We start from the raw sequence: 576,716 nt of genomic DNA, 5'->3' as shown, positions 1-576,716 counted from the left end.
GAAAATATTTCATAATTTACAAAAATTCAACACAGATATAATAGCTATACAAGAGGTGCATATAAAAGAGAAACAAAAATATTTGTTAGATAATAGAAAATTAGGAAATGCTTTTATGTCATTAGACAAGCAAAAGAAAAGAGGTGTGGTGTTATACATAAAGGACTGGATTTCGGCTGAAGAAATTTTTAAAGAAAAAGATGGTAGGATATGATGGTAGAGATAGAATTAGAAAGTAAAAATATTCTTTTGATAGAAATTTATGCTCCGAATGGCCCACAAGAACATTTCTTTCAAAAATTATATAATAATATTAAGGAAAGGCATTATGAAGACATTTGCATCCTAGGTGATTTTAATGTAATTATAGATAAAACAAAGGATTATAAAGGTGAGAATAAGAAAATAACAAGAAGAAAGGTATTACCAAAAAATTTTCAAGATTTATATTGCATTGAGAGAACACCATTCAAATAAGAAACAATTCATGTTTTACTCAAACAGACATCAGTTCTGGTCGAGACTGGATATGGTATGGATGCCTAAGAAGCTTATCTCATAAATAATTGAAATAGAAATTGAACTGAGCTTGTGGGCAGATCATAGTTATATCAGGTTTAGTTGGACAGGCTGACCCAAGACTCCAAGATGGACCCTACAAAGAACGATCTTAAAGGAGGACGAATTTAAAACTAAATTGGAAAAGGAAATGAAACTCTTCTTTGAAGAAAATAAAGAAGAAGACACACCCCTACAAAACACCTGGGACACAGCTAAAGCAGTTATAAGAGGAGTGCTGATAAACTATATGGCGAATAAAAATAAGACAAAGAAGATACAGCAAGAAGCATTAGAAATGGAATATAGAAACTTAGAGATGAAACTACAAGAAGAACCGAAACAGAAAGAGGTTAAAAACAAGAATGGATTTAATAAAACACAAAATAAATCTGTTGGAAAAGATTTAGCCCAAAAAATGAAAAGTATAAAATAAAATATATTTGAGAATGCCAATAAACCAGGAAGTTGGCTAGCCTGGAAATTGAAAAAACAAGTGGAAAAAGATGGATCACCAAGCTGCAAAATGAACAAGGGAAAATATGTTATCAAGAAGAAATGAAAAGGAATATAGCCCAGAAATTCAATGAGGATTTATATAAAGAAGAACAAGAATATCGGAAGAAGAAAAAAGCTTACTGAATAGAAGTATAAACCTTGAAGAAGTGACCTGGGCAATAAATAAATAAAAAAAACAAGATGAACTCCCCACCAAATTATACAAAACCCAACAAGAAATATTAGGGCGACAGATTACTTAAATTATTTAATGAAGTTCTGGGTAAGGCAAAAATTCTGAACTCATGGAAGGAAGCAATGATTATGATTATTCCAAAAGAAAAATAATGTTCAAACAAAGATAGGAAATTATAGGCCAATATCTCTATTAAATGTGGACTATAAAATTTTTGTAACTATAATAGCCAAAAGATTCAAGAAAATACTAAATAAATTTATACACATAGACCAAAATGGCTTCCTTCCACATAGACCTTAGCAATAATATTAGGACAATTTTAGACATCGTAGAGTATTATAAAGATCGTAGTGGAGAACAGGTAGCATTATTATTCCTGGACGCTAAAAAGGCCTTTGACAATGTAAAATGGAGTTACGTTCTGCAACAAATTAAGTACATGAATTTTGGGCAAAAATTCCTAAATGTAGTATCAGAAATATACGATAACCAACAAGTTAGGATATTGATAAATGACCATACAACAAATAAATTTGAAATACAAAAAGGAACAAGGCAGGGATGTCCATTATCACCATTATTATTTATTTTGACTTTAGAGGCACTAACAAGAATACTTAGAAAAGAATCAGAAATAAAAGGACTAAAAGGACTAAAAATAAAGAAAGAAGAATATAAATTACAAGCCTTCACTTGTAATTTAGAGGAAGCAATTAGCAATTAGAGGAATTTGGCGAAGTAGTGGAGCTAAAAATTAACAAGGAAAAAACTAAAATGCTTACCAAAAATATGACAAGTGTTCAAAAAGAAAATTTTACAACGATAATGGACATTCAGACAACAAATAAAATTAAGTATTTGGGAATTATAATTTTGGAAAAATGTATAACTCTTAAAGAGGACAATAATACCCCATTAATCAAAAAAATAACTGAAGACCTTAGGAAATGGAGCAATCTAACACTTTCTCTTATGGGGAGAATTCTGCCTATAAAAATGAACATATTACCAAAATTATTGTTTTTATTCCAAAACACTCTGGTAAAATTAGAGAAAAATTTCTTTAATCAATTGGTTAAGCTCGTATAAAAATTTATATGGCAGGGAAAAAAGCCCAGAATTAGACTGAAATTGTTGCAGGACGCTACTGAAAGAGGAGGATTTGGCCAACTGGATTGGGAAATATACAACAAAGCAGCCATTCTGACCTGGGTTAAAAACTGAATAAGTGTCAAAAATAAAAGAATATTAACATTAGAAGGATATAATCTACAGGCAGAGTGGCATGCCTTTTTGTGGCAGGACAAACATCAAATTCATGGTTATTTTCAAAGGCATAAAATTAGGCAGACCTTACTAAGTGCATGGAATAAAACTAAATATCAATTCTACGTTGAAATACCAACTTGGCTATCTACATTAGAAGTGTTAATGTACCCACATTTATTGCGACGAGGACAGATCATTACATATGAGAACATATAAGATGAGAATGGAGAGTTAAAAACAAGACAGGAGCTGAAAGATTTGGGATTTGAGATAGAATGGTGGGCCTATTTACAATTGCAATCAAGGTATAATAAAGATATGAAAGAATGGGGTATTAGTAAATGGAAAACAGAATTAGAGAAAATATTATTAGGAACAGATTAGAAATTGATTAAAAAATTTACAAAGTATTACTGGAATGTAAATTGGACGAGGAAAAGGTGAAAGAAACGATGTTGGTCTGGATGAAAGATTTTGGATACAGTATAAATTTGGAAGATTGGCAAATTTTATGGGATAGGAATAGGAAAATTACCTTGGTGGCATCATATAAAGAAAATTTACTAAAAATGTTTTACCGATGGCATATCCCACCATCAAAATTAGCAAAAATGGACCCGAAGTTATCCCCTAAATGCTGGAAATGCAATAAAGAAATTGGAACATATTACCATGTATGGTGGAAATGTGAAAAAGTCCAAATATATTGGCTGAAAATTAGAAACTGGTTAGAAGAGATGTGTAAAATTAAAATAGAGTTCAGACCTGAAATTTTTCTATTGGGAATCAATGTGGGGAAATATAATAAAGAGATAATATATCTAATAGTTCATGTCACCACTGCTGAGAGACTAGCACTTGCCCAAAGATGGAAAGGAAATGAAATGCCAGAAGAGATGGAAATAATTGGAAAAATTTGGTCTGTGCTGAAATGGGTAGAATAATTCAAGAATTAAAAGATAAGACTGAATCTGACTACTACAAAATTTGAGAGAAGTTTTATTACTGGTTTAAAAAAGAAAGGAGTAACTGTATCAGCGATGATTAATATTTATGTACATATGTAAATTTGTATTTTTTTTGTTATGTATGCACCACGTTCATTGTTTTTAAATGTTTTTTCTGTTTGTTATTCATTAATAAAAAATTTTTTTTAAAAGCATAATTACCTCGGTATTTGAATAATTAATCCAAACTCCTCTATTCATTTCACATATCCATAATTTTCTGGTAATGATGTGGGTTCTTATTTAACAACATGGTATCATCTATATATAAAAATGTATGTGCATTCAAATCCCATCTTTATATCTTTATCTATAAAGATATTAAAACAACTGTGAATGTGTAATTTCATATGACCTCAGAAGCATTTAAGGGCACAATCTGAAATGGGACAGTGGTCATAACAGTAAAATATATGGAATTTTAAAAGTAAAGGTTCATATAAAGGGGATCTAGCAAAAAATTGCCTATTCTTTTGTTCCAGTCATTATGTCATGCAACCTCCACTCAGAAGGCAAATGTTTAAAGCTGGAGAAAATTTAACAGTCCAACAAATGTCACTTTTTTTTCTAATCTCCTGACAAATTATGCATATGGAAATCAGCTCAACTGTGTAGAATAAGCTTGGCTGGGCATGGAAGTTATTAATGAATTGTTTTGAGATGGGATAACATTTGGTGAAAGCCTAATGCAGTTAACCTATTCTAGGAACCTGAGTCTTCAGTAAAAATAAATTGTCATGAGCTAGAACGAGCTGAGCCTTATTGCTACTTCACATTACCACGATACTCAGAACATTGATAGTTATGATAATGTTGATAACAAGCTTTGGGGAAATCAGAAAATAATGGAGTTGTGCATATTTTAAAGTTCAAATAAGTAGAAGCGGAAGTTGCTGTTCTGTGTGAATACGTGCCAATTTGATGTTCCTTTTAGTAAATATGCATGGAAGAAGAGGAGAAAAGTTTTATTTATTTCATTTTATTTGTTCATAGCAATTGCATTTAAAATGAGTTAAAACAAGGACTATAAATAATATCTTGGAAGTAAAAAGATAGATTCTTGAGATCTTCCACTTGGCTAAGGGATCTCTTATATTTATAACAAAAGTGATGCTACTCTTGTGTGCCATCTATCACAGGGATAGACAGCAAATGTGGCATAGTTCTTTTCCAAAGCTATTTTGGAATAGCAGTGCTGTGGCACTCAAAAGCAACATATTGGCAAGCTCTCCACATGACAAAGTCCTTCATTCACATACTCTCCTCACCCTAGTGATAGTAATAGGGTCTGTTAACAATTTATTGAGGGCAAGTCCTCACAATGTAGCGTCCATTTCACTGCCAGATTGCCTCAGTGATTGAGAAAGTTCCTTTTTCCTTTGGAAAATGCAGTTATAACCTTCTATGTCAGAGATCTTCAAACTTGGCAATTTTAAGACGTGGACTTCAACTCCCAGAATTCTTCAGTCAACCATGCTGGTTGGGAAATTCTGAAAGTCCATAAGTCTTAAAGTTGCCGAGAGATCCCTATCCTATGTAAACATTATGAATTATGGTGAGAAAGAGACTGAGGAAGATTCTGCAATAGACTCATGGCAGAATCCTCCCTTCCCATCCACCACTGGGTTCCATACTTCTATGACAACTAAGAAGATCAAGGAAATGAAAATGAGACTTTGGAACACCTGAAAGACCAGGTTAGGAACAGATTGTTGTGGAGAATATCTGTATGGTTGCTAAGAATTGATAACCAACATGATGGCACATAATCAATTATCATTTCTGCTTTGACTGAAGGAGAAAACAGCCTTTCTGTCAACCAACACTATTTATTTTTAGGCATCTTAAGATTGTTGTTCCTGCCAGTAATCTCTGCTTCTTGGTTTTTTTCCTGCCCAATAAGTGTCCACATTTACTAAAGACGATATAGAGTAGAAAGAGTTTTTTGTTCTCTAGCAGATGTGGGGCCTTCCATCCTTTATACTCTTCCCTTACCTTGTGACTTCCCTTGCTCCATATGTGGGTTACAATTTTGCTGGCCATGTTTTGGAGTTGCATGAAGAAGAATGCTGTTGGGGCAGGGGTGGGATTCAACCAGTGTTACTACCAGTTCGGTCAGAGTGCTTTTTGTATACTTGTGTGCGCTTTGCACACACACATGCCTGACGTGTGCTGTGCATGTGTGTAAAACAATTCCAAAAATCCATCAACTGTGCCGCCTGGACAGCTGGCAATCGTTGCGCATGGGTGCACAGCATTTGAAAATCCTCTTCTTTCCTGCTTTTTCAACCTCAGCTGTGCCGTGGGTGGGCCAAACAGATGACCAAAAGCTCATTGCACTGAACCAGTTCGGTGTCTGCTGCTCTTCAGAGCTACCGGTTCTATAGAACCGGAACGAATTGGTAGCATTCCACCTCTGTGTTGGGGGCAGGTTTTAGTTGTTTTTGAAGTTGTGTCCTTTCCTCTGTCTCAAAACCACAAGAAGTGTATATTGCTGACGTTGTGGGAGGAAACCCAAGGAGAATTCATGTGGAAATACTAGGGGCCATAGGGGACTACCTCTTCATTTGGAAACTTGGAAACTTGGATTAACAAAAAACACATGCCAGTATGCATCTAATTAAATGAAACCAAAGATTTTTCTATGACAGTGCTGCCTTGCTATGGGTCAGCTGGTGGCCTTGTGCCCTTCCAACTTGCTAATGTGTTTAAAATTATATAAACTAGAAAGCTTAACATGCCCAGCTTCTAATTTGCTTTTGGTAATTTGAGCTTTTTAGCTTTAGAATTTGAGCTTTAGACACATTGTCCTGTCATATCTGGCTACCCACCAAGCAGAGTAATACTACATTTTTAGAAATGTTTGTAGAGATAGTCATGGTTCTAGTTCCTATTTCCAAGATACAAAGAGACCTAAGGAGCAATAGGAAGAAAATTAAAAGCTTGAACAAACTTGGGTGAGTTTTGTTTTCTTGGTGACAGTGATAGTAGGGCTGTTTAAGAATGACTGAGGATAAATTACTGAGCTTCAGTCAGCTGCAGTCTTCATAATTTACTCTAAGAGTCAGAGCCAGACAAAGTTATTACCATTATCTGCTCTGCAGGACAAGATTAATAAGCCCTATTCTTCTTGTGGAAGGAACAGCTTCTTTGGTTTTTAATTCTTTCACTTGTTAATAGCCATAGTTGGATTTATTTAGTCATTTCTATAAGTTTAGTTATACTGCATACCAATTTTAGCTCAACAATGTGTATGGTAGGAGTGAGAGAAAAGATTAACTAGTTTCTGCTAAGCACAACAACAATCAGAAAACAGATGAAGGATACTATGGCTACAATCCAGTACTTATCCAGTGTACTCTTGGGAACAAATCAGCATGTTTGGCTAGCAATTGAGAACTCTTTCAGATCAGTGGGACTTATTTCACAGAAATAAACAGGTAAATGCACCATAGGTACAAATGCACCTAAAACAAACTGGTTAAAAATTACCTTTTTTAAATTAGCAAATGAATAATTGGAGTCAGAGTGTAGGTCTTGGATTTTATAGTGTGGAAATATGAAGGTGAATTGAGCTGAGGATAATAATAGCTTTATTAAGCGGTTAACTGAGTGGGTCTTGCTTCTGACCAAACCTCCATGTACTTCTAGCCCTGATACCAACCATCTTTTTTTTTTTTTTTTTTTTTTGGTTGATGATTGCAGATGCTGATATGAATGTACAGCCTTAATAGCAACTTCAGAGGTTTTAAAGGAGATCTCATGAATATATATTTCATTACTTAACTAAGCCCCTTCATTACTCTTCATTTCCTTGTCTATTTAAAAATGCACCACGGGTCCAATTTGCATGTTCCCCATTAACATGTCCTATTACTGTAGCTAGGCCTATTTTGTTAGTCTTTTCATTTGGGATATGGGACTGAAATTAGTCATTGTGAATTTGTTAGGAATAGTGATTTCACTTGTTTTCCTGAATCTCTTAATTGCTTTTTGGGTCTTATAATAGCTCGCTGTCTTAATAGATTTTGTTATTATCATTTATGGTACCTTTCTAGGAATGCCATGTTTCAAAACTGCTCAGAGCCACTTAGATGGTAAGATGGATGATATATAATTTTGATTAAGAAATAAAATGAGCAAAAGACAGGAAATGATCTTTAGTACTGGACTATAATAACTCAATAGAGCCTTATGGAAAAGATTGATTGGCATTTTGAAGCAAGATCCAACTAATGTATTAATGACCCTTGTCCTACTGCTCCTTATCATTAAACTTCCAGGTAGCAATTGATTTTCTCGAAGTTTGCCAAATTTCAATAATAGGCTAAATGAGCAAACTGAAATTAAATGCAGACAAAGTAAAAAGGCTGGGGTTCAACCATTTCTAAACACTTCTACCTGAAGGAGCAGTTTGAAATTTGGGATTTTTTCCTTGATTCCTGAACTCCAGGTAATGAGAACCGAAACAGGACTGATTATTCTGAAATACTGTACAGTACAGCATCATAGGTCCCAGGAGCCACTGCAGCTGAGAGGAGAAGAGTGGAGAAACAAAATGGAGAACTGTGAGCATGCTAAACAAGTAGTTCCCAGTTTAATTATGAGTTCCATTCTCAAGGATGTTCTTAAATTGAACTTGTATATAATCTGGAAAAGTATTACTGCGTAATATAGTATAAGTAGTAATGAACTTGAAGCACTGGGTATTTAATTGAACCTTGGGGTATTTAACCCAAATTTTGCTACAATGTGCTCTTTTCTTAGTTATGGGTTGTCTTTACTCTGGGACTTCTTGTTTCTGGAACTGTTATGTAATAAAGAGTTGTGAGTTCCAATTTATTTTGGAATCTTGTTAAGAACTCTTTAAGAAAAGATACAGCACAGCTCTTCCTTAGGACTTTTATGGAGGAAAATACCTTGTGATACTTTCGGATCTCTAAAGAAGTGAGAGTCAAAGGCACTGGACTATTATGGTTTCACGCCAATCTGAATGGATGGATCCTGTCAATGTTAACTGGGAGAGTTGAGACTTGGGTACTTTAGTATGGGTACCACAGGGTTCCGCCCTATCCTCTGTGTTATTTAAAAGCTATATAAAGATATAAAGAGAGGTCATCCATCAATTTGAGGTGAGAAGATATCAGCAATATGCTTATGATACTTAATTTTACACCACCATTTTGGCCAAGAAAGAGATGGTGTGAACCAAAATTTGAATGCAGGAAAAACAAATTTAAATTAGGCCTCATTAAGATGTAATTATTAAATGTTTATATACTTCAGTGTTATCTATTAATATGGTACCAATAATGGTTTTTGATGGAGTCCCTGAGAAAAAGCTGGCTCACAACTTATAGATTCTCTTGGACTCGACTCTTAGTAAATCAAGAGGGGGAGGCTGAATCTAACAACTAGTGCCCCAGTTGTAGTTGTACCTGGACCAGGATGCTCTAGTGATAGCAACTCACGCTCTGAAAATCTCACAACTGGACTACAGCTTGTTTATTTATTATACTCATTATTAAATATATACCTGCCCAACTCCATCACGAGTCTGGGTGGCATACAATATATAGCAGTTTACAACAATACAATGCAAACAATGCAAAAAGGAAATGTAGAAATAGAAAAAAGAACCACTTCCAGAATTAGAGAAACTAAATGTCCTCAAAGGAACTCGGAGTCTTTGGAAAGAGCCAGGCATTAATAGTTCATTTATATAAGGATAGAGTGGGGCCATATTGGAGATGTTTTTCCAGCAATGCTGCCTTTGAAAACATTATAAGGTTAATTCCTTCCACATAGGAGGCCAAGGAGATTTGGACCAGGAGAAAGGACTGTGAGTAGCAGCATGTACCTTTGGAAACACTTCTTTTGGAGTCATAGTTGGCACCTACCCTGTTGCATTCAGAAAGGTCTTTAAAATAATTCTATTTCATCAAGCTTTTGTGCCCTAGAGTGACTAATACACATTGGTTTGTCATTCTGCCCCCATCTGCCCACAATTACTATTTGTGAATATAATTATACTATGTCATTGGTTTGGCTATTTTTAACTAGTAAGATATTAGGCACTAGTTACTGATTTGTACACATACACTATGGAGAGATGACCAGATTGTAGTTATCTATAAATATTGCTAAATAAACAATCAAATCAATAAGACTCAGTTTTAGTTTTTTATGAACTGAACAATTTAACTTGGTAATAGAACTTGTTCCACATCATGCATCTTTCACATTCAAACACAATCTTGAAACTAGAGACAATAAGTGGTGGGAATGTATCTATAGCATTCCCTAGCTGGCTCTCTAGCTAAGAAACACTTCAAAATTGTGGAAATATTTCAGTCTTTGTTAATCTTCTTACACCGCTGATCTAAAATCTCTTTAACTATATAAATATAACTGTCAGGCCCATGAGAAGGAGCCATATTCTTCCTCAAAACATCACCTCATTCCGAAGCCTCACAGCAAACCATGCAACTGCTCTGAAGAGCTTATTTGGTTGGCTAGTTTGACCCTGTGAAAAGAGCAAGCATTAATTTTAGTATTCAGATTGGACTGACACAGTCAATCTGACCCAGCATTTCAAAAAGGGACATTATTTCAAATTGTTACTTACTGGTAATCAAAACTCCACACAGCCATTTTCCTTCTTCCAATCTTCTCCCCTAAAGAACTCTTTGATTGGGTGATAGTAAGAATGTTATATTTGATACCTACCAAAAGCGACTTTATCTTCCTCCCCCTGAAATGGCAACAGCAAGACAGCACCAAATGTGAAATTTATGCCTGTATACAAAACGTTTCCATGGGTATGAGGAAAATAGGTGAACAAATGTATTTTCCCTCTTCCATAAGCAGGGTCCCCAGCCTTTGAAAGGGCATTTGGATAAAATAAAGTGATCTTAAGAAGAAGAAAACTGAAAATTCTCTTGTGTTTCTGGAGTACTAAAAATAGCACTCTGGGTCTTGCATCTGTGTCTGATTTCTTTTGTTTGCGGGTGCATGAGGGCTCAGTGGTTAAAGACACAGAGCTTGCCAGGTGAAAAGCTAACAGTCTGGATTCAAGACCCAAGCACCATGCAATGGGATGAGCTCCCATTCCTTGCCCCAGTTCCTAAGTTTCAAATTTAGCAGTTTGAAAGCATGCAAATGCAGGTAGATAAATAGGTATCCCTTTGGTGGAAAGGTAACAGCATTCTGTGCTCCTTTGGCATATAGTCATGCTGGCCAGATGACAATGGAAATTGTCTTTGGATAACACTGGTCAAGAAATGGATGCCCTAGAATTGGACATGACTGGAAAGGGAAATCTTTACCTTTTATCTCTTTCATTGCACTGAGAATCTCAATGTTCCAAAACAAAGTTCAAGAGCTTGAAGAAATGGTTTGGTTCTCTCTTTTGGTGTTGATATTCTAGTCCTCTTTAGAGCTTCCTGGTAGATTGCTGACATCCTCTAATAGCGGCATCTTTGAAAAGAAAACATAGCTTATGTCTCTCTATGAGTTTTATTTGCCAGCTCATAGTTTCTTAAACCCAAACATCACATTGTATATATGCTCTTGGTACCCATTCATTTATGCAGCTCTCCATTACATAATTTGCCATTGAAGGTCTCATTAGAAAAGATGCAGTTGTGATTGCTTCATTAGAAAACCCACCTTGTTCCTATTATGAATTGGAATTAAGTGATATTCCTCTAAAGCTTTGCCAATCTTCCTCAGCCTATTTGGAATCCTACGTAGGACAGACAGAGTTTTCAGAAGTAACTTAAAAGTAAAGAAATCTGTCCAGTGCATGTTCCTTTCACCCATGTCACTGAGAACTGCAAAGATTGGCAGAAAAAAAACTGTAAAATTAACTTTCTGAAGCTGCAATTTAATTACTGGGCCTATGAAAAGCAGTGAAGCTTTGCCTCAATGAGGCACTTTGAAGCAGAGGTAATACATGGTGAACTGTTGGGCAAAGGGCTCAGCGCAAGGCAAATCTCCCGGTTGCTGCTCTTTTCAGTTAGTGTTCTCTTTCCTACTGTTTGCTCTCACTTTAATTTCAGCCCTCAGAATTGAATGGGATTTAATTATTTTTTTATGTCCACATACACTTGTCTGAATGTTGAAATGCTTCTGGTTTCTCTTCGGAACACATAAATCTTTTAGCTTTTTGCTAGAGAAGCTTCTTTTAGAAGCTTTTTTGCCCACCCCCTTCTTTCTCCTGACATGAGAGAAGCCACAATATACCATTTTGGACCATGCTCACCTGATCAACTGTTTGAATGGTAAGAAATGTACATCAGCTTCCATCCAGTCTATTTTCAGTTCATGTGAACTCAGACTCTAAATTTGTGTATATTTTGACATGCATCTCTGCCCCGCCCCCCCTCACACACACATAGGATATGGGTGAGTAAGCTTAGAAGTTGCATTTTGCTTGGATGAAGTTTCATGTACAGCATCCCTTTGAACAGGTAATTCCTCCTCCATCACACCCAAAGAATGAAGTGAGGACTTTTGATTCTATATCATGCTTCAATGTGCATATTAAATGTATCCGATTCCCATCACATTTAAATCATTCTAAACATTCCTAATTAGATTTCACTTAAAAATAATAATAAAATGAATCATTGAAAAAAAAAATAACAATGAAAGAGCGAGATATAGATATTAGAAAGAGATCACCAATGAAATGATAAAGTAGCAAAGAAATGGAATAAAAGATTAATTAACATATGAAATTAAAGTTAAAAAAAAAAGATTGAAAAGTGTTAGAAGCTTTCAGAAATGAAGCCAGACAAATATTGAAGGATGAAGAATTTCTAGTATAAAGTATAAGGAGAAGTCAAAGTAAAAAAATAATGATGCTGAAAGTTTCTAATCACTCTTTCTCTATTTATTCCAAATGACTTTTTAAAAAATTCCTTAAACTTAAATCTGCTTTTACTAAGGATTGAAAAAAATTCACTGGATGCTGAACAATCTTTAAGACTTCAACTATTTTCCCCAGTGGCGGATTAAGGCTCACTGGTGCCCTAAGCACTGACAAATCTTGGTGCCCCCTCTTTGTGCTTACTGTACAAACGAAGCCATATTTTCAACTTTGTGGTGCCCCCTTTGGGCCTGGTACCCTAAGCACATGCTTAGTCTGCTTAATGGTTAATACCACTGATTTTCCCAATGGCTGAAAAGCAGTTAACAAGCAATTTGCAAAACTGATAAGAAAAAGAAGTATGTGAATCCAGTGTCCTTTTCAAGGAGCTGACCATGATTTGAACAAAATGATGGTTATTCCCTCATCTCCCACAGCTCTAAACCTGCTGAAGATGGCTGTATTGTGGCCTTCTTGTGAGAAGCATCTGTATTGAGGATTTGTGGACAATCTCATGTTCTCTCCTTCTCCTTTTAGCAGAGTCATCTTCAACATCCCATTTCTTTACTAGAAGTCCAATACAACTTGATTTCTCACATATTTGTACAGATGGGAGCACAAGTAAGTTTAATATTGGTATTCTTCCTGTATCAAACCCAAAATGCCCATGACAATACAAATATAAGAAAGCCTTAAGGATTTTAGTCATGCACAATTTTGACGCATGGCATCCATTTGTTCTTCTCTGTTGTGTTTTATTTGCTCATTCAGCCCTGTTCTATTCCATTTCTGGACCAATCTGTGTTTTCAAAGCATCTTGAAGTGACTTTGTTTCCCACAAATACTCATCTTTTGCCTATTTTTAAAAACTTTAAAAATCAAAAACTAGATAATGTCCAAATGCAAATATTAGTTTCAACTTGTGTATTAATGTGGAAAATGCAAATCAGTTTGATTCACTTAACAATAGATATTGCACAAACTCCTTGAGCATTCATATCCATGTTCAGGAAGTTAATAATTGATATGGGGCTCTTTGCTTCATATCATGACTTCTTTACTCGTTTCTTCCTTTTGTCACTGTACTTTAGTGCTAAAGGGCTACACTAAAAGCCTTTCTGCCAAGGCATTTTTTTTAAAAAAATATGATTACTCTTCAGAAGTGAATTAAGCTCTTTAATATACTTTAATTATGTCCTCAAGGAAGACCGGCAAGCGACAGAGCTTATGGGAAGCCTAGGTACATTCTCCTAGCTGTTTTGCCCAGCAACTGAGACTTGAAATGCTTAATAGCCATAATAGCTTTTTCCTCATTGAGAACCATCACAATGTCTTCCAACACCACAATCTATAGTTAACTCTATGCCAAGTGAGAACTGTTTCCTTTTACTACTCTCAATCAGAATCAACTACTCAGGCTCATTGTATAATCCCACATTCTACTTTTCTGAGAGAGAAAAACAAGCAGTCTCCTTATCTTCTTTCTCCATGCCATGTTTCCACAAAGTAGAATTGTTCCAGGCCACTGATCATCGTAGTTCACTCTTTCCTGCAACTTTTCCAATTCTGCCTTTTAAAAAAATTGGCAGTCATTTCAGGGGTAGTTCCAATATGATTTTCTAGAAGAAAATTTTATTTTTTAAAATTTCCTTCTTGAGGAGTCTAAATAGAGTTTGGGATGTTTGTAGCAACCATATCCACATACATATGCAATGGTCAAGTTAGAGAACTGAACCTTTCAGTAATTTTGTTCCACCTTCTTGCTTATTAAATCCATCTGCATTCTGATTCTGATTTCAATGGCAGAAAAAGTATTTCAGTTTTCAAAGCGTAAAAATATCCTTACCCCAAGCAAGAAACCTAATTAGTGGCTCTGTGGGAGAAAAATAAATAGTACTTATTGAACAGAAGAAAATATATTAGCCTCAAGGATTTCATTTTGGGGTAAGTTTACTTAAACTTTAGTTAACCTAAAGTGCGTTTTAACAGCCTTATTCACAAAAATGCCTCAAATTGGTCTTAAACTGGATTTGAGGGTGATGGCTTCTCTAGAAGGATATGCAATGGCTAATGTGTACAAGTTTTTGACATATTATTACCAAACTAGACGTGCTCAGTAGTATTTTTAATCTGATAATGAATAATATATGCAGTGAATATACAGTATAAACAGAAGATTTGGAGCCAGCCACTGAAACTCTCCAATATGGTACTACCCAGTAAAAGAACTGATTGCAGTTAATTCATTGCCTTTGTGGGAAGTGAACAAAACCCACCATATTCATAAAGCTCTAGGTATCTGCAAGAAGGCATATGTGGACCTTCTTAGAATATAAGGTGAGAAGCAGGAAATTCTAAATGTTAAACAGGGAAGGAGGGAGGGAGGGAGGGAGAGAGGGAAGAAGGAAGGAAGGGAGGGAGGGAGGAGGAGAGAGGGCTGGAAGAAGGAAGGAAGTCTATAAGTCTATACAGAAATAAGACTATTCCTGAATTCCGTTTTTTTGTTTGTTTAATTACATTCCACTTCCAGTCTGGTTGCTGTTTTGAACTGTGGCTTAAAAGACTGGTCTCCCAGGAAACCATACCCACGTGTGACTGAAAGTCTAACAAATTAAAGCACAGTTGGAAACGGAAACATGACTAAAAATGCCATAGTGGGGTTCCATATATAATATCTATTTTTCTTTCACTAGCTTCAGATCAAATTGGCTCTGTTGACAAGTCAATAGATGATTTTTCAAGCTGCTGGAATTGCAAACTCGACATGGGAGTTGAAAGTCAAGCTGTGTTTCTTTTTTCTTCTCTCTAACTTCATTTTCGAATGCTGCTATGAAAACTATTAAAATGAATAATCTATGAAACTCTAGATGAGGTTGCCTGTCAGAAGTAAGCCTGGGGCCCTGAAGGTCTGGAATTCCGGGCCTTGAAGCAATCTTGAAGACGGCTGCTTGGAACTTAACTCAATCAAGGCAATAGTAGCTGAAATGCTATTTCACCAATATATTGCAATGTATCCTAGTGGAATCTGTATCTATATTGGAAATCATTAGGCACATAAAGTTGATAAATGAGTGAATGAATGAATGAATGAATGAATGAATGAATGAATGAATGGACGTTTTTTTTCAGTGCTTGCATGGATATAGGATGCCTTGCTTCTCACATGAGCCACTTGTTTGCTTGTTTTTCTTTTGTTGCCTATCCTTATCTGTGACATGGATTATCAATGTTTGGTTTTAGTACCTGTATACTCCATCCTTTCCATTATAAGGAGTAGAGACCAGATGGCCAGGTAAAAGTAAATTGACCTAATCTGATGGGGTGTTGGTGGAGTCGATTAGACCAAAGGAAAGCCAGGGGGAATCTGGCATGCTTGTATCCAAGCCTGCTAGACAGGAATTAAAATGGAAATATGGCAGGGTCCAATCAGACCATGTGATTTAAGAGCAATTTTAATTTAGCATTAATTTAATTTGAGCTTGCTTCAAGTCTTGACAAAAGAAGTTTACCTGCAGATAAAGCTTTTATCATTGGTTTCAGTAATAGCTCAGCTCCTCCAGGGAAGGAGACCCTCATCCCTGGCACATGTACAGAGGTTGTACCAAGAGTTCATCATACCAGCAATATTCAGTTGGTTAATTAGCAGATGAAACAATAGCTTGGCATGTATTCTGTAATTATTGAATATATCCTACTGTGCAGAAACAGTAAGCTTTAACTCAAGAGATTATCAGACTGATCAGCCTTGAATCTTATTCAGAGATCAGACAGCTAATCTGAACTCTCACTTGGGTAGGCAGGACTGTCATAGAAATGTAGCATTTCCCAAAAACAGATAACAAAGTTAAGACTTGTGGGCGGCCATTAAATGTTGAGGAAAAGTCCTGATCCCCACAGCAATATTAGTGTTCCTACCCCAAAGTAGATCCAACAGTCAGAGATTTTAATGGGTAATACAAAAAGAATCAGTGGCCAGCTAATATATTTGTGTTAGAGGCCTGTGCTTAGCTGTCACCTTCTATGGAAATAAAGTTGCAACTGCACATAATGTAAGAGACACCACAAATAATCAAACAGTTGGAAAGGCTACAAAGTGTTTAGAAGCCACCTGGTTCAATTCTCTGCTTCAAAGCAAATCCTCACTTTGGTTTGTGTACTCTTTCAATATGGCGATTTCATTGAAGTTTCCTCAAACCAAAGCATTCTTGGAACCTTTCTAAGCCTGACTGTTTTACTGATTTTGTTAGAATATGGTTATTTTTTTCCTTAACTGAAATTAAGGAAAATATAAAATGACAAGAACAGTGAGATTTCCATAGCTGCATCTATTAGAAAGAGCTGGAGCAGGATTATTCTCTCTAGTTCATTTAAATTTTTCTGCAGCATTACTCCAGTACTAAACAGCTTGTTTGTTAGCATCTACATAAAGTGGGTAGGAGTTTAATGGTTCCCACAGTTTATAGAATTACAGATAAACTTTAGAAAGAAAGAAAGAAAGAAAGAAAGAAAGAAAGAAAGAAAGAAAGAAAGAAAGAAAGAAAGAAAGAAAGAAAGAAAGAAAGAAAGAAAGAAAGAAAGAAAGAAAGAAAGAAAGAAAGAAAGAAAGAAAGAAAGAAAACCCCTAAAGCTGGAGCCCCCACCCTCCAGCAGCTGAATGAGGACTAAACATGTTCAATGGTTTCAGGGTACTGGGGGCGATGGGAAACCAGGTAGAAGGATGAATATGATTAAGAATTCTGGGATAGGGAAAGGCTGACTGAATGGGACATTGAACATTGATATTTTGCTGCAGATGCCAACTGTTGAACAATAAAGGGGTTTTCTATACATACATATGCTAGAATTAAATGTTATCAGCATATTTATAACACCTGACTCCAAAGGATTGCAAATTTACTTTAATTCCCAATTTATGATTGAAGTACAATTTGCATCTGAAAAGTGCATTTTCTTCAAGTAATCACAGGGGTCTAATAATTGAGTTGGAGACGACAGAAAGAGACTGGGAGGTAAGCTGCTTACCTATTTACGCTCAGCTTTGTTTTCCTGTGTGACATTTTAATGCATCACTGTTCAATGTAGCCAAATGCTACAGATACGTTTACTGAAATTTGGAAATATACTTCACTCTTCAAAGAGACTGCCCAGTGCTTGGGGTTCAAAGGCAAAATGTGCATAGGTGTACCTAGGCATTCTCAAGAACATCTCGCTGCAAATCCCTACCCCAGCCATGTCTTTTGAAGATATTGGGGAAAGGGGTCTAGCTATTTTAACAAGCTGTAGGGAAGGTGCTAGAGAAGTACCTCTGTGCGGTCCAAAACACCTTTTTGCTTTTGAATTTGAAGGGCTGCACAGCAATAGAAAACCTATGTTAATTACTGATCCCAGCATTCCTCAGCAATAAGCATGCTAGATATGATATATGTTAATAGTTCAGAATTGTAGTTCAGGTTCTGGTATATTTCAGGAGTGTGATTCAAGTTCCTCAGACCTCATATAGTTCAATTGTTGGATGAGATGGATAATTAAGTATTATCTTCCCTCAGATGCTTATCTTTCTGCCTGATGTACTAATTTATTCTGACTCCTGCTTAGAACACAGCCAACATAAGGCAACTCGAAACACTACCAGAGTATTGCCCATAACATCAGGGACTATTTAGTGGCCTAAATCTGAACCCCCTTTGCCAGAATAAGCAAGAGTGTCTCTCAAATGCAGGGGAACTGCCTTATTATATTTTGCAGCAAGTGAAGCAGAATTTCACCGTCTGTCTAAAAGCTAATCTGGAATTTAAAATTACCTAATTGCATTGCTATTTGATGGTTGGTTCACCAGAGATTGAATTATTTAACTCACTGAGTTGTTTAATCATATCTCATGGTAGATGAGCAATTCTTTCATGGCAAACTAGTGCACTCAACCTGAAGTTGGGAGACAACATTTACAGCCACAAATCTGCAGGTAGCATCTAAAGGGTAAAGGCCAATGACACAAAGTCTTTTGAGGAGTATTTTCTCTTATTCCCTATAATGAGGAACTACGAAACTTTGGGCTTGGAGGCTGCAGAGTTTAGAACAGCATAGAATTTTGAAAGGATTATATCAGAGCAAAAGACAGTTGATATATGAAAGGTAGTTTATGAAATATCTAAATGTCCTTGGACAAAGACGTAAAGAAACTGAAATAAAAGGCTATTATTTTCAGAGGGGTTCTAGAATGGATTTTCCTAGCATTACTGATTGATAAATAATCTGCATTTGTTCCAACTTTTTTTGTGGTGGAATGATACGGTAGTGGAAGAATGATAATGGATTGCAAATCCTTGATGTGTCCATTACTTTGATAGGATAATTGAACTGTAAAGATGTCTCATGAAACCTCTTTGAAAAAGACCATGAGTGACATATACTCACAAGAGTGGGCTGAGATATGTGTCAGTGGGAGGCTGGAACTCATCATGGTCATATCTAAAGAAACATTTTTAGCCAGAACATTTATTTGGTTTAGGTCCAGCGGGGTGCTAAAGAAAGTATTATGTTTCTAGAAGCTGGAGATGAGCTGTAAGGAACCTGCCTGGCAAATCAGATGAATATCCTGTCCTATCAATCATAACTTTAAGGACATGGTGGTTATTACCTACATTGTAATGTTTGTGCTTGAAAAGCTTGCATTATTATACAGTAGGTAATAATGCACGATAAATGCACAATTTTTGCACGACACATTAATAATGGGACCAAGAATGGTCAGATACCTAGAAATTAACAGCATTTCTTATTATTTTAATTAGGAAATATCAATTGATTTATAATTGACATCATAAAGTATTGCTTATAGTTAAATATACACAGTCACATATATGATTTGCATGTACTAACAAAAACATTTTCACCAAGGGTCCAGCCTAGAAATTCATTTAGGTATTTCATAGTTGACATCAATGTTTTGCTGAATTAAAACTGCCTATGATTTCATGACATTTCTCTCATTGTTGAGTTGACATTTCAATATATAAAAAAGCTGCTGGCGTAGAATTGTTCATTTGCTGAAATAATGTTCAGTTTAATCATTTTTGTTTAAACAATCTTTCTTCCTCTCTATGAACTGAGAAAGCTGGATTGACTGGGTTATTCAGAAATAAACTTGTTATTATTGATAAAAAATGAAGTTAATTCCTTTTTTTCTGGATGCTAAAGTGGAAAATATGAACAATGGCAACAAATCTGAACATATTACTAAGGGGACAGTGAAACTTACTTAGAAGTAAACATTGAATTGCAAATTATTTTTACCCAAGGAGTTACTAAGGGCTTGTAAAAGGAGTTTGAGATATAAGTTTCCATGTCATCGATCAGGCCAATTACTCAGGCATCATTTCTTAAATTAACCTAATCCACAACAGTGTTATGATATTGCAATGAAGTAATAATATTTTGATTTCTTTGGAGGAAAGATGAGATGCAAAACAGATTTTCCCTTTTAGATTTATTTATTTAATTAAATATTTTGCATGATTTATATCTTACCTTTCTGTCCAGGAAAGTCAACAAATATTTATTGAAACAGTTAAAACACTTAATCTTATGAGAAACAATTTAAAGCAGTATTCAAACTATGTGGAGAAAAAGTATGGACAAAGACAAAGGTATTTTTTAAAAGCAGAAATGATGCAAGCAATTTACCACTGTCAAAGATATATGTTGCATGATTTGAAAAGGTTCAATAAATAACACTCAGAAAATGAGACCATCCTTTAAAGTTTTTGTCATTGAACTTTATGTCTCAGGTGGTTCAGACTCAGTGAAAATGTTTGTTTGGGTGGTAAAACCTGAAGTTACTTTTAAAAAAATTGAAAAATTAAAACCAATATATTTACTGGTGCTAAGAAAACAATATGAAAAACAGTTGATATCTTAGACAGAGTCCTAAAATGCTCCTAATATCATGTTCTAATTAGTCAGATAACTGCCACATTTTGTACCAATTAAAACTAAAACACCTTTATGGATAGATCCACATAGTCAAATCAAGATGTAAACAAGATGTGAACAGGGACTTCTGGATTTTAGATAAGCTAAACTTCAGTAGAAATAACAGGTTTCTGAATTTCATCTGCATCTGCAAAAAGTTGCTTCAGTTTTCTCAAAAGACATGTGCCATCAACATCCATGAAAATTCTGCACATGTACAGTAAATGATGAAGGCTTCAGCAAGCCATGCATGCTTTGCTATGGACTGATTGACATTACACAACCCAAAAGGTTTTCTTTTCAGAGAGATATTTTGTAGGAATGAAAGTGCCAGATGTATATCTCAATTCAAAATAGAATCCAGAACGGTAAAAATCTGCAATGATAGGCTCTTTGAAAAATGTTGTTGTTTGTAGTATCGTAAAATCAAATTGTCTATCATACAATTTGATTTTATGATATATCCATGACACAGAAGAATTTTGCTCACAAAACTGATCACAATTGCATAGGTACCCAGTATCTGTTGAAGGTATTCAAGAGTTGTTAGCTTTACCCTTGGTGACTATATGAAAAAATGCCTGCCTATTGACCTGTCTCTAGGGATACATTCATAGAGCTTTTCAGTGATCTCTTAAATCCTCTTGTCTTTCTTTCTTTTTTACTTCTCTCAACATAGCCAAGCATTTTTTTTTCTCTAGTCTATCATCTGCTCATATCTTATGACCCAAATATGTTGTGTCTCTGCTTGGTAATCGCTATCTTAAGGCAGCAATTGCTTTGTCTTGTGCACGATGGATTGACTGTTTTTTATTGCAGTCCATGGTAGTCTTAGAAACTGTCTCCAGCAATTCATAATTTGAAGGTGTCAGTCTCCTTTTTCCACTTTTGCTCAACATCCAGCTATCACAACCATATATTATCACTTGAAGAACCATTGCTTCAACTATTTTGATGTTTGTTTGAAAAAAAGTATTTCTCCTCCCGAACTTGTCTAAATTTATCATTTCCTCTCTCTTATTTATCTACTCATTACTTCCCCTGGCACAATGTCTATCTGTATTTATTCCTGAGCCTAATAAAATAAAACTAGCTACACTTTTCACTTTGACATTAATCCAGATTTTTCATTTTTTACTTTCATAATAAGCTTTTCTAAAAAAAAATTAACTTGCTAAAAAGACAGGGGCATGTTCTAATTTCAAATTATTAATAGCTCATCTTCCAATTTTGATTCCAGTTGTCTTCTCTTTCAATTCTGCAAATCCTACGCCCAACAGGCCCATATGGGATAATATGTCTGTTTGTCTCATTCCCTTCACCTATTCTGAATCATTCTGTTTCTTCAAACTCAGTTGTAACAATAGCTTCTTATTCATTCTAAAGATTCTGAAAAGGATAATCCCATGTTCTGGCATACCTGTTTGCCTTCATATATTACACATCCTGGCATTATCTACACAAGGACCTTATTTGATGAAAGAAAGGTAAATGTCTTTCTTGTTCACACTATTAAGTTCTAAGAGGACTTTTAGTTTACTGCCAATCAGTTATACAGATAAAAACAATCTCCCTGATAACCCCCACTACGCATTCTGTGCCTTCCATTAACAAATCTTAAACAAGATGTAATTGGCCATGGTAAATGCAGGCCTTAGGTCTTCCTCTTGTCATGGGATCATCCATCAAGGGCTGGGATAAGCATGCCATCCTCTTGAAATCCAAGTACAACAATAAAACCATACAAAAGAAACCAGCAGGACAATCTAAAATTGCTCATTATGTTTAATTATCATCTAGAGCCTTGAGCTTATATCTAAGTATAGTGGTTCATGAACTCTTATGTGGACTGTGAAACCTCCAACCTTACACATTCATTCATGCATACATAACATTTAGGTAGCACTAAGTAGGACTTCTCCTTTATAAACCTTGCTGTAGGTTTAGATAGTGGCAAAACACTTAATTCTTTTTCTTAATACTTACTCCCATGAATTTTTCAAGATTACTCAAATAACATACAGTTTACAAGAAACAGGAAAATAATCATACAGTTTACAAGTATAAAAATATACTTACTTGCAGATTCAAGAGTCAGATGGCCAACCACTACACTCCCAATCTTGGCTGAAAAGATAGACAAAGGGATAAATGTAAAAGAAAAAGAAAATTTGGATATCCAGTTCAGAGGGCAGAACATATGCAATGAAAAATATAGTATATTTGCCCTGCCTGGCAGATGGAACACAAAGCACTCTTAAACCTCAGAATTTATTATTATTTATTACCATCAAAACCTCTTGGTTAGGTTAGCTCTGGCCACCCTTGCCTTCACAATTCCATTGCCTCTCTTTTGTTATTGTTGTTGCTGCTGTAGATTCTTTTGTTCCTCTCTTTTACTAAATCCTGCCTATTCATCTAATATTTGTCTATCTGTGGTTCCATTGTTCTTTGAAGAAACTTAAGCAAAACTTTGCTTCTGTGAGGAGTTAGTACAAGAGCTTCCTTCCTTCTTTTGCATGGATATATTCACCATTTCCCCCCAACCTCTAGATCATCCACAGTCTTGCTCCATGTTTGTTGAAGAACATATACTTTAAGTGCTGCTTGGACAGCTAGCTGATTCCTTGCTATTTCTTACTTTCTAGTGGAGAGAGTTCCTTAATCTAATCTATACCTACAAATGTTTCTGACATTTTAGAATCATATTTAACTAAAGGTTTCAAAATAGTCTTGCCATCTTTCTTTCATTGCCTCTTTTATATATTTTCCATAATAGTTGTATCTTATCTATAAGCTCTCCTGTGATCTTTTTGATCTTCTTAAAAGAATCTTATTTTATTTCTCACAATCCCTTTCTAATATTGACATTCTTGGCTGAGATATTTTTTCTTGTCTTATCTTGCTTGATGGTAAAAGTATACTCTCAATTCATGTACTGTATGTATATCCATCCTGTTGCTAAAGTTCTCCTTATTTGGTTATCAAGATAGCTTGTTCTGAAAACCACTAGTTTCTTTTCCTCTTTGCAGTTGGGGGTGGGGGGAGGATCTTCTTTGGCTTATTTTTTCCAGTCTGTTATTTCTTTCTGTAGATCTTCCACTTCTGCTTGGCAAAAGATAGGTATCCTGAATCTGTTCCTTGTATTGACCTTATATTCTGACCAGATTAAGTCTTCCAGATTAAGTCTTGCTAGCACACATTTTATTTAATGTTCTAAATTAAGAATTAAGTGCATTTTTTCTGGGATTATAATGGTACTGATACAATTCTGATGATGATCATACAGTGATGCCCAAGTGTAAATAATGCATTCATATTGCCTGAAGCAATTATTAGCATGAAACAAATAATTCTTTTTGCAAAATCCTGTTAATCTACTTCTGTGTTACTGTGTTTATTGACTCCAAATCTTCCTGTAGTTCCAGTTTCCCATGTTTCTAATCTCAGTATTACAATTACTCATAAATTGTACTGTTGGAAGAAATATCCTTCTGGGTTCAGTTCTAAGTGGGGGAAAAGACACTGGAAACATGGAGGCTGTTTGGAAGGTTTAATGGTGGACAGGACCACATGGCCTGGAGCTTCAGAGTGAAAAGGAAGGATGATCACATGCTTCAAGGTGAAGGAAGAGATCAAGAAAGGATGATATGCTGAGAGTGCCTGGGTTTTATAACCTTTGTTGGGATTTGAATTGGACCTTGTATTCTGATTGGTTGTCAGACTCCCATGGGGCCATGCAGGGGCAACTCTGTAGGCTGCCCTGAGTTCCAGGCTTGGTTGAGCCTTGCAGGATGATGCACTGAAAGGGCTTTGGGCAATTGCTATAGTTTTACCTGGAGATCTTTGTTATGTAAAGTATTCTGGCCCAGGCCTTAATGGCCCACCCATTTACAAAGGTGGGGGTGAATTTCTGCTTCTGAGGTGAGTTTCTGCTTCTCAGTTTCTACTCTTTTTAGAGGAAATATTCTGCCTTTTTAATATTTCCTAGGATATTTCAATTTTCTAGAAGAGGGACGGGTGCTAACTTCCTACAGTACCATATTCCTTTTAGATATTACACTTAATACTGCCTCTTATAATTTATCATGGGATTCTTTAGTGTCTTTCTCTGCTGCATCTGTAATAAATGCATAAAGTAATATAACACTGAGGTTCACTGAACATTGACTAATTCTTACAGATATACTATTTTTTCTTGGGTTATCTTTGAGCAGATAGTCAGCAATGGCCTTTTTGAGTATAATTACTATTCTTTCCTTTCATATTGTCTTTCATGCCCTGAATAATCATCATGTAACAAAGTGCTCCATTCTGATGTATCTCATTTATTCCTAAATAACTCAAATAACTGAAGTCATTTTAACTTCAGTGATTGAAGTTTTCCTTAGTTTGTGCTTCTCACATTCCATGTTCCAGTTGTGTATGATCTTATAAAATGAAAAATTACCCCAATTGATCCTACTAGGAGCTCATGTCTCACTTTTGGCATTTTTATTGAGCTCTTCCAACATGTCAAGACAGCTGCAAATTTCATTAAATTAATACTCACACACACGAAATATAAGTTACAATAGTCTTCTCAGAGGGGAAAAAAATGTCAACTTGCAAAATATTATCAGTTTGGGGAACTTTTTTATTCTTCTGTAATTGTGAAAACAGATGGGCAACTCCTGTTAATAAAAGAAGAAAGAAATGCTTGCTCTAGTAAACTTAAAAAGAATTTAAGTGCTACTACAAAAATATTCAATTTCCAAGATTTCTGCAATCTAATTTCTTTTAGCTTTCAACAAATCTAGTTAAAGAATGTGCTCCTTACAATTCATAGTCAAAAGCTTGATATTGGCCATGGCAATCTTATAAAGGAAAACATACGAACCACACTTTTTCATCTGTTGAGTTGATAAGTCATGGCAGTAATTATCCCAACCCCAGCACTTAACTCTAATTCTGACTCAGAACTCTGAACTCTGAATCAAAGCAACACAAATCAATGCAATCATCCATTCTGGGATGTTGTATAATGGCTCTAAGTGTCGGGCTTCAACAACGCTGCCAACGGAATGAATCCAAACATGTCGCTATGGTTGTGGGAGAGGTACCTACCTTGAAGGTCCCAAGTTGATGTTGATGGCAGCTGACAAAACCAGGCGCAACTGCCTCTCCCCACTTTGGTGCGACCGGCTGGGAAAATGCCTTATCAGCTGTTCGGTGTTTTGCAAAGCTCTAAGGACAACGCCTCCCACTCTTCTCCTTTACCAGCCAGGAAATACTTTAGGATGTCATTTTGGCTGGTCAGCATTCCACATAGGGGATATTGGGATGGACACTCGGGAGGGGGAAGGTGTTATTTGGGGGGTTGGGTGGTAGCGCGCGAGATTACTGTAGATGGATGTTGGGTGTTTTCCAATGGGCGGATGTTAGCTAATTAATGGGGGGTGAATGGGAAATATAAACAGCACTGAGAGGCAGACGCTCTCAGTTCTGGCTTTACTCGGACTTTCCGTTTGTTGCTGCTGGTGAAGGAAGCCAAACTAAACACACATTGCTACATCAAGACTGTGAGTGAAGTGTTTTATTGAACCAGTTTCAGCTACCTCCTGTAGGAGCTGACACCAAGAAGCATTGGGAGAGGGGGACTCTAAATTTGTATAATTTGTAATCAGCTTTCAAACTCAATTTCTTGGATTCGGTTTTGAATGAGGACAACCCACAAAGAAGAGGTACCTTCTGCCTTCTGGCATTAATGTTCAAGTTACTTCATAGGTAAAATAAATAAAAAATTCCTTCTTCTCGTTATTAACAGCAACAAAACAATTGCTTTAAAAGGCTTTAATTATTCTGGTTTTATCCAGGGAGGGAAATATTTTGTATGCAGAATGTTAACTTTCTGTAGTATACAGTATTTATTTTCTGCTTATTAATAAATCCAGGAATTTCAAATCAGATTTCACTCTCATGTGTACATTCAGTGTAGATAAGCACATCAATATCAATTAATCCATAACAATGTTAGAAGAAAAACATTAATGGAAACATGGTCTTAATAGAATAAAATTCCAAGACTTTTTTTTAGTTTACTAGAAAGTTAATAAAACATATTTCAGAATTTTTTTATTTATAAAAAGTGTTAGTCAGTAAACAACAAGTTGTCTTTATTGTTCCAAAAGATGATAGAAATATAGTGAAACTGGGTGACAAAAACTTCAGAACACTAATTAAAATGAAAAGTAACATGTGTATTGTATACTTCTGTCAAATCATGTTTTATTTATTTACTTATTTGATTGATTCATTCATTTCTATAGCCGCCCATCTCAGCAAATGACTTTGGGTAGCTCACAGTTCAGAAACATATATTACAATTAAAATCTTAAAAACACTTTAAAACAATAAAAACCATTAAAACACTAAAAACCATTAAAACATCTAATTAGTTTCCTTGTTGGCTCACTTGAAAACAAAATGTCATGCTCATTACAAGTTTCAGTACAATGTTTTGGCTATATTTAAATAGTTTTATTTTAGTTGTAAAAGAAAATGAATATTTTCACCCTTTGGTGAAAATAAATCCTGAAGAAAGGCTAAGGGAGTGGAATCCATTCTTGGCAAACCATTTTTAGAAATTGTTCCTTGAAACATAAAGCAAGGACCTTTGGGAATTTGGATTTTGTACTGCAGGTAGTATAACTTAATTACATCATGATAGTTTGCCGTAAAACAGATTTAACAAGCAACTTAAATATATTGCAAAGTGGGGCTTAAGAACTTAGGCAGATGTGCTCATGCAGTATAATGGGATTGCCTTTTAGCACATAGGGATCTATCTCATGCATTAAGTCACAAAAGAGGGACTGCACATGAGGAATGATAACATCACATACATCCTGTAACTCCATATCTGCATCACAGATATAGAATTCCATCAAACAGATATGGAATTGCATCAAACTATTGATGCAGATATGTTAAGCCTCAACGTATGTGTGATGATATCATCACAGATACAGTACAGTATATTGTTCCCACTTGACAATGGCCATGCTTAAGTGTGATCAGAACATTTGGTTCACCAGGCAATAGTTTTCCAACATGTTTTCCAACATCTTTCACATCATCTGCTATCAGCTCCTTGCAGATTAGATATGAAGTATTTGTAAAGTCAAAATATGTGGACATTTGAGCTCTGGACTTTCCCTCTATATTCAGCATCTCACAGCATCAAAGGTTTTAGCTGAGGAGGAATTTAATTCCTTAGCCAGACTGTTACAATTCAGATATTTTTGGTAGGTCTAGATTTGTTGAAGACATGGAACCAAGAAAGTGCCCTCATCCTTGCATCCTGTGCTGATAGATAGCTGTCCTACTTAAATACATTTATTTAATTGAGGAGGGGTAACATAGAAAGTTACTATAGCTAGCTCTTGCTGGCGGAGTAATTAGGTGGTTGTAGTAGGTCTTATGAGCAAACACTGTTATCAACAGTGGAACTATGGAGTCAAGATCAATCACAGTCAGATGGGAATCGGTGAGTAAAATAAATACATAGTTTTGAACTTTGAATTCCTAAATAAAGCAACTTCAGCAAGTATTAAATTCCAGGGGCGAATAAAACTCAGGTCTCTGGCGGAATGATGCTTTGTACCATATGACTTGGCTCAGAAATGACTGTTTAATGCAGACACTGACATCTGCAAACACAACCATGGTCAATAATTTATATAAAGAAAACTACAGCAGTCACCCATCAGAGAATGCAGCTTTCCCCTAAGCTTGGATACAAGCCATTTCATTAAGCAGAGGCTTATTTAAAACTTGTAGCAGTTTTGCAGAAAACCTGATAAGTTTACCATTTCAGAGAGAGAATAAAAGATGGGATGTCTGGCAATGGAGCGGTAGTAATCGTATTCAGTGTTTAATACATTTATGAAATGTGTTCGGCTATAAAATATTTTCCCTAGCTAAATCTTTCTCTCTTCTTCTTTTCTTTCACTTCATTATTTTAACATACTTTCCTTCAGAAAAGAAACTAAGAAGACAATAGATTATTACTAAATTATATAATTGGGCTTAGAGCCAAAGGGCCATTACACAAACAAAAAACAAAAAACTGCCTCTTGGAATTTTGCCAGTTCCTTCTACTCTCTGTAAATTACAATATTTCCCTAAAGTTGCTTCTGAGATTGTGCCCCAAGGGGCAAAAAGAACCAAAATTCAGAACTTTGATCTTGCACAAACAGAAATATTTGCAATAAAAAGCACCTTTAAAATTCAGCTGATGGGTTTTTATCTCCCTGTACTGTTCCAGTGAACATAGTTTGGGAGCTCATTAATGTACTTTAACAAATATTTGGAGAAACATTACTTCAGTAGCGACCTTCACTCTCTTTCTCCCTTTCTTTATTTTTTTCCCCTGCTAATTCCCCAGCAACAAGAAATAACTTTTGTATAATTTTCCCAAGCATCCCCAGCAAATGCAGAATTTTTGCTCTCTCCTCTAGGAGAACAAACCATATTGGATATTCTTCACCTAGTGAAGAACAGAAATTCAACAGTGAATTTCTCCCTTCTTCCAGCAATATGTTAAGGTATCAACTCTTCCTCACTTCTCCTTAAATGTGGAATGAACAGACTTCTCCCTAACTGTGGAATGAACACTTTTTTTTCCTGCCATGTCCTCATTGATGCTTTCATCTCATTCCCAAGTCATTTGATTGTTGGGTGGTATCTGCCTACTCTTGCTGCTGCAGTAAGTCTACCCGGTCACTGGAGACCAGTTTAATGGCTGCATTGACTTGGAACACAGGGGAGACTGGATAACCTGTTTCCACAGAGTAATGTTTCACCTGCACTTTCTATAGCACTTGTCAGAACCTGTGTAGGCTCCTCATTCATGTGGGGTCACAGGTTTTCTGAAACAGTACTGGTCTTGGGTTACATATGGTCAATTTAAACTGGGTTTTGCCAGTTCTGTGTGGTTTGTTCTTTCATTGGTTCTGCCATTAGAGGATTTCCACTACTTGTAGATAAGGCACTCTAAGGCTCTATTTTACCTCACCGTTTGATATTAATTCTGAGAACTTTGGCTAGGATCAAGCAGCTGCAGATTCTGTGGCTATTTGTGCAACATGCACTGGATATTTTTGGTGGGGCGTAATCATTTTAATTATTCTATTCCATTTTCCATATATTCCAAACTGAGACCCAGTTTGGTGAAGTGGTTAAGGCATCAAGCTACAAACCAGGAAAGTGTGAGTTCTAGTTTCACCTTAGGTACGAAGCCAACTGGGTGACCAGCCTGGCTCTCTTAACCCTAGAAAGCAGAAAAGGGCAAACCACTTCTGAAATCTGCTGAAAAAACCTGCTAGGTTGTCCAGGCATTTACCAAGTGTACACATACAGGCATCTTCAATGCACTGAGAGCCTTGATGATGATCATTGTCAATATTCTCCATGGCCATTCACCCTTATCTTCTGGGTGTTACCCACAAGGTTAGAGCTGGACTCCTTGATTATTCACTGTCAGCACTGACATTATTTTATTATACTAGTCAAGGACAGAGCATACTCATTATCTGCTGTTTCCTCCCACTACCTCCTCTGGGTCTATCAGTGGGACTTTCCTGGAACATGTTTTTTTTTTAAACCACTTCCATGTCCAGAAAGCAATATATACATATCTGTCCTTTGGAGATGTATATGTGTGTATACATGCATGGGTGTACAGAATGTGAATTTATTCATGGATGGGGCTGACCCTGTAAATCACACTCTCCTTCCACAAAATTTTTCCAGCATGGTCTATAGGTATTTTATTTTGCATCTTTTTTATTGTTGCAAACTGTCTAAGTTACTATCTGTTCCTTGCGATTTTCTCATATATGTAATACAGTACATATGTAAAAATGTAAAATGTTTAACAAAAGTAAGTAAGAGGCAGGAGGTGAATCTGTCAGTGTATTCCTAGTTTATATATTGCAGCAACATAAGTAACCAAACTATATGAGAACTGCCCTATTGAAAAAAGATCTTCATTCTTTGATTTTAATTTCTTCAGTTAATTCCTCTGACTTTTCCTTCATACAAATATTGCCCTTGCTTAATCTGATGGCTTCAATCTGTTTGCCAGCTGAAATATCAAATCTGCATTGGTGCAAGAATAGAGGATTAATTTTAATCATGCCAGACATTTATATATTTGCAACTGGAAAAATAAGTTACAGAACTAAATAGGGATTTTGTGGGAAAGAATAATGTTGAGGAGTAAAAGATGGCCTTGAAGAAGGTATTCATCAGTTATTATATTAGTAGCAATTCAGCCCAGAAAGCAAGGAGTGAGTGAGAAAGACACTCAAGATTATCCTGCCTTGATCTTCTTTGGTAAAAGAGGGGAGTAAGAGAGTCTTTGGCAGATTCTGTTACAGTGTTATACCCTGCAATGATAGAGTTCCAGGAATTCTTGTGAGGTCTGTTTCCTGACCTGACCTGCCTCAAAGGCTGACATCAAACCTCAAAATCTCACAACTGTTGAATCAGAGAGCTATTGAACTTTTCCTTTGATTGTGAAGATGGCGCCAGATCCTCAGGGCACTTTACTGTATGTAGAACAGCTTGCTCAAGCATTGTTAAAACATCAATAGTAAGTGGACATACAAATAATAAATTGCCATGATCCAATTAATGCATCATTTGCAGCAAGGCTTATCTCACCCACAAACAACTAAAAAGTCTATAGCCTGCCAAACCTATAAAATTGCTATTTCCTTTGTTCTCATGGAATATTAATAGAAATGTTTGGAGGATCCCAGGATCAAATTTTAAGTATACAATTCAGTGCAAATTTTAAGGCAGATTGACCACAATAATTTATTGATTGCCCCAAAAATTGCTCCAAGATTACATTTGTTCTGAGTGCTGTAGAAGGACAGACCAAATGGACTGAATCCTTCATTGACCATCGTGATCCATTTCTGGATGATTAGAAGAATTTCATGTAATGATTTCTAGCTGCATTTGACAATATAGGCAAGAGAACAATAGCAAATTTAAAGGTTTACAACCTGAACCATAGTCAACCACAGGGTTTGTGAGTGCATATGGGATTTTTCAGTGGTAGGGAACAGCATGGTTTGGCTTTGATTTACCGAGAAGGTCTTGGTGATGAATGGAGAAAGGAGTTTGTGAGACAAGGCACAACAGAGAATTTGGAAGAACTGTTCAAACATTGTGTGTTAATAGAGTGATGACTGGAGCAGTTGAGACACAAAGGGGATAGTAGAAGGAAGAAACTTTACAGTCTACTTTCAGGCCTGACAGTACCTGTTTACTCCTCAATGACAAACCCTTGAGGTCAGGAAATAGACTCAACAAGAAAATTCCTTTGATCTGCCACCACTATTACTAGAGAGTGAACCAGAGGATGAAGAAGACTCTGTGCTTTCTGTCAAAATATATCTCTAATACAGGCCACATTGTGATCCGAAAAAGGAAATATTCCTTTTGTGTTAGACTCTATGCAGCAAGATATGCCCAGTGATGTTAGAGAACTTCCAAGTGTAGGTGGAGAAAATGAGTCTGTAGATGGTTTCCACAATACCTTGTCAGTGTTTCCTTTGTATGTGGGAGTGGCAACTGACTGAGAGGGGTAGTGGCATAGAAAAGATGGTCTTGAAAAGGCATTCATTGATATTTCTTATTGAATCCAGAAAGGAAGGAGTGAGTGAGAAAGAACTCAGGATTGGCCTGGCTTGATTTTCTTTGGTATAAGACGGGGGGAAAGAATCTCTGTCAAGATTTCAAAATTCTATATATTCTGCAGTTGTAATATAGAGTTCAGTAATTCTTTTGAACTCTGTTTCTTGACTTGACATATAGTATCTCAAAGGGTTGGCAGATAATTTTGACCCCGCCTCACTTGTGCATGGAAGAATACTCAGTCATCAAAAGAATTAAGTCAAACATTATGGTGGAATTGTAAAGAAGCCCAAAAGTTTTGGCAGAAAATTCAGAAATGGTTAGAAGAGATGTGCAAGATCAAAATAGAATATAGACCTGAAATTTTCTTCTTAGGTATTAATGTGGGAAAATATGATAAAGATATTATATACCTAATAATTCATGTAATTACTGCTGCAAGATTGGCCCATGCACAACAGTGGAAATGTAAAGAAACTCCAAGTGAAATAATTAGGAAAATTTGGAGGTCTGCAGAAATGGAAAAATTGACAAAAGAATTTAAAAATATGGAAGAATTGGATTATTACAAAGTATGGGATAAGTGTTATTGTTGGTTAGAAAAGAGAAAGGATCAAGATAATAAGAAATGATTATATGTATATATTATATACTATGTATATAGAATGTAAATATGTACTATTTTTATATATGACTTAGCAATGTGAGACAACTATGTGGGTTAGGAGGATTGCACCATGTTCATTGTTTTTAATGTTCTTTTCTTCTTTTTTGTGTTTGTCTAATAAAATAAATAAAAAAAGAATTAAGTCAAACTAAGAGCATGACTGAACAGTAAAATAAAACAGCTTTTCAATAATCAGCATATATTCACATATCTTATCTTCTAGTGTCATATTAGCCAATATTATATAGTCACACAGCATATATTCTTATATATTACTTTGTGTAGTGTGTGTATGTGTGTTTGTCAGTGTGTATATGTACTGTATGTATATGTGTATGTGTATGTATAGAGTATTCATTCATTTCAAAGCATTATGGATCAATAGCGAATGAGCCAAAGTGAGCCAGAAACATGTCAGTTGAATAGTTTACCTTATACCAGGTTCCCTCAGCTAGGATTTGTCAGTAAATTACAAAATGCCTGAATAAATATGGTTTAATTCAGCTATGTTAGGATTTAAGAAATGTCTGCTATACACAAGTCAGTTGGGTAAGAATTCTTGCTCCAACATATTAGTTAAGTGCTAAGAATGTAAAGTAGCAGACGCACATATGAGAAATATAGCATATTTAGTGGCTCATTGCACATATTTAGTTATATGTCTTATCTGCCATTATTGGTCAAACATTTTATGGAACTAGTAGTGCAGCAATAAGCTGAATAAATTGGATTATTGGAAGAGAAGACTTATAATACCTGCACAAATGACTCAGACAAATGTATTGTGCACCTTCACAAAACTTTACAGTGATCCTGGCTGATCTACCACAACATTGTTGCTGAACCCAGTAACCATTATTGGGTGAAAGGTCTCTTTATAGAGCTTGGTTGTCATTCAGGTTACAACAGGAGTGAATAAGTTAATGATTGGCTTATTCCTCTCAAAATCTTCTGCCATCGGCTATGTGTAGGAGCAGAGGGGAAGTTGACCAAATATATGGAAAGCCCCTAATTGCCCCCAGTTTTTAGGATGGGGTTATCAGGACATAAATGCAGCAATTGTTGAATGGATGGCTGAGTTACATCTTCCAGAGAATCAGTTTGTGGAGATCAGCTCCTGACTAAAGGAGTGGTACAGTTACTTCCTAGTTAGTACCAAAAGAACAGAGTGCCCAGTAAGACAGAAAATGAGTAGGGCCTGCTGAGATTTCAAAGCTAGACTATATTGACAGAATTAAAATCTGCCTGCTACCTATAGAAAGCCTTTTAGCCCATACTCAAATACATGAAGACCTTCTGTTGGCAGGTAATAAAATGTTTACATGTGTTATAATTCTTAGCTCTTTCCATGTACATTTTGGGCATGTTTTGCAAAGGGCAGTGTGATGGCAAAGCACATAGTATGCTTTGTCCTCATTTTTATTTCCAGCAACTGAGAACATTCAAAATCCTAACATGATTCCTCTGTGTTAATAGAATGACCACAGGACAGTTCAGGTATTAAGTTTCAATGTGCGCATATGAAAATGGAAAAAAAGGTGTACCATTAAAATAGTGTGTACAAAAATACTTTCAGAGAATACATATTGTATGACTGTACCTCACAATATGAGTTTGTCTTTACAAAAAGTATTAAAATAACCGTATGTTCCATTTTTCAAGGAAAAGGTGGCATTTTAGTTCCTACTGCACAAATTGACAGGTTGCATCTGGTATTCCAGGTGCAATTCAAAACACAGTTGCTAAATAGTAAACTCCTAGTACAAGCCCTATCAAAGTCAACTTTCTCACACAACTTCTCTGACACGACTGAAAAATATCATGAACATTCATTTTGATTATTTCAAGTGTTTGTGAATTGCAGCATGTTTTTTTTTCTGAAGAGAAAAATGATATGCCATCTCAGTGATTCCATATCATTGATTTCAGAATGGATGAGATAGTAGTTCAATTTAGGTTGGATGTTGGAGGTTTAGTCATCCATTCAACTGATTAGTTAATATTACCAACTAACTTTGCATGTGATGGATGATGCAAGTTTATAGTGCAAACTGGGAAATACTTGTTTAAGGCTCTGCTAATATTGCATTTAGAGTTTGCAGAATTTGGTGATTGGCTGATTAACACATCCTGTTGCATCCAATATAACAGTGATGATATTTGGATACAATGTTGAATCAAATAAACATTGGTTGAGAACTGAAAAAGATTCAGTAGATGTATACTTTGGCATACTGTCAATATTTATTGACGGGAAAGACGGAGAAGTGGCTTAATGATGCTGGAGTTGTCCTATCTTCTGTCCACTCAACAGTTTGAAAGCATGTTCTATGCAAGTAGATAAATAAGTACCACTTTGGTGGTGAGAAAGTGGGTGCTTTGTGCAGGCAGAACTCTACTGGCTCTGAATGTTCCCAGTTGTGGTGCCTGTTTACAATGTGGCTCCAGCAAAGGAAGGGGGCCTTAGATGCTGCTGCAAGAAGAGCCTCTCATCTTTCTTTCTGGTGCAAAGTCAACTTGCCCTCTTGTGATGCATCTTGGGAAGTGTGTGAGTGTCTCCTACAACAGAGCTGGTAAATTGGCAGCTGAACTACTCCTCTGCAATACCATTGTGTTCTCCTGGATAATGTAACAACACCATATGCTAATAATAATAACTGGAAAGTTGTATTTTTTAAAATATCAAAACGGTTCTAGGATGAATTGAATAAGACTGAGGTAATAATACGAAATAAGTTTAGCTTACATACATCTAATTAGTGTATAAAAAAAGGAGGTTGGGAAGAAATACATGGGAAGTAAATTCTGAACTTTTTTTATATAGAGGAAAGATTATTTTTTAATCATTTCATTTTTATCTTATTTTTAATTGTTTTTATTATAATTTTCAACAATAAAAATCACATTCATATTCATAACAATATTCATTTTTTAAAAAGATATTTTTTAAGTTACAAAAGATAATGTTCAGACATGATGTCCAAATGTAGAATAAAATATCCGCAATAGTCATGGGATAATGTCAGATCTTTTAATGATCTCAAGAGTATTGCCCCAGACTCCAGTAGTCCCTGATCTCTATCTGTTGGTTAAAAAATATTATAACTGCAAGTATGGGGATTTTGATTTGTTTTGAATAATGAATAAATGAGTTTTTCAGTGGGATTGAGAAGAAGGTACATGGAACTGGGGATCCTGGAGAAGGAATCAAGAGGTGGGTCTCCCACATACTTTACAAGTTTGCATACCTTGTGTAACTCTTGAATGAGTTTAGGAATGGATACATTTAGAACTGTGAGAATAACACTCTTCACAGTGATATATAATCACAAGCATTTATGCGGGCTCCCAACTTAACTGAGGAAAAAAATGAAGCAAAACCATACCACATTAAAATAACCCAAACATGCAAAACAGAGAACCGATGAAAATAGATTTTAAAAAAACAATAGGGGATTCTATTCATCTACTCCCAATGTCCTGGGGAGAGAGTCAGGTCTTGTGTTTTTCCAAAGGTCAGCAGGATTGGGACTCATTGTAGTATTTTGGAGGAAGATTGTTCCAAAGGTCAGGGACATGCACCCTGAATGTGTACATTCTAATCCCCATAAGACTTTAAAAAAGGGACCCAGAACAAATTTAGATTTTCTTACACAGAATTCAGCTGTGAAACAACAGCCATTCCTATTCACATTCATACCCTACCCCAGTGATGGCTAACCTATGACACGCATGTCACTCGTGACACGCCAAGGCACTTTGACTGACACGCCTGTTGGTGTGGGGAAAACCTGCACATTTAGAGGCTGCCTGTGCTCTGCTCCAATCCCTGCTCCCTGCTTGTTGCGTGGAGGCGTGGTGTCACCGCTGCCGCAAGATCTTTGCAGCAGAGAACCAGTTTTAACCGCCATAAACTGAGGTTTGTCAGTTTCATTACCTCAGGAACGCTACAGGAGGAAAGGAGATCCATGAGGTTCACAGCCCTGTAAGGTGGCCTTCCAATCCCCACATCCTGCACCTGCAGCCCTGAGACCAGGGAGACGAGTTTCACAGCCCTGTGTGATCACCCCAGCCCAATCCGTCATAAACCAAATTATTGATATTTCTTGAAGTGACACACGACCCGAGGAAGGGTACACTTTTTCCCGATTTTCGACACACCAAGCTGAAAAGGTTAGCCATCACTACCCTACCCAAAGACTTTTGAGAGAAATATCAGCAAACCCCAAGATGTACAAAGGAGTGTGGGGGGGGGATAATCAGGAGAAGAAAATGCCAAGGTAGAAAGAGAAAATTGCAAAGGATTGACTATATCTTTTTGATTGGAACTAGAAAAAAAAACTGGGCGATGAAAGTTTTACAGAGAATAGTGTAACTGGCTGGTCAGAACTTGCAACAGGAATACTGACTTTTAGTATTTTCTTACCAATCCCACTTTTTCCACCTTAATGGCCATTATCCATAAACCATCACTCTTTCAAAGGAAGGAGAATAAAGCAAAGAGAAGAAGGGGATTTATCTATTTGTCTAAAGGATTCATCTCAAACATTTTTTCATGTCATGTTTCCACCCTTTGACCTTCATGCTTCAACCTGGCATGTTTCATCCCAGTGGAGTTTCTGCCCACCCACCTGCCAGTTCAGGGAGAACTCTAATTTGCTCAGTGGCTGAGTCATCCATCTACTGCTGAAGGGGGCTTACAAAAGGGGATCATGTTGTTCATTGACTCACTACCCTTCTGTAGCCACTCTGGTGCCTTTGGTGCTCTTGCTGGGAGTTTTAAGCAATCATAAAAGCAAAATGAGTCTGGGCTTCATTGGAAGAAAGAAAAAATTAAATATCAAACTGGATTGACCTTCGCAAGAGAGGTTTACAAGTGAATTAGAGAAAATTCCTCACTACCCTGAATCCATCTGCCCTCTGCAATCTATTGAAAGATGTGCTGTGTAATAGGAGTTGTAGCCTGGAAAAAGGAACAGATGTAGCCTGCTTCCTCTGGATTAAGAATGTTGGATGAAACAGTGGGTTTAATTGCATTTCCACAATCTATTAATCTCCAGTAGAGATTAAGGGAAAATCATTCTTGGCCAAATGTCTTTATTGATATGATGTCAAAAACGGGGGTGTGTGGGGGGTGTAAAAATGTTTCATTAATTTAGGAAAAGAATCATTTTGCCAATAAGATGAAAAATACATTTAAAATGTTTAGGTTGCAGTTCATTTCCTCCAATATGCCTCCAATGTTACTTATATGATTTCTATCTTTGTGTGGATTGTACATACATACACTCACATATGCAGATAGGTTGGATGGAAGAAAGGGGACTGAATATCTCTTACTACCAAAGGGGTTGAATGAGTTAATGAAAACCAGTGAATGACCCCCATCCTATACTGGGTAGCTCCTGATGGGCCTCCACCCTTTTTAATGAAAAGAAGTGCTGCGGAAAAGAAGCCTAGATCTAACCCTACCTCAGTTATATATTCCAACTGGGCACAGTCCAGGTTGCTTTGTCTGTGAAAATCATCACATTATCCTATTTTAAGATGACACATGGGAGACCTGTTAAAAAGGTTATGCATTAAATATCTTTTCACACTTTTATTTTACTTCTGCCTGCCAAAATAGAGTATGAAATAATCACAAAAATTCATATAATTATAATCTTTAATGTATTGTTGTGTGATAGCTAATAATATTACTATTGTTGCAGTTGTTATATAGTCTTTTCCTAAGTACAGTATACTGTATTTAGCAAATGCTGGGAACTTAGTGTCAATTCAATTTTTATCCCAAACCTAAGAATTGTCCAAATGCTGCTATAATATTTCTATTGTTCTAAGCAAAACTATTTTTGTGAATAAATATTGTAAAGACAAATAATATTAGTTTTGACAGCTGTTATGACAATTTCATTGCTATGGTTGCTAATGCTCCACTATTTTAGTTGTTTTATAATATTTTCCACTTTCTCTTGAGATAGTCTATATAATTTGATATTATTGCATCTATAAATACAACTTTCTTTTATTCAGTTACTATAATCTCCAGAAAGTTGTGTTCTGGATCTGAATTCAGAAATCCCATAAAATATTTATGTGATTATTCTGAAGTACCTTTTCAATATGATACCAATACTTTGATACATCAAATCCATACTATTTGCTTAAGTTCCAATATATAATTTTTTCCATATGATCAAGTCTTGTTATATAATCTGGGTGATTTTGTTATAGTAGCTGATTAGATAGTCAATAATTTAATCTTTTCCTTCACATAATCTATATTTCCTTTGCATAATCTATAATCTATATTTCCTGTTTTCCTGCTTTTGTGAATTTACATTTTTACTGTATTTGTTGCCAGCCCACGTTCTTGTGCTTTAAATATTAAGCCTTCTGTTTTCTTCCTGAGGGATCTAATCTGAAACAATTGTCAAATTGTGTTACCCTTCATTTTGCCTTCCATTTCTTTCATGTACTGACCATGAAAAGAATTACACTTCCAATTTTTCATTGATCATGGAAACTGTTCCGTTTTGTAAGCCACCTTTGATTCTGTCACATTTAAAATGTTTTACTTGCAAGCATTTATCAATATCCTCTCTTTTATCACTTTTATATAATCATTTAGTCCTCTGATTTCATTTTCCGTTGTTTATTTTGCCTGCACTAAAGTATGATGCCAATTTGTCTTACTAAGTAAAAATGAACAGTGTTAGTTTTTGGAGTCTTGCAGTTTAAAACATCTAGTTTACAACAATGCCTGCTGTGAATGTACTGCACAGTCACCCTGTATTAAGGGCTTTGATTGTATTGTCACCATTCAGCTTCAATTTTAATTTTGTTCTGACTTATTTTACATACTTAGCCCTGGTTTTCTTTTTATTATACCCTGATAATGTCTTATTCAAAATTATCATTTATGGAATCAGTACCATATTGAAAGGCAATGGTGATACTCGAAAACCTTTCCATCAAAAAAAGTATTCTAATTTTGACTTTTCCAACTTCTGTATTTGCCATCAATCTTATTTTCCAGTATCTTCATTGAATAATTTTTTAAAAATACAATTTTCTCCTTAATTCCAAGAATATCTAAATAGTTTTAATCTAACATTGTGATAATGAAACCTCTGGTTTGTATTCTCAAGCCAAATCATGCAAAGGCTTGTTTTATGCATTTCAGATATTTTTAAGTGTTTTTAAATCAAAAGTTGGTCTTTGTGTTTCTAGAATTTTGAAATACCTTTTTTGCTCTATAGTGTTGAATGCTGTAGGCAGATAAGTGATTGGGCAAAAATTGCTTGGTGGTGTTTCTTTTGCTTTATTTTCAACTGCATGACCAGAAGTATTCATCCTGTGATGAGTTACTCATCAATTAATCCTTCCTGCAATATTGAATTAAAAAGATTTGCAAGATGAGAATGTAAAATGGAAAGACATTTGAGTCTAAATCCATGAAGTTTATTTTTCCCTGGTGTATTCCTATTGTCCATGTTCTAGTAGTTTGTTCTTTTACAATTTCTGCTGCTTCTACAATTCCATTCATTCAGGTTTTGCTTGTTTTTCTATAGCATGTATTCATGTGGCCATTTCATTGTATTTATTTGGTTGGTATTCTAAAATTCTAGTATTTTCTTCCTTATTTTTAGATGATTCAGCTTGTATGTTTTTAATTAGCATATATTTATATTACAACAATGGTATGAATAATAGTTACTGAAATGCAAAGACTAGCATTTGGCTGGATTGTGTGTAACATAAATAATGAGTTAGACCAGTGATGGCTAACCTTTTTGGCCCCAAGTGCCCAAATCGCACACCCCAAAAATGCAATACATGTGTGCCCCTTGCATGAGCCCCACCCTGTGCATGCACATCACCCCCCCACAACCAGCACACATGCATGTGTGACCCCCGCACATGCGTGCATGACCCCCCATACCTGTGCCTCACCCCCATGCATGTGCGTGTGATTCCTGCGTGTGCACCCTGCCTCCCACACATGTGCATGCAACCCCCATGCATGCTCTGCTCCCTGAACATACACAGCAGAGACCAAAGACCGCTGGCTGGCAGGAGGAGCAGCGTGCATGTGCAGTGGAGCTGAGCTGAGGTGACGGCTTGTGTGCGCAGAGAGAGGTTCCATAGGTTCACCATCACGGAGGTAGACTGAACTCTCCAGGTCTCAGCATTTGACGCAAACATTTCATTGTTTTCCTCTAAAAAGATAGAAATAGGCAACCAATTTGGGCATAGTGGAAATGCATCATGAATCAAATCACATATGTATATAACATATTTTATACATATCCCTTTTCCAAATTTTTCCATTAAAATGCATGTTCAAGATTATATACTACAGTGCTGAAAATCAGAGACTGGGGTGTGTGTTTGTCAATGGTGTTCAATCCTATCAGAAACGTATTTTGCATAAGAGTAAAAATAGTTCTGATGTATAATATTTAAATCACTGAGTAAGACTGTGTTCATATTGGAAAGGAGTTTTATTTATTTATTTTTATTTATTTACCCATATCTTTCCTTTATTGTTTTAACAAATAACTCAAGGAGGCAAACATATCCAACACACTTCCCTCTTCCTATTTTCACCACAATAACAACCTTGTGAGGTGAATTGGGCTGGGATAGAGTGACTGGCTCAAGATCACCCAGCTGGCTTTCATGGCTAAGGTAGTACTAGAACTCACAGTCTCCTGCTTTCTAGCCTGGTGCCTTAACCACTAGACCAAACTGACTCTCCTTTGATTTGCTTTGATGATGGCTATGGCTTCATTGCTTGCTCTGGCTATTTTCTCCAGCGGCCCTCTTCTGACATTTCAAGTCAGCGTTTTGAAGCACTCACCAATAGTTTCTGTGCATTAACAAGAAAGATAGAGAACGCTCTTAATCATAGTGGAGAGCCTGACTAAGGAATTTGCTAACAATAGATACATTTAAATGGAATCGATTCCTGTGAGAATATTAACCCCAGGCTTCAGTCACCCACCACTGAAAATGTATGGCTTTGGCTGTAGTTGGGATGACAGGTCAGTGGCCTGCACAGTGGAGCATTTGATTATAAGGTTCAACTTTCAGCCTTGATGTTCATGCAAATTCAGCAACCTTCATTGTTGACTGTGATGAGTTTGTTGACCTTCAGAATGGGAAGTATGCTAAATCTATCAGATTTGTTGACTGTAAAAAAAAAAAAGGCAATTAAAGGACAATTTAGAGAAAGCTGGCACAGGAGGATCAGGCTGCTGCTTATTCTTTTTACAAAGGGATTGTGGTTGTGGATGTGCCGATTTGATGAAGCAACCAATGGTGGGCAGCCTATTGTTCAACTTATGGTATAAATAATGTTTCTTTATTATCATCTGTGTGTCTACAAGAGTATAAACGTGTGCAGATTTTTTTTTCATGAATCAATTATTTAATACTAATTTGCTCAATCTACCACCCCAGTGCAGCCTTGTAATAAAGTGGTTGGGCACGTGGTTTCAGGGCACTTTGGTGACCCTGCCTGTGAGTAACATTTACAGCTGAAGTCAGCATTTCAAATGTATAAGATTCACCCCCATACAGTATTGATTTTTAATAAATATTTAAATAATGCAGATGCTTTTGTATAAGGGGAAAAGAGAAAAGGGGGCCTCAAATAATAAACGATGCATATATTATTCCCCTCATAGGTTCAGAGGGAAAGAGAGAGTGCTGCATTGACTCGAATCTTCTTACTTGAAAATATTTTATTTTCCCCTCTCAAAATGAAAGAAAGGGAAAGCACTGGGGAAAAAAAATCTAGGGCTTGGAATTTTATCTAAGCTTCAAAATCTGTCACCAGGCCCCTAAGGAAATGTGCAGTATCATTTGAAATCTTATGGTAAGTATCCTGCATGGTCATCAATATCAAAAAATTGATGACTGTAACAAATTAGGTTGTAGCCATTCCAAAAAGTGTAGTGACAGTTTATCAAGATGCTGTATGAAATGCCAAATTAACATGCATGAGCAGCATATTAATTAAGCCTGTGGGAGAAAAAGCATTGGACAGGAGCTGCAGCTGTTTTTTGCTTCTGAAAAAAAGAACTTGGTCATTTTCGCATTTAAAAGGCTAAGCTAGAATGATCAGTGGTCATAGAAAATGTACTTTTAGGGCTCAAAGGATTTCCAGATTAATTAAAAGAGGATAGTTGTCAAAATAAATGCATATTATATAACATAATACTTTCAAGTTCTAGCTCAACTAAATGCTATCACTGCCAACACACACACACACACACACACACACACAGAGAGAGAGAGAGAGAGAGAGAGAGAGAGAGAGAGAGAGAAACTTGTTTAACATTTCATTAATAAATGTGCCACTGTTCACTCTTTCCTACAGCAGGCTACTAACCCAATAACAAATACTGCAATGACATTTTTGCATAAGACATTACACTTGCGAACACAGATCCTATGCACTTACTTGCTAGCACAGGAATCTCATGGGTGGGCTATAAATTTGGAGGTAGAGCTAATAAAAAGGTGTCCCTGGTGGCATGTAAATTAAAGCCCCCAAACAGAAAATGATATAAAGATGCTAGCAATACAATGGGAAAGAAGAAACACAGGGCATCCAGAATAGGATTTACAGCAATGATAGCCCTTAACATCTCCCAGAAGTAAATATAATTGTTTCATCCTAAGAAAGCCACCATGCAAAGCTTATTCCTGCTTTTAAACCAGTAAAAATCAACCCAAAGCAATGGTGGGATTGGGACAATTGAGTCAGAGTGATGCCCAAGAATAGATGCATCCATTATAATATCAGATTCCTTTTTCTCACAGGGTTTCACAGAGGAGTTTTTCCAGCTGTACTAGAAATGCCAGGGATTGGAGTGGGAGGGGCCTATGCATGCAGATCGTCTTGTCTATCACGGAACTACATGCCTTCCCCATTTGCTATTTGACATCCTCAATGTCTGGAAGGAGCAGGAACAGATAGGACTTTCCAAAATGTTGAAACTCCTTTGTAACCACAGGAGTCCAACATGTACTTTATGAGCTCTTCCTCTAAATTTGTTCTTCAGGCCAAGTTTGGTCTACTGTGCCAGAAAGTCATGTGGGATCTCCAGGGAAGGATATCTTCAAAGGGCTGAAAAGTAAAATGCAATTTCTCACTGTTTTTTTTTTTTTCTTTTCTTTTTTTGGCAATGGGGATTGGGGGTCCTTAAATGCTGAAACTTTGTAAAAATGTATTATTTTTATCTTCTTGCTAATGCTTGTTCTGCTTCAGTTATTATTTGTCTTCTATAGGCTGATTAGGATGATGGTGTTTCTTTTTTTATCATTCCTCAAATGGTCTTTTCAAAAGACAATCCCTAAATTCCCTGATACATCAGTTTGTCCTGGACAAAAATAATAACAGTTCAACTTCTGGCTTTTCTTAGAAATTCTGGAGAGCTTATAAAGAAAATTTGTATAAGATGTTTTACAGGTGGCAGATGTTTCCCCGACAAGAATAGCAAGAATGTTCAAGAATAAATCTGAAAAATGCTGGAAATGTCATCAGATACCTGGCTCATATTACCATATGTGGTGGACTTGCGAGGATGCTAGAAAATACTGGACTAAAATTCGCATGTGGTTGGAAAAAATGACACATAGATTTGAAACCAGAGATCTTTTTATTGGGAATCTTACCTGATACATATAATAAAGATTTGAAATACCTGATTGTAAATGTATTAACAGCGGCTAGGATTGTATTTGCTAAAAACTGGAAAAATGAGAAAATACAATTGCAGGAAGAAATTATTAAGAAAATATTGGAATGTGCTGAAATGAGTAGATTGACATTTGAAATTAGAGAACAAGAGGATAAACAATTTTATAAAATTTGGGACCTTTTCTATCAATGGTTGGATGATAAAATACAATAATAGAATATTTAGAATTTTAGATAATAATGAATATATAAAGAGATTTTTTTTCTTTTTTATTTGATATCACATTTATAAAATGTCTTCAGGATAGATTTGGTATGATTATATGATTTGTTATAAAATAAATTAAGTAAATTATAGTTATCTCACAAAGTATGAATGAATAAAATCATAGTCAAATGATTGTTTAATAGTGATACTAGGGTATATAATTTTTGATTGATAATATGAGTTATTATGTAATGTAACTGTAATTGAGACTACGAAATGAATGCACAAAAACTGGTAAACCAACCGACACACTGTTTGTATATTTATGAAAGAAAGCTGGATGTTTTTATGTTTTGTTTGTTTTGTTTGTCTTTAAAAACTAATAAAATTGTTTTCAAAAAAAAAGAAAAAAGAAATTCTGGAGAGCCATAGCAACCATATTTTGCTCAAAAGAAAATGTTTTACTTGAGATGAGATGGCTTTTTTGTGCCTTTAAAGTGCCAACTATTTCAAGGGGAAGTTAACTCATGTAAAATATGCATTAACATTGCAGCTTTGGTCAAAATGGAATATCAATTGGTTTATGATGAGCAATAGTTGCTCTCATTGTTTGCAATTTGCCTTTGGGTATGAAGCAATAATATCTCCTCCAAGGGATTCAAATTATATTTTCAAACTCAAATATGTTTTGCTCCTTTACTTAAACATTGCTCATCAAAAGCAGAAAGTCTGTATCCTGTGATCTTGCTGAGCAATTATATGTCATTGTACCTTACACTTTTCATCTTAAAGCCTTACCCTTATTATTTCCCCTGTTGCTCTGGAAAGTAATAAAAATACATAATAGCCTATTTTACTGACCTTTACAATCCATTGGTCCCAACTTCTCCCTGAAGCAGTATTAAAGGTGAAGAGGTTTTCAGAGGAAAAATGAATTCCCTTTGCTCATTGCACACTATATAAACTCTGGAATTGTGCTTGACATCAATTTTTTACGACTTGGAAGAAGGTAAGTATGAGTATTCCATCAGTGAAAATTTTACTGCTTCTTAATATGGATTAGTAAGTTGCTGTTCAAGAGCTACTAAAATGATTCATGTGGCCTGCTGTCCATGTCATTGGAGCAGGGGTCTCAAACTTAAGGCCTGTGGGCTGGATCTGGCCCATGGGATGCTTAGATCTGGCCCACGGGGCCGCCTTGCAAACAATGAAGGACTGGCTCGTGGTGCCTCTGCCAGCAAAAATGGAGATTGAGAGTCCCGGGCTCCCGTTTCGGCTGCAACAGCCTCCTGCAGCCCTCGACCAGTGAAAACAGAGCTCAAGGAGGCTGTGTTAGGCCTGCCTGGGCTCCATTTTTGCTGACAGAGGGCTGCAGGAGGCCATCGTGGCCGAAAATAGAGACTCAACAAGTGACATCGAGCTGGCTATGCCCAACCTGGCCATGCCCACACCACCCATGCCCACCCCTCTGGCCCTTCAAGATCAAACACAACCCTGATGTGGCCCTCAATGAAATAGAGTTTGACACCCCTGCATTAGAGGAACATACTCAGTTGATCAAAACTCCCATACATTATTTTGATGGAGAACACATTGCAAGTCTGAGATTAGAGGAAGTTATGAAATTACCTTAAGTGTAACTCTTTTTGGACTCCATTCTATTATAGTGCTGGATGATGGTATTCACTGATTCTATTGTGAATCTTATATTTTTAACAACAAAAATAGTATTTTTTAAAATAAATTTGGAGAAATTAATGAATAGAGTGATTATTCTAGAAATTGGAATAAATGTGAGACTACTGGATTTGAGTACTCGTTTGAGAGATTTAGGGCTTAGAATATTAGCTGATGTTTAAATTGTTTATTTTGATATAAATTGTTATACTCCTGTGCTGTATCACTCCGCCTGGGTTGCCCCATAACAGGTTCAGCTATTCCCTTTCCATATCTTCTACCTATACAATCCCAGTGCCTGAATAAAAAGCCACGTCTTAATGGCCTTCTAAATAGCTAGAAGGGTGTGGGCTTGTTGAATAGCTGCTGGGAAGGTGTTCCACAAGATAGTGGCAGCAATGTAAAAGGCATATTTCTGAGGTCTCATAGATTTCAGGAAGGGCATCTGGAGCATACCCACCTGATCTGACATGTGGGATGGGTAGATAATCTTAGATAGAAGTGGTCCTGCAAATATCCACTACCTATGCCATATTATAAGAATGATATGGGGGGAAAAGTTACACTGGCTATACAAATGAAATCAGCTGATGTCTGAATAGGGATATACAAATAACAAACTGGAAGAGTGACTTGGATAACTTTCTTATTTGGAATTTAGCAAAGAGATTTGTTAAAGTTTTGAGGGATGAGAAAAGACAGAGAAAATGAACAAAAATGAAGTTCTGGGACATTATTTAAAGGATTAAAGATCAAGGTTGTTAAAATCAAAGGAAAAGAATATAAACTTGGTTTATTTCAATCAAGGTTAATATACAGTATATGCTATTTGTGGTAACAGTGAACTTTTGCTGACTGTGAAGGATGAGGTTTTAAGAATTTGTTTATACTTAAAGAGATGAGATATGAGAAGAAGATATATTTTGTTGTATTTTCAGAAAAGGTGATTAGTTATTGAAATTGTTTATAGTTATGATGATGGGGAAGTCATGTTTTTTTCATTACTATATTCTTATTTTTCCCTTCTCTATTTATATTTTATTTTCTGCACTTTGATTCCTTTTTTAAAGTTTGTACGAGTTTTTTTAAATCTTTGTAACTGTGAACTTTAACATTATTATTGAAAATATGAGGAATGAATGTAAATATTTCTTGAAAGCTGTGGGAAAGGATTTCCGTTCTAGATCTTTTGCAAAATAAAACAGACTACTTTCATTAATGTCTCACATTTGTGGTTTGAAATAGCCCTCATGATAACAGCTATGTTCTCATATTTTCCTCTTGGGGTTATCACATATAAGATTTAATTTTCAAAGAAAATATTTATAGGTAAATTCTATCATTGGTTTTGGAGAAATAATTGTTTTAGTTCCGGAGGAACTAAACATAATTGCAATAGTAATGGCTATGTATCCCACACATAAATTGTACATTCATGATTAGCAACTGGAAATCCAGCCAAAGGAGAAAGAACTGTAATTTAACCACAGAGCATATACCCAATATTCAGATGGTTGTAAGTTTGTTTAATCCCCAGTTGGAAAAGATCCTTCTGAGTTCCTTAGAAACACACATTTCCTAACCACATTAAAAATGTGTAGAGGAATGTTTGACACAGAAATGAACTCTCTTGGAGATTCACAGTTCATTTCTGAATATAGCAATAGCGCTTAGACTTATATACCACTTCACAGTGATTTTACAGCCCTCTCTATATAGCAAGAAAATCAGTCATCCTAACCATGATCACAGGGAAAAACAGAGAACCGCCATTAGATTAATTCATGTAGTTTTCAAAAGAAAAAAAAGATATGTTGATTCAAACAAACTGAAGTTTTGTTTTGCTCTCTGTACCACAAAAAATTTATTAAGGATCATGAGACATAATGCCCAAGCTAAGTGATTTTATAAAGCATTTTCTTCTGTATGTTTATGTTAAAAATGGATGGGTGGGCTTATTGTTTCCATATCCTAGAGACTATGCATTAAATAAGCAGTTCTGAGATGTTGGAATGGATATGTTCCTATTTTTTAATCTAAGAGGGAAATGATAAAGCAAGATATTTTTGGCAGCAAAATACTGTTGAAACTGCTGCAGCAAAAATTCAGACATAAAAATAAATCTCAGATATATAAAAATAATAACAGTAAGTTTTAAGAGAGGTACATGAAAGTACCTCCAGGTTCCTAGTCCTTTTATCATGGACTATGATCATTGCAAGTGTATCTCAGGAATACGTATTTTAGATAAGATAAAGTTGCAGACTGTGCAATGGTTCTTACCTCTCTCTCTCTCTCTCTCTGTCTCTCTCTCCTTCCAAAATCTTGCCAAGAAAACTGCAGGAATTAACATACACAGTTGCCAGGAAAACTCCTCTGAAGGCACAATTGACTACAAAAGGGGTATTGGAAGTTACATGCACTCCTTGGATTGTGGTTGCCCAACCCTTGGTTACAATGATAGCTGCCTTTTCAATAAGCAATATAAGTGATTGTGATTTTTTATTATAGCAATAGCACTTAGACTTATATACCACTTCACATTGTTTCACAGGCCTCTCTGAGCAGTTTATAGAGCTGCATATTGCCCCCAACAATCTCGGTCCTCATTTTACCAGCTGGAAAGATGGAAGGCTGAGTCAACCTGCAGTACTGCATTCTAAACACTGTGCCACCATGGCTCTTATTATGCTTACGTTCTAGTTCATTCTTAATCTCCTGGGTGCCACGAGATTTAGTCTTTTTACTGGAACAAACTAATGCTTTTCCTGGTTCTTTATGGATGTGGAATAAATTAGTTGTACAGTAATTTGATATATTAAGGAGGAAAAGAAGAGGTACTTCATAGCTACCAATATGAAACATACCTGTTATCTCATACAATCATGAAATGATTTATGACCCCATTTTCCAGGCTTCCTGATCTCTCACAAAGTGCCATATGTGATTCAGAAATTTCCATCGCAAAAGTAGTTTATAAATCTATTCAAAGGTGAAATAAGCGGAGGGAGCAATAAAACCCTCTGTCAGTACACCATCAAGAACCAGTTCTGCATTTTCTTAGTTGTGGGTTTCTTTGGACTGGAGCAAAAGTAGAAAACTTTTGATATGTCATGAAGTCAGTGAATAGGAAGGTGTGGGTTAATCCTTCACATGGAAAGGAAGGACTCCCCCCAAAATAGAAGCAGGCAAAGGAGATATATAGGATCAGATTAAGGGAGTAAAGATTGTAAACAGTTTATATAACTTTGCTATCAAAATTAACAAAATAATATTGGTCAACTGAAAGACAGGACAGTTTATAAGAAACACTGTCCTCCTGACTTAAGTTGATGAATGACAGCTCAATAACTGACACAATTTACAAAGCTTGAGTGGAGTAATTTACTGACTTGACATTTCTTGAAGCTGGTCTCAAAAGAGTAAAGCAAGAAATAACTTACTCTGACTGTCATCAAGAATTGTTCAGTCCCCTCCTTATTTTCTCTAATGGAACTATGGCATAAATGCTTTTCACAGGATTTTAGTTCACTAGTCTAAGGGATCAGTTCACAAATTTTCTCTCATTATATGACAATAGAATGTTCAATTGTTTTATTCTGTGAACTATACAAATTAAAAATTCTACTAATGCTGTATTTTACATGAATATAAAAAGACATTTAAGAACATTGTACCAGTTACTTCAACACTATTTTGCTTTTATGGAGTTCAAAGTTTTAAATAATTCCAGCATCAAGTCTTCCTCCTCCTCCTTCTCCTCCTCCCTCCTTCTCCTCAGATCAGAGACTTAAAAAATTCAAATACATTTACATTGAGATGTAAATGATATTTCCAGAAATCTGGAACTATTGTAAACCTAATATTTTTAAAGAGTAGGGCATTTTCTCACAATGTCAAAATAAGATTATTTTAAAATAATGTCAAATAGTGGATTACACCATCATTTAGTGTTTTGTAGCTTTAAATAAGGGCTGTTCCACTGTAAAGAGACACTTCTCATTTCTAGAATGGGAGATTAGTAGAGAATTTAAGTGGCTGTCACACTGCTGATAACTAATACTGATAAATATTTCAGTGTGTCCTTCCTTTACTCTTCCCACACTCCCTCTCCCAAACAAAACCAGTTCTTTTCAGAACATTTTGACAGCTTAGTCTTATACACCGGGTCATCTTATACGCCGGCATATACGGTACTTCAACACTATTTTGCTTTTATGGCGTTCAAAGTTTTAAATAATTCCAGCATCAAGTCTTCCTCCTCCTCCTTCTCCTCCTCCCTCCTTCTCCTCCTCCCTCCTTCTCCTCAGATCAGAGACTTAAAAAATTCAAATACAATATAGAAGACTTAGAATGGTAAATAAAATAAGTAATGATATGTAAGATGAGCATGAAGATAATTGAAGTCCATGAAGAGAGAGATACCTGGGTCCAAGTTACTTTCCAAAAAAGATTTTTTTTTTATGTTTTGTGTGTTGTGTGTATATGTTTTTTGGGGGGGGAGAATTAGTAAAAGCTTGCAGAAATATAGAATGAGAATAATGGTAACTAAGTCAGAAAGAAATAGATGAAATAATAATAATGATATTGAATAAGAGTAAAGAGAAGTAAAGAGAAATTGAATAAGAGGTTTTTGTATGTTATATTGAAATGGTTTAAAACAGAATCATAATTTATCTGACTTGTTAAATTTACAATGAAAAAAGGTTTAAACATGTAATGAATAATGATAATTTGTGTGTTTTAAAAATTAATAAAACTTGTTTAAAAAAAAAAATTCAAATACATTTACATTGAGATGTAAATGATATTTCCAGAAATCTGGAACTATTGTAAACCTAATATTTTTAAAGAGTAGGGCATTTTCTCACAATGTCAAAATAAGATTATTTTAAAATAATGTCAAATAGTGGATTACACCATCATTTAGTGTTTTGTAGCTTTAAATAAGGGCTGTTCCACTGTAAAGAGACACTTCTCATTTCTAGAATGGGAGATTAGTAGAGAATTTAAGTGGCTGTCACACTGCTGATAACTAATACTGATAAATATTTCAGTGTGTCCTTCCTTTTACTCTTCCCACACTCCCTCTCCCAAACAAAACCAGTTCTTTTCAGAACATTTTGACAGCTTAGCTCAATGAATGTCATTCAGAAGTCATTTTATCTCCACATGAGGGGATGTGTTGAACATATACCCTGTGTAAGTGTGTGTGTATAAACATACATACACATATACAACACACCGTATGTAATTTCATGCAGTGAAAATTGGAAGACCTCTTATAAATTGAAGTTATCTTTGATCCTTTTGCTTATCAAATCTTCCCTACTGGGAATACTTGGAATCACTAAACATTTTCTGTTGTATGTGTAAAGTTTACCCTTGCAGGATTTTGTTTATAAAAATAGTTCAAAGTAACATAGCAAATTGCATCATTGTCCATGATTATTTTTTCCATTTTAAGAGCACAACTTATGAAATATGAATTATCCGTGAAGTTAGAAATTGATTTTATATATTTTTAATATTTAAAAACAGTGTCCTGTCAATAATTATTAGTTGTGGTAGGCAGAGCATTTGACAGATATCTAGCACTTGATTAACAGTGTATCTCAAATCAGAAGTGAGCCCAGTTGAATCGACAGGATTTATACCATTTTGAAATGGTATAGATCAAGGGTGGGCAAATAACACAGTATGGATTGCATGTGGACCCCTCCCCAAATTGTGCTCCCTTAATTCAACAGCAAAACATCAATTTCTGACAGATTTGTTTTGCATTATGTTGTAGAGCGGTGGAATAACCTGAGACAAACTCAGAGCGAACTTCAGCTGTTACTTTATTGAAACAATAAAGGGTTGCCGCGGCTGCCACGCTAACAAGGCAGCCAGCTGGTGGACAACAGCTGATGCCGTTTGACAGCTCCCTTTTATAGTACGGAACTACGCCCGGTAATCCTTGAAGAAGTCTTTCCATTAAGGATTGGAAAATTCCTGGGGCTACACTTACGCCAAATTGGAGGCGCCTACATTTGAAAGCGCCCCTGTGCATTACAATAGTTTGTAGTTCAGCGGCTGTGTCATCAACAGGGAACTGTTGATAGGCCTGTGACATGTCTAATTTAGTGAAAATGGTTTCTGGCTCAAAAGAATGTAGAAGGTGCTGGATAACAGGGACTGGATAGGGGCTGATTTGTAAATATCTGTTCAATGACGTCTTGTAATCTGCGCAGATTCTCACGCTCCCGTCTTTCTTCAGGGGCGTCACTATTGGGGTTTCCCATTTTGTGAAGTCCACAGGCTCCAATACACCTTGTTTAATTAATTTGTCCAGCTCAATGTCTAATTTGGGGTGGATTGCAAATGGTACCCTTCGAGGCTTTAAACAGATTGGAACTGCCTGAGGGTCCAAGTTGAAAGATATTGGGGTTCCTGAATAACAGCCCAGCCCCTCGCTGAACACATCAGCATAGTCATTAAACAAGGTGTCCACTTCAGCATTTGTAATAGAGTGGATTCCGCTTATATGGAGGCCAAGGGCAGGGAACCAGTCTAATCCCAACAGGCATGGGAGTGCACCATCCACTACCACTAAAGGCAAGTGACCTTTAAAATTTTGAAATTGTACAAAAAACTTGCCTTTTCCGATGACTGGGATGGTTCTGCCTTGGTAGTCGCGTAGGGTTAACTGGCAGCCAAGAAGCTTCTTCCTAGCCATTCTGGGAAGTAGCTTATTCAAGGTGCTCCAGGAGATGATGGACAGTGCTGAGCCTGTGTCAACCTCCATCCTGCAAGGTTTTCCTTCTATAGAAACAAAAACACTAATTTTGTTAGAGCCTTTGTTAGTCAGCTTGGCTTGATAGCAGGTAGAACAGTCTCCAACTTGTTTTTGGAAATGTTGGGTTGTCTGAGGCTTTTGGGCAAAAGTCTTTCCTGCTTGACAGATCCTGGCTAAATGACCCTTCCTTTGGCATTTTAGACAAATGGCATTCCTGAACTTGCAGGATGCCCTGACGTGGTTTTCCCCACAGCTTAGACAAATGGGCTGATGCCGTGGAGGTAGATTGAGGTTTGGCCTGTTTTCCCCATGACTGGTTTTTTGCTGCCTGAGGCAATTTACATCATTAGCCTCTTCATAGCCTTCTTCTGAAGAGGCTTCATCGTAATGGATGGCTGAGCTGCCCTGGCTAATTGGACTTCCCTGAATTTCTGCTGCTGAAAGCGCAGATAGTTCAGCAGCTTGAGACTCTTCAATTGCTATTTTAAGGGTTAAATCTCTTTTAGCCAATAGACCCCTTTGTAGCCTTAAATCCCTGACTCCACAAACTAGTTGGTCTAATAACATGTCTTCCAGATAGTCTCTAAACCCACAATGCAAGGCGGCTGTTCGTAGGGCAGCCATGTACCCACTAATAGTCTCTCCCTCGGCCTGAATCTGTCTCCTAAAAGCATGCTGCCTGGCAATTTGGGATGGCTTAGGGGAATAGTGGTTGGAAAGAGTTTCCTGCAATTCTTCCCATGGAACAGTCTTAACTGAACGTGGAGCCAATAATGCCGTAGCAGTGTCAAACACTGTGGCTCCGCAAAAACTTAAAAAGTAGGACTTTTTCCTATGGTCGGAAATGTCAGCAAGGTCTATGGCATCTAGAAAACAGTCAAATCAGTTTCTGTAGGACTCCCATGTTTCCGCCGTCGGTCTGAAAGGCGGGAATGCAAGGTTCAAAGTCATCTCAATTCAGCGGTGCTGTATCTTTCAAGGAAAGTTGAAATTCGTGCTCGCGAATAGTGACAATAGCTCTTAAAATGACAATCAGCTCGGTAGTGACTTCGGCTCTTTTTGTAGTGACTTCGCTCAGCGATTCTTTGCCCGGTTGCCTCTTATAGGGATCCCACTCTCGTCACTAGTGTTGTAGAGTGGTGGAATAACTGAGGCAAACTTGGAGCGAACTTCAGCTGTTACTTTATTGAAACAATAAAGGGTTGCTGTGGCTGCCACGCTAACAAGGCAGCCAGCTGGCGGACAACAGCTGATGCCGTTTGACAGCTCCCTTTTATAGCCGGCTGTCAAACGGCATCAGCCAATAGGAATGGTCCGTGTTCCCGCTGGAAACACGGACCAGAGTGAAGACTTCGGCTTAGTCTATTGCGAACGCCACACATTATTTGACAGGGGAATTAATTAGCAGCAAAATAGTTGTGCTAAACCTCTGATAGATTCAATGGAGATATTTTCCCTTGATCCACACAACTCAGCCAAATTTAGACCAATATTAGTTTTGTCAAATCAGACTGGGCTTTTGCAACCTCTTCAAAACTTCTGCCCCACTCCTCCTATCAACTAGACCCCAGGGCTCAAAAACTATTTACTTCTGAGATAAATACAGGTGTAATGTTTTCCCCTGATTCCTTGGTTATTCAAAAGCTTCATCCAATGTAGGCCAATTATTGCAGATTGCCACTGAGGCATTAGTTAAGTTTTTTGATTGATTTTTTCCATTATATTTATTTTATATTCTGCCTAAGTCTGTCAAAGAGATGTGGTAACTCAGTGACTTAAAAGATGTTGGAGAAGCTCTACACCCTGGTGTATCGAATTCTACCACCATCTGATGGAAGGGAGCTCTGTGAAACAATTTTAACCTCTCTTTTTTACCAAATGCTTCATGTTCTGGAGAAAAACACTAGAATGTTTATTTATAATAATGATAAAGCCAGAGCTTTATGTTGGAAAAAAAGATCATGAGAGACCAAGCAATTTTGGGTGGATGGGAGAGGCTGTAATGCTTGATCTGATTAAATTAGTAATGAGATTTTCTACTGTTCACTTTGGAATCTGCCCATGCTTGCCAAATGTCAGTTGTTCTGAATTCCCCAAATCATAAACCATTGCAATATATCTAAGTGCTTTAATCTTCCAGTATTTCTAAGTCAGCAAATTACAGTAATTCAAACTATAAAATTATTGATTAGAGAAATGTATTGGGTATGATCAAGTAACCTTAGGAAGAAACCATAAAAAGAAGAGAAAACTATGATTAAAATAACCAACATTATTCAAGATTATAGATAGACTTAACCTACAACACAACCAACAGAGGCTCTAGCTAGGCTAATATAAATCCCTAATAATAAGTTATATGTTTAAATCAACCTGTCCATGGTTGCTATTGTTACCAGCACATAGCTACTGATGGAACTCTGGAGTCGTCACTGTTGGAATAAAGTTATATATTAAATATTTTGAATATTTTGAATTTAAAGCTCCTCCCATTTACCAAGATCAGTTTTGTAGGCTAATCACTAGACATCTATATCCTTTATCCCAGTAGAATTATTGTATGAAAACAAAGTATGCTTTCTTTTACGGAATTGGTGCTCTATACTACTATCTCTTTTTTAAAAAAACCTTCTGTTCAATTAATAGCTGAGATTGAGGTTCTCCCAAATAGTAGCTTTTAATACACCGTAGGTGTGAATGCACCTGAAATATCCACTTTTGCACAAGCTGTTCTTAGTCAAGTCTCTTTTCTTGACATCCAGATGGCCAGTTCAGTGGTACTCAAGCAGCTATCTGGAAATTTATAATTAACAAACTACAAAAAGTAGCATTAATACAAATAATCCCAAGTAAAGCAAGGCATCCTTCCTACAATGTAAATAGCCATTCTTTGATTCATAGCCCACTACCTGTTGGACCCTAAAGCTGTATCTTGTGGAACACCTGAGCTCTGACTGGCAAGATGATCAGAAAGATTAGCTGGCCTGTGAGAGCCTGATAAGCATTTCTCCATTGCTAATGTGGCTGGAAACCAGCAATCTTGAGTAACATCAGTGGGGCGAAAAAGAAGCTTTGTTGGTTTCTTTCCTTTTTTTAAATAAGGTTAATGTTGCTATTTCTCCACTATCATGAGCAATGTGATCTATAGCAGAATTATTGAGGAGATGGACTTGAGGATGCTTCCTTCCCTCTAGTGTTGCTTGCGTATGTGTGACACAGCACCATCACATGTTCTTAATCTCCAACCATTTGACCCAGCAACCAAACATTGGTACAAAAATGCTGTAGTGCCTACCCCTTCTGTAATATATAAAACGGTCATAGCAAAATGGGAACTAATCTTTTCCCACATAGAGTATTTGCTTCACATCATTGAATTTTGTGTAAGGAGAAGATTCAACAACATTCGGAGTAGAAAATGGTCAAAATTGTCACTACTCCATATATCCTTAACTCAGGGGTGGGCTAGGTGGGCATGGCCATATGACTGGGTAGTGTGGCTTCTTTCTTTCTTTCTTTCTTTCTTTCTTTCTTTCTTTCTTTCTTTCTTTCTTTCTTTCTTTCTTTCTTTCTTTCTTTCTTTCTTTCTTTCTTTCTTTCTTTCTTCTTTCTTTCTTTCTTTCTTTCTTTTTTTGCAGCAACTCCCCCATTTTTGCCTCCTGGGCCTCGGGGAAGCCTCCTGAGGGGGCATTTTTGCTCCCAGAAGGCTTCCCTGGAGCCCAGGAAGGCAAAAAATGAAGCACGGGGTGGGCACAGCACCCACCCACTCACCGCATGCCCCTTTTTGCCTTCTGGGCCACGGGGAAGTCTCCTGGGCAAAGCAATAAGACAGAAAGGGGGATCCCAGCACAGCTGATAATCAAAACAGCTGATCGTCAGGAGGGGGGGAAAGAAATACCTTAAGGAGTGACTGGGCAGGGGAGAATGCAGTCAATGATGTTGGGAATGTGCAGAATGTCGCAAATGTGTGATAAAGACTGACTGGGCAGGGAGGGAAGGGATGGGTGGAGAGGGGTGGGGTCAGCCAGGGGCATGTTTTTCTGGTTCTCCGAACTACACAGAATCATAACAACTGGTTCTATAGAAGTGGTCCAAACCAGTAGAATCTCACTCCTGCCTTAAAGGGGGAAAAGTTGGTGGTGGGGACAGATTTTTGTATTTAGGCTAGGTGATCTATCAGAAGAAAGTGAGTGGACTTCCACTTATGCTTTGAGAACTGCCCTGACTCTAGTCTTTCATGGAAGGTCTGTGTGTCTCCTACAAGTAACCCAGGGATCAGAATTATATAAAAAGCATTTGAACAGTCCACCTCTTTCTTCTTTCTCCTCTAGATGCATTCTGAACTTATTTACACTTTAATTACTATTAATTTAACAATTGACGTTTTATAAAGTTGAGTAATCATGGACCTTGGATGGTCCAAAAACTCAATATTAATTTAAAAAAATTTCTGCAGGGAGGAGGGAAATGGGTTGAGTCTTTTAATGAGGAAAATGTTCCTTTGGAGGAACATGGGGAGGCTCTGGGGATTTGTTCAGGTCAGCTACCACTGCCGAGCTGGGCAAGGACTCTCTGCCTGCTGTTTGTGCTTAGCTTAATGGCAGCAACAAGAGTTGCTGGGTATTGCCACAACAGGGACTGAATGACAACTCCTTTCAGTTCTGCTCAGTTTGGATCAGAGTGGTGCCTTTTGATCCCTGAAACTGTGGTTAAGCTGAGGCGATGAGCTTGTACAGGATTCCTCTCGAGCACAGAATTTTTTGGTGACTAAATTTAGTATTACAATTCTTAAATCTCAACTTTGTATGTGCTCAACTTTTAACCAAGTCCATGGGCTTCATGAATGTCCATGTATATGCATATCTTAGAGGGAACTCAGATTCCCACTCCTTTCTGCACAGAGAATACCAAAGCTATCACAGTGTGGGATTTTAAAGATGTAAAGATTCAGAAAAGAAAGGGAGGAGGAGGAGAGAAATTTCCCGCTCTCCTCTCTTTCCTCAATATTTTACTTTCATTTTACTCCCAAAGACCCAGAAAAAATATAAGTTGGAGTATAACCAGTTTTTTTTTTCAAATAATAATGAACATGTTTAAGACAGAATATTTATATATGGAAACCCTTTATCTCCCCGGAAGTATGTGTAAAGTATGAAATAGGGAGTCATTTTTATCAGATAATCACCATGCCTATATTGAGTGCAAGGAGTATTCATAAAAGGTAGATATATTTCAGTCTCCAAGAGGGTCGGCCATTTTCAAAAGAGCAGGAAGAAGGATTCCATGTTTTTCTGACTTGCATAAATTTGTAGAGGTTTGTAGCCTTGTCCTTATCCTGCTACCAATTATATCACAGGATTGGAAATGCACTGGAATGGGCAATAGTTCTTTTATGCCTTAAGTGAATAGATTATAAATAAAGAAATAATCACCTTACTTGCACAGAAGGACTTCTTAGTATTTTGAACTTCAAATGTCTTATGAGTCTGTTGTTCATATCCCCAAGATAATATATTTTATTTTATTTATTTATTTTTATTTGTCAATTGCTTACAAGATAATAGGTATAAGTAAAAACATAGTTATGAATACATGGATACAAATAAGAAAAATAATAATTAAAATATATATAAAAGAAACAATAGGACAGAGATGGTAGGCACGTTGGTGCGCTTATGCACGCTCCCTACAGACCTCTTAGGAAAGGGGTGAGGTCAATAGTAGACAGTCTAAGGTTAAAGTTTTTGGGGTTTGGGGAAAAAAACAGAGACTCAAGTAGAGCATTCCAGACATTGACCACGCTGTTACTGAAGTCGTATTTCCTGCAATCAAGTTTGGTGCGATTAACCTTGAGTTTGTATCTATTGTTTGCTATAGTGTTGTTATGGTTGAAGCGGAAGTATTCATTGACAGGTAGTACATTGCAATGTATGATTTTATATACTATACTTAGATCAGACCGAAGGTGGCGTAGTTCTAGGTTTTCTAGGTCTAGAATTTTGAGTCTGGTGGCATAAGGTATTCTGCAACAAGTAGAGGAGTGGAGAACTCTTCTTGTGAAATATTTCTGGACTTTCTCAACTGTGTTAATATCAGATATGTAATGTGGGTTCCAGACTGATGAGTTGTATTTGACTATTGGTCTAGCAAATGTTTTGTATGCTCTAGTTAGTAGTGTAATATTACGAGAGAAAAAGCTACGTAGGATTAGGTTAACAACTCTAAACACCTTTTTGGCTATGTAGTTACAGTGGGCTCTAGCACTTAGGTCATTTGAGATGAGTATTCCAAGATCCTTGACAGAGTTTGGATCATCAACAAGGTCTTGACTGTTCAGCCTGTATTTTATTTTCTGATTTTTTTTGCCAATATGTAAGACAGAACATTTATTTGTTGAGATTTGAAGTTGCCATTTGTGTGACCATTCTGATACATAGTCAAGGTCTTTTTGAAGGGTAGCAGTATTGTCTGTGGTGTTGAATAGCTTTACATCATCAGTGAAGAGAACGCAGTTGCTCTTGAATACATACCTAAAAAGTAATAGGAAATCAAAGAATTGTTGTTTTTTTAAACAGTATAAGAACTACATTTTATTTTAATACATTTATATATATTGGGAAAATTATAAGTGAATTCTTACTATCCTGTAACAAAATTTACAGGATAAGTTGATATTGTGTGACAAAATTTCATAGCCAACCATGTTTATTAAATATATTTTAAAAATGTAGGGGAAAATATAATATTTCTAAATAGGAGAAGTGAAAAAAAAAAAAAAACCACGATTCAGCATGGACAAAGTCTATAGTCCCAAACTCTTATTTGCTCAGTCAATGGTCTCAAACCAATATGGCTGATTCAGCTAAATGGATCAGTTGTAAACAAAGGTGACTTCTGGAATGGCAGTAGCATTGATTCTACTCATAAGCTACTTAATCATGTGTAGGTATCACTAAAATCAATGACCCTTACTTACAAGAGCTTTGGATTCCAGCCATTAGCAACAAGGACTTTGAAGGGCTCTCGAGAATGTAGAACGTTGGACTAAAAAGAGTCTGATAAGTTGTGTTTCATGATAGTCATTATTCAAGCATAGATATCTGAATGATATATGTTCAAGTACAAAAGACAGAGATCAAACTTTTCCCATCTCCTAATTTTAGCTGCAAAATTTCCCAAATGAGGGAATCATACTACCACCATTACCCCATATCACTGAGGTGGGCTGAAAGTAATTACTTCCACCACTTCTGCAATAGCAATGTATACTTAGAAAGTTCTATTAATTTCACTGCATTGATAAAAGTGGACATCACTGAAGATGCTTGGCTACTCAATGAGCATTTCTGATGTACCGGAGTCATACATATATCATGCTGCCTTTTGGTTCATGAAGATGGTCCTAGAAGGACCTCATCTTGGCATACACAATCTTTTATTCATTGGGAGGGGAAGGTTACACATAGATTGCACTCAGATATATGTATGTGGCATGTCAACAATTAAAATATAAAAGGAAATTAATTTAAATGGTATCTAAAATTTTCATTGTATTTATCTGCTGGTCTAGTTGTACCCTCAAATTAGCCCAATACTGCAACAAGTTTTGAATCAAGGTACCTAAAATCTTCTACCTTAAATAATCATAAATAATCCAGAACTCGTTAATCTTATGGAATTGAAATTTTCATGATATTTAGACCAGTTTTATTTGCAAAGTTGTGGCCACTGCAGTCTCCCTACAATCATATGATCATGATTTCTGACACTTCCTGCCAGCTTTCCACAAGCAAAGGCAATGGGGAAGCCAGCAGGAAGTTGGAAGTCACTGCCCCTCCTGCTGCTGTTTTGCGTACCCACATTAATTTTTCTTATTTACTTCGGTATTGACTTATATTTGAAATTTGTTTGTCCCTGCAATTATTCTTCTATTTATTATATATACTCTTCTAAGATGATCATGGGACCACCCAGCATTGGGCTAAAAAAATATGGTCACCCTAACATTTAATGTTCATTTTTATCACATCAGACTACACAATATTTTTTTTAATCAAAGGATGACCCAATGGGTTGCAGGGTGGCCTAGTAAATATGTGGGCAATAACTCCCTCATTTTCTCCTATTAAATGTTATACAAGTATTTCTCATTTAGCAAACACAATTGGGACTGACGACATGGTGATTAAATGAAGCAGTCGTTAAGTGAAACTGCAACCATGCTTACAATCTAATTTAAGATGATTCATTTGCTCTGCAGACCTGCAAAACTTGTAATTGCGAGGAATGGTTATAAAGTTACTTTTTCATCACTATCATAACTGTGGATGGTAGCTAAACAGGGCAATTGCTGAATGAGAGATAACTGTACTTTCATATGGCTACTGGAACAATGTGTCTAAATTGTTAATGGATCTCAGGTTGGACACCCCTGTTCTATTTCATTATTTAATCAATATTCTAATATTAGACCCTTCTGCCTGCCTTTTTGGTGGTCTAGAGTTTAGTTTGAGATTACCTGAGGAGAAACAGAAATATTTTTCATTTCCCTGTTTTCCAGGTATCATTTGGTTGCAGCTCCTGTATTTTTAGTTGAATGTCTATTATAAAATAAATTTGCAGTTTTTCAAGGGAATGGCCAAACCTTTAATTAAACTAATTTTGCCAGTTTACAAACCAAGCCAAGATATTTTATGGCTGTGGCAGCAGATATGGAGACTTTTGCTGGGTAGAAGAGCAGCATCTGGCATGAAAAAAAAGCAAAACAAAAGCCAATTGTTTGTTTGGCCTAAATCACTGCTCAATATTAGGAGAAATGTTCCTGCTAGAACTTCTGGCAGCTCTAATTTTTACTGCTTTAAACTTTACTGAGTTTACTGCTTCTTTGGGAAAGCTTTTGGGGAAAGTGGAAGGAACGAGGAGCCACAGCAACTACAGCAGCCTTAGTTCCTGCACATTATTGCCTATTTTCTTGTTCTGAGAAGTGATCTTCCATGTAAATGTTCCTTTCTCACCACAATAAGGTATTTAGTTTTGCCTAGGAAGCATTGGTGTTGATGCTCCTACTTTAAGGATCAAGATCTGCAAAAGATCGTTGTTATTAGATTTTTATCCTACCTTTCCAGTGTGTGTGTATATGTTTCTGAGTTTGTGTGGGTGATCAACTCAAACTGTTAGGCTGCTCTCTTGCCATTGTTTCAAATGAGTATCAACTTAACAATGTGATTGGCAAATATATATTTTCCTTATCTAATCCAGGTGGAATGCACCTCTCCAGGCCAAACTGTTTACATAGTTTTGCTTTGTTTTCTTGTTTGATCACTATTCTCTATCTCTGCCTTAATACACCTGTAGATTAGTGGAACATTGTGCAATAACATTGTGCATGTGACCTCAAATGTTCCTGTTCAGGCCCCAAACAGTGTTTTCTTTCCTTTTCCTTTCCAGAAAAAAATCTTCCGTCTTCCCTGTCTTCATACACGCACTGCAGCTGAACAGCTAAGAGTAATTGCCTTTCTTTCATAATAGTTTGCTTCCATTGTATCCCTGAATTCGGCTATTGATTCACTATCATCTATTTTTTCCTTTATATCTATCCTGGATAAAAAGATGAAGAAAGCAATGAAGATGAAGCTATGTTAAATATAGTTCCCTCCATCTATGCAATAAAGAATTGAATGTCAATGTTATTTTTTGGCAAGAGTTTTTAGTGGTTTATCACTGCCATATTATTTATATTATATTTATATTATATTATTTCATTTTATTATTTTATTTTTCACATTTCTGACCTGCCATTTTCCCTCAAAGAAGGATTTTTTGGGAAATTTTATTATGCCCTGGTGTATCCTGGAGATCTCCATATAAGTACTAGCCAGATTCAACCCAATTTAGTTTTCAAGATGTCAACATTCGAAGTGGAGTTCATCTCTTATATGAGTAGAAAGATTAGGCAGAAAAAAATAATTTCCATTATTATATTTTCAGGAAATCTAAGATGATCCTCCATTTTAAAAGATAAATAGAATAGAATAACAGAGTTGGCAGGAACCTTGGAGGTCTTCTAATCCAACCCCCTGTCTAGGCAGGAAACCTTACACCACTTCAGACAAATGGTTATCCAACATCTTTTTAAAAACTTCCAGTGTGGGAACATTCACAACTTCTGAAGGCAAGTTGTTCCACTGATTAATTGTTCTAACTGTCAGGAAATTTCTCCTTAGTTCTAAGTTGTTCCTCTCCTTGATTAGTTTCCACCTATTGTTTCTTGGACTCCCTCTTCTTTGTAGCAGCCCCTGAGATATTGGAACACTGCTATCATGTCTCCCCTACTCCACTAAATTAGTGGTGAGGGGACATTTCCTTTCAAATGACCACCTCTCTCTTTTATAGAGTTAACTCTCTCTTTTATAAGGTTAAAGAAGAGATTGGACTGCCATTTGTCAGAAATGGTGTAGGGTCTCCCGCTTGGGCGGGGGTTGGACTAGATGACCTACAAGGTCCCTTCCAACTCTGATTATCTGTAATCTGTAAACTGTCCATGGCAAGGACTACCAAGGGCATAGCTAGATTATGATGGTAGTTACTGAAGCAAGTGAATCTTGTAGGAGATGCCTAGGCTGAGCCTGAGGGAGGGGCCATAAGTCACAAGACCCTTAAAGTGCCCACAAGAGATCTAAGTCTAGCACACCTTGAATGCCTCTCTTATCTCCCGCTCATTTCCCTTAATGGCCAGTTGGTCAGATTCTTGTAGAGAGCTTAAGCTTGCAATAAATCTTAATACTCATTTGAACTGCCTAAAACTCTTGATTTTCCCAACGTTTGACAACTCTTAGGACAAGTATTGGCAAAAGTGATATGCTCTTTGAATCAGTTGGTCACTGTGGTCCCACAGTTTATATGAGGGAATTGCTAAAATAAATAGGGGAAATTTGGACATTTTTTGGAGTAGTTGTTTTGCTCAACCTAATGCAAAGGCTATCTTGTGTCTATACACAAACTGTTTATTTGTAAGAATTCAATTATTTCTTTTATTTTCCCAAATAATTTAATTGGAAATAGAGAAACTGTGGTATTTCTTTTTATTGCCCATTACTAAGGATATCTTATTACTGTGGCAGAAGCATCAATTTATTTGATTATTTTGTTTTGTTTTTTTGCTTTCTTCTTGTTCTAGAAGAGTGATATCTGCATAGAAAAACTTCTCTCTTGCAAAGATGTTTATGCTCCTGATTCAGTACAATTTCACTATCCATTTTTTTGGAATTATTTTAGTTTCGAAAAGAGCAAAGCTGCTAGTCCTCAAAACCTACCAAGTGGCTCTGGCAGACTAAATACTCCCCTAATCCATACATCTTCAATTACTATAGCACCTGAATAAAAATGTCTTGGTAGAAAAAGAAATAATTTCTATTAGCATATGTATATCTGGTGTGTTGCAAATGTTTTTTGCATGTCATAGGGTACATGTCAAGCTGTAAAAGAGCAAATTCTTGCAAAGGTTAAGCTGAAACATCTCCAACTTTTAACAGAATGTTTCCAGTATAGTCTGTGTAGAAAAAAACAGCATTATCTCTGAATTGTCGGTTAATGAGCTTAATTTATACAGTTGCAGACTTGATGTTTCAGCAGAACTGTGGGAAATTTCCTGAAGAATTCTAGGTTGGAGAAGGTTGGTTTTCAATATTGAAGTCCACACACATCTTAAAGTTGCCAGGTTTGAAAAACATTGTCCTCAATGGTCCCTATTAACAAATCACAATACCATACTCTTGGAATTAAACATGATTCTTGGTGGTTTATATGAACATATATTTGAAATTGCCATTGATATTTTTTAAGATTTTTTAAAAAGTTCCTGGTCTAGTCTACATTCTTGGATTTTTCATATAGTCCCAATCCAAGTACCACCTAAGGCTGGCTTTCCTTAGCATGTCGGATCAGCCAAAATGTTGTCCTTTGTAATTCAACATGCAATGGAGACAAATTAAATGCTAGCCCCAAAGTGATAACATTGTGATGGTTTGTCTCTTCTACTTAGTCCCGTGTTATGTCATTCTTGGTTTACTACTATGTATGCATATCTTTCATAGTCCAGAAAATTCAGATTGCATGATGTGTCAATAGATTTCTGAGCAATTCTTACCAGTAATAGCCACCATCACCAAAATGAATCCATGAAAAAAATATAAATGAATTGGCCTTAATCAGCTAAAGCCATGGCATATGTCATACAATATCAGAAGTGAGGAAAACTGTTTTCAAAAATATGCCTAGGCACTTCTTTCCAAGTCATCAAACTAGGAGCTTAACCACCCAAATGAAATCCAATTTTCTTCATTTCCCCTCAGATTAATGCAAGAGCAATCACTCATCCTTTTGCAATTTCATTTTAGCTACTTTGAAAGTTTGTCCTACTTAGCCTATTGACAGAAAATATTCAATAGATAAATACAAATGATACATATAAACCATAAGTGGTTCACACACAGATCTGTAATATTTAAGTTTAACGATGTAAGCCAGGGGTCTGCAATTTGCAGCTCTGGAGCCATATGCGGCTCTTTCGGCCCTCTGCTGTGGCTCCCTGTCGGCTGATCCCACCACTGGCTGGCTCAATCCCTCCCCGTCACTCCTTGCCTGGCCTGAGAAGGTAAGGGTGATGGTGGAGGATGGAGACTCACTCCATATTCCAGAGCAGGAAGTGACTGAGTGGGAGTGAGTGATGTCGAGTTGGCCATGCCCACTCAGTCACACCAGTTGTTAAATTATTGGCTCCTGGTGTTTTCTTTTCTGTGAGAAACAGGTCCAAATGGCTTTTTGAGTGTTTAAGTTTGCAGACCCCTGATGTAACCATGAGTGTCAAACTCGTGGCATAATGGCAGCGTCACATGTATTGTGACTTTTTTCCCCTTTTCTAAATCAGGCGTGGCCAGCACGCATCCAGCCATGGGCTGAGAGTTTGACAGCCCTGAGGTTAATCAATCCAGCAAGGCCTAAGTGTATAGAATCTGTCTGAAAACCTAGACAGTAAAATCATATTTCCCTAAATTAACTGCTTGGTATATCTATTTAGGATGCCTACAGATGAAAATATTTAAATGGCAACTACCTGATCGTTTCCCCAGAAGCAAAGTTTGCTTCTTTATTTGGCTCATGATGATGGATTATATTTGACAGTCATTGATGTAACCCATTACAGAAGGAATACTAATTTTATTTCATTTTAACTACCCTTCAGCAATCCATCTTCTAATTCAAATTTCAACTTGTTTTATTAGCATATTCATTTTGTCACATTCAGTATTAACTCTTTGCTTTCTTTTTTAAGCCTACATTGTGTTATATTTATTTTATTTCTTTACCACTTTGCGCTTCATTATAGATCTGCAGTTTTAAATTATGGTCACATAAAATTTTGATGTGTGAAATATAAAAAGTAGTCTAGCATTTATGTAGTTTAAAAATGGTGTATTTTACTCCAGCCTGCAATTGATCACACAAGGCATGATGGGGTTTCAGATAAAGGTATACATAAAGTCCTTAAAACTATAGCATGATTTGGTGTTAAAACAAATATCAAGAGAATGCACATGCTTTGATATAAAATGTGATGTGTTTACAATTGTCAGCCTCAAGATATTCTACATCTATATTTTCTACAATTTTTCTGCATCTTATATGCTGCATCTTCTCTGCTGCTATGCTCATTTCTTTCGGCTGTCATTAAGCAACGGGGGTGGGGGGGAGGGGGGATTTGGAGGGGAAGAAAGCTGGAGGTGTTACGTTCTTGTGTGTGGGTAAGAAAGGGGAGGGGGTATATAAATTCCTGTCTTTAACTTTCTATTTCCTTGCTAGCTTTCGTTCCTTTTGCGCAACTGTGAAGTTTTATCAAAATATGTCAAGGTCAACGGACAGAGGCCTCATCACCACCTGAAGATGTCCAACTTTTAATTGGAAGAGTCATTTGGACTTTGGGGGGTGGGAACAATTCCATCCCTTTGTATATGTGATCTGCGCGCCAATTCCTCAGATTCGGAATTCAATCTGTAGCTTCCGCTTTGATTTCCAGTAAAAGGAGAACTTTGCTCTAATTCATGGCGTCTGAGTATTTCTTTCTTGGATCTTGAAGGGAGCACACACTGAGAACAATTTATTTATCTCTATAAGCATATGCGAGGATCAGTTTGGTTCCTTGGTATAAGCTGGCTAGAAACCAGGAGACTGTGAATTCTAGTCCTGCCTTAGGCACAAAGACAGCTTGGGCCAATCCCTCTCTCTCAGCCCTGGGAAGGAAGCAATGGCAAGCCACTTTTATTTTTTATTTATTTTATCTGGTTTTTCAATGGCTTACAAGATAATAGGTATAAGTAAAAACATAGTTATGAATACATGGATACATATAAGAAAAATAAAAGAAACAATAGGACAGGGACGGTAGGCACGCCTCCTACAGGCCTCTTAGGAAAGGGGTGAGGTCAATAGTAGACAGTCTAAGGTTAAAGTTTTTGGGGTTTGGGGAAGAAACCACAGAGTCAGGTAAAGTATTCCAGATATTGACCACTCTGTTACTGAAGTCGTATTTCCTGCAATCAAGTTTGGTGCGATTAACCTTGAGTTTGTATCTATTGTTCGCTCTTGTATTGTTATGGTTGAAACTGAAGTATTCATTGACAGGTAGGACATTGCAATGTATGATTTTATATACTATACTTAGATTGGACCGAAGGCGGCGTAGTTCAAGTGTGGTGGCATAAGGTATTCTGCAACGAGCAGAGGAGTGGAGAACTCTTCTTGTGAAATATTTCTGGACTTTCTCAACTGTGTTAAAATCAGATACATAATGTGGGTTCCAGACTGATGAGCTGTATTTGACTATTGGTCTAGCAAATGTTTTGTATGCTCTAGTTATTAGTGTAATATTACCAGAGAAAAAGCTACGTAAGATTAAGTTAACAACTCTTAACACCTTTTTGGCTATGTAGTTACAGTAGGCTCCAGCACTTAGATCATTTGAGATGAGTATTCCAAGATCCTTGACAGAGTTTGTATCATCAACAAGGTCTTGACTATTCAGCTTGTATTTTATTTTCTGATTTTTTTTGCCAATATGTAAGACAGAGCATTTATTTGTTGAGATTTGAAGTTGCCATTTGTTTGACCATTCTGATACATAGTCGAGGTCTTTTTGAAGGGTAGCAGTATTGTCTGTGGTGTTGAATAGATTTACATTGTCAGCAAAGAGAACACAGTTGCTCTTAATATGATCACAGAGGTCATTTATGGAGAATATGAAGAAAGTTGGTCCTAGAACACTGCCTTGGGGACACCACTGTTAACAGGTACAGAATTTGATAGGATGCTCCCAATTTTGACCATTTGTTGTCTGTTTGACAGGAATGCTTCTAACCAGTTATGCAGGTGTCCAGAGATATCATAAGATTTTAGTTTTAGGAATAGTTTGTCGTGTATCACTGAATCAAAGGCTTTACAGAAGTCTATGTTGATTGTGTCTATTGCTTTGCCCTGATCGAGTTGTGTAGTCCATATGTTTTTGCAGTGTAAGAGTTGCAGATTACAGGATAGTTTTTTTCTGAAACTTTTTCTGAAATTGTTTTTTCTGAAATTGTTTATTAGAGAGTAGGTTGTTTGTCTCTAAGTGGAGGATAATGGATTGGTTAATAATTGATTCCATGACTTTACAGGTGACGAGCATAAAGAGATTGGTCTGTAATTTCAACTAGGCTGGGGTCTCACTTTTGAAGATGGGGATGACCGTGGCTTGTGACCATAGTTTTGGCAAGGAGCTGGTCCTGAAAGATTTTTCAAAGATTATGCTTAGAGGTTCAGCTATGGTAGTGGATAGCTTTTTAAAGAAGTAGGCACATATTCGGTCCGGTCCAATAGATAGAGATGGTTTTAGATTGCACAGTGCTTTTTCAACACTGTCTTCTGTAAAATCGATATGTATTAGATCATTGTAGTTGTCTGTGGTTCGGCTAGGAAATACTATGCATGATCCATTGCTGTTTACAAATACTGAGCCAAAGAATTTGTTAAAGAGGTTGGCTTTAATGGTGTCATCATTGCAGTCTTTACCATTAGGTCCTTTCACTTTAAAAAAACTTTGCCAAGAAACTTCAGGGATTTGTTCACATTGTCGCCAAAAGTCAACAATGAATCAAAGATCAAAAGAAAAAAAAAGTACTCTCACAAAATGCTTACATTGTGAATACAAAAATAAGTTCCTTGTATTATTGAATTAATGCTTAATATACAAACTAAAATCTAGAATTTTCAGAGAACTAATTTAGAAATGGGATATTTTTTAACATAATTATCAGGAATTTCATTGCAGGAATAAATAGAGCCAAAATATTCCAGTATTGTGAATATTGTCTTTATATTTATCAGTTTATTTATATATATTTATATTTATATCAATTTATTTATATTTATCAGTTTATCAGCCTATCCAAAATATTTTACATCAAGCAATGTCTCTAAAATGGGTAGTTTCATTCATGTTATACTTCATAATCATGTAGACCAATGAAAGGATTTGTGCCTTTTTTTAAAAAAAAAAGAACCATTTTTTACTTTCACATATTTTCTTACCAATGTTGTTAATATTGTTGGTTATCTGCATGCAAATAGTTCATCTCTCTCTTGTCTATTTGCTGTTTCCTGTTATTGTTCTCTGTGTGTTTACTGTTGAAGTTCCTAGTGCTTTCTTTGGGGTTTACACAGTGCACAGCTAATGGTAAGAGCCTGTTTCATTTCTGGATCCCAGTGGATCAAGACAGGATTGTAACTAGCTCCCCAGAAATATCTGAGAAAGTTGGATCTTTCTTAATGTTTGGCTCCATGCTGAGTTATTATCTGGTGTGGCATTGCATGGAGTAAGAATGCAGCAACTGTAACTTATTCTCAGCCTTCTCAGATAAACCAGACAGGAAACACTACTAGAGGGTCACATCACGGAGGGTCTTTACTGTAAGGCTACATTAACAGAATCTTGCAACTTAGAAAGTACAAGCTTCCAAGCATCACTTTTAACTGCTTGATCCATTAAGGCAGGTTCTTCCCAACGTTTCTTTATCTGACCTTTAAGCCACTGGGGGCTCCTGCCTCTCTTGTTTGATCGTTTCCCAGACAGTACCTCTTCCCCTCATTCCCAAAGGTTGTCCATTGCCATTCCATTGCACTTACATAGTAAACCAAGATTAAATTGCACTCATTTAAGTCAGATGCATAAAGCAAGCTGCATGAGATCTTCGATACCAGCATTGATAGACTGGCATTAGTGTTGGTTCGGTGTGAATAAAATGACTGGTGTATTTAGTTCTACATAAATTATCCTCCCATTTGGTATACAGTTCTATATCTTGTGGAAGTTTGGGTAACAATAGATCCATCATACGGGTAAAATTGTCACCCGGTTCCCATTTTTCTCAGTGTCATCCTCAATTTCGAGATGGGAAAATGCAAAAAAAAAAAAAAAGCCATTTAAAGCCTCTGGAAAGAGTTCCAATTCACTGACTCATGGCTGAAGTTAAAAAGTATTCAAATTACCACTATTCATTGACTGTGAAAGAATAGCCCCAATACTATCAAGTATTTTTAGCTGCCAAAATTAAAATCCAGTGATGCATTTCAGAAAAAGGACAGTCTTTCATTCTCCTGTCATATTATTTTTTGAAGAGCTGCAGGAGGGTTGGGGATTTTAAAAAGAAGCCATGATTTTTAAAATAGTTGCATGTTTAAGGCCATCAGGTTCATTGTATTTTGCTTAAGCTTTGCTTAGTTAAATTTACCTCCTGAAATCAACCTGTTTTAAGTTACTGAAATCTGTTAGCCATCTCCGTGGTTGTGACCACAATCCTACACTCAGTCGGACTAGGCAATGCTACTTAATTACAGTACACACAGAACTGTAAATGATGCCTATCATTAATTTCTGAATGTTTTGTAATCATGTTTTGCCAGCTGACTGATTCATTGCTGACATTTCATGTTAGAAATTGATCACTTCCAAAATTTTGCTATTGCTTTTATTTATTTTAAATGTCAGTTGAGGTATGTGACATTTTCATCATTCATGTATATGTATATGTCTGTCTGTCTGTCTCTCTGTGTGTGTGTGTGTGTGTGTGTGTATGTTGAGCCATAGGAGACAATATCCCTGTAAAGCAGGGGTGTCAAGCTCATGTCATCACGGCGTTGTCACGTGACATATCGTGACTCTTCCCCCTTCACTAAACTGGGTTTAGTGGGCACAGCGGATGCATCTGACCTGCGGGCCATGAGTTTGACACCCCTGCTTTAAAACAATGATAGGGAACCTATGCCTTTCCGTATATCATTGAATTACTATGCCTGGTATAGCTGTGATTGGCTGAGGCTGCTTGGAATTGAAATTGAGCCACATCTGGAGGGTTACAGATTTCCCAAAGCTGTCATAAAATGTATCATTTATTAACTTCAATTAATCTAATGGAACCACTCTAAGAATTAGTGTGAGAGTGGCATAAATAATGGCCTGTTTAATTATTGTGCAATTAGTGTCTGATCATCTGCAATGCACAGTTGCAGGGATAGCCAACCTTTAAGCATAAAATGTTCTCCCTTCTGCGCTATTAATAATTTTGGAAGAATGAGCACATGGTGCCCTTCAGAGCTTTTGAACTCCAACCCTTATTAACCCCAGTAAGTTTGACAATTGGCAAGTGCCTGTAAAAATTGTACTCACAAATATCTGGAGGACAATTGTTAATGCCTGGCTTTGCACTATGCAACCTTGTCTTCCATATAATTGGAGGCAACAAACCAATGTCTTGCAGTATATCTAGAATGTAAGTTCAGAGTAAAGCACACTTGAAGCATACATCCACATGTTGCATTCTGAACATACAGAAATGCATAAAATTTCATGGAATTGGTCTCCCCACCATCCACCCCCAGTTTAAAGAATTGGCTGCCCAACACAATGAAAGAGAGGTTAACATTATGGTATGCTAAGTCTGGTTTTGAACTTTAAATTATCTGATCCCCAAAGAAGCCATGAGCAAAATAATGCAGTAAGAAATCTTAATATAAGAGATATATTTTAGTAAATAAATACTGTATATATTCATGAAAGGAGCTTAGTGAAAAATACTGAACAGTTAGAGACAAAATACACATTGTCAGTTATTACCCACATTGCAAACAAGATACTGTTATATTGATTTGACCTGCTATCTGTACAAATATTTTTCCTCCTAGATATGGTTACTTTAAATAACAGAAACAACTGACTGTTTTAGAAATACCCCAGAAGGAAATAAGAAGATAATTAAAGAATTCTCCTACTGTTTTGATTGTGCACAGTGAAGAAAAGCATGGCTCTCTTAACTTTATACTAAAAACAGCTGGCTGGGTTTGATAGGCTCAACAAGTAGCATCCGTTCCTAATAAAGCCAAATCCAGAAAGAAGTATTCCTTCCATTTGCAAAGACAACTTATAAATTTGACACAATTGTTTTCAAAGGAACAACAGGAAATTGGAGCAGCTGGGGATCTGGTTCATAAACTTCCAATACTATTTCTATAAAAACATGCTGCTATACACGGTTCCTTTGACCAGACCATAGAGTAATTCTAAAAAGCCTTTGTTATCTTTAGAGAAACAGATTAAATTGGCCTTCACAAGTTGACACACATCAAATGAAACCTGCCAGACAGGGATGGTCACCTGCCAGGTGCTTGAATTTTGCTGTTTAAGGCAGCCAGCCCAAATAGAAGATTTACCCAATAGGTGGGCATCAAATAAGTTGGAAGGCAGCGTCAGTGTGTTGGACAGTAGCCTTAATCAAAGTGGTATTGAACAGAGAGGCTTTGAGACAATGTTGAAGAAGCTACCTAAGTTACAACATATATGAAGATGCTTCCTAAACAGTGGAAAAACAGGCGCCTCTGCTGCATTTCCCCCCCACCCTTGAACCTTGTCCCCAGCATAGCAGAGTTGGCAATAAAACTGCAGCCTTGACACAGGTTTGGGAGAAGAATTGAGGAAATGTATGTTTTGGAGCTCAGCAGTTACCAGCAAGCTGTACAGCAGGCAAATGAAAGAAGACATTTCTCCCCACCTTTAGAATAAGTGGTTGGTCCAAAAGAGATGAAAAGAAGTATAGAGGCCCAGCAAGACAAGAAGCTATGTAAAAAAAAAAAAAAAAAAAGGTCCGGGAACTCTACATGAGACAGAAGAAGAAATCTCAGAGAGTGAGGGCTTAAGTAACAACACGCATAAGAAAGAAATGTTGATGCATACCATTAGTAGTATGGAGCATAGAATACAGGTAATTGTAATAAAGTAATAAGAAATAGAATAATAGAGTAATAGAAATAAGAATAGAGTTTTCAAAATAAATAGGAGTAGTAATAGAGTAATGGAAAATAGTATAAACCTTGTCATAATAGTAATTGAATAATAATAGCAGTACAGCAATTGTCATAGTAATAATAATTGTCATAATGAAAGTGTAGAGATAGAAATAGAACAGAATATAGGTAGCATTCACACATCACTTTTTATATGTTTGTTTGTTTTTTACAAAAGAAAACATTTCCCCAACCCTTATAAGCAAAACACATCTCAGATCAATCCAATTGGACATGGGTTGTTTTTTTTAAAAAAAAAAACACCTGTGACATAAGCCAAATATTTCCAACGAGAATAGGCCATTGTTTATTTTAACAAAACAGGTAAGTGAGCTAGTAGGACTGGGAATTGGTATCTTTGCATATTTGGTCCTTTGTTTAGCACCTCAGCAGCAGTAGTTGATGCAGTTCTTGTTCCTACTCCGAGTTCTTTTCATTGAAAGAGAAGACACCGCTTTTTCTCTTCTTCTATGTGAATAACAGCACACATCATCTCTGCCTAAATGCCATGAGAGCCCCACTTTATGATCTTAACTCAATTCTTCCATTTGTAATATGATGTGTCAAGCAGAGGGACAATGCTCCTGCTGGTTAGGGCTCCTGGTTGTCTAAAAATATTGTTTCTCATGATATAGCTCTCTCAAAAGTGAACGTAATTCCCAGGGAGAAAAAAGGTTCTGAAGATCTGTGACCATCATTAAAACACCCTACTTTCCCAGTAATAGCTCTTGAAGTGGAATAATGAATGTGAAGTTCAAGACTGTTCTTAGAGTTAGTGTAAGTCTATAGGGATGTTGGGTAGTTGTTAACCCATTCCCAAACAGTAAATCTATAGTGGTTATTGATGGAATCCATAGGAATATATGCAGGGGTGGGTTTCTACCGGTTCTGTCCACCTCTGTAGAACCGGTAGCTCTGAAGAGCAGCAGACATAGAACTGGTTCTATGTCTGCTGATGTTTTTGCGCACCCACCCACCCACCCACCCAGGCTCTTACCTGATCTTTATTTCCTGATTTTTCAACTTCAGTTGCCGAACGAGGCACAGCTGCAGTTAGAAAAGCAAGAAAAGAGGGCTGTTTCAAAGGCTGCTTCTCTGCAGGCAGCTGCTGCTGACGATTTACAGGCACTTGGTTCGCAGCCTGCAGGGAAGCTCATAAACCCCGAACCAGTAGTTAACCCTGTCGTATCCCACCCCTGAATATATGCATTCTATGTAATGAGAAGTGAGTGTCCATCCTAGTGATTCTATTCTTTGTCATACTTTTCCATTTCAACTTTAATGACAGAATAATGTACAACACAGTATAATAATCTAATCATCAGTTGTGGATCTGTGCATCTGCAACTTGAGATGGCACAGCACAGTAAAATGCAGCAAATGAATAATTATCAGCTAGATAGGCAACTAGAGCAGTTTCTTATACTCTCATCTATTATAGTAATACCAATTTGCTTTGAAAAATGTGGGTAGAGTGTTGTTGTTTAAATGTCTGCCTTACAGTACAGGGAGAAAATAAATGTCTTGGCCCCAGGCTCTACAAGCATTGTTGAGTAGAACGAGATTCAGATCTTTGGGCCTAGTGTTTTCGGTATTGGAAAGAGAATTAAGATCAAAGGCTATATTCAGAATCTAAAACTCAGGGAAAAGGTCTTTTAAATTTTATGATCAACCAAGAATAGATATGTGTTAGTTATAAAAGTTTTGTGGAAGTAGATAGAGAAATTCCTCCTCAGACAATTGTCTGATTTAATGATTTTGTTGTTGAAATGTCTGAGTTTATAGCATGAGGTAATTAGGTTTGAGTCTGCAGGGAAAGTAGATTTATAGTAATGTAGAAAAGTGAACATTAACTTGATTATCATAGCAGATCAAAAGATTCTCTTTGCTCTTTTAGGAAAAAAGCCGTAAGGTTATTTGTGCAGGGCTTGCTACAGCAAAGATAAAGATAGACATAAAGAAAAGAAAAACCCTACTTCAATTTCTTCTTTTGAAAGATAACTTCTCCCAATAAATTAATACAGTTCTAAATCTAACTATGATTTTTATAAGTAACTGAGAATGCAACGATTTGTACTGATAAGAGTAATATGGCCAAGAACTATAACTTGTCTTCCCAAAGTCATCTGGAAGTCATATTCATCTCGTTCAGCACTATATCTGAGGCACACCTTTCATATGCTTCTACTTTTTAATGTGACTGATCCAATTTTAAATATGCAGTCCTGCCAACATCCATTTTCCTGTTTTATGCCATAATGATTATTAGAACTGACCAAACTTCAGTGAAAGCTCACTCTAACTTTCACCATTTCTGATTCTTCAATTTGATGAGCTTTCACTAAATTCCTCTTATTAAAGCTTTTTCCTTCCATTTTAAAATATTTGAATATTTTGTCTCATTAGGAGATTTTACAAAGATCTGTCTTAAGCTCATTCCAGCAACATTTTTGCTCCCACAGATTCATGATGGTAAAAAATCAGGAAATCCAGCAATCCTCCCCTATTTCCAACATTTGTGGACTGTACATTGTTTCAGGAAGCCAACAAGCTTTTCTCTGAAGAGCCACATGCTGCTATGAACCTAATGCACATTTAAATCGAAATAGGAGAACTTCTCCCTAACCAGACCTTATAATCAGTAAGTAAGTTCAACCCTGTCCCTAACATCATTTGACATTTTTATGCTTATGAATTAAAAATCCATTTGAAAAACTGAATGGAAATCAGACAAATATTAAAATGGGACAGACTTTCTTTTTATCTGATTTCTCTATATCTCTAAATGTATGATCCTTTGTTGATTAGGCCAGCATTCTGTCAGGCTGAGCTTGAAAGATTCTTTAGTGAAATTTTTTATACTTTTTTCTCTACATGAGGATTTTGGTTGTATACTGTAGATGCAGGAGGATCGGATGGAATTGTTTTATACCCCCATAAATCAAAGAGATCCACTCTTCTTTCTCTATCTTGTTCTTCAACTTTGTGCCAGATTGTTGTTCTTAAAAGCATGCTACTTTTCATATTGCAGGAATCTTTGTTTTCTTTTTCTGCATGCGGCTAGCAAGGAATGTTTAGTGAAAATACTAATAAAATGGCCACATCTGTCCTCTTCTTGACTCTCTGAGCATTTGTGTTGGCAGCTTTTTGAGTTGCCTTACAGCAAACATTTGTTTAGATTGCCATTGATTGCCTAGGCCACCAGTGCAATCTGGATCATTTCTTTCTTAGATGTCTTTTAATTCGTGCTTTTCAATATACATACATATTGGAGTAGATGTTATGAAAGCATTCACTCTATACACCCTGACCCGTCAGAGTGTTGAACAAGTGACATATTTTAAATATTTGGGCATATTTTCCCACAGCTTCACAAACCATAGTAAACACCAAAATCATGTTATAAAAAAATGATCAAAAAATAGTGGCTGCAGTTCAAGTCCCTTTTTTCATAAATCAGCAAAATACATATACCACACAATTGTTTCCAAATTCTAGAAAGCATTAACTTTAGAACGTGGCACCATTCTCCAAATGCAGAGTAATTTTGGAGCTGAAATTTTGCCTCTATGGACAAGGTGCTGTTGAAACTACAGCTCATGACCTGCTGTACTGTACTCTCTAAAAGGATTTAAGGACTCACCTCAGTACTTCTTTACCTAGTAAAACACCTGGGAAATTCTACTATTTTTCATGTACAATTGCCATATCATATCAATATGATTCCAATATGACTTTGGAAGGGACCTTGGAGTCCTAGTGGATGATCACTTAAACATGAGCCAATAGAGTGCGGCGGCAGCCAAAAAAGCTAATACTCTCCTTGGCTGTATAAACAGAGGCATGGAATCAAAATCACATTAACTATTAGTACTGCTTTTATAAAGCCTTAGTAAGGCCACATTTGGAATACTGAATCCAGTTTTGGTCACCACATTAAAAAAAAAAAAAGATGTTGAAACTTTGGAAAAAGTGCAAAGAAGAGCAATTAAGATGATCAAAGGCCCGGAGACTAAAACATATGAAGAACAGTTGGAGGATTTGAGTTTGACTAGTCTAGAGAAAAGAAGGGCTAGGGGTGACATGATAGCAGTATTCCAGTATTTGAGAGGTTGCCACAAAGAGGAGGGGGTCAACTTATTTTCCAAAGGACCAGAGGGCAGAACAAGAAACAATGGATGGAAACTAATCAAGGAGAGAAGCTGCCTGAAATTACGGAGAACCTTCCTAACAGTGAGAACCAATGGAACAGCTTGCCAACAGTTGGTGTGGGTGCTTCATCACTGGAGGTTTTTAAGAAAAGACTGGACAGTCACTTGTCTGAAATGGTATAGCAATAGCACTTAGACTTATATACTACTTCACAGTGTTTTATAGCCCTATCTAAGCAGTTTACAGAGTCAGTATATTGTCCCAAACAATCTGACTCCTCATTTTACCAACCTTGGAAGGAGTCAGCCTTGAGGCTGTTGAGATTCAAAATGCTAAATTGCAGGCCGCTGGCAGTTTGGAGGAAGAGTATGCTCTTACCATCAGCAATCAATGCCATAATCAAAGAACGGACCAAATTTCATGATTTGACCTCTTCTTCTGAATAAACCATAATAAGAACTATCTGTCCTTTTCTTCAATGCAAAAGACCCAGGACAGCCCCCTGAAGTCAAAGATATTTTGTGTACTGATCTTCTGAAGAATGTAGCTTTTGCCCAATACATGGTTTAGAATTTTTCAGAATACTAATGTATTTACCATTACAAATTATCTAGGGTAAGTGAAAATGAATGTTAATGAAAAGGTGAAGATCATTTGGAGATCAATACAAATTTGAAATTGGGTCTCATGAATCCTAGCTCAATGCTCAATATTCTTTTATATCTAGATAGCTTTGGGGACTGCATATTGCTTTCTCCTTCAACAAAATTTTGATTCATTGAACAACACGGCTTTGAAGCAAAGTACCTTACCAAAGTGATCTGTGAGAACATAATGGCTCTTCTCTTTCAGTATAAATGGTGAGAGGGTCTTTGCTAGGCACAAATAACTGGGAAGAGCAGTTGGTTCAAAGCATTAAAAGTTTATTACATGCTACCTGTACAAAAGAATCTGGTCTACTAACAGTCAAGCTAAATTGGCAGTAGATAGCGATCAATGAAATTCTCCTGGCTCTCTTGTGACTGATGACACATTTAATTCCACCCTTGGGTTCAGCCTGCTCATCTGCTACAGTCTTATGCACATGCATAATCTTCAGAAATGACTCAATTTTTCAGATTGAAGCACTGCTACAACTGAATAGATTATGTCCCAAATCCAAACAATGCTTCAGTTCCAATTATAGTAAATTCACATGCCTCTATTGGGTTTAAATTATTTTTAAAGATATTGTACATATAAAAAATACTTCATCAGGAAGATAACAAATCTTATTATCATAAATCTGAGAATCAAGAATAATTACTTTGCTAAAATAGTTTCTATTATTCACAAACCTTTTTTTTTAAAAAAAAATCTGGATTAATTAGAAAGTATTGATAAGATTCAATAAAGAAGCTGAACTATTATAGAAGTCAGATCCATGTATCTGTCATTTTCTTTAGTGGAAGAAGAAAAGGGGGGGAGACTGATAAAGAAATCCTTTCTTGATGTAACCTGAAAATATTTAATCTTATATCGAATTTGTATAACTTACACATGATACAATGGAGGGAGAAAACCCAGATGGCCGGAACCTATCACCTCTGAGAGGCACAGCCAGGAGATGAGAAGATCATAAAAATTCCACAGTGAGATGTGTCCTGGGAATCTCTGGAAAAGATCATTTTAAAAAGGGGGTGGGGGGAATTAGGTATGCCCTGGGAAACTGTGAAAAAGATTGTTTCTACAGAAGGGGTGGGGTGGGAATTAACATACTGGCTTTTGTTTCATTAAATACATATCGAGATAAGGGAGGGGTTCTATGGGAAAGATAATTATTGATCAATACAGATATCAGAATGAATGAGACACCTGAATTGCTTACTTAAAACAATTCAGATTAAAAATTAAAAGAAGGTTGTTGGCCTTCCCCACCCCTCATCAGTAGGCACTTCTTTTTTTTAATTAGCAAGATAAAACCAAGAAATGTTAATTTTCTTCTTAGATCAACGAGTTTGTATTAATGCTGGAAATATAATCTCATCTGCCACAAATCAGACCAAACCCTTGTAATTTCTTATTTGTTGCTGCTCTGAGAGGAGATATTGATTATCCAAAGAGGCCCATAATAATGAATTTTAATTTTTTTATCAAAAACCAAACAAAAAATGGTTAATTTATGGGTATTCCCAGAACAATTTGGAAGAACATCTTTGGAACTCATAGAGCACAGTGCCTCTTCATTATTCATTAAAGCAATCATTCTGCAGAAACTGAAAAGAAAAGTTGTGGCTACTGCTTTAAGTACTTTTAATGATTTAAAACAGTTGCTGCATCTTCTTTTCTGGCTCATGCAGAAGCCTGAAAAAAATTCCTCTGCTTTAATAAAAAGCAGTGTAGGGTTGTCCTACGTTGACATGAGATACAAGTGATCTATTTCAGCTCAGTTTTGAATTGTGCAGCTAATTTACAGTTCTGTTTCTTGCTCAAAACAGCATTACTGTTGGATGAGCCATCTTTTCCTGATTAAATTAACACACACACACACACACACACACAAACACACACAATTAGATCTGATAGAGGAGACTGCTGCAGGTACTGTCTACAAGGAATGTACATTTGCTATGTCACAGGTAATGTAATGACCCAGGGCGTGCCACAGAGGCAACACAGCCAAATAAGCAAGAAATGTCCCTTTAATACCTCCAACTTTGCCTCCAATGACCAGGTTACCTTCGGCTGGAGAAAAAACTCTCCAAAGAACAGTCTTTAAGTAGAGGAAATTCAGTCCGAAAAGAAAGTACATACAAACCATAAATAAAAATCCACACAAACCACCCTGCTGTGATTAACTTGACAGGGCAGGAAAAGTAATTGCAGACTTGAAAGGCTAGCAAAACACACACAGTTGGGAAGACGCCAGGAACCCAGATAAGCCTCAATGATACCAGATAATTCACGACTTGCTCCCAACAACTTTGCTTTGCACAGCTTCCCTTTTTAAACACTATATTCCCAGCAGCAGCTAATGAAGGGAATCAGGGCCCTTTCCTCCCTCGTAAGTCACATTGCTCACATTGCTCCCTTCTCCATTCCTCCCTGCGTGCCCTAGGATGAAGAGGGGGTGGGCCTGGGTCTTCCTGTGAATTCCCTCTCCCTTGCTCTACCTCTCCTCTGCTCTGCCCAGCCAGCCTTTGCCCTTCCCCAATTTCTTCCACAGCCAATGGAGCCACACTCCCACTCCCTGTCAGCTGCTCGGCCTCCCTCTCTGAATCAGATCCCGAGACAGGTGATGCGACTTCTCTGTCATGGCACTCACTTTGTGGAAAGTTCTTCCCCCTGAAATTAGGTTTGCTCCATTCCTCTAGATGTTCCGGGTTGTCACCAGGTTTGGGCATCTCAGGGAACTGGAGACATGTCCAGATGAGGTGGATATATTCACTTTCTCTTTACCTGGAGTTATTATATTTTGTTTCCAATAATTTAACTTTTAATATTGATTCTTATATTTTTATAAGGATTGTTTCATAGATGTGTTGTTTTATCTGATTGTTGTGTGCTGCCCAGAATTATTCTTTGTGAGATGGGCAGCCATACAAAGTTCATTAATAGTTGAGTAATAAATAAATAAATTTAGTGTGGAACTGCAGGAGCGCAACCCTGTCAAAGCCAAGGAGGTCTCAAAGCACCACATATTTTACTGGCAGAGGAAAGTACAGGCTTCAGACTTTTCTTCCTAAATTAATGTGAACTTGGCTTTTGTAAATTTGTTTGGATCCTGCCATATTTCATAATACCAGGAGCTGATAAAACAAACTACAATGTATTTAGATTTTTTTATTTAAAAAAAATAATCTCTCTCATTATCCCTACAGTTCTGACTCAATCATTTTCGTCTGCCTTTGCTGACCTTCTGTTATGCTTTATTTAAAAAAAGGAGAGGGCTATGTATATCATGCATCATTTATCATGTTTAATAAGGAAGTTTTTCTCCAATTAATTTTACCTGCAGATAACTTGGTGTCCTACCATATGAACTAAATCTCATAAATAAAAATTTATTTTGAGTTCAAAAGTCAAGAACTGCATGTATAGCCTCAACTCCACACAACCCATCATTTGAGTCATCAGGATGCAATGGCTGTTTTTCCTTTGTGTGACTCATCCATTGATATAATCTTGGAGATATGGAGGTGCAGTGCTCCCAACCCTTTACCTCCAGAACTATCACTCATCTCTAAAATTAACTTCCAAATACTTCATTATTTCAAAGAATCTTCTACAGTGCCATATTTAGACTTCTCAGATCAACAGTGCAACTGCAAGTGACATCATCTAAAAAGTAAGGGTAATATAACAGGTCTGGTCCAGATAAATCCCCAACTGCAGTTCTGAAACCTCCTATTACCATTTCCCAATGAACAAAAATCATAGTCACAGTTGATAAGAAAATACAGAAATGTGGTGTGGTGATTATTCACATGAATGCATTTATTTTGTTTTGTAGAAAAACAAAAGCAAACAAATTCTTTTGGACTTATATTGGGGACAGGGAATCTGCTTATGTTTACACAATGATTTGGAAATTAAATTAAACCTTAGAGTGTTTCCCACCCACCCCTGCTTTACTGGTGTTAATCTAGCTCATGGTGATTTAATTCAAGAATCGGGTTTAACAAACCAAGGCTTTGTCCAATGTGTGAACTCAGAAAAAGAATTACCTTCATGTAAAATTAAAAACAAAAGTAAAAGTTTGAATTACTCAGTTTAAAATAACACTTAAAAGAATGCTTTATTAACATTAACAACTGCACCAAAGGATTCATACCATCATTGTCATGTTCAGGCTTTGCACTATAAATGAAACAAACCACAGCTCTCTTTCTCACGCACATATATATGGTATTCAGCTTTGTTCAGATATTTTCCCATGTCATTATAGTTGTGCTTTTAAAGTTGTAGCAATGTTTCGGCAGAATCTCATCTGCCATCATCAGGCTTCTGTATAGTGTTCATCTATGAGTCAGACTTTTACAGTCGTTTCTGTTTTAAATTTGGTGCTGGCCTACGTTATGCCAGAATGGTTTTATCTTCATCCTGATTGGTTGGGTGTCTTGGTCTGTGTTCATTGGTCTTGGAGTTTGCTGTGTTCTGCTTGATTGGTGTTTCTAATATCTTCTGTCTGTTTTGTAGCTTTTTTTGTCTTGATTGGCTGGCAACATTGTGTTTCCTGTATTGGAGGCTTTTAGTGTGGCTTGGCTCCGAGTAAATGGACGGCTATCATTTATTAGGAAGCTAGGTTTCATCTGGGTACCTCGTTGGGGTGTGTTTGAGCTGGAGGTATCAGGGAGGATCTATTTGTGCCTAGGTGTTTGCCTGGCTTGTGGTGTGGAGATTTTTTTGTTTGTGAGTGCAGGCTTCCAAATAATTGACAGTCTGGTGGAGTCTGTAGCTGGGGTTTTCTATAGTGGCTAGGGTTTTGGTGCCATTGAAGTCGATGCTATGACATGTGGTTTTCATGTGTTAGACTAGTGAGGAAATCCCCACAGAATCCATCATATGTGGAGTGGAATCCAGCCTAACTAAATTAAATACAGATGAAGCTGATAGAATAAGACACCAAGTCACTAACATCCTATGCACAAGCAAGCCACCCAAAAGCAACTTGCACAAAGAGGAACTAAAAGCCCTGCAAGCCTTAAGGAACGACAGCAGCATAATCATATTTCCATCAGATAAAGGTAATGCCACAGTAGTAATGGAGAGAAAAGACTACGAAACAAAATTGACAGACCTACTCCAAGACTCCACATACAAACCCATAAACACGGACCCCAACCATATATCTGGAAAAAATAACCAAGAAGAAAATTATAACCAGTCACATGACCAAAGAGATCCAACAGATGATCATCCCAAGAGAAAAATCTTCCAGATGCCCCAAAGTAGACGTCCTCCCAAAAATACACAAAGAAGACATACCTCTCAGACCCATAGTCAGCTCCAGAGGAGCACCACTACAAAACCTAGCCAAATACCTAGCAAAGCAGCTACAGCCCCATGCTGAAGCAGCTGCTTCACATGTACAAAACTCAAACCACCTCTTGGAAATGATAAAAGATCTACACGTGGAACAAAAAGATCTGCTTGTAAGTTTTGATGTGGTTTCACTATTCACTCAAGTCCCAATAAAAGAAACTCTCAAAATCATCAAAAATAAATACCAACCACCCAAACACCTCATGGAACTAACAGAACACTGCTTAACCAACACATATTTCATATACAAAGGACAAAGATACAAACAAATTGAAGGAGCCCCTATGGGATCACCACTGTCACCCGTCATTGCAAACCTGTTCATGGAAGAATTTGAATCCAGAGCCCTAGCCAATGCCACCCACAAACCCAAACTATGGCTAAGATACATCGATGACACATTTGTTATTTGACCCCATGGAAAAAAAAACCTAAATAATTTCCTGACACACCTAAACAGCACACACCCCAAAATCAAATTCACCATGGAAATGGAAACAAACAACTACCATTCCTAGATGTACTAATCTACAAAAAAAAAAAAAAAAAACAGATGGCACACTAGGACACACCATATACCAGAAGAAAACACACACCAACCGCTACCTCAATGCCCAATCCCACCACCACCCAGCACAGATAAACTCTATGGCCAAAACACTAATTGCCAGAACCAAACTCCTGGCAGACAAGACACACATAAAGACTGAACTATGCACCCCGACTAAAGTACTGACAGCCAACGGCTTTCACAAAAGCGAAATCACTGGCTTGATCCACAAAAACACACTGAGACATAATGGAGACCTAGAAGATGAACAGACCTATGGAACAGCTGTCCTGCCCTACATAAGAGGTGCTACAGACAAAATCAGTAAAATACTACACAGGCATCACATCAAGACTGCCTTCAAAACAGACAGAAAAATAGCAGCCATCCTAAGAAACCCCAAAGATAAAATTGACCTGGAAAACCAAGGCATATATGAAGTCCCCTGTGCATCATGCCCTGCCACATACATTGGACAGACCAATAGAAGAATAAGTACCCGCCTGGATGAACACAAAAATGCAGTAAAAAAGCTGGAACACACTTCCTCACTAGTCCAACACATGAAAGCCACAGGTCATAGCATAGACTTCAATGGCACCAAAACCCTAGCCACTATAAAAAACCCCAGCTACGGAATTATCAGATAAGCCATAGAGATTGAAAAAAGACCTGAAAGCATGAATAGAAGAGATGACTCCACCAGACTGCCAATTATCTGGAAGCCTGCACTCTCAAACAAAAAAATCTCCACACCACAAGCCAGCCAAATACCTGGGCACAATCAGACTCCCCCTGATACCTCCAGCTCAAACACACCCCAACCAAGTACCCAGATGAAACCTAGCTTCCTAATAAATGATAGCCTTCTGTTTACTCGGAGCCAAGCCACACTAAAAGCTCAAACACAGCCCAACCAGGCACCCAGATGAAACCTAGCTTCCTAATAAATGATAGCCATCCATTTACTCGGAGCCAAGCTGCACTAAAAGCCTCCAATACAGGAAACACAATGTTGCCAGCCAATCAAGACAAAAAAAGGCTAAAAAACAGACAGAAGATATTAGAAACACCAATCAAGCAGAACACAGCAAACTCCAAGACCAATAAACACAGACCAAGACTCCCAACCAATCAGGATGAAGAAAAAAACATTCTGGCACAGCTAAGGCCAGCACCAAATTTAAAATAGAAATGGCTGTGAAAGTCTGACTCACAGACGAACACAATACAGAAGCCTGATGATGGCAGATGAGATTCTTCCAAAATGTTGCTACAACTTTAAAAGCACAACTATAATGACGTGGGAAAATACCCAAACAAAGCTGAATACCATACATATAAATACCCCCGAAAACTTAAGAAAACACACACACACACACACACACACACACACACATATGGCTTCATGCCCAAGAAGGGTCTAGAGGTCACAATCGCCCAGTTTCCTAGCCTGATACCTTAATCGCTATACCAAACTGGCTCTATGTATGCATGCCTCCAATGTGTGGCTTTTATTACTGATTTCACAAAGACACTCAGAATCCAGATTTTGAAAACAAAATAAGAGAGCCTTTTAACATTCCAATCTCATGCCCAATTACCATTTTACAATATTGTTCACAATGAGACCAATTTTGAGTAAAAATACTAAGAATCACAGTGAAAAGCTCTTATGTAGACTTGTACTTAACATTGTAGAGGTAGAAAAATATATACAAAGATATTTTTAAACTTCTGGTAAAAGGTAAGGGTGCATAAGCCATGCTTTTATATGAAAGAAATTTAACTTTGTTGTGCTCCTTCCATGTATGTGGTAATTTTTTTTTTTAATATGGAAGTTAGAGTCAAAAACAATTCAGTTTTAGATTAGAGATCTAAATAAAAGTACTCTTGTTTTATTTGAAATATCTATGGTCAAGAGTGGCACATGGTATTCTGTGTTTAGCTGAGAATAACCTTTGGAAGGCAATTCTGTCTCAGGGCATAAAATTAGGACACAAAACAGAACTGTTTGGTTTTTAAAAAATCCTTTCCCAGATTAGTAGAGCATTTTTTTTTCCCCTGATCCCATGGACATTATTTTTTCTCTCCCCCAGGTGAAGAGATAACTGGCTCTTTGCCAGACTTTCCCCATATATCATAAAATATCCAACTTCCAGGCTTGGATAAAACATGGGAAACTAACAAAACTTACAGTTGAGTTGCTGTGACCTCCTCACAGAACAGGAAAAAAAAGCTTTATTCTCTCAATTGATTTGCAGCACATGTTCTTTCAGTGCCAACAAAATATAGTGGGCCCAGCTGCTATAAATCACCTCCCCATCCCCCAACAGATTTCCCCCTTCCCCCAACTACAAAATATATTGCAAACACCTAGCACGTATTTTTAAAAATGGGTTAGGTTCTAAAAGCAGTGCAGTTTTCTCTCTCTGACATAATGATGTATTTTTTTTTCCTTTTGTTTTTCAAATGTTGTTTTCAATATGATAGTTAGAATGTGGGCCCATTTTGCAGGTTGCCGATTTAAAAGAAAAGCTACTTTTGCAAATTTAGGTGCATCTTGCATTATTCTTGCTATTTTTCTCTTATTTTAAATATTATTAGAAGATGGAGGGAAGGAAAGAAAGGAGGAAAGAAAGGCCATGTTTAGAAAGAACCATAATTTTCTATTTTAAATTGAAGAAACTCATGAATAATATGTCTCTAACTCCCCCATCCTACTAGAGGCTTGTCTTGACCAATTGAAAAAGAGAACACTGTTCTTTGAATAATTATGCAGAAAGGAGAATTCTGGCAGGTGCAATTTATCATGCCACTGTAAGGAAAGCTGTACCCTGCTCAAAGATGCTCAAAGACATTTTGCAACTTGAAGATAAAATGGCACGTCCTTCCCCAATTCCATATACAGAATAGGATAAGGCTGACAACTGAAGCTATCTCAACAATGGTGAGATGACAGCCTCCTCCACCAGATCTCAAGGTTGGAAACCATTGTGAGATACTACACACCTTGCCAACTCTTCCCATTTACTTGGCCATACAATATCTAACCCTAATAAAGCTATGATTATGATCTGATTCTTATCCCAGCCTAAGCATTTCAGTCTAGTCTCTTTTGGTTCATAAACCCCAGTAATAGTCACAATGGACTGATTCATGAGATAATGTCCATAAGGTCCATTACCACAAAACCATCTCATATAATCAAGATAATTTATTCCAGGCAAAATTTGCCTTCCTGATTCCCCCCTCCACTATTTAGCACTGGGTGACCAGCTTTTTAATTGTACACAGTACTCTTGAGTGATGCTTGGTCACTGATATGGTGAGAGATTAAAATTTGGCCCCAGGACATCACGAAGATTTTAAGTGGTGGCAGTCTTTAGGAAAGCCATGGGATCAATCAATTCTATTATTGAAGGAAGGGACCTTGGCCATGGCACTATACTTCTAATTAGGAACATTTGTCATTCCAGGCACAGAGATAGTAAAAAGACAAAGAATGTTACTTCCACTGGCAGATTAAGGTATCAGAGCAGGGGAAGTTTGGAGCTAAAAAATAAATCTTACATTTAAAACAGTTTTAAAAGCCTTTTTCATGGTCTCGGGTTTGGCATCAGTACTGAAAGAAAGTGAAGAAACAGGTCACAGGTTTTAACATGGCAATCCCATCTAAGATGAATATTAGTCTGGAACATTATAATGGAAAGTGCTAGGAAATCTCTTTTGATTTATAGCAATACTGCATTATATTACCCCAGCTGCAATCTGTTATAATAATGCAAGTTTCCATCACTTCTTTTATAGGTGCTCAAGGTTGTTAATCCAGTCAGGTCCTGCCTTCTCTTTTCCTATGTGGAGGAAATTAACCACTGTTGATCTACACCATTCCAATGGTTCTCTCATAGCCATGTAACATTCCCTGATATTTGTCTACAAGAATCTAATCTAACCCTAAATTAGTCAGTTGACAGCAAACTCCCAGTTTTACACAGTGATTTAGGAAAACTTAATTTTCACCTTTGCAACATCTAGCCCAGGGAATACATTTAGTTTGTTTTAAAATGGGATAAAATTGGCCAGGAAGTTCAAATATAATGAGGCATGCATCAAATGTCAAGGAAATCAATGCTGATGTTTTCAAGTGATGTCATTTAAAATCTGGTTTAGTAGATTTTCCATAACTTTCTATTTTCAACAAGGAAGAATGCATAAAATTGACAAATTTCAAGCAGACAGAATGAGAAGGTTCAATGACAAGAGAACTTGTAATCATAAGCAATAATGATATCCTTGTCTGAATATAGTGGAATTTATTGTTGGGGAGTGGGGGCAGTGAGATTAACTCCCTGATCTTTTTCATAGTCTATCAATCAGCTGGCTAGTGACAACACCACAAAGCATCATCCTAGACCTGCTAAGGAGACAGGAAAATAATGACATGCAGCAATGAAAGTAAAACTTCAGCTGCCTTCCAAGAGCTGTTCACACCTGCCAAGATACTGTGAATGGCAGTTTGATCATAAGGCTTCCTCTAAGTTGATGTAAGTCTTCCTGGGTAAACCAGCTTGGAAACTTCCTGCCACCACTTTTAACCATCTCAACAATTATGGTGGGTCCTTCACAAGTTTCTTTCTCTGACTATTTATCTGGAGTTCCTACCTCTCGTCTGATTGTTGCCTAGATAACATCTCGTCCCTTCATCCCCCAAGACCATCCATACATTCCCTCTGCATTTCAGAACATTTTACTAATCCTTCCTCCATCTTCTGTTCCCTTCACAACAAGGAGTTTAGTGATGCACTTTTAGGCATGGCTGCCCATAGTCTAAATCACGGGTCTCCAAACTTTTCACCTCAACAACTCTTCCTTCATGTGGTTTCAGACTGTTATTGACCTCCAAATATTTATTATATGAAAATGTGATAAACACTATTTTAACTACTAATACTTTGAATAATAATAATAGATAATAATGACTTCATAAATTAGGTAAAATATGAAAAAATAAGATTTAACATACCTTTTTCTTACTGAACATTGATATCATTAATGGGGAGGATGTGTTTGATGCATATCAACAAGGCTGGTGAAGGGCTGGAGATTGATGAATTTTAATCATTAAGTCACCATGATCTATGAGGATCAGATTGTTCCTATTGATCCCTAGACATTTATACTGACCCCTTTTCAATCCCCAGACATTCATTAATCCCTTGGATAGTCCCATTGACCCTCGATGGTCAATATTTTTTGAAATTATTTATATTAGAGATTTTAACATAAGTAAAAGATAAACATGAAAAATATAAAGAAAAATTAAAGAAAAGATCAATAAAAGTGCAGGAAATGAGACACAAAAAGAAATATAATATATAAGTCACTTCCAATCTTATTTACACAAATTACAAACAAATTTATTATCTCTCCTCCCTCTGTAATAGAGTTCCTCAACGTTTCCAGCTTTGTGGACTAGCAGAAGGAAGGGAATGGTACCAGGGGTGGGATTCAATTTTTTTAACAACCGGTTCTGTGGCTTAGTTGGTGGGTGTGGTTTGGTGGTCATGTGACTGGGCATGGCCAACTCAACATCACTCACATTGAGGCACGCATCTCCTCATCTGGCCTCTCATGACTGTGGGGATGCTGCAACAGTCATAAGTGTGAAAAATGGTCATAAGTCACTTTTTTCAGTGCCATTGTAACTGAATGGTTACTCCACACAAGCAAAGGAGGGGAAAAAAACTCCAGAGAAGTTCCAGAGACAGGAAGTCTAGTCCTGCCAAGAACGTAATAAGGGTTAACGGAGAGGCCATTTCTGTAAGCAACACCAGAATGTTTCCTTCCTGCCTTCCTTACAGGATTAGGCCAGTAATTTCTTCTAACAACCGTACTCCGAACTGCTTAGAATGTTAACAACCGGTTCTAGCAAATAGGTGTGAACTGGTGGAATCCCACTCCTGGATGGTAATCAAAAGCAGCTGACAAGCACACCCACGCCCACTACTCATACAAGTGTGTGCTCGCCAGCTGTTTCCACAGCCCCATTGCAAACCCCTCATGGCCCATTAGTTCCACAGCCCACAGGTTGGGGACCCCTGGTATATAAGATTGCATTACATGGTTTCTTCTTGCCTTATTCAATCCTTTTTAATCAGCAAATCATAAATCACCCATTCACTTTTTTCCATTTTCGGGAAAAAAATTCTAATCTTTTAGGAAAATACATACCTTTTTTTAATACTTGATCAAACAGGTCAGTTCTGCCATTTCTGCAAATTCAAAAATCTTCACTATCCACTCCTCCATTGTGGATATTTCAGTATTTTATCATTTTTGTGTCTTCTTTCACTTGGGTATCTTTGTTAACTCTACTGGGTATTCCTCCTCTAAACTGAGAAATCAATGCCAGAGTTTAAATGATATTTTGAAGTTAAGCAACATCTGTCTGTATCAAAATTTCAGTGTTAATTAATTAATAAATTCATGTTTTTTATTTTTCATATTCCAGATCCTCCATAGTCCTTTCTTGTTTTATTTTCTCTCTAATTTTCATTTTTGATTTCTTTCTTTTGTCGATTCATTTATTCTTTCAGTCCATATCTCTTGTCTCATTTGTTTCTCTCTACTCCCATTTCATTTCTTCTAGTTCTGTCTTTCTTCTTGCCTCTTTTCATTCATGTCCTGCTGTGTCTGTTCCTGCTACTAGACAGAGTAATATTATGTTTTATTGCTAGGGTGTGTAACCACGTGCCTAAATAAGTGGGATAATGTTCATGTTTTATGCACCTTCATTTAACAGATTTGTGGACATAGGAAATATAAAAACAGAATCTCATTTTATCATTTTATCAGTGTTGCATTGTGCTGCAACCTCTCCAAATTTTATATTCTCCATAAATTAAATCAGAAGGTTACCAGATTTTGAAGTCTGAAAAACTTCACAAAACCACTATGATTTCTCTGGATTTTAACAATCCAGATTTGCTCACCCTAATCATATCCAGTCAATACTGCTAAGGCTTACTGTAAGTGGTAGAACAACATACTGGTGAGCAATGCAATTTTCCCAGACTGGGAGTGAATTGTTCAATTTACTTTTCTTCCACAGGCAATAAAATATATTGAAATGGCTCTGAGCCCAGCTTTCTAACAGTATATAAAATGGCTGAAGGTAGGAGTTGTTTAAATGGTTAAATGAGCCTTTTCAAAGTATTTGCCCTAAGTCATTTTGAAATAAATAGTTTATGTAAAGAATAGTCTATATTTACTGGGTTATATGTTAAATGATTGTGAGGTTTTGGCCTAAAACCAGTGGTGGGATTCAAATATTTTTGCTTCCAGTTCAGTGGGCATGGCTTGGTGGGAGTGCTTTGTGTGTGTGTGCACACACTTTGCATGCCCACGTGTGCCAAACGTATACTTTGTGCAGGCGCAGAGGCGTTCTAACTCACCTCCTGCAAGCCTCCTGCACGCTTCAGCAGCTGCCCCGCGGCACTATTCTGTGCTGCGCAAAGCAGCTGCGCTTCAAATTCAGCAGATAAAGGTGAGTATAGGAGCCCAGATGGGCGGTTGGGCCCAATAGCAGAGCAGCAGAGAGAACCGGTTTGGTCTCCACTGCTCATCGCTGCTACTGGCTTGCCAGAACCGGGCCAAACCAGTAGAATACCACCACTGTCTAAAACATTGCATAAATCCAGCCACCATGGTTTAGTTTATAGATTATGTGTTATGTAATCTCAGACTATTGAGGTTTATTTTACTAATGGAGTAAAACACACTTACTGACACCTCTTGGGTTTTTTCTTGTGTGTCTCCTAAATGCCTGTAACACATGAGAAAGTTCAGTGATACTGCCTCCATCTGAAGTTTAACATGTTGATTGCCAAGATCCCTTAATACTCTAAACAGCTCACCCTATTGAATCCAGGAAGCAGAGCAGAAGTGGGCTTTCCTTTCCCAGGAGATTAAGTGGATATATGCTTGGATTTTTTTTAGAGATACTAAGTAAAGCTGGTGAATCAAGAGCCCTGTAGAAAGTTAGCATCCACCCCTCTCCTAGAATAATGAAATATTCTAGGAAATATTTAAAAGGCAGAATATTATACCTCCCTAGATTTGAAAAGGAGAAACATGCTCTTGGAAAACAGTCCCCACCTTTGTTAATAGCCCCAGAAAGACTGATGCCAATTTATCTACAAGACAAAAGCTCTTCAGCTCCAGGGTGATAGGATTAGCCCTCACTCAAGATCCAAACCAAGACAAAGCCATTAATAGGAATTGCCCAACACCCTTTCAGAATACACTGCCTCTTCATTACATCATCACCCACCAAGAATACACTGCCTCTTCATTACATTATCACCCACCAAGATTCAACCAAGCCTGGGACAGCCTACAAGGTTAGATGAACCCCTGCATAGCCCCATGGGAGTTTGACAACCAATAGAATACATTTCTTGCAAGGTCCAAGAGAGGGGATAAATATATCTCACTCTCCACTGCATGTAGTCAAATACCCAGAATCGCATGTGCTTGGAGGTTTCGCTTCACCATTAAACATCCTTGCAAGCAGCCTCCATGTTTCCAGTGTCTTTCTTCCTACTTGGAACTGAACCCAGATGGACATTTCTTCCAACAGCCCTAAGTCTTTCCAGGAATCAAATGACCAGAAACCAAATGATATTACATATTCCTGTGGGGATTATCCTTTAGGTCACCAATGACCAATTTGGTTTACTAAAAGGTGTGTGAACCTATAAGATAACTGCATTCTGGGAACATATCCCAGAACCACCAAAATATTTTAAATTTGGTTGCATTGCTTGTTTATGTCTTTTCACCGAACTGCTTTATCTTTTGCCCTTGCTGGGCTGTCGAAATTTTGAGAAGCAAAATAAACTTCTCTACTGGAATATTCTGAGAGAATCATTATGTTAACAGAATGGAATATAAAAAGGGGGAAAGTTGTAAAGTTTCATCTGCATTAGAACTGATTCTGCCAACCATGACTGTTTTGTTATGTGGAGAAAAAAATGGTTTGCATTTTTATCAGCTCGTTTTTATGCTATATTACCCCAATAGTATTTTTTTTAATCACAAACATGCCTTGTGGGGAAAAAAATGCTAATTTGTAAACAAATTGGTAATCCTGTAATTGCAGCAATGACTGGAAAACCAGAGTGAAGCATGTGTCGGTAGTGACCCATTGGGATGATGTTTCATCAACTGTTTTTCTCCATTATGTCCAAACCATTTAATACAAAAGAATACATACAATGTTTAATTCACTGGAGAAAATTCTATGGGGCTGCATAATACACTGAGTGACAACAATAGAGCTCCTATGTAATGAATGTTGGGTTATGTTAGAAATAAAAATCACCCCTATTTTAGTCTCCTCTGATGCAAGATCCTTTGTTATTATAAAGATCTGACTTTTTCTTTTGTTGAAAAAATAAATAAACTCTAAGCTACGAAAAGCAAATAGTGTCAATTGCATCGAGATACCCCCACTTTTTTTTTTTTAAACAAAGGAATTAGTTAGGAGAAATTCAAAGGAGAAAGTTAACATAGTTCATCCTGGATATACCTATTCACAATGAATTCACAAATGCAAATACAATGAACAGGTGTGTAAGCATTGCTGAATTCAGAACAATGTGTTTGGAATGCAGCTGTAATATCTGTGGCTCTGTATTGTGGTGCTAGGCTTAATGGGTAAGAGTAGGCCTAGGGAAACTGAGGTCCAAGTCCACCTTCACCAGGGAAATTTTTAGGGAAGCTTTGAGCCTGTTACTTTCTCTCAGTTCAGCCAAAGTTGTTGTGTTGTTGTAAGATATAATGGAAGGAGGTTCTTGTGGAAGCTAGTTTGAGTTCCTGAAGAAAAGATAGGATCTAAGTAAGACGTATCTGCAGACTGGAACCTAACAAAGGTAACTGGGATTAAAAAGTGCCACCTCATAAAGTTGAACTACCATGATAGAAAGCTCTTTCTCATGTCATATTAATGTACAGTACATTCTTTTAGTTGGCAGAAAAAATAAACCAACCAAATTCCTCTGCCCTGACTGCCAAACCTTACCCTGCCTCAGTGTTGAGACTATGATGAGGCTGCTGTCTTGCATTGTCCTTACAGATTTAATGTGGGTAGATTAAGGAAAGTGATTGGCAATTTCCCTTAAATTTGTTTCTCCTCCCATTGAATATAGTGCCACCCATCTGAGACAAAGCAACCAATGATCATTCTCTGTATGTGGTGTGGTAAGGTGGGGTCAGGATAAGCAGGTGCTTAGAATGATGAGTTTAGCACCTGTTTTCACTCATTTACTCTGTTAACAGGTTGCTAGCATGGAAGTGCCCCATGACCTGTTTGTTACCTATCACTCTGACTGTTTCTGAACATGAGTCTAGCACTCTTTGGACCGAACTATATTCAAAACAAGCTCAGGTGACAAGTGGAAGTGGAAGCATTGCAAGGTGTCTTGGGAATAGTGTCTCTGACCTCTTACTTAGGATAAGAGATGCAGCAGAGAGTGAAGGTTAAATGAAATACTGTAAAGGAATGGCAGTATGGGCAGAGGGTGACCATGGCCAGCAGCACTGACAGATAATATGTGGATTATGCAAAGTGGTACTACCTCTCACTAACTAAAATGACTAAACAAGGCAGTTGTCAGAGTTCTAGAAGTTACTCCAATTAAATAGTTTTATAGTTGACAGCAGTCATGTGAAGCTTCTTGCTGTAATATCAGTGAAGCACTCAATGGTCTACTGAATAATACACAGTTGGCAAAACCTAGCTTTGTTTCCTAGTTTAAACTCAGCTTCTGTGCAGCCCTTCATGACAGTGCTGGTCCTTTTTTAAGAAATAGAGTAGAAACACTCTTTCAAAGTCTGGAGCTTTCTGAAATATCAGTCAGGCATTTCGTGATTGCGGAAACCAGGATTTGGTCTGTTCTAAAGCCCAAGGAAAAATGACACTGGGAGGATAGTGCCCAGTGTCTAGAGGACAGGGTTATGCCCAAAGCAGGCTAGTATATCAACTGAAGGGAGGGAGAATCCCAAACGCTGTCTGAGGAAGATTTATAAATTGAATTATGGCATAAACCTCTGGTGGATTAAATTTAAAACTGGAAGCTCTAAAGACAAAAATTAACTTGTCCACAATGTGAGGAGGAGATGAGATCATGACACAGTCCTAAAGACACATTTTAAACAATTAGTAGGACATCTATTCGAGTATGAAATATAAAAATCCATAAAGTATAAATGAACTGGGCATGTTTTATTCTAAGAAAAGACAGAACAGTTTTGAAGTATGCTTTTGATCTGAGTGAAGGCCTTGTGCCGGTTTCTAGTCAAAACCTGTCTTCCTCCTATTTGATCTCCATGTCTTTGAGCTGGACAAAGAACAGCTTGAGAGGGTAAATTTTCAGCAAAAATAAAGCCTTCTGTTGACTCAGAAGTAGGGTGTTCTGGAATACTATCCAATCACTGCTTAGAATCAAAGTGTCCAGATGAAGCATTCTTATAATGAGTATTATTTGTAGTTTGCTTTTCACCAAAAGTAGACAAGCATAGGTCCCATGATGTTTGGCAATTCTGGGAGTTGCAACCTCAGCTCAGACAATCCACAAACAAGGCAGACTTGTTCCACCCATGTGTGTATGTGTGTGTGAGGGGGGGGGAGCTAAATGAGAATGCTGAAAAGAAAAGCAGATCTGAGCATCTATTATTTAATTGTAAAATATTTTTTATTCCATTTTTCTACAAAACACTGCTTAGTGTATGGAAACGTTTGAGATCTGATTAGAAATATCCATGTAGCAAAATATATAGGTAAGAATAGACCCAAGTTTGTTTCCTTCCTTCCTTCCTTCCTTTGAATACAGGCACTACTAATTATATTAAAATAATAACCCTTGAGCCTTTAAATACAATGAGTGTTATAGCTACTTTGGTCTTACACTGTGCTCTAATATAATAGAAATTCAATTCGCAAAATTTGCCAGTGTTCTATTTTTATGGGCTTTTTTTTTTAAAAAAAATGTATGATTTACCAAGAATGTTCTCACTCCAAAAATGAATGATTTCAGCAATAGTTAGCAGTTTGCAATGGCAGGAGTTGAGTCGAGTGAGATTTTTAACACATTCCAAGGGACTTGATTTCCCTTCCATCTGATCATATTAATTTAATGCAGGAAGGGGAAAAGATACAGGGGAAATTATGTAGATTTAAAAAAAAAAAAAAAAACACCTCCCACATACCTTATGGGACTCAGACAAAGTGTTGGACTAAGACTATGACTGTATGTTCAGTTCCAGGAATGGTCTCCTAGAACACATTTTCACAGAGGGACAGGGAGTTAAATTAAAATGCAATGATAGCTGTTAGGTTTGGGGAATAATGGAGACCAGACATCTGACCAGTGACTTCAACTCTTTAATAATCGTAAATAGAACAGAACAGAGCAAGGCTATGGGCAACAGCAACCCTTTTATAGGGTTATCTGCTACCTTATTAACCAATGACATGTGCAACAAGTTCAAACTTATAACCAATGAGAAGTGTCAAACTAGTGGCCAATCAGGGACTACTTATGGACCAATCCCTAGTTGTTGTATAAGGGCCAATCAGGTATGCAGGTTTCCAAACCCTGATTTGCATTTATGCTAGTAACTTTTATTGATTCACAACAATAGCTATTCTAACTAAAAATTCTACTCCAAACATAGATCATACCTATGGAAATTCAATATTATTAAACCTACCTTAAACCATGATGGTTAAATGAGGGCTATGCATATCCTAGCTTTTTTTTGGAGGGGACGGACAGATAGGGATATTATTTTCATAATGGACACAACAGAAAGCAGTAAAACATAAGATACTTTTGAATAAGAAATCTTTTTAAACATAGTCCTTGCTCTCTTCTCAAACACACACACATTTCTGACCATTTCTCTACTAACAACCAGCATATGATTATAGTAGGTATTCAAAGGATACCACTGTGGAAAAAGAACCATGTATATTCACTTTGAACTGCTTTAACTTTAACTTTATAAATGGTAAGTAAATGAGAAGCACAACAGCTTTGTGGATCTGTGCAACAGACTAAAGCAGAAAAACAGGAGACAGGATGTGGGAAATCCTGTGTTCTCACTTTATTTTTTTTAAGCACACAATTAGAAATGCTCTCCTTGTGATACTTTTAGAAATCTATTTGCATCACATATAAATATACTGCCAAAAATGGAGAGGAAAAACAGATGCAGGCTTTCTTCAGATAATAATTATGAAAAAAAAGTAGCAAAAATAAATGTTTAAAAAGAAGCAAAAAATAACTCAATCTGGGACCTGATGCTATTCCACTTCTTAATAGCAATAGCACTTAGACTTATATATGCTTCATTGTGCTTCACAGCCCACTCTAAGCAGTTTACAGAGTCAACATATTGCACCGAACAATCGGTGCTGCTCAGAATTGAACTCCTGGCAGTCAGCAGTGAGTTAGTCCTGTAGTACTGCATTTTAACCACTGCATCATCATGGCTCAGAATTAATATATTCATATGATTCTGAAATGGGAAGGAAGATTGGGAGGAGCCAAATAACTCACTATCCTGGGTGTCGGCAACCCATGGCTCAGGAGCCACATGAGGCTCCCTGCAACCTGGTTGCGACCTGCTCTCCGCCCTGAGACACTGGTGCAACCTGGCCATGGCTGATGCCAATCTCACTAACATGAGGGCAGCTATGACAGAAAGGGGGATAGGCCCACAACTGAGGAATGGCACGAGCCACAGTTGACCCTCCTTCTTCTCACGCAATCCTCTGACTGGCTGTTGCAGGGCTGGGAAGGTGCATACGAGCAGGCATACTCTCCTCAAGTGAGCGGCCGAGCTCAGCCAAGATGCAGCAAAGGTACATGGAGTCAGTGGGTTCACCGGCTGACAGGCATCCTCCTTTCTGACATTCCCTCCTCCCAGATCCCATTCACAGCCAGCCAGCCCTCATGTTAGCAAGGCCAGCATCTGTCGCAGCCACATTGGGCCAGAGTCTCAGCGCACAGAGCAGGTTGCACATCTCCCCAAGTGACTGAGGTCCACCAGCACCAATAAGGGCTAGAAGAAGCTCTATCCAGAAGGAGGGGATGTCAGAAAAGGGGATGGGCCTGCAGCACCCAGCCACAGCTTTAAATCTTGCATGGGGGACTTTCGCCACCCAGAGGACACTTTTCAATGAAAGCCAGTGACAGCACCACCCTGCTGAAGGAATAAAGAAGCTCAGGGTAGCAGGAAAAGAGGGTTGGCTCCGCCAAACCTCACTTACCCACCCCAAGGGTCAGGCTCGGAGAAAGCCAGAGTGGCCTCATCATAGACGGTCACTCTTCAGCTGGTCAATCCAACTGCTCTGTGCACCTTCATTGCCACTTGCTTGAAGAGGGTATCCCGACTCATGCATGAGAGAGAGTATACTCACTCATGTGCGTGCATGCAAAAGAGGGAGAGAGAGAGAGAGAGAAATGAGAGAAAGAAAGGGGGAGAAAAAAAGAGAAAAATAAGAAAATAATGGAGGAAGAGAATGAGAGAGAGGAAAAAGAGATAAACAAATGAGAGAGATAAGAAGGGGGAGAGAGAAAGATGGAAGGACAGAATGAGAGAGAGGGAAAAGAGAAGGAAACAAATGAGAGATAGAAGGGGAGAGAAAGAAAGAAAGAAAAAGAAAGAAAGAAAGAAAGAAAGAAAGAAAGAAAGAAAGAAAGAAAGAAAGAAAGAAAGAAAGAAAGAAAGAAGAAGGAAGAGAGAGAAAGAGAGGAAAAAGAGAAAAACAGGAATGAGCGGGAGAGAAAGAGTGAGAGTAAATGAGAGAAATGAGATAGAGAAAAGGGAAGAAAGAGAGAGAAAGAGAGAGAGAAATGAGAAGATGATCAAGAGAATGAGAGAAGGAAAAGAGCGGGAAACAAATGAGTGAGAGAATGGGGGGAGAAAGAAAGAAAAGGGAAATAAAGAAAAAGAGTGAGGGAAAGGAAAAAGAGAGAAAAATAGAAATGAGATGGAGGGAGGGAGAGAGAGAGAGAGAAAGAGAGACCCATTTCCCACAGAAAACACTGGGAGTGACAAAACCTGGGTAGGCATGGCTGGGAAGGGTCATGTGACTGGGTGGGAATGATGTTGAGTCAGCCCCACCCACCCAGGTTTTGTGGCTCCCTGTGTTTTCTTTTTTTGTGGGAAACAGGTCCAAACGGCTCTTTGAGTGTTTAAGGTGCAGACCCCTGCAATATCATCATCTTTTCCAGGAAGGCTGGGACAACTCAGCAATTTAAAACACTAGTCCAGCCATCTTTAACTGTTGGCAAAGCTAAAGAGAATTGCAATTTAAAGTAAGAGTGCTCCCTGATGTCATGCTGGCCATATGACTGCAGAAAAGTATTCGGATAGCACTGGCTCAGTGGCCTTGAAATGGAGATGAGCACTTCCCCCTAGAGTCGGCAACAACTAGCAGAGTAAAATCCGCATGGACTCCTCAAAGTCTTCAAAGGGATTCCTTAGTCATGGGGCCCTTGAATAGCAAATCAGGATTTAGAAAGATCCACTGTCTCAATTTATTTCCATTTAGTCCCTTGTTTTCTAATGTTTTCTAAAGTATGGAAAGAACGAGGAATCCATTTGTCCTTTTCGATGGGGAACACCATAACAGGATTTAGCTGGACAAGAAGGCTGCTTATGCATTTTGCTGATGTCACAAGCCTCACAATTATGTGAATGGGAATAACCTTTAGGACTTTCAATTCACCAGGAAAAGAATTGCAGCATTTATAAATATTTGAAGGACAGACATATTTTAAAGTAGTGGGTTTTATGATACATATAAGGAACTGGTAGCTGCACAGCTCTGGACTATCTGTGATTCTAACCAGTGAATAAAAATATATTTATTTTGTTTACTTTATAATGCTGATTCATGAAAGATGTGAAATATTGCTGTTCATATAAAGCAATAGTCCTCTTCTGTCAATTACTTTTTATTTCTGAAGTTATAAAGAAGTCTTCAGATTTTTGCCTACATTGGATTGTAAAATAGACGTTATTTCATTTTTTAAATTTGATTTATCAATTTCTACACTGCCTTTTTCTGCACTTTCCATCTCACCTAAGTGACTCTTATAAATTGCAAGATAATCCTATATATATTTTTTCTTTTAAAAAATAGTTGTCTACCTATGTTCATGATTGATATTTGCTAAGAAGCCAATTGTCCCTTTAGGGCAAGGCATTTCATTTCACAAATCATTCCATTTCACTCTTTGCCATCTAGGTGAAATTGTTATAGAACTTTGCAATGGCTTAGGTGAGTGAGAATGTTGGCGATATCCAACTTGTTTATCAAGATGGCAGGGTTTTTTTCTTGTATGCTTTTCAACTGATTTGAGGATCATATTTACATCAAGGAAAACTGAACATCCAGTTCCAATACTGAATGAACAGAGCAGCAGAGGTGAAGCAAATTCTATCTCAGGGAACAGCTCCTATCCTATGGTATCCTATGGTAGTGTATAAACCTTGCTAGTACATCAGGCATAAATTCTCTTTACATGGTAATAAATTCAACAGAATACACTAAACATGAAATATAAAACTAATTTTGAATAAATGAATAAGTTGGCATGCTATTAATGGGCTAGCCTCCAATTCCATGGGCATCCTGAGATGTCCAACTTCTTTTCCTGTGTTTTCCCAAAAATAAGACCCTGTCTTATATTTTTTTGCCACCAAAAAAGGCACCAGGTCTTATTTTGGAGGGAATGTTGTCCACTGACTCACCTCACTTGCGTGCATCATCCCCGTCCTCCTTTTTGCTGTCAGAGGACTTCAGGAACTTCTTCTGAGACTAGCAAGGGTTTCCTAAAGGCCTCTGCAGCTGATAACAGAGCTCTGGATCAATCCGGAACAAAGCTGACTGAGGAATTCTGGAAATTGAAGTCCACAAGTCTAAAAATTGCCAAGGTTGGAGACCACTGTCCTAGAGAGATACAAGACAAAAATAGTCATTGCCAACTATAGGGGTGGTGTTCCTTTCCCTTTCAAGGCCATTGAACCAGCACTCTCCAAAAACATTTCCATGGTCCTGTGGCCAGCATGATTTCATGGAGCACTGTTACCTTCTCACTGAAATGGTACCTATTTATCTACTCACATTTGCATGCTTTTAAACTGCTACGTGGGCAGGAGATGGGGGGGTGAGGACATGAGCTTACCCTGTCACATAGTGCTCAGGTCTTGAACATGGGATACTGGCTTTCCAGCTGACAAGCCCAGAATCTTAACTGCTGAACCACCATGCTGCTCAGAGAGAGACACGTGACACTAAATTTACAATATTTTTTGAAGTTAAGTTGAGATATTTTTTTAAAACCTGGGCGCTATCTTTCTTGGACACTCCCAAACAGCCTTTGTGATCAAATGGTAAATTGCTCTTTTTCATTATCGCTGCTGGATTTTTCAATTTTAAAAGAACATATTACTGAGATATCCTGGTGGACAAGGGGAAAGGAAGGACAAATGAAGAATTGCCATTACAACACAAACTCTGCCCCTTTTGTACATGTGTCATGACACTACATGGACATACAGAAGTGGCAGAATCCATGTTACAACTATGATGTTCCTTTTGTTATTTTGACCAAAGCTTCAATCCTACAGGCACCTCTGATTATTTATATTGCTCATGGCCCTCATATTTCAAGTGATAGGAAGGAGAACATATAGGCAAGAACTAAATAAATCTGTTGTGAATTCAAGTCATAAAATGTTTCCTTGTCCCTTTTTTCTGAGAGCAGGGAATTCTAGAATCCAAGCACCTTATAAAGTCAGGCTTCCAAATCTGTGCTGCATAGATCCAAGCAGGCACCAAACAAGTTGGAGCTTTTGGTACTGAGATCTAAAAGAAAGAAAAAGATGCAGACACAAATATAGGATCTACCCCGAGTCCTCCTACCCATCTCTTTGATTTTTGAAGGTTGAACAGGAGATGTCCAAAACAACAAAGCCCTGGTGGCACAGTGTCTAGAATGCAGTATTGCAGACTAACTCTGCTGACTGCCAGCAATTCAATTCTCATCAGCTCAATGTTAACTCCAGTCTTTCATCCTTCTGAGGTCAGTAAAATAAGAACCCAAATGGTTGGGGGCAATATGCTGCCTCTATAAACCTCTTAAAGAGTACTGTAAAGCACTGTGAAGTGGTATATATTGTAAGTCTAAGTGGTATTGCTATTGCGATTAACCATCAGCAGCATGGTTAACTCTCCCTAACTTTGACACAAATTGTCAGGGAAATAAATCTATTGATTAACTGGTTGATTATTTTATTATTAGGTCATTTTTGACTCCTAGTGAGCATATAGATTTTCTCCATGACAATCTACCCCTAACCTTTCAGGTATTCCAATGGTGCATTCATTGCCACTGCACCTGAAGCCATTGCCTTCTTTTTCACACAAAGAATGCTTTTGTCATTGTCACTGAAGTTGTCATCTGCTTTCAGCATCTTCCTCTACAGCTGCTAACCAATATATATGTGTGCTTGCTTTAGCTTGGTAGCTGGGAATGACCTTCAGCATTGGGTGACTCTATTGGAAATATATTTTCCTGGCATACATTCACAGAAATTTTTGCTCACCCTTCGCAGGAAAATGCACATCACCATGATAAGGCAGCCCAGCAGACTAAACAAGGAGGAAAATCCATAGCCCTTTATATATAAAAATTCTGGGAGTTGAAGTCCATGAGCCTTAAAATCACCAAGGTTGGAGACCCCTGCTCTAGGAAGCTTATTCCAAATTTGGGGTTTCATCATTAGAGATCTTTATGCACATGTCTTTCTTGTTATTAACAAGGTACAAAAGATAACTGCACATCTTTTTTTCCTCCTCATGATTTTCAGTAGAAAAAAAAAATACTGTTTGACAACCTGCAGGGGTGTTCCCAATCCCTGTACTTAATACAGTTCCAATTGTTACTGAATAAAGTAGATAGACCCATAATTTCCATTAAATAGTCAGTTAAATAATCCAATGATCTCACTTGGTATGAGTCAGATTCTAAAGATCAACAGATCGCATGGTTACATTACTTATTAAATTTACATGTTATACCCTTTGCACATCAGATATCTATATCACTGTACTTCAATATTTGTTCAAAGCACCATAACCCAAGAACAAAGGAGTAAAAGGTGCACAATAAAATATGAAACTAGCATTAGAATAAGGGAGTGATGTAATAAATAGGAAGAAATAATACAAATAGAGCAAAGGAGGGGTCCATCTCATTCACAGGGTGGTGTTTCACATTAGAGGTGCTACTGTCAAAAAGATCTTATCTGAGATACCGACCAACATAGCATCTATAAGTGGCAGGACACATAATATATAAATAATTGTAGTTCACAGGCTTATTCATATGAAAATAGGCACTCTTACAAGTTAGCCTGTCTCCAAACTGTTTGTGGAAGTATCAAATATAAATAGCCCCCTCATTGTGCCTGGTTATAAAGTAGAGGACAGCAAAAGTATTTCAAAGCCTGTTTAGTGTCATCTACTTAAATCTAGCTGCTACATTTTGCAGGAACTGTAAATTCCAAATACTTTTCAAGGGCAGCTCCATGTAGAGTATGAAACAGTCATCTATAGGAAACTTGAAGAAAGAATATGGCTGGTAATTCAACAAAACTGGGCAAGCAATTGCCAAGAACAGCTCCAAAATTAAGAATTCCAAAGAACAGATCCAAAATTCCCTCTTTCGGAAGAACAGCACCAACTGTTACAATAGTTTATATCCAACTCCAGATCAAATTGTTTAAAAACAAACAATTGTTTCGTTAGGTCCAAGTCTTTATTTTATTATTTTATTTACTCAAGCCTCCTTCCTTTTTAGGGTTAGGGTTAGGGTTAGGGATAAGGTTAGGGGTAGGGATAAGGATAGGGTTAGGGTTTATAATTCCCATCATATGTTATCTATCAAGAGAAACAAATTTAATATAGTAAGTGTACAAACTCCCCCGAGTTAAATTCATGGTATGCTGTATTAAACCAGTCTCACTGTATTTTACAAAGTGCAGAATTTTTATAAATGTATTGCACTGATTTCTACAATGTACTTATATTAGTACTTTATATATCAATATCTATATCTATATCTATCAACAATGATCATTCCTATTTCATTCCCACAGGATCTGTGGGATCAAGCAAGACAAACCCCTTGGACAATATTCAAAGGCTTTTCTCTGACTTTTTCAGGTTATGGATTATTGGGAAAACGTAAAGGGTGATGCAATGTAAGGGGACGTGGTGGCTCAAGGGGATGCAGTGGCTCAGTGGCTAAGACAGTGGGTTTGTTGACCTTTCAAATTAGCAGTTCGGCAGTTCGAATCCCTAGCACCACGTAACAGAGAGAGCTCACATTACTGGTCCCAGCTTCTGCCAACCTAGCAGTTTGAAAGCATGTAAAAATGCAAGTAGGGACCATTTTGGTGGGAAGGTAACAGTGTTCCATGAGCCTTTGGCATTTAATCATGCCGGCCACATGACCATGGAGAAAATCTTTGGATAGCTCTGGCTGTTTGGCTTTGTAACAGAGATGAGCACCACCCCCTAGAGCCAGAAATGACTAGCATGTATGTGTGTGCGAGAGGAACCTTTACCTTTATCTTTTAAAGGGTGATGAGTTATATTTGCCTTCCTGAGGAAAAAAAATCAGCATATTTAGCTCTTATTTAAGACAAGCAGCATACGGAGATACCCAATATCTGGAATAATTTGTTCAGTGATTTTAGTCATGTTTTCAACCTAACAATGCTTTTAACAGGAGCCAATTGCCTTCAGACCTTTAATTATCATTTGCATGTCAAAGAGTATCTCACATATTCAACCTGGTGGTTTAAATGGGCAAAAGACTCATAAGAGTTGGCAATGTGATAATTATAAAAATGGACAGTTGCCCTGGTCATTCAGTTGTTTTATCTTTCAGGTTTGGTTTTTGCACAGCATGTTTCAATCTTCCATCCATCTTTCCTTTCATACAGGAGACATTCAGCAAAGGAGCAGAGTCTATTACCAACCTTCACACTTCTTCACAGAGGCTTCTTTATGACTTAATTTCTCTTTGTCTTCTCAGCTGATGTACTACAGTGCTGTTCAGTAGAACGAGGCATCAGATGTGGGTGTCATGCTTGCAATAGTAGCAAGAGTTACAGAAGCAGTATAGGTAGCAGAAGTGGTAATAGTAGGGGCGGTACTATATTTTCTGTTCTTATGATATAATCAGAGGTCATACACCAAGATAGCCCATCACCTATGAAACCAAGCAGCATCTGCAACAACTCTTTTGATGGTTCTAGAAATTCCCTTTTACTGCAGCTGTGAACCTGGCAATGCCATTTCCAGTTGTTTGGATGGTGAAAACACATAAAAGTATAATAGGTTTTAAATTATAGAAAGGAAAGAAGGAAGGTGACCTTCCTCGCTGGTGATATGCAATGGCTGGGGAGGAATCATATATATCAGAGAAGGGTTTATGATGGAGTGTCCCCCTCCTTCTTTCCAAGAGAGCACAACCAGCATCTACATTAATACTTTTTTGTTCCAGATAAAGACAGGCACCTTTGGTTCTGAGAGAATTAGAAATAAATAACTACAAGTAGTCCTCATTTACAACTACATTTGGAGTCGGCAACTTGATCATTAAGTAAAGCGATTACTAAATGAGCTGTGGTGGCACAGTGGTTAAAATGCAGTACTGCAGGCTACTTCTGCTGCCTGCTGGCTGCCTATAGTTTGGCAGTTTGAATCTAACCAGGCTCAAGGTTGACTCAGCCTTCCATCCTTCCAAGGTCAATAAAATGAGGACCCAGTTTGTTGGAGGCAATAGGCTGATTCTGTAAAACCACTTTTACAGGGCTGTGAAGCACTGTGAAGTGGTATATAAGTCTAGGTGCTAGTGCTAAATAAATTTGTGACTGTGCTTAAAACCTTACTTCAGTTTCCTTTGCTGTGAAGGTTGTAAATCTGAAGATTGATCACAAAGTTACTTTGCCATCACCATTTGCAACTGTAAATGGTCACTAAATGAGGTGGTAGCTAAATGAGGAGTACCTGTATTGTGCGTTGGCAGGCTGTGCAATGCAATAGCAAGTGCAATTGCTAAGTGCAATAGCAATAGCACTTAGACTTATATACCACTTTATAGTGCTTTACAGCCCTCCCTAAGCAGCTTACAGAGTCATCATATAGCCCCCAACAATCTGGGTCCTCATTTTACCCACCTCAGAAGGATGGAAGGCTGAGTCAACCTTGAGCCTGGTGGGATTTGAACTGCCATATTGTAGGCAGCTGGCCGCAGAAGTAGCTTGCAATACTGCACTGTAACCACTGCACCACAGAGGCTCCTTTGACAATGCTTTAAGCCAGGGTCCCCAACCCTCGGGTCCTGACCCCTACCAGGCCATAGCCTATTTGCAACTGGGCCATGCAAGTGGAGGGCTGATGTGTATGTGCATACATGCACACAGCTCAACTTGCACAAGTCAAACTATGCACACATGCACATGTGTGTTTGCCTGCTGCTTGCACAAGTTGAGCTGAGCACATATGCACACAAACCCACCACTCACCTGGCCTGGTTCCCCTCTCCTCCACTCTGCAAGACCGCCAAGCCACAAACGTTGGGGACCTCTGCTTTAAGTAATCCATCAAAGATTTGGGGGGCTATTTCTGAAGGACATCTTTGGTAATTTTAGTGGTCAGAAGAGGATTCTGAAAGGTTCAGGGAAGCTCCTGAAAGTACCAGGAGACCCTGCAGCTGCCTAAATCATCTCATTGCAGTACTTCAAATAATGTTGCCTCATTGAACAAAACCACAGTCATTTCCTACAACTCTGTTGTGTAATTATATGGCTACAGCATCTTATCACACGTAGTCCTCAACTTATGACCACAAATGCAAGCAGAACTTCCATTGCTAAGTGATGTCATTTAAGTGAGTTGTGGCCAATTTTACAATCATTTCTGATGCAGATGTTAAGAGAATCATATGGTTGTTAAACAAATCTGGCTTTCCTCGTTAACTTTGCTTATCTGGAGCCCCGTGGGAAGGTCACAAAAGGTGATCACATGATACTGAAACCATTGTAAATACATGCTGGTTGCCAAGTGCCTGGATTTTGATCACATAATTGCAGGTACACAGCAGTGGTTGCAAGTGTGAGGGCTGACTTAAGGCATATTTTTTTTACACCCAATCATTGGGTCATTTTAAATTCTTGGTAAAAAGCAGGGAAATAGGAGAAATAACAGCAATCAAGTTGTCTCACAGTCTTGCTTTGTCTTGATACTATTTTTCTAGAGAAAGCATTCCAACCAGTAGAAACTCTATATGAGGTCAGGTCAAAATGACAATTATTAATGAGATTACTTATATTATATGAATGCTTCAAAATTGGTGTCTGCCCTTGATGTATTTTCTTCATAATATTTGACTGCATCTGTTCATAATTAATTATTACCTTCTTCACCAGTTGATGGGAGTTTATTTATGAGGTATGGAAAAATCTCTGTAGGAGAGGAGTAATTATTTACTTCTTGGAGCAACACATGTTTTGGATCATTACAAATTCTGAAACTCTGTGTGAAAGGCAGCCCCTATGTACATTAATCAATATGTTACTTTAGGTGTCCAAGGTAATTGGCAACAGATACACTTTTAACACTAGGAATCTCTTTTCAAACAAATAGCAGGGGAAAGGAGACAGATGAAATAATCATAAAACCCGGCTTGGACTAAATTTATTATAGAAATTGATTTCCACCTATCCTAATAAAAATAGATACGAGGAGGTTATGTGATAGTTTGTGATGATGAAAAAGTGGAACGTATGTCCCAAAGGTGCTTTTTTAAGAGGCAACCGGACTTTCTGGTATGTAAAATTAATTTGCCTTATTCTTTCATTGAGAAGTTGGAGCTGTGCTTTCTGCAGGATGTTTTCTACTCTGTGTCCCTTTACTGTTGAAGGCAGGTGCAGGCTGTTGGGGATGAGTCTGTGTTGTCTGCATCTCAAACTGAAGTGCAAACGGTTCTTATAATCTGCATTTTTTTCTGGAAAACGGTTCATACTCCCACATCATTTGAAGGGTGTTTATCCCAAAGTGCATCACTAAATGTCTATGGAGATTTTCAGTCATCCAGATCATGATTGTCCCAAAGATGCTTTTTCAAGAGGCAACTGGACTTTGTGGTAGTCCAGTTGCCTCTTGAAAAAGCACCTTTGGGACAACCATGACCTGGATGACTGAGAATCTCCATAGACAAGTGGAACATATACACCCAAGGACATGCAGATACATACACTTATGCATGCAAGGGAGCTGGGATTATAAACACTGATAAAACACTGATACTATCATTATAAACACAGATACCACAAAGACAGAAAAAGAAACTTAGTCAATGTAAAGAGGAGCAACTGAATTATTAATGATGATTAAAATACAGTATGTTATCTTTATTCAAACTACATATAATGGAACAGAGTTTTTGAGAAGTAATTAATCAGTTTCCCATTCCAAGCTCCCTGTGAAATATCCTTATACTAGACTGGATATCAAACACAGAATGTCCTGGGAGGCAGAGATATTGTTTCGTGATTAGCTCTTAACTATTGATCTATCTGACAGCAGATCTGTACCCACGTATTCTATTGAGGAGCGATTGACCTATTTGTTCCATGTGGCAGATAGAAGGTAGATGATAATATGAGGCACGCTGGAAGATAAATAGATGGCTGAATTGTTGATGGTGAAGACTCTGATTCTATACATACTGTATCTTCTGAGTGGTACTGCCAACAATCATGCTGTTAGATTGCATTCCTACAGTGCCAGTCCCAAGTAAGTGCCACTGAGATCAATAAGAATTACTTCTGGATTGACATTATGGAAGAAATGCTTAGTTTGTATTAATATTTCATTTGTTCTTGACATTTAAACAATGAGCTTACTGTTTTCTGTACTCTACAAAATTGGCTGATCTTTACACAGGCTCCCTGGGCTTGAGACTGGAACTTGATAATATTATTTTATGTGATTTTTTTTTGGGGGGGGAGGGGAGGAGTTAATAATAGCTATGTAGTTTTCAATATGATGATAAAAACTGCCGCAATGTTTCTTGATTTTTGGCTCTGCTACATTGTCAGAAGTCTTAATTTGTGAAAAAATGCTGATTTTTGTTTTAATTTTTTTTGGGGGGGGTCTTCTTTATTACAGAGGTTTAAAGAGCAGGAAAGAAAGAAAGACAATTAATTACTTTTGGAATGCAGCATTGTACATTTTGCACAATACCATTTGTGCTCCCCTGATAGCTTCATCACTTTATTAAAACAAGTATATGCTCACTTAATGACCTTTTGCCATTGTCGTCTTGCCAGTTCACTTTGGTTATTTGCATAAGAAATACACCCTTTTACTAAAATTAAAAAAGTAGAATGTAATGGGGAAAGACAGATTTATAATTATTGCCTCTTCCTATCTATTTCTCTCTCTTTTTTATAAAGAAAGTTGACAATAACCCATGCGTCCAAGAATAATTTCCTTTGAATAGGTCAAAGCCCTGAATAGGAAATGATAGAACTGTTCAGGACCAAAATGTACATGTTCATTTTTTTAAAAAAGTCTTTTAACTTCAATGGCTTGGCTACTAATGTACATCTGAGAGAGAGCGCCTTGGCAATAAAATACATAGATATTAATATGTGACAGATTGCATCTTTCTGTTCACAATCAAATGCAAAGCTGCATATTTCTAGTGGAGACTTGCCCCTTACTAATTATGCTGGGATTATTCATAAAAATGAGAGTTTGTTGAAATATTAAAGTGGCAGGATATTAATCTTTATTGTATATCTGCTGCAAATGAAGTGACACAGGTACATATACATTCACAACATGCATCAATGACTGAATGAAATTTACATGTTGCTTTGCGCTCCCATAAGCTGCTCAGAAACTGTGCAGGTAGTAGAGATGATAAATTAGAGGCATTTACTGCTAGGGATCTGAAATCCAACAATTACATAATGTTGCATAATTCCTTTTACTAGGATCAGCACTGCAGACAAAAGTAGAAAAGTAAAAGGAATTCCAGGAAATGAAAACCAATATTTTTTCTCCCTTTCCAGCCCCCTTCCCTCCCTCTTTACTTTTTCTTTTTTATAATTTTCTTAGTAGGAACTAGTGTTTTACCTGTCTATTTTGAACGTCAATAAAAGAAATTGAAAAGTGATATTTAGTGAGTATTCTATAATATAGACACAGACTCTTTTTCCCTCCACAGATCATGGTTGTTAAATGCTAAAAACATGTTCAATTAACAAAGTTCCTGTTTTAAATACAGCAAGTGAGTCCTACACTGCAGCCTACCTGAAAAACTGCCTTTAGCTTGATAACAGAATAAAATCTTTGCCTTTTGTAATCTTTGTATGGTTTTCTTTTGAGTTCTTGACAAATAGCATAGCAATAGCATTTAGACTTAAATACTCTCTGAGTGGTTTACAGAGTCAGCATATGCCCTCCAACAGTCTGGGTCCTCATTTTACTGACCTTGGAAATATGGAAGGCTGAGTCAACCTTCAGCCAGGTGAGATTCAAACTGCCAAATTACAGGCAGCCGGCAGTCAGCAGAAGTAGCCTGCAGTACTGCACTCTAACCACTGTACCACCAAATGACATCTTATCCCTCCTAGCCCCTAGCCATTTCCCTGATTGTCTCTTCTGAAGACTTAATTTCCTCCACCATATTCATTCTCCTTTTCCTTTTCCTTATCAGAATCCTGCCCGTTTCTTTTTTCTTAAAATAGGAAGAGGGGTCCTTGGTACTCTATGAGCTTCTTTGTTTCTATGCAGACATTTCATTACCTAAACTGGGTAACATCATCAGTGACTGATGATATTATCTAGTTTGGGTAATGAAATGTCTGCCAGAAAAACAACTAAGCTCAGAAAACACTACAAGGACCCCAAACTTTCAGTCCTGAGTTACAAGTATTCTCCTTTAAGATAGAATGCCAGAACTGTTTAGAATATACTCAGGATATAGTCTAAACAGAGCTAACAATAACTTCTTATAGCTTCAGTTTGAGGCAGCTTAAATTTGCATTTGCCATTTTAGTCAATAATGTACTAGTGATTCATACTCAATTTGTCATTGACTACAGCTTCACACTTACTATAACACAGTGAGTTTGATTCCCTCCCCCTTGAAGAATGTTACGTTTCTTTTGATGAATTGCATCCAGTCATCTTTAGCGCTTTTCTAACTTATCAAGATCATTTGATTTGATTTGTTTTATTTTTTATAAAGTAGACATTTTATGTAGGTAAGTATCTGCAAAGGATTCTACTGAAGAGACATAGTGACACAACCCACTACTTAGGTTTTATTGTTTTAACTACCTGAATGTATTAAGAATGGGTATTAGAGATATTTATGTCTTCTAATCAGTTACATTCATTGGCCAGCTTCATACATTTTGCTTGAAATGAATTGTAGTTTGTAGATTATTGTTGGTAGGTTAGTATGATTGTCAACCCAGATAGCTAGCTCATTGGAAAATGATAGCTTAATATAATGTATATGTTTTTGCCAATTTATACAGAAGCAGCATTAAAATAAATGAAAGGGTTTTCTTTTTATAAACATTGATATTACAGCAGCCATCAGTTTTCAGCCCTCTGGGCCACTAGATGATCCTGGAACATTTGTTATGATTTCATTTGAACATCTTCAGAATCACTTTTGAGTTCTTAAAACTCTTGATTGGATACCACTGGGGCTTGGAGATTTGTTTGTTGTTTTACCATGTCAATAGACAATGTCCTCTTCTTATTCAAACCCATAATTGCCAGATCACTAGAGATAAGCCTCATCTTTCATGGTTTCTGGAACCTTTTGGAGAAAATATAACATTGTGTTCATCCGTCCATCTTACCCACACATATACGGTTGTATAGTATCTCTCTGGGTGTATTGTAGTACAGTGGGAGACACACAAGGGTGTTCTGTAGTTTATGTTTTGGTTCTGACATTTGAAATATATTAGCAAGAAAAGAGAAAAAAACCCAGAGACTTTTTTGTGGGGGTTTAATGGAACAAGACTTGGGGGGAAAAAATTAGAACTCTGATTTTATATATGCTGATGGCAGCAAGACTACTTACACAGAGAAATGGAAATTTACCTCGACCCTCACAATGGATGAATGGCTGCAAAATCCAAGTTAGCAGAGATGGTGAAATTGGCTGCTCTGATTTTTTTAAAAAAACTCACAAACACCATTACTTCGAGTTGGGAACCACTTCTGGACTTTGTGCTTGAAGTGGAAAAAGATGAAACTTTGACCTTGAGTTTTACCACTTAGATAGATTTGTTGTTGCAGAAATTGTAGTTTTTATTATTATGTAAAAGTAAAAAGCTGAGGGTAGTTCTTAACGCCTTATTTTACTGCACCAAAGGAGTTGGAAGTCATTGCCTTTTTTTTCTTTTTCTCTTCCTTTTCCCCACTATTCACTTCCTTTTTTCTTTCCTACTTCCCCTAATACTTACTTTTGTTCTCTTTGTACGTTATATTATAAACGTATACATGTGTGTGTGTGTTTGTGTGTGCGTGCATGCATGTATAAAGAAATGTATTAGCAAGACAAGAAAGTGATGTCCTTATTTACAAAGGATTATTTAGTAATATAAAATCTTCATTCGCAATCCGAATGAATACAGATCACATTCTGGTAATCTCAGGGACATGTTGACTAGGTCTTAAAGTGCTATTCACATTAAATTAAATGTTGTATCAGTTTGTCACAAAAAGCTAATATAAAAATTGGAGTGCTTTGTTTTTTCAGTGAATCAAGAATGAAATGCTACCATAGTATCAATTTGGGGGAGGGTTTATTATCATGTCTAATACACAGAATACTGATGTAGGGCATGAGTCTTAACAGTGACATTATTTTGAATAGCAATGGAGAATAAGTAGCTGATGCACTCTGCTTGTGTGTGTGTATGTGTGTGTGTGTATGTGTTTATATGTAACAAGTTTACATCATTGTTGTGTAATGAAATCACCACCTTCTTCAGATTGAAGCAGATGCTATTTAACTGAAAGGAACAAATCCTGACAATGTCTTGTCCTTCCCAATTTGTAACTTCCCAACTTGCAATAGATAGCAAATCTTGGTAGGTGAGTGAATGACAGCTGTCAAAATGATCTCCCCAAGTTGAAATGAGTATTAAGGAAGATAGCATATTCCGGTAAGTGGAAACTGCCTATCATAAATTTTTGCCTCTCTTATCATGGATACAGATGGTAAAGATAGCAAATACTGACAGGGAAGTGACATCTATCAGTATTTCTTAGATATACCTTCACTTTTCTAACTGTAGAATAATACAACCTTTTTATTTTGCAGCTAGAGGCAAAACAGTCTGGAAAATATTTTTCTGCAGCTACCAGCATCAGGGTGCCTTCCAGGTGTGTGTTTTCTTAACCAGGGCCACGCTGACTGGGATTTATGGGAAGTAAAGTCCGAGGGGAGGGGAAGCAGGTCAGAAGGCTGTATCACAAGAATGGAATTTATAGCCATCTACATTTTGCAAGGTTCAGTTCCAACATCCATTGACCTTACTCTTTGAAGCTGCTGGAAATTTAGATATAAGACTATGTACAAATTTATCTGGGCAATGGTGAATCTAAGGAAAGGTGTAGCATTTTGAGAATAATTAAAAGTGGGACCAATATTATACATTTAATGCTTTCTTCATTTTTAATCACACCTATAAATCTTTCAAAACAAGTTCCCCAAATATAAGTGTAAATTGTACACAGGCAGAAGCACAAAACTTTTAATAATGTAGCAATGGGACCCTGTAGTTCTTCAGATGCTGCTGAACACTGACTCCCAACATTTGTTACCTCTGGCCATATTGGCTGAGCCGCTGGAGGATTGCAACATGTGACAGTAACAGATTCTAGGTGACATTTAGGAAATGAGCCACAAAAATTACCAGGTAACTTCATGCATAATTAGTTAGATGTTTGTCCAGGGATTCTACATCCAGATAAATATATGTGGGGTTTCAAATTTAAGGCATAGTCCAACATGAAGGAGAGGCTGCCACATGAGGCATTGAATTCTCCTTTGCTAGTCTTCAGAAGCTGAATGGCCATCTGTCAGAGATAATCTACACTGTGATGGAGTTGAATGAGAGGGCCTCCCTGGCTGCTTCTGACTTTAGGATTCTGTGAAATGTTTGCTAACATCTAAGTGAAAATACATTACAAGTAAACACATTCTTTCATGAGTTGCATATAAGATATAAGGCTTTCATAAGGTCAGATAAGCAGTAGGCTACAGCAGAAATATCAAATTCTAAAAGAAGTGATATCCATCAGTTAACGTAATATGTTTCATCTCTCCTGTACTAAATTAATACCCAGGGTCCAGTGGCTTCATTTGCTGATGCCTCAAAACGGTGATTCTAAAGGCCGGGCCTTGGCTCAGATTTTAATTGTTCTTTATCTACCCATTAAAGCTTGGGAGGAATAGCCAGGGCAATCATTTGAAAATAATGTTTTGCAGTGTGTCATTTTCCAGGTCTGCTGAACTATAACATTTTCCATCCCAAACAGTGTAGTTTTCTTCTTCACACTGAAAAGATGGCTTAAAATAACCAGTGCCATTTGTACTTTAACCTAAACTTTGCAAACATAGTGCTTATTTAGACAATTTCCAGACTCCCCCAAGTGGATAACACAGAAATGCAGTTTAGAACAGATTGTGAAAATAAGAATTCTCCAATAAGTCATTATGCATATGATTTTATGCTCTAACTCCGTGATGGCAAACCTATGGCACGTGTGCCGGAAGTGGCACACAGAGCCACTTCTGCTGGCATGCAAGAGGTCACCCGGAAGAGCCCCACTGTGCATGTGCACGCATGGCCCGCCCGACAGCTGATTGTCGGTTATCTGGCGTGCATATATGGGGGGACTGGAGACATGCATGCATGTGCAGAGATGTGTGGGCTGCATGGGGGGGGTCTTGCACACATGTGCAAAAGGACGCAGTGCAAGTAGGATCGTGGGCACATGCGCAGACACGTGGCACATGTGGAGGGTCATGTGCACATGCGTATGGGGTGTGTGGAGCCCCCCCGCACACATTGCCTTCTGGCTGCTGGCATGCGAGTGCACACGCACAAGTGTGCATGCAATTTTCGGCACGGGAGCCCAAAAAGGTTAGCCACCACTGCTCTAACCTTTCTCTGCTCCACCTCACATCTAAGACATCTCTGTCAACCTTCTCAGATAAAACCTTGGGAAGGAGGAGGAGGGTTGCCTACACTCTTCTTAGGACCAGGGACAATTTGCTTCCGTAGCACCAGCACATGACAAAGGAGTTACTTTTTCATTTCAAAGCCTAATTCAGAAATAATGAACATAAGAGTTCATTTTTTAAAAAATAGATGTCATAAAATTTCATTGACTTTGATTATGTGCCATTAAATTAGGGTAGAATTTTAGCAATCACAAATAAATCTGCAGGATCATCTGTCTCCAACCTGGTTCTTTGGATCTTATAATATTGCACCTTTTGCCATGGTAACCAAGTCCATCCATCTTCCTGCTATTTGTTCTTTTCTTCTCTTTCCTTCCATCTTTCCCAGAATTACAGCTTCTTTTAGAGAACTGCTAGATGTAGGACAAATTGAGCCTGGTCATTTGCGACTTGAGTGAGAATTCTAGATTGATTCACTCAATGATCCATTTGTTTCTTTGCCTGGTTATTCATAATGTTTTCACGTAACTTCACCACAATGAAATTGAAAGGTATCAATATTCTATCTAGTTTGTTCACAGTCCAACTTTTGCTTAGCATATTTATATAAATATATAAACATATACATACACATTCATACATATACAAATAGCTAAACTGTATAAATGTCCATTCAAAGCTAAGGTATTCACTCACAAATCTTCACATTAAAAATTCACGCTTAAACCTCTGTAGATGAGTCTTCAAAGCATACCATACTATGCTTAGTGTAATCATGGTTCATTAAACAAGCGATAGCCAGAATATTGTGCTGAATCATAAAGTATAAATAGATTAACTACATTAAGACTAATCATACAATTACATGAAAGCTTTTTTTCATATATGAACCCAGATTAGTTTACACTTGATTTCAGCCATACATATCTCCCATGTTATTCTTTTTAATGAAATATACTTGTTAGGGTAGGAAGAAGATATTCTGGGATATCACCAACTGTGATACAGTTGTAGATATTATAATCCAAAACATGATGGAACTTAGGTTGACCATTCTTTTATTAGACTGTGAATGCATTGGGACTTATCCACAAATGCATAGGATTACAGGGGATTGTCATGGCTGATTTGAAAACCAGTATTCTAATACGCGACAACCCTACAAACTGCATAAAATACAGTACAGCTTAGAAGACCTTTTAATTTCTCACAGATTGATGTATATAAACAATAGCCTCCTAACCAAGTGACACCGAATATTTTCACTATATTGTGTGAAATGGATTACTTCAGAAATAATATTGTAAAACACAGAGTGAGCTTGAGCCTCCCACCTGTTTTGAATTATAACTCCCTTAGAGTCCAGCTTCAGTGACTAGAAACCGTAAAAGTTGTGTCCCAAACCACAAATTCACCTACTCCTCTTATAAGGAATAAAAACTGGATTCACAGAAATTATTCTGCCCCATAACATCATCCATTTAATTTACAAATTATATAAACCCAGTTGTTGATAATATAAATCATGTAAGTGGTTAGCAGTTAGAATCACAATACCCAGTTAACTGCGTTTTCTCAATCATACTAGGTTAAATAACAAAAGTTTACTACAATCTACCACTACCAGCTAGCAATGTTCTTGCATGTAATATTTTTTTTTAGAATTGGTTCTTAACATCAACAATTTACTTCTGAAATGTATTTAAATTCTAAATTTAATGTATAATTCCCACTTTAGCGTTATACTTTGTTTTAATTCTATGCCAATCATGAAAAAAGATTTCCCCCTCATTATCCACTCTCAAACACCAGCACCTAGTTCATACAGCAGTGCATCGCATCGCAATGCAAGCGAAGTGTGATAAGTGTGCAAAGAGGCTCCAGACAACTGTCTTGCACCCGCGCGTTTTAAAGACGCCGGAGAGAGTCTGCGTAGCCATCCGCTTTAACCAATTATTAAGTCATCTTCAAGTTACAAAAAGGAAAAGGAAAAAAGAAAGTTCTTCGTAAATCCATTGAAGAAGGCGCGGTCCCCAGGCTGTCGGCTGGCTGTTATCGATCCCTTTAAGTGCCTGCTAATGCCAATAAAGTACGCTCAACAGGGGCGGCAAGACAGATGAGGCGCTGCTGGCAAGAAAAGGCACTTTTTCGCAAAGCGAGCTCGGGCGAGCAGAACTTGTTATAGATTCGAGAAGCGGACCATTAAGGGTTAACCCGGAGGAGGAGGAGGCGGGATGAGTCGGGGGCGGGGAAAGGAGGGCGCTGAAGGGGGCGGAGCGGGGAAACCCTATAAAAGAAGCCGGCGTGTGTGCGCGGTTGTGCTTTAAGTGAATGGGGTTGCAGCGTTAAACTGTAAGCCTATTCTCGTGCGAATTGAGTTACCACCCACCTCATCTATGAATGTATCTCGCGCTTCCTGGGACTGCCCCGCCCTCAGTTAGCTGTGACATTTGGCTCTCGAGGGTTGAGATTTGACGTGAGGCGAACTCGTCAGGCGACGGTGTGAGGGGAGCGGACCCTAAAATAAATAAATAAATAAAAAATAAATAAAAATAAACCCGGGAACCACAGCCTTTTCAATGGTAATTTCCTTCAACAGGGTGGCCCTAAGATGTGCCTCTCTCCCCCCGCCCTCTCTCTCTCACACATCTCTCTATCGCTAGTCCACCTGAGTCTTGGGATGGTGGAAGTTCCTTTCCAGCACATTTCGCTGCTTTTTTTTTTTTTTTTAAATTTCTTCCCCCAAAAGGCATTTCTTGTCGCAATTCTCCGAGCAGGCAGTTTTGAGAGAAAACACGCTGTGACTGTCTCAGCGTTCGGTTGTCAGATAGACGGTCTCAGAACGGAGAGGCTCCATGTTGCTTTCGGGGATTTTTTTTTTTTAAATCCCTCTTCCTCAGATCTCCAGCTTCCTCCTTGTGCAAAAAAAAAAGAAAAAGAAAAAGAAAAGAAAAGAGAAAAAAATTCCTTCACAGTCTCACAAACCCTCGAAAAGGGACCCGGTGCGGCTTTTCCCCGAGCCAAGAACTGGCAGGAGAGCTGCCCCCGCTTCCCCCGTTCAAAGGGAAGGGAGCAGCTGCGAATGTCACTTCCCTGGAAAAGGGGGATTCGCTGCCGCGGAGGGAAAGGCTTCCCTCCGCCAGCCAGTCAAAGACAAACGGTTGCCTTTCCCTTCTGTTCTGGGGGAGGGAAGCTGAACGCCACCTTCCTTTTTATACCTGGGCAACGGCGGCAGCCCCTGCTACGATAGGGATGGGGGTCCTCTCTCCGTTTCCCGCCCTGTGATTGCTCTTTCCCTTGGAGCGCTTGAGAATCCTGTGTGTGTGTGTGTGTGTGTGGTTTTTTTTTTCTGAAAAGGGGGGAGGAGACGGCAGCGTGTGACAGATGCACTTTCCTGACAGCTCCCAGCTCAGCCTAGTGGCTCCCTGCCATTGGCTCAGTGCAATGGAGCGGCAAGGCTGTGCGCTATAATAGCGCCATGCCTGCGAGAGGCAGCAGCTCAGACTCCTTCAGCGAAGCCCGGGAAAGATGCTGCTAATGCTGCTGCTGCCGCCGCCCCCCTTCTTCCTTTGGCTGTTGCCTGCTCTGCGCTGACGGAAAGAGACTGTGATGAATGCCCGCCGGCTCCTGCTGTAGCTAAGCTTGCCCGGCCGCTCGATCTGGCTCCCCGCCTTGAGAGAGAGAGAGAGAAAAGAAAGGGAGAGTTAGGCTGCTGCTGCTGCTGCTGCGATTATCGCCGCTTTACTTGGAGACAACAGCCGGAGGGAGAGCAGTATATGCCTCTGTGTATAGCTTGGTTATTCCCCGGATCAACCAGCTCCTTCGCCGCTTCCTGGTCTCAGCCAAGCCGGCCAGTCCAATCATCTACCCCACTCCCGACGCCTTGCAGCCTGTGCCTGGTCTGGAGCCTTCGGGGTGTATGGAAACGGCGGCAGCCCGCGAGGCCGCTGCTCCATGGAGTGTTATTACATTGTCATCAGCTCCGCGCATCTCAGCAATGGGCACTTTCGCAACATCAAGGGAGTTTTCCGAGGTCCCCTCAGCAAAAACGGCAACAAAACTCTGGTAAGGTGTTTGTGTCCTTCCCTTACCTCCGTTTCTCTCCCCCCTCCTCTCTCTTTATCTCCCCCCCACCCAGTTCCCCGCCGCCCCCTTTCATCCTTTACATCTTCAGTCTGGAGTATTCAGCACTCCGGAAAGCTGGACAGTTCAAAGCGGTGCGCTTTCCTCGAGAGAGTCCGGGTCGGTTTCTTGGAGATTTCTTTTTCTTTTCCCAAAGCACACACACACACACACAAAAGGAGAAGAAAATTGTTAGTTTGTACCCGGGTTTTCCTCTCGGATTCTTTCTGTTTCTATAGATTCTTTCTCGATAGCACTTTGATTTGGGGCTAGGTGTAAGATAATCCAGTGGACTCTTAAATGGCGTTGAAAGAAACACTTAGTCCATTCGTGCTCTCCTTACTCCTCAAAGGTAGAGTGCTGAACAAGCTGTAAAAGCTCTCTGGTGGAAAAGATCTGGCATTCTGGGTTTCCTTTGGTGAACATCAACATGGTCCAGTTTGAATTTAAGGGGTCAAAGTATTCAGAGAATAAAGGAAAATAACAAAACGAGTTTTGGGGCAGACGATTATTCAAGAATTAGGATGGGTGGAAATTCAAAACGTTCTCTTTTTTTTCTTTTTTCTTTTCATGGTTGGTCAGGATGGGAAGATTTAAGAACTGTTCCCATATTTTCTCACAAGGGAATTATGTTGATATTTGTTAATGTGCTTTTAGGACTCTGCTTCCACATCCACTTATTAGAGAGTCATTCTTTATAAACTATAGTGGGACTTCTGAGTGCATGTAATGTAATAAGACCATTGGTTTCACTCTCTCGAGATGGCCTGAAATCAGAATGGATGGGACCCCAATTTAAATGGGGGGGGGGGCTGGGGTTATATTCATGTTGCCAACTAAGTTACTTTGAATGTTCTTGGAAGTGTCCAGAACAATTGGAATTAGAGAAAGAAATCATATATATATATATAACCTTTAGAAGTTCCATAATGCTGGTACAGATTTTGAAAGTAAGGTAGATGGTTCTGCTTTCTCATCACCTTTTCATTCTGAAAGTTTCTATAATAACAAACTATAGGGAAACTCAATGTATATCTCACTTACAGGAAGGTTCCTATAAAATTTATTAATATTTACTGTATAAATACAATGATTAAGAAAGTGTGTGGTAAATTCTAAATAATTATGAATAATATTAAAAAGTTTTGTGTGCATCTCTTTGACATATATGGTTTTCTGCACCCTAAACATTTCAAATTCTTTCCAGAAATGTTATCTACTTTAAATTATCTTTCACTTATGTCTTATCAAATAGACAGAAATGACAAAACTAAATGGTACAAAACTTGCCAAATTGACCATTATTTTTTAAGAGAAGTAATGGCAGGAATGATCCAGTATTTATATTTTGCTGTATTTTGTAATTCTCTACCTAACTCCATTTAGACTATGCCAAACTTGACCATTCAATGAAAGTACATGTTCTGTACAGTTCTCTCCATCTCTTTATGGTTGCTATTATCCTATACATAATGATTAAATAGGAGGCCCCTATAAAGTCAGTGGTTAGTATCTCCTAGTAAATGTTCCAAGGTTAAGGTGAGCTCAACTCCAAATATCTATTGAAAAATTCAATAGAGGATGAAGTATTGTGATTTTTATTTTCATCAACATATGGAAATTATACTTAATACAATATTGGAGGTTTATACCATTAAGCTGACATGTGTGTGGATGTTATTCTAAAAGTAATATTTGAATTCTTTTGAAATCTGTATAGTGTCACATAAATCACATTCTAAACACATCTATTTTCTTCTGCAAAGCTAATGAAACTTCAGTATTCACTTTGCTTTGGGCTTGCTTTGGGCATAACTGGGAGCAATTTTATTTTAAATATATATTTAGCATATATTTAGAAATGAAATCAGTAATTGAACCCAATAATATTATTTTCTGAATTTATCTAGGTTAATGCTTATATTTGACTTTGCATTGGATTTAAAAGGCTTAAAAGTTTATTGAAAGTAGTATAGCAAATTTTTGAAAGCTAACGGTAGTGAATTAATATAATCTAATGTTCTCAAAAAGAAGCAGAGAACAGATGTAATTTTATTTCACAGAGCTTAAAAGTGGTTAAAGTTATGGAATGCAGAAATTCTAATAAAGTATGAGGGATTTTCAGTGAGAAAAAATATATAAACTATGTAACTTTGAGAACACATTGTTTCTTCTATTTTATATAGTAGAACAAGTTTGGCTTCAAAAAATTAAACCAAAATAAAAGTAGAAAACTTGACCAATAAAGGAGAACATATGAGATATAATCTATTTTTTAAAAATTAGATGCCTACATTTGCATATTAAAATAAGATAAAAGCTTTGTTATTTTAGATAATTTATATTCCATGAGGCCTCATTTTAGAAGATGCTTTTTATTTCATGTGAGGAAGAAAAAAGAATGTCTCTTGAATCAGTCCTTCCATTCAGGGGATTGTTTACAAAAACTTTTATTAAAATAATTACAGATTTTAACATGCACTCTTATCAATATAGAGCAGGAGTCTCCAACCTTGGCAACTTTAAGACTTTTGGACTTCAAGTCCCAGAATTCCTCAGCCAGCTGGCTGAGGAATTCTGGGACTTGAAGTCCACAAGTCTTAAAGTTGCCAAGGTTGGAGACCTCTGATATAGAACAATATTTTTTTTAAAAAAAACATTGTTTAAAGATAAAATGGCTTTGAGTCAAGCTTGACTTCCAGTAACCACATCCATGATGTTTCTGACTCCAGTTGCTGTCAAAAATGAAGAATATGGTTTGAAATTGTACCCCTAAAATAGACTGATAACCAGCATTAAAAACTCTAAGATAGTTTTAGGGAACACTTTTGTGATACGTGGATTATTTAGATAATTAGCCATTTTTTCAGAGTCTGTGAGGTAACTTCCATTACTAATGAATTTCAGGGCTTAGATTTTACCTGAAGGGATTAAGAAATTCCATTCCACTGTGCACATATTGTACAAGTGACTTGCTCAAGCAGAAATACTTCATGATATCTGCGCAACATAATAAATTTTAAACTGTCAGCATCGCAACGTTTTGCTGGTCAGCATCACAAATCAATAGAAAATATCAATATTGGAAGCACTGGTGCTAGGCTTATGTTTTAAAGAATAGTTTGAAAGGTAAAGAAAGGGCTCTCAATAATTTGAAATGAAAGTTTATCTCTCCCCCGCCCCACTTTTCTTTCTCCTATCTCATATTTGTGCAATTTATTTCCTTGACCAAAAGGGGCCACTGCTGAGCAGCTTATCCCCTGCATTTCAGCTCACTTTTTCTTCTTTTAAGCAATGTTGCTCTGTGTGTTGTGGATCTTCAGAGTAAGACATGTAAAGGAATGTGTTTGAATGGCCAAATGATACTAGATTTAAAAAAAACCCCACAAAGTTCAAGTATTATATAGCATCTTTCCCCCAATCCTATTGATAGAAAGAAGGGCACATGATGCTGGAATCGATGGGTAAGTCCTGAAAATATAGTAGTTGAACATTAAATTCCAAGGGAAAAACAAAATTTGCAAACATAGACATAACTATTTTTGAAATGCATAACATGAATACACAAGAATTTCAGCTCTCATAGGAGATAGACATGTTTGTATGAAGTGGTTGAAGTGGTTGCAAGGCAGAGAACAAAGAAGCTGGCTGTGTAAGAGACAATATCTGTAAGATTAATATGAAAGACATTTGAGATTTTTTTAAAAAAATCTGGTTTCAGAAAATGACATATAAGTCCTGCACTAAAAAAGCAATAGAGCTGAAAGAAAAGACTTAGAAAAAAAAGAATAAGCTGATAGAAGTCAAATTTCTAAGAGCTCTATATTATATATGTTTACTCAGAAGCAAATATTGATTTCAGTGAGATGTCTTGATAAATGGGAATAGGTTTGCAGTCTAAAAGAGTATAACATTATATGCAAACTTTAGGATGTAGATAGTTTTGTATTATAAAACTAGAGTTCTGTATCCACGTAACTTAGCAGGAAAGAGCAAGGAATGGGAGGAGATCTCCCCTAAATAACCTTGCTATTTACTGTGTTGCTATTGCTATTGACACTGTCTGTATACACAACCAAGGTATTGCAGTGGGGACAAATGTGCCACACTCATCATCAAATGGGGGAAAATAGTGAAATTTATTGCAAAGGTCAGCTTTATTTGAAAGAGCCTACATTCTGCGACAATACCTTTAATACCTCATCAACGTCTGCCTATCTGAGGTTTTTGGGAAAGACTCGATAGGTGGATAAAAATGCCAAATCCAACCTAAACATCTGGCTGACTGTGTAACCAACCATAAATATTTCCCCCTAGGAATAAAATAATAGTTATAAATGTGTCAAGGGATACCATTTTATAGAACCTTCCAAAACATAAACTGTTTGCGATGGGTGATTTATAAAATAGAAAAATGTATGACATGGAATAGAATTTGTGAAGAGAGCAATCAGAGTCAGAAAATCTGTAGAGATTCTCAGTCATCTAGATCATGGTTGTCTCAAAGGTGCTTTTTTCAGGAGGCAACTAGACTGCCTTGATTTTTTTTCTTTTGAAGATGTTTTGCTTCTCATCCAAGAAGCTTCTTCAGCTCCTTCAATTCCCCACTGTCCTGTCAGAACTGAAGAAGCTTCTTGGATGAGAAGCAAAATGTCTTCAAAAGAAAAAAACAAGAAAATCCTCCAAAAAAACCACCAGAGTCAGAGTAACTGGACTTTTAAAAAGTTTCAAAACTCTTCCTCACCATGCTCTATAGCTGTCCATTAATAAGGTAGAAAGTTTAAAAATGTCAAATTTGGGTTAGCAATCTCAGATTTCCCTGTTTCTTATTTTTCCTTCTAACTGAAATTACTAAGCTCTGAAGTTAGACATTTCTGCATTCAAGACCAGGGCTTTTGTTGTAGAATAGTGTCCTTTTATAAGGAAAACATTCTAAGAGCAATTAATTAGTTCCTTGGAAATTTCAGTTAGGATTGTTTGGCAGCCTTAGTACTTGTCTTTTTTTTTTTTTTTTTAGATTCAATGAACTAAAATGATGGTAATATTTAAAACTTCTTGTATCTTCCATCATTTGCCAATACCCACTGTAATAGGCTTTCTTAAAAGATTTAAGGATAGCTACAAAAATGTCTTGAAAGCTCTTATAGTCCAATTTTGCAGTAGTTATTCCAGGTTTCATAGTAAAATTATGTGGCCATGGTGTATCTAAGTATATTAAAGTAGGATAAATATGCTCATTAGTGCATGTGTAAGAAAAACAGTGCATTTCTGTGCTTATTGTTTATACATATTGTTGCACAGATTCAACCTATTTCTTGGCAGCAAACTTGTCTCTTCAAGTACAATCCTCCAGACTTGTTAACTTGCTTGTAAAATCTGGCTGTCGTTGATCTGATGTGGCGATTACAACAGAAGTTTTTGGACTATATTATATAGAAAACATAAAGACCCTTGAGAATTGAAGAACAAGTTGACCATTCAGCCAACCGTATTTTCAGTTTGTTGTCTTTAATGGTTTAAGTGGGTAAGTTGCTTATGAAATACGATGTTGTTTTCTTCACTAGAGCTGAGCTCCCCAGACAATCAAATGTTTATTCTTTTGTCCAATATTGTTTTACTTAGTTGTACCCTTTGCTCTGAAGATTGTCTTATGGCCTCCCAGATAGTACTGAACTCCAGTGTCCAACAACTTTAACTAACATTGTCAGTCTCTGCTTTAAATCCTCCAAGGATTAAAAATAATTTATAGAAATAACAAGGAAAGTTTTCCTTGAAATCATTTTAAAAAACATGTTTATTCTATTGTATGTTCATAAATATTTCTGCTGATGCTTACTGCAGACTGCATACATTTAAAGTAAGTTCCACAAATGTCCACATATAATTCTTTCCAACATTGCTCTTATCTGAATAGTATTAAACCTTCACATTAGTGGCTGACTTTAAGAGCAGTCCAGTTACATAAATGCAACATATTTTTGCCAATTTACAGAATGCATGGCATATGCATAAACCAATTTTGCTGCTGCTAGAAGGGTATCTCCGGCAACCAGTGAGGCTGGATTGAAGAAACATATTGCTTTTTGGTATCTGTTGGAGGTGGAAGTGAAAACCTTATGGAGTGTCAGCATATGTTGTTGGCAGCACAGTATGCAGTGTGATAAGGGGAAAGAACATAACACACTTTATGCTGACTGATTATTTCTTAACTGTTAGTACAGATTTTGTGGAATTCCCATTTCTTCAGCCCTCTATGTATCATATATCAGGCTGAGGAAAATGTGTTTTAATAAAAATGTTTATACCGTACTTATTAGACTAGGGTAGGGAGAAATTTGAAAAAAGGAAAAAAATAGAAAAGGAGTCAATATATCTTTTTCCAGAAAATCCTGACACCTAAAATTCTTTGGATACTGAGGGTTTTAATTCTAATTAAACTTGCATGTAGTGTCATCTTTTTATTTTAAAAACAGTTTTTATGATACTTAGAGCTTTATAAAATAGAATCTTACATGGATTCATATTTAAATATGTCCATAATCCAAATATAAATCTAACATTGTGTAAAAGGTACAGTTGATTTTGTTTCTCCATCCTGGCTGTGCCTGAATCATATAGAAAAACAGCATAAAGAAAAAAGCATAAATAATACAGTAGCATAAGATCTTTTTGGTTTCATGTATGTTTGTTTTTTTATTATAACAGATAATATTTTTTAAAAAATATAGTCATTTCAGATTTAAGTATGAGTAAATAAAAGGAAATGCTAGGTTGAATATGCAGCTCCCTGTGCCAAAGGAGAAAGACGTGGATTTCTGCATTCACCTTGAAGGTGTAAATTAAGTACAATGACATGAAATTGGCAGAGAGATGCTTCATAAAGTAGAAGGAAATTTAGCTTGGTCATCAAAGTTATTCAGAATAATTCTGGCTTTGTCTTAATGAAGTCTACTTAGTGATACTTTCTCAATATTTTTATTGCTCTAAGATTCATGAAATTAATAACTTTTGTAAAATTAATAGAACTATATTAATATCATTTTTAGTTTAGGGCAGCTATTTTTTAAAAAAAAAACCAGCAGCAACTAACAGCAGATGGAGGAGAGGAATATGATCTGAAGGAAGAGCAGGAAAGTCCATTGATCTGCTGACTTCAAAGGAAAAAATAATTAATGGGATCTCCAATACATACTGTATATCGATAATACTAATCCAATTCAGGTAGTAGATAGTTTTGTGTGTAGGAACTGCTGCTCATATGGGTATCCCCAGTTTAGTATAGAAATCTCTGATGGAGGATGGACCATCCTGGTCTGAATCGGTTCTAAAGAGAGAATTGAACAACTTGTTATAGATTTGAGTCATGATTTCAAATTTCCCATCCCTTCCCCTCAACAATGGATTATTATAATATAGGTAATCCTTACTTACATCAATTGATTTAGTGACTATTCAAAGTTGGAACAACACTGAAAAAAGCAATTTATGACCATTTTTCACACTTATGACCACGGCAATATCCCCATGGTCACAGGATCAAAATTCAGACACTTGGCAACTGACTCATATTTATAATGTTTGTAGGGCCCCGGGATCATATGATCATTTTTTGTGACCTTCTGACAAGCAAAGTTAATGGGGAAGCAAGATTCACTTAGCAACCATGTAACTAATTTAACAACTGCAGTGAATCACTTAACAACTGTGGCAAGAAAGGTTGAAAATAGGATAAAACTCATTAAACAATTATTTCACTTAGCAACTGAAATTTTGGGCTCAATTGTGGTGATAAGTTGAGGATTGCCTGTATTAACAATTGAAAGGGATTCATTCTAGCAGCACTATCCCCTTCATGCTGTGGGATGGAAGCTGAAGCAGAAATCATATTTGCCTAGAATAGATCAAGTTTACGAATTTATCACTGATGTGAAATTTAAATCAGAATTTCTCATTCTTACAATAATTCACTTTTGACCTTTTTCCATAACAATACAATGGTTAAGGAGACAAGCATCTTTTCAGGTGGATCTTTCAATAACAATAAAACAAAAAACATTTCTTGTATTATCACATCACTTTTTAGTCACTGTTAGTTTTTCACTCCCTTGATTAAAAATAAATTTTAAGAATTAATATAGACATTTTTCTTTTCTCCTTATCTTTAAACCTTGTCCATATCTGAAATCTTAATGAAGTGAAATCCAAGGTGATACATTTTCTGTACCCTTTTATTGTGTTGGATATAATTGGTAGTAATGTCTTGTATAGCAAAATAAGCAGTAGGTATGATTGTTTAAATGCTATGAGTCAGGGTCAAAGGTGAATGGTATATGCAGAAAGATTAACAATGAAAACAATCTAATTTAGATAGAACATTTTCCAGTGGCCGTTAATGAAGTGCACGAAGTAGTTTCTCCTTTGACCTCTTTTCATTCTTCATTTCTATCTTATCTTTGTACTACAAAAGAAATTTTAGAGAGCTTCTTTCAGTAAAAGGGCAAGATAAATTAGAAGAGGACTTTAATTTAAAAAAAAAAACAGAATAATGCATGCTTTTGATTACTGTCCTCTTCTGAAAAGGGTTTAGGACCCATGATAGGTTTGCAGCTGTCAGTTATTTCCTGCTAACAGGCTTATTGGTTCTAGAGACTTGCATAACATAGTTGGATGAGAAGTTGGAGTCTTGAGAGCCACTGTTGCATGCCATTTGGACCCACTACTTCATCACGTGTGCAAATGTATAAAACTAATGATATATATACAAAAGGCACTTTTGTTTACTTCAGACTTTCTCTAGTCTGAAGCACTCCCATCAGATGAAAGGATGTCCTACTGGTAGTATATAGGATGCTCTCCTCAAGGAGATCCTCGTATCTCTAAGCTATTGTTAACATTTTATCAGATAAAATATCTAGGGAGTTTCCTTTGTAACATTCATAACCTGTAACATTTTATTCCAGAAATTCTATAGTCCAGTTTATAATAGCAGCTTGACATTCTGGGCTAGATCCATCACCCCAAAAGTTCTTTTTTTAAAAAAAAAAATTTTTTTTATTGGTTTTTAAAACAAACATAAACAAACAAAACATAAAAACATCAAGTCATCTTCCATATATATACATACAGTGTGCCGGTTGGTTTACAAATTGCTTTGTGCTTCCATTTCATAGTCTTCAATTATAATTACATTGTATATAATCTCGTATTTTCAATCAAATATTAAATACATTAATATCATTATTAATCAATCATTTGACTATACTTTTATTCATTCATGTTTTACAAAATGATCATATTTTACTTAATTTGTTTTATGACAATTCATATTATCATCCCAGATCTATCCTAGAATTATTTTGTAGATATAATAAGAAAAGAATACATCTTTATATATTTAGTATTTTTTAAAAGTCTACATATTTTGTTACTATACTTTATTGTCTAACCATTGATAGAGTAGATCCCAAACTTTATAAAATTGTTTATCATCTTGTTCTCTAATTTCAAATGTCAATTTACTCATTTCAGCACATTCCAATATTTTCTTAATGATTTCCTCCTGTGATGGTATTTTCTCATTTTTCCAGTTTTTAGCAAATACAATCCTAGCCACTGTTAATACATTTACAATCAAGTATTTCAAGTCTTTACTATATATTTCAGGTAAAATTCCCAATAAAAATATCTCTGGTTTCAAATCTATATTTTTTTTTTGTCATTTTTTCCAACCACGTGTGGATTTTAGTCCAGTATTTTTTAGCATCCGCACAAGTCCACCACATATGGTAATATGAGCCAGGTGTCTGATGACATTTCCAACATTTTTCGGATTTATTCTTGAACATCCTTGCTATTCTTGTTGGGGAAAAATGCCACCTGTAAAACATCTTATATGCTGTTATATTTCTTTATATGCTTATATTTCTTTATATGCTGTTGACATTGTCATTTTATAATTTTGAGACCACAATTTTTGCCATTTCTCTAAATCAATCCCATATCCAAAATTCTTCCCCCAAGCAATCATAGTTTCTTTAACTTGTTCTTCTTTTAGTTTAGTTTCTAATAAATATCCATACAATTTTTTAATCACCTTTTCATCAGTACCTGTCAAAATCTTATCTAAGTCAGTCAGTTTATCATAGAAAATTTCTGTTTTAGAATCTTTATCATACCTTGAATTTGCGCATATGAAAACCAATTCATCTTTATACCTTGTTCCTCTAGTTTTTGTGTAGATTTAAGTTCACCCTTTTCATTCAATATTTCATCATATCTAACTGTTTGTTCCTTTTTGTATATTATAGGATAAGAAAATGCTTCAATAGTCAACAGCCAGACTGGAATTTTCAAATAACATTGTCTTTTAATCTTTTCCCAGTTTAACCACAGAGACTCCCGTATATAATGTCTTCTAAAATACCCCTGTGTTTTAGTTCCTTTATACCATAGAAAAGCATGCCACCCTAACAACAGATCATGTCCTTCTAATGTCAACAATCTAGTATTTCTTAATGTTATCCATTCCTTAACCCACATCATATTTGTAGCTTTGTAATACAACTCCTAATTAGGCAAACCAAATCCTCCTCTTATTCTAGCATCTTGCAAAAGTTTTAATTTTATTCTCGCTTTCTTACCTTGCCATATATATTTCAACACAATTTTATTTAAATCTTCAAAGTAGTCTTTTCCAAGCCTAATTGGAATTGTTTGAAACAAATATAAAATTCTGGGTAATATATTCATCTTGATTGTTGATATTCTCCCTATTAATGACAGTTGTAAATTTTCCCATTTCGCCAAATCTAGCACAATTTGCTGTTTAAGTTTGATATAATTATTCTCTTTTAGTGTACTGCATCTTGCTGTCAAGTATATCCCCAAGTATTTGATCTTATTCGTAACCTGAATTTTCAATAGGTCTGCCAGTTCTTCCTTTTGTCTTGATAGCATATTCTTTGTCAAGATCTTTGTCTTATCTTTATTTATTTTCAAACCAGACACCTTTCCATATGTCTCTATCTTTTCTATCAATTTTGATGCTGTTTCTAGTGGGTCTTCTAAGATGAAAACCAGATCATCTGCAAATGCTTGCAACTTAAATTCTTTCTTTTTAATTTTCATCCCTTTATATTCTTTTCATCTCTAATATTTCTGTTTAGCACTTCCAAAGTTAACACAAACAACAGAGGTGATAGTGGGCACCCTTGTCTTGTTCCTTTTCTTATATTGATAGAGTCTGTCATTTCTCCCTCTATTATTACCTTTGCTGTTTGCTTATGATATATAGCTTCTATTGCTTGAATAAATTTTCTAGCAAAGCCCATCTGTTCCAGCAGTAATAACATGAATCGCCAATTCACATTATCAAATGCCTTCTGTGCATCTAGAAATATCAGAGCCATTTGTTTTTCAGGATGTGCCTCGTAGTATTCCAAAGTGTCCAAGATTACTCTCATATTGTCTTTAATTTGTCTCTTTGGCAGAAATCCATTTTGATCAGGATGGATAAAATTATTTAAGTATTTTTTAAGTCTTTCTGCCAATATTGAAGCAAAAATTTTATAATCTGCGTTTAGTAGGGAAATAGGTCTATAGTTCTTGATTTGTAATGGATCGGTCTCCTCTTTTGGAAAAAGTGTGATATAAGCTTCTGACCATGATTTAGGTATCTTCTTCTTTAACATAACTTCATTCATAACTTCTCGCAATGGAAAATTCAATGATTCTTGTAATGTTTTGTTTCACCCCAAAAGTTCTTGAAGTACAGTATGATAAAAAAAGAGGCAAGCTAGAGAACACTGTGTTTGGTTTAAGTAGTGAAATAATAAAACAAACTCAGTAACAGACCCATGATTTGAAGAGGGGAATTCTGAACTAAAATAGATTGAAGCATTCAAGTTTTACTTATTTGCTGAAGTCTGCTCATTTGCACTTAGTGCTAGAAATTACTTTTTGACATGATGATATTTTAATGTGAATACAGTACTAAAATAAAGAAGATATTTGCTTTACCCTCTGATCAGACTAACTTGAGAGGGAGGAAGGTATTGCTGCAAGCAAAGCCAACTTTCAGAAAGTTGCTGATGATGAAAGCTTAGAAATACATTTCGGTTCATTGGGATTGCTCAAAGAAGAGTAATATTCTTTTGCCCCTTGGATACTGCTGGAAATTATAGACCCATAATTCTAAAGTTTTTCATACTAATTTCTTAGTAAATTGATTCAATTGCCTTGTGAATTATAAATTTTAAGCATACCAAGGAAAATTTCTCATCAGGTTTTAATCTCAGAATTAAAAATTGTCACCTGACATGTGACTCTGGTCCTCCAGTAGGTTTTGTAATTAATAAAAATGTCTCAATGTGGCTTCATTTAACTAAACTTTTACTAAACTGTTTTAAAGCAATAATAAATGCACACCTTTTATTTCTGCAATTGTTAAGTAATTTTGTTTTGCATTAAAATATCACACACAAACAAAATTACACACACACACACACACACTTTTGTAGGTTTGTATGGTTTTTGAGAGTTTCCAGGGCGTGCTTAGGAACTTCTTAACAATTTGGTAAGCATTTTCATGTTCATCTGGTTCATCTTTGGAACAGACTACCCAAAACTTGATTGTGAGACCTTATTCTGATTGCTGATACCAGGCAATATTTTAGTTTTCCTAGAATGAAATTGAGAAGATTGTTGGAACAATTGTGATCAAAAGTGATTATGAATCAGCACTACTATGTGCTTAGGCTGAAACCTAAGTCAATAGCAATAACAGCAGAGACGTAAGTGGCTGTTCTTCTAAACATGTAATGTACTTGTGGATTTCTGGCATGTCCCACTGATCCAAACTCAGTGAGGAAGGATGTGGGATAAGAAGACTTTAGGCTTCTAGATGATTTTGTGGGTTTCCCTTGCAGATTTGTATTTGATCTAGCTGGGATTTAGGCCCAGTATTGGAGCAGAAACTTCATTGGTCACTGCTAGATGATCTTCACTGAGACCTGGAATGGAAGACTTCTCTCTCTAAAAGAGTTGGGTATCCTATATTTGCAACTTTTGCTTTTGGGAGGAGTGGCTGAGGCAGATTTTGATTGAACAGGTATATCAATTATGGATCTATTTAAACTAGAAGGCATTTTGACTGATTCATGCTCTCATCATAATACAATTGAATTAGTATACAGGATTGATTCAAAAGCTGCAGCTGCTACCAATATGGTGGTCACACTGCTAACTGGTAAAACTCACTATTACAGAATTATGTTCATCCTGAGGTCGTTGCATTGGTTATCAGTTCCAATTCCAAGGGTTTGTTATCTATATAGAGCACTGTATGGCATCACACTCGGATATATCAGGGATTGCCTTGCTAAATATTATTCCACCCATCTGGTTAGAATATTACAGTTAGTGCCGAAAGAGTGGTGGGCCAAAAGGTAGTGCTTTTCTGTAGTACCCCCGACAAAAAAATCAAGCTCATCTTTATTACAACCAGAGGCCAACCATGCAAATGGTTTACAAACAGAATTAACATTCCTACTAGTAATTAGTGCACTCTTATTAAAATCAGCTTAAATATAATTCACCAGCATGGCACCAAATTATAGTAGTTTATGTAGCTGTTATCTTCTCTCTAATTTTACAAGCTATTACATAAAAAGTTTGCCACATTGAGGATAATTTCCTCATCTGTAGCAAATAAAAGTACAAAAGAATAAAACAGACCTGAGTGTCCTTAAGGTGTTGACAGAATTGGAGAAATGTACTTTAATTAACTATCTTGATAGACATTACAAAATAAAAGTACAGCTTTTAGTTTCTCCCAGTGCATAAGAGACACATGCTGCATGTAATATAATTATATGTAGCCAGTAGAACTACCAATGGTAGTTCTCAGCTAGAAACAGTGTCCAAATTAATACCAGTTGCATGTCTGTTTCAGATATTCTTTCACAAGTGCTACATTTTTCCCCCTACACTATTTTAAAAATGCAACGTCTGAAGAGGGATTTTCTCTCTTTGCTTAAAAAATAACAACCCTGGGCTATTTTTGGTATGTAGCTTCTACAGTCTTTACAACAACCAGCTTATCTAAATCCAGAGAAATGAAACAACTCTTCGTTTAGTTCAGGCATAAGGTATATTAGGGATCCTCACTGAGACCTACTGGAGACATTTGGAATGTTTGATAATAGGGAATGATGTGAATGCTCTCACATTCACAAAATGACTTCTATCTAAACATAATCAACTAATCACTTACTCTCTTAGCCTTAGAAAGGAGGCACTGGCAAACTCCTTTTAAAAAAGCTTGCTGACAAAACCCTGCAGTATTTCAGTATTAATCCATTTAAGAGCCCCAAATCACAGCCAAGAAAACAAATGGATCATTGAACAAATCAATCCAGAGTTCTCACTTGAGGCTTTAGTGACCAACCTCAAATTATCCCAGTGCAGACATACCATGTAAAGATCTAGCTCTCTGAAAAAGGCTCTAATGCTGGAAAAAGTGGAAGGAAAGAGAACATAAGGATGACCAGAAGCAAGATGGACAGACTCAGTTACAGTTACAGTTACAGGGGTGATGAATGAATGAAAGATTAGGTTAGGGATAGATCATCATGGAGAAAATCAATCTATGTGGTCGCTAACAGAATAACAGAGTTGGAAGGGATCTTTAAGGTCTTCTAGTTCAACCCCCCACTCAAGCAGAAGACCCTATACTATTTCAGATAAATGGCCATCCAATATCTTCTTAAAAGCCTCTAGTGATGGAGCACCCACAACTTCTGAAGGCAAGCTGTTCCACTAGTTAATTGTTCTTATTGTCAAGAAATTTCTCCTTAGTTCCAGGTTGTTTCTATCTTTGATTAGTTTCCATGCATTGGTTCTTGTCTTGCCTTCTGGTGCTTTGGAGAATAGTTTGACTCCCTCTTCTTTGTGGCAGCCCCTCAAATATTGGAACAGTGCTATCATGTCACCCCTAGTCCTTCTTTTCACTAGGCTATCCATACCCAATTCCTGCAGCCTCTAGTCAAAAGTAACTTGACAGCAGACAATCAATTTTCTCAGGAACCCAAAATGGCGTACATACTTCTCCCTCTTCCATATTTCCTCTCCTCACACAAAAAATATGTTGAGAGAGAGTGAATAGTCCAAAGTTCTCCCTGGAAGTTTTGAAAGTAGACTTAAACCTGGGTCTCCCTGATCTCAGTCTCATACATGCTACACATACTGCTCTAATATCAATATAAAAAGAGACTGCTTATATCGAATTAACTCTCTTTATAGTTAATCTACAGTAAATTTTTAAAAAATGTCCTGCATTTCTTATCTGTTTACAAAATGTTCATATTGGAGTACATCTTTTCATTTATTTGAGCATACTCTGAACTTCATGCTGAGAATAATAATGCCCTCTGAATTCTGTATTGCTCAACCCTGACTCGATTAGGGAAAGATGCATAGTATATAATTTCTCTTGTGCATACATACATTTTTTAAAACATAACCTTATTTTAAAATCTTTATTTTGTTTATTTTGTGATATTGCTCTGGGCTCTTCATACTTGTAAGACTCAAAATCAGCTGTAATCCTAAACAAAAAATGTAACTGTTTCATACTAGCAGGCTTGTAGACCTGCAATTCCTATTGGTCCGGAAAAGCCGGGCCGTGATTGGACGAGATTAAGCTTTCTGATTGGTTGATATTCGGGCTGCCGCGATTGGGTAAAACCAAGCGCGGCAAGCTCAAATGCATGTCATAGGCTGCCTAGCCGCAGCCAGCCCTATAAAAGGAGCTGCCGTGGCTAGGATTTTTGCCTCAGTATCTGTTCTCCTAATAAAGAGCTGTTGTCACTACTTCGAGTCTGGCCTCTCCTTGGGACCCACCGCCCAGACATAACAGTAACCTTCTTGGTTCTTTGGTCGAGCTGTGTTTTTATTCAGTTTTTATAATGTTGAGATTTATAAATATCTTCTGAAAATTGCCATCTGTCGCTCAGTCTGTATATTGTCAGCTTATCTTCTCTGTAACATCTTGTCAAATTTGTCTACATGCCTTGACCACCATTCAAATAGTGTCAGATATGCAAATATAGTTGCGCAAGTAGTGAAAACATGATTGCTACAAATATGAGCTATGCAACAGCACAAAATATTAAAGCTCTTGAAGCCAACTTTCAGGCATCAGTTAAAACAGGGAAGATATTTTAGGATATACATGTTGGGAATCCGTTATGCTTCAAATAAGCTGTATATTAAGAAGGCAAATATCTTACATAGGGAAAAATGTTTCAATTCATTTTAAGTGCTTTTCAAGTAACTGATAGTGATGATGAATTGAATCTAAATGAGTACTATAATGTAATTGAAATCCTGACTTGATTAGTATGACTGAGAAAAAACTGCACTGTAAATAAAAGCTAAGATTGAGAAAAGATATAAATATATTCCAAGTGTACACTCAATTTTTTGTTTCAAACCACTTCAGAAGCTCCTGTACAATTCATTTGTGTTTTTATACCTACATATACCTAATATACACATTGCCTTTGAATATAGATATTCTTCAGTTCATCATTCTTGGCCAAAAAGAAATTTCTTCTGATCATTCCTGTGTGTGTGTGTGTGTGTGTGTGTGGTCTGTCTGTACTCATGTACTGTGTGTGATTTGATTTAAATTATGCATTATTTCTTATTCAAAAAGATATTTTCAAACAATATAATAATGACTTAATATTGGTAATGCAATTAGGCTATGCTATTATCACTACCCAGTATTTCTATGCTCTCTGGTTTCTAAAGGCACTTCTTTATTTAGCTATTGAAATATTTATCAGGCTCCTTATATCAGTGGAACTCAGGGATGGATGTAAACAATAAAAAGGAATTGCAAACCATAATAAAACATTGAAGGCACAGCACCACCAAAACTGTGGACTCTATAATCCTATATAAATAAAAGATGAATCAAAATGGAGACCATTCATCCCAGGCCTTTTGAGAGGACAATCGATACCCATTTCTTCCTTTTTGTTCCCCTTTTCCATAGTTGTTCCTTTGTCTCATGCTTTTTCTGTGTTTTTGTATTGTGTTGTCCTTTGTTTTTATAATGCTTTAACCATTGTAAACTGCCCAGGAATTAGGGGGAATATAAATGTAATAAATTATTATTAGTATACACAACAATGTGGAATCACAAAAAAAGTTCTTTATCTGGTACATTGAATTTGTATCCTTGAAGTCCTTAGGAGTATGTATATTAGTGTGATTAATGACATAACATCCCAGTCAAGAAACTTCTGTGTTGCTCTCATGTACTGAATGAATACAATAGTTCTGATTTTAATTCAAGACTGCAAAGCAGCTATTAAATGCTTAGTTCTGTGAAATCTGTGACCAACCCATGGTATTGTGGACAGTATTACGATGAATTATTCAAGGGCCTGTGTTGTCAGCAAATTTATTGCAGATAGTAGCAAAGGCTACAATCTTCAAGTGCATGAATTTGTTTTTCAGTGATTACAGTGCTGTGAGCATTTTCATCATAGCTAACCCAGGTGTTTTGCTTATTTCAAGCAAAAATATGATTGCGTTGCATTTTCCAGTCTGTGCCCTCTGCTCGGTTTTGTTTTTCAAAATCCTTCTTGACTTAAACAACTGGAATAGTTATGGTTTAATAATGGGCAAAAACTGCCATCTCTTTGACAGTAGTATGGCTTCCAATAATTCAGTGAGATTAAAAACTCCATCCAAATTGTAATTACCCTACTCAGTGTGGTTGTAAAAGCTAACTGCTATTAATTGAAATAACCGTAAAAAAAATCTAGTCAGTCATTAAAAGGATAGGTTTTTAATGAAAATAATGGTTAAAGTCAAAATATCTTTTACTGAATCTATTTTCAAAATTTTGCTAAAATTACTTGGAATGAACATATCTGGTCCAGCAATGTATTGCCTCACCCAGCCTTTACTATAGTGTCTGCATTACTGATTTTTTACTTGAGTTAATGGTTGGATGATGGTATAATTACCATCTTTCAGACTATAAGATGCACGCCCCCCCCCCCATGGGTGGAAATGTCTTTGCATCTTATAGAGCGAATGTTGCCGAAACCTCACCCACCCTTTGGCCTCTGCCTCCCAGCAATTTTCCTCCTTGCAGCAAACAGCAAGCAGTCTGGCCAGCTTCAGAACAGCCTGATTTAGCACGAGTAGCTGATTGGCAGTTGAATTGGCCTCCTGGAATACCAACAATCAGCTGTTTCAGGCTGCAGGGATCACTGCCACCCATCAGCGCCATCATCTCTGCCAACTATTGCTGCCTCTGCGTCCCATTTTCGGCTTCTGCATGCTCCATTTTTGGCCTCCATGTGTCCCATTTTCAGCCCATTCCAGGTGGTAGGGATTGCTGCCGACTGGAACGGGCCGAAAATGGGACATGCAGAGGCCAAAAATGGGGCACATGGAGGCTGTGATAAGTGACAGTGGCAATGGGTGACGGCAGCACCAATGGGTGGTGGTGATCCCCACAGTGTTAAACAGCTGATCGGTGGTATACCGGGAGGCCAATCCAACCGCCAATCAGCTGCTTGTGCTAAATCAGACTGTGCTGAAGCTGACCAGGCTATGTGCTATTTGCTGCAAGGAGACAAATTACTGGGAGGGAGATGCAGAGACAGGTTTTTTTCCTTCTTGTTTTCTGCCCCAAAAGCTAGGTGTGCTTAGACTCCAGAGCATCTTATAGTCCAAAAAATATGGTAATTCTCATGGAAATCTTCAATAAATCAATGTAATGCTTTGTGTACCTCTCTTTTAGGATAGATTGTGACGTGACAATTCAAGCCTACATTGTAGTCCAAAGAGATACACTAATCAAATTAGGATCACTATAAGTATAGTGAACTGTTTTATAAAAGGATATTATTTTAGCCATTGTCTATCTTCTGCAGGATGAAGGCCTCTTCCATGTGTTTCCAACCAAAACAGTCCTGAGTTTTCTTTTGCCAAATAGGCCTGCAATACTTGCTGATGTCATCGATCCGTCTTGTTTTAAGTCTCTTTTGTGGATGCTTTTTATCAAGTGGGATTCATCCTAGGACTGTCTTGGTCCACCTGCTATTAGTTCTTCTTGCTATGTGGCCAGCACATTTTCATTTCAGTTATTTTACTCTCTTGATGGTATCAAATACTTCTCTTTGTTCTCTGATACATTATTGTCTATTATATCTTTGTATGTAAGATTTTTATCTTACACAGGAGCTTTATAGAAGTCACCTGTAGCAAAAAAAAAAAAAAGAAAGAAAGAAAAAGCAAAAACCCAAAAAACAAAGAACAACAACAACAAAAAAAAAACACCATACATCCAAACAGACTTTCAAGAATTATGTGGTTCATAAAAGCCTGTTGGGTTTATTCTGAGAAGATTAAAACTGCTAGTCTCTACTGAATATCCTGAGTGTAATGAAAAGAGAAGATAGGCTTTTAAGGAGCCATCACCAATGTGTGCTGAATAGAGGTGAAAGGACAAAACTTATGGAAGGAAATTTGCAATAGGCATATAAAAGGAGTGTTGAGAGGCTGCTAAGGAGAAGAAATAAGTTAGTTTTTAAATCCCGCTATTGGAGTATGTTTTCCTATTCAAAGAGATGTCTAGACAAAATCTTTTTTACATTTTCTGAACCTTGAAAAAGTAGAGCTTTGTGGTTGTCCACAAATTGTGTGTGTGTGTGTGTGTGTGTGTGTGTGTGATTCTCAGCTGAAACAAGTGCTGGAAATGCTCCGAAAGCTCAGGTGTAAATCTACCTAAAGGAATGCTGATTGCCTGAATGGGATCACTTATTTGGGAAATAGATGTTTATGTCTTGTTGGTTTTTCTTCACTCTATGCATACCTAACAAGCTGTGAGAACTGAGTTTGATGGACTTATTTACCTCTTTTAAGAGACTTATGCTGTTTTTGGGTGTACTGAAATAATTGGATGCCTCAATCATTAACCAGAAGTCATCTTAGTTTGAGTATTTTGAAAGACCATCAAGTTGTGAATTATTTAACCAATTGGGGAAGGGTTGACAGAGGAAGAGAAAGAAGCTTGTGGGATTCATGATTCAAGGAATGAGTTCTGCATACTGTGTCTGCTTGGGTACCAAAGAGTCTTGGGATAGCATCGTTGTCAGCAGTGAGGGAGTGATTTATCTTGTGTGTGTACTACCGCAATGAATCTTCTGAATAGCATTCTACCTTGATGAGTGAAATAGCGGCATACCGAGAAGTCATTTCCATACCAGCCAAGCAACAAACAGCATTTTGGTTTATAGAATTGCATATACAATTGGTATTAATTGCTTTTTAAGGTCTTCTGTATTTTGGAATGAGCTAAAAAATATTTATATTCATAGGAAGTCACATTCATTGCACCCATTGAGATTCCATTGTGCAATGAGGCTACTGTTAAAGAATCAAGAAGGATGCCAGGTTGAGGTATGGATTGTATCCAGAATGTCTGTAGGTTTTAGTGGATAAGGTGGGAAGAACTAGGATGGGGATGCCGCAATGGTCATACGTGCATGAAAAATGGTCATAAGTCAATTTTTTTCAGTGCCATTGTAACTTTGATTGGTTACTCAACAAATGGTCGTAAGGCAAGGACTACCTTTACTTCCAGGAACAGGGAAGTGGAATGTAGTAACAAGCCCTGTGAATCTCAGATTATTTGAGCAATGTACTTTTACAGCAAAGTCTCTATATAGATTTTTTAACATCACCTTGTTGCATTATATTGTATTTGGGGGTGTTTTTGTGCATATACATGCATGTATTTGTGTATCCAAGCTGAGATCCAAGCATGCTTTGATTCATTCTGCTCTATGTATAGACAACATGTGGAATCACAATGTCTTTCCCCCATTTATTCTGTCAGATGTTAGCTGGGAAGTGCACAAATGATGATCATATGACCACAGGACACCACAAATGCCAGTTGCCAATGTTTGAATTTTAGATCATGTCATACTGAGATGGTCATAAATGTGAGGAGATTGTAAATCACTTTTTTTCAGTCCCATCGTAATTTTGAATGGTCACTAAAGAAACGGTTGTTAGTCAAGAACTACCCATAGTTATTTATGGAACACCATCTATCACAGCTAGCAGTGTTGAAGGTCTCATGCCTGAACTGATTCTAGGCTGCATCGATATCTTAAAATAAATATGCAGGCTATTTATTAACCAGTTATTTGGGCAAATCTTTAACTAGGATATTGTGTGGATATATGCATTATTCAAATAGAGTGGAATATAGAGTGGAACAATAAAAAGAGAGAGAAATCATTCAGAATGAATGACAGTAGATTAATATTCATGTCATTCTACAGACTGTTACAATGATTAAATCCCACTCTTTTAAAGTGGGATTAAAGCCACTCTTTGCAGCCTCAGCTGGCAATTACAAATGCCACAGGGAATCATAAAACAGTGCAAAACAAAGCAAAGATGTTTCTTCACTTCGGACTTAGATAAGGGGGTAGCATTAAGTTGCAAACCAAGTTTAAGGGGATATATTGCTTATTCTTCCTTTAAAGCATAGTCCATGTCTTCAGCTTCAGGAAGTTATGTGAGTCATGTAAAAACAGATGATGCTGCAGATGGAGAGAACTTGTTTTACTACCAGTGATAATTTTATTAATAAGCAGAAAATTAAATATAAAGCTTACTCCTGAAGTCCCTCCCCCCCAATTCCTAAACAGCACAAGAACGTTCTCTCTCTTCTTAAGAATTATAACACTGTCCTCAAAATATTGTTTTCAAAGAGACAAAAAGTTTATATTTCCAAACCTGAAAAGAGGCACTAAATAATCCTGTTTTACTTTTTGAAATAATGTTTTACTTTTTGAAATAATGTATCCTCCAACTGAAACATATTTTAATAGATTCTTTTAAAGCTACCATATTTGTTAAAATCTGCTACTTGCACTTTTTTTTCTTACAGTTGGATTGTATCAGATTGTATTCAGCAGGTTCTGACCAGTTCTGGTGAACCGGTAGCAGAAATTTTGAGCAGTTTGGAAAACCAGCAAATACTACCTCTGACTGGAGATTTTACAGTATCCTTCCTCTGCCACGCCCACCAAGCTATGCCCACACAACCGGTAGTAAAAAATATTTGAATCCCACCATTGGATTGTATACATAGTTTTAATCAGTCAATCAATCGATCAAATTTTAAAGCTGATTAAGGGCCTGCCAACAAATCTTTTACTTGATATTTGGAAGTTTCTAAATTTGAAAATGGGCTGACAAATAAAAGAGAGAAAGCTTTCTTAATGTTGGTGCTTCTTCATTTGTAGAATTCTTTCCCCAGTAATACCTACTAGATCTCATCTTTATTTAAAGTCTTTAGGCTTCACAATGGGTCCCAAAGACTTGTCTAGAATTGTGAGCCTATAATTTACTAATTTGTGAAAAGGCCATTTGCACACTTTACAGCTGGCTTCCAACAAACAGAATCAATGAAGAAGCTTGCAGTAAGATCACAAGTCGCAATCACGTGATTTCTCACTTAATGACTGTGTCACTTAATAATGGAGTTGCTGGCCCCAGTTGTGATAATTAAGCAAAAGCTACCCATATATAATAGTATACTTTCTGCAGATGCACTATTGGTCGTAAGAAAGTGATCTTTGGACTTAAGATCGTGTCTGGTTCATTTCCACAGCTTCTAAATTTATTCTACACTAATTGCTACAGAGGAGAAGAAAGGTGAAAACTAAAGAGCAACTTGTTCTGTGTGCAAACAGGGAATAAGTCAGGAAAGCCTGGGAACTGCATAGTGATAAGCTGCCATGGAACAGATTTCTTATCACTGTACATAATTGGGGCATAACCTGCTTAACTTATTATCAGTAGCACACAGGGGTATGCAGGGACTGTACAAAATTAAAAATAAATCCAACTTCTTTTCTGCCTGCATGCTCATTTCAAATAAACAGAATAGTGAGGGGATAACATTACACCAACAAAAATGTTGACGTGCATTGTACAGTGGTACTTAAAAGTTTGCATACTCTTTATAATTTTCAATATTTCTGCATAAATATGATGTAAAATGTGACCTGCTCTCCACACAAATCCTACAATTGGCTAAAGAGAACCCAATTAAGCAAATAAGTCAAAATCATTATACTTCAATTATAAATCCTGGTGCCAAATTTCCCTCTGTGAGTCAAGCTGGATACCATCTTTTCTCTGGATGGGTAAAACCTTTGCATTTCTGTCAACTTCAAACCCCACTCCCCCTATCATATCCATCTGCACTGGACAAGGTATATTTTCTCCTCCAAAAAAAAAGCCTTCAGCAATATAAACACTGCCTATTCCAGCTCAGGGTTACAGCCCACATAGCTCTTAATTGCTTCCATTTTTCTAGTTCTATTTCCCAGAGTTTAAAATTCCATCCCTGCCAGCTCAGCATCTGTGACCCTTTCTATTCTTTCTCCTACTGAAAGGTTTCCTAGAAAAAAACTAAATTATGCAATACTCCCAGCTTCTTCTTTTCAACAAACTAGCACAAAGAGTTTCTCTGGGTTCCTGCAAGGATATGTGAACTGCTAGGAGCAAGCTTTGGGTTGAAACCTGAATGTTAAAGATTACAGAAATTGTAGCAATTGGATTACTTTCACTTTGGAACCCAATTTACCATTCTGTTTTTTGGGAATATATTTTTTCAGTCTATTCCTAATGACTTTTTTTGTGAATCAGAGAACAGGCTGCTCTAAAGATAACTGAAGAGCAGGCAAGCAATTGTTCTCCCATGCTATCAGCTAAATCTTTGTTGGGATCTGAACAGATCATTACAAAATGACACAATAACATTATCAGAATGATGAACCTGCGTGTGTGGTTTTCCACAGTAGGAAGGCTTATGGGAGACAACCTCACAACTGCAATACTGCTCTCTGCTTTTGCTAATTCTTGCAGTTTGATTAGAAATACAGGTAATCTCCATTGGTAAAAGCACACTTGGAATAATGCACCATTTTGGTCACCATGATACATAAAAAAGATATTGAAACTTTAGAAAGAGTGCAGAGAAGACAACAAAAATGATTAAGGGGCTGGAGGCTAAAACACATAAACAGTTAAAACCCACTGGTTTTAATGATTAAAAAATGCCATGATTGTGATTTTTGCTCTTGTTTTAAAGTAGGAAGCACAGGACACTGAGGAGGACTAGAAAAATTTGTAAGTGGGAGAGGAATCATGTGATACACTATAACAATACACTAGTTTCTAAAACATATTGAGAATAAAGTAGAAGTGCTTCTTCTTTCATAGAAGAAGTAACTAAAGACAGATTTTGTCATGCCTCTAGAATTAGTTTTATCTTTGAAGTTTCACACAGGAATAGTCAATTCCTCCAGGATTCTTCTTTCATGAATATGGAGACACTTCAACTGACTTATAATCAAATTATAATTCACTGCCTTGATGACAGCAAGCAGTTAAACAAACAAATAAATGACTAAGAAGAGTTACTTAGATATGTAGCATCTGCACTGAAGATAGGAAAATATCACCTACTCATTTTGCTAATTGGAGAACCATCACAAGCCATACAATGAGATGATTTGGTAGAAGGGTTAGCAACCACTTGCTTTGCTGAAAAACTGATCAGAATATGTAAGGTGTTCATTCTATAGCCTTATTTTTTTTAATGTCTACATGAAGTCAGCCATGAGTATGGTGCAGTATGGGTGTAGCATTGTCAGTATGTTGATGATATTGAATTGTATATAGCCTCCTCTAACCTCTAGGTTAGGCTGTCAAGGCTCTTTCCTGATACATGGAGGCGGCAGGAATCTGAATGGGTAACAGTAGGCTTTGACTCATGTCTATCAAGACCAAGGCTGTGACCTCCTGGATCCTGCAACTGGATATTTCTCATCTTTTGTTCTTGATAGGGATTCATTTCCCTGCACGGATGTATTGGAATTGCCAGACCAATCGAGAAGTCTTCCTGGATGCTTAGCTTCTGCTTGAAGAAAAGATGGTAGCTGTGGTCAGGAAACCCTTTGCACAATTTTAATTGTGTAGTAATTACCCCTGTTCCCTGAATTATAAGGCTCTGTTCTTCTCACTCACACATTTGCCTACTGGTTGGACTTTTGCAATGTGCTCTGTATGGGATACACTGTACAGGAAAACCATCAAAAAACTACAGTTGGTCTAGAATGCAGAGATGAAGGCAACATATTGATTTACCAAGCTGCACTGGTTTTTTACCAACTTTTGAATGCTTTTCATCACCTATAAAGCCCTTCTTCATGTGATCGTACTGGGTTATTTACAAGACCATCTCTCTAATAGTTTTGGTCCACCTCACATTCTCGCTGTGTCTTTTCTTTGAATGACTCTGATGGAAGCCAGGAAGCGTACTTTTTTGGTTGCAGCCCCTGCCCTCTGGGAATATCCTCTATTTTCCTCACACATGAACAACACTGGCCTTATTTACTTTTAGAAAGACATAAAAATGGCTCTTTCCTTGGCTGCTGGGACTGGAATGATTGGAATCCTTTCTGGAGGAGAAATAGTGAATTCTGCTTGCCTATGAAGGGTTATTGTATGTAATTGGAACTATATATGTTGTGTTTTCCATTATTTATTTAGCTATTGGTTTATTTTATTTATTTGTCACACATGTATTAGATAACAGATATAATTAGAACATGATTACGATTACATGAAATAGGTATGAATAAAAGGGGACATTAGGACAGGAACAGTAGGCATGTTGGTGCGCTTATGCACTCCCCTTACAGACCTCTTAGGAATGGAGTGAGGTCAACAGTAGAGTGTATAAGGTTAAAGTTTGGGGAGTTTGGGGAAGAAACCACAGAGTCAGGCAGTGCATTATAGGCAGCCATATAAATATTTTAGATAAATAAAAATGAGTATGTCAAATTGCCACAGAAAACTACCAAAGTAAATTTATTAGGTTCAAAATCTTGAAGAACTATAGATAGATAACTGGATGCCTCTCTTGGGTTGTCAGACATCAGTACTTCTAGGCCTATCAAGACAAAATGTATCTGTCAAGGTTCCGACTGACAAACCAACCAAAGCAAGCATGGTCGAAATGATCTGATCTCTTAATGCAAAACTCCATTGAGTACATCACTTTGAAACGAATGAAGCAAAACCAGATCTAACTATTTCCCATGCAAGCCCATATAGTTATATAGTTCTCCCTCCCTCCAATTAGACCAGGTCACATTGTCCAATGGAGACTCCTGCTGTTGTTGAGAGAAAGTCTTTTGGCTCTGGTAAACACCTGGTGAAGTATCTTTGGTTCCCATGGCTGGCAACTTGATGTCTGGAGCTAAGTTCTATCTCTTCCTTCCCTCTCCCACCCCATAGTTAGTTGGCAAGCTGAGAAGTGATAATAGTTGCAACAGCAAAAAGTGCTCTTTGAAGCTTGACAGTATCATTCTCCCTTTTGAGGTAACATTAGTCATGAGAACTTCATTATTCTTACCTAAGGTGTGACTAGACTACCCTTTAGAAAGCAATATAAAATTGTTATGGTGCTAAAGACTATAAGAACATATGAATGTGTTGCTCAGTCAACTGTCCAGTTAACTGGTGGATGGACAATAGTGTAAAGTTATAGATGCAGCTCAGTTTCTTCTGAAGGAGAGGCAGTGACTGATGCTCATGAGATTTAATAAAATCTGGACAAAATCTGCAATTTAAGATTAAAACTAGAATTCATTTTCCTACAGAAAATGAATTGAATGTATGTATTTTAAATAAAATAAAATAAAATATTTTTAAAAAAGAATTCCTACATCCAACGAACCCTTTCCAGCAGAGACAAATTACATACGGCCTTCTCGAGGTGTGCTAAGGATGAGGTGAAATTTAAAATTAAACTTAACTCAATTTCCTTTTTATTTTTATTGATTTTAAAATTATGACAGAAAGACAAAACAAAACACAAGAATAAAATATATGCTTTATCAAAGAAAAAAGCACACAAGAAAGTGTTCTTTTAAAGGGTAAAAAACCCAACACATTAAAAAAAAGATATATCATTTCTGCTGTAAGAATTGTATATAAAATTATCAAATGCAATTATATTCAAGCACATACATATTTCTAATATCTAACTGACAAGTGTACTAGAGGAAAAAAAAGTAATTAGAAAGCATATTTAGTAATGCTGCCTAATATTACCTAATGTTTGAAGAGAAGATAATTTCCAGATATGAAGGTTTCTATCCTGGTATATATGCATTTGCTGATCCTGACGATATAAATTAATTGAAAGGGTGCTTTACAAAGCAGTGAAACACCCTTAATTGTACCATTGAGGCACCCACAGATTGCCAGCAAAGTTAAGCTGCTGTTCATGAGCACACTGTATACTAATTTCGAAGCTTTTATTTCGAAGAAAATGACCACTTTTGTGAAAGATGTCGTTCAAATGTTATTCACAGCTCTACTATTCTCAAAACTATGGATAAAGCAAACCAAGTTGCACTAGTCATAAGAAGAAGGAAAAAAAAAACATAGTTTACAGTCAGGAAATTCCTTTGTCAAGACTAACAGTAATGTAGAAAGTTGTGGTAAATGTTTTTAAAACCATGGAATGTGCACTGTCAAAGTATCTGATGGCGCTTAAGGCTTTTAGCTCTGCTCTCTTTCTGTCTGTCTCCATCCTTACTAAAGCCACTGTTTTATAAAGCTAATTCAATGTCATGCAGCAATGATCTGTCTTGATCCTATTAAGGCAATACTTTCATTAAACCAACTCAAGATCACAAATAGTGTGCAAGCTTCAAATTCTTAAGAACACTTCATCTGATAAGATGGTTTTAATGAAACAAAAAGTGCAAATGGCAGATGCATATAATTTCTGTATTTGGACAGACTGATGGAATGTAGGAGTGGTGTCAGTTGTCTCTTTCAAGGGCTTCTGGGTTGAACAGATAAGCAAATTGTGCAACTGTTTCATTAGTACTAAAGAGATTTTAGAATAGAATAGAATAGAATAGAATAGAATAGAATAGAATAGAATAACAGAGTTGGAAGGGACCTTTGAAGTCTTCTAGTCCAACCCTCTGGCAGGAAACCCTATATCATTTCAGACAAATGGTTGCCCAATCTCTTATTTAAAAACTTCCAGTGTTGGAGCATTCACAACTTCTGGAGGCAAGTTGTTCCACTGATGAATTGTTCTAATTGAGATATTTCTCCTTAGTTCTAAGTTTCCTTCTCTCCTTGATTAGTTTCCATTCATTGCTTCTTGTCCTGCCTTAGGTGCTTTGGAGAATAGATCTTTCTTCTTTGAGGCAACTCAATAGATACTTCTTCTTTGAGGCAACTCCTGAGGTGCAAAGGTTGGTTTTTGTTATGGGTCAATGTGGCTTGATCTGCTTTTGTGTGCAACCAAACAATATGAATATGATATGGTGACAATCATATTTATCTTAAAGGAAAATGATCTTACTTTAGCTGATTTAAATCTCCAAGGGAAGGTGAAACACGCTGCCCTCTTTACAGCTGTCACCAAAGTCAAAGTTATCTTTTGAAAGAGGATTGTTTTGAAGGGAGGAAAGGACCCTATAATGCAAGGGTCTTCAAACTTGGCAAGTTTAAGACTTGTGGATTTCAACTCCCAGAATTCCTGAGCTAACATGACTGGAGGAGGAATTCTAAAAGTTGAAGTCCACAAGTCTTAAGCTATTAAGTTTGAAGACCCCTGCTATAATGAGTGCTTTAGGTAATAGAGTATTTTGCTTGTAGTTTTTCCAATTCTTCACATTAGCAAGAACAGTAAGCGCTTGCTGAAATGAAACAAAGAACATGTTATCCCTTATGTTCCAACATTATGGAGAGTGTTCCAAAATTAGCAGTCACATATGGACATAGTGGCATTAATTATGTATAATGCAGAAATGGTTTCTGCACTACTTTTTATTAATTACTTAGCAATGAGAGCAATTCCATTTAAGTATCATATGAATGTTACACCTGATTAAAATTTAATTTCAGATCCCTTTAGCAGCAGCAGATATAAGTAAAAGGTAGGGGCTATACAAATTCACAGGGTGTGTTGCTATTAGAGCTTTACACCAGTACAATTGATGGCCACCAAACTCTCAGCCATCACTTTAGGAAGTAGTTAATTATATCTCTATTTCTGTTTATGTTAGATTTGCACTATTAAAGAACAATGAATTAATGACATTGCCCATTTAAAAAGAGCTAAACTTTTCATTTCTCTTTTAACTACTGCAGTAGGATTCTGTTAATAGTTTTGCTAGTTAGTTTTTAACAGAGCTAGGAAACTTACATAGAATTCGTTTTGCTCTGTGGGTTACCTTTATACATCATACTTCCAAAGCTTCTGATTATCTCCCAATCATTACAATGACAACATTAATAAATACATTGTTGGCCTAATTATACATTAATACATTATACATTGTTGGCCTAATTGGCTGGCATTGGCTGGCATAGTAACATAGTTACATATTCTGAGCTGTTAAAGACAGCTGGACTTCAGACAATGGGAAGGTAAGGATGTAGATGATAGACATGCTTTGAAATTGATATGAAGGGAGAGATAATTAATTCTGAATCTCTGTCACTAATCTTCTCAGAAATGGTCTAAGAACAACATGGTCTTTTATTACAATGGTGATCTTACTGAAAATATAAAAATGGTGATCACACAATAACATTATAAATGTAGCATAAGGAACATAAAAACAGCAGAGAGAGTATGCTCCGGGTCCTTTTTATCAAACAGTATCATTTTGTTGGATCCAGGAAACATATTATTCCTAGAGACAAATCTGGAATTAATTTAAATGCAATGAAGGCTAAAATGGAGACCAGTGGAGGAAGTATTTTTGTACTTAACCAAGATTAAATTCAATACAAATGCATATGAGATTTAAGAAAAAGTTCAGAGGGGCTTAGATGTGGCATATGAGTTTTAGTGGCCTGGTGTGGCTATAGTTGTGTTAGTGAGTAAGAAGTGTCTATCTACACAAGTACTGTATGTTGCATATGCGGCATGGGACATTTGTACTGCAGGTTGCTTATTTGTACACCAAAATCAATTTCACTAGAAGGCTTTTGAAAGGAGAAAACCATTAAAGTCATTTCAGCACTCATTCTCATGAGCACTGAGGTCAATACATCTGATTCTGATTTAGTATTGATATGGTTTTATTGATCTGTTTACAGACTCTATTAACCATTACATCGAAGAGTCACCTTGTAGGTCTTGTTCTGGATTGAAAGATGCAGGTAAAATTAGATTATAAAACTGCTAAATAATTTTAGAGTTATGCATCATGAATAGCTGTTAACTGAGAAAATGTTTGGATTGAATTTCAAAATGCAATTACCTAGCCTTAAAGGAAACAGAAATCTTTTTCCATTTTTCTAACTTGTTAGCACCATGTGAGTTTTGAGCAATATCATGGTTACTTCCTGCAGGAAAAAAACACCAGAAGCAACATCCCAAAGGAATAAGATACACAAATGATGCTGGCTGTCCATGATTTGTAAGAAATACTAAAGCCATATAGTTTCATTCCTACATGTGACACATTATTAGGAGGGGCATACAGTCCAATCTGAGTTTAAAACAACAGATCTAAAAAGGGGAAAGAAGAATCTTGGAAATGCCCATCCACCAATTAACTGGACAGTTGACTGAGCAGCACATTCATACGTCCTTATAGTCTTTAGCATCATAACAATATCTATTGCATATCATTTAAATAGAATTTGCATCTATTCATAAATACGAATAGATGTAAATTATATACTGTTCTGGGTCGTCGTCCCCCCCACTGATGCATCAGTATGCAAACTAATCCTTGGTTCTCCAAGTGGCATATTGGAATCAGTATGGGACTGAATCAGAGTCTTGCTGATTGACAGCAATTAAAAACAAAATGATGTGCCAAGTGGCTAATTTCTTCCTTAGTTTTTAAAGGAAAAAAATGCATTGGGCATTCATTTCAAAATACTTTTAGTTAGTTAGATAGATACTGCCCTTCAGAGAATTGCAAAGTTGTTTACAAAGACAAAACTTAAAATAACAACAATTAAATGCAGTACTAAAACCGTATATATCCTTTAGCTAGCAGCAACAGCTAGCAACTTTTATAATTCTCCTGAGCTTCTGCTGTTCCAGGGCTTTGTGGAATGAGATGCAACAATAGTGACAACTTCTGCATTCCTAAAAACAAGAGACTGGTTTCAGAGAAAATTCTGCAAAATATCCTGTTTCCAAAAAGGTTGAAAAACATGAAATTCTCGATGATGGGGCAAATATGGTATTTAGGAAAATTTTGACTGATAAATTGAAGGAAAGTGGAATTATATAGGAGAAAAAAAATCTGGTCTCCAAAAGAGAGCATTGACAAACATTCCTGACTTTAAGTGTCATTCCATGATCTTGTGTAATGTCCCAGATTCCACTCGACAAATTATTGAAACACTGCAAGTTAATCTCCTTCTCTTTCCTTTGGGGACCACACTGTCTTAAATAATGAATTTTTCAGGCCAGGTAGAGATTTAAATGTTGAAGCCAAGCAAACAATCCAATAGTGTAGGCAATTAAATCAACAAAATGGATATGTACCCTGTTTCTCCAACAATACGGCCTCCCCCAATAGGAAGTCCCAGCATGTTTTATAGGCATGAAATGAAATTAAGCCCCTCCCCCCAAATTAAGGCCTATATTAAAACATGCGAAATGGGGGGGGGGAATGATGGGGGGGCTTGCCGCTAGGAAGTACTTTTGTTGCACACCCGGATAGGGTGCTGCCTGCATTGACCCCAATACGAAGTGCCCCACCAACGCCGAGGTCAACATCCAAGCCGTCACCGCCTGCCCGAAGATGCAAGGGAGGGAATTAAGTCACCCCCGAAAAGAAGGCCTAGCCATTTTTGGGGGGCTCAAAAAAATAATAAGACCCAGCCTTATTATATGAGAAACACGATAGTTTGGGCATTGCTTTGTGTAGTTCTCCCCACTTTAAGTAAAAGAGAAAAATGTTTAAATAGTCCTCTGATTCCAGGCCTTGTAGAAATGTCTCATACTGATGGGGATATTTTTTGCCATGTAGTTCTAAATGTTCTGGCTCACAGAGTGGGAGATGGGTGGGTGGAAAGTCTTACACAGTGGTAAGCTATCTAATACGGTAGGAGAAAAAATATCTCAGATTGCTTCTATTCTCAGGTAGTTTTTAAACACTGCCAAACTGTGCGTCTTTCTCTGTCTTATGCACATTTTCTTTTTTACATTTGTTGTGCCCATTTTCTGCCTCTTGTCTCACTGTTTAAATATAGCTTGATGGAAAAATATACATTGACTATGGCAAGGAACAGGTGTTCTGATCCTTTTCCAACAAATCAAACAGAATTCAAAAGGAACAGAAACCTTGTAATGCTTTTGCAAAATAATTAGTTGTGATAAGCACAAGCTTTGCCAAACTGTGCGAGACTTGCCAAAAGATAACAGACAAGAAATAATTTGCAATACAAGAATCTTCAAATACAAATCAGGATACTGGAATGTCCATGAGGCTGGAGTTTCAAAACTTCTTTGCCTTCTGCAAAGTACGTTCGTTTCACAGCTGGCTTTTATCTTTTTGAAGGAAGGGCCATTACCTTGCAGCCTTACTCCCGAGTCACCCATGCTGTTGTAGCTGCTCTTTCCTCCGAGCAATCCTGCCTGCACAGGTTCCTCGGGAACCTCCTCATCACTGCTGCCAGCCCTCACAATCTCTGAAGGCAGCAGTCCACTCCCTAATGGCCCTGGCCCCTCATCTGAGTCCTCGCTCTCCTCAGCTGTCTGCACCTGCTGCCGGCTAACCACAACAACAGGGACCTTATACCTTTTGACTAATAATTACAGACCCACATTGAAAATACGGTCATATATATGTATTCCTCATGTGATAAATGTGCCATCAGGTGGCAAACATGTATGTGTGAGTTAACTACCACAGATCATATGTTACAAGTAGCACTCCTACAAAGCCTCATAGAAAATAGTGCTATTTCAACAATGAATTCACATACAATACTTCTATTTGGACATTAATCCCCAAGGGTAATCAGAGAAAAGCTATCAGTTGTAACCATCAACTCAAAATGGAACAAAATTCCACTACCTTCAAGGTTGTTCTGCCTGCTGTTCAAATTGCTTTCCTACTGCCATTACAACTGCCTTCGTTCTTCCTATCTACCTTCCCCTGACCAAGAGACTCATTGGAAGACATACATTTCCTGCTTCAAGGGGGATCATTGGAATGAGACATTGTGAGTTGATTGCAACTGTATAGAGTTTTCTGCTTGAGCAGGGTGTTGGACTCCAAAATCCCTTCCAACTCCATTATTCTGTTACATATGGTATAGTAAAATAGATGGTTATATCTACTTCTGCCCTTACCCTCAAGGCTTTGCTCCTCATTTTGATGACTGAGTGAAGCATTGAGGTCACCCTTGCCCTATAGCTCTGTAGATTTATGGTGTGTTCTAATAGCTCATCATTAAGAGTCCTTAAGGTGAAGCATTGTAGCAGCTGATCACTCCAGGCAATAGGTCAGAAGAAGTGGGTGAGGTTCTTGTCTTAAGCTTCTGCTCTTCCTAATTCCTGCATGAAGGGACCATTTCACTACATATATTAATAGGCTGGCCCTTCTATTTCCTATTTATTGGATGAATTTTTTAAAAAAGGGAAGGAGACTTTTAGGAAGCTGTTAGGAAGCAGTCTTAGTATACTGTATTTGTTTTATTTACTAACTAGAACTAGAACCTTTATTTTATTTATTTTGTCAAGCGACTATAAGATAACAGGTATAAGTATAAACATAGTTATGAATACATGAATTGGATACATAAAATAAAAAATTAAAAAAGAAACAATAGGACAGGGATAGTAGGCATGTTGGTGCACTTATGCATGCCCCCTACAGACCTCTTAGGTTTCCTTACTAATTTTTTAAGAGGAATCATAAACTCCACGAATTTAGATATCTGATATACCTATTCTATTTTGTTGTTATTGATTTATGCAGTGGTCTTTGCTTGTGCTGAATAAATTACTTTTATTTTTTTGTAAAAAAGATGCTTATTTTAAAGCAGCAAGATCTATAACTAAGAAAAAACATTTTTACATAAACACATGTAAGAACAAACTAGGCAAAACAATGGTGTTTCCTTGGAAAGTGAAATATTCACAAATGTACTACTGTGGACTGAAATTATATCTTGGCATTTGATGTATCACCGGAATCCTGTCATCCAGTCCCCAGGGTCAGTAGCAACTCAGTCTCGTCCAAATTCAAACTTCATCTTGTTTTCTCACATCTGATCTCTTACACCTTGGAGAAACATAAATGCATGAACACACTCCAAATTTACACGTTTGAATTCTTGGAAATGATATAGCCAAATATCCATACACTGGTGGCAGTTAGATCTGATTCCACATATGGTATAATAATTCATACCAAAAAAGGACTTTGTAAAAGTGGAATAAATGTCTGCAATAGTTCTTCTGACAGCACTCAAAAAGATAAGATCAAAGTCACGAGGGGATGATCCTTCCATTTTACAGCTCCCTCAAGAGCTTCAAAAGGAAATAAATAGTAATAACAGCAACAACAACAACAATGATGACAACAACAACTATTATTATTATTATTATTATTATTATTATTATTATTATTATTATTATTATTATTATTATTATTATTATTATTGTTGTTGTTATTGTTATTGTTGTTGTTATTGTTATTGTTATTGTTATTGTTGTTGTTGTTGTTGTTGTTGTTATTGTTATTGTTATTGTTATTGTTATTGTTATATCAAAGATCTTCTAGAGATCCAGGCACTTTTATATTTTTTATTACAATGCAAGTATTCAATTAGATAACCAAAGTCATCCTCATGAGAAATCTAGGTCTGGACTCAGTTTCCTCTATGTACCTCTTCTCTTCATGGGTATATATAGATTTGACTTTGAAATGAGAAACCATAACAATTGAGTTCTATTAAACATAATGATTAGGTGGGTTACCAGTATAATTTCAAACAAACCGGTTTATGACTCCTAAAGAATAGGAAATACCATAGTTAAAATAGTTTGATTGTTATCTGCATTAAATAGCTGGAAGCAGGATAGCAATTGTGCTAATAGGAAATATATTTATGTTGTTGTTTTTTTAAAAAAAATGTTTCTTGGGGTCATATTTGCAATTGGACTTTATTTCAAATAGTATCAGAGCCACATTGGGCACTAACAACATGGAAGTAATGTTGTCTGGCAGCTAAACTGCTGAAATAGCATTTCCATAAGCACTTAGAAGCACATAATATCTATCTAAGCATAAGGTTGATCAAAAATATAAGAGCTAATATACTAATGGCTTAAATGGTAGGCATTAATGGCTTACTTCTTGCAGACATCATGGAAGAAGTGAATTGCTATGTGCACTGTTAAAAGATTCCTATGGGAAAGTGGTAAATAATAAATAAAAACATTGATGATGAGGTAATGGACAAAATGAAATCTGGTATAATTTGAATCACAATTGTGGCATCAATATAGTATTCAGATCAACCTTTTTTTTTTACCTGTGGAGACAAGTCAAATGATATATTTTTAAAAGGTAATTGCTGTTTTCAACAGTCATTTTGCAATAGGCAGGGAGTCAAATGAACATTGAACAAGTTGACAGTTCTGAAATTTATTAAAGCTAGAAAGAAGCTTTTGTGTATATCAGGTTTCAAATATTCAGCAGAGACATTTAGTGTTTGTGGTAATATCAAAATTACACAAAACCCATGCCATGCATAAAAAACCCAGATTTCTGAATGCTATGTAGATTCAAATCTAATTGAGGCCAGAGGGCTAATATTGTAAACTATCCTGCATTGTATATTACACGTTACATATAAGCAAAATAAAATACTGTAAGGTAAAGAGAGCATTATAGATTTAAAATGCTACAGTAAGTAGATTACTATTATTATTGTGGTTATTCTTATTGTTTGAATTATTTTGCTCTCCGAGGACTTATTTCCCTTCTGAGTGCAATATGTGAATAATTGTTGGAGCTGAAATATCTTCTCTGTCACACATATTTACCTTTCCTTTCTTATTTATCCAAACCCACAAACATATTAATTCCTATGCCCACAAGCACGAAGACGTTTTTTTTTTCTATCTGTAAGGATGACCTATCCTTTGAATTGCTTTTGACATGCTGTAATTAGATTTAAAAAATGTATCTCCAAGTTTCACTCAAGAAAATCGTGTTGCCAATTAATGAAGGATGTTTTAAGTTTTGAGATTTGTCTCAGATCAAAAGATGGCCTCTCATAGTCTATTTTTGATTCCGCAATATTCCTTATATAGTGGAGGGGCTGATTTCCAAAAGTATGGAATTATTCTTCTGTTCTTAGATTTGAAGTGGAACTGTAAAGCAATTAGTAATATGAACTTTTTTCTTATGTGGGGCCACAGCATGCATGCACATGCACACACACAATATTTTGTCAAATAAATAAATAATAGTAATAAATCCAGCTAAATACTTTTGACATCTCAAACTATCAATGCTTCAAAACTTCTTTAATTTATAGAGAATTCATCAGATGCTCTATCCATAATAAACACATTATTATTATTTACAAGAAACTGTGAAACTAAGCAAAATTAAATATTCAAAATTTGAAGGAGGCAAGGAATAGAGGACTGGAATGTCCAAACTATTTTGGCATCCAGAGTAATATTTATTTAGATTTAAAGTTATGATTAAATTGAAGGAATGTTGTTTTTATATAATTGACTGTTATGGATCTTTTCATGAAGACATCTTGGTTACAGATGTGGTGCTCAAAATACACATTGGCTCTCATAATACAGTTTTTATCAGCATCCTAGTGGTCTCTTTTTAGCTAAAAGTCATATAAGATAAGGAAGATGGTGGTTCAGTGGCTAAGATGCTGAGCTTGTCCATCAGAAAGGTTGGCAGTTCAAATACTTACTGCATAATGGAGTGAGCTCCCATTACTTGTCCCAGCTTCTGCCAACCTAGCAATTTGAAAGCATGGAAAAATGCAAGTAGAAAAATAGGAACCATATTTGGTGGGAAGATAACAATGTTCTGTGTGCCTTCGGCATTTGGTCATGCCGGCCACATGACCATGGAGACATCTTTAGAAAGCACTGGTTCTTTGGCGTTGAAACAGAGATGAGAGTCGGGAATGACTAGCACGTATGTGCAGGGGAACCTTTACCTTTTTCACTTTTAATTCACTTTTGTTGAATGATTCACTGTTTTTTTTGTAAATGATCATGCTTTTTTGAAGTGCATACCATTGGTATGGAAACCAACAAGAGGATAAAGCAACTAAACATAGCAATGAGGGTTATAATCCAAGGACCAACACTCATTCTGTCAATTCTGCAGAGAAAGATAACTTAAAATATCAGCCCTCTCAAGTAATCTAGGCAGGAAACATTTTTATTTATTTTTTTTATTTATTTTTGTCAAGCGATTATAAGATAACAGGTATAAGTATAAGTATAATTATGAATACATGAAATGGATACATATAAGAAAAAGAAACAATAGGACAGGGACGGTAGGCACATTGGTGCGCTTATGCACACCCCGTACAGATCTCTTAGAAAAGGGATGAGGTCAATAGTAGACAGTCTAAGGTTAAAGTTTTTGGGGTTTGGGGAAGAAACCACAGAGTCAGGTAGAATATTCCAGACATTGACCACTCTGTTGCTGAAGTCATATTTCCTGCAATCAAGTTTGGTGCAGTTTACCTTGAGTTTGTATCTATTGTGTGCTTTTGTGTGCTCTTGTATTGTTTTGGTTGAAGCTGAAGTATTCATTGACAGGTGGGACATTGCAATGTATAATTTTATATACTATACTTAGATCGGACTGAAGGCGGCATAGTTCTAGGTTTTCTAGGTCTAAAATTTCAAGTCTGGTGGCATAAGGTATTCTGCAACAAGTAGAGGAATGGAGAACTCTTCTTGTGAAATATTTCTGGACTTTCTTAACTGTGTTAATATCAGATACGTAATGTGGTTTCCAGACTGATGAGCTGTATTCAAGTATTGGTCTAGCAAATGTTTTGTATGCTCTAGTTATAAATGTAATATTACCAGAGAAAAAGCTACGTAAGATTAGGTTAACAACTCTTAATGCCTTTTTGGCTATGTAGTTACAGTGGGCTCTAGCACTTAGATCATTAGAGATGAGTACTCTAAGGTCCTTTACAGAGATTGGATCATCAACAAGGTCTTGACTATTCAGCTTGTATTTTATTTTCTGATTTTTTTTTGCCAATATGTAAAACAGAGTATTTATTTGTTGAGATTTGAAGTTGCCATTTGTTTGACCATTCTGATACATAGTCGAGATCTTTTTGAAGGGTAGCAGTATTGTCTGTGGTGTTGAATAGCTTTACATCAACTCAGTTGCATGATGGGATGAGCTAATTCTGTTTATAAGGCTACAATAATATAATCTTGCAAGTTTGAAGATACAAGCTTCCCACCTCCATTTTAAACTGCCTGATCAATTAAGATGGGTCTTTCCTAGGTTTCTTCCTCTGATAGTTAATCCACTGGGGACTCCTTGTTTTGTCTTATTGTTTCCTAGGTGGGATCTCTTGTCCTTGTCCTCCAAGGTTGCCCCTATATTCCATTATGTCAAATTTGACCAAGTTTCAGTTAGAGGATCACTTAGAAATTAGTTTAAATTTCCCTTTATGTTGAATTTCCATTTTTTTCTCCTTTTAAAGTAGGCAAATATTGAATGTAAATCCACTGTGTAAGCCCTCTATTTAATAGAGTAACTGGAGAAAGGAATGTTCTTTAAATGTTCTATGGTTGTTAAATCAAGGGCCCAAACTCTTTAGACCAAGCTTCCCATTTTAAGTTACCAGCATCTGAGATTGGGCCAAAGAAATTTAATGGTAAATAGACCAAATGTTGATTGTGTCAATTTAACCTATTTTTAAGAGTTTTTAAGAAATTTGTAAAGGTGGAAATGTGAGAATTAAAAGTTCAGCTTGGGTCTTCCTGGTAATATCACAGTATTACCTGATAGATTTTTTTTTTTATGTCCAGAGAGTTGGAAGGCTGAACTGTAGCCCCAGATAAGAGTACTCTTACTCTAGAGGAATCAGCATTTGAGGCTATGATAAACAATGACATGTCCTATGTAAATGTAACTGAGAAAAAATCCATTAAAAAAGCAGGATTTGCATCTAGCTAGACATGTATAAGGATAAGTATTCAACATTTTAATTAGCTGTGAAACTAAAACATTATGTATTTGTTTCTTTTTTTGCCAAATAAGGTAAGTAAATATCCTCAGCAATTACCTTTAAGTATTGATGGGATATCCCAACTGGATTAAAAAAAATTTTTATCTCTGTATCAGCATAAGATAATAACTCAAAGTAGTGTTTGTATTATCTTTATTTTATATGTATAAAGCTAAAATCAATACTGTAATCTTTGTGAAAATTCTACTTGACAGGACTAATATGAATTATATAAAGGAAATATGTTAAACTGACATTTCTGAGAATCCGTAAACCTCATGCATTTATAAAGTCTTATTCAGAAATTTCAGCATATAGTCATGCTGGCCACATGATCATGGAAATGCTAGCTCCCTTAGCTAAAAAAATGGAGATGCCCACAGACATGACTGGACAGGGGAAACCTTTACTCTTATTTTTATACTGATACCAGCTTGCAAGCAAAGACTTTGTGCATCATGGCTCTACGTTTTGCCTTTATCCTGATCTGCAAGTGGAAGGATTGTGTTTTCATGATGAATAATTTCAGTTCAATTACAAATATGTTCCTTCCTTTTAAATGTTTTAATACAAGAAATTAAAATGCTTTTTGTGAATGAACTTTTCTGGAGGTCAAATAGTACAGTATATAACTTCAGTTCTTTAACATTGCCCTCCCAAAGCTACATATACAGTAAATGAACAACTATGCAAACCACATCCCTAATAGATGCAAATTTGCTGTTACATCATTTAGAATAATATATTTTAATTTGTTTCTTGTGATGCAGAGCCTAAGAATATACATTTATTTTAATGTAGTGCTGACTATCTAGGAACACACAATACAGAAAATTTCTGTCTGACATTTCCTTAAAAAAAAAACCGAATACAGCTGTATAGTGTTTTTTTTTGTAAGTTTTATTTGAGTTTTCACCAAAAAAAAAAAAAAAAAAAAAAAAAGAAATACAAGTAAAACATCTTTTTTGAAAGCAGCATAATCCCGGGTTACATCTCTTCGTACAGACACAAATTCAAGTTCATGCTCATTTTTATATTCCATTCCATATCTTATTACTATTCTACATTTTCTACATAGCTTCTCCCCTCTTTTAACTTTCTTTATTTTATTTTATTTATTTCATCTTAATTCAAATCATTGTATTTATATTCTTTGTCTGTCCTGTTTCAACTATCTACTATCTTTTCTCATTAAACAAAATTTCTCCTGTAATCACTGATTGGAGTATGACGCCTTTATATCTTTCCCCTAAAATTATAACACTTAATAAAATACATAACTTCCATTCGGATTCTGCTTGGCACATTCTAAAACTACACATTGTATTCTTGAAAAAAGAAAAAAATATATACACGTATAATATAATTAAAACAACAATCCATTCCAATTCAATTCTATCCTTAATATTAATATTCATTTAGATCTTAACATTTTGCACATTACTTTTCAAGTAAATATCATACTTCTATGGGAACTATTATAAACTTTCCATAATTGATTCCTCCCCTCTTCACTTATATTTTATAAAACATTGACTAATTAAAATGTTCCCATTCCTTCCTAATTCAATTTTCTCATTTATTTTATTTCATTTATTTTATTCACAAACATTTCCCCAAACCACACCAACTACTTTATCCCTTTTTTAAATCATATGTTGTTTCTAATTTTCTAAAATTATTTCTATTACAAATATAACAATACAATCTTATGTACCTTCACAGAATCCCTTTTTCAATTAGATTTTCACCCATTATCTCTGAACAGGTCCTGTTTCTTTACATCTTGCTCCAAACCTTTGTAACTTCTCTTCCTTTCCTTCTCCTCTCTCTTCTTCTCTCTCCCCTTTTTACCCCCCTGTCTCTCCACCTCCATTTCCCTCTTCCCTCCATTTCCCTCCCCTTTTCTGTTGCTTTCCAACATTATATCCATTTTTCAAATTATTTTCCCTTCTTTGTCTGTTTTTTTAGGTCTTAAATTCTCCATTCTCTTTCCCCCTTTCCCTTTTCTTCCCCACATAGAGTTACTTGTTCATTAAAGATGGCTTCTTGTTTGTCCCAGTCTTCTTGTTTGGCAGTCTTTTCTTGTTGTTTCTCATAGTTGCAGATCTCCATTTCTAAGAATTAAAAAACGAAGCCAAAAGAGCCCTTCCCTTCTTGTGCGTCTTCTTTGTACTTTTTAAGTTCCATTTTCAATTCATCCAGAAGTGATGCCATTGTAAAAAAATTTAAACAACCACCCAATTGATTTTAGTCATTGAAATATAATAACCAAAAGTCCAAAAGTCACCAGACAGTCCAAATACACACAGCTGTTTCTTTTTACACTTTCTTTTTTTCCCACTTTCTCTTCCTGAGGTTACTATTTAGTTGCAATCTCAGTTAAAATGTATCTTTTAGAAGTCTTGTTGAAGTTTTACTTTAGATTCTTTTGAAATCCAGGCAGTCTCCTCCCTCCAGATCCTGCCCTTACTCTTTTTCTCCCCCTTCCTGCTTATAAAAGAAAAAGTTTTTAATGTCCAGAAATCTTTATTTTCCCTTTGGCATTTAGTTATATTTTCAGCTTAATTGCCTATTGATGCCAAAGCGGATTTTTTCGATTTCTTATTCCGATCTCTTAATTGTCAATGTAAGGAAGGAGAGAGAAGAAAAAAAAACCTTTCCTTTTTTACTTTCTCTCGCTGCTTCCGACCTTCTTTGGGAGCAATGTTATCTTTTGTAAAATTTAAATTCCAGGATACCTTAATTGTTGTCTTTTCAACTTAACCCGGTCAGCCAAAACTTTCACTTCTTATCTTCCTCCTGCACTTTCTTTTCCGGTTGAGTTCTTCTTTGAGGCGGCCATTTCTGACCGCCACTCCTACCGCCTTTGGGAAAGGGAGTTTGGCCAGCTGAGGAGGAGAGATACAGCTCTCCTCAACCCTGCTGACAATCACCCCCTTCTTCACCGCCTCTATGGGGTGGCTTAGCCCTGAAGCCAGCCTGCTGAGGGCGCTCCAGTGGCGAGCCCAGGCAGAAACCATGCACAATCGTGGATTCCTGTCTGTCGCCGAAGCCCTTCAAACCGGAAGTCTGTATAGTTTTTTATAGACACAGAAAATGGATTTGCTGCAGAGGTTCAGCAATTAAATCAAACCAGATGCTTTACTTTTCAAATATGTAGTACCTTGGCAACAGCCCTCTAAAACTGTCTACTTCACTATATAGAGCAATTATTATATACTGCACAAAGTTAACTTACTACATTTTTCCCAGGTTCATGTAATTACCTTGCATTGAGTGAAGTAAGCACACAAATTAAAAGAAACCCGGAGTCATGTGTTATGAAAATGACACTAAGCAAAAAAACATGGGGAGAGAGAAACAAGTGTCTTGAGTGGATTACTGTGACTCTGATAAAATGACAAAAATAAATGCTGTCTGAAACTTCATCTTTTTTTTTTTTTTTTTTTTTGCTGTTTTTCCCCCAGATATATTCATCCACTATTATGCACCTACCTTGATAACTAAATCTGGAGTTTTTGCAGGTCTGAATCTTAGATCATTGGGGACATTTTATAGCAGTGTACGGGCAAGCATCTTCTAGCAATATATGTTTCTAGCTCATTTTGAATGACTGAGCCAAGATTAAGAAGGACAACAAGAGTCAACTATAAATGTAATACATCATTATGCAATTCTTATAAAGAACCAATGAATATGACCACATAAAGATCCAATAATGATCCAATGAACACAACTGAAAATGATGCACCATATATTCTTTTTGTTATTCATAGTTTTATTAATTTGCAATATGACATACAAAAAGAATACAAAAGCAAATATTAGGAAAATTAAGAAAGGAAAAAGGGAAGTGGATAGTGGGGGAAAAGAAGGGAAAAAGAAAGTGGGGGGAAGGCACTGACTTCCAACTCCTTTGGTGCAGTAAAATAAGGCATTAAGATCTACCCTCAACTTTTTACTTTTTCATAATAATAGAAACTAGCCATTTCTGTAACAACACATCTATCTAATCGGTAAAACCCAAAATCAACGTTTTGTTTTTTTTTCCACCTCAAGCACGAAGTCCAGAAGTAGAAATTAAGGTATTTGTATTTTTTTCTTTCACCAAAGCAGTCAATTTACCATCTCTGCTAACTTCATCAGTTTTTGTAGCCATTCATCCATTGTGGGAATCAAGGTGACCTTCCATTTCTGTGCACAATATATTCTTGATACTTGAACAGATTGTAACTGGATCAAAGCTCATATCAGAAATTCCCTGGGCTCTCCCTGAATATTGCTATTGGTATCACCTGTAAGTGACAGGCTTATGGTGGTTAATGAAAATTCATTCAAAACAGCAATTATTTTGATAATAATCCATAGTCTATTTATTCCAGGAAGTATCATGTCTTGCATAAATATATCCCAGAAAACATTCTGTATATTCAACCTTCCCTCCCCCTTTAACAAATGTCATTAAATCAGATTTTTTAAAAATCATATTTTAAGACATGTTAATTGCTGTGACTTTTCCCAAATATTACATTGGGGATGCATACAACTATATATGTCTGAAGTACAAATCAGTTATAAAGCTGAACAGTTAAATGCCTCCCTGCTTTGGGGAGAGAAAAAAATCACAGTGAAGCATTTTTTGTGTGCTTATATAGCACATTTAAAAAAAACTCTGTAGAATTCACTTCTCTTTAGGCTTTTTGTGCTGTCATAAATATTAAACACTTTTTTCACATTATATAATTGTTTTAAAAAAATCAAATCATGGTAGAACTGGCTGATCTAGTCTTTAGAAAGACCTGTGCCCTGGGAATGAAATACACATTTAATTAGAGAATGATTTAATCAACCAGAACCATGGCTTCCTGTACTAACATCTAGCTGCATGATCAATACAGAAAAAGTAATATGACAGGTCTTTTAATCTACTTTGATACTAAAGAAAAAAGGTGAAAACACATGAATTGTAGTTGTGGGTTTGGCTGTAGAGATTCATAATTGTACAAGGCACTGTAGAGATTCTTGACTGTATACAACATATACAACACAAGACATTAGCGTATTAGCTGGCTTAAGCCTATTGCCAGCATAAGGACAGGAGCTATTCAACACAGCTGGGTACAACTGTGGGAAGCCAAATCTTAGAAAGAGCTATTAGTAAAATCTTGGCAAGCATAAACTAGAGATATATGATTCCCAGGCATGGGTAATTTTGTTATTTGACACTGAAAAGACCTTGAGCTGATTTAGTTTTGCCTGTTTAAATTTGTAGCCTGTAATAGATTTTCAAGGAGCATGTTTCTTTTCTTAGATATAATTTGTGTATGCAAGACTGTATAGAATCCTTTTAGGATATAACAATTCAGTTCAGGAGTATAATATTGAATGTAACTCATTTATTTCATCTAATGTTATATACTTTCCATGCGTATACAGTACTTATTCTTTCATGTTATATGTATATTCTATTATGCAATGTATTGCTATCATACATTAATTTTAAAATAATCCAAGAAGGGTGGGAGGGACGGATGGGTGGGTTGTTGTTGCTTTTAGTGTAGTGACTTTTCCATGCAAATAACTAGCTGCTTCCTGCCATTAGTGATTTTCAGTTACTCAAGCCACAGTATTCAAGAATGCCAGATGGTCTCTATTCTTTTTGCCTGTCATAGAAGAACAATTTCAACAGAATGTGCGTAACAATCTGGATAGATTAAATATGCAAGGGGGGGAGGGGGATAATAGAAGCAAGTGTTTTCAATGGTCTCACGAACAGCCTAAACATTATAAACCCTGACTGTGGTATCCAGAGTACCAATATATTTAAGGATATTCTTCTTGATGCCAACCTGACTTATCTAAAAACTCAGTGGGTATCATCAGTGGAACAGATAATGGATGCTCCAATACTGGAGCTTTTTAAGAACAGATTGGACAATTACTTGTCTGAAATGGTATAAGGTCTCCTGCTTGAGCAATGGGTTGGACTAGAAGATCTCCAAGGTCCCTTCCAACTCTGTTATTCTGTTAAATGATCAAATTTAACATGAAAGCAACATGATAATTTCTATTATTACCATATGGTCTCTATTCTTGGACATAAACACTGATGACTATAGGTAGTCCTTGTTTAATGACTACAATTGGGATTGGCAGTTCAGTTGTTAAGTGAAGCAGCTGTCAGCAGTTGCCAAATGAAACTGCGACTATGTTGATGATCTTACTTCAGCTTTCCATTGCTTTACAGATTTGTGAATTATGAACATTGGTCATAAAAGTACCTTTCATCCTAATTTTGAACAATCTCTAAATGAGACAATCTTAAACAAGGCAGTCGATAAATGTGGACTATCTGTTTCTCAAGTTCATTCTTGAGAAGTGGGTCCCTAGCAATGGGAGGGAAAAAAGAGAGTGGTAAAGAGAGAGCATTCTTGAGATCTGAAAGGGATAGAGAATGGGGCAAACCCCTTCCTTTCCCCTCCCCCTCCCCCTCTCTTCCTTTCTCTATCTTGGTTACACAGAAATATACACACACACACACACACACACACACACACAAGTTTATTAATGGGAGCATTTGAAGATGAGATGGAGATTGTGATTGCGGCTTGTTTCCATCTGTACGCATTCATTCTGAGGAAAATAGTGCTTGTGATGGTTTTTTTTTTAAAAAAATATTTTTTTGGTTAAATAATAACAAGAAAAAGAAAACACAAAGAAAATTACAATGCAAATATATACATTCTCAAAGGAAAAAATGCACTATATAAAAAGTATTTTAAAAATGAAAAAAACTAGATAGAAAAAGTAAACGAAGTACACTCTAGTCTAATAACATTATAATAATAGATTCTATATCTACTTCTTTAATGTAAATATTATTCAAGTCATGTATTTGTTACTAATATTCTGGTATAAATTTCATTCTTTTTTAACCTACTGTACTTTGAAGAAATAATTTCATTATTGAAATATACTTGTTCATACAAAGTATATATCCCACATTTATCTTTCCAATGCTGCAACATTAGTCTTTTGGCCATAGCAAGGGTGCAGGGAATCCATGCATGTTGTCCAGTTGTCAAATTCCATGTAATGAATTCCCAAAGAAAAGTTCTTCTGAAAAGTTTAGTTTTGTTGCACAGTTCTATTTATATAGTCTAATGCTTACTCCCAGAACCTGCTAAATATAGAACACTGTAAAAGCACAGGTTTTAAAGAAACATTATCCTCATTACATCTCCAACAAAATGCTTAGTGCTTTTCTATACAAATGTAATGGAATCCAGTGAATTCTATATTATTGTTGTTATTGTTGTTACTGTTATTGTTATTTTGGATATGTTGTAGTTTGAGGTCCATGAACATGGTTTAGAAATTAATGTGCTTTCCCACTCTCTAGGCAATAAGGGAAGTTCTGATTCTTTATTTCACTCACTCTTAGCACCTGCATATTAAATATATCAAATGATAACATTGATATGCATATCAAATATATCAATCAATAAAATTGATCTACTGATAATTAACATATTGATTTGTTGATTTGTAAGACCTAATAGCAGGGATTTTTTTTGTTCATTTTAAAGAATTGAACAAGTTATACCAGGTGTTTCAGAAGCTGAAAATGCTGCTGGTCCAAACAATGGTGTACCTATAAATATTGCCATTGAGTTTCATTAGATAGATCACGGGTGTCCAACTGGTGGCCCATGGGCCAGATGCATTACGTGCAGGCTAAACCCACCCTCTCTCCATGAATGGGAAAAAGTCACAAAACATCACATGATGGCAACGTGATGAGATAAATGATATTTGTACCACATGTTAAACATTCATGTTCATCATCTATCAATTGGTCTAAAGTTAATATTCCTACTTCTATCCATCTTTTTCCTATTTTTAAAAAATTGGGTTTCCACATAAATTCAATTTAGAATGAGAAAAGGGGTCAAGACAGTCTGTTACTTTCTAAATCATCTAATTGTTCCTGGAGTGACAATGGTTCCTGGCAGCTTGATCACAGTGATCAACCAATAGCAAAGCAAGTACTGTATAAACCAAGTTTTCATACCTTAAGGCAAGGGTCTTCAAACTTGGCAAGTTTAAGCCTTGTGAACTTCAACTCCCAGAATTCCTGAGCTAACCTGACTGGAGGAAAAATTCTGGGAGTTGAAGTCCATAAGTCTTAAAGATGTCAAGTTTGAAGACCCCTGCCTTAAGAGAAACACAAACATGAATAGAAGTGATGAAGATGCAAATTGTGCAAGTCTGACACTGAAGACCCTATCTTTAACCAGTTAATCTGAGTTTAGATTCAGAGGCAGGTTCCTTTCCATCTAGTCTTCCAGCATTCTTGTTAGCAAATTAGTGCAATTGTGGTAATTTACATTACCATTTACAAATATTAAAACTTATCTGACAATCCTTCAGCACATTATCTTATTATTAGGGTAAATGCTAGCTTTAAAAGGCACTGTGTCTCCAAACTAAATAGTCTGACTTCAGCTATGGGGAGGGGGATAATCTTGTTAAAGCTACCCATGCATCTGCCACTTTCTGCTGTCTTATGGGTATGGGGGAGGAGAAGCAGAAGGCCATGTATGAAGAGCACATATGTTTCTGTTATTAAGCAAGGAATAAAAACAGTTTTGTCAGTTGATTTCAGTTGTTTGCCATTTATTTAGAGTGGTCTGAGTAGGCTTAAAACACATAGATGATGGTGTTCCAGTATAAGCATAAAAAAGAACAAGGAAATAAACTTCCTTTTTAAAAATAAAACTACATTTGAAATAATTTTATTGGAATATATATTGGAGGCAAAAAGACTGAGTTGTACCAAATGTTAGTTAATCTGCTATGACTAAGAAATAGGATGCTGCATTTAAATATGCTACCAAATCTACAGAATACATTCATTAACCAAGCCTCGAATCCATGAAAGCTTTCACACTTCAGCCTATAATCATGTTTTCTCATTTCATTTATTTATTTATTTTATTTGTCAAGCAATTATAAGATAACAGGTATAAGTATAAACATACATGAAATGGATACATATAAGAAAAATAAAAAGAAACAATAGGACGGGGACAGTAGGCATGCTGGTGCGCTTCCAGACCTCTTAGGAAAGGGGTGAGGTCAATAGTAGACAGTCTAAGGTTAAAGTTTTTGGGGTTTGGGGAAGAAACCACAGAGTCAGGTAGAGTATTCCAGACATTGACCACTCTGTTGCTGAAGTCGTATTTCCTGCAATCAAGTTTGGTGTGGTTTACCTTGAGTTTGTATCTATTGTGTGCTCTTGTATTGTTATGGTTGAAGCTGAAGTATTCATTGACAGGTAGGACATTGCAATATATAATTTTATGTACTATACTTAGATCAGAGCGAAGGCAGCACAATTCTAGGTTTTCTAGGTCCAGAATTTCAAGTCTGGTGGCATAAGATATTCTGTAATGAGTAGAGGAGTGGAGAACTCTTTTTGTGAAATATTTCTGGACTTTCTCAACTGTATTAATATCAGATACGTAATGCAGGTTCCAGGCTGATGAGCTGTATTCAAGTATTGGTCTAGCAAATGTTTTGTACGCTCTAGTTAGTAGTGTACTATTACCAGAGAAAAAGCTACGCAAAATTAGGTTAACAACTCTTAATGCCTTTTTGGCTATGTAGTTAAAGTGGGCTTTAGCACTTAGATCATTAAAGATGAGTACTCCAAGGTCCTTGATAGAGTTTGGATCATCAACAAAGTCTTGACTATTCAGCTTATATTTTATTTTCTGATTTTTTTTTGGCAATATATTATTATTTATTGAGAGATTTGAAGTTGCCATTTGTTTGACCATTCTGATACATATTCGAGGTCTTTTTGAAGGGTAGAAGTATTGTCGGTGATGTTGAATAGCATTACATCATCAGTGAAGAGAACACAGTTGCTCTTAATATGTATTTAATATTTAATATTTTGTATCCCAATACAGTGTATATTGTAGTTACTGTGCATGAGAACACTACTGTTTTAGGGAAGGACAGAACTGCATCACCTCTTTCTGCTTGCTTGCTTTGAATCCAAGATAGTTGTTTTCTTACTGTTATTTTCAGTAACATTATCACCAGAGGTGGGGAAACAATGAGGCATGGAAATAATAACTTGCCTTTTGAACAAGGTCCTTAGTGACACAATATTTGACTTCCTGCTTCATGCTCTTTAGAATGAGATAGCAAGATACAGCTTCTATTCTGATTTTTTTTTTAGGATTGAATAATTCTCATGTAGAATTTGATACTATTGTATTGCATATACTTTGCATATGGGCTTTATTTACGTAGAATCAAGGCATAGATTCATGAATTAATTCATGAGATTTGGTGGCCAGATCTTTAAACAACTTGAAGACATTTTTATATAAATCATGCTGTATTACTTATTTCCAGAATGAATGCAGTTATATATTTTAAGTAACCCTTCCTCAGAAAATAATTCATCATTCCCTTTTCACCAACTCCTCAGATTTCTTTTTTAACTGGTTGGTATTTCAGAGCATGTGGTACACTATTGGTGAAAAGGAACCAAATTTGTTGATTTCTTTCATAGAAGAAACAAAAATATTAAAAATGAAACTCCTAACAAATAGAAAATTGGAGGAATGCATTACTGAAACAGGGGGTGGCAAAACCTCTGTGAGGACAGGACAACTTATAGCAGGGCTATCAAACTCCCAACCCATGGGCCAGATGTGTCATATGCTGGCCATGCCCACACCTGGTTTAACAAAGGGGGGAAAAGTCCTGATACGTCATGTGATGCCGCCGTAACGATGTGAATTTGACACCCCTGACTTATAGGTAGGTCTGTTTTTCTTGGAGGACATGCTAGTAGAAACCTAATAAAATCTATTGGATCTAATTCTACAGTAGATTAAATGTTGCTAGATAGAATTCTAGTTGGTTGAAAATATTCTAAACCTCCCCAAACAGATGCTGTCCCTGGCTGGGGAATTCTGGAAGTTGTTACCCAATATATGTGGATATGCCTAGGCTAGAGAAGGCTAAATTGGGCATTGCAAAATGAGGGGGTAGGGATCTCTCATTACTGCAGACTGAATATTGGGTCATTCCAGTGCTTTTATTTTTTTAGTAAGTTGTGCTCTAAATTGTGAGACCTAAGTTGATGGTCTCTAAGTCTCCTCCCACAATATGTGTGACACAGAATAATGACTAAGAGGTACCATGATATGGTTCTTAAAATGTGGACCACCCCTGAGCTCAATAACTTCTCAACACTTTGTCAGCATTACAAGCACCCAGAGACAAAGTCCATCCAAGTAAGAATTTATTAGAGAAGTCATATTGGCACAACTGGGGAAAACCCGAATCTGAATTCCATCATTTTCCCCATGCCACACTAACACTCATACCCAGCCCCTATTGATGATTCTTAAGTCACATCCTCCAATCCACCTCAATTCTGAATTCCTGCCAAGTCCAATCACTCCCCTCCAAACTCCAGCGACTTGAACTTGAGCTCTGATGTAAGAATGTTGTTGTGGCTATCCTTCTTTCTCACCACTCTTTCATTCCCACAGCTGCCCATCCCCCCCTGTGGCAGTCCTAAATCTGAATCAAGATGGATCCAGGGCTGACACATTTGACAATAAATGTATCACATCATGTATATTTTCTTTATGGAAGAAGTAAGTAGTCCTGAGTTTGATGGCAAATTCTACTCAGCTTCACTTGAAAAGGCATTAAACACCTGCAGCTATATAGATTTCTCATGAACATGGAAGCTCTCCCAGGCTTCTTTTGACCAACTGTGTGAGGTATTTACAGGGATCATGGCCTTATAAAATAGAACTCCCCTCTGAGAGAAATTTCAACAATATTTTCCCCATTGATCTCCCACAGACAAATTAAGACCTTTGTGTTTCAAGTCAGTTTTAGGGGGGGAAATACCGCTTTGCTCTTCTTTTTTTCAGGTGAACTGTTTTTTTTTTTGTTTTTGTTTTTTTTTGTTTTGCACTGCATGAAAGAGGCAAGCACTGTTCTGGGTTTAAATGAGGATCAAATCACTCGCCAAAACCAACACCAACCATAAGAACCTCCGTTGCCGCCCTGACCTAACCATACAGCAACGTGCCCGCTCCCGTGTACTCCGCATTGAACTCAAAAACCGTCTAGACAATGGAGAGAAGGATCTGTACATTGACTACCATGCTGACTGTATCAAAAGTAAGCCACGCAACCCAATACTCAGCTTTACCCTCAACCACAACCCTACCTCAACCGATCCACCATCACCCAAGACTAGGCACGCACGCCCCAACTACCTCAATTCCAACTACTGCCGGCCTTAAATGCAAACTACTCAATGCAAGAAGCCTCGTGAATAAAATACCTGAATTTCTCATCCTCCTAAATATGGCTAACTTTGACATTATATTTGTCTGTGAAACATGGCTCAATGCATCTCTCCCCGACTCCATTACCACAGTAAGAGACTATCATGTTTACCGATCAGATCGTGAAAATCGTCGAGGAGGTGGTGTTGCTATCTTCTATAAAAATCCTTACATCTAAAAAATATCCAAGTTACCCAGGAGCTTGCTCTTCCTGAGACCATCATCTGTGAACTATCCTTAAATATCACAATTCGATTCTTACTATGTTACAGAGCACCTGATTATGACATCGAACATGTAAACAAGCTAAATACATTACTAACATGGGCTGCATCCTGCCCATACCCTTTTATCTTTCTTGGTGATTTCAATCTACCTCATATTGACTGGACCCTAAATGATTGTACAACTGAAATCATACACACAACCTTCTACAATGCTACTACAAATCTGGGACTGGAACAACTAGTAACCAACAACACTAGACTAAACAACTGCCTCGATCTCATCTTCTGCAATAGTTTGAATTTAATTTACGGAATACAAACTAAAGAACCCTTTTCCAGTAGCGACCACAATATGATTGACTTTTGTCTCAACATACGTCCACACAAAAATCACCACAATGATGTAATTCCCAATTGTAACTTCAAAAAGGCAACTATGATCTTATACACAACGATCTCTCATCCCTTGATTGGCAATCTCTATTCACTGGATGCAATACTGTTGAAGACCATTACAACATATTTTTACTTGAAGTCAAAAGAGTCATCAAACTATATGTACCAACAACAACTCCCAAAACAAAACAAAAAAGCAGATTACCCATATCAATAAGGAAACTTCAATCCAAAAAGAGATCACTCTGGCGGAAAAACAAATCTGGTCACGTTGCCAATTTCAAAAACCGATACAAAAATTTATGCCACCAGATAAAGACCGAATGCACCAATTATCACATTAAACAAGAGGAAAACCTTCTAAGCACCAATTCCACCCATGCTTTTTACAATTTTGTAAACAACAAACTAAAAGACTCAAGGTCCATCCCTCCCTTGATAGGACCTGATGGTAAAGACTGCAACGACGACACCATTAAAGCCAACATCTTTAACACATTCTTGGCTCAGTATTTGTAAACAGCAATGGATCATGCCCAGTATTTCCTAGCCGTACCACAGATAACAACAATGATCTAATACATATCGATTTCACAGAAGACAATGTTGAAAAAGCACTACGCAACCTAAAACCATCTCTATCTATTGGACCGGATGGAATATGTGCCTACTTCTTAAGAAAGCTATCCACTGCCATAGCCAAACCTCTAAGCATAATCTTTGAAAAATCTTTCAGAACCAGCTCCTTGCCTAACCTATGGTCACAAGCCACAGTCATCCCCATTTTCAAAAAGGAGACCCAAGCCTAGTTGAAAATTACAGGCCAATCTCCTTATGCTGCGTCACCTGTAAAGTCATGGAATCAATTATTAACCAATACATCATCCTTCACTTAGAGACAAATAACCTACTCTCCAATAAACAATTTGGTTTCAGAAAAAAACTATCCTGTAATCTGCAACTCTTACACTGCAAAAACATATGGACGACACAACTCGACCAGGGCAAAGCAATAGACGCAATCTACATAGACTTCTGTAAAGCCTTTGATTCAGTGGTACACGACAAACTACTCTAAAAATAAAATCCTATGGTATCTCTGGACAACTGAATAACTGGATAGAAGCATTCCTGTCAAACAGACAACAAATGGTCAAAATCGGGAGCGTACTATCAAATCCAGTACCTGTCAATAGTGGTGTTCCCCAAGGCAGTGTTCTAGGACCAACTCTCTTCATACTCTACATAAACGACCTCTGTGATCATATTAAGAGCAATTGCGTTCTCTTCGCTGATGATGTAAAGCTCTTCAATACCACAGACAATACTGCTACCCTACAAAAAGATCTTGACTATGTATCAGAGTGGTCAAACAAATGGCAACTTCAAATCTCAACAAATAAATGCTCTGTCTTACATATTGGCAAAAAAATCAGAAAATAAAATACAAGCTGAATAGTCAAGATCTTGTTGATGACTCAAGCTCTGTAAAGGACCTTGGAATACTCACCTCTAATGATCTAAGTGCTAGAGCCCACTGCAACTACATAGCCAAAAAGGCATTAAGAGTTGTTAACCTAATCCTACGTAGCTTCTTCTCTGGTAATATCACACTACTAACCAGAGCATACAAAACATTTGCTAGACCAATACTCGAATACAGTTCATCAGTCTGGAACCCACACTACGTATCTGATATTAGCACAATTGAGAAAGTCCAGAAATATTTCACAAGAAGAGTTCTCCACTCCTCTACTCGTTGTAGAATACCTTATGCCACCAGACTTGAAATTCTAGAACTTGAAAACCTTGAATTACGCCGTCTTCAGTCTGACTTAAGCATGGTATATAAAATCATACATTGCAATGTCCTACCTGTCAATGAATACTTCAGCTTCAACCATAACAACACAAGAGCACACAATAGATACAAACTCAAAGTAAACCGCACCAAACTTGATTGCAGGAAATACGACTTCAGCAATAGAGTGGTCAATGTCTGGAATACTCTACCCGACTCTGTAGTTTCTTCCCCAAACCCCAAAAACTTTAACCTTAGACTGTCTACTATTGACCTCACCCCTTTCCTAAGAGGTCTGTAGGGCGCGTGCATAAAGCGCACCAACGTGCCTACCGTCCCTGTCCTATTGTTTCTCTTATTCTTTTATTTTTCTTATATGTACCCATTTCATGTATTCACAACTATGTATACATTTATACTTATTATCTTGTAAACAATTGGCAAATCAAATAAATAAATAAATAAATAAAATAGCATATACACCAGGTATTTGCCACAGTTACCAATTATATGTACTTGGATCTCACAAATACAGGGATACAAACACTTGGTTATCCATGCTATTTTGGGCTTGTGGTATCCTTGGCTCAATTTTAAGCCTTTCACTATAATAACTTCCTTTATTTGTTACATCTCTAATTCCCTTTTCTACTGCTGAATGACAGTAAACTATATCAATATATGGAGAAAATCTAAGTTTGATGTTCTGAGGGTTCAGAAAACATGGTTACTCTTGTTTAGCCTGTAAGATATAAACTATTTCTTCCTGTTCTCTAACTGGGCAATTGTTTAACAAGATAATTCTCAAATTTAAGATAGGAGGGCATACTTCCAACCCAGCTGATACTAGCTCGTGAATGTGGAGGTCATTCATGTCTCAATCCCAAATCTGTAAGAACATTTCATCAACCACCTCTCCATGGGACAACTCACAGAAGGACAAGACTTACACTAATATTGAAGAAATAGTGAAATAGAATTATTAAAGAAAGGATGCCAAAGGCAGGACAAAATGAAATGTGAATGACAAAATTAAAATATTTTAAAAATTATTTTAAATAATTAAATTGAATTGTTGAATTGTTCTGTAGCAAGTGATCTCATGGTGAGTTGGCCATGTTTTGTTTTCCTGTGGCAAGTTGGCCATGGTGAATGGGCCGTGGCGAATTGGCCATGGCAAGTTGGCTGCAGTGAGTTGTCTCATTCTGACCTAGATCTCTGGGTAAAGCAGGGTGAAGCTGCTGGGGAGTCTTTCAGGAGCTCAATATTGACTTTTCTCCCTTCCCTGCCTTTCCAACCAGTATTTGTAATATATTTTATAACATCTTCACTATACTATTTTAATATTTGGCTTGGTTTATGTTTATCTTTCATGTTTAATTGTTTGATATGCAGGAAAATGGTAAATAGCATGTGGCTTATGTGTCCTGTGCTACTCTCTGGTATTTTAATAAGACTAAGACTTGGCTCTGTGTGTAGCTTAAAACAATACAAATTGTTTGTTCTTAACTAAGCTCCTGTAGATAGAATGAAATCTTTGTTTCTTCAAATACCAGGTCACTTAGCTATGGCAATTTCATTTGTTTGTTTTTTAATGTATCTTTTAGTTTAAATAAATATTTGACAATTTTGATTATATTATGAACAAAATATGGGATATATACACCATCCCCACCATCACCCTCACTTGTTTGAGATATAATAGCTGAGCAGTTAACAGGCATGAATTTTTCAAATAAGAGTGGTGTGAAATTGGTAAAACTCGTGCATATGCAACAGCAATAATAAATGCCATTTGGCATGTTTACCTTCCATGCACTTGCTCTGAAAATGCAAATGCTGTCAGCTGATGACAACATAATGTAAAATGATTGGCTGTATAATTAGAATCATGGTGACAAATGGAATGGAGTGAAACTTGGCAAATTACTAATGTTAGTGCATTAATGACATTTTTCATTCTTCCCAGGACATTTACTCAAGTCCCTGTATTATTTAAAAAGTCACAATTTTGCCAAGTATGGATAAAGGCCAGCACATTAACCAAAAGAAACAGCAGGAAATAAATTTTGCTAACATTATATTGATATAATTGACCTTAAAATTAATTTATCTGTCAGAGATAACCAATTATTACTATTATTTCTTTAAAAAAAACTTTGCAGAGTTAATTTTAATGGATTCTTAATGAAAGAAGGAAAATTTAAAGTATGCTAATTTTGCATTTATTTTTAATTTACTTTAATAAGTGCATAAATACCGTATAGAGGCTTTCGTGCAAGAGTATTATTAATCCAGCTAATTCAACAAGTGCATAAAGTCAGTAAAAAATTTGTAAGATGTTTTCTATAAGTCCCTTACAGTGCCTTTGTTTTTCTTTGAGAAGTATATGACTCAACATTATGCCCTTTTATTCCTATTAATCATTACTTGCAATTGATATTTATGATTTTGCCATTAAATAAATGCAAATGGAAACTTTTTATTTATTTATTTATTAATTTGGTTTGTCAATTGCTTACAAGATAATAGGTATAAGTAAAAACATAGTTATGAATACATGGATACATATAAGAAAAATAAAAAAATAAAAGAAACAATAGGACAGGGGCGGTAGGCACATTGGTGTGCTTATGCATACCCCCTACAGACCTCTTAGGAAAGGAGTGAGGTCAATAGTAGACAGTCTAAGGTTAAAGTTTTGGGGGTTGGCGGAAGAAACCACAGAGTCAGGTAGAGTATTCTAAATATTGACCACTCTGTTGCTGAAGTCGTATTTCCTGCAATCAAGTTTGGTGCGATTAACCTTGAGTTTGTATCTATTGTTTGCTCTTGTGTTGTTATGGTTGAAGCTGAAGTATTCATTGACAGGTAGGACATTGCAATGTATGATTTTATATATTATACTTAGATATTAGTTGATATAATTTCAGTTAAATATACCTCAACTCTGTCATATTCATCATCTTGTAAGCTACTGCCATTTTTTGCAATTGTGAGGCCTTAAAACCTGCTTATAGACCTGATAGAAAAATCAATCTATATAAATCCTTAGAAAACAATTGGATTATTTCACCAAGGGATGGAGACCACCTCTCCAAATTTCTGTCTCTATGTTCTTCAGTATTCTATGCCTGCTTTTAATTTCCTGTAGGTGTTTTATGCTAAAAATAGTGCAATAGTTCAAACAAGCAGGTCATGCCTTTGCAAAGTTATGAAATCAGGTTGCCCATTAATGCTGGCAAAATCTTCAAGAGGACAATTTGTTTTGATTAGGGTTCAAAAAGTGACACAACCTCATGAAGTTACTTTGCCACATTACATAGCTGCTATGAATGAAGGGAAGGGGTCATGTTTTTTGCATCATTCTGCTTTGCAAGCTTTTTTCAGTCTCCTCTAGCATTTGCAAAATGCAATTATGCAGCCTCTTCTGGTTTTTGCATATGCAGAGAACACTAAGAAGTTCCTTGGAGGCAATCCTCTGGTACTTGGAATAGCTGGAAGATATGCCAGCTTTTGTAAGAGCTGGGGATGTTCAGAGGGAGCTGGGAGACATTCAGTGGTGGGATGCACATTTTTTTACTACCGATTCTGTGGGCATGGCTTGGTGTGCATGGCATGGCTTTGTGGATGTGGCAGGGGAAGGATACTGTAAAATCCCATTCTAACCCCACTCCAGGGGAAGGATATTGCAAAATCTCAATTCTCTCCCCACCCCGCTAACCTGCTTTCCAGCTCCATTCTCCTGTGCAGGGCAACAAAAGAAGACCCAGCCGATCAGCTGGGACTCGGGAGGCAGAGAATAGATGGAGGCGGGGCCAGTCAGTGGTGGTATTTGCTAGTTCTCCTAACTACTCAAAATTTCTACCACTGGTTCTCCATAACTGGTGAGAACCTGCTGAATACCACCTCTGGAGACATTGGTCTCCTCTGCAGCCTTATCTTCGAATCCCCCATCACTGCACCTGTGTAAAAGCTTCTTCTAGCTTTTGCAAATGGAGGAAATATTTTTTTTAAAAAAAGAGGGGGATATTTTTGATGCAATGCAAAGTACTTGTAAGTAAATCGTGTTTCTTTTCCCTGAAGAGAGAATAATAACACCTCCATGGCATAAAGCTGCTCACTGAGTTTCATTTAAGCTAGTTTGCACAGGCCTGTTACCCATATTACTTAACTGGCTAAAATATATCCTATGCCAGAATTTGTATAACTGAATCCAGGGTGGATTGCACTTTCCAACTATAATTTGAATTCCTAATTTGAATTATTTGTTACTTTGGAACTCTAATACATCCTTGTCGAGGTTCCATCAAGTGATTAACCTTGTGTTATTAAATACCTTGTGTAATCTTAGCTAGGAAATTAACTTATGTCATAGCTTTAAAAGACTAGGCCTTTTTTAAATTAGTTCTGCTCCCTCATGTCTGATTCTCAGACATCACCTGGACAAGTCCCCAAAGTTTTCTCAGCCAGGTTATTTGAAAGTGGTTTGCCATTGACTCCTTCCTAGGGTTGAGAGAAGATGATTGGCCCAAGGTCACCCAGCTGGCTTTGAACCTAAGATAGGACTGAAACTCCTGATCTCAGAATTTCTAGCCTGATGGCCTAACCACTACACTAAACTGGCTCTCCTTATATATTTTGTATATTTTTTTAATTACATTATTAAAATATACTGTATATATTTAAGAAAATGCACATGCATCTGTTCATGTGTAACATACTGATTTTAAAATGGTGTATAGAAAATTCTTTGAGATTAAAATACCCTAACTGACCTACTCATAATGTTGCTGTTTAGTAAGTAGTGCTAGCTATAAAATTGACTTACAAAAATGTTTCCTGAGATTTGGTGTTGTCAAGAATTTTGTAGCGTAGGATATATTGTTAATTAAATTCTGGGGAGAACATGAAAAAATATAGCTTTGGCTCAGTAATTCATTCATAACAAAGGAAAACAATTGTAAGCTTTACTACTAATAAACTTTCGTTATTTATTAAATAATGTTTCTTAATAAATACATGTTAATTCCTGTCTCGCAACCCTAGAAGGAGGCAATGACAAATTATTTCTGAAAAAGGTTGCCAAGAAAATTGCAAGGACTTGTGCAGGCATTTGCCAGGAGTCAAAAACTGACATTCATGTGTGTGTGTGTGTGCGTGTGCACACACACAGAGAGACACACAGACACACACAGACACACACACACACAGAGAGAGAGAGAGAGTGGTGTGATTCAAATAATTTAACAATTGGCTCGTCCAGGCTCAGATTGGCTGTCTTGGGAGGCGTGGCCCATCTCCTTCCTCCAGCTCTGCTGCACATGTGGAATGAGCCTCCCGTGACAGCCAACCTGAAACGGTTGTTAAATTACCATCACCCCACTATCAAAGTGGATCCTAGGTGCTGAGCTGCAACTGAGAAATGGGCAATAGAGTGGCTGGCATGAGGGGAGGAGAAAGAGCAGGGAGAAGAAAGCGGGAAATCCTTCCCTTGCACCGGTGTGGGGATAAAGAGAAGATGACTATGCCAGTTTCATGACAGTCTTTATAAGCTTTCATAGAAATGCTGTGGGTCCTATCTTTGCAATGGAACAGCAGAGGAAACACAGTCCCTGTCTCATCATCTGATTTTCTATTAACTACTCATCATCTGATTTGCATTTTAAATTAGGAGATTCTTAAATAGGTCATTTAAAAATTAAAAAAATAACGATAGACTACAGTAGCTTTGAATTCATATTTAATTAACCTTGCTGATTATTTTATAAGGAAATCTAGTAGAAATATTGGGAAGGTTTCACAGCCCCTGTGAGAAACAATATAGCCTAGTAGCTAGACCTACTGTATGATTTTTTTTTTTAAACAAGTTTTATTAAAAGTTTCAACAACAAACAAATCATTACATATTAAATCTTTCCCTGTCTTTCTACAATAATTTCCCCAATATTCTCATAAAACACAAACAAACACAAACAAACATAAAAAAATCTTTTAGTAAAGTACCTTGGCCCCAGTTACCTCTCTTTGCATGGGCTAAAATAATAGCGCATATCACTCTTCACAATTCTATCTTATTTAATCCATCTTAATAAATCATTAAATTTGTATCTTTTGCCCATTCATTATCCCTCTATCTCTTCTTATAATAAAAAGAATTTCTCCTGAAATCACTAATCAGAGTATGATGCCTTTCTATCCTCCCCTAAGTTAGTAAAATTAACATTCAACATAACAAATACCCAATTTGGTTCTGCTTGGTACATTCTATCCACCAAAAATGTTTAAATACATTGTATCCTCCTTTCCTTCGATATTTTATTACATTTTAAAATCAATCATTATTAAAAACTTCAACATTTTAATTTCTTATTAAATCTTAAACCATTCTAATTTACTATTTCAAATATAAATGTTACAATACCATCTTCTGTACCTTAGCAGAATCTTTCTTACAGAAATTTATATTTCATCCTTTGTCTCTAAAAAAATCCCTCTTCTCCCATCCAATTTTAAAGCTTTGAGGCTTTTCTCCGCCTTTCCCTTTCTTTCTTCCCCCACCAAATCTTCCTACCCCCCTTCTTCTTCTAACCTCTGCCTTGCTGGGATCCCTTCTCTGTTGTGTTCCCTTTTCTCTTGTTTGCTATCATTATATTTACTTTGCATCATATTTTCCTCTTTCTCAAATGTTTTTTAGATCTTAAGTCCTTCATTTTCCTTGCTCTCTTCCTTCCTTCTTCCTTAGACAAGTTTTGGGATTCAATGAAGATGGCGTCTTCGTCTCTTCCTTGTTGTTCTTCTTCCATTTCCATCTGTTCCATTGTCTGTTGGTAATTGACCAGCGCCATTTCTAGAAATAGAAAAGCTTTTTCCATGCCATCTTTGCAGGCTGCTTTTATTTGCTCATATTCATCCCTCAGGTCTTCAAAAAGGAAAGCCATTATAAATAAATCTTTTCTTTTCTTTATTCCTCTTTCTTCTTACACCAACCAAATATTCCGAGAGAAAGGCAAAACAATCCCAAAATCCACAATCCTCAATAAATCCAAGCAAGCCAAAATTCCCCTTCCTCTTCCAGGGGTGGTATCAAACAAATAAAAAAAAAAGTCCAAATCTATATTTTAAAGCCTTATTAAAATTATATTTCTGTCCTCAAATCTTCAAGGCATCTCCTCCAACAAGATCCAAATTTATATATTTTCTTTATCCTCTCCCTTCCGGCTTAATTCCGTCGGGAGGGAGAGTAAACTTTCCTTTCAGCACCTCAAAATAGCCGCTTTTTTTTCTCTTGTGGAAAAAATCATCAAAAAACCATCTTTTCCAGGAATTAAATTAGATAAATCTCAAAGCCCTGGGTCAACCAAGAAGAACTTTCACTTTCAATAACTTTCTCTTCTTCCTCCTGCGCATACTTGCCCGGCTGTCGACTTCTTTGTGGCGGCCATTGCGGACCGCCGCTGCACCGTCCTGGTAAAAGGGGTTCTGCCGGCCAGGAGGGGTCTGCAACACCCCAAACCCTTCCTCCGGATCCCCCTTACCTTCAGCTACCCCTGCAGGGCAGCCTTGCTCCGCACCCGTCCGGGTCGGAGCCCCAAAAGCGGCTAGCGCGGCAGGGATCGCGCAGCTTCGTGAATCCCTACCGCTCGCGAAGCCGACAAACCGAAACCCCCTACTGTATGATTTTATGGTTAGGTCAAATCCTACGTGTCTGAATTGCTCATTTATACATACATCACTTCTCAGGTTTCCAAATTTTTTTAAAGAGCCGTAACCATCAGAAGAGAACGCTGTAATTCCCCTTAGTCAAGTTTTTGGTGACCAATTGTTCATGACTAATTTTCCCATGTTCTTCTTTTGTTGTACTTGTGTTTTGGTCTGTGACCGCAAATAAAGTATTATTTATTTATTTATTTATTTATTTATTTATTTATTTAATTGATACACTGCCCAACTCCCAGTTCCCAATGTAAAAACACACAAAAAACAACAACGAAACAACACAATAAGTCAAAGGAACAAAAAGATGCCAAAACTGGATAACAATGAGAAACATACACACATTCCTTGTAACCACTCTAGCCAAAAAAAACGAGGCAAAAAGCTATAGCATAAGCAAGTACACACTGATATTTACTTATATACTTATCCTGCAAATTTGTATGGTTATGCATCTTAACCAAATAACTCCAGGCAGATACAAGTCATAACAGCAAAACTATACATAAAAACAAAGAGAACAGCAGAAGATGCCAGGTAAAAATAATCAACTCCTCAATCAAACTAAAGCAAAACACGAGCCAGGCTCAGTTAACATCCTGGCCTTAAGGCCTTCTGAAAGGCCAATACGCCAGAATACTCTGCCTACTGAAAATTGTCATTGGAGATGGATGAGAAATATGTTTGGCTCAGGTTTTAGTAGCAACTTAACAAAATCATTAACCTCTGAAATTTTTAAAATAATTAGAATTTAAAAATGCATGTGGGGAAAGGATATAGCATATTCATATATTGCTATGACGATTCTACAGTAAAAAAAGTGTGTATACAGATTGGGATCTACCTCAGTAAGATCACTTTTCAGGCTTCTGTCCTTGTGTACAAATAACACCTATAAAAGCTGGACATGGCTTGATGTCCATGAACAATTTTATGGGTAATTTAAAGTATACCATATCAGCAAGAACTCAAACAATATCAATGATTAAACATATGTACAGCTTATGATTCTTAAAGAGAATCCCAAGGAGGAGTATTTATTGTTGTTTGGATGAGAGTAGAATGAATTAATTAGTCAGCTCTCTGGAGATATTAGGGTTGAAGCTTAACACCTCAAAAACCAAGATCATGTTCATCAGCAAACAACCACTGAAAACCATGATCTTGGTTTCATCAGACCTTGTCTAGAGGCAGTGCTTGAGTGTATCTTGTAAATAAAGAAGGCCACAGGGTCAGTCTCTGTCAAGTGATACCTAGTTAAAGCAGATAATTATGAATTATATAGGGCAACAGATTACCATTCTAAAAGGTAGATTCTTAGGTACTGACTATTTGGGGAATAATTCGCTGGTGTATTTAAGGGATTTCTATTTGCAGAATACAGGAAGAAAATCATTCATGGATATCATGCAATGTCCAGCTTTTATAGGTATTATTTGTACACAGAGACAGAAACTGAAAAAGTGACCTTACCGAACCAAAGCAGCTTGGCAGCCTGTTTTTCATGATACAAATTCAGCACACAGCAGATGTTAGACTTTTACCAATGTTAGATGGGAAATCCCTGTAATCCCAGCTTGACTTAATCAAAGAGCCAGGGTGCTGCTTGAAATAAATCAGTAGTTTTTTGTCTCGAGGAAAATGATTTTGAACAGTTAGATTGTACCATCTGCCTGGAAAGCTCTTGTATTTATATAAACTCTGTAGGATTTAACAAGCCATTCTATAGAGTAAGTGATCTATATCTCTTTGAAATCTAAAAACAAAATTCAAATATTTTCAGAATGAACAAAGTTGCTTCCTGCAAAGGCTCATGTCCCCTTGCTCCTCCTTAATATCTTATTGGAGGGGCCAATCATCTCCAAGCTTTACTCCTGAATCGCCCCTTTTGTCTTAACTGTTCTTGCCTTCTGGAAGCTCTGCACAAGTGCACACTGGAAACAGGCTTCCTCTGTTCCTCTGCCTCACTGATGTCAGATTTTGGAGGCTCTGAAGTCAGCACATAACTCTGGGCCCATCTCTGTGTCAGACATAGATCCCTCATCTGAGTCTCCCCAGACCTCAGGACTGGCCCATGTTCCTCCCCACTGTTCGACTCTGCTGCCAGCTCCGCAGGCTAGCAGCGGACCACAACACAATATCTGCCAGGATGAGATACAGCAGCACAACTTCTTACTCCCATTATGCCTGTGATGATCCAGGGCCTGGCACAAAGGCAACACAGTCACATAAGTAAGAAGAGTCCCTTTAGTACTTCCAACTTTGCCCCCAATGTCCAGGTTACCTTCGGCTGGAGAAAAAACTCTCCCAAGAACCATCTTTAAGTGGAGGAGATTCAGTCCGAAAACAAAGTACATACAAACTGTAAATAAAAATCCACACAAACCATACTGCAATAATTAACTTGACAGGGCAGGAGAAGGAATGACTTGAAAGGCCAGCAAAACACACACAGTTGGGAAGATGCCAGGAACCCAGATAAGCCTTGACAATAAAGGTAACTCACAATTTGCTCCCAACAGTTTGCTGTGCACAACTTCCCTTTTTAAACACTGTGTTCCCAGCTGCAGCTAATGAAGGGAATCAGGGCCCTTTCCTCCCCCATAAGCCAGGCAACTCAAGTTGCTCCCTTCTCTGTTCCTCCCTGCGTGCTCTAGGATGAAAAGGGGGTGGGCCTGGATCTTCCTCCGAATTCCCTCTCCCTTTCTCTAGCTCTCCCCTGCTCTGCCCAGCCAGTTTCTTCCACAGCCACCAGAGCTACACTCCCACTCCCTGTCAGCTGCTCAGCCTCCCCCTCCAAATCAGATTCCAACAGGGGCATGACAATGTCATTTATATCTTGATCAATGTAAGTAAGCATGACCTCAATATGGAGCTAATGATGGATAGAACATCATGTATGGAAATTTTAATGTTATACATGCTCAGATGCACCAATAGAATAAATGAGCATGCATCATTGACTGGGACAGGTAGTGGTTGCACTTCCTTTCACATAGGAATTTACAGCCCTGATTGGCCTAATATTATTGAAATGACTTTCAATTTTGGAGGCCCCTAGACACAAATAAATTGACTAACTAGATACATTTGGCCTTGTTCTCTCTCTATTTCATTACATTAAATAGGTGGAAATAACTCTGTTGGTCCTTGAGGAGTTCAATAGCTATAGTAAATACTATACTGAGAAATGCTTCAGCACATAAATCTCCATTGTTGGAATGGGGGAATTCGAATATTGAAATCATATATGAGAAAATAATAAACTCAGATGATTTTTGAGAACTATATATTAATTTCTCACCATAAAAAATAATTTAAAAAGACATTTTCTGAAACCCAATGCTCTCATTTCTTATTAGAAAATCTCTTACAAAGATTCTGAATAATGAGTATAGAATAAAGAGTATAGAATTATGTCACTATAATAATCTTTATATTACTGCATATTTCCAAGTATTCAGAGTGCTTTACTGAATATAGCCCAGTGTAGAAATAAATGACAAATTTTCTCAACAGAAAAAAAGGAAAAAAGGGGAGTTTCTCATGTTTCTGTGTTGAAACTGGTGTTTTAATCTTGACTAAATATAAATATATATAATATAAATATAATATAACATAATTTAAATAAATAATAAGTGAATGGGTTTAGAATTCATTGGACTCCATTATGTTTGTATAGAAAAAGACTATCAAAAACAGCACTTTGTTGGAAGATATAGCTTTAAAACATATCTTTCTACAATCACCTATATTTACTGAGTTTTGGATAAAGTAGTGGATTATATAAATAGGATTGTGTGACAAAAAATTTCAGAGGACAATATTCTTTTTCAACTACATACTTAGTACATGGAGTTTAATAACTGGAGAACATAGATAGATTTTTCATGCCTTTACTATGGCTAAAAGATTGATATTGCAGGATTGGGAAAATAAATATAAGTTTCTGTTTATCAAATGGATTGAAGACCTGATAGCACTTTCCATTTACAAATGAACTGCATGGATAAGTATAATGAAATATGGAATTCATTTAAACAGAATATAATAGGTTAAAAAAGGTAGTCCTATAAATGTATTGGAAATACACATCCATATAAATATTTGAATAATATTTGTATTAGACAAGTATACGTAGAATTGTAACGGCTGTTATAATGACACATTGACACCACCCTTTCATGTTTTTTCTTTGTTGTATTTCTTTCACTTTTTTGTTAAAGCATTTTTAAATCCCCCCCCCCCCCCATGCTTCTCTTTGGCAATGAATGTTTCCTCAATACTATTTACTTGGTGTTTTGCTCCTTTTTTCTCTATTAGTTATCAACAAGCAATACAATACATTTTTAAAAACCTGAAAACTATTTTAATTTGGGGTTAAACAGTGAGCTGGCCATGTATGTAAATGATATTAAACTATTCAAAGTGATAAAAATTAAAGATAATTGGGAACACCCCAGACAAATATCCTTACACTAGGTGAATAGTCAATTTACTGACAAATATGGTTCAATTTAAATCAATATGAAGTGTTGGCTAATTGTTGATTGTCAAGAATGCTTGCAAATTCTGAACTAGTACGGCTCTTCAAACTGCATGAGCCACAATGACCCCAAAAGTATTGCATACAGTGACTCTAGAATATCTAACACATTTTAATTTGAAAGATTAGGGTCAAAACACTATGTATTTCAGAAAAGAAAATTCATATCTTTAGTTCTACACTACAAAGTAAATGGAAATTGATGTATAAATATAACTAAATTGTCTGAACCAATAACTCTGTGATAGTTGGAAATTTGAGGACTTAGGCTGTTTTAGTCACTAAATATTAATTGTTAATATTTATTCATAATTAATAAAATATTAAGTCTATTAAATATTTAATAAAATTAAATATTAATTAAGAAGATAAAAGTCCTTATAATTTTATGAAGGAAAAGCTTTAGAGAAAGTTTCTCATCTAGAAGAATGCCTAAATTGCATAGCAATTTCTGGCATCTCTTCATTGTGACGAGTTTAAAAAAAAGGACAAAAAGAAAGAAAGAAAAGTTATTGAAATGAAAGACGATAACCTTGGGTTTGTTCCAATTTATGGTAGAAATTTCACTGATGTGGAGAAGGAAAACCACCATCCAAGGCTGCAATTGAAAAATAAGTGCAGATGTCATTGGCATCCATATGATAGCTGAACTGTAAAACAGGAAAAAGAGAAAATGATGGCAACAAAGTCAACAAAGTGAGCAAAAGTGAACCAAACCCCGAGGAACACCAGAGATAAAAGGCAGGTCTTCAGCAGAAACAAATAAACAACAAAAAACCTGCTATACAACTGAAACAAAGAAAAAGCTATGTTGTCGAACAACTAAAACAGCAAAAAAAAAAAAAATCATAAAAGAAGACATGAAAACTAGTGTGAAAAGAACAAGGATTTTTTTTTTTTCAAATAAATAAATAAAGTGAAGCTAGATATGTATCAAAGAGCTGGGGAAAATATCTGCCACAGGAGAACTACTAGCTAACCTAGGTAAAAAAAACAACAAATAAGAAAAGAAAGAAAATGATCTGAAACACTTCTAGTTGATGAGCCTTCTGAAACTATTTTGCTCACTATTGCTTCAAGCAATTGAGAAAATTTACAACTAGATAAAGAATAACTTGGAGTAAGAGATAAAGTTCATAAGCCCTACATAGGGTTAGAAGCTTGAAATAATTCAATTTAGACAAAATCTATATTCCAAATTCCTCAGATATAAGTCAAGTAGAACTTTCAGAAGCAACTTCTTGCAGAAATTTAAATAAAAGAGACTGGCAAAAGTTGAAGAAATTTGCTTGAATGAAATTAAACTTTGATCATTACATTGCTTGGATTGTATCAACAATGCAATAAAATTATGAAGAGGGTTATGAAAAGAATTCCTACTGTCAGCAGATTGGATCTTTCTGTATTTTTTTTGTTCCAGTTTGCAAATATCTTCAATGTTCTATAAGCCCAGAACAAGCTATGGATGAGGAATTCCTTTTTAAGATTAATTTTTCAAAGCCTGGAGGAAAAAGATCAAGCACAGCTCAGATGACATAATTAAAAGTTTTTTCTTAATGATGCAGTAGTTTAAAATTCAGATGCAGTCAGTCCTGAAAGGACCTAGCCAAATTAAATTAAGGATATTACAATGAGACTGAAAGAGAGAGAAAAAACCTCTAACCAATGTTAGGTCTAAAGAAGTTAGTCATTAAATTTACTTAAGTTGGAGGAAATTTCAGCAGTGTCAAAATTCTTAAGCAGTAATTACAAAACATCTAATTCTAAGAAAGAAAAGAGAGACAAGGAAAGTTCTTCAACAAATTGAGTTTTAAAGCTTGATTTATAATTGCTATTGCGCAATGAAGTGAGAATTTAATTTCAACAACAAATGATTCAAAAGAACCACCAATATCTGTGGAAGATTTAGATGGGTAAGTAATGACAGCAAATCAGCTCTGTAATTTGAGAATCCTGAGCCAGCACTAATTGAAATTTCCCTTGGGAAAGGTTTACAACCATATGATCAGATTTTAATTGGCATTTCTGGCAGCAAATAAAATAGATTGAACAATCTAGAGAATCAAATAAAACCTGAGGCTTCATAGTTGTACCTATGTTCCACAACAACAGTTAAAGCTACTTTGTCAGGTCAAAACAAGTTGCGACTGATACTAATTTAACCAATTCTATAATATTTTCAAGACATACTGTAATAACCACGAACCATCTATGGCAGAACCAGTACAATATTGACTTAGTCATAATCAAAATGACTAAGGCCATGAATTTTAAAAGGATATATTACACCTAACTAATTCAAATACTTCTGACTAATCAAAAGCTTAGCAAATAATGTGTGGTATATAATATGACATATAAAGTAATAGTTAAAATAATTTATAATTTAAAATAAGCTGATTATTGCAATCAATTAAAATTATTGATCAAATAATCAATATTATCATGATATAGAATGCAGCACTGCAACTAACTTAGTAACAAGCTTCAGAATGAGAATGTTTCTCTTGATTAAATGCACTAAATATGCTTTATTGTAAATCCAATCCACCTCACTTTGGCCATTCACTGTATGGTTTCTGAATGATTTAAGTGTAACTCACTTGACTCATTAGTCTCTAACTTGTTTGTAGTTGTGGGTGTCTGAGACCCATCCAGAATGATGTTTCCCAGTCATTAAAGATAAAACAAGAGGGCTTTTTGGGGGCTGGGAGGGGGATTTTCCTTAATTAGATACATTTTAGGCCTTGACATCTTTCAGATGCATTGTAAGGTATAACTAGTCAGCCTGCAGGATTCAAGGATAAATCAAAGACAAAACCAGGGAGTTCTGTGGGAAGGAAATCAAGTCTTCCCACCATCTGGTTTTCCTCTGCCCATACTGCCTCTCCACCCTTTATCAGGGGGAAAAGGTGAAATATTATAATAAGAACTATGGGAATGAGACCTTGCAAAGATTAAAGTGTGGCAACAGGAGCCAGCCAATCAGGAGAACATTCCTTCCACCATGCTAGATACAGTATCTTCTTAATTAAACAACAAAAGAGCCCTTCCTCAAAATGCAGAAACTGCAACACAGCACGGTTAGGGTCCTTGGTGCTCTCTGAGCTTGCTTGTTTTTTTGCAGACATTTCATTACTAAAATTAGGTAACATCATCAGTACTAGCACCACTCTAACTCGTCATTTCAACCCCAAGCTACAAACATTCTCCTTTATTGGTACAACACAGCAGGGTGCCTGATTCCAGAGTGCTCCCTGTAGGAAAGCCGGCTATGTGCACTCTGGGAATTTCTAGAGGGTGAACATACTTTTGTACAATTTTGAGGAACAAAAGCAAGACTTTCCTATATAAGGGACATGAGAGGATGGTCTCGTTGTTATCTCTGACAGTTGATTATATGTCTTGCTCTCAGAATAAACATCACCTCCGATTCAAGGAACTGTATGTGTTCTTTATTCCCAGTTCATGGTGATATTTCTTTCTAATAGCACAATGGAATATTTTTGCAGATAAACTTTTAGAATGGGATAGCTATAAATCTAACTATATAAATCATATGCTAATATGCTTGCCTGAACAAACTACTTAGTCTTTTGCAAAGCAGGGTGAAATTAATTTGTATATAGCTATATGCTTTTTTCCTGCTTATAAAGAAATATCCAGTTTTCTCTATTGATTGAAACCTATATTATATTCTTTTTTTCATGTTCCCAATGTCAGGTTTTGTTAAACTGTTAAGTAATTTATTTTATAAACTTGCTTTGGTTGATTGGTAAGCTCTTATATTAAATTAAACCTTTTAATTGCATCGGGGATTGAAAAATATTCTCAATGCATATGAGAAGACTGAGTAAGATCACAGAATATAGGCATTCAAGTCCAACTCCCTATTCAGAGCAGGAACCCAAATGAAAGCATCCCCAACAAACTGTCTGTCCAGATTCTGTTGGAAGATAAATGTAGCAAAGTAGAGCTTGTCCCTCATTTAGTAACTGGTTCCATTCTTGAACTGTTCTTATATGCTTTTTCCAAAATTCAACCAGAATCTGTTACCTTGTAATTTAAGCCCATCTTTCCCTATCTTGCACTTTGCATATTTTCATTGCCCCTTTTTGTTCCTGTACTATTTTATTGGAGTCTCTTTTAAAATGTAGAGCCCAAAATTGGACACATTTAAAATGGAGCCTGACCATTTGCTTCATAAGGCGCACCTAACCATAAGTTGCACCTAGGTTTAGAGGAGGAAAAAAAAAAATCAGACAGAACCTGAGAGGACCACAGATAGTTGTCCTTTCACGTGCCAGCTCTGCTTATTGACTCCTGCACTGTGGAAAAGAGGCAGAAGAGGTGAGCAATGACAAAGACAGAAGATGCGGGATTCAGCACTGTAAAAGGACCCCACCACTGCTGTCTGGATGCTATTCACCAAAGGACCAGCACCGGTCCACCATTGGGGACCCCTGAGGTAATACACTTCCTGGTCTGTGATGCAATATTCACTCCATATGACACACAAACATTTCAACCCACTTTGAAGTGGGGAAGTGCATATTATGGAGCAAAAAGCACCCTTCTGGATGTAAACTGTTTCACCATCTCTCCTCAGGATCCCACTGTAGGGCATTGCACGCCAAAACAATTAGACACAGACAGTTTTTCCCCCATGCCATCACTTTGCTTAACATCTGATTCCCACAGCATTGTCTTAGGCCTAAAGACATTTACCCATGCAGTAGGCTGTACGGTTATTATCCTTCCCATCTTCTCATCTTCTCATATTTCCTACTATCTTCTCCTATAGATATGTTATGATTTATCAGTTGTTGTTTGTATCTTATGATTGATGATTGTAACTATGATTTATGAACTATGACCTATCACTTTGTTGTTTGTATGTACTCTGAGAGCTTACACACCAGAGACAAATTCCTTGTGTGTCCAGTCACACTTGGCCAGTATTCTGTTCTGTTCTGTTCTATTCTATTCTAAAACCTAAAGTAGTTAATAGTATAATATCAATATGCTATTATATATTATTATATTAGTATAATATTACACTATTATATTGTACTAATATAATGGCATTAATAATAATACAATACAACAGATTCTGGCTGAATGTTGGGAAAACCTTGTAAGAACTGTTCAAGAATGGAACAAGTTACTAAATGAACAATATAATACATAGATGCAAAGAATACACTGGGACATACTGATGAACTTGCTTCAGAAGAAATATTTTGTGAGGTAGAAGGAGCAGTGTCATCTCATGGACACTTTGCTGAACTCTGCTACTTCATCTGACTGCAGTGCTGGGGAAAGAGAGCACAGTTTAACACTTCACATCAGGAGAAGATGACCTTCAGCCCTGTATACTCTTTGGAATGGCATGGGAGGTATAGGAAAGCTTGAGAAGGCCATATAACTGACAAGGGGAACATTTGCATAAAACAAGGGGAGAATCAACCTAGAACAAAGGAGAAATTTTCTGTCTGTGAGAAAAATTAGTGGAACAAATTGCATCCCAAAGTTGTGAGTGCTCCAATACTGGAGATTTTTAGGAAGAGATTGAACAACCATTTGTTGAAATGTTATAGGGTTTCCTGCCTGAGCAGGGGATTGGACTAGAAACCTCCAAGGTCCCTTCCAGCTCAGTCATTCTGTTATTCTGTTAACCATGGGCCCAAATTGCAATGTGAATTTTATAAGTACAGTTACGGTATATACAGTAGTAATAGGTTGCTTCCTGGGTTATTTCTGAAACCAGTCTAAGATTCAAACTAGTTTATAGAATTCAGGCTGTCCTGAGTTTAAAATTATGAAAAAGGAGATGTTATATTTCAAGCTTTGAGATTGTATTTTGTCAAAACAACCAATTGTCTCAGTTTGTTATCTTTATCTTGCTTCCTGTTTTCTTCCCACATCTTCAAATCACCAGACAGCCAGCCTGTGCTGTACACAAATCTGATTCTGCTGTAGTTGAGGCGATGTAGAATAAATATTGCTTCTGAGAGCAACTAGTTTTCAAAGGCCTATGAGATGTGACAGTATTCTGTTTAGCTGATAAATTGCAGTGTAGCAGGAAGGATTCTACAATGAGTATTGATTTCTTTTGTACATAGAACTCATTTTGCCACAGCTTGTGAATTGCCTCCATGAGCTGACAATCCATTAAGGATCACTTTGTTATGTCTCTCCCTTCATTATTGCTTCTTTTACTGCTTTCTGCTTTACTGCTTTTTAAAATACATTGTCAAGGCAAATGAAAATAGGTAAGAAGGGAAAACTCTAATAGTGGCAAAACAATTTGGATCTGGGAAAACGAAGGCCTTATTGAAGGGGAAGAGGAAGAAGAAGATAAAAGAAGAAAATCAGCACTTTACTGACTGAAATTTAATAATGCATTTAAGCATATTAATGTAATAGTTAATATAAATTATAAATAATTAAATGCAATAATGCTGCCATATTTGCATTTTAATAATGGCAACATTATTTACTTATTTATGGCATGTAATATAGATCTTTCTTACAATAATTTAACATTGAAGCAGTTGTTTGGATTAAATTAACTACCGTGCCATGGATTTCACCCACTTGTGCTCATAGTTTCTATCATTCATGATGAACTAATCCAAACATATGACATTTCTCTGTTTTACCAGTTCTTCTGTCTTCAGAGACAATTAAAAAGCACAACTAAGAAAATTGCAAATTATTGTGTACTTTACAATCTATTAATTCAAAACTATAACAAAACTATATACACAATTTTGAAGCAGATCCTATGTAAAATTTCATAAATTCTTTGAGAACTGGAACAAGAATATGTACTTGAAGGCTGAATGAAAAATAATGCCTTCAATGTTACATAAGTTATCAACAGGTAACATTACTGACACATAAGAAGCTATGGCATGTCCTGTAGCATCTGCTCTGTCACTTCATTTGGCAGAAAGATGGCAGAAAGGTTGAATTACAATTGTTTCTGAAATGAAAGCCTGCATCAAGGTGCTTTACAGTAGACAATGCACCATGGTTGAATTTTTTATTATCCAATTATTATCTATTATGGATATTGGTTTTTTATGGTGATAATTAGAGTTAGTGTGAATACTGTGCATGCTGGGCTATACTTGTAAAGATAGTGAACATTGAACAGATGATTTGTGAGTTCAAGAATAAACTGAACAACCTGTGAGAGCAACCAATGACTTTCACATGAACTGTTTTAAGAACAAAGCAGAATACTCAAAGGGAAATTGTTCTCAAGTTTGACGTTTCACAGGAGCTCATGGGTCATATTAATTTTTTAAATAGCAATTTTATTAAAAGTTGAGAAAGCAATTATGCTTGGAATAGTTAGAGGTAAAAGGAAACCAGGCAGCCAAAGTTCATGATGTCTGGACACCATCAAAGCTGACACTAGCCAGAGCATAGGACAACTCAAAGAAGCAATGCAAGATGTGGAGAAACCTGGTTCACAGAATTGCCAAGATTCAGACACAAATGAATGGATGACATCATCATCATCAAAGTTACAATTAAATAGATGAAAATTAATACAAATAACAAATAAAAGAGTAAAAAATAGAAAGTACAGGAATGAAAAAAGAAAAATAGAAAAGAAAAATCCATTAATCAATGATTTTTCTCTTCACTGCAAGTATCAACTATTTCAGTAATGTATCAACTTTTCCTAAAATACAACAAAATATCTTTTCCCCTTATTTCTTCTCTTAACTATAAACCTTCTAAGCCTCATCATTCAATCCTGAAATAACAATGGCAAATCACTAATGGCCCTAAAGCTACTCTGTCTTGTTAGGATTCACTTGCATAGTTTCTAGGCACTGGGAAAGTAGATGTGTTATTCACACGGGGCACAGATGATGTTATCCACATGAAATTTCTTAAACCTACCTCTACCATCAACTCAGATTGCAACATGCAGTACTACAAGAATCTTCAGTGCAGTATTACAAGAATCTTCAGTCCAATTTAAGAAGAAATTGTAGTTTTCTGAGAAGCTTTGATATACCCCTTTGCATCTGATAGAACATTATTTATTTTCTGCAAAACAACTACAAATTATATCTGGAAATCAATGTTTGTTCACATAGTCCAAATCATGAAAAGAATGTATACTTCAAAGGGGATCATCATAGCTACCTGGAATATTAATGGAAAATGATCCATTATTTCACTTTTCTGTGCTTGGTCCTAATGAGTAGTGTAACACAGTTTATACTAGTGTATATAATGTGCACATCCTGTGACAAAGAGGCCTCTTTAAAGAAATCAGATAATTAAAATTCAAAGAACAAAACATTGTGAGACAGTCTTTCTAAGGTTCATGTACCAAAGGAATCCAAAGGTTGATTACTACTGGTTTGTACGAGATAACATAAATTGGAATTTATCAGGACAAGAACTGATATACATCTGAAGTTCAATAGGTCCCTTTTCCTCACAAAATAGGTGTTAGCGCCAAACAGACAACAATATATGAAGAATATATTAGGGTTGGAACATTGTAACTGTATAAGCTTAGTGTATTTACAATACAAAATAATGTTTACATTTTGTGTCCAGTTTCTAGGAAGATTTCATTGTGTGTTTCCTTTAATATATTTAATTATGAAATATGGTTTAAAAATTGGATTCCTAGCACTGCAACCAATGGGATGTGAAAATTTATTTTGCCCATTAGTGTTTAGGACATTATTAGAAGGGTAATAGCATAGTGCATTACAAGCATTAGGAGGAAAAAAGAAGTCTGTAAATATATAATTACATTTAAATATTACAGCTGTATAAAATCAGGTAAATGAAATTCAATTTTCAACTCTCTTAAATGAGTTATTTTCATCCAAAGTAAATTAGTGTAATGATTGTTACAGAGCTGAGCCTTCAGTCCAAAGAACAATGCATTTCCTCTTCCCTCTCCCCTCCAAAAAATCCTCTTTAGAGATGTAAGTGTTCCTCTTGAACACCATGCTACAAGGCATGAACGGCTGCTATACCAAGATTGAATTAGCACCAGTCAGGAAAAAACAAATATACCCAATTTTATTTTAACATTGTCCATTTCTATTTCCATTTCCAATGCATATCTATTTCCCAATCCTAAAATAAAGGGCACAAAGAATTTCTGGGGAACAAGAGCATAATCAAATCTTCCACATATTTTGTTCCATTATTGCTAAGATCCAAGACTGATAGAGCTTTGTAAGAGCAAGGCATGGATTAGGATTGTGAATCAAACTGTTAATATATGTAACAATTATAAAGAAAAAATTGTTCAAAATGGGGAGTGAAGAGATTCTGCATATTTCTTTGAATTTAATGGACCTATCAAAAGAACATTCTTCAGGTGTTATAACATAATATCCATTGTGTCTTGAATAATCTACATATTTTAGCTCATTGTATATTACCATGTTTCCCTGAAAATAAGACCCTGTGTTATATTTTTTGGCACCAAAAATGTACTAGGTCTTATTTTAAGGAAAGGCTTCTGCAACCGATAACAGAGCTCCAGATTGATCAGGGGAGACATGGTAGCTAAGTAATAAGTTTGTTATTCCATATATACCTTACTGAAACATGCTGTGGCTCAAATGTGGATAACTCATTATTCAGAGCAGATGGTCCAAGCCACAGGCTGCATGTGGCCCTGGACAGTTAATAATGCAGCCCACAAATAATAGTGCAGCCCACAAAATTATATATACACATATATACACACATACACACATATATACATATAATACATATCGCCAGAACCAAACGCCTGGCAGATAAGACACACATAAAGACTGAACTATGCACCCTGACTAAAGTACTGACAGCCAACGGCTTCCACAAAAGCAAAATCACCAGCTTGATCCACAAAAACACACTGCAACATAATAGAAACCCAGAAGATGAACAGACCTATGGAACAGCTGTCCTGCCCTACATAAGAGGTACTACAGACAAAACCAGTAAAATACTACACAGGCATCACATCAAGACTGCCTTCAAAACAGACAGAAAAATAGCAGCCATCCTAAGAAACCCCAAAGATAAAATTGACCTGGAAAACCAAGGCATATATGAAGTCCCCTGTGCATCATGCCCTGCCACATACATTGGACAGATCAATAGAAGAATAAGTACCCACCTGGATGAACACAAAAATGCAGTAAAAAAGCTGGAACACACTTCCTCACTAGTCCAACACATGAAAGCCACAGGTCATAGCATCAACTTCAATGGCACCAAAACCCTAGCCACTATAGAAAACCCCAGCCACAGAATTATCAGAGAAGCCATAGAGATTGAAAAAAGACCTGAAAGCATGAATAGAAGAGATGATTCCACCAGACTGTCAATTATTTGGAAGCCTGCACTCACAAACAAAAAAATCTCCACACCACGAGCCAGTCAAACACCTGGGCACAAACAGATCCCCCCTGATACCTCCAGCCCAAACACACCCCAACCAGGCACCCAGATGAAACCTAGCTTCCTAACAAATGATAGCCGTCCATTTACTCAGAGCCAAGCTGCACTAAAAGCCTCCAATACAGGAACACAATGTTGCCAGCCAATCAAGACAAAAAAAGCCACAAAACAGACAGAAGATATTAGAAACACCAATCAAGCAGAACACAGCAAACTCCAAGACCAACAAACACAGACCAAGACTTCCAACCAATCAGGATGAAGAAAAAAACTATTCTGGCACAGCAGTAGGCTAGCCCCAAATTTAAAACTGAAACAACTGTAAAAGTCTGACTCACAGACGAACACAATACAGAAGCCTGATGATGGCAGATGAGATTCTGCTGAAACGTTGCTACAACTTTAAAATCACAACTATAATGACGTGGGAAAATACCCGAACAAAGCTGAATACCATGCATATAATACATATTATATATACCCGCTTCAAACCCCTCCGACCCATACATGAAGCGAACTGACACCCACCATGAAGATGCAGCATGATCACGACCACAGCTCACCAGCTCAAATCCCCCAGCAACTAAGACTAACCTGAGCACAACCAAGCCCCCACCTGAACTGAACACACCCCCAGCCAATCAGAACACAGCCAACCCCCCAGCCAATCAGAACACAGCCAAACCTCCAACCAATGAGAACACACCCCACCCAATCAGAACACAGCCAAGCCCCCACCCAATCAAGTCACACCCCCACTAGCAGTTAAAAGAAGCAGCTGCAAGCTCACATTACTCTGAGAAGCACAAAGCTGAAGACACAAGCCTGAAGATGATGAATGAGACTTAATCGAAACGTCGCCTAGATACTTCCAATTTTATGCGGAAGAAAACCCGAATAACCAAAGATAGATAGATAGATAGATATATATATATATATATATATATATATATATATATATATATATATATATATATATATATATATATATATATATATATATATATCATTCAGCTTTGTTTGGGTATTTTCCCACGTCATAGTAGTGGTGCTTTTAAAGTTGTAGCAACGTTTCAGCAGAATCTCATCTGCCATCATCAGGCTTCGACAGACAGACATTATCAGACAGGCGAACACAATACAAAAGCCTGATGATGGCAGATGAGATTCTGCTGAAACGCTGCTACAACTTTAAAAGCACCACTACTATGACGTGGGAAAATACCGAACAAAGCTGAATGCCATACATGTAAGTACCCGAAAACTTAAGAATATATATATATATATATATATATATATATATATATATATATATATATATATATATATATATATATATATATATATATATATATTCTTAAGTTTTCATGGGTACTTACATGTATGGTATTCAGCTTTGTTCAGGTATTTTCCAACATCATTATAGTTGTGCTTTTAAAGTTGTACCAACGTTTCGGCAGAATCTCATCTGCCATCATCAGGTTTCTGTATTGTGTTCGTCAGACATGAACTTTTAGTGCGGCTTGGCTTCGGGTGAATGGCCGGTTATCATTTATTAGGAAGGTAGGTTTCATCTGGGTGCCTGGTTGGGGTGTGTTTGAGCTGGAGGTATCGGGGGGGGGGGCGTCTGTTTGTGCCCAGGTTAACACTGGGCACAATCTCTGCTTACCTGGGGGCTTACTGCTGGAAAGGATATTGGCTGGTTCTTTTTTTATTTCTTCTTAGCTTTTTTATTGTCTCTTTTGAATATTTAAAATTGGTTTATATCTGTCTGTGTCTGCTGATGACTGATTTATCTGAATGCCAAGCATCCAGGAATTCCCTAGTGTTTTTGACATTGGCTTGCTTTAAGATGCTAACAGTTTCTCAGTTGAAACTGTGTTTGTGAGATTAAGCATCACATAAACATGTATTGTGAGGTTAAGGAATTTCCATTGCAGAGTGCAGTCAAAAACACCAACTAGCAGCCAGAAAACACAATGAAAACTCCTTCATCTGTGAAACTAAAGTATACTGGACAATCAGATAAATGAAAAATATATTTCATATTCAGTTTTATAAATTAAAAACTGGTCATCAAACCATTCAAGATTTTTAAGTAAAAGGAAAAAAAGAAACCCCATACCACTTTGGATTAAAAGCCAGGCTCTATATATTCAGAAAAGTTAGCTATCAACATTTCGTCTACAAATTCTCTTGCCTACATGTTTCTGTGCCTTCTGGCAATGATTTCCAATCCCTTTATTGCTCCCAAGTATTGTTGTGTAGCAGGAATGGATTCTGAAAAGTTGAAGTAAATAGAAATGATTAAAGATTAAGTACCCATGTGTTGGAAAGCAATAAATAATTGCATTGGTAGTGGAAGTGACTTCCATGTAGGAATTTGATACTGTGCTCAGTGGCTTTCAGGCAGTTATGATTCTATGCTGCCAGTTTTGTCATACAAGTATTCCTCCACTTCTCTATTTATGACTGGTCGCTTAGTGGCCATTTGAAGTTACAAGTTCCTGAAAGCTATTTATGACTCGATTCTAGAGTTCTAACAGATGCACACACATGACCACATTTTGGTGCTTGGCAACCAGCTTATCTTTATGGTCGGTTGCAGTATTCCTTGGTCATGTGACCATGTTTACATCTTTTGTTGGTTTCTGAACTGTTGGTTTCCGGCAAGAAAACCCCAAACAAACACTCCTATGAATACATTGATTTGCTTAACGACTGCTGCATTTGCTTAATGGTTGCCCAAAAAGTCATAAAATTGGATTGATTCATGTTGGTGCCTCAAGTTATGACTGTCATGACTTATGATGGAAATTCAGGGCTCCATTACAGTTGTAAATCAAGGACAACCTATAGTCAATCGATTAGGGAGGGACTTTAGAAGCTGCCTTAGTATGGAATCCATTTAATTCAGGACTGTCTACTCCGATTTGACAGTGTTTGTCCAAGATTTCAACTTGAAATCCTTCCTTGAAAATCTTCAGCATGAAAAATATGTTATAGTACATTCTGTCCTCTTGCTATTACAGTGATGCCTTGATGATCAACTGCTTTGGAACTCATTGAATTACTACTCAATGCATTTTGATGCAAAATTTTTGTCCCACTACTCATAGTTTGTTTGGTATTCAACATTCAAGTTAGAACTTGTTAGCTTCGGCTGCCTTGTGACTCACTATATATTATTCCTTATGGGAAAAAATTGTTTGATATTCATCATTTTTGGTACTAATCGCACCTCTAAGAACCAATTAATGATGAGTACTGAGGGACCACTGTAGTATTATTTGTTTAATTAGAGGAGCCGTAATGAATCAGTTCTACGAATGCTGGAAAATCAGTTTGGTTTTTATTTTCACACACATTTTCCCAGTTCATATTTATTGAATTTATAGGCATGCTGAGATACTACAGTTGTACACCGACATTTGCACTTTTCAAAAATTTGCAACAAAATTCACACAAAATTAGATATAAGAAAGTTCATAAACATGTATTTGTAGAGAATATTAAATTCAATACATATATTAAGAGTGCATATATAATGCACATAATTGAAGCTAAATTTTCTTGCTAGAAATAACATATTCATGAATAGATGCAGAAATTAAATGTAATGTACTTGAGGCTGGAAAGATGAAAAATTGTGTGAAATAGAACTTGACAGATTCGCTCATCATAATTCAGTGCATTCCTTTGCTGGTGCGGGGATAACTACTGGATTTCCATGACATTTCTGATTGTATCTTCTTTAGAGAGTATTTCTATAAAAAGAAAAAAGACATATTAATCAACCAACCACATGTGAGACATACTGTTACTATGTATTCCTATCATGTCTTAAATTACAGATTAAGTTTGATAAAAAATTTAAATCACATTCAGTTACAGTGGGAAATATGTTCTTTTCCCCCCAGTTATCATTGGATTCTTCCAACTAGCTCTTAGGTCTCTCTTCCTCTTAAATGCAAGACTTGATTGGAAATACATACATATTCAGCCTTAGCTGTTCCATTAGGAAAAAGGGTATGTATTAAATAAAATAAATTGAATCCAATTTGTAATGAATTGAAAACAGAACAACTGCCACTGATTTGAGTGGGAATATCTGGTCAACAAAGGATTAATGAAGCATGTTGTAAAATAACTCTGGTTATCTGAGAAAACCTGAAGACCACAGAATGGTGTAGATCAGGGGTGTCTTTCAATCCAATTTTTATTTTTATTGTATAAAATACAAAAAAAGAAGAGGACATTAAAGGAAGGAAAGGGAATGGGAAAAGGGGGTGTGAAATATAAGGGGGAAGAGAAAAAGAAAGAAAGGGGGGCATTGACTTCCAACTCTTCCTAGCACAGTACAAGATAGATATACTCCAAACTCAACTTTTTGCTTTTACATATTAATATATAACTAGCCATTTCTATAACACCAAACCTTTCTAATCAACAAAACCAAAATCAAAGTTTCATTTTTCTTTCTTCATGAGCACAAATTCCAGAAGTGATATCCAAATAAGAACATTTTCCTCTTTAAGTAAAGTATTCAATTTAACCATTCCTGCTTTATCTTCCTTGCTATGGAAATATATAGAAAGGTAGATCAGGGGTGTCAAATTGGCGGCCTGCAGGCTGGATGCATCACATGCAGGCCATATCCACCCCAGCTCTGCAAATGGGAAAAATGTCACAAAACATCACATGACTGCAATGTGACACAGCAAGTTTGACACCCGTGGTGTAGATGTTTGAATATCTATACCATTGAATATTCACAAACAGTGAATATCTTCACTGTTTAAGAAATGACGATAACATTGCTGGTTTCTGTAATTTGATTAAGTAATGCACTGAACTTTTACTGCTTCCATTAAGAAACTGTTGATTTAAAAAAAAAAGATGATGTGGGATTTACCATTCAAGGAAATTAATGCCCATTAATTATTAACTATTGCAAAAAAGAATGTAACTTACTATTAATCCAGGGGGAAACATTCCATAATATTGGCAAATCAAGTGGGTTGAAAGAGATCCTTGATGGTAGACCTTGACTTCATGGCAAAAGGAAAAGCCATAAGTATATATAGATTGTCATAAGGAAAAGTCATTCATCGTGAGTAGATGTGTTCTTTGACTGACAAGAAACTGATTAGTTTGTTGTTATATATTTAACAGCAAACTGAATTGTGAAAATCAGTAGGTGGAGCTTTCTGTAGTGGGGACTAAGGAATTTGCCATGGGTGAATAGGCAGCAATATAAATCAAATAAATAAATGAATAAGTAAGTAAGTAAGTAAGTAAACAAACAAACAAACAAACAAACAAACAAACAAACAAACAAACAAATAAATAAATAAATAAATAAATAAATAAATGTACATTTGGTTTCTTATTCAAGGTTTTGCACCAATATATTGAACAATGTGCAGCATATATTTTGCATTGATTGCTGTCAACGCTGAATTGAACCTGGCTGAAGTCATCTTCTGTTGTCGAGGAGGCAAGTCGATGCCAACCAAAACCAAGCATTTAATAGTGAGTGCCATACCATGTGCACTAATCAAACAGGTGGCAAGAAAGTAGGGGCAGGCAGGCACAAAACAGGTTATGTAGACAGTAAACACAGTGTCAGACATAAAGATCTCAAGTGCCTATATACAAATGCACAAAGTCTGGGGAACAAGCAGGGTGAACTCGAACTACGAATACATGAAGGTAAATATGATATAGTTGGAATAACAGAAACTTGGTGGGATGAAACCCATGACTGGAATATACTGGTAGAAGAATACAAACTATTCAAAAAAAAAAAACTATTCAAAAAAAGGGGAGGTGGAGTTGCACTGTATGTAAAGGAGCACTATATTGCTACAGAAATGCATGAAACCAAAAATGAAAACCTCCTAGAATGCATATGGGTCAATATAAAAGAAAAAAAGAATGACATGGCCATAGGCGTATATTATAGGCCACCCAATCAAGCAGAAAAAATAGATGTCCTTTTTGCCAGCCAACTAACAAACATTTGCAGGAAACAGACAACAATAGTGATGGGAGACTTCAATTATCCTGATATCAATTGGAAAACTAATTCTGCACCGAGTGAGAAATCAAATAAGTTCCTTACCAACCTAGCTGACAACTTTGTTGTCCAAAAGGTAGAGGGTGAAACTAGAGGGACAGCCATACTGAACTAAATTCTTACAAACAGAGAAGTGATAGAGGGAGTTGAAACTGCAGGAACCTTGGGTGAGAGTGACCATGTCATACTAGAATTCAACATAACACAAACACAAGCAACAGAACATAATGACACCAGAGTCTTGGATTTTAAAAGAACTGATTTCAATAAACTCAGAGAGAACTTGGGAAAGATTCCATGGATGAAAATCCTAAAGGGGAAAACAACTCAAGAATCTTGGGAAACTCTAAAAAGTATGAACATAGAAGCCCAGACCAGCACAATACCATTGAGATAGAAAAACAAGAAATCCAAGAAGAAATCAGCATGGCTACACAAAGATCTCTCTGGCAAATTGAAAGAAAAAAAGGACAAGTAGAAAAAATAGAAAGAAGGACATACAACTAAGGCAGAATATCAGCAGATAGCCAGAATCTGCAAAGACGAAGTCAGGATAGCAAAGGCTCAGAACGAACAAAGACTTGCAACAAAAGTCAAAGATAATAAAAAAAGTTTCTTCCAACATATAAATAACAAGGAAAAAATCAAGGAAACAGTTGGTCCACTAAAGAGAGAATATGGCAAGGAAGTAACAGGCAACAGAAACAAAGCAGAATGCTTAACTCATTCTTAGCATCTGTCTTCACACAAAAAGAAACTATAGCTCAACCTACCAAAAACATAACTGTAAAAGACAGACCAGAAATAAAAGTTAAAATAAGTAAAAAATAGTAAGAGAACATCTGTCTGATCTTGATGAAAACAAATCACCGGGGCCTGATGGATTACATCCCAGAGTTTTAAAGGAGCTGGCAGAGGTCATCTCAGAACCACTGCACCATATCTTTCAAAAATCCTGGAGCACCGGGGACCTACCAGAGGACTGGAAAAGAGCTGATGTGGTTCCTATCTTCAAAAAAGGAAAAAAACCAGGAAACTATAGACCAATCAGCCTAACATCAATACCCGGGAAGATACTGGAAAAGATAATAAAAAAACAGATCTGCCAACATCTAGAAACAAGTAAAGGAATAACTAGCAGCCAGCACGGGTTTGTTAAAAACAGATCATGCCAAACCAATCTTATTTCATTCTTCAACACAGTGACTAAATTAGTAGACCAGCAAAATATTGTGGACATAATATATTTAGATTTCAGCAAGGCATTCGATAAAGTAGACCACAACCTACTTAGTAAGCTAGAAAAAAGTGGAATAGATAGCACCACCACTAGATGGATTCACAATTGGCTGGCAAAACGTACTCAACGAGTAGTCCTTAATGGGTCTAAGTCTACATGGAGGGAAGTAAGCAGTGGGGTGCCACAAGGTTCCGTCTTAGGCCCAGTACTCTTCAATATTTTCATTAACGACATAGATGAAGGAATAGAAGGGGAACTTGCCAAATTTGCAGATGATACTAAGTTGGCAGGAATAGCTAACACCCAAGAAGATAGGCTCAAGATCCAGATGGATCTTGACAGACTAGAACACTGGGCCATATCTAACAAAATGAAATTCAATATAGAGATTCACAATTCACTGGCTCTGCCAATATATAATGTATCCAATAAACATGTTCTCTAAAGAACATTCCTGCCTTGGGGTTCTGATTTATTTGGATGTGTTACTCAGGAAGCTGACAATTGCATAATCTTATTCTGATACCACACTGAAGAGTCAGATTAAATGATATTCAAATCTTGAAATTAAGAAAAATATAAGTAAGGCTATGGAGGCTAGTTAAAAATTGGTAACCTGAGTAGACAAGTCCCTTCAGGTCAGTCTTGACTGCTGGCAACTGGCTGCATGAATCTATGGAGTTTTCTTGGTAACATTTTCAGAAATGGTTTGACATTACTTTCTTCCTAGGACTGAGGGAAAATGACTACAGTGGGACTAGAGTGGATGGTCTGCTAGCTTCTAGCCTAGTGCTAAAACCATGCCACCAGCTGGTTAGTAAGTTATAAGCTGGATGGCAATGTAGGCTGTTTCTGCTGCTCTCAGTAACTAATTCAGATAATTGCATTATGGATCATTTATGAAAACTTTCATATATATGTATATGTATATGTATATGTATATGTATATGTATATGTATATGTATATGTATATGTATATCTATATCTATATCTATATCTATACCTATATCTATATCTATATCTATATCTATATCTATATCTATATCTATATCTATATCTATATATATTCTTAAGTTTTCGCAGGTACTTACATGTATGGTATTCAGCTTTGTTCGGGTATTTTCCCACGTCATTGTAGTTGTGCTTTTAAAGTTGTAGCAAGGTTTCGGAAGAATCTCATCTGCCATCATCAGGCTTCGACAGACAGACATTATCAGACAGACGAACACAATACAGAAGCCTGATGATGGCAGATGAGATTCTGCCGAAACGTGCTACAACTTTAAAAGCACATAATGCGTGGAAATACAAAACTGAATCCATACATGAAGTACCGCAAAAACTTAAGAAAACATATACATATACATATACATATACATATACATATACATATACATATACATCATATACATCATATACATATATACATATATACATATATACATATATACATATATACATATATACATATATACATATATACATATACATATACATATACATATACATATACATATACATATACATATACATATACATATACATATACATATACATATACATATACATATACATATATATATATATATATATATATATATATATATATATATATATATATATATATATATTCTTAAGTTTTCATGGGTACTTACATGTATGGTATTCAGCTTGGTTCGGGTATTTTCCCACGTCATTGTAGTTGTTCTTTTAAAGTTGTAGCAACGTTTCAGCAGAATCTCATCTGCCATCATCAGGCTTCTGTATTGTGTCCGTCTGTGGGTCAGACTTTTTCAGTGGTTTCAGATTTAAATTTGGGGCAGCCTATTGCTGTGCCAGAATGGTTTTTTCTTCATCCTGATTGGTTGGGAGTCTTGGTCTGTGTTTATTGGTCTCGGAGTTTGCTGTGTTCTGCTTGATTGGTGTCTCTAATATCTTCTGTCTGTTTTTTGGTTCTTTTTGTATCTTGATTGGCTGGCAGCATTGTGTTACTTTATTGCAGGCCTTTAGTACAGCTTGGCTTCGGGTAAATGGACGGCTATCATTAGTTAGGAAGCTGGGTTTCATCTGGGTGCCTGGTATATATATATATATAAATGTTTTTCCAAAGACCTTTATGATAGTGGCAGGGGAGGGGAGAAGATTTGCAGTTTTTATGTCTAAAAAGAAAGAAGCTTCTGAAAACTTAATGTGGCATAAGAGATGTGCCTATCTTGGAAGTCTTCTATATCTGTGTAGAGCCTGTTTATATTTACTGAAAAGTCATGAAAGACAGTCTTTCTCTCCATCATTATGGCTTCAAAACACAAGGGCTTGATAGTCAAAGCAGCGATTGGCCTAGAGCCCTGAGTAAAATAGGTATGTGCCATCTGGCTGGGAAAATTGCCAGGTGGAACTTACTAATACTCTATACAATCCAGACTGATCCTTATCGAGGATGCTTAAAATTCAGGCTTCAGTTTAATGTAGCAGGAATTTGAACCTTACTGCTTCAGATAGAAGGTGAATGAGTTATATGTAACAAATTTCCATTTTCTGTATGTAACACACTAAACCTTTCCTGTTGATTGTCATTTGATTATAATACACAGAAGGGTAATGAGAAGAATCTCAAATCTCCAGAACAAGGGGATGGATGCAAAGAAGATGGAAAATGAACCATCAAGTTTATTTATTTATTTTTTTAAATAAAGTTTTATTTGGGTTTTCACACATACAAAATACAAGTAAAACATCTTTTTTGAAAATAGCATGGTCCCGGGTTGAACTTCTTTATATAAACACAAAACTCAATTTCATGCTCCTTTTTGTGTTCTATTCCATATCTTATACTATTCTACATTTTCTATATAGTTTTTCCCCTCTTTTAATTTTCTCAATTTTATTTTGATTATCTCATCTCAATTCAAATCACTATATTTATACTTTTTTCTATTCTGTTTCAATTTCATATTATCTTTTCTCATTAAACAAATTTTCTCCTGTAGTTACTAATTGGAGTATGACCCCTTTATATCTTTTAATTATATCCATTCAACTCTTATTTAAACTTCAATATATACCTTAAGGTTATGACCTTCAATATAATACATAATACATAACTTCCAATCAAATTCTGCTTGGTACATTCTTATAATACACGCTATATTCTTTAAAAGAAAAAAATATTATAAATATATGTAATTTTAAACCCTCATTTCATTCCATTTCAGTTCTATCATTAATAATCATTAAAATCTTAACATCTTTAACACTTCTTTTCAATTAAATATCATACTTCCTTAAAAACACATATAATCTCCATAATTAATTTTTCCCTTAAATTTTCACCCATTATCTCTAAATAGGCCCTGTTTCTCTACATTTTGTTTCTGTCCTTTATAACTTCTTTTCCTTTCTTTCTTCCCTCTCATCTTCTCCCTCCCCTTTTTACCTCCTTGTCTCTCTACTTCTAATTCTCTCTTCTGCATTTCCCTCCTCTGTTGCTTTCTGATTTTATACTTATTTTTCACTTTTTTTCACTTTTCTTTTTGGAGTTGTTTTTCCCAATCTTAAACTTTCTATCCTCTTTCCCCTCTTTCCTTCCCCCACCCCATCTAAGATTACTTGTTAATTAAAGATGGCTTCTTCTTTGTTGCAATCTTCTTGTTCTGCAGGCATTTCTTGTTGTTTCTCATAATTCCAAATCTCCATTTCTAAAAACTGAAATACGAAGCCAAAAAACCCTCTCCCTTCTTGTGTATCTTCTTTGTACTTTTTAAGTTCCATTTTCAGTTCTTTTAAAAGTGCAGCCATTTTAAACAGTTTTAAACAACCACCCGATTGATCTTAGTCATTCAAAATAATAAGCAAGAATCCAGAAATCATCAAGTAATCCAGATAGTCCCGAGTTATATCTTCTTATTTCTTTGTTGACTTTCTCTTCCTGGGGTTTTTGTTGCGATATTTCAGTTAGAATGTGTCTTTTGGAAGTCTTGTTGAGATTTTGCTGTAAGTTCTTTTTAATTCCAGGCAGTCTCCGCCCTTCCAGATCCTGCCCTTTTATTCTTTTTCTCTCCTTTCCTGTTTTCAAAAGCTTTTAATTATCCAGAAATCTTTATTATCCCTTTGACTTTTTATTTTCAGCATTAAATGCCTATTAATGTCAAAGTGGATTTTTTTCCAATTTCTTGTTTAAGTCTCTGAGCTGTCAGTATAGGAAAAGGAGAAAAAAAATCTTTTCCCTTTTCTCTCTCCTTTGCAGCTTAAAAATCTTAGGGAACAATGTTATTGGTTTTTTAAATAGTTTTAATTTCAGGGTACCTTATTTGTTGCTTCTGCTGTTTTACCTGGTCAACCAAAACTTTCTCTTCTTATCTTCCCCCTGCACATTCTTTTCTGGTCGAGTTCTTCTTTGTGGTGGCCATTTCTGACCACTGCTACAACCGCCTTAGGGAAAGGGAGTAATGGCCAGCTGGGGAGGAGAGATGCGGCTCTCCTCAACCATGCAGGCAGTCTCCCCCCTCTTTACCACCTCTATGGGGTGGCTTAGCCCCAAAACCAGCCAGCTCAGGGGGCTCCAGCAGCAAGCACGGATCGAAGCCTCACAGAGATGAGGATTCAGTCTGTCACCGAAGAAGCTCAAACCGGAAGTCCCCATCAAGTTTATTTTAATGAAGAAGAAAGATACTGTTAGTGTTTCAAGATATTCAGATAACAGATAACAGATAATCAGAGTTGGAAGGGACCTTGTAGGTCATCTAGTCCAACCCCCAGCCCAAGAGGGAGAGCCTACGCCATTTCTGACAAATGCCAGTCCAATCTCTTCTTGAAAATCTCAACTGATGGCGCTCCCACAACTTCCGAGGGCAAGCTCTTCCATTGGTTGATTGTTCTCACTGTCAGAAAGTTTCTCCTTATTTCCAAGTTGAATCTCTCCTTGTTCAGACAACAATAACCAGAAGTATTAATTCTTTCTTTATTGTAAGGGTATATTAGTAGAATCTTGCAAGTCTGAAAGTACCCTTCCTGTCCCTGATTTTTATGCTCCTGAAAACTAGAAAGGGCTTTTCCTTCAGACTCAGATTTCATTGATCAGACCATTTTCTAGACTCTAACTCTTCCTCCTCTTTCCCACAGTCATCCCCATATTCCATATATAGGGAAATACCTGTTATCCAGATATTCATACCTAACACCTGGCAAAAGCAAGCCCTGGTGAAGTAATACTTCTTCATATCTACACTTTGGGATAGTAATGCACACCTTTCTCTCATCTTCCTTCTAACAAAAAATATATATGAAGGTTTACTCTTCTTTTGGCTTCATTCCATAGAGTAACAGTGTGTGGCTGGTGCCAGCATTCCTTAAAGTGACAGGTCACTGCATAGCCTGGAAGGACAACAATTAAATGAGAAATGAAATGGCTCTTGGCTGATATTGTTATGGCATGTATAATGAATATCCATAAGGTACAGCATCAAAATGACATGGGTCACTGCATATTGGCACTGCTTTGGTTTCTACGCACACATTCCCAAAATAAGCATCCTGAATTCATGTATTGTATTCTGCCTTCTGAAAGATCTCACTAAACATTTATAAAATGTCAGCATATATTACTGTAATTCTTTCTTTGCTAGCATATTAAAAAAACAACAACTATAAAGTAATCTTCCTGAGCACAAAATACTTGTACTTTTTTCTTGTCAGCAATCCTTAAGATAAAACAGTGGATTAATTAACACACAGGAGAGCTAATTGAATCCTTTTTATAAACTTATTTAATAGCATCTAATACAGAGAGCAATTTTCTTTCCAACAGGGGAAATGCAAATATAGAGATGTGAAGATACATAATATACTCACCTTATAAAAAAAAGCATGAGAAAAAGAATGAAAGATTCATTTTATTCACATATTAATGCCTGAGCATAAATTCTTTTTCTTGGTATAAATGCATAACATGAATTCCTTTCCTCCCATTCCTTATTTTCCCATGAGATATATTATATGCTTGAAAATCACAGAGTTGATTTAGAGAGTGGCTGAATTTTTCAACCCAGCTTTTTAAAATAGTTTTACTTATTTATAAAAAAATATATGCCCTTGCTCAAATGACTCTTGATGACTTACAATATGAATTAAAATACAAATTAAAACAATAAAGTACCTAAGTGTAGTTCACTGCTGTAGAGAGTAAAGCAGATGACTTCGATAGAAATATGTAAGAACTTTGCCAAGGCAAATATTGTTAAAACATTCTTTAAGTCCTGTGAAGCAAGATATTTAGTAGCAGCTCAGGAAAACACCTCCCTCATTTACTCAGATGTAGGAAGAAGGGGAGATTAAGCACAATCAGGCTTGCAAAATTCTGTTATTATATCCTATCTCAGTCTTCCAGTGGAGTTGGATTTTTGGTTCAGTCTACTTAATAGAGCTGACAAAATTCCCCCTCTAATTAAATCCTTAATGGGATACTCTCTATATTTGCAAGTTTCCTAAGGCTAAAAGAATGGGAACTGACCTGATCATGAGGTTCATAATAGTCCAGAAAGGGGCTTATAGCCAAGAATGTTGTTTTCAGGGCCCCAATCCCCATGATTTCTTGCAGGATAGGCACTCAAAGAATATGTTCTGTATTGGAACATGTAGGATATCTAGATCTCATTGGAGTAGATGGTCCTGAAAATAGTGAGTGCCTAAGCCATGTTGGAGGCAAGAAGAAAAGAAAAAAAAACATAAGAATAAGATTCCCCCGCCCCCTTATTTTTAGTGAAGAACAACACACTACTATTCTTCTATATAGCTCAGGATTGAACTGTGGAGTTCTAAGTGTTCTCTGAGATTGGTTGTTTGCTTGCAGATGTTTCATTACCCAATTAGGTAACATCATTAGTGCATCACAGCACTTATTACCCTAGTTGGGTAATGAAATGTCTGCAAGCAAACAACCAATCTCAGAGAGCACAAAGCACTTCACATAGAACAGTAAACCCTAAGAAATAGCATGGTCTCTTGGCATATGGAAAAGTTGGGGGAAACCCTCTCTTCTCCTATACCATTCTTCTGATGCAGAGATATCTATCACCATCCAAATATTGACATTCAGAAAATACCAGTAATGGAGAGCAACTGCTGTATCATTAAAAGTTATATAATTCACTAGTCCTCACTCCCTCTCCCTACCGCAGTACCTCCAAATATTGTGGTAGGGAGAGGGAGACTTCCATGTTGTGTGTGATCTTGATATCAATTATCTTTGTGAGACTGCTCAACAAAATATTTGTTCTCCTTATGCATTGTCTCAGTGATACTGTATATAGTATAGAATATTTAATAGTTCCAAATTACCCTTGTGAAACATAGCAGCTGCCTCTGACTCAGCTGGATAGCTTCAGAAAAAAGTTAACGAACCTGGAGGTTTGCTGACTTCACTCAACTCCTTAACTCTATTTTTGCTGTCACCGAAGACTCTGCAAGATTGCAAAATAGTACCAAATTTAATAACAAGTTTTAGCAGTGTGACCCTTATGCATGAAGAAGCAAGATCATAAAAATAAATAAATGGAAGTATGAAATCTGTGGTAGGCTGAATAAACTTACTTTGCTTCTTGGAAAAATCCAACCTCTCATAAAAAAAAAAGAGGATAAAATAATATTTGTTTCTCTCTGGAGTCATCACTGCCATATCTCCTGTAAACTTTGGAAACCATTTTCTTTCTTAATGAAAAAATATATAGTTTCTGGGCATTGTTTGTACTTATGCTAAAGAGTTGGGAGGAAGAGTTGTGAACTTTTAAGAGCAGAATACTTACTTACTTAACTGTATTGTGGTCATTAACCAACACAACTTGTTCGATTATTTCTACCTATTAGACCAGAATACAATGGCTAAATATCAGATTAGACATAGTAGCTATCCTGCGCAGGGTAGCTTACAGAATGATTCATACTGTATTTCTTTGATATGCTAGTGGTATTTCAAATATCTGAATCTGTACGAATTCACATAAGCATGTATTCATGTAATACACAACAATATATAGAAAAATAGTTTATCAAGAAAGATTTTGTTCTAGAATTCTCTTCCCTGGAGGCATGTTTTGACATTTAGCTCATTCAATCTTCTATTATTTATATATTTGAAATGCTACCACTTAGGAAAAGGAGACTGCTTCCAGGCTACCTATCTTTTGTTAATAGTTCTTATTTATTAATACAGCAGCTTATAATCATTTACATTTCCACAGTTTTTTCATTGTTTTTCACACTTTTTATTGGGTGTTGAAAACCAGTACAAATTATCCAAGAATCAATTTCTTCTTGGTTTCCATAGGATATGATTAATGTATTTTGTGCTTTTTAGAGGATGTAAAATATAAATAACTGGGGAAAGAGAGTAGGCAAACATGTTCAGTTTTTCTGAGCAATATTATAATTATAGTCATTCTTCTCACAGTTCCCAACTGAAATTATGTTATTTAGCGAAGAGCTGTCTTTTAAATGGGATAGTGATTTTTGGCTGAGTTTTGGATTTTTGGAATTTTTTTCTAATTTATTGCCCACTTTTAAAAAATTATCCTTAAGCTTCTAACAATATCAATACTGTGTTCAACTGTGTTGACATTGTGAAGTGAATAAAATGATCATTATTTCATATCAAAACAGTATATCAGGGTTGCTAAACCTTTTAATGACTGTATCCATTGCATTGAATGTAAAAAAAAATGTAAAGTTTCCCTGTCAGTCATGTCCAACTCTGGGGCTTGGGGCTCATCTCCATTTTTTGGCTGAAGGAGCCAGCTTTGTCTGAAGACAATTTCCATGGTCATGTGGCCAACATGACTATATGCAGAGAACGTTATTAGCTTCCCACCAAAGCCAATTAATCTACTTGCATTTGCATGCCTTTGAACTGCTAGGTGGCCTCTGAATGTACCAGTGTATTAATTAGTATTTTTTATTTTTTTCCAACATACACATTAATAAATGTACTGCACTTTCTCAGAGCTACATATTTAGTGCTTGATTGCAAACAAAATGAATCTGTCAAACTTACGTACTTAAGTGAAAAGATTAACAAAAATATAAAACACAATAGAGAGACTTGTAAAAATCTGTTTATCCCCTGCAAGATTCCCCAAGCAGCTATTCTCACCATTTTAACATTAACAGAATTGACAAGTGGAACAAATTATTTTTTTGTTCCATATCCTCATCTATCATGAAGATCAGCTTTTTTAAAAAAATATGTAACTACTATTCTTGTATACGTTCCAATACAGTACATACAACTACTTTAAGACTAAATACTGAAAGCTTATAGATATCTAAGATACCTCAGGGAGGTTTGTTTTAATGTTCAGCCAACTTTGTTTATTACACTGTAATAAATGCAAAGCAGTTGACATGTACAGCTAAGATTATGTCTTGTTCTGTTGCTTTACAAGATGTTAGCTTACCTGTATCTTCAGTTTTTAACTAACACCTATGATGCCTCTTTATCAAGCAATCGAACAAGGAAGACATTCTAAGATACAATACAATTATATGAAATAGATTGAATCCAGATTGATTATAATAGCTTCGTTCCATTTTGTTGCAAAGGGCTTAATTCAAAGAGAAATAAGTCTGCTGACAGTCCCAATCTTTTAAAATAATATAAAGTAGCTTTTTTACAATGTATGTTGAAGTACAATGCATTTTACATATATTGGCTGGGTTTACACATTGTACAAAGCTTCCACCCTATCTCCAGTCTTTATTTGCTCCATGAAGTAGCATAGATGTCACAATTCCATTAGAGTTCATAATAAGTCTTGAAATCCTACTATACTAGATATTTATGGAGATTCTCAGTCATCCAAGTCCCAAAGGGTTTTTTTCAAGAGGTAACAGGACTTTCTGGGGTTTTTTCCCCCCTTTCTTTGAAGACATTTTGCTTCTCACTCAAGAAGCTACTTCAGAGAAAAAAAATCAGAAAGTCCAGTTGCCTCTTGAAAAAGCACATTTGGCTACCTTACCGGCTATTTGTATCTATTAGAGAAATAAATCAACCATCTGAGCAATTAAAGCCCAATAAAGCTCTGGGTAATGACCATATTCTGGGTGAGGTCTGCAGAAATAAAATTGAATGTTCCCCCCCCCCATTTTTGCTGATTAGATTGAAGATAACAATATCTTAGATAAAAACAGTTGGCTTTAAGCTAGGAAGTTCTACCATAAACTAAGTGATAGTACTACAATACCTAGTGGAGAAACACCCCTAGAAACAAATAGACAATTACCTGTATTAATATATATTCTTCACAGCAATATCAACCTGAGGGTAAAATGTGTTCCCAAAGGCGCCTAACTAACGACATGAAGTCAAGGAATTGTTTGATATTTTGTTTTGCTTTTGAAAATGAAACATTAAATATTTGTACACTGACTATCTTTAAACTTCACTACAAGTGACTTGGAAAGTTGTCGATCTGCTCACATCATTTCCTTGTAACCCTTCCTATCTCAAGAAAGGTTCCATTTCTTCATTCTGTCCCACTGCTGCAAACAGTTAAAATATATGGTTTTCTTACTGCCTTGTTATGCTTTCAGTAGGTCTCCTATCAGTTATAGTTTACTTGCTCTTGGGGAAAGAGACATTGCTTGTTTCTGTAGCTGCTCCTGTTATATTGCCTATAGGACATGCTGATATTTATCCTCTACTTTGTTATGAGCCTGTCTGATGAATCAGACTCTGAATTGGAAAAGCACGACTTAAATGGTAAGTGCAGCTATGCCATTAGTGTCTTTCAAATGTCTTGATGAACTATTTCTGCAATTCCTAACTGGGCTGGTGGGAACTGAAGTCAAAAATGTATAGAGAACAGCAGTCTCTTTAGATCAATATCTCTGAACTAAAATAGCAGCAAAGAAGTAAAAGCTCCCAGCATACAGTAGCAGGAAAGCATTGCGTACCAGTGGTGGGATTCAAATTTTTTTAGTACTGGTTCTGTGGGTATGGTTGGTAGGTGTGGTAGGGGAAGGATACTATAAAATCTCCAGTCAGAGAAGGTATTTGCCAGTTCTCCAAACTACTCAAACTTTCTGCTACCAGTTCTCTGGAACTTGTCAGAACCTGCTGAATACCACCAATGTATTACATATGTACCATATGTAATACATTGTCAGTCCTTATGTGTGCTGCTTATAATGGAAGAATTCCTTCATCCTAATCAGATTTGAAAAGAATCAGAGAAATTCTTAATCTTCAAACCATGGTCAGAGCTCTACAGTAAGAAACATTGGTACAAATATTGATTTTTGGTGAGATGGGCTATTATACAAATGTGATTAATAAACATATATATTTTTTAAAATGCGGTATTGAACATTTTCCAAAACCATGATGAGAATTCAGTCATTCTGGGGTAAGCAAGATAATCTCATTACCTCAGAGGAAGCTCCTTAAGACTGAGCTTATATAGTCTAAAGTTTAACTGAGATGGATAGGAGTATGACTTTGTTGAGGTATCTTCTAATAAAAAGTTGGCCATGATGGAGCTCCTTTGTTCCAGGGAACAGAATTGTAACTTGAAGGTTTTTCTCAATCTTTGAAATTTGCTTGTGTGCGATCTAGTGCTATTGTTCAAGTCTCATAGCAAAAAGTGTAGTATTCTGCTTGAATTTCATGCTAAGAAGCTGATTGAAAGTATACTTGTCCTTCTCCCAGTTAAATCCCATTTTTCCTAGTCTGCATTAAGACAAAGTATTTGGAATCAAGCTAAGTTGATTCCACATTGGTGGTATTCAGCAGGTTCTGACAAGTTCCAGAGAACTGGTAGCAGAAATTTTGAGTAGTTTGGAGAACTGGCAAATACCTTCTCTGACTGGAGATTTTACAGTATCCTTCCCCTACCACACCTACCAACCACACCCACAGAACCAGTAGTAAAATTGAAATTATATTGATTGACGCAAGAAAGTGATTGCTCATAACATTCTATGCTGTTTCTAGATGCTATCAGGATACAAATAAATAGTTGGACTGAAAGGTAGTTTAAGGCAGTGGCCCCCAACCTTTTTTGTGCCACGGCCCGGTACCGGCATCACAAAATGATCCACGGCCCGGTACCAATATCAGCACACATGACAAGGCAAGGCGAGCCGAGCGACCCCAAAGCAAGAGCCCCCTTTTTCGGCTTCATTTGTTCAACTAGAACCCATCCAACAAAGTGGAAAACTTGTCCTTCCACTAAATCCAAATTAAATTTATTTTCGCTCAGTTTTTTTTTTAACAGCGGCACCCCATCTGACCCCCCCACCTCATGGCGCTTATCCACCCGGTTGCCTTGCAATGAAAAGATTCTCCCGCAGAAGCGGCGCAGCCGACTCCCTGATATCCTCCTACACGGCCGTTTGAATTTAATCTCGCGCCTGGAGGTCACGTGAGCGACACGGCCCTGCCCGATTAGTGCAGCCGGGAGCTTGAAATTAGTCAATCAGGAAGCAACAAAATGTTACTCGGCTCACTCTTTCTGTCCAGGGCTCAGCAGCCTGTGTAGTTCTTTTGAAAAATGCATGCCGGCTGTTACCATTCCCCACCCCACCCCCCACACTTCCCTCAGGGCTAACCGCCCAGATTGGCTATTTTTTGCATATGAAGTTTGGCGTCTGCCTATATCCTGGTCCTACCTCTTTTTTTTTTTGTTCTGTAATTTGTGAGTTCCTTTTTGGGGGAACGAATGGCTGCTGTAGCAGAACTTTATGCAGTTCATTTTTCATATTTTCATTTTGGGAGAAAGGAAAGAAGAAAAAATGGAGTCTTTAAAAAAAACCTTCTCATCGAAACAAGATGGCGGCACCCAGCAAACCGGCGGCCCGGTAGAACATGTTCCACGGACCGGTCCCGGTCCAGGGACCGGTGGTTGGGGACCCCTGGTTTAAGGAGTTCCCAACATATCTGCAAAATGGCAGGTGAATACATTGTTTTGGGGAGTTGCTATAATTTTTTCTTTTATAGCAAAACCCTTTTTACATAAAAGAACATTAATAAAATTGTACTTAGATAAAAGACTAAACAACAGCACCAGCAAAACAATAAATAAATGACGTACCACAATCTGAATTACCTCTGAATGTAATAATTTTCTCCTTTCACATTAAGGGCTATAACTTTGGGAAACATTCTAAGAGGTTACCCCACAGTGCCCTCCCTTGATATCCAGGGGTCTCAGGTTGTGAATCTTAGACTCCTTAACAACTCAGAGGCCACTGTTTAGAAGAAAAGAGCCTAATCACAGACACGGAGTTATTTTTCTTCCATCAGATTTTACAGGAAAATGTAAAGTTTGCTCTTAATTCCCTATCCCGCTGAACATCTCTGTGCAGTAGAGAATAGTTATGTAAGTAAATCTAGATTAGCATAATTATTAATCATTCATCTTTTGTCCACTTATTTCCACTCCTACAGGAAATTACCCACTACTCAAGTTCAAGTATGATAAGTGCTATTCTCCACAACAATCCATTAATCTCCAAACTTTCAAAAGGACTCTTATATGCCTTTTTTGTTTCTACTTTCATGTAGCTGCTTGGTCCAGATGCATCTCTAACCAACTGAACACGTGCAGAATAAGTATCCATGTGGAAGCTGTAGGTATTATTTGATGCAGGCAGATTTGCTGCATGGCCAAGGTTCCCTTGTAATGAAGCCTAAGTATTTCAACCTTTGCATGTAATAGTTAACCATTTCCTTGACCTCCTTTTTGAGATCGGGATTAATTCCCTGCAACGCATAATATCACATGCTGGTTTTGGCTTATAGAAATGCCTCAAAGATAATGAGTTTCCCTGAAAGCTGAATTATATTTAAGACAGAAAAAAAAGGATTTGTACTGTTAGATCCCCTAAGCTGAGAAATATCCCTCTGTGTTCAATCAGGGTCCATAACCTGAATCTCATTCTGCAGTCATACCTTGGTTAGACTGCATAAGGAACATCTGTACAATGTCAGATCATGTAATAAAAGCAGTTCCAGTTAGATGAGGGTTCTTGCTCTAATCTAATCATATGAATGTACGGTTTTCAGTATGAAGGAAGATCTTAGTTTATTTTAATATTAACTTTGTTCAAGATATAAAATATTTTCCCAAAGGGCACCAACTTGGTGTCTTCTTGTTATTTGGCCATCATCGAACTTTAACTTTCTTCTTTTTAAAAGTATTTTCCTGCTAAATGAACAGCAGATCTGGCTCATGAGATGTTCTGGGGAGGAAATATTGTTGTTTGCTGTTATACTTAGAGACTTTTAATAGCTTTTCATGTTATTTGCATTTCATAGTTTGCTTTGTTCTACTACATGTATTATGATTTTTGTAGAATTTATGTATTGCCTCTGGTACTTTGAGATTAGGTGTCTACTTTAAAATTAACATCTATTTATACTGCTCTTGAAAGAAGATGTTGCCTATTGACTCAGCTGATACAAAACCTGAATGTTTACGATCAGTTCCTTAATACAATGTCATCCAATTTCTGCAAAGGAAAGGAAAGTGAAACATTCAGTAGGATTACAATCTCATACAGAATTCAAATAGCATTATGAGGCATCCAGAGAGTAGACCCCTCCACCCCATAATATATGACATTCTGTTTACACATGTTGAATCTGAATTGTTAATCATATTATATGGTATTTGTCATGAGAAAATCTTACAATGGAGTCCTAAGCAGGTTTATTAGTGCAGAAATCGCAAAATGGTTTAACTTACTTTTTAATTGCCTCTCTTGTGTATAATGACCCAAATAATGATTGCCTTATAATATATCTAATTTCATTTTATGTTTGTGTAGTTTTGTACATAATTTGTCTTGTAAAAAAAGAGACACTAGACTCAGGTCTAATATAAAACTGTGAGGAGACTCATTATTAATCCCTGCTACTAAAAATTCTAAGAGTTGAACTTCAGCCTCGGCATTTTTTAAAAATGTGATAAGTAGCTAACGTGGTAGGAATAATTGCTTTCAATAAGGTTAATAAGTTCAATGGGAAGTGCACATCAACTATTGTATGCTTATATGCATATTTACATATATTTGATATAATTGTAGCATTTTGACTTATAATCAAAATAATACAAACTATCCTTAATTTCTAAATTAATCCTTTGTGACTTAACAAAATAGCAACTTTCATTTTCTGAACTTGGCCATCTATAACTTTTGATTGACACAATACTATGATAACCATTTTTTTAAAGTTTCCAAAATAATAGCTATAGTAGACTATTGTAAGAAAAAATAATCATCATTAGTGAGATGCAGATTAAATGAATATCCAAGGAATTCAGAAATTAAGCATTGCATAGTGCCATGGAAAATGTACTTGGAACTTACTTAGGGAATTTTATGCATGAAACAGTTGACTTAGATGCAAATCTAAAACACATTTAAGATAAATATTTAAACTAACTGGAGATCACATCTAATATTAAAAACTAAATTATGCTAATTTTGTTGTCATTGGAAATACAGTCATTGCTTATCATAGTCCCATTCAACTGTATGAATGTATATTTTAAAATATTAGTTAGAGTACGTTCCTTATTATGTGTATCTGCAATTATTAATTTGGGTGGCTGATACTATGTACCCTAGCATTAAATTTGACATCTTTTTCACTCATCCTATCTTTGTATTAGATCAGGTTAAATTCGTTTAGAAGATGATAACGGTGTAGAAAATCTATGTTTATGAATTCAATTGTGCTGAGAAAAGAAATCCTGAATTACAGTATTATTCACTAAATGTTGGAGCACAGTTTCTTTGAAAGGAGAAGATGTTTGTATGAAAGGGTCTGGTGGAAGGGACACTGAAAATGAGAATGAATGATAATCAAGGTTCTTTCTCAAATAAGTTTGAGAACTTCCATTCTATAGCACAACAAAGTCCTTTTGTACAATCCATATGCAGATACATTTTGCTTGAGAGAAACAAACATGCAACACCTTATTTGAAGGGATTTGGGATGTAAAGGAATTATTTTTTGTGTACATGTTATATGCAGTTATTGGATAAAGTCCTCTTTTTTCCAAAATTGTATACTGTTTATGTATTAACATTATTGCTTTTGTGCATGCATGCATTTAGTGTCACTTCTTTTGTGCCGGTATCTGTCCTCTTTTTGTGCAGTTATGTCCTCTATACACATACTGGATTTAGCGGTGAATAGAAAGGCAGCTCTTTGTGTTTTAACATTTTTTTAATCAAATTTTATTATATTATTGTATAGAAGTTACAAAATTGTTTCTATTGCCTTTTCTTCTTTACTATGAAGTCACAGAGATTACAGAGCCAGGCAAATATACTATTTTATAAAGGAAAGGCTCTTTTATCAATATTATCAGCCACTGTCAACCCCACATGAAACCAGACCAAAAAAGGTCTCCAAAAGGTTAAAACTACTTTATTTATAATGACAAAATATTGCAAGTCTGATTGTGTCTTACTTCACCAACATCACCCTATACTCCTGTAAAACTAAGGAGGTGTCTGTCTGCCTCCTATTTCCTCTGATGGAACTCATCACTCTCCATAATTGACAGATATGCTGAGAGAGAGATGAACCAGGAGAAGATATGTCTATATCAGGGACCCCCAACTCCCGGTCTGTGGACAGGCATTGGTCCAATGGCATGCCAGAAACTAGGCTGCCAATATCACACCTCCCTTTCTTGGGGAAAATGGTAGAGAAGGTGGTTGTGCAACAGTTCCAAAAGGAAGCAGATTATTTTGACTATTTTCCATCAGGATTAAAACCCAGGTATGGGATAAACACACATTTATGTCTTCTGGTGTGGGCAGGAAGGGGATAAGGCATCCATCCTTGCCATTCATGACCTCTCTTGACTTTCAATACAATCAACCATAGTATCCTTCCAGTATTTGGCACATAGAAGTGATCTGAAATGTTTTGCACTACAGAGATAATGCAATACGATGGCAATGAACCTTTCTAAAACAGTTTGACAATAGGATATTCTGGTATAATCTTCCCTTGATGCTAATTGCCTATCTTCTCCAGACTGAGAAATTCTAGCCTACCTTCCACTCCAGTCTGGTACTTTATGACTCAGTTATGTCATCACAACTTTCAAGAATGAATGAATGCTGTAAAAGTAAAGCTATTATAGGCCACCCGAGCTTTATCTCTTCCTGGCAATGAAATAGAACTACAAATACTGACTAGGAATTCAAGTCTCAAATTTAAATTGAGTATTTCTGCATTCAGTTCTCAAATCTGAATCAAATGAAGGCTTTAATTTGAATTAGATCATAAATCAAAGCTTTCCTCAGTTTATCTGAGAAGGAAAAAATGTGAAAAAATGTTAAATCCTCTCATTTTATGGGGTGAATCCCAGATTGTATAAGTTAAACAAGATAAGATTCCATAAAGCAATTACAACTAGCAATCATTTCTTACAAGATTCTGTTCGTGTTGCCTTACAATAAAATAACTCTTCTGGTCTCTTTCTTATTTGCTATACCTGAGAAGGTAGACATCAATTTTGTAAGACAATATAAATACAATACAAATACAAATCTCCCACATTTTCCTTACATCCTGAGAAGTTAAGGAGAGTCTCTTTTGAGCCTCTTTCTCTAGTCATCAGGCAGCTGCAGGCTGGGTACTCTGATTGTTCCGTGGGCAGCAACTCTGCCCCATTTCTCAAGCTCTTTCACACATATCATTGTGGGAACAATTTTATATAACAAGAAAACATAGTGAAACTACAAATAATAGGCCAAGACAATTGTTTGGAAAAGGATGCTTTATCAGATACACAAAAGAAACTGGCTGAAATTTTAGAAGTCAAAAGAAAAATACAAATGAATAACCTGGAAAATATTTTCTTATTGGATCTACAAAAGAGACTTGTTAAAATCTTGAGAAATCTATGTAACTGGATATAGAGGAATGGAAAAGATTCAATTCCTATGACAATATTTGAATTAAAAATTAAGACTATTAAAAGCAAAAGGAAGGAATATAAAGTTGGTTTGTTTGATCAAGGCTAAATTTGACTCTTTGGGTTTTTGTTTTTGTTTTTTGCACAACCCTTTGGCAACCCTTTGTGGAGTTTTCGCTAACACTAGGATTGAAATGGATGTTTTATAGATTTGTTTATAGATAAGAGATGGGATATGAGATGAAAAAATATCTGTAACTTATGGAAGATGAAGAATTGTTAAATTTGCTTATACTTGTGATGATGTGAGCCACTTCTTTATATATTTATATATTTTTCCTTATATTCTTTCTTTACTTCACTGTATTCATTCAACAGGATTTCTAGGCTATACTTTACAAATGTAGCTTTATGTAGCCCCATAAATCAAGCAAGTTTTACTTTTCAAACCTCACTTTGAATAGACTATTGTGTTTTAAAACAAAGGAGGAGGAAATGCAATTGCTTTACCACTGACTTACAATGCATCACTGCAACATAAAGAGTGGTATTTATCTAGTGCTCGAGAATTAATTGCAGCATTTAATAGATATGATGCCAGCACTTAAATTTTATTTGTGCAACTTCCTACTTTGCTACAGATGCAAGGTATTTTGGATTGACCTGAAGACTAACACCATGTGTTTGTATTTGCAAAAAGGCTGCTGTGGATCCCCGGGGGGCTTCAGCACAGATGCAGGCCCACTGCTTCATACCTCCAAAAACCTGCTCAGTCCTCACTGTGTGCAAAAGATGGCAGAGTAGTGCAGTAGAAATAATTCATGATCATGCACCAGAAAGCAAAAGGCATTACTTTGAGTCACTGAGACTGGAAGTGCATCACTTCTGACAGCTGACTCTAGTTTTGTAGCAGTTTTCAGGATTTATCTACAGTGCCGAATCTTCTTTGTAAATCCAGCAATATGCCCTGAAAATTTACAGTCCCTAAGCTGAGTGCCTGCAGAGCTGGCACGAAGAGCCATGTCAGCTTTACTGCAATTCTCTGAAGTGTATTTAATTATGCACTGAAGAATCAGCTAGACAATTACATCTATTTTGACCAATTAAAAGCACATTAAATGCTAATGGGCATTATTTTTGTAATGAGCTATGTTGGATTGCCTTTAGACATTTTCAAAGCAGTGCCAAATATTCCGAATATTCTAAGTTCCTATCATCTGAAAAAAAAACAACCCGAACCCTTTCCATATTTCATTACATTGTGAATTGTATCCATGAACAGTCTATTGATTGAGCTTGTTATTATTACTTTCTGCCCTATAATGCATAAAGACTCAGTAATGATTAAAAGGGCTACAGGTAGTCCTCACTTAATAACCAGTTGTTCTACAAGCTTTCAACCATGGAATGGGTACCTGTAAAGCATCCCCAGCCATCCTAAATGGTTATGCTACCTCTTATGATGGCTTGTGAAGTGGGTCAACCCATTGTGATTGTTCTGCAATCACATTGCTACAATTTGCAATGTGTTTTGCAGGTTCCCAATATTTTTTGCCAGTTTCCGGCAAAAAAAAAAAAAAAAGCTTATTTAGAAGAATGAGGTTTTTTTTTTTTTTAAAACAACTCTGATATTCATTCAACAACTGTAGCAAAAAAAAATCAGGAAAATTACATCTGGTTATGTGTGGTACCTTGACTTTTGACCGTAATTTGAGGCTTAATTACAGTTGTAAGTCAAGGAATACCTTTAATTGGGTTTGCAAACATTTATTTCTTTGTTTCCATTTTATTATAATGAAGGCAAGTATACATGTCCCAGGTTCCAATCTGGATTGGTCACCGGGACCAGAGGTTTATTCTTCCGAGCTTTCAGACTCGTGCTGAATGTGAGAGAGAACATCTCAACATTCCAGTGAGAGAGAAGTTCCCAGAAGATGGGCTCCAGCACGAGTCCAAAAGCTTGGAAAACTAAACCTCTGGTCCTGGTGACTGACCCAGATTGGATTGTGTAGCATTTTATTATACCCTGTGCAGGTCATTTTTCTGTAACATCTGATAGTATATAATGTTTTTATATGGTTGAAAATCACCTTAGAAGGCTGGGTGGGGGGCATGCCCCTGCTCCTTTCCAGAACAATTCATATATGCATAGAAACTAAACATGTAGAAGGCAACAGGAAGAAAACTAATCAATGCATATGGAAAAGAACATGGAAACTGAAAGACAAAACTCAGGGAGACAAAAAACAAACAAACAAATCCAAAACCTCGTGTTGAGAAGGGGAAGTTGACCCACAAAGTAGTAACATTGCTGATTGCTCTGTTTCAAATTTCTCCCCCTTTCTGGTCAGGCAAATCCAAAGCAAAACATATGCAAATCTTCTCCTCCATTTTTCCTAGCACCAACAATGCTGTATCCTAGCACCGGATACAGGTAATCCATAACTTATAACTTAGTCATAAGTTGTGGCAGCAGTTAAGTGGGTTGCTACTTGATTGTCCCCAATTTCATGACTTTTTTTTTTTTGCAAAATTATTTAGCACATGGACAGTTGTAAAGGACCATTATAGTTGTTAAGTGAACGTAGCAGTTGTTAAGTGAACCCATTATACCCAATGGTCATTGCTTGCTGGAAACCAGAAATAAATGAGTTTCCAGCAAAAATGTCAACCAACCATGGTTGCTTGACCATAGGACACTGCAAATGACCATAAACATGGGCCAGTTGCCAAGCACCCAAAATGCAATCATGTGACCATGACTGGGGAGGTCCATTGTAATCTACTGGTTGTAAGTCAAGGACTGCTTATACAAAATTACAGAACAACTTGTTACATTATTACAGAAGAAAATGCAAATACCTTCTGTGGCTATTATGAACAAAAAGTTGTAAGTAATTTTAGAGCCCAAGCTCTGCATGCATTCTCAGCCTTGATATTCTTTCCAAACCAATGATTTTTTAAAAAAAATATGTTATGAAAAGGATCCAGGCATCATGTGTATCTGTCCATCAAGAGATCTGAAAACAGAACAGAATGGAGCTAAATTTGGTGTGAGTGAAAAAGCTGGGGAAAGAAAAGTTAGGTTTGTAATTAGCTGCATTTGTCCAAATTCCATCAATTGTGCATACTTATTGGGAAAAATAGTGGAGGAGCAGCTCAAAATGTTGTAGACCCTTTCAGTCTAGCCTCAACTTTAGAAATTAAACTTCCAGGCCTTCCTCCTGATCACGTGACCTTACCATACACCATAAGGCAGTCATATCCAATCTGCAGCCATTGAATCACATGCAATCCTGGCGAGCTACTGCTGCAGCCCACAAGATATAATAAAAATATTTAAAAAATAAAGGAAGTTTGTTATTTACATACCTTATTGTATATCTTATATGTGGACCAATTCCTTTTCACTCAATGAGGCCCAGGCAAATCAAAAAATTGGACAAACCCCTTCTAATACAGCAGGTGTGTCAAACTCGAGGCTCACAGGCTGAATCCGGACCATGGGGTGCCATAGGGCCAACCTGGAAACAGTGAAGGACCAGCCCGCGGTGCCTCTATCAGCAAAAATGGAGCTCCAAGTTCCATTTTTGCTGGTAGAGGTTGCAGGAGACCATTGTGGCTGATAGTCACAGCCAGAAATGGAGCTCATGAGGGCCACGTGTGGACTTCCTGAGCAACTTTTTCACTGGTAGGCGGTTGCAGGAGGCCGCTGTGGCTGAAAATGGAGCTTAGGAGACCATTTTTGCTGGCAGAGCACTTGGCCCACCACAGATGCCCCCAACATGAGTGATGTTGACCTGGCCACACACACCCTGCCCATTCCCCCTGCCCCCCTGAGGTCAAACACAACCCTGATGTGGCTCTCAGTGAAATCAAGTTTGAACCCCTGCTATACAGCATTTCTTCTTTATCAAACTGAGTTTGTAGGAGTCATATATCAGTGATTCAAGCAAAGCCTCTACCCAATAATCATATGGTACAAAAAATAAAGGTGAATACTTTTCTCTTGGAAAAATATGCCAGTAGCTGCCCTAAAAGTAATGGGACTAGATTGCTGTTAACATGACTTTCTTCGCAGGATATCTCTTGAAATCATTCTGCTAGAATGAAATTTGCCCTAGAGCAAATGTTCTTCCAAGTGGCAGTAGAAATATATTAATGGGCTAACAGACCAGGTGCTCTGCCATTTCCTGTCAATATAAGGTTTTTCAAAGAATTTATCACTCTCTTTTTTTCTGTTTTGCACAGAAAATATTTATTCACATGTGAGGGTTTATACAATGTGACAAATTGAACTATGTCCATTACTTCTGCTATATGGGGGTTTTCAGGAGTGGGATTCAGCTTTTTGAACAACCAGTTCTGTGGGCATGGCTTAGTTGGTGGGTGTGGCTTGGTGATCATGTGACTGGGTGGGCATGGCCAACTCAGTGTCACTCACCTCAAGGGGCACTTCTTCTTGCCTGGCCAGTCATTACAGTGGGGATGCTGCAACGATCATAAGTGTGAAAAACAGTCATAAATCAGTTTTTTCAGTGCCATTGTAATTTTGAATGGTCACTGAATGAATTGTTGTAAGTCAAGGATTACCTGTACAAAAATACAAAAAGCTTCTTTGCTTGCAAAAAGCTGCTCTAAATACCAATCATTAGATTAAAAATACCTGCAAGCCAGAGTTACAAATCAAGCAGGGTGCCAGAGCACCTTGAGGAATTAAAATAGTTAAAATGCAATGATAACTATCAGCAGCCAACTCTTGCTCATAAAGTGAAACCCTTTAGCAGAGAGGTCATTTAAGCTCTCCAGAAAGAGCACACCCAGGAGAAGCAATCCTTAGATCCATTTGTACCACTTAAAGATACCAGCTGGTCTCATTTACCTCACAAGATATCCTAAGGAAATCATCCAGATTTAAGGAAAGGTCACATGCCCCCCAGAAAGGCAGTAAAAAATTAGTGCCAAGCTTGTATCCTGCCTCTTGAAAGTATACCCCAAAAGGACAGTGCCAGATACCACTAAAGCAGTGAAGGAAGACCCCCTCCCCAGACAGAAAAAGAAATCATGAGGCAGGAAAGAATTCAAACACAATACAAATAATTAAATCACAACAGTTGCTGTTGCTTGTTAAACCAATTACCAGGACAAATAGACACAGGAGCTAGCCAGATTTCTCAACCCAGTTTCTTTTCAGGAACAGAGATTATTATTTTTCCTTCCAAACAAAGCTGAATAGGGACAATTATCCCATCAATAAACACAGGATTAAACATCACCAAGGACAGAATTAAATTTCACCAAAAACCAGTTTTAGACCAAAAACTCAGAAAGGATATGTAAACTCACGTTTGAATGTCAATCTTTCTAGCTAGCCAAGAAGCCTTGCTGAATGTCACTCATCTTGCTTCCTTGTCATTAAAAGCTGCTTTCTGGCAGTTCTTTTTCATTATTCAATTATTTCTTCAAAGTGCTGATGGTTGCATGCGGCTGGAAGTATTTCCAGGGGAGTATTTCCTCCCAACAGTAGTGTAAAAAACTTAAAACAACCCTTCCCCTTTAAGAAAGTACCAGCAAAGAAAAAAAACAACTCCTTCGGACACAGTAAGTCTAGGCATACTGCCAAGAATGTAATAAGGGTGGGAAAAAACAAAAGGAGATTTATTCCAACAACTGGTTCTCCAAACTGCTTAGAAAATTAACAACCAGTTCTAGCTGGTTGAGAACTGGTAGAATCCCACCCCTGGGGTTTTTGTATAAATTGCAATTACAGTGGAACCTCCAGTCATGACCGTAATTCATTCTGGAACTTCAGTCGCAACCCGATTGGGTCATAACCAGAAGTGAGACTGACTGTACATGTGCCAAAAAAAAAAAAAAAGCGTGGAAGGGGAAATTGACATGGAAATGGAATCGGCCGCGGCCGTGTTTGATTGCTACTCAATTTTTGAATTGTGACCTGATTCGAAAATGTTGTGGATTTTTTGGTCGGAATCCAATTTAGTCATGGTCAGAAGTGTTCATGACCAGAGGTTCCACTGTATAAAACATGGCAAAATATAGAACAGTGTGCAAACTCTGGCCTTTCGAACATGAGTCCTGACATAATACTAACATCATTCAGCCACCACGACTGCCCTTTAATTCCTACCTCTTCTGGACATCTGTGTTCTTCTATCATTTATTTGTAGTTAACTTGCTGGCTAGAACGGTGCCAGAAATGTGTTGTTTTACAAGTTCATGTGACTAGAATGCAAATCAAATCTGTCATTCCATTTCCTTTTTCTTGAATTTCCTAGCATCTTCCAATTTGTTTTTGTTATTTTAAGAAAGAGAGAGGAAAATAAGAAAAAGCCTCATTTTACCAGTGGGGGAAAAAATGGAAATAGATTGTTCCTCCGAAGTGTATGCAGAAATATTAAAACCTTAGTGATTACATTTTTTGTTTATTCCTGCAGAAAGATCATTGATAACAACTTGGCAGTACCACTGCTTTCAATTATTATTTTAAAAATATGTTTAGGTATAGGCTGCAGAAGGGGAGCCGTAAATCATGAACTATGATCTTGAGTATTTTATTTTTGCAAGTCCTAGTTTACCCAGTCCTGATATATAGCATGGAGATTAATGTGCAGATAGGAACTTAATTATTTGTTGCTCATTTCACAAATATTTCAGCATGCATTCATTGATCAGAAAAGATGTATGCAGATCTTTGGGAAAATAAACACCTAGATGGTTATTCAAGCAAAGCATCCTTAGAGCAGCTTGTCAAAGAAGGTCAGATGTACCTTGGTGAGACACTTTACTGCATGAAAGGAGTACAGCATGATTTCACAAGGTGAAGTACCTCGTGGAGGTGGATCACCAGCAATCTGCATATTTCAGTGGAACCTTTTTTCTTCTTCTTCAAATGCAGAGTAATGTGGAAATAGGAATGCAATAATAAAGCAAAACTAGAGAGTAAACTAATTTGCTCATCCTTGTTACAGTATAAGCTACTCTCCATTCTTTTTCAATTCTTTATGTCCTAATAAAACAATATAATGGATGTGGCTGGTTTCCACTTAACAGGAAATTTCAAATTTATACCTGTTTTCACAGCATAATTTTCTACAAAAAAGTCTATCAGATTTTATAGCTGTTTATAAAACACAGACATTGAGGCATACACATTCTCCTGGTAGGGGAGCTGCATGCCCATCTATTCACTTTGGAATCGATTTCTTGCATTTTTTTTTAAAAAAACTACAGAATTATGTTTTCATTTCAGGAACAAAGCATCAACATAGTCTCAAAAGAGCATTGCTATCAGCCCTACAAGATAGACACACCAGGAAACTGACTCCATAGGATGACCAGAATTCTACTTTATTGTGTGACTCTACTAACTGAATATTGAAAGTTTGCTATGTTGTCCCTCTTAAGGAGTCAAAGGAGAGCCATTCACCTTCTAATAATTTCTCTTCCAGCAGTGATTGTCCTAACATTTTCTGGTTGTCTTCTCTGAGATCATGTCAATGGCTTTCCATAATCACTCTACCGAAACATTATTTTTAGTTCCCCATCTAAAGATCTTTGGCATATAATTCTTCTTCCTCCTTTTCCTCTCCTTCTTTTTCCAACTGGATTTGATTTTCACAGAGTTGTGGTAGGTAGTATTTCAATTATCTCTTTCTAGATAATTTTTTAAAAAAATCTGCCATTATGCACATTGCTTGCATCAATTGCAGTTACCATTTCAATTCATCCAATTTAGAGAGATCATTTTTAAATCTTTGTGTTTGCGTCAATTCCAGCCTAATTTCTAGTCATACAAAGGACTATCTCAATTCAGATGTCCTATACATTATTGATGGATTTGTCTGCTTGTTTATCATTTGTTTCTCAGAAGACTCTATTTTTTTTCCACCAAGAACAAAGATAAAAGTAGATCGATCTTTCCTCAAGATCTTGACAGAACGTGATGATGGTGTTTGTACACTTGCACAGTGAGACAAGATAAAATCAAATTTCCCAGATAAAAGTCAATTTTAAAACAAGTATCTTCACTGTTTTCAGAAACCTCTAGAAGGCTACAGATTTGCTTCCTTAAATATTAAGCAACTCAGATCAAATTGAGAGCAGATGTTGTTAAAATCTTAGTTCTGACTTTGGTCCATGGCAGCAATTCTTTTCAGAATGTAACTTCCCTGCTTTGCTCATGGGCAAAATCCATGTCCCCAGCAGACTAACTAAAGCAACAACTGATATTTGTCAAATAATTTTCTTTGTTTTACCAAAATTTCTCTATTCAGGGATGAATCAGCTGTTGTATTATGCTGGGATTCAATATGGGTCCCTTTGTGCCAGGGCTGTCAAACTCATAGCCCACGGGCCAGATGCATCACACGCTGGTCACACCGATGCCCAGTTTAGTGCAGGGGGGGGGGGGAAAGTCCTGATACGTCACATGACACTGCCATGATGATGCAAGTTTGACGCCCTTCTCTATGCTGGGCTATGGTATCTCTCAATTTTTCAAAATTCCCTTGATCTGGATGACCCATTATATATTCAGCATCCATAACAGAATTTTAATTTGATCACATCATCCAGAGAGTTAAATGTGTTAATGGCAGCAATATCTATACATATGCTTGCAACACTGAATTCAGAATAATAAAATCATAGTCAATGAAAACTGACAATCCTCAGGGATTTATAACATGGAAGGGGATGAGAACAGACAAGCTGATTGTTCAGAAAATTATTTGAAGTAACAAATGTTGATTAGGATGTTGAATGCAAATGAAAGGAACTATATATATAGTTGATTAATTCATGGACATTAGAATTGTACAATGAGAATATTCTATTATGATTAAAGTAGGGGAATGGAAAATACCATGTGGATCCTAAATATATTGATTTTATTTATATTTTCACTCTTTTTAGATTGTTCATTATATATCAGCTTAGAGAAAACTAAGAATAACAATGACATGTAAAGTAAAATAAAATAGGTGGTAAGCTGAAAATGGAAATAATAGGGGAGAAAGATTTGAAAACTTATGAATTGATGAAATGCTATTGATATTGAATTAATGAATTGAAATATGAAATGTAAATTTATTTAAAAATAAGTGAAATGGATAATAATATGAGTTAATATTATATAAGATTAATGGAAATGAAAGTATGACTATGTACAAGTGTTATAACCTGGAAACAGGTTGCTCATGTGGAAAGATGCATAAAATTTAAAAAAATAAAAAAAACTTTTGGGGAAAAAAAGAAAGGAATGGGGGGAAGAATTCATTCCCAAATCATGTGCCTTTTCAGAGTTATTTTTATGGTCAAGTAATCCTATTTTTAGGTTTCAAGTTGATGTAAAATGCTAGATTTATTCAGTTTTGAGTTGCAGAAAGCAACTGTTTTTGTAAACTCAGAACCACCCCCAAATTTATTTTTAGTTTGTTTTATTGGTGTCTATTCATATAATAGAGGAAAGGAAGCCTAACAAGTTACTGAAATATGGTATTGCCTTGCAGCACTGTGGATAGATATTTTCTCAAAGAAAACTTTTTCACTATCTTTGATGGACCTTTTCTTTTTTAAAAAAAATCCTCAAGGGAATGCTTAAATTCTTGAATTGTTCATTATTTGCAGCTTCTTTTCCTTCTTCGTGTCTCTCTTCTCTTTCCACATTTTCTATCTGCAAGTTACAACAGTTGCAACTATATTAGTAGGTTAGTCATCATTATGCATTTTCCACAGTGCTCTCAGTTATGGTGGAAAATAGTAGCTCACAAAGGAAAAAGTTAGGAGAGAAAATTCTGCAATATGATTTATTTTTTTCCTTGGGTAAATATGAAAAGAAAAAAAGCCTCACAACATTCTACTTGGTGAAATTCTGAGTCTGGTTCCCAAGGTCAGATAGTTACTTCCCATTTTCCTAGCAAAATATAATAGTTTGAAGATCAGGTAATTGCGGGGAAAATATCTCTTCTTGTATTGTATTAAAAGCTTTATTTCATTGGTTCTGTCTGTGAGCCAATAGATATCTGAGCATTGGATGTCATATTAAATTCAAAACAAAATCCTGCTACACATCATTGGGAGATTTAACACTAAATTCAAATGAAGTGCCAAGGCTATGCATTGCTAGCATCATGTTAAACTGGTGTTCTGACTCATTCATGTTTAGTGTCAGAGTAGCTCCCATCTAAGACATAAATCACTTCAATGTTTGGCTTGACACACTGTGTCACGCAGCTTCTGGTGTACTATTTGTATTATTGTTTCATATTCCCTCTGTAAGATTAAAATATAAATATAACCACAAATTAATTAATGGAACCAATATTCTGCATTCTTATATTAACTAAATTAGCCCCCTTGTTCTACTGTTTGTCTCAGATATTTAATTCTATTCAAGTTTATTTATTGTGTGTTTTCAATCAACTATCTGGTATAAGATATCTATATCTATATCTATATCTATATCTATATCTATATCTATATCTATATCTATATCTATATCTATATCTATATCTATATCTATATCTATATCTATATCTATATATGGTATCTATCTATCTATCTATCTATCTATCTATCTATCTCGATAAATTGCTAAAGGTATTGATTAGTGTAAATGTAAGAACACATACAATACTTCTAGCTTTTTCTAGAATTAATTAATTAATCCATCAATTAATCCATGTTTATTTATGGTATGTGTTTTCTAACCGACTATTTGGTATATTTGATGAATATATTATCATAAGAACTAAAGCAATCCCTGGACTTCAAGAAAGGGATGTCTCTCATGTCTTTCCAACTGCCATAAAAGAAAACAGAAAATGTTACCCATGTACTGTACATTTCCTGAAGGAGCACAGCTTAATAATGAAATCAACAGAATGTAATCACATTTAGCATTTCTTTTATTTTTAGATAGGCGGTATACCATTTCTCCAAAGACTCTACACAAGTAAATTGCATGCCTTCCTTTCTCCTTTCTTTTGTGGCTTTCCTCATGAAATAAGGAGGTTGGGCTGACAGATTTTAACTGTTCCTGCATTACCTTTCTTGTCTCAGGATGGAGTTGAACTAGGACTTCTTGATTCTACTCCAAAACCTTAACAACTGTGCTATATTGACTCACTCAGTCATTTATTTATTTATAATATTTAAAACATATACTCACCATTTTACAACCAACTGGGGGTAGCTCCCAATCAAAAGATAAACAGTATAAATGCCATATTAAAAATATGAAATTAAGCACATTAAAAGCTTTTCATTTCCTTCCCTTCCCTTCCCTTCCCTTCCCTTCCCTTCCTTTCCCTCACCAAGATCCTACATCTTCCCAGCCTTTATATTCTTCATATACATCTCCTCAGCTTTTATATGCTTCATGCCACATCAAAACCTTGGAGGATTGGTGGGTCAATTTCCATCCCTTCCTTAGCAAATCCAAATAAAATAAAAGGCATTTCTTGTTAGGTATAGTTAATAGTTTAATAATATTTTTCAGACAGTTTTGAATAAATACAAAGGGTTGAAACAGAAACTGTGATATAGTTATTGTTAGGAACTGATAGTCACCTAACAGTTGGGTTGGAAATATATAAACCAGGATAGACATTTAATACTGTCTCTTTAAGGGAATGCTAAAATTGTAATTGGGTGTGGTTCCTCAAATGGCCATAAGATGGAGCCAGAAACCTGGGTTGTTTAGTCCTGTTGTTGATAGTTGTTAGTTGGTCGATCTTCTGTTCGCTGTTTTTTGGTTCCTGGATTTTTCCCTATTTACTGTTGCTGATCGTCGTTCTTCTTGGATTGCTGTAAGTCTGTTACTGAACTGTTTATGATACTGGACTTTGATATTTGGATTCTCCCTGGACTGAAAACTGACTGCTTTAACCTGTATGACTTGGGCTACTTGTTGGACTTTGCTTAACTGTTTACTGGAAGTAAAAACCTACATATTACTATGCAGTGTATCTGTGTGCTGGTTGTGTGTTATTCCTCACTACTTTCACTACATCTCCCTGTGTGCACTCATTCTTCTAATGGGGAATTACTTCAACAGTTATCCTTGAGCTCTTTTACAATCCAGCAAGAATAATATTAAAGCTATTACAAATCAAATTGTCTATAAAGCAAGTATTTAGGCTATGGTCCATTTGAGGCTTTACATTCTATGGTTGTATGCCCCCCAGTATTTATAGTCTTGAATTATATTATAAAGGTTGACCAGATCATTACTTCCCAGGGTATTTTTCTCATCCCCAAATGGCTTAGATGAAACAAAAAAGTTGGACGGCAAGGATTTCCAAACCTACTAAGGAAAATATGAAATGAAGGAGGGAGGAGGATAAATAAGGAGCCAATATTTATTTAAGTTTGCAAATATTTTCTGTTTCTACGTGTGCTATCTGTTTCTATCTATGTGACTAAGAATGTATTCACAGTACCATATTTTTAATGTGGTTAGCAATCAAAGGATGGCAAAATCCATAAGCTTTAACAGGTAAGCTTTAACAAGTAAACTTTAACAAGTACATTGACAACACTGTTGACCTAATAAGTATATTGACAATGTTTGGCTTCTATTCAAAGCATTCCAGATGAAGTGTCCTCTTTTGCATAGGAACAGATGTGAAGCATAAAATATATCACTCATAAGGAACAGATGTTAAACAATGAAGAAAGCACTTTCCCCCTCCCAAAAAGATACAAAGAACAATAGGTGGCATAAACCAAATTATTATTTAAAATAAGTGAGTTGTAAGGGAGGACAGATGGATGAACGTTATTCCCACAGAGGGAATTTTCTCCCTTTGTCTTTATATGGGCAACCTCTTGGAAGTCTTTATTTATTCTTGAAGAGATAGAACTGAAATAGTAACCTTCATCTAGCTAATCAGGATCAAAGGTATGGAAAGAAATAGGTGATCAGTTGTTCCCCTGAGGTCACTGAGGAACATCAACATTTCTCAGCTCCTATCTGGTACCTGAATCATGATCAGTTAAAGAAAAAAACAGTTTATAGAAGTATTTGAAAGTATAGACAGAGTCCTATATAAAGATGATAGGAGTAGGCAGAAGTAATCCTCAAATGAGTTGCTGCCTGTGAGTTAGCAGATTTTGATGTACAACCTGCCAATCTCAGAATAATGCTAAGATAAGAATTACTTGATAACTGAATATAATATTAACAAACATGTCAATATGTATGGAGTGAATTTTAAACACATGCATGCAGGTAATAGTGAGCAGCAGGAGAGAAAAATAATAATATTATCTTATCCAGTTACTGTATGAACATAATTTGGTTTGCTGGACATTTGCCTTTTGAACACTAAATATATGTATGAAATTGTAAAGACAAATCATTACTTATATGCTCATGTTTTTAACCTAGCTAATAGCTGTACTATTGTTATATTACTTTAGCTCTTGCAGTTGTATATGTTGCAGCCTTGTAGGTCTCTGAAGGAACACTGGATAGTTATTTAATTCTCGTTAAGAAAAGAAATTCTCTTGCAGATACATTTAAAAGCTGCAATGCAAATAACATGCATTAAAATTGGAATTATTTCTTTTATTGGTAAACAAAAATCTACATATAAGGAGAGAAAACTCACTGTGAGGAAAATTGTACAAGTCAAATAATAACATCTTTAAAACTGAGTTTTTTCTCTAAAATATAATATAGGAAGTGAAAAATACTTCCTGTTTAGTCAAGAATATAGATTTTTGTTTGATGATTGCTAAAATATTGCTGACAAAGAAAACTATTTGCTAGGGATATTGTTAATCCTAAAAATAAACTACCATGATCTAAAATTCAATTTAATCCTGTAGTTGTCCAGGTAAAGAAATAAAATACAAATGTTTATGATATGGGTTAGTATGCCATTATATCTTCGTTCTAAAATATTAACGTTCTCCTTAAGCAATATTTAAAGAAAATTTTGGATCCATCCTCAAGGGATTCTAAGGGACACAAGAAAATAACTACATTCTGATAATTACTTTAAAAGTTAGCAGGCAAGACAGGTAAAGTGGTACCAAATGTTAGTGTTTAGTAGAATGCAGTAAGATATATAACACAAAACAGTTCTGAAAGAACTGTAAAGCAAAATGATCCCTGGATTTGAAAATCAGCAGTTAATTATTTGTTGTACTAAAGATCAACAATATCAATAGAAAATAGCCACCGGTTCTATATAAGTTTCTAGTAAGCCACAGAAAGCTAAAGAGGGAGATATGACATGTTTGTGAAATAGCAAATCCTAAACCAATCTTTAAAAATCAGATCTAAGTTTCCAGGATCCATTCTTAATGTTTATTAACTTCTAACAACAATATGGTTTAATGGCAGGGAATGCACTGATAATCTTCGGTGCATCTAACGTGGAAGGGAATGAATAAAACCTGGCATTTTAGCTTATATAGAATCCTAGAGTCATACAGTTGGAAAGCTGTTTAGGCTATTTCAGTCTAACCTACTCTTACCCTGGGAAGCCAAATGGAAGCATCTTCCAATTAAATATAGCCAATGAAGGGGAGCACACCACCTACCCAAGTAATTGGTTCCACAGTGTAAATATTATTTTTGAAAAAAAAAAATAGGAAACAACCTTTCTATAATAATCTATTATGCCAAGCTTGGCAATGTGGAATGAGAAGAAACAGGTCAAAACTTACTTCTTCACATTCTTTTCAGATATGTATTTCTTAGTCATATTTATTCAAGGCTAAACATGTCTTTTACTATCTCTTATAGCAGGGATCCCCAACCTTTTCGACGCCGCGGCCCGGTTCCGACATCAGCTGGGCGCCGCGCCCGGTACCGGCGTCAACTGGGCGCCGCCATCTTTTATGACGAAAAGGCGCTTCCGGTGACGCCACCGGGCAGCTGTTCTCATAAAAAGATGGCGCGCCAGCGCTTCTGGTGAGCTTTTCGGGTAGAAATGGCTTTCTACCCGGAAAAGCTCACCAGCGCTGGCGCCGCCATCTTTTTATGACGAAACAGCGCCCGGTGAGCTTTCTACCCGGAAAAGCTCACCAGAAGCGCTTTTTACCAAAAAGATGGCGGCGCCCAGCAACCAGCGGCCCGGTAAGGCTTGTTCGCGGCCGGTACGGTCCGCGGACCGGCGGTTGGGGACCCCTGTCTTATAGGACATAGTTTTCAATTTCTGTTGTTCCTCATTGCTCTTCTCAGAACCTCCTTTATTTCTTAATTTTAGAGTAGAGTCCCTAGAACTAAAACAGTATTCAAGATGGGGACTAACCCAAACAAAATAGAATGTCCTACCCGTGTCGGAATCTGACTCGGAGGGGGAAGCCGAACAGCTGACAGAGAGTGGGAATGTGGCTTCGTTGCCTGTGGAAGAAACTGGGGAAGGGCAAAGTCTGGCTGGGCAGAGCAGGGGACAGGTAGAGCAAGAGAGGGGGAATTCAGAGGAAGACCCAGGCCCACCCCCACCCCTTCATCCTAGGGCACGCAGTGAGGAACGGGGAAGGGAGCAATGTGAGTTGCATGGCTTATGGGGGAAGAAAGGGCCCTGATTCCCTTCATTAGCTGCAGCTGGGAACACAGTGTATAAAAGTTTTGCCGTGCTTTCAAGTCTGAAATTCCTTCTCCTGCCCTGTCAAGCTAATTACTTCAGCTTGGTTTTGTTTGGATTTTTAGTTACAGTTTGTATGTACCTTGTTATGGACTGAATTTTCTACAGTTAAAGGCTGTTCTTGGGTGAGTTTTTCTCTCCAGGCGAAGGTAACCTGGACATTGGGGGCAAAGTTGGAGATAATAAAGGGATTCTTATTGCTTATTTGACTGTGTTGCCTTTGTGCCACGCCCCCCGGGTCATCACATAGAATTTATATAGACATAAAATGTACAGAATGTTGATTCAACCGAGAAGTGTATTTGCCTTCTTTACAGTTATACCACACAGATGGCTCATATTCAGTTCACTAACATTGACATTTGAACCATATACTGTATTTCTTATACTTCATTATTAAGGTAGGTATCCTTCAACCAAAAGTATGCACATTTTTTTTTGTTTCACATCTAGTATCCTTCTGCCCAAATACTTATTAACACAATTTTCATTAAGAACTGCTACACAATTCAATTATTTTCAGGGACATGTCTGTGTGAAGGGGAAAGTTTATAGATCCCTTTTAAAATATCTTGGCTGGGCCTGCTGAAATATTGTAGTTCACACCATTGGAAATATAATAATGATGATTGATTGATGATTGGATTTATGTCCTTCCTGTCTTTTGTTCAGGAGCTCAAGGAAGCATACATATTGCTCCAGGATTGGAATAAACAGACCTCATTGTTTAAAGTTCTTTTTTAAACAATGTATATTATAAACAGATATAATTAACACCATTGTAAATACTGTACACATGCAAATGACAAAAATGGAAGAAGAATAGACAATAGAATAGTACAACGTTCATAAACGTAATAAAAACAGAAAACATTTTACCATACTAAGAACCATATAAAAGCTAATAATTACAGTTAACAAAAATGTCTGCATTAGACAAATCTGCTCCCAAATCATCGTGGATCATAAAAGATTAGATGCTCTCAACCTCTAATGATAAAAAATACTAAAACAGACTGTATTAAAGAAAACCTGTCATTATAATTAATATTTCTACTTTCCTCCAACCAGTTAAATGTGAAGCCAAGGCTAGATTCTAACCTTTTTACATCGTTGATTAAGTATCCTACTTAATTCTTCCATAAGTAGGCTATAACTTGATGGGTGGCAAAACTTAATAACTCTTTATCTGACTACTCTATATGTAAATCACTAGGAACTGACAATAAGGCTAATTTAAGAGTCCTGGTTGCCTCTTTTTCAATAATTCTATTGCACACCTTAAAAATGCTATCCAGAAACTTTTATATGATTGAATATTGCTACTGTCAATGAAAATAGGTACCAATCTCTCCAAGACATTTTCCTCCAACAAAGATTACTCTTCCTTTAGCAACATATTGTATTCTGTTGAGGATCAAATGTCACCCATGAATCATTTTAAGGTTAACTTCCCTAATTCTGGCAGATATACATATGAGAAAATTGATGAGTTACATGCTATTCATACATTGTCATCCAGATATATCATTCTTCCAAATCTTTCAGAGGAGCTATTTAACTCTTTGAGGCCAGCATTGTCACATTTTGTAAGATTAATTTTTGAGAATGCCCTGGGCTGGATTGTTACAAATAATTCTCACATAACTAAACACAACTTGTTTGGACTCCTACCCTACCCTGCTTACATATCAATAGTGTTCTTCTTGAGCCATAATTCCCTTCCCCTTTTTTAATAATGTACTTAGGTTTACTAAAATTTACAATTAAATCCTGAAATATCAGTTAACAATAGTTGAAGTATATATTTGTATTAATTATAGCTACTCCCCAATCATGACAAATTTAAATTACTAAGGCTTTATAGATTTTTTAATCAATGGGGAATATTTAATTTTAAAAGCTTAGAGATAACTTTAGGTAGATTTTCTCAAATCAAATAAAAAATTATCTTGGTTGACAATGTTTCTGTGATCCTGCCTTTATTATTATTTTTTACAAATAACTCCAACAGATCCCACATACCTTCCTCCTCCTATATTGTTCACAACAACAATACTGTAAGGTAGTCGGCCTGAGAGAGTGAGACTGGCCCAAAGTTATAAAAGTCTGTAATTATCTCTCTCTTTTTCTTTTACATCTTGAAACATGAAAACCAAGCATTCTAATTGTTGTGAATCAATAAAAGTTACTAGCATAAATGCAAATCAGGGTTTGGGAACCTGCATACCTGATTGGCCCTTATACAACAACTAGGGATTGGTCCATAAGTAGTCCCTGATTGGCCACTATTTGGACACTTCTCATTGGTTATAAGTTGAACTTATTCACATGTCATTGGTTAACAAGGTAGCAGATAACCCTATAAAAGGGTTGCTGTTGCCCATAGCCTTGCTCTGTTCTATTCTATTTACAATTATTAAAGAGTTGAAGTCACTGGTCAGATGTCTGGTCTCCATTATTTCCCAAACTTAACACTGGCGACGAGGATGGGATCCGGAGACCGAAGAGCTGACTGAGTTACAGAGCAACCAACAGAGCACGTGGTCGAACACGCACCATCAACAGCAACATGGCCAGCGGTGCCATACCACCCGCTCCATTCAACCCAGAGACCGAAGACTGGGAGGCATACATGGACCGATTCCAGATGTTTCTGGAGACCAACAATTTAAAAGATGCAACAACCGGCAAAAAAAGAGCTATCTTTCTAACTCACTGCAGGCCTACCGTATTTAAAATGGCAAAATCACTTGCCAAGCCAGCAGAGGTAAAAGAAATGGACTGGGACGTCCTCGAGCCCTTACTATGGGCTCACTACGCACCCACCGTGCCAACCTTAGTTAGAAGACACGAATATTACCAGATGGACCAACGGAAGGGCGAAAGCCTTGCCAATTACATCGCGGACCTCCGCAACCTTGGAAGCCTCTGCAGATTCGCCGACTTAGAAGAAGCCCTCCGGGACCGCCTGGTTCTAGGCCTAGAAGACGGCACGATCCAGAGCAAAATTATGGCTAAAGGGGACATCAGCCTCAACGATGCCCTTAAAGAAGCCTCGGCTGCGGAAGCGACCAAGAAGTCGGCAGCCCGAATGCGCTGCACCAACGCACCGCTACGTAAACTCGCCAATGATACCTCGCCTCGCTCAGAGAGACACCCGGTATCGACTCACCATGAAGACCTAGAATCCCCATCAGAAAGCGATGAGGAAGAGGTCAACCGACTCTGAACGGAACGAGACCAGTTCACACAACCCTCATTCCGACCGTGTGCAGGATGTGGGGCGAATCACCCACAATCCAGCTGCAAATTCCTCAACGCACTCTGCCGAAATTGCGGGAGATGAGGTCACATCGCAAAGGTTTGCAGAAGCAAACAAAACTCCAAACCCCGACAGGCGAATGCCAATCTTCAGGATTCTTCAGCACACACCGAGAAAAACTGAACTACCAATGGGGAAACTACTCCTACAGAAACAAGCCGTCCACCACTTCCACCAGGCGTGAAGAACCCAGACGGGAAGAGACCCACCAAACAATCACCATTGGCCACGCTACATCCCTTGATGCCGGGAAAATCCGAGTAAAGGTCACCATCGAAAACAAACCTTGCGTGATGGAGGTAGACTCGGGATCTTCCCTCTCGATGGTGTCGTGGAAAACGCTCCAACAACTCATTCCAACGATTCGCCGCCAAGACCTTAACCCTCAAAGGGTTATACTCAAAGACTATCAGGGCAACCGAATTCCCGTCGTCGGGTCCCGCAGATTCAGATCTCTTTCAAGGACCGTACCGTCGCTCTACCACTGACTGTCGTGGACGCATGACAGGCCTAGTCTTTAGGCCTTCAATGGTTCAGGCCGCCGGAATTACTGTAGCCGGAGTCCACGAGCCGAGAGCAACGATTGGGAGGAGGCACTCGTGCAAGAATTCCAAGGCGTTTTGCGAACGGACTAGGCAAGTACAAGGGGACCCCGATCTCGTTTAACTTGAACCCTGAGATAGCACCCATCCGCCTTAAGCCACGTCGGGTGCCATTCGCCTTGAAGCCTAAAATCGACGAACAACTCGATAAGCTAATAGCGCAGGGCGTGCTGGAACCCACCGACCACGCCCGCTGGGAAACCCTATAATGATGCCTATCAAGCCTGATGGGTCACTGATTTGCGGAGACTATCGGGCCACATTAAACCACGCACTACAGCAAAGTGCATATCCAGTGCCGGTAGTGCAACACTTGCTCCATTCCCTGGGTGGTGGGAAAGTTTTCGCTAAACTAGATCTAGCCCAGGCGTATCAGCAATTGCCTGTAGACCCTACCACGGCAGAAGCGCAAACTATCGTAACGCATAGGGGCGCATTTAAATGCAACCGGCTCCAGTTCGGGTAAGCGTTGCCCCGGAATCTTTCAGAGTTTAATGGAAAGGTTGTTACAAGGGATCAGAGGGGTCATACCATATTTTGACGATGTACTCATCGCCGCCCCTAACAAAGACATCCTAGAAAAACGACTCAGAGAGGTTTTACGAAGATTCCAAAACGCAGGCCTCAGAGTTAAAAAAGATAAATGCCAGTTATGTACCGAAAAAGTAGAATTTTTGGGATACCTCCTGGACAGCCAAGGAATCCATCCCACCAAAGACAAATTAAGGGTGATTAAAAAGGCCCCCACTCCAAGGAACAAGGCAGACTTACAGGCGTTCCTTGGACTTATCAATTTCTATAATGTCTTTTTACCACACAAAGCAACGGTAGCAGAACCATTGCATAGACTATTAGACAAAAAAGCAACGTGGGTCTGGGGACAACGGGAACAATGTGCTTTCCAACAAGTAAAGAAATTGCTAACTTCTGATTCTGTACTTATGCAGTACAACGAGACTCTTCCGCTCACTATCACGTGTGACGCATCACCTTTTGGGGTTGGGGCAATTCTGGCCCACGTATTACCAAATGGAGCGGAAGCCCCCATCACGTTTTTTTCACGTACCCTAGCTAAAGCTGAAAGAAATTATAGTCAGCTGGACAAGGAAGCTTTAGCTATTGTGGCTGCAGTTAAAAGATTTCATGAATATGTTTATGGCCGTGCGTTTACGATAATTACCGATCATAAACCGCTACTGGGGATCATTGCGGGTAATAAACCAACCCCGTATATATTGTCCCCCAGAATGACCCATTGGTCTGAATTCTTGGCGGCCTACAACTACGCCTTGCAACATCGCCCGGGGAAATCAATTCTCCACGCTGATGCATTAAGCAGAACACCGCTTCCAGATCACCGCTTGTAGATCCAGCCCCAACCATCTCAACACTACAGATCGAAGCTCTACATGCACCACCCTTGACAGCTAGAGACATTGCTTTTGAAACGAAACGTGACCCAGTTCTGCAACACATCCTGCGCTGGGTTGAACGGGGGTGGCCGACGGACCAAATAGCACCGGAGTGGGCGCCTTTCAAAGCCCGCCAAACCGAACTGTTTTCCCAAAAAGGCTGTATCTTGTGGGGCGATCGAGTCGTAATCCCTGGCAAATTGCAACAAACTGTTTTGGCGGTATTGCATGAGGGACATCCGGGTATCGTGCGGATGAAAGCACTCGCACGCAGCTACGCTTGGTGGCCGGGAATCGACAAAAGAATCGAGGCCTGGGTCGCTACTTGTCAACGTTGCCAGGACGTCAGCAACGCCCCACCTAAAGCAAGCCCAACCGAATGGGAAACTCCGAGGGGACCTTGGTCCCGTATTCATATTGACTTTGCGGGGCCTACCAAAGGACACACTTTCCTTATTACTGTCGACGCCTATTCAAACTGGCTCGAGATTCATCGAATGAATACAACTACAACGGACTCAGTCATCAATAAATTAAACAGACTATTTGCCACACACGGATTTCCAGACGTGTTGGTCTCGGACAACGGCCCACAGTTTACTGCATTACCCTTTGAACAATATCTTGCTGATCGGGGCATCCGCCATGCGCTAACCTCGCCCACGCACCCTGCGGCGAATGGACGTGCAGAACGCATGGTACAATTTGTAAAAAAGACCCTCCACAAAATGGAATTTGGCAACATCGACGAGAAAATCAATCGAATTCTCTTGTTGCAGCACATCACGCCCCACAGCGTGACCAACAAAACGCCCGCTGAACTTCTTATGGGGCGGAAACTACGATCGCACCTTGACCGGCTCCACCCCGCATTCGCACCGGAAAAGCCCTTTGGCTCCAGCAGCAAATGCCGGGAATTTAAGGTAGGCGATTTAATATTTGCCAAAAACTTTTCCGGCGACCCGTTATGGATACCCGCAACCGTTACCCACCTTACTGGGCCTAGATCTTACCGCCTGCTAACGGACGATGGGAGGGTGTGGAAACGCCACATAGACCAACTCCGCTCGAGATTACCACACAGCACCCATGAATCCCCGGGTTCACCAACTCAAGGGGGAGGAAATATCGAGGAAATTGACTTTGATATGACAAATAGCAGGCCAACGGAAACCCTACGGCCCAGCGAAACACCGGAACTTGAAGCGGGGAGGGAGTTGAATTTTTCAGGGAACTTTAATACGGGGGAAACCGAACTGCAAAACCCCGAAGAAACACGGAGTAGCAGAGACAACCCCAGTGGAAACAGCACGGAATCACCGTGCAGCAAAACTGTAGTTAATAAAGATCATCCAAACGTTCCACCGGAACCGGACCTTAGACCAAACCAGGTGGAACCACGGAAATCAGCCAGACAGACCAAACGGCCTGTCTATCTTGAGGATTTTGTTACAGCCCCCCTCAAACGGAACCCAAGGGGGAGGGGTGTTGTGAATCAATAAAAGTTACTAGCATAAATGCAAATCAGGGTTTGGGAACCTGCATACCTGATTGGCCCTTATACAACAACTAGGGATTGGTCCATAAGTAGTCCCTGATTGGCCACTATTTGGACACTTCTCATTGGTTATAAGTTGAACTTATTCACATGTCATTGGTTAACAAGGTAGCAGATAACCCTATAAAAGGGTTGCTGTTGCCCATAGCCTTGCTCTGTTCTATTCTATTTACAATTATTAAAGAGTTGAAGTCACTGGTCAGATGTCTGGTCTCCATTATTTCCCAAACTTAACACTAATGTTTGCAAATTTATCTGAAGGCCTACACAAGAATAAAAAACATACACAAATTTGCTTTCAGAGATTTGTCTGTCTTTGCAAGGGGAAAAAAAACAGCATCAGCAGATAAATCTGTTTTCTTCCTTGTTTTTAATTGAAATCTCTGATTATTATCATTCAACCAGATTTTATTTGGCAGCATAAATCTGAAAATAAGAAAAGTCAGTAGACTATCCTGCTTAATGCCTCTATTTTCATTAAACCCTCTTATTACTCAACCATTCACTGTATTTTACATAATTTTAAATAATTTTGAATCATGAATGATTGCAAACAGAGTAGTTTGTAGCATCACACACCATAATAATGCTAGGTCCTTAATTGTATTAAGAACATTCTTATGTTTAAGCAAATAAAGGTGAAGTTCAGTGTCTTAATGTGCAGAACTGGGGACTGAAGGGCCAAGATCAAATATGCCTTTGTAAAGTTACATATTTTGTAAATTTCCTTCACTCAAGTCTGGAAGAATTCCGGAAGGGGGCATATATGTTCCTTAATTCTTAGGGTGGATGGCTCGGCTTTTCTGCAGCATTATTCCTTTGGCAGCTCTTTAAAAAATGGTAATGCTGATTATGGTACATTTCTCAGAAGAAAGTAGAATGCCACAGTTGAAAAACTTGCACTCTGCCCCTGCCTGACCATCCTGAAAACCAATTTCATAATTACAGCTGAGGAAGGAAATTGGAACAATTTACATAAGAGGAAAGGAGGGAAGATTATTATAGCTCGACAAAATTAACTGTTTGGCTATGCAGGGAACAAAAGAATAAAAACTAGTAATCTCCTCATTAAAGCATTCTGGCACAATCAAGTGTAGAAAAAATAAATAAATTCCAGCCGGCTGAATGGAATACATTTGGATGGGTTGTATCATATCGTCACAGTAGAGCCAAACAGGTTTATGGTTTTGGAGAATGTGCTTTTCATTCTGCATGTTTTCTATTTTCCCCTTATCCATGTGCGTGCACACAGGAAAAAAAGAGAACCAGATTCTAGAATGATGACTGTATGAGTTTGGGTAATTATGGAATTAGCATTACATTCTGGAATTTGGGTGCTGGAATTTAAGACAAGATTTTAAGACTCATGGAATACATTCATGAAATATTAATAGGACAATGTTTATCAACAAATTGATAAAGTTAGCCAAATATTTCAGAAGAGTTTTTTTCAGTCTGAGTATTTTTCATTGGAAAAGATGTTAAAAAGATGAGATTTCTGAGATAAACTAATTGCGATTATGATATATTGTTTATCAGGAGTAAATTCTTTTGAATGTAATGAGAATTATTCCTTTAGCAAAGTGCTGAAAATGGCAGAACAAAAATGTCTCTGAGTCTAGCGCCATTCCTTGGGGTGCTAGGGAATCTTATAAACTTTAAATAATGGTGTTTTGATCTAAACAAATGGTGCATAGAGGCCACTAAGCACAAATTCTTGGTGGTTTTTATTTTTACATTTCATCATAAAATTTAAATGGGTCCATCCATCATTGGTTAATGTACCCTTTAAAGATAACATTTTATAGGTGATCTCTTTAAGTTATAATAATATTTTTATGAGTGACCCTGTTATTCATTTTTATCTTCAGAACAAACCTGAAACAATATCTTCATTTCACCTCTGGCACCAGAGGCAGTCACAGAGTTCCATTTATTGTTTTTGATATAAATAGCATTTTCTTTTAAGGCAGTTTTAGCTTCAATAGCAGTGCCCAGCCACTCAAAACTGCAGTGCTGGCTAGGTTATTAAACCGATCATCTACCTCCAGAGCCTATTACTGTGAGGAGAGCAGCTGGCATAATACAGAGCTAGTACTAGAAGTATGAAATACAATTTTGCAGGGCAGGCTTGGTTTACTACATTGGATCATTGGCAGGAGATAGGATACAGAGGTTGCCTCCTATTTGTTGGGAAATTACTATGGGTAATTTCCAGTTTAGTTTGTATATTCCCAGTCAATCCTTGTATCCAAATCAGAGCAAGTATACACATGGCACTCACTTCTGAATAGCAAAAATATTGGTTGATGCTTATTTAGTAAAAGAAAAAGTTAACTGGAAAAACGGGGCAAAAGGCAGGGAGAGAAAGAGATGGAGGTAACAACCAGCAGGAGATAAAAGGACAGAAAACTTAATATTAACACTGTATATTATCTATAGATGAAAAGGCACAGATTTTTGCAGTGACTAGAAACCAATACTGTGGGCAATTAATGTAGACAACTCCAAAGGGAGGGATCTTTGCTTATTACAGTTTTTACCCTTTTATGTGCACAACAGTAGCAAAATAGAGATGGAAAATAAGACACCAAGTGATCCCACCTCTTTTCTCCGCTGTGAAAGAAACAGTTTGAGGATGATGTATCCTAATGTTATTGACTGTGCAGGAAAGGTAATGATGCAGTTTCTAATCCATATGCTACCTGGGTGATTTCTGGCTGTGTAACAACTTCCTTTTTCATCAGAGAAGAATGGAATAATTAATCAGCCAGTGGGTGCGATTGCATGAACCCTTTGGATAAGAGAAATACCAAGCACTTTCCTCTTAAATATATACTTACAGGGCTTTGACTATTGTGAACCTGGGATAAGCTTCTTTTGCCACGATTCTTTGAAAACATACATATTTTAAAGATCTGCATAGAGAGAGTAGTAATTATGGTGCATTTATGGACAAGTAATTGCAATGCTGCCTTACTGTTTTTCTCTCTAGGAATATGTGAACAATAAGAGTTTTAAGGGGTAACCAGCAGGCAAGAATTTATATCATATTTATGAATAATACACACAGACAGTTGCCTCTTTTGATAGCAGTGTTCTAATATCTAAGGGGCTACCACAAAGAAGAGGGGGAAATATATATTCTCTAAAGCACCTGAAGGCAGGACAAGAAGCAATGGTTGGAAACTAAGGAGAGATCCAGCTTAGAACTAAAGAGAAATTTCCTGAGAACAGGAAATTTGAGAACAATTAAACAGTGGAACAGCTTGCCTTCAGAAGTTGTGAGTGCTCCATTACTGGAGGTTTTTAAGAAGAGATAGAGCAGCCATTTGTCTGAAATGGTATTGTGCTCCTACAGAGAATGTTTCATTTAAAAACAAAACATTCAAGAGGAGATATAGGGGATGGCTCTCTTCTAGTTTTGATCCTAATCGACAGGAAAGAGAAGAAGTAAAAGCAGTGGAAAAAAGACCCTGCCTTGGGACACAAGATGTTAGAGAAAAGGAAAGCACATTTAGTCATCCTCATGAGATTTTAGGAGAGCCAATGCTTTTATGCTTCAACAAGCATAGAGAAATAATAAGGTGGGATCAATGGCCAGAAATGCTGATGTCAAAAAGAAAAAAAAGTACAACAGGACTGGGAACTTCTCAAAATAAGATAATGGATGCATACTATCATATCATTCCAAGAAAGGGGAACAATTTAGGAAACCACTGTGGATGCATATGAAGTTTTGAGCTGAGATACAAGTTTAAAGGGACATGCATATGAAATGAAAGATTGTTATAAACCTCAAAGATGTATACTACAAAAAGAAAAAAAAGAAAGAAAACTACAAAGGCAAAGTACAAAGAATACATAGGTTTGGAGACGAAACTAAAAAACAACAAAAATAACTTTTGGGGCTAAGTCAGAAATAAAACTAGAAAAAAAAAATGAATGAGCCCACCACTAGGAGAATTTGATAGGATAGTTATAGAGAGAAACTAGATTTCCCCAACATTTACTTTGATTTGATCTTCCCCCCAGAGGGGGACTGTGTTCAAATAGACTAAGCAGATCAGAGACAGAAGTGAAAGGAAAGAAAGAAATGTTTAGTGAGCATTTGGTTACCTTGAACAAGTTTGTCCCCAAGACTATTTCAATTGCATTCAAGAACTAGTTCAATTGCATTTTGAAGCAGCTTGTGAGTATTAATTTGGAGCTTCTTTCTTTGATTTTTCAGACATTATGAAGGTAGGGCATAATGCCAGAAGGTCCAGAAGGGAAAAAGAAAGATAACAGACCAGCTTTATATCAATATTGGGGAAAACTTTGAAGATATTGTTAAACAATAGTTTTGTAAAATTTCAGAAAAATAATGTATTGTTTGGGAAGGGCCAACTTGGGTTCATTTAGAATGTTCCAGCCAAGCAGTTTTGCTTCTTTTTGACACAGTGACCAGTTTAATCGATCATAGGATTGTGGTGGATATAATACATTTTGATTTTGGCAGTGCATTTGATATGAACTTCTAGCAGAAAGAAAATGGCAAAATATATGCTGGACATGTTATTGTTAGATCTATACAGAGATGCCAAACAATTGTACCCAATGAGTACACAACAACAGCCTGCCTCGAGCTTGGAAGGAAGTTCATGGCTATGTTCTGGTTCTATGCTGTTCAACATATTGATAAATGATTTGGACAAGGGATTGGAAAATATGTTTATCAAATCTGTAATTGACAAAAATATGGCTTTATTAGAAGAGTATTGTGATTCAGATGGATCTTGAAAAGCTGGTTCTCAATGGGCAGAAACTAGCAAGATGAACTTCAATAGGGACAAATGTGAAATCCTATATTTGGGTTAAAAGAAAAATCAAAGGTAGATACTGCATGATTAAAGAGGGACTTTATTGGGTAGCATAAACATAAATTAATATCAAAAATAATCATTCTTCTCTATTTGCTATTGATCAGATCATACCTAATACAGAATTGAATGCACTCTGTTCCAAACACTGCAATTTTGGAAGGGCATTAAAATACTTGAGTTTTCCAGAGAACAGCAAACAAGGTGGTAAGAGTCTTGCAGAGAAAATCTTACAATGGAAAACAATGGATATGTTTAGCCTGAAGAAGAGAAGAATGAATGGAGGTGTGATAGTCATTTTCAAGTTTCTGAAAGGATCCAATGTAGAATTCATAGTAGAATTGAGGTTAAATTACAAGGAGATACCTTTTGTATAGACATTAGGAAATTTTTTGTAATGGTAACATCTATTCAAGAATGGATTAATCTACTTGAGAGTTGGTGGACTTTTGTTCAATAAATGTGCTAAAACAGAAGCCAAAAGATCTTTTCTTGGAGATGTTGTAGTCGAAGATTCAAGCACTGGTCAAGTGATTGGAATAGATGACCTTTGAGGAACATTCCAACCCTGACATTCTATGACTACGGAGACAGAATGAGTGAATTTATAAATAAAATAATCTTAAAGAGAGAAATACTAACATGTCTATTTCATTTTTTTAACGATATACAACCTAATTTGTAAGAAGAACACAGAGATTTACAGAGGTGTACACTACTAACATTTAACTAAGATTGCAAGCTCAGTAAAATAAAATAATATTTAGTAACCGTCTAAAACAGGGATGTCAAACTCAAGTCCCAGGGGCTGAATCTGACCCACAGGGTGTTTAGATCTGGCCTGTAGGGCAACCCTGGAAACAGTGAAGGACCAGCCTGCAGTCCTGCCACTGAAAATGGAGCTCAAGAGGGCTGTGCAAGGCCCACCCGGGCTCTGTTTCCAGCCTCAATGGCGTCCTGCAGCCCTCTGCCAGTGAAAATGGAGGCCTGAGGAGGTGGTAAAAAATGTGGTAAAAAATGGAGCCTCAATGTCTGAGGTCGAGCTGGCCATGTCCACTCTGGCCACGCCCCCCAACCACCACCCCCAGCTTCCTGAGATGAAACACAAGCCGGATGTGGCCCTCAATGAAATCAAGTTTGACATCCCTGCTGTAAAATGTCCCTTGAACCTCTGTGTGAACCAAAAAAATAGTCCTTGTTCAAAACATCTCAATAATAATAATGAAATACAGCTGGATGATAGATTAAATAGATGGAAAACCAAAGCTTTGTATGGACAGCACTTGAAAAACATTGAAGGAAAATGTGATGACAACTTGACATGGGCATGGCTTAAGATGGGAACCATCAAGAAAGAAATGGAAGGTTTAATACTCGCTGCTCAAGAACAAGCACTACAAACGAATGCCATAAGAGCAAAGATACAAAAATCGATTCCCAATCCAAACTGCTGACTTTGCAACGACAAAGTTGAAACTGTTTCATATTTAATATGTGAATGCAGCAAAATTGAACAAACTGATTACAAAACTAGACACAACCAAGTTGCTAAATTAATCAATTGGTCATTATGTAAAAATATGACTTACCTGTATCCGAAAAGTCATGGGAACATAAAGTGGAAAAGGTTATCGAAAAATGAGAAGGTGGGACTTTTAAATACAGATAGATCTTCATTTGGAACACAACGCGCCAAATATTACAGTTGTCGAAAACAGAAATGTACAATTTATTGATATTGCGGTACCAGGAAATGCCAGAGTCAAAGAAAAAGAACGGGAAAAAATCACAAAATACCATGACCCGGCCATTGAAACTACATGATTATGGATGAAACACTTGGCACCAAGAATTTTATAAAATACATCAAGAAATTGCAGCTTCCTGTAATAACATCAGCGGAACTACAAAAAACTGTGCTATTCGGAACATTGTACATCTTAAGAACGTACTTGGTTGATACCTAGGACACTGGCAGCAATCCATATCAACCATTAGCACCAGTCAATGGTATTTGTGATGCATTTTTGAATGTTCAGTTGACTGAGTTTCATGGTTAGTGAATAAAGCAAATAATAACAATAACAATAATAATAACAACTAGAAAAATCACAACATGTCAGTTATCACAGTTGTCGAAAACTGAAATGTACAATTTATTAATATCGCTGTATCAGGAGATGCCAGAGTCGAAGAAAAAGAACTGGAAAAAATCCCGAAATATCGCGACCTGGCCATTGAAACTATATGATTATGGTTGAAATATGTAACAGTGATACCCATTGTCATCGGGGTACCATGTCCAATAATTTTGCAAAATACATCAAGAAATTGCAACTTCCTGCTATAGTACCAGCAGAGCTGCAAAAGACTGTAGTACTGGGAACATCACACATTTTCAGAAGTTATTGGTCAATACCTAGGATGCTGGCATCAATCCAAATCAACCATCAGATACATTTTTAAATGTTCAGTTGACTGAGACATGTTTAATGAATAAAAGTTTATAATAATATAGAATAAGAAAAGACTATTTAGGAAGTTCTTGTCCTTAAGATATATCTAGGATCCTTAAGCTATAAATAGGATAGGTTTACAGAGTGAATCACTTTGATTATAGCAAACTGAAAAATTGGGCACCTATGAATTATTCACCAGAAGTATGTCAATCAGTTCTGATTTAATTTGGACACTTGAATCAATTTGTACAGTTTTAATATTCAATTTCAATGTTCCAGTTGATTCAAAAAATGGATATGATCTAATAGGTACCTTTGAATTGACCCAGGGATTGAAAGATTTAATTTAATTCAATTTGATTCAGAATATTAAAATGCATATGAATATGCACAGAAAATATTCAAATCAACTTGAATCTGTTTTGAACTAATTAGTTTGAATAATAACATTGACTTGATATTCTAAATTGATCTGACTTAATTTAGAACACTAAATATTAGCCTTGTTTTATTGCTTACCGCTGTCATATTATTAGCATAAAATCCTATAAAGATATATAATGAGGTTGTATTGCAATACAATTTATATTTTGAAGATAGTAGAAATGCTGATACATACTTCTGCAAAAGCTTGATTCAACATTTGTGAATTCACACGAATTTCACACCCCTTATATTTAAGTAATGTTTTAAGCTTACTTATTTATTGGCTTTTGTACTCTGTAAATATTGCAGCACAATGGCAAAGTTTTTTTTAAAAAAAATCTAATCCTAATGTTCCATTAGATTAAAATTGATCTTACCTAACATTTGAGGAGATATATCAATAACTTATCTGTAGGCTGGAGTCACTGAAATAGAGAAATGTAAAACTCTTAGAGAATATTCATTTCCAACTGCAGACAAATGTATTGATGTACATATATTTATGCAGACTTTCAGAGAGTCACAACATGAAAAACAATAAATAACAAGAAACATTAAAAATGCAAAACCTGCTGCCAAAAATTCATGGACATACATTCCATCAGGCAAAAGCTCCCAAGCCCTCCAGGAAAGCCCCATTTTCACAAGTTTCCATAGTTAGAATTGAGACAAACACACTTTTCACAGGAGGTCATTCCAAAGGGCCAACCCCATGATAGAGAAATACCTCCAGGCTCTGACCCTCTGACTTCCCACAGCTTCTTCCAGCATGATCTTGTCTTTATGTTGGAACAACTTTGGCATTATATGACTTAAGTTAAAATATTTGTCTGCTTTTTAAAATATAGCCTGCTACTCAAAGCTGTCAGGACGCCTCCTCATATCCAATAAAATATCAAAATAACATTTGAAACACAGTCAGTAATTTAAAATAACTTAAATTTAAGTCCTAAATCTGTTTCAAATATGAAAATCCCAGAACAGAAACAGCTAGTAGACCTGGGTTTATTAAATGTGCTGGCAACTACCACAGGCAATGCAGTTCTTTTGTTATGTGGTCTGATCTTCTCAAGACTTGCCAGCTTCTTGGTCATAGTGTTCCATAACAGCTAAAATGTTGCATATTACCATGAAAACATGATAAAGTAGTCATTTCTAGACATTCTTAGTGAATTGTTCAGTCGAACAGGTTTTACTTTGACCTTCAAACAGTTTTACTGTATAACCTCAATTCTCTTTAAAAGGGAATTAAAATTGAACTGAATTATGTGGGTTAATCATGTCAAGAAACGCAGCTGGCCATAACACTGTAATAGGTATAGTTAGGAACAGGTAGGCTTGCTTCATTTTACATGAAAATATAAGTATTACTGCATAAGAAATAATTTAATGTAATTATATTAATTATGCATACAACTTTGTTCCTTTTAGTACTGTTCTATTGATACTTCTTTGGCAAATGGCTTTTTTTTCCAAGTTATAAAAGACATTACATTCTTATTATTTGTAACAATTCATAGTGGTTCTGGGACAATTCTGGCTGAGTTTTTTTTTTTTTTTTTTTTTGAACATTGTTGGCATTTTTTTTCCAATTGTAAGAGATCTTTTAAAATCAAGATCTGAACGTGAGCAGAAAGGAATATACTGTACTTAAGGGAAAGTATTTCGAAGCATAAACTTAAGCCTGGAAAAATAAGAAAACAAGGATTCAGTAACAAAATATCTGACAACTGTAAGCACTGCCTTATCTTTCTTTATTTTACCATTCATTTGTTTTAAAATTGCATTAAGTCAAATTGAAATGGCAATTTAGGAGGCATACAACTTTAAGCACAATAATCTAACTTGGTTGTCCTCCTTTATTTGTGTTGTTCAAACTGAGTTAATTACTTCAAGTACTGAGAGCCTACTAATTGAGACTTGAGAGAGAACATGCTCCAAATAATATGCTAAAGCTGACCATTAATAGAAAGCTAGAGAATATGAATATTTGCTAACACAGAAATCGGATGGCTATGATTAGGATAGTCAGTACTATTATATGTCCTTGCATAATGGCCTTGACAGTTTCTTTCTAAATCAGCCAAAATAATGTAAGTTTGTCAAATTTTCTGATAGTTAAAATTATCTACTTCCAAAGACCAAAGTCCAAGGAGAAGTGGTCAGGAAGTAGCAATCATATGATATGACACTTAATGAGCTGAGATGATTCAGAACTGACATAATTTGCCACAGTAAGGTAATGACTTTACTACTTTAAAACTGCAAAATAAGATAACTCAGAATTAGAATTGAAATTCAAGACAACAGGTTGTCCCTGGATATTATAGCTCATTTTCTTTTTCACCCTCTTGAAAAAGGGTGAATGCAGCATAAATAACAAATGATGAAAAGTCTCTTCTGTTTTCCAAATAGGTCCTGTAGCACCTTATCCATACCCACAAGGTAGATTTCTGTAAACTATTTCCCAGCTTTGAATTTTATTTCTAGTTAGATGACAGCTATTTGCGGGTGTAGCCAGGGGTGGGATTCTACCAGTTCGCACCTATTCACTAGAACCGATTAACATTCTAAGCACTTCGGAGAACCGGTTATTAGAAGAAATTACTGGCCTAATCCTGTAAGGAAGGCAGGAAGGAAACATTCTGGTGTTGCTTACAGAAACTGTCTCTCCATTAACCCTTATTACATTCTTGACAGGACTAGACTCCCTGTCTCAGGAACTTCTCTGGAGTATTTTCCCCCTCCTTTGCTGGTACTTTGCTTGTGTGGAGTGACCATCCAAAGTTACAATGGCACTGAAAAAAGTGACATGACCATTTCTCACACTTACGACTGTTGCAGCATCCCCACAGTCATGAGAGGCCACGTGAGGAGATGTGTGCCTCCATGTGAGTGATATTGAGTTGGCCACACACAGCCAATAACATGACCACCAAGCCATGTCCACCCAGTTACATGACCACCAAGCCACACCCATCAACTAAGCCATGCCCACAGAACTGGTTGTTAAAAAATTTGAATCCCACCCCTGGTGTAGCTACTTGCAATTAAAAACAAAGCTAGTGGGTTTTACTTTGTGCCTATCATTCTTTAATAATTAAAAAAAGGATTTGCAGCGGCTCAGGAGTAATTATGTTATTCCTATCAGAAATTCTGATCAACTATGAATGTTTTTTTTTAAATATTAGAAGAAAATATGAATGCAAAAAGCTGGTGTTCTTCAGTTCTTTAAAAGAACCAAACAAAGTCTAGAATTATGGTACTTTCTTTATAGAGGGAATAATGAAGTGAATATTTTTCAGTGTTTAAATATTTTCCCATTACTACAGATAAAGCTTACTTTCCAATGGAATTGTATTGCTGGTGTAAGCACTAGTACATTTTTAAGTCTAGTATATATTTTCTGTGAGAGTGACTATCCTCAGCCTATTACTAAAGATTGGAAAGCAACTCCCATCACTAACCAAGTAGGTTTGCTGTAATGATGAGATTTGATATTCAACCATACCTAGAGAATGCCAAATTCAGTAAGACTAAATTGAAGTATCATTTCCAAACAATACTAGCTGCTGTGGGTTAGTCACTTTATTCATTAAATTTCATTTTATTTCATTTCCCCCCATTCCTTATTAGTCTTCCATAGAAATCAGGTGAATTTTGGATGGGGTTGATTCTTTTTCCACCATGGGAATCTTGTATGAAATGATTCTGAATTAATATTTTAAGCATTATTTTTATTTTAAATAGAAAATTGATCCAATTAACTTGGGAATCAATGCAATTCTCACTCTGTTCTTGTTAATTTTTGTCAAAATACCATATCATCCCATCTAAAGACAAATTATAGCATATTAAATACTTTAATACCAATTGGGTAAGAGTCACTAATTTCTTAAACCTGTATTTTCCTACCTGATGCCTTGCCAGGTGTATTTGTGCTGTAACTCCTAGAATTTCTATATAGCATGGTTGGCTGAGAAATCTGGCTTCAATAGTCTTAACACATCTTGAAACTGGTATTTTTCTATGTGTTTTTGTATGGTTTCTGTTTTTAATTACTGTGGTACCTTAGTATTTCCATGAGGAAGTTTTCTCCCCCCAAAACAGTAGCATAAACATATTGGAATAAATAAAGCTGTGCTGTATTTCTTAAAACTAATTTGGACTCCTCTTCTGTGTTCATGGGGAATTATTTCTCTGGTATCACAAATACTTTGCAGCTGATAAGAAGATTTACCACGGGCTTATTTTTCTATGCAAAACATAGTCCCTTTAGATATAGTGTCCTATGAGGAGCATGGACCCTTTAGGTATCTGTTTTGGAATCTAATGGCCTCTCAAACATCCCTGCTTCAGTGTGTTTTCCTTTTGCATAACTTTAAATGACTTTATTTTGCTTTGTAGTCTAGGCTAGCTACTGCAATACTGGATAAGGTTTCTGAATAGAAGTGAAGAACAGCGGCTGCTTCATTTTGCTCTTTGCAGCGTGGAAGCACTTTGTACCAGCAGTGGTTTGGTGCTAAGGTAAATCCCCCCTGAACCCGAATTGACCTGTCTGTTGTGAGTTGTTTGATTGTCCCAACTATCAGGATGTTAGAGAACCTAGACTGGGGAAGGTGCTTCTCCATTATTGTGAAATAATCCTTCTTGTGAAATAGTCTGCCACTGGTGAGGAGGCTTGCTCTGAGCCTCTTGCCTTTTTGGAAACCTGTTAAATGGAGATTTTTCAAAAGAGTTCTTTTTATCTAGTTAAGATACCACCATAGTACTGTGTATTTTGTATTATGGTATACTAATGTATACTATTGTACTGTGGAAGTTTTCTCTCATATACCACAAAGAATTGCATGGTTGCAGCAGTTTAAACATGTAACAAAATGAAATATCTTCCTTTCTTATGCTCTGATAATGCTAATGGACTGTGGGCTATGTTGTTCTCACAAAAAAAAAAAAAAAAAGAAATATGCAAAACTGATCAGTTGTAATGGTGATGTCTGTTCCTAAGATAATTCTGAACAATTGTATCTAAATAAATGAGAAGAATTGTAACATGTGATGATTATTTAAGGTACAGAAAGACTAGGGAGAAGTTCCCTGAAGATGGACTCCAACACAGCTCAGAAGACTAAACTTCTGGTCCCAGAGGTTTATAGGAGATTGGATCCCGGGATTTTGGGGGGAGGAGAGGCTTTTTTTATTCACTTCATATCCAAATTAAGAACCAAGCTGTTCCAACATCAATGTTGCCTTGTAAGCACACACAATGTGTATGTATAAGGGGTATTATTTTCTTATTTTGCAATCAGCTTGAAGTGGATTGTACCTGGAAAAACAGCAACTATATGCAATCAATTGATTGCTAAAGAATTAATATCCCACTAGCATACTTTTTTATAGGTAGAGTGGAACATGAAATTTTAAAATCAACTTTGCTGTGCAACCAACTACTTCAGCTAAAAATGTGAGCCTTTTCAAGAGAAATTCAACATCCTTTTCACTTAACACATCATGTTAAAGCAAATACTGAATTGTTTTATCAATAATAAGTAAGTTGCAAAATTTATAAATACATAGACTGTTTTGTCCAAGGTCTCTTTGTATCAAACGTTACGGTATTTGCCTCTGAAGAAATCAATATTAGGGACATATGATTCATTTATTTTTCATTCAAAAGCATATCTGTTGACTTTTTTTGGTAAGAGATTGAAAAATTCAAAACTTTCTTCTGAAAGTTATCTTCAATTCTCGCTGTGTTTCTGTTCTTTCCCAATGATTGACTTTGCATGTCAAGTTCTGTTGAGGTCAGGTTGTTCTCAGAATACCAGCTAGCCAGCATGTGAATTAGAAGCTGTGCTGTGAAGGCATTGTTCAGAATGCTTTAAGGAAATTCATGCCAACAAGAGCAACCCTTTGCACATCAGGCATTCATTCTGAAAGTCAAAAATATGCATAAATAACTTGATATCCATTGGTAGAAACATGAAGAAAAGGGAACACATTAGGACTGCAGATCTACTGCAGTACTTCGTTTTAGTGATTCTCAGTAAAATACTTTAAGAAATATTCAGGCAAATTGCACAATGATGAGCAATGAAAAATATTAGGATGCTGGAAAACAGTCTTAAAAAGGTGTTTGAGAGAATTCCATTTATGAAGAAACTAAAGCAGAGAGCAGTATGTGAGCACGTTTCAAATATCTGAAAAAGCATCACAAAGAAAAAGGTGATGATCTCTTCCTGATCGTCTCATAATGCAGAAAATGGAAGAATAGTCCTAGTTATAGGAAACAAATTTGTGTTGAATGCTGGTGGATTTATTTATAAGAGCTATTCATCCATGGATCCAATTATCATAGATGTGCTCGAGCATAATCTGGGCATCTAATTTTCCCAATGATTTCAGATTCTGCACTGAGCAAAAGGTTGCAGTGGATGTCCTGGATTGCTTCTTCCAACTCTTTGATGCAACGGCAGAAACATCAGTTAAGAGACTGTGAGAGCAAATCTGAACATAAATGAGGATATAAAATTTCAACAACATCAATAATTTCCTGTTTTAAACAATAAAATCCAGTGGAAGGTGAAAACTAAAATACCTTAAAGTTGACTTCATGCTGTATCAAGCATAATTGGTCCATCTCTTCCCCATCACGGTCCTTTAACCTAGTTTTGCTTGCTGAGCTGCTCTTCTCAAAGAGATTTTTCCCCCAGGCTTACAACTCAAGAGACTTTTTATTTTAAAGTACCACCATAGTTACTTTTTTTAATAAAAATGGTAGACTTTAGCACTGAATCACATTTGTCTCTGGGTAGGGTAAAATGAAGCCAAGGAAAATCTACTGTATGTTCTTGGCTACAAAAAATGTCTTACAGATTGAACAAGGTTTAAATATGTAACAAAGGGGAATTTTCAGACTTGCACAATGACAACGTTAGAGTGGGAGACTCATCGGAAATTATTTTCCTCAAGTCATTAGTCCACACCTAACTTGTGAAATGCAATGCTATGCAAATATATTTGTATAAAAGAAGCCTCATTTGAATTCAGTAGAGTTTACTCATGGATAATCATGCACAATCTTAATTTATCTTAATTTATAAATCCAACGAGCCCTTTCTCCCTCTTCCTCTTCATATCGAGTGGAACTATTTCTTGTGAAATACTTCCATCTCTTATTGACAATGGAACTATCTCTTTATTTTTCATGTTTTGAAAAGTAAGGTACAGTCAGGAATTGTGTTTGGAATCCCAAGAGCAGGAAGAAAAAATACTTGCTCTGCCACTTGTTCAGAATGCAAATACTGTATATGACAGATTTTAAAACCTCATTGTAATTGAACCTTTCACTTCCTAACTTTCATAAGTTTTTTTTTAATAAGTAGAAACGAGGAGAGAAATTATGAATGTTTCCATCTTTTAGACTGTTGATCCCAAGTAATCTTCCTCTACAGATTATTTTTTAAAAAAAGAGGTGTAAGTGGCTTTACTTCAAAAACTGGCTGCAATCAAAATAAAGGCTGCATGGAATATTAAGGATCTCAGTTCAGGAGCAACTTGTTGGGGTAGAGGTCACACACAAGATCCATAGGGTGGCATTTAAAAGGCAAAACCTTCTAAAATAAAATCTTCAGTACTTTAAAAGAAAAAAAGGGAGATTTATCCTGTTTTAATATGAATTAAGGAATTAATACCTCTTTTAAATCCTGGGTTCCAGCAGCTAATTTATATTATAATCACATGTCACTACATCCTCTCCTAAAAGCATTTGCCTCTTGAGTTTATGTCCTTCATCTTTTTCTTATCCCTTTTATGCTCTCATATCTGAGCCATGAAAGTGAGAAGATTTTGCAGTCTAGACAGGGTGGGTCCTAATCTATGCTAAGTATCCAACTTCAGTTCACTTTAAAAAGTGGTTGGCTCTTTTGGGGAGAAAAGATTAACATCTTCTTTAAAAATAACAAGGCAATAAGGTATAATTTGTATTTAGGGAATGTCATCTTTTCTGACATGGCATAGACTAAGTGAGGGCATCACATGATAGCGGTCCTTGCTGAGATGGGGAGCTTGTGTCTTTTGTCCATGACAGCATGACAGACCACCACCCACTCTCCCAAAAATATTTAATTTCTCTCCAAAAGTTATTGTGGTTTTTTTATTTTTTATTTATTTATTTTGTCAAGCGATTATAAGATAACAGGTATAAGTATAAACATAGTTATGAATACATGAAATGGATACATATAAGAAAAATAAAAAGAAACAACAGAACGGGGATGGTAGGCACGATTGGTGCGCTTATGCACGCCCCCTACAGACCTCTTAGGAAAGGGGTGAGGTCAATAGTAGACAGTCTAAGGTTAAAGTTTTTGGGGTTTAGGGAAGAAACTACAGAGTCAGGTAGAGTATTCCAGACATTGACCACTCTGTTGCTGAAGTCGTATTTCCTGCAATCAAGTTTGGTGTGGTTTACCTTGAGTTTGTATCTATTGTGTGCTCTTGTATTGTTATGGTTGAAGCTGAAGTATTCATTGACATTGCAATGTATAATTTTATATACTATTCTCACAAAATTAGGCCCCGGCGATTAGCAGGAAAAAAATCGACAAATTGTTGCTAACCCAACACATAAGGCTAAGTGTAGCAACAAACAGAAGCCCAGCAGAAATGCTCATGAACAGGAAATTAAGGTCCACCCTGGACAGAATCCATCTAAACTATACAAACGACACCCCTCTAGTCCACAGGGAAGTGCAGAACATTCACACCAGGAGACACAGTGTATGCACGCAACTATACAGGAGGGGAAGCCTGGGTCCCTGGCAAAAATAGTCAAAAGTACCGGACCCGAAAGTACAGACTGGAGGTAGAAGGGGGAAAAACATGGAACAGACAAATAGACCAACTACGGGGCCACATAGTTCAACCCCCACATGAAGCCGAACAATGCAACACACATCTGACAACAACAAGACCCTGGGAATCAGCAACCCCGCGGAAACACATATTAGCAAGAACAACCCTGAACAGGATAGCTGTGGGAGGAGGAGTCCAGCATAGTACTTCTGAGGCCTCTAGCTCAACAGAAACTACCATGCCTCCAAAACATCACAAGGTCCATGATAATTAGTTTTGTTTAAAAAATGTTTAAATCAATAGTTAAAGTCAGCATACATTTAGAGGACAGAATTGAGGTTGGGGAGATCTCTATCTACATATTTTTTGTAAAAACATTTTTTTTTTACATTTTTCTTTCTTTTTCACTCACTCTAAGCCAGGAGTGGGCAAACTACGGCCCGCGGGCCACATCCGGCCCGTTGGTCTGTCCAATGCGGCCCGCCCCTGAAAAAAAATCACTGCCATTGGTCTGTCCAATCCGGCCCGCCCCTGAAAAAAAATCGCTGGACGTGGCCTATTGCCCTGTGCCGCGTGGCCCCCAAAGCTGCAAAACAGTGCGGAGCGATCTAGGGGTAGGAAAGAAAAGAAATTTGCAAAGGCCTCGGCTGGGAGTTCGAAATCACCTTCGAGTGCGACCTCTCCAAAGGTGAGTCGTCCCCACCGATCCCCCTTTTTTTTCCGGGGCTTCCAGGCTTAAACTTTGCAAAGACAAAGCTTGCAGGCTGGAGCATCTTCCTGCCGAGGAGCGGGAAGGGTTCCACCCGGCAGGCGGGGCGGGCTGCTTGGAGCCACCTAAAGCTAGGCCGCTGCTGGTGGAGCCTTGCCCTGCCTTGGTGCCCCGTTTCCCGGCTCGGCGGTCCTGCTCGGGCGGCACTTTAAAAGGCTGCTCCCAGCACCCAAGCAACTTCCCAGCAACTTTCCGCTTCGTTTTAACTCGCGGGCGCTCGCGCCTGGCCCCGAGCCGTGCGGTGGAGGGGAAGCCCGGCCGGTGAGCGGGCAGGCAGGCTGCTTGGAGGAGGTGACCCGGCGGCGCTCCGGGCTTCCCCTCCGCCGTGCGGCTCGGGGCGAGGCGCGAGCGCCCGCGAGTTAAAACGAAACCGAAAGTTGCTGGGAAGTTGCTCGGTTTTCCGGGGCTTCCAGGGCTTTGCAAAGGCAAAGTTTGCAGGCTGGAACGTCTTCCTGCCGAGGAGCGGGAAAGGTTCCGCCTGGTGGGTGGGGCGGGCTGCTTAAACTTTGCTCGGGCGGCACTTTAAAAGCCTGCTCCCAGCACCCAAGCAACTTCCCAGCAACTTTCGGCTTCCTTTTAACTCGCGGGCGCTCGCGCGCCGCCCCGAGCGCGGCAGAGGGAAGCCCGGTGGGCGGGCAGGCTGCTTGGAGGAGGCGACCCGGCGGTGCTCTGGCAGCAGCAACAGGCAGTTTCGCCTGGGCTCCGCTCAGGTGTCCGGCTGGGGCTGTCAGGAGTTGCTACCGCCGGCGCAGCTCCGTGCGGCTCCAGTCCGCGTTGCCTTGGGAAGGAAAAGGCAAAACCAGGAGCCGCTGAGCCTGAGCCTCCAGTGCCGCTGCTCCCGTTGCAAAGCACCGCCACGCTTCTTCCGTTTTGCCTTTCCCTTCCCGAGGCAATGCAGGACTGGAGCCGTGCGGAGCCGCGCCGGCGGTAGCAACTCCTGACTCAGGGGGCCTCCGAGAGGAGGGGAAGGAGGAGAAGGGGGGGGGAAGTGGGGGGGCGATTCCCAAAAAATCTTGTGCTGACCCGGCCCGTCTGTCAAATTTTAAAAGTCAATGCGGCCCCCGAGCCAAAAGTTTGCCCACCCCTGCTCTAAGCCCTAGGAAGGAAGCAATAGAAAACAGATTCTGAAAAATGTTGATAAGAAAACTGCAGGGGGCAATTAGTGTAAGTAAAAAATGACTTGAAGAAACAATTTTCAAGCATGAGTATGACATACTATTATGCTCCCCCCATATTTTGACCTGTGTGTGTGTGTGTGTGTGTGTGTGTGCCTTCACATCAGTCTTGATTCCTTCTGGCTGCCTGGACTAGTTCCTGTAGTTTTCTTGGCAAGATTTCAGAAGTGGTTCATCCTTGCTTGCTTCCTGTGGCTGAAAGATAGAGACTGGCCCAAGATCACCCAAGGGCTGAGAGAAAGGAACTGGCCCAAGATCATTTGTTTTGTGCCTGAGGCAAGTCTACAATTCACAGCCATCTGGTTTCTTGCCCAATGCCTTAACAACTATGCTAAATGGCACTCCCATACTTAGACTAAGTAATATATAAGTATTTTAAGATGTCATTATTACATGTATTTGCAGTTTACCCATATACTGTGTTGCAGAAATATATACTTGGCTTGAGAAAAGCTACTCAAAACCTTTTTTCCCCATACAAGGCACATCAGAAATTAGAGGAAATATTGGTTGGCAACTTATCATCATCTCGGATACAAGGGAATTCTTACCCTTTATGAATATTTTGAAAAACAAATTTTGCTCAGTTTATTTTCCCAATCTTAACTTCATTCTGTCCTATTTCCATGTCAGTTAGGGGAGTCTTTAATAATTCATGTGAAGAATTCTCTTAATTAAGCTATTTTTATTTTACTATGTTCCTAATATAATAATTCAAGCTTCCCCAAATCTGATAATTTATTTGGATTCAGTTGATCTAGATCAATCTAAATCAAGGATGTGGGTCCCCCCTCCCCAATTATTATACCACATGCATAATTTCCATCCCATATATTTAAAATGCAGAGGTTATGCAAACAACTGCCTGCTATTCTTAGTATGAGATGATGTTCCATCCACTCCAGGAACAGTTTATAAGAGATAAATAAAGCTTATCAAATCCTTCTCACTTATTGGGAAACTGGAACTGTAAAAATTAGCAGTTTTTGGGTGCTTGCTGTAGTGACCTTTAATGTCCGACACCTAAGGAAGAAAGGGAATGCAGAACAAGGTCATGATAGTTGCAATTCACTTTAAATTAAATATTGGTATATCAAACCTTCCATTTTACTTTGTATGGCTAACCATAACAGCCGGTTAGCAGGGACAGACATATGCCAAGAGCTGCCTTGCTTCCTAGAATAACTTTCCTTAATTGTTCACTTTCCCAGAAGGTCAAGCCCTAAACCAATAGGAAAGTGGATGTTAGCCAGATTATGCTTGAAATAACAGAATGCTCAAAGGACTGGTTGGTCAGTGTAGTTGACACTGGTCCAACTGCCAGAACATAATTAAGCAGAGATTGTACATTTGATGTTGCTGTTCTTTCCTGTTTAATTGGTTGTTGTGGGTAATATTTGCATTTGATTACATGCTTTTTTTTCTTCCTTCCATATAACTCTCCCACATGTTTCAGTGCCAGGATACTGTCCAGCCCATAGATAGATACTCTAGAGCCCACTGATCTACTTAGAAAACATTTAATGGATTCATGGATCCTCACTCCCCCCACAAAAAAGAGCTTTCTTCTCCTGCTATTTTGACAATATCACAGATGCAGCATGGCTCATGACAGTGCCATTAAGACCCTAATGTACTGTAAGATTATTAAATAAATGTTAACAAAATACAACTGTTAAATTACCAATAGAGTAATTTACAAATGAACAGAAGGAAAGTAATGGGGGGAAAATATTTCTGTGGGTGTCTTCCAAATGACACAAATTGCAATGAAGTTGATTACAACATGAAACTAAGTATTACTGAGAATATTGTCTAGGTCTGATAGTTACTTCCTTAGACTAAATGAGCAATCATAATGATTTATTGTGTAGAAAAAAAAATCTGCAGATATTTAGAATCAGACTGCAAAGTATTTTTGTGTGTGTGCATATGAAGGATACAGAAAGAGAGTGGAAGAACTCTGATTCATTGGTTTTTAAATATATTTTCTCACCCTTCTTTGGAAGGATTTTGATACATTATTTTAGCCATAGAAATAACTGGAAAGCAGGGTTCTTACTGTATCTATGGAAATGGGGATCAGATTAGTTTGCATCAGAAGTCACAAACTTTGAATGTCTCCATAGTTTTAAGCTGATTGTTACCTTCATATGATTAACTGTTAAATAGGAGGTTAATCTGCAGCTGAAAAAGAGCTGGAGCTATAAAGAGTGGGAGGAGGAAAAGAGGTTTTGTTTTTTGTTTTTCTGCTTTGGCATCACATGCAATACATTCCAGTTTAGTTTCTACAAAAAGTGTTTCCCAAGATTTGCTTTAAAAGTTTGTTCTTCTCTATATACCAATAACAGGGGACAGGCCTTCTTTGTTGTAACACTCTAGAAGAGCATTCCTTCAGATATTTGTGTGGCCCCCATCTTATCCCATCTTTAAAAAGAGCATTAAAATATGCAAACTAGCAAAGAGAAGTGGAAAAAAAGAACCCCATATAAACCCACTTCTGCATATTTGAGAACGGATACAGCATTCTTCCCTTGCTCATTCTTGCACTAACTGAAGAACTTAAATTTAAAATTTGAAGAATTTCACCATCTGGAACATTTATAAAGTATAAAATTTTGAGCCACATGGAGGAAGAATTAATTATGTGGGCTTTTCCTACATCATTTCTTTCTGAGAAACAAAATACACTGATGTGCAGGAAAAACAACAACAATGAATGGCTTCCTCTTAGGTACAGTGAACCAATCTCCTAACGCTAATAATTTCCTTGGCAGTAGGGCCCCTAATACTGCAGTCTCTGCATTGTGTAATAAGATGCAATAAGCCCCAATGCCTCTTGTTGGTACAGTAAAAAAAAAAAAAAAAACAGCAAACAAGGAATAGTGTTATATTCCAAACTCTCTGGACAATTGTATCTCAACTGTATCTGGAGAAGATTAGCCCATAAATAATTTCTCCACTGTTTACAGTATTATTAGCATTGTAGAATATTATATATTTCATTTTTGGGGGATCTTTTTTGGGGGGATAGCTTTTTTTAAAGCCGTTTTTGAGTTACATGTAACACTCATCAGGTGTGATTATTGAAGGACCATGGAACATCTGCTGTAGGTTAAGAGACACCAGTTTTTAATTATGAATCAATATTAGTAGGTAACATGGAACATGCGATAAGCATTTGCATTGTGTAAATGTGACATTATTGGTGGAAAAGATTCTTCTGTCCTCCCACAACCAAAGTGATCTGAAAAAGGCTAGTTTAGAATGATTTGTTGAAGATATTTTTGAAGCCAGATGGTAGGCATTTTCAAATGCTACATTACACATTTTCTCAATTTAGCTTTCCCACTGGATTTATCGACATAAGATTTTTTTAATAAAAAATCTTAATGTCATTAATAAAAATCATTTTAAACTATTAACATTATCAAAATATAGAATATATTATTAAAATACAGAATACATATATGCTTGACAAATACTATGACAAAAGATCAGCACATTTATTTCTTTACTGTATTGCATGTCTGCACTTCTTGTTTTTACGTACCATAATTACAATACAATATTGATGCCAGCTAGCTAGTTAGCTAGATGGTAGATATAAATGATAGACAGAGAGATAGCCAGAGATAGTCAGTCAGTCAGTCAGACTGATGCTTTGTCTTCTAAATCATATTTCTTTAAAAAATGATCCAACATTTGTCTAGCGCAATTCAAATTTTATCCAGCACTTGGCACACCTTTTCACAGCTGCTACTATAGTCTTTCACAGATAAGAATAGAACAGTTACTATGCATTACGGCATACATGTTAGCTCTGTTAAACAAACTTTCTGTCTACACTTTTTAAATCTTTTCCTGACTATGAAATACAGGTATGAAGAGTAAATAAATAGTCTTAATACCAAATTATTATTTTCAATACCTGTAAATGATGAAGAAATTCCAATCAGACTATGCTATCATAAAAGAAGTAGAGCCCTACAATTGTGAATACTTAAGAAATGATGACTTTGAGGGACTTAAGTAATTTAATTAATTAGTTTTTTAATTAATTAATTAAATTAATTAAAGAGCTACTTTGGTCTAGCTGTTAAGGTATCAGACTAGATAGCAGGGATTGTGAGTTAAGTTTTGCCTTAGCCATGAAGTCCAGCTGGGTGAGTTTGGGCCAGTCATTCTCTCTCAGCCCACCCACTCCACGGGTTGTTGTTGTGGAAAATAGGAGGTAGAATATGTTTTGGACATGTTCACTGCCTTGAGGTATTTGTAAAATCAATAAAGGCAGGATACAATAAATAAACAAACACATTCAAGTGTGAGTCAAATGGGAGATGCATTAGAAGTCCTTACCCCACAATCTAAAGGGCTGTCAATGGGCGGGAGGAATTCGACTGAAACAAAAAGCATTTTTGGCTGTTTAGATATTTTCTGAATCTGGAATTCTATCGGCTTTTTCTCTAAGGAGGCTCACAATTAGGGAGTTTCATGGGTGCCCCCCTTATGGGTTCTGCTGGATAAACAGGTGAAGGGGTCCCCCCTTATGGGTTCTGCTGGATAAACAGGTGTGGCCAGCAGAGTTGTTTTCCAACTTTAGTTAGTTCACTAGATGGTTTTCCAGAACCTTTAAAAAACTTGACTACTTTGGATGTCCAACCAAGTCTGGTGCAATGTTGTTGATGCCATATGTGTAATTGTTAATATAACATGATAACATTGTTAAATTCTACCGTACTCGCATGTGTTTTATTCCTTACATTTATTTTGTTACTGTTATTCTTTGTGGATTACTGAGAATCCTTAAACATTTCATAAATAAATATGCAGGACACCTCAGTTAGAATAAATGGATAATAATAGCTGAATAGCTTTTGGAGAGGAAAAAATGTTGTTTGGGCCAGGATCATCTTTGGAATACAGAGACAAGATCAAGTTATCCCATGCTTGACTGGTGTTAAAAAAATCAATTTCCTATAAGCAATTATTTAAGGGTTCATTCTTATGCTTGCCTAGGTGATGATTCTCTAGATTAATGGAAACTTGAAATGCTTATGCATTCAATCATGCATAAAAGTATGCCTAAATGCTTTTACTTGATGGGCAATGTTTTCTCAGCTCTTGCCTGTTACAAGCTGGTATGGTTTTCTCTATGACTTTTCAAAAATATCTGCTTTGTGGGAGGCAGCAAAATTATATGTGTATCGCTTCTGTACATGAATATCTCAGACCTTGCGCTGAAGGCATAATGAAAATATGCAGTTTTCATGCTTCTGCATGAAAAGAAACTACCTAATATAAGAGATAAAATAAAGATATCCCTTTCTATTAGAGAGCATGTTCCTTGTCAGCCAGTTGTTCTGTAACTTTCTACAACAAAGATAATCTTTCTTGACCTTAAAAAAATGTCAAGATGTCATTGATGCTCAGTAGCAATTTTTAAGACTCTATTATGTATAAACTATTGGTACTTTATGCATTATATATTACTCTGCAGTATTTTTATTCACAAAGTATCTTTTAAGTATAGCAGATTCATTTCCTTATTTAGTATATAGACCAATGAAATGAATAGCGACTGAAAAACCAAAACAGGAGAAGAACCTTTCATATATTCTTCTTCTAATGACATAAGCTAACCAGGAATTAATATTGTCCAACAAATTATTTTATTTAAAAATAATGAAATAATGCTGAAATAAAGTACAAATTAAAGTATAAAGCATTATGAAAATGGGTCCTTCCTCTGGTTTTAGGCCCTTTGTATCTGTTTTGACTTGCACTGATTAAGGAATTAATAAGGGTACATATTTTATTGCTTTTATTGTCTTTATATGTATGTTTTTGTTTTAAAACGTTTAGTTACCCAGAATTATATGATTAAGATGGGTGTCCATACAGTATAATTTTGCAGAATGAATGAACAAATGGAATATATAAATTCAGCAGTGTGTGATACCCTACTCATTATTTCTAACATAAAAACAGCCTGGGTTGAACACTTTTGTTTGTAATGGCCTTACTTTACTTTTTAATTTAATCATTACCTTCTTTCATCTGCTAGAGAAAGAAATGTAATTCAAAATCTGGGATCTATTTAATACGTAGTTTATTTAACAACTTAAAAAACAGATTTAAAAATCAGGACAAGAAAAAACTAGAATTGTTTGTGGTGAGTAATGAGACATTTGTCAAACTGAGTCAGCTTTTTATATGTTTGTTTTTAAATGAATTCCCCAGCCTTTGAGACAACTCAGGGATATTTTTTTTTAAGATTTCAAAGTTGAATGTTGTTAGCATTTCCCTTAGCTGTGGGTGAAATGAAAGTGTGCTACCAAGATGACATTATCTGATAGTCAGTTCAGATATGGGTTCCCTTTGTTTCTTTTCACCTCATGGATTGCAATAAAACAACAGGATGATCTTATGAAAGGAAATATCAATATTTCATAATTTCAGAAATTCCCCAGAAGTATTCAAAATAAAGCACTTTGCCAACCATCAACAAATCATATCCTTGTAGATTTAAAAAGCAGTTGCCAAAGGAAATGCTGAACAAACACCAATCTAGGAATGAGATCAGAATCTAGATGCTAAATTAGATGCAATTTCAAGTGGTGGGTGCCAAGTACTCATTAAAATAAAGGCTAATAAAAGATAATAGGAACAATTCAAATGAGGGACAGCCATGGTAAAATAAGATTTTGGCTTCGTGCCTTTCCTGCCATGTGTACCAGAGAAGCTTTCATTTTGACATAAATACTATCTATGTTGGGCCTCCTCATGAGTCAGCTAGATATCTGGCAAGTTCTATTTCCCAAAACGGGTGACCATTCCTACAAAGATAATAACATTTGACAAAAAACTAAAAGATTTTATTTCTGTCTCTTCCATTTCTCTGAAACCAAGCAGAGCTGTATTATATTTGCATATTTCACCCCATTTTGTTGATTTTTGATATTTCCAGGTTTCCTTTATTAGTGAAAGTTTGGATTTTCTTAAACTCAGGGTGCAAGACAAGCTGCTATGGTACCTATAGTGATCAAAATTTATAAAAAGGCAGACGCGGCAGTGACAGGTGATGTATGCAGTGCATGCGGTGATGTTGTGTGAAAATAAAAAGGGGGCAGAGCTTTAGTTGTAGCACCACAATTGCCACCCTGCAGCCTTTGATATACACAAAAATAAACAACCACAGCCAGTTGGATGACAGCTACAGCAAATTGTGATTTAATTGCCAAAATAAGGATTGAACTAAAATGTGTGTGTTTTTGCTTAGGCCAGGGGTGTCAAACTCACATTGTCACATTGGCATCACGTGATGTATTGAGACTTTTTTCCCCTTCGCTAAACCAGGTGTGGGCGTGGCCAGCACATGATGCATCCAGCCCATGGACCATGAGTTTGACAGGTATGGCTTTAGGCAAATGATCAGCCAGGTACAGAATGGCAGGGTTCAAAGATTGCATTATATTCAACAAAATCAGTTAGTGAAATAAGATACAACCTAATGTTCTAAGGATGATGCAGACCCTCCCCCCCAAAGTTCACCAAATAACCTCCCAACATTGTTACCTAATTGTAATCTTAATATGACAAAAGTTGGTAATTATTAAATGGCTAGATATCTTTAATTTCATTTATCAATTTTCAATCAAATTTAGTTGTCTCCACTATTTTTGGTGAGCAAACAGCAACAGAGTAACAAAGTCTGTTTTTTTTTCTTTCTTATTAACTTGTTGTATAGCAACTAAAATTACTTTAGTATTGAACAGCAGCTATAAACAAAAGACATCTGGAAGCTAAAGACAACATAATTTTGTAAACAGCAGCTTCTTGTTATTAAGTCTTTTCAGCCCACCAGCTTCAAATATCTCTCTCCCAATCTCCCAATCAACTTTTGTAATTAAGAGTGAATCCTTCTCTTGATTTTAGTTATTGGTGTGAGAAACCTAGTGTTGCATTTGAAACCTTGCTTAATCTGTCCCAAGCAACTATGGGGGAATCATTAAAATTCTCCACTGTTGCATTAGTTTCTGGATTCTACATATGCACCACTGCCACCATCTGGAAGTTAGCAGAACTAAGCAAATATTTGCAATGATCTCTCCCTCTAGTGGCTAATTCCTTCCAACTCTTTTAATCCGAGCGGTAGTATTTTGAGATTGTGAAGCAAATGATCATAAAAACTTTCTATTTATCCACAGGGAAATAAGATGCTCTGTCTAATTGCAATAAATGTATTTTTCTATTTGTTGCTTCACCTTCGTGTTAGAATGAAAGCATTGAACTGATTCAGGTCTAAAATTGGAAAATTATTCTTCAGGTAATAATACAAACACAAGGTGGCATTTATTGTTTCCCTCCCTGCTCTCCCCCCTCCCCCAATTGAGTCAAAAATTTCAATAAGAATCTGCTTCGTATCACTAGGTTGGAAAATAATGTAGATTAAAAACTTGGGAAAATTTCACTGAAAAAGATTTCAATAAACCACCACATTAATTTGTTTATGGTATTCCTAGAGCCCAAGTTAACAAGCATCTGTAAATTGTATTTCACATGACAAGAAGCCGCTTGGTGTCTGTGTCTGTTAGTGGCTTTGACTGGTGCTGTGACCGTTTATGGAGAGTTCTCTTCATTCTTAAATCTGAGCCACCCGCTAGCCCATTTTTTCAATTTATCATACATCTCTCGTGTGCTTTCCTGAAACTGTTTCATTTCATTTTGCTGCTTGAAGTTAAAGATCAAATGCATTGTTGCCAGATAAAAGGGTGGTAATGTCAAAGGATGGAAGACGAAAATTTCTGGATACCTGCAGCAACTGTTAGATCTTATAGCCATTAGCCTCCCCTGCAATCTTCTCACCATACACATTCTTGTTCTTTTACAGGAAGAGGCTTGCATTCTTCACCTGTATATTTTTGTCCTAATCTCTTTGTGTCTACTTATTTTGTCCTTCAGGTTTTTTTTCTTTGTTATACCCAGTAAAAAATAATCATCATACAACTATCATAAAACCATGATGAGAAATTTACTAAAATATAATCTACTTTACTAAAATAAGTCTTCTACTGAATACAAATCATGTATCCCTAAAATATAGCAGTTGCCTAGGCTTACCGCTCCTGGACTCCCAGGCATAGTGGCACAACTAAGTCTTCAGACTCTTCCTACATGCCAGAAGGGTAAGTTCTAATATAAATTCTGGGGAAATTATGTCCCAAAGATGGGCACCACAGCAGAAAAGGCTCTTCCTGGTGCTGTCCTGCCTTCTTTCTCAACAATTTTCTCAAAAGGAAAGCTTAGATACTGGTTGGAAATTGTCCAGCATGGTTGAGTCTAGTTATGGCTTCTTGAGAAGAGGGCAAACTAGTGCCCACTTAACTGACTGCCAGAACTATGACGTTGATCTTAATGATCTGGTTGACTACACAGTGGCTGAAGCAACATTTTCCTTCAGTATTTTGAAACTAGCAGTGTTTCTTTCCTTGTGTAGCACAAATTGTGCATATTAGTATAATGACAATTTGCAATAATAATGAGCTCCAATTTGTTATGTTGTAAAGAAAATCATGTACTCACCTGTTAGCTTGGATCTTAACTGCAAACCTGATCTTTCAAACATTCTAACTCTTAAGGAATACAATTCATAGGAGCAATCTCATTGATTTTTAACACTAAGCTGTTTGCAGAGCCGAGCTTGATATGTTTGAAACCATTTACAGACACTGATCAATGATACAGTCTTAATTACAAGTCTTGCTATTGAACTGAAATAGGTCAGTGTAAATGGAGCGCAATTACTTCAAAGTGCTGTAGCTAGATTACTTATTCAGATGAAATGCAGCTTTACTGACTGAGATTTCATTCATAACTTGGATTTTGGTAACATTTAATATTCCTTGCAAATGTTAACAAATGCTTTCCTTTCCTCTACCACCATGTTGTCATTCTGTGAATCTCTCTTTTATTTATTTTAATGAGCCATGGTGGCTCAGTGGTTAGAGTGCAGTACTGCAGGCTACCTGTGCTGCCTGCCAGCTGCCTGCAATTTGGCAGTTCAAATCCCCCAGGCTCAAGGTTGACTCAGCCTTCCATCCTTCCAAGGTGGGTAAAATGAAGACCCAGATTGTTGGGGTCAATATGCTGACTCTGTAAATTGCTTAGAGAGGGCTGTAAAGCAGTATATAAGTCTAAGTGCTATTACTATTGCTATTTAATTGACTGTCAAGGAGTTCAACATATTCAAATTTCTTTTATTGTTGTACCTCAGAACAGTTATCACTATTAGCCCATACATATTGTTCAGACTTAGTAGAGACCACCTAGAGAGGCATTCTTTAGGTTGAAGAAGCTTGCTTGCTTTTTTGCTAAAGGTTTTCATGCAAGTATGCCAACCTTATCTCAAAGCTTTTAGTCTCACTTGTTTTACCTTCTCTACATGAAAATTGTTACACTTGCATTTGAGTTAGCATATTTTAAAGATTCTAGTAGGAAACCTTCTGGTGCTGGGTGCTCATTTCACTGAAGCTTCCATGTATATAGCCCCATGGAATCAAATCTATCATAAAACAGTGGGCATTTGAGGGGTGGGGGGAGACAACATACACAATATTACTGCCAAGATACAGCTTACGTTCCTCATACATCTTTTGATTGTCAAGTGAAAGGGAGGAAAATACAGAGTAAGTTTGCATGTATATATGATGGAGGTATAAGGCATTACTTTTTTAAATATTCCGCACCGCATTATCATTCCTCCAGCATAACAATAGAATGCTAAAAAAAAAAAAAAAAACAGAAAGAAAAGAAAGGAAAATAAATTGCAGGACATAAACCTCAGATGTCAACTTGTCAACATGTTATAATGAAAGTAGTTATTAAAATCATTATGCCATCAAGTAATGAAGTTTAAATATTCCAAAGATAGCAATCTGATTTAATTGCTCAGCACTTGTCAGGCAAGGGGATGGTGGGGGGAAGAAGGAGAGAAAGATGAGGAGAGAAGGAGAAAGCTTTATGTCTGCAAAAGATCCCTGACTCTTCTCCCTCATCTCAATATACAAATATCAAAAAGTAGCAAGAGCCTATAAAGGAGAACAATTATACGTGTTTTGTGAAATCAGATCACATAGAGATTTCTGAAAACTTCTGATATGCAAATGTCAACTGACATGGCTCTGTGATCTGAATAATGACATGAATAATGGCATATTCACTTTGGAAAAGGAAGATATATGAATGCAATACAGTGAGTACTCCTCTATACCTGATAGTGTAGTAGTAATTATATTAGTACTTGGTTTTCTCATGAAATGTATATACATTCACGATAAATATTTTATATAATACATTTTCCATTTCATCACTTCTTGCTCAACCTTCCCAGAATAATGAAGACGGGCTTATCTCCCATTGCAACTTGTGTTTAATTAAAGCAGGGACACCTTCAGAGGTGGGTGTGGTTGTTTTGTCGCTCACCCAGGCTCTGTTTGGCTGGGTTCTCACCTTGAATGCAAAGGAGGCGTGTGGTGGTACATTTTTCAGTGGGAGGAAGGAGCAGGTAAATGGCTCGAAGATTTACTGTGGACCCAAGTCAGAAACAACTTAAAAAGCGAAGCCTTCAGAGCGGAAGGGGTAAGTGTGGAGATTAAGCAGCAGTGGCTTAATTTATGTTTTTACCCTCTAACTCTGGAAGTTAAATGGCAGCTTGAGAAAATTGTGATGAAAGGAGAAAAAAGCGGGGTGGGACGAGACGAGAAGAAGAGGTGTGAAGAAGGTTATTATTCAGGAAAACTGCCTTTTGAAACTGAGATTGACTGTGAATTCTAATTATGGAAGAATTGGAATGATGTCTACAGTCTCCATTTAAATCAAATCATCAAAAATAATTCTAAACGGCCACCAATTGGGGAGAACAAAGGAGACTCAGGGAGAATTGATAGTCTCCATAAAAATCACCCAGCTCCATTTAAACAACCCAGCTGATTAGTCAGCCTGAACTTAAATTCCCACTCAGCTGATTGGACAACCTCCACTAAACCCCCACCCAAATCTCATCCTTTCCAAACTCCAAAGTAGATGACTGGTGAGCTCATTCAAATCTTCTCCATTCAAATCTATCAAACAGCAACGCTTCCTCTTTAAAACAAAAACAAAGCAAAACAAAACCAACAAATGTGGCTTTAAGGAAAAACAAAGGTACTTTACACAACAAACCTCCAATACATTACTACCTCCACTATTTCAGTACCTCAAGACCAAATATTTATAGATAATGCTTTCTCTATAACAATTGATTTATCATATAGTAGTATAATAATTAATTGTTAAATGACCACTAATTTACTGATTCATTGAACTGATAGAGATTTAATACTGTATCATTGATTATCTAGTCTATTTATTGATTTGATTGATTCTTAGTAATAAGTTGATTGATTTTTAGTAATAAGTATCCTTACTTTTGATTTGTTCTCTAACTTATCAATTAACATTTATTAATTACCAACATTCATCATCTTGGGCTCAGTATTTGTAAACAGCAATGGATCGTGCCCAGTAATTCCTAGCCGAACCACAGAAAACTACAATGATCTAATACATATCAATTTTACAGAAGACAATGTTGTAAAAGCACTACGCAATCTAAAATGATATCTATCTATTGGACCAGATGGAATATGTGCCTACTTCTTAAAAAAGCTATTCACTGCCATAGCAGAACCTGTAAGCATAATCTTTGAAAAATCCTTCAGGACCAGCTCCTTGCCAAAACTATGGTCACAAGACACGGTCATCCCCATCTTCAAAAATGGAAACCCCAGCCTAGTTGAAAATTACAGACCAATCTCTTTATGCTGCATCACCTGTAAAGTCATGGAATCAATTATTAACCAATCCATTATCCTCCACTTAGAGACGAACAACCTACTCTCTAATAAACAATTTGGTTTCAGGAAAAAAGCTATCATGTAATCTGCAACTCTTACACTGCAAAAACATATGGACTACACAACTCGATCAGGGCAAAGCAATAGACGCAATCTGCATAGACTTCTGTAAAGCCTTTGATTCAGTGGTACATGACAAACTACTCCTAAAATTAAAATCTTATGGTATCTCTGGACACCTGCATAACTGGATAGAAGCATTCCAGACAACAAATGGTCAAAATTGGGAGCGTCCTATCAAATTCTTTACCTGTCAACAGTGGTGTCCCCCAAGGCAGTGTTCTAGGACCAACTCTCTTCATATTCTACATAAATGACCTCTGTGATCATATTAAGAGCAACTGCGTTCTCTTCGCTGATGATGTAAAGCTATTCAACACCACAGATAATACTGCTACCCTTCAAAAAGACCTCAACTATGTCAGAATGGTCAAACAAATGGCAACTTCAAATCTCAACAAATAATGCTCTGTCCTACATATTGGCAAAAAAAATCAGAAAATAAAATACAGGCTGAATGGTCAAGACCTTGTTGATGATCCAAACTCTGTCAAGGATCTTGGAGTACTCATCTCTAATGATCTAAGTGCTAGAGCCCACTGTAACTACATAGCCAAAAAGGCATTAAGAGTTGTTAACCTAATCTTACATAACTTTTTCTCTGGTAATATTACACTACTAACTAGAGCATACAAAACATTTGCTCATCAGTCTGGAACCCACATTATGTATCTGATATTAACATAGTTGAGAAAGTCCAGAAATATTTCACAAGGAGAGTTCTCCACTCTTCTACTCGTTGCAGAATACCTTATGCCACCAGACTTGAAATTCTAGACCTAGAAAATCTAGAACTATGCCACCTTCGGCTCGATCTAAGTATAGTATATAAAATCATACATTGCAATGTCCTATCTGTCAATGAATACTTCAGCTTCAACCATAACAATACAAGAGCAAACAATAGATACAAACTCAAGGTTAATCGCACCAAACTTGATTACAGAAAATACGACTTCAGCAACAGAGTGATCAATGTCTGGAATCTATCTGACTCTGTGGTTTCTTCCCCCAACCCCAAAAACTTTAACCTTAGACTCTACTAGTAGACTTTCTATATTGACTTCACCCCTTTCCTTAGAGGTCTGTAGGGGGCATGCATAAGTGCACCAACGTGCCTACCATCCCTGTCCTATTGTTTCTTTTATTTTTCTTGTATTTATCCATGTATTCATAACTATGTTTTTACTTATACCTATTATCTTGTAAGCAGTTGACAAACCAAAATAATTTTTTAAAAAAACATTCAAATGGCTGTAGACATATTTTATAAGGACTAGTTTCTTATAATGAATTGTTAACCTCATTGTAGTAATGAAAGGTTCCTCTATGGTAGGATCTCATGTTTTCTACTCATCTCCATATTCTCAATATTGTAATAGAGAATTTTAAACTTGAAACATGGTATTTCCATCTTATATACTGTAAATTATTGCAGATTTGTATAATTTATACATATAATCACATCCTCATAATGTATTTAGTTAATCCTGAGCATTTCAGAAATCCATACTGCCTATTCTGCTGTTGGGTTACTATATATTTACCTTAAAGTTCTACAATATTTAGCAATGTTTTCCAACCCATTGGATACCATTATGTTCACATATTCTTTAGTTGAAGAAGAACAATTGCTTATATTCCCATTTCACCTTTATTAGGCATATTCACGCTGGCATGAATCGTACATTCCTTGATCATAGCAGCATAGAATATTGTTCCACGTATGTGGGATGGCATAGTGCTAGATGAAGTATCACAGGTAGAACTTTCATGTTACTTCACATTCTTTCACAAATACAAGACAGGCAATCCTTGACTTACAACCACAATTGAGCCCAAAATTTTTGTTGCTAAGTGAAAGTAAGTGCTAAGTGAGTTTTGCCCCATTTTACAACTTTTTGTGCCATAGTTGTTAAGTGAACCGTTGCACTTCTTAAATTAGTAACACAGTTGTTAAATGAATCTGGCTTCCCCATTGACTTTGCCTGTAATAAAGGTGATCACATGACCACAGAACACTGCAACTGTCATTTATATGAGTCAGTTGCTAAGCACCCTAACCTTGACCACGTGACCATGGCTATTTTGCAATGGTCATAAGTGTGAAAAATGGTCATGTCACTTTTTTCAGGCCCGTTGTAATAGCCACTATGTCAGCATTCCAGAAAAACCAAACTCCAACACCAAAACTCTGAGGCAGGCATTTTCTCAAAGTTCATTTTATTAGAGTAATCATACTGGCAAATCTGGGAAAACCCGAATCCAGGTTTTCCCATAGTAATTCAAAACACAAATCCATCCCCTGCACCCAACAGTCCATCACATGGTCCCGTCACCATCCATCCCAACTTGAGACATCCTATAACCACTCCTCATCCAGGTGCAGGAAGACATGACCTTGACTGCAAGGAAGAATGCTATTATGTCTAACTACATACACTTTACAAAATCCCCCCTTCCAATTTCCCAGGTACAGGAATGTTGCAGTGTGGAAGCTTCTGGTGCTAATATGGCTTCCAAAGCTGACACACTAAATGAACTGTTGTAAGTTGAGGATTACCTGTGCTATCCAAGAATGGAGATACACCTCTGGAACTGCTCCATTGCAAGGTATGCTCATAGTGCAGTTTTTGCATTCACCTGATTTCTATCATTATGGAAGATCATGCATTTCAAATTTTGCAGAATGCAATACTATGAGGTAGTAGCCAAGATACTATTTTCTAGGAAATGTAAAATAATGAATAGATAGTACAAATATTTGAAAGGTGTGATTGCTATCACTAGTAAAGTATTAAATAATATAGGCACGTATATTTATGTGGAGGAACACATTCCAATTGGTTTGTTTCTATTTGCATAGAAACTGATTATAGTTGCAAAGGTTAAACTATCCTGATCTATGGAAAGCCTATTCAGAATGGATTTTAGCAAATTTGAGTCCTGAACCTAGTCCAAGGATTCTGAGTGATACTGTAGATTGACATATGAAAACAGTGTTTGTTTGTTTTATTGATTGATTTAGCTACATTTGCCAATAACTCAAATTGCTGAATGCCATTCAGAGCAGCTAATTTTAGTTACTCTGAAGGTCCTTTGCTTTACGGTAATAGTATTTTTAAACTCAATTTGAAAACCAGGGCTTTATATGGTAAAAGCAAGAATCTGACATTCAGTCCAACTATAATGATAAACTAATCTTCCTTCCTTCCCATCAGCTGGATTGGTAAATGTAAATGATTGCCCACATATGTATTTAATCAAACATCACTTTAGAATGACTTCAGTTTGTTCATCCCTCCTTTCTTCTCCTCAATTTTACAAGTCACGAAAGGATATTATTTTTATGCAATGGCACTCTTAATGTGTACATGGCTGATGCATTTTTTTAAAGAAAATGAAATGCCAGCACATGTTCATAATGGAAAAAAATAAAGTTTAATAAAAGACATGACAGATATGACCAGTGTGCCCTTTGCTGACTATAAAAAAAACCCATCAGTTTCTGATAGATTTTTCAAAACAGTCTACAGTGCTGATAATATAGCCTGATTACAAAGATTAAATACTCCACCTCACATATTATAACAGAGTATAATATAACAGAATAACAGAGTTGAAGGGACCTTGGAGTTCTTCTACTCCAACCCCTGCTCACGCAGGAGACCCTAGACCATTTCAGACTAATGGTTGTCCAATGTCTTCTTAAAAACCTTGAGTATTAGAGCACCCACAACTTCTGGAGACAAGTTGTTCCAAGTTTGTTAATTATTTGCGATCATGGCTAAAAATGTATCTAAAGAATAATTTAACTGAGATGTGGAATACATACAATGACATTTGTACTGCTGGTTTCATTATATATCTGACCTTCCTATATCAAAAAGATATGTTCAAATGTATATTGACATTCTCAGTCATTCATAAAGAAGTAGAACAACTAATTATTAACATTCAAATAGTTTAAAACGTTTGTTGTACAGGTACACAAAAAGGCACCCATATATATATATATGTGTGTATGTGTGTGTGTGTGTGGAAGGAACTAACTCCAGATAGAAATAAAAGAAGTTTCGGTTACCATGCTCATTCCATAGTGTATATATTTTTTCCTATCAAAAACATTCTGTTCCAAAGTTTGAAAAGCAGAGAATAAAAACTGTGGCAAATTATCTGGTGATATGGAAATAGTCTTACTGGTTTACATTTTAGCTTAATGCTACTACATGGTCACAAGTCAATTCATTTTTAACATTCAGAATTATTTTGATGCAGTATTTCAGTAAAAAATATTGACAGAAATATTATTTTATAGTGTTTTTTATACTGAAGGAAATTGTACAAGAAAAAGTCTATGTATTAATGTATGTGGTATGTAGAAATGTTCCACATTGAGAAAAAATATGTAGCAGACAAAATTGCAAATAAAAATGAATATATTTTTAAAAATGTAGACAAAACTCTATAAATGTTGCAACTTTTGAAAAAAAAATGTTGTTGAAATGTGCTGAATTACACTTAAGACAGGAAAAATGACAAACTGAGATAAATAGAAACTGACAACCACAACATAATTTTACTGATAGTTCCACTCATCTATATTCAAACTCACTGAGCATCATCAATGTTCATTACATGTTGGATAATAGCTTATTATATGTTCATTTCTTTTTTGTAATGTTCTTCAGAAAACTGCTGAAGAACACAAATGCTTTACACAAATGCTGAAAATTATGCAAAATGTATTTTAGATCATGGTAGGTCTGTAGTATTCTCAACAATTATGGATAAAACAATTTCCCTCCACCACGTATGAATGGGAGTGGCCATGTCCTCTTCCCCCCCTGCTATTTGACAGTCTTACTGATATATTTAATAGGAAAAATCTGGATGGCTTTTTATATAGTTGGCATATTTTTTTCTATAAAATATTTCAGCATATCTACATAATTTCTATGAATTTAGCAATGGTACTTAGACTTATATACTGCTTCACAGTTATTTTCAGCCCTCTCTAAGCTGTTTACAGAGTCAGCATATCTGACTCAATCTGGGTCCTCATTTTACCTATCTAAGAAGGATGGAAGGTCAAGTCAACCTTGAGCCTGGTGGACTCAAACTGCTGGCAGTCAGCAGAATTAGCCTGCAATATATCTAACCACTGCACCACCATGGCTCTTATCCAAATATACCATGAAGAATGACTATATCATGGAGTTCTTTTCAGTCTTATCTACAATGTGCCACAAGGCACATTTTCTAGTCACAATTGTTCTTTAAAGTTAAAAAATGTATAAAGCATAGCTCTCTAAGCATGGATAACTTTTACATGTGCATTTTAAAAAAATCTTTGATGAAATACATGGTGAAATTATACATATGGCTTTCATGTGCAGATAAGCATGGGATGTGGTACAAAGCTCTTACATATTTTTCAGGAACAGGCAAAATTTTGATAAGTGGCATCACATTTTTCAGGTATCCTTGGTGGGACAATTATGTAAAGTCAGCGGGACCAGGATTTTCTGCTGTTGTTTGGTGTCAATCATCACTTTATAAACTGTTTACCCTCTTTAAGACCTTGCATTATAGGCTTTGATGTTTCTAAACATAACATGAGATAAAATATTCAAATTCCCTCTGTGAGTAAAATGGGGGGATTAGGGGTGAAGCTACCCATAGGACCAGCATTTTATACTTCCAATTCTTCATATATAGCAGGGGTGCTTAGGAGATCTGAGAATTCCACAAATCAGAAATGGGGCTATCGTTCCCCACCTCTAATATATAGGATGATGGAATCCAGTGCATTGGTAGATATAACAAAGTCTATCTATATCAGGGTTGTCAAACTCGATTTCACTGAGGGCTGCATCAGGGTTGTGTTTGACCTGGAAGGCTGGGGTGGGTGTGGCCAAGGTGGGTGTGGCCAAGGTGGGTGTGGCCAATTCGACATCACTCGTGTCGGGGCCACCTGTGGGGGCCTGAGTGCTTTGGCAGTGAAAACAGGCTCCCAAGCTCCATTTTCAGGTACAACTGCCTCTTACAACCCTCTGCCAGCAAAAATGGAGCTCGGGAGGCCCTCCTGAGCTCTGCTTTTTCTGGCAGAGGCATTGCAGGCCGGTCCTTCATTGTTTCCAGGGTGACCTCGTGGGCTAAATCTAAGCACCTCGGCCTTAATACCCCTGATTTATATATTGTGCAGTCAGAAGGTGTGGCAGCTAGTATAAAGCTATAGAAAATCTATATCTTCAATAGATATCAATATTTATTGAGAGAGAAATACTCATGATTAAGTCACCTTTAAAAAATGGTTAATGACATAACATTATTGTTTGATTGATTGAATTAAATATTTCATGCACCTTCCCAGATTTCTTTTAATTGCCTTTGGAAATCTACTGAAAAGCTTTAAAATGTTAATAGCAAAATGATTGCAATTTTTGTGCAGCTTTTATGTTTTGCACACCATGCTAGTCTAAAAAGTGAAGGGATTTATGATTGCCTATATGGAACTGATTTCTCATGCTTTTTCATGGATTTTTCATGCTTAATTATTTCTAAGTAAGAGATTCTGCAAAGATGCTGCATTTTGTCTGCAAAGCTCTAGTAATTCTGAAAACTCTATGAAATGGATGGGACTAAACAAAACTCCATCAAAATTTGGGCGGGAGTGAAGTTTGATATTTTACTTCCATGGGATTCTATGCAAGTTGAACACAATAGAAACAAGTGTAATTCCAGCTATTCTGAATCTCCCTGTCACCAACCCCCGTCTGCAGAATGGAGATAGGAAAGGTTTCAATTCACATTTAAAATGTCTGGGCCATGTGTGTGTGTGCATGTTTTCTTATTTATTGTAACACTAAAAGAGACATATGCTTATTTCTCTCTCTCTCTCTCTCTCTCTCTCTCTCTCTCTCTCTCACACACACACACACACACACACACACACACACTTGTGGATTTGTAATGTAAGTTGCCACACATCACCAATGTTGCTGGATTCATTCTAATATAAATTAAACTCCCCCCCCCTCTAGAACAAACCCAGTAACTTTCCTAAATTTGGGGACTGAAAATTGGTGAGGTAAGAAATCAGTGCCTAAAATGAATACGAAAATGAGAAGAGGAATATGTCTCCCATTCTGCTAAAACCAGCTAAAAGTGAGCCTTTTATCACTCAGTTGTCATTTTTTTAAATCAGACTATGGCCTGTCCTCATCTGAAGCTGCTGATATACTATAGGTCAGGAGTCTCCAAACTTGGCAATTTTAAGGCTTGTGGATTTCACCTCCCAGAATTCCTCAGTCAGCCATGCTGGCTGGAGAATTCTTTGAGTTGAAGTCCAGAAGTCTTAAAGTTGTCAAGTTTGCAGACCTTTGCTGGAAGATGGATCACATGTTACAGCAGCTCCTATATTACTAATTGTGGTAAATGGCTTGTTTTGCAAAGAAGAAGTACAGATAAGAGCAACCAGGCTGATTAGGGGACTGGAGACTAAAACATACAAAGAACGGTTACAGGAACTGGGCTTGGCTAGTCTAGTGAAGAGAAGGACCAGGGGAGACATGATAGCAATCTTCCAATATTTGAGGGGCTGCCGCAGAGAGGAAGGGGTCAAACTATTTTCTAAAGTGCCTGTAGGCCAGACAAGCAATAATAACTGAACAAGGAGAGATTTAACCTGGAAATAAGGAGAAACTTTCTGACAGTGAGAACAATCAATCAGTGGAACAGCTTGCCCTCAGAAATTGTGGGAGCGTCATCACTTGAGACTTTCAAGAAGAGATTGGACTGCCATTTGTCAGAAATGGTGTAGAGTCTCCCGCTTGGGCAGGGGGTTGGACTAGATGACCTTCAAGGTCCCTTCCAACTCTGATTATCTGTTATCTGTTAAGGTATTATCCAAGTCTAACAGTTCTGGGTTGCAAAAACTGGGACATCTAGTATATTTGCTGACCTGATGATCATCTAATGGTCATCTGCTGATTTCAGCACAGGTAACAGATAACAGATAATCAGAATTGGAAGGGACCTTGTAGGTCATCTAGTCCATCTAGTTCTTACCATTGCTGCTGCAAAGCCTGGAGATTAGCTGGTGAGCAGGAATCTTTGTCTACTGAATGTAACTGTTTTTCTAACATCTAAACAGGACTTCTCCCCCTCTTTCTCATTTTTCCTTGACCAATTAAAAGGAGTGAAGGACATACATGTAGTTCTAAACTTACAGTGGTTCATTTAGTGACTGTTCAAAGTTATAATGGCACTGAAAAGAATGACCATTTTTCTCACTTACAACCTTTGTAGCAGCCCCATGATCATGTTATTAAAACTCAGATGCTTGGCAACTAGTTCATACTTATGACCCAAGGTCACGTGATCGCTTTTTGTAACATTCTGACAAGCAAAATCAGTGGGGAAGTCAGATTCATTTAACAACTGTGTTACTAATTTATCAACTACAGTGATTCACTTGTGGCAACAAAGGCTTTTTTTCCCTGTTTTTCTCTAATTGGTCCTCATTTTGGGGAGATTCATCTTAAAATCAGCATCATCTTCCATTCAGATAAATACTAGGCCTGAGTGAAGCAATATCAGATCCACGGCATTCATTCCATGGAGGTGCCGTGCTTTGCTGAAGTGAAAAGATAATCTGATTTTCAGTTCAAGCCGTCCTCAACCTTCTTCAAACAAGTACTATAGAAGAAGCTTCCTCCTAAGCTTCCCCCAGAAGTGGCCAAAATGTTTCTGGGCTGTGCAACCTGAGTATTTAACTAAGGGAGCTTTAGGCTGGTTTGAGCATCACAGTAAGGAATCCCTCTGACTCACATCATATGGATTGCTTCCTAGAAGACTTAGTTTTGTTTGTACTGCATCTTATAGGAGAACTGTACAACCCAAGAAGCCTTCAGAAATGTCATTAATCCTAATCAAGAGGGTGGATCATTCATTTGAATAGTTATTGAAGGAAGATCCAGGCAATAATAAAATTATCCTTCAGTTTTCATATTTGTAAATTTTGCACTACAGGTCAAATGCATACATTAGGACATATCACATACAAAACCAAGCAAATGCATTAGAATCTCTGTATGTATGACACAAACTTAAAAAAATAATAATCCCAAAGTGATGTAGGGGTATAATAAAACACAGAAAAACAAATATTACAAGAAAGCAAAACAGATTTGTCTATTCTCTGGGTTAATTCTAGAGAAATTATTTCATTGTATGGAAAAAAAAACTTGATTTGATATATTATTGCATGCAAAGAATCATTTGTGCATATTGACATGAGGAAAAGACAGAATAGATTATACTTGTGGAGATGTAATAGAATGTTTTCTTTTATTAACATACTATTTTCATATTTCAACTTTGTTTTTCCATAGTATGTGCATATTACTTCTTACATTGTATAATATTATTGCAGTTTCATGGGAACTGATTTGTAGCTTCAAATAACTGATTAAATGCATAATAAAACAATTTGCATCTCTTTATCCTAATGCTATTTTATCTCTAAATTTAATTTTGTATTCCTTTAGAGTCTATGGTGTGATCATAATGCCAAATAATGTTTTTATTCTTCTAAATGTGTGTAAGAATTTGTGTTCGGAAGTGATGGAATCATTGTCAGGCCATAAACAAATTTATTAGAACCAAAAAATGAAACTGCTTGAAGAAAATATTTATTGGAAAAGATAGAATGTGCCTGCTTGCTAATGTTTAACTAATTTAGGAAAGAATTTGTTTCAAAAAACCTTCCAAAATGATTATCTAATTCTGCAGAAGGTCAATAACATTAGACTCATGTTTGGTAAATATTATCTAACAAATGTCATAGAAATAAAGACAACCATTAGCCTGTAATAAAGAATTGTGAGAGCAATCAAATACATACTTACACCTTTTTCTTTTACAATATTAAATAGAATTTTCATGGCTATGATTATACAGATGTATTTTTTCCAGCCTCAAATGGGCACATTCATTCCAACATTTTGCTTGAATTTGCAGGTATGTAGTAGTTCCTGAATAACCTTGTATGCTTCCACTAATGTATCTTTTCCCTTCTTACAACTATTAAGTGCATCAAAGGTTTACCTATCAACTTTTATCCTTCAAAAGGACCTTGATTATGTGTCTGAATGGTCTAACAGTTGGCAACTCCAAATCTCGACCAACAAATGTTCTGTCTTATACATTGGTTAAAAAAAAAATCAATACACCAAATACAAGCTAGGCAGAAAAAAAAATCAATATACCAAATACAAGCTAGGCAGAAAAAGTACAGAGAAAAGCAACCAGGATCATTAGAAGACTGATTAGGAGTCAGTGGTGTGATCATAATGCCAAATATTTTTTTTATTCTTCTAAATGTGTGTAAGAATTTGTGTTCGGAAGTGATGGAATCATTGTCAGGCCATAAACAAATTTATTAGAACCAAAAAATGAAACTGCTTGAAGAAAATGTTTACTGGAAAAGATAGAACGTGTCTGCTTGCTAATGTTTAACTAATTTAGGAAAGAATTTGTTTCAAAAAACCTTCCAAAATGATTATCTAATTCTGCAGAAGGTCAATAACATTAGACTCAACTTTTATCCTTCAAAAGGATCTTGATTATGTGTCTGAATGGTCTAACAGTTGGCAACTCCAAATCTCGACCAACAAATGCTCTGTCTTATACATTGGTTAAAAAAAAATATCAATACACCAAATACAAGCTAGGCAGATATGACCTTGTTGATGACCCTCACTCTGTCAAGGACCTTGGAGTTCTCATATTGAATGACCTAAGCACCAAAGATCACTGCAAAAGTATTGCCAAAAAGGCTTTAAGAGTTGTAAATCTAATTTTATGAAGCTTCTCCTCTGGTAATACTGATTTGCAACTAGGGCATTCAAAACCTTTGCTAGACCAATACCTGAATTCAGCTCTGCTGTCTGGAATCCTCACTGTATATCCGACATAAATACAATTGAGCAAGTCCAGAAGTATTTTACCAGAAGAGTACTACATTCCTCTGTTTGCAACAGGAAATACAATTTCAGCAACAGAGTGGTCAATGTCTGGAACTCACTACCTGATTCTGTTGTCACCTGCTCAAACCCCCACTCCTTTACCCTCAAACTAACCTCACCCCATTCCTAAGAGGTCTGTAAGGGGCACGCATAAGCGCACAATCATGCCTACTGTCCCTGTCCTATTGTCCCCAATTATTAGTTCCTATTTCTTATATTTAAACTTATGTTTATTCTTATTTCTGTTATATTGTAAGCAGTTGAATAAATAAATAAATGAATAAATAAATAAATAAAAAACTTACATGGATCAATTTCCTTGGCTTAGGGCAGGGATGGGGAACTAAGGATCTTTTATGACTTGTGGATTTCAACAATTCTGAAAGAATTCTGAAAGTTGAAGTCCACAAGTCTTAAAGGGGCCATAGTTCCCCACCTCTGGATTTGGGAATGGGGGAACTTGCCAAATTTGCTGTTGCTGCACTAATTGTGGTCTTACTTGGGGCAGGAGAACCAAAGTACAGTGGCTCATTTATTCATATGAATAAATTATTGCATTGTGTTCCTACATGGAGGTGCATTTGAAAACCACCCAGAAATTTTTGTTGGTGAAAATGCAGTGACAGTAGTATTCCCAGGTACTTGCCACCAACTTATATTACATCTATTTTATAGCTCCTGAATTGGCTCCCTACTTACTTCCAAATGCAATGGAAAATCCTAGCTTTAACCTATGAAGTTATTTATAGGTTACTGGATTACCTCCAAAACTGCATCTCTTCACTGGAATCAGCCTGATCTCATATTGGAAGAAACAGCTAGTTATCCCCCATTTGGGGACATCTGTAAGGCCAATTTTTGACATGGGCTAGCTCTCTAAAATGGCTTCCCATTAGAAATAAGATTGGCCCAAACTCTAGTCAATGCTAATTATATAATTAGAACTTTTCAGCTGTTCTGATCCAAGGGCTAATAAACAGTTAATAAAAGATCTTGCCACCTTTAGCTTTTAATTAGAAACACAATCAATCTTGTGTTTTTCCAATATTAAGAGTATTTAATCTCTATTTGGAACTGTTAAATATCACTATTTAAATAATATAATGTACTTATATCTCATAATATAATGAAACCAGTATTTTAAAAGAAAAGGAAATAATAATCCAATGTTAGCATAATTATTAATGTTATTTTCTAACTAGGGCTGTTCCTTATTTGTACCTCACCATGCTACAGAACTGGTCCAGCAACCTCTTTTCCTGCCACATCCCCCTATTATTACTTACATTTCAACATCACCAATGAGTGAGGCAGCTTGAATGTGTTTTGAGTTGTTGTACCCATTGTAGTCAGGTGACCTATGCAGAAAGGTGCTTGGCCCGTAATCTCATAACATCCCACCAACACTATATACAAACAGAGCACAAACCCCACTTCCTTCTAGCACTGAAGATGTTGCCTATCAAGTAATGAAACCTTAGCAAGAAAACAACTAAGCTAAGAGATTGTCGAGGACTCTACAGAAGAGAAAGAATGAGAGAAAATTGCAAAATATTTTTTTAAAAAAATTGCAAATAGAAGTAGAATGACAGTTGCAAAAGAAAGCAAAGATAGTACCAATGGTAATAGGCCCCTTTGGTGCAATCCCAAACCATCAGGGAGCATTATTTGAACAGCACCAGCACTGACAAAATCACCATCAGTCAATTGTAAAAGGCTTTACTTGGAAAAGCTTATATCTAGGATGATAACTTTAATATTATTAAACAACAATGTCTCCCTATCGTGAAGGACTTGACAGGTGGACAAAAATGCCAGATCCAGTTTAAATATCTGGTCAACCATACAACCAACCATAATAATAAATATATTTAAGTTATTGATATATAAGATTATTGTAAGAGTTCCCTGTTTCAGGGTGCAAGAGTGTTTGGTTTTTAATGTTTATGATTTAAATAGTTTTGATATTTTTTATGTTTTATTACTTATATTATTTTAATAATTGACTGGAAGCCACCCAGAGTTTTGTATAAGATGGACTGCTATATAAAATTGTTTTAAATAAATAACAAGATGTCCAATGACAAAACCTCATGGGAATTTCAGTGAAATTTAACCTTCAGCAGGTACCTGGGAAATAATAGGATGGAAAATAGGAAGATTAGATGATCTGAATGCTAACAAATGCAAATCAGAAATGAGGAAAAAATTACGGGTTATGCTTTTGAGAACATTTGTAAGCATCAAATATTTTGGGAGAAGGGAATTTTACATATCACTAGGATTTTTGTATTGTACTTCTGAATTGTGTTCACCTATTTGGATTAAGAGAAGATGTTAAGAAACCCATGAATTGGTTTTATACGCTTAAGTGGTTTCTGAAGACATTAAGGCAATTTTCCTCTTTATCTGATAAGTGGCAGAAAGTGCTTCATAAGAAGTAATAGTTGGACTCACATGTGTGTATGCAAATGCATGTGCATATGCATACACACCAACACTCCCTCCCCCCAATATGTCAGACTTTCATTTGCACCCAAATTGGATTCTGCTTAGTGTGAGGCAGTCAATTAACTTAAAATTCCATTTGAATTTGGTTTCCATTTATTAGCAATATTAGCAGAGAATTGTTCCTATTTTTTATGGCAAGGAATGTAGAATAAAAAGTCTTTGGGGCAATATTGAAGCATCACTTTTTTGCTTTAAGAAGAAACAGCAGATATAGGGTAGTTCCCTAACCAATCTATTCAGTTGGGAGCTATTTTTTTAATGACATAATCATTTAGACTGCACAACTTCATAATACATTAAGTAAAATTGCAAAGAAGACAGACTCTTAAAGCTATAAAAGGACAGAAAAAGGATGGTAAATTTCCTTAATGGATTGAAAAGACATTGTATAGTGGAAATAGGAGTGTGGAATTTTCTGTAAAGAAAAATCAAAACTTTTCCTTGGATTCCATCTAGAATATGTTGACATACATATACATAATTTAAATTTTAAAGTTCTTTGTTCATAATAGATAAAAGATATTTTGTTTCACTTCACAGAGATCTTAAGATCATGTCCAAAGATTGAATGATTAAGATGCATTATCCATAGTCACCCATGTGTATTTAATTAAAAGAATAGTTAAAGATATTTATTTGAAAGGAAGTCATTCCATTGATTATAACAATGCTTAAGAAGAATGAGAAATAATGTAAATGACCTAAGTATAGCTAATATTTGATAGGCTTTTTCATGATAGCCTTTTAAAGTCTTCATTGTAAAAATGCTGGGAGAGACAAAGAATAGGTCAAAAGAAAAAATGGCTTCTTCAATGCAACTCTAAAAGTCCAAAGTTTTCCAAACTTAATTAATGACACATCAAAATGTGTGACTATGGTTTGATTAATAGGGCGAAGGTTAATTTATATGATGCTTATTTGATCTGTAAATACTGTTTTTTATTTTTGAACAATTTCAAAATATCAATTTGAATAGGAAAGTCTGTTTTGCCTAATTTCATGATTAACAAAGAACTAGTTATAGCACTTTAAGGAGCTTGTGGTCTGCCTTCTTCTCAAGAAGCCATCTCTGGATTCCACTCTGTTGGATAATTTCCAACCTGTCTTCACTCTTCCCTTTTTGGAGAAGGTTGTTGAGGAGATGGTTGCGAGGCAGCTCCAGAGGTTTCTTTAAAGTGGGTTATTATTTTATTATTATTTTTCTTTCTTTTATATGCTGTTTTTATGTCCTTGTAAACTGCCTTGAGTTGCCATGTGCAAGTAGGTAGCAAAACAAACAAACAAACAAATAAATAAATAAGACAGAGTTAACATTTTTCATACACTCAACCTATATAATTTGGTTTTTTTTCCTCAGAAAATTTAGAGGGTGCTCTAGCTATCTGGCACAACACATATATTATATGCCCTGTATTTGTGTTCAGTCTTTCATTTTTCAAACCAGGGCTTGAGAAGGTTAGTGAAATTTTGAGTTGTCTCTTCCAAGCAGTATAGGTAATATTGTACGAAATGGACTGATGCTCTGATTTGCCCTAGAGAATTTATATTTCCTCCATGGGCTGCTGTAATATCTTCCCAGTAGGAATTTAATTATTCTAATTATTCCTTTAAAGATTTTGATCAAGATTTTATGAATTTGTATATAACTACTGAATATGGATGCAAGTTTAGATTATGAAGTTGCACATTTTAAAAATCGCTTTTATTAAATTGATGAGCATGTAAATCACTAGGACTCTGTAAAATGGATGGGTCACAAATATCACAAATAAATAAATAAATCTTTTTATTTATTTTCAAGTGAAACAGTATGAAATTTGTTGTGGCACAGATGGATATATTAATTATGGAATCTACTCCCATGTGTGCCTTGAAATATTCATTGGCTTGAAAATTATATATAAGAAATGAATATGTTTAGGGAAGTGTTTATTTGAAACCAATCTTGGTCTTTAGCAGTTTCTTTTCATATTCAGAACAATTCTTGATGAAGCACTTGTAAATGGTTGTATAGGTTCAAGATCATATAATGGCTTACTGGCTTACTTTGTTTTCCACTTTAATCTGACTAGTGTCATTAAGACTAATTACATTCAAATATACAATTCATATTCAGACTAAATGAAAATGTGGGTTTCAGCAGGCATTTTCAAATAATTAACAGAAATTTGATAGACTAACACTTGAATGTGTGCCAAAGTGGCATGGACTGGACTTAAATTGATCCACATATCCCCATTTGTTAGGACATTTAAAAAGGCTTTTAACAATATTGTATGGCCATTACCCAATTCAAAATATGATATATGATCACCTCTGAAATGCATACATTGGAAAAAGAAATGAATGTAGTCCCTTCCCTATCCTTTTGGCTTCCATGTTCAGCAATCAAAGCAAGATGACTAGTCAAGAGTAATTGGGCAGCTGCCACATATCCCACATTAAATCCTTCCATCTGTTAACACTTTTGGCCTCCAAGCAGAATGTAAACTCTTGAGACACTAATGACTGTAGCTCTAAGCAGCTTTTGCATGTTTATTAACTTCTGCAAGCTTAAGGCTTCTCTGCTGACAAATGTCCCTGACTGGACTTTAGATAGATATCTCAAATTGGAATAAAGAAGTTGATTGGTCTTTGTTTTCATTTTAATGGCAGTACTACTTTGTACCAACAGAGCTCATAGTGATGCTTTAAGACAACCTTCTCCAATCTGGTACCTTTAAAACATGTTGAATTTCAATTCCCATAATTCTTTCATCTTTGCTCAAACTTCATGCAGCCTTAGGATTTGAGGAGTTGAAGGATAATGTTTTTATATAAGAATGTACAGTGTGTCCCTTTCTGAAAATATATTTAGTGTATGGTGTGTTTTTCTAAAACTGTCCATGTCTAATTTGTCTGCTCTAGAATTCCTGCACAAAACTCATATTTCTGTCCAAGGCAATTGGTTCTTATTGCTGAGAAATGACAATGCACTATATAAAGTACTGGTGAAGGAACTAGGGCACTGCTTTGGGATTAGGGATAATCACGATCCAAGGCAAATCTAAAGTCAGAGCAAAAATGTCAAAATTTAAAAATTGGTACTTTGAGTCAGTGAACTGAAATTGACAGAGCAGTATCAATTCTACTGAGAACAAGAAAAACAAAAAAACAAAAACAAATGGAGTATCCTTTATTAACCCCCAAAAATTTCAAATCTGTGGATGCAGTCTAAAAGTTGAATGATCTTAATTCAAGTTCAAGACAAACTACTGGTAATTAATATTCAATGTATTGAAGTCTGTGCTTCCACTACAGTTGAAGAAGAAATAGAACTTTTAGAGTTCTATGGCAACATGCAAAATGTAAAACAGATGAAAATATTTCTTATCTATTATAAGAGTCTGAAATACTAAACTTAGAAATAGAGTAGCACAAGGAATAATTTGAAAAGTGTACCTCATTGGATGAGGGAAAACAAGACACTAGTTTTATTTATTTATTTATCTATCTATCAAATTTGGCTGCTGATTTCACGGAAAGAGATTCTAGGTGGTGTATAACTATCCAACAAAATAATAAACATAAAGCAATCATTACCTAAAACCATTATAAATAATTATTAACAAAATTTTTAAAAATGATAAAATCACAAGTAATAATAGTCGTTTGCTGAGAAAATACAATGTTTATACCAAATGTCATTTTCCAACAACCTGAAAGACAATATGCATGGACATCACTGGATGAACAACAATAAAAGCAAATTGGCTATATACTCTGAAAGCAAAGATGGAGGACCTCTATTTAGTCAGCAAAAATCAAACCACAGGGCTGACTATAGCTCTCACAGCATGAACATCTTCAAAAACTACAACTTAAAAGAAAGAAAACAAATGTCCCCTTTTTAAAGTATGGGAAGGATATTATAAATAATGCATAATAGCCACATTTTCATGCACAGCTGCATTTCTAAAATGTAGAAGCTGAAGCTATTTTATAATTGCTGAGAGAGAGAAAGAGAGAGAGAGAAAGAGAGAGAGAGAGAGAATTTCATAGTTGCAAGGGCTGTATTTAGAATGAAAAAAAAAGCAACTAGCTTGCACCATTCTTTTTGTCATAATTTAGCTGAGTTTTCAGTTTGGCTTCAATATCTTATCTGAGCCTTCTGAAGAAAATGCCTCTATCTAGAATGACTGTCTTGCTTAGCTGCAGAATTATGACATAGGGTTGAAAGGGTAATGAGGAGGGTTTTTTTTTAATGAAACGCATTTTAGAAGAAAGTAGAGGAGATTAATATTAATGGAAAATGAAAGTATTCAGCAGTGACAGTTTCCTTTTAGGAATGGAAAGCTGCTATATATTGTATCAGAATTTTCCCACCCAAAGTTTATCCAGCAACAGTTCTTTTTCTGTCATTTGTTCCCTTAGCCTTTTAAGATAGGGCACTAGACAAGCCATCCTGCTACCTAAAGAGAAGATGGTATCCCATGGAATCTGATACCAATAATCACAATGCACAGTCATCTCCAACCACACCCAGACTAGCAGAATACTATATAGAATCAAAAGAAGCCATATCCAAATGACCAGGAAAAAGCTCAAGTATGGTCTAGTAGCAAGTGATAGTCCCATTCCACCCTCACACACACAAACCTTTTAAAATGGGATAAAATAAACCACATCTTTTGCAAGGAACCTGGGATATTATTGGCTTCCTTTATATTTGGGACCCAGCGTTTAAGCAAAAATAATGAAAGCAATTTCACCTTTTAAAATTATGGATGTCCGTGCAAAAGAGAAATTAGAACAATTGGATCAGTTAAACACTCCTCTTCATTTGGGAGCTTTAGTGAAGTGAGATAGGCAGCTTCAAGAGCTGGAGGATGTGATTGTACCATTTTCACAATGAAGATTCAACAGTTAAATTGAAAATAAGAAATAATAATAAATTGATGACAATGTCCTTTAGATAAACAAGGGTGGACTTCAGACTGAATTCTGATGGATGATCACAAATATCTAGAAAGGCCTAGAACAGAGACCCTTGCACTTCCCACTGTAATGGGAAGTTTAATATTTAAACCAATATATCACAGATGCTTAGTGAATTCAGAAATGATAACAGATCAAGAGTATCAGATGTTTATTTATTTATTTATTTTATTTCTCAATCACTTACAAGATAATAGGTATAAGTATATACATGAGTAAGAATACAGGAAATAGGTATGAATAAATGGGGACAATAGGACAGGGACATAAGGCACAATTGTGCACTTATGCATGCTCCTTATAGACCTCTTAAGAATGGGGTGAAGTCAATAGTGGATAGTTTAAGGTTAAAGGAATGGGGGTTAGAGGATGTAACAACAGAGCCAGGTAGTACATTCCAGGCATTGACCATTCTGTTGCTGGTCATACTTTCTGCAATCAAGTTTGGTATGGTTTACATTGAGTTTGTATCTGTTGTGTGTTGTATAGTGATGGTTGAAACTGAAGAAGTCATTGACTGGTAGGACATTGTAGCAGATAATTTTGTTGCAGAAAAATCCAACCATACTAATCATGATGATCAATAAATTGCCAGAATCATGAGCAAATTATTAAGAACTGGAATTAATGCTGACTCAGGTAGAAGGACAAAGAAGAAAACTTGGCTGAGAACAACTTGTTCAGTGATTTTGGACAAAGATAAAAGAGAAGACATTCAGCAATAATTAGAACAAAATGAAGCATCCAAAGCATTTTTAAGGAGGTGGAGTTAAGCAGGTTTTAGAAAATATGATACAAAAGAATAATTAACTAACCTAGTCAAGAACATCAGAATAAATGAACATAATAGATACACAAATGAAAAGGACCTGACATATATTGTATAATGAGCTTCAGCGATGGTTTAACTACCACTTATTTAGTAATTAGTACAAATTCTGAATCCAAATTAAATTGAAGGTGCTACTGTACCAATGTTTTTGGGTGTGTGAGTTGGGAAGTGTTTCTAACCAACTTCCGACAAAGGAAATTTGCAAGATACAGTAGAATATCTGTCATGAATGCTTCTGACCAGACCAAATCGGATTCCAACCAAAAAAATTCACAACATTTTTGAATTTGGTCATAAACACATACTCAGGTGGTGATCAAACATGACTTCTGACCCAGAAATTCCTGAAGATGAAACATTAGAAGACAAAAAAATGCCAAAGTTATGGAACGAATTATGGTCATGACCAGAGGTTCTACTGTGTAAACATCCTTACTAAAACTCCTGATAACCATCTTAGGACAAAGGAAAGTTCCAAAGCATAAACATCCTTACTAAAACCGTTGATATCTTTATGTCATTCAACCATGGGCAGCCAAGTGAGACTATTCAAGTTCTCTCCCAATACAGTACAACCTCTGGTCATGACCATAATTCATTCCATAATGTTGGTCACAACCAAATTGGGTTAATTGAACCTAATTTTGAAAATTTGATGCTTACAAAAAAATGGTGTGGAAGGGGAAATCGGCCTTGGGAAAAAAAATGTGAATTTTTTGGTCAGGACCTGATTTGGTCATGGTCAGAAGCATTTGTGACCAGAGGTTCTACTGTATTTGGAAGCTGTATGGATTTAGATGGGGATGAATTGTCTCCTGCTCTATCTTACTAAGACCAAGTGGCTTTCAGTATTTGAACAGCCAGTTCTGGGGATATTTCAACTTTGACTTTGGATGGGGTTGTATTTTCCCTTCAAAGTTGGTATGCAATCCACAGGTCTTCCTGGACTCATAGAGCCTGCTTGAAGTATCATCTATAGTTAGCAAGGCCTTTGCACAACTTGACTTGGTGAAGCAGTAACAGAATCTCCTAGCTCAGAAAGAAAAACCCTGTTCAGGCAGGCAGTCATGTCCTACTTACCTTGAAGCTTGACTTTTTCAATGGTCTACATAGGGTTGCTGTGAAGGCTACCCAACATAAGGCAATGACTAAGGCAATGATGGGTAAGGCTTGGCATAAGGATTGATTACCTCATAGCAGCTACCCTGTTGAATCAATTCTATAGGCTTGGTATGTAGAGGGTTCCTTTGATTAAACAAAGTTATCTATTAGGATCCTGGAAGTGTTCCTTCTCTCTAGCTATGCCTGCCCTCTGGAATAAATTTCCCCTCAAATCTGGATGCCCCTCCCCCCAATTTGCTGTTGTTTAGAAGAGCTGTGGACACCTGGCTCTTCACCCAAGCCTTTAGCAAAGGAGAATGAGACACTTGCTTTATTGTACTTGCCATCTTTTATCTTTATGTTTTATTGCTTTTGTTGTAATATCTTTGATAATTGAGAATTGACCAAAGTAGTATGGAGTCAGACAGCACAAAAATTTAATAAATGATGCAAAAGTATAAGGATTAAAAAGTTAAAATCCTCAAGCAACAATACTGATGCAAAAAGTCACAAGGAAAATCCCTTGATAAAATGACTATTAGAGACAAATAGTCTGTGTATTACGCTGCAATTAAACACTGTAATGAAAATGTCAACTCAGTAACTAAGAATTTAAGAAGAAATACTGGTAACTTCTGAAGGCAAATGCAAATATTTGGAATCTTGGTTAAGTAGTAAAGCCAAATTGCCATTCCTATGCTAAAAGTTTAAGAGCCTATACTAACTGGAAACAGGAACAGGCACAGTGTCATCTGGGCTTAATCAAATTTCAGAGATAGCAGCAAACGAAATAGATTATTCATTTAAATAATCTGATAAAACCAGAGCTTTAATAATGGTGTGGGTGTTCAATAAATAACACTTTAAATAAGCTCTAACAGATTAAATCAAAATAAGATTGAATTGAATTAAAATATTCTGCAGAATACCAAACAACTGCTTATCTACCAAAATTAATAATCAATGATAAGTTAACAGGCTAAAATAAGGAATTCCACATTAATTTAAACAAGCATGCTAATAAGCATAAAAGAAAGACCATAGAACTGGTATTGCTATAACAATATAAAAACTAATCCTGAGGAATGACTTCCCAGCTGATTTATGTACAAGTTAAATAAGATAGGCAAATGGGCTGATCCTGGGAATCCCCTACCAAATGCCCAAGTGTTTAGCCTCTAATGATTGGACCTACCCATAAATTAGATCCTTGCCTTTCTTGGAAAATATAGGTGGCCAGAGAGAGCACAACAACTTGGATCCAGAAGCCAGGAAGTGTCTTTGAAAGTGAGGAAATAATGTCACAGGCCATGAAGGAGGTATTAATGTGTCTTCTACTTGAAAAGCCATTCTGTATATCTTAGTTAACCATCAACCAAATATCCAATCTGCCACTTATAAATAAGATTATTGAGAAGGTGTTGCTGCCCCACAGATGTTGCTGCCCCACATTCATCCTGGATGAAATGAATTATATGTCAGATTAAGTTTTTGGAAATATCCTAAAAGGCTCATTAAAGGCTTTGTAAGGGACATAGATGATGCACCATACATTACACCTTATATGTTTGACAAGCAGCATGTGGCAATCATTCTTCTCTGGCCCAACACAACACGAACTTTAGTAAGAATTGTTTTTATATAAAATTGAATTAACATTGTTAAAGCTATGGTTGGTATGTTTCAGGTTCTTCTTTCTAAAAAAAAAGGGGGGGGGGAGTCATTCTCAGGGTGTGCCCATAAGAATTTTGTAGAATTTTGTACAAATTTTTAGTTCAGCAATCAAACATCCACTACTCATTTTTAACCTTTTAAAAATCCATATACTGTTTATTTGGAAATAGCACAAATAGTATCAAGCAAGGAAGATTTTTGTTTTATTTTTATTTCTGGATTTGTTTTTTTTTTATTTTATTTTATTGGTGTTGTAAGATTTGTTACATTTTACAGATAATTTAAGACAGACACTTAATTAGGTCTTTGATGCCCATATACAAGAATGTTGGCGGGATCAAACTTAATAAACAGTCCAATTAATTATGATTAATTTCACTGTTAAATTACATTATTCAGTATAAAAACAAAATTTTGAAGAATTTCAGTGAGATCTCCACCTCAATCTAAAAATACTTTCCAGTCATAAAAAATAGATTGATTATGTGCCATCAAGTCAGTATCAGCTCTTTTCTTTTTGAAGATCTATCCACAAACTGGTCCCTCATATTTTCCAATAATGCATCCATAGTTCCAGTAACTGAGACCACCTGACTTTGCTATGGGTCAAAACATTTTCTTCTCTTTCCTTCCATGTTTTCCAGCACCACAGCCTTTTCTAGAGAGCTGAATCTTCACATAATGTGACTGAAATAGGATTATTAGAACATTGGCATTTGTGTCTTGAATAGAAAGTTAATAAAAAAAAGTTATAGAAAATTGCTGGTTTTTAATTATTTACTGTTTTCTAACAGCAAATGGAATTTGTTAATTAATGGAAATAAGTAAGGATATGGAGGCCTGCAGTATACCTAGAACTGTTCTCCCACATACTGTATAGGTATATATTTAGTCGGTTAACTACAATAATTAGACCTGGAATTCAATTGCTAAGTGATGCAGTCATAAAGCACACCTGTCTCCCCTACAATGCAAATTGAGCTTTATTCTGAGCTTCATATAAAAATGGGAGAGTTTCTCATAATGTTCTAGAGTTGTGATTAGTTTGTAATTTTAAGACTACCAGATCTGGGTTGAAAAGATCCAGATGACTTTTCAATAGAAAAGAAAGAAACCTACTGACATAGAGTTGTGATCTGAAATTTTGTAATTCGGCTCTAGTAGACCTATTAAACTACAAAGTGTTTTTTTTTTGCTTTAAAGTTCCAATAGAGCTAATAAAGTTGGAAGAGTGGATACATCCACAAACATATCAAATGAGTGAAAGAAAGCATGTGAAGAAAAGGCATTGTATGTCAAAGACAGAATCTGCTGCCGTTTGTGCCATTAAACAGAGGACTACATCTGAATTTTGAAACAATTTTGAATGGCTAATGCTAGCTTTAAAGATTAATGCAGATTTGCCTCAGTGGCATGCCTGCCTACTAGATATGTTTACTATTTTTTTATTCTTTGCTATGAATAATGCACAATTTATTGGTTCTTTTTTGAGTGCGCTTACATATTCTACACTCATTAGACAAATGCAAAAGTTGTTATGTATTTCATGATAATTCCTAGTAATGCTATTGAGATTTTAAGGATGTCATTAATGAAATTAGTATACATTGTTTTTGTCTGTTGGCAGATTATCAAATGCAGAACTGCTTACTGTACTTATGCATTAGGAAAAAAGAGAAACTCAAGTCAATAGCAAGGAAAGTATTGCAGAAGGGTGTGTGTGTGTGTGTGTGTGTGTGTTTTGCTATGGGTTATGGTTTGAATCATGCCACATTTTCTTTTTTACAACTAATAATACAGGTGGGCCAAATGTGTATTCCTATTGTTTTTTATGGCAATTATAAAAATGTGTACAGTTTCTAAAACAGGGGTCTCCAACCTTGGCAACTTTAAGCCTGGAGGACTTCAACTCCCAGAATTCCCCAACCAGCAAAGCTGGTTGGGGAATTCTGGGAGTTGAAGTCCTCCAGGCTTAAAGTAGCCAAGGTTGGAGACCCCTGTTCTAAAAAATACTCTTTGACAATATTTTTTAACATAGATAAAGAAGAAGAAAGCAGCATGGCCTCTTATTCTACCTATTTTGTTATTATAGGATTCAGGGGGATTATTCTGAGTATCCATGTAGTTTAAACTAGAACATTAGAATAATTTCCTTCTCTTTTGTTCCATATAGACTCTCTTTCTCCACAGCCATTCACCCACATACATACTGTTGTTCAATCAGCAGTTGAACATGTCACAGTAGCCGTTATATATTTCTAATGGCAAATGGCAAACGAACAGGCAAAATATAGAATGGAATGAGCAAATTGCTAAATCGGTATATTAATCCCTCAAGTAAGCATCTTACTTTATCCTTATAAAAAAGAATAAGTCCTTGCTTGGAAAAAGAAAGGAAAAATGAACATTCGAATTACAAAAAAGCAGAGGGATATGCGATCAAATAGCTAACAGTAGATAGATCAGGGGTGTGAAACTCACATCCTGTGGGCTGGATGTGTCATGTGCTGGCCTTGCCCCACCCAGTTTACAGAAGGAGAAAAAAGTCCCAATATCTCATGTGATGCTGCATGAAGCCACAAGTTTGATACCCATGAGATAGATAATGGGGGCTTAAGAACACAATTTACCAATGCTTTTTTGAGTATAAAATGCCATTGATTGTATAAGTCATGCCTAATACATTAAGCTAAAAAATCCTGTTCATACTTCTGAGAAACCACTAGAGTGAACAAGAAGCTACTGTATGAACTGTGCCTGGAGAAACAAAGTGGTTTAGCATGTGGAAGTGAATGGACAAAGATGCATATTGGTCTCATAACCCTTTACCTGGTGCAACAGATGTATCATAAGAAATAGCAAAATTGCAAGTGATGATTTGTGGAATCAAAACAGGAGGCAGAAACATTAACATCTAAGTTTGTAGGTGTTGTTATTTCATAAGTCAATAGGTTAGGAGGACCTAGAAGATTTCATGAAGAAAATGAAAATGTGGATTACTGTTAAGTATTTTAAAGGATAAGAATAGTGTTAATTTACATGCATATTGACCTTACAGTTGGCTGTAAAGAAATGAGAAGTGTAGACAGATTACCTTTTTTTTTTTGGTTCAGATGATTAGTGTGCTGGAGGAAAAAAAGTATTCTCATGAGAAGAATTATACTAAGGATATGTCCATGACAACAAACATCAAAATTGTCAAAACAATGTTTTTTTCTGGTGTTAAAAGCTGGACATTGAGAAAGAGCAAGAAAAAGAAGGCAGGTGCCTTCAAATTATGTACCTGGAAGATGTTACTAAGTGTACCATGGAATATAAGATGAACCAATTAATCACTCCCAAAGCAAATAAAGACTAAATTGTTCCTTGAAGCAATGATCAGGAAACAAATGTCACACGTTTAGACATGACCAGGTGATTGATTGGGGAAAAATAAGAATGCTTGGCAAGGTTGAGGAGGTTGGGGGAAAAAAAGTTTCTTTGTGGTCAGAAAATTCACACAGCTATTGATGGTTGCTAGAGACAAGTCAAGATAAGAATGATTTTCCTTGTAGCTGCTGGGAGGTGAGCTTGACTTGATGCCACCTACAAGAAGTAGTGTTTTCAATACTTCCATTGGTATTGAAGGCCCAACAGTTAAGTATTTGTTTTTTGTCCCTGTCAACTGCAACATTGAGCCTATCACAGGTAAATTTTTGAATCTTGAAATAAATAATTATTCAATCCCAGTCTTAATGATCTCTTTTCTCATATTCAGCAGTTTATTATTGTTTAATGAAAGCAGCCCTACAACAAAATTAAATGAATATTTTAATCTCCATATGTGTTCCGCTAAAACATATTTATTCAGTGCAAGCTTTGACTGTGAATGTATGTCCCTGTGTCTCTGTGTGTTTATCTCCTGGAAATTAACATTAATATAGCCTTAGGCAAAATAAACATTCATTTTATTTATTTTCATTTTCATAAGATTAAAAATATTTTTAAGCCATGTGTCTCCTAAAAAGTTTAAAGTTATGCATCAGTTAGAGTGCAAATTGAAGAGTGCAAAAAGATCTGTTTCTCGCTGCTGATAAAATGAGTAGTTGTAAGTTTTTTGTTATATGTGTTAACAAATTGGATTAATATATAAAGCACAAGAGCCTTGGCTCTGTAAAATCAAAATAACATTTGTTCTCCCCATTGTTTCTCCATAGGATTATGCTGAAAAGGAGAATACGATAGCCAAGGCTCTGGAAGACCTTAAAGCTAACTTTTATTGTGAACTTTGTGACAAACAATATTACAAACATCAAGAATTTGACAATCACATCAACTCCTATGACCATGCACATAAACAGGTGAGCAATGTGTATATATTTACTGCTAATAAGGCATAAGTGTAAAGGTATTTTTTACATTAGGAGCACAGTTTTTCTGCCCATTTTTTTGCCTGAAGGTTGGATAAAATTTAGAGAAAACTTGTGTGATAAAAATATTCACATCAGGATCATTAAAATTCTTCTGTTAAAAAAGGAATTTTCAATCCAAAAATTAAAATGTATGAGCATGCTAATGCACTGGATTAAAATAGTTCCAAAATGCTAGCAAGTGTCTAGTCAACTCCTCTCATCAGTCAAAAGTATTGTTTTATTAATAGCATTTACATTATGGCATTTACCTATTGAATAATTGCATCTGCAATGCTCCTTGATTTGGATTAACAATTAAATATTAATTGGATTTGTGCATTCTATTAAGTTCCAGTCCTGGTGATCTACAAAGCACAATGGTTGGCTGCACATACACATTTTTAGAAAAGGGGACAATCTAGAGAGTAGGAAGAGACCAGTGAAGCCTGGGGAATTGACATTGTGTGTACTGAGAAACTACAAGGCTTCTGTCAATCTCAAATGAGCTTTTGAAAAGAGCAGTTCTATGTACTTTTTATTATTTTGCCTTCCATCCTGAGCAGAGAAGACATTTTTTTTTTCTGCGACTGACTTCAGCCAGGTAAGAAATCCGTCTATGTTGGAAGAAGTAAATACCTATCTAGAATAATATAAAGATAGACACGATTAGGATTGTTGGGTGTTTGTATTTTATTTTTTTAATGATTTATATTATGGATTGATCAAAGCTGTTACTTGGTATCCTTAGTCATCTTTTGTTCTCCTCGCATTATATCTGTGGGTGTATGTATGGATGTTTGAAAGATTGCCTGGGGGTTAAAGCCTGCACAGTTCTTAATATTTTTTTCCTCCTTCCTCCATTCAGTTCTCCACTAGCCCCTTTAGCCTTAATTTGCATAACAAATGACTTGCACCTTCTTCTTCTTCTGAAATCCTACTCCTACAAGGTATTTAATCTGTCAAACAAGTTGCCCATTCTGCATCCTGCAGAAAGGCAAGAAAGCAGAGAATAGACGTTTTCCTCTGGTTTCCTCTTTTCACAAAGGGATTTTCTTGGTAAAGAATGGATTATGACAGCAGCCAGCCAGATCTCCCCCACCACACACACACCTGTAGAAGGGTACCACGGGAAGGACTAGAAGAAAATCTTAGGGATATGCACTGGAAGAAAACAGAAGGACACCTCCACCACATTATTTATGTATGCGTGTGCAAGCTTATATTCCATTAAGCACTAAGGCATAATTAGTTTAGTGGCTTGTAATTATCATGCTTTGGAAAAAGATCCTGATTGTTTATACACTGGTTGTGGAGGATTACTGCCACGTGGTTTATATTAACCAGGGGAAAAAGTTCTTTTGAACTGCTTTGCATTTATTTCATCAACTTGGGCATCTTGACTACAGATACAACTCTCAAAATTTCTCAACCAATACCTCAACCATGGCAGAGAATTTTGTTCTTTTAAAAAATATTTTATTGATATTCCAAAGTTTAAAAACATAAAATAAAACTATATGCATTGTTGTCAACATCAAGGCATCTTTTACATTTCTTTGCATTTTTCAATGTATGATTACTTATTCCATTACCATTACATCTTACTCTTGTTACAAATCTATTTCATCTTACACTTCATTTTTGTCTATAACATATATACATATTTACATACTTCCTCATTCTTTTACTAATTGCCATTTTATTTTATTTTTATTTCTAAACCACTCATACCAGGCATCCCAGGCTCTATAATATATGGAATCTTCTTTGTCTTTTAATTTCAACGTTAGCCTGTCCATCTCTATATAATCTATTATTTTCTTTATGACAATGCCCTCTGATGGTATCCTTTTCTCCTTCCAAAGTTGCACATATGAAATCCTTGCAGCTGTTAGTATATGTAATATAATGTACCTATCTTTTTTACTACATTTTTGTGTTATTATACCTAATTTAAAAAATTCTGGATTAAATTCAATTTTCTGATTTATAATTTTCTCTAGACATTGTCTGATTGTATTCCAGTATTTCTTCACTTCTGGGCATGTACACCAGATATGAAAATAAGTGCCTTTTCCCCCCCGCACTTCTAACAATTAGGTATAAATTAAACATTTTTGCCAATCTAGCGGGGGGGTAGGTGCCACCTGTAGAACATTTTGTACAGGTTTTCCCTGTATGCTGTGGATATGGTTAATTTGTAATTTAGTCCCCACATTTTTTTCCCAATTTTCCAAATCTATATTGTGGCCAACATTTTTTGCCCATACCACCATCATTTCTTTGTCCACCTCCTCTTTCACTTTAAAATCTAGTAAAAATTTATATATTCTTGAAATCATTTTTCCCCATTCCTTGTAGAATCCCATCTAATTGGTGTTTTTCCATATGAAATTTGTATTGTTCTTTGTCTTTTTTATATTTTGCCTGAACTTGTATGTATGACCACCAGTTTATGTTTATGTTTTGTTGATGTAATTCTTGAATCACTTTCAACCTTCCTTGTGCATCTAATGAATCTTTATAACTCCTCTTTTTTTCCAGATCTATTGCATTTGGGTATATTTGTGCTTCCATAGTTGATAACCAGTATGGTATTTTGGTATAATGATTCTTTTTAATTTTGTTCCTTATCTGAATTAGTGAGTCTCTGATAATGTGTCTCTGAAAATATGCATGATGTTTATTTTTCCAATCCCATAGAAAGCTATGCCACCCTTTCTGCAAATCATGACCTTCTATCAACAGTGTTCTTTTATTTTCCAAATTGATCCAGTCTTTAATCCATACCATAGCTGCTGCCTGGTATTACATTTCCCAGTAAGGAAGTCATGGCAGAGAATTTTGAAAAGTAAAGATCACACATATAAAGGAAACTTAGTTTGGGAATGACCACTGTAAACATTTACCTCTAAACTGAAATGTATAGAAAGGTTTCTTATGAAGATTTATAGTAGACTGATCATCCCTGAAGGCATGGGGATGGCATTAGGGTAAAGATTGGAAACCAGGCAATGATTTTTTTTCTTTATCTGGGACAGTCTTTCTGGATGAAGGAGAGCTTGTGAGATCACCTACTTGCATTCCAGACAGCTGCTCCTTGTGAGTAAACTGCAGGAACTGAGTTTTTTCTGCCGGCCTTGTGAGTTCAATGACTTGGAGTTGAGGTATTTCAACTAAATGCCTATACAGTGGGAGAATGCCTTCACTTTTATAGCAAGAGTACCAGTGGACTTCAAATTAAGACTTATACTTTATTTTTTAGAGTTTATTGAACCCCATTATGTTTGTATAGAAAAGGACTGTCAAAAACAGCATTTTGTTGGAGATGCAGATAATGCTTCTTTAAAACATATGTTACTACAATGTCTTATGCTTACCATGTTTTGGGAGAAAGTAGGAGAAAGTAAAAGCTACAATTTTCAGAGGATAATATTTTTTAATTAAATACTGTTGTTGACTTACAACAGTTCATTTAGTGACCATTCAAAGTTATAACAGCTCTGAAAAAAGTGGCTTATGACCATTTTTCATAATTACAACCACTGCATGGTTATGTCATTCAAATGCAGATGCTTGGCAATTGACTCGTATTGATGACAGTTACATTGTCCCAAGTTCATGTGATCATCTTTTGTGACCTTCTGACAAGCAGTCATTGGGGAAGCCAGATTCACTTTACATTACTAACTTAACAACTGCAGTGATTCACTTAACAGTTGTATCAAGAAAAGTCATAAAATGGGGCAAAACTCACTTAACAAATGTCTGACTTAGCAAAAGAAATTTTGAGCTCAGTTGTGGACATAAGTCAAGGACTACCTGTATTTATTACAAGGAATTTGACAATCATACTCATAAATGTCCTCCATACCATTTCTATGGATAAAAGATTGATATTGCAGCATTTGAAATACAAATGTAGAGCTCAATTTATTCAATTCTTTGAAGACCTGCTTACATTTTCCACCTATGAGTGAATTGCCTATAAACATAAACTTTGTATAGACAAGTATAATGAAATAAACAAAATTACTGAGGATTATAGAGGGACAAAAACAGATTATGAATGGACCTATAACAATAAGGGGAAATCTCTGAAAATATATAGAAGATTAAACCAGGAAAAGCTCCTGGATCAGATGGATTGTCCTGTTTTTATTATAAAATGTTCAAGGATGAACTTTTACAACTTCTACCAAACACAATGGACTCTATTCTACAGGGAGGAAAGATAGTAGAGTGTTGGAAAGAGGTCAACATAGCACTAATACTTAAAGAGGGACTAATTTAACTTTAACAAGAAACTGTAGGCTGATTTCATTATTGAATACTGACTATAAGTTGCTTACAATGATTCTGATAGACTGAAAATAATTTTGCAAGAATTTATTCATGAGAGGGTTTTTTTTGTGGATTTTTACCTAAAGGATCATTAAAGGATAATATTAGAAATGTGTTGGACATTTTGGAATATTTGGAGCAACACAATGAAAAACAAGCAACATTGATTTTATTAGATGAAGAAAAGGCTTTTGACTATTTGAATTGGGCTCTCTTTTTTCAAAGTTTTGGAAGATATGATCTTTGGAGAGAACTTAATAAAATAGGTAAGAATGATTTATGCTTCACAGAAAGCACACATAGTTGTTAATGGAGGTCTAATAAAGCTGCATGAGATACAAAAAGAAATAAGATAGAGATGCCCTCTGTCTCCTGATAGGATTGGAGGAATAAAGATAAAAAAAAAAGAAACTGATAAGTTAAAGGCTTTTTCAGATGACTTGGTGTTGAATATGGAAGATCCTTTAAAGTGGATTGAAATATTAATGGAAAAATTTAAAGAATGTGATGCTTTAACATATTTTACAATCAATAAACAGATGAGGAAAATGTTAACAAAAATAAAAATAGTACATCAAACAGAATTGATGGACAATTGATATAGCATTTAAACAGTGGCAGAAGTATATATTTATGTGTCAAGAGAAAAAAACCTACAAGTCAAATATAAGCTGTTACAAGATGCAAAGGAAAGAGAAGGAGTGGGTTTACTGTTTGAAATTGTATTTTGGAGCTTTAGTTTGGATGAAAGAGTGGGAGCTGCTGAGAAATAGAAGGATTTTGGAGTTTGAAAGACATAATCTTTCAAATCATAATCTTTGGAGATTTGTGGGATATGGATACTTGTGATATGATGAAGTCAAGGTTAATGTGGATTTTTAAAATCATTATGTTATATGTATCATTCATATGGGATCAGTGGTGATATGCTACCAGTTTGGCCCATTTCTGCCAAGCCAGTAGCGGTGATGAGCAGCGGAGACCGAACCATTTCTCTCCACCACTCTGCTGTTGGGCCCACCCACTTGCCCGGGCTCCCATAGTCATTTTTATCTTTTGCTTTTGAAGTGCAGCTGCTTTGCGCGGCACAGAAGAGTGCTGTGCAGCTGCTGCTGAAGTGACCAGGAGAGTGCAGGTTTGCAGGGGATGAGTTGGAATGCCTTTGTGCCTGCACAAAGTGTGTGTTTGGTGTGTTTGTGCATGCAAAGCTGCCCACCAAGCCATGCCCACCAAACTGGTGGTAAAAGTTTTTTAATCCCACCACTGTATGGGATATGAATTTGTCCAGGGGAATGTAAAATAAAATCAAGAGAGGAATTGATGGCAGAGAGATATACAGTAGTTATCACTAGTTCTATTAATTACAATTATTAGATTTAGTAAAAGAATATATTGTTTTGACTAAGTTTGAAGTAGAATTTTGTATAGATTATGAACATGTAGTTGCTAAAATAAATACATTTTTATTGAAACTTGAAGCAATAGAACAAGTAAAAAATTATGATAAGACTAAAATTATATCTACAGATAAAAGAATGGGAAAAGTAGGTGGTTTAAAGCAGGGGTCCCCAACCACCGGTCTACCGGGACGCTGGCGGCATCGTCCTTTGATGAAAAGTGCTTACCGGTGAGCTTTCTCGGGTAGAAAGCGCCATCTTTTTCAAAAAGATGCGTAGCTTCCGGTGAGCTTTTCCAGGTAGAATGCTCACCGGAAGCACGCTTTTCATCAAAAAAGATGGCGGCGCCATTCTACCCAGCTCGAGATGCGCCGTTTGATGAACTCCGTGAGTCACCAGCACTTTTCATCAAAAGATGGCGGCGCCCAGCTGATGCTGGTACCGGGCTCGCGGCGCCCAGCTGATGCCGGTACCGGGCCGCAGCATAAAAAAGGTTGGGGATCACTGGTTTAAAGGATTGAAATTTACATTGTTATAATCTTAAAGAGAACTTTTATAAAGTGATGTGCTATTAGTGTTTGCCACTAGATTCATTGTCTAAAATGTATAAAGTGACTTCAGATTTATGCTGAAAATTTGAACAACAAAAAAGGACATTTTATCATTTTGGGTGGAGTTGTAAGAAAGCTAGAAAAATTTGGATTCAAATACATAGACTGATTCAGAGGATTTTTAAGGATAAAAATATTTATCATTATCTGCAGTAGAAGAGTGGTTATTCAAAGGGATAGAACTTCATGAAAATGGCCAAAATTACTTTCTTTGCTCAGAGAAAAAACAATATCTATGTTTATGGCTGACTGGAAACTCCTTATGGAAATTTGCATAAAACAAAAATATTTTTTATGGTTTTGAGGATTAGATAGGATAGACCAGGACTGTCAAATTCTCAGCCCTCAGGCCGGATACGTCGCACACCGACCACGTCCATACCTGATTTAGTGAAGGGGGAGAAAGTCCCGATATGTCACATGATGCCATCATGACAATATGAGTTTGACATCCCTGGGTTAGATTATAGAAGGAAGAGAATCAAGTTGTAATCTTAGAGTAAGGTGAAAATTTATAATTGTATTTCTAATTGTTGTAATGCTACTTTGTATCATTTGTTCTTTCTTTTCTATTTTTCTTTTACTTTCCTGCCCTTACTTGCAATAAAATTACCCCTTTTAGGAGAGCTACATATGTTTGCTTTTATGCATTTGCATGCGTGTGTGCGCGCGCACACACACACACACACACAGCTACACAAATAGGTGTTTCAAATATTTTTAATGTAGACTTTAAACTCATGTATTGCGAAGCAATCCCCACTGAATTCCACAGAGTCCAGTTTTCAATGAAATTGTTTCAGCATAAATGTAAATTTTTAAAGAGTGCTTGCGAATAAGGTTTGACACATACTGCATCATTCACTGACTGAAATTAAAGTTTACAACAGTGACCTTTTCAAACAAAAATTGGAAAAGTCAAAAGTCAAGAAGTCAGGAAAGTTCCCACATGTACTTACTGTTCAGCTGCATCCTCACTGACAGCTGCCATTTTGCATCCTAGAAAACCTTGAGAATAGCAGCAAACCCATTTGAGGATGCACCCTGAGAAAAGGACCATTGCCAGAAGAGATTTCCTCTTATTGTCTCTTAGCCAAGCCTTTGGAACTGCCCTGTGCTACCCCACCCCATGTTATCCTCCCCACAATGCACTAGGGAAGAGAACATTGAAAAGCAACAGGACCATTTTCACTCCCAAATTCAGAAGAAAAAGAAAGAAAAGGGAGAAATACTGGCATCAGTAAGCAGTGGTGGCAGAGTGGTTAGAACGCAGCATTGCAGGTTAACTCTGTTGACTACCAGCAGTTCAATCCCAAGGGGGCTCAAGGTTGACTCAGTCTTCCGAGGTATTGCCCACAGATTATTGGGCGGCAATAAGCAATAAGGCTGTAGAGCACTGTGAAGCAGTATATAAGTATAAATGCTTAATTACTATCAAATGATAAGTAAAATTTATAGATTGAGTGATTGATTAATTGATTTTAAAAGGGGAACATTTAATATAAATAGATCTTCCCCAAACTGCCTTTCTGCTGTCTATGAATAGAGAGGGAGAATGCATTTTAAAGGGAGCATTTTCACTCAGTCTTATTTAATTTGTCTGACACATTTCCACCTCCAGTGAAGGCTTCCTGATTTTTTTCCTTCTCATTTTTTTTCCCTCTCTGAAATGTTTCATGAGACCAAAGGCTTTTTTCTGTCATTCGGCCTGTTAGCTAAAGTAAACAGTAATCTGTTACCATATAAATTAGCCTCTCAACCTTTAAGTGGTTTGTGATTATGATTCATACAGAAGCATGGAAAATGGAGCATCTCACTGGAGACAAGCAAACAGGATATTTAAGGAGGATAAATTGTTTTACTTTGTTTTGCTTGTTAGCATGCTGTGTAAATATTTGACAAAATAAAGTCATTGCGAGAAATATACAGATGTATTCTTTTTAAATTCTCTTTTAATTGAGAGGACTGTGAATTTTGACCGAGGACACCGTTAATCCTATTTTAAATATCAAGAAATTTAAATTTAGTGGTGCAGTTGAAGGGACTTTGAGAAACTAGCACAAAGGGTTTGTTCTTCTTTTAGTACTAGGAGGTTTTGGCATAATTTCACATGAATGAGAAAATTAGGGTTGGTATTTATCCGCAATGGATTCCATGATGTATTTATTGTCCACTGCATCCCAGGCCAAGTTTAAGATGTTGGTGCTGAGCTTTGGAACATGTTTAGAATCAGAAAAATGCCTATCTTATTATGAACCTGCTCAGTTACCCAATTGCTTAAGAAAGGACCCCGATACACGAATCTTGGTTATTTAGTACAGAAGAACAGTTCTTCATCTGTTTGGTGCTCAGGGATGCAACATGGAATTTGCTCCCTTCAGGAAGATGCATGAAGTCCCCTCTATCCCAGCATACTTTCTATGTAAAATAGCAAAAAAAAAAAAAAAAGGTTTTTATACAAGTTTTTAATTGTTAAGAGTTATTTTATAGTTTGTTTTATTCTTCTTTCATATTTATGTCGAGAATATAAAAAGAAAATAAAGATACAATTTATGAAAAATAATAATCATATTTGCATAGCTCTTAGCATTCCTCCTCCTCCTCCTCCTGTTACTACTACTACTACTACTACTACTACTACTACTACTACTACTACTACTACTACTGTGAAGAAGGACATCCATCATTTCTCTCCCTTTAGGATAGCACAGCAAATAAATACTTTTTTCTGGTTCCAGTTTTTCCCTATTACCGTGATCTTACTTTTTACCAGTTAATTGGATCCATGTTGCTATTGTTCACTTTTCCTAGACAGCACCTCATTATTTCAGGCAACTAACTACAAAAATTAGTTGGTGAAAGCTGCCTCTTTTTCATGGGAACAGCTTTTTACTTTATTTGGATGGAAAGAGGTTGAAATTAAAGCCACATTGTGTATTCTCCAAGCAAGACTGAGAACAGCCGGCTTCATCAACATGGAGTATGCTAAACTTTTTGTACAAATCAGAATATTTGCATTTTTCTGGCTTCATACTCAATGGGGCAGCTAACATTATACCATATGGGATTATACCTGGATTTTGTTTTCTGAGAATCAGCACTGTTTATTTTATTTTTTTGCTTTGCAAAACCATGGTAATGAAAAAGAAAAAAAACCATGGTTAGCTTTAAATCGATTAAAAAAAATGGAGTAGAAACAGTCTTGTCAATAGTATGATAAAAGTGACATCTTTTATAACTAATAATGTGCAATCTTTTTATGGCCTTACCTTTCTCTAAATTTATTCAATAGTTTAAATACATTTATGGTTAACCTTGCTTAGAAATAAAACATTACAGTAATCAATTTTATATTGCTTTTCAGTATAATTTTAACTGATATTTGTTCTGTGGCTGAGGCAACAGTATTCACTACCTAATCAAACTACTTCAGAAATGCAATATGTACAAATTTGGCACAATGCCTGATAGATTTTATCATACATTATCTATAGCACATGCTAACCAGAAACTGTATGAAATGGGGGAGGAATATCATTAACACTTCCATTCATTATGCATTTAATATAAAAACATTCATTATTAAATATCAACAAAGTTGTTTTGCTATTTTTAGCTCTATTAATACAGATCGGATGTATCCCACAAATTCATTCCCTTTGCATTTCATTGTGTCCTGACCGAATCTGCATTTCCAAAATCTACAGGCAAACTGGATTGATAAATTGATACTTACAGTTCACAATTTTTAACAGGAATATAAATCTGATTCCAAAGAAGTAAAAATAAATGCAAAGTACAGTGGGTTGTGTTTTTCCTTTCATTCAATTGAAACTGCCTGCACAAGTCCCTGCCATTTTCTTGGTAAGCAGTGGTGATATTCTACCGGTTCTGCCCAGTTGTGGAGAGCCAGTAGCAGCGATGAGCAGTGGAGACCGAACCGGTGGGCTCCCATACTCACTTTTATGGCCAGAATTCGAAGCACAGCTACTTTGTGCAGCACAGAATAGCGCCACACAGGAGTTTCCGGTTTGTCGGCCGCAAGCGGCAGGGATTTGCGGCTGCGCGATCCCTGCCGCGCTAGCCGTTTTTGGGGCTCCGACCCAGACGGGCGGAGCTAGCTGCCCTGCAGGGGCAGCTGAAGGTAGGGGGTCCGGAGAAGGGTTTGGGGGTGTTGCAGACCCCCTCCCCGCCAGCAGAACCCCCTTTTCCCAGGACGTGCAGCGGCGGTCTGTAATGGCCGCCACAAAGAAGCTGGCAGCCGGGTAAGAATGCGCAGGAGGAAGTGGAGAAAGTGCTTGAGAGGAGAAAGTTTTTCTTGGTTCCTAGGACTCTAAGACATATTTAACAAAATTCCTGAAAAGTATGACTTTCTGAATGATACCTTCGAGAAGAGGAAAAAGCGGCAGTTTAATGGTGCTGAAAGGATAGCTTACCCTCTTTTTTACGGAATAAAAAGTGAACATTAAGAAACCTATTTTTTTAGGTGAAAACTGGCTCTAAGTGGTGAGTGGGAAAAGAGAGGACTTAAAAAAATATTTGTATGCTAAGACTTTGTTGGAGGAGATGCCTTAAGGATTGAAAGACTAAAATATATTGTAATAAGACTTTAAGAAACAGATTTGGACTTTCCTTTTCTTTAATTGATACTACCCCAGGAGGAGAGAGTGGGAACTCTGTCTTGGTTTGGACTGACTGAGAACTTTGGGATTGTCTTATTTTTCTTTTGGAATATTTTGGCTGTTGTAAGAGAAAAGAAAAGAAAAGATTTATAATGGCTTCTTCTATCGAGGAACTGAGAAAAGACTATGAGCAAGCAAAACAAAATGGTAAAGCTGGTTTGAAAGAAGCCTTCCTTTTTTTTAGAAATGGCGCTTATTAATTATCAACAAACATTGCAACAGATGAAGACAGCAGAAGAAGAACAAAGAAAGGAAGCCATCTTTAATAAATCTCAGAACTCGACCAAGAGGGAAGGAAGAGGAAAAAGAAGAGAAATAAAGGACTTAAGATTTAAAAAAACATTTAAGAAAGGAAAAACAAGGTGCAAAATCAATATAAGGATGGTAAACAAAAGGGAAGAGGAATGCGACAGAGAAGGGAAGCCAGTAAGGCAGAGGCTAGAAGAAGGGGGCTAGAAGGGGGGGCTAGAAAGGTTTGTTGGGGGAAGAAAGAAAGAGAAAAGGTGGAGAAAAGTTACAAAGTTTTGAAATTAAATGAGAAAAAAAAATTTTTTTAGGGATAAAGGATAAGTATAATTTCTTCAAAGAGATTTTGTAAGGTACATAAGATGACATTGTAGTATTGTATCAGAAATAGAAAATTTAAATGATAAGAGATTAAAATGTTGGAATGTTAATAATGATTGGTTTGAAAATATAATATGAGGGAGATTTAGAATATTAAACTTTAATTAAAGAGTTTATTAAGATTATGGTATTGATGTTATTATAAAACTTTCATTATAGTATTTTGATTTTAATATTTAAATCTATTGCTTAACTAGGTATTTAATTGTTTTAGATGTATTATTCAGTTAGAATGTACCAAGCAAAATCGGATTGGGTATTTTAAAGATTAATTTGATTAATTTAGTGGGGAGATAGAAAGGCATCATACTCTGATTAGTGATTTCAGGAGAAATTTCTTTCTTTTTAAAAGGAATGAGACAAAGGTATAATAGAGAAGGGACAAAAGATATAAATATAATGACTCAAATTAAGATGATTAATTAAGATAGAATCAAGAAGAGTGAAATATGTGGAGAAGTTAATATAGAAGACTTAGAATGGTAAATAAAATAAGTAATGATATGTAAGATGAGCCTGAATATAATTGAAGTCCATGAAAGAGAGATACCTGGGTCCAAGTTACTTTCAAAAAGATCTTTTATATGTTTTGTGTGTTGTGTGATTATGTTGTTTTTGGGGAATTAATAAAACCTTGTAGAAATATAGAATGAGAATAATGGTAACTAAGTCAGAAAGAAGTAGATGAAATAATAATAATAAAATTGAATAAGAGTGAAGAGAAATAAAGGGAAATTGGATAAGAGGTTTTTGTATGTTTATATGGAAATGGTTTAAAATAGAATTATAGTTTACCTGACTTGTTAAATTTATAATGGAAAAAGGTTTAAACATGTAATGGAAAATGATGACTTGTGTGTTTTGAAAATCAATAAAACTTGTTTTTTTTTTTTAAAAAGAATAGCGCCACAGCAGCTGCTGCAGCAACCAGCATTGAGTTAGAACACCTGCGCAAATGCTTCTGTGCCTGTGCAAAGTGTGCATTTGGCATGCGGATGCACACAAAGTGTGTGCACATGCACAAAGTGCGCCAACCAATCCATGCCCACTGAACCGGTGGCAACTTTATTTGAATACCACCACTGTTGGTAACATTATCTGAAAGTGGTTAGACATTCTTCTCTCGCAGGACTAAGAACAGGTGATTGGCCCAGGTCACCCAGCTGGCTTCATGCCAAAGACAGGACTAGAATTCACGGTCTCCCAAATTCTATCCTGATCATTAAACATTGCACCAAACTGCACCAAGCTAAAGAAGTAAAAAGTATGAAGTACCAAGTACAAAAGAGACATTGTGGGTGTTTCTTCACTGGAGGCTTTTAAGTAAAGACCAGGGGATTGGGCTAGAAGACCTCCAAGGTCCCTTCCAACTCTGTTCTGTGAAATGTACAAAATGTGCACATGAGAAGAAATGCCGAAACCAAAATTACAATGCCAGATTTTGTAAAATAAGAAAACTCTATTTCTATAGTTGTATGGTACCATGTCTAATACAGATTTACCCCATGATAATTTCATGAAGCTTTCTCTATTATTACAACCATTATCATTTTTGCATATAAATGATTTTAATGCAAAGCCTCAAATGTATTTGTCTACAATAATAATATCCTCTGTCATGTTGATGGGATGCTTTAAAAAGACACCATAGTCTGGAAGGCATCATTGCTTGAATGTTCTTAATTTGATGGGATGCTTAAAAAAGACACCATAGTCTGGAAGGCATCATTGCTTGAATGTTCTTAATTTGGCAGAGAAGGTTGAAACTGAATCTATTTGCAGTTCAATTTTAAATGTGCAGTCAAATGGGCAATTAAATGTGGATCTTTTGTTTATTTTACATGTCCCCGAATTCCAGTTATGATGATTGGGATAATGATTGAAATGCAAGATTTTACATTTATTTTTAATCAACTCAATTTGTATCAGGAGGTGTTCCTCCATTCCTTCTTCCCCTCGGGTCAATAGCAGATGGAATTTTCTAGAAATTTTAATCTAGATCTCTCATATCTTAGTCCAATACTTTAATCTCTTCACTCTCTGGATTCCAAGTTATGAATAAGGAATCAAGGCTTCTGTATTGTGTTCGTCTGTGAGTCAGACTTTCACAGCCGTTTCAGTTTTAAAACTGAATATATATTTTACCACCAGAAAACTTTCTACAAAAACTTGACACACAGAAAATTAGTAAATTAGGCTATCATTCACTGCTATGTAGTTCTGGAAACTTAATTATTCACCACACTGAAAAATCTTTTATCATTTTTAAGGTTTCTTGAAAACAAAATCTGAAAATAGACTCAAAAGGAAAATCCACATCATACATTTGGTGTTTATCTGAAATGCATTTTAATAACTTTATTTTAATGGTATCACTATCTGCATAATTGCAATCAGGGTTCCATAAACTGGGATATTTTCAGTCCACACAGAGAATGGCAATTGCAAGGGAAAGAATGATATCATTGCAATGTGCCCTTTGTTACTTTTCTTCCGTTCTGTGTTGACATGAAAATTCTCATGCATAAGATGAGATTGCTAAAACAACAAGACTTCTCTGGAACATGAAAAGAAGCAAAACAAAAAGCAAAAAACAGCAGAACTCTTATTAGCTATTGTTCAAAAATATCATTAGAATATTATATCCAAAATTGGTGGATGGTGGTGATGGTAGTATTATATCTGGGCTTAAAGGATGATGTCATGTAAGGAAGTACTTCTGCATTGTAATAAGAAAGATTCAAGCTGAAGATACAGCCCTTTAAGACCATTGAAACAGCATAGTGTTGGCAGCTCATAGGAAGCACACTTTAAGGTATGATTTATTTATTTTTTATTTATTTATTTTGTCAAGCAATTATAAAATAACATGTATAAGTATAAACATAGTTATGCATACATGAAATGGATACATATAAGAAAAATAAAAAAGAAACAATAGGACAGGTGCGGTAGGCACGTTGATGCGCTTATGCACGCCCCCTAGAATAATGATATTCCCAAATGCTTACTAAAACAATGTAAATCCAAATAATTAAACTTCCCTTTTTAATTTCAATACTTTCTAGTCATCAGAGAATCAATACCAATACCAATATATGCTATATTTTTCAGAATTTTTAAAATGTCATTTAGGATAGGGATGAATACTAAAAAACACAAGGAGGGACTTTGGAGAATTATGTAGTTCTGTTTAATTCATTTTAATTCAGTTTAAAGTTAAATAAAAATTAATAATCTGTTTTACCCAGTTTTTTTGGAATATACTTTCTGGCATATCACTCAAATGCAACCTTTTGGCCCCAAAAGGAGTTGTACAGCTCCAATTTAGAAGGTTTCCCTTCCTTCCAAAATGCTGTTATATTGGGAATAGGTAAATCATTGACTGATGTTGGATGTTACTTCTCCCCAATTCTCCCTACCAAATAGTCACAGAACAAAAGTGTCTAATGTCATTTTCATAGCCCAAAGTTTAGATGGAAGATCACTGTGCAATGGAATGCTTAGCAGGCCCCCTTGGTATAATTTGAGCTGAAGAACTTATATACCACTTCACAGTGCTTTACAGCCCTCTCTAAGCATATCAGCATATCGCCCCAAACAATCTGGGTCCTCATTTTACCAACCTTGGAAGGATGGAAGGCTGAGTCAATCTTGAGCCTGGTGGGCTTTTAACTGCAAAATTGCAGGCAGCTGGCAGGCAGCAGAAGTAGCCTGCGGTACTACATTCTAACCACTGCGCCACCACAGCTCTTAAGTGAAAGTTGTCTTCTTATGGACTCTGTCAGGCCATAGCAGTGACACTTTATGACAAATCATCTACAGCATATCTAGGCACATTGCAGACCAACAATGCTTTACACCTCCCCCACAAGCAGAAACACACACAAACAGTCAGTACTACATCCCCATCCAGAATTTCTAAGTATTTTTTTCCCCAGCAGGCACATCATTCCCAAATTCAAATTTGGGACTGATGTGCACATTTTTTTTCATCTGGAGGCTTCTAGGCTGTTTGTATTATTTGTGTGTGTGTGTGTGTGTGTGTGTGTGTGTGTGTGTGTACACACACACACACAGAGAGAGAGAGACATACAGACACACATATTGATTTCAATGGGCAAGTGCAAACAATTTTACATTCATATTCTGACCAGCTTATGAGCCTTCCCCATCCCCAAGTACAGCTATGTTAACATTTCCAGCAGCCGTATAATGATCACTCTCATTCATCTTTCAGCATATGCTGTCCAGCAGCTTCACTTTTCAATCCTGGCACTGCATATATAAAACCAGCACTGTTACTGCTAAAGGTCAAGATCAAGGTAATATATAGGCATGAAAGGAAATGAAGGACATTAACAGAATCTCCAATTCCATTTTTTGGGAATCAGTTGTTCTTTCTAACGACAATGATAACATTACAGGTAGCCCTCGACTTACAACAGTTTTGTTTAGTGCCTGTTCAGTTACAGCAGCACTGAAAAAGGTCACATGTTTCACCCTTACGATCTTTGCCGCATCCCCATGGTCACATAATAAAACTTCAGAAGCTTGGCAACGGACTCATAGCTATGACAGATGTAGTGTTCCAGGATCATGTGATCACTTTTTGCGATCTTTTGACGAGCAAAGTCAAATGGGGAACCCAGATTCACTGCACAACTGTGGCAAGAAAGGTAATAAAATGGGGCAAAATTCACTTTAACAAATGTCTTGCTGAAGAACAACAATGTTGCCCCAAAGGTGCTTTTTTTTTCAAGAGGCAACTGGACTTTCTGGTTTTTGTTTGAAGACGTTTCGCTTCTCATCCAAGAAGAACTGAAGAAGCTTCTTGGATGAGAAGCAAAATGTCTTCAAAGAAACACCAGAAAGTCCAGTTGCCTTTTGAAAAAAAAGCACCTTTGGGACAACCATGACCTGGATGACTGAGAATCTCCATAGACAACAAAATGTTGGCCTCAATTGTGGTTTTAAGCCGAGGACTAACTGTAATAACAATGATAGCAATGTTGATGATGATTACTATTCAAGGTTGTACAAATTGCATATAAAATAGCACTGAACAGAACCTGCTAAAAGCTTTTTCAAGCCAAAACTTTTCTCACGGCAACTATTGATGAAATATGCACGGACATAAAAGTACATTTTTTAAAAAGAAAAGGCCCCATACTTTTGAAAGTGAAAAGTGAAAAAGGAGAGTTATGCTTTGAAGATAATGTTTTATTGGGGAAACCTGTATAATAAAAATGACATTTAAAAAAAAAGCAGAATTAAAATGGGATTTTAGAGAACTTGTGTTAAAAGCTCCATTAGGGAAAATTGTGAATAAAAGCTTTATATGCCAAGGAACTTTATTAGCAAAAGTTGGTTTTGTTTTTCTTCTGCTGTTCTATTAAATCCTAGTGGTCCCAAATACTGCATCACTAATATGAACAGAAAACTGATTTAGTCTAATCTATACATCTTACTGAATAGTGTTACCTAAGCATAGCACTGAATTTGTTATATGCCATTGTCCATTGTCTAATGAATTGTTGCAAGTACAGAAATTTTGGAAGAATACAGACTCTACACCCTCTATAAAAGTTTTTCTTTTTCTTTTCTCTCTCTCTTCTTTTCTTGCTCTTTCTTTTTTGGAGTAGGGGGAAACATTCAGTGCTGACTCCTGGCATCTGCATGGACTAATACCTGAAGTTTTCTTGGCACTATTCCAGAAATGGTTTGCCATTACTTGCTTCCTAGAAGCGAAGAAGACTGACTGGCCCAAGGTCACCCAGTTGGTTTTGTGCCTAAGGCAGGACTAGAATTTACAGTCTCCTGGTTGCTACCTTGATACTTTAATTACTATATCAAACTGTACCTTTCTACAAAGTTTGCCCTATTAATTTTAATAGTAATATAATCCTTTTCTCCTGCTTTTCTCCCAACATTGGTTTCTAAAATATCTTGCAGTTAAAATCCCCAGAAAGGTACCAGCTTTACTTGCCCTTACACCAGAGCATAAATTAGTCAGAAAGATTGAAGGGAGAGGGTTTTTTCCCATTATTCCTTAGTCTATTTAAAATTCCCGCTCTTTTACCTCATTTCCTTTTTCTATGCTACCGCTTCTTTTCTTTGTTTGTTGTAAATCCATAGCACTAAAGAATTAGTTAGAATCTCCTCTGCATTTACAAAGATGGGGGTGTGTGGAATCAGAAAGCTGCTCCATAAAGAAACTGCCCAATTCTTAGCAGATGGTGTTGTGAGTATGAAATCCATAGTGAATTGCAGAGAACAATAAAGAATAAAGAAACCATTAGAGAGCATATCACTGAGGCAATCATCGTCGGCGCCATCTTGGATCAAGGAGGTGGTATTCAGCAGGTTCTGACCAGTTCTGGAGAATTGGTAGCGGAAAGTTTGAATAGTTCAGAGAACCGGCAAATACCACCTCTGACTGGCCCCGCCCCATCTATTTTCTGGCTCCCGAGACCCAGTGGATCTTTTTTTGTTGCCCTGCAAAGGAAAATGGAGCTGGAAAGCAGGTTAGTGGGGTGGGGAGGGAATAGGATTTGTAGTAACCTTCCTCCAGGAGTGGGGAGGGAATCAAGATTTTACAGTATCCTTTCCCCCCTCTTCCCCTGCCACGTCCACCAAGCCACGCCACACCCACAGAACTGGTAGTAAAAAAAATTGAATCCCACCACTGCCTTACACTAACCATAATGGGATTGTGCCCCTCTAACCTTTTATAGAATGTATCTTCCTGAAGCATCTTTTGTCTCATCCAAAGGCCACATAGGAAGCAGCTTAAAGGTTGACTTTAATTATTTCAGTTTTAAAGTAGCAACTTCTCTGTTTTCTCATGGACACCATCTAGCATACATCACTGACAATGTGGTTGATCATGTGACCAGGAGTTGGGCTGTCCCACGCTCTTATTGGCCATTTTGAGCTACTGCAAGTCTTTACCCCTTCCTTCCCCGTTCTTGGACTTCCAAGGCTATTTTGACTTGACAAGCAGAGATTGGACATCTGGCTTTGGAAAGATTGCCAGTCATCATAATGCCTAATTGGCATCTTTTGAGGTGATTATCAGGTCTTCCAATAAATAAGTAAAAGGGTTTAAGGACTCTTTTGAACAAACATTAGACTTACTTTCTGAACATAGATTTAGAGCCGTTTTGATACCTTTGTATAAAATTAGTGTTCCGTCTACTTAGAGGCCAGGTCAATTTAAACCTCCTGTTGCGAGTTATGTGTAGCTAGCTCTGTCACTTGTTTACTTTGGGAAGGCGACGGAGATATTCTCTTGCCTATTCCTATGCAATTTTGCCTATTCTGTGGACTACTTCCAGGTGCTGCTAGGATCATGGCCACTCATTTTCAGCATTATCACTAAGGATGGAGCAAATGTTTGTCTCTTTGAGGGCCTTTCCATATGGACTATATGTAAACATGCACACATAGAAGGTATTTTTGCTAGAATTGGCATTGGCAGTGAAGCATAGCAGATACCACTTCACTTGAGCAGCAACTTAAGCCAGTATCTTCTGCACATTAACATGCAGAGTGTGTATGTACCCTGCATATAAAGGTTAAGCCCTCCCAATGGTTGTGCTAGATCTTTGGAAAGAATAACTAAACTTTCATATTTCAAGGAATGGAACTCCTTGGTTCTTGACATTTCCAGAACTGAAATGCAGTCTGAATGATTAACTATTACCCCCATGCTAATTTTAATATCCTTATCTCTAGAAAAATGTAATACCATAGCAGTGATAAAGGGGATGATTAAGCAGTCTGATGAAATCAGAGATGCACAATCACCCTGCAAACCCCACCTATTTACTCCCCGTGTTGTTGAAACTTCATGGTGCACTAATAGAGAAGGCAGCCTCCCCTCTCCCCTCCAAACCTTTGTTTTTTAGTTTTATTTTTGTAACCCACAAGATGGGCAGCAAATAAATTTGATAAATAAATAAAACAAATGTATGTTCAAAAGGGATCTTGTGGTGCAATTGTGCAGTGCTACTTTTGTCATTTTAAGTCTATGAATGCCTATTAGTACATTTGACAACAAATTCTAATTGTTCATGTTTTTCCTAAACTGAAATTTAGTAAATTTATTAGATTGTAACATACCTATTATGTTACAATTAACAAAATTATTATTAATATTATTATGTTGTTATTATTAATCAGTCAGGCATGACTGGTTAAAACAAAAACAAACACACCTATGTTTGTAAATTCAGATCTTTTAGTGTCAAGAATCAGGATTACTAAATTCAGAATCCCAAATCAATTAATATGATGCATTTATACCTTGCTTTTCTCCCTGAGTTCAAGACATTGTGCATGATCCTATCCTTCTTCCCTACTCCAGTTGTGTTCATACTGAAGTCAAGTCTTTGAGATAATTGGTCCAGAGTGGTCCACTGATTTTCATGGCTAAAAGGACCGTGAATGTGACTCTTCCCATTGTAATTGTATGTTCTAATCACAAGGATAGCCCAGTTCTAAAAACAAAATAAAATAACAAAAAGTGAAACAAATATAACAACCAAGTTACCATGAGAAAAATAAAGAAGCAGAAAATAGTATAGTCTTTCTGGGGGAAAAAAAAGAAATAATATAGCAGTTCTGCAACATAAAGAAAGTGAATGGTTTCTGAAGTCAGCAGTTTCAATCAATTTTCTATTGTGTTTATGAGTTTTGTAAGAGAAATAGGAAAAATATGAAATACTGACTATCTTTGTGAGTGGGCAGTTCTGATGATGTTTGCCACGAAAGTGGCTTGGTGCACTGCTGGGAAACCCATTTTATTTCCCCATTTGAAGTGCTATCACTGACAATAAAATTGCCTGAAATATGAAATAATGGCAGCTGGTATTTAATGTGACAGGGAGTACAAGAGGCTTTGGCCTTTCATGTGCTTTAATGGTGTGCTTTAGAAAGTAACCACACAGTAAGTGACACGTCAATTTATTAAATACAATTGTCCCAAAACAAATTCACCACAGTTTCCTGTTCAGAAGAACACACTATATGCCAGCTTAATTATGTGGGTTTTCCCTTGTTTCCTGAAATCTTGAAAGCCCTTGTCACTTATTTTTTCCAAGTTGGGCACTTCGGAGTGTGGTGCTCTTTCTTTGGGCTATTTATTTTTTACACGAGGAAAGAGAAGTCTTAAGATCTTTCACACTTTCTATTTTAAAGGCAGAATATACAATAGTCCCTACCTGAAGAAATTTCCGGAGAGGGCTAGGACTGCTCTGAAAAATTCCCCATCACACAATTCATGTCCCATTAGTTCTACTGATGTCTTCCCCTCTCCATTTAATAGCACTAGGTGGGGAATCATTTCAGCAGGATCTCAGCAGGGCCAAAAGGTAAGCCTCTCCCGACACAGTTACATATTTGTGGCTGCGGATTCCCAAGAAAACCCACATTTGTTCCCAATTTGACAACAATGAGAAATGATGTTTCTGAGCCACATAGCTGTAATATGGCAGTTATTTATTGAGCTATTTCAGTACAATCCCATTTTCTTCCAAAAAACTCAAGGTCACCCAACCCCCAACCCCCATTTATCCACACAATAAATCCTATGAGGTAGGTAAGATCATGTGCTAGAGAAGCCAACAGGGTTAATACCACCCCCCACCCCCAACTTGCTATTCTAATTGTAGCATTCTGTTTTTTTTCTGACTCTCATTTTTATTTTTATTATTATTATTTGGATCCTGTGGAATGAACACGATAAATAAACATGTAGAAATAAATGCAAATCATTGTGTAGGGATTTGTTAATACAAATGAATTTAAGCTTGTTGAGGAAGCCCAAATAAGTAGCACATTCCTGAGTAGGCTTTAAATTGAAGTAGCATCTGAAGTGATACTTGCAAGAAAAAAAGTCAGATCTTCTTAAGAAGTGCTGATCCCTTGGAAGAGGTAAGCACTTAGCTACCGCTGTTCGTGAACCCATACTAAACCAAATGTGTCCCTGTGCAGTTGTTGCCCCAGCCATCTTTTAAAGACATAAAACTATCCCCTAATGGCTTGTGATAATTAAACTCCCATAACACTCCTGTTAATACAGGGGTGTCAATCCTCCCATACTCACCAAATTCTAAGTCAGGTAATTAAATATCCTGTTGATTAATTTCCTCCTGCTGTGCCTACTGATTACAGTGTCCTCTTTTGCTTTCCTTTCTCTGAACTGTGCAAAATATCAAGTTGGAATGCATTTGAAACAAATTAGTCTTTCCCTTCTTCTGGTAATGTCCATCTATCACTTATATTTTTCTATGAACACTTGAGAGGGAACCCTGGCACCACAATGATGCCTCAAAGTTGTTGGTTTTTTTGTTTTGTTTTTTGCAATGAGGATGTAATACCTATACTGCAGCAGCACACAAACATTGTTTAAGAAGTAGTTCTAAGGATTTGACTTAAAAATTTAAACATGTTATTGCTGTTTATATTAACAACATGATTTTTTTAAAAAAAGTATTCTTATGTAAATATGCACAGGATTGTAGGCTTTGAATGTAACAGATAAGCTTTGGTAATACTTTGACATATTTTTATTTAGCTCTCTCCTCCTTCCTGAGCATCATTGACATCTCCCAAATATTCATTAGATGACACTGCCAGTTCTAACTTTCATTTGTCCTTGGTATAAAATTTCTTCATCTAACAAATCTTTGAGATAATTGGTACAATTTTATTAGGCAGCAAATGGGCAACTTTCTATGCAAGAAAACAGACCAAAATAAGGCAAACATTTACTACTAGAAGCACTTTTCTTGACAAATTGCCGAAATTCAGCAATGTTTAATTTATAAGTTATGAACGAAGGTTTATGGATCCAAAAGTATCTCTTCAAATGGGATTTTAACGGTCCACAAAATGGCAATGAGATTGGGTAGAATCTAGGAACTAAATCTTATGATTTTTTAAATATAAGGAGAAAAAGGCAGTCGAGCCTCAGATTGTGTACATTGACATAAAAGGGTGGTTTTTTGAGATTCCTATTTCTATTTGCATTTTGTATTATACATGAGCTTACTGTGAAGTAAATAGTGATACATATATAGAATTAGATACTGAATTTCAGAATTAGTTAGAATTTTTTATCATTCTTGTTCACTATACGAATGTTGTGACAGGAGAGAAGCTGTGTAGCTTCATGAAGTTTAGTGTGTGGTGAAAAAATGTATCTAAACAGCTTAATGTAAAATGTTTCCTAATATATCTAAACAGCTTAATGTAAAATGGTTAAAGGAAGGCCTTTACACCAAGCTAGTGGGATTAATCTGTAGAATACTATTCAAGAGAAAGTTAAACATTTTGATAATCTTTGGGAAGGAAGGAAGGAAGGAAGGAAGGAAGGAAGGAAGGAAGGAAGGAAGGAAGGAAGGAAGGAAGGAAGGATCATCTCCTACTTAGACAGAGGATCTAGTTTGGTCTAGTGGTTAAAGCACCAGGCTAGAAAGCAGGAGATTTTGAATTCAAGTTCCATCTTAGTCATGAAAGCCATTTGGGTGAGTTTGGGCCACTTTGTCTTAGCCCAATTCCTCTAACAGGATTGTTGTGGGGAAAATAAGAGGAAGAAGGTATGTTGGATATGTTCACTGCCTTTAATCATTTGAAAAAAATAATAAAGGTGTGATAAAAATTAAATAAATAAATAATTCCTTAATGTTGAAAGTTACTTTGAAACACTGTGAGTTGGGTGGCTAAATACATACATACATACATACATACATACATACATACATACATACATACATACATTACATACATACACATACGTATTATTTCTAAATAAAAATAGGCTAGATAATAGTCTCATTTTGCTAAGAAACAATGAGGTAAAATTCTTAGATCAGGAGTTTTTTTTTAAGTAGGCCTCTGTGAATATTTTTTTTTGCACCCCTATAAAACCTTCCCCAGATTAGTGCTTTCTGAAAGTGCTGAGATTCCAATGCTCCAAACACCAGGGTGGTTAGGAGTTCTGGGAATAGTAATTCCAAAAGAAAGAAGATTTCCACAGGGAAAGGATGCTATTTAGCCTCTGCCAAGGGAAACCTGTCTTCCTCATGAACTATTGCATAGTGAAGAGGAAATAAGACCCATCACAAGCATCTCAAGGGGCATTTTAAGTCATGTATCACCTTCCAGAGGCAATGTTCCCTTAGGTCCATTAGGTCCATTCTGCTGACAACAGTTGTTGCTATATTGCCTTCTGCTTTTGTCAAGACATGGCACAGCTTCCAAAGAGCTGAAAATGAAAGAAGGGAAAAGCTTGTAGAAGACTGTATTGGCCTGACAGTGTCAATGTCAGTATCAGCAAATCTACACAAACCAACACTTATAACTATTTTTTTTTCTTTATTTGTATCTTGCCTTTATTGTGTTTTTTACAGATGACTCAAAGCTGTGAATATATCCAACACACTGTTCTTCAAGTATTGTGAAGCTTTTTGAGAATTAAAATGTAAAAAAGGCTACAGATTCATTTTGGGTTTGTTGGTTTGTTATGGTTTGATTAGCTTGAAAATACTTTGGTAATATTTTGGTAAAATTTTCAATGTTTTTGAAAAGATCTGCTGACTTTACCTGGGATGAACTTTGAAGTGAGGTTGGAGGGCTTGGGGATGAAATAGAACAAGAATAGCAAAAGATTATCTCATCTGTGCATATCACCCAGCATTATTAGAATAATTTGTCTAATTTTGAAAGATAGTTTTAGATTTTGTTGGTGGAAACGCATGATAAGTAAAATACATCTAATTGGTCTGTCACCTGAGTTCCTGTTAATTTTGGATTTGGATATGACCAAAGGGGAAAAAATAAATACCACATTAAAGTTGTAACACAATTATAAAATGAGCTGAGCCATTTTCCTCTCAACCACTGAGGGAAATATCTGCAAAACATTTGCATTCTTTCACATATTCCCATTTTAGAAGAGGCTTTTTCAAGGCTCACTTTAAATGTTCTCTTTTCAACCACCCTAGAGGGCAGACTCCCAAAATTCTGTGCCCATGTCCACGTATATCAAATATGATTGAATCTTTATTCTGGATTGCACATTTTTTTCTGGTCTAGACAACAGCTACTCCAACCCCTGTTTTAAATGTTCCAGTCATACTGAAGATTTCTACATAAGCCATCTTACAGATGAAAGTAATACTCACCTCACCTATGTTGTGCAACATTTGCAACTTAACAACATAGCTCATATCAGCAAGAAGTAATCTTGCTTACATATGAATATTGTTGAATGTGTTCTTATTATTAAGTCTTATTTATTATATTGGGTTTCTGGTCAAGGACTATAAGAAAGTTTTGATTGGATTTCACACACACATATGCCACATTAAAGAGCAACTACAATGCAATTTTAGCTGCCCCATTGTTTTTTTTAGCCTGCATCCTTTATTTTCAGAAGGGAAATAGAGAAGGCATAAAGGCTATCACTTGCTCCCATCAATCATTGCTGCAGTTAGTTTAATGGATAGGCTTGGAAAGAAGGAAGATAGACCATATCATGATGGGTGATGATAGATTGGACATCTGCTTGTTGTATTATCAACTAGCTGATTGTATCCTTGGCATAGATCAACTTTTGCAAAGGCTTCCCCACCCTCCACCTTCTGGAGAAAAAAGAAAGCAACTAATTGGCTGCAGGCAGTCAAATATCTAAATACCTTATTTACAATGCATTTCTAACCCCTTTCAATTAGGTATTAATACTGGCCCAATTGGTATATCTCACAGGGTCTCTTTTAACTGATTCAATAACTCATTCTTTGATAATATTGGCAAGTACTTTTTTCAATATCTCCCAGTTTGTCAAACGCACACTGCTGACTTTTGTATTAATTGTTTCTGTAAATATATCTAAATGGGATGACAGTGGCTTCCCACTACATGTTCCCAGTGTCTCAGAGAACAGTTCTGGGAATCTATTATTTCTGTTAGCCTATTAGTGATAGTAGTATGCACCTCACAGAGAGTGATTTCCAGTAGTAAGAGCCAATTCCTTCCTAAAATGTTTCTGATTCTCTTTCTGTAACAATGACTGGAAGTGTCTCTCAGAAAGACTGTTCCTGCACATCTGCATGGTAGCTTCCAGCAAAATCACCCCTCTTGCTGCTGTAGTCATGGAGAAAACATAGTAGCCTCAACAACATGGAAGGAGTCTCCTCGGAACGTAGGAGCAAGAATCCACTCCTGCTATTATAGATCTACCTCACAGTCCATTTCCATCTTTCCATCTTGATCCCCATCAGAAGCACTGCGTCATTTTGAGGTTTCTTGTTACAAACATTCCTTACAAACATTTGGAAGGTGATACAGTTGCTGACCTTTATTCTTTATTTATTGATTAGTCCTTGGGACATATCAAAGTGCAAAGTTCCAGAAACAAATTATTACTAAAATTTGATAAAAGCAATTTAAAATTGAATTGGATATAATACAATTTAAAATGGAATTGGAATAAAATACAGTCTAAAATGAAATTGGAATAGAATACAATAATTTAAGATACAGATAAGATATGATACAATTATACTTCAGTGTCACCCCTGCAATCTACCCCAATCAGTCCCACACATGCAGATCTAAACTGAACTATTTTGCTTAAGTACTGTGTTGTGTTAAATGTTATTTTCAGATTCTGGCCATACATAAGGTAAGTTGTTTTGATATGGGGATGCCAGTGGGTCATTTGTTTGGTATATAGACTGAGGTACCTGTCTCTCACCCATATACAGGTGCTGGCCTTTATTATTCCCTGCATATTAAAACAAAAACAAAAATCTGCAGTCTACATCGTTGAATCTGCACACAGAGCAGTTTTCCTCACAGAAGTCAATCACTCAGCATCTCTTTTTAAAAAGGAGTCTCTAAAATTGCAGTGCTAAGATGCATTACACAGCTCTGTGATATAAACAACAGTGGCTTCTCTAGGTTGCTGAACTTGCTCATGAAATTTAAATGTCATTATATTGACTGATGGTGCAGCCTAGAAATGATCCTTCAGTAAATTCACAAGTGAATCAAATGTTTTAGACCTTGGCAAAGCAGGAATAGCAAGACTTCTTATTAGAGCAAATATCTAGGCCCCATAGACAGACAACAGGATAGGGTTTTTTTTCCTCAGTGATTTATGTGTTTGCTTTATACTAAAAATAAAGGCTCTCTGCTTATAAAGTAGTTGTCCAACCCCAACTGAAGTGTGTCCAAGACTAGCCATTTTTTTTTAAAAAAAAAATTCTGATTATTTCTGACTGGTTGCTCAACCACTTGAATACTCAACTGCCTTCCTGCTGGTCTTCAGTTCTCTGTCAATTCCATTCTCAGTGCCAGTAGTGCTGCACCATAGTAGAAAGAATGGAAGTAATACAAAGAGACCCAAATATTATTCTTTAGAAACAAAATGTCAACTCTGTTGGAAACGCTCTGTCCAACAGCTGAAGTCTTTCAAAACTACTTGAGCTGCAATGGGCCAAAAGCTATTACCAACATGCAGTGCCCCCTAGCTTAGAAAACAGATGGATGATTTTATAAGTGTCAAATCCAGAAGTTCCATTCTGGAGGCAGGATACCAGTTAATGTGTAACAATGCATCAGCTCATTGTGCAGGAGAAAGTATTACTGGGGGCCAGAGTGGAAATTGAAAAGATTGAGGAAGAAGATATTTGCTTTGATGTACTAAGTGGCTTCTTATGTTTTCAAGAGCTCCACCCCAATACTAGTTAGAGAGTACATATGCTTGGAAGAGAAAGAGAGAGAAGGAAAACCAGGCAACTAAGGATTTGAAACACATATTTGCAGCGTATCTTTTTATTACCACCAATAGACTCTTAGCCTCAGGATGGCTGTTCTGATGTGACTCAGAAGGCATCTGTATTAGCCATTTTGGTACATTAAATACTGCATGTGTCAGAAGGTAATCATGGATCTATCCTGGCTGTGCTCAGGAAAAAAAAAAAAGAAGAATCTTCATATATTTGCTGCTGGATGAGATTTGAAATGGTAGGCCAGTGTGGTACAGAAATGGAATTGAAATGTCAAGTGAAATTTAAAGTAAAGAAAGAAAAAGGACTCCAATGCTTCTTTAATTTCCCTGGTTGTGGAAAGCTTTTGAAGGTATTACAGCAAATTTATCTTTATAATTAGAAAGTTTCTACCATCCCCACTGAAGTCAGTGAGAGTGGGGGTTTTTTTTTGCCATCAACTTCAGTAAAGGCAGAATGGCGCTTCCCAAAAATCATTTAAAAAATATTGCCTTCCAAGTTCATAACAGTGACACATGTTACTCTTTTACCCCAATAAAAGGGTTTCAATTTTATGATTTTTTGATTACACATTTAAATTTGTTTGAAAAGCAGGAAGCTCATTCCAGCATTCTTATAGCAGCCTTCTCTGTGGTGATATTTATGAAACATTCTTGAGGTTTTTGCTGAAGCTAACAAAAATATCTTTAAAACCCTGCATGTTGTCCTACTTTTCTACTCAGGGCAACTTTGCCCATGATAGTGGTAAAATATTCAACACAATATCCTTAGCAATTTTCTTATTTTAAAAAGCTGAGAAAACTTTGCCATTTGCTCAACTTTAGATACACATTTACATGCACCATGCCTCATGTTTATGAGGCGGCTAGAACAGCTAGAAGCATGGGGATGGTTTGGAATCCAGGTTTTCATTTGATAACCATGAGGGCTTCCACAGGCCCAGATTCTAAGATTAGTTTGCTTTAAGAGCAGTATTTCAGTGAAGAGGCTGCCAGATCTGGGCTGCAGAACTCAAGAGGACTATTAAATTAAAGCAGATATCTGTGTCTCTTCGTTGGTTTTTAGGGGTCATCAGCCCAAATCTGGTAATCCTGATTGAAGAAAACCATGAGAAGGGTATTATTGCAATTTTACTGGTAAGAATGACCTGCAAAATTAAGATAAAAGAAATTGTTGACCTCCTGATCCAAAGTTTAAAAACATCAGAGGGATTATAAAGAGCAGTAGGGATTATAATGACTACGGGTGTATGATAATTCTATGTTGGAATGGTTCTCCTTTTCAGCAGTAGCTTCATTAAAATAGGGTTTGTGGTAAGTATGGCTTTCTTCAAAGCATTTTTTCTTTCCACCCCATTGATGATTAGGATGGGAATTTCAATACAGCAACATCTAAAGGTTCACGTTAGATGTTCACTTTAGAGGGTGGAGAGGGTTAATTTATTTTCCAAAGCACCAGAAGGCAGGACAAGTAACTAATCAAGGAGAGAAGCAACCTGGAATTAAGTAGAACCTTCCTAACAGTGAGGACAATTAACCCCTGGAACAGCTTGCCTTCAGAAGTTGTGGGTGCTTCACCACTGGAGGTTTTTAAGAAGATACTGGATGGTCACTTGTCTGAAATGGTATAGGACAGAGGTAGTATTTAGCCAGTTCTAACAGGTTCTGGAGAACCAGTAGTGGAAATTTTGAGTAGCTTGAATGACAGGATGTGATTGGTCCTTTCTCCCTTCTAAGCAACTTCTTTCTTATTCATGGAAGAAAAATAACCAAGTAATTGTTGGAAGATCAGCATCATAAGGTAAATAATTATTAGAGTGAATGAAAAGAACAAAACCTTTGAGATAACAGTGATCTGTTTGTTTGTTTTGTTTTCCTATGGAAAGCAGCCTAATGCCATCAGAGTTTTTAACCAAAGTTTTGTGAGTTTAGTTGATTGAATAAGTGCAGGAATACAATAATAGGACTACTAAATCTGGATAATCATTAGACCGTGACAAACTGTAAGAGTCTTTGCTTCTATCCAGTAGTTGTCTATATTTTTGTAGCTCAGATCTGGTACAATAGTTAGTTTTATTTATCCATTCTATCCCATACAATGATCGTACATGTATTTGTGGAGCTGAAGAGGTAGAAGATCTGACATATATTATTCAATTGCTGCTTGTATAGGAGGTGAGAGATAAGTACCTTGATCCACATATTAAAACAACATACCTCCTATATGACCAGAATTTGAAAATGACATTTAATACAGCACAATTTCTGACTAAAATGGTTCTACTGAGATAAGCATATATGGGCCTGATTGGGGTAGATTGCAGGGGTGATACAGTAATATAATCTTATGTCATTTTATTCTATTTTACATATTTATGTATTAATAATTGTATTTTATCCTATAACTATTGTATTTACCCTACTCTTATTTTAAATTGATTTTATTGGTAACACATGTTCAAACCTTGTACATTGATATGGCCTATATCCTGATCAATCAAATAATAATAAAGTTAGTTTTATTTCCCTTAAAACAGTTAAATTGCTGCCCTGCCAAGAAACTGCAACTAAAATGCAATTAATTCAGTAATCACCTAAAGCTCTCAGCCCCTGGTGCCCTTTTTGTGAATCAAGCATCATTCCTAATCTATGAATCTTTTCTGTTGTCCATGTTTTCTTTAACACCTGATAAAAGTGCAACCTTAGTTTGAGAGTGAAGTATCGAGGCAGCACACAGGAAGAAAATATGATCTGAATAAGGGTGTGATGTTTGTCTCTTGGTGATTCTAACATCTTTCTTATAATATGATGCACATTCCTTAAAAGAATGGTGGAAGGTTTTGCTATAGATTTCACACATGCTGTGAGATATCCCTCCCCCCTTTCTCCTTTTTTTTCATTATCTATAAGAAAACACTTGAAGCAGCAGCAGCTCTCTTGGTGGTCTACTGTGAATGTGGTGCAGCATCCAACTCTCCCTTTCTAACAGTCTTCCAATAGTTCTGTGCTGCAGACTTACAACACAGATCTAGAAGTAGGCAGTTGGAAGCTACATTGCAAACTTAACAAAATAATGCAAATGGAAATGTTCTAAAAATTCCCTTCCTGCCTTCATTTATTGAAGTAAAAGGTGGAAGGACAGAATGGAGACCAGATACCAAAGCTATACTGCTGGGTCAGGGAAATACAACACCTGCTATATAGAAGCTACTTTTTTCTAGCTTATAGCTACAAGGCTGAACCAAACAGGCATATAGATGTAGTTATTGTCAGTTTGGGGAACTTTTCTCCTTTCCTAGACAAGACAGCTGGGAATTCAAAAGCAGATGGCATGCTAACATGCAATGGCTTCTACAGCTGCACAGTCTGAGTACAAAGTTTATATCTATTCACTCAATCATAATTTTACTCACCACAGAAACCAGAAAATTGCTTTATTGTAGTACTATATGGAAAACATGACCATCTAAAACTCACAGTCTGGTGAAAGAAAAATGAAGTAGGCTAATTTCTACTTTTGAAGTACTTTCAAGAATTTATGCAGTAAAAAACCATTTTAAAGATCCAGGCATTTTCAAGAATATTTTTAGGCCAAGACTGAAACGGCTATCACTTCTGATGATAAAATGTTGTAAACTATAAGCTCTATAGAAAACAGAAAAATTGAAATAGGCATAAATAAATTGTTCTTTTATTTTATAGGGTATTTGTAGTTCTTGAACTTATTTAGTAATGCTCTGAATTCTTTGCTAGGTTAGTATATAGGTATAATTACTATTAAATGCAAAATTAATACACTAAATTAATTGTGTACAACAGTCATTTAAACTCTCATTAAATTCCATTCAGATTCTTGTAGCATATCCATTATTACAGTATTTGAACATGGCATTAAATAATATTTCAATATGCAATTTGAACTGATTAGCTTCTAAAAAATGAGCTATGTTAATCAGCCCAAACTAATATGCAATATATGAATATATGATTGTTGCTAATTGCAGCAGGCATACATTGGAGCAATGCAAGAAGAGCATAGAAATTGCTCATTGTAATCTTGCATTTAAAATAATCCATTAGTTACATTAATCTTTTCCAGACCTCTTAGAAATCTTAACAAAAACAACTGAAAATTTGATTGCTCAGCACTGGTCTATACCAATTCTTGGATCACATGCATATGTGTGAATTCTACTTTGAATAACATTAAGGAAAAGCAAATCATCTGTGCATTCTCAATAATATGTGTGTATGTGTGTGTGTGTGTGTGTGCAGGTCTAGGTGTGTTCGGGTCACTGCTTGCACTGGCACGAAGCCGAAAGCACCAGCCTGAGGATGGCGAGTGGGACCTCACTGAAACGTTGCCAATATACTCTTAATCTTACACGGGAAAAGACCCGAACACACCTAGACCTACATACCTGTACCTGTGAAAATCTACGAATATATATATATATATATGGCCTTCAGCTTTGTTCGGGTATTTTCCCACGTCATAGTAGTGGTGCTTTTAAAGTTGTAGCAACGCTTCAGCAGAATCTCATCTGCCATCATCAGGCTTCTGTATTGTGTCCGTCTGTGAGTCAGACTTTACAGTGGTTTCAGATTTAAATTTGGGGCAGCCTATTGCTGTGCCAGAATGGTTTTTTCTTCATCCTGATTGGTTGGGAGTCTTGGTCTGTGTTTATTGGTCTCGGGGTTTGCTGTGTTCTGCTTGATTGGTGTCTCTAATATCTTCTGTCTGTTTTGTAGCTATTTTTTGTCTTGATTGACTGGCAACATTGTGTTTCCTGTATTGGAGGCTTTTAGTGCGGCTTGGCTCTGAGTAAATGGATGGCTATCATTTATTAGGAAGCTAGGTTTCATCTGGGTGCCTGGTTGGGATGTGTTTGAGCTGGAGATATCAGGGGAGTCTGTGTATATATATATATATATATATATATATATATATATATATATATATATATATATATATATATATATATGGATCTTTGGTTATTCGGGTTTTCTCCCGCGTAAGATTCAAAGTATCTAGGCAACGTTCGGCGAGGTCCCACTCGCCATCTTCAGGCTGGTGCTTTCGGCTTAGTGCCAGTGCAAGCAGTGTGTGACCGGAGCTGCCATCTCTCTATATATACAAGTGGTGGGGGATGGTGTGCTGGGCTGGTTGGCTGTGCTGCAGCCTCTTGATTGGTTGATGGAGTTGATGTTGGTATAATGGGCTGTGTAATGGCCTTTGTTGTAGAGATATCCTGGATCTTGTGCTGTCATCTACTGGGTCGTTAGCCTCTTGTGTTTTAACGGCTTGGGTAATGGGTTGTGTGATGGGCTTGTGAGTTCTTTTGTTGTGGTATCCTGGGTCTTGCGTTGTAATCTCCTGGGTCGTTTGTGTTTTGATCTCTTTTCGATTAGCCTCCTGTGTAGTAACAGCTTGGGTAATGGGTTGTGTGATGACCTTGTGAGATTTATTGCTGTGGTATCCTTGGTCTTGTGCTGTGATATCCTGGGTCATTTGCTGTGTTGTGACTTCTTGAGTTCTTGAGGTGTAATTTCTTGAGTTTTCTGATGTGATGTCCTGAGCGGGTGGCTGTGATGTAGCATTTTGGGTTTTTAATATGGCTTTGAGTTTGGGGTCTGGGTCTGTGTTCGTTTGGCTTCGAGTTCGTGGTCATGCCACATCTTCATGGTGGGGTCAGTTCGCTTCATGTATGGTTCAGAGGAGTTTGAAGTGGGTAGTGATGCAGCTGCAGTGCGGCTTCTGGTCTGTGGTCGTGTCTCATCTTCTGTGTGGGTGTGAGTCTGATTTTTACGTGGAAGTGTGGTGGTGGCATCTTGTGTGGCCCTCATGGGTGTGGGTCTGGTGTCATTTATCATGTTGGGTACTGCGTCTGTTCATGAGGGCGGGTTTCCAAATGGCTGGTAAGCGGGAGGTGTCATCTCTTTTATTCATGCTGTGTGGGTTTTTCTATCTCTATGGCTTCTCTGATTATTCTGCTGCTGTGGTGTTCAGTTTTGGCGATAGTTCTGGTATTTTTAAAGTCAATCTCATGTCCTGTGGCTTTGAGGTGTTGGACCAGGGAAGAGGTTGGTTCTTCTCTTTGATTGAGTTCTTATGTTCTTCAACGCGTGCACTTATTCTTCTGTTAGTTTGTCCAATGTATGTGGTGAGGCAGGCAGTGCAGGGGATTTCATATACTCCTTGGTTTTCTAACTCGATTTTGTCTTTAGGGTTTCTTAGGATGGTGGATATTTTTCTGTTTGTGCAGAATGCTGTTTTAATGTTGTGTTTTTGGAGGATCTTGCTGATTTTGTCTGTAGTGCCTTTATATATGGGAGGAGGGCTTTGCCGTTCTCTTGTTCTCTGTCTTGGATTTTGGTTGGGGTTTCTTTTTGGATTAGGTGGGTGATCTTCTTTCTTTGAAATCCATTGGCTGTTAGTACGTTGGTGAGAGTGTTTAGTTCGGTTTTTTAGGTGTTGTTCATCAGCTAAGCATTTTGTTCTGGAGATGAGTGTCTCAGCTACGGAATTGATCTGTGCTGGGTGGTGGTGTGAGAGTGCGTGTAGATAGCGGTTTGTATGTGTTTTCTTTTGGTAGATGGTGTGTCCTAGGGAGCCATTGGGTTTTTTGTATACCAAGACATCTAGGAAGGGAAGTTGATTGTTAGCTTCTGTTTCCATGGTGAATTGTATTTTGGGGTGTAGGCTGTTGAGGTGTGTGAGGAAGTTGTTCAGTTTTTCTTTCCCGTGTGGCCAGATTATGAAGGTGTCATCTACGTATCTGAGCCAGAGTTTGGGTTTGTGATCATATTTTTCTAGAGCTTGTGTTTCAAAGTGTTCCATGTAGAGGTTTGCGATGACAGGTGAGAGGGGTGATCCCATGGGTGCTCCTTCTATTTGTTTGTATTTTTGTCCATTGTAGGTGAAGTATGTATTGGATAGACAGTGGTTGGTCAGATCTAGGATGTGCTTGGGGGTTGTATTTGTTTTGGATGGCTGTCAAGGCTTCTTTTATTGGCACTTGGGTGAAGAGGGATATGACATCGAAGCTAACTAGTAGGTCACTGGGTTGTAAGTTTTGTTTCTTTATGATCTCGATGAACTGGAATGAGTTTCTTACATGTGAGTTGATGGATTCTGCATAGGGCTGTAGTTGTTTGGTGAGAAATTTGGCTAGGTTTTGTAGAGGTGAGCCTATGGAGCTGACTATTGGTCTAAGTGGAGTTCCTTCTTTGTGTATCTTGGGGAGACCATAAAGCTTAGGGCATCTGGATGATTTCTCTCTGGGTATGATTCTTTGCTGGATTTCTTCACTGATGGGGGAGGCTTTTATTTTGGATCTGGTGGTTTTTTCTAGGTAGGTGGTGGGGTCTGTCTTTAGGGGTTTGTATGTGGGGTCTAGGAGTAGGTTGGTTAACTTGGTTTGGTAGTCAGATGTGTTCATAACCACTGTCGCGTTGCCCTTGTCTGCTGGTAGGATTATTATGCTGGTGTCAATCCATATATATATATGGAGATCTTTGGTTATTTGGGTTTTCTCCCGCGTAAAATTGGAAGTATCTAGGCAACGTTTCGATGAAGTCTCATTCATCATCTTCAGGCTTGTGTCTTCCGCTCTGTGCTCCTCAGAGTGAGAAGCACAGAGCGGAAGACACAAGCCTGAAGATGATGAATGAGACTTCATCGAAAGCGTTGCCTAGATACTTCGCGGAGAAAACCCAAATAACCAAAGATCCACATATCATATCATATATCATATCATATCTATCTATATCTATATCTATATCTATATCTATATCTATATCTATATCTATATCTATATATCTATATATCTATATATCTATATATCTATATATATCTATCTATCTATCTATATATCTATATATATCTATATATATCTATATATATCTATATATATCTATCTATATCTATATCTATATCTATATCTATATCTATATCTATATCTATATCTATATCTATATCTATATCTATATCTATATATATATATATATATATATATATATATATTTCTTAAGTTTTCGCGGGTACTTACATGTATGGCCTTCAGCTTTGTTCGGGTATTTTCCCACGTCATAGTAGTGGTGCTTTTAAAGTTGTAGCAACGTTTCAGCAGAATCTCATCTGCCATCATCAGGCTTCTGTATTGTGTCCGTCTGTGAGTCAGACTTTTACAGTGGTTTCAGATTTAAATTTGGGGCAGCCTATTGCTGTGCCAGAATGGTTTTTTCTTCATCCTGATTGGTTGGGAGTCTTGGTCTGTGTTTATTGGTCTCAGAGTTTGCTGTGTTCTGCTTGATTGGTGTCTCTAATATCTTCTGTCTGTTTTTTGGCTCTTTTTGTATCTTGATTGGCTGGCAGCATTGTGTTGCTTTATTGGAGGCCTTTAGTGCAGCTTGGCTTCGGGTAAATGGACGGCTATCATTAGTTAGGAAGCTGGGTTTCATCTGGGTGCCTGGTTGGGATGTGTTTGAGCTGGAAGTATCAGGGGGATCTGTTTGTGCCCAGGTGTTTGCCTGGCTTGTGGTGTGGAGATTTTTTGTTTGTGAGTGCAGGCTTCCAAATGATTGACAGCCTGGTGGAATCATCTCTTCTATTCATGCTTTCTGGTCTTTTTTCAATCTCTATGGCTTCTCTGATGATTCTGTGGTTAGGGTTTTCTATAGTGGCTAGGGTTTTGGTGCCATTGAAGTTGATGCTATGACCTGTGGCTTCCATGTGTTGGACTAGTGAGGAAGTGTGTTCCAGCTTTTTGACTGCATTTTTGTGTTCATCCAGGCGGGTGCTTATTCTTCTATTGGTCTGTCCAATGTATGTGGCCGGGCATGATGCACAGGGGACTTCGTATATGCCTTGGTTTTCCAGGTCAATTTTGTCTTTGGGGTTTCTGAGGATGGCTGCTATTTTTCTGTCTGTTTTGAAGGCAGTCTTGATGTGGTGTTGGGAGTCTTGGTCTGTGTTTATTGGTCTTGGAGTTTGCTGTGTTCTGCTTGATTGGTGTTTCTAATATCTTCTGTCTGTTTTGTAGCTATTTTTTGTCTTGATTGACTGGCAACATTGTGTTTCCTGTATTGGAGGCTTTTAGTGCGGCTTGGCTCTGAGTAAATGGATGGATATCATTTATTAGGAAGCTAGGTTTCATCTGGGTGCCTGGTTGGGGTGTGTTTGAGCTGGAGATATCAGGGGGAGTCTGTTTGTGCCCAGGTGTTTCACTGGCTTGTGGTGTGGAGATTTTTTTGTTTGAGAGTGCAGGCTTCCAAATAATTGACAGTCTGGTGGAGTCATCTCTTCTATTCATGCTTTCAGGTCTTTTTTCAATCTCTATGGCTTCTCTGATAATTCTGTAGCTGGGGTTTTCTATAGTGGCTAGGGTTTTGGTGCCATTGAAGTCAATGCTATGACCTGTGGCTTTCATGTGTTGGACTAGTTTGGAAGTGTGTTCCAGCTTTTTTACTGCATTTTTGTGTTCACCTAGGTGGGTACTTATTCTTCTATTGGTCTTCTACAGGGGACTTCATATATGCCTTGGTTTTCCAGGTCAATTTTATCTTTGGGGTTTCTTAGGATGGCTGCTATTTTTGTCTGTTTTGAAGGCAGTCTTGATGTGATGCCTGTGTAGTATCTTACTGATTTTGTCTGTAGTATCTCTTATGTAGGGCAGGACAGCTGTTCCATAGGTCTGTTCATCTTCTAGGTCTCCATTATGTCTCGGTGTGTTTTTGTGGATCAAACCAGTGATTTTGCTTTTGTGGAAGCCATTGACTGTCAGTACTTTAGTCAGGGTGCATAGTTCAGTCTTTATGTGTTTATGCATTTACTCGGAGCCAAGCCGCACTAAAAGCCTCCAATACAGGAAACACAATGTTGCCGGCCAATCAAGACAAAAAAGGCTACAAAACAGACAGAAGATATTAGAAACACCAATCAAGCAGATCACAGCAAACTCCAAGACCAATAAACACAGACCAAGACTCCCAACCAATCAGGATGAGGAAAAAAACATTCTGGCACAGCGTAGGCTAGCACTAAATTTAAAACAGAAATGGCTGTGAAAGTCTGACTCACAGACGAACATTATACAGAAGCCTGATGATGGCAGATGAGATTCTGCCGAAACGTTGCTACAACTTCAAAAGCCCAACTATAATGACGTGGGAAAATACCCGAACAAAGCTGAATTTTTATATATATATATATAAATATTTATATATATATATTTATATTTATGTATATAAATATGTATATATTTATATGTATATGTATATGTATATGTATATGTATATGTATACACACATATATACATACACACACATATATACATACACATACACACACACACACATATATATATATATATATATATATATATATATATATATATATATATATATATATATATATATATATATATATATATATCCCAACATTATTATGAAAGGGAGAATGTACTAACAAATTACCAGGAACACTGAAAATGCAAACAATGGATTTTTTAGGGGAACTTATCTTTTAATTTAAATTCATTCAATATAACTTCAAAGATATTGCCCACAGTGGAATAAAATATTGCTATTCTTTTTTGCTTGAAACTGTACGACAGTAATAGATTTTGATCAATCCTCTCTCTCCCTACCCCCACCCTCCAATTTTTTGAAGCAAGATTTGTTTTTCTAATTGCCAGATTTGGACAAAATATGATGAGTCACTCAAAACTGATGTCCCCCAAGTTTTAGTAACATTAATCTCTACATTTGGCAACTGCTAGGCAGGACTGTGTTTATTTTATGATGCCATTTCTAGATCTGACTGCCACTGATACAACATTATATTAAGAGGAAAGCTGCCACAAGCCTCCGGCTATAACAAAAATCGGATGGGTGCAATCTGATTATAAAATGAAGAACATTGTGTGTGGGTTTGCAAAAGAGCATTAAAAAACCTTCTGTCTTCCTGTGGATGCAATGTGTGCATTGGTGTGTTTTAAGACAATTGCCTGAATCTGCTTAAAGGACCACTAGGTCAATATAAATAGGAAAAAAAGCAGTAGGAAGTTAAGTTAAAGTCCCACAAAATAAGCAAGAACTTCTTCAATAAATTCAATATTGTCATATTGAAGCAGAATGGAACAATATTACTTCCCCTTCTGTCATCAAATGCATTTAGTGGCTTGCAAAAATATCCTGATTTAATATCAAAGCATAGGCAATCTCATGTTGACTTCACCTCCACAGAACAAGGAATTGGAAGCTAAGAATATTGCCTTATGGGTTGAGCCTCATAGTAATGTTGTGCAGTGTCCCGAAATTGTGATAGCTTATAATTTAGTCCTCTATACACCCAAAATTTAAATTTACCCATCATATTTAAAACTGGATTGGAAGAATGAAGTGAAAATGATGAATGTAATCACCCTGTTTATAATGCATCTCAGCCTTACTGTATCTCAGAAAAATCCTTTCTATGTTAAGACATATTTGTCTGCTGATTAGTAATTGCTGTCAGAGCAGGGAAAACAGTGGAAGGAAGTAAAGCCCCTTCCAATCCCTTTCATCAACAATACCAAACCCAACCAGAGATGACTTTTGTCAAGTATTGCAGGGGGAAATGTTAAGCAATCTTTTAGGTGCCTATGGGTCATAGTAAACCATATGGGGGAAAGGAAAGGAAAATATTGGAGATCTACAAATTTTATCATTTAATTAAATGATCGCCTCGTGTCATTTTCATCAAACATATGAGACACTTTCATTAAAAAAAACTTTGTAAAATGTGCAGCCTTTCTAAGTATAATCATATTACACTTGAAATTCTTAACAATTTGTCTTCCAGAATATTCAGTTATTTATTTATGCTAAAAGGCAATGCAAGTATGGATCAAACTACCAAACTTCCTGAGTCATAAAGGAAAGACGCATAATTTCTATAAATTTATAATTCTACATTTTAGAAAGCCTGTTACTTTGTGTTACAACTAGAAAAGGAACATCGAGGGAATAATTAGGACCAGTCTAAGCAACATGAACAGAGAGATTTTTATTGTTGTGATAGGCTTGTATATACTTCACATTTTATAACTATAGCTGAATCTGCTCCATATCATAGTTTTCTGTTGTTCAGGAAGGGACTACTTCACTGAATGAATTATTTCTAAGATGGAAATGTGCATTTTAATGGGCATGCATTCTAAATGAATTGGAAATAGTAAATGTTTGACTCAAAAAACCTATGGGATAACATGTTTAAAACATTTCCTTAAACTGTTTGGGTGATTGCTTTAAAATGCATCATTGCTGAGCATTAGAGCATATAAAACACTATCTATAACATGTTCATTGTTCACTAGCAAACATGGTAGGTTTTTCCTCCAGTGATTCTTTTCATGCTTTTTTTTCATTCATTGAAAAAAAAAAGTGATTTTAGATATGTACAGCAATAATCTAGCTAAATGTCCATTTGTAAGAGGAAAAAAACCCATAAAAGACGTGTTCTTGCAGATTCTCAAAAGGTCATCCTTGGTTCCAGCAGTAGTAAACAATTTCCATTCAGTTTCCAACTTTTCCTTTCTGGGGAACCATGTGAAGAAGATTGTAGCCTTGCAGTTCCAGCAGGCTCTGGAGGAAACAGATGATATGGCACTGTTTCAGTTGAATTTCAAGCTGGGGTTTGGTACCAAAACACAATTGTTCACATTCATGGATGACCTCTGGTGCCCCTGGGATGGGGACAGTGCATCTATCTCAACCTTCCTTGTCCTCTCATCCGTGTGTGTGTGTGTGTGTGTGTGTGTGTGTGTGTGTGAAATATCTTTAATGTGCTGATGAGACTCAGTTATAAATCTTTCTCAGTCCAGATAGGGAAGAATCAGTTCAACTCTGAAAAGACTGAGTGACTGTGGGTTTTGGGAACTCTGCATCTAGTGATTTTCCAACATTTACCCTGGATGGGGAACACTTCCTGAAGCAGAGCTGGTGCACAATTGTTGGGTTTTCTTGGACTCATGTGTCCTGCTTGAGGAACAAGTGGGAGCTATGACCAAGAGAACCTTTGTACAATTATCACTTATACACTAATTGCATCTATTCCTATTCAGGAGGCATTGCTTGGGGAAACCCATGCCTCCCATTTGGACTGTTGCAATCCATTGCACATGGGCTGCCCTTGAATAGCATTGAAAGCTCAGCTGATCTAAAATGAAGCAGCATATGTAGTATTGGGTGCTCTCTATATAAGAACACTTTGTATGTGGTGCTCTGGATTCCAGTAGACTTCCAGGTGCAATTCAGGGTCTGATTATCATCTTAAAGGCTCTAGACAGCAGAACCAGATTACATACAGGACCACCTCTCCCAGATAGTTCCCACTTATCCTACTAGACAGGGCAGAGTGAGCATGCCCTGGGTCTCCTCGGTCTCCAGAAGGCTATGAAGTCCTGGCTATTTCTACAAAAGTCCACAAAGCAGACTGTGATGTAGTTTCAGCTGTAGCTGTCATGTTGCTACTGGGATTTTTTTTTAGGCCCAAAACATGGTTTTGTTTTTTTATTGTGCATTTTAACAGGCATGCATTCTAAATGAATTGGAAACAGAAAATGTTTGATTGTGATTTGACTGGCTGTCTTCAAATGTTCATCACCCGGAGTGCCTTGGTAGATGGATGACCATAAAATATATAAGTATGTATGGGTGTAAATAATAAATAAAGCAGTGTTGCCAGCCCTGTTTTGTTAATGAACTGACAAGCACACTTACTAATTTGATTTATTATATTTTTTATCAACCCAATATAGTTTGTTGCTTGAAGAACACTTGCTTTTATCCATCCTCCACCATCTCTCAGTGCCTTCTTTGAATAATATATCGAGATCGAGATGCAGTTTTAGCAGTATAGAGCTGAAGGCAAAGAATCACTTATGTAAAATTAAGCTAATACTGGAAAAGGAGACAGAAGCATCTTTCTTGGAGATGAGGAGGCATTCGTGTTCCCATTGGATATCTCTTTTTTGCCTTTGGAAGGAGGAATTTGGGACTGGATGCAGTGGTGGGATTCTACCAGTTTCCCTACCAGTTTCAGTGATCACGCACTTTGCACGTGTGTGCATGCACCTAATGCGCATGCACGCAGCTTTCCAAACACCAGCTGAGGCTCTGCCACACCATTCAGCTGAGAGGATAAAGCACAGGGGCAGGTGGGGAGGGCCCATCCTGTGCTTTTTTTTTTCTTCTTTCTCCTCTCAACTGATTGTTGGAGCTTTTTTTAACTACCAGTTGGGCCAAACCGGTAGCAATTTTTGCTAACGGTTCAGCCAAACTGGGCCAAACCGGTAGCATTTCACCACTGACTGGATGCCTCCTTAGTTACTTTAAGGCAGTATTTCTGAAACTTGACAACTTTAAAATGCACAGGCTTTAATTCCCAGAATCCCCCAGCCAGAACTTGAAGTCCATATATCTTGCCAAGGTTGAGAACTACTGCTTTAGGACTATCATTTTAAAAAGTTTTAAGATAGATAGTTTCAGGATAGATAGAAAAATTCTTCAGTTGTGGGGGAAAATAACCTCTTCCCCCAATGCTGGGCTGATACTTTGCCAAATTAGTATTTTAAACATCAAGGATTTTATCCCCATAAAATAAAGCGAATCATTTAATGGTGGCCCAGTTTGACATGAAAAAGATCAAAGAATTCCATGTTCACTGAAGACATCTGTAGCCTCATTGTTTTTAATAATTAGCTAATCATGGATTGTCAAACATTATAAACCAAAAAAAAAAAGAGGGGGGGTTGATCCAAATTCCTTGCTTACGAAAGGAGGTTGCCATGCTATTAGTACCCTGAAGTGCCTAACATCTTCAGTGATCCAAATGCATTGTAATTGAATTCTAAACTCCTTTTAGTGCTAGGCTGCATTAATCATGGTATGTACTCAGAAAATTGCCCACGGCTCCACTAGGAGGATCCCGATTAGGGTCACTGACTACTCCACTGGAACATTATTTAAATGAAAGAAAAATATCAGATCACTTCTGATAGTTTTTTCCCCTTTTTCCTTTAAAGCCAGGTAAACTAGTTCAGCGTATTTTAATGTCTTCAAACAGCAAGGTCAGGATATTTTGCCTGGCACAAATAAGTATATAGAAAGGGGAAAATAACAGGTTTCCCCAATATTAAAATGTTCCATTCTTTAAACAGATGTAGCGTTATTTGTATATTTGTATCCCGCCTTTATTATTTTTGCAAATAACTCAAGGTAGCGAACCTAGCCAATGCACCTTCCTCCTCTTATTTTCCCCACAACAACCTTGTTAAATGAATCGATCTGCACATCCCCATTCCCTTATTCCCAATACTGCTAACATCTCTATATTGGCCTTGGTCCTGTGATTTCTCCCACCCATGTGAAAGTTTCCACTTATTCATAGAAGCTTAAGTCCCCTGCCCAATCCTATTCTACAAACAGAGCACTCATAATTTAAACCCATCCTTGAATTTCTGCCACCCTTATCCGTTTCCTCTTCTATTTCCTCTTTCCATTTATTGTGCCTCTAATGTTCTTCTGTATGCCTTCCTGTCTCCTGCTATAATTTTAGGGACTTCTAAAATTCAGTCCTGCCCATGAGATGGACCATGTTCCTCTCGATTGTCTTATATCTACCTAAGAAACTTACAAGGTTACAGCTTGACATTCCATCAGATACCTATTTCACAATGACTCTCACTGTCCACTGAATCTATCCCAATTCACACAGCAATGCTGTACTTTCATTTCATAAAATCATAGAGTTTATAAAGGGGCTATTAGAGCATCAAGGGCCACTTTTTATTGCAGAAATGTAAATGAAAACACCCTCAGCTGCTGTCTAGCTTCTGCTTCTGCTTCAGATCATCTAGTGGAGGAAAGTCCACCATCTTTCTAAGTAAAGTTTTCAGTATAATTTTTAATGTTCCTTCCAAAACTTGTAAATGCTATCATATACATTTCTTTTAAGGCCGAACATACCACATTTATCTCTCTGTGTGTATATTGCACTAAGGCTCCTCTGATACTCCTCTGCACCTGTTCCAGTTTCTCTGAATCTTGCTGAAGTGTGATGCCTAGTATTGAAATAGTACACAATGGTCCAGAGGGTAATATGTTTACATTCTTCTTGTGTGGCCACATTAATATTCAAAGAACAGAACATGAATATTAAATCAGTTTCTGTACTTGGAGTCTAATGAGAAAAAAGGAACGTAGAGTATGTCCAGGATCATAGCTGCAGAGTATTCTCTCTTATGATGGAGAGAGAAATCCAAAGAAGAATTAACTTTCATAAAAAGAAGTCTCAGTGTGAGGATTTATACTATTTAAAAGATCCAGATGTTTTATTCAAACAAGGCTACTTTCTCATTGCTAGAGACTACAAAGCTTTTAACCTCCATCTGAAAAATAGTAATAGTAGAAGTCATGGTTATTTAAATTGCTGTACAATGTATTGGTACTCCTTAAAATGCATTGGAGTTCCTTAAAAAGTAAGAATGGATCATTGAAATAACAACCATTTCAAGTATAATCATTCACTTTGCCTCTTTTCTTGGCATCTTTTCAAGAATTATGAAAGCATATGAACAAACATATGTGTGTGTACAGTCAAAATGAGAAAAGGGGGCATATGGAAACAATAAAGAGCAAATAAATATTGGTTGTAAATGCACTGCATAACGATTTCTATCAATAAAATAAAATAAAATAAGAAATGAAATCTCCAATTATATTAGTGTAGCCAGCTACAATTATAAATTTCAGAGTTAAATTATGTTAGTTTCATGAAGAAGTATATCTCAGTAGTAACCCTAACCATAGGAACAGAAGCTGTTGAAACTGTGAGTGTTCTATACGTACACTTAAAATCCCATTTAACAGGACTTGTATTTTCCCATTACCACAATACCTTATACACCTTACTCTTTTATATTTTATTCCATTAAAATCTTAGCAGATCTATAAATAGAGGACTAAGAAAGATGGGTTAGGTGGAAGACCAAAGAAGGAGAAGGAGAGAATGAATTGCAGAAGTCTGAAGGTCCCCAGAGACTTTGTGGCTTTATTTAAATCCTAAAGACTGCAATCAAATGATAACTGCAGATCATCACTTCATATCTACTCATTAATGACTTTATGCATGCGGTTGAATGCTTTGATCCAATCAAGACAGTTCTCAATTTTTAAAAAATAAGAACAAAAGTAAACTAAAAACTTGGGATCTGTAATGGTGACAGCTAAAACTGGTAAGACAAGGAGCAGCAATTCTCAGGTCAGGAAATAATATTTTATATGTAGACGCTAAAAGTCCATAGACTCAAAAGGCAGGAGAAAAGAGCCTAGAATGTAAACCTTAAGGCACATTTACTGAAAGACTTTGTTTCCATACTCTGCAGCAGTCATATTTTCTATACATACATGACTTCATCATTGTATTCAGGAAAGCAGTTGAGGAGCCAAGTTATATTTGGGAACCTTAGGTTAGTGCCTGAAGTTTCAAGATTACAGTACTGTCACACCTTGTGTGAAGTTAACTGCATAGTAAATGTGTATTTACTACTCTTACTATGTAAGAACAGAAACACGGAGAAAAGGAAATGTAAATATTAGCCTCCCAAATAAAACGAAATGAAAACATCTCTAGTAAGAATGCTACTGGTAAAGAAGCAAAATCCTGGCAGCTAAATAGAAAATCGAAAAGAAAAAAAAACAACCTAAGAGCAATGGGGAAAAAAAAACATCCTTCAGGACAGCTGAAAGTCTTATAGGAAAGAAATACAAATGAAGAAGAAAAACCCAGGAGACACCCTAAGGAAAATGAGATCTATCAATCGGAGACCAAAGATGCTGAGTGTTTCTAACTCTAACATCAAACCAAGAAGTTTCCAAATCTTTGAAGTAAATAAGTGAGAAGTAAGTAATAAGGAGTACCAAGTGAAGAACAATCAGTTGAGTAAGTTATGCTGCAGAACAAGTATTACAAAGAGTTGATTTGGTTGCAAAATACGAGGTTTAGAGAAAATTCAAGTAACTTTTTTGTGGAAGGACTGATTATTCTGATTATTTTCCCCCTGACTTGCATTATTCAAAGATGAAGTTCTTACTCCATTTGCATGTTTGTAGGGCATAAAAAACAGGCTTAAGACATCATTAGCTGCACTGGTTTAGAGTAATGTTTATCCCCTTTCTTCTGACAATATTCTGGACTACCACAAGGTGTTCTCACTGCATATTTTACAAACATTTTGTTTTATTCAGTTTTCAAAACATGCATATTTTGGATGCAATTTTCCATTAACATTTGTTGCTAGAGAGCTACATATTTTCACGGGATTATTTACTTTCAGTTTCTGTTCTAGTTTTAAAATGCAGCATTAAATAAATTCATCTTAAAATTCAATATGAACAATTTTCTCCAACTTACTAGTTTGATTTTTATAATTTGTTACTAAGAAAACCTGTGATTATATTAATATAAGTGCTCAGATAGACAGCAAAATATATTTTCCTTATATACTTGGAAATCAGAGCAAACTTTTTAAATGAAGCCATAGGGCAAAACACTGAGAAATTTTGGAGAGAGAGGGGGGGGAGGGAGGGAGGGAGAAGGAGGGAGGGAGAGAGAGAAAGAGAGGGAGGGAGGGAGGGAGGGAGGGAGGGAAAGAGAGGGGGGACTTGAATTCTGTTTCTTTGCAGGTATTCATGTTACTCTGAAAATATTTTTCCTGCAATTTGTTTATCCGAATATCTGTCATCACAGGCTTCATTTTTATGAATTCAAACTTGCTTAAAAAAAAGGATCCTTGTCACAACTGGTAGTAGTTTTAGGACAGCCTTCCAGGAGAAGGATTGCTACTGCTCGCCATAGTGTAAATATTTGTTTTAAAAGTTTGCTCTTAATAAAGTGGTGCAGTGTTTGGTTGATTCATCTGGCCATTTTTATTACACTAATGGAATGTGTTTATCTTCCAAGATTGAACATGTAATGGGTTTGATTTTTGGAGCTTGTCTGGATACACAGCAGATTGAAAAGTTTAATCTTTGATTAACTCAATGGAATGACTATGCACACTCCTCTTGTGCTGTGCCTGTGCGGGCTGAACTCTAAAACAGCTTTAAAAATACTGTCACTTTGGTCATAACTTGAAAAGTGTTCATTTTGGACTGAGGGTTAGTGCAGCCTCGGGCAAAAAAAATATTCAGCAGGCATGCCTTCCTAACTTTCTAACATGTTAGGACAAATTTTGGACAGTTGAAAAGTCAAGCAAAACAGAGTTACTGTTTGTACATTCAGATTTTCTGTTGATATTAGAGTAGCTTCTAGATGTGCAGAAGGAGAAAGTTTGAAATCTGTCTTGAATCTTCAAGACTCACGGCATTTGCTTGAGCAGCAAGTTGAGGCCATGGTTAGTGACATGTTTTCTCAGCTTTGGTTGATGCGCCAGTTGTGATCCACCTTTGTGTAGGAGGACCTAAGTACAGTAATCTATGCCTTCATTAGCACCCAACTGGGCTGTCCTTAAAGACCACCTGAAACTTTAACAAGGTGACATCTCCCATAGCCTCTTGATACTGTAACAGAATTCTGACAGTATGATTGTATGTCTAGAGATGGAGATTTATTGTTGGTGTACCAACAATGTGTTGTCCCATACATTGTTGGTGTACCAACAATGTGTTGTCCCATACATCATCCAGCAGCTTTATGTAGAGTTTAAATAGGAGCAAGGAGAGTGATGATTCCTGTGGCATCCCACAAACCAGTGACCTTGGGCATGAGCTCTCCCCACTAACATTTAATGGAATCAGCCTTGGAGAAAGGAGTAGAATTATCACAAAATAGTGTCTCTTCTTCCCATTCCCAGCCTTCAGATTCAGTTCAGAAGCACACCATTAACATACATATTGAAAGCCACCGATTAAGTGAGAAGGATTAGAGGACTAGAAAGCCTGCATTATTTTGATTCCAGTCCTGCCAGAGGTTGTCCAAAAGTATACTCAGAATGGCTCTGAATCTACTGAAAGGAATCTAGATCTGCTTCCTCTAGTGTTCTTTGATCCTGGTAACCTCATCTACAATCTTTTCCCCAAAACAGAAAGTTGGAATTTGGTTGGAAATTATCTAACCTTATTGCATCCAGCGTGGTTCTTGAGGAAGAGTGCAGATCATCAACTCCTTAAAAGAGCTCTTCTTCAAAATAAGCCATAGTTGATTATATAATAAGGTAACCCATAAACGATGGTTTGTAATGATAATGATAAATTGCATAAAATGCTAAGTCCAGAGTAAACATTTTAACTTACTTTGAGGTACAGACCAGGTGATTGTTTTATTCTGCTATTTATGTATAGTATAAGACCACAAATCAGCTAGGATTAAAGCCCATTGAATTCAGTGGAGATGAATGATAACAAACATAAGCTTGCAACGTGAGAATCTTTCAGTAGACAATTAAAATGACATTTAATAAGGAAAGATTAAACATTATATCTTACAATGGGAATCTTCCAGTCAAACAATTAATTTTGAATAGAGGATTTCTCAAGGGAAACTGAGATTTATAAGGCAAAATGTTTTTGGAAATAATAAAAAAACCAATTCCCCAAAATGCACATTCCCCCAAATGTAAGGAATTCTGTCTCATGTTAAACTAATATTTTTAACAATAAAGAAATAGAGCATTTTATTTAGTCTCTGCCAGGAACTACTTTATTTTTTTCTTGATCAATTCTCATGGGATTTCATGAAAAAGAATAACTGCTGAAAATTATTTCAAGGAGAAGAAATTCTCAGTAACCTCATATTTAGAATATGGTTTTCTGATACTTACCTGGTTAGGAGATGGCCACATTGTGTTTTAAAATGTATAATGTTTCAGTGCTCAATTATTGTTCCAACATCCCAAATTTGCTAACTTCCCATGGATCAACTTCCTAATGGAAGACAGTACAGAATAATCCTCCTCTAAACTATTTCCACTGAGTACCAGGGTTGTTCAGAGTGATGAAGCTATGTGAGACAAACAAGAAAAATAACCACTACAGCCACTTCAAGCATATTTATCAATAAAGTCAAAAGTACCATGCCGAGAAATAAATTCTAAAGTAGCCTGTGAATAAGATAGGAAAATGGAACACAGAAAGAGATTTTTTGAGAAATTGAAAGGCAGATCTTACTATGTATAAAAATATAAGCAGCCCCAAATTTCATCATAGCAATGCCAGAGCATATTCATTTCTTCCCGTCAAATAGCATAGTCAACACTAAATTGTTGTATTGCAAGGTGATATCTTCATAGAAGTTCCTTTCTTTGCATTAATGTTTTTCTTTTTCTTGCTTGCTTCCAATTATTTCTAACAGAGGCTCAAGGAGCTAAAACAGAGGGAGTTTGCTCGGAATGTAGCATCCAAATCAAGAAAGGATGAAAAGAAACAAGAGAAAGCTCTTCAACGCTTACACAAGTTAGCTGAACTCAGAAAAGAAGCTGCATGGTGAGTGAGAAGTTATTAAAAGGCAAAAAAAAATCAAAGAAAGGGAGGGAGGGAGGATATAATTGACCATTGTGATCTCAAAGCAGAACAACATAAATATTTATTCCTGACAATCTGTACATGACAATTAGATTTGGTACAATGCAAAGAAATAAGCATTTTAAAAGTATTGTTGCTTTTCAAGAAAGTTAAACATTCAATAAATTGCATACATTTAATTTAAAAACATCATCGATAGTGGTGTCTATGGGATGGCAGAAGTACCATTTCAGTGCAAGCTCATCCCATTTGAAGGCTGTGATGACACATCCAGCATCAGTTTGACCACTCACCCTCAGATACCACTGATTGTGTCGTGTGTGTGTGTGTGTGTGTGTGTGTGTGTGTGTAGGAATGTGTGTGTGTGTGTGTGTAGGAATGTATATATATGTGTGTGTGTGTGTGTGTGAGTGTGTGTGTGTGTGTGTGTGTACATATGTTTGTATTTATTGATAAAGGCAAGCAGAGGAATTAAAGTCAGTGACAGAGAACTTAAGTATTTGAAGGAAAGAGATATTTTGGTGTGCTGTTGACTCTATGCAACATTTTCATTAATACTGCTGGGAGGGAGACAGACTCTCCTATCTCTGCCAAAAGAAGAAGGTGAGATGAGTTTTGTGAGTTATCCCATTCTTCTACATATTTGTCTTCTTTTTGAAAATGTGATCTAGATCAGGGGTCTCCAACCTTGGCAACTTTAAGACTTGTGGACTTAAACTCCCAGAATTCCTCAACTAGCTTTTCTGGCTAAGGAATTCTGGGAATTGAAGTCTACAAGTCTTAAAGTTGCCAAAGTTGGAGACTCCTGCTCCGGATGATTAAAACTGTGTGGATAGGACTCTGGAGATTGTAAATAGAGAAGGAATAGCAATTTTCTCCTTTCTGACATTAGGAACCTTTTGCTGGATCCAAAGCTTTTCATATCTGAAGTCCTTCCCTTCACAGAAAGAACATTCTATATCCATCTCATTGATTATATCCCATCAAGTCATTATTGACTCCTAGCAACCACATACATAGATTTTCTCCATGATGACCTATCCCCAATCTGATCTTTCAAATGTCCCAACAGTGCACCCATTGCAAATGTAACTAAACCATCCACCTTGCTACCAGTTGTCCTTTTCTTCTCTTTCCTTCTACCTTTCCCAGCATTAGAACATTTTCCAAACATCTAGAACTTCATATAATTTGTCCAAAAATGGATCATTTGAACTTGGTCATTTATACCTCAAGTGAGAAAGCTGGTTTGCTTTGTTTGATGATCCATTGGTTTGTTTTTATGGCTGCCCATGGTATTCTCAGGAGTCTTCTCCAACACCCAAATTCAAAGCTGCTAGTACTGTCCTGTTCTACTTTTTTAAAATTCAACTTTCACTTCCATTGACTATCAAGGAAATACCATGGCTTGCATGATACTGATCTTTGTAGGAATTGTTGAATATTCAATGAGGAGAGTCTGTGACATAGATTTCCCTCATTGGTTTGTTTTCCAAGTGGGAAAATGAACAGCTGTCAGTGGCTGAAAATTTGGACAGCGACCTGTAAAACAACCTGCAGGAAAGCCACAGTCAGTTTGTATTTTACCGGAGCTGAATAAAGGAGTTCCTTAACCTTGCCTACACAGTCCTGCCTCTTTATTCAGACACCCAATTTAACAGGAATAGACCCATCATGGCATTGAACTGTCTTTTCCAAGTCCTTCATATCTTTTCTATCATGTGCAACTTTCCAATATATTTCTTACTTGTTCCTTCACTGTTAGTGGTTGATCCTGAAAGACAGAAGTGACCCACCACTTATCTTCATCATCAGTTCTAAAGCTGATTGTTCTACCTCTTGTCATTAGTTTGGTCTTCTTTATATTTAATTTTAATCCCTTTTTTTCACTGTACTCTTTAGCATTTAGTATGAGGGCTTGCAGATCCTTCGTGTTTTCAGCTATCAGTGTAGTATCATCAACGTAGTACACATTGTTGTTAATTTTTTTCTTCCAATTTTAATGCCAATCTCTTCTTCTAATGTGGCTTTCCTTAATATGTATTCATGTTATAGGTTAAATAAAGAAAGGGAAATATTCAGCTTTATTCCACTCCTTGGCCAATCTGGAGACAATTTGTTTCATTGTGTTCAGTCCATATTGTGGCTTCCTGACTTGTATATACATTTTTTCATGAAGACAATGACATGTTCTAGGACTCTATTTTCTGAGTACATTCAAAGCTTGACATGATCAACACAGTTGAAGGCCTTTCTACAATCAATGAAGCACATAACCATTTTTTTTTTAAAAAAAACCACTTTCTCAATCATCCAGCCTTATCAGTAATAACTACTTGCAATCCTTGACAGGAACAGCTGGCATCTCTTTTGCTATGTAATTTCTTTATTCCATGTAATCTGTATTGGATGAACCATTATTTTGTTAGCATGTGAAAGTAAGGATATTGTATGATAGTTTACATCCTCTGTTGTCTCCCCCCTTTTTAATTAGAATGTAAATTGACTTATTCCAATCTGTTGGCCTGTGTTGTCCTTCAGATTGGCTGGCACAGCTGTTTAGAACCTTAAATGATTCTTCTTTTGCTTGCCATATTTCAGTGGGTGTTCCATCAATTCCTGTAACATTTGGACTTGGTCATAACTGAAGTGCTGCTCTGAACTTGGGTACTGCTGCTCTGAGCTTGGGTACTACTACTCATTTATTAATTAAATCAGTATATGGATAGTAAACTGAATTATATCTTTCAAAGATCCTGGAGCACCAGGGAATTGCCAGAGGACTGGGAAAAAGCTGATATAATTCCCATCCCTTTCCCAAAAAGGGAAAAAATAGATTCAGGAAACTATAGACCTATCAGCCTGACCTCAATACCAGGGAAGATTCTGGAAAAGATAATCAAGCAACAAATCAGCCCACACCTAGAAGCAAACATAGTAATAACCAAAAGCCAACATGGGTTTGTCAAAAACAGTTCATGCCAGACTAATCTTATTGCATTCTATGACAAAGTGACAAAATTAATTGCTGAAACTGGGTATGTCTAGTCTGATGAAAAGAAGGACTAGGGGTGACATGATAGCAGTGTTCCAATATCTCAGGGGCTGCCACAAAGAGGAGGAGGGTCAAGCTATTCTCCAAAAGCACCTGAGGGTAGGACAAGAAGCAAATGGTGGAAACCTATCAAGGAAAGAAGCAACTTAGAACTAAAGATAAATTTCCTGACAGTTAGAACAATAAATTAGTGGAACAACTTGCCCCCAGAAGTTGTAAATGCTCCAACACTGGAAGTTTTTAAGAAGAGATTGGATAGCTATTTGTCTGAAGTGGTGTAGGGTTTGCTGCCTAGGCATGGGGTTGGACTAGAAGACTTCTAACTCTGTTATTTTATTTCTATTTCTAAACTTCAACCTCATCACATATCGGACCTGTTTTGGGAACTTCCTATTACATACCAATAATTTGGAAAATAATATTTGGAAAATAATATTTAAGCTTTCATGTCAGGTATTTCTTTTAGTTTAATCTGTAAAGAAGCATCTATATCGAAGTTGCTATGTAGATAATATAGATACTATACATGAAATATGGTCTTGGACAGCCCATTAACACACATATGAGCAATTAATAGCCAGTGGTCTGCCAAAGGCTTGAATATAATCTGCTATTACCGTATTTGCCGGCGTATAAGACGACTGGGCGTATAAGAGCACCCCCAACATTTCCACTCAAAATATAGAGTTTGTTATATACTACCGTATAAGACTACCCCTCTTCCGCACACCTTCCACTTTTGCACTTTTTTTTTTTTTTTTGACGCACTTTTCTGCTTTGGACAATTTTGAAATGAGCTAATCCAATTTTGAACCAAGAATATGCAAATAGCTATGGAGTTTAGAAATGAGTTTTAAAAATATTTTTCATTGCTTACCATTAAGCGTAAAATATGTTGTAAATAAAATGAGAACACAGGAAACGTTCTCTTCTCAATAATACAGCTGATCTCTCTCTCTCTCTCGCTCTCTCCACACACACATACACACACACACACACACCAAAAACCCGGACACTGAAAAGGCTGCCAAGGAACAGTATATTCAATGCCTTCTCTTTAATCAAGAAACAAGGAATTCCTTAGAATCTTTTTTTTTCCCCAAGTGGCCCCTCTTTAAAAAAAAAATGGAGGTAACACTTTCATTCAAAAAGTCTTCCAGTATCTGGAGTCGCTCAGACATATTGAAGTGAGGCAGGAGAGTAAGTGAAATTTGAAATGATCCAGCTACCGCTTTCTTCCTCCCGCTCGAAGGCCATTATCTCCACGTCAAAACGAACGAGGGGAGGCAAAGAAGCCAAACACGCTAAAAGGATCTCTTTATTTTCCTACACAAGGTCACACCTACTTTTCCGCATTCAAAGGACAACCTCTCCTCACCACCACCACACACACACACACACCCCAATACCCGCAAACAATGTTCTGGGCATTAATCACCATTGCTACATTAACCTGGTAAATTTATACCCTGCCTCCCCAGTGTTGCTTTGACGGCAGGATTTCACACAGCAGGGCGCTCGCCGCTCTCTTCTCCGCTCTCCCACCGTTCGCACATGTTGGAAGCACCATAAAAGCTGATAACCCACCCGGGGCTCCCCATCCTTAACCTACAGCCGCCCGCATGCAAAACCTGCGTGCAAAAGAAAAAGAAAAGTACGCCGCACGTGAGGATCTTCGAATCCTCTCCTCCCCACACCGCTAAGGAAGGAAGAGGGGGAAAGGTTGCAGCAGCGCGTGGTGAGTGACACCCGCCACACACACACACACACACACACACACACACACACACACACCGCCCCCCAGCCTCCCTCCCGGCTGCAACTCAAGCTCGAAGTGGGAGTCGGAGTCCTCCCGGCGTATAAGACGACCCCCCACTTGGAGGCATGTTTTTCAGGGCAAAAAAGTCGTCTTATACGCCGGCAAATACGGTATATAGTCAACTATGCTCATATTTCCCCTTTTCTGCCTTCCTATGTGTGCAACGTCTCCCATGATTTATTGGGGAAAAGGATGAATAAAATAAGTGTAACAAAATTATTCCATCTTGGCCTGTCTACTTCCTAAGAATCATGTTTCTGATATTATGAATACAGAAAAAGTGTAGCATAAAATGAATAATAGAAATGATAGAAAATCATCACCTCTACCCTATCAAATTGAGTTTGACATCTCCGATATAAATAGATTAAGTATGTTATCATGAGATGCGTAACAAAGAACAGAATCAAGCAAGAACTCTTAGTTATAATTGGGTAAAATATCTCAGCCGTTTTCTTAGCAAAGTAAACAAAACAAATTCTTTAAATAGAAAGTTACCAATCATTCTTCTAGGTATAGCTCATAATATAGGGAAAATCAGACTCTTCTTGTTAAAGTTTTAAAATAAAAGTACATAGTTGACAATCTGAGTCTGTTTCCACAGGGACAATTATTATTTATTATTTGTAATATTGTTAAATTGACCAATGGAAATTTTGGGCTCAATTGTGGTCATAAGTTGAGGACTATCTATACTCCCATTAATCTCATGTCAACAAATAGTTGAATATTTTAAGGCCACAATGATCCAAAAACTCATGAGTGGGAGAACCTCAATGTAAGAGTTCTTTTTCATTACCAGGACTACTGCCTAACTGATAATAAAGTCCATAGAAACAAGTAGAGATGGGAAGCAGTTTAATACAATATAATTCCTGAACCTGTATATGAACATAGATGTGATAAAGTTGATATAACCTTTTCTGAATTTTGGGGACAGTTTGCCTCAAACATATATACAAACTCTGTACATTATGAGAAATTGCACACAGGAACATGGATATTATGAAGAAATTACACAAAAACATATTTGATCAAATAGCTTCAAAATATGGATAAAATGCACATATTAGAAGAAAGCTATACAACAAGGAAGAGAACGATACAGAAATTAAAGATTTGAGATTAAAAAAAAAAAAGGAAACAAAGCAAAATCAAAGCTGTCAGATTTCCAGTAGTTGAAAGCTATTTAAGAACATGAAAAAGAATAGACATTACCATCTCAGGGATAAAATTCCTTAAGAATATTTGGATATTTGTTAAAAACCTTCAGAGCAAAGAAAAACAGATATGACAGTTATTCAAAGCTGACTTTTTCAGTCTGGATAGATAACTTTTTACTGGCTGAAGTTCTGTTTTATTTTGTCTAAGTGTAGCTGAGAGAAAGGTGACAGAATGATTTTACAGAAATAAACAGACACTTTATATTTTACTTTTTTTCCTAAAAAGTTTGGAGAGTATTTGTTGAATGTATAAGCATAACATATGTTTCTGTATCATTTTTTTCTTCCCCTCTATAAAACAGAGGTGAGAAACTATGACACCATTTTTAAACAGTTTGTCAAAAATTGACACTGGATTTCTAACATTCTGGCAGCCACAAATAAAGGTTTAATTTAAAGACTACAGGATGAAACATGAATATGAAATATGGCCTTCCTTTTCATGTACATTTTCTGTCCTTGGTGCATTTGCTATAAACCCAGAGAGAGTTAGTTTGATGTAACACGGGAATGTCAAGCAGATCTAAAATGGAAATAATTTCACTCCATCTTTTGCTGATTATCAGTGCTCCTTGTATGTTCCCTAAAGATAGTCTTCAAATATTCGAATTGCTTGCCAGTCTGGAATTAGACAAACATAAGGTGATCTTCAAAAACCTGGGAACCATTATGAAAATGTATGATTAGTCAAATGTTTAATTACATTAAGTAGTAACACCCACTCACAAGCCTACACAAGTCAACCTATAGTATAGAAACTGAACACAGATGATGCCTTGTGATTGCTGAACTCTCATACTTTTAGATCTCTCAAGTTTTACAACCTTTACTGAGATGCAGCCACACGTTCAAACTGCTAATAGCATAAATCATAACCCCTTAGCACCCTCTAAATTGTCTGGCTGCCATTTTAATGTCATTTCCTTCATTTTTGAAAGTGCTTCAGCTTTGCCCTAATTATGGAAATATTAAACCTATCGCAATATGGTGGCTACTTTTTCCCCAGTGATAAAAATGTGACTGGAAAAATTACAGTCCTCTGAAAAAACAAGATTCCCCAGCAAAGGGAATGCTAACAAGAAAGAATTGCAATATGAAAAATTCATTTCACAATTTATCCATGATCAAAACAAATCCACGATTTTCTATGGTAGGCTTGTCATTTTTCTAAAATCAAAATAGATATGAAATCTAGGTTGCCAAGTGTGAGGGGCCATAAATTCTTTATCCTTTTAGTAGTTGCTTTTATTTCCACTTATATGGATATTGTTTGTGCCATTTCAGGGATATCTCAATGACCAGGCACTTGAATTTGTTTGTTCCTAGGCCTACTTCTAAAATTCTGCCCTTTTAAATTTTTATAAGGCCTTGTAGAAGTAAAAACAAAATCTTTTAGCTTTTGGAAAAGCAGCACTGCCTGGATTCAGTAAGTGTTGAGACAACACTCCAGTGAAAGGAGTTTCTTTGTTATACTAGCAAAATGCAGTAGCTATTCATGCCAGCAAAGATATCCATGCATGAAGAGTCAAAGGGGGAAACAATACAAATTCCATTCCTTTTGTACATGTACATTATATAAATTTTACTCACATAATGTCACACTCATCAATCAAATGATTGGATCTTATTTTGCAATGGCATAGAGCTTCTTCCATTTGAGGAAAAACCCCAATCCCACAGATGCCTCTGCTCTGTAGGACAGAAGAACACCATGGGGTTTGGGGGAGCCATTTTGTCCAAGTCTTCAGAAAAGCAAAGATTATCTTCAGAATTTGCCTTCAGTTTGCAGTTAGGTCAACAGTTTTAATTAACATAACTCTTGTTTCTTCTACATTCTCTGTCTCTGGATCTCCACTAAAGCTAAATTAATACTTTTTAGTTGATTACATTATTTCTTTTACCCATGGCTTTAATTGTGTTAAATGATGTATTTTACTCCAAATCAGAAAATGTATCAAAGAATATATTAATTTATATAGTCAGAACCTAAGTAACTAAAATGGGTGATATTCAGGTCCTTCTTTTAACCTAATGCACAGCAAAGATCTGGTTCACCGAAAATATTTAGCCTCATAAGCAGTATAAAACTAAGAATTTTGCTTGTTGCAGCCTAGCTTTTATATTATTTCTTTTTCTCTTGCTTCTCAAGCCTTTGTAACCTTTAAATAACTCACAGCTAGAGGGCCATATCCAATTCCCCATGCTGTGCTAATGATAGTGTTATACTTAATGGTATATTTATTAATGGGGGTACTTCAGAGAGGGTGAAGGACAGTGGATCAACCTATACATATCTGAAATTGCAAGCTGGATCCCTGGGGTACAGTATACATTTAGACGCTGCTATAAATGTTTTAGAACTGCAGTTAAAGAGTCCTACATCAGAGAAAATGCAAGCCCGGCTGGTAGAGGGTTGCTGTGGCTCTTAAAGCAACTGTTCCAAATGACTACAGGAGGTTCTATGCTTCTATTCTCACAACAATTTTGGCATCTAATAGGAATGTGTTTAAAGGTCATTTTAAAATTGTTTCCACACCATGTATTAAAAAGTAGTTAAGGGGGCTGCTATGAGGCTTCTAATTCAGCTGTGATTGCCTCCTGGGAAATCATCATCAACAGCAAGACTCCTAAAAGGGCTTAGAGAGCCCCAGTCACCTGAGAGAGCACGCCATAAAGTGGGCAGGAGCCATTTACCTCATCAAGCTCAACTCCATGCTAGGAACAGAAATCCAAATTAAGCATCCATGATAGCTTCCGCTAAAATATATGCACTGAAGGGGGGGGGCAACTTCTCTAGGTAATTGATTCTATTGCTACATTCTCTTACAGTCAAAAAGTACCCTCCCCTTCCTAATAAGTTAAAGTTTGACTTCCTGCAACTTAAATCTATTATTCTTCACCCTGCATTCCAGAATGAATAGGTCTTGTCCTTCTGTGAAACATCCTTGCAGATATCTTAAGAACACTGTCAAATCCTCTCTTACACATCCCAGAGCTCAGTACTGCCTTTTCCTTCAAACTATTCTTCATTCACGTTCTACCCTTTCTTCATCCTAGTTGGATTGCTATAAGCTGAACCGAGTTTATCTGAATCTTTATTAAAGTGTGCCGACAAGGATCGGATCCTTCTGTTTTGATGTGTCTGACCCGTATAGAATAAATATATTTCCCATAATTTGGAAATTATGTTGAGGCAGCCTAAAGTTACATTTGCCTTTTGGCAACCAAATCAAATGGTGAGCAAGTAGAATACCAAGAACCTTTTCACAGATATTCTCCATCATATATTTGCCCAGTTGACGTCCCTAAGAACTTTGTCTTGGTTACATTTCTCTAACTTATCATGATCAATTAAAATTGTCTGAATTAGTAGATCTCTATCTGTTATTTTATCTTTCTAATCCAATTCTGAACCTTTTGAAAATCTAATGAGTATTACTTTCACTTCTTTCTCAAACCCATTAATGAAATTTTAAAAGAGCACTGGGTTGAGGACTAAGCAATTCCAGTCCTCCTTTTAATAAATCCCATCCATTTGTTCGATTCTAATTATGAGAATCATATCTCTACATCTCAATTATTAAATTATATTTCTTTCCTGTAATTGTTGAAGTTAATTATGTTCATCTTTTGAAAAAAATAATGAATATAGTGCATAGAATTGTTCATGAATAGTGCTCATTCTTATCCTTATGTCATTTTCTTCAAGAGAGTACAAGTCCCCGTCCAGTTCATACTGAAGCACCATTCAAGCCGCTTCTGGGTTGAAAGAATTAATTGATAACAGAGTAACATAAGAACAGAATAATAGAGTTGGAAGGGACCCTGGCAGTCTTCTAGCCCAACCCGCTACTCAAGAAGGGGATACTATACCATTCAAAACAAGTGGTTATCCAGTCTTCTTAAAAGTCTCCAGTGATGGAGCACCATTATCATTACATCATCATTGTAATGGGACACTTGTGAGGGCTCATTTCATGTCCCATCAAAGAGCTGGAGTGAATGAAGGGAGCTCACCCCACCATGCAGCAGCACTCAGGTCTCAAACACGGGCTTGTTAACATCCAACCCAGCAGCATAACCATGTGAGCCACCATGTCATATCTGGACATAATAAACCTCTGTGATCATATTAAGAGCAACTGCGTTCTCTCGCTGATGATGTAAAGCTGTTCAATACCACAGACAATACTGCTACCCTTCAGAAAGATCTTGACTATGTATTAGAATGGTCAAACAAATGGCAACTTCAAATCTCAACAAATAAATGCTCTGTCTTACATATTGCCAAAAAAAAATAATCAGAAAATAAAATACAAGCTGAATAGTCAAGACCTTGTTGATGATCCAGGCTCTGTAAAGGACCTTGGAGTACTCATCTCTAATGATCTAAGTGCTAGAGCCCACTGTAACTACATAGCCAAAAAGGCATTAAGAGTTGTTAACCTAATCCTATGTAGCTTCTTCTCTGGTAATATCACACTACTAACTAGAGCATACAAAACATTTGCTAGACCAATACTCGAATACAGCTCATCAGTCTGGAACCCACATTATGTATCTGATGTTAGCACAGTTGAGAAAGTCCAGAAATATTTCACAAGAAGAGTTCTCCACTCCTCTACTCGTTGTAGAATACCTTATGCCACCAAACTTGAAATTCTAGAGCTAGAAAATCTAGAATTATGCCGTCTTCAGTCTGATCTAAGTATGGTATATAAAATCATACATTGCAATGACTTACCTGTCAATGAATACTTCAGCTTCAACCATAACAACACAAGAGCACACAATAGATACAAACTCAAGGTTAACCACACCAAACTTGATTGCAGGAATACGACTTTAGCAACAGAATGGTCAATGTCTGGAATACTCTACCTGTGGTTTCTTCCCCAAACCCCCAAAACTTTAACCTTAGACTGTCTACTATTGACCTCACCCCTTTCCTAAGAGGTCTGTAGGGCATGCATAAGCGCACCAACATGCCTACCGTCCCTGTCCTATTGTTTCTTTTATTTTTCTTATATGTACCCATTTCATGTATTCATAACTATGTATATACTTATACCTATTATCTTGTAAGCAATTGACAAATCAAATAAAGAAAGAAAAATAAAATAAATAATTTCATCCGAATTGTCTACTCCACCCCATGCTCCTGAGGAACTTATCCTCAACAATCTCACATTCTTCAACCAAACATTATTGTTACTCCTTGTGAAATGCAATAATTTCATGATATTAGTTTAACATCCAGAAAATGCTGATCATAATCCTGGAAACCAAATCCTTCCCACAAACGTAATTTTAACAGGTAGTCAGTCATTTTCTATATTCTTTTTTCCTTGTCCAGTCATCTTTTTACAGACTGAAAGGATGAATGAGAATACTATCTGAGCTCATGAGTTGTGTAGTTTCAATGCTGCCTATAATTGGTCTTGGTGGTATCATTTCAGATCCAAAAGTCAAATTCAAGACAAATTCTATCTTTCTCTGACACAAAAAGCCTATGGAAAATGCTCAATTGTTATTCTGTCCCTGTAGCTTGCAGATACTATAATTGGCTAGTTCATTTGCCCAGATATAAGGGAAGGAGCTAGTAGTTAAATGTAGACTGGAATCACAGTACATTTTTCATAAAAGATGGTTACATTAGACCAAATGAAAGATTTCACTACTGTATAGGTGCTCAGTTTTCCAGGAAACCGAATGTTTTGCATGGAAAGAAATGTGACCTAATTAATGAGGCTGAGTGGAATACCTGAATATTTTTGCAGCATATTTCTCTGTGTGGTAAAAGTTTTATTAGATCATCTTGTTATATTTCTTTTTTAAAAATTGTAATTGTCTTTACCACAATAAATATTAATGCATATTATTTATATCAAAATCCACCACAGTAAACAATAGGGGTTCTTTGTGAGGATAGAGTGCTACTAAGACTAACATAAAGTGTCAAGCAGTTGCACACATTGATCTGTGTTCCAGAATCTTTGGTAATATTTAATGCGGGGGTAATCTTAAAAATTCCAAGAGGAAAAAACAATGTTAGAGAATGGTTCATTTAGGCAGGTTTTATCTAACAGAAATTCTGATGTTGATCGGGGTTTTAAAGTGAGTCATCAGTGGACAATTACAAGATCCATACCTCAAGAAGGTTGTAAGTGGGATCCTCTTCAGTATTAGTGCTCCTCAATCTGACTAGTGTCCCTAGGAATCATAAGGGAAAGAAAAGCAAGGTGCAATCCATTCACTCTCATTCAATGTCCTTTTCTATAGTTTATTGGCACCTAGGTTGTGTGGAGTATGGTTCTAAGAATTCTAGTTCATTACGAGTTATGTTAATATATTTGCAGAATGTCTAAATAGGGAATGCTGGCTAAGTGCAGGCAGTTACAGAAATTGATCTCAGAGGAAAAGGACAAGTCGGTGGAAGAAGGGAATGGAAAGGTGGGAGAGGTGTTCCCAATGAGCCATTGAGAACATAGTGCTCAAGAAACTCCAGATTCTTGGAACTACTTTTGGGCAGAGAAATATTTCTGCCTTTATTTTTACCACTTTTTATGCCATCATAACAAAAACCTTAGAAATTATTACAGAAGAGGGGAGAATTTCAGTAAATATGAGGCTGAGATGAAATTCTTATATGTAACATATGGTAATTTTACAGCTGCATTCATGATACTTTCTATCATTTCCAAAGGAAAATGTCATGAGGGAATTCTTCCCATTGGGCTTTCTCAGTGGCAGTACTGCTGTTACTGGAAAGGGGAATACATATCCTTGAAAAAATGATTGGTGGAACTTTTTTCCCTTGGAGAAATCATCCACTTAGCCAGTATTATTTGATTGGAAATTCAGAACCACAAGTGAAGAGGAAGTGAAGCAGGAACATAGGGGAAACTTAGAAGACAGCTGGTGAGTCTGTGGAACTGATTAGTTGCATTGAATGAGAGTTGTTTGGCTAATGGAATGAAGCTGTATGTTTCAATTTTGGTGAATGGGTTGTGTGTTGTTTGCTTGCCCTGCATATGGTATCGGAGGATGATGGGCTGTTGAAAAGCAATTTGTGCTCAGTAGTATGAAGAATTAACGCTGCTGGTGACAGAAGTTATAAATTACTAGTAACTATTCCATAAAAGCCTAAGAAAGTTTGGATATAACACTGTCTTTAGAAATTAAAAAAAAAGATGTCAGTACAGGTAATCCTCCACTTATGACCACAATTGAGACTGGAATTTCCATCATTAAGTGATTTTCCATCATTAAGTGTGATGTCACTTAGCAGCAGAACTCCCCACACTCCCCATTGCTATCATTAACCAAATTCCATAGGTCATTAGCTGATGACCCATCCCAAGTCAAGCCATTCCAGGCTTGGTCCCTTCCAGCTCCAAACTAAGATAAGGTAAGGGATTGCCTTTGACTGCACCCACCAACACATCTCCCCTCCCCATCTGTGCTGTTTTGACTGTCTGAACCTTTCTTTGCAGAGTGGCAACCAGTCTCAGAACTGCACAAGTCTGGGGCTTCTTGTTCCTCTGTGGCTCATGGGCTTCTTGGCATGCCATGGCTCTGAGGTTGCGAGAAGGCCATAAGCTGCAGTGTAGCACAAAGCTGCAGCTGCCCCTAGAAGCCTCACTCCCTCCCCCCATCCCAGCCAGGTACTACAAAGCCACCATTCCCTGGGAAGTCCCAACAGCACAGCCCAAAGCCATGGCAACCCCAACAGCATGGAGCAAAGCTGCAGCATCGCAAGAAGACCAAATAACATGGTGCAAAGCCATAAAATCACAGGAAACTCTACAAGCATGGTGCAAATGGCAGCTCAACTGCCCTCACTTGCCTCACACTAAGTCCTCTGCCACCCCACATTCCACTCTTCTCCATTTTTTTTTTGCTCCTAATGTTGCTTTTGTTGCTCCTGCCCTAGCAGTTGCTGGCCACATGAGGCCATCTTATCCAGGTTTCATGAGGAAGTCATCTTATGCAACCTTGGGAAGAACGTTGCATGCAGCCAACAGTTGCCCCACAAAGTGTCAGTTGGGGAATGCTTGGTCAACAGCAGGAGCAAGATAGAAATGATCATCTAGGGTGGCAGGGATGGCAGAGTGCAGGAGGCTGAAAAGGCATAGATGAGGGGGACCTAGATGGTGGGATAAAGTGCCCCACTGGTTCTAAGTGCCTGTCAAGGACCCAAATTTTGGTTATGTGACTACGGGGATGTTGCAACAGCTATGACTTTAGCAATCAGTCTTTATTCAGCCTTACCATACTTTCAAACAGTCACTGAACAAATGGTTGTAAATCAAGAATTACCTGTATATGAATAGTTTTTGACTTTAAATTGTCAGGATTATGTTTATATTGTAAAACTTTATATTATAAAAGAAAACAACATCGCTGCATTATTAATTGAGCATTTCTCATGCATTTGAATTCAGTATGATTTGCACTGATAGAAAAGTTTTGTTTTGTTTTGTTTCAGTGCTCCAGGAAGTGGTCCTATGTTCAGATCTACCACGGTTATGGTCCGAGATAATTTTAATGAAATTCCTCAATGCAGTCTCATTGACTCTACCAAAAAGGAACAAAACTTCAACTTTGCTCTGTTGCACAGTTCGAAGACTTCTAGCAATGTTTCATCTGTTGCACCAGTGATTCCTGAAACTCCGGCTAACAGTGGACCAGACATTAAGCTTGGAGATCAAGTACAGGGATTCCATGGGCATAAAGTAGGGTTTTCTTTTGCATTTCCAAAAAAAGCATCCATCAAACTAGAATCCTCAGCTGCTGCTTTCTATGAATATAATGATGAAACATCAGCTGAACATGGAGTTAGTCGAAGAAGTCGGTTTGTTCCTGGGCCAGGGAATCTTCCAGTCTCATCAGCAGAAGAAATAGCCTTTTGTTTTGATGAGAAACCTAGTTCCATTGCTCCATTGATGGAGAAACATGATGTTGACAGTGCAGAGTCAATCCCAGCACAAGATTCAAATGGACCACCCACTGAAGGGAATGGGATACAGCATTTCCCAGAATTGAGACACCCTTTTTCTCATATAAAAGGACCTGGGTTTGTTGATTCGGACAGCTGTGGCACTGAGGTAGATTCTTTAGCATTACCCAATGAAATTCTAACCAAGGGAACTTTGGGGAGCCAAACCCTTCCTGTGGAAAGCAATGGTAATGAATTCATGGGAAATGAATGTGTAGTCTTACCTGTGAACGAAGAACATTTATCACAGCACAATACCCAAGAAGAAAATGATTCAAACATTAGCAATGATTCAGTCACTTCTGAAGTTGAAATTAAAGAATGCACACCTGATGGACCAATTCCAGCTAATTCTGAAGGGGAAATTAGAACTCTGCCTAATAAACAAATTCCATCAAAGAGGCTTTGTGAGCCATTTGTTCCTGTACTTAACAAACATGGATACACTATCCTTCAGTGGCCGTGTGAAATGTTACTTTACACAAAAACAGAGCCATCTATTTCATACAGTTGTAATCCTTTATGTTTTGACTTCCGGTCATCAAAATCAAGTGAGTCCCTGGAGAAAAATAAACAGCCATCAAATATTCCTAATTCAGCGCAGAAGATTGAGTCTGGCCAGGATTTGGACTGCAATCATCCAAATGAATCTCTTTCAGAGAATAGTGTTTGTGCAGCTGTGGCACCAATTTCCTCAACAGAGAGCTGTAATCTTGAGAAAAAACAAGATGAATTATCCTTAGATCCTTCACAGTCAACTGGGAAAAATGGAACACATCAAAACATTATCAAGTCTGCTGGTGAACAAGAAAACAAAGGCTGGAACAAAAGGACACATGAAAAAAGATTTTACAGGAATAAGAAAAGGAAAAGGAGGAGAAAGCAGTGCTATCACCATTATGAGGAAATGACTGAGCTCACTGCTAAAATTTCTCCAGTAGCTGAACAGAAAAATAACTTTATTGAATTTGATAAACATCAGAAGCTTCACAGCACCATGGAACAAGGCATAAATGAAAGTCAGTTAGGAGATTCAGTTCTGGAACAATTAGAGGAAACAGACAAAATTCCTGAGAAAGAGGACAATGACTATCCTAGGACTATATCTATAATTACACATGTCCATAGGAATCAAAGTCCTCAGACAATTTGTAACACAAATGACAGTAGGAACTGTTGCATTAATTCTAACCATTTATGGACAAAGAGCAAACCAATCTGTCACAGACAATCAAATAAAGTGGGATCTAATTCTGGAAGCTGCAATTCAGTTTATTCTAGACCATTTTGTGATTGGACCACCACAAGACAATGTAGTAGCCCAGACCATAAACATTTAAGCCATTATTCAGATAAAAAATGCACAAATCAGTCACAACCCATCAAAAGAGCTTACAATTCTGTCACTGATGAACCAGAAAGATCCCACAGAAAGCGAAGATATCATACCCACTCCTATTCTTCAGATGAAAGTTCAGCGGCACAAACATGTTTTTCAGAAGAGAACGTCAGGCAGCTTAGCAAATTAGAAGTAGCTTGTAAGCCGAAACGGAAGCGAAGGAGAAAAAGAATCAGGATTCATGATATATTTATAGAGAGGATACCAGAAAAGAATATCAGTGTTGGATCTCCAACAGAAGTTGTGAAATTTGAGGATTTGCCCAAAAAATTAACTGAAGAAAATGCAGAGCAAACGAATTCCCATTCCAGTGCAGAGTATGCAAAAAGCATAGAAAGCAAAATGCAGCCAGTTGGAAGTCAAACTGATTCACCATCTGAACATCTAGTTTCATCAGAAAATATCCAAGACTCAAATTGTTCCATCACGGAGCCTACTCCTTGTCTGGAAGAATCCACACTTTCTGTTTCTCCTGTTATTGAACATAGCATTTCAGCAACAGGAAAATCCAAGGATATGCTGGAAGGACAAAAACAGAAAAATGAGAATGCCCCTGAAATCCAGGTTTCCCTTAAAATGTCCACCTCTGAAAAACATCCAAACCAATCTCCCCCTAAAGGCTTTCTGTGTCCTAATGAAGTTGCTGAGCCTGCACCACAGGAGAAACGAAATCCATCAACCAACGAGTGGCTGAGGTATGCCCCGGATATATTGAACAGTATGCCTCCTTTGCACTTGAAGGAAACTCACATGAACAGCCATGCTTTCTTAACCACAGAACAGATCCTCACTCCATTCACCTTCCCTGAACATGCTCTGCTCTTGCCCAACGAAAACCATAACAAATTCAAGGATCTACAGCTGGAGGCCTACCACCAGATCATTCAGCAAAACATGTTGGCAAGTAAGATGAAGCTGACCTTTCCTCCAGCTGCACTTCAACCTTCCAGTGCTCCTCTCCCACCCCTCCCCTTGCAGCAGCAGCCTCTCTGTTCTACCTCTGTCACCATGATCCACCACACTGTTCTTCAGCAGCATGCGGCGGCGGCAGCTGCCGCCGCTGCTGCCACAGCAAGTACGTTTAAGGTTCTTCAGCCTCACCAGCAATTTCTTTCCCAGGTCCCAGCTCTTTCACGAGTCCCTTTACCTCATTTGTCCCTTGGGCCGAGGCTATGCCCTACAGGCCACACAGCCATGGTTGGGCCACCCCAGTTGCCGCTCATCCCAGCATCAATACTCCACTCAAGCCACTTGGCTTTTCCTCCTTTGCCGCACACTCTGTTCCCATCCCTCCTGTCCCCACATCCTGCTGTTATTCCATTGCAGCCCCTCTTTTAGGACCCTCTGAACAGTTTAAATGAAAGAGGAAATCTTACATTGAAGGAACACAAACAGTGTTGATCAAAATCCAAGAGAAATCCTTCTACGAGTAGCCTAAAATTAAAAGGTTATTAAAGCCTCTGGACTGGGAATTTATTTGCTATTGGGTTAACAATGCAAATATTTATGTGTAAAGTGCAGATTCATAATAAAGTTAAAGCACTGAATAGTCTTTATATAGATATAGATATAAATGTATGTATGTATGTATGAAGATCATGATTTAAAATATGTTAACATGTATATAAACTATATTTATAGTACTGTAAGTTATGTTGTAAAGTATGCACTTTGTTTTTTTAAATATATTTGTGTATTTGCACCTAAGTAATGTTTAGACAAAGCCGATGCACTATGTTTTGTACAACATTCCTTATAAACATAAATATAGTGAGAAAATTTCTCCTGCAATAATCTTCATTTGTTATGAATTTAAATTTGTTGTTTTTTTTAAAAAAAGCATTTATTCTCAGCCTTATATATACTTTTTTCTACCATTTAAACAGTAGTTTCCTCTAGCTTTGGATAATCAAAATTCCAAGTATACTGTGATTTATCATTAAGACCAGGAAGTAAAATCCTTAAGGGGAACAATCTTATTGAACAGAAGACAAAGGGTAATTGATCTGATTGTATTAGCAGCTTGATGCTGTGGATTGAGACAATATCTCCCAATTTTGTGGTATGCCTCAATGGCTAATTTGAAAGGGGGGGAATCTAAAGGAAATCAGATGCTTTATTTTGGTTAATAGCCAACATCTGGGTAAACAGAATTATTCCAAAATCCAGCTCTGGTCAAGTCATTACTCCTCTGATTTTTCTAACTCTTCTTCTGCATGGTTGTTTAAAAAATCTCCAAAGCCAGAGTGAGAAATCAAATAATCCAATATAGCCTTCCCATCATTTAGCCTGCCTGCCTCAAGCAACCGGTCACAACCACAGGAAATGCTGTTGATTCCATCTTCTTTATACTTCATACTCATGCTGAAAATAGTGAAACTTCCTGCTAACTACATCAATGCAATCAACACAGAGGCAGAGGCAGGTTCAGCAGGGGAATTCAGCAAAGGTCAGTTATCCCACCTTAAACATTTAGAAATATTTGGCAGTGGATCACTTTGCTATGATTCCCCGCCCGCTGCCAATAATAAATGAGGAATGGATTGTGATCTTGATGGCAAGTGGTGGCTGTGTATTCCTAACGAATATTGTGCTAGGTAGAAAACTCACAAGACAAGTAATCAGCTTTAAGTCTAAAAATATGAAACATTTATCATGCTGTGTCTGTTTTCTGGTAACTATAATTTTCTTTTTTTTAATAATCATTCAAAAGCAGTTTGTCATTGCTTTTTTCCTAGGTTTTTTTTTACATTAACTGTCTAGCCTATATTTCTTCATGCTCTCCCATCCAAAAGCTCCCTTGTTTCAAAACTTCTTAGTTGTTCAACATTTTTCCAAATTAGCTATTTAAGGTAGATTTTCAATTTGTTAGGTACATCTTTTCTGTTTAAGATGGATTTATGGACAGAAATGGTTTGGCCAGGGGTCTCTACTTGTGGCAACTTGTGGACTTAACTCCTAGAATTCCTCAGCCAACGCTGCCAGTCCTTAAAGTTGTCAAGTTTGGAGAACACTGGTTCAGGCAAATAAAAGGAACAATTCAAAAAATAACAGTTGAGTAGGGCCTATTGAATTTCTCTCAACAGATTTTGAGTAGAGAGAAGAAAATACAATATAGAGTCATGGTGGCAGTATTCAGAACAAGCTACAGTGATGTCAAAATGACAGGTAATATCATGCATTATACCCATGCCACAACATCTAACACAATTATGTAAGTCATATTTGCATGATGATGTCATCACAAATATGTCAATTGTCTCCCATTCTCCTGTACAAGCATCCATGGGCACCAGCACAATTGTTGATGTGAAAAAGAAGAAGAAACACTGTCTGTTCACGAAAAATTCCCAAATTACTCAGTTCTTTGCAGTTTAATTACTCTGCACTCCCTTTGAAGAGGAAAATCTGATGAAAAATCTCGTCCCAGTTTGGTCAACAACAGGCACAATCCTGTGCCATTAGTGATGCTGGCTGAAACTGATGAAAGTTGAGCTGCAAAGCCTCTGGAGACCTGTCTTAATCATAGATGCAATACTTTTTATTAACATCCTTTTGAACATTGATCTTGAGCTGTCAGCAACTGTGCACAAGGAAGCGTAGAGAAATAAAATGATGTGTGTAAGAACCAACCCTTAACTTTGCATTCAAGAATACTACAGTTTTGCACTTGAGATTGATCCTTAAATGGATAAAACCTTTACAACTTCTTACTTCTGATTTTTTACACTTGAGATTACACTTGAGATTGATCCTTAAATGGATAAAACCTTTACAACTTCTTACTTCTGATTTTTTTCTTAGGTTCACACTGCCATTTTTATAGTCAAAACCTTTTGTTTTGTGTCTAGTATTCCTCTTACTTTGCTTATGCTACATTTATTCATTTCTTTTATATGACAAAAAGTGATGCTTGGAATGACTAATAATCTACTCAAGATAAAATGACATTATAATAAAAAAATGTAAACACCAAAATGAAAAGGACCTTGCTACTATTCAACACATACTTGTTTGCCTTGATGATACAACATGATGGGTTTCTTAGGTTTTTTTTTTCCAATTCCAGTCCAAAGGTGATGATGGAGGTAGAACTGAGAACAAAAGTGATAGACAAGTAGTATCACATTTTCATATTGCAGTTTGGCTTCTGGGTCTCAAAAGTTGGAAGGGGAAGTCTCCTTTCCCTGGTGGCTTTCTGTGAATATCTTGCCAACAGTCATGAGAATGTGTAATTAGGCCAAGCATGGGATATTAAAATAGTTGATTAGATAGTTTGTTAGTAAATCAAATAATAAACCAAAATATTATTTTTAATTTGCAAATGTGCTTATTTCTTAATATTCAATATGCTTGTTTCATGATATTCTTTCAGCTGCAATCCTATACAGTTTCTTCCATCAGCAACAGAGGGAGAAGCTGACCTTCAGAGCTGAAAGTCTAAATTAAATTCTCTGAAAAATATAACATTTTCCCCCCAGTATTTATTATATTGGATGTTAGTTTAGCTGAGTTGTACCCATTTTGAGAGTGGTCCAGAAAATTAATTTAGATAAGATATGGATTTATAGGATCCATAGCCTCCTGATTTTCAAGAAGGGACTGATACATATTTTAGCCATGGTTGGTCATCCATTTCCTCTCTTTCTCCCTCCCTCCCTCCAGAATAGGAAAATGGAAATACTGCTCTTCTGTCAAGTGTGGACATCAGGTAATTCAGGCAGTTCAAATGTATATAAGGATTTATTGCATGCTAAAGCTTTCTACAAGAATCTGAACAGTCAAAGCAAATTGGTGGTAGATAAGAGCCAATGGAATTCAAGGTGGAATGGACTTAGATCTTTTGTGGGAGCAAGGGAACCCAAGACTGATGACGTGTTTGACCCCTCCCTTGGGCTCAGTCTGGTTATCTCCTACATCTTCCTTTTTTTCCCCACTTTGCAGGATTTATGTTAGCAGAGCTTTGGATCCTGCTGGATGTTTGTTGTCGGGATAGTATTGCACTGTAACTATTTGTCTAAGAGCAGTTCCACAGATCTCCAGGATTATGTCATCGTCCTGATAGAGAAGTAGAAGAAAGGTGGTCCTTTGGTCCTGACTTGAAAACAAGGGCAAAAATGTTGCTACCTTCACACAACAAAGGGCAAGCAGTTGCCATGCTTGCTTTTGGAGGAAAAGGAGCAGGGAAGGGTTTCTTTGCACCATGTAGCGGGATGGAAGGATTGATCCTGGAGTGACCAATTGGAGCCCTGAAGATTGCTGACCACCCTTAGGCTCACCCTCTTTGCAAATCCATTGGAGAACTGAATTTCTGTCTAGACTATTTCCATCCAGCTTCAGTTTCCCTCAGAATGATTCCAAGATAGAAGCTCTGATATAAGCACTTCTCCACTAATTGGTAAACAGGCCTTCTTAGAACCAGGTCAAGGGGCTTGTGTGGATGACCATAAAACTGAAGATATAAATCCAGTGAACTTACTTCTAGAGAATACAAATTCAACTAAAACTAGCAATTTTGAAGAAGCATTCAATTACAAGAATATCAGCTATGCTGGAATTCTTCTGTCAGTTTCCCGTATGGTTAAATATTTTTACTCTGAATAATGCTGCCAAGCTTTGGAAAAGTTTAGCAAGTTTTGTTCTTGTTTTGTTTCTTCAAAGTTTCTTTTTTTCTAAATCTCTTGGGTCCACACAATTAATTAATCTTTGGATTGCAATGATATACTAAATGAGATCATAGATTTTGTTAAATTGCTTCTCGTTCCCAAAAGAGAAACATGGGCAATTGATTGAAAAGTTAATATGTTCCACCTAAATGAGAAATATCATTTTTTTTAACTCCCTGACCTTGGAAAACAGTAATCTGACCATTCCACAAACATTTAGGAAGTTTATAATTTCTCAGATAACATGTACTATAAAACAAGAGTTTGAAGGAGGTTTTGTATACTTGTCATTTTGCTAGAATAGGATTCAGAACTCCCTCCTTAGATAGCTCTTAATTTGTCACAAAATGTAACTGCCAACCTATGGAGGGGGGAGAATCACAATATAAGCCTGAACTCAAATACATCTAGCTGAAGACTTCTTTTTTTAAAATAAAGTTTTATTGAGTTTTAACAAAACAAATAAAACATCTTATTTGAGTACAGCATCGTTCCGGATTATCACATTTCCATACAGAGACATATGCATAGTCATCTTATGTATTCAACTTCATATCTTATTACTCTTTTTCCAACTTCTCACTATTTCTCCCTTTACTTCTCTTAATTTTCTTTTATGGTTATCTCATTTTCTTCTTATTCAATTGTATTTCTTTTACCTAAATTTCTATATCTTTTTATTCATTGTACTTATACTTTCGTCTGTCTTGTTTACAATTTATATGTTCTCTTCCAACATTCTTAAGAAGCAAAATTCCCCCTATGATTGCCAATCGAAGTGCAACACCTTTAAATCTTATTGTTATTATTATATGAAATCTCATTAAAAATTGAATTTGTGCATTCTAAAATTATAACATTCAAATTTCTAATATCTATTTTATATCATGTAGATCTCATCATTCAGACTCTGCTTGGTACTTCCCCTTGAAAATGTAAAAAGAAAAATTCTGAAAATATAGCAAAAACAATATATATATATATATATATATATATATATATATATATATATATATATATATATATATATATATATATGGATATATATCGGTTTTGTGTGTGTGTGTGTGTGTGTGTGTGTGTGTGTGTGACCGGGCTGTATGTAGTGTATGTATGTGGTTGGCTGTGTATATATGATTATATATATATAAACTTTAGTAAACAAAATAGTTATTCAAAATCATTCTAGTACTGGTATGAACCTTGTAAATCTTTCACGTTTCTTTTCAATATCTATCAATCTTTGAGAACAACTGAAATGTTTCCCTCCCTTCTTCATTATTACTTAACTGTTAATAAGCATACCATTGGGTAGTCATACAGTTTTATCTTATAAATTATTTACTATTAACAAGCAAAATAATTATTCAAATTCATTCTAATAACTGGTATAAATTTCCTTATAAATTTTTCAATATTTTATCAATCTTTAGAAACAATTGCAAGTTTCCCTTTCTTCTTTATTATTGCATTAATTATAAATAAACATACCATTACATAGCAATACAGTTTTATCTCATAGATTATTTACTTATTTCATTTCTAACTCATTACAGTATTCTACTGTCACAATACTATCTTTTGTACCTTTGCAGAATCCTCACTTTTAACTAAATTTAACCATTGTCTCTGTGTTTTCTAGCTGAGCAAATACCTTTAATCATAGTACGTTTCCCCTTTTTCTTTATTTCCTGTTTTTGTCCTTCATAAGTTTTTTCCCTTTCTATCTTTCCCCCCTTTTTCTCATCCCTTTTTTATACCCTTCTCTCTCTAATTTTCCCTTCTGTAGTTTTCTTTTCTGCTTCTCCTTGCTGTTATACTTCTTTTCAGACTATTTTTCTTTTTGGCTGTTCCCTTTGATCTCAAACTTTTAACTCCTTTCCTCCTTTTCCCCCTTATTACCACACTTTGCATTATTTGATCATTGAAAATGGCTTCTTCTTTGTCCCGCCCTTCTTCTTGCTCTTGAAGCTTTTCCTTTTGCTTTTCATAGTTCAGGATCTCCATTTCAAAAAATTCAAATACGAAGCCAAAGGATCTTCCTCCCCTTTCTGCATCTTCTTTCTGTTTTTTAAGACTCATCTTCAATTCCTCCAGGAGTGATGGCATTTTAAACACTTTTGAACAACCACCCGATTAAGTAAAAACAGAAAAAGAAAGAAAAAACCAATACCAAACCTTTTTTTAAAAATCACTAAATGATCCCAGACTGTTCCTTCTTGTTTCTTTCCTTTACTTTTCCTTTCTGTGGGTTACTGTATCTTTTAATAAGATTTTAGTTACAATGTATCCTCGGGAGTTTTTTCAAAGTTTCACTGTTAATCCACTTTATTTTTCCAGGTGGCACTCCATTTTTCCATTATTCCAAGTCCCACCCTTTTGTCTCCACTCTTCTCTTTTTTAGGGCTTTAAAATGACCAAGAAAAAAATCTTTATTCTCCTTTTGACACTTAGATTTCAGCTTAAGGTTGCCTATTAGTGTCAAAATAGATTAATATAAATTTCTTTCCATACCATTTGTAATTGTCAATATAAAGGTTTTTAAAAAGGGGGTTTTAACTTCCTTTTCTCTCTCCTTCACCGCTTAAAGATCTTCTTTCAGAAGTATCCCTCTAGGTACTTTTAGATTCAGGGTACTTTGCTTAGATGTTCTCTGTTGTTTAGCCCAGTCTGTCCTGCTTTCCTCTTTGTCTTCTTCCTGCACAATCTTACCCAGTCGGGTTCTTCTTTGAGGTGGCCATTTCTGACCACTGCTGCAACCGCCTTCGGGGAAGGGAGTTTAGACCAGCCAAGGAGGAGAGATGTGACTCCCCTCCACTCGGCTAGCAATCTCCCCCCTCTTCACCACCTCTACAGGGTGGCTTCAGCCCCGAATCCAAAGGATCAGGGCGCTCCAGTGGCGAGCACAGATCGAAACTGCACACAATCGCGGATTTTGGTCTGTCGCTGAAGAGACCCAAACTGGAAGTCCCAAGACTTTGGCATGGTTAAAGGTAACTAAAGAAAGTCTAAACATCTGGAAGTTTTCTAAATTCACATTCCCTCCCTATCATGTTCTGATATGTTTGAGAACCCAAGCATTATTAGCAGCTAATGCCAGGCAAAAATAAAATAAAATAGCTTTATTGGGCCATCAAAAGAATGTGTAGAAAGTCAAGAGGGTTGCAGCAGCATGATAAAATCTATGGCTTTTTTTTTTTTTTTGGTACATTAATGCTTGTTAAAGGGAGAAGGCTTCAATTGTGCCATAGTGGCCACCATCTTGGCCTTTTTGACTTCCATTGCAGATGCCATTGCATCAAAGATAACTTTTGGATTGTCTTTGTCTTTGGTATTTTCCAAATTTCATCATTTAAGAACATTTTTCCCATTGTGGTACCTTAAGGTATCTTAACTAAGGTACCTTGTGCTTGGATTTCCCCCAATATCAAGGCTGGAGGATTAGGGAAATTGTAATTCCAAGTATGGAAGGTGCAGTATTAGAGAAGCCTTGCTGAAAACCATAAGAAAGTTCTGCAGATGAGAGGTTGTAGAAATATATTTAATAAAGCTGTAACAATGAGACACTTTGCAAATAGTAGAATAAATGTCACTTCCTTTCACTTTTTACTATCAATTGCTGCACTTGAAAATTGACTATGTCTTTTTGAGAGGAAATGTCAGTCACATTTAATGCACAAGCATTACACCTTTTAACAATGAATCTTTGAACAATGCATAGCGGCCTCATTCCACTTGATGCTAAGCCACAATATATTAGAGCCATAAATTACACTAATCCGACAACAAGCGCATCAAGACACAGGTATGATATAGCTGGTTTTCTGTTATATTGGTATTATTTACTGAGGCTTTTTACAAATAGGAAAAATTTTAAAAAAATCTGCTAAAACAGTAGACATTTCTTGGATGATTTTAGCATAAACTGTGTTCTACGTCATAGTTTTGAGCTGGATTAGAAGAAGGCATTACTTTTATTCATTTAGAAAGGCTGAAAGACTGAATTGTGTAGATTCAAAAGCAGACTGAAGTTCAATATTCTCCTCTGCCTTTATCCACATTGAGGAGGAGGAGGAGGATGGTGACGATGGTGATAAACTTCCCTGCTCACAATTTGGCACTTTGTATGTATCATAAAAGAAAGAAAAGAAAACAACAGCAACGAAAAATGAACATTTTTCATAGAACATCCTACAAGCCCTCCATTGTCTTAACAGCCATTCGTGTTTTTCACCTTTTTTGTAATTGTCTTTCTACTTATTACAGAAGATATAGATATTGTCAAGTACCTAAAGCTGTTAAAGGAGCTCCATTTTGCCTTCCTTCCATTTTCCCTAAGAGGGTAAAGTGCCTGGCCGGCAGACACTGTAGGAAAAAAGCAGGTTAGGCTTGGGGCCCTCCTTCACGATGTTGAGGCCAGTAGCTTCCCTGCTTTCAGACACAATCATAGTAGCATAAAGTATCTTTGTCTTTCATAAAGTAGAAATCGAATCAAAACCGAGTGGCCCATTAACCAGTGGTGGGTTTCAAAAAAAATTCCTACTGGTTTGGGCATAGCATTTGCCACTTACCTTCTGCTGCAAGCCCTGTGTGGTAAAACAGCTGACGCATGGCAATCGGCTGTGCCGCGCAAAGTAGCTGAGGTTGAAAAGTAGGAAATAAAGGTCAGCATAGAGCCAGGGCAGGTGGGAGGGCCCAGCAGGTGATCGTCGGAGCAAATCAGTTCGCTCACAGATGATCATCAGAGTTACTGGTTCGGCCAAACCGGTCCAAATACCACCATTGCCATTAAGACATCTTCTTTTGCCCTGAGTGAGAGGTTTTAAATCATAACTGATTGATTTAATACCTTAGTTATTGTTTATTCAAGTATTTTTCATGGTTTTCATATCAAGGTGAATTTTGTTCCTGAACCAAAATCCAGAGGCATCCTTCCATTTGCATCAATAATAATAGCATCAGCAATAACAACAACCCTGGTCCCTGGGAAAGACTCAATAATTAGATAAAAATGCAAATCCAGTTTAAACATCTGGCTGACTGTATGTATATATATTATCAATCAAAAATTTCAGAAATTCTCCCTGAGATTCTTTGTTACAACAATCTTGTTGCTCAGTGCCACCACTCTTACCAGCTAATTTCAAGCTGGTCTTGGCTTCTTTAAATAAACAGATAATTCAAGATCCAGTGACACCTGTCAGCTCTAGCATAGGCAGTAATAAAAAAAAACACCTGGTATACCTTTATTCTCTCCATTTGGATAATTGGTGTTCCAACTTCAGTGTGACTACATCCAACACATATTAATCCAACAAAGTACAATTAACATCTTGTTGGGACCTAAACTAATTTAAATAACATTTGAAATATATTCACGTTGTTTCTATTGCAGTCTATTTTCTCAAATACCCATATACATAATCATAATATCCAACACATCCAATATACATCCCCCTACTATAAAGTTTTATCATATTTCTTCAACTATTTTTTATCAACTGTAGAGATAGATTTTATAAAGCAGGTTGTGTATAAAATGTGATTAATTGCAAAATAAATTAATGTCACTTGCTATAGAATATGTATATATGCATTTTGTAGAGCATTCTGGATTTATGTAATATAACAATTAGATGTTGAAACATGTTTTCCTGATACTTTTCAGTCTCCTTTTCTCTTTTGGCCCTTTTTAAAAATTTAATCTTCTCTTGTTTGTCAGCTAGTGACATCTTTAAAGTTTCTTAGGATTTATATTAATAAATAAGGATTAGAATTTTTTTTTGTATTTTTATTTGTAAAACAAATAAAATTGTACTGCTGTATGGATTATATGATTTTTGTTCAAGTGTTCAGTGCTGAAATTTCCAAATACATTTTCTACTTGCTACGTAGGTTATACACCATTAACATATTCTAGAGGAGAAAACCTGAATACAAGAAGACCTTCTAGGACCCATTTTTTTTACAGGCCTACATAGCTCAATTGTTCATTGAAAAGCTGTAGAATGTTCTACCTTCTGTGTTTTACATCCCCTTGAATTAGTGCTGTGTGATACAAAACTAGATAAAGGTACCACTATGGAGAAAATCCTTGCACATAAGATTTTATGAATATTTTTTCTTAATTTCTTTTCAGATATTTAGGTCCTTTAACATGAAAACAGTTATCTTTTATAGCTGGGGGACACTTACATATTTTCTTTTTAAGATAAAAGTCATGGTACATGGAAAACCATGGAGATTATGAAGATCATCTAGACAGAGCAAGCCCCCTTGTTGTCTCCTTGTTTATTTAATCCTAGAATTTGGTAGGTGTTGGAAGGTTTCTCAACATATCAAACAACTGATATACATGTAACTATGAATCATATAATGAATGTATCAGCAATAGTGGTGAATATCTGTAGCTCGGGTGTAGGATGAAGGTGGAGGTTTGTTCTCTGAGCTTGTGGGTTGGTTTCTGAACATTTCATTATCAGGCTAGGTAACATCTTTAGCAGAATTTAGGGAATGTCACATCAGGTGAGGCTAGTGATGGGGTCTTGTGAGGGGTCAGGGGTGGGTTATGTCAGTGAGGGTCTTGTGATGGATTGTGTGAGGGGTCAGATGTGGGTCATGTGAAGTGTAAATTGCAACAATGTAATTTACAAAATCAACTGTAGCAATTGTCAAACATTCTACATGGGATAAACATCATGTCATTTGAAAACCTGAATCCATGAACACCAGCTGACAGTCAATTGCCATGATCCCAAATCCCTAATCGCTACCCACACTGACACCAAGCAGCACCAATTCGATTTGAGCAATATCCTTGGCTACGCTAGCACCTGCCATGCCCATGAACTTATCAAAGCCTGGCACTCCACAAACAATTCCATTAACAGACACATTGACCTACAACTAACCTATGAGAATTCAAATCAACCACACAACTCACTAGCGACAGTCCCAAATTTCAACCAATCCACACAACCATCCCATCTTTCCCAACCAACACTTCCCTTCCCAATGACCCTCAACCAATGTGACCCCCACTACAAGACCCATCACAAGACTGAATGACAACATGCAGCCCTTATAAGCAGAAGAACACCAATATTGACATTCCCTAATTTCTGTTGAAAATGTTACCCAGCCTGGTAACAAAATATTCAGAAACCAATCCACAAGCTCAGAGAATGAACCTTCACCCTTATGTATCAGCAAGTTATGGGTTCAGCAGACCATTTGACAAAATCTCCCAAGAGTTTCTGTAGAGTTGATCAGAAAATGTGGGCAACAATGCTTGATGAATAGCCAACATATGTTATATTAATATGTCCACATCAAACTTGATAGAAGTGGCAAATGGCATGCTACAGATCTCCAGTCTAGGCCTTGCACAGTTCTATCTGTCTGTCATTTATCTATCTATGTATCTGACTCAAATGAGTGGTTAGAACATATGTTTTGCAGAATCAACAAGATATTGGGGGAAAGCCAACACCTTAAATGACAGTGTAACAGTAAATAGGAAAGGTCTGGATTTCTTGGTGAATCAGAAGTTAACTGTGAACCAAGAGACAAAGTAGTAAAAGAAGCAATAAAAAAGAAGAAGAAAAAATGTTAGTCCATATCAACAGAAGTAAAATTATCAATATTCTTTTTTTCTATTCTGCATTGGTCACAGTACACCTAATATATTACATCCAATCCTGGGCATCACATATTTTGGCAGGACGCTGACAAACTGTCCAAAGGACAACAACCACAATGATATCATTCCTTGAGAGAAAAATTATGAAGAACAGTTGGAAACACTGCATATATTTAGCCTGGAGAGGAAAAAAAACTGCAGGGAATCATGATAGCTGTGATCAAGTATCTGAAGAGAAGTTAAGTAGAGAATGTCTTATTGTTTCATAAGACAGGATGAGAAATAGAGGGCTTAAAATACAAGTGAGTATATTTTGGTTGGACAGCAGGAAACATTTCCTAACAGAAAAGGCTGTTTTATCAATGGAAGAAATTGTCTCAAGTGGGGGGATACTTTCCTTCACTGAAAGTGGTTAAACAAGAGCTAGATGGCCAACCATTGAGGTTTCTGTAATAACAGATTCCTTGACCTGATCAGGAAGTTGATACTGTTTCCAACCTTTACGATGAGTAGACTTAAACTCATAGAATTCTTAGCAATGTCCATGCTGACTGGGCAATTATGGGAGTGGAGGTCCATACGCCTTAAACTTGCTGAGGTTGGAAAATGCGGGACTAGATTACCTTTAAGATACTTTCTATCCCTTTCAGTGATTCAATATAAAAAAAACCATCACAGATCACATAACATATCAAGAGCATAGATGTCAATTCACTCCAACGGCCTACTTTTCAACTGAAACAGTCATCCTTCATACTCCGCAGTGTATATGTTTGAAATGAAAGTTAAATAATACTTATGTACTTGGCTCAAGATATGCTTATTAGAGCTGTGAAGCACTTCATAAATAATTTTGAAAGGTACTTCAGAGCTCACAGAAGCACAAATATAGCACTTATCTGCAACTCTTGAAAGCAGTGCATTTTTCCCATAATTGCAGAATTGTTCTCTGTATCTGGCATGTGATTCCCGGGGTGGTGGTGGTGGTGGAGGGGGCGGAATCTACTTTCCAAACCTGCAGATAGGTGCTAGATAGATTTGTATTCCCTCTAGATTCCAAAATATTTTGGGGAGCATTAAATCCAGAGGATCAGAGGTGGTATTCAGCAGGTTCTGACCAGTTCTGGAGAACCGGTAGCAGAAATTTTGAGTAGTTTGGAGAACTGGAAAATATCACCTCTGATTGGCCCCACCCCCATCTATTCTCTGCCTCCTGAGACTCAGCTGATTGGCTGGGTCTTCTTTTGTTGCCCTGCACAGGAGAAGGGAGCTGGAAAGCAGGTTACCGGGTGGGGAGGGAATGCGGATTTTGCAGTATCCTTCCCCTGCCACACCCATCAAGCCATGTCCACCATGCCACGCCATGCACGCCATGCATGCCATGCCATGCCCACAGAACCGGTAGTAAAAAAAATTGAATCCCACCACTGCAGAGGATTACTTGCCACCAAATATCACAATGATTGTGGAGAAAAAAGTCACCATGATTGTAACATATTTTACCATCTATACTTTATGTCTTGCTGCAGGATCTATATCAATCCGATATTTAATTTTTTTCTGGAAAAAAAATGCATTTTCTTGTTCTAATACATTTTCTAATGTTTTGTTATATCATGTTCTGCAAACCATGCTTGCCTCCTAAAAGTAAAATACAACAACACAGACTGCATGATGCAAAGGCTACTTTCAGGGGCAATTTCCAACTTTTCATTCATTCAGATAAAAAAATTGATCATGCCTTCTTTCCTGCATACTATGTTTCTTCTTTCTTCCCTTTTTGGCATAGATATTCATTCTACTTTGTTTGGAAAGGTTTCACAAGTCTAAAGTACAGTGAGATTTTCTCAAGGCCTGTTTAGAAACACTGCAGACATTTTGCAGTGAAGAATTAGGTAACAGAATAGCCTCTGCAAGGATCGTGGTGTTTTCCCTCTCTCTACCCTGAGATACAATGGGATTTAAGTCTTAGAGAGGCAAGAAGCAGAATTGCCTTCACTGCCTTTATATTGTCTACTAGGCTATCTCATCTACCATGTCACAAGAGTGGTTCATATATTGCCATCTCCTTCCTTGGCTCTAGCAGGTTTCCTTCTCATGCGGATAATGGATATTTCTCTTTTCCAAGAGATGGTTTCATCATAGTACAAACGAGTTCACGTGCACAAAGACAGAATTCATTATTAGGGCTCCTCTGCCCGCTTAAGACAAGTCTCTGAAAGCAATTTCCTCTTCAAATAGATGCTTTTAATTTGCCTGCCTCCCAATGTCTAGGGAAAATTAACATAACCTTGATTCTACAGGTTTGCACCTATTCGCTAGAACCAGTTGTTAACATTCTAAGCAGTTCGGAGAACCGGTTGTTAGAAGAAATTACTGGCCTAATCATGTAAGGAAGGCAGGAAGGAAACATTCTGGTGTTGCTTACAGAAACTGCCTCTCCATTAACCCTTATTACATTCTTGGCAGGACTAGACTTCCTGTCTCAGGAATTTCCCTGGAGTTTTTCCCTCCTCCTTTGCTGGTACTTTGCTTGTGTGGAGTGACCATTCAAAGTTACAATGGCACTGAAAAAAGTGACTTATGACCATTTTTCACACTTACGACTGTTGCAGCATCCCCACACTCATGAGAGGCCAGGCGAGGAGATACGGTGAGTGATGTCGAGTTGGCCACACCCAGCCTGTCACATGACCACCAAGCCATGCCCACCAACTAAGCCACGCCCAGAGAACCAGTTGTTAAAAACTTTGAATCCCACCCCTGGTTAGACTTAAGCGTAGCACACAACATTATCTGCTACAATATCCTACCAGTCAATGCTACAATATCCTACCAGTCAATGATGTGGCTTCAACCACAACAACACAAGAGCCCACAACAGATACAAACTCAATGTAAACCGCTCCAAACGTGATTGCAGAAAGTACAACTTCAGCAACAGAGTGGTCAATGCCTGGAATGCACTACCTGACTCTGTTGTTACATCCTCAAACCCCCACTCCTTTAACCTCAAACTAACCACTATTGACCTCACCCCATTCCTAAGAGGTCTGTAAGCGGCGTGCATAAGTGCACCATTGTGCCTACCATCCCTGTCCTATTGTCCCCATTTATTTGTACCTATTTCCTGTATTCTTACTCATGTTAATACTTATATCTATTACCTTGTAAGTGATTGACAAATCAAATAAATAAATAAATTATGAAGAAAAGGGGACAAGAGGCAGGAGAAATCTCCCAGTGTTGCCCTCTAAGGATCCTCTGTTTTTTCTCAGCAACATTTTCTCTTACATTCAGAAGCTTCTCTGTTGCTAAATGGAACAGTGTTTCTGATGTTTTCCTTCCTTCTTTTTTCTCTTGTTCTATGTCCTTCCTATATGTGTCCAGTTCTCAACCCAAAGAAACCTCATGAGGAGCACTCCTCCTTCGAAAAGTTAGCAAAAACAGAAAACTTGTTTCCAGCAAGCTGAATAAGGCACACCTCTGACTCTGAAAAACTTCCTTTTCTGATTACAAATTTTTATTAGTTTATTAAAATCTGAAATACAGAAATACAAAGAAAAATTAGAATAACGGGGGAAAGGAGAGGAGAAGGGAAAGAGGAACAATTGTACGATTAAAAGGAAAAGGAAAAAGAAAGCATTGACTTCCCTTTATTTGGTGCAGTACAATAAACTAATAACATACAAAAATACAAAAACAAATAATAGGAAAAATAGGGGAGGGGAAAGGGAAGGGAAAAGGATAGAAAAGAAGGAGAAATATTCACTGTGGTGCAGTAGAATAAGATAATAATATCAAACCTCAACTTTTTACTTTTACATAATAATATATCCTAGCCATTTCTACAACAAAAAAACCTATCCAATCAACCAAACCCAAAGTCAACGTTTCATTTTTTTTCCACCTCAAGCACAAAGTCGAGAAGTGGTTTCCAAATAGAAACAAAATTAATTGCATTCTTTTCTTTAATCGAAGCAGTCAATGTAGCCATCTCTGCTAACTCCATTAAGTTTTGCAGCCATTTGTCCATTGTGGAACAAGGCTTTTGTTTCTTATACAAAATAGCATAAATAGGTAAATTTAAAAAAAAATGTTCTTGGCCTTGCTGAACCATATTATAGACCAAGGTGTAAATATAAACACCTGAAAAGAGAAATGTTTGGGGCTACTGAAAGAGAAAATGAAGAGAGTGCAACCTACACATTTCTTCAGAAAACTATTCACGGGTTCAGCGTAAGTGGTGATATGACTTGAAGGAAAAAGTAGTAACAACTCCAGGAAAGCTCATTAAGTTCCTTTATCAATTTCTCATTAGGAATTGATTTCCCTTTCTAACACCCTATGTGCACCTACTTACACACTGCACATACATGTCAGATATAGAAGAGATGGGCTTTCTTGATAGAAAGCTGTGTGACATTCATACTAATTGCAGTAGCTCTCAGCAACCTCAGGCAGCAAAAAGATTAATTACCTGCAGAGAGTTCAGAAGCCAACACCTACTGGAATATTTTCTTTTTCACACTGAGTAAAAGCTTCCACACACCAGCACTGCCTATTTTTTTCTTCCTTCAAAGGCCTAAGCAACTGGGAGGATCTAAGTTGGCTGCTTTCACATTCTCTGCCTGAGATTCACCCAGTGATAATCAGTACCTAGGTGAGTTTTGCCCATCGTTTTTCATTATTGTGCACGGTTAAGTGACTTAACTTAGATGATGGATTTGATTTGACATAACATAAGCAGCTGCATCAGCAAGACAACAGGAAAACAGCTTCCTCAAAAACCAGAATTAGTGTGAGTTCAAAAAACCAGAATTAGCATGAGTTCTTTTTAAAAAGAGATTTAAAAAACTATATGTGAAACTTTATCTCAAACAATGGTGTGCTGGGACTGGTAATGTGAAAGCAGAAAGCTCAATTTGAGCCAATTCTAGTCAGAAGATGCCTATAAAAAGTATTTCTGAATCTTCAGTCTTCTGAAGATTGTTTTCCAGTGCCAAGGCTCAGCCCTCAAGAGATAAAGTACAAAAATACAGAATAGCCTAAATTATGTATGGTTTAAAGATACTGCATACTGAGAAGCTTTTTCTCTATTTGTCATGAACAAAGCTATGTGGCTGGATAACTATAGCAGACAATACGTATTCCTTGGCTGTTGGTTCTTTGAGTTGTGGAGGCTGACATTGCAAGAAGCAGGTTTGCCAAAAATTAGAAAAAGTATTATGCAGGTGTATAAACAAAAGGTTGGCAATAAGTTAAGGGGAATCCATTTAATTTTGAGTAGCCTGATGGCTAACTAAATGATGTCCAAGGTATTCTAGAGTCAAAGCTGCTCACACAGATAAAGGTAGATGTAGACATAGGTATTTAGAGATAGAGATAGATAGATAGATAGATAGATAGATAGATAGATAGATAGATAGATAGATAGATAGATAGATAGATAGATAGATAGATAGATAGATGGAGGGATGGATGGATGGATGGATGGATGGATGGATAGATAGATAGATAGATAGATAGATAGATAGATAGATAGATAGATAGACAGACAGACAGACAGACAGACAGACAGACAGACAGACAGACAGATAGATAGATAGATAGATGATAGAGATAGATAGATGGTAGATGATAGATAGATAGATAGATAGATAGATAGATAGATAGATAGATAGATAGATAGATAGATAGATAGATAGATAGATGATAGATAGATAGACAGACAGACAGACAGACAGACAGACAGACAGATAGATAGATAGATAGATAGATAGATAGATAGATAGATAGATAGACAGATACAGTAGATAGAATAACTGTATCTATATCTCATCTGTCTGTCTGTCTGTCTGTCTGTCTCGGTCTATATATCAAAATCTCTCTCTCTTTAATTAATAAGATTTAATTTCAAGGGCATCATGTCTGGCACAAATCCTAGAAAACCCTGGGAAAATGGGAACCAGGAAGGTAAAACTGGCAGTAAACAATTGTATAAGGACTAGTTTTTGTTTCTGTTCAGTGCTCCACCCTCATACCAAGAACACTTCTAATATTGTCCAGAAAAGTTTGGCACCTGGCCCTTAATCAGTGGTGGGATTCAATTTTTTTTTTTGTTTACTACCGGTTCTGTGGGCGTGGCAGGGGAAAGGTACTGTAAAATCTCCAGTCAGAGGTGGTATTTGCTGGTTCTCCAAACTGCTCAAAATTTCCGCTACCGGTTCTCCAGAACTGGTTAGAACCTGCTAAATACCACCTCTGCCTTATATAGAGGGGATGAAAGGATGGAAATTCCAAAGAGGATACTAGAAAGCTGGTTTGGATATGCATGATACCTTCTGGCTCCCTCCCCCCTACCCACTTATTAATTAAAGATAACAATTAGAATTCAAGTTCTGGGTAATAGACTTTAGTCAATCCTTTGCCCAAGAAATGGCAGATGTCTACATTGTTACCAAATTAAAGCTTTCAAGTTACCAGTTCTGTATTAGAGAACCACAATTATTACATTTAACCTTAACACAGCTCTTAGACTTTCCATATATCAACCTTAATCTCTCTGCTATGCTTATTGAGTGCATAGCTGCTGATTTGTCTTTGTCTGTAAGAGTTTTGTATTTTGGTGTTATAGGCAGCTGAGATTGTTACAACCTCTGTTGGGGAGGAGACTATTAAATATCCTTTATCTGGTTTCTCTCATTCAACTCAAAATATGGTGCCTGGTTTCTTTAAAAAATAGCTACTCTTCAAGACAACAAAATTATTCCATAACTGGATGGTAGAGACAAATTGCTACTTAAACTAAATAATTTTGCTGAAAAAAATGTAAAAAAAAACAAAACGATTTACATGCTAAGCAGAATGGGTAGAAATAATGGACCCTGCATACCTGTGCTAAGCAATTATTACACTACAGTACCAGTATACTCCACAAATTATGTTAAAGCTTTCCTAAAATGGTTCCTTTGTTGCAATTACCTGGGGGAAAAAATCACAGGGCTTCAGACAACTATAAAAATAGATCTGACTATAACTTCATTTTAATGGCTACTTCATAATAACTATAACCTCTTGGTTAAACTGCTCCAATCCTGAAATGAATAATAACTGTAATGTATATAAAGAATACAGCTTAATTTAATTACCTTTAAGTACTGTGTTATAGAGAATGTGTAGCTTCATTCATTCAGAAAGAAAACAAATGATTGATAGAATCGTAATAAAATCCACCAATCATGCTAGAGATTGTAACCTGAATTCGTTCATTCATTTATGTATATTTTAAAAAGACAGAGCAGATTTGGCTTTCATGTTTGTGTTAACAAGTTCCTTTTGTGACAAGGAAGACCATCAACAGGCAAACTTTTCAGGGCTGTCCACAAGGTATGGTCAAAAATTATGCATATAAACAATGGGCAGAATTTGATTGCACTGCCAAGGCCACAGTCTTAATTTTATTGTTTTATCATACCTTTTGGATGCTCCTGAAAGTTCTTCAGCTTCCTCAAACTGAAGACATTTTGAGAAAGGCATAGACAATCCTTGAAAAAGCATAAAAGGCCAAGCTTACACAAGCATCTTTTAAAAATCTGCATAGTTCATTTTCCCATTGACATTTTCACATCCAGGATATAGTATTGTAACAATTTTTAAAATTCCCACATTCGGGATTCCCATTAGACTTGATTAGAAGCATCACTAAAACGAAAAGGCTCTTCATGATTTTCTGGGTTGGAGAATGGAACTATTTTCTAAAGAGCCAGCTTTGGGCAGACGGTTTGACACATGTTGGTGTACATTTCTAGAATTTGACTCCTTCTTTCTTTTCTTCTTTCCTTACATGAATCACATCACTGTTCGATCAGAATTCCTGATTTACATCCCCATTCTTATAAATAGTGTTCATTTTTCTCCAAAACTACTCAGTCACATTAAATATTCTTTATTGTCCCATTCTTCATTTCCTTCATTTTTGTTCTGTCCAGGTGCTTATATTTCATTGTATTGCTTACTTTGCCAGCTGACTCTGCCATTTTAATTTATTAACAGCAGGATCTAAACAGGACATGGAAGAGAAAATTTGTGCCTTGAGAAGTCATTTTCCTAAAACAACTTTCATCTACTTACACATTTTTGATGTTAGTGAATAAAGCTATAGCCATGATGGCTGGCAAGTTCTGGGAGCTAAAGACGACAAACCTTAAGGCTGCTCACATTGGGGAAAGCAGTCCAATAAGACAACTTAAAAAAAGTGGTTTTGATTACTAGCACTGATGAAGTTACCTACTTAGGGTAATGAAACATGTGCAAGAAAACAAGCAAGCTCTGAGACCCCCAAGGACCTCTGACACTATATTTATTTGATTATCTTTCCATATAGTGTTGTTGTTGATTTTAAATTATTGGTTTATTTAATTTGGAGGCCACTCAGCTCTGTATGACTCTGGGTGGCTTAGACTTAAAGAGTAAGAAAAATTCCAAAAAACTCCCAGAAAACATGAATGACCCAAAGACAAACATAAAGAAATAAAAGAAAAAAACCCCACCTTCCAACAGATGTTCAACTGACACTCTAAACCAAAACCTGGGAGAATTCAGGGGGAATTTATCATTCTTTCTCAGAATTATAAATTATTAGTGTTTTCTTTAACAGAAAAAAGGAACAGCTATATTTCTGGTTATAACACATGAAAAGATGTTTAAATTTTAAATTTTGTAATATTCTATTTCCAGCAAATATCAGGTTAGGGATTCCCCTATTACATAAAATGTATTTTTTTCTCCTTCTGAAAAAGCCTCTATTATAAAAGTTCAGAATTAGCTTGGAAAAAGATATTGTATTTCATTTACAATAACTTGTGAAAAAAAAATATCAGCGTAATATAGCTGATAACTCAATCTACTTCAGCTTTTCTGTGGTGTTATCTGAACAAGAAGAAATAACAATTGTACCATAAATATATATGCCATATGTACAGTCCCTTCATATGTAGCTATTATGGGAATTATTACTTATATTGACTACTTCACAGTTGAATTCAATTTCCAGTTGATTTGTGCCATAAAAAAGAATGAGGTCACAGGGCCTTTTGTTCTTCCATATAATTTAAGTTATTCTTCATTTATAGTGGCAAATTCATTCAAAATCTGAGCTCAGCTTCTACAATTTCAGCTTGTGTTCTTCTGGTCCCATTAGACTGCCTTATTGATTGACCTGTCATTGATTTAAGGTTGCTTTGCCTGGATCCAGGATAATCCTGAGTCCATTTTCTCTCTCTCTCCCTCCCTCCCTCATCTATGCTTTTTACTAAATCCTGTTTAGACTAAATTCCAACACACATACAGAAACACATTCATCACATTAATGTGGATTAATTAATGGGTGGGACATCAACAGATTCCTTGCACAGAACTTGCAAAATGAACCAGTTTAATGTAAGCGGAAATTAAGAGCTTGTTCTTCTGTGCTTCAGCAAATGGCTTTCTTTTGAAAAGATCTCCTTTGTTTCAGGCTGAAAAGAAAGTGAGATTTTCAAATATGCTTGGGGAAGAAAAGCAGAGATATGTGGTCACTTACCTTTTCAATATTTGTTGTTCAGTACCGATACCTAACTTTTTACCAGCTCCTCATCATTAACATGAGATATGAAGTACCACTTTATAATGCCTTGGTAAGACCACACTTGCAATATTGTATCCATTTTTGATTGCCACAATATAAAAATGATGTTGAGATTCTAGAAAGAGTGTAGAGAAAAGCAAGCAAAGATGATTAGGGGACTGGAGGCTACACATACGAAGAACAGTTGCAGGAATAGGGTATATCTACTTTAATGAAAAGAAGGACTAGGTGGGACTTGATAACAATGTTCCAATATCTAGGGGGTTGCCACAAAGAAGAGAGGGTCAACCTATTTTCCAAAGCAGGACAAGAAGCAAAAAAGGAAAACCAATGAAAGAAGCAACCTAGAACTAAGGAGAAATTTCCTGACAGTTAGAACATTTAATCAGTGGAACAAATTGCCTTCAGAAGTTGTGGGTGCTCCAACTCCGTAGGTTTTTAAGACGTGAATGGACAGCCACTTGACTGGAATATTACAGGTTTCCTGCTTTAGTTAGGTCCCTTCCAACTCTGTTATTCTGTTATTGTGAAAACATGGCTTTTCCATGCTGAGGACGTTTCACTGAATTAAAACACGACATTTCTCCCTTCTCTCTTTAAAAAGGGAAAAGGTTCAGTTTTGTTTGGCTTTTAAAAAGCAGTATAAGTGGTGCTCTGGATGCCAAGATGGTGGACATGACCACACAAGTAAAACCCTTCTTTTTAATGTGCATCAATGTTTTTTTTTTTGTAATGAGGCATCCATTTCCATCTCCCCACTTCCACCCTAAATTCAAAGTTAATTTCTGTGAATTTTCCTTCCTTTAGTTTCATTCCAGTTCAACTTTGCTCTTCCCTTTCATGAATAGGATTGTGCTAGTCTATCAAAGGTTCATATTGACAACACCCTCTTCATTCCACAAAATGCTAGAATTCAAAGAAAACTGCTTTCCTCCACAATAGCTCAGAACTGCTAACAAAATATCTTTAAAAAACCATTTTATTTATTATTTTAACTACAAGAGCCACTTCAGCTAAGTTGTATGCTCAACAAAATAGCACAACTCCTATCAGATTGGACCAATATTTGGAAAACTTTAAAAAAAAGATTCTTACTAGAAAAGTACCCAACTGCAGAGTTAAAGAAATGCAGAGTTAAAGAAATAAAATTTCTTGGGATCTTCCTGTTAGATCTGGAGGAGTGGGCGCAATAACGGAGACGAGGCATCGGATAGTGACTCAACTCTTTAATAGTGACTTCAGAACAGAACAACATACTTGGGCAGCAGCAGCTCTTTTATAGAGCTGGCTGCTGTCACAATAACCAATGAAATTGAATTAACCGCTCTAAAAGCGTCCAATCAGAGACGGCACGCTATCAGCCAATCAGGTCAGCCAGAGGCGGCCAATCACGATTCGCTTATCCGTGGGCCAATCAGAAGTGCAGGATTACGAGCCTGCTGCTGAAGTAAAGCTAGTAGGGTTATTGATGAATGAGTTTGTTTAGTTCGTAACACCCCTCCCCCTAGGTTCCGTCTGAGGGGTGGGGTGACGTATTCTCGCAAGTAGGCAGGCCGTTTCACCTGTCTGTTCGATTTTCGCTGTTCCACTGGTTTCTGCTCTGGCGCTGGCTCCAGAGTGGTGGGCTGTTTGTAGAACCGGGTGGCGAAGACGGTTCTACTACTCCACTCGGGGACTCAGGGCTGTCCTCTCTGCTGTCATCCGGGTTCCCTGGACTTGCTTCTATGGCCGGGCTGCTTTGCGGCGAGGCAATCACCCGGCTCGGTCCTCCTCCGGAAAGTGAGTATCCCATGGTTGGTTGTGCAGACTGCTGGGCTTCAATTATTGGGTCATCTGCTATTTCTATTTCAGCCCCCTCGATTTCCCTCCCCCCCCCAGTTTGAGATTCAGGGGTTGAGATAGGGTTAGGTGCCAATCGGGAACGAAGTTGGTCTATATGGCGCTTCCATAATTTCCCATCGCTAGTTTGTAGACGGTAAGATCTAGGGCCCGTAAGTTGAGTTATCGTAGCGGGGACCCACAATGGGTCACCCGAGAAGTTTTTCGCAAAGACTAAGTCGCCTACATTGAACGCACGACACTTGCTGCTGGAACCGCAAGGTTTTTCTGGCGTGTAGGTTGGGTGTAGGCGATCGAGGTGTGAGCGAAGTTTCCGGCCCATCAGAAGTTCGGCCGGGGTTCTGTTTGTGATGCTGTGCGGGTGATGTGTTGGAGGAGAAGCATTCTGGTTACTTTGTCGTCAATGTCTCCATGTTCCATCTTGTGCAAGGTCTTTTTATGAATTGGACCATTCGCTCAGCCCTGCCATTGGCCGCAGGGTGAGCCGGCGAAGTTAAGGCATGGCGGATGCCCCGGTCGGCTAGGTACTGTTCAAATGTTAGGGCAGTGAATTGGGGACCATTATCTGAGACTAAAACGTCAGGCAATCCGTGCGTAGCTTAATAGTCTATTTAATTTTTTAACGATGGCTTCTGTGGTGGTGCTCTTCATTTTGTGGACCTCGAGCCAGTTGGAATAGGCATCCACTGTTATGAGAAAAGTGGGTCCCTTGGTGGGTCCCGCAAAGTCAATGTGGATGCGGGACCAGGGACCACGAGGTGCGCCCCATTCAGTTGGAGGTGCCTTGGTGGGGCAGCGGATTTCCTGGCACTTGTTGCATGTGGCCACCCAGGCTTCTATCTTTTATCGATACCTGGCCACCACGCGTAACTTCTTGCCAATGCCTTCATTCGCACGATGCCTGGATGACCATCGTGCAACAGTTTTAGAACTGTATGTTGTAATTTTTCTGGGATGATGACTCTGTCTCCCCACAATATGCAGCCCTTCTGGGAGAACAGTTCTGTCTGTCGGTGTTTGAAAGGCGCGAAGGTGTCGTTGGGTTCGTTGTCAGGCCAACCTCGTTCCACCCAGCTGAGGACTTGAGCGAATACAGGATCCTTTTATGTTTCCGCAGTGATGTCTCGTGCAGTCAGGGGTGGTGCAGGGAGAGTTTCAATTTGGAGTGCAGTTAGAGTTGGAGCTGGATCGTCTATGGCTTCCGGTAGCGGAGAACGACTCAAGGCGTCAGCGTGGGGAATGGCTTTCCCGGGCGGTGTTGCAGTTGATAATCGTATGCGGTTAGAAACTCTGACCAACGGGTCATTCTGGGTGATAAGATGTGGGGAGTTGGTTTGTCTCCCGCTAAAATGCCAAGCAATGGCTTGTGATTGGTTATTATGGTAAACGGTCTTCCATATACATATTCATGGAAACGTTTAATAGCAGATACAATAGCGAGAGCCTCTTTATCAAGTTGGCTATAGTTTCTTTCAGTCTTTGATAAAGTTCGTGAAAAGAACGCAATAGGTGCCTCATTGCCATTTGGTAGGACATGGCTTAAGATGGCTCCCACCCCAAACAGTGAAGCGTCGCAGGTGACAGTTAAAGGCAAAGTCTCGTTATACTGCATTAATACAGCATCTGAGGTTAAGAGATCTTTTACTTACTGGAATGCTCGTTCTTCCCGATGTCCCCAGACCCAGGAAGCCTTCTTGTCGAGTAGTCTATGTAGGGGCTCAGCTACAGTCACCTTCTGGGGCAAGAAGATGTTATAAAAGTTAATGAGTCCCAGGAAGGCTTGGAGGTCTGTTTTATTCCTGGGTCTTGGGGCGTTTTTTATTGCAGTTACTTTTTTTTCAGTAGGATGGATTCCCTTTTTGTCAAGAAGGTACCCAAGGAATTCAACCCTCTCAGTACAAAGTTGACACTTGTCTTTTTTTACTTTCAACCCGGCGTTTTTGAATCTCTGGAGAACCGTTCTGAGTCGTTTCTCTAATACGTCTCTAGTGGGGGCAGCTATCAAGACGTCATCGAAATAAGGCACGACCCCTTTTATGCCTTGTAGCAGTCTCTCCATCAGGCTTTGGAAGATGCCTGGTGCTACACTCACTCCGAACTGGAGTCTATTACATTTAAACGCACCTCTGTGCGTGACTATAGTCTGGGCCTCAGCAGTCTCTGCATCTACGGGTAGTTGCTGGTATGCCTGGGCTAGGTCCAATTTTGCAAATATTTTTCCGTCGCCCAGGGAGTGAAGAAGATGTTGGACCACAGGTACAGGATAAACGCTCTGCTGAAGCGCGTGATTAATGGTGGCCCGGTAATCCCCACAAATTCTTATCGATCCATCAGGCTTTATGGGTGTTACAATCGGGGTTTCCCAATGGGCGTGATCGATCGGTTCCAATACCCCCTGGGCTATTAATTTGTCCAATTGTTCATCAATCTTTGGCTTGAGTGCGAAAGGCACTCGACGAGGCTTAAGGTGGATGGGCGCAACATCGGGGCTGAGGCTAAACGATATGGGGGATCCCTTGTACTTGCCTAACTTCTCGGTGAACACGTCCTGGAACTCCTGGACGAGGGCCGCTTCCCAGTCGCTGCTTCCGGTCTGGTGAATGCCAGCTAGTTCAATCCCCAGTGGAGCAAACCACTGTAGCCCCAACAAGCTGGGCCGGTCTCGATCAACGATGGTAATAGGCAGAGTTGCGGTGTGGTCCTTGAAGGACACCTGGACGTGGCGGGAACCGGCAACGGGAATCCTGTTTCCCTGGTAGTCCCTTAATATGATTTTTTGGGTGCTGAGGTCCTGGCGACGGATGTCAGGGATCAGCTGTTTGAAGGTTTTCCATGAGACCATTGAAAGGGACGATCCCGAGTCTACTTCCATTTCGCATGGATGATTCTCAATGGCGACCTTCACTCGGATCTTTCTTGCATCCAAGGATGATGCGTGACCAATGGTAATGGTTTGATGCGCCTCTTCCCGTCTAGCTGACACAGCAGGTGCTCTATTTCTTTTTTCTTTTTAAACAAGTTTTATTAATTTTTAAAACACACAAATTATCATTATTCATTACATGTTTAAACCTTTTTTCATTGTAAATTTAACAAGTCAGATAAATTATGATTCTGTTTTAAACCATTTCCATATAACATACCAAAACCTCTTATTCAATTTCTCTTTACTTCTCTTTACTCTTATTCAATATCATTATTATTATTTCATCTATTTCTTTCTGACTTAGTTACCATTATTCTCATTCTATATTTCTACAAGTTTTTACTAATTCTCCCCCAAAAAACATATACACACAACACACAAAACATAAAAAAATCTTTTTGGAAAGTAACTTGGACCCAGGTGTCTCTCTCTCTTCATGGACTTCAATTATATTCATGCTCATCTTACATATCATTACTTATTTTATTTACCATTCTAAGCCTTCTATATTAACTTCTCCACATATTTCACCCTTCTTAATTCTATCTTAATTAATCATCTTAGTTTGAATCATTATATTTGTATCTTTGTCCATTTTTTATCATCCCTTTGTCTCATTCCTTATAAAAAGAAGAAAATAAGTTTCTCCTGAAATCATTAATCAGAGTATGATGCCTTTCTATCTCCCCTAAATTAGTCAAATTAATCTTTAAAATAATATCCAATACCCAATCCGATTTTGCTTGGTACATTCTATCTAACTAATACATCCAAAATAATTAAGTACATAATTAGACAATAAATCCAAATATTAAAAAGATACTATAATAAAAATTTTATAATAACATCAATACCATAATCTTATTAAACTCTTTAATTAAAACAGTATTCTAAACCTCCCTATTATTAAATTTTAAAGCCAATCATTTTTAAACATTTTAACATTTTAATCTCTTATCAACTCTTAAACCATTACAATACTACCATCTCATCTTATGTACCTTGCAAAATCTTTTTTTTTTAAAAAAAATTATACTTTATCCATTATCCATAAAAATTTCTTTTTTCCATTTAATTTCAAAACATTGTAGCTTTTCTCCACCTTTTCCTTTCTTTTTCTTCTCCCAACAAACCTTTCTACCCCCCCTTCTTTCTAACCTCTGCCTTACCGGCTTCCCCTTCTCTGTCGTATTCCTTTTCCCTTTGTTTACTATCATCATATTGGTTTTGCACCTTATTTTTCCCTTTCTTAAATGTTTTTTAGATCTTAAGTCCTTTAGTTTTCTTTCTTTCTCTCTTCCTTCTTTCTTGATCAAATTCTGAGATTCACTAAAAATGGCTCCTTCCTTTCTTTCTTGTTCCTCTGCTGTCTTCATCTGTTGTAATGTTTGTTGATAGTTAGTAAGCGCCATTTCTAAAAAAAAGGAAAGCTTCTTCCACACCATCTTTACCATTTTTTTTTGCTTGTTCATATTCTTTTCTTAGTTCCTCAACAGAAAGAGCCATTATAAATCTTTTCTTTTCTTTTCCCCTTCTTTCTTCTTACAACAACCAGAATATTCAAAAGAAAATAAAAAAAAAATAAAACAGTCCCAAAGTTATCAGTCAGTCCAAACCAAGGCAGAGTTCTCACTTTCTCCTTCTGGGGTAATATCAATCAAAGAGAAAGAAAGTCCAAATCTGTTTAAAATCTTATTGCAATATCTTCTAGTCTTCAAATCCTTAAGGCATCTGCTCCAACAAAGTCTTAGCATACAAATATTTTCTTTTTAATCCTCTCTCTTCCCACTCATCGCTTAAAACCAATTTTCACCTAAAAATAGGTTTCTTAATATCCAGTTATTTATTCCGTAGGAAAAGAGGGAAAGCTATCCTTTCAGCACCATCAAACAGCCGCTTTTTTCCTCTTCTGGCAGGTATTATTCAGAAAGTCATACTTTTCAGGAATTTTATTAAATATGTCTTAGAGTCCTAGGAGCCAAGAAAACTTTCCTCTCAAGCACTTTCTCCACTTCCTCCTGCGCATTCTTACCCGGCTGCCAGCTTTCTTTGTGGCGGCCATTACGGACCGCCGCTGCACCGCCCTGGGAAAAGGGGGTTCTGCCGCCGGGAGGGGGTCTGCAACACCCCCACACCCTTCTCCGGATCCCCCTACCTTCAGCTGCCCTGCAGGGCAGCCTAGCTCCGCACCCGCCTGGGTCGGAGCCCCAGAAGCGGCTAGCGGCAGGATCGCGCAGCTTCGCAAACCCTGCCGCCGCGAAGCCGACAAACCGGAAGTCCCTGAGCAGGTGCTCTATTTCTGTAGTGATAGTGGTTCCATTGGTGATTCAGGCGGTCCCGATTTACAGGTGGGCTGCCCGTTGTTTGGCGGAAGTTGCTTTCTCTTCGGATTGGACTTGACCCTCGCTTGCTTCTGCAGACCTTTGCGATGTGGCCCCTCTTTCCACAGGAACGGCAGAGTGCGTCGAGGAATTTGCAGTCAGATCGCGGGTGATTGGCCCCGCAACCAGCGCATTGACGCGAAGGTTTCTGGCTCCTCTGGTCTCGCTGGTCGTGCTCTGACCTGAGTCGGTTGACCTCCTCTTCCTCACTATCAGATGAGGATTTGAGGTCTTCATGGTGAGCCGTTGTTGAGTGCCTCTCGGAAAAGGCGTAGTATCACTGGCGAGTTGGCGGAGCAGTGCGTTGGTGCGGCGCATTCGAGCGGCTGACTTCCTGGTTGCTTCTGCTGCAGTAGCGTCGGCGATGACATCTGCGAGGTCGATGTCCCCTTTAGCCATGATCTTACTCTGGGTCGTGTGGTCATCTAATCCCAGAACTATTCGGTCTCTCATGGCTTCCTCGAGGTTTGAAAAACCACAGAGTCCACCCAGGTTCCAGAGGTCAGCGATGAAGTCTCCAACGCTTTCGTTTTTCCGTTGGTCCCTCTGGTAAAACTCGTGTCTCCTGATGAGTATTGGCACCGCGGGTGCATAATGGGCCCGAAGGATAGGAGCGAGGTTATCCCAATCCATTGTCTTAACTTCCGCTGGTTTAGCAAGTCCCTTAGCCATTTTAAAAATGGCAGGCCCGCAATGGGTCAGGAAGACCGCTCGTTTCTTGCCAGGCACAGCGTCTTTCAGATTGTTGGTCTCCAGGAACATCTGGAACCTGTCTATATACGAGTCCCAGTCTTCGTTAGCCGGGTCAAATGGAGCGGGTGGTATGGCGCCGCTGGTCATCTTGCCGTTGTTGGCACGCTCTTAGCCACGTGCTCTGTTCGGTACTCAGCGAGTGCTCAGTCAGCTCTATCGTCTCCGCATCCCATCCTCGTCGCCAGTGTTAGATCTGGAGGAGTGGGCGCAATAACGGAGACGAGGCATCGGATAGTGACTCAACTCTTTAATAGTGACTTCAGAACAGAACAACAACTTGGGCAGCAGCAGCTCTTTTATAGAGCTGGCTGCTGTCACAATAACCAATGAAATTGAATTAATCGCTCTAAAAGCGTCCAATCAGAGATGGCACGCTATCAGCCAATCAGGTCAGCCAGAGGCGGCCAATCACGATTCGCTTATCCGCGGGCCAATCAGAAGTGCAGGATTACGAGCCTGCTGCTGAAGTAAAGCTAGTAGGGTTATTGATGAATGAGTTTGTTTAGTTCGTAACACTTCCCATCCCACTATAGTGTTGGTTTTTAAGTACATCTTGTTCTATTTCTGAGCATGAAGAAAATCAGCTGAATTACTTCCAAGCTTTGTGTGCACAATATCTAAGAAGTACATCCTGTCCTATCAAATAAACTGGCATTTGTTTTTCCCCAGGATAATTTACCAGTTCACAATTCCATTTCTGCTTGATTTAGTATTCTTCCAGGAACCCCTTTTTCCCCCATCAAAATTATTTTTCAAACAATTGCTTAATATTCTTTTAGTGGTAGATAGAGGAGGCACAGGTCACAGACCATTATGCATTAATGTGAGATTTAATTTGAGTAACAATAAGCACAGGGGAATAAATTAAATAAGAATGTCATTGGTTCAGAAATGCAAACAAGGAGAAAAGCACCTGACTTCATCTGAAAAAACAGAAATGCCTCATTCAGTCTTTTGTGAGCAGTTCTATACAAAAGAGGGGTTATTTTGTTTGAAATTTAGAATGACAGCTCAGAGAGGAATATTCCCAACAGCAATTCTGCCTGCATATGCTTCTTTTTCTTTTTAGGGAAGAAATCTTTGTACAGAAATTTGTATGCCATTGAAGAACAGGGCCTAGCCTGAGAGTCAGATGCAAAAAAACACCCTTCTTTATATATCCTACAGTACAGAACATATCCTGGACCTGATCCAGACATCAGCATGTATTCTAAATATTTACTTCAGGGATACAAAGCCTGTTGGGTTTTAAGGCTGCATGGGAATCTTTTAGATCATTTTATGCATTGCATTTGACTAATGGCATTATAAGTCATTTAGCCCATCATGTCCCTCCTTCTATTCAATGAAAAAATAATATGAAAATATTGAAAGTATAAACACATTCACTGAATAGGAACCCCCAATCTTCCACTAAATTTTATTCTGTTTCTTTCAGCCGATTTCTGTAACTTATCGAGATTTTTTTGAATTTTATTTCTCGCTTCTAGGGCTTTAACTATATTACCTAATTTTGTGTCTTCGGTAAATTTGATGAACTTTCTATCTCTTTGTGCAATTCATTAATAAAAAATACAGAAGAATATCTTTAGGAATGTTCGTTTTGGTAACTTTCTTGAGAGCTCTACCTTCACAAGAAATCACCTATGTCTTCTCGGTGTACATTTTTGAACTAAATATGGCATACAAACTCATCCATACCTAACCAGCACGTTGTCACAGAGTAATTTGTCAAATGCTTTGCTGAAATTAACCTACATTTCATCTACAACTTTCCCATCTGTTAAGGAAAATTTTTTGAACCAGTCAAAAAAAAATGAGAGAAGGTTAATCTGGAAAAAATTGTTCTAGGAACATCCATGTTGATTCTGGTAATTGTTGTCAATCCAATATTTTTATGAAATGCTCTAAAAGTTTCTCAATTATCTCAGCCAGACTGGATCTCCTTGTTCACTCTTTTATCCAGGGTTTTGGTGTGTGTTTTTGGCATTTTGCAAGTTCTTCAAGATTTTTTAAAACCTTTTTTTTAAAAAAAAAAAACAACCTACCTTATTATTTTTATAAATAAATCAAGGTGACAATCATACATAATACTCTTTCCTTCTGTTTTCTTCACAAGAACCATGTATGCTGAGTTGGGCTGAGAGTGAGGGACTGACACAAAATTACCCAGCTGGCTTTCATGTTTAAAATGGGACTAGAACTCACAGTCAAATTTCTAGCCTGATGCCTTACTTAACCAATAGGCCAAACTAAGAAATTTAAAAATTTAGATTTCTTAAAAATAATACATAATACATTTGGCCTGGTTGCTTCAGTATCCTATTGTACGAATCATCTGTTCCTGGAGATTTAAATTCATTCAAAGTATAGTGGTATTCAAATGTTTCTGTCCTGCTGTTCATATGGGTTTTTCCAGTTATCTGAAGGAACATGTACATTTAATTGATAAGAACTGAACCAATGTAACTGTGGAATAGTTATGCATTTTATCACCTTTATTGAATAGCTAGTATACTAATTCTTCTCTTTTGAACTTGCACTTAGCGGACACAGTTCTGAGTTAACTGTTTGTACTTTTATCACTGTTAGTTTGCATTCCCCATTTGTATTCTCTGTCTTCAAAGCTTCTCTAAGTGTTTAGCATAGACATGCTGGTTTCTTCTGTTCTCTGCCTCCTCTTCCATTTGGGTGGTTTGCAATGTTGTCTTTCATATTAAATTAGTAATAATAGCAATATGGGTGTATATAAATTATATTTAAGTAATGAATATAATTATTAATATTTAATACTCCCACTAATTTTGAGTCCTTTTCTCATTAGTTTCTTCTGCCCTGGGATCCTACTTATCATTGCTTGACTTTATGAAAGTATGTCCTTTATTTAGCTCAAATTCATGTTTAACCATATTCAGTTTTAGTTACTCTTAAGGTAAGAACCCTAGCGCTTCACAGTTTATTTTCCCCAAAGTGTTTGCTACTTTTATTTCCTCTAGGGAGGTGTGCAGTGTAGAAAATGCAAGAACATAATGTTGGGCTGTGTGTCATGTTGTCACTATGCATGTATTGTCATTTTGAGATAATGTCAATTCACCGTGGATGCCTGTGGGTCCCAACAACTAGGGTATTTAGTGAAGAGAATGGAAGTTCTGAGTGTGATGGCTAGAAAATCCCAAAGCCTATAAGAGTTTGGATAAATTGAACATTTACTCCTTTGGATTCAACTCCTTCTGTCTCAACTAAGGTTAACCAATCTGAGTAAGATCTGGATTGTAGCAAAAATTTTTAGAAGAGGCTCACTCTTTGTTTCCTTCCAATGATCAGCCAGATTTTTCTACTCAAGGGTGTTGAAGTTTGGGTGAATGACTATAGGGTAATAATTTGTATGCTGATGACTAAAAATAATTTGACATGAAGACTTTACTATTACTAAATGTTTTCTATTATTAAAAGGTTTTATTAAAAGTTTACTGTTCAACACAACACAACCCATGCCAGTTTTTATTACACAATTTCAGAGATATGGAAGTCTACCAGAGGAAGAAGAAACAGGGAGTATGAGATTTCTTAAGGAAAGTTTGAAATATCTGAAACTTTTACTCAAGACAATTTTCAATTTCTAGTTTGAATGTTACATCAACAAAGATAACAAACAAAAAAGGTGATTCAAGGTTAAAAAAAAAAGATAGGACAAAACCATTCTTCCATTTCAAATTGGAGTTAAAAATAGCAGGATGCTAAAACAGGTATGTGTATGTTTGTGGATGCAAATGCATTGATTTATACCTTTTACAATGCACTGTAGTCTCAGGTCATGATCAGCAAATTAATATATTCTGATATTTTATGTGCTGCGATCCATAGAAAGTAAGAAGCTTTATTTGAAAATAATTCAATATAGTACTGTGTATTTCACAGCTTAATGACAAGCATGAAATTGCTTTACCTTTTTTCTTTGTGCTCTGTTCTGATAGACATAAATGTTCAGACCATCTGCTTCTAGAGATAGCCCATGAGATACTGGGCAGAGTACTTGCTCTCAAAAAAAATATATTAAGGCACACATACACAAAAATGTAAGACAAATCAAATTCAGGAGCTTGTTCAAAAGCAAGAAGTGATAATTTAGAAATAAATAGTTCTGGTGACATTTCAGAACCTGTAATCAACATATTACTGTATTAACATTCTATGCTATGGAGTCGTGGTGGCACAGTGGTTAGAACACAGGATTGCAGGCTAATCCTGCCCATTGCCAGAAGTTTGATCCTCACCAGCCCAAGGTTGACTCAGCCTTCCATTCTTCCAAGGTTGGTAAAATGAGGATCTAACATGTTTGGGAACAATATGCTGACTCTGTAAACTGCTTAGAGAGGACTGTGAAGCACTGTGAAGCAGTATATTAGTCTTAGTGCTATTGCTATTGCTATATAGTGAATAGGGTTCTTCTCCTATCCAAAAACATTTTCTTGAGCAATCAAGCCCTCCTTCACAAACCAGTGAGATAATTATATTATATAACTATCTATAAATTTCACAGGGCACTAACTCTAGCATGTTGTAATGCTTTCCCCACAGCAGTTCTGCAAGACTAAACCCAAAAAGTTCCATATCAGTTGAGATTGTGCCCAGGAGTGAGATTCAACATTTTTAACAACTGGTTCTGTGGATGTGGCTTAGGTGGTGGTCATGGCTTGGTGGTCATGGCTTGGTGGTCATGTTATTGGCTGGGTGTGGCCAACTCAATATCACTCACATCGAGGCACACATGACTGTGAGGATGCTGCAACAGTCGTAAGTGTGAAAAATGGTCATAAGTCACTTTTTTCAGTGCCATTGTAATGTTGAATGGTCACTCCACACAAGCAAAGTACCAGCAAAGAAGGGGGAAAAAACTCCAGAGAAGTTCCTGAGACAGGAAGTCTAGTCCTGCCAAGAATGTAATAAGGGTAAACGGAGAGGCAGTTTCTATAAGCAATACCATAATGTTTCCTTCCTGCCTTCCTTACAGGATTAGGCCAGTAATTTCTTCTAACAACTGGTTCTCCGAGCTGCTTAGAATATTAACAACCGGTTCTAGCAAATAGGTGCGAACTGGTAGAATCCCACCCCTGATTGTGCCCCCATGGACAAGGGCCCATTGAAACCACAGCTCATGTCATCTTATATTGCACCGTCTATAAGGGCTCAAGAACCCGCTTTACAAATCCTTATCTGGTAAAACACCTGGAAAATTCTGATCTCAACTTTTATTATTAGATCGGTATGATAGAGTTTCTTTGAAGGTAACTAAATTTTGCTATACTCTCAGTAAAATAAGCAGATTTTGGCCATCTATTGATCTCACCACTAACTGTAATGTATTATTACATCTTGTTCCGTACAGTTTTAATATTTTAATTCTAATTCTGATCTTTGACTATAATAAAAGAATGACTGATAGGATTCATTTCCCATGGGCCCTTTCCTCCATGGTCCAAGGTTTTTTCAGCTACATACATAACCTATTGACATATTTGTTTATTTACATAAATAAAGCATGTAGAAATGTGATTCAGCAAAAGGAAAGGATCACTCAGAATGTTGGTTGCCTTGCCTTCCCATTTTCTTTCTCTGGCAAGCATTACCACTTTTCATTTTACTCCTCCTAATACTTTTTAGTCAACTTATATTTTGTTCACCCTAAATATTTGATGTATGCTTTCCTTTCCAAAACAAAGACACTCAACAATAAAGTGCAGAATAGCTAAGAAAGCATAATTAAAATGTTTCCTTCTTCATATTTTTCCCAGTGCTATATAGCTCTATTGCCTCTCAGTGTCCAACCCTATATCCACATCATGAGAGGTGGTAACAAGATAAAGTAAGGATTTGCTAGGATTGGGTGAAGTCTGGCATGGCCTTGTGTCACAGAATTGCTACAGCAGTCTTCTTGGGTCACCCTGAAACAGCCTGGCTAAAGGGGCTCTGTGTAGTTATGACAGGTCAACAAAGGCAATAATGAATAATATATTATCTACAAATAGGAGAGCTTTGTGACTGTCTATTTTGGCTGTCTGTCTGTCTGGCTGGTTCATTCATTTTCCCCCCTCATTTATCAAAATTCAATGAACTGACTTATGTATTCCATACATTTCTGCTTTTCTGTAAATACTAGATCATCCAATTGAAGAAGTTAACAGAAACAAAATATGATATCCAAATGGAATAGACACAAAGCAGTAATTTAGATTTCTGTTTTTCATGATATGATATATTGTCAATCAAGGTGGCTTTTACAACCATTGTATTCCCTGTGAAGCAGAATTAGGTCTCAGTTAGGTTTAGTCAAAAACATGCAAAAGTTTGCTACATCATCCCTTGTAAACTTCATTTTTCATTACATTTCTCAGAGGTTATGATTGGTGCTTCATTACTCCAGCATATAAACACTACTACCTTTAAGAATACAAAAGGTGCCAACTGGGTTTCAGAAAAAGTTTCCCTGGCACTCTGAAGTAGTAGGATCAAATAGACCATATGAGACACCAACCTAGCTATATTATTTACTGTTCTTATTAGACTTCTGAAACTTTGATGTTTTCTAAGCCTGATAATATCCCCATCTGCTCTCCTCTGAGCAAATTACTTCCTGGCCCAAGATAGAGCAGTGTATTGTCTAAATCACATGGGCTACAGTGAGCTGTTACCTTAAAATATGATATGTCTGTTTACTGAAACAACACTGCAATTGTTCTAAATCAGAGGTGTCAAACTCACGGCCTACGGGCCAAAGGCGTCACACACTGGTCATGTGGCTAAATGGCTGAAGCTCTTCTCTGATTATCCTGAAAGTCCCTTTTAAAAACTTGATTGGTCTTTGGGCTTGTGGTTCGAGTTATATCAGGAGTTTTTATTCAACGTTGGCCCAATAACATTGATCAAAGGATGTTATTCCATAAACATCATCAGGGTTAGTCCCATTGGGTTATCAATAATTCCAGATGAAATGCCCTCCGCATCAATATAAACAGCCAAGTTTGTGCTTTTAGATTCTGCTGCCGTTAATATCAAGGTATTGTGTAAAGAAAGCATACTTTATGACAAAGAGAAGGCAGAAAGATTTACTGTAAAAATGCAATGCTCCATGCAGTTCCATGTTAAAGCAATGAAGGAGTAAGTAAAATAAACCTTGTTTGAGTATAGTCTGACTGCTGGCTTCATGGACACATCCAAAAGTTTTCTTGGCAACAATATAGAGAGGTGGGATCCCATTTTATTTCTTTGTTTGTTTTTCCCTGATTCTCAAATTCTACTTACAGCTTTAATATTCCCCAGTATAGTTCCTACCCAAGTATTAACCTGGCTTAACCTTGTTTAGCTTTCAAGCCAAGAAAAAGTCAGCCAGGTTACACTATCTTCTGGTCCCAAATAATCATTTTGAAAGATAATTTTTAGAATGGTTTGGAAATGAACATTTATAGAGAGAAAAGGAACTCAAAATACACAGACTTGTTTTAATAAATCAGAGTGCATGTTATAAAATCAAATACATGTCAGTGGGAAGATTAAATGAGGTCAGTTGCTTCATTTGGTGGTAGCCTTCAAAGTCCATGATTGTGTGCAGTTTTGCAAGATGGCAGAAATGATCTTCATCTCAACCTAATCTGTAATTATGCTCACAATTGCCAAGGGAAGGGTAAGAAATGAAGCAATTAAAAGTATTAAGGAAAGTAGAGCTGTACTAAAAGTTACCAATTAAAATGTTTAGGCTGAAATGGGATTTTCTGAAGATAATGTTTCACAAAATACTATTGCTTCCTTTTTTTCACCCTGCTAATCATCTGCTTATATCTTTCTTCAGACTATAGCTTCAATACATTAAAAAAAATCAAAAGCAAAACAGGAGGTGCTTTGTGAAACAATCAGAGGTATTATAGGTACAGAGTAACTTCACTTTGTCTGGAAGCCATCAGCTTTTACAATGTGATGGTCCAGTCAGCCATGTTAGAATGAACAATAGCAAATATGAAAGATCAACAACAACTAGTTCTTTTTTCCCAGGCCTGGTTTTATACAACTGAGAGTCACTACATTCATGTCATACTGTAGGTATCCCACCTGAGATCAGAGGGATCCCTTCCCCCTTTTTTCCCCCCTTCTGGAGAACTGTGATAACCTGGATCTTTTCTCATTGTTGGTCAAGAATGAGTTTATCAGTGAAAATGTTTGCCTGGTCCCCAGAGCAAAGGGTACCTTTTATCATGCCCCAACATATAATCTTTATATACTTTTGTTTTTGCCCTCTAGCCCCATTTAGTGGCCAGAGGGACAAATACCAATTATATTGTTTTGAAGTTGACCCAACCCCTTTACCCATCAGCCCACACTCTCAAAACAAGCACATGTTGGGAAGTCAACTCCATTTTCTTTTAGCATTTGGAGGAGGAACAAACACAAAGAAGAATCCATCTTAATCTGTGGCACATGTTCATCCGGGACAAACCCACATCCCACACACAGAACATCATTGGTGAGATTTAGATTACTTGTTTTGTTAATTTTTAGTTCAGCAATAACTCAATGCTGCCTACCTTGTATTTGGTTCTCATTGTATGTATTCCTATTTTCCCCAATTTCATCATATCCTGTTCTTTCTATAAAGCATCCAGATCTATGCACACAGTCTATTTTAGTGGAGGATAGGTGGGTTTAGCTGCATGTCAAGCTGCAAACAGACAAACGTGTAGTGAGGACAGAACACCTTCATTTTTAACCATGTTTTATGTATTGTTATGAGCCACTGAAAATTATTGCATGAGATAGCCAGCTATATATGTCCTGTAAGTAAGTAAGTAAGTTAATGTATTTATTTATTTAAAAAATCAGCTTCCCATAATGCTTTAATCAGCTTCAGAACAGACCTCCTTTGATAAGTGACTGTGGGTATTACAGTGAAGACTAAGCCGGTTGTAGCAGTCATCTCACTAATCTCCCCGCCATTTGTACTATTAGCCTGCCAAAACATCTTGAAGGGAACGAAGAAGCCATAACCATCATGAAGGCAATTTAGGCAGTGAATCTTTCACCATGGATAGCTGTTTTAGGGGAATTTAGAGGAAAAGTGTTTGTGAGCTTTTACTTTCTGTAGCTGATTCTGCAAAGTTAGCTGGACAAAATATTTCTGATGGACATCCTCTTCCATGATAGTGTTAATAAAACATATCTAATACTTCTCAACCATCTGCTCCACAGTAAATCCATTTGAAACCAACTGGATATAGAATATGGCTTAACAAGTTTGTATGGATAATCATTTGCAGGGCTAAGGGAGCTAGTGCAATTCATGAAACTCAATTAATAGTTATCCAATATAGGGGAGTATGAGCAATCTACTAGCTTTTAAGCATTCTTTTTGGCTTTCTTCAATGTTACTCTTCCCAATTGGTTCTAAATTTGGCTTCAGGTCAACTCCAGGCCTAGGGATGTGTGCATATGAGTGCCTGCAGGCCAAATTTTGCTGACCATTTCTAAAACTCAAATCGACCTTTGAAAACGTCCTCAGAAATTCTGCTTAAAATGGAGCTCTGCTTTCCTCAAAGTTTGTTTTAGATGAATTTTCAGTGGTAATTCAACTCCAAACCAAAGAAGACAAATGTCCTCTCCAAGTGGTGCCATTTGTGAGCTAACCATCAAACTCATTTTGCTTGGCGCATAAGCAGAACTGGCACGTTACTTTGTGAGCAGGCATAGTGCCATTGCAATAGATGGGGACAAGTGCAAGCATCCAGGAGACCATGTCTAAGCATCATATACGTTTGTCAGAGGGCAGGATTCCAAACCAGAAAAGCTGGAACAACAATGCACACTGAGCTGCTGGATCTAATTTAAAAGTCTGTGTGATTTCTTTAAAAATGCATGGGTGCCTGAAGAGAAGGGAAGGGATGGTCTGTGTTCTACTGGCAGTAATGAGCTTAAAATCAAATGTGCTGTTCATGCATTATCAATACAAGGTGTCTATGGGCTAATGACTGGCAATAATATATAATATATTTGGGGTTAAGAAAAACACACTTTCAGTGTTTCTGTCTCTTTGAGCCACTTCCACATGACAGTTCTACATCTGTTTGAAAGGAGCGATAGGCCTGTAGTTCCCCATGAAATCACAATATTGGAAAGGTGGATTGTTATATTTCTGGCTCTGCAGCTGTGTGGTTGAAAGTCTTAATGTATCTGTACTTTAAGAACGTCATAGGGCAAAATAGGACATCTATTTCCCACTGGAGAGATCTTTTGGTTTAATCCTCCTGTTGATTACCAAAGCCCAGGCCCTGTCAGGACATGTTTTTGAGAGCAGGGTTTGTGACTCTGGAGTGTTGAGGCAAGGAAGGAGTGGAGATTGCAAGCCTTCTTCAAAGAAAGCTTGTTAGTCTTATGGGAGAATGGGAAGAAAACAAAGCAGCATGCCAGTTCCAGAGCTCTGCATGGAGTGTTGTCATGCAGCAGGATAAGAGCCATAGTGGCACAGTGATTAGAATGCAGGCTAACTCACTGCTCACTTCAGAAGTTCGGCCCTAATCGGCTCAAGGTTGACTCAACCTTCCATCCTTCTGATGTCAATAAAATGAGGACCCAGATTGTTGGGGGGAATATGCTGACTCTGTAAACTGCTTAGAGGGGGCAGGAGAGCACTGTGAAGTAGCATATAAGTCTAAGTGCTATGGTTATGGCTTTTGTTTTTGCTTCCACATGCCACATGTGACTTTCAAAGGAAGATGAATCAGACCTGGAAGGCAGGAGGCTTCTACTGCAAACTCTGACCTTCCAACCTGACATTCTACAGAGGGAATTTCAGTGAAAAGGAGGGGAAACAGAAAACAGGGTTCAGCAAGAAGGACAGTTATTTTCTGCACTACATTTCTACCCCGCCACAATCAATTCAGCTCTCAGCAGCCAAAGTGGTAAGAGTGGGCATGGAATTTACAAGCATGAGACTGGGAGGAAAAGACGATGAGTTGTTATCTCAGTATGGCTGTCCTGGGAACTTAGCCAAGGAGCAACACTTTAAGATTTCTCTTCGCTTTTCTTGCTTCAAAATGAAGCACAGGTTCCAGAAATTATGCAAAAAAATAAGCCAGCTCATCCTTCTCATTAAAAACATAGTCTTAAATGTTACTATTTGTTCCTTATTTCCAATGAAACAATATTCTTTTACAAAGTTGTAACTTTGTATCATAGATGTATGGGACATACATACATACATACATATGTAATTTTAATTGCTAAAACAAAGCAGCGTAAGAAATTGTACGGGGATATCACTTCTCAGCTTTTGGGCAACAATTGCATGTAGTATTGGGATGGGGGAATCACACAAATTGATTTTATGGGGTCACAGTATCAAAATGTGAGGAGTTTGGCCAACTGAATGCCCAGACTCCTGTTCAAAGAAATATCCTTCTGGGTTCAGTTCCAAGTGGGGAAAAAGACACTGGATTCATGGAAGTTGCATGCAAAGAAGGTTTAATGGTGGACAGAACCACATGCCTTGGAGAGTTCCTGGGCAAAAAGGGAAGTGATGCTGAGAATCCCTTGGTTTTACACCCTCTGTTGGGCCCCAACTTAGTGTTTCCTGTTCCCGTGTAAGAAATGTATCCCACTGGCTGTCAGACTCCCAGGGGCGGGTGTCTTAGCTAACTTGGTAGACTTTGTCTGGAACACATGGCTTCACCTGAGTGCCGGCTAATGCAATCTTCTCAGATGCCATGTGTTGAGATGGGTAATCCTATCATTTCCTGAGGGCCATGTCTTAATCCCATTACCCTGGAGCTGAAGGGGGCAGGAGCTGCAGAAAACTGCTTTGTCTTTAAAACACGTTTCTCCTTTTCTCATCCAGGGAAATATAATATTCTGCCTTTTTAATATTTACTAGAATGTTTCATTCTTCTAGGAGAGGGTGGGTGCTAACTTTCTACATTCCACCCTGCAAGGTATTATGGGATCATTAAAAGAAGATGATGACAGTATCAAAATGTGAAAATGCTGGTCCAAAGTGAAATGCAAATGTGATGGTTTCACAGTTCCTGCTCCTTAGTCCAAGCCAAAAAAAAACCAGACATGAGCATGGAAGGTTTTTTGGGTCAAATTTCCTCTCTTCAGCAAGAGACAAACTGGCATGCAAATAGCCTGCAAAATGCCAGCCTATTGCATTTCGTTCTTTCCTTTTTGTGTCAAATAGAATTAATATTAATTATTCATATCTGTTCCTTGTTCTGAACATTTGAAGTTGGCAGAAGTTAAAACAAATATACCCACTGCTTGTGAGGGTTTAAGCCTGGAAACAGAAAACCATAAGAATATCACCCCATTGCCAAGGTATTGCATTTTGTTTGTGCCAAACATGTGTATACTCAACTGTTGTTTTGAAAATCAGATGTATATTAAAAAGAGAACGTGAATTAGAGAGGACAAGTTCAATGGATAATTTAAATCAAATTACTGACTTATGGTCCTCTCGTAGAAAACAATAATGTTCACCTTTTCCACAAAGAACATGAGGGCTAATACATTATTATCTATAAAAAGTAATTGATTATTGGGCATTGTGTACCTGCCTTACAATTATTGAAAAGTGGCTCTCTCACAAGCTCTTTCTTTGTTACTAAATGGCAATGAATAATATGTTGTTGAGTTCTTCTTTAAGGTTGTCTTGAAAGATATAAGTAGACGTTGTCCAAATGCTTTTAAAATGTCACTTTCTATTTACAACAGAATGTTGTGAGATTACCATGGAAAGAGCATGTTCCTACACTTATTTGATAGACTTACTGCTTTTGCTCACCAAACTTTCAGGCTGCATTCTGGCTAATAGTGCTCCCAAGTGGAGGGAATACTGATACTTTGTGGAGCAAAAAAACACACAGCAGCAGAATCTGATTGTAGGCCTATGTGAAGTGGCTCCTGTTCACCTTACCTTGGTGCTTTACATCAGGGGTCCCCAACCACCGGTCCGCAGACCGGTACCGGTCCGTGGAACAAGTCCTACCGGGCCGCTGGTTTGCTGGGCGCCGCCATCTTTTTTTGATGAAAAAGTGCTTCCAGTGAGCTTTTCCGGGTAGAAAGCTCACTGGAAGCACTTTTTCATCAAAAGATGGCGCGCAGCGTTCGTGAGCTTTTCCGGCAGAAAGCCATTTCTACCCGGAAAAGCTCACGAGCGTGGCGCCGCCATCTTTTGATGAAAAAGTGCTTCCGGTGAGGTCACCGGAAGCACTTTTTCATCAAAAAAGATGGTGGCGCCCAGCTAATGCCGGTACCGGGCCGCGCCATAAAAAAGGTTGGGGATACCGGGCCGCGGCATAAGAAAGGTTGGGGATCACTGCTTTACATCATGAAAGCAACAAAATGTATTTCAACAAGGCACAGTAATGTCACAACTTCCCTGTTTGGGATGTTCCTCATCACTTCACTGACCTCTTCTGTCAAGTCAGGTATTTGAAAAAGGCCTTTCCACAGGCTGGCCTAAAAACCTCCTTCAGTTAGTCCAGGAAGGGCTGGAGTTCTTCACTTTTGGTTGTTTGTGACCAGTGGTATGAGCAGAATATATACATACTGTATAAAATAAAATAGTAGAGCAGTTAACAGAAAGATGTTCTCTTACCCAATCTCACTATTTTTTAAAAAGCTTCCCCTTTTTCTCTTTTCTAGATGAAGAGTGCAACTTTCCTGGACAGAACTGTGAAGGCTCTTTCCTTGGATGGGGAACCCACACTGCATGATTATGATTTTGCCCATTTGTAATTGTGGCTTTATGAAAAATTTAGTACATGGCCCAGAGAGTTGGGGCTGAGACTATTTTGCTTCTAGAGAAATTAAAGGAATCTCAATCAAGTATTCAAGATTACAGTAGTAAGACCACCTTATGATTTGTTTTGCTTATTAATTAATTTGTCATCCCAACAAACCAACTAGGGTTACTAGGCCTACTGCTGTTCTGTTTCATATTTCTCAAAGTATGTCTTTACAAACATTGCAGTATATCAGAAACAAAAGTGACATCATAAACCAAATCAATAATAATTAGTATTAGTGAAATAGGAAGATCCTAGTTACAATATCTTGGCTTGAGAATTGTTCCCAAAACATTCAACTCTCAGGATAGGTGCTTGTTGGATGCAAGTATGAATTCTTGATTGATGGATCAATGGATGATCCACTCAAGTTAGAGTTGACTGACATTTGTAATCTCTGTAGTTGTTGTCATTTGTTTGGTTTTCTTTACATGAATCATAGTTTCATTTCTTTATGGTGTTCCTTAGCTTTCACTGCTAGAGATTACAGATCCTTTGTATTTTTGACTCTCAGCATAGCACAGGTTATTGATGTTTCATCCTCTGTTTTTAATTTACCTTTTAACAATCTAATTATTCCAATTACTGTTGTGGCTCATCTACTGCCAATAGAGATGGCAGTCGAATCAGAGGAGTCAGAGGAGAAGGAGGGCGTGCCTGGGTTACTAGCTGGCAGAGGGCTCTGAGGAGCAGGAGGTCTCAGAGCCAGAGGCAGAGCAGGACCCATCTACTCATGCTCAGGCAGTGAGACAACTGTTTTGGGAGCCTGAGCTGAGCGAGGAGAAGAAACAGCTGGGTCCTGTTCCAGATGCAGGTAAGTGCAGAGAAGTGCAGAGAGGAGAGCAATGCAGGACTGAGGGCCAGCTATCCAGGAAAACAAGCCTTCCCTGGCTTGGATATACGGAAGAGGGGTGTGGGAGGCATGGTTGTCAGAGATATCCATTCATGCTCTAGAAGAGTTCCCTCCAGTGGATTCCTTGCCAGGATTTCCTTGCCACTCAGCAAGCTGGTCAGGACCAGAGGTGGGATTCAAATTTTTTAACAACCCGGTTCTGTGGGAGTGGCTTAGTTGGTGGTCATGGCTTGGTGGTCATGTGACTGGCTGGGTGTGGCCAACTCAACATCACTCACATTGAGGCATGCATCTCCTCGCCTGGCCTCTCATGACTGTGGGGATGCTGCAACAGTCGTAAATGTGAAAAATGGTCATAAGTCACTTTTTTCAGTGCCATTGTAACTTTGAATGGTCACTCCACACAAGCAAAATACCAGCAAAGGAGGGGAAAAAAACTCCAGAGAAATTCCTGAGACAGGAAGTCTAGTCCTGTCAAGAATATAATAAGGGTTAATGGAGAGGCAGTTTCTGTAAGCAACACCAGAATGTTTCCTTCCTGCCTTCCTTACAGGATTAGGCCAGTAATTTCTTCTAACAACCAGTTCTCTGAACTGCTTAGAATGTTAACAACCGGTTCTAGCGAATAGGTGCGAACCTGTAGAATCCCATCCCTGGTCAGGACTCTTTGAGGTGCTAATTGAGGCTTCCTGTGGAACTCAGTGAATTACATCTTGTGAATCCAAATGTGTGACCTGGGGCTTTGTCAGTGAATGCTGTATGTTCCTGCCTTTCTGAATAAAAAAGGGTTTCTCCTCACGAGTAGGCTGTTGAGTGGGGCTCGTGAAGGATGAGTCAGAACAGTTACCTCTCGATATATCCTGCACATCATTTGAATAAATAAGAAGAGAGTTTACAGCCTTCAGTCATAACCACACCAACCTCTCACTATGTCCTATCTGAATTGCAAGCTATTGAAAAGCTGATAATATTGTGTCCCCTTGTAATGACTATATATATCATGATCTGATTTTTGGGATGATAGCCTGATGGAGGAAGCAGATGCGACACCTGCTTCAGAGTCAGATTAAAACCCCAAATCATGCATACTTTAACTTGAAGTAGGAAGTGGTCTTTGTGTGTCCACCCCAAAACTCTTAAATTAAAATAACTGTCCTAATTTTTTCATTGTAGGGCTATTTAAGAGGAAATGTGAATGTGGAGAGCTTGGATCCTCCAGTAAAGAAACCAGATAAGTGTGCCAACAAGCACATAACTCAATTATTAGGACAACAATGGTGCTATGCAGCAAGGTTTGCAATAATGGGACGAGAAAAAAAGAAATGTTATGGAATGTGTGAGCACTTCTTTGAAATTGTAGTACCATAGTTCAGGAACAGCCCTTGTTCCTAACATTACCTAATTCTTCTAGCAAGCGAATAAAAGAGAAACTCTAATTTTAGCTCTGAGCCAGAGATGTGTTCAGAAGTTGTGCCCATTCATTATGCATGTTAACATATGCTGGAAGCACTAAAAGGCTGCAGTGATGAATTGGCTGGTTAATTCAAATCCATATGTGCAGTTCACCCCTATCAGCCACAACTTTCCCTTGACTGTCATCTTCTCACAATGCAGTCCTGCATACATTGATCTAAAAATATGTCCCACTGAGTCCAATAAAATTAACTCCAAGGTACGTGGGTAGATATTTGTGAATATAAAGAATCAAGTCATAATACTATATTGAACTAAGAGGCTATAATAGGCAGTCTCTATTGTGGAATAATAATAAGGTGAACGCCCAAGAGGGAGGGAGTGATTTCCAGAGATGTAAGGGAAAACTCTGTGAGAGAAATATGTGTGATATTATGTGTGAATGAAAGTGAGTAAAGACAGCACCTCCCTCACAAAATATATAGCAGATGTAGATAGTAGAGTCTTTTAGTCTGAAAAGATTTTGTCTATAGGTATGAAACCATAAGAACTCAGCTGTGAAGATCTGCCATATGCCATTCTTTATTTGGGGCCTGACAATTTCCCTTCTATTATATGCCTAGATTTCAGATATAATAATGGCTGAATTCACACATTTTTCTAAGCTATAGTATGGTTTGTTTGGGTTTTGACCCAAAATGATATTGGGAAGCAAGCCATTATGATTTGTGATGGCTTAAATAAACTGTATGAATGAGACCTGTATTACACCATCCCTCTTGGCTCCCAGACCACAGTTGCACAATCTCAACTTTCCTGTCCTTCTGTCATTCATAGAAACAATAGAGTTGGAAGGGACCTCAGAGGTCTTCTAGTCCAACCCTCTGATTGAGCTATATGTATAAACCTATATGTATTAGACCCGAAACTATATGTAAAGACCCGAACACACCTAGACCTATATGTATTAAAATATATTGGTTCTATTACATATATTATATGTAATATATGCAATATAACCCATAGAACCTTCAACCAATATGTCTCCATTTGTTCATATTATTTCCATTGTCTACTTTAATTCACTTGCTTTAGCTATCTTGTCTCTAAGGGAAGCTCCCTCCACTTCTGTCTCCCACTAGCACCATACAAAATCATAGGCAGGTCTAAGCATTCTTCTTTCAGATATTTTCTCAATAATCATAAATTAGGAAACGGTTTATTATTCTTGCAGTGCATTTTTGGTACTGCAAATTAAATCAGGTTTTCAATTGTTGAGGGTTATTTCAGGAGTGATTTCACCCAAAAGAATCCTCAGTGTGGTTCAGAAGAGGAGAAGATTAATAGCATAATGTGTTCCAATAAAACAAATACAAGCCATTTATTCTTCTTCAGCCAATAGGTAGTAGATTTGAAGATGATAAAGTGTTTGTGTAATCCACATCCATAGGCTTTTAAATAATATTAGAAAGGCAGCTTTACCTGCTTCAGTTTGGGAGTGCATTATTGCATTTGTTCCATTTTTCTAACAAAGGAGAACAGAGGTAGTAAACGTATATCAACATTGTGGGACCGCATCTTGTAGCTTTGATGCAAACCTCCTCATACTTATGCTAGGTGCATGTGGAGAGCATCACATTTACAATACAGAGAGCACATTCATAAATTGGAATAATGTGGATTTCTAGAGATAGTACCTCAACCCAATCCAGCCTTTTTCAACAGTGACATTTACTCTACTATGACATTGCCACTGTGACCTTTCTGTCTTAAAGGTTTGTGGTGATTGAGGAAAGGAATGCAGAAGGGAAGGGAACCCATTGATAAATGACATCCATGAGTTGCAAAAATTCAAATAACTAGCCATCCCTTGCCAGGATGCTAAGCATGTCATTCAGCTTATTTTGATAAGAAGGGAGTATTGATTATAGATAAAATCAGAAAGAGATAAATAAAATAAATATATATTGATATGTAGCACTTAGCAATAGCGCTTAGACTTATGTACCACTTCACAGTGCTTTACAACCCTCTCTAAATGGTTTAGAGAGTTAGCATAACAATTGGCCCTAACAATCTGGGTCCTCATTTTACCAACCTTGGAAGGATGGAAGGCTGAGTCAACCCTGAGCCAGTGAGAATTGAACTGCCAAACTGCTGGCAGCTGGCAGTCAGCAGAAGTAGCTTGCAGAACTGCATTCTAACCACTGCACCACTACAGCCCCATGTATATCTTGTATGCATCAGTAGTGTATGAAGTCATGCATTACTAGAACATGAGTCCATGATGCCATTTCAGACCTACACTTAAATAGAGCTAAATCCTTGACAATGATTTCCCCCAAATAGGAACAAAAAACATTCCTCTGATTTAAGAACATAGGAAGCAGCTTCATGCCAAACCAAATGATTTGGCATCCTCATTCACTCCCATTGACATTGATTAGCAATGTCTGTCTAGAGTTTTTCAAAAAACATGCCAGCCCTTCTACACATCATGCAGCTGCTATTTCCCAATTCTCCAGTATTTAATTATATTGAAATATAATCATTTAATAAAATATATGCTAATATGATACAGTAATTTAATTCGATTGTACAATCAATTAATATTTGAAAATGAGTTTGGTGCAGTGAAGAAACTGAGACTCTGTGAGTTGTAGTCCCACTTTAGGCACAAAAAGGTGGGCCAGAATTGTGATACGATGCTGTATTGGAATGATTAACTGGACAAAAGCTGAAGTTTGGACCCAAAGACCAGAGTACATGGAAACCAATAACTATTCACTATATACTACATCCCTGTAGTGATATTGAAAGAGCATACCTGCTCCAGAAATGGAGGCCAAGGTTTATTTCAGGTCAAACAAACTGTCAAAGAAGAAGGAAAGCGTGCATTGGCTGATTACATAAAAGACAGCTAAGAAGAAGCAGTGTTGCAAGTTAAAAACGGGAACTTACTAAATGTACAGGAAACAAAATGGGCATCAAGATTTGCAACGTGTTGTCTAGTTGAGAGAACCTAGTTGCCACTTAATGCTATGAGCCAGGTAAAGACATTCTCTATAGGTAAAAGTGATATATCCTCCCCATATTGCTGTCCATTTTGTAGCTTTACTGATTGGGAAAGACTTGTGCTAGGATTTCAGTTTTTTAAAATAATAATAATAATAATAATGATTCAATAAAAGTTCCAGTCCTTGTGAGACTTATCGAGGCTAAGAAACTTAATACATGAATTAGCATGTGTTAAGTTATGTTTTAATCTTGGCATATATGTTCTTCTCTTGTTTGATTGTTTTTCTCTTCTTGTTTAAACTATGTACAGTCAGCTAACCAGAGTCATTTTTTGACTTGGGTGGCCTTCTAACTTTAAACAAAGAAACAGACAAGGAAGGAAGGAGGGAGGGAGGAAGGAAGATCTTAGTAACTGCTACTACCTATCCAAAAACCAAGAGAGGAATAAAAGAAAGAGAGAGGCAGAACATGTAGAACAATGGAACACCCCAAATCATTTTTCATTTTTAAAAATACAAATCCTAATCTGATTCTAGTTCCATTATTTCTTAATTTGCACACATTTCCCAGCTATCCTCTGCAGTGGGGCACTGCAACTCTGGGAACAGCTGATTTGCTATTCCCATGAACGAATGCAAAAGACCAGACAAAATGAATCAGCTCCTTTCTTTAAAAAAAAAAACCTATTGGCTTCCCATCTGGACCATGAGTATGTGAACTCACCAGAACGACCATGTATTATAGTGCCATACAATACAGAAAACTCCAAATAAGTAACAGACTAAGCAAGAGAATAACAAACAACATCTAATGAAAACAGCATTTGGATATCTTATCCTTTGACTGTCAAAATAAAAAGGGGATGTTTCCTTCTAATATTGGAGGCCTTTTTATGGAGTTGCCAGCAGGTGTTAGAAAACAACTTCCAAACACTCCATGATATTTTTTCACTTTGCTTCTGAACTGCTGCCTCAAAAACATTAACCCTGCCAAAGTTTTCAGCTGGATATCATCAAGGTTTTCACTGCAATATATATGTATATTTTAAAATATTTTGCATTCATCTCCTTTAAAGGCAGAAGGATGAGAAAAGGACAGCCAAGTCAATCCAAATTGTCTAAAAACCAGCTCAAATGGCGTCAAACCAATGCCAAATGTGTACAATCCAAATGAAGCATGAAAACATTCAACAGTTGTTTCCAAAGGAAAACCTAATATTCTACTTTCGGGAATGCCAGTCTTGGCATAATACTGAAAAATGACCACTGGCCTGACATTAGAGAGTAGCAAGCTTTGATACCTTGGCAAAACTCATCAACAAGCTTGGACTGCTCTGAGAAGGATCACCTGATCAGTGGCAAGACTCTAGTAGATCAGGTTATGACTTGCTGGCAATATTCAATGCTAGCTAATATAAGCCAGAGAGGCAGATGGTACAATGAAGTACAATGCCAGAGAAAGAGGGAGAGGCAGTGAGATCAAAAACCTGGGTTTAGAGCAAGTCACTCATGCCCTTGTTTCTTCTTAAAAATAGCAAAGATTAAAGCTAATGTCTGGAGTATTAACCTGATACATTCTCATTTTATTGAGAGACCTAAGTCTGCCCCATTCCATGTGCCCTCTAAATTCTGACATACTGTGTACGGAAGAAAACAGCTCTGTTTAGCTGTTCCCAGACCAAGTATAAAAGTGTGCACCACAATATATGACAGCATATACGACAGCAATTATAAATGTATTTCTACTTAATTTGACATGTACCGTATTTGCCGGCGTATAAGACGACCCGGCGTATAAGACGACCCGGCGTATAAGACGACCCCCCACCACCACCGGAAACGCCCTCCAGAAATCCCCGGGGCTGCAGCGGCAGGGCAGAGTGCCAGGGGCCGTGGGAAGAGCAGGAAGGCTGCAGCCTCGGGCGGAGCGAGGCGAGCGGGATGAAGCGGAAGCGACGCAGGGGATCCGGGAAGCCAGAGGCGCCGCTGCGTCCAACAAGCATCCGAAAGCCGGCAGTGGATATACCGGCGTATAAGACGACCCCCCCACTTGGAGGCATGTTTTTCGGGGCAAAAAAGTCGTCTTATACGCCGGCAAATACGGTATGTATGTCTTAATCTCATAGGGCTGCCTTCTTTAGGTATCATTAATGCATAACATATCACAAATGCATATTTGGAAGCATTTAAATTGTTTCATTATTTAGTGTTATTATTAACCCTAATATTGAAATTATGGTGGAACTATGAATAATTCTTAGAACATGTTAAATAATAGTATTTAGGGACTATAAATACAAGGTGCAAAGAAATGTTATCTATGTTTAAATGAATTAATGGGAAAATGAGAAATGCATTATGAAAAGAGATTAGCCTTGTCGAAGTTGTGGAAGTTGGAAGATTAGAACTACATGTACCTATTGGTATTATTATTGTTATTGTTGTTTTAAAAAAGACTTGACCCGGTCAATGCAATGTTCATAAAATATGTATGTTTATATTGAAAATAAAGAACTTATTTGAAAAAAATTGTTTCAGGTTTTTTGTTGGGGAGAGGATTTTGATACCACAATGAAAGAAATTTTAAAAAAGGAAAGGACAAAGAAAGAAAAACTGTATACAAAAAGCATTTGAATAGTCCCTTTCTTTCATTTCCCCCCATTCTTTCCTTCTTCTCTAGATGTATCCTGAACTTACTAAACTTTAATTATTATTAATGTAAACATTGACATTTTTATAACATTAACAATAATCATGGACCTTGGGTAGCCCAAAACGTAATAGATATTAATTAAACCTTTTTTTTTTTTTTTTTGGGAGAGAAAGGGGAAATGGATTAAGTATCTTTTAAAGGAGATGTTCCTTTAAATGCAGGAGGTTCTGGAATCTGTGGTTGGTCAGCAACCACAGCCTGGTTAGACAAGGACTCTTCCTGATGCCTGGGCTAAGGTCACCTTAGCTTAATTGCAGTAATGAGGATTGCTGGGCATTGCTACCATGTGGATTGAGTGTGAGCTCCTTCAGTTCTGCTCAATCCACACCAGAGTGGTGCCCCATGACCCTTGCTGCTCTGGTTAAGCCATGGTGGTACAGGATTCCTCTTGAGTCCAGAGCTTTATGGTGACTGTGTGTTATTTTATTTCATTTATTTATTGTTTAAAAAATCTGTTAAACTTATTTTTGTCTGGACTTGACATTTTACTGTATGTCTGGGTTTCAAGAGCAGAGCAGAAAGGAAGCCCAAGGCCTATGGGAACCCTGAGAACTCTGCACCGGTTGTAGCTTCCAAATACTCTTCAAGGGGAGATGATTAAGGGGAGATGATTGATGGATTGATTTGATTGATAAGACTGTCCCTTTCATAATTTGTTACTCTGCATGGCATATAAAATAATGATAGCATAATCAACCATCTCCTATTATCAAACAGAGAGCAAAGTAAAGCTTGTATCCAGCCACAGTGAAGAAGTTTAAAGTTAAGCAAGTGAGTAAAGGCTCAGGCAGTGAATATTTTTGTCATCCCCAGAAGATTTCTGAACAACAGATATTGAATGAGATGATAAAAATAAGTGTTCATGTCCATGTCAGCAAGCCCACCACATCTCTATACTTTCCTCCTCCAGAGTATTTCCCATGTGAGGGAGGAATTTTCCTATAGAACACTGCATCTGGTCTCTAATAACCCCAGTGCAATAGAAAAACATCAAACCCGAGGAGTGCCTCAAAGAAATACAAAGTGCTTCAAAGTCAGCTGAATCCATTTGCTGCTTCAAAGCAAGTGTCCACTTCACTTACTGTGTCATTATGTTGTAGCTTCATCAGACTGAAGTAATCCTTTGAAATGCTGAACCACTAATAAACAAGGGTGAGAAAATGATTCATCCACTTACATCAGTATTTGTTTCTTTGTTCTTGTGTTGTAGCTCCAATAAAGTTGTTTTAGTCTTTAGTTCCTTTTGCAGATCACAGTCAATTTGATGGCCAACTGATCTGATTCATGATGGGGAGGTTATGGGTCCTATTTTTTTTTAATCTTGTCCAGTACAACTTGTGTATTTAATAGGCATGTGTTTCAATTTCTGCAATAGAGAACTTTATAGAAAACAGCAAGGAAGATGCTAGGAACTGTCAACAGCAGATCTTTGAACACAGGTTGAATGAGACATGAAACAGTTAAATATTATAGTTAATTAGAGAGCTTTGATGGTGCAGTGGTTAGAATGCAGTATTGCAGGCTAACTCTGCCCATTGACAGGAGTTCAATCTTGACAGGCTAAAGGTTGACTCAGCCTTCCATCCTTCCAAGGTTGGTAAAATGTGGACCCAGATTGTTTGGGGAAATATGTTGATTCTATAAACTGCTTCAATAGGGCTGCAAAACACTATGAAACAATATATAAATCTAAATATTGCTTTTATTTATTTGTTTATTTGCTTGCTTGTTTATTGTTTGTTTATTTATATTTATCTGCCACTCAACTCCAAGCAACTCTGGACCATTAAAGAGAGAAAGAGTTGAATATGATATAATCATCTGTACAAATTTCTTTTAGATTACTCCAGAAGATAGGACTTAAAACGAACATCGCAAATGAAATAAAAGAGCAGTTGGTTTAAAGATTTGAAGTACTTTTTGATGATACAAATTACTCTTAAGTGGAACAAAATGCCCTCAAATATAAAATTTCCTTCAGTTCATTTTTTTTTTCAATTCAGAGGCTGTAGCCCATGTTTATTTATGAATATTTATTTGTTGTGCTTTTATTTTATGCATGGCCAATGTTCCCTGGCCAATGTTATTTAAAACACTACAAATACTAAAATAATTAAAATTTAAAAAATAGTAATGAGGAGAAAGTTGGAGAAACAACTTTGAGAATATATCTCTAGCAGGGATTCTGTAATAGTAGATTTTTGCTTTTTGATAGAAAAATAAACTTGGCTACTTTAGCGAATCTAAAATATTAAAATATTTTGACCCTATATTTAATCTCTGCCATGATCGCTATGCAATAGGAATGCCTTCAATAGAAACCTGACCGAACAAAGACACCATCAGTGAGATTTCATCCTTTAGAAATAAGAAGGGGGAAAAGAGTATGTATTGATTCATTTGTAAGGATTGTCGGTGTAAGGATTTCATATTGCAGCAGCATGCAGAAGACTGGTTTTCTGCTTTTTCAGAAAGGGGGTTAAACTGTTGTTCATTACCTGCAGTGGCATTGATTCAAAAAATTCCTACTGTTCTTCAGAGCAGTTGCCCCAACAGGTGTTTGTGGTCATTTTTCATGTCATAACCACATTTCCTATTCTTTCTAAGAGGCAAAAAACTGTTCAATATTCATCACTATACCACAAGAATAAACAAGAATATTTTAGGAAAAGGGGAGGCTGAACCTGTCCAGAGAGGAATCAGTATGGAGTTTTTACATTCCCACCAATGGTCTAAGTCCAACCACTCTTGAATGTCATTAACTCTTATCTAGTGCCAATTTAGTACTGACTGTTAGTTGGCTAGATTCTTGTGTCTAGCAAGAAATCAGATTAACTAGAACTTAACATATGGTCCTGATTCTTTGCACCTGACAATATTAGCTAGTCTCACATTCTTGTTCAAGAGAAACTTTTGTTTTCTTACCAGGTACGTTTCTGAGCTGGGAATAAAGAATGAAAGCAGTTGCTTAAACCAATGGTGACAGTAGAATATGCAGAAATTTCTAATGCTGCTAAAAATTTTGGAGGAAGAATCAAAAAATGTCTTCCTCGCTCTCTTTTTTACATTTTTGCAGGGCAGGCTTTTATAGTTTGAAATTTTTATTTCAGGATGTTTCATTTCCTAGTCACATCAGAGAAGAATATTTTGTCCCATTTTTCCCCCTATGATTTCAGTAAATAATTCATTTAAGTTTCTTAGAAATGGACATCAACTTTGGCTGAATTTTAATCTCATCTCTGAGAAAATGAGGCATGTTTTCTTCCAAATGGAATCTAATATTCCCAAAACAAGTAATTTGAGCTGGCAAGGAGGGGAAAGTTATCTCCCAAATTAGATAGATGAAGAGAGTATATATAGAGCAAATAGGTTTTACCTTTCTGAGTTTCCATTGTTGATCAACTGGGATTGAGTAGAAGAGATCACTACTGATTAGACAAGAAAGCCTGTTGCTTGTCTGCATTTTCTGTGCATTTTCTAAGAATCTAAGAATGCATAACCACACATGTACTTAGGGAACAATGATCTGAAACTTAATTTTTGGAGACTAGTAGCATCCTTAAAAAGACCAGATGGCTATGCTGAGGCATGTTTATTCTGCAGTTATTCTTCCCCCACTATATTTATTTAGCAAATCCACAACTGGCCCCGCAGGCCTTCTTTTCAATGGTGGGGGAAACAGATAAACTCCAAGGTACTGTTTATTTTTTTTAAGATAGTGATAGTAAGAAATAAATAGATCAGTCATTGGGGAAATCTGGAAAATTCACTATAGTAGTAAGGATTTCCTAGATTTGAAAGAAGGAAAAGGGAAAACACCATATCTAAAGGTTGTCTGCAACAGGCCAGTGTCACAGACTTGAGTAGGGATGATGAGCTATTTTTAAGTCAAACAGAAGCAGAAAAAATTGTTAATAGCAGAGATATCTGCAGGCTGTTGGGACATTACATCACAAGCTGTGTATCTAAAAATCGTTTAGTGATATCATATCTTAGGTAGAATAGGACTGAGACTTGCTGCTGACATCCCTCTGTCCCCCTTCTAGGTCTTATATTCTGTAAGCGTCAAATTTTTTCATACATTTAGAGTAAATGTAATTGATGTAAAATAAAATCTATAAAACTATATAACTCAGTAGTCAATCTTTGCCTTGGTTAATGACCAGTATTAAACAGAAGCAGTCAAACAAACTTAAAATAAAAATAAAGTAACATATCAGAGAATAGCATCTCAGGTGATAACAAAATTATGAATATATAATACTATTTCATTAAACGGTGTTAATAATGAGGTTGTAACCCTAAAGCTACTCTACATAGCCTAGTACTTAATTTTTTCTCATTTCCTGCTGCTATTATATATCAGTAAATGTATCTGGTTCATAAAAGTGAATGAATGAGACTTTAGAAAAAACAAAAAGGAAAAGGAAAAACTACACGCAACAGACTCAGTTCAATATCACTGCTTTATGCTTAGATGATAAAAGCAATAGAGACATGGAATATAATTAGGGCAGTGCTGCACAATTCACAAGTTGTACCAAAAGGAATTAAAAAAAATCTATATTTAGCAAGAATAAGACATTTGTGGTACTTAAATGAAAACCAGATGGAAATGTAACTAATTTCAATTCTCTTTTCATTTTTTAATCAATGTGGGTCACAGCCATTGACCCCCTCATGGTTGTATTTTTTAAATTTGAAATTTACATATTCATTAGAGAAAAATCTTTCCATTAAGCTTTTTTCACCATATTGTTACTTCCTTGATGCAAAGAAGAAAGAATTAGTTGTGACTTCATAAGGGTTAGTTTTAGAAGAATAGAGTCATAGCAAATAATACAATTAAGGAAGTGAATAACAGAATAACAAAGTTAGAAGGAACCTTGGAGGTCTAACCCCCTACTCAAGCAGAAACTGCTATATTATTTCAGAAAAGTGGTTGTCCAATTTCTAAAAAGTCAGTTTGAAGGCAAGCCATTCCACTGATTAACTGTTCTGTCAAGAAATTTCTCCTTATTTCTAGGTTGGCGAATCGTAAGGTACAATGGTGTATACATTTAATAAAGAAATATGTACAATATATTCATTTAAGATATTTATATGGGATCCTAATGCAAGCAAGGTGACATAGGGCAGAGTAATTGATCATCAAAGGGTATAGAAGTAAGAGAGTTGCAGAATACACTTGTAAGAAAAGAAAATTGAACTACAACCTTATTCCCATCTAGTGATTCCATCAACTGTTCCTTGAATACCCCCACAGGCCAAATCATATATGCACTCTGATGTTGGTTATAGCTATTTTCTTTAATCCAAAAAGATGGATGTGAGAATGGGATATATTTTGCGATTTTCTTTTAACACTTAAAAACAAAATACAATTGTATACAGTGTAGTAAATAAAAATATACACTGTAAAATAATTGCTGAGTGGATGACCTTTGGAGCTGTCACTGTCGCTAAATTTTTCAAATTCATTTCAATTTGGTTTCATGCTTCTCAGCTTTAAATTTATTCAAACAATATCAGGATCAGGCGCCCTTCTTACTAAAACAAAGACTTGTATAAATTTTCATACATATTTGTCCAGCCACACACATATTTGTAATTGCACATATTTTTCTTAATGTAACACTTCTGTGGACATTTTTTTTTTTTGTAAATCTTATTTGAGTTTTCACAAAGAGAAAAAAAATACAAATAAAACATCTTTTTTGAAAGTAGTGTAATCCCGGGTTACATTTCTTCGTACAGACACAAATTCAGGTTCATGCTCATTTTTATATTCTATTCCATATCTTATTACTATTTTACATTTTCTGCATAGCTTCTCCCCTCTTTTAATTTTCTCAATTTTATTTTAATTATCTCATCTCAATTCAAATCATTGTATTTATATTTTTTGTCTGTCCTGTTTCAATTATCTATTATCTTTTCTCATTAAACAAAATTTCTCCTGTAGTTACTGATTGGAGTATTTATATCTTTTAAGTTTATCCATTTAACTCTTATTTAGGCTTCAATATACACCCTAAAGTTATAACATTCAATATAATACATAACTTCCATTCGGATTCTGCTTGGTACATTCTTAAAATACACACTATATTCTTAAAAAAAGAAAAAATATATAAATGTATGTAATTAAAACAACACATTCCATTCCAATTCAATTCTATCATTAATATTAATATTCATTAAAGTCTTAACTTCTTTAACATTACTTTTCAATTAAATATCATACTTCTATGGGAACAATTATAAGCTTTCCATAATTAATTCCCCCCCTCTTCACTTATATTTTATAAAACATTAACTAATTAAAATATTCCCGTTCCTTCTTAATTCAATTTTCTCATTTATTTTTTTCCACTTATTTTATTAACAAACATTTCACTAAATTACACTAACTATTTTATTCCTCATTTTAATCATACATTGTTTCCAATTTTCTAAAGTTATTTCTATTACTAATATAACAATACAATCTTATGTACCTTTACAGAATCCCTTTTTCAGTTAGATTTTCACCCATTGTCTCTAAATAGGTCCTGTTTCTCTATATCTTGCTCCGTTCCATTGTAACTTCTTTCCTTTCCTTCTTCCCTCTCTTCTTCTCTCTCCCCTTTTTATCCCCTTGTCTCTCTACCTTTATTTCTCTCTTCTGTATTCCCCTTTTCTGTTGCTTTCCAATATTATGCTTATTTTTCGAATTATTTTTCTTTTCTTTGGTTGTTTTTTAAATCTTAAATTCTCCATTCTCTTTCCCCCCTTTCCTTTTTCTTCCCCACATAAAATTACTTGTTCATTAAAGATGGCTTCTTCTTTGCCCCAGTCTTCTTATTTTGCAGATGTTTCTTGTTGTTTCTCATAGTTCCAAATCTCCATTTCTAAGAATTGAAAAACAAAGCCAAAAGAACCCTTCCCTTCTTGTGCATCTTCTTTGTACTTTTTAAGTTCCATTTTCAATTCATCCAGAAGTGGTGCCATTGTATAAATTTTTAAACAACCACCCGATTAATTTTAGTCATTCAAATGTAATAACCAAGAATGCAAAGATCACCAAATAATCCAAATACACGCAAGCTGTTTCTTTTTGCTCTTTTTTTTCACTTTTTCTTCTTGGGGTTACTATTTAGTTGCAAAGTTTCAGCTAAAATGTATCTTTTAGAAGTCTTGTTGAAGTTTTACTGTAGATTCTTTTTAATTCCAGGCAGTCTCCTCCCGCTTCCAGATCCTGCCCTTATTCTTTTTCTCTCCCTTCCTGCTTATGAAAAAAAAAAATTAGTGTCCAGAAATCTTTATTATCCCTTTGGCATTTTGTTTTATTTTCAGCTTAATTGCCTATTGATGTCAAAGCGGATTTTTCCGATTTCTTATTTAAGTCTCTTAGTTGTCAGTATAGGGAAGGAGAGAGAAGGGAAAAAAAGCCAAACCTTTCCCTTTTCACTTTCCTTCACTGCTTCTGACTCTTCTTTGGGAGAGATGTTAGTTTTTTGTAAGTTTAAATTCCAGGGTACCTTAGTTGTTGCTTTTACAATTTAACCCGGTCAGCCAAAACTTTCACTTCTTATCTTTCTCCTGCACATTCTTTTCTGGTCTAGTTCTTCTTTGTGCTGGCCATTTCTGACCACCGCTGCAACTGCCTTTGGGAAAGGGAGAAATGGCCAGCTGAGGAGGACAGATGCGGCTCTCCTCAACCCTGCTGGCGGTCTCCCCCCTCTTCACCACCTCTACAGGGTGGCTTAGCCCTGAAACCAGCCTGCTCGGGGCGCTCCAGCGGCGAGCCCAGACTGAAGCCGTGCACGATCGCAGATTTCTGTCTGTCGCCGAAGAGACTTCAAACCGGAAGGGGGACATTTTTCTTAATGTAACACTTCTGTGGACATTTTTTTCTTATTATCATGTTTTATTATCAGCTAACTAGAAATCTCCCACCCACCCCATGTATACCACTGTTTCACTTCCCGCCAAATACATTTTCCCCTAGAATTCTTTATTTTGTTTGGAAAACTAGATCCAAAATATGAACCATTGAAGAAGTGGAGGACAATAATGACAGTTTCACTTGAGGTGTTTCAGAGGAAGTTCCTATGTTATGTTCTGCTCTTGTGCAATGAAATATGCCAAAGCCTTGGATCCATTCCTTGAAGAATGAAAACATTATGAAGGTTTTCTCCCTTGCCTCGAAGCAGAAGCATCTGCTGGTTTTTTGAACAATTTTAGCAGGCACCCAGCAGAGCAATGAGGGTGTTTTTATAAAAAGCACCTCCTTTGATCGGTAGCCTAAGAAAACCTGTTGATAGTGAACTGACAGAACACAAAGATCTCCCTTTGTGGTTGCAAAGGGCCATTTGTATCACAGAAAGATTAGTGCAAGAGTCTTCAAGCTTGGCAGTTTAAAACTTGTGGACTTCAACTCCCAGAATTCCTAAGCTAACATGACTGGAGGAGGAATTCTGGGAGTGGAAGTCCACAAGTTTTAAAGCTGTGAAGTTTGAAGACCCCTGGGCTATGCATGAATCTGTATGTATGCACATACACAGAGACACAAAGTAAGCATGACAAATGGTTGAAACATTATCCTTTTCTTTTCATGATTCCTTGGCCAATAAAGAGTTCTATTCTATTCTATGAGATGAACCAAAGTCTACAGTTATAGATACACACAGGCATGGGTGGCCATATAAAATAAATGAATGAATGGACAAGCAAGGCAAGCAAGCAAATCTGGATGGCTATAGTAGATGGAAAACATGGACAGGATACTTTGGGGGGGGGGGCGTTAACAGGGATGAGGAAAAAGTGAGAGTGAGCTAATTCCTTCACATTCAAAAATGTTCAAGGATCATTTCTCAAATCATTTATTGAATGTAATTCCACTCAGGCATTATGAATCCAGAGCAGTGCAAGCTTTATTGTTTCCTCTACATTAAAGTATTCCCCACTTTAGTGGGAGAGAACTAAATAAATCATCTACTGAAATAAATAGGAAACTGTAGTTCCTAGTCTCTATAGACTATGCTCATAGTAGCTGATTCCCTGGGAAAAAAAGAAGAAGAAGAAGAGAAGCAGGACTGTAAATTAGCTGAAAAGGTTCCTGAAGATTAGCTACTGTAATCCTTCTTTCATGAGGAAAAAGAAAAAAGAAACCCACCAAGAAGGCATTAAAACAGACAAGTACATTAACAATGTTAAAATAAGCTTTTTATTACTTAATATATTTTCACCTAAATTCTAAGTACAGTGGAAAAGCAGAGAACAGAGCAGCACTGCATTAATTTTTCAAGCTTTAATGTGCTAGACAGGGAATAAGTTATTACATCTGTTGCCCTCTGGGAGGAAAGAATGAAAAGTGCAAAAAAGAAAAAAAATCCCTTCTCATTTAGGACCGAATGGCTGAATAACAGCTGATGTATGGAGTCGAGGTTGAAAAGAAAAGCTTACAACAGCTTTTGTGTCATCATTAGGAGCGAACGTGGCACTCAACAGCCAATATGGTAAGATTAAGAGACACGGCAGAGTTTATTTATTCTCCTCAAGGGGGCCTTTACAATTAGAGGAGAAATTCAAATGAGCATCTCGTGCATGGTTCATGATTCATCTGTTTGGAAGACCCTCCTTTTTCATGTTGGAATTGTTGCTCGTGAGCCTTTTCTTAGAAGGTTTGCAGGAAAAGCGGGAGAAGATCTTGCCTTGGGAGATCGCTGAACAATGTGGCAGCTGGCTTGAGGAGTTGCAGGGGAAGGTCCCACATTGCCTTTTGTTCTCCTGCATTGAAGGGCCAAGCCCTTGGATCAATTCCTGGAGGAAGTGAAAACATCCCATGAATAACATACCTTTGTTGAAAGGAGAAGCAGCTGCTGGTTTCTTGAGCAATTTTGGCAGGCACAAGCAGAGTCAGGAGGGTGTTTTCATAGAGAGCACCTCTCTTGATTAGTAGCCTAAAGTAGTGAACTGATTAAGCAAAGAGATGGCCCTTTGAGACTGCCAAAGCTTATTTGGATTACAGAAAGAGGTAGGCAGGGAGAGAGGATTGGAGAGAGGGAGGAAGGAAGGAAGGAAGGAAGGAAGGAAAGGAGAGAGGGAGGGGGAGAGAGATTTGTTAGATTTCTATTCTATTTTGATCAGGAGATCAAGGCAGTGTACAGAGCACTTCCTTTTCCCACAAAGGGGGAGCTATGTTGGATTAAGAGAAAGACTGGTTCAACATCAACAGGGAACTTCTGTGGTTGAAAGTAGACTTGAACCTGGATCTATTCCAGTTTCAACATTTTATTATTGTACATGTACACATACATATAGATTTGAAAAGTAAAAATGACAACGGTCTGGGATGTTTACCTCCTCTCTTATGGGGTGCTAAACTATATGGAAAGCATAAATTAGAAGCAAAATATGCACAGAATGCTTGTTGAGGGTGGTGGACATCAAGAAAAAACTGGAAGGAAACAAATCACAAACAAATCACTGTTTTTGTAAACAAATCACATCTTGTTTTAACTTTTTCAAATAGTGAAAACACACACACACACACACTTTTGAGGGGTATTTGACCTATTGATATACATGTTGATGATGACAAAAATATAAGTGATGTCATAGGCAGGCAAACATTTATGCTTTCCCTTGACTTTTGTAATTTAAGCTTTTCTCTTACATGCAAGATGATGATGGCAATGCTTGCAGAAGAACAAGAGGGAAGAAGGAGAAAAGTGGGGAAGAAGGGACAGAGGGGGTAAAAGAAGAAAAAGACCTTCTCTAGTCATTTATCAGATGTTATGAACCCCACACAGAATACAGCATCATCCGAACCATTTTGCCAAGGCAGGAGGCAAAGGTGGAATAGGTTCTTTCACCCACTGGAAGGAAGCCATCATAATAAATCTATGCACAACATCAAGTACAACTCTCTTGAAGTTTCATTTGGATGAGGCTGCTTTCCACGGCAATATGCCCCTCTTCCCAGTCTCAGAGTGAAGGGAAGTGGTTTTCAGCCCTCATCATTTGTGTCCTCTGGCCCTGGAGCTTCAGTGAGAACAGATTTTTCAAGTCAAAGAGGAGGTTAAAAAGAAGCAACAAGGCAACAGTCTCCTCCCTCACAGAATATTTATTTTTATTTATTTATTTGATTTGTCAATTTTCCAGCAGTTGCATAAACCAGGAAAGATTATCATTTTCCCAAGTGCTGGGAGAACACTACAAGGAGGATATGCAACAAAGTGCTCCCTTATCACTTCCTCAAAGGGTCCTTTGGCAATAGAAAAGCTACAATCAGATGAGGTGGTAAGGTTTGAGCAGAAGCCTCTTCTCCTGTCTGCAAGCAAGAGAAAACAGAGAAGTTCTCAAGCAAATCATGTGACCATCTCTCTTTGACACATTCAGAGACTGACTGCCATTTGGATTTTCAGCTTGTAAATTCTGTCAACACCCACACGTGAATTACATACATGGTCTCTAGGCTGCAAGCAATCCCAGCCATCTGTTGAAATGGCAGGATTCCTGTCTCATAAGTTGGCTGGAATGTTTTACTTGGCTGCAGAAGATCTGTCAAATCATAATAGTCCTGTGGCATGAAAGTATATTAATTGAATGAAGGCTGCATCTCTTAGAAGAAGGGCCTTGCTTTGACATGGGGTAGGGTGGGGTGATGAAGACATATGTTAATACTAATATCTCAGTAATGTTGCAAGGCTGCTTAGGAAGAAAAAAAGCATTCAGTTAAAGGGAATTGTTGAAACTACTTCATATGGAAATGAATTATTTATATTGTGTGCTGATATTTCAAAATAATATATACACACACAAATTCACACCCACACCCACACATATGATATTATCTCCAAGTAGCATTCCTTATTTCTAACATTAAAGTTCCAACATTAAAACAAAAACAAGGTTCTATTTCTAAACTGAAATAAAATTATTTGTTTATAAGTGATTTTAAAAAGTTCTAACCAGACGGTTCCACAAGAAACAGAGGGAGAAAACAATCAAAATGACTTGATGAGCTTGTACTTCTATAATATGGTGTTGAAAGAAATATCCTTCTGGGTTCAGTTCCAAGTGGGGTTTTAAACCCTCTGTTGGGATTTGAATTTGACCTTGTATTCTGATTGGTTGTCAGACTCCCAGGGGCAACTCTGTAGGCTGTCCTGAGTTCCAGGCTTGGTCTAGCCTTGCTGGATGATTTATGCCCTTAAAAGGGCTTTTGACAATTGTTATAGCTTTACCTGGAGATCTTTCTTATGTAAAGTATTCTGGCCCAGGCCTTAATGGCCCACCCATTAACAAAGATGGGGGTGAGATTCTGCTTCTGGGATGAGTTTCTGCTTCCGAGTTTCTACTCTTTTTAAAGGAAATATTCGGCCTTTTTAATATGTCCTAGGCTATTTCAATTTTCTAGGAGAGGAGTGGGTGCTAACTTCCTACAATGGGTTCATGGTTTCAGCCAATTAGTATACACATTTATTTCAAAATTATGCATGTGAAATAATAAGCTTACATGTTATTGGCCCCGGCTTAAAACTCAAAATATTGATGGTCATTTAGGCATCAGAAGTCCTGTAAATATGTACCTTGCAAAAAAAGTCATATTTTGTGTGCATTTATATAAGTTATTCATCTGATATTTTCTATATTACAGATAAATTGATATTTGCCAAGTTTTGATGATTCACTGCAATATATACAACTAGCTCGATACCTATGCTTGGCTATGAAACTATGTGGTCGGGCTTAGTTTTTGGGGTGGAAAATAAGGGGAAAAAATTCTGCCTCTGCCTACCAGCATCCATCGGTATTCATCTGGCTAGCGTCCTGTCATTGTGTGAGAGAGTTGAGGGCTGTTTGGAAAGTGAAACAGTATTTGCTGTGTGAACAAGAAGACAGCAAGAAGCCTGGGCATGGCTTAGCTCAACTGTTCTGTACTGAAGCTGGTTGTTGCTGTGAAACTAAAACTTCAACTAAAACTCCTCTCTTGTGCTTGTGTTTTGCATTTGGAACAGATTTTTTTTCAGGTGGGGAGGGGGAGTAGAACTCCTTAGCATCAGAGAGTGTTAATAATAATATACGAAATACTAATGGTCTGATGGTCAATTCGAAAAATCTTTTCTTGGTGAGCACCTAGAAGCCAAGAGGAACATACGTGCCAAATTTCAAGTTTGTAGGCTTTACGGTTCTGGAAATTTTGTGATGATGCATGAGTGGTATTTTACTTATATATATATAGATATACACAATTCATTGCAATATATAAAGCAATATATACAATATAAACTTTACTAAATAGAATATTGGATTGATTACTGCGTACAAAAATTTATATCCATGAAACTATGTTTCTTTCTTAACAATTTATGAGCAAGTGTAGACTAGTAGACAAATCCTTTTATGTGGGGTATTTCATCACATTTGGATCACATTTAGATCTATTCCTTCTATCCTAAATGTTGATATTTTTTTTCAACAGAATTTGTAATTTGCAAATATAGGATACACAATTCATTGCTTTGTAACTTGTTTCAATTGTCTGAAAGATTCAGTAATCCCATTTAAGCAAATTTTGAAGAAACAAGAGGGTGTAGGAAGGAGAATCAACCTCCTCTTCCATTGAAGAGGGAGCTCTGCCAGCAGAAAAGGACCATTAAATTCCATCTGAATCACATCAAGAGTATATTGTTTTCATACACAGATGCAACAATAATAATTGCCAGAGATGGGAATTAAGGAATTGAAAACTACAGCAAACATCAAATGCTAAAAACTGGAAGATAATGATGAGGCTTTGGGGAATTCCTAAGATGTCTTCTCTTCTTTGAGACCATGACCAAGTATATCAATCCTAAATTTGCTCTCAGGTATCTGTTAAGCCTATGAAATGTGGGTCCCTCTCAAGATCAAATCAAATAGCGTATCAAAAGAACCATTCAGTCTGCAACAGCACCTCAGATGTAGCAGCAAGATGCTCCATCTTGAAGTTTCCAAGCAAAACATCAAAATAGACTTCTTTGCTGCCACCAAAGATCTGGTGCAGAGGTTTGCTTTGCAGGTCCAAAAAAAAAAAAAAAAAACATTGAAGGTCTTTGAAGCATTTTTTTATAATTCATCTAAGCTGTCACTAAATGCCAAAAAAGCATTTGCATTAAGGCATCATATTCTATTAGTCATGTAAAACTGGAGACATATGAAATCCATTAACATTCCTAATTTTGGTTTCAATCCTGTTTACCTCTTAGAAAAAGCAGATTTTTTAATTTGATTTAATTCTTACCAGAATATGAACAAAGGAAATTACGACAAACCAGGAAAAATATTGTTGTGTTACATACAAAAATATGAAGAATGATCAGAATCTAGCACGAGACCATTTTAGAATTAAAAAAGAACAGAGAATTTAAAAAGTGTGCTAAGAAATCTATATTCATTGTTTTTACCCTAAAAAGTATATAGACTTTTATGAACAATGTAATCTTTTTTTTAAAATATAATCTATCTCTATTTTTTTAAAAAAATCACCTCCATTAAATGAGAACACAACACAAACATTTTTGGGGGACATGAATTTTCTTTGTGCATGTGTTCCATTATTGCTGTTTGCAAGCTCACTTCACTGCTGCCAATTCATTCCATGGCAATCATTCCATGATTTTGCCAGTTTTCACCCATGAAAATGTATAGCAGATTTATCTGACATCCCTAACCCTTAATGTTACGAACTAAGCAAACTCATTCATCAATAACCCTACTAGCTTTACTTCAGCAGCAGGCTCGTAATCCTGCACTTCTGATTGGCCCGCGGATAAGCGAATCGTGATTGGCTGTCTCTGGCTGACCTGATTGGCTGACAGCGGGCCGTCTCTGATTGGACGCTTTTAGAGCGGTTAATTCAATTTCATTGGTTGTTGTGACAGCAGCCAGCTCTATAAAAGAGCTGCTGCTGCCCAAGTATATTGTTCTGTTCTGAAGTCACTATTAAAGAGTTGAGTCACTATCCGATGCCTCGTCTCCATTATTGCGCCCACTCCTTCAGATCTAACACTTAAGATTTGACTAAAACAGGACAACAGCTAGGTGTGTTCTAAGATTGCTAGCTGAGCCAGTTTGTATAGCCCAGGCATCCTCCTGGTACTAATAATTATTTGCATATGGATGTCAAAGATTTGAACAATATCTTAGTGAAGAGATTGGACAACTATGTGTGTGAAATGATACAGGGCAGTAGTAGCTAACCTTTTTGGGCTCCTGTGCCAAAAATTGTGTGCATGCTTGCGTGCGCGTGCTTGCATGCTCGCGTGCCAGCACTCAGAAGGCAATGCCTGCGGGGGTGGGGGGGCCCTGCCCCCTGCACATGCACGTGCAATTCCCCTGCCGCTCCCTTACCTGCACTGTGCATGTGTGTGCCTCCCAGCTGATTTTTGGCCCATTTGAGGCCTTTTTCGGCCTCCCAGAGGCTCGAGGGAAGCCTCTGCAGCCTTTGAAGGCCGAAAAACAGGCCCGTTTCATCACTTCCGGGTCCAGCTGAGAGGCACGTGCATGTGCAGTGAGGTAAGTTTGGCTGGGGCTCGAGTGCCTGCACAAACGGCTCTGGATGCCACCTGTGGCACACGTGCCATACGTTCACCATCATGGATATAGGATTTTCTGCTTGACCAGGCGTTTGGACTAGAAGACCTTCAAGGTCCCTTCCAACTCTGTTGTTCTATGTTCATTGGGGAATGTACAGAAGTGTGCAAAATGGAGCAGCCAAAATGCCAATTTAAAATGCAGCTTATCTTCTGCCATCCATCCAAAGCATCAAGTTGTCAATTTTCAAATGATGAAGCAGAAATTTGAAATAAGCACTTTGGTGAATGATAAATTGTTCTTCTGAGGTCAGCAGAAGAATGACTGGCAGAGTGTTATCAATCTTTTTAGATCAATAGGATGCCTAAAATAGGACCAAATGACTAACAGTGTAATTTTGTACTCAAAAGCAAGTCCTGCTAAATCCAGTAGATCTCTCCTCATGATATGTATACTTAGATTTGGTAAATTTAGGTCTCCCGGGTTCTGTAAAGCAGGAATTGAAGGCACACTTTGGGCTTCATTTTGGCTCCTTAGTGGGTGTGTTTCTATTTTTGTTTTCATTGGCAAAGGCCAAAAGAAGCTTTTCTCAGTGAGGAAAAATTACAGGAGAGGAATAATTTAATGACTATTTGCAGACAGCTTTTGGGAAATAGTGCATAAATGCGCTAAGCCTCCTGAAGCTTATTGCAGTAATTATAATAATTGTACCAAAGAAGGAGGAAAATAATGCTGCCAAGGACAGGATATTCTACAAGCTTTTTCTATATTCTATAGTCCTATATTCTATAAGAAAGATCACTCAAGTGACCACAAACTGCAGATTGGACATACCACTTAATATGTTTTCTCCCCTTTCTATTCCACCTTTAAGTGGAATACAAAGAGGAACATCAGGTGTGCATTACTTTGCTGTTATGCCTGCTATCCACAAAGGGAAAAATTTACAAACGCAGAATCATAAAACCAATGCCAAGCTAAGAGCAACGGCAAGCAGGTATGTGTGAAAGCACATATACACAAATCACAAAAAACTAAGCAACAGCAGCATAAAATGTTTTAAATATGTCATTTGTTTAATAATGAAAGGGTGATTTAGACATGGCTTAAGCAGCTCTTAAGCCATCTCCTTCTCTTCCCACATTTGTTTTAGCTATGGCGCCTGAAATCTTGGCCAATGGTATTGGAGCTGATGGGCTGAGTAGTCCCGAACTATCTGGGACAAGAATTTCATATATAAAGCTTCATCTGTAGGAGCGTTATCAAGAGCTCTGCCTCTGCAGATAAGAATAGGCTTTTAAAAGGTACAGATACTGAACTGAAAGGACAGGTAGGTTTGTGTCGTGGAATTGTATAGTAGGATAATGTTTGTGAGGATTAATCTATCTTCCTTAAACTCCCCCATCAAACTATGAAAAGGTGACTTACAAGAGCTGCACAAAGGCAGACTAATACTTTTCACTCCTTGTTTTCTTGTTTTCAAGCTGCTTTAGTGTAGCAACAGATATGAACTCTGCACTGCAGGTGCTATCCATCCTGTTCAAATTACATCTGGAAAAATACAAGCTGTTAAATTCTGAGGCTAGTCACAATGGTTTTAGTTCCCCCAAATCCATTCTTTGCTTTGAACGTCCGTCTGAACTATCCCCATGCAAGGAATGGAATTTATCTGTTGGTCTGGCTAAAAGACTGAGCTGGCTTCTTTCAGGCAGGTAGCTTTGATCTGAAATAATGTATGATCATGTCTCTCCTCCTAGGAAAGCTTTCCTCACCACTAGAAATGACTGGTAAAGATGAGATAACCATGCAGCAAAAATAAAACCAAGGTGTAAAGCACATGAAGTTGCAGGAGACGGAACACCTAAAGACATATAAATGGACACTGCATCAAAGTAGTTCATGTTTCCAACAGTAATTGACACATTTTCTCAGAAGAATGTTCCATGGATCTTGGTGTGCAAAAAGATCAAATTAAAATACTAAGCACAGTTAGTTATGTTCTACATTTTTCTCCTTCATTATTGAATGAAATCAGAAATATTGAATCTGATTCCTTTTTTTTCCACTTGTTTAGTTTAGTTTAATTTAGTTTAGTTTACTTTATTGTCATTGCATCTCGTACAACAAAATTAAATACCATCTTTAGTGCACATTATGACTATGAAAATAAACACAAACACACATCCTTCACATTCTATACATTGAATTGAAAACCCCTGATATTGCATTAATATTGCATGATACAGTAGAATTCAATAGAGTCACTGCCCTGGGATAGAAGCTGTTTTTCAGCCTATTTGTCCTTGTTTTTATTATCCTGTAGCATCTGCCAGATGGTAACTTGTACTATTAGTCCTCAATATACGATTGTGATTGAGTCCAAAATTTCTATGGCTGTGGGTTTTGCCACATCTCACGACCTTTCTTACCATGGTTGTTAAGTGAATCACTGTGTTGGCTAAGTTACACGGTTGTTAATTCAATCAGGTTTCCCCATTGACTTTGCCTGTTAGAAGGTCTCAGAAGCTGATCACTTGACCCAAAAGCACTGCAACCATCATAAATATGAGTCTGTTGACAAGCATCTGAATTTTGATAATGTGAGCCCAGGGATGTTGCAATGATCATAAGTGTGAAAAACTTTTTTTCAGTGCCATTATAACTTCGAATGATCACTAAATGAACTGCTGTAAGTTGAGGACTACCTGTACTGTAATCACACTGCAAATCCTGAGGACAGATAAGAAATGTGTTCTGCCCATAATTTTACATGGATTTCCAAATTTGTAGATCTTAGGTCTGTAAGTGAAACAGAGCCGAAGACAGACTTAAATAGCTTTTTACCAATAGGCTGAAACCTCTGTTGTTTTACAGGTTGAGTAGTAAAAGGTTAATTAATGATCCTTTTGTCTCATTTCAGGCTGGAAGATAATGCAGGGGCCAGTTCCCTTCACTTGACCTAGGCCAGGAATTTATTTATTTTTTTCATTACACTCAGGTTCACCTCCCAGATTTGGTCTGCCTGTGGCAGTACGTGAGCAAGAACTCAAATAAACTCCCATCTATTAAGCTTCATCCAAATCCAGGGTTTTACTTCCAAATGCCCCAGGCTTTCATGCCAGTTCTTCCTCAGTTCAAAATATAGTCCCTAATATAAACTAGCTGCTATTTATCAAAATGGAAATGATGAACTGAAGATGAACCATTAAGAAATGGGATTCTGGTGATCAGAGCAGCCATCTGCCATTATGGGTTGGAATTTTCCACAGAAAACATCCACAATATAATTGATCCCTCTCACATTTGGATCCCATTGTGGGAGAGATCATTGGAGGAAGATTCATTCAAGCAAAAGGTACCTCGTGCCCAATAAAGCACCATTCAAAATGAATGGGTAAGGCTTCCCGATTAAATCACAGGGTAAATCTGAAATATTTGAAAAATCTGAAATAATGAGCCTGAGTGGCACAGTGCTTAGAGTGCAGTACTGCAAGCTACTTCTGCTGCAGCCAGCTGCCTGCAATTTAGCAGATCGAATCCCACCAGGCTCAAGGTTGACTCAGCCTTCCCTCCTTCCAAGGTGGGTAAAATGAGGACCCAGATTGTTGGGGACAATTGGCTGACTCTGTAAACCACTTAGAGAGGGCTGTGAAGTACTATAAAGCAGTATATAAGTCTAAGTGCTATTGCCACTGCTATATTAGCAGCTTCAAATGAAAGAGCATCTTTGTTGAAAATTTGGGATTAGATTGAGGCAATCAATTTTAAATATTTGAAAAAATAAAGGGTTTTGGCACTTCCACCTCTTTTTGACTTGTCAAGCAAGTTAGTTACTTCAGGCATTAGAAACTAGCAGATGGCAGAAGTGCCCTGAACTTATGAAACAAGAATGTTTTCCTCAGATATGGTGGTCAAACTGGTTCTAGTGCTAGTCTTAAAAATTAGCCAATATTTCTGTATGGAATGGAAGAGGATGTCATCCCAGGTGGCAATCTTATCTTAAATCAACATTTAAATCAACAGAGGGAAAGAAACCCTCTGTTTGTTTGTCTGTCAGCCTATCCCTGTGATGTCCCTCAATTCTCCAGTATACAGTAATGGCAGGCTAGTTTTGAGGGGCATCAAAAGTAATTCAGAGAGAGCCACTACTCAGAAGTTACATCTACTTTCCTCTACAAGGTCCTCACCTGACAACAATTCAGTGACAATCACATTACCAACAACTACCATTCAGGAAAAGTACACAGTTCTTAGGTTTTTTACTCTGGTTCATTTGTATTTACATACTAATGATCAGCAAAACTGCAGGATATGATAAAGTGCATATGTACTACAATGTAACTTAGAAGATTCAGTTTATCTGGCAGGATTCCATGGAAATAAACATACAAAAAAGCATCACTAATATCCAGCTACAGTATATACAATACAAGCCTTCAAACTATATCTGGGCAAAGAGCCATATAAAGGTTTTGAGTGGCTTGATGGAATTATTGTCTAAAATGTACTGTTTGGTCTCAGACAAAAATTAATGTAATTGTATGACATTATTAAAATTAAACAGATTTGAAATTATTCTTATTACTAGTATATAAGCCATTCAAACCATAATGTTCAAGCCATTATAGAGTATTTTTCCATTTTTCTTCATAAATTATGACATTGGTTTGGAAAGAACCAGATAGTGACTCACATAATAGATTCTGGCCTGCCTGATATAAATTCCCACATCAAAACAGAATATAAATATATGGTTTATCTTAAATGGAAGTGAATTATGAGCCCAAGGCAAAGAAGCACTTAACCCTGTTCATAAAGGTGCATCTTCTCTTTTCTTAGGCATAAAAGGGTTAAGGAGCACCAATCTGCCTTAATATTGACAAAAGTTTCTAATCCAATTTGTCAAGCTCGGTCTGTGAAGAAAGGGTCTTGGACCAGCAATTTCATACCCTGGTGTAACTTGAAGTGAGCTGTCAGTTTAAATTAAGGCAAGGTATAGCAGGGCCAACCCTGCTTTCAGCTCTAAAATGTATTAAGCAAGAGTTTTACACATTGTACTGACTCAAATCTTTTATCTTGCTCTAGTTATGAACTAAAGATTCTTCGTGTTTTCTGTGGGATAGGCCATTTACCAAACAGTTTCAAATGGCATCATGATGAAGACATATTGGTGCTAACTCACAGCAGCAGAAATTAGAAAGCTGGATGGTTAAACTAATTATTATAAAGGTATACTTGGCATTAAGTAGAGCAGAACTGAATATTGTCTAGTTTTGAGGCCTAATCTAGAGCTCTGGAAATAAGTAATGTGTATACATTGGCCAGGAGATAAACAAGTCAGATTTGTTGTCCAGATCTGAAGAAAAAGTAAATGACTAAGAAAGCACTTTATTTTCCCAAATTATAGGAAAGTCACAATTGGTAATGTGTTTCTCAGCCCAAGAGTATAAAAAGTGCAGTCCAGCTTTATAAGGCAATAAGATAGCCTCACAATTTGCAGAAATCAGTGTAAAGGTTTGTAATTTTCTTTTTTGTTTTGGGTTTTTTTTCCTCCAAGTGTCTATAACTTTGCTGTTGGGGATAAAATGTGATTTGTGATACTATTATATTCCACATGAACATACCAATGCCACATTTCAAACAGATATTTGCAAGAAATAATTATGTCTCTTTCTGTTATGTCTGGGCGGTGGGTCCCAAGGAGAGACGAGACTCGAAATAGTAACAACAGCTCTTTATTAGGAAATCAGATACTGAGACAAAAACCCTAGCCGCGGCAGCTCTTTTTATAGAGCTGGCTGCGGCTAGACAGCCTATGACAGGCTTTTGAGCTTGCCGCGCTTGGTTTTACCCAATCGCGGCAACCCGTATATGAACCAATCAGGATTGCTATATATCGTCCAATCGCGGCCCGGCTTTTCCGGACCAATCAGAATGCAGGCCTACAAGCCTGCTACTATGGAACACTTTCAGAAATTCTGGAGCTGATCAGCAGGTGCTGAGTAGAGAGATAAGAGATGAATTTCTTGTCCTTTCCCATAAAATAAAGTAGTTTCTACATCAGTTAAAACAACTGTTGTAGCTCAAAAAGCATCCTTTCTGCTCAGCGTGGAAGATTGGTGAAAATACAGGGCTGAAATGTTGTTTAAAACAATAAAGATTTCTCACTTTGCATCAGGATCTGGGATTAGCTTGCCCCCAAATGGCCTTATGATGAAGCAAATAACCTGATGGGCAAGAATGACCTTTCACCTGAGGTCAGACTTGCCCATAATCAAATCAAATTCTTTCCTAAACACTTGTCATTTATGAGGAAATAACAAAGTATGTGAAAGACTTGAATTACAGAATTGCAGAGTTGGAAGGTACCTTGGAGGTTTTTTAGTCTAACCTCCTGCTTAATAGGAGACCCTAGTTGGTTCTGGACAAATAGCTGCCTGATCTCTTCTTAAAAACCTCCAGTGATGGAGCACCCACAACTTCTAGAGGCAAGCCATACCATTGATTAATTGTTCTTAATTGTCGGGAGTGAGAAAGGGTGTGCAGTCTGACAGAGGGGGCGGGGGTGTGTGAATCGAGCCTAGGAGAACTTTTGCAAGGTAAAAGAAATGCATTTTGGAAGCAGGTCTTTTAAAAACTTCTCCAATGGATTCCCCATCGCTTTCCCCTTGTGAGTTAAAGTGCCTGGAGTGAGAAGGAGTGCAGTCTGACAGAGGGGGTGGGGGAATCCACTCCAGCCTTGGAGAAATTTAAAGGAGCTGCTTCCAAAATGCTTGTCTGTTAAGTGCTCTCTGTGTGTGTGTGTGTGTTATTTAGTGACAGAAATTCTGCCCTCAATTGCTGTTGTCAGTTGAGGGCTATCATAATATTTAACAGACAGACACATTTATTCTGGTTGTCTGACAAACAATACAATTAAAAATTACACATCTATTTCTCGAAAAGTAGCACATTTCTTCTGCTTTATGTGTAAATTTCACCCACAAATGGTTGCCAAATATCTATATTTGCTTGGTTTTATTAAATGTATTTTTATTGGTCAATGAGTGAAATTTCTGTCTCTCTCTGTATTTAACAGTGTTCCTTTCCTATCTCATTAAAATTATTATTTGGTAAAATGTTTTAGAAGACTGCATCCAACTGCAACTTTTTGCCTTTCTTGAGAAATTCACCAAACAGCTTAACGTGCGCCTTTATATGTGTCCAGAATGCCTTGATGGGTGCAGCAACAGGGAGTTGATGTTACAAAATGAGGCTTTGAGGGACATTTCATCCCTTCCTGATTACAGGCAGAGAAAGAGAATTCTTTTCTCTTCAGCTTTCATGGGTATGATGAGAACCCTAGATGCCCTGCAAAAAAATAAAGAAACCAACTTTGAGATGTGGAATATTAAGCTTAGCTTAAAATGCACTTGGAATGAAACCTATCTTTGACATCCTTCAGTCTCATCCTGCACAGTCATTCTCCTGTGAAAGGATCAGACACTTTCTTTTCCTTGTGTCCAAGCCTGGAATCCAATAAAAAAGGCCGGACAGTCAATGGAATGTCAAAGAAAATATATATATTTAACCCAAAATAACATCGAGTGATGGCCATGATATTCTGCTCCTCTGTCTCCCTTCTTATAGATTTTTAGTTTAAAGATTTAGCTAATAATTATCAATAGGAGGAATGTATTAGCTTATTACAATTGTTCCTGCTCGATCAGCATGAAGACATTCCTCCTGTGTGCAATCCTTCCTCCCTTTCATATTCTGCTAAAACAGATGTTTCTTTATCTATAGTTAATCACAATGTCTATATAAATGAGCATTTTATCTTTTCTATACATATGTCTTCCTATGCCTAAGAGAGATGTCTTCCTAAGTTTTGCTACATGATGTGCCCATTTATTTATAATGGCAGAAACAGATTTTTTTTTCTTTTATAAAATGACATTACTACTTCCTATACTATCTTTCATCAATTCTTCATTAAAACTTATCATAAACATATAAGGAAAACATTATAACAGGATGATGCAAATTCTGGTTAGTTTCCCAGTCATAAAATGCAGACTATAAGCAGTCCAAAGTCTCTAGAAGCTAGAAAGAGTGTTCAGATGACTTATTTCATCCAATCCTGGATGGATGCTAATAAACCAACTATTCTAGACACCCATTAAAGATGCCAGCAAATATGCACAATGTATTAGCACCAGCGCATTTGCTAGTAAACCACTTCCTGGTTAAATGCATTGTGTGAATTTATCTATTGTGAATTTATCTATTGTTCTATAGCAACAACCCTTTTCTAACATTCATTTGAACCCAGTGCAAAAGATGACCGGAGTTGTTACCAGTGTAGGTTGTGAGCCACAAAATCTAAGTAACTCTGCATTTGTTCATTGTTATCATGCCACAAAACATCTTATGCTCCCTTGGATATATGCAAATAATCATTGAACTTTCAACAGCTGCATTTGATCTCCAGTGCTACTCCAGTGCTATCATTTATATTTGACCATTGATACATAATTGCTGACTTACAATGTTTGTTGGTTCATTTGTAATGTGAGGCACTTAATAGATAACAAGCAATGTTAAATTACATTTGACAGTTGACTAGTGGCAGACCTTGATAATATCTGGCTCCTTAAACTAATTTACTTAGATTGCGCTATGCAAATGTATTTGAGGCATGCTGTCTTGCCCCTGAAAATAATCTTCTATTTGCAGTTTAGATTAAATGAGCACCTCTGGTATGTCAGTATAGGTCATGTCTTCAGGATCCTTGTTCAATAAGCTAGCTGCTATACTGATACACAGTTGTGGTGCCTATTCTTTCATTGTAAAAATTGAGGTAGACATTTGAAAATGACTATGTAACATTCAGAGATGTACCAAAACTTTTTATGGCAGTCCAAAGGGCAAGGTACAAATAATGCAAATGTGACCTTTGCAAAAACAGATTGCACAAATTGAAAAAAAAGAAATCCTTCTAGCTCTCGAGGAGAGAGGGACAAATCTGATTTAACCTGCCAAACCCTGCAAGTCCCTTGGACTGCAAGGCAATCAAACCAGTCAGTCCTAGAGGAGATCAACCCTGACTGCTCTTTAGAAGGCCAGATCCTGAAGATGAAACTCAAATACTTTGGCCACCTAATGAGAAGGAAAGACTCTTCACAGGAAAAGAGCCTAATGCTGGGAAAGATTGAGGGCAAAAGAAGAAGGGGACAACAGAGAATGAGGTGGCTGCATGGAGTCACTGAAGCAGTGGGCATGAGCTTCAATGGACTCTGAGGGATGGTAGAGGAAGGAAGGCCTGGAGGAACATTGTCCATGGGGTTGCAATGGACTTCACAACTAACAACAACAACAACAAACCTGCCAAAGCTGTTAAAAAAAACAATCATTCAAAAAAGAGGAGATGGAATGTAATTTTATGTACAAATCAACAATCACACATCAATAACAATGGCAAATTTTTTGCATGCAATCTTTGATAAACATTGCTCACTTTTGTGAGGAAAGGGATGAGCTCCTGATGCACCATAGAACTAATTTAGCACACACACACATTAAATTCCCTCCCTCCCTCCCTCCCTCCTTCCTTCCTTCCTTCCTTCCTTCCTTCCTTCCTTCCTTCCTTCCTTCCTTCCTTCCTTCCCTGCATTAGTTTTAAATTTCCTTTTAGACAAAAAGTTTGAACCTGGATATGTATGTTGATAGATATTTCTTCTACCTGTTTATATTGTTCTATGCAATTTTATCTAATAAACATATTTGCTGCAAACAATTTCCTCTCATTTTTGTACATTATCTTGTTTGATATGTGAGTTTTTGTGTCTACATTTTAGTCCAAAATATGTATTTTTGTAAACACATTTTGATAGGAGTGTACGTTGAAAAACTGTGTAGGAGAGGATCCAAGTTCTTACTATCGAAAATATGGTGTTCCTCTCCAGTTGTATATTGATGGAAGACTGATAAAATAGAAATATAACATTCATAGTGTGACTTTCATATTGGAAATTGCATAGAATTGTGTTTCATAACTTATGTTTCAGGACTTGTGTTTCAGTTCTGTCTTCAAGACTTCCAACTGCAGATTCATTAGATGATCAAAACAGAATTTGGGGGATGGATGAAAATAGCTGTTGTTGCTTTTGTGATTTCTCATCAAGACACCCCACATCTCAATGTCAAAGGGTTAAACAGAAAAAAAAAACCATGAAAATGGATAAAATAGCATATCATAAGGAATATTCTGATTTTAACCTGAATTAATTGTATAAGTAAAGTAAATTCATCTTATTTTGGAGCTAAGTGTTACATTACCTTCCTGATTTTCTCTGTAGTATTAAATATAATAAATGAGTCAGAAATTTAGCTGATGTTTTATATCAGCATATAGTTGATTAGCAGGTGGCTGGAAGAGAAGGAAACAAACAGTTCAGTTCTCATCTGTTTTCTAAGAAGGCACATGATGTTAAAAAAACCTCTTTCCTAATAGTATAGAGCTTAGTATATAGGGCTGCATCTTAACAATGAACTGAGAGCACTATCAAAGTGAGAATAACAATAGATATGACATTAGTTGCAGGGGAAATGGTATATTTTAGCTGTGTTTCCAAGCAGTGATTAAGATAAAGTCTGATCAGACTCCTCAGTGGAGAGAAATTAACTGGTGTGCTTCTTTTTCCCTAACTGATTAATAGTAGATGCAGGAGACGATATAGCCTAAGACTTTACTAAGTTGTACAATTATTCCACAGACAAGTTTCCCCTTTTTCAGGAACATTAAGTAGTCCCCCCTCCTTTGCAGTTCCTGGAACTACCAATACTATGCCTTTCTTTCTTTCTTTCTTTCTTTCTTTCTTTCTTTCTTTCTTTCTTTCTTTCTTTCTTTCTTTCTTTCTTTCTTTCTTTCTTTCTTTCTTTCTTTCTTTCTTTCTTTCTTTTATTTGATTTGTCAATTGCTTACAAGATACAGGTATAAGAATAAACATAGTTTTGAATACATGAGATAGATACTTATAAGAAAAATAAAAAGAAACAATAGGACAGGGACGGTAGGCATGCACGCCCCCTACAGGCCTCTTAGGAAGGGGGTGAGGTCAATAGTAGACAATCTAAGGTTAAAGTTTTTGGGGTTTGGGGAAGAAACCACAGAGTCAGGTAGAGTATTCCAAACATTGACCACTCTGTTGCTGAAGTCGTATTTCCTACAATCAAGTATGGTGCAGTTAACCATGAGTTTGTACCTATTGTGTGCTCTTGTATTGTTTTTGTTTTGTTTTTTTGAAAAAGTTTTTTCTTTTTTAGACAAACATAGACAAACAGAACATAAAAACATCAAGCCATCTTCCACATATGTACATACAGTGTGTCAGTTGGTTTACAAATTGTTTTGTGCATCCACTTCATAGTCATCACTTACAATTACCTTGTATATATTCTCATATTGTCAATCAAATATTCCTAAATACATTAATATCATTATTAATCAATCATTTGACTATACTATTATTCATTCATATTTTGCAAGATAATCCATATTTTACTTGATTTATTTACAATTGATTTACAATTCATATTATCATCCCAAATCTATCCTATAATTATATTATGATTATGATGAAAATAATACATCTTTATATATTCCTTATATTCTAAAAATCTACATATTTCATTAGCATGTTTTATTGTCTAACCATTGATAAAATAAATCCCAGATCTTATAAAATTGTTTATTTTCTTGTTCTCTGATTTCAAATGTCAATCTACTCATTTCAGCACATTCCATTATTTTCTTAATAACTTCCTCCTGCGTTGGTATTTTCTCATTTTTCCAGTTTTTAGCAAATACAATCCTAGCCACTGTTAATACATTTACAATTAAATATTTCAATTCCTTACTGTATGTTCTGGGTAAGATTCCCAATAAAAAATATCTCTGGTTTCAAGTCTATATGTTTTTTGTCATTTTTTCCAACCATGTGTGGATTTTAGTCCAATATCTTTTACCATCCGCACACATCCACCACATATGGTAATATGAGCCAGTATTGTGTGCTCTTGTATTGTTATGGTTGAAGCTGAAGTATTCATTGACAGGTGGGACATTGCAATGTATGATTTTATATACTATACTTAGATTTTATATACTATACTATGCCGAAGGCGGCATAGTTCTAGCTTTTTTAGGTCTAGAATTTCAAGTCTAGTGGCATAAGGTATTCTGCAACGAGTAGAGGAGTGGAAAACTCTTCTTGTGAAATATTTCTGGACTTTCTCAACTGTGTTAATATCAGATACGTAATGTGGGTTCCAGACTGGTGAGCTGTATTCAAGTATTGGTCTAGCAAATGTTTTGTATGCTCTAGTTAGTAGTGTGATATTACCAGAGAAAAAGCTACGTAGGATTAGGTTAACAACTCTTAATGCCTTTTTGGCTATGTGGTTACAGTGGGCTCTAGCACTTAGATCATTTGAGATGAGTACTGCAAGGTCCTTGACAGAATTTGGATAATCAACAAGGTCTTGACTATTCAGCTTGTATTTTATTTTCTGTTGTTTTTTTTTTTTTTTTTTTTGCCAATATGTAAGACAGAGCATTTATTAGTTGAGATTTGAAGTTGCCATTTGTTTGACCATTCTGATACATAGTCGAGGTCTTTTTGAAGGGTAGCAGAATTATCTGTGGTGTTGAATAGCTTTACATCATCAGCGAAGAGAATGCAGTTGCTCTTGATATGATCACAGAGGTCATTTATGTAGAGTATGAAGAGAGTTGGTCCTAGAACACTGCCTTGAGGGACACCACTGTTGATAAGTACAGAATTTGATAGGATGCTCCCAATTTTGACCATTTGTTGTCTGTTTGACAGGAATGCTTCTGTCCAGTTATGCAGATGTCCAGAGATACCATAAGATTTTAGTTTTAGAGGAGTAGTTTCTCATGTACCATTGAATCAAAGGCTTTACAGAAGTCTATGTAGATTGTGTCTATTGTTTTCAATATTGCCTTCACCCCTCCCCCTTCCATGTACTCATATCCAATTCTCAGAAACTGCCAGGACAAGTCCTTGATGTTTTCTTGGCAAGGTTTTTCAGAAAAGCCTTGCCATTGCCTCCTTCCTAGGGCTGAGAGAAAGAGAGTAGACTAAGATCACTTAGAAGGCTTTGTGCCTAAATTGGGACTAAAACTCACAATCTCTTTGTTTCTAGGCTGATGGTGTCAAGCATGGGAAAATCAGGAAGTCCAGGCAGTTCAAATAATATAAATGTTTATTGCAAGTTTATGTTCTGTTCAAGAATCTAAACCTTTAACAGTCAAAGCAAATAGGTAGTAGATAAGAGTCAATAGAATTCAAGGTGGGCTGGACTTAGATCTTTTGTGGATGCTAAGAGACCCAAGACCAATGATGCATTTGAACCCTCTCTTGGGCTCAGCCTGGTGATCTCCTACGAATGGCTTAACCACTACTCCAAGCTGGCACTTAAGTGACTATTAATGTAAGCCAAATGCCTTTTAGCCCCAAGTGTTATTTGATGCATTTCTAACTGTAAATATTTATTATGATGACTTTATTTAACTTATTTTCTTGAAATAAACTGGTATAGAAAGTAATAGCACTGAAAAATAGGTCCTTAAACAATGACAAGCAAAAGGGAGTGCATTTACTGAATAGTGGTATCTTGGTACCCTACATTAATTGGTTCTGGGAAGCACATCGAGTACTAAAAACTATGAATGCCAAACAAACCAGGTCACTTGTGATGTGACTAGTGGTGGGATTCAATTTTTTTTTACTACCAGTTATGTGGGTGTGGCTTGATGGGTGTGGCTTGGTGGGCGTGGCAGGGGAAAGATACTGTAAAATCTCCATTCCCTCCCCATCCCACTAACCTGCTTTCCAGCTCTGTTTTCCTGTGCAGGGCAACAAAAGAAGACCCAGCTGATTAGCTGGGACTTGGGAGGCAGAGAATAGATGGTGGTGGAGCCAGTCAGAGGTAGTATTTGCTGGTTCTCTGGAATACTCAACATTTCCACTACCAGTTCTCCAGAATTGGTCAAAACCTTCTGAATACCACCTCTGGGAGTGACTCTATTTTGGCCAGGAAGAATTTTCTGTCTGTCCTTTTTCCTATGTCAGTGATCTTTCCAGCATAGTAAACATCCTGTCTGCTCTCTGTAGCTGTCCCCTCTTCCTTTTGCAGTACGCCAAATACCAAAGAAACTATGATTATTTTTATGACACAGTTTTCGTTTTTTGTAGACTACTTCGGTGAGATGGGCAGCTATATACATGAAATAAATTATACAGTGAAACCTTAACGCACAAGCTCAGTGCCTTAGCCACTACACCAATCCAAAATCAGGCATAAGCAACCAAATTATAAATTGAGGATAACAGATCATATCCACAGCAAAGTTGTTTTGGAAGAAGAGGGAAAACATTATTTTAAAATTGGAACACCCAAGGACATGTTTTAGATGCCTTGCCTTGGGATGGAGAAGAGACAAAGGCAGCTTCACGAGGACATGGCAGAGGTATGTTTATGCTATGGTTAAGAACAAGTGAGGAAGTGCCCTAAGAACTCTTTTTCCCCCCAATAATTTTTATTGTTCTTTTTCACCTTTTACACATTTTAACCTTAATAGTAACAGTACTGTGCATTATTATAAACCAATCTCATATAAATATCTACATTTATATACATTCATATACATTTATCTATAATTTTCTTATCTCCATTATCCTTATTTCTATTGTTCAACCATTTATACCAATTGTCCCAAATTTCATAATACTTCGACTCTTGTTTATCTTTTAATTTTAATGTCAATTTATTCATTTATTCAATCTAGAATTTTTTGAATTACTAATTCCTCTGAAGGCATATTATTTTGTTTCCAGCATTGTGCGTATGCTATCCTTGTTGCTGTCAATATGTGTAATATAATATATTTAATCTTTTTCCTATATTTCCTTTTAATGATTGCCAATAGAAACAACTCTGGTTTAAATTCTATTCGATCATCCACAATTTCTTGTATTCAACTCCATATTTTAGTCCAGTATTTTTGGGCTTCCGGGCATGACCACCACATATGATAGAAGGAACCTTGGTTCTATTTGCATTTCCATTCATGTTATGGTACATTTTAGCCAATCTTATTGATGAAATCCCAAGTATCTTTGTTTAGAGATTATTCACACATCCATTATAGCCAGGATCAAAGAAAAGACAATAATACTGCTTCTACTATCTTTACAAAGAATATCTCTATTATAAAATGGAAATATTTTTTGTGTTTAGGTAAGAAGTCAAGATGACAAAGAAAAATGGAAACAGAAAACCCCCAAATCAAAATTATACTTACAATTAATAGCAAAATTAAGATAAAGCTCCTACAGAAATAGTAGCAATCACAAGAAAACAATACAATAATTAAGTGTAGATAGCACCCTGTAGCAAAAGGAGAAAACATATCAACTATATTGGCAGTGAAAACTATAACTTACTTTTACAATATCTGTATCACATGATAAAAGATCTTTATGTGTATCTGTCTGTATATAGATTTTGATTACATAGAAAGAATCAATAGAGACCTGCAATTGTCCTGCATTTTATCATTGCAAGATTCTTGCAATATACTTCAGTTGCCTGGCCAGAAATACTCTAGAAAAAAATCATGCCAATACAGAGAACAGAAAGTATGCTCCCCCAAATTTTTGTTAGACGTTTTCGGATACTCCAGAACAAATTTGCAGAAGCAAACAGGCAACCCAAGAAAGAATCAAGAAGAAAGTCCTCTTGTGCAAGTAGAATTCAACACACAACAGATATTGTTGGTAGTTTAGGTTGTTAAACTGACTGTTTTCTTTAAGAATAGGTGAGAGAGAGAGAAAGAGAGACAGACAGACAGACAGACAGATGGAGAGAGAGAGAGAGAGACAGAGAGACAGAGACAGACACACAGAGAGATGAGAGATGATTAGATAGATAGATAGATAGATAGATAGATAGATAGATAGATAGATAGATAGATAGATAGATAGATAGATATTGAAATGTGCATTTTCTTTCATCAAAATACCCTTTTCAGGCATATGTATGATACTTTGATGGCACATGACATATAAATCAGGCCATTTTTTACAAGAACCTAGAAAAAAATGGAGTTCCATGAAGTTGCTAAATTTCCCGACTATAATCTCTTGCTTCTTTGTTAGCTAGCTTTGCTTTAGTTTCTATAGAAACAGGAGAAAGTAAAGGAGGAGGAGAAATTATTGAATAAATGTTTCTTGAGTGATCCGTGTCACTGCTTTTGTTTTTCTTGTCCCTTGTCCTTGTCTTCTGAGATGATGATGAAAGAAGCTAGGATTTAAAAGAGCTTTGAACAAGAAATATAATTGGCATATTTTATATAGCAAGAAATTCCTTGAGTATTTAACTATAGCAGGGTCATAAATCCATCTGAGAAATTTATATTTAGTATTGCTTATTATGTTGAATAGTTTGTGTAAACCAATTTGTGCTTGTGTGTGCATTTGTGTAGGTAAAGTTAAAATTTACTTGAGTTGGGGAAAACTATATGGATCCAACCATACCAGGTTTAGTTTTGGCAGTATGGGAAACTTTTGCATTGCCTTTTTTTCCACTATCTTCCCATCCCTTCCCCAGTCTCCAGTCTCATTTGTAACTCTGAAACTTCCTGATTGTCTCTCATCCAAGTGCTAACTCAGTCCAGTCTTATTTAGGCTTTAGGATCAACCAAGCTTCATAAGATGCTGTCATCTAAATGGCCACATGTTTGGATGAAATCAACTCCACAGGACTGCTGTTGATTGTTTTACTTCATTTGCTATATTTTTATGCCACCCTTTTCAGATCTTTGCTTGTCTCTGACCCTAAAAGAGAGGGGCATCCTTCTTCAGCCTCAAAATCTAAAACAGATGAGGCAGCTGAGGGAAGAGGGAGAGCAGGAAGGAGAGTTGGTTTATAATATATTCAAGAATCAAATGAAAGGCATTTTAAAAGTTCAGGCTGGATTGGGGAGCTTTGGAGACACTCTTGCTTGTATCCCAACTGAGCTTCAGACCAAGGAGGAACTAAAGTGTCCTGCCCTCCACCTTCTCAACGCCAGGGCAATTTCAAAGTTGCTATTATTCTATCCTATACTCTATTTTTCTATTGTGACTATACAATTATGTGCCCTACATGTTTTTTATTTGAATATTTTTCTATTTATTTAAATAAAACAATATTTCTATTCCTCCTTTATCATTTTTATAAACAAGTCATGGTGGTGAACTTGCATAATACACCTTCCCTTCCTATTTTTTCCCAAAACAAACCTGTGAAGGGGTTTGGGCTGAGGAAGAGTGACTGGCTCAAGGTCACTCAGCTGGGGTTCATGTCTAAGGAAGGACTAGAACTCACCTTCTCCTGATTTCTAAGTTTCCAGCATCTTAACCACTACACTAAACTGACCCTCCATATTCTAGTACTATTACTTCTATACTATTGCTAGCAAAGAGCAATCTCTTCCTCTTACAAACAATGGTGTGTCTTTAATTTCCCCATCTCTTTCTTTCTGGTATTTCTTCTTTTCTTCTTTATTAATAGGCAACATATAAAGCCCTTGCACTTTCTCACATTTTGCTTTTGACTTTGCTGCATTGAGCCTTTTCTTTTTCATCTGGACCATTCAGTCTCCTTTTTTACTTGGCTGCTTCCTCTGTTTTTTGCTGGCTGCAGACTTCCCAAAACATCCATCTCCCTTCCTTACCTGTTTCTGAGTTGCAGATTTTATAGGCAATTCTGCCTTGCTCATGATGGGGAGAAGTCTCAAATGGAAGGGAAGGAAAAAATAACCCAGATGCCTACAATTTTTCTCTCAGCATCATGCTCTTCCACAGCAGTATAAGTGATTTTCTTTAAAAAAAGTTTAATAAAATACAGAAAACAGGAAACATTGGCCTTTAATTGGCTCTTTACACATATTGTTGATTTAAAATTTCATAAAACAGGACTTTGTGGATCTGCTGGAATGGTTCCTCAGGAACACTTGTCCCATAAGAAAGTTTTCATATGCCTGTTCTTTACTATGACCTCTCCAGGAGAAGTCAGAATGCCTATAGATATGAAAAAAGGAATAATTAGGGTCAGCTAGCTCCCATTTCTCTCATTCTTCTTCATGAATAATAATAATTTACAATTTAAACTCATAAATAATTTAAACTTGTATGCTACCAGACTCTGGGTGTAATTTGAGTTTCCTAAATATTGGCTAATAGCAATACGGACATCAACTAGTAAAATTTGAGCTGTTTTTCCAACCATTTTGAGAAATTAGTAGACTATTATGATGGGAGAAAAATGGTTCTCAGCTTTATTTCAAGTGCAAATTATATGGAAAAGGACCAGGAGAAGCTGAAAAGAAAGTAAAATACCTCTCTTCATTTCACCCTTGAAGGTGAGAGGGAAATTTCACAAAGCAACTTCAAGGATGTATGTCTCTCAAATCTTTGCCAAAGCAAAGCACACTTTGGGAGCTCTGCATACCCCGAATCATTATGAACTTTCAAACTTTGCATATTCTCTCTTCTCCTCTCTCTCTCCCAGTAGAAAATTAAAGCACAAACTGTCTCTTCCTGTAAAATCAGAAATGCTTCATTACATTCAATGAGATTCATTCCTAAATGTTGAATTGCAACTGGAACAGTTGTTGGTGATCTAAAGATTGGAACAGATTAAAGATCAAATGACTAAAAATCTCAGTCCAGCCCAGAAGAATGATAGAAAATAATCTTTTTTTCCTAAAGTGAAATACATATGCATACATACACACACACACACACACCACACACACACAGAGAGAGAGAGAGAGAGATGACACCTCCCGCTTACCAGCCATTTGGAAACCCGCCCTCATGAACAAACGAGTACCTAACATGAAAAATGACACCAGACCCACACCCACTAGGGCCACACAAGATGCTACCACCACACTTCCACGTAGAAAGCAGACTCACACCCACACAGACGATGAGACATGACCACAGACTAGAAGCCATACCGCAGCTGCATCACTACCCGCTTCAAACCCCTCTGACCCATACATGAAGCGAATTGACGCCCACCATGAAAATGTGGCACGACCACGAACGCGAAGCCAAACAACAGGATCACAGCTCACCAGCTCAAATCCCCCTGCAACTAAGACTAACCTGACCACAACCAAGCCCCCACCTGAACAGAACACACCCCCAGCCAATCAGAACACAGCCAACCCCCCAACCAATCAGAACACAGCCAAACCCCCAACCAATCAGAACACACCCCACCCAATCAGAACACAGCCAAGCCCCCACCCAATCAAGTCACACACCCACTAGCACTTAAAAGGAAGAAGCAGCTGCAAGCTCACATTACTCCGAGAAGCACAAAGCCGAAGACACAAGCCTGAAGATGATGAATGAGACTTCATCGAAACGTCGCCTAGATACTTCCAATTTTATGTGGGAAAAAAACCCGAATAACCAAAGATACACACACACACACACACACACACACACACACACACACACACACACACATATATATATATATATATATATATATATATATATATATATATATATATATATATATATGTTTTCTGAGGTTCTCAGGGTATTTGTATGTGGATCTTTGGTTATTCGGGTTTCTCCAGCGTAAGATTCAAAGTATCTAGGCAACGTTCGATGAAGTCTCATTCATCATCTTCAGGCTTGCTTCTTGGCTCTGTGCTTCTCAGAGTGATGTGAGCTTTCAGCTGCTTCTTCCTTCTAACTGCCAGTGGGGGTGTGACTTGACTGGGTGGGGGCTTGGCTGCTCCGATTGGGTGGGGTGTGTTTTCATTGGTTGGAGGCTTGGCTGTGTTCTGATTGGTTGGGGGTCTGGCCGTGTTCTGATTGGCTGGAGGCGTGCTCTGTTCACGTTGCCTAGATACTTTGAATCTTACGCGGGAGAAAACCCGAATAACCAAAGATATATATATATATATATATATATATATATATATATATATATATATATATATATATATATATATATATATATATATATATGGCATTCAGCTTTGTTCGGGTATCCCACCACCACCCAGCACAGATAAACTCCGTGGCTAAAACACTAATTACTAGAACCAAACGCCTGGCAGACAAGACACACATTAAGACTGAACTATGCACCCTGACCAAAGTACTGACAGCCAACGGCTTCCACAAAAGCAAAATCACCGGCTTAATCCACAAAAACACACTGAGACATAATAGAGACCCAGAAGATGAACAGACCTATGGAACAGCTGTCCTGCCCTACATAAGAGGCACTACAGACAAAATTAGTAAGATACTATACAGACACCACATCAAGACTGCCTTCAAAACAGACAGAAAAATAGCAGCCATCCTCAGAAACCCCAAAGATAAAATTGACCTGGAAAACCAAGGCATATACGAAGTCCCCTGTGCATCATGCCTGGCCACATACATTGGACAGACCAATAGAAGAATAAGTACCCGCCTGGATGAACACAAAAATGCAGTAAAAAAGCTGGAACACACTTCCTCACTAGCCCAACACATGGAAGCCACAGGTCATAGCATCAACTTCAATGGCACCAAAACCCTAGCCACTATAGAAAACCCCAGCCACAGAATTATCAGAGAAGCCATAGAGATTGAAAAAAGACCAGAAAGCATGAACAGAAGAGATGATTCCACCAGACTGTCAATCATTTGGAAGCCTGCACTCACAAACAAAAAAATCTCCACACCACAAGCCAGGCAAACACCTGGGCACAAACAGATCCCCCCTGATACTTCCAGCTCAAACACATCCCAACCAGGCACCCAGATGAAACCCAGCTTCCTAACTAATGATAGCCGTCCATTTACCCGAAGCCAAGCTGCACTAAAGGCCTCCAATAAAGCAACACAATGCTGCCAGCCAATCAAGATACAAAAAGAGCCAAAAAACAGACAGAAGATATTAGAGACACCAATCAAGCAGAACACAGCAAACTCCGAGACCAATAAACACAGACCAAGACTCCCAACCAATCAGGATGAAGAAAAAACCATTCTGGCACAGCAATAGGCTGCCCCAAATTTAAATCTGAAACCACTGTAAAAGTCTGACTCACAGACGGACACAATACAGAAGCCTGATGATGGCAGATGAGATTCTGCTGAAACGTTGCTACAACTTTAAAAGAACAACTACAATGACGTGGGAAAAGACCCGAACCAAGCCGAATACCATACATGTAAGTACCCACGAAAACTTAAGAAAACAAATATCAAACCTCTACGGGGAGGAAATAAACAGCCAGATCAAAACCTACGAGAAACTGGAAATTAAAAGAGCAGGAATACTATGTGACCTCCAATTCCTACGCAGCTGCAGAGACAACAATACTACACCAACCTGCTTCAAATTAACATTTCATCAAAGCACAGCAGCCACTAAACGTATCCTGAAAAGAACTGAAATGGCTCTACTAAGGAACGAGCTCCACAGTAAGAGATTCCGATTAGATCAGTTAAACAAAGATTTGCTAGCACTACACCTGGAACTGAGCAGCAAAATCCACCCTCTACTTTGGGACAAGATAAAACAACTTACAACTTGGAGAGCTGATTCTGAAGGCATTTACAAACAGGAAAAATTATTGAAAAATTAAAGAAATTAGAACATGACAAGAAAACCCCCAACAACTCACAACAACACCTGAAACAATTAGTGCACAATGTTTCCAACAGAGAACTCACCAAAACAGAAACAGATGTCCTAACCAAAGGATTCAATTATGCTATAGCACCCCAAAAAATCCCCACAGAATCCATCATATGTGCAGTAGAATCCAGCCTAACTAAATTAAATACAGATGAAGCTGATAAAATAAGACACCAAGTTACCAACATCTTATGCACAAGCAAACCACCCAAAAGCAACTTGCAGAAAAATGAAATTAAAGCGCTACAAACCCTGAAAAGAGATAGCAGCATAATCATCCTCCCAGCAGACAAAGGGAATGCCACTGTAGTAATGGACAGAAAAGACTACGAAACAAAATTGACAGACCTACTCCAAGACTCCACATACAAACCCATAAACACAGACCCAACCACATATCTGGAAAAATTAACCAAGAAGAAAATTATAACCAACCACATAAGCAAAGAGATCCAACACACGATCATACCCAGAGAGAAATCTTCCAGATGCCCCAAACTATATGGCCTCCCAAAAATACACAAAGAAGGCATACCTCTCAGACCCATAGTCAGCTCCAGAGGAGCACCACTACAAAACCTAGCTAAACACCTAGCACAAGAGCTATAGCCCCATGCTGAAACAGCAGCTTCTCATGTAAAAAACTCATACCACTTCTTGGAAATGATCAAAGATCTACACGTGGAGCAAGAAGATCTGCTTGTAAGTTTTGACGTGGTTTCACTATTCACTCAAGTCCCGATAAAAGAGACCCTTGAAATCTTCAAAAATAAATACCAACCAGCTAAACACCTCATGGAACTAACAGAACACTGCTTAACCAACACATATTTCATATACAAAGGACAAAGATACAAACAAATAGAAGGAGCTCCCATGGGATCACCACTGTCACCTGTCATTGCAAAACTGTTCATGGAAGAATTCGAATCCAGAGCCCTGGCCAATGCCATCCTCAAACCCAAACTATGGTTAAGATACATCGATGACACATTCGTGATTTGGCCCCATGGACAAGAAAACCTAAACAATTTCCTAACACACCTAAACAGCGCACACCCCAAAATCAAGTTCACCATGGAAACAGAAACAAACAAACAACTACCATTCCTAGATGTACTAATCTACAAAAAACAGATGGCACACTAGGACACACCATATACCAGAAGAAAACACACACCAACCGCTACCTCAACGCCCAATCCCACCACCACCCAGCACAGATAAACTCCGTGGCTAAAACACTAATTACCAGAACCAAACGCCTGGCAGACAAGACACACATTAAGACTGAACTATGCACCCTGACTAAAATATTGACAGCCAACGGCTTCCACAAAAGCAAAATCACCAACTTGATCCACAAAAACACACTGAGACATAATAGAGACCCAGAAGATGAACAGACCCATGGAACAGCTGTCCTGCCCTACATAAGAGGCACTACAGACAAAATTAGTAAGATACTATACAGACACCACATCAAGACTGCCTTCAAAACAGACAGAAAAATAGCAGCCATCCTCAGAAACCCCAAAGACAAAATTGACCTGGAAAACCAAGGCATATACGAAGTCCCCTGTGCATCATGCCCGGCCACATACATTGGACAGACCAATAGAAGAATAAGCACCCGCCTGGATGAACACAAAAATGCAGTCAAAAAGCTGGAACACACTTCCTCACTAGTCCAACACATGGAAGCCACAGGTCATAGCATCAACTTCAATGGCACCAAAACCCTGGCCACTATAGAAAACCCTAATCACAGAATCATCAGAGAAGCCATAGAGATTGAAAAAGACCAGAAAGCATGAATAGAAGAGATGATTCCACCAGGCTGTCAATCATTTGGAAGCCTGCACTCACAAACAAAAAATCTCCACACCACAAGCCAGGCAAACACCTGGGCACAAACAGATCCCCCTGATACTTCCAGCTCAAACACATCCCAACCAGGCACCCAGATGAAACCCAGCTTCCTAACTAATGATAGCCGTCCATTTACCCGAAGCCAAGCTGCACTAAAGGCCTCCAATAAAGCAACACAATGCTGCCAGCCAATCAAGATACAAAAAGAGCCAAAAACAGACAGAAGATATTAGAGACACCAATCAAGCAGAACACAGCAAACTCCGAGACCAATAAACACAGACCAAGACTCCCAACCAATCAGGATGAAGAAAAACCATTCTGGCACAGCAATAGGCTGCCCCAAATTTAAATCTGAAACCACTGTAAAAGTCTGACTCACAGACGGACACAATACAGAAGCCTGATGATGGCAGATGAGATTCTGCTGAAACGTTGCTACAACTTTAAAAGAACAACTACAATGACGTGGGAAAATACCCGAACCAAGCCGAATACCATACATGTAAGTACCCTGAAAACTTAAGAAAACAAATATATATATATATATATATATATATATATATATATATATATATATATATATATATATATATATATATATATATATATATATATATATATGTAGGTCTAGGTGTGTTCGGGTCTTTTCCCGTGTAAGATTAAGGGTATCTTGGCAACGTTTGGCGAGGTCCCACTCACTATCCTCTGGCTGGTGCTTTCAGCTTCGTGCCAGTGCAAGCAGTGCAAGCACGAGCCAAAAGCACCAGCCTGAGGATGGTGAGTGGGACCTCACAACGTTGCCAAGATACTCTTAATCTTACACGGAAAGACCGAACACACCAGACCTACATACCTGTACATATATAAAGACAGAATATATATATATATATATATTCGTAGATTTTCATGGGTACAGGTATGCAGGTCTTGGCGTATTCGGGTCTTTTCCCATGTAAGATTGAGAGTATCTTGGCAACGTTTCGACGATGCTTGGAAATATTTTAAGCCAGAAAGCTCTCTAAGATCTGGTCTGCTATGGATCATAAACCCCAATTATAAGGCCAGGTCAAAACCACTCCAAAGCTCTATAAGTAACAAGAATGAATCTTTATATTACCTTTTAAACTAAATGTGAAGATTGGATAAACCACTTGTTAAAATTCATTTACCAATAGAAATTAAGAGTTTGAGCTACAATCCAACACATACTTGCTAAGAAATCAACCGTTAAGAAATAAATTGGACATACTTCTGGAAAGATGGTGACATTCTGAGGGGGAGCAGAACATCCCCTGAACCTTTGAAAAACCAAAACAATATGATGAAGATGTTTCTTTTAATGTTCAACAAAATGTAAAGAAGAGGCTTTATTACATTTGTTACAGTCAGTTTGTAAAATATGATGATCAGATTAGTCATAGATTCGGTTAAAAGTGGATATGAGTATTGGTTTCTGTTAATTGTATTCTTGCTGTATAGTACAGATTTCAGATAAACCTTGAGAAAAGCAATCACAGCAATATTTTTTTCTTTATTAACAGAGACTTTTCAAGGGTAGTCCTATATTTATGTTGTCCAATATAAATGAGAGCAACGATCTTTAATTGATTTCTATGTGTAATTAGCTGATTCACATAAAATTCATTGAAAGCCTTACACTGGTGACTTCAAGCAAAGAATTTTTCCCCATCTTCATTAGGAAGTTGAAGAGTGAACTCACAATTATTCCCATTTGATGGAGCTAACATTATGGCACAGTTTCCCAGTATGCATATGACTAGCATACATATATCTGTATAGTATTTATTTCTTTGTCTATAGAGACACAGAACCCCGCTTCTTTTCTCTGTAGACATTTGTAAAAGAATGAGATGAGATCATAATCAAAAATAGATTCAATAAGAAATCTCCCTAAATACAATTGGCCTACTTCTACAACTCAATATGGAAAATGGGCTAAATTGCTGCCATGCTAAAGCTTTGGCAAGCCAGATGATATAAGAAGATCAACATAAGGGAGGAGAAACCCTGAACTTTTCTTAAACCAGAGGAAGCAGGAATAAGATGTGGCATATGAAAAAATAGGGGCTTTAAGGGACAGGAAGACTCTTGCTTTAAGGACTGCTTTTGACTTGATGGTCATAAGTACAGATAGTCCTCGAGTTACAAATGTAACAGAGCCTGCCCATTCCATTTGTAACCCGAGGATTTGTGGGAGTGAATCTCATATCTTGAACGTGATCACTCCTTTCTTTTGCCCATGCATTCATTAATCAAATACAAGATTCATTAAGTGCACATGAGGTATTTCAGGGTGGTGAAGGCCTAGCTCCTCAGAAGGTCCATTTCAGCAATCAATGTGCCAGGAGAGGACTCTGACCCTGGAATTGTTCAATGACCCCAATACTAACACTACCAATTGTAGTCATTAAGTGAATGGAGTTCCAGTGTAGGTGTGCCTCAGTGGAGTAGAAGAAGCCCAAGCAGGTCTGGAATGTTCTGCATGCAAGTTGGATGAGGTGCTGCAGTGTGGCATGAATGGAAGGAGGCTGGGAAAGAAGCCACCATGAGAAAGAAGACTCAGTGGCCCCTACTGTCAGGGTTCCAGGTAATAGACCCATAGAAAGAATAGTAAGCATAGAAAGGGTTGACACCAGTCTGACCCAGCAGCACAGCAAAAAGTGCTAAACCTCAAGAAGTACCAAAGAGTGCAGGATGAAGCAACCACTTCCCCCAATGAAGGGTCAAATACCTGGAAAGTCTCAGCTTTGTTACAGGACAGGAAGGCAGGAAGTAGGTAGGCCACAGGGATGGGGCAGCCATCAAAACTGCTCCAATCCAAGCCTTTCTCCATACACAGCGACCAAACCAAACCACCCTCGCTGGTGGCTTCCTTCCACCAGTGTCTTTCCCTAACACAATAGTGCTCACTTTGCTTGTCATCTCACTGCTGGGGTTAGATTAAACCAATCTGCTTATACTGTTTAGGGCTCCAGATCCTACCTCTCTGCAGCTGCCAGGGACTTAAGAAGATGAGGAAGCTCCCTCTCCCCCAAGTGTCCCCATTGTCCTGCCAGCTCAAAAGAAAGAAAACAACCCACTGGAATCCACATGGAGAAGTGGGGAAAGTGGCACAGATGCACTTTGGGCTTTTGGGAAAGGGGAGACATATTGCACATACAGAAACACACACAAGTTCCTTCTTCAGCAAACTTCCCCCTTCTCCTCCCAATATCTAGGGCTTTAAAGAAGGACAGATGCACAGACACACAGACACACAGACACACCTCAAACATTGCAAGAAGGGGGAAAAGAGCTTGGAGTCCATTTGAAAAATACCCAAAGTTTTTGAAACCATTTTTCCTCTTCTTGCAATGTTTGATGTTTGGTCCTTCAAGGGGGAGGGATACTTCACTCCAGATTTTGGAGCTTTCCAAACTTTTACTGCACAGATGGGTGGGGTGGAAGTTGTAACACCCCTGCAGCTGGTTGTAAAGGTGGGCAGACAGCTAAGCACTCAAATTTTATCATATGACCAGGGGGGTAGGGCACTTCAATGGTCATAACTTTAGGCACAGGTCATAAGTCCCTTTGTTAAACAATCACTGAGTGAATGGTCATAAATCGAGAATTACTTATATAGTACATGGTCTTTTTTCTCTTTTCCCATTGCTTCCTTCCATTCTTTGATACATTTTGATTCTACAATTCTATTTTGTTCATCCTTTACTCTCAATGAGATTTTCAGGTTTAATGATCAATATTTTAAAGACAGCATTAAACCACATTTTACAAATCTGGGATTTAAATTGATATTAAATCAACACAGTCTCTTTCAGAGGTAACAAGGAAGTTCATTCCAATGTACTGTCATAGTTATCATATGAGCAGTTATCATAGCAAAGTGATTGAAGGATAAAGTATGTCAAACAGGTCTTATTTCATTCTTTGACAAAGTGACAAATTGGACCAGAGAAATTCTGTATACTTGGATTTCAATAAGGCATTAAAGTAGATCACAAACTACTTCTTGGTAAGTTAGAAAAATATGGCATAGAGTACATCACCACCAGATGGATTTGTAACTGGCTGACAAACCACACTCAATGAGTATTCCTTAATGGAGCTACATCTGCATTGAGAGAATTAAGCAGTGGGTTTTGCCTTAGGCCCAGTATTCTTCAATATCTTCATAAAATATGTAGATGAAGGAATAGAAAGGGAACTCATTAAATTTGCAGATGACACCAAAGTGGCAGGAATAACCAACATTCCAGAACATAGGGTCAAGATCCAGATGGATCTCACCAGATTTGAACAATGGGACCTATCTAACAAAATGAAATTCAGTGTAGAGAAAAGTAATGTTTTACACTTAGGCAAGAAAAAAACCAAATATACAGGTACAAAATAGATGAAACTTGGTTCAACAGCAGTAACTGCAAGAGGGATCTTGGAGTCTTAGTGGGCAATGACTTAAATATGAGCCAGCAGTGTGCTGCAACAACCAAAAAACTGAATGCCATCTGTGGCTGCATTAACAGAGGGATAGAATGAAGAGTACATGAAGTGTTAATACTGCTTTATAATTACTTGGTAAGTCCACATTTGCAATGTTTTGTCCAGTTTTGGTCACCATGTTATAAAACAATGTAGAGACTATGGAAAGAGTGTAGAAAAGAGCAACAAAGGTGATTGGGGAGACTGGAGGCTAAAACATACAAACTGTTGCAGGAATTGGGTATGTCTAGTTTAGTGAAAAGAAGGACTAGGTGTAGCATGATAACAATCTTCAAATATCTGAAGATTGCCACAAGGAAGGTCAATCTATTTTGCAAAGCACCAGAAGGCAAGACAAGAAGCAATGGATGGAAACCAATCAAGGAGAGACCCAAACTAGATCTAAGGCAACATTTCCTGATAGTGAAAACAATTAATCAGTGGAATGGCTTGTCTTCAGAAGTTGTGGTTGCTCTATCATTGGAAACTTTTAAGAAGAGATTGCTTGGCCCATTGCCTAAAATGGTGTACCATTTCCTGCTTGAGAAGGGGGTTGGAATAGAAGACTTCTAAAGTCCCTTCCAACTGTTATTCTATTAAAGAATGGGACAGGGTTCTAGCTCAGGGCTCAGATAAACAACAATTTTAACCAATAGTTTCATATCCACATCAATTCTCACAGGACAATTTGAGTGAGTCATTCACACCACAGGTCCACCAGAAATGTAAAAAAAAAAAAAAGCTCTGACTGCAGACCATTAACAAGATTCAGGGATTATTACTATTATTTTGTACTGATCTACCGCAAGCAATTTCTACACCTTTCAGTGCAGTTTTTGAAAATCGTGATTTTCCTCTTTTAAAACCCACAGTTAATTAGCTGAAAGGCTGTAATTAGCACAACGGTTCTATATTTGACCATGTGTCCTCCTGAACTTGTCAGAAGTACAGGTGCAATATTTTTATTCATGAATAATCCCTACCAAAATACAACCATCCTGATTATTAGCAGCACTTAAAAGATTGGGCAGACAGTAGTTTTGAAGCGTAGGTGGAGAGGAGGCCTCCTCTTGACCACTAAAGCGTCCAGAAACCACCCATCTCACATCTGGTTCAATCTTGGCATTAGGAGCTAAAATAAATACTTGATAATCTTTAACTCAGTCTACATTATAAAATTAAACATGGCAGCTTTTGACAAAGTAAGAAAACAAAGTGCGAGTGGCAAGCAGCTGGCATGAAATGTCTCTTGGGGAACATTTCTCCTTCCACATTTAATTAACAAAAAGAGAAAGTGTTTCTGAAACTAGCATAATTTGAAGAGCATGGATGGAGAAGGGGGGGGACTTTCAGAGAGGTAAAAGCTATTGTAATTCTGTATCTGTGGTAAGAAGGCAGAAAAAATACAGGTAATGCATAATACAGAGAAGGAAAAGTCAGCTGATGCATGGAGAGCTCCGAAGCCAAGCAAACTAACAAACTACAGGGAGTCCTTGACCTACGGCCACAACTGAGCCCAAAATTTCTCTCGCTAAGTGAGACAGTTGTTAAGTGAGTTTTGCCACGTTTTTCTTGCCACCGTTGTTAAATGACTCACTATGGTTATTAAATTATTAACCCGGTTGTTAAGTGAATCTGGCTTCCCCATTGACTTTGCTGGTCAGAAGGTTGCAAAAGGTGATCACATGACCTAAGGACCCCACAATGTCCATAAATATGAGTCAGTTGCCAAGTGTCTGAATTTTGATCACATGATGAGCATGAGTTTGTTGCAATGGGCAGAAGTGTGAAAGAAAGGTTATAAATAATCTTTTTCAGTGCTGTTGTAACTTTGAACCATCACTAAGTGAACTCTTGTAAGTTGAGGACTACCTATATCCACTTTTCCAAACTTGGTGATCTCTTGGTGATTGGAAGCTTTAGACTTCCAATTGTCTTCATTGGTGGCTATTGGCTCTGATTGGTTTAATGTGAATGGTACTGGAAGCCATCAGATCAGGAAAAAAATCACCACACATCTTCTAATACCTTAATATCTGAATTAAAGACAAACATCCTTCCAACTTAATGTTCCCATCAAATGTTATCTCTGGAAAGCCTAAAGCATGGGTCGTCAACCTTTTGAACCTCAGGGACCACCAAACTCATAATTTTAATTCCTGTGGACCAGAGACCCTGGGAAAATCCCCCAAAAAGACAGTAGGAAAATTCCCCACCCAGTTTTCCTACCAATTGATCATTATTTGGGATCATAGGATACCATCTCCAGCTCCATTCTCAGCGGGAGAGAGAGAGAGGCTTTTGGCTTCATGCAAGGAAAGCAGAAGAAGCAGCAGAAGTCTTTCTTTCTTTCCTCCAAACTCTGCCAGAAATGAGTCTTTGTGAGACTGGTCACGCCAGCATAGCCTCTTGGAGCAGGATGCCTTGTAGGGTCCCAAAGACTCATTTCTGGTGGAGTTTGGCAGAGAGAAAGAAAGACTTGTTGCTTTTCTTGCATGTAGCCAAAAGCAGAAGAAGAAAGAAGTGGAAAGAAGCATCCCTGTGGTCAGGCAAGGTGCGTGGGGTAAGTGGGGCAAGTTCCCCCCTCTGCCCTTTCCCCCTCCCCTCACTACCTCGTGTTGTTCACAATGCAAGTGATGCAAGCCTTGTGCTCCCATAGGCCATGTGGGCAGCCTTGTGTTCCCACGCAGCCTGGATTAATTGTTTTGGGGAGTGCTTTGGGGGTGACATTTTTCTGTGGACCACCCAAAAAATTTTTGCGGACCACCAGTGGTCCCTGGTCCACTGGTTGGTGACCACTGGCCAAGAGGAGAAGTGTGAAGACAATTTCAATCTTGAGGGTGAAGGTTCATTCCCCAAACTTTTGGGTTGGTTTCAAAACATTTTGTTACCAGGCTAAATAACATCTTCAGTGAAGTTTAGGGGATGTTCCTTTATTTATAAGGGTTTCAGGTGTGAGTGTCTATAATGGGTCAGCTGTGAATCATCAGTGAGCCTTGTGATGGGTTTTGTGGTAAGGAGATTGACAATTTCAATCTTCTACAGTGAACAAGATGTTCAAAGCAGCAAAACAGTTTCTCCACTACCCAATTTGTATACCCATCAGCTATGATGATGTACTCTGGACTACGATGCAGTGACTGGCTTTGTACAAACTAATGAGTTTTCTGCCTGAATGGGACTGGGACTTTATGGCTCTCCTTACCATGTATCACATAATATTTTGGAGCATTTGGGAGACTGGAGAAAAGAGGAAGGAGAAGAAGGTATTTGTTCCACTGTGAATAAAAAGCAACATCAGCCTTTCCTGGAGACAGTCAGCCTATTGTCCCAACAATCTGGGTCCTCATTTTACCAAACCTGGAAGGATGGAAGGCTGAGTCAACCTTGAGCCTGGTCAGAATTGAACTCCTGGCAGTCGGCAGAATAAGCTTGCAATATTGCATTCTAACCACTGCGCCACCACAGTTCTCAACGGTATTATGGATAAACGAAGGGGGGAAATTACCCAAATGCATTCAGAAAACCATCCAGATCCATCTGGTACATGAGTAGAACTGGGTCTCCACCTTTGCAGAGGTTTATGCCATTTAGATTTCTAGTGTTTATTCAGCTTAATTTAAGAGGCTGCTTGTTTTATACTGGGCTGGCTGCAATCAATTCATATAGCAAAGCTATCAATATACAATGCCATGGAAACATTCCTTATTCATCTGGTTGTTGTACAGCCTGATTCTGATTAGTGCTGAAAGGTTTCCCTGTTTAAGGGAGGTGTAATGGCATGTAGGGAAGACCTTGAGAGATGGGGCAAAGAGATGCTGCCAAGGGAAGAGTCAGGTAAGAGACAACATAGCTTGTCAACTGTGTAGTGATCAGGGCAAGAGGCTCAGAAGAGACCCTTTCTAGTATTTTCAGACTGTAGAGGAGATGGGGAGATAAGATTGTACTTTCACACTTGCAAAATTCAGTCAGTGTAGCATTTCAATAAAATAGAATCAGCTCAATTGATTGTGATTCATATCTGGTTTGCTCCATGAGACTGATATCAATCGTGTCAGTCTGAAAGTATAATCCTGCCCCTGGTCTCTCCTTTATGGACCAAGATACAAGGAAGACTCTTTTCTGAGACCCTTAACCTATCCACTATCCAATTGTGAGCTACATCTACCAGCTACATCTCTTAGTTGGTCATTCTTTTGGCAGCATCTCTTTGCCCAGTCTCCCAAGGTCTTTCCCATGTACCATTACAGGAAGACTAGAATCTGGGTCTCCTCACTGCTAATCCACCACATAATCAGCACCCTCAACTCTCAGTGATTTACACCAGCTACCTGGGCTCATTTATCTTTGGAGCATCTCTACCAAAGAAAAACCCATGGTACCTCTGGTATTTCAAATATGGGACCAGATACCCTCTGGTACAGGTTACTAGTCATCATGGAGCTATGGGTATTATCTAAATTAGTCAATAACTGGTTTTTGTAATCATTCTAATTTGTGTGGGTCTCCACCTTTATCCTTCTGGAGAAGAGCTTCATGAGATAGTGTGAGGTTTACTTCTATGAAATCAGAGGTGAAAGTGGATACTTCATTCTCAAGGAGAGAGAGTGTCTAGTTTCCCTCCTGCCAGGTATATTTGCATGTAGATTTCCTCACCAACATGCTTCTTTTTTGCATGAACTCTGAAGACCAGTTGTTCTCTCCCTCTTTGCAATTTGAATGACCAGGAAACTCAGCCAAATACCACTTTCAATGTGGATCTGCTCCATAATATTTTTTGGGGGGAGGGTAGGCTCGAGCAATAAATTCAGAGCAATAGGAGGAGTAGATAGCAAGAAAAATTGAGTTACAAAATGGGCCATATCCAGCAGAGGTCTGCAGAGAAATATATCCTTCCCTGCCCTAAAATTTTCCCAGTATGGGAGACTCAGTTGAACAGCCACATGAAATGCTGACTCCTCCATTCTGAGCCCCCCACCATATGATTCATAACAAAACTCCTATTAAGAAATTGGAAAGAATCTCAAAAACCATGTTCTGCTTAATTTTCTTGCCTTGTTGGTTCACTTGGAATACCCTCCAAAAATGAAAAAACAAACAAACACCAAAACTGGTGGGAAAAGCAACATTTAATTATCAATGTGCTATAGCTTTGCCTGATCTCCCCCCCAAAAAAGAGTTACCACATGGCTTTTTTCCATAGTATCAAGCAAAAAATATTACTTCAACCCATTAACACAGCTTGACAGTGTGCTATAATGCTATAATGGTGTAAAGTCGCACACTAAGTTCAGAGCAACAGAACACACTTATCTTGCTCTGAATATGGTGAAAAATTAGAGTACATCTCTCTGAATTTAAAACTGCAATTGGAGAATGAGGAGGAACATGTTATTTCTATGCTATTGATTTGACTTGTCTTATGCATTTTTATCATGCAAATACAGCTGTGGGGATGTTTCAGAGTGGTTAGAATTACTGGGTTTGCATAAATAAATAGCAATATTTTTTTGATATACATTTTGGCTCTTTCGCTTTATTTTGTTTATGTTTTTTATGTAGCGATTTATTTCTAGTCTTTTTTTCCATACTTGGTTTTCATATTATATAGCAGCCATCTGACCTTCAGAATTTTGTCCAGCTACTATTTTTAAAGTAGCAGTAGCTCATGAACTGGCCCCGATCTGTAAATTGGATTACTCTAGCATAAAATTTTGTAATTAGCAAATTGAAGCATGAAATAAAATGACAAAGATCTATGCAGCATCTATTGCAAACTCAAATTATACCCAAATGGTGACATATACACAATGGTGGAACTGCATAATGACATATTTGCTTTGCGATGTCTGATGGAAGTAGAGAAGTTATAGTGTTTGCATAATTGTGTCAGCAAACTTGGGTCACAGTTTGTCCACTTACCCTACTGCTAAGGGACTAAAGGAGAACATTATTAGTAGTTGGTAACCCAGGAATTGCTTTTGTTTTGTAGCACTAAAGGTGAAAGAGGATAAGCACTGGTTGAGAAATAAAATGGTAAAAATGAAGAGATTATCTTCAAAATGCTTTATCAACATAAGTGAGGGTTAAAAAAAAGTCAAGATAACTTTCGAAGCTCCACCCCTTTTTGTGTGTCAGTGCTGTATAATCATTTGGTTGCAACTTCCAATGTGATGTTTTTTCACACATAAACACACACAAACACAAATGGTGAAGATATCCCCTGCTTTTCATATATTTAGCACCTGAAAAATGTCCTTTTAAGCATTTTTATTGACCAGAATCATTATCATAAACTATCACTGCAGAAGAGGCACAGTTTGAAATAGGAAGATTCCCTAGGATCTTTCACTTTTGATTTAGACAGAGGGCAGAATATGCTTGAGCTAGGACAGAATGTGATGTGACTGGGCCAAAGAAATGAGGATGTCAAACAGAAAAGGCCTCCATCCCTTGACAGATAACACAGGAGTTAGGGCAGGAGGCCATGGAGCTAGGAGACAAGTTGCATGGAATTTGTATCTCAAAAGAAACAACATAACTTTTCACCATTTACATTTGTGGTAATTACTACATGGGAGAGAGGGAGGGAGGGAGGGAGGGAGGGAGGGAGGGAGGGAGAGAATCATTAGGGACTTATTTTATTTTGCCAAATATTGCTACACCACATTGTACAATTCGTAAAACTTGAATATATTTATATCTCGTACAGATTTATATCTCATCCAGATTAACCAGTTTTTCAGTTTTAATTCAATGTTGGCAAAAAAGTAAAATTATGCATTATGTATTTTTCAGTAACCATTCTAGCCCTGTTGAAGATAGCAATAGCACTTAAACTTATATACCATTTTACAGTGCTTTACAGCCCTTTTTAATTGATTTACAGAGCCAAGCTATTCCCCCCAACAATTTGGGTCCTCATTTTACTCACCTCGGAAGGCTGAATCAACCTTCAGCCTGGTGAGATTTGAACTGCCAAATTGTAGGCAGCCAACAGTCAGCAGAAGTAGCCTGCAGTACTGTACTCTAACCACTGCACCACAGGGGCTTATGCTATATTAAGACCTTAAAACAAACAAACAAACAAACACACACACATATACACACACACAGAGGGTCCTTCAGCTACTTTTAGAAGTATGCTACACTTCAATCTATTCCTCTTCACATACATTTTTCTCGATAACTTCTCACCAAAACGTGGACATTTTCCAGCATGGTCCACTTGTACTGTGTTGTTTTGCACAAACCAGAAAGCAAGACACAAACAAAAATTCATCTCTATTATTTCTTCAATGATCAATCCACCATAAAGCCAAATCTGCTGTGCACAATGGTACAATGGTAACAATAATGGCTTTGAATATATTTGCGCATATGAAAACCAATTCATCTTTATACCTTGTTCCTCTAGTTTTTGTATAGATTTGAGTTCACCCTTTTCATTCAATATTTCACCATATCTAACTGTTTGTTCCTTTTTGTATATTATAGGATAAGAAAATGCTTCAATAGTCGATAACCAGACTGGAATTTTCAAATAACATTGTCTTTTAATCTTCTCTCAGTTTAACCACAGAGACTCCCGTATATAATGTCTTCTAAAATAGCCCTGTGTTTTAGTTCCTTAATACCATAAAAAAGCATGCCACCCCAACAACAAATCATTTCCTTCTAATGTCAACAATCTAGTGTTTCTTAGTGTTATCCATTCCTTAACCCACATCAGATTTGTAGCTTGATAGTACAACTCCCAATTAGGCAAACCAAATCCTCCTCTAATTCTAGCATCTTGCAAAAGTTTTAACTTTATTCTCGCTTTCTTACCTTGCCATATATATTTCAACACAATTTTATTTAGATCTTCAAAGTAATATTTTCCAAGTCTAATTGGAATTGTTTGAAACAAATATAAAATTCTGGGTAATATATTCATCTTGATTGTTGAAATTCTCCCTATTAGTGACAGTTGTAAATTTTCCCATTTCGCCAGATCTAGCTCTATCTGCTGTTTAAGTTTGATATAATTATTCTCTTTTAATGTACTACATCTTGCTGTCAAATATATCCCCAAGTACTTAATCTTATTCGTGACCTGAATTTTCAATAGGTCTGCCAGATCTAACTTTTGTCTTGATAGCATATTCTTTGTCAAGATCTTTGTCTTATCTTTATTTATTTTCAAACCAGCCACCTTTCCATATGTCTCTATCTTTTCTATCAATTTTGATGCTGTTTCTAAAGGGTCTTCTAAGATGAAAACCAGATCATCTGCAAATGCTTGCAGCTTAAATTCTTCCTTTTTGATTTTCATTCCTTTTATATTCTTTTCATCTCTAATATTTCTGTTTAGCACTTCCAAAGTTAACACAAACAACAAAGGTGATAGTGGGCACCCTTGTCTTGTTCCTTTTCTTATATTGATAGAGTCTGTCAGTTCTCCCTCTATCATTACCTTTGCCATCTGCTTATAGTATATAGCTTCTATTGCTTCAATAAATTTTCTAGCAAAACCCATCTGTTCCAACAGTAATAACATTAATCGCCAATTCACATTATCAAATGCCTTCTGTGCATCTAGGAATATCAGAGCCATTTGTTTTTCAGGATGTGCCTCGTAGTATTCCAAGGTGTCCAAGATTACTCTCATATTATCTTTAATTTGTCTCTTTGGCAGAAATCCATTTTGATCAGGATGGATAAAATTATTTAAATATTTTTTAAGTCTTTCTGCCAATATTGAAGCAAAAATTTTATAATCTGCATTTAGTAGAGAAATGGGTCTACAGTTCTTAATTTGTAATGGGTCGGCCTCCTCTTTTGGAATAAGTGTAATATAGGCTTCTGACCATGATTTAGGTATCTTCTTCTTTAACATAACTTCATTCATAACTTCTAGCAATGGAAGATTCAACGATTCTTGTAATGTTTTATAAAATTCTGCCGGAAGTCCATCTTGGCCTGGTGACTTTCCATTATTTTGCTTCTTGAGTGCTTCAGTTAACTCCATCATCGTTATATTGCTTTCTAACATTTTTTCAGTCTCTTTAGGTATCTGAGGTAAATTAGCATTCTGTAAGTACTGCTTAACTCTTTCCTCATCAATATTCTCTTGCATATATAATTTCCCATAGAAGTCTCGAATGATTTCCTTCTTCTCTTTACTACCATGGCAAACTTGGCCTTGATCATCTATTAATTGCAATATTTTCCTTGATTCTTTCTCCTTTCTCAATTTATATGCTAACCATCTACCTGGTTTCTTTGCATCTTCAAAGTAGTTCTGTTTAGCACCTCTAATTTTCTGTGCTAATTCTTTTTCTATTTGACCCATTTTATGTTTAATTATATCCATTTTTAGCTTGATGTCCTTTTTCTGTGGCATTTTCTGTAGCTCTTTTTCAAGTCTTTTATGTTCATCCTCTAAGGCCTTAGAGGCTAGTCTTTTCATAGTATTCCTTTTCCTTGTATAGTCTATTATCAAGCCTCTAACATATGTCTTCATTGTATCCCATACATTCTGAATTGATGTATCTTCTTTTTTGTTTTCTCTAAAGAAAAAAAGCCAATTCTTTCTCCATCCACTGTGTGAAGTCTTTTTCCTTTAAAATAGTATTATTTAACGTCCATCTAGATCTTCTTTTTTGTCCTTTCCATGTAATTGTCATTGGATTGTGATCTGCCCAAGTACTTGTTTCAATATTTATTTCTTGAATATTAGTTATTAATTCTGTTGACATCCATATCATATCTATTCTGGACCATGATAAGTGTCTATTTGAATAGAAGGTGTATTGTTTAGTTTTAGCATTTCTTTTTCTCCATGTATCTTTTAAGTTTATTTCATCTACCATTTTAAAAAAAGATTTAGGGAGAGTCTTTCTGTTTTGCTTTATTGGTTTCTGTGCTGTATAGTCCAATTTATTGTCTACAATTCCATTAAAATCTCCCATCATAACTATATTAGCATAGTCCAGTTCGATTATTTTCATATGTAATTTTTTTATAGAATTCTTCTTGTTTGTCATTCGGAGCATAAATTGCAAGCAGGAGTGTTTTCGTATTATTGTCCATTATTTCCACCATTAGTATTCTTCCATCATCATCGGTATAAATCAATTTTGCTGGGGTGGTCTCTTTAATATATAAAACCACTCCTGTTTTCTTACATTGTGTCAAGGAAGTAAATATTTTCCCTAATTTTGGCTGTACCAACAATTGTTCATATTGTTTTTTAATATGTACTTCTTGTAGACAAATTATATCAAATTTTAATTTCTCTAATTTGTGAAAGGTTTTCCTTCCATGGTTATATTTTATAGTTAGGTTTAGCAGCTCTCGTAGATCTTAGTTCACGTTGTTCTTTGGCTTCCACCTTTCCACCTACTGCACCTTCTTCTTTTTCAGTCGCCATTTGGCAGTCCTCTTGGAATTCAATTAGTGAGATCACTTTTCCTGCCTCTTCCTCTTTCCCTCCAAAAAATTCTGTATAAAATAATTCTGCTTTCTCAATTGAGTCAATTCTATGTCTCTGTTCTTGCCATGTGAACATTAAACCTTCTGAAATCAGCCATCTATAATTCACCTCTTTTTTAAGTAGCATTTTAGTCAGGAATCGGTATTCTCTTCTCATCTCTCTCACTCTTCTGGGTATTTGTTTCAAGACAACAATCTCCTTATCTTTATATTTCAAAGTTTTCTCTTTTGCCACTTGCAATATTTGTGTTTTAATGGCTTTCTTTATAAATCTAATGTGAAATTCTCTTGGTAAGCTATTTCTCATTGCATATCTTGTGAAAACTCGATAAACCTCATGTATTCCATCCCTCATCTTCTCTTGAGTTATTTCCAAAGCTTCAGCCAGTATTTCTATCATTATCTCAGCTAAGTTTTGTCCTTTTTCTTCCTCTACATTTTGGAATCTAAGATAGAATTCTGATCTATCCATCTCCCATCTCAACATACCACTTTTATCTTGTTCAACCACCGTTAATCTATTATCAATATCTCCAATCTTCTTGTCTCTTTGTTTATCTTCTTCATTTTTTTTGGAATCTCTCATCATACTTCAACATCATTTGTTGGATGTTCTCCACTTTTTCATTGGTTTTCCCTGTTCTTTGTTCAATGTTCTCTGTTCTTTGTTCAATGTTCTCTGTTCTTTGTTCAATGTTCTCTATTCTCTTTTCAATATTCTCTGATCTTGCTTGAATATTTTGAATTCCTTGCATAATCATCTGCAGAGTCACTTTTTCTTGTTCTTTTTCTTGCTTTAACAGGTATGATAAAGATTCTAAAATGGAAGGTTTCTATGATAAATTGACTGATTTAGATAAGATTTTGACAGGTACTGAGGAAAAGGTGATTAAAAAACTGTATGGATATTTATTAGAAGTTAAATTAGAAGAAGAACAAGTTAAAGAAACTATGATTGCTTGGGGGAATTGGATATGGGATTGATTTAGAGAAATGGCAAAAATTGTGGTCTCAAAATTATAAAATGACAATGTCAAGAGCATATAAACAAAATTTGTATAAGATGTTTTACAGGTGGCATTTCCCCCCGACAAGAATAGCAAGAATGTTCAAGAATAAATCTGAAAAATGTTGGAAATGTCATCAGACACCTGGCTCATATTACCATATATGGTGGACTTGTGCGGATGCTAAAAAATACTAGACTAAAATCCACACATGGTTGGAAAAAATGACAAAAAAACATACAGATTTGAAACCAGAGATATTTTTATTGGGAATTTTACCTGAAATATATAGTAAAGACTTGAAATACCTGATTGTAAACGTGTTGACAGTGGCTAGGATTGTATTTGCTAAAAACTGGAAAAATGAGAAAATACCATCACAGGAGGAAATCATTAAGAAAATATTGGAATGTGCTGAAATGAGTAGATTGACATTTGAAATTAAAGAACAAGAGGATAAACAATTTTATAAAATTTGGGATCTTTTCTATCAATGGTTAGATAATAAAATACAGTAATGAAATATGTAGACATTTAGAAAATAATAAATATATAAGGATGTACTTCTTTCTTATTATATCTACAAAATGATTTTAGGATAGATTTGGGATGATAATATGAACTGTTATAAAATAAACTAAGTAAATTATGATTATCTTGTAAAACATGAATGAATTAAAGTATAGTCAAATGATTGATTAATAATGATACCAAGATATTAAATTTTTGATTGAAAATATGAGATTATATGCAATGCAATTGTAATTGAAGATTATGAAATGAAAGCACAAAACAATTTGTAAATCAACCGGCACACTGTATGTACACATATGGAAGATAGCTTGATGTTTTTATGTTTTGTTTGTTTATGTTTGTTTTTAAAAACTAATAAAAAATTTTTTAAAAAATAATGGCTTTGAATAATGGGTTATGTCAGGAAGCCCAAGCTTCTTAAGAATCTTCTTATGTGATAAAGAACAGCTTCTTCATACTGAAACAAAATGAATCTTGCTTGGTCAAAGCCATTTGAGTCTCATAGAGTATCTTAAATCTTGGGAGGTCAATCATAAAAAATAATAATAATGAATAGATATGATAACAAAATCAATAAAAAGATATTGATGTCAAATAACCCATGGTTGATGTATAAGCAGATTATTTCCCAGAATGAAGTGAAGTCAACTTCAGAACTCTGGCATGTGGACCTTAGATTTGGAATTTATTATAAATCTTGTCCTCTTTACAACAGATACATAATATCAGGACTGCTATCAGACATTTGCACAGATATATTCCAAACAACATATTCTAGATAATTATTATTTGCCTCTTCTTTTCCTCTTGAAATCAAGAACATCAGTTTCATTATATAACATGAGCTGAATAGCTTAATTGGTGGTCTGCTGAATGGTAGCGTATCTATTTCTGTCCTCTGAAAATTGCCCTTTATTTTTTTTTAAATGTTATTGAAAGTTTTAATTACAATAGTAAAAGATAATAGAAACTAAAATAAACTATTTTTATAAGCTGCCCGGTGTCACTGTGAGTTGGGCAGCCATATAAATTTTCTTAGTACTTGAATAAATAATAGAAAGGCAGAATAAATGCGTGAGAAAAGAAAAAAAGGAATAAAAAACGGGTGAAAAAAATCTCCTATGAAAGAAACTTTCCAGCCTCATCATAACAAGTATAAACAATTTTGTTAGCTCTTCACCTCCTCTTAATTAACAGATAAAAAACTCTCTCTCCTATAATTCAAGTCCTAATTATAGCCAAATACAATAAATAATATCTTATTGCATAAAGCAAAAAGTCCAAACAGAGCCTTATAGTAACATTCATTATCACATGTAAAACTCCTCATTCCATATCTTAACTCTTCATTATAAGCTAATCCACATTTAGAAGGCATAATTGGTCCCTGCATCCTAATAGGTAATCCTCAATTTGCAACACTTTTTTAGTGACTGGTTGAACTTACAGCACTGAAAAAAGTGACTTGTGTCCAGTTCTCACACTTATGACCATTGTTATGTGATCAAAACTGAGACACTTAGCAACTGATTCATATTTATGACAATTGCAGTATCCCATGTCATGTAATCACCTTTTGCAAATTTCTAACAAGCAAAGTCAATGGGCAGGCCAGATTCACTTAATTGTGTTATTAACTTCACAACTGCAGTGAATCACTTAGCAACTGTGGCCAGAAAAGTCATAAAATGAGGCAAACTCACTTAACAACTGTCTCGCTTAGCAACAGAAATTTTGGGCTCAATTGTGGTTATCAGTATTTATATGAACAAAAGATTGAAATGTGACATAAGAGGGACAGTGTGGTGGTCATGGTCCATTGCCACAAAAGATATTTAAAGAGGGTTCATAGCAAAAAATAAGTTGAGAACCATTGATTTACAGCAAAAGAAACATAGGGCAATAATTGCAATCAATAGAGGTGCAAGAGATGAAATATATAAAGCTTCAATAGATATAAATTGTCAATTTTTAAAAATCTAGTCAGAATTATATAGCAAACCATACAATATATATAATGAAGATATAAAGACATTTTAAAATTAAAACACCTTTTATATGCTCCTCTGTCCAAGCTAGCAATTGAAAATGGCAAATGGTGAAATATCAGGATTGGATGGATTCCCTAATGAATGCTATAAAACATTTATAAATCTTTTGGTGCCAAAACTTTGACAATTGTATGATGAGATATTTGATCAGGAAATTTATTAGTGGCATTTAATCAGATTTATTACAATTATGCCAAAAGTAGGTAAATATAGTGTGCAAATTATTGATTAATGTTGAAAGAAATATATTAACAACAGTGTTAGAAAATAAATTAAAGCAAGTGGCATTGTTCATTATTAAGAATGATCAAATAAGGTTTATACAAACTAGACATGCAACAGATAGCACTGGATTAGATGTAGATATAATAGATTTGAATAAAGACACAATACAGCATGCAATATAAATAAAATATAATTTCTTCAGATATCAATACATGGGAGTCATTACACCTCACTTTTGGAGGAAAGGTAAATGCTTTCAAAAATAATATTATTTCCAGATTAATTCATATTCTGAGAGGAATTCCAGTTCCTAAAAAATATTTTTAGAAAATTATGACTTCTAACAAATAATATTTAGAATTTGTTAGGCTCCATTATGTTCACATTAAAAAAGGATAATCTAGTTTAGCATTTTATTTTAGATGCAATAAGGATAATACTTCTTTAAAGGACATGTTTACTAAATTTGGCAGAAAGTAGTAGATATAAATATGATTGTGCAACAAAAGCTAAAATTTTCAAGGAGTAATATTCTCTTGAACTACATACCTAGTGCATGGAATTTACAACAGGACAACCTAAATAGATTCACTATGCCCTTATTATGGTCAAAAGACTGATGCTTCAGCATTCTGTAAGATGGGCAGAAAATAAAATTCATAAATAGATAGATACATAGATGATAGATAGATAAAATAAAAATGGGAAATATAAATATATGGTCCCATTCACTCAATGGATTGATGATCTGATTGCATTTGCGATCTATTAGTCTATTATTATTTTTTGCCAAAAAAGAAAAATATTTTTGAATTTGTTACTCAACTTTAATTTAAGACCCATTCATTTTAAGAAATATATGCATCTAAAATGTAAGAGTGAAATCATTCTCTTAGGCGAAATAGGCACATTTAAATCTGCACGAATTCATTTGTAAATAAATTCTGCTTGTAAAAATCTACCATATGAGAAACACAGCTGGAAGAACTCAAAATAGTAACAGTATCCCACAGAGAATAGTCATTTGAATCAGCTCATTCTTCCTTTGTGGGATAAAGGTATCTCTAGCCATCTTTGAAACAGCAAATAGCTGAGGAAAAATTAACTGAAATATTGCTTGAATTTATCAAAGTTTTTTTTTTTGAAAGAACGTTCAATAACAATGTTATTATTACATTCTGGCTGACCTGGAGCACCAGATCATTGGGGGAAGGGGGTGTTGGTGGGGAGGAAGGGGTTTATTTGTTGGGGAGGAGGGGGTTGTCCATCAATTGAAATTGGCTAAGAAATCTTGATTGGGCCTTTTATATTTTGTGGGTTGGATCATATAGAAATCAGTGGGATTAATTAGTTAACTGTTTGTTCGCAAAGTTTATTACTTGCTTTAATTTGTGAAGTCTTACCTAAAAGTACAAAATTCAACAAGGCAATAGAACCATACTGCAAGTGCAATAGAAAATAAAATTGCATGGATCAAACCAAACACCCCCACAAAACAGACAATGAGAAGGACCTTCTGGGCCAATTGAAACCAGGGGTGGGATTCAAATTTTTTAACAACCGGTTTTGTGGGAGTGGCTTGGTGGGCAGATACTGACCAGTTCTGGAGAATCGATAGCAGAAATTTTGAATAGTTCGAAGAACCAGCAAATACCACCTCTGACTGGCCCTGCCCCCATCTATTCTCTGTCTCCTGGGTCTTGTTTTGTTGCCCTGCACAGGAGAACAGAGCTGGAAAGCAGGTTAGTGGGGTGGGGAGGGAATGGGGATTTTGCAGTTACCTTCCCTTGGAGTGGGGTGGGAATGGCTAGGTGGGTATGGCCATGTGACTGGGTGGGCATAGCTTCTCCTTTTTTTTGCAGCTGATCGTCATGAGGGGGGAAAAGAAATACCTCAAGGAGTGACTAGGTGGGGGAGAACGCAGTCAGCAACGTCGGACATTCACACAATGTCATCCATGCGCGATAAGGACTGACTGGGTGGGAAGAGGAGGGCCAGGGCCAGCCAGGGGCACAATTGGGCGTTCATTCGATTGGTTCTCCAAACTGCTCAGAATCATAACAACCGGTTCTACAGAACCGGTCGGAACCAGTAGAATCCCACCCCTGATTGAAACTCACTGGGAGAGGCACTAATAAAGTCAATTGATTTTGATGAGTCTATTTTCATCATTCATACTTTTCTATATGAATGCATTCATATAGCCTGGTCCCAGTGAAATTTACAAGAAGAACATTCGGTGAGCAGGAAGCTGATTAGGTAACCATCTAAGCCCCTGTGGTCCTTCAGTCTTGCTAAGCTATCTATGGAATGGAACAGTATTTGTTCAGTTCCCATATCTATGCTAATCAATTGCTGCAACCTTAAAAACCACACTGAGGGAATAATGGATGGAGTTCAGTCTCTTCATTCAGTATGCAGTCTTTTTGCAATGGAACTAATACCAAAATAAGCAAACCACAGGGTGAAAAGTCATAAAGCTTTAACAAGAGCAAGAAAAGTGATTAACAAAAGCTATTTAGCCCTTTCCTTTTCTTTGCCAAAGTTAATGGTAAAAGACCAATTATCAACTAGCATAACTATTAACTGTACTTATCATGCTCAAATAATGCATTAAGGTGACTGAAACACAGTCATTATTTTGCATATGTTCAATGTATAACTTTTAATAAGATGATAATATCCATGCACATTTAGAAGTAGAAAGATCTTGCAGTGTAGTGGTTATGCTGAAGACCAGAGGTGGTATTCAGCAGGTACTGACCAGTTCTGGAGAATCGGTAGCAGAAATTTTGAATAGTTCGAAGAACCAGCAAATACCACCTCTGACTGGCCCTGCCCCCATCTATTCTCTGCCTCCTGGGTCTTGTTTTGTTGCCCTGCACAGGAGAACAGAGCTGGAAAGCAGGTTAGTGGAGTGGGGAGGGAATGGGTATTTTGCAGTATCCTTCCCTTGGAGTGGGGTGGGAATGGAGATTTTATGGTATCCTTCCCCTGCCATGCCCATCAAGCCACACCTACCAAACCACACCCACAGAACAGGTAGTAAACTTTTTTAATCCCACCACTGCTGAAAATCCACATTCAAGTCAACCCACAGATCAGTTGGTGACTTTTACCCAGTCATTCTTTTTGAGCCCAGTTTACCCCAAAGGATTGTTGTGGCACTGAACAAGGGAGTGCTGAAGTTTGAGCTGCTGAAGGAGACATTTAAATTCCTTAAAGAGAGGATGACAATATCTTGCAGAAAATAGCTTAGGCTATACCTCATCCCTGAATTATACAAGTGGATTTCTTGTTTTCATCTGCCCATCTTTTCTCCATATATTTTTTTTTGGAAGTGGGGAGAGATTTGTAAAAAGAAATAAAAACTCACCTGATTTTATTTTATTTTTATTTTATTTTTTATTTGTCAATTGCTTACAAGATAATAGGTATAAGTAAAAACATAGTTATGAATACATGGATGAATATAATAAAAATAAAAAATAATATAAAAGAAACAATAGGACAGGGACAGTAGGCACGTTGGTACACTTATGCACGCCCACTACAGACCTCTTAGGAAAGGGGTGAGGCCAATAGTAGACAGTCTAAGGTTAAAGTTTTTGGGGTTTGGGGAAAAAACCACAGAGTCAGGTAGAGTATTCCAGACATTGACCACTCTGTTGCTGAAGTCGTATTTCCTGCAATCAAGTTTGGTGCGATTAACCTTGAGTTTGTATCTATTGTTTGCTCTTGTGTTGTTATGGTTGAAGCTGAAGTATTCATTGACTGGTAGGACATTGCAATGTATGATTTTATATACTATACTTAGATCAGACCGAAGTTGGTGTAGTTTTAGGTTTTCTAGGTCTAGAATTTCGAGTCTGGTGGCATTAGGTATTCTGCAACAAGTAGAGGAGTGGAGAACTCTTCTTGTGAAATATTTCTGAACTTTCTCAACTGTGTTAATATCAGATACGTAATGTGGGTTCCAGACTGATGAGCTGTATTCGAGTATTGGTCTAGCAAATGTTTTGTATGCTCTAGTTATAAATGTAATATGACCAGAGAAAAAGCTATGTAAGATTAGGTTAACAACTCTTAACGACTTTTTGGCTATGTAGTTACAGTGGGCTCTAGCACTTAGATCATTAGAGATGAGTATTCCAAGGTCCTTGACAGAGTTTGGATCATCAACAAGGTCTTGACTATTCAGCTTGTATTTTATTTTCTGATTTTTTTTGCCAATATGTAAGACAGAGCATTTTTTTGTTGAGATTTGAAGTTGCCATTTGTTTGACCATTCTGAAACATAGTCAAGGTCTTTTTGAAGGGTAGCAGTATTGTCTGTGTTGTTGAATAGCTTTACATCATCAGTGAAGAGAATGCAGTTGCTCTTGATATGATCACAGAGGTCATTTATGTAGAGTATGAAGAGAGCTGGTCCTAGAACACTGCCTTGGGGGACACCACTGTTGACAGGTACAGAATTTGATAGGACGCTCCCAATTTTGACCATTTGTTGTCTGTTTGACAGGAATGCTTCTATCCAGTTATGCAGGTGTCCAGAGATACCGTAAGGTTTTAGTTTTAGTAGTAGTTTGTAATGTACTACTGAATCAAAGGCATTACAGAAGTCTACGTAGATTGCGTCTATTGCTTTGCCCTGGTCGAGTTGTGTCGTCCATATGTTTTTGCAGTGTAAGAGTTGCAGATTACAGGATAGTTTTTTTCTGAAACCAAATTGTTTATTGGAGAGTAGGTTGTTTGTCTCTAAGTGGAGGATGATGGATTGGTTAATAATTGATTCCATGACTTTACAGGTGATGCAGCATAAGGAGATTGGTCTGTAATTTTCAACTAGGCTGGGGTCTCCCTTTTTGAAGATGAAGATGACCATGGCTTGTGACCCTAGTTTTGGCAAGGAGCTGGTCCTGCAAGATTTTTCAAAGATTATGCTTAGAGGCTCGACTATGGCAGTGGATAGCTTTTTTAAGAAGTAGGCACATATTCAGTCCGGTCCAATAGATAGAGATGGGTTTAGATTACGTAGTGCTTTTTCAACATTGTCTTCTGTAAAATCGATATGTATTAGATCATTGTAGTTGTCTGTGGTTTGACTAGGAAATACTGGGCATGATCTGGGAAGGTTTTCTTCTTGTTTAATGTGATAATTAGTGCATTCAGTTTTTATCTGGTGGCATAAATTTTTTTAGGATGAATGTTTTAGGATAAATCTTTAGGATAAATCTTTATCCATTCCCAAAATACAATCTTGGGATTATTCTATATTAAGAATAAGAAAAATGAAATTTTAGGATTATTATTTCATTAGTTAGAGTTAGACATGTGAGATCTTTCCTGTTGATGGCTCTTAAAATGCTAGATTTTGACTAACATGCTTTCTTAATAAAAAGGAAGAATACAGTATAGAATATTTGCTCAGATTTAGCTCGAGGCTAGATGGTTTCTGGACTGTAACGGATTCAGAAGACAGAGACAAATTAACTTTCCCCTTCAGCAGTGATAATATATTTGGAACAGATGTTTTTAGATATCTAAATTATACTTCTAACTGGAATATTTTCTATCAAAGCAATATCTGAGCTCAAGGCAAAAGGATGTAAATAGTCAGTGGTATAGATATTTCAAAAAGCATTCTGTAAAAAAAAAAACAGCAGTGATGGATTAAACAAAATTTAGTCCAAGGTTGATGTACTCTAGATTTCTTCGATTGAATTGTCATCTGGATCCAGGAAATGTGGCTTCTCTATCATCGTATTTGTTTTCTGGAATAAGGGTCCCTCTCAAATACAAATGGCTCCCATCCTATTAAATTCAGGGGCCCATAAAGAACTGACTCTTCTCACAGGCCTTGGGCTGGAGTGGTGAAGCCTTGTTCATTAGATGTTCATTAGATTGGTGGGGTGTCTTTCAGGTTCTGTCTTTTTCTTTTGATTGAGTTTGGCTTTGATGTTTGTTGTTTCTTACTGTAGTGTTTTTAAATTATTTGACATTTTGCAAACTGCTCAGAGTCATTTGAACCTGGGTTGCCTGAGATCAAATCAAGTCAAGTCAAGTCAAGTCAATCAATAAACAATAAGTGTGGAATTATGTGGAAGAGTTTGGGGAACAATTAGGAAAGACATCTCAGTGACGGTGATGAAGAAAAGCAACTTCCAGGAAATGGCCCAATACAATATTGTAAGGGAAATAGCAGTATCTGCTGGGAAAGGGAATGTCAAAAAAGACAGATAGTGGTCAGAAAGGCATAGTTGAAGCCCTATCACTTAATGTTTTTATAGAATGTTAACAATCCCACCACTATGGTTGCCATCTTAATGCCTTTGACTCTTTTCCTTGAAGACGCTACTGGGAGTGAACTGAAGGAAGACATACCGAAGGGTGAGATGGTGGAAGCAATCTCAATTAAATAAAGGGTGTAGGTCAATCTCTGAGCTGATTGCAAAAATACTACTTGAAACAAGACTAAAAGTCATAGGATGCACAAAGGAAATATTGTGTTGTTGAGAGCAGAAGCACAATTTCTGACAAGGCCCTCAGAAAAGGCCTAGAAGGAGATTTCTGTCCACACGTTTTCATAAGAACGCATGAAACTGGCATTTTTAAAAATATACCTATATCATTGGGACATTGCTATTTATGTGGCTTTTGCTATAAATAAACAGGTTGTATTTACAATACAATGTGTAAACATACATACCAAAAATAAGCAATTGGGAAACTAGTGAAAAAGCAGAGGAGAAAATAAAAGAAAGGATCATAAAGATATTTTTATAGATATTTGTACTTTCCAGAATTTTACAGTATTGTACAATGGACAAGAAAAAAAGTGTATTCTATGACAAACTGAAATAAAATGTGTCTACTTAATAAAGAAAAATACCCAAGTTTCTCAACTTACATAGGTAGTCTTAACTTACAAGCATTTGTTCAGCAACTATTTAACAACATGAAAAAAGTGACCAGTGACCACCAGTTGCATTTACATGTGATGAAATTACAGGTGCTTGGCAACCAGCATTTATTTAGAACAGATATAGTGCCCTGTGATCATGTGATCACCATTTGTGACCTTCCCAGATGACTTCTAACAAGTCAGGTCAATGGGAAATGCTGGATTTGTTTTATTTATGTATTTAGAAAATCTATATCGCTGCCAACTCACACATGGTGACTCAAAGCAGCTTACAAGGAAATAAAAACACAATACAAAGGAAATAAAAATAATAAACAGAAATATAGCAATAACAATAGTACTTAGACTTGTATACTGCTTCACAGTGCTTTACAGCCCTCTCTAAGCACTTTACAGAGTCAGCATGTTGCCCCCAATAATTTGGGTCCTCATTTTACCTACCTCAGAAGGATGGAAGGCTGAGTCAACCTTGAGCCTGGTGAGATTTGAACTGTCAAATTGCAGGCAGCCAGCAGTCAGCAGAAGTAGCCTGTAGTACTGCACTGTAACCACTGCGCCACCATGGCTCATAAAATAATACCCCCCACACACACCACACACCAGTGATAACACACATTTATATTAGCCATTTAAGGGGCTCCATCCCACTCTGGTTTAATCATCCTATGATTTCCTAACAGCTGCAAAGATTTACTTAACAACCAGGGCAAAAATGGGTTGTAAAATAAGTGATGACTCTCTTAATAACTGCCTTGCTTGAAATTCCCAATTGTGGTCATAAGTTGAAGACTTATATCCAGATGTACATCCAGACTATTCTTGTATGCATTGTTTTGATGTAGTTTAAGAAAAAAAATGCTACATTGGCAGATATCTGAAGATAATTACACAGGCACCTTTGATAATGTCTTATTCACTAAAACCCAATTAGCAGAAGAGATTGAAAATAGAAGCTGAAACCATTTCTAAGATGAATGAGAGCTGTTCATCCAGAATCAATATTGCAACAGAAACAGTAGGTATATCAATTAAGCTGTGTTGATTATTGTTGTTAAAAAAAGTTTCTATCCATCTGACCATATGTCTGTCTATGTTAATATGATGTTTCAGTACCATAGATTACATTCAAATATTTCAGGACAAAATGGTGAGATTATAACAGAATGATCTCTTCTCTTTAAAATAATGTTTTTTTTTCATCTCATTCAAAACATGGTATACTTATTATAATTGATATAATGAGCTGCTCAAGTTGTATGTTTTCCATGTCTGCCCAAAGAATTGGGATGCAGAACTTGAGATACCTTTTCTTATCCAAATTGCATGTTATTGAACTCAGATGAAGATAACCCTATACTTTCTTCTGACATTTAATGCAGCTTCTCTCTTTTTCAAAATTTGGTATTTCAATTGTATATTTAGTTGTAATATTTCATTGCCACGTGATATATTCGTGGGTGTCACCTTCTGTTAAAATCCCCCAGGCAACAATTTATTTACTTTTTCTAGCTTTGTAATAGAGGAGGGAAGTCTAGAAAACGTTATGCATGTATATATGTACTTGTTTAAGGCTGCTTGTCTACATTAGCTGACTGTTTCTTGATGTTTCTCCATAGAAACTGTATGATTCAGAAGGCTCTTATACTAGATAAACTTATCAAGATTTAGATAAATGGCATGCTTGAAGCTGTAGAGTCAATTCTTATAGGTGAGTTAAGAAAAAGCAATATCACAAAAACAATTGTGTGTGTGTCTGTGTCTGTGAGATGAAAATCAACTTCAGTTCATATTCTTACCATATCAGAAATAATCTTATAGAGAAGCAATTTCTACATTTATTGTTGTATGAAAAAGGGAAACATATCCCATACTAATGTTCTCATTTGTGAGACTGCTCTTTTTAAATTGATCATTTTTTGAAATATCTATATCTATATCTATATCTATATCTATATCATCTATATCTATATCTATATCTATATATCTATATCTATATCTGGATCTTTGGTTATTCGGGTTTTCTCCCGCATAAAATTGGAAGTATCCTGGCGATGTTTCAACGAAATCTCATTCGTCATCTTCAGGCTTGTGTCTTCGGCTTTGTGCTTCTCAGAGTAATGTGAGCTTGCAGCTGCTTCTTCCTTTTAACTGCTAGTGGGGGTGTGACTTGATTGGGTGGGGGCTTGGCTGTGTTCTGATTGGGTGGGGGGGTGTTCTCATTGGTTGGGGGTTTGGCTGTGTTCTGATTGGTTGGGGGGTTGGCTGTGTTCTGATTGGCTGGGGTGTGTTATCTTCAGGTGGGGGCTTGATTGTGCTCAGGTTAGTCTTAGTTGCTGGGGGATTTGAGCTGGTGAGCTGTGAACCTGTTGTTTGGCTTCGCGTTTGTGGTCATTCCACATTTTCATGGTGGGCGTCTGTTCGCTTTATTTATGGGTCGGAGGGGTTTGAAGCGGGTAGTGATGTAGCTGCGCTATGGCTTCTGGTCCGTAGTCATGTCTCATCATCTGTGTGGGTGTGGGTCTGGTGTCATTCTTCATGTTAGGTACTCGTTTGTTAATGAGGGCGGGTTTCCAAATGGCTGGTAGGCAGGAGGTATCATCTTGTTTATTCATGCTGTGTGGGCGTTTTTCTATCTGTATGGCTTCTCTGATTATTCTGTTGTTGAAGTGTTCAGTTTTGGCGAAGATGGTATTTTCAAAGTCAATCTCATGTCCTGTGGCTTTGAGGTGGTGGACCAGGGAAGAGGTCGGTTCTTCTTTTTTGATTGAGTTCTTGTGTTCTTCAATGCGTATACTTATTCTTCTGTTGATTTGTCTGATGTATGTGGTAGGACAGGCGGTGCATGGGTTTTCTAACTCGATTCTGTCTTTAGGGTGTCTTAGGATGGTGGATATTTTTCTGTTTGTGCAGAATGCTGTCTTAATGTTGTGTTTTTGGAGGATCTTGCTGATTTTGTCTGTAGTGCCTTTTATATATGGGAGGAGGGCTTTGCCATTCTCTTGTCCTCTGTCTTGGATTTTGGTTGGGGTTTCTTTTTGGATTAGGTGGGTAATCTTCTTTCTTTGGAATCCATTGGCTGTTAGTACGTTAGTGAGAGTGTGTAGTTCGATTTTTTGGTGTTGTTCGTCGGCTAAGCATTTGTTCTGGAGATGAGTGTCTCTGCTACAGAATTGATCTGTGCTGGGTGGTGGTGTGAGAGTGCATGTAGACAGCAGTTTGTGTGTGTTTTCTTCTGATAGATGGTGTGTCCTAAGAAGCCATTGGATTTTTTGTATACCAAGACATCTAGGAAGGGAAGTTGATTGTTAGCTGTATTTTGGGGTGTAGGCTGTTGAGGTGTGTGAGGAAGTTGTTCAGCTTTTCTTTCCCATGTGGCCAGATTATGAAGGTGTCATCTACGTATCTGAGCCAGAGTTTGGGTTTGTGATCATATTTTTCTAGAGCTTGTGTTTCAAAATGTTCCATGTAGAGGTTTGCGATGGTAAGATGGGTGATCCCATGGGTTTTCCTTCTATTTGTTTCCTTCTATTTCCTTCTATTCATTCTAGAAAATATCACTAATCTGCTTCAGAAATGCAAAAGTTTTGACATCTCTAGAGGCATGCCTAAAAGAGGATGGGGAGAGGAGGAGGAGGAGGAGGAGGAGGAGGAGGAGGAGGAGGAGGAGGAGGAGACTATTAAAGGCTTATCTAGTCAGGTATTTGATAATCCTGAGGTTTAACAACCGGTTCTGTGGCTGTGGCTTAGTTGGTGGGCGTGGCTTGGTGGTCATGTTATTGGATAGATAGATAGATAGATAGATAGATAGATAGATAGATAGATAGATAGATAGATAGATAGATAGATAGACAGACAGACAAATGTTTTCTTAAGTTTTCTTAGGTTTTCTTAAGTTTTCATGGGTATTTATATGTATGGTATTCAGCTTTGTTCCACATACATTGGACAGACCAATAGAAGAATAAGTAGCCGCCTGGATGAACACAAAAATGCAGTAAAAAAGCTGGAACACATTTCCTCACTAGTCCAACATAGTTCAGGTGGGGGCTTGGTTGTGCTCAGGTTAGTCTTAATTGGCGGGGCATTTGAGCTGGTGAGCTGTGATCCTGTTGTTTGGCTTCAATGAATCAGAACACAGCCAAGCCCCCACCCAATCAAGTCACACAAATTCTCAGAATATTTCAATAACTGAATATTAAAACAACCTAATAAAATGTAATAGAGTCTAGTTTAAAAGGCTGTCTTAGAATATCTAACTGGAAAAAAATTCCCCTCTCTAACCCATATTTTTGATGCTGTCTGTGTGTTCTGTATACTATCCCCTCATGGTCTTATTTTTTTGCAAATCTGTATTTTTTTACGATTCCTTCCTTTACCTAGTGAGTAGCTTAATATTTTATGCAGTCCAATATTTTTGTGCACTTGTACTTTATGATATTTCTTATATCTTCAGCAAAATTTATTTGGTCCTTGTTCCTCTAAAAATTGTGCTGAAGTTTTTAGCTTTCATGTTTTATATGCTGCTGCTTTCACACAAAAAATCCCCCCATTGATTCTATAGTTGCATTATTGTTTGCTACTTTATATAATTGTGGATTACTAAATGGAATTAAATAGCCTGAAGTGAAAGATAAAAAAAGGGGGGGGGGCTATCTTAGAGTGGTCAGAGTGGACAATTGCCATGGCCTATAAACCTTTATAAATTCATTTTCTAAAATTATGAAAATATTCCATTAGATAAAAGTAAAGCTGCAATTTTAGGATATATATCCACAAAAGCAAAATCACCGGCTTGATCCACAAAAACACACTGAGACATAATAGAGACCTAGAAGATGAACAGACCTATGGAACAGCTGTCCTGCCCTACATAAGAGGTACTACAGACAAAATTAGTAAGATACTACACAGACATCACATCAAGACTGCCTTCAAAACAGACAGAAAAATAGCAGCCATCCTTAGAAACCCCAAAGATAAAATTGACCTGGAAAACCAAGGCATATACGAAGTCCCCTGTGCATCATGCCTGGCCACATACATTGGACAGACCAATAGAAGAATAAGTAGCTGCCTGGATGAACACAAAAATGCAGTAAAAAAGCTGGAACACACTTCCTCACTAGTCCAACACATGAAAGCCACAGGTCATAGCATCAACTTCAGTGGCACCAAAACCCTAGCCACTATAGAAAACCACAGCCACAGAATTATCAGAGAAGCCATAGAGATTGAAAAAAGACCTGAAAGCATGAATAGAAGAGATGATTCCACCAGACTGTCAATCATTTGGAAGCCTGCACTCACAAACAAAAAAATCTCCACACCACTAGCCAGGCAAACACCTGGGCACAAACAGATCCCCCCTGATACCTCCAGCTCAAACACATCCCAACCAGGCACCCAGATGAAACCTAGCTTCCTAACAAATGATAGCCGTCCATTTACCTGGAGCCAAGCTGCACAAAAGGCCTCCAATAAAGGAACACAATGTTGCCAACCAATCAAGACACAAAAAGATCCACTAAACAGACAGAAGATATTAGAAACACCAATCAAGCAAAACACAGCAAACTCCAAGACCAATAAACACAGACCTAGATTCCCAACCAATCAGGATGAAGAAAAAACCATTCTGGCACAGCAATAGGCTGCCCCAAATTTAAAACTGAAACCACTGTAAAAGTCTGACTCACAGACGGACACAATCAGAAGCCTGATGATGGCAGATGAGATTCTGCCGAAACGTTGCTACAACTTTAAAAGCACAATAACAATGACATGGGAAAATACCCAAACAAAGCTGAATGCCATACATGTAAGTACCCGTGAAAACTTAAGAATATGTGTGTGTGTGTGTGTGTGTGTGTGTGTGTGTGTGTGTGTGTGTGTGTGTGTATATATATATATATATATATATATATATATATATATATATATATATATATATATATATATATATATATATTTTCTTAAGTTTTCGCGGGTACTTACATATATACACACATATATACATACATACATACATACATATATATATATATATATATATATATATACACACACACACACACACACACACACACACACACACACACACACACATATATATATATAGTATTCAGCTTTGTTCGGGTATTTTCCCACGTCATTATAGTTGTGTTTTTAAAGTTGTAGCAACGTTTTGGCAGAATCTCATCTGCCATCATCAGGCTTCTGTATTGTGTTCGTCTGTGAGTCTGTGACACAGTACAGAAGCCTGATGACGGCAGATGATATTCTGCTGAAACATTGGTACAACTTTAGAAGCACAACTATAATGACGTGGGAAAATACCCGAACAAAACTGAATACCATACATGTAAGTACCCGCGAAAACTTAAGAAAACATAGATAGATAGATAGATAGATAGATAGATAGATAGATAGATAGATAGATAGATAGATAGATAGATAGATAGATAGATATAGATATAGATATAGATATAGATATAGATATATTGTGTGTGTGTGTGTGTGTGTGTGTGTGTGTGTGTAGCATGAACATGGTAAACGTGGCTAACCTGAAATTAGGTAAACCAAAATGATCAGTAAGACCCGAATGGTTTTTTTTCTCTCTCCCCCTCCCTCCCTCCCTCCTCCCTCCCCCCTCTCTTTCTTCCACCTATCAAGCCCTCCTGTCTTTCCTGGCAATAGACATTTAATATGTCTGCAATGGTAAGCTTTTTCAGAAAAGATTGAAATGAAATCAAACTTTCCACAAGAAGAATTATGTCCTTATACTCATCTTTTCCAGATGAAACAAGCTAAGTGACTTGAATACCTTGGCCAGAACCTTTTTAGGAACACTGGCTTGTGTATCTTTATTTAGACAAAGTCAGTAGGTTGAAACTGCCTTTGACCTGTTTGGAATCTGGCTGCAGACTCTCATTTCCTATCAGAATCGAGATTGTCTTGTGGACAGCTTCTTCAGATATTTGATAATCCTGAGATTTCCTTGGACATGGGCACAGAAAGCTGGAACAGATCTTCCTATATCTTGGATGCACTTGTTGTCAAGCACCCATGATGATATTTCTAGTTTCTTTGAGGGAGGTTACTTTAGAAAAATACTTTTGAATCATGTTTGAAGCAAGGAAGAAAGGTCAGATGTACTCTTCTTCTTAAGTAGGAATATGATTCCATATCTATTCCAATCCTATCGGAATTCTATGGGTGCCAGTAAAAAAACAAACAAACTTGCTCTTGAAGAATGTTATGACACACATTCTTACTCCTCTTTTCTATTACCTCTCCCTCTCTCTCTCTTTCTCATACACACACACAAACACAGAAAGAAACTTATGCACTTTCTTTATCTCTCCCATAGCCTCACATAAGCAATCACATATTTCTAGGTCACACCATTTTGATCTTTTGGTGTCATGAAGGGAGGCCTAGTTCTGCAAGCACCACATTTTTACTGAATACAAGAAAAACAATAAAACAAGAAGTGGAAGAGGTGAATGGAAAGTTTTGGCACAAGTTTGATACAGAGTGTTTTGTAAAGAACAAATTTTGCTCTCAGACACCTTAAATGGACCCTGTCTCTTTTCTCCTTTTTCATTTCTTTCCCTGGCTTTCATTCTCATCTCTTGCCCACTGTTTGCCTGTCTGTCACTTTTCTTCTTCTTTGCTTCTCTCCCTACTCTATGTCTCCAATACTTCTCAATGTCTTTCTCTCAAACTCTCTCATGTACTTTCAAATATTCACTTCTCTCTCCCTTCTTTTATTTTTCACTTCTCCACCCCCTCCCATCTTTCCTTCTTTCTTCCTCACCAGATCTTTTTTTTTTTAAACCAATTTTATTGATTTTCTACAAACAAACAAGACAAACAAAACATCAAAACATCAACTCTCTTATGTACATACAGTGTGTCGGTTGGTTCATCAGTTTTGTGCATTCATTTCATAGTCTCAATTGCAGTTACATTACATAACAACTCATATTGTCAATCCAAACTCATATATCCTAATATCACTATTAATAAATCATTTGACTATACTTTTAATCATTCATATTTTATGAGAGAACAAAACTTTAAGCCGTTTATTCTATAACAAATCATATAGTCATACCAAATCTATCCTAAAAACACTTTATAGATATAATGTCAAATAACATAGGCAAAAGAAAAGATAAAAGTATTCCTTGCTATCTAACTTTCTAAATATTCTATTATCGTATTTTGTCATCTAACCACTGATAAAAAAGATCCCAAATTTCATAAAATTGTTTATCCTCTTGCTCTCTAATTTCAAATGTCAATCTACTCATCTCAGCACATTCCAACATTTTCTTAATAATTTCCTCCTGCGATGGTGTCTTCTCATTCTTCCAGTTTTTAGCAAATACAATCCTAGCCGCTGTTAACACATTTACAATCAGGTATTTCAAATCTTTACTATATGTATCTGGTAAGATTCCCAATAAAAAGAACTCCGGTTTCAAATCTATATGTTTTTTTGTCATTTTTTCCAACCACATGCGAATTTTAGTCCAATATTTTTTAGCGTTCTCACAAGTCCACCACATATGATAATATGAGCCAGGTATCTGATGACATTTCCAGCATTTTGCAGATTTGTTCTTGAACATTCTTGCTATTCTTGTCGGGGGAAAGTGCCACCTGTAAAACATCTTATACAAATTTTCCTTATATGCTGTTGACATTGTCATTTTATAATTTTGAGACCACAATTTTTGCCATTTCTCTAAATCAATCCTATATCCAAAATTCTTCCCCCAAACAATCATAGTTTCTTTAACTTGTTCTTCTTCTAATTTAATTCCCAATAAATAACCATATAATTTTTTTATCACCTTCTCATCAGTACCCATCAAAATCTTATCTAGATCAGTCTGTTTATCATAGAATCCCTCTGTTTTAAAATCTTCATCATACCTTGAATGTATTTGCGCATATGAAAACCAATTCATCTTTATACCTTGTTCCTCTAAACTTTGTATTGATTTAAGTTCACCCTTTTCATCCAATAGTTCCCCATATCTAACTGTTTGTTCCTTCTTATAAATTATAGGATAGGAAAATGCTTCAATAGTCGATAACCAAACTGGAATTTTCAAATAACATTGTCTTTTTATCTTCTCCCAGTTTAACCACAAAGACTCCCGTATATAATGTCTTCTAAAATAACCCTGTGTTTTAGTTCCCTTATACCATAAAAAAGCATGCCAACCCAACAGCAAATCATGACCTTCTAATGTCAACAATCTAGTCTTTCTTAATGTTATCCATTCCTTAACCCACATCAAACTTGCAGCTTGATAGTACAATTCCCAATTGGGCAGACCAAAACCTCCTCTAATTCTAGCATCTTGCAAAAGCTTTAGCTTTATTCTCGCTTTCTTACCTTGCCATATATACTTCAACATAATTTTATTTAAATCATCAAAATAGTCTTTTCCGAGCCTAATTGGTATTGTTTGAAAGAGAAATAGGATTCTAGGTAAAATGTTCATCTTAATTGTTGAAATTCTCCCTATTAATGACAATTGCAAGTTTTCCCATTTCTTCAAGTCTATAGCTATCTGTTGTTTAAGTTTAATATAATCATTCTCTTTTAATGTGCTACATCTTGCTGTCAAATGTATCTCCAGATACTTAACCTTATTCGTAACTTGAATTTTCAGCAGGTCTGCCAGTTCTTCTCTTTGTCTCAGTAGCATGTTCTTTGTCAAAATCTTTGTTTTGTCTTTATTTATTTTCAAACCAGCCACCTCACCATATATCTCTATCTTTTCCAATAACTTTGGAGCTGTTTCTAACGGATCTTCCAAAATAAAGACTAAGTCGTCAGCAAAAGCTTGCAGTTTAAATTCTTCCTTTTTAATTTTCATTCCTTTTATGCTTTTATCATCTCTAATATTTCTATTCAACACTTCCAAAGTCAATACAAATAGCAAAGGGGATAGGGGACATCCTTGTCTTGTGCCTTTTCTTATATTAATAAAATCTGTAAGTTCTCCCTCCATCATTACCTTTGCTGTCTGTTTATTGTATATGGCTTCTATTGCTTGGACAAATTTTCTGGCAAAACCCATCTGTTCCAATAGTAATAACATAAATCTCCAGTTCACGTTGTCAAATGCCTTTTGAGCATCTAGAAATATCAAAGCCATTTGCTTTTCAGGATGTGCCTCATAATATTCCAAAGTATCCAAGATTACTCTCATATTATCTCTGATTTGTCTCTTTGGCAGGAATCCATTTTGATCTGGGTGAATAAAATTATTTAAGTATTTTTTAAGTCTTTCTGCTAAAATTGAAGCAAAAATTTTATAGTCTGCATTTAATAGAGAAATAGGTCTATAGTTCTTAATTTGCAGTGGATCAGCCTCTTCTTCTTTTGGAATAAGTGTAATATAAGCCTCTGACCATGTTTTAGGTATCATCTTCTTTGACATAGCTTCATTCATAACTTCAAGCAATGGAATGCTCAATGATTCTTGAAATGTTTTATAGAATTCTGCCGGAAGCCCGTCTGGACCTGGTGCTTTCCCATTATTTTGTTTCTTAAGTGCTTCAGTTAATTCCATCATTGTTATGTTGCTTTCTAGCATTTCTTCAATCTCTTTAGGCATCTTCGGTAGGTTAGCATTCTGTAAATACTGTTTAACTTTTTCTTCATCAATATTCTCTTGTTTATATAGTTGTCCATAAAAATCTCGAACAATTTCCTTTTTCTCCTTGTTACCATAACAAACTTGGCCTTGATCATCTATTAACTTCAATATTTTTCTTGATTCTTTCTCTTTTCTCAATTTATATGCTAGCCATCTACCTGGTTTTTTTGCGTCTTCAAAGTAATTCTGTTTAGCATTTCTAATTTTCTGCGCCAATTCTTCTTTCTCTATTAATTCCATTTTATGTTTAGTTATATCCAACTTCAATTTAATTTCCTTTTTCTGTGGCATTTTCTGTAATTCTTTTTCAAGTCTTTTATATTCCTCTTCCAAAATCTTAGTAGCTTGCCTTTTCCTAATGTTCTTTCTTCTTGTATAATCTATTATCAAACCTCTAACATATGCCTTCATTGTATCCCAAACATTCTGCAATGAAGTATCTTCTTTTTTATTTTCCCTAAAGAAAAAAAACCAATTCTTTCTCCATCCATTGTGTAAAATCTTTTTCCTTTAAAATAGTATTGTTTAACGTCCATCTCGATCTTTTTTTTTTGTCCCTCCCATTTAATTGTCATTGGGCTATGATCTGCCCAAGTACTTGTTTCAATATTTGTTTCTTGAATATTAGATATTAATTCTGATGAGATCCAAATCATATCCAATCTGGACCATGATAAATGTCTATTTGAATAAAAAGTAAATTGTTTAGCTTTAACATTTCTTTCTCTCCAAATATCTTTTAAGGTTAATTCATCTGTCATTTTAAAAAAAGATTTAGGGAGAGTCTTTCTATTTTGCTTTGTTGTTGTTGCTATATAATCCAGTTTATTATCCACAATTCCATTAAAGTCTCCCATCATAATTATATTAACATAGTCCAGTCCAGTTATTTTCATGTGTAATTTTTTATAAAATTCTTCTTGTTTATCATTCGGAGCATAAATTGCAATCAAGAGTATTTTTATGTTATTGTCCATTATTTCCACCATTAATACTCTTCCATCTTCATCCGTATAGATCAATTTTGCTGGGATGACCTCTTTAATGTATAGAACCACTCCTCTTTTCTTACATTGAATCAAAGAAGTAAATATTTTCCCTAATTTTGGTTGTACTAACAGTTGTTCATGTTGCTTTTTAATATGTACTTCTTGTAAATAAATTATATCAAATTTTAATTTCTCTAATTTATGAAAAGTTTTCCTTCTTTTAACAGCTGAATTAAGTCCATTTATATTCATTGTAATCAATTTTTTTTCCTCCATGATTATGCTTTATATTTAGGTCTAACAGCTCTCGTGGATCTCACTTCACGCTGTTCTTTCCTATCCACCTGTCCACCTACTGCACCTTCCTCTTCTTCAATCTCCAATTGTTCCTCTTGAAACTCAATTAATGAGACCTCTTTCTCTGCCTCTGCTTCTCTTTTCCTCACCAGATCTTTTGAATCCCCAGATAGAATTCACTATAATTCAAATGGGGTTTAAACATTTTTTTTTAAAAAAAAGATGGATCAGAAAGCTTGCTCAAACATAATCTGTGTTCGTTAATTTAAAAACACAAAGAAAATGTTACACTTTAGCACATCTGCCCAATCATGTGCCATGTGCAATAAAAGTTCTTCATGAGGTTTAGCCTGATGCTTGGGCAGGCCAGTAAAAACAGGAATACCAGTTACATTGCTACAGGTTTAGTGGACATTGAAGCCTTGCCTTCCCCATCATTAGTGGTTAAGGTACCAGGCTAGAAACCAGGGGCTGGTGAGTTCTAGTTCTACCTTAGGCATGAAAGCCATCTGGGTAACTTTGGGCCGGTAACTCTTTTTTATTTATTTTATTTTGTTTGTTTGTCAAACATGTACAAGATAACAAGTATAGGTATGAACATAAACATGAACAAAGGAAGTAAATACAGATAAATGGGGACAGTAAGACAGGGATGGTAGGCACACTTGCGCACTTATGCATGCCCCCTTTACTGACTTCTTAGGAATGGGGGTGAGGTCCATGGTAAACAGTTTGAGATTGAAGCCATGAGGGTTTGAAGCTATACCAACGCAGTCAGGTAGAGCATTCCAGGTGTTGATCACTCTGTTGCTGAAGTCATATTTTCTGCAATTGAGCTTGAAGCAATTCACCTTGAGTTTGTATCGATTGTTTGCCTGTGTATTATTGTGGCTGAAGCTGAAGAACAGGAAAGATGTTATAGCAGACAATTTTGTAAACTATGCTTAGATCGAACTGCAGGCGGCACAGTTCCAGATTGTCCATGCCCAAAATTTCAAGCCTGGAGGCATAGGGAATTCTATTGTGAGTGGAGGAGTGGAGTGCTTTTCTCAAGAAATACCTCTGAACCTGCTCAATTGTGTTAATGTCCGATATACAGTGCAGATTCCAGGTGGATAAACTGTGTTCAAGAATTGGTGTGGTAAAAGTTTTGTATTCCCTAGTTAACAATTCAATGTTGCCGGAGAAGAAGCTCCGCAAAATAAGTTTAACAATTCTTAAAGCCTTTTTGGCAATGCTGTTACAGTGAGCTCTGGGGCTTATATCATTTGAGATAAGTACTCCTAGGTCCTTGACAGAGTGAGGGTTGTCTACGAGATTTGCTTCTGCCTAACTTGTATTTGGTGTTCTGATTTTTCAGCCCAACTCACTTCACAGGAGTTTTGTTGTGAGAAAAATAGAAGGAGGGAACATTAGATATGTTCACTGACAAAGAAAAGAAGGAAGGAAGGAAGGAAGGAAGGAAGGAAGGAAGGAAGGAAGGAAGGAAGGAAGAGTACCCCCAACCTGACTACATTTCTCATACTTGAAGTCATAGACTTCCCATTGAGATTCAACAGGGATGTGAATAGATTGTTCTATTGGCTAGATTCATTCCAATTTTTCTTCTGCTGCTATTTTGGCACCTGACTAATCTTAGCCTTCACCCTGAAAAAAAAAACTTAGTACGGTTGTGGGGGGGGGGGAGCTGAATTCTAAAACTACAAACTATATTTGTGATATGTGCCTGATAAGTTATTTGGCAGAACTGTGATCAAAAGAGATCAAGAGGTAACAACGAGTAGAATTTGTAAAGTATACTTTCAGGCAGAGGATGTACAAAGAGTGGATGTTTACTCTTCATCAGATAGTTGAGATGTACATGAATTTTATATAGGATGTATATTGTACATTGTTGACTGAGTGAAAGCCTATAATAAAGTGAATAAGCACAAATTATGAAATTATTTGTAACAATATGAAGTTGAAGGTGATGACTGAATGCAATAACAACAGTACTGTATATGATGAATGTTAAAAACATGCTTGAAATAAAAATGCTGGCATGAGAATGGTGTAAAATAAGGATTTATGATGTTCTCGTTGTTGCTTAATGTGCTTAACAATGTGCTTAATAAAGCTTGTGATATTAGACATACGGTTGGAAGCAAAAAGGTTGGTATACTGTTGAGTATATTTGTATGCTGTATTGTTGGCTGAGAACCTAAACATTTAATGTGCAAAGCAAATATAAGTAATTATAAGATTTATGTATTCATTTATACTATGTATTTAGAGACACACAATTAAGGGATATTTAATAGTGATAAGAACCATGGTGTAATGAGGTGTACAGTTGTGAAAAATAATCAGTGGAAAATCACAACAGTTGTGTTTGATAAATAAAATGCAATGAATGAGTCACACTATAGGTAGTCCTTGACTTAACAACTATTCATTTAGCTGCTGTTTGAATTTAGAATGGCACTGAAAAAAGTGAGCTGCAACCAGTCCTTACACTTACAATTGTTGAACCATTCATATGGTCAGAAGATGAAAATTTGATGCTTGGAAGTTGGAAATTGTAATCACAAGTGTGATTATAATGGCTATCTATATATGTAAGTGGTGGAAAATTAGAGCAAAAAATATGCTTTAATAGAATGTTTATGGGGAAATAGACAGAGAAATTTTAAGAGAGCCAAGCACTGATAGAGAGGTGATTGCTTCTATGTGGGCTATAGCGAGAAATTAATATTTCTTGAAAACTGAAAATGACTATCTATAAGCACATACAATGTGATATGAAAATGGGAGTTGTATATGTCAGAAGAAACAAAACTAAGTTGAAGGGAATGGAACGACCTAAAAATGTGTAGAATAAAAGGAGAAGAAACATGGAGAAGAATAAAGTGGCGCTGCATGAATGAGGATTGAGAGTGTGTGTGTGTGTGTGTGTGTGTGTGTGTGTGTGTGTGTGTGTGTGTAAGGAGGTGGTTTGATGATGTGGAGAGTATGAATGAAGATCAAACTATAAAACAAATATGTGAAGAAATGGGTTGAGAGGAAAGGAAAGATGGAGATAATTGGATGGGATTGATGGGATCCTGAAAAAGAAAGGGGTACTAAGGCAATATATGAAGCAGTTTGTGCACATGATAGGAATAAGAATGGTTCACAATGAGAAAAAGTTATGGAGACATACTGAATCTTGGTGTAAACTAATTTTATTTATCTTTCCCTCCCTTTTTCATGGCTTTGATATATTTGGCTTTCTACTACTTATACTTTTCTTAGCCTCTGTAATGTTACTTCTCCTCCTTATCAGATGATACTTCCAGCAGCCAGGAAACTGTATTTGATGCTTCTTTGGATCAGATGCTGCCACTAAGATACATCGGACCTGTTTCTGATTGTAGGAGAAAGGAAACAAGGGAAGCAATTCAAAACCATCACAATGGATCCTTGGTAAGACAGAAATTTTTAGTGGTACAATTCATCCTGGTTTGGGGATATTGGCCATTTTTCTGGACTTCACAGCTGTCACCTGAATCTCATGGTCAGCATCTTCACCCAAAGAAATTGTTTTTAAATACACAAGAAAGAAAGTTCTACAAAATCATCCTTCTCTTTCCCTACACATTTATGGCTTGTGTCATTCAGTTCATAGCCTGAAGGAGAAATATAGGATTTCGCTCAGTAGAAGGTAGGTTTGAAGATTTTACAATCTTCTAATTTAATGGCAAATTGCAGCCACATATAATTAACAGAGCACTAAAAATTTGGAAAATATCTACCAAATGACTTTAAGACTGTTCTTTCTATCTATTCTAAGGCTTGAGATTGTGACTCACCATAAGATGTAATTAGATGCTCATTGTTAAGCCAAATTGGAAAAGATGCATAATAACACCATCATTCTTACTTATTCAATTGCACTTAATTAAAATGCTTGATAAGAAAATGTTCAGGTGTATGGCTTTGAAAACAGTAATTTTAAGCCAGGGTCTCTATGTCTTTAAATAGGGAAAAGAATACAGTAGTATTAGAATCCAACATAAAAAAAAACCCAAAAACAAATGTCAAAGATTATTCCACCTCCACTTTCCCCATGGTTAGATTAGCCAGAAAAAGAGTATTTGCCTCTGATATAATACAGGTAGTCCTTGACTTACGACCACAATTCAGCCAAAAATTTCTGTTACAAAGTAATACATTTGTTAAGTGAGTTTGCCCCATGTTACAATCTTTCTTGTCATGATTCTTAAGTGAATCATTGTAGTTGTTAAAATAATCAAACTGTTAAGTAAATTCCTCACTGACTTTGCTTGTCTGAAGATCTATGATCCAGGGATTCCCATGACCCAGGGACATTGCAATTGTCATAAATATGAGTCAATTGCCAAGTGTCTGAATTTTGATCACATGACCATGGGAATGCTACAACAGTCATAAGTGTGAAAACTGGTCACAAGCTACTTTTTTCAGTGCCATTGTAACTTTGAATGGTCATTAAATGAACTGTTATAAAATGAACTGTTGTAAATTGAAGACTACCTGTATTCATTTTATCATTCTAAAATAATACATTATAAAGGTAAATTGTTAATTTAAAAATCCAGTCTTTCCCTCGGGAAATGATAGCAAAACAACAATTGAGAACAGAGCATATCGAGCTTAAATATTTGCTGGGACAGCTGGGCAGCTGGGCAAGGTCAGTAGAGTCACTTGGGGACAAAGCCTAAAATGTGGAAACCCTTTGTCAGAGGAGGCACTGGCATAGAAAGATGTGACCACTTCCTACCTTGTTTTCTGTATTTCAATGAAAAGTCAAGTACCTAACTCTCTAGAAAAAGTTCACAGCACCAACGTGCCTACTGTCCCTGTCCTATTGTTTCTCTTATTCTTCTTTTATTTTTCTTATATGTACCCATTTCATGTATTCACAACTATGTATACACTTATACTTATTATCTTGTAAACAATTGGCAAATCAAATAAATAAATAAAAATAAATAAATAAAAATAAAATAAATAAACATCACAGTGATACATTTGTCTTTGAAAACTTCATGCTGCTGTTTCAGTCTGAAGAATGGGAGATATTCCATAATGGGGAGAAACGGTATAATAAATCCTCTGACGTGACAGTCACAAAACTAAATCTACTTAGGTGGAAAAAAGAATATGAAAATGATACTCTCCTTTCTTAAGAGGGCCATGGCTGAGGATGATACTAAGTTTCAAAATGTAATGGACTGTTACACTGGCAAAGTTTCTGTCATCTTTCAGGTAATCATCTTTCAGGTAACAGTCTGGAAGGTGTTATTTAAATTCGACTAATGCGGGAGAAAGAAAGAAAAAAACCATGGGCACTATTTAATTTTACTTGCCACAGATATTCCTTGCTAAAAAGAATAAATATACAAAGGATGTATGTGAGTGTGGCTGAGAAAAAACTTTCATAAAAGTTTATGGATCCAATAAGTGCCTTTTATACATTATTCATACATTATTAGACTGAGGATGGGCAACTTACAGTCTATTATGGTAACCTTGGTGCCTTTATAAAAGGCCTCTGCAATCACTTGTTTAGGAGAGAAGAAGATGAAGTCAAAAAGACATAAATGGGCAGAGAAATTGATATTAACATCAATATTCTCACCCATTTGGGTCCTTTCAGCCATCTCTGCTCACTTTAGCACAGTTTCCCATACTTCTTTGACAAATCGGTCCTGAAAAAAATGCAGCCATTGAAAAATAAAAAATTTGCCCTTTTCTATCCTAGATACTGGATTGCCATTGATTCATTTGTTTGATTCATATAGTACCCTAGTGTCATCAGAGCAATTTATAAGCACCCAGGAGGGGGCATAACAGGACAATCAAGCATTTTCAATTTTCTGATAATGGCATCACAATTTTTACCAGGCCAGTTAGAAGAATGATATATTTGTAATCTGAAATAAAAGGAAACAACTGAGGGGCTTCCATACTCCAGAACCAAAGCAGTTGGCTCATTCTGTTTAATATGATAGTCAATCCATGTCCACCAATTTAAAGAAATATTGAGAAGCAGCTAATTAAAAAATAAAGAATTTTCCAAGCTGTTCTATTGTCATAATGGAAAGTCCTTTATCTCCAGACTTTCTTGACTGACTAAATTCCAAAACTGTACAGCATTTATTGTTATTGAGGATATATGTAGGAAACTGAAGAGATTTATATAGTGAGTATTCTGCTGGAGCTTTGGGTTTGGTTTGACTTCTTCTGATATAAGAGAATTGTGTCAGTTGGACCTCTTTCGATGCTTATGGAAAGCCAAAATTATATATCATTATTCAGTTGTATAATTTGATCTCAATTATATTCTCTCTGCATGTAATCCATTTCTTTCCAAGAAGTGCATGCACGTGCATATATGAAATGGCTAATTTATATGCACATTGCACAGATAAATGGAGAAACAAGATTTGATTTTAAATATAGCTGCAAAGGCTTTGCAAACTCAGAACAATTAAACACGAGAGAACTAATTTTACCTCATTTCTGGTAAGCAAAAATATTAGAGGAGCAAATGCAAATGACATCCACAAAGCAAAGAAGTGTCAATGTTTTCTCCATCCAACAGAAATCTTTATTTCATTGCCATGCCAATTTATTCAAACTAAACTGTGAATAAATGATAAACTATGTTTAATAGAAATATAAAATATTCATACAGGCTGACATGATTTGTTTCATCAGTGAAAGGCCAAAACAATCTCATTTTAATCTTTTCCCCCTTGTTTGACAGCTCCCTTAAAAGAAGAGAGCTCTTTTCAAAAGAAATTAGGGAGCAAATTGGAGGGTGGAAAGAATAATAAAAGTAATTCCATCAAAAGGCTAGTTACCTACTGATTTTGCACATTTTTTTTTATTTTCCATAGTAGTTGTTAAATAACATTCCAGTAATTGTATTGCTACTCTACACAGACCTGTTTTTATATGAAGGTCAGCATGATTAACTCAGTTATGGATTTGCAGTGAATTTTCAGAAGTCTAAAATTGGGATGAATTTTTATTTAAAAGATTAAAATACATTTTATGTATGTGTGTAAGGACGAATTTATATTTTTTTTTTTTTGCTCTGGCCAGCAGTAGAAACTCTGGTTTACTAACATACATGTGACCACAGTCATGGTTGTGATCTGCAAATAGTCAAAACAGTTTGATTAATCTTGTCTTCATCCTAAACTGAATTCATAAGGGGTTGGAGGCAGAAATTTGATGTCCCATTATCCTACATTAATTTCACATTATTTTTGAGAACTAATTTGATCCAATCAAGATTTCCAAAATGAATTATCAGTGAAACTGATTTAATTCATACTCTTGATCTGATCCAAAGGAAAGGGTTTTACACATACCTCAAAGCTCATGAAATGGTTAAAACAATTTGATAGCACTCAATTCAACTCAATGTTCCAAACTGATACAATAATTCTATTACAAAAGTAGATTTGATTCAGAAATTTAATCAGTGTTGTCATACCTCCACAAATGTTTGTAATTACTAATATTTACAAATTGATATTGCAGAGGATATTTGACCATGTTATCAAAAGAAATGTCCTACCTGTCATCATTGAATACTTCAGCTTCAACCATAACAATACAAGAGCACACAATAGATACAAATTCAAGGTATACTGCACCAAACTTGATTGCAGGACTTCAGCAACAGAGTGGTCAATGTCTGGAATACTCTACCTGACTCTGTGGTTTCTTCCCCAAACCCCAAAAACTTTACCCTTAGATTGTCTACTATTGACCTCACCCCTTTCCTAAGAGGTCTGTAAGAGCACCAGCATGCCTACCATCCCTGTCCTATTGTTTCTTTTTTATTTTTCTTATATGTATCCATTTCATGTATTCATAACTATGTTTATACTTATACCTGTTATCTTATAATTGCTTGACAAACAAACAAACAAACAAATAAATATATAAATAACATCTGAAAGGCTAAACAAGAAAATAGGAATGTATATTTGAATGACTCTAAACTTCCTGTCACATTTACACATCATGAAATAGTTCCAATTCAACATCCTTCATCCATCATTCTTTATAAGGATTGGTGATAACTTTATTTGGTTCATTCTATAATGATAACCTGTTGGAATTTTCACATTTCTTTATAATTCAGGATCAAAAATATATTTTAAAATAACGAAAGCAGAAAAAGCAAACATGAGAGAGTTAAAGAGGACTCACTTTTAAAAAAGTTTGTTAAAGAGCTTGGAACTTCTATGTTCAAGCTGGTTTCATGGACCTCAATTAAATTTGTTTTCTTTTTCTGATGAGGCTGCCAAGGATAACATGATCCTCTTCATGATGGAAATGGATTTGATGCTGAATTTGATAGTGAGGCTGTTGTGCATTTTAAAAACAAGAATTTACTAACATTTCTTCATAGACAAAATAGAAAGAACTTTAAAGTTAAAGTGTATGAAAAAGCAAATTGGTCAAGGGCATCCAACCCTACTCTAGCTACCTCAAATTCCCACCAGACGGTGCATCATGAAGCTGAACCAAAATATGTATCTCTTGTGTACTGTGGGCGGTAGTGCTTCCCTAAGGACAATTATAGTTGAAATGTAGGACAGCCTTCATTTACATTCCCAATCTATCTAGACTCCATTGCATACATGTCTGTTTGTACGTATGCATGTATACATGTAAGAATTGTAACTAATGTAATGATTTGCTCTTTTTTTCTGGAATGAAAGAATTTCTAACTATGCCAAGGATTGTGTTCTTTCTTTCATTTTATTTTTAAGTTCTGAATTGCTAGACGAATGTTTACATAGTTCACATCTTTACTAGGAGTATGTGCAAAATAATAAAATCTGGTGGAAAGGAGCTGAGGAGAAAGGAAAGATAAGAACCTCTGGAGAAGAGCTGGTATTTAGCCAGGACAACTAACTATCGGCTTCCAACAACTAAACAACTTGGAACCAATATGCTGAGCTTGAAGGGGATTGGATTCTACCCTCCTTGCAGATAAATAGCAGAAATCTAAATCTGTGATGGGAAAGCAACATGCAGTAGCAAAAATACAATAAATTCATTAAATAGTTTGAGGTCATTGGCTTTTTATATTCTTAATAATGTGGGATAAAGGCTGCTTCTCATTTTTGAAAATCTGAACTACTCTCCATTGCCATCCCAGTTTTTGTCTCAGGAAAGGTCCATATATATATATATATATATATCTCATCTATCTTCAGGCTGGTGCTTTCGGCTTCATGCATGTGCAACACAGGAGGCTGATAGACACACAGCCAATACCTCAGCCACACATGTTCTTAAGCCACACATTTTCTTAAAACAAAGCCAGCCAATCTGCAAACATCAACACCATCAACCAAACAAGAAATGACAACAGAGCCAACCAGTATTTATAGAAAGATCTCAGATCATGCTTTGCTCGCACAAGCACGAAGCCGAAAGCACCAGCCTGAAGATGGCGAGTGGGACCACATCGAAACGTCACCAAGATACTCTCAATCTTAAACGGGAAAAGACCTGAACACACCAATACCTGCATACCTGTACCCGTATGTGATGTGATGCCTGTGTAGTATCTTACTGATTTTGTCTGTAGTACCTCTTATGTAGGGCAGGACAGCTGTTCCATAGGTCTGTTCATCTTCTAGGTCTCCATTATGTCTCAGTGTGTTTTTGTGGATCAAGCCGGTGATGACATGGGAAAATACATATATATATATATATATATATATATATATATATATATATATATATATATATATATATATATATATATATATATATATGTTTTCTTAAGTTTTCGCATGGTACTTACATGTATGGTGTTCGGCTTGGTTTGGGTATTCTCCCACGTCATTGTAGTTCTTTTAAAGTTGTAGCAGCGTTTCAGCAGAATCTCATCTGCCATCATGATGATGGCAGATGAGATTCTGCTGAAACGTGCTAAACTTTAAAAGAACTACAATGGCGTGAGAATCAACAAGCGAACACATTATATATATATATATATATATATATATATATATATATATATATATATATATATATATATATATATATATATATATATATATATATATACACACATATATACATATATACATATATACATATATACATATATACATATACATATACACATACACATACACACACACACACACACACACACACACACACATATATATATATATTCATTTTTAAGTTTTCGCGGGTACTTACATGTATGGTATTCAGCTTTGTTCGGGTATTTTCCCATGTCATCACCGGATTGATCCACAAAAACACACTGAGACATAATGGAGACCTAGAAGATGAACAGACCTTTGGAACAGCTGTCCTGCCCTACATAAGAGGTACTACAGACAAAATCAGTAAGATACTACACAGGCATCACATCAAGACTGCCTTCAAAACAGACAGAAAAATAGCAGCCATCCTAAGAAACCCCAAAGATAAAATTGACCTGGAAAACCAAGGCATATATGAAGTCCCCTGTGCATCATGCCCCGCCACATACATTGGACAGACCAATAGCAGAATAAGTAGCTGCCTGGATAAACACAAAAATGCAGTAAAAAAGCTGGAACACACTTCCTCACTAGTCCAACACATGAAAGCCACAGGTCATAGCATCGACTTCAATGGCACCAAAACCCTAGCCACTATAGAAAACCCCAGCTACAGAATTATCAGAGAAGTCATAGAGATTGAAAAAGACCTGAAAGCATGAATTGAAGAGCTGATTCCACCAGACTGTCAATTATCTGGAAGCCTGCACTCACAAACAAAAAAATCTCCACACCACTAGCCAGGCAAACACCTGGGCACAAACAGATCCCCCCTGATACCTCCAGCTCAAACACAGCCCAACCAGGCACCCAGATGAAACCTAGCTTCCTAATAAATGATAGCCGTCCATTTACTTGGAGCCAAGCCACACTAAAAGCCTCCAATACAGGAACACAATGTTGCCAGCCAATCAAGACAAAAAAAGCTACAAAACAGACAGAAGATATTAGAAACACCAATCAAGCAGAATACAGCAAACTCCAAGACCAATAAACACAGACCAAGACTCCCAACCAATCAGGATGAAGAAAAAAAAAACATTCTGGCACAGCGTAGGCTAGCACCAAATTTAAAACAGAAACGGCTGTGAAAGTCTGACTCACAGACGAACACTATACAGAAGCCTGTATATGTATGTATGTATGTATGTATGTATGTATGTATGTATGTATGTATGTATGTATATATGTAGGTCTAAGTGTTTTTCGGGTCTTTTCCCGTGTAAGATTAAGAGTATCTTGGTGACCCTCATTAATGTCCTTCATGAAATATTAATTGATTATTGCAGTTGGTTATTAATTGTTTTACAATAAAATAATATTTTCACATTTCTGTCTAATCACATTTTTGCTTTCTTCTTTCTTGAAAATATAGCATAAGCCATAGTTCTATATTTTAAAAAAACCTGGCTTGTGAAGTTGGATCATAATAACTCAAAATAACATAGCATTAGACTGTTTTGCTTATAAGGCAAATTAATTTTAATAATATAATTGATTTTTTTTTTTTGCATCACTGTGGTTACAACCTTTTACATAAGTCATCATGACAATCTATTAAAACACAATCTACTAATACCAGTATAAATATTATGAGGCTTTGTATTTAACAGGAATAAACATGAGCAAAGATAAACAAACAAAATTACATGCGATCTTCAGCTTATGGCCATTCATTCAGTGACCATTAAAAGCTATGAAAAGTTTGAATGACTTGTACTTATGACCAGTCTTCAGAGGTTCAGCTCTCCATGGTCATGTGATTGTGATTCAGCTTTTGGTGCCCAGCTTGTGGCTACAACTTTACAGCAAGTTGCATTCATGTGATCATGAATTACATTGTTCCCTGCCAGCTTCCTCCAAGTGAAGTCCATGGGGAAGCCAACATGAAGTCAGATGCAACAGTCATGTGAGCTCTTCACTTAATTGCCTGCATGGTCATTGCTTAATGGTAATGGATTGAGAAAATTGCCATCACTAAGTGGCACAATCACATAATGTACTTTAGGATTGCATTGCTTAGCAATGGCAATTCTGGTCCCAATTGCCATGGACTGTCTACCTATTTATCATGCTTGTATAAAGAAATTGAATATAACAAGTGCAGTATTAATAAAGTGAACACTGGTTTGAATGTCTGGTGGATGTACGCAGCAATGATCACACTATAATTAAAATAGAATAAAAAAAAAAACAAGTATGGCAAAATATCATAGTCCTAACAGGATAAAGTTATACATTCTGTTTCTTTATAATCTACACAATTATGTATAAACATAAGGAAGATCTTTGGAAATCCTACAAATTAGAATTCTATCACTTGAAAACAATACTTGCCACTGTATCATCCTATTCAATTGTATGCAAACTTACTTTTTTATTTTTATTTTTTGCAATTGTATATATACCAGTTTCTCTCAAATAAGATCTCATTGTATTTCTGTAAGCCTAATCTGTATCCAAACTACTGTGTCATGTGTTAACATTAATAGCCCAAGAAAGATATTAAGGCCCAAGCTTTTATAAGCAGGAACATAGTTTACCCAATATCTTTTATACTGTCATAACATATTATAAATAAACTATATTGAATAAAGAAATTCAAATTTTCCTGGATGCATTATGCACTCGAATGCACTCTACTTCCCAGTGGGCTCTTTATTCTACTTTTCTCATAAATATTCCATATCAGAGGCTGTCATAAGAAAAAAAAAACAGATTTACAACAATTTAGCAGTGAAAATGTACCCATCCTGTACTCTTAAGACCAATCTAGGTTGATCCTGAATCATGCAAAGCCAGGTTTAGAAAAAAAATTGGATATGAAAAAGATGACATTATCATTTGATACAGAATATTTATGCAAAATACCCAATAAAAATGTATCATGGGATGCAGATTGTTTGGATGATTTACTGAAGCAATATGCACATCATCATGTGGTTATATCTTTCAATATTAATACTGCAGTAAAACATGTCAGGCTATAGGAGAAGCTTGGTTCCCTACTTAGATGGAGAATAGAATACTTTTTATTAAAATTTTGTAATAGTAGTCTCCCCATTCTTTGACACAAAAGAAGTCTGACAAGAGAGACTATTTGAAAAGAGACAAGCCCTAGTCATTTGTGAAGTGATACATTGCCCCTCAAATCTTGATAGAGAAAGAGGCAGAACAACTCTACTGAACTTCCTCTGTAACACACACCTCTTTAAGAGGACGCCATCTTTAAAAGGAAGAAAAAAAACCTATGAATATTCTTTTCTTGACTCTTTTTGGTTTTTCCTCTCTGAATATTATTTGTAATATGTAACAATAGAAGTTATTTTACTCTTATGTCACTTTAGAGGAAACCAGTGGTTCCTAATGGACTCATCTCTTTAACCCAATTCATTCATTCTCTTTCCTCAAGTTATCATACGTTGATGAAAGGAGATGTGGGGGTGAAAAGATAACTTCAACCTCTCTCTGTCACACATTGATCCTCTTCATTTGTCGGCCTGATGTCATACAAGTAAAGTCTGTTATTCTCACAGAGCCTCATCAGATAAGATTATAACCCATGACAAATTCATCTCTAAGGTACAACGAATTATAGGACTGACCTTAGGGGACATCAGGGAGAAGGCTTGGTCAGCAGACATTTCTTTCTTTTTGTCAAACTATAACTAGATAACAGGAAGTGATTAGGTCTGATAGTTTTCTTGGAACTTCTTCAATTTAACAATTAGTGTATACCAGCAGATTGCTTGTAGTGGGAACTTTTCATTTTGTGCCCATCAAACCTATTCTCAGTAGAAACAAGTCATCTGATTAGGAAACATGTTTACAATACTGAATGACCAATGGGATAATGATGGCAGGCAGAATTACAATATAAGCTTGCAGGCAATAGCTTACTAAACTATTCTGGAATAAAGTGCAGTACATTAAATATATAATATTAGAAATAAAACCATAATAAAAAATATAATAAAGCAGCTGTAAAGCTTTGAGAAAAAATATTCAAATGCTATGATATAACTATACTTACACAGATCAGAATGCTGCAAACCATGGAATTATCTGTGACACTCTATGGAAGCAAACATTGGATGTTGAAAAACAAAATAGGATAAGAAGAGAATTGATGCCTTTGAACTTTAGTATTGGAGAAGACTCCTGAAAATATTGTGGACAGCCAACACACATGTATCACTGAACAAATTGATCCACAGTTCTCACTCAAGCCACAAATGACCAGGCTCAAATTAACCTCCTTTAGATATATTATGCAAAGTGTCAGCAGCTCTCTAGAAAGGTCTGCAATGCTGGGAAAAGCGGAAGGAAAGAAAAGAAGTGGGTGACCAGTAGCAAGGTATACGAACTCCATTAGAGTGGCAATAGGTGCACCATTAAGAAACCTGAAAGAACAGTTTACAGAAAGATCATCATGGAATCTTTGTGGTTGCTTTGAGTTGAAAATGATTTGATAGCGCATTAAAAATAAATAAAACCACAACAGAATAAAAAATGTTAAGTAGTTTTTATAAATATTCTTTATAAGGTTTTTTTTTTTTTTTAATGAAATCATGGAAATAACAAAAGGGAAGGTTTACAGAGACACTCTTATCATGGTTGCATAGGACTGCTAGTTAAGCAAATACCGTATGGTCAAGAACAATAATTTCTTCTTATTATGTTATATCCATTCTACAGAATTCACTGCTTCTTCCCACAAAACATTCCCCAGTATTTAGAACTGAAAAGGGTTGTTTTGGAACACAGCGACTGCTTTCCTGGCAAGTCCTATGAAGTTAGCAACACTATAATAAATGTGATATGATGCTAGAAACTATGATGTTCTTTACTCAAAAAAGACAGGTAAAAATAAAATGCCTGGAAATCATTATAGTATTGTGACATTTCTTTTTTCACTGGAAAAAGCTCCATAAAGCTATTTAAATATTAACAAGCATACTTCAGAAACAAAATAAGTGAGTTTGAAGAAAAGGTAACCATTCAATCGAATTTCATCACTTTAATGAATAATTAGGCACTTATTGACCTCAAAAAGCATCTACTACACATGAATTCTCAGTTCTCCAAATAATTGTTCATTCCAGATGACAATATGGTATTCTTCCATGTATACATAAAACAACTACCTAACCCACTGCTGAAATCCACATTGACAGAGAAAGCAAGGTATCATGTATCTCAAGAAATATCTGTGCCTCTCAAGACAAGAGATGGATTCTTTGCCTCCTGAGTGTTTATCTAGTTGCCCGATTTCTCGAGTCCCAGTGTTCGTCATTTATCAAAACCAGGAAGAATCATGCTAAATTAAATATAAACAAAATTTTTCACAAAGTATTGCTATGTTTGTACTGACTCTACATATGGAATATAAATGTGTGTGTGTGTGTGTGTGTGTGTATGTGTATGACTTAAGATTGTTTTACGTTGTGATGCAATATGTGTTAAAAGGGCTGTTAGCTAAGGCTTATAAACTGAGCTGTGCATTGAACAATTTTCTCTTGTAAATTTTTATCACAAAGAATTTTTTTTACTGAAGTTTATGATGGCTTTTGTCTGAAGCATGAATGGAACATACATTTCTGCACTGATATAGTCAAAATTCTAGTTCTGAGGCTTTTCCATCTTCTGAACAGACTCCTAAGAATTATCCATACATATCTTCATTTATAAAGAAAATACACATATATCATGAAGTGCAAAAGGGCATACTCTTCATGAAGAGACCCTTCAAAGATCTTGTTGAATCCCCTTCAGCCAATTTCCAAGAAACATCATTTCTGCTAAATAATATATGTAAAAATAAACCCAAAGGCATATAAGGAAGCCAGGTTGTTGTGGGTTGTGTTATATTGGTAGATCGGTCCCAAGAAGAGACGCGAGGCAAGTGACTTTTAAAAGCTCTGTTTATTGTAAGGTAGATTGGCTTGCTAGGCTTGGATCGGCGGCGGCTTATATTGGTCTTGCACAGGGCGCCGCAGCCAATGACGGCCGTTCAAATCTCCCACGATCGGCTTGGCCAATCGCGGTTGCTTCGTAACGGCCAATCAGTACTGCACACTCGACCAATCCGAGTGCTGTGCGTTTTAGCCAATCAGAACGCAGGGTTACAAGAATGCAAATACAGAACACCCCTCCCCTCTTGGTTCGGTCCTACGTAACGTAGTCCCGTAAGTAGGCAGGGCTCCGTACTTGTCTACTGGACCTGCGCAGGTTAGTTGTCTCTTGGTCTCCGGCCGGTTCGGTCGGGGTCTGTGCTGCTCCCTGCTTCATCGATGGAACCGCCTGGAAGGGTGAGTCGGGCCTTTCGCCGTAGCTCCCTCCCCGTCTACCCGGGCTGATCGAGCTGCTGGCTCCGTTGTTCCCGGCCGGTCTTTCCAGGCTGGTCGAGCTGGCTTGGCTGTACCTTCCAGGCGAGGCTTCGGGCTGGTCATCTGTCGGTGGCTCCGCTGGTGAGTATTGCTGGTTTTTTTCTTGTTGGGTTTGTTTGTTTTGTTTGTCAGGGCTTCCTTCTCTTCTTATGTTTGGGTTTCCCCCTCCCTCTTCAGTTTTCTTGTTTCTGTGTGTTTGCGTGTCGGTTGTATTTCCCGTGTTAGCTCTCGATCTTAACTGATCGATGTGTAGTTTCCATGCTCCTCTGTCGGTTGTTTGTAGCCGGTACGAGCAGGGACCTGTTACCTGGGTTATTGTTGCAGGTACCCAGAGTGGGTCCCCTGTGAGGTTTTTTGCGTATACTGTGTTGCCCGGTGTGAATGTTCGGTGCTTGCTAGATGAGTCGGGGGGGGGTGTTTCCAGGTTGTATGTGGGGTGTAGCCTGTCTAGTGGGGATCTTAATTTTCTCCCCATTAATAGTTCTGCCGGGCTTTTGTTCGTTGTTGTGTTCGGGGTTATATGTTGTATGAATAGCATTTTATTGATTTTGTCCTGTATTTCCCCGGTTTCGATTTTTTGAATTGTCTTTTTAGTAAATTGGACCATTCGTTCTGCCCTCCCATTCGCCGCCGGATGTGCTGGCGCTGTCAGCACATGCCATATTCCCCATTCCGCTAGGAATTTTTCGAATGGTAGCGCAGTAAATTGGGGCCCTTTGACAGATACAATTACATCTGGGAGGCCGTGGGTTGAGAATAGTTTGTTGAGTTCTTTGATAACGGCCTCTGTGGTAGTCGTTCTCATGTTGCTTACCTCCGTTATCAGGAACGTGTGTCCCTTTGTGGGCCCGGCGAAGTCTATGTGAATCCTGGACCATGGCCCTCTGGGGGTTTCCCATTCCAGGATTGGGGCGGTGGGAGGGCTCGGCCTGGATTCTTGGCATTGCCTGCACGATGCCACCCAGGCTTCGATTTCCTTGTCCATCCCTGGCCACCAAGCGTAACTTCTGGGCAGGGCTTTTGTTCTAACGATGCCCGGGTGCCCTTCGTGTAACATGTCCAAAACCCTTTTCTGTAATTTCTCTGGGATAACCATCCTGTCCCCCCACAGTAAACAACCTTTTTGTGTAAAGAGTTCTGTTTGCCGGCTCCGGAAAGTCCTGAATTGTTCATCATCATCTTTTTCTGGCCACCCTTTCTCCACCCAGTTTAAAACCCGCACCAGACGTTTGTCTTTATTGGTTTCCCAGGCAATGTCTGACGCGGTCAGGGGGAGATTGGGTAAGGTCTCTATGCTCAGGGTGGACGTGGCGGGTGCTGGGTCGGCGTCCAGGTCGGGCAACGGAGTGCGGCTCAAGGCGTCTGCGTGTGAGATTGTCTTACCGTGCCGATGGGTTAGCCGGTAATTGTAGGCGGCAAGGAATTCGGACCACCTTGTCATCCTAGGGGATAGGATGTTCGGAGTGGCCCTGTCCCCTGCCAGAATCCTGAGCAGCGGTTTGTGGTCGGTGATGATGGTGAAGGTTCTGCTGTAAAGGTACTCGTGGAACTTTAGGCAGCGGCGATTGCCAGGGCCTCCTTATCCAAGCTGGCTGTAATTCCTTTCCAGTTTTGAGAGGGTTCTTGAAAAGAAGGCGATGGGCGCCTCTTTTCCATCAGGGAGAGTGTGGCTGAGGATGGCCCCAACACCGAAGGGAGATGCGTCGCATGTTACTGCTAGCGGTAGGGTCTCGCTGTATTGGATGAGAACAGCGTCCGATGTGAGTAGGTCCTTTGTTCGGTTGAATGCGTTTTCCTCTCGCCTTCCCCAGTTCCAGGTGGCTGTCTTGTCCAGCAGCCTATGCAACGGTTCCGCCGCGGTCGCCTTTTGGGGCAGGAAAACATTATAGAAGTTAATCAGTCCCAGAAACGCCTGCAGCTCGGTTTTATTCCTCGGTCTAGGGGCTTCCTTGATGCCCCTGATTTTTTTTCCGTTGGGTGGATCCCGTGCTGGTCTAGGAGGTACCCTAGGAATTCGACTCTCTCGGTGCACAGCTGGCATTTCTCTTTCTTGACTTTTAACCCTGAGTCTTTGAATTTTTGAAGCACCTCCCTCAGGCGGCTCTTCAATTGTTTTTGGTTGGCCGCTGACACCAGCACGTCGTCAAAATAGGGCACTACCCCCTTGATGCCTTGGAGTAGCCTCTCCATTAGGCTCTGGAAGACCCCCGGGGCTACGCTGACTCCGAACTGGAGCCTCTTGCAGCGGAAAGCCCCGCGGTGGGTGACTATGGTTTGCGCCTCTGCGGTTTCCGCGTCAACCGGCAATTGCTGGTAGGCCTGTGCCAGGTCGATCAATCGGCCAATCGCGGTTGCTTCGTAACGGCCAATCAGTGCTGCACGCTCGACCAATCCGAGTGCTGTGCATTTTAGCCAATCAGAGCGCAGGGTTACAAGAATGCAAATACAGAACAGGTTGCTTTTTATAGATCACTTCAGAATGACTTCCCTCTTTTCCTGACTTAATAATCACTTACCCAGCAGAGAATAGGGCAGTTAATATCTAGATATATAATATAGTGGCAGAACTCACAACTATTCATCTCATTAGAACCAATTTCATGTCCCTAATGAGATCATCTTTATGGAGGCCATCAATAAGAATTTCAGAAGCCTAAATGGGTATGAATCAGACAGAAAATGTATTTTTGAACATATTCCAAGTCGCTTGTTCACAGTACTCTATTCTTTCAGAAATCAGACCAGTTTATTCAAATCTTACAAACATCTGCAGAAATGCAATTGAGCAAAGCTACTGAAGCATTCCTAAGACACAGCAATCTACAGGGTGATGAATCTGTCTCTAGCATTGTGCAGAATCAGTCAACCACCTTCAGTGAACAAGGAGCAAAAAAAATGACTGAACTTATCACCATTGCGTTTTTAGTATCAGGGAAACTTTTCTGTCTCAAGTGAGAAAATACTTTTTTGTCCACTATCTGCAAATTGTTTGGAGGGGATGTGCCATTTACTGTGAAATAGGGACTGGCTGGATTCTTTCAGTAAGTATAGATATTTTGTATTTTAGTTTTTCTACATACCAATTATGCATCTACTATGAAATCAAAGTTTTAAAAAATCACAAAACCAGAGGGACACCATCAAGCCACCAGCACCCCCAGGGCTTAGAGCTCCCATATTAATTAACAGTCTTCTGGAAATCCTGGAAGTTCACCTCACCTCTGGAGGTAAGATGCTCCAAAGGGCAGAGGCAGGGGCTGAGAAGGTCATCTTGCTAAACTCCAGTTTTAACCCTTTTATGTACATAACTGTTTTACAATAGAAAAGTAGAACACCAGGTGATTTGCGCCCCTCTTCCACCCCCACATTATTCTGTACCATGAAACAAATTATTTGATGGATGGGGACCAGGTCTCCAACATCTAGAAAGCTGAACAACAGTGCTCAGTGCTATATCAAGGGAAATTGGATCATTCGGTTAAGGCAAAAAATGACAAAGATCAGACCTAATCTCTACCAGATGTAACCAGGGGTGGGATTCTACCAGTTCACACCTATTCAGTAGAACCGGTTGTTAACATTCTAAGCATTTCAGAGAACCAGTTGTTAGAAGAAATTACTGGCCTAATCCTGTAAGGAAGGCAGGAAGGAAACATTCTGGTGTTACTTACAGAAACTGCCTCTAGGTTAACCCTTATTACATTCTTGGGAGGACTAGACTTCCTGTCTCAGGAACTTCTCTGGAGTTTTTTTCCCCTCCTTTGCTGGTACTTTGCTTGTGTGGAGTGACCATTCAAAGTTACAATGGCACTGAAAAAAGTGACTTATGACCATTTTTCACACTTACGACTGTTGCAGCACCCCCACAGTCATGAGAGGCCAGGTGAGGAGATGCGTGCCTCGATGTGAGTGATATTGAGTTGGCCATACCCAGCCAATAACATGACCACCAAGCCATGACCACCAAGTCACGCCCACCACCTAAGCCACACCCACAGAACCGGTTGTTAAAAAATTTGAATCCCACCCCTGAATGTAACATAGATTACAAAGGAAAATTCAAAAATGAAATCAAATCACTTGTATTAGTATGTAGCTGGTTTAGGGTTCTATGTAGTAACAGGTACTTACATAGTGTGGCAGTTTGTATCATAACCTCCATGAGATTTTAGAAAGCCAGACCTGACCTTGAAAACTAATTCATCCTGACACAACGTGTCAGTTGCAGGCAAGCCTCCCAGGGGAATGTTCTGGCTTGTACTAGATTACAATTTCTTTGTCCTCCTTATCCAAAGCCTAGATATGCAAATGTGATTTACTTTCATAACCAAAATATTAATGTACTCAGCTACAGAAATCCATGGAGTTTTGCTTCCTTTCCTCCAAATGATATTCTTCCCATTAGAGTCAAGGCATCCTCAGATCAGATCAATGCTTTATCTCTGTTTTATTTTTTTGGTGGGTATGGATTGTTTTTGTTTTGTTTTTGCATGTAATTTTGACTAATTATACAGAAATACAATTCAGAAGTATTTTTGTACTGAGAATTAATCCTTAAAGGGTAGCCTGTCGTGAACTTTTTCTCCATGCAAGTTAAAGACAGAACTGACATGCCACCCACTTCTCTCTGGGAAATCTTTTACCGTTCAAATGCTAAATTCCCACCAGAGAAATCTGACCAAAGCTACATTCTTGGCTAGACATTGTAGCTGAAACAGCATTCTCTTTTCTCTAGGACACCTTCTGTTCTTCCTTGATGTTCTCTCTCTAGGGTCTGTATTTTTTTGCCTGTCCCCAATTCACGCAGCAGGCTGCTACAGAAAGGAATGAATTAGTTTAGCTGGAGATCTAAATTGCTTGGTTACCAAAGTGTTTTGAAAATGTCTGAGGGCAGCACAAAATTAGGATAAAGACCATATGTTGTCCCTTCCTTCAGGGTTTTTTCCTGTCTTTTTAAATTCCATTTCATTTATTACATATATTAATTTCACAAATATTTTTTTTTCTAATAATGGTACCTGTTTAAATGAGACATTGCCAAACTTCTCACTTATTTTATATTTATTACCTAGTTTTCAATTTCTTTTTGGAGTTACACCATGCCAACTCAATTAGTAACCTAAATTCTCTATACCTGAATCTTATTTCTAAGGGGTAATAAAAACTAATGGATTTTGATGCACTTTTTAATGTTTATTTTTGCCCAGGTGTGACATTTGCCCAGGTGTGCTCTTGAAATAATTACCAATACTATTTCATGGGTCAGAAAGTGGGCTGAGAAAATATCTACAGACCCCCTCACATCCTGGATATAAACTGTTTCAACTCCTCATCTCAGGACACTGCTATAGGGAATTGCACGCCAAAACAACTAGATACATGGATGTTTTTTCTCTCATACCATCATTTGGTTAAACATCTAATTCTCACAATACTGTCATATGTTTAAATATATTTACCCCTAAATATATTTAATGTGTGTTTGTGTTGCTATTATCCTTTATATCTATGCTACTATCTTTGGGTATTTGCATCTTATGATTGTTGTTTGCATGTACACTGAGAGCTTATGCACCAGAGACAAATTCCTTCTGTGTCCAGTTATACATAGCCAATAAAGTATTCTATTCTATTCTATTCTATTCTATTCTATTCTATTCTATTCTATTCTATTCTATTCTATTCTATTCTGTTCTGTTCTGTTCTGTTCTGTTCTGTTCTGTTCTGTTCTGTTCTGTTCTGTTCTGTTCTGTTCTGTTCTACTTTTGCTAACTAGTATTGTTTCTTTACATTGTTAGAAAACAGAACATCTAGAAACAATGTACAAACTCAAAACAGTAGGGTCAGACTAGACTTTTGACAGTCAGAAATAATATTTTTGACACCTCAATGAGATGTGGTTAGAGAGTGAAAAGAGGCTTCAAGTGCTTTCAAGTCATAGGGAATGCTTTCTCTTCTAATTTTATACCTAAAAAAGAAAGTGGTTTATTTCTGGAAGGAAATGGTGACTGATTTCTTCACTCCAAGGCCATTTACTCCAAAGCAGCAGCTCCCAACCTTTTGAGCACCAGAGATTTCTTCTGTGGAAAGAGGTTTTTCTGCAGACCGGAGGGGGCATGATTTCAGGTGCTGCCTGCATACCACAGATAGGGCTTCATTTGTTTGCACAACCCAATTTCTGGCATGCCACAGCCTGGTGCCAGTCCATGGACCAGGGATTTGGGACCCCTGCCCCAAAGGGCCTTTTGAAATGAAAACTATTGCAAATTGTGTCCTTTATGGTATGTTGTATATGAGGAAGGAGTGAGAAGGATCATAGTTATAAGTGGTCCTCAACCTATGACCAGAATTGAGCCTGGAATTATGGTTGTAAGTAATGCTTACTTGATTGAAGAAAACTTGATTGCAGGAAATACAACTTCAGCAACAGAGTGGTCAATGTTTGGAATACTCTACCTGACTCTGTGGTTTCTTCATCAAACCCCAAAAACTTTAACCTTAGACTGTCTACTATTGACCTCACCCCCTTCCTAAGAGGCCTATAGGGGGTGTGCATAAGTGCACCAACCGTGTCTACCGTCCCTGTCCTATTGTTTCTTTTTATTTTTCTTATAAGTATCCATCTCATGTATTCAAAACTATGTTTATTCTTATACTTGTATCTTGTAAGCGATTGACAAATCAAATAAATAAATAAAATAAATAAATTAAGTGTGTCATCATGTGACCAACCCAATTTTATGACATTTTGCAGTGGTTATTAAGTGAATCATCATGGACATTACACAAATGCCATAGTTATTAACTGAACCCATTGTCCACAATGGGTTGTTGTTGTTTTGCTGGGAACCAGAAGTAAACACAAGTTTCCAACGAGGAATGTCATAAATCATGATGATGTGACCACAGGATGCTGCAAACTAACTGGTTGCCGAGCACACACAATGTGATCACCTGACCATTGGGAGAGAAGGCTGACTACTGGAACTTCAGATCCATGGCATAAGTACCTCTTTTCAGGTCTCTTTCTAAGAGACTGGTTGCAAGTTGGGAGTTACCTATATTTCATTGCCCTTCTCACAGCCACAAAGGGTAGTACTGTTTCTATACATACTGTAGGTTCATATAAGAAAACCATGATGAAAAAATGCTTGTTATGAAGCAGCTTCCATTCTGATGTCTTTGGTGGGTGAGATTTCTCATAAAGGCATGAACAATAAAAAAAAAAAAGATCCAGGGAAGAATGATAAAGCTATAATCACTTTAACAGTTAATCGGTTTATATAGTCTTTTTTATTACTGGTCCATACTTCAAAATCATACAAATTGGATCTTTATAACAGCAGGACCAAGCCAGAAACATACCACTTTTCCTTTAAACAAATTTTGAGCTAGTGAAAAAAAAATATTACTGTCATTGTTGGTGGAACTGCATTTAGAGTTTTATGGATCCACTCAGAAATGTCTTCAATTTGTTTCTTCTACTTCATCCTTTCAAGGATGATTGTAAGATAATTTCTAGATATCTAAAAAAAAAAAAAAAAGACTTAATATTGATGTTGTTAATCCAGCAGATGCACCTACAGTTTGGTCATCAAATTGATTTCTCTTCAGATGGTATAAATCTTTTGTTTTTTACAAAAGAGAAGAAGATAATTCAGAATAATCAAGAAATCCAAAATCAGATGAAATAAAATTCCCAGATAAACTATTTTCTGGAAATGTCCTATCATTATTTACATTTTCCCCATAATTCAAGCGCCTCACCACATAAATTATTTTTTAATAGGTTTCCTTATGTAATCTCCATTATTACACATTGGAGCTTTAATTTAATTAGAAACTGTTGTATTCTATTACACTTGTGTAATAATCATAATATAGAGCAGAAAAGTGTTCATTATGTCTTCAAACTAATAACCTGTTGGCTTAGGTAAGTGAGCTGTTAAGTTTAGAAACTCAATATTTTAGCTTTGTGACACATTAACTAGTCATTAACATACACACAGCATGCTGCTAAAACTACAGAAGCAATGGCAGTAATTGTGGAAAATAAAGGGGTCTCTCATTCACAGAAATGTGAACCCTGACATAAGGGCTCATTGAAATGTCTTCTGAGGCATTGGACTATCTTCTGATTTATTGAGAGAAAGATTATTTTTCTTAAAATCTCCTTCCTGTAATATTTCCAGCATAATTTCTTTCTATTCTTTATTTTAAAGTGAGCTGCTAGTCTCTGAATAAACCAGGATGAGAGCTTGGAAAATGCTGACACATAATTTGATATTATTATTGATTTTCCAATATGATCTTATCAACCTGTGTCCTTGAAAAATGCAGTAAAATATTGGAAATTATGAGAATATAATTAACTATGGGAAGACTCTTGTGATTCAGGCATACAGAAGACACCTTAGTGCTGAAGACTTATAATGATTACTAACATCATGTCATAATACCAAAGAGCCTGAATGGTTTAGTAGTTAAGATGCTGGATTAAAAGTAGAGCGATACAGGTTCCAATCCATGACATTCTTTGGATCACAAGGGGCCACGCAATTTACCTAATAGGGCTGTGACGGAAAACTGGAATTTATGTATGTTCCCATACATAAATACAGTATGGGGAATACTGAAGGAAATATGGAATCTAAATCTAAACAGCAAATAAATATGTGGAACAAAGGGACACTGGTTGATAGAAGAGATAGAAAGAGTTGGTCAGGTTAAGACTGCTAGTTGAGGCCTAGGCCATCCATCCCACCTTTTTTCCCACCAGGATCAGCTGAATCCTCAGCACCTAAACTGTCTTTGGCCAATTTTGAAAAAGCTGAACAGGTTTGGTCCAGATTAAGGATTGGCTGAGAGATCCAATGCTATGGAACAGACTAGGAAGTCAAAAAGACATTTCTGAAGAAGGCAACAGTAATGCACTTCCATGCTTATGCCAAGAAAACAGCATGGATATATTGTACCCACCTAGTCTTTAGGCATCAAGTTCAACTCAAAGAATTTACCCAGCCTGTATCAGGAATACTCAATAAAAGTCTGACTCAAGAACTTCCCCTCCCATCGGCATCAGCAAATATGACCAATGGGTAGGAATGGATAGAATTAGTATCTAACAATAGCTGAAGGCCATAAGTTGTTCTTTGGATCAAAATTTATTTCCTACTTTTGACTTGACCGTCACAAAAATTCTCTATCAAAGTGTTTATCTCTGTTCTGAGTTTCATACAAATAAATAAACCAGAGATGAAAGATTTAAAACACCTGTGTCATTGTGCAATTTTTGTATAGGAAAATATTGGGGAAAGTTATCCATGCTTCATTTCAGTAAATCTTTCAGTTTCATTTTTAACACTAGTAATTTTAATCCTAATAAGATAAAATGAGAATCTGTGTTCATTTTAATGATTCCCGGAATAATAATTGTATTGAATCACCATTTTTATTCAATATTGATTTGCTGCCATAGGTTCCATTTTTTAAATAATCATTTTACTTTATCTACAGAGTATACCATCCTGTTCACCATCACCATCATTCTATCTCCAAGCTGAAGAAATTACAATTATTCATTCTACATTATTTCAAATTTTTCTAATGTTTCTGTCAGCCACCTTTTCACAAAGCTATTTTGCTGTCTTTGTTTCATGACATCAAGTAATATTAGTGTTTAGTGAATGTAATTATGTCATTTTCATTCTACAGTCCTTTAGATGTAAGGACTTGTGTAAAAGCTTTGGTTATCTAGAATTTTAAGTATAATATTAAAAACAGAGTTATTGCTAATTTTAATAGACAAGCTTTATTAATAAGCACATACAGTTGCAAGATGTCAGGAAAAGTTCAACTGTATTAATTTTCTCCTTGGCAGCACACAGAGTTAGAAACATAATTAATCCTTTGTTTCTCTCCCAACCCAACTCCTTTCAAACCCAGGGGTACCTAAGGTAGAAACATTCATGTTTAAAATCTATTACCGATACTACCGTCTACTGAAAGGCAACGACTGGCAAAGTGATTCATATCTTATGAACAAAGGTAGCATTATAGTTGAAAATTATGGAGGACCACCAAACACTAAGATATTTATCTAAAATCAGGCTTCCTTTCCATGTGATGAATTGTGATTGAATTTCCAGGAATTTCAAATCACAGATATAAAGACCATACATTTCCTCTTAAATATAGAATGTCTTTAGAATATCATGCTTTGAAGATTGCAGTAGGACCTTAGGATCTTACCATGCTATTTTCTAAAAAAATACTGGAAGTCAGAAAAAACTGTAGGTTCCAAGAATGTTATGATTGTCATTCATCACGATTAACCAAAAAGAAGAGCTTTTCCCAGAAGATAGAATATATTATTGAGGCCAAATATATAATTAAACTAGACTTTTATATGGAACAGTCTAGTTATATATCTGACATTATTAGTGGGAACATGACTCAAGCTAGCTGATTCCAGTAGATCATGACTTGAGCTACATTATACATTGTATATTTTGTATATTATATACTGTATTGGATATGCAGTATATACTGGATTTTCTGTTTGCATGTTGTAATGATGCAGCTATTTGTAGAATGCTTTAGTGTAGTTTATCACTATTTTATCACATGACTTTATCAATTAGGAACCAAACCCAATTACGGTTGACTTTTTTTTTTCCAGCAGCAGATGGGAATATGCTATCGACTTGCTAAGCAAATACACATATCTCTTTCTGTCACTTAGACACATATGAGAGACTGATTGGCTGCAGAAAATTTCATTCAGCAACTGTCAGTCAAATTCCTTCCTCTACAATTTTGATTCAAAATGTTCTAAGAAGATTATTTAAAAATCAGGCTCCCTTACGTGATGCTCATATTCAAATCACAACTTTGACATTCAGCTCTTTTTCCTCCTCCTCAGACTTAACCATATGTTCACATCATCCTTTCTGACCCCCTTCCTACAAACAGCTTGTAAAGAGTAAGAGCAGACATCCTCCTAGGAAATTCCTCCTAGTGTCTGTGGAGCAAAAGGGAACAGTATGAATCTAGAAGATTTAGAAAAATTAGTGAGATTCCATCATATTGTACAGATTTAATTTTTATGCTCTCCAGACTTATAAGAGAACTGAGATATACATGCATGTTGAAATCTACACATGATGTAATTTTCAGTGCAGTTTATGACTAAAAGTATACAAAAGGGTGTTTATTAAAAATAGCACACAAAATGAATATTAGAGAGAAATACAATATATTCATTGTATCTGAGTTAGGGAAATGCTTGAAAAGTGTATTGTCAAGGAATAATGTACAAAAAAGGGTGTGTATTAGGAAAAGTGCAAATGAAAATGCCAATCTTCTGGGGGACCAATCCTCAAAATGATACATAAATAGGGTTCATTAGAACTTGTAGGTTATAAAATAAAACAAAGATCAATATCTGTAAGCCTGTCTCCTTTCCCATTGTTTATTTAGTAAACTAAATATAATATAAAAAATATAATAACTAATCTTAAAATTTTGGCCCAGATTATTCAGATTAATCTAACATGGAAAAGTCTCGGAATGTCTGCATTGTCAAAATTGACAAGAGGAGGTTGTAGATGGTATAAAAGCCTGTATGATTAGTATTATGACCTCTGCAAGCTTCCTAACAGATGGCTATATCTTTGGAGATTCTTTTATTAAAAAAACTAGGGATAATCTTGACTGATACTGAAAGCTGGGAGGGCTAGACTTGAAAGCTGGGAGGGCTAAGAACTAGTAAGTTCTTAGTTTGCATTTGCCTGAAAGGAGGAGGCAAGACACTTCTATATTGTTTCCCAAGAGAACTACTTGGATTTCTCCAAAGAGTCATCAGAAACTCAACTGACCGCACAAATACTATATATTTGTAAATAATGCACAAAAGTATAAGATGAATGTCACAAACTGTTGATCTTTTAAGACTTATATTTCTTGTTGTTTGTCTTTTTAAAATTATAAAAAGATTAATAAAGTTTATTTTAAAAAAAGAAACTCAACTGAACTTGGGGCATCTGAGGAAGCGAAGATGGTTTGGCTAAATAAAACAAATAATTGCAGCAGAATGGTGAGTAGGCTGCTGTTTGTAATTAGTTTAGATAAACAGAGAGGAGACTGCAAGACTCCAGTCTCCAGTGGATTTAGAGTTCTGGGAGATGAAGGAATAGCCATTTTCATTAAACCACAGTCAACACTTTTAAGGACATTGGGTTTGCATATCCTTTTTTCTAATCACTTTGGAAATTGTTTGTTAACTGTTTTTCATCTATTGGGAACCTTTGAATTGACTAGTTTTATATCACTGGGCAACTTTCCTTCAATCCTTAGCAAAATAAGTTTTAAATACAAATTTAAGGGGGAAATTTCTTTCTGAAAAGAAATCAAGTTTGAACACATTATTTGAAGGGACTGGGATTAAGAGTATTAGAGGAATGTTAAAGGAAAAGGAAGGAATATAAAGTCGATTGATTTGACCAATATTACAATAGTTATGTTGCTATATCTGGTATTTCTTAAATGAAATTTTGCCCATCAGCACTGAAATAATGAGGTTTTAAAATATTTGTTTACTTTATAGGTAAGAGATGGGATATGGGAAGAAGAGATCAATTCTTGTATTTTAAGAGAATGTTATCACTTATTAAAATTGTTGATATTTGTGATGAAGGGGGGAGTCACTTCTTTATATATTTCTTTTCTTTTTATGTACTACATTATTTTTCTTTCTTTTCTGTTATCTTTTTTTATTTTATGCACCTTCTATTTTTTATAGTTTTTATTAGCTTTTTTATCATTGTCATTGTAATTTTTAATAAAATTACTACATAAAAAATCAAACTTAACTTGAAGGAGACATTAGTTACTACTGTTAGAATTAAGGCAGGTTTACTTGGAGGAGGGTTGAAGACAAAATGAAAGATTCCGTTTATTGTGCTGCTATTTTTTAAAAAAGAAGAATTTGTTCGTTCTTCTTTGATCTGCTACCTTTCTCCAAATCCATATCCTTTTATCCTTATTCTTGCTTAACTCTCAAACAGTTTGTCTGACCTACAGCATATACCCTGCTTGATTTTGTGTCCAACGTGTCTTTAGTTCTTCAGATCTTTCAGCTTCCATTCCCATTCATCTTTTATTCTTTCCTGTCCTCCAACATTTAAATGACCCCCATTCCTGAACTCTGTTTTCTTTCTATTACGGAGTCCCCCCCAACTTTCTTTTTGCTACATCAGCGCTTGAGTGCTTATGACATTATGCTATAGTTACATTCTTTGGTGTAACACAGACTTCTTGCATTTGGTGGAATGTTATATACTGTACTAAAGAATAATAATATCATCTTCAGATGAAAAAATGTTACACAAGTGGCACATAATACATCATTCAAGGAAGAAGGCTATCTTCCCAATAAATGGTGACTAAAACTTTGCCTGGAAAGCCAGTGTTCAGAGGATGATATACTTTGTAATCTTTGGTAAGAACTAGAGCTTTTAAGCAGTTGTTGAACATTTTTTTTTAAACGATTAACTTGGAGTAGGAGACCTTTTTGCTCAGTACATCTTGTCTTTACTGGACAATTTGAAGGCTGTATACAGTCTTTTTCCAATCACTGCTTCAAAAAAAGGTCAGGGGACTATTTAAAAAAATACTACACTGAAACTTTTGAAACTATCCAGTGGATTAATGGGTTCTCAAAGGTCTACGGTCCCTGCTATTTTCATCCCATTCTGCCAAGACATGAAATTTATCTTACAAGAGTGTTTGCAATGCTGAAAAAAACACACAAAAAATCAATTGATTTGCCTTCAGGTTGGTGATGCGTGCTATTGTGAAGAAAACATGCAGTGTTGTGTGCTAAGGGGAATATATATATATTGGGGTGGGGAGGGCTGGGACATTTAGCCAGCTGAATGCACTTTGTGTTTCTGTAAGTGAACATATACATCAGCCCTCTCCAAGAAAGAAAATAGCTACCAAGAAGATAATGTGTTCCAGCTTTTTTACTGCATTTTTGTGTTCATCCAGGTGGGTACTTATTCTTCTATTGGTCTGTCCAATGTATGTGGTATCATGCCCTGCCACATACATTGGACAGACCAATAGAAGAATAAGTACCCGCCTGGATGAACACAAAAATGCAGTAAAAAAGCTGGAACATACTTCCTCACTAGTCCAACACATGAAAGCCACAGGTCATAGCATTGATTTCAATGGCACCAAAACCCCAGCCACTATAGAAAACTCCAGCCACATAATTATCAGAGAAGTCATAGAGATTGAAAAAAGATCTGAAAGCATGAATAGAAGAGATGACTCCACCAGACTGTCAATTATTTGGAAGCCTGCACTCACAAACAAAAATATCTCCACACCACAAGCCAAGCAAACACCTGGGCACAACAGATCCCCCCTGATACCTCCAGCTCAAACACACTCCAACCAGGCACCCAGATGAAACCTAACTTCCTAATAAATGATAGCCGTCCATTTACTCGGAGCCAAGCCGCACTAAAAGCCTCCAATACAGGAACACAATGTTGCCAGCCAATCAAGACCAAAAAAAGCTACAAAACAGACAGAAGATATTAGAAACACCAATCAAGCAGAACACAGCAAACTCCAAGACCAATAAACACAGACCAAGACTCCCAACCAATCAGGATGAAGAAAAAACCATTCTGGCACAGCAGTAGGCTAGCCCCAAATTTAAAACTGAAACAACTGTAAAAGTCTGACTCACAGACGAACACAATACAGAAGCCTGATGATGGCAGATGAGATTCTGCCGAAACGTTGCTACAACTTTAAAAGTACAACTATAATGACATGGGAAAATACCCGAACAAAGCTGAATACCATACATACATACATACATACATACATACATACATACAAATTGTGTGTGGAAGATTCTTTCTCTCCTTTTGCCTCAGAAGTGGAAAACTCATCTAAGAAACTTAACTCCTGTGTTAACAAGAGAAGGAGAAGGAGGAGAAAGAAAATCATAATCTTATTAAAAGTGAGTTGTTGGTTTCTTTTTAACAAAAGGAAAGAGTGCCAGAAGATTGGCAATGGTGTTCTTACATAGGGCTATAGAGATTAAAAGTTAGCATACATATACTCATTTTATCATAGGCAAAAAACTGATTGAAGAGATACAGATGGATTACTGAGGAAGCCAGGATCTCTGTGCCCTGAAAGTAAACACTTTGTAGTGTAAGATGTTTAGCTTTTGAAAAGTATGAAGGTTTATGTTCTAAGTATTGTTCTAGCATGTTCACCCTATGTCCTATCATGAATGAAAGGAATTATAAATATACTGATTATTGGTGTCCTTGAAAATGTTGCAATTTATGACATATTTATTCATTTATCAAATTTCTAAGCTGGCTGACTCAGAATGATTCTTTGCAATTTTACAATGAAACAAAGAAACAAGTAAGCACACATACATGTGCACTCCCCAGCTGCTACTGAGACAGCAAATTAACCCATCCCCTAACTTAAAGTGATCCAATCTCAGGCCAAACTAAGGGCTGGCGAAAGAGTTCTAAAGGTTTGTTTAAAGGCAGATAGGATAGGAGAAACAAAACAGAAGGTTCATTTCCAGGGTCCTTTTAGATGACAGTGTCTAATCAACAGAAGCAAACAGATTCTGACAATGGTGTAGGATGGTCAGAGGCTGCTGGAGATAGCCACTCCCTCAGATAACTAGGTCGTATGCCATGTAGAGATATAGAAGCAATAACCAGCAGCTTACAGGTAACTAATGCATCTCATGAAACTTTGGAAAAGTGACTCTTGAAGGTTGCTTCAAAGCTTTGATGCAAGATTTTTTTAAAAAAATATATGGAGACTTGCCAGAGACAGTATATCAAAAATTGTACAAAAGAGCAAAATGCTTTGGGATATCCCCGTCAAATTTTTATACAAGAGAACAAGAGTTGCTATTTTAAAATAGTAAATTGAGTCACCTTTCTTATAGAAGGAAGGCAAACACAACTATTTAAAGACATTTCTGCAAGAATGCTAAGAAAAAAGAAAAAATTTGTACCAAGAGCAAAACAAATCAGATACAGATGGAAAATTCAATTTGCATTGGAAGTCTTGTTAGAAACAAAAAAAAAAATCATGACAATGACTTCAGAGGCTTCTTCTCTACATGAAAAATTAATTGTTTAAAACTCTTCAAATAAGGAACTTCTCAGCATTGGAAAGGATATTGAAGATGAAGGAAAAAAGAAAATTAGGAAGAGTAGCAGCATTAAATTAGTATTCAAAACAGAAAGGAAGGTATTTATCTCACTGGACCTAAAATAGTTTAATTAATCTAATAAAAGGAAGACAATTTTTAATAAACTCAAAAGGCAATGCTGATATTGTTTGCTTACAAGAAATGCATATAAAAACGGGCCATGTTAATGGTTTTTTTAAAGGACCAGAATATTTAGCAGCAGGAAAGACAAATATATATACACACTGCTCAAAAAAATAAAGGGAACACAAAAATAAGACATCCTAGATCTTAATGAATGAAATATTTGTATTAAATACTTTGTTCATTACATAGTTGAATGGGCTGACAACAAAATCACACAAAAAATTATCAATGGAAATCAAATTTAGCAACCCATGGAGGTCTGGATTTGGAGTTACACTCAAAATTAAAGTGGAAAAAAACACTACAGGCTGATTCAACTTTGATGTAATGTCTTTAAAACAAGTCAAAATGAGGCTCAGTAGTGTGTGTGGCCTCCACATGCCTGTATGACCTCCCTACAACGCCTGGGCATGCTCCTGATGAGGTGGCGGATGGTCTCCTAAGGGATCTCCTCCCACACCTGGACTAAAGCATCCCCCAACTCCTGGACAGTCTGTGGTGCAATGTGGCATTGGTGGATGGAGTGAGACATGATGTCCCAGATGTGCTCAATTGGATTCAGGTCTGGGGAATGGGCGGGCCAGTCCATAGCATCAATGCCTTCGTCTTGCAGGAACTGCTGACACACTCCAGCCACATGAGGTCTAGCATTGTCTTGCATAAGGGCCAACCGCACCAGGGCCAACTCAGGGCCAACCGCACCAGCATATGGTCTCACAAGGGGTCTGAGCATCTCATCTCAGTACCTAGTGGCAGTCAGGCTACCTCTGGTGAGCATGGAGGTCTGTGCGGTCCTCTAAAGAAATGCCACCCCACACCATTACTGACCCACTGCCAAACCGGTCATGCTGGAGGATGTTGCAGGCAGCAGAATGTTCTCTATGGCGTCTCCAGACCCTGTCACATCTGTCACATGTGCTCAGTGTGAACCTGCTTTCATCTGTGAAGAGCACAGGGCGCCAGTGGCGAATATGCCAATCTTGGTGTTCTCTGGCAAATGCCAAACGTCCTGCATGGTGTTGGGCTGAAAGCACAACCCCCACCTGTGGATGTCGGGCTCTCATACCACCCTTATGGAGTCTGTTTCTGACCGTTTGAGCAGCCACATGCACAGTTGTGGCCTGCTGGAGGTCATTTTGCAGGGCTCTGGCAGTGCTCCTCCTGTCCCTCCTTGCACAAAGGTGGAGGTAGCGGTCCTGATGCTGGGTTGTTGCCCTCCTACAGCCTCCTCCACGTCTCCTGATGTACTGGCCTGTCTCCTGGTAGCACCTCCATGCTCTGGACAATACGCTGACAGACACAGCAAGCCTTCTTGCCACAGCTCGCATTGATGTGCCATCCTGGATGAGCTGCACTACCTGAGCCACTTGTGCGGGTTGTAGACTCCGTCTCATGCTACCACTAGAGTGAAAGCACTGCCAGCATTCAAAAGTGACCAAACCATCATCCAGAAAGCATATGAACTGAGAAGTGGTCTGTGGTCACCACCTGCAGAACCACTCCTTTATTGAGGATGTCTTGCTAACTGCCTATGCTTTCCACCTGTTGTCTATTCCATTTGCACAACAGCACGTGAAATTGATTGTCAATCAGTGTTGCTACCTAAGTGGACAGTTTGATTTCACAGAAGTGTGATTGACTTGGAGTTACATTGTGTTGTTTAAGTGTTCCCTTTATTTTTTTGAGCAGTGTATATATATATATATATATAGCAGACCATCCTAGATCATTTTCTAGGGAGATACTGGAGCAATCAAAAGATAAAACAGGAAGGGTTCAATTTCAAAATTAAGAATTAAAAGGCAATTTTTTAAATACTGGCATCCATGTATCATCCAAACAACTTTATTTTAAAAAATTGCAAATTCTTAGAAAAATTGTAGTTGGTGAAATACTTATTCTTGAAGACAGAAATAGAGTGCTAGATCTGAATTTTGATGAATTATCCAAATAATTGGATAATTAAGGAAATTAAGGATGAAATCTTCCCTCAAAAGTCTTTCAGTATATGGAAATAAAAGAAGAGAATGAGAAAAAGTGTAACTAGAATTTTTTCCTGTAATGTTTTTCTTTACATTTTTTTCATTCACAGTAGTTGTTTTTTCTGTGTGTTATTCATCCATTGTTGTCCAATGTACACCATTCTTTCCTTTGTATTTCATTATTCTAATAATAAAACCAAAACGAAAGGTAAAATGTACTATATTCTGACCTGATTCAAAGATCCAGATATTATCTGTGAATAAAAATCAATTTATTGATATAATTTATGAACCAAAAGCCATTCATTCAAAATCCCTAAGTTTATATGTCATGAGGTAGCACTGATGAAATGAATACAGGAATAATTACTAATAATCAAAACTATAGCAGCCAGATATATTGGTCTTTATATTATATAGACAAGCAAATACAGAAAACGCCCAGACTACATTTTGGAAATAACAATTTCTTCTTTCTAAAAAATAAAAGAATAAAAATAATTATGTTTCCCGACCTCCATATTGATAATCTTCTTACACATGGAACCTATGACAAAGGGTACAAGGGATAATTCCAGTGAGAAAACACAAAAATATTGGAAATCATTGTGGTGTGTCTCAGATGGACACCTTGTCAAGCTTGCTGCAACCTGCTCTAGGGTAGATAGAAGAAGCCATGCAAATCCACAATGCATTCATGGTAATCCAGAAACCACTTTAAATGCCAAAGTGAATTCCTAGTCCAATTTGCTATGCTTTTCTTTTACACTAAGGTTCCAATGAGAGCTCACATTTCCATCTAAGGTTATAAAGGAATCTGTTTCAAAAATATTGAACTGGATTGCAATTTCACTGGAGTCTTTTCAATTTGTCTGCTTAAAACAACAAGTACCTTTCCCCATAATGGCTACAAGTGCTTAATTGGTTAGAGGTGATGTTGCTTAGCAACCACTTCATTTTATTATTCTATTTCCTCTTTCAAAAAAAAACACAATATGTTACTATTTTACTTCAAACATGCATGCATACATACATCGACACAGTAAAAGATCTGTCTGTCTTAAATTTCCGCTACTGGTTCTCCAGAACTGGTCAGAACCTGCTGAATACCACCTCTGGTACTATTGCTTTATGATTTCCAAAGCTTCTTCAATTTTCTGGTGCTAAGCAGTATTTTTAATTAGGAGGAGTTCATTCTTTCTGAGGAGATGGGTTGAAGAAAGGGTGCCTGGTATGGAAATGAGAACTCTTCAATAGTGACGCAGGCTTTACCAAATCCCTCTGGTTTGCCTTTATAGCAGGGGTGTCAAACTTGCAATGACACATTGTCATCACATGATGTATCACAGCTCCCCCCCCCCCGCCCTTTGCTAAACCAGGGTGAGTGTGGCTAGCATGTGACGCATCTGGCCTGCAGGCCGCGAGTTTGACACCCATGCTTTACAATCTGAGCTATTTCTTACAAGGCTTCAATTTTTTTGCCCTGGGTAGAGCTTGGCAGTTTTCTGGGTTTTGCTTCTGTGAATACTTTATTTCATATTATAAATTGTCATTGATCTGTAGCTTCTGTTCTGTTATTTCTGATTCTGAAAGTTGTTCTTTCCAGAACTGGCGCATTCTTTTGAGATATCCTCTTCTTGTTGGTGAAACAACTTTTCTTCTAGTATGCCCTCAACTGTTATTATTCATAGTACCTTTAGTTTAATTAGTATTTATCAAATTATTTTAATATAATAAATATATGGGGGTCAATGAACAATCTGAAACCTCCTGAAAGGATCCATGAGCTGAAGAGTTTGGGGATCTCTGGTGTAATGGCAGTCTTGTCAGTGATCTTCAGTTTCTCTGGTATCCTGGATTTCAAATAAAACTGAAAGGAAGTTTTAATGAAGTAACTCATCTCTTGAATCCCATTTTTGGAAGTGCAAGTTGCTTAGGAAGTTGGAGAGTAACAGAGAGATGTATGACAGAACACAAAAGCACCATAATCAAAAGAGAACCCTAAAAATGAGGCAATTTTTTTTATGACTCGTGGAGGTCATAAAAAAACTTTCAGAAAATTGAAAGGCAGTCATACTAATACAGGTAGTCCTCAACTTACAACAGTTCATTTATTACAATGGTTACAATTTGTAACCATTCAAAGTTACAACAGAACTGAAAAAAGTGACTTATGGCCATTTTTCACACTTATGACTGTTCCCACATCCTCATGGTCACCTGATTTACCTTTGGATGCTTGACAACTGACTCATATTTATGATGGTTGCAGTGTTCTGGGGCCATGTGATCTCCTTTTGCAACTTTCTGACAAGCAAATTCAAAAGCCAGATTTATTTAATAACCATGTTACTAACTTAACAACTGCAGTGATTCACTTAACAAATATGGCATGAAATGTCACAAGATGGGATAAACTCATTTAACAAATGTCTCACTTAGCAACAAAAAATTTGGGCTCAATAATGGTTGTAAGTCAAAGCCTACCTGGAATGATTTCTTTGATTTCCGATAGAAACAGGAACTGATGCCTTTGTCTTCTTCCAGAAGAGGAGGGGGAGTGGCCTGTAAAAATTTATTTTAGGAATGTAATATTTCAGATTATGATCAAGAAGAAAAGAAACATCATAGTTTTTTGATAGAAGAAAACCCCACCATTTCTGCTTGGGAGGGAAAGTAACCTCTCCACAACAAAAGAAAAAAAAAATCCAGGTAAATGTTCTATTATCAGACTGAAAATTACCTAGAATGGCATCTTTCTTTTCCACCTCTTGAACATGCTTGCATGTTACCTTCATACATTCAGGAATCTATTTGGGTTGTTGTTCATTGTTCTTTCCTCAAACCATCATTCATTTTTGTGCCTTAATCATGTTGGTCTCTACATCAACTTACTTGCTCACAATATCGTAAACTGTTAGGTGTTGCATAGGCTCACTCTCCTCCTCCTCCTCCTCCTCCTCCATCCATCCATCCATCCATCCATCCATTATAGCAAAAGTATTCCTATTAGCAATCATTTTAAGGAAATAAAATACACATACAGTGCAAAGGTATCCATAGTTAAGTAGAAAACAGGCTCAGTGTAATCCTAGGTATTTTCTCAGAAATAAGTCCCACTGAGTTCTTGGAGACATATTTCCTGGTAAGTGTTTATAGGATTTCAATTTTAGCTAAGGTAAATGCTTCTGGTGACTGAAAGTATAAATCAGCAGCACAAAATTAAGATGTGTCATGTGCAATCTTTGAGAATCAGAATTCTGCAGATCATCCTATTGGAATTCTCCTACAGAGTTCTAAGAATTCATGTTCCAAGCATTCAAATTTCAAACATGACATTTTCTCAGAATTCAAGGGAACGTAACCATTAAGTGAGCTGGGAAGTCTCAGGTATCAGGGGATTTTTTTTTTTTTTTTTTTGGTGATATATAAAGTACATGGAGCAACATCCATTCAGAAGTCTATCCCAGGGTTTTTCTCTGCATGCAACAATATGGATACATGGAATGTTTTGCCATTGCTACACTTCCTGCCAGCAGCTCAGCTGCAGGTAGATGGTTGAGTTCATGGGACAGCATTGTGTACCAAATGGTGCACACCACGGGCCAACAGAATTGGATCCTGATAGCTTTGCGCAACATGGTAAAACTCTGTGGTATCATGGTTTTAGATTACAATTGGAAAGAGGATCAAATTCATCCACCACATCCAGGAAGCTTCTTTTTGATCATGATCTAGTCACTACCTTCCAGTCCAATAAGCATGAATGGTAGCAAAATTGGAGTGTGCATCTTTCCTTGAGCTTTCGGAGGAAAGTTGGGGTATAAATTGTAAATTAACTTTGAACAAACTCAGTTGTTCAAACAGCTGTGGGTTTGTTTGTTTTTTTGTTTTTAGCTGTTTATTTTTCTTTTAATTTTTATTGGTTTTTAAGACAAACATAGACAAACAAAACATAAAAACATCAAGCCATCTTCCATATATATATATACATACAGTGTGTCGGTTGGTTTACAAATTGTTTTGTGCTTCCATTTCATAGTCTTCAATTACAATTACATTGTATATCTTCTCATATTTTCAATCAAATATTAAATATATTAATATCATTGTTAATCAATCATTTGACTATACTTTTATTCATTCATGTTTTACGAAATAGTCCATATTTGACTTAATTTGTTTTAGGACTGTTCATATTATCATCTCAAATCTATCCTACAATCATTTTGTAGATAAAATAAGAAAAGAATACATCTTTATATATTTATTATTTTCTAAGAATCTACATATTTCATTACCATGTTTTATTGTCTAACCATTGATAGAATAGATCCCAAATTTTATAAAATTGTTTATCATCTTGTTCTCTAATTTCAAATGTCAATCTACTCATTTCAGCACATTCCAATATTTTCTTAATGATTTCCTCCTGTAATGGTATTTTCTCATTTTTCCAATTTTTGGCAAATACAATCCTAGCCATTGTTAATACATTTACAATCAGGTATTTCAATTCTTTACTATATATTTCAGGTAAAATTCCCAATAAAAATATCTCTGGTTTCAAGTCTATACGCTTTTTTGACATTTTTTCCAACCACGTGTGGATTTTAGTCCAGTATTTTTTAGCATCAGCACAAGTCCACTACATATGGTAATATGAGCCAGGTGTCTGATGACATTTCCAACATTTTTCAGATTTGTTCTTGAACATTCTTTCTATTCTTGTTGGGGGGAAATGCCACCTGTAAAACATCTTATACAAATTTTCTTTATATGCTGTTGACATTGTCATTTTATAATTTTGAAACCACAATTTTTTGCCATTTCTCTAGATCAATCCCATATCCAAAATTCTTCCCCCAAGCAATCAGTTTCTTTAACTTGTTCTTCTTCTAGTTTAATTTCTAATAAATATCCACACAATTTTTAAATCACCTTTTCATCAGTACCTGTCAAAATCTTATCTAAATCAGTCAGTTTCTCATAGAAACCTTCTGTTTTAGAATCTTTATCATACTTTGAATGTATTTGCACATATGAAAACCAATTCATCTTTATACCTTGTTCCTCTAATTTTTGCATAGATTTAAGTTCACCCTTTTCATTCAATATTTCACCATATGTAACTGTTTGTTCCTTTTTATATATTATAGGATAAGGAAATGCTTCAATAATCGATAGCCAGACTGGAATTTTCAAATAACATTGTCTTTTAATCTTCTCCCAGTTTAACCACAGAGACTCCCATATGTAATGTCTTCTAAAATACCCCTGTGTTTTAGTTCCTTTATACCATAGAAAAGCATGCCACCCCAACAACAAATCATGTCCTTCTAATGTCAACAATCTAGTATTTCTTAATGTTATCCATTCCTTAACCCACATCAAATTTGTACCTTGGTAATACAACTCCCAATTAGGCAAATCAAATCCTCCTCTTATTCTGGCATCTTGCAAAAGTTTTAACTTTATTCTCGCTTTCTTACCTTGCCATATATATTTCAACACAATTTTATTTAAATCTTCAAAATAATCTTTTCCAAGCCTAACTGGAATTGTTTGGAACAAATATAAAATTCTGGGTAATATATTCATCTTGATTGTTGATATTCTCCCTATTAATTACAGTTGTAAATTTTCCCATTTCTCCAAATCTAGCGCTATCTGCTGCTTAAGTTTGATGTAATTATTCTCTTTTAGTGTACTGCATCTTGCTGTCAAGTGTATCCCCAAATACTTGATCTTATTCGTGACCTGGATTTTCAATAGATCCGCCAGTTCTTCCTTTTGTCTTGATAGCATATTCTTTGTCAAGATCTTTGTCTTATCTTTATTTATTTTCAAACCAGACACCTTTCCATATGCCTTTATCTTTTCTATCAATTTTGATGCTGTTTCTAGTGGGTCTTCTAAAATGAAAACCAGATCATCTGCAAATGCTTGCAATTTAAATTCTTCCTTTTTAATTTTCATCCCTTTTATATCCTTTTCATCTCTAATATTTCTGTTTAGCACTTCCAAGGTTAACACAAACAACAGAGGTGATAGTGGGCACCCTTATCTTGTTCCTTTTCGTATATCAATAGAGTCTGTCAGTTCTCCCTCTATCATTACCTTTGCCGTCTGCTTATAGTATATAGCTTCGATTGCTTCAATAAATTTTCTAGCAAAACCCATCTGTTCCAACAGTAATAACATGAATTGCCAATTCACATTATCAAATGCCTTCTGTGCATCTAAAAATATCAAAGTCATTTGTTTTTCAGGGTGTGCCTCGTAGTATTCCAAAGTGTCCAAGATTACTCTCATATTATCTTTAATTTGTCTCTTTGGCAGAAATCCATTTTGATCAGGAAGGATAAAATTATTTAAATATTTTTAAAGTCTTTCTTCCAATATTGAAGCAAAAATTTTATAATCTGCATTTAGTAGAGAAATGGGTCTATAGTTCTTAATTTGTAATGGGTCGGCCTCCTCTTTTGGAATAAGTGTAATATAGGCTTCTGACCATGATTTAGGTATCTTCTTCTTTAACATAACTTCATTCATGACTTCTAGCAATGGAAGGTTCAATGATTCTTGTAGTGTTTTATAAAATTCTGCCAGAAGTCCATCTGGGCCTGGTGCCTTTCCATTGTTTTGTTTCTTGAGTGCTTCAGTTAACTCCATCATCGTTATATTGCTTTCTAATATTGTTTCAATCTTTTTAGGTATCTGGGGTAGATTAGCATTCTGTAAATACTGTTTAACTCTTTCCTCATCAATGTTCTCTTGTGTGTATAGTTTCCCATAATAGTCTCATATGATTTCCTTCTTCTCTTTACTACCATAGCAAATTTGGCCTTGGTCATCTATTAATTGCAATATTTTTCTTGATTCTTTCTCCTTTCTCAGTTTATATGCTAACCATCTACCTGGTTTGTTTGCCTCTTCAAAGTAGTTCTGTTTAGCACCTCTAATTTTCTGTGCTAATTCTTCTTTTTCTATTTGACCCATTTTATGTTTAGTTATATCCATTTTTAACTTAATGTCCTTTTTCTGTGGTATTTTCTGTAGCTCTTTTTCAAGTCCTTTGTACTCATCCTCTAATGCCTTAGAGGCTAGTCTTTTCATGGTGTTTCTTTTCCTTGTATAGTCTATTATCAAGCCTCTGACATATGCCTTCGTTGTATCCCATACATTCTGCATTAATGTATCTTCTTTTTTGTTTTCTCTAAAGAAGAAAGCCAGTTCTTTCTCCATCCACTGTGTGAAGTCTTTTTCCTTTAATATAATATTATTTAACGTCCATCTAGATCTTCTTCTTTGTCCTTTCCATTTAATTGTCATTGGATTGTGATCTGCTCAAGTACTTGTTTCAATATTTATTTCTTGAATATTAGCTAACAATTATGTTGACATCCATATCATTCTGGACCATGATAAATGTCTATTTGAATAGAAGGTGTATTGTTTAGTCTTAGCATTTCTTTCTCTCCATGTATCTTTTAAATTTATTTCATCTATCATTTAAAAAAAGGATTTAGGGAGAGTTTTTCTGCTTTGCTTTGTTGGTTTCTGTGCTGTATAGTCCAGTTTATTATCTACAATTCCATTAAAATCTTCCATCATAACTATATTAGCATAGTCCAGTTCAATTATTTTCATATGTAAGCTGTTTACTTTTTTTGTCATATGAAGAGTTATAGGGTATGTATGCAATACCATATGCAATACATTTTATGGTAAATTGATTTAATTTATTTTTCTTTTCTTTGGGGATTGTTTCATTAATGAAAATCAGAATGTACATTTTATTTTATAAATAAATAAAACTACCACCATAATTATCATGGCTGTTGAAACAGAAAGAAAAGGATTACACAGAAGAACATTTTCTTATTCTTTCATTTGATTGTGCTACAATTTCTATTTTCATCTACTATTATCTTATATTTGGAATTAATGTAATTAGCAGACGTTCAGGCAGTGATGGGGAAGGCTATTATAAAAAATGTGAGGATCTCCAAAGAATCCAAGCAAAGTTACAATAAAGAATCCAGGGCTGGTATTAATATTGCCACAAAAAACGTTCCCACAAGATAATCTTTATTTCTTTCAACAGATCAGTTTGTAGTACATATAAAGGGTAATTATGAGGCTTTTATCATTTCTCTGGAGTAATTTTGAGCCTATTTAAGGGCAAACTTCTCCATCTTACCCAATTAAAAAAAATACAAAATTCTTTTCCAGTGTTTGCATATGAGCTACATTTCAACAAAGGAACAGAGCAACTAGTTTTAAGAGGGTTATTTCTGAAGTTCCACTAATTTAAAAAATGTCTACCACAAGAAATTAAGCAATTGTCTGATACTGAAAGCAGTTGCAGATTAAAAATCTTCCTGACGCTAGCAACACAATTGATTTTTGTGTGTTGGAGGTGAAGGAGATAAGTACATAAAGTATTCTTTGCCACTTTCATATACATCTTGCTTCATGCCTGAGTGCTGGGAATCAGCCGTTGGTTTGGGTTGCAAGACTATGAGGTTTATGTGTCACTTGTATTACTTTGTGGGAGTTACTTTCATTAATTGTTCTGCATGTTAATGGTCATTTAATCCCATGTTCGACAATCCAGCAAGTACCATTTTATAAAGGTTAATGAAGCCTTTAGGCAATTATGATCTTTATAATACTCCCTGACCTTTGTGAAATAGTTTGGTGGTTCTTCTTTTTAATTGCTATTGGCAGTGAATGTTTCTTTGAGTGTATGGGGAAAGGTGGAAGGAGGGAGCAGAGAATCTTGCCACTATAAATGTTGGATGTAGAAAAGCTATGCAGCAGTTTCATTTAGGTAAATATTTCTAGTGTGCTATTTCCCACTTAAAACCTGGCAACATCAAGAATGAGTTTAGCCCACCTCTTTCCCAGAGCAGGAATAGACAATGCCTGAGATTGCTGAACTTCAGCTCTTATAAACTCCCAGATTAATACATTATTTTGCAACATCTGGAGCATCCCATCACATTCTGGGGGTTCATAATGGTGTTGGCATTTGGGGCATAGTGGATAATCAGGGAAGCCAAGGCAGACTCTTTGTTATCATGTGCTGTGATGTCATATTAATTTATCAGTGTTTCCAATCAGGCTGCATAGATTTGGGGCAACTGAGATTGTTCTAGCCACTGTACTGACCTCGAGAAAAATGTGGTTCCTAATTAACAAAATGTGTTCCATTACCTTCCTTTAAAGGTTTGCATCTGACAGTTTTAATATATTGTTAAACATATCCCCCATTCAGATATTTTTAAAGCATCTATGCAAAGGCAACATTACAAGAAGAATACATTGATAGTATCTACCCAAGTATTTAAGAACTCCGCAAACACAATTTATAAAGATGATATCCTCCATAGGGGAGGCTATAAATGATTGTCATATTTCAAGAAAGCTGATAAACCTCTAGCAGGATAAGACATGACATGTTCAATTTATTGACTTAATCTGTTCATTGCATATGTTTTATAAAAGAAAATTTAAAATTGTGTGATTTATATCAGAATTTGACTAATGTTTGTTTATAGACAGAATTTATCATTTCAGTAATATCTGATATGAATAATATGACTTTAGAAGATCAAGAAAGAGTCAATCAGCTTGCATGGTAGGATAAAGTGGACTAAATCTTCTCATGCTTCAATTCTCCAGTGAAAAATAGCACTTTCAGAAATCATGAATGCATATTTTGAAAGTGTATTTTGAATACTTTTACAAAAGTATACAAGTGGTTTTTTTTTTTACTAATTTGTTTTCTTCAGCTAGTTTCTCTTGCCTCTCTTAGCCTTAATTATATGGATGAATCCAATCAAGCAAGAGCAAATTGTACGATATGAACAACTTCGCCTTATTTAAAGTACTGTTACTGTATATAGAGATTAGGAGATGCTGGATCTAGGAAGGCTGTCTTTCATTCCAGACACAATTGACCAATCTGAAATCATTATATCAAGAGAAAACAAAGACCACTAACCAACATTTCACACAATAGACTACAAATAATGAACTGAAGCAGTCATAGAACAGTTGTAACTCAAAACAAAAGTATATGTGTTTAATGCAAAAAGGGTTCTAAGGTATAGATGAAAAAGCTGCTGTCCAAAACACTGGAAAGCTAAAAAACAAAAAAAATGAACTCCAGGAGTGAGCAGAGAGTTAGCCTGCACTACTGCATTCTAACCACCATTACTCCATTTAAATAAATGTCTGTAACATGATAGCATTTATCCATCATGAGCAAAGTGTGTCTTGGTTGTGACACAAGATGAATGAATTTGCCTGCTTATGCAGCAAGCATAAAAGATACACTCACGTTGTATCTTTGATTGATTCCCATCCTTTCTGCTTTCAGAAAGAACATTGAGTGGCATGATATAAATTAGTTTTAATATGATTTTAAAAAACATAATTATTTTTTTTATTTCTATAAATTATTGGTGTATGTTCATTGTGGGTTTTTTTAAGGTTTAAATTATATTTAATATGTTTTCCACTTTTTTCTAGGTAACCTGAGTATTTTGATAGAAATAATTATAATTCTTGTATTTCTGTGTATTGAGGACTGATAATAAATGTAATTAATTGTTTAATTAATAAAGTGCTGTGAAATCAGTGTCAACTCCAAATGACCACGGACATATTCTTCAGAATGATGCATTTGCAACCTCACCTTTTAGATCTCTAATGACATATTCATTGCTATTGTAATCTCTTACTGTTGGTCATCTTTCTCTTTCTTTCTTTCTTTCTTTCTTTCTTTCTTTCTTTCTTTCTTTCTTTCTTTCTTTCTTTCTTTCTTTCTTTCTTTCTCTTTCTTTCTTTCTTTCTTTCTTTCTTTCTTTCTTTCTTTCTTTCTTTCTTTCTTTCTTTTTTTTTCTTTCTTTCTTCTTTTCTCCCTCCCTCCCTTCCTTTCATTTCTTCCATCTTTCCCAGTGTTATAAACCTCTCCACAAAGGTAGGCCTTCCTATAATATGTCCAAAATAAAATTTGAACCTAGTCATTTGTGCTTTGAGTGAGAACTCTGAATTGTTTTGTTCTATTATTCATTTGTGTATTTTCCTGGCAATTTGGATTGACAAGAAGATTTAGGAGTTTTCTCCAACAGCAAAGTTGAAAGAATCAAGACTCATTCTACCTTGTTTGTTCAATATTCAATTTTCAATTCTATAGCATGTCACAGGGAAAACAATTCAATGTTTTATAGGAAATATGTGCATACATACATGGAAACATCTAGCATATATACATCATAACATCTATATTTTCCAAGGCTTTGGAGTGGAGTTTCTGAATACCAACTTGCATCTATTTATTAACAGATGGTCCCCTTAGTGTTGATAATCAATCCTAAAAGGCAGAAATTATCCACCACTTCAATAACATCACTGTCAGTTTTAGTTGGTTGCTATAGTTATTGTCATTTATATTTGGTCTTTATATTTAATCTTAATCTCATTTCTCTGTGTATTTCTTAATATTTATTATTTGCATTTTCAGCTATTACAATAGTGTAATTAGTATACCACAAAGTGATGTTTCGCCAATTTTAAGCCATATTTGTTTTGCAATCCATGTTTCTTTACCACATATTTAGCATATAGATGTTACTTCATTGGTGACTTGGATGCAGTCCATTTCACCATATTTTCTCCAGACCACGAATTTCTGTTCTGTGTATTGGTTTTGTAGGAGGACAATGAAATGTTCAAGGATGACCATTTTCCCAAGGCCATTCCACAGCTTGACAAGGTCAATACAATAAAACATCTGTATACAGTATACTCAATGAAGTACGTATTGACATCCTTTTGATATTAATTATAAGCACCACTGCAATCGGACCATATTCTGTGGTATTCTCAATTATCCCAAAGATGCTCTTGAAAAAAAATACCTTTGGGACCTCCATGACCTGACTGAAAATCTCCATAGACATTTTCTCAATTATCCAACATACAAGAACAGTAATGTCTCATGTTCTTAGGCATTTTCTAAAGTCAGTTGGAACACATTTGGCATCTCCCTTTCCGTGTATTCACCTTTAAGAATTTTGATTTTATTCTATAAGGTTCAATAGGTCAAAATGATTCCTAATATTGTCTTTGAAAATAGTAGGAGTATGTTTAACATTACAGTATATTGTGGAAATTGTTTAGCTTTCATCTTCTTTTTTTGCATGACTAGTATTATTAAGATTAGTCACATAAAACTTTGACAACTATATAGGCAGAATATATTCACATTATAAATACTGCTACTATTCTGAAAGATCCCCAGCTCTTCCAAAATAGATATTGAGTGCTATATGAACTCAAAGGTCCATCATCCAGCACTATATCATCAGCCATTGTATGTTGTCTATTTAACTTGTTGGTAAAATACAGAAATATTTTAGCATTGTTTCTTTGGGCAATATAGCAATAGCACTTACTTATATATCACTTCACTATGCTTTACAGCCCTCTCTAAGCAGTTTACAGAGTCAGCATATTGCCCCCAATGATCTGGGTCCTCATTTTACACCTCAGAAGGATGGAAGGCTGAGTCAACCTTGAGCCTGGTGAGATTCAAACTGCCAAATTGCAGGCAGTCAGCAGTCAGCTGCCACCATGCTTGTATAAAATGATATCTTAGTTATTTCCAGTAAAGTAATTATCTATTTCCAGTAACTTCCTACATCATTGTGGGCTGGTTTAGATGACTAAACTTTAAACTTTGCTTTAACTTAAACAGTTGTGATGACCTTTACACTTTCATTCCCAGTGTTTTTCACTTATGTCCCTGGAAGATTTGAGGGGCAAATTCAATGAATAAATATCAATAAATAAATTCAGATGTTCCATGTCCTCATAATTTTAAATAATCTGCATGAACATTCATGTACAATTTTAATTGTTTTTCTTCTCTTGTTCATGTTCATGTAAAGCAGCTCAATATACACCTTTTTACAAGAACTTTGCTCTAATATAAAGCATTTTTTATCATCGCTATCTATTTTGATCAGTTCTCTTACAAAACTTGAAAATATGTCAGCAGTGATATGGAAGTTCACTTCAACCCTCAAATTGGTTTTTGGAAATACTCTAAAATTTTGGTCCACTGACCCAATTAATTTCATTTAATTGGTATATTATCAGATTAATATCTGTTATGAGAAAGCATAGTCTTACGATGAATGACAGATTGCACTAAATTATTAGAACACTCTAATGTTTAGACTTCAATGGTTGGGAAAATCTTGTTTACATCATAAATAGTCTACATAAAATACTTGAATAAGTACACATTGGTCTTAAAACTGCAATCTGTTAGAAGGTTCTAGTTTCTATCATAAAATTCAGGCAGTAAACACATTTCTCAGTTCTCTCTGTATACATATCAACAGCAGTCAAGAAAACAAAACTGCTATGAAACCTGTGGGGTTTTTATTTTCATTTTATATAATTATTCTTTGTTCTTAGTAATTATATTTGTTAATAATACTGAAACCAATTTTCATGTCTTGCATTACTCTTTTCAAAAAGCCATTTGAAATGAATTAAATCTCTTTTGGGAATAAATACAATACAGTATATTAGTTCATTTCAAGCTCCAGTAATAGTCAGAATCACAACAATGGAATTTGATGAGGCAAGACAACCTTTGTGAACTTTAAAAGGCATTTATATCCTGTCATTTATTTTAATCTGATAAATTGTATTTGTCATTGACAGGATGAATGCTTAACAATTGTTTGGGATTTTTAACAAAACAAAACAAAACAAAATAACCCTAGTAAGATAAACTGAATATGTTAGGCATTGCTTCTGTGAAGTCAAATAGAGTTATCTGCTTACAAAGATTAGTGAACTCTCTTCTTTGTCAGTAGATGTATAAATAAAAAGATAGAAAAGAAAGAGGTTGTTTTCAAATGGTATTGATTGATGCTGTTGCTTAGTGCTCACAAAATCAACTCAGCAATAAGTCATTCCTGGGCTACTTATGCATTGAGAAATCTTCCCTGGCAAGGAAAGTACCGTGCCAAATATTTTCTCTCTCTTCCCCCACCCCTATCATTTGCACTGAAAGTTGTGCAGTGGAAGGCATCGTTGTATTTATGTACAAGGAAGTCAAGACTGCAAAATCAATAATCTTTTTTCCTCTTTAAAATACAGATATATTGGCTTTAACAGCAGTTCCTGGAATATAGTATGTACATTTTTTTCTTTTTATGGCCCTGTAATTCCTTTATTCAGAGTGGAGTCAAGGTGACTGAATGGAGCTGAGCATTTACTGGCCAGATATTTCTAACACTTTATAACAAGGAATAAATGATCAGATTTTGATGAGCAGTTACTAGTAAAAATACATGTTATATTTTATTTATGTTTGATTTTTAATTTCCAATTGACCTCATGTGGGCCAGACAGGGATGGCTAAAGGGTTGGATGTGGCCCAGGAGTTGTAAAATACCCAGGTCTGTTGTATATAATATAGTAAATAAACTAACAAACAGAAATATGAAATGTTTAACAAATCTCTTCAGATTTATATGTAGAACTTCACTTATCCCATTATCCAATAAAAGGAATATACTATGTAATATTGAAATGTAAAAATATTTGCTCTACAGTTTTATTTACAATTGCACTTCTATCTTAAAATAGCTGGTCTAATTAATGGACCCATTTATGGAATTATTAAGACTATGCCATAATTTTAAGTTGTGTGATGTCTTTATTTCAAGCTGAGCAAATGCACTGTTTCATCTCCTTCTGTTGGTTTAAAGGAGGTACCACAGATAACAACAATGATCTAATACATATCGATTTCACAGAAGACAATGTTGAAAAAGCAATACGCAACCTAAAACCATCTCTATCTATTGGACCGGATGGAATATGTGCCTACTTCTTAAGAAAGCTATCCACTGCCATAGCCAAACCTCTAAGCATAATCTTTGAAAAATCTTTCAGAACCAGCTCCTTGCCTAACCTATGGTCACAAGCCACAGTCATCCCCATCTTCAAAAAGGGAGACCCAAGCCTAGTTGAAAATTACAGGCCAATCTCCTTATGCTGCGTCACCTGTAAAGTCATGGAATCAATTATTAACCAATCCATCATCCTTCACTTAGAGACAAATAACCTACTCTCCAATAAACAATTTGGTTTCAGAAAAAACTATCCTGTAATCTGCAACTCTTACACTGCAAAAACATATGGACGACACAACTCGACCAGGGCAAAACAATAGACGCAATCTACATAGACTTCTGTAAAGCCTTTGATTCAGTGGTACACGACAAACTGCTCCTAAAAATAAAATCCTATGGTATCTCTGGACAACTGAATAACTGGATAGAAGCATTCCTGTCAAACAGACAACAAATGGTCAAAATCGGGAGCGTCCTATCAAATCCAGTACCTGTCAATAGTGGTGTTCCCCAAGGCAGTGTTCTAGGACCAACTCTCTTCATACTCTACATAAACGACCTCTGTGATCATATTAAGAGCAATTGCGTTCTCTTCGCTGATGATGTAAAGCTGTTCAATACCACAGACAATACTGCTACCCTACAAAAAGATCTTGACTATGTATCGAATGGTCAAACAAATGGCAACTACAAATCTCAACAAATAAATGCTCTGTCTTACATATTGGCAAAAAATCAGAAAATAAAATACAAGCTGAATAGTCAAGATCTTGTTGATGACCCAAGCTCTGTAAAGGACCTTGGAATACTCACCTCTAATGATCTAAGTGCTAGAGCACACTGCAACTACATAGCCAAAAAGGCATTAAGAGTTGTTAACCTAATCCTACGTAGCTTTTTCTCTGGTAATATCACACTACTAACCAAAGCATACAAAACATTTGCTAGACCAATACTCGAATACAGTTCATCAGTCTGGAACCCACACTACGTATCTGATATTAGCACAATTGAGAAAGTCCAGAAATATTTCACAAGAAGAGTTCTCCACTCCTCTACTCGCTGTAGAATACCTTATGCCACCAGACTTGAAATTCTAGAACTAGAAAACCTTGAATTACGCCTGTCTTCGGTCTGACTTAAGCATGGTATACAAAATCATACATTGCAATGTCCTACCTGTCAATGAATACTTCAGCTTCAACCATAACAACACAAGAGCACACAATAGATACAAACTCAAAGTAAACCGCACCAAACCTGATTGCAGGAAATACGACTTCAGCAATAGAGTGGTCAATGTCTGGAATACTCTACCTGACTCTGTAGTTTCTTTCCCAAACCCCAAAAACTTTAACCTTAGACTGTCCACTATTGACCTCACCCCTTTCCTAAGAGGTCTGTAGGGGGCGTGCATAAGCGCACCAACGTGCCTACCGTCCCTGTCCTATTGTTTCTCTTATTCTTTTATTTTTCTTATATGTAACCATTTCATGTATTCACAACTATGTATACATTTATACTTATTATCTTGTAAACAATTGGCAAATCAAATAAATAAATAAATAAATAAAGGGGGGTACCAAGGGAAAACAGAAACAATAGCCAGTATTTTGTGTATTTTTCCCTTAAACTTTTAGGGGATGAAGAAAAGTAAGTGAGAGAAAATAAGTTTTGTTCCAACTTGTCAAAGGGAGAAAGCAAAAGAAAAAACACCCATTCCAAACGGATTGGGTAGGGAAGAAAAAAAGTAATAATTCAAATTAATTTAAACATCAAAAGAGAAAGGAGAATAAGCAGGATTAACAACAGATGAAAACAAGGAATGGGACATTCCAGACTATTATAAACACTGTTTATAAAAATAGGGATTGTTCCCATAAAGACTGTATGAGGCAGTATAAGCTGCTACTGAGTGAATAAGTCATGATCTATATCTGTCCTGTTCCAATTAAACACTTCCTTCTGCCCTTGTATTTCATTGAAAGGCCATGGTTCTGTGGAACTTCTGGAGGAATGCCTGCCTCATCCTGCTTCAACTTCAGATTTCTTAGCAGGTATTTCAGGGGGAAAGGTGGCCTGATAGCTTTGCTGCTCATTTTCTTTCACTTATTTTGATCTCAAGCTTTGTTCTTTCTTTCTTTTTTTTTAACAATATAATGTCAACAGAAAGTCCATTATCACAGATCATCTTCAAGATGCTTTGGGGGGCTAGAGATGATGGCAATGTGGAAATGCTGAACAGTTTATTAAAAGATAAAGACCATAATAAATTCCATATTCTCTGAGAAAAGAAAGAAAGGGATCAAGACATTTAATCTGTTTCCAAAAATCTGACTGCAAAATGTTTTTTTATGATAAGCAGATGTATTCCACTCTCTACCTTCTTCCATGGTTCATATAACTTATCCATAATGTAGAACCTCTTGCAAAAAAACTGAGATCCATCTCTCATAGTAACTTCACTGTGCTGACCAGCATGATTCATATTGTGATATTAAGCCTTACCAAATTAACAGTGCACACAAATGTTTTATTTCTGCATTATTTGTATACAGTCAGAATTGCTCATCTCGAACCAGTAAACTTGAATAGGAGTTGATATATTAAGCAAAAAGCTCTATTAGACATGGTTACATGCTGCCAGCATTATCAGCTAGTTAACATTCATGGTAACAAGGGCAGTTCATGTGAATCAATGTTCAAATTCCAAACTTCATATTCAGGTAATTGTAACTCTTTTTTTTTCTGAGTAATTCTACCTGTACAAGGACAGTATTTTACACTGTAGTAATTACAATTTAGGACTTTAACACTCCCTTCCCCATTTTATAGTTTTAAGGCAGCCTGAAATTACAGGGATAGAACAGTGGTTTTTACTTAGCCAATATGTCAGAGGTGGTATTCAGCAGGTTCTGATCAGTTCTGGAGAACCGGTAGTGGAAATTTTGAGTAGTTTAGAGAATTGGCAAATACCACCTCTGACTGGAGATTTTACAGTATCCTTCCCCTGCCACACCCACCAAGCCACGCCCACAGAACCGGTAGTAAAAAAATTTGAATCCTACCACTGCTGTTCCTGAGCTATATCAAAACTGGAGATTCACAGTATTTCTCTTTAGTGGCCTGAACTTTGTGAAATAGTCTCCTTCTCGTGGTCCAATTGGCACCAAGCCTGGCATGCTTTTTTGTAAGGCTGCCAAGCCAGAGTTATATTACTTTATTATAGTGCTGGCATATGGTTTATGGGGTATTTTTTATTTATTGTGCTCATTTTATTACTATATTATGGCTATCATTGTTTGGGAGTGTAGTTACAGTATATTCGACTGTTATAAGAGTTTATTCTAAACAGCCATGACTTGCCAAATTGAGTAGTACATTTATGTGTGTGTGAGTGTGTGTGTGTGTGTGTGTGTCCCTTCGAGTCAGTTTTCATTTTTGTTTTGTAATTCCTGCAGATTTCTTGGCAAGGCTTTTCGGAAGTGGTTTTCCCTTGTCTGCTTCCTAAGGCTGAGAGACAGTGACTAGGAGGTAACTGGGACTCATAGTCTCCCAGTTTCTACCCTGGTGCCTTAACCAGTACAACAAACTGGCTCTGAGGTAATATAGTAACATAATAGTTCTGTTTTTGCTTTGCATATTATTTTATTAGTCCCTTTTGAATGCATGATTCTATGCTCCATTTTCTATTATTTTTTCCTGATTTTATTTTCTGAATCAGAAAGCATGGGGAGGAGGGACTACAAATTTAATAAATAAATTATCCACATATTTTCTATAGTACATTTTTGGCAAAAGACTAGTACAAAATGGTCATCAACATTTTTGTTCTCTCTCTCTCTCCCAAGTTTATTTCAGCTCCTGATGCTACTGCCCTGGTAGGGCTAATCTGATATGGCTAAAAATGAAACCTGCCTAGAATACAGCAGAATACAGAATTGGAAAGACCACATTCAAAATTCCTCCATTCCCATTGGACAGGAAGAAAAAAATCATGAGTGTTAAGCAATTGTTTAAAAAACAAACAAAGCCCCAAAGCATAATCTTATCCTGCCCCATTTAGGAATATTTTATTCTCTCTCTTGTCTTGGATCTTCCCTCTCTACAACAATAAATCTCTCTGCTAAATTTAAGAAACTCCCAAAAGGGATCCTCACTTCCAAAGGAAGGCAATAGGCATTCAATGAATCATTTTAACTATTTTAATATTTGCCCTGGAAATCAGCCCTATATAATTTTTGTTGTCTTGTTTTTTCTCTCTCAAGGGATACTTTAAATTATGAAATATCTGGAAAGTGGTAAGCTATTTCACATGCTCATTATATAGCCCTATCTTCAGAAGTTAAAAAAGGGGGGGAGGGGCGGAGATGACTTGCAGAAGAGGAATATGTACAATCCTAAATGTTATTCTCATCTGGAATGGAAGGGCAATCAATCAGTTGTAATCACTCTTCTAAATCCCCTCCCCATTCTTTACAAGTATATTTACATATTTACATCATAGTTTCATTTGTGACTCACAGTTACCAAAGGCACACCTCTATGCCTTTGGTAACGTTAATATGCACTTCTAAAATAATGGTGGTACTTTACCATCTGCAGCCACATTAGTGCTTTTACGTAATGTGAAAAGAAACAGGTGCTTGATTATTTAGCCGGTCATCAGAGCAATGTTTTGAACAGCAATGTGATCTGTGGTAAATCCCATTATTATAGATTGACTCAGAACGGCTAGCATCAAGATGAATGAAACAGAACAGTGCTGTGTTCTATGAAGTCCGCAGAAGTATATCTGATAAGCCTTCCAAGAACAAACTAAAAAGGACAAAGGGGAGATAAATAAGTATATAGAGATCTCATAGAATAACTGGAGTTTATTGCAGATAACTTCAAAATTTCTTCAAAAAATTCCCCACCTTTCCCTTACAAAGCAACTGAATTTGCTAGGTGTACAATGGTTGCCCAGTAAGTTTTAATCAAGTATGCATAATGATATATCAAACCTAACTTAAGATAGGTGGCTCTGGCTATTGTTAGATTCCGGGCTTGTTAAGCATTGGCCATGCAGGCTATGGTGCTGGGAATTAAAGCTTTGTGGCATCTGCATCATCATTTCCAGCTGGAAAATTGAATGATTCATTGCAAGTCTTCAAACATGTAACATGTTCTTTGTTGCTTCCAGATGTGCACTACAGTTGTCTTCTTGATGCCTTCTATGGGTAAGCAGTACAATAATCACACTTCAAAGCATTTATAGCACAAGTATCATTATGTATAATAATGAAATGTATTAGATCTCACAGGAGGTGTGATGGCTCAGTGGTGAAAGACATTGAATTTGTCAGTTGAAAAGCTGACAGCCCAGTCAGAGAGCCAAGTGTGATGCAATGGGATGAGCTCACATTATTTACCTCAACTCCTGCCTACCTAGCAGTTTGGAAGCATGCAAATGCAAGTAGATAAATAGGTACCGCTTTGGTGCATCTTGGTGTATAGTCATGCTGGCCACATGATCACAGAAGTGTCTTTGGACAATTCTGGGTCCCTCAGCTAAGAAATGGAGATGAGCATGCGCTCTTAGAGTTGGATATGATCAGATAGAAGAAACTTTTACCTTATTAGATCTCACACAAGGGACAATAAAGCATATGGATAGTGAAGAAATAATAGAAATCATGTGAAAAGGAATAGTTGTGCTCAGTAGATTCAGCAATTAACATCAAAGACAGGGCTAAGTACAATGATTCACATATTTATTGAGATATAGCACTTAACAAAAATACCAATGTATGATTGTTATCAATAAAAGTAACTCTGAACTGAACTTCATCTGAGAGACTTAATCTGTGGGGTGGGAAAATAACCAGTAGAGTTGAGGATTTGAATTGGAATAACAATGGAAAAACAGAGATGGAAATTTAAGGGGGAAGGAAGGAAATAAGGAAATACAACAAACTGGTCCTTTTCTAAAATCCAAGAAAAATCCATGAGTAAAGGAAAAAAGAGAAGATGCTTTTCTTTCTGAAGCAGGAAGTATACACAATATGGAAGTACACCATTTCCATAACAGGCAAATGGAACTTTTCTTAGATTCAGGAAGTGAATAAAGAAATGTGTGTGTGAATGTGTGTGTGTGTGTGTGTTTTATGTTTCCCAGCTATTTTTTACTCACTATTTTATTTTGATCAACAACTTTTCTATAGAAATTTATCTAAATTTATCTGGTAATACAGTGGTTTGAATACAGTATGCAGACAAATTCTGTCCAAAGTCTGGAGTTTGATTCTCATCATCTCAGGTTGACTCAGAATCTTCCATCCTTCCAAGGCCAGTAAAATCAGGACCCAGCCCTTTTTTTGCAGGGGGCAAAAACATTTTTTTTTTTGTAAACTACTCAGAGAGAGTTGTAAAGCACTACATAGTGGTACATAAGTCTAATTGTTATTGCAATTGCTAAATGGGGTACCTAGTAAAAAAAAAAATGTACAAGCTGAAGCTAGTTGTAAAAACAGAGTTCTATGAAATCAGATCTCATTGATTACGAACCCAAATGGGAGAGAAGAGTAGAACATTGTCTCCTACACAAATACAGAAGAAGGAGAAAAAGTCATTTCTGGAAGTTTGTACATATGTGAGTTTGCATTATAACGCCTACTGAGACCAGAGAGTATAAGCCAGTTTTCAGAGAAAGTTATTTTTTTTCTCCTTTTGTCTCCCTCCTGGCCCAAACAAACTCAATAAATATATAAATAATCAGGATTTCCACTCAGTCGATCTGAGCTGGAGTATATTCTGAGCAAGAGACAATTTTCACTGATGACACTTCGTGGGTAATGGAAGTGTAAAACACTTCCATTACCCACAAAGTGTCATCAGTGAAAATTGAAAATAGGGAAAGAATAACCTGTGGCCTTCAGGCTAGTTCAACACCACTTGTTAGCTATGTTAAAAAGAAAAATTAGAGGGGTGGGAATCAAGAAGCACTCTTGACATAGTCTCAAGGGCTTTGTTAGCTATGCAGGATAATGAACATGGCAATATTTAGAGTTTGTGGTTAGCTAATTAATAATCACATAATTATCCCCATCTCATCTGAGGAAAAGAGCAATGTATAAGTAGCTTTCTTTGGATAAAGTACTTCAATATGCATGCCATTAATTTAGGACTCACCTACTGAGGCAGATTCTGCTGAAGATATGTGCCTTGATTTGTATGGTTGACAACAGTTGAAAGAGAAACCAGATGTTTGAATAACTAGCAGTACTTGCCTCAAACCTAGGGGATTACAATATTTCGAGTTCTTTAACATTCTTAATAGGAAGAAAGAATGGGTGACAGACTATCACAGCCCTTTTCTATCCATCAAAAAGTTTATTCCTTTGAACAACAATTATTTGACAGTCTTATATACACTATGTGCAGGGGTGGGATTGTACTGGTTCGGATTGTACTGGTTAGAATCACTCCTTAAGGTATTTTTTCCCTCCCAACAATCAGCTGTTCCGATGTTCAGCTGTGCTGGGATCACCCTTGCTGTCTAACAGCTTCACCCAGGTGGCTTCCCTGAGGCCATTTTTCCCCCTTCCTGGGAGCAAAAACGCCCCCCCCCCGAGGCTCCCCTGAGGCCCAGAAGGCTCAAAAATGGAGCACAGGGAGGAGCTGCGCCCCCTCCAGGCTCCGCTCTTTGCCTTCCTGAGCCCCAGGGAAGCCTTCTGGAAGCAAAAATGCCCCCCCCCCAAGGCTCCCATGAGGCCCTGTACGCAAAAAAACCCATTTGCGTATGTGTGTGTGTATTACAAAAAAAGCCACGCCCACCCAGTCACATGGCCACGCCCACCCAGCCATGCCTACCTAGACACACCCACAGAACTGGTTATTAAAAAATTTGAATCCCACCCCTGACTATGTGGAAATTGGCCTGCTGAACATCTTTAAAATCATGGCTTCTTAGTGTCTTTCTTAGGTCCAAACATCTGAAAATTTGTAATTGACAAGTCATGAGGTTTTTTTAACTAATTCAATGAGACAACTGATATAAATTGTGAGATTAGGAGTTGAGATTATTAGCTAGGAACTTTCTAGCTCCTGAGAGTTACAGGACACTCCAGAATGGAGTGAAAAGTTCAGTAGAAGAAGAGAAATTGATTGGAAATGAAATTGGAACTTATGTTATATGAGTTGACACAGGACTCCATCTAACTTGGTATTGTTCACATGAATTGGTAATGATTCTCTAAGACTGCAAATTGTAGAATGGAACATGTTACAGGGCACATTAGCATTGCTCAGATCCAATTCTTCTGTTATTGCATATCCACAAATGTCCTAATTCGGGAAAGAGTGACAGCCTTCTGGGGAAAATAAGCATTTTTTAAAACTTTTTGCTTTTGCCTTTAGTATTTTATTTCATATTCTCATATTTTATTTTTATTACTTATGCACATACTTTTCATGTTCAGAAATGGTGATTTAATGAAGATGAACTTGGCATGGTTAGGCATATGAAACTTACACTTCGTCTCATTGCCATAAAACAGGTATGGTTCATCATTTTGCTGTGGATAGCAAAAAATTAGATTAAACTGTCTTAGTATTTTACTCTTTCATAAAATAAAGCCCACCCCAGATCCAAATATTTATCCTGAAATAATTATCAGCATTCTGATAATTTTCTTTTATCTCCTTTCACATACAATAATTGGTGTTTACAAAGAATTTCAAGGAGGGAGTAGAACTACTTTTCTTCATTTATTTTTATTTTTTCTCTTAATGAAGCCCTCCAAAACACATGCATATGCATACACACACACACACTTACAGCAGCAGTTTAATGTCCAGAGAGAACAATAGGTATCACAGCCTCCTGTAATAAGTACCCTTTACATGACCTTCATAATATGAAACGGCGACAGATTCAGCCTACCATCAATATTTGGTTTATCAAGCACTTTTACCACATGTATTTCAACTTGCAGTCCTTTGAGTGAAGAAAGCTATGCTGGTTTAGTTTTTAGTTTAGTTTTCATACTATAATTGCTTCTTTTTGCCATCCCAAAGGGAACAGATTACTGCAATCAATCTATTACTACCATCATCCACAAACACAATGCAAATAGAAATATTACAGAACTAATGTAGAGCTGTGTGACCTGCTTTATTCTGTTGAGGACTGGCTTGCTTTAATGCAATGGCAAAGCATTCCCATTTCAAATGATATAGGTGGTGTTTACCATCCATTAACCTAAAAGTGGCAATAATTTCTCAGGTTGTAATTAGTTACAGTGAATGATGTGGATCGAGCATTAGCCTGTCAGCTGTCTTGTATTATGAATGCAAGTCACCTCACCCCCTATCTTTTCCTCTGTCCTTTCCTCTTTTCCTCAGTCATGGCAATTCATTAGTTCTGCTGTCTGAGAGCAGCTGTACCATTTGAGATGTAATTTATTCAGATTCCCCTCAATATTACTAGAGAAGCGTGAGGAGATAAGTGATTTGATGAGGCTAGGTATTTACTGTCAGATAACATTATAGATGGAATGTGACTCAGAAATTATAGAAGAAGTGGGGGGGGGGAATAGCTCCTCCTCCCTGTTCAGAAATAGTGCTCCCTTTTTACCGCAAAATATTATATTTCAAGAAGTAAAGACAAAAATCTGTCACATTAAGTTAAAGAACACCACAGAAGGCTTTAAAGAGCTAAGTTGGACAACACTGGAACCAGCCATCTCCATGCTACAGAGAAACTTACAGACAGATTCCCTCAGTTGCATGCAAGAAAAACCTTTCCTTACTCTGCCTGTCTCACTTTATGTTAAGATTGAAACTCCTGATGAATGTTTGTAAGGCTCAGGTCATTACAAAAAGCAGGTGAAACCTCTATAGTTCACTATTGGTATTCTTCAGGAGTGATAACTTTACTTAGCCTTTAGAAGAGTCACAATCTGCATAGCTATTGAATCCACCACAATGGTAGCATTGTGCTGACCTGGAATACAAAACTCATAGCCGAACTAGGCTTTACCATCCCACCACTCAGCAAAGACCACCTTTCTACTGTTGCCGCCAAATATGAAGTGCATTTTCTCAAAAAGGACAGCTTGGTCTCTTCATTGTCATAGGTTCTGTTACTACACAATGAGTCTTATCTCTGGAGCTCCCATTCCAAGAAAGCAAAAACAAAAACAAAAGAGACACAATATAGAAAATAGAATGAGAGGGGTGTGTGTGTGTGTGTTGGATAATCAAGTAGAAGAAATGGAAATACTGTTCTTCCTACTATCAGTAGGAAGGAGGGGTAAAGAGACTTCAAAGGCAGGGTTCCAAGGGCATCAAATGATTCAGCAACTATGGTACTGTACATCATTCAGAGTTACTTTTTTTGTGATATGGGTGGCCAAACAAATTTCATAAATAAATTTAAAAAACAAACAAATGAACTATCCATTAGTTCAGAAAGTTGATTGGAAGAAATCCAGAATCTAAACCCTGGGGAAGTTGTCTATATTGGTCTGCCTTTGGTACCTTCATATTTCATTGGTCAACTTAACTAATGTTTGAGTGTTATCTGTAATAAATGTAACTAAATACAGTAGTATCTAGATGTTTTCTGCCCAGTCTGGCCAAGAGCTAAACTAAGGGTTAAGTAATTGGAGAGCCATAATTTCCTGATGAACTGGGTCTGAAAAATTCTGCCTATTTCATTACCAGCTTCACTACTTTTTTCTCTATGTACTAATGAATTTTGTAAAATCAGCCAGTTTATTAGAAATGTTCATGGAAACTAAAAAAACATCCATTATCTTGCATTTAATCACTATGAAGTCTCAGATATATAATCTGAATATTGGCAGGGAGCTGGGTGTGACAGAAAGGAAAATTTTGTGCATGGGGGTCATGGCTGCTATGGGGGCGGGATATCTGCAACTATTTCCATCGTGCACATTGCTCTCAGCTGGGATTATGAATCATGCCATGAGAGTTGGAAGGCATTAGAGAAATATTAGGAATTATGCCTTGGTAGTTCTCCAGAGGCAACAAAGGTGGGTTCAGGTTAACCTGAATCTGAGGATTGGGGGGAGAGGGGGATTGTACATGCTGTTGAAAAGCAAGTCAGATTGCTGCTGTCATAGTTGAAATGAAGGAGTTGGAGGAGATTGGACAGCCATTCTCCAAATGAAGGATGTGGAATGGATGAGGTGTGCTTCCCCTGGAATGAACATACACACAGAGGACAGCTCCCCACCCCTTTAACACAAATAAGAACAGGGTGAAGGGATCTGAAGGTAGCTTTACAATGTTAGGCACAGTTAGGTATGCGGTGCAGGGTCTATCTATCTGTCAAAGAGCAGCCTTAGAGACATTGAAATGAAAGAGGTGGAATTTTATTGGTGGATGATTGCACAGCCTCTCTGAAACTATGGCCTTGTCTTCAAGTGACCTCTTGGTGGTTGCCAAAAATCTTGAATTACTGATTTTCCATTGACTTAGTTATACCCAGCCATTCTTGGACCAAAATAATTGTAGGCTGCCAGTGCGAGGCCAACTCATTTCCTCCTCAGTCTTCCAAAACTGTTGCTGTAGAACACAAGAAATTCCCTATTTGACTCCATTGGTTCTCCTCCCACTAAATAGTTTATTTTCCCTGTTAGCTTTTTAAAAGATCTTAGCTATATGACTTTCAATTAAATAGCCAGATATATCCCACAGCTCCAGTTGCTAGATCTCAATTGACATTGAGAATGCACCTAAATTGACTGGCTGTTGGGGGAAAAAGAGGGGAGATGGCAGAGAAGCCTGAATAATAATGAAAATTTTAAGCAAAAATATAAAAATGTTAACAGGATCCATCCTTATACTGCAACTATACTTTTTATGAGTCTGATATGAGTCTGATATGTACTCAATTAACATTAAATGACAGGCTGGACTTTTTAAGTATTTCATAGAAAGAGCAATTTGGCATGACCTGATTTAGTTTGGGAAATCTTTATTTCTGGAGAATGTTTTATTAATGAGATGGATTGAGTTTCTTTCACCTCTTAGCTTTGTAAGAAAGAATCCAATGCTAGTAATAAAATAGCTTGGAACTTCTCTTACTAGTCTCTCTGGATCAACCTTCAAATCTGAGGCACAAATGAGCTTGCTTGCTGCCTACTTCATTCCTTGCTACTGAAACTGACTTTGGCAACAGAGAGGAAACTCAGCAAAACTGGCTATTCATAATCTGTCTAGATTTCATATTTAATTTATTGGAAGAGTAAACAGTTTGACTGACATGCTGTTTGCTTGCTTGCAAAAATCTCATAATTAATTTGTAACACTTGTCATCCTAGAAAAAGTAGGGAGAAAGGGTCACGGAAAAGAACATAAGAAAAGAGAAAGATGTATGTATGAGCTGGTATTGTTGAAACTACATAGCAGAAACTCAGCTAATTAAATGATCTTCTGAAGGATTAAATAACAGAAGTGAAACTAATTACAGCTCTTAAAAACATCTGTTAACACAGGGGTATAATTAAACAATTGAGAACAAAACAGCCTTTTGCATTCAGATACAGGTGAATGGCTTAAAATAAATATATTGGCAGTAGACCTTTACCTCTTCCTTAGCAGAACTTAAATAATTGTACTGTAGATAGAAGGAAGAGATGTTCCTTGGAGGAACACATATATGATGTTGGAGGAAAAAGAAAGAAGGGAAAATAAGCACCAGAATGAAAATAGAAATCCATGAAAAGTTTTCAAAGTTAGACTGCTGTCCCAATAAAATGAATTAAAATTGGACATAAAAATATATGAAATTTGCTTGGAACAAAGTAAAAAAAAAATGTTTAGAAGGAAGTGTGTTGAGTTACACTAGTACGATTAATTATGTGGATAGAAACTGGAAAATCACGTTTGGTGGAATGGCAAGATGAAAAGGGTTGAAGATGGAAAAAACACAAATAAGAAAATAATTACTATAGAAATGAGGATTAGGAAAAGATATGGTATAATTGGGTCATAAATAATAGTTACAAACATGTAGTCAAAGAAAGCAAAGAAGATTAAGGTTGGTAGAAAAAACGCAAATATGATTTGGATGGATATAAAAGTTGTTTGGCCAATGGATGAAAAAAGCAAAATAATAAATCCCTGGAATAATAAAGACAATTCAAAAATGAAAATGAAAGTGAAACTTCACTGAAGTATGAAATGCTAGGAGCATTTTAGAGATTAGAAATGGAATGATAGTGATACATCAAGAAAATGATGAAATTGTATGAGAATGTCAAAAAATACCAGGGCTTCAGTTTGATGTAACTGAAGAAATGATAAAATACCTCAAAGTACTGAATGCATATAACTGAAGCAATGCTAAAGAAAAAAATAGCCATGCAGCTTCTTTAACGTCTGTATGACGCTTGCAATCTATACTAGATAAGTGGAAGAATTCAGCTATAGTTTTCTCATAGAAAATTAAATGTGGCATGAGAATGAATGCAAATACTAGAGGAAGTTTGCTAGGTATGATTGGGAAGGGTGTGACAGGCCATGAGCAAAATTTGTAAAATAGAGGCAGTTTTATATTAGGGCAAGTGAATATATAAAACAGAGTTTTGCTTTTCGTCATTTCATGCCTTTCAACAAAAAGATGTTGAGATTCTAGAAAGAGTTCAGAGAAAAGCAGTAAAGATGATTGAAGGATCTGGAGGCTAAAACATATGAAGAATGGTTGCAGGAACTGAGTATGTCTAGTGATAGAAAGAGAAAGATTAGAGGAGACATAATAGTAATGTTCCAATATTTGAGGGGCTGCCACAAAGAAGAGGGAGTCAAGCTATTCTCCAAAGCACCTGAAGTTAGGACAAGAGGCAATGGGTGGAAACTAATCAGGGAGAGAAGCTGTTAGGGATAACATTGGTTACCTAACTTAGTTTGGCTAAATATAATATATGTTAGTTAGTTTAAATGTGTGTGTCACTTTAAACTGTAAGCCAAGTATTTGGGTGCGGTTGTAAATCACCATAAGAGGGAGCAAGAGAGCTCACTGTTCGCCGGCTTTTACTGGAATGCTGACAAAGAAGGATTGATGGTGATTACTGCGTGCGTTTGCTGAGAGGAGAAGAGAAGGTTTGAATTTGCTTCATATCTCTGACTGCAAAAGAGATACATCATTGGACTGATTGTTTGTGAGTTGAACGACCTATTTTCTACACTGGACTTTGCAAACTGAATAACCCTCGGACTGTCTGAACTTAGTGTATGACATATGGACTGCTTTGACTATGCTATGACTCTTGCTGGAATAAAAAACTATTTAATTGCACAGTGTATCTGTCTTACTGATTGTAAAGCTACAACAACGCTTTATCTCACACACACTCTCTGTCTGCTAGACTGCCGTTGTACGTTCTGCTAGGGTGTTGTATCCCTAACACTGGTTATGGGCCCAGGTGCACAGTCAGTCTAACCAGTATAACAGGCTTGTGAGTGAGAGTTTGTGTAGCAACACAATATTGTAAACAGAAAGCTGTGTTTTCATTAATATAGTTTTTAATATCCAGATAAATGATGGCAGGAGTCAATGTACAAAGTTTGTCTCTCCTATCCAAGCTGGATGGAACAAACTATGTTTCATGGTCTATGAAATGTAGCCTACTTCTACAAAGAGAAGGTTTGTGGGATTTAATACAAAACCCACCAGAAGTAGATGCATGGGATCCGGAGGATGAGGATGATGCCCAGAAGATAAAAGAATATCAAGTGAAGAATGAGCAAGCTCTCTGCATAATAGGACTGACTCTCTCTGACCAACAGCTTGTCCATATACGTGAGGAAGAGACAGCTGCGAAATGTTGGGAGAACCTAAGGAAGATTTATGTTCGGGACAGTGTAGGAGCACATATAAATCTTACACGGAAACTGTTCAGAACACATCTTCAGAAGAATGGAGACATGCTAAATCATATAAACTCAATGAAGAGAATTTTTCAAGAACTGCATGAAAAGGAACTTATCTTCACTGAACTGCACCAAGTTTATATTATTTTGTCTTCATTAGACCAGAGCTACGATGATTACGTAACTACGCTTGAAGTGTTGCCAAAAGATAGTTTATCTTTAACTGACATTACTGGCAGATTAATTGAAGAAGCCAGGAGACGGCATGAAAGGGATCAACTCAGAAGTGAACCATCACAATGTGAAGAAGAGAAAATATCTCCGTCAGCGTATACAATTAGAAAATGTTTTAATTGTGGAGCAAAAGGACATTTGGCTAGATTCTGCAAGAAAGCAAAAAGCCAAAGAGCCAGCCAGAATGCTAAAAAGCATCAAAAGAATAAAGAAAGCATAGAGTTAGCCATGTATAGCAACAAAAATGTGAATAGTAATTTATGGGTGATAGATAGTGGAGCATCTCACTGCATAACAAACGATAAGAAAAAAATTGTTAAGATGTCCACAAGTTCACAGCGAATATCGTTAGCTAATGGATGGAAACTTAAGGCTAAAGATGAAGGTATAGCATATTGCAATAGCATAAGAGAAAATGTAAAAATGTTATATGTACCACAACTTAAGTTTAATTTACTTTCGGTGAGAGTTTTGGTTAAACTAGGTTATGTAATTACCTTTAGGGGAGACAATTGCATAATTGAAAAAGATGATAAGAAAGTGACTGCAACTTTAAGAGGTGAATTGTATGTGTTAAATGATAGTTTAGAGGTGGCTAACACAGTTTATGATGATGTTAAACCTCACAATGAGTGCATACATCTGTTACACAGACGTTTGGGGCATATAAATTTTAAAATGCTTAAACAAACTGTAGAACAATCTAAGGGTATAAAACTGAAACCTTGCAGTAAGTATTTGCAATGCAATGTATGTAGTGAAGAGAAAAGCAAGGTGATATCAGCAGATAGAGTAAATGGATTTAAAACAAAGGAGCCTTTAGAGGTAGTATTTACTGATATTATAGGTCCTAAAAAACCAAGTGTGGGAGGTGCTCGATATATTCTTAGTATAATGGACCATTATTCTAGATATGGTTTCTGTTATCTAATGAAAAGTAAAACTGAAACTTATCAAAATTTCTTTAATTGGCTTAAATTTGCTGAAAGAAAAACTAAAAGGAAGTTAGTTACACTTATTACTGATAACGGTACGGAATTTACAAACAATAAATTCCAAGATAAGCTGAAGTTGGCAGGTGTAGAACATAAGAAGTCTGCACCATATAGGCCACAACACAATGCCTTTATAGAGAGACGAGGCCAAACGTTACAGGCAATGGCTCGTACGATGATCTCAGATTCAGGATTACCTGATATTTTGTGGGGAGAAGCAATAATGTGTGGGAATCATATACTGAATAATGTGGTTAATTATACAACTGGTGAATTACCATTCACACGGTGGCATGGCAGAAAACCTGACCTAAGCTACTTGCACACATTTGGAGCACCAGCATGGATGCATATCCCTACACAACTGAGAAAGAAAGGACAACATAAGGCAAAAAGATTGATTTTTGTAGGATATGAATCTAACCATAGATCATACAGATTCTGGGAACAAGGTACATCTAGAATTTACTGTAGTGCTAGTGCACAATTCCTAGAACATGTAGGATGGGAGAAACTGGAACAAGATTCAAGTAAGGAAGTAATTATAGAATCCTACAAAAGGCCAGAGAAAACCAGTAATAAGAAGAGAGCAATTAAAAACGAAGTAAAGGAAGAGCATATAGGACCAGAGCAGGAAGAAATACCAGAACAGGAAGAAGTAGTTAATCAGGAGCAGGTAGAATATGTAAGTCCACCTGTAAGCCCTGTAATACCTAGACGTTCTACACGTGTAACCAGACCACCTGATAGGTATCAAGCCAGTATAGTTTGCCAAGTGAGTAAAGTTCCTACTAGTATAGATGAACTTAGGATGTATCCTGCAAAGGATCAGGAGAATTGGCAAAAGGCAATGGAAAAGGAGTTAAATTCATTAAAGGAAATGAAGGTTTATGAAGAAACCAAATTACCTCCAGGTGAAAAGTCCATTGGTTGCAAATGGATATTTAAGTTAAAAAACTGGTAAGAATGGGACTGTTACCCATAAGGCAAGGTTGGTAGCTCAAGGATATAATCAAACGGCATGTGATTATGATGAGGTATTTGCACCAAATTTAAAGGCTACAAATTTAAGAGCAGCATTAGTGTGGGCAGCTAAGAAGAATTATATAGTTAACCATTTAGATGTGAAACTGCCTATCTGCATGCACCATTGCAGCACACTATATATTTAAGAAAACCAGTCGGTATTAAAGATGGTAAAAATAATAATGACTATTCGAAACTGAATAAAAGTCTCTATGGATTGAAACAATCTGGTTATGAATGGAACCAATATATTGTAAAAGAGTTAAACAATATTGGATTTAAGGCAGGTTTAGCTGATCCATGTTTATTTAAGAAAGAGACAAATGGAAAGGTATCATTATTATTGTTGTTTACAGATGATATTGCTTTAATAACTAAGACTAATAATGAAGCTAGTGAGATAATATCATTATTAAGTAAGAGAATAAAATTAAAGCATTTAGGAGAAATCAGACAGTATTTAGGATTGAAAATAGACAAAACCAATAGTGGATTTAAGATATCACAAGTGGATAAAATATACCAATTGCTCAAAATGTATAAAATGGAACTGTGTAAACCGGCAAAGACTCCAATGAGTCAGGAATTTTGTCGTACTGATACTCAGAGTTCAAAATTTGATAAGACTATTTATCAGTCATTAATAGGTAGCTTATCATATATAAGTAATTGGTCAAGGCCAGATATTGCATATGGAGTTAATCAACTGGCAAGATTTAGTGCTGAACCAAATGAACATCACTGGCAAGCGCTAAAGCGTATATTAAGGTATCTTAAGAAGACAATGAATTATGCATTGTATTTAGAGCCAAAAGATGATTTGATTTTGAGTGCATATGCTGATGCAAGTTTTGCAACAGATATAAAAAGAAGAAAATCAATTTCTGGTATGGCTATACTATTAGGTAAAACACTGATTGGTTGGAGGTCTATTAGACAGCAACATATTAGTATGTCCACAATGGAGGCAGAATTTTCATGTTTATCATTACTATGTACTGATATAATTCTGTATAAACAGTTATTATTAGATATGGGAGTAACTGTTAAGAATGCCATTGTAGTGTATGAGGACAATCAAGCAGCCATACGGTTGGCTACAAATATTGCTGTAAAGACTAGATCTAAGCACACTGACCTTAGATATTTGAATGTTAGACAATCTGTGAAAAATAGTCTGATAAGATTGGAATACTGCATAACTGAAGAAAATATTGCAGATGGATTTACAAAAGCCTAAGGTGCAGTAAGGCACAAGAATTGTGAAAAATATGGGTTGAAATTGTAAATAAAGATATATATTATGATGTTACCCAAAAGGGGAGAATGTTAGGGATAACATTGGTTACCTAACTTGGTTTGGCTAAATATAATATATGTTAGTTAGTTTAAATGTGTGTGTCACTTTAAACTGTAAGCCAAGTATTTGGGTGCGGTTGTAAATCACCATAAGAGGGAGCAAGAGAGCTCACTGTTCGCCGCCTTTTACTGGAATGCTGACAAAGAAGGATTGATGGTGATTACTGCGTGCGTTTGCTGAGAGAAGAAGAGAAGGTTTGAATTTGCTTCATATCTCTGACTGCAAAAGAGATACATCATTGGACTGATTGTTTGTGAGTTGAACGACCTATTTTCTACACTGGACTTTGCAAACTGAATAACCCTCGGACTGTCTGAACTTAGTGTATGACATATGGACTGCTTTGACTATGCTATAACTCTTGCTGGAATAAAAAACTATTTAATTGCACAGTGTATCTGTCTTACTGAGTGTAAAGCTACAACAACGCTTTATCTCACACACACTCTCTGTCTGCTAGACTGCCGTTGCACGTTCTGCTAGGGTGTTGTATCCCTAACAGAAGCAACCTAGAACTAAGAAGAAATTTCCTGACAGAACAATTAATCAGTGGAACAACTTGCCTCCAGAAGTTGTGGATGCTCCAACAATGAAGATTTAAGAAGAGATTGGACAGCCATTTGTCTGAAATGGTATATGGTTTCCTACCTGAGCAAGGGCTTGGACTAGAAGAGGGGTTAGTCCCTTTGAACTCTGTTATTATATTAGTCTGTTATCATGCCATTAAGAAATGTACAAATGTGACAAAGCTGATTGTAAGAATGTAAGAAAAAACATCTGTTAAGGGGAATAAGCTTGAGCTATGGAACTTTATATGTATATGAATATTTTTTATGATCCAGTTGACTGCTGGATGTAATAAGAATGGTATGATTAACCAAAAATGGTTGAACACTGAAACTGGTGTAAGACCAAAATAGGTGGGTTTTAATACATTTACAAATTAATGTATAAAAAATACTCATGGCAACATTAGTAATGTCTAATAAAGACATGCTTATTTGTTTGTATGCAGATAATGCTGTAGGATAATTTTGAAAACCAAAATAATTTGCAGCAAATGTTAAATAGATTGTAGTGCAGTATAATCTCAGAAATTAATGCATCAATTATGAAGAAAATTGCCTTTGCAGGAAAATGGTGTTAAAAATTGCAAATTGTACATAAGTGATTTAAAAAAATCCTAAAGTAGATAGATATGTACCTTAATTGAAGGTTTATAAAAGACAGTGAAAATGGAGAATGGAAACAGAGAAATTGAGAAAGTTTAAGATATGAAAATCAGAGGTGGTATTCAGCAGATTCTGACCAGTTCTGGAGAACCGGTAGCAGAAATTTTGAGTAGTTTGGAGAACCGGGAAATACCACCTCTAGCTGGAGATTTTAAAGTATCCTTCCCTTGCCACACCTACCAAGCCACTCCCACAGAACCGGTAGTAAAACATTTGAATCCCACCCTGTTGAAAATGCTAGTAAAAAGATAAGCGGTCATACATGTTCTGAAATGATCACAAAAAATAATGTATAATAAGAATAAGAATATGCATGCTTCTCACTTTGTCACTTGAGGATGTTAGAAAAAAAACATAAATGTTAGTTGAATTAAATGAGAAGGGGTGACTTAAGAAATATGTGTGAAAAAACAAGAAGAGATGGAGTCAGCAACAAATTCATTCAAGGGCTGAATACTGACTATTATCAGTTCAAAAGAGGTGTGTGAGGATTAGGATCATATAGAGAGAATTAATGAAGACTGAATTGCACAAGTACCTCAAATATACTGTATGAAGCAAAAAATAAATTGGTCAAGAGAAAGGAAAAGATCCAAAGGTTGTGGATGAAGTTAATGAAATCCTTGAAAAACATATTTCCATAAGGATTTGGGCCAGGCGAGTAGGTGAGCTCTGCATTTTTTGTGATAGGCATTATTTTTTCCACCTTGGGTGCCATGGATTATATGCTGTAGTTTTTGATTTACTCTTATAAGCTGTCCAGAATCACTGTAATGAGATGGGTGATGTTGTTTAAATAAGCAGACAAACAAAAACCGATGAAACGTTTAAAGAACAAAAGGAATGTATGGATTGCTTATGATTGTCGTGGAAATAAGGATGTTCCAAAAAGATAGAAAGATAACGAGTGATATAGGATACAGACTTTTTTTAAACTAGGCTTCCCGTGAATTATGGCAGCCCTCTCTTTCTTTGCTCCACTATTTCTTACACCTTTTCTGGGCTATGTATAATGTTGCATTCCCTGCAAGGGAATGATGTGATGGGGATGGATTGATACAACCCTAGTAAAAATTGCCTGGACAGGAAAACAAGAGGCACAGAATAGAGGAAAGGTACATTCATATATTTCCTGAAAAAAATATAATAGAAGTTTGTCATTAAATATTCCCCAAGAATTAAAACCTGAGATTAATGATAATGCACTCCAGGTATGCTGTGGCACTTTGTCTTGTAATGCCATCTCATTGTGCAGCCATTTGACATTAAATGTGGTATGTATATATCACCACTGACAACCCGACTAGCATTGATTAACTCATACATCCCATGTGAATCTTTTAAAAATTTATAGTGTATACAAATTATTTTTAGATCTCATTTTTAGATCTCTCTTTGATGTGCAGAAACCCCATGGCCTACAAAGTAAACTCCGTAGTTGATGAATATTTATTATTGATGGGACCTGGAAAAACATCAAGATTGATTTGCAGAAAAAGGGTGATGAATATACAGGCAGTCACTGCCCCAGCTTAATCCAGGGCCATTAAAATCAGAGGACAATTTAGAAGGGAACATTCACGTTCTCTTGTCATCTCCTGGAAAGCACACATTCTAAATAATGGAGGACGTTTTTGTTTTCATGGAAGCTTATGAGGCTTATCTTTGCACTTAAGAATTTGTTACCAGCTGCAGTCTGAGGAACTTAAGCGGAGAGTTTCCAAAACTTGCATAAAATTGTGGGTTATAACATCCAATAATGACAACAGTGATGAGTTGCCTTTCACAAAAATATCACCAAGGAGTCAAGAGAGTATTGTTGTCAAAAGTGGTTCTGAATAAAGTAGGGACATCTTAATTAACACTGGGGCGATTTACTGAGTTAATATGTCAATTCAATTATTCATATTTCCTGTATGAATGACAAAGAAGCAGGCTTGCTAGATATTTGCGCAACTGGTAGAATCTCTTATGTAGCTATACTCAACTGAATTGATATTTCTCCTATTCTCAGAGCTATTCATGACACTATGCATGAAGGGGTTTCCCTTTAGATATGCAGAATTTTATACAGAATTATAAAATTAGATTTGCAGCTAATATATAGGCAATGGAGAAATCTATCATCCATGCCTTACAACTTGTTTCTTTGGCCCTGTTGAGAATTTTGCACACGTTTCTTAGGTCTGTGCGACAAATTTAGTCAAAACTCAATTCAAAAAATTAGGGATAATTTTCAATGGCCCAGGACATACTTATATTCAAGCAGCATTTTCTTCAATGAATTAAATCCTTATTTTCCAAAAGCTTCATTTACAAACCAGGGAAGCAAAGAAACAGCAATAAGCAAAATGCCAAGAATATGAAGAAGGTGGTGATATTCCTTTCTGTATTCGATATCTTTTCCTCAGATTCAATGGTTTGGTGAAGAGTTATATCCCAGCACTGGATTATTCCAATTTTCAGTGTTCCTCTTGAATTTTCTATCTCAGCCCAAAATATTTTAGTGGAGATCATGGAAGGACCAGGCAATATAACATTAACTGTTAGATGTCTAAAAACTTCTATTTCTCCCATTGCTTCTCCTTTTAAATGAACCACTTACTACACTTTGTGGCCAGTTGAACCAAACATATACAGTATTAGATGTTTTGAATGTTTTTTTGCCTTTTTCCTTGGTTCATTATACTGGTCTGTCTAACTACCTACTTATCGATCTACTGTATATGAAAGTGCATCTTTTTTGGTCTCCTATGTCCATGATTTATTCCATTGTCATACATTTGTCAAATATAAAGAAGAAAAAATGAGCTACTTCTCCTTAAAATAGAAGGCGTGGTAATAGTGAATATGCAATGGCTTCTCAAATTTTGTTTATTTATCTAAAATAAATTAGTATGCTATATAATCAAGCCAGACCTTCCTTCCATTCCTTGTTCTCCATTTTCTAGTGCTCTAGGTTTTCAGAATGTGTACATTTGTATCTGTTCCTTGTATAATGGGGCAAATGGCAAATAATTTAGACAAAGGATACATTCAGAAATAATTGGGGTTGTAAAAAGGATTTCTCTCATAGCTCCATTGGATTTGATGAGTATAGAGTATACTAGTGTTTTGTTTGCTTTGATAAGAAGTTTTCTGTGAGAGGGGTATCAAAAAATGATATATATTCCTCCACTTAACCCCTGAATATGATCTTGCATTTTCACCTTCTACCGTCTGAAAATAGTCTGCCTCACCCATTGACTCTAAACACATTCATTGCTAGCATTCACTAGGCACAATTGGGATGTCCCATTTCCATCTGATATTTTTCTTATATATCTTTCATTTCTCCATCTGCACACTATACCACCAAATGCAGTCAACTGCCACTCTCTCCATCCCTCTAAATTTGTCTTTCTTTGTTCTTCATTCACTTGGCCTTCAATCCCATGTATGAATATCCAGTTAAAATGATGACACTACTTTCATAAGACATTGAAAATAGAGAGACCATCCATCCATAGTTGTGCAATATCTCATTAACGTTGTCATCTCTGCAGAATACATAACTCAAACAAGCTTTTATGGCACCTTATGGAATTCCAAATTTATGAAGCTATGAATTGAAATGTGAGGAATTAATATGTAATTATTATAAAAGGCAGGTGAACACCAAATGCCTTTCCCACAGTAAGCAAAGAAAATATCAACCATGCACATTAGAACCGTGATTCAGTGGACTTCTCATTCCTAACTTTTAGCTTTCAATAATCAACAGTATAAGGTTTAATAATGACAAAAATGACAGAATTAGTTAATGGGACTCTCTCATTAAACTAATTGATGTCAGAACTAATGATTTGGAGCAGGAAATAGCACATTAATGAAAAGCCTAATTTAAGTGGGTTGCAAATAGATTACAGTATGCTACTGAATAGCATAGAGAATAAAGACAGCTCTAGAAAAATTAAACAAAAGAGAAAATAATTTATGATATCATCACCATCATCTGAAATATCTGGATGGCAATAAAACATTTAAAGGCTGTGTCAAGATTTTATTGCCATTATCTGCCCAGAATAAGAATGTGCAAATTTCTAAAGAAAGAAAATATAGTCATGCTGTTCCTTGAGAGAACAGGACATGCCAACAAACCAAAATTCATTTTAGTATACAAAATTTATCTGAAAACAGAAAGTCCAGTTTGGGTGGCATGCAAAATAAAGTATTTCTGGATTCCTAACTAATACCAAGAGTGCCAAGGACTCCTAAGCAAGTTACTAACAGCTTTAAGTTGCTCCTTCTCAACATTAAGGTTACATTAACTGCCACAGTTAACAAAGGGCAACTTTATCAAGAAATGCTCATGCACAAGATTAAATTTAAGAATATAAAAAATAATCTTACTAGTTACAACAATATTCATGGTTCAGTCATGATATTTTCTGAAACCTAATTATTGAAACATGTATATTGTGTGTGTGTGTATGTGTGTGTGTGTGTGCATACTATATACTCTCTCTCTGTGTGTGTGTGTGTGTGTGTGTGGATAGATAGATAGATAGATAGATAGAGAAAGAGAGAGACAGAGACAGAGACAGAGAGAGAGAGACAGAGACAGAGAGACAGAGACAAAGACAATAAGAGGGTTTCAAATTTCATTGTCCTTTTGAAATTAAAGTGTGTGGGGATGATTTATCTTTATCTAGTTAAATTTTGTGCAAGCAATCTCCGGTATTTAATATGCATGTATGATTATGGTACCATCAAAGCAAATCTTATGGGTAGGCTGGATAAAGATGAGAGCATGGATCATATTAACAGTAAGAAACTAATTTTTTACCCTATTTCATTTTTGAAGTTTTTCCCTCCTTAAAAAAGGCTTTAGCTGATTATTTCTCTGGTATAATTTTGGGCTCCAGTGAGCTGGTATAACTGTTCACTTTTAATCAGGAACTCAATAAAGTGAAATTTTCCTTTAAAAAAAAAAGTCTGCTATCACTATCTTGCTCATTTATAAGAAACCTTAAATACATATAAAATGTCAGTTCTAAAGATTTGTTTTAACTAATCAATACATGTGAGGTTGAGAAAAAAGGAGAGAAAGGAGGGTTATGATTTTGGAATAAAATGTGAAGGGTGGTGTTCCAAAAACTGTGTTAGGTGAAGACAAAGTTAGCAAATTGTGGTTACATAGTAAATACATAGTATTTATAAATACATAGTATTTATTGTTCTGTTACATATTGCTTTTTCCTTCTGTGTTGTATCCTTTTATATTGTGAAGCAGAGAAGAGGGACATTCTTTTCTTTATAAATTACTTTTGGGAATCTTGCAGACTAAACACTAGGGATATTTAATTCAATCAATCATGATTCCCATTTCCCTACCATGGTAGATTGGGATATACCAGTTCACTGGATCCAGAACTATCTTTTTCAACTACGGTATCTTTTTGGCAACTGAGATCCTAGTGTAGCCCCATAAAACTCTTTGCCCATAGCATCACACATCAATTTAGGAGAGTGTTTCCCAGTTAGAAAGAAGGTTATGGAGAAATGAATGTTTTAAACAATGCAGGAGAATATGTGTATATTTTCCTAAAGATTTTGATATTTTATGTATTAATTCATAAATTGTTCCAAATCAACATAATATTGGAAATAAATAAAACTAAAATTCATAGATTCAGTTGTCATATCCAAGAAACCATTAATTTTATTTATTTGTCATGTTTTTATGGCCCATCTTACATAATGACTTTTGCCTATATTATCTAACTAATAGTTAGCCAGGATGATTTTAGCCTCCATTCATTCATTTCCTTATATCTCATTTGTGTCAAAAGCACCTTTTAAGGCAGTTCCATGTTGAAAGAATTAGCCAAAGATATCACTGTTGCCTGGAGGATGCCCAGTTGGGGTCATCTTTCGTGTCTCTACTAAGGAGCTGGAGCAAATGACGTGAGTTTATCCCATCATGCAGCAGCAGCACTTGGATCTCAAACATGAATTGCTAACTTCCAATCCAGCATCCTAACTGTGTGAGCCAATGTGTGCCTTTCTCTTATATTGAATTAAACACGAAGATAAAAAAAAAGTATATACCTTAAAATATAACAACCTGGAATCGATGTGATGTAATTTTGATATAAGTGCTAAAATGTTACTGTGCATTACTATACTAGATTTTAATGATGGACTGATTATATTTTCTCAGCATGTTGGATGTCCAAGAATTAGTTCAGATTTTAGGTGAATTATGAGCTCAGCTCACACAATTTATTTCTTATTTTGCTTATTTCATAATAGGAAACTATTTATAAACAAAATTAGTGCCATCATCAGTTCATAAGAAAACCAATTAAAAATACTGTCTAGTTGTTGAAGATAATAAACTACATAAATCTTCAGTGATGCTGCATCAGCACAGATAGATGGCTACATTTTCACACTTTGTCTAGGCTTCTGGGAGGAAAAAAAAATGAATTATATTTCTGTAATATAGTACCCAACAAAAGCCACTGAAATTCAAAGCAAATCTAATTCAAAGCACTTTGAATTTTTTTTTTTTTGGTGGGGGTATGAAGATACCAACAGAAACAATTACATTAACAGTTCCAATTTTAAGGACACTTTGGCATTTTGTAAGATTCATTTCACCCAAATTATACCACCAACTTGAAAGAAAAAACTTGAACTAACAAAGAGAATTATTTGTTTTTAATCAATCAGGATAGATAGATCTGGAATGGACCTTGGAGGTCAACTAGTCCAACCCCTTGCTCAAGCAGGAGGCCCTGTACCATTTCTGATAGGCTGTCCAGTCTTTTCTTTAAAACCTCCAGTGATGAAGTACGTACAACTTCTGAAGGCAAGCTGTTCCACTGTTTAATTGTTTTCAATGCTAGGAGGTTTTTCCTTAATTTCAGGTTGGTTCTGTCCTTGATCAGTTTCCTTCCATTGTTTTGTCTTGCCTTCTGGTGATTTGGAAAATAAGTTGACCACCCTCTTCTTTGTGGCAGCCCCTCAGATACTGGAATACTATTATCACGTTACTCCTAGTCCTTCTTTTCTCTAGACCAGCAATACTCAATTCCAATCACAGATGGGTCTTGGTGGATTAAGATATGCAGAAAACAAAAGGATTTGCTGCATGTTGCACTACTTTTGTACCAAAAATGTGCTTTCCAAAAGGAAACTGGACATTTTTGGGTTGTTGTTTTTTTAAAAAACATTTCACTTCCCATCCAAGAAGTGAAACTTTTTTTCAAAGGAAAACAAAAACAAGAATGTCCAGTTGCCTTTTGGAAAAAGCACCTTTGGGACAATCATGATGTGGATGATTGAGAATCTCCATCAACAGCTACTTTTGTAGTCAATGCAGAATCGTGTAAGAATCTGTTCACTTTTGAATAACAAAGGATTCTTCTTTTTTACTGCCTCTTCCTCAGAAACAGCACACATATTTGAATCGCTAGTGACCTGTTAGGGATTAACTCAGGGGTGGGATTCCAATAGTATAACAACAATCGCATGTTCCGCGTTTTAAAAAAGCCCATACCTACCTTCAATTGCAGCCTCTGGGACTTAAACAGCTGAGGAGCAGCAAACCGCTCTGCTGTGCAAATCAGCTGTGTTCTAAACAAAGGAAATAAAGCACAGGAAGGAGCAGAGGTGGGCGGGTAGGCCCACATGCTCATTGCAGTGAAGTGGTTTGGAGCCAGATGATCATTGGAACAAGGGGTTCGCCCGAACCAGTCTGAACTGGTAGAATCCCACCCCTGGATTAACTCTAGAGTCTAGGTGTAGGAATTGATGTAAAGAAGACTCCTCCATGTATCTTTGAATCCCACAGCAAACCTATCAGTTACTACGCTTATTACTTACTTTTTCTGTTTGAATCTCTGTAAGTTTATACATATCCAGATATTTTTATTTATTTATTTATTTTCTAAACCTGACAGACTACCCCTGTGTGCCAGGGGATCAACAAAGAAATTGATTAGAGGATCATTTAGAAAAGATCCTCCTTGCCTGCTTCATGGTCATGATCTCACTTGATCCCAAATATGCATTTTAATACCTTCCTTATACTAGCAATATATTTGAACTTTCCTTGCAGATAAAATGAGAAAATAAGGTAGCCTCTCTTTACTTTATTGCTTTGTGAAATCGTTAGGAAGGTTTTTTTTTTTTTTTTTGTCATATTGTTTTATTAATGGAAAAGAAAAGACAGAAAGAAACAAAACACAAAGATACAAAAATTATCCAAAAATACGTAACAAGTGCTTAAAAATAAATGGAAAAACACAACGGAAAAAGATGAAATAGTAAGATACAGAGTATCATATGTTGTGTTACATATTGTAATAAACAGTTAACAGTTCATTAGGAACTTGTTGCAATTATACTTGTCACTAAAGTTATTAGAAAGTAAGGAAAAAAAGAATAAATGACAATGTAATGTCCTCCTCTTCTCTTAGAAAGAATAAAACAGAAAATGGGCCTGTCATATGTCAATGATATGGGATAAGTTGATTATTGCAACAGCCTTTGGTTCATAGCCTGTAATATCTGATGCATAAAGGTGTGGTTAGCTGAGTTCTTCCTATGTATTCAAAGCTGCTGAAAATCTCCTGGCAGATTAAATGAGGGTAAAATGTTTAAAGTTATTAGTCCATTATTAGTCCATTAATTGGTGGAAGCAACAAATTACACATAGATATATAATAGATAATTGAAAATGTAGTGCAGAGTGAAATACAATTGCAATTATGCTACAGACGCTACAAGGATAGGCAATGTACTCATTTCTGAATTGTGTCACTTTCACACAAAAATCCATATACAGTGGTACCGTGGTACTCAACTGCTTTGAAATTTGGTACTCAACACATTTTGATCCAAATGTTTGTCCAGGTACTCATCATTTGTTTGGTACTCAATACACAAGCTAGAATCTATTGCTGTTGTGTTCACTGCATTATTCCTTATCAGAAAAATGTTTGGTACTCACCATTTTTGGTATTCATAGTGATTCCTGGAACTAATTAACATTGAGTACTGAGGCACCACTGTATTTTGTCTAGTTCTGCTTCACTTTTGTTTTAAACAATGGTTCCCTTTTTATTTTTTTTAAACTCACCTAAAAGACGTGTAGTAAATACATATTAAAAAACAAATTTTCTTTGATTGCCATTTCTAAATTTATATTCCTGACAAGCTATTCACTTCTAAATGCACATTCTCTCAAAACAAGCATTTTAAATGTATCAGATTTCTTTTCTCTTTTTTTTTCTTTTTTAGTTCAAAATAGTAACAGAACATTTAGGAAGTGTGAAAGCTGGTGGATCAGCCTTCCCCAGCCTGGAAAAATATTTGGAACTGAAGTGCATGAGAATTCAGGAAACAGACATTTTAGCCCACTAGAGGGGGTTAGGCTGGAAAACCTGG

The 576,716-nt window shown here is 36.8% G+C and overlaps 1 protein-coding gene across 1 annotated transcript; it reads left to right on the top strand.

Annotated features, from left to right (window-relative positions):
- Nucleotides 1-118,871: 118,871 nt before the first annotated feature.
- On the top strand, nucleotides 118,872-371,777 carry ZNF804A (zinc finger protein 804A). The gene is made up of 4 exons (XM_026667885.2): nucleotides 118,872-119,729; nucleotides 302,405-302,548; nucleotides 351,457-351,587; nucleotides 366,215-371,777. The coding sequence occupies exons 1-4, from the start codon at nucleotides 119,619-119,621 to the stop codon at nucleotides 369,459-369,461; spliced, it is 3,633 nt and encodes a 1,210-aa protein (XP_026523670.2). The 5' UTR covers nucleotides 118,872-119,618; the 3' UTR covers nucleotides 369,462-371,777.
- The last annotated feature ends 204,939 nt before the right edge of the window (nucleotides 371,778-576,716 follow it).

This window comes from Notechis scutatus, chromosome 1 (assembly GCF_049901735.1).
Source record: "Notechis scutatus isolate UNSWTSFEM ecotype Mainland chromosome 1, rNotScu1.2, whole genome shotgun sequence".
NCBI classification, from domain to species: Eukaryota; Metazoa; Chordata; class Lepidosauria; order Squamata; family Elapidae; genus Notechis; species Notechis scutatus.
The sequence above is the reverse complement of the archived record's forward strand: the minus strand, read 5'-3'. Positions and strand labels throughout refer to the sequence as shown.

Bases quoted from the DNA above. Each gene is read 5' to 3' on its own strand.
- ZNF804A (XM_026667885.2), top strand. From the start codon at position 119,619: ATGGAGTGTTATTACATTGTCATCAGCTCCGCGCATCTCAGCAATGGG. The intron at 119,730-302,404 runs GTAAGGTGTTTG...GTTTCTCCATAG, and splicing joins AAAACGGCAACAAAACTCTG to GATTATGCTGAAAAGGAGAA. The intron at 302,549-351,456 runs GTGAGCAATGTG...TATTTCTAACAG, and splicing joins ATGACCATGCACATAAACAG to AGGCTCAAGGAGCTAAAACA.